General features: G+C 42.7%; 15 protein-coding genes across 24 annotated transcripts; 8 read left to right on the forward strand and 7 right to left on the reverse strand.

Moving 5' to 3' along the window:
* The first annotated feature begins 3,642 nt into the window (after positions 1-3,642).
* TEF (TEF transcription factor, PAR bZIP family member) lies at positions 3,643-31,335 on the forward strand. 4 transcript variants are annotated; one of them, XM_063133598.1, is made up of 5 exons: positions 3,644-3,901; positions 17,811-18,131; positions 22,326-22,546; positions 24,113-24,324; positions 26,034-31,335. In XM_063133598.1, exons 1-5 carry the CDS (start codon positions 3,799-3,801, stop codon positions 26,053-26,055), a joined length of 879 nt encoding a protein of 292 aa, XP_062989668.1. In that variant the 5' UTR covers positions 3,644-3,798; the 3' UTR covers positions 26,056-31,335. The 4 variants fall into 4 exon arrangements, with proteins under 4 accessions (XP_062989669.1, XP_062989668.1, XP_062989667.1 ...); XM_063133596.1 differs by lacking the exon at positions 3,644-3,901 and adding an exon at positions 16,092-16,360; XM_063133599.1 differs by lacking the exon at positions 26,034-31,335 and having other exon boundaries at positions 3,643-3,901; positions 24,113-24,328.
* Positions 31,336-60,411: 29,076 nt separating this feature from the next.
* Positions 60,412-72,992, reverse strand: TOB2 (transducer of ERBB2, 2). Its single transcript, XM_063133600.1, has 2 exons — positions 72,711-72,992; positions 60,412-64,898 (listed from the first exon to the last, which is right to left on the reverse strand). The coding sequence occupies exon 2, from the start codon at positions 64,810-64,812 to the stop codon at positions 63,787-63,789; it is 1,026 nt and encodes a 341-aa protein (XP_062989670.1). The 5' UTR covers positions 64,813-64,898; positions 72,711-72,992; the 3' UTR covers positions 60,412-63,786.
* A 10,565-nt stretch (positions 72,993-83,557) lies between these two features.
* On the reverse strand, positions 83,558-90,242 carry PHF5A (PHD finger protein 5A). The gene is made up of 4 exons (XM_063134649.1): positions 90,126-90,242; positions 87,803-87,826; positions 86,250-86,416; positions 83,558-84,070 (listed from the first exon to the last, which is right to left on the reverse strand). The coding sequence occupies exons 1-4, from the start codon at positions 90,175-90,177 to the stop codon at positions 83,981-83,983; spliced, it is 333 nt and encodes a 110-aa protein (XP_062990719.1). The 5' UTR covers positions 90,178-90,242; the 3' UTR covers positions 83,558-83,980.
* Positions 90,243-92,093: 1,851 nt separating this feature from the next.
* ACO2 (aconitase 2) lies at positions 92,094-114,066 on the forward strand. Its single transcript, XM_063133601.1, has 18 exons — positions 92,094-92,192; positions 96,823-96,965; positions 98,375-98,633; positions 99,636-99,728; positions 100,802-100,960; positions 101,333-101,483; positions 102,776-102,880; positions 103,705-103,796; positions 104,085-104,190; positions 104,811-104,968; positions 105,083-105,156; positions 106,543-106,654; positions 107,112-107,234; positions 107,685-107,840; positions 109,344-109,535; positions 111,339-111,471; positions 112,669-112,790; positions 113,823-114,066. Exons 1-18 carry the CDS (start codon positions 92,157-92,159, stop codon positions 113,958-113,960), a joined length of 2,352 nt encoding a protein of 783 aa, XP_062989671.1. The 5' UTR covers positions 92,094-92,156; the 3' UTR covers positions 113,961-114,066.
* A 27,788-nt stretch (positions 114,067-141,854) lies between these two features.
* Positions 141,855-151,000, forward strand: CSDC2 (cold shock domain containing C2). Of its 2 annotated transcripts, XR_010025803.1 has the most exons (4): positions 141,855-142,198; positions 143,941-144,063; positions 147,036-150,427; positions 150,759-151,000. XR_010025803.1 is itself a non-coding variant. In XM_063133602.1 (3 exons), exons 1-3 carry the CDS (start codon positions 142,023-142,025, stop codon positions 147,196-147,198), a joined length of 462 nt encoding a protein of 153 aa, XP_062989672.1. In that variant the 5' UTR covers positions 141,855-142,022; the 3' UTR covers positions 147,199-151,000. The 2 variants fall into 2 exon arrangements, 1 of the variants encoding a protein (XP_062989672.1); XM_063133602.1 differs by having other exon boundaries at positions 147,036-151,000.
* Positions 151,001-155,956: 4,956 nt separating this feature from the next.
* PMM1 (phosphomannomutase 1) lies at positions 155,957-328,047 on the reverse strand. Of its 2 annotated transcripts, XM_063133613.1 has the most exons (9): positions 328,038-328,047; positions 171,347-171,452; positions 167,128-167,245; positions 166,738-166,814; positions 165,967-166,058; positions 162,661-162,760; positions 162,294-162,369; positions 159,944-160,059; positions 155,957-157,118 (listed from the first exon to the last, which is right to left on the reverse strand). In XM_063133613.1, the coding sequence occupies exons 2-9, from the start codon at positions 171,428-171,430 to the stop codon at positions 156,996-156,998; spliced, it is 786 nt and encodes a 261-aa protein (XP_062989683.1). In that variant the 5' UTR covers positions 171,431-171,452; positions 328,038-328,047; the 3' UTR covers positions 155,957-156,995. The 2 variants fall into 2 exon arrangements, with proteins under 2 accessions (XP_062989683.1, XP_062989684.1); XM_063133614.1 differs by lacking the exon at positions 328,038-328,047 and having other exon boundaries at positions 171,347-171,455.
* On the reverse strand, positions 180,708-194,059 carry DESI1 (desumoylating isopeptidase 1). The gene is made up of 6 exons (XM_063133604.1): positions 193,807-194,059; positions 190,222-190,243; positions 187,930-187,999; positions 187,222-187,331; positions 185,231-185,353; positions 180,708-184,134 (listed from the first exon to the last, which is right to left on the reverse strand). The coding sequence occupies exons 1-6, from the start codon at positions 193,895-193,897 to the stop codon at positions 184,041-184,043; spliced, it is 510 nt and encodes a 169-aa protein (XP_062989674.1). The 5' UTR covers positions 193,898-194,059; the 3' UTR covers positions 180,708-184,040.
* Positions 195,384-211,498, forward strand: XRCC6 (X-ray repair cross complementing 6). Of its 3 annotated transcripts, none has more exons than XM_063133605.1 (14): positions 195,384-195,439; positions 197,146-197,183; positions 197,471-197,561; positions 199,590-199,702; positions 200,912-201,050; positions 202,698-202,952; positions 204,074-204,257; positions 204,530-204,716; positions 205,188-205,356; positions 207,256-207,417; positions 208,412-208,541; positions 209,619-209,719; positions 210,469-210,582; positions 211,048-211,498. In XM_063133605.1, exons 3-14 carry the CDS (start codon positions 197,486-197,488, stop codon positions 211,245-211,247), a joined length of 1,830 nt encoding a protein of 609 aa, XP_062989675.1. In that variant the 5' UTR covers positions 195,384-195,439; positions 197,146-197,183; positions 197,471-197,485; the 3' UTR covers positions 211,248-211,498. The 3 variants fall into 3 exon arrangements, with proteins under 3 accessions (XP_062989675.1, XP_062989676.1, XP_062989677.1); XM_063133606.1 differs by having other exon boundaries at positions 197,475-197,561; XM_063133607.1 differs by lacking the exon at positions 197,146-197,183 and having other exon boundaries at positions 195,420-195,439.
* Positions 212,649-215,552, reverse strand: SNU13 (small nuclear ribonucleoprotein 13). The gene is made up of 3 exons (XM_063134650.1): positions 215,427-215,552; positions 214,355-214,475; positions 212,649-213,386 (listed from the first exon to the last, which is right to left on the reverse strand). Exons 1-3 carry the CDS (start codon positions 215,427-215,429, stop codon positions 213,124-213,126), a joined length of 387 nt encoding a protein of 128 aa, XP_062990720.1. The 5' UTR covers positions 215,430-215,552; the 3' UTR covers positions 212,649-213,123.
* Positions 229,594-268,217, forward strand: MEI1 (meiotic double-stranded break formation protein 1). The gene is made up of 26 exons (XM_063134651.1): positions 229,594-229,797; positions 230,421-230,551; positions 231,117-231,231; positions 233,658-233,774; positions 239,634-239,733; positions 241,543-241,677; positions 242,999-243,113; positions 244,159-244,250; positions 244,742-244,883; positions 245,381-245,492; positions 247,148-247,208; positions 247,709-247,806; positions 248,264-248,438; positions 248,534-248,681; positions 249,787-250,071; positions 251,469-251,634; positions 253,111-253,215; positions 255,206-255,316; positions 258,710-258,891; positions 260,217-260,298; positions 261,173-261,363; positions 261,828-261,909; positions 263,348-263,454; positions 264,922-265,053; positions 266,746-266,855; positions 268,172-268,217. Exons 1-26 carry the CDS (start codon positions 229,599-229,601, stop codon positions 268,215-268,217), a joined length of 3,339 nt encoding a protein of 1,112 aa, XP_062990721.1. The 5' UTR covers positions 229,594-229,598.
* On the forward strand, positions 272,080-302,610 carry CCDC134 (coiled-coil domain containing 134). 2 transcript variants are annotated; one of them, XM_063133609.1, is made up of 9 exons: positions 272,080-272,209; positions 285,374-285,419; positions 286,924-287,020; positions 292,022-292,134; positions 294,169-294,290; positions 295,899-295,983; positions 297,793-297,974; positions 299,385-299,456; positions 300,595-302,610. In XM_063133609.1, exons 4-9 carry the CDS (start codon positions 292,032-292,034, stop codon positions 300,718-300,720), a joined length of 690 nt encoding a protein of 229 aa, XP_062989679.1. In that variant the 5' UTR covers positions 272,080-272,209; positions 285,374-285,419; positions 286,924-287,020; positions 292,022-292,031; the 3' UTR covers positions 300,721-302,610. The 2 variants fall into 2 exon arrangements, with proteins under 2 accessions (XP_062989679.1, XP_062989678.1); XM_063133608.1 differs by lacking the exon at positions 286,924-287,020.
* On the forward strand, positions 312,495-352,095 carry SREBF2 (sterol regulatory element binding transcription factor 2). Of its 2 annotated transcripts, XM_063133610.1 has the most exons (20): positions 312,495-312,697; positions 325,284-325,673; positions 326,863-327,044; positions 327,143-327,205; positions 328,056-328,196; positions 330,658-330,882; positions 331,135-331,249; positions 331,471-331,652; positions 332,432-332,624; positions 333,880-334,061; positions 335,754-336,030; positions 336,895-337,064; positions 337,260-337,425; positions 337,850-337,970; positions 339,204-339,313; positions 341,476-341,608; positions 342,684-342,852; positions 343,987-344,172; positions 345,740-345,851; positions 348,555-352,095. In XM_063133610.1, exons 1-20 carry the CDS (start codon positions 312,598-312,600, stop codon positions 348,773-348,775), a joined length of 3,438 nt encoding a protein of 1,145 aa, XP_062989680.1. In that variant the 5' UTR covers positions 312,495-312,597; the 3' UTR covers positions 348,776-352,095. The 2 variants fall into 2 exon arrangements, with proteins under 2 accessions (XP_062989680.1, XP_062989682.1); XM_063133612.1 differs by lacking the exon at positions 327,143-327,205 and having other exon boundaries at positions 312,498-312,697.
* A 16,422-nt stretch (positions 352,096-368,517) lies between these two features.
* Positions 368,518-407,797, reverse strand: SHISA8 (shisa family member 8). Its single transcript, XM_063133615.1, has 4 exons — positions 406,635-407,797; positions 374,746-374,873; positions 370,769-370,918; positions 368,518-369,906 (listed from the first exon to the last, which is right to left on the reverse strand). The coding sequence occupies exons 1-4, from the start codon at positions 407,195-407,197 to the stop codon at positions 369,533-369,535; spliced, it is 1,215 nt and encodes a 404-aa protein (XP_062989685.1). The 5' UTR covers positions 407,198-407,797; the 3' UTR covers positions 368,518-369,532.
* Positions 407,798-517,826: 110,029 nt separating this feature from the next.
* Positions 517,827-524,867, reverse strand: CENPM (centromere protein M). Its single transcript, XM_063134653.1, has 6 exons — positions 524,775-524,867; positions 523,884-523,963; positions 522,165-522,263; positions 520,822-520,901; positions 520,182-520,273; positions 517,827-519,137 (listed from the first exon to the last, which is right to left on the reverse strand). The coding sequence occupies exons 1-6, from the start codon at positions 524,829-524,831 to the stop codon at positions 518,997-518,999; spliced, it is 549 nt and encodes a 182-aa protein (XP_062990723.1). The 5' UTR covers positions 524,832-524,867; the 3' UTR covers positions 517,827-518,996.
* An 11,344-nt stretch (positions 524,868-536,211) lies between these two features.
* Positions 536,212-543,980, forward strand: SMIM45 (small integral membrane protein 45). Its single transcript, XM_063134654.1, has 3 exons — positions 536,212-536,357; positions 542,816-542,882; positions 543,758-543,980. The coding sequence occupies exon 3, from the start codon at positions 543,763-543,765 to the stop codon at positions 543,967-543,969; it is 207 nt and encodes a 68-aa protein (XP_062990724.1). The 5' UTR covers positions 536,212-536,357; positions 542,816-542,882; positions 543,758-543,762; the 3' UTR covers positions 543,970-543,980.
* The last annotated feature ends 5,524 nt before the right edge of the window (positions 543,981-549,504 follow it).

Raw genomic sequence — 549,504 nt, forward strand, 5'->3', positions numbered from 1 at the left:
TTCCACTCCCACCAACATCATGGTGTATCATCTTCATCCATGACACTCATGGTCCTAGCTATATTGTTGACTGGCTGTTAATGCTGGCATAACTTTGGCACAGCTTATTTGGGATTCTACGCACACTGCTGGAAACTTGACAACAAAATGATATAACTTTTAACTACACAGAACATAACAACCCCAACAACTATTCCCTTAGCATCCATGGCAACAGCATTGACTCCCATCAATTATAGATTAACATGGTGACAACACTCCCATGTTAACTATACATGGAATGAATCAATTCTCACACACAGAAATGAGGAAACTCCACAATGATGCCATCTTCTCTCCCTCAATACAGACACACACAAACCACAACTTATCAGACTAAAGGACACCACAGCGCCCTCCCTAACATCAACCATTACGGTGAAGAACCTAGGAACAGAAGTGCTCCAAGAATCACTGCGTACAGCGGTTTGAAGCTCCTTATAGAAACACACACATTCTGCAAATAACTACTCTGCTAACTGACCAATGCACAGGAAAGAAAGCACATCTAGTACAGTAGAACATAGCACATTTGGGAAGAGGCATGCACTATTATTTATTTATTTATTTATTTATTTATTTAGCACCGTTAATGTACATGGTGCTGTACAGAGTAAAACAATAAATAGCAAGACCCTGCCGCATAGGCTTACATTCTAATAAAATCATAATAAAGCAATAAGGAGGGTAAGAGAATGCACCAAACAGGCAGTATAAAAGTCAGAACAATTCAAGTTTTAAAAGCTTTAGGAAAAAGAAAAGTTTTTAGCTGAGCTTTAAAAGCTGCGATTGAACTTGTAGTTCTCAAATGTTCTGGAAGAGCGTTCCAGGCGTAAGGGGCAGCCGAAGAAAATGGACGAAGCCGAGCAAGGGAAGTGGAGACCCTTGGGCAGGTGAGAAACGTGACATCAGAGGAGCGAAGAGCACGAGCGGGGCAATAGTGTGAGATGAGAGAGGAAAGATAGGAAGGAGCTAGACAGTGAAAAGCTTTGTAGGTCAACAGGAGAAGTTTATATTGGATTCTGAAGTGAATTGGAAGCCAATGAAGAGATTTCAGAAGTGGAGTAACGTGGTCAGAGCGGCGAGCCAAGAAGTTGATCTTAGCAGCAGAGTGGTGAACGGAAACCAACGGACTGATGTGAGAAGAAGGAAGGCCAGTGAGAAGAAGGTTGCAGTAGTCCAACACTAACAGCCTTTCTACATGAGGCTTTTATTGTGTGCTTGTGATTCCTCATTTATGGTAGTTTGTGGGTCATTTACATGACATCCTCCTCCAAAGCCTCTCCCATGCTTTTCAACCATTATCATGGGTTTTTCATAATGAGGGAAGTCTGGTATTTTTCTGAATGGTGTAATAGAACCTTTGTGTATTTGCACAATTCTGCTATTCCACAGTGCCACCTAGTGGTTGTGTAACAGAACACATAGAGAGGCAGTAAATGAAAACTTCCAGGAAAAAACAAGTGTAAAGAAGCCAATCATAATCTGGAAGTGGAAGCTTCAGCTAAAATGCAGGTTAAAAGCCTTATTATGGCTATTGGGCGGTATAAAAATGTAATAAATAAATAAGTAAATAAATGTAGAAAGCCTAAAGGCTTCCCTGGAACAAAGGTTCAAGTCCATCTTGGGGGAGCAATACCTACATAAGAAGATAGAGAGTTTTACTAGGGTGGAACAAGGACAAGCAGCAATTAAAGAGGGAGGAGCAGAGATGCCCCATGAGGCATAGCAACCATCTAAGAGCCAGGTTTCCTTGCAGGATCAAATGTCTGATAGTGATTCTCAGTGGCTACTCCCCTGTATTTAAACCAGTGCAACCAGAAGTAGACTTGTTAGAAGCAACACTTTGGTAATCTGAAAAGCCTGCTTTCACTGGAACTCTGGATTTGTGTGGTTTTATTTTGTGAAAGGGTGTACTGTGACTGATCCCTCATCTCTGAGAAGCCAGGATCTGACACCAGTCTTGCAAAGCAGCACAGATTTCATATGCAAGAAATCTTAAGATCAAACCCTGATCTCCACCAGAAAAGGCTGAGAGGAATCCCTATGCTTGAGAATACCTGAGAATGCAGGGCCACTCAGGTGGAGTGCTACACGGGCCTGTTGCCTGGCTCTTAAATATGCCTTTTTGTGCTCCTTAGACTCTACCACTCCATCTAGCCAAACCTCTCCCATGCTTATTTGCTTGATTGCCACTAGCTGCTATTGCTGCCATGGAGCTTATTCTCTTTCTATGCTCCCTGCTGTCTAGTTTATTATACCAGCAGTAACTGGAGGGCCTCTGGGAAGCCTGAATTCTTTACCCATGCTAGAATTCATGTGGGCAGAAAAGAGGCAGCCCCTGAGCCTGGCTGCAGTGTGATAGCAGAGAAATCCCTGGGCCGCCTTCTATTGATAATGCCATCCACAACAGAGCCTAAGTGAGCTACACAGAGGTACTGTTGAACAGCAGGCAAAAGCTTTAATTCAGCCTCCCCCGATTTGGGGTCCTCCGAGGCTGGGCTACAACTCCCATTGGATATGCTGATTGGGAATGATGGAAGTTGTAGTCCAAGCCAACTGGAGGGTAGCAAGTTGAGGAAAGCTGCTTTAATTGAACGGCATCAATGGGTGAGTTGACAGGACATCTGGTTCAAGAAGGATTGCCATGTCTTTGAAAGCTGCATAATAAACAAGCCTTGTAGTGGAGTCTTGCTCATCCTTCACTGATGCATTTCCAACAACCATCTGTGCAAGGATCTTAATCAATATCCTAAAACCTCCAGCTTGTGTAAATGAGGTAAAGAATTGCACTGTTCGTTTGTGAGAAGCAATTGCAATTCAATTTGAAAGGTAGTTTTCCTGTAATAAATCAATAACTAATTTTAAAATGAAAGAAAGTGTATTCTGTTTCGTAGCATTCATTGTCAGGCTGCGTTAAGGAACCAAATTTGTACCATGGAGCTTTACCCAATCCACACTTGATCCGAGATAGAATTATGATGTTAGTGCTTAGGGTTGTCTAAATTAAGGTTAAGAACTTTGATCCCGTGGGTCATGACCCCACAAAAGACATCAGCATATGAAAAACAAATACAGAATGTTCTTCATGTTGTTAGACGGGCTAGAAATATCGCTTAAGAGGTAACATCTTCCAGTGTTAAAGTGCACACCCCTCGAGAGAAAGTGACCGGCAATTTGCAACGCCATTCCACAGTCTCAAAGAAAATGGGCCATGCTAATACATTTCTTCCGAAAGATCCAGAGAATATCCTCTGATCTATTTACCCGGGATGGCTGGGTGGGTGGCAGGGCTGCTAATAATGTGTTTGACGTAGGCACATGTTGTGCCCGCCGACGGTCAGAATCCTATTTTGCTTTGTTGCTTGTCTGCTCACACTTAAGATAAAGCCTTTCCTACGATCAACCCGTTTCCTTTCACGAGTTAGGTAACCGGCCCAGTTCTTTGCAGCCTGATTGGCTGGGGCGGGCCTTGTAAAGCCGTCCTGGCAGCTCGGCCCAGCCCTGTTTGTTATTGGCCAGCTGAAAGGGAGTGGAAGTGAAGACTGGTGCGCTGTCCCTGATTGGCTCGTTCTCTTTCCCTCTTCTCCTCCGCGCCCTCATTTTCACAGCCCTAGAGTTGTTTAGCCACTGAGCTGCAGGCACCTCGACTTCTGTTAAAGCCAGAGCTTTGATCTCAGACACGCACCAACCCACCCACGTGGCCCTTCCCTTGGGAAGAAAGAAAAGGGATTTCCCCCCTCCCTACCAAGAAGGGAAATGTCCAGCTGCGACAGACTTGGAGTCGCCCCTGCCATGGACTTTCCAGAAGTCCTGAAATCTCTCCTGGAATACTCTTTACCCTGGACGGGTGCTCTGAAAGGTAGGATGAGAGCCAGGGGACGGCGTGGAAGATGTATTAGCTTCACTTCGACGACTTCTCTCTAACTTGATTAAGAGGGCTAGCAACAAAAGAGTCTTTATTACCTCTAACTTTTGTCTCTAGCTTAAGTTCAGCTGCTAGGATTGTGACAACTGCATGCGATTACAAATGGCATGTGCCGACAGACGTCGTTTTCTATTGATGCTAAACTGCCTGTGTGTGTGTACAGGGTGGCAGAAGGTGTAGAAAGGGAGTGTCAAATAGGCGTGGATTCGAGTTGATCTCTCAATCCGAGTAACTTGCCACTGGAAGCGCGCTAGTCAGATAAAACTCTCTCAGGAGTTACCCCCACGTCAATTTCAGTATATTCTATTCCACAAGCTATTGGGCTGCTCTGATATACAACAACCATAACTTTACAAAGTCCCTTCCTCGCTCTTATTTCTTTGAACTTGAGAAGGGAAAAGATCCAGAGAAGAAGCCACCTTAAGGCTTCAACTTTTGCCTCTGAAACAGCCACAAAGACAAAGCATAGGTGAGCAAAAAATGTAAGTGAACAGAGAGATAAATTAAGTTGCTCTCTTGTTAGTGTAAAGTTGTGGTTATTGTAGATCAGAGAAGACCTATATCTTGTGAAATGGAATAAACTGAAATCAAGGTGGGTGTTTACGACATTACACCATCAAGGGAAGATTTCCCAGAGGAAAATCATTTAGGGTACAATCCTATGATTGTTTAGACAAAAAGAAAGCCTACAGCTCCCAATATTCCCCAGCCAGCATGTGACTTTTTGTAGGACTTTTTTTCCTGTCTAAACATTGGTAGGATTGCACCCTTAGTTACTTGATCAAAATTTGATTCACTATAGACTAGATTGGCACAAATGCTACCATGAGGTTTGTGTGTGTGTGTGCTTTCTGTAGTAACTGCATATTGGAGTACTGGCCAGGAACTTGTCTGAATACCATGGTGTGTGCCCTAGTTGTGCTCCTGCTTAGTTCATACAAGTAGGTGATCATGCTAGTGTACCAAACTTGTGCAAGAATGCAGCTGTTGTAATGAAGCAATATAAAGGGTATCAGTAGGAGAGCAGCGACAGCTAAAGCTTAGTTGGACATGTGTGCCATGGTGAAGATGCGCATAACGGAAAACAGTATACTTGTTTCTCATTGTTTTGCTGGTCCCCCAGCAACATTCTTCTAGTCTTCTTTCCTTACAGAAACTTCTCCAATAATCTGCTTGTATAAAATGGAGCCAGATGTCTGCACTACACTTGGAAGGAAAATGTGTGCAGGGCGAAGGATCAAATAATAATATGCTGACAATTGGTTCCTTAACTTGGGTATTCAGATCCAAGGGCTGAAATTACCTAGAGGATTTTATCTAAGTGCTGTGTGGAAAGGAACACTTAGGGAGCTCAGTGATTAACTCTCTGCTGGATGTAGTTTATCTTGGCTACTCTGGAACTGGATTCTTGGGTTATGATGTGTTGGCAACACCCTTTCAGGGTAACTTCCCTATCACTTAACCATAAAATCTTTCAGCTTTATGAAATTGGACCACTTTATTGGAGTACCTATACAATCCAAAGCAATGCACCTTTCTGGAATAACAGGAAAAAAGTAGAAGCAGGATCTACTTTGCACTCTCCTCTGTAAATTGGATGGAGCAAATCCTTAGTTTTTACACATTCTTTTATAAGAGAAGACTTCCCAATGGCTCCATATTCTCTTCCTACACACTTTCATCTCTTACCTGTCTGCTTTTTGCATCAGAACTGACCTTCTTCCTGCCCAATATGAAATGGTGCAAAAGTCAGTGTGGTTTAGCGGCTAGAGTGTTGGACTGGGACTCAGGAGATCTGGGATCTAGACCCCACTTAGCCATGAAGCTCACTGGGTGACTTTGAGCCAGTCACTGATTCTCAGCCTAATCTACCTCAAAGGGCTGTTGTGAAAATAAAAGGGAGAAGAGGATGATGATATATATAAGCTGCTTGGTTCCTTGCAAGAGGAACAAAAGTGAGATATAAGTGTAGTACACAAGTTTAATTGTACAACAGTTATCAGCTTCCCTGAATCCTCTGCTTGTTTATTTCACTGTCTAGGGCTAATGCTAAAACTAAAAGGGAACTGAATCTGAAGATATGAAGCAGCCAAACTGGGAAGGTGCACCTGGTGGTCTCAAACACAGGATTTAACACACTGCCCTATTAAATCTGCTTGTCACTCTGAACAACGAATTCCAGAGGAATCCTAGGTAAAGAAGCCCAGAATAAGCTGAGTCATCAATGGTCCAGCAGAGCTGTAAAATCAGTCCCTGTACATTATGTTATATGGGTGGCCCTTGCCTCATGGAAGGCTCCTGTGATGCCCAATTGGTGTATATCAAGTCCTGCTATGTGCAAAACTATATGCCTGTAATGTGATACAATCTGTGTCAACCTAATCTAGAAGTTAGCCCCAAGAGCGTTGCCCATGTGGGTAATTCTGCCATGTCAAATGGTAACCCTTTCACTTGACAAACTGAGGAACAATTTAAATAACATGCCAGGCAAGCAATAGGAGCTTCCCTGTGAGATGTCCCAAGCAGCTGGTGCCTTGTTTAAATTAGTTTACCTTGCCTTTACGTGCAGTGTTAGTGTGCCAGAAATCAAGCAGACACCTCATTGGTTTGCTAACATTGCACACATCGGCCCCATTCAGCCAACACGCTAAACCATGCTGCTTAACCACAAAATGGTTAACGGAATGCATGCATTCCATTAACCATTTTGTGGTTAAGCAGCATGGTTTAGCATGTTGTCTGATTGGGACCGCTATGACTGAGGAGATGGTTTAAACTAAGGAGGCGATGGGTGTGTGGAATGCTGCACCAATACATTCTTCTTGCTCTGAGCAAACTGGACTATTTTGTGTTTGTGTGTGTGCTTTACTGACCTCTACTGGGCAGGATCTACACTACTGCTTATAACGGTTTATAATGGTTATGGCAACTGTTCAGGCCCAGGACACATTACATATTCAATGAACAAAAAATCTATGGTTTATAAAACAACGTTAAGGACGTACACTTTTCCACCAAGCACCAAAAAGCGGGGAAATTGGGAGTTAAGGCTCGCCAGCCTTAACGCCACATCCTCCCTAAGGAGGCAGAAAGTACCAGTGAAATTCTCATTCTGCCAAAGCAGATAAACCATGAGGACAGGATGGAGAATAGGATATGCAGAGGTGACTGTGGGGTTGTGGAAAACTGATGACGAACAACTTAGAGCCACCTACTTCTTTTTTTGTTTAGAGCAGCCCTTCCCCAACCTGGTGCCCTCCAAAGGTGTTGGACTACGACGATCCATCATTGCAAGTCAGTATGTCCCATGGTCAGGAATGCTGGGACAGCAGGATGGGGAACGTAGGGCGGCGCCTCCAGGCAAGCCCCCCACCCCACCCTGCTTACCTGCTCTGTCGTCGTTGGGCCCAGGCTTGAACTGAGCACCCTGGTGCACCTGGAAGCAAGGCCACACTTGCAGCCTTGCTTCTGGGTGGACCCAGGGGCTCAATTCAAGTCTGGGCCAGGCGACGACGGAGCAGGTAAGAACACCCCCCCACACACACCTGGCCCCTTACCTGGACCTGCTGCCACCGCTGCACAAAGTGCGGCAGCTCCAGCCAACCCCCCTCCTGCCTGGCCCCTTACCTGGAGCCGCCACTGCACAAACTGTTGCGGTGGCAGCTCCAGGCAAGCCCCCCTCCCCGCACCCCACCACTTGCCTTCTCCGTCATGGCCTGACCCGTGCTTGAATCGAGCCCCTGATTCAAGCAGGTGCGGACTTGCTTCCGGGTGGACCAGGGCACTCGATTCAAGCCGGGGCCCAGCGACAACGGAGCAGGTAAGTGGGGTGGGCTGGGGTGGGGGCTTGCCTGGAGCCGTTGCTGCAGTTTGCACAGCAGTGGCAGTGGATCTAGGTAAGGGCCCAGGCAGGAGGGGGTTGCTTACCTGCTCCATCGTCCCCGGGCCCAGGCTTGAATTGAGCTTCCGGATGGACCAGGGTGCTCAGTTCAAGCCCGGGCCCAGTGACAATGGAACACGTAAGTGCGTTGGGGCTTACCTGGCAGCAGGGCCAGGCAGGAGGGGGTGGGGTTTCTTACCTGCTCCGTCGTCGCAGTCCAACACCTTTGGAGGGCACCAGGTTGGGGAAGGGCTGCTCTAAACAAAAAAAGAAGTAGGTGGCTCTAAGTTGTTCGTCATCAGTTTTCCACAACCCCACAGTCACCTCTGCATATCCTATTCTCCATCCTGTCCTCATGGTTTATCTGCTTTGGCAGAATGAGAATTTCACTGGTGCTTTCTGCCTCCTTAGGGAGGATGTGGTGTTAAGGCTGGCGAGCCTTAACTCCCAATTTCCCCACTTTTTGGTGCTTGGTGGAAAAGTGTACGTCCTTAACGTTGTTTTATAAACCGTAGGTTTTTTGTTCATTGAATTTCATGGCTTTTTGTAAAGGATGACGAAAGCCCTGCCCTCTTTTAAATGCGGTCACTGTAGTATGGCTCCTGCAGCTTTCACTGTTGTGATGAAGAGATTTCACCAGGTTCTCCATATATACAAATGACACCTGGTGAAATTCCCTTTTCATCACAACAGTGCAAGCTGCAAGAGCTATACTAGAGTAATCAGATACAAAAGAGGTCAGGGCTTCTGCAGCTTGCACTGTTGTGATGAAGAGGGGATTTCACCAGGTTCTCCATATATACAAATGACACCTGGTGAAATTCCCTTTTCATCACAACAGTGCAAGCTGCAGGAGCTATACTAGAGTAATCAGATACAATAGAGGTCAGGGCTTCTGCAGCTTGCACTCCCTCGCCCGCCGCGCGCTCACTTACCTACCGCTCCAGGCTTCGAAGCCAGGACGCTGGGGTTGGAGGCGGAGGCTTTAGAGTAACCCACCCGCGAAAAGACACTGACAATATTTGCTAGAGGAGGCAGCCATTTTCTCTCAATGTTCCAATATAGCTGATATAGTAAGAATGATGGAGACAAGCTGGAGAGGTTCAGAGGAGGGCACCCAGGATGATCAGGGGTTTGGAAACGAAATTCCATGAAGAGACTGAAACAACTGGGCATGTTTAGCCTGGAGAAGAGAAGATTGATGGAACCAGTTACTTAGGGAGGTTGTGGCCTCTCCCACACTAGAGGCCTTCAACAGGCAGCTGGAGAACCATCTGTAACGTATGCTTTAGGGTGGATTCCTGCATTGAGCAGGGGTTGGACTCGATGGCCTTATAGGCCCCTTCCAACTCTACTATTCTATGATTAAAAATGAATTGCTGTGATTCAGGGGGCTATGACAGTTTTGTTCGTTTATTTATAAGGGTGGAAACGGTACAGTAACTTTCAGAATTGTATCAAACTTATTCTCAGCAGCTATTCAGTGTCCCAATAGCTGAACACCTAGAAACTTATTCCATTGACAATGTGATCCAGACATCCCATGATAAAAAGTTGGCATGAAATATTTTTTGCAAAACTAGCAATAAATCATTATTTATTATTACATTTATATACCTCCCCATAGACAAAGCTCTCTGGGTGGTTTACAATACATTTACCTCATTACTTGAATATAAGGTTTAAATAATATCTGAACCTGGCCCAATGGTGCAATCCTATGCATTTTTAGACAGAAAAGTAAAAATCCTACAACTCCCAGCATTCCTCAGCCAGTCTTGCGGGTTGGGGCATGCTGGCAGTTGTAGGCCTCACCCCCTCTCAACATGCATAAGATTACACCCTTATGGACTTAAGAGTATTTCTTCATCTACCCCAGTGATGCTTCCAGTAACAGGATGCAAAAAGAGAAAATATTTTCAATGTATTATTTTAATTATTATTATGCCCAACATGTTTCAGAATGAAGAGCTCATTAACTTTTGTAAACTGCCCAGAGAGCTTTGGCCATGGGGCAGTATGTAAATACAATAAATAAACAAATAAATTAATCAGGGGGTAATCTTTACAATCCCAAATTCTAGGAAGCAGATAAGCCAGCTTCTAGAGATGTGATCCAGACCTCTTCAGAAGGGGGAATAGTGTTAATCCAGACCTCTTCAGAAGGGGGAATAGGGTTTTGGTCAGTCTAAATTGTCTCCAGGGTTCCCTTACTCAGTTCCTCAGATCACAAAGAGCGCTTTGCCATGGATTCCTATGGACAAGTATGGTTCCTCTATAGAGCTCAAACATGTCTAAAGTGTCCTATTTTTAAAGAAAGACTGTGTTTTAAAGAAAGCCTTCTCAAACCTTAGAGAGCCTTTTTTTTAATCTTTAAAATAAAAAAGGCTGCAAAGGGAGTCTAGAAGGATCACGGTGGTCTATGAAGTAATGTTTCCTGAAGGAAGAATATTGCCACAGTTAAAATTGAAGTTCTTAAATAAATAAATAAATTATTTTAACTTAATTGCTTTTCCTTCACCTAAGCAAAGATGAGGTTCTAATAAATCTCCAGTGGAAAAGAAAGAAACTGCCACTATATTCCTGCATTGAGCAGGGGGTTGGACTCGATGGCCTTGTAGGCCCCTTCCAACTCTGCTATTCTATGATTCTAAATACTGACATTTCTGCTGCAAACTAATGCCTGCTTTTGTTTGTTTTTAAAAGAAAGTCTGAATCATTTTACTTATAATAGAAAAGGATGGAACTGCAAATAGCCTAAAACTGTTTAAAATTAATATCTAGACACACAGAACCATAGAATAGCAGAGTTGGAAGGGGCCTACAAGGCCATTGAGTCCAACCCCCCCCCCCCCACTCAATGCAGGAATCTACACTAAAACATCCCTGACAGACATCCCTGACAATGTCTTAAGAGAAATATTTTTACAGAGTTTTATCCATACACACACCCAAACTCCCCCAGTAAGACTTCGAGATTAACACTGCAAAGGCTGGAATCTGTACAATTTTCAAGCGTGCAAGCTAAATACAGTTCACACCAGCACCCATGTACCTGCTTTTGCAGTTGTCTTGCTACTGCTGCTGCAGCACAGAGCTACCAGCTTTAGACATTGTTGTTTTGCAGCAATCCTTTGCAAACCACCATGTGAGTTTAAGGGGGAAATTGCAATTTTTTTTGCAAATTAAGCACAATTAAAGCAGGATGCATGAGAGTACTTCACAATAAAAGCTGATTTTAAGGTGGAAAACTTCTGAGTCCTTTGCATGCAATTTGCAGCGATTGCAAGGTATAGCGCTGGTACAATAAAGCTGTTAAGCAGCCAGCCCCCTACATTCACCTAGCCACCATCCCCCCCACCAACCCCCCTCAGTCTTACCACCTTCTTCTTCTTCTTCTTCTTCTTCTTCTTCTTCTTCTTCTTCTTCTTCTTCTTCTTCTTCTTCTTCTTCTTCCCCCCCCTCGGCCTAGGCAGGGAGTGGGGGGGGGGGGAAACGCTTCCAGGAAGTTCCAGAATGCGTCGCACAGCCCCCTCCCTCAGCGTCGATGGGGCCTTGTACTTGCTCTGCAGGATCTTGCAGGCAAAGTACAAGGCCTCATTGAGGCAGGGAGGGGGCGGAGACGCTGGGAGGAAGCCTGGGCCCAGCTGTGGTGAACTCCTTGCAGGGCTGCAGGCCCGGGTGCTAGAAGGAGGCCCTGCCCCCCCCAGAGGATGGCCTTGCTTGCTCCCAGACTCTCTCTCACTCACTCCCTTCTCCCCCCTCCTTCCTTGGAACCTGAGGCGCATGCGTGAGCTTATCGGAGTCCCATAGGCTAACATTGGACGCAAATAAATTAATAAAAAATCAACGGAAGCAGATATTTTAAAAAGAAAGACCATTCCATCAATGAGGAGGACAGGGGAACACAATCCCATCAATGGATTGGAAGGTAAGGGTCCCAATTTGGCGCTGTGAGCAAAAAAAGGTTGCCAACCAGGAAATAAAACAAAGCAGATCTGGACAGACATACTGCCCCCCCCCCCATTTTCTGCTTTAAACTCCCACCCAGCCCTCAATATTGCAGGAATCTCCCTGAAACACGCAGGGAATGTAAAGCCAGCATTTCTTTCTGGCAGTACCGCATTTCAGAAAGATTCCTGAAATATTTTTTATTTTAGGCTGCTAGGTTGACCCACCCCCCAGCAATTCCATTTAACATGGCGGAATGCTCGTTTTACTGACGGCCCTTAACTACAGGAATCACTACTGTGATTCCTGTAATACTGTTTTCATAACGTTTTTAAAGTGTTATATCCTGCTTGGTGTATATCGGGCCTATGTTGTCCGCTTGGTTTTCCCCACACCACTCACCTTGCTTGATGCAATTTTCTTAAAATTTACCCCCAAAATACTCTTTAAAAACACATACACTTAAACAGCTTCAAAAAGACAGGAGAAGGCGGCTACATTATTGGCATAAAGGCCAGCAAATCAGTGCTGTACACTCCCAGCTTCTGTTTTGAACCAGAACAGGTTTTCACTGAACTCAATCTGGGAAAGAAGTTGTAAATCAGTCCAAAATATATAAAACGTATTGCTGCAACAAGCTTACCTCTAAAACTAAGTACATCTGTATGCCCCCCAATAGACAATGTTATTTTTTCAGACAACAATGCAATTTCCACCTCTGATGTCTGATGCAGTTCTTTGCAATACAACTTTTACATGAGCTGTTCCGATTCTCAGAATGAGAGACACACCATTACAATGGATTGATTTTCTCCATTTTGAGGGAAAGGGAGTGAACAGGGTGCCTAAAATGACATTTATTAACTGATTACAATTATTCTGCTTTTAGTCTTCACGCTTTCAAAGCAGCTTACAATGTTAAAGTAGTTCTAAAAACTTAAAATGCAATAAAAGTTTAACAGCAGCAGCAACAGAATGAAGTAAAAACATATGCATCCCCAGAAAAAGATGCAGAATATGACACTAAGGGTGCAATACTATGAGATTCACCCTTGATACTTATAAGCTTATGAGTATATAGCTTATGAATATCCAGTACAGTACAGAAGGCACAAAGATGGTGATCCTCGCCTCTGCTCCTGCTTTGCATTTTAGCAAGATGTGCTTTTTTACCTGTGTAGCTGAGGCACTTCAGAGGAGGAAGGAGAGGCCTTGGGACAGCTCATATCCTAGCCTCTCCAATTCCACCGCCCACTGGTATGCCCCCTTTACTTACTCTCCATTTTGCAACCTCAGAGAGGCAGCTGGCACAGTTCTCTCTGTGCTGGTGGGGAGCTTGGATTCCTGGGCCTGAATTTGGAGCACTATCTCTAGCCTCTGATCCAGGAAGCTGAAATATCCTATGGCCCCAGAGACTTTGTCTCGGGGCCATAGGATTGCTCCCTCCAAGGCCAGTATTTTTAAAAATTCAGAGCTTCGGCTATGGGACAGTATATAAATTTAATAAATAAATAAAATAAATAGACAGCAGAGTCAATACCAGACAAACCTCCTTGGGGGAAGCTTTCCAAAAGCAAGGAAGTGCCACAACAAAAAAAGGCCCTTTACCTAGACACTACTTACCTCACTTCCAAAGATTGGAACTTGGAGAAGGGTCTTTGAGAAAGCTCTTAATGATCCTGTTCAGACAACATGCTAAGCCACAGTGATTAAGCACTTTGAGATAAACATTGGGCCTGTTCAGACAACATGCTACGCTATGGTTAGGCCGCTAACCCTTTTGCAGCAAATGGTTTGTGTGTTTAAACTGTGGTTATGTAGCCACCATAGTTAGGAATGGTTCACACAACATATTAAGTCTTGTTTCACACGACATGCTAAGCCATAATGTTTAGCTCAAAATGCTTAACAGCCATGGCTTAGCACGTTGTCTGAACAGGGTCATTATGGCTTAGCGTGTTGTGTGAACCATTCCTAACCATAGCGCCTACATAACCATAGTTAATCATGCTCACTAACCATTTGCTGCAAAAGAGTTAGCGGCCTAACCATGGCTTTGTGTGTTGTTGGAATATGGCCAATATTTGGTCAGGTTCATGTGGTCCTTTGGGTTTAAGACTTTAAAGGTAAGAACCAGCACCTTTAATCATTCATTTCCAAGCACAATTTATGCAGTTGTTTCAAGATGGGCATGATGTGATCCATTCAACTAGTCCCAGTTGGCAATCTTGTTGCTGTATTTTGTACTAACTAAAATATCTAGGTAGTTAAAAGGCAGCTCGATGTACAACACATTACAGTAGTCTAATTGTGACTCCTGAGAACCAATGTAAGCCAAACTTGAACTTAACAGTTCCCCATTATGTGATATATTCTGTAGTACTTATTATTCCTATAGAAGAACATTTCATGGATTCAAATGTAAAGGGATTATTATTTATGCAGCACCATCAATTTTCATTCCACCTTACAAACTTTTATAAGCAAAAATAGACTTGTCCCTCCTCCCAAGGGTGGGAGAGGTAGCAGGGGCCTACAACAACAAAAATAAAGGTAGGATATTGGCTATTCCTATGTGCATCTGGAATACCAATGTCAAGTTTCAATTGGAAGCAACAGGTGCTTTTGGAGTGTGCTCCTGCCATATTGTTTCTGAAAAGTCTCTCGGAAGTGTGTAGGGACATTAAATTCTTATCTTATATCTCTGCAAAATAGCATTTACAGTGGATTAAAATAATACAAATGCATTTAATACAAAACAGCATAAAACCAGTTCAAACAGAATACACCTCCTCTGTGGAACAAAGTACATAGGGAGGTGATGGATTGTCTTTTGCTGGAGGTGCTTAAGTAGAGGCTGTAGTTGCAACTTGCATTGAGCAGTGTCTTGGACTGGCTGACCTCCCAAGATCCCTTCAAACTCTGATTCTATATTGAAATCAACAGACTTTGTAGCTCTAGGAAGCTTGAGAGAGGCTTTTTATAACTGCTTGAAAAACTAAAGAGATTCTAACCTGTCAGATCCTGCTGGGGAGTGAGCTCCTAAACACAAATCCTTCTATTGAAAATGCTCTGCTCAATCTTGCACCAAAATCACTGGCACCTAAATGCAAAGTCTCAATTTCTACAGAGGGACATACATGGAGGGAAGTATTCCTATCACCACTACAAAGTTATGTTTGTGGCCTTTTAGAGTGGTCTGGGATGAATTTTACTTGAATGTGCGATGCTAGTAATGTGTCTTCAAGACATTTCAGAATTTGCCTTGTATCCTACAAGAATTATCAATTTAATCCAATGCATTCAATCCAGTGAATTGAATGGCAGCAATAAAACATAGGCTTTGACTGTCAGATGGAAAAATACTTTCTCTTCAATAGCAGACTGTGTGTTGTTGTTTGTGTGTGTGTGTGTGTGTGTGTGTGTGTGTGTGTGAGAGAGAGAGAGAGGGGGGGTTTGGCCCATTCAGACAACACACTAAACTATGGTAAGGCCACTAACCCTTTTGCAGCAAATGTTTAGTGAGCTTATTTAAACCATGGTTATGTAGCCACCATGTTTAGGAATGGTTTGCATGACACATTAAGCCATAGTTTAGCTCAAAATGCTTAACCATGTAGTCTAAACGGTCGCAGTTCCTGTTGTGTCTTTAAGGTCATAAAAGTTTGTGTGCACTAGTGTCCAAGGTGCAATTGCTTCTCCTCCTGCTTTATCTTGCTGAAGGCTTTCCTCCGTCCCAATAAAAGAGCTGTACAATCTCTAAAAACCTTGCCAAGTCTTTTCTGCGCCTAGTTGGGTCTTACCGCCCTCTAGCCCCATCGCACTTCTTCCATCCTAAGACAGCCTTCTCTCTCTCCCCACCCCCACTATCTTTCACGCGCAGGTAAAAGGCTCCGCCTCCTCCTTCTATAGGCTGCTCTCAGAGCTCTTGTACGCGCACCACCACACAGAGCCCTCCCTTCCACGCTTATTTGAGGCGCGGCCGCGCGCAGACTCTGAAAAGCAGCAGGATCCTCAGCGGGGCCGCCAACGCCTGGAGCGGGGAAGGGGCGTGGTCCCCCATGCTAATCAGATGCTCACCCATCCACAGCACGTGCCGGGCCTGCGTCTCTAGTGGCCGCGGTACTAAGCCGACTGGTCAGACCCGCCTTTCGGGAGGCACAGCCAATCGCAGGGCGATGTGTGTGTGGGCGGCAGAGCTGAGGCTCATGAATAATAAGTACATTGGGGCCCTCGAAGGAGCCGCCGTGTGAAGCGGCGCAGGCGCAGTCTTGATATCGGTTGGCGGTGATTTTTTTTCGTCTTCTCCCCTTCCTCGGAGCCCCCTCAGCTGGCTTCGCTTGTCGCTTCATTCTTCTCTGGGCCCGAAGCGGGGTCTCGGGCGCCGCCAGCTGAGCCCCTGAACGCGAATAGCATGTCCAGCCGTGCCGCGCCTCAGGAGACGGCGGCGGTGGCGGCGGGGGGGACCGCGGCAGCCGCGCCACAAGAGCGGGGCCTGACAGGCGCCTTCCCCTTGGTGCTGAAGAAGCTGATGGAAAATCCGCCGCGGGACGCGCGCCTCGGTGAGGGCGGCGGGAGCGCGGCTGCTGTCATGTCGGGCGCTGCGGAGCGAGCGAGGGAGCCGGAGAGTGGGAGGGGCGAAGGCGAGGCGAGGCGAAAGGAAGGGCTGCCTGCCTGTCTCTTCCTCCCGGTGCTGGTGGTGGTGCAGGTCGCATCCATTTTGCTCTGGCCGCGGCGCCCTGGTTTGTCCTTCGTTCCTTCCCGCCCATTGCGGAGAGGTTCTTTGCTTGCGACTCTGGTCGCTTAATTCCCTTAATTTCATATTTCAGTGACTCAGGACGCTTAAGTCGGCGATCCTGTGCACACTTACCTGGGAGTAAGCCCAGTTGAACAAGACAAGGCTTGCTTCTGAGTCAACAGGTCTGTTCAGAAGGCACCTTAAACCCTGCTGGTTAAGGTTTTTGGTTAAACAGCAGGATTTCAGGTGTCTTGTGCGATGCGTTTTGCTAAATCCTGCTCATTGCTAACCACAGTCGGACTGTCTGCAGCATGGCTAGTAGCTCTAACCATGGCTTAAAGTGTTGTGTGCGACAGCATGGCTTGTGATTAGTGCTAATAACCCCAGACAACCACAATTTCGCTAACCACACAGCCCGAAGTGTCATCTGAACTCGCCCAACACGTGTAGGACTGTATTGCAAGGGCAGCTGGAGACACTGAGTGTGGACTGACTTATAGCGCAGCTGCCAATCGGAAGGTGAAAAGGGCACGCAGTCTATCTCCACCTGCCTCCTTGACCCCCAATTCAGGGAACCCCCTCCCCCACAAGAAACAGATGGGGATTTTATAGGAGTTCAAAGGGCTGCTATTGTACAATATGTTCAAGGTTGAACTGCAAAAAAGAAAGAAAAAAAGAAGCTGTATTTTAAATGTGTTATTTTTGGTACTTCATAATAAACCAGAGATGGAGGTGTTTCTGATAAATTATCACATGTGATCTGAAATGGACCTTTCTAAGTGGCACAGCCAGAAACAAAATTCTTCAAGTTTCAAAGTGGATGTGAATGTAGTTCCCCTTTCATATGATATGGCATAGTTGGAATTTTATTCAGAGGCTCTCCTGTAGATGTACATTGCAATGTACCTGTTTCCATGACCTTTCCGCTGAATAAGTCTGCCTGTGTGATTGTTTTTTGTGTGTGGTATTTTTTATTGGTTTTTGTGTGGTATTTTTTATTATTATTATTCTCTTCTTTTTTCTCTTACGCTTTTACTTTAAAAATAATTTTTGGCTTACTGTGTGAAAGAACAAAACTAGCAGTAAACCATTCGTTTCCTAAGTTCAGTAGCAAACATGAATATTCAGACTTGCTTATCTTCAGCAAGTGTATCTTGGACCATGATATTGTTTAGTAATTCAATGATGTACATGTGTGAATCAGTCTTAATAAAAAAAACTCATTGTTATGTGTAGTTTTTTTATGAGATGAATAGCATCTGCTTTGCTTTTAGATAAAGAGAAGAAGGAAAAACTTGAGGAAGATGAAGCAGCTGCAGCTAGTACAATGGCAGTCTCTGCCTCTCTTATGCCTCCCATCTGGGACAAAACTATTCCTTATGATGGGGAGTCTTTCCATTTGGAATACATGGATCTGGATGAGTTCCTCTTGGAGAATGGAATCCCTTCCAGTCCTACTCACTTGGATCTGAACCAGAATCCACTCCTGCCTGTGGCTGAGCTGGAAGGAAAAGAATCTGCCAGTGCTTCTGCCACTCCGCCCCCATCATCTTCCACAGTGGTTTTTCAACCATCAGAAACTACCACAAGTGCAGGTATGTGTAATGTTGGAGGGGCAAGGGAGGATGTATTTTAAAATTGCTTGAGATATGTGTGATCAGCTACTACAGAATCTGAGACCAATATGATTTTCATTTACCTTTCAGTTCTTGTTAATGTGAATCTTTCTTCATCACAAAAATAACTTTATATATTTGTTTATGTATTGGTTTTTCAGTTATGTTAAATGAAAACAGCAAGACACAACAGGTAAATATATAAACATGGGTGGCAAAATCTGCAATTCTCTGCACTCTTTATTTATTTAAAGTATTTTAGCCACTTTTCCAGACCACACCCTCACAAAGTGGCATACAAATATGAGCATGGTCAGATAGAAAACATAACAGCCACAGTAGCAAGCATAGGGAATACTTTGCAAAGCTGCTTTGACTACACAAACCAATTACAATTCAGTTGAAGGCTCTTTAGTCATAAAAGTCTTTACTGCTTGCCTAAACGATTGCATAGAAGGGACTAGGCATGTATAAATAGGAAGGGACCCTTGCATACACTTGATTAAGCCTTTTTCAACTCAGTGGAATCTACATCTGAGTAGGCATAGATAGGATGTACATTGCATTGTATAGCAAGCCAATCCAGACTTGTCAGTGCAACTTGGCTTGCTTCTAAACTGATGCCTTTTAACATTGCCTTTCCACAATCAGGAGAAAGTGAATTAAATGGTGATTCTAACTCATACTTAAAATGGTGCTATGTTATCTGAAATGCAAGATCCTGCTATAATGGTTACTTGGACTTAAGTCTTATACACTACGTATAATGACAACTGTCCCTTTAATTATAAACTTTCTCCTTCTGCCCTTGTAACTGCTTCCTGTTCAACAGGGATGCAGCATTGCAGATTAATTACCCCTTAATAGGCCTTAGATACTTAGTTCCTGTTCTGTGTCCCTTGGGTGTGTATGTGTTAATTATCAGTTTCCAGAGCAATTGCTCAGTTAAAAATCTTATTTGTTTTATGTACAACTGCCATATTCCAAAGTAAGTGTTCAGAATTTTTTTTTTTTTAAATGAGCAATTCCTTCTGTTGCACAATGTAAACTAGCAGCTCTCCCCATTGCCCCACACAAAATGGAATACGAATTGAGAAATCAAGAGCCATGTAAGGGACAATTCAGTCCAGCCACATTACAGGGGAGAAGCTATAATCCGGAAGCCCCTAATTTCAGGAACAGTAATCCTGAAAGGCCTTAATAGTGCTTCACCAGTTATACTGGATTACTTTGCAATGCAATTGTTTGATTAGGTGGTTCTTGTACAAATCAGTTTTGCGGGAATGGGGGGGTGTAATACACCATGTTGGCAATGATGTCATTAGGAGTCTCTAAAAACAAAACACTGAGTGAATAAAGGATGGCAAATCCAGACAGAACAGCTACTATGGAAATTACCTTTTCCTCTGCTACTAGCGACCATATTTTTCCTCCATATTATTATTATTATTATTATTATTATTATTTATTTATATAGCACCATCAGTGTACATGGTGCTGTACAGAGTAAAACAGTAAATAGCAAGACCCTGCCGCATAGGCTTACAATCTAATAAAATCATAGTAAAACAATAAGGAGGGGAAGAGAATGCAAACAGGTACAGGTAGGGTAAGCAGGCACAGCGTAGGGTAAAACTAACAGTAGAAAGTAACAGTAGAAGTCTGCACAACATCAAGTTTTAAAAGCTTTAGGAGTGGTGTAGATGTGCAGAAAATTTTGAAACTTTGAAGAAGTTCAAAGCTCAAGCTTTGAGCAGCACGGGAAAGGTGAAGAGGCAAAGGAGAGGTTAATGCATATACCCACACTGTGCATGTAATGTGATACAGTGTGTATGCACATGTAATCATGCTTACTCCTGTGTTGGGCCAATGAAAGGACAGGCACAGAAAGTTAGGAAAGGGGCTGAAAAAAGTCAATGATAGTTAGAGGAGGAAGAGGAAGGGAAGCTGAGGAGAAAGAACGAAAAGGGCACCGGAGAGTGAAAAGAGAGAAAAATCTTACATCATATGTTTTCTACTTCAAACTTCAAGAAATGGTAAACGATCTTTTTAAAAAACATTCTCAAAATACCACCCACTGTGGTGACACTACTACTACCCAAAAATATGATGATGGCTTCAGTTCCTGCCAGACCTATTATTTATTTATTCCTTGTACTTTGTCTGAAGCTCCTTAGAGTGCCTGTTGCAACAACTTATAGTACTAGTCCTATTTTCACAAACGTCTTCTTTGAGAATCACTTAAGACAGTTTTCAATGGAGTACTCCCATCAGACATGGGCATGCTGAGAATTCTGAAAGTAGCTTGGCTTTTTTTGTTTAGAAACACAACAATAACAACAAAAAGAAGGCACGGAAGAAAATTAAAAGTAGGGAGAGATTCAATACTTCCATTTTAAATATATATGTTAATAATAGCAGACCATATATCTAAATACGCATCCCTATGAAAGTTACAGCTGTAGGAAATACATTCAAATGTAACAAGCAGTAAGATCTATTGTCCATTGAATGATAGTGGCGGGTGTTTATTCTTCCAAATCTGAAGTATTAATCTCTTTACAACTGTAAGGGCTCTCAGGATCCACTTTTGCTGCCCGTTAATCCCCACACCACAGGGATGTAATTTAAAATCATGGACATCTGCTATTATCACAGACTTCTCAAGAACAACATTTATACAAGCAGTGACTTCCAACCAAAAAGGAGCCACTATAAGACATGTCCACATCATATGACTCAATGAGGCATTGTCGTCACTATATCGCCAGCATCTGGCAGAACTAACCAGCTGCTTCTTAACAAGCCTCTGTGGTGTCCAATATACAGGAAACATCAGTTAGGTTGTAGGTTGGCATACCAATGTCTGCTTCAGAGTAAACATAGGTACAAGTCATTCCAGTATTATGACTTGTCATAATGGGAGTGACATTTAAGTGCCCTTCCTCAAGATAATAGCAATGGTCCTCATTACATAAATTATGTTAGTGATATTGTCCCGTTGAACACTGCCCATGGTGTTGAAAGGAATTTATTTGTCTAGAAATCATGGATGTGTTAGTAGCTCTTTACATAACTAGTGTAGTTCAACATAGGAACAAGATGAAAGGACTTTCTCAACTACACTTTTCCTGTAGGCCTGGAAGATGTATTTGTTTATAATTAGCATTTATATATCACCTTGTCTGCTAAAAAGTCATCAAGGCGATATACAACAATTTAAAACAATAAAACAGTAAACCATAGAAATAAGAATATTAACAGTGGTAAAAAATATTACACTACACATTTTAAAAGGCCAAATTGAAAAGATGTGCCTTTACACCCTTTCTAAAATCCAAGACAGTGGAGGCCAATCATAGATCTTGAGGGAATGCATTCCAGAGTTTGGGAGTGACACAGAGAAGAAAGTTCTTTCATGCATGTCCGACAAACAGGCCTCTGCAGGTAATGGCGCCCTCGGAAGTCCCTCTCGCAGATCTTAATACACGGACAGATTCATAGTGAGACATGAGTAGGGCCAGGATCTCTTCTCGATCCTCCCAGAGTGCAGGACACGGAATAACGGGCTCAAGTTAAAGGAAGCCAGATTCCAGCTGGACATCAGGAAAAACTTCCTGACTGTTAGAGCAGTGCGACGGTGGAATCAGTTACCTAGGGAGGTTGTGGGCTCTCCCACACTAGAGGCATTCAAGAGGCAGCTGGACAACCATCTGTCAGAGATGCGTTAGGGTGGATTCCTGCATTGAGCAGGGGGTTGGACTCGATGGCCTTGTAGGCCCCTTCCAACTCTGCTATTCTATGATTCTATGATATTACCACATTCAAGCTGGTACATAGAGATTATGGCAATTGAGATAAAACTGCAGATTCTGGCTTCTGGGGATGTCTCCATTCACCTCAGATTTCACATAAGTGAAATAATGGCACAACCCAAATCTGGATCCAACCCATTCTTTCCCTGCCTTAATTTAATTCCTTGTTTTAAGTTGTTTCTTTTGTATCTGTTCCTAGATATTAATTCTCTTGGGATGGAGATCTCTGCTCTCATTCTTTTGTAAAGTGCCATGTACATAGTGGGCACTAAATAAGTATTTTCAGCAATGGGCTTCCTTTGACACTTTCTTGGGATTCACACTGAATTGCTATTGCAATGTCTCCTTCCTTTGCCAGAATCCTCACCAGATAATGAGCGACTGACCCCCAGCCCTATTGATCCAGACTGTGTTGAGATTGATGTGAATTTCAATCCTGACCCTGCTGATTTAGTGCTGTCCAGCGTGCCTGGAGGTGAACTCTTCAACCCTAGAAAGCACAAGTTTGCTGATGAGGACCTGAAACCACAGCCAATGATTAAAAAAGCTAAGAAAGTCTTTGTCCCTGAAGAGCAAAAGGTAACATGCTTATTTTATCACATGTTAAATTAAAGTATTTTCCTGAGTTTCTTGAAATGTTGTTATTGCTTAGATGTGTGGTAATATCCCAAAAGTTCTTGGAGTCAGGTTTCTTCTCTACAAGGTAAATATTCAGCTCTGATGTTCTGGTTCATAGTACTGGCATTTCCCACAACTGGCCCATTTTGACCCATTGGGTTCTTTTTCTGGTACAAAGAAAATAGCAATGTGAAAACATTCTGTTGCATGTAGTACAGAGGTGGGCATGCCGTTTCTCCTGAGCGCTGCATTTGAGGTCCGGTGATTGGTTAGGGACTATGCATGTGCACGCAAATTCATGCATGTGTGCACACAATGCACATTCTCTATCACGTACACACTCTGTTCTTCTGTGTGTGTGTGTGCACCCTACGCTCTCTCCCTCACTGTGTGCAGGGTTTAACCCTTCCTTCCTGTTTTTCCTGATGCTGCACAGAAAGAGAGCATGTGTAGATGACTCCTTTTGTTTCTCTTTTTCTGCAGCATCTGGCTGTGGTGATGGCATTGGTGGTACAGGGAGGGAATTGGGGGGCAGGCAGGGCACCCATGGAGAGCCACAATTGCCCATCCCTGATCTAGTGCATCTGTTCTTGCATTTCTCAAGCAAATCAGTTTACCCCTTCTAAAACAACAGACATAGATGCCACACTTGAAATTCTGCGTAGAATTCTGGTCACCAAACCACAAAAAAAGATAAGGTTACTATGTTTGGAGTTGTTTAGTTTAGAAAAAAAGGAGAGTAAGAGGCGACAAGATAGAGGTATATAAAATAATGCCTGGTGTGGAGGAAGGGAGAAGTTTTTCTCCATTTCACATAATACTAAAACCTGAGATCATCCCATAAAACTAAATGGAAATTCAGGACAGATAAAAGGATGCACGTCTTGACACATCACATAGTTTAACTATGTAATTCACTATCACAAGATGTAGTGTGACTTACCAATTTAGCTTTAAAACATGATTAGACAAGTTAATGGAGAATAGGGCTATCAAAGGCTACTAGTCATGGAGGCTATATTTTACTTCCAGTATCAGAGGCGATATGTCTCTATTACAAGTTGTTGGGGGACAAAAATGGGAGGGTACCATTGCACTCATGATCTGCTTGTCGGCTTCCCACAAATGGATTGCTGGACTAGATAAGCTTTTAGTCTCATTGAAGAGCATGGCTCTTCTTCTATTCTTATGCTTTGGTTATTTCAAACAAAATTAGTTTCCTCTAAAGTTTGTTATATTGGTAAACCCAGCTGTTGAAGTGTATGATCAGCAGTGAAGCTGTTTATGTGTTCTTTCTGATTGTTAACCAGGACCAGCCTAGTGATTGTATTCTGAACTATGATTCTGAATATCTTGAAAAGCAGCTCCACCATACTGCATCACAGTGGTCTACTGGAGCATGGATAACAGCGGCCCTAGGGTAGAGTGGGGTTGCAGTAAGCCATAGTTGGTCAAAGGAGGAAGCCAGGTAATAGTTATTTTGATACTTAAAAGAACTAAATGATCAAACTGATTATTTCCTCCTAGGACGAAAAGTATTGGACAAGGCGGAAGAAGAATAATGTGGCAGCCAAGCGATCTCGTGATGCTCGGCGCCTGAAAGAGAACCAGATCACAATCCGAGCTGCCTTTCTGGAGAAGGAGAATACAGCCTTGAGGACTGAAGTGGCAGAGCTGCGGAAGGAAATGGGAAAATGCAAGAACATTGTCTCTAAATATGAGAGCAGATATGGACCCTTGTAAGCAACCGTTTTCCCCTTATTTTTCCCCTTGGATTGTTCTGCATTCTATAAAGACTCATAGAAGTAATGTTTGTGGTGACTTTGTGTATCAGTAAGCAAATCCACTGTTGCTGAAACAACCTGGTCAGGTACTTTCTGATCCTTGTGTTGCAGTATGTCAGTTTTAATTTTTTTTAACAGTTTAACACATTTTGAGAACTTGGCATTTCTAATCAAATAACACTAATTTGATGACTTGAGGAATAAAGACTAAATTGTCTAGGTTGCCAAACTGGCAGGGCTTTTATACTTGCTGTTTTGATATTTGAATTGGAAGGAAAATACTTAGTGCAAAAGTAAAACAGATTGTATAATGTGGAAGAAATGGTGCTGGGGAGAATTATGAAAGAATTGCTCCCTTCCCTAAATTAACAAAATGTGTGCAGGATTAATCATAGTTTTCTCTTATTCATTTGAGAAAAACATACACATATTTTTTCATTCCTGAATCATTTGATTCTATAAGAACAGAAATGTGGATTAGTGAGTGTGCATTAATGTAAACAGCACTGCTGTAGCTCTGTTCTGAACATTATTATAAACACTTTTGGTCTTTTAAATTAGACGCCTTTTCTCGTAACTGACTCACCTGCAATTTATTACTTTTGATTTGACAACCTTTCTCTGTTCCTTGTGTTAGTGTTTTAGCTAACTTAAATGACCAATGAAGCAAATTCACTTGAATAACCATTCATTTGATATAGTAAATTCTGCACTTCATTCTTCAGAATGAATTATTAATGTTTTCTGACCTTTTTTGTAAGTAGCGTGACTATCAGGATAGGTTGTCTTAGACCCATACAAATGATGCTTTGCTATAGGCTCAGCTCTGACCTCTTGATCAATATAAATAGGGACCCTATAACTTTGATACAAACTACTTAATTATCTGTTATATTGCCTTACATCTGGCTTTTGTGACTGCTGTCTGTCTTGTGACTAAAATCTTGTATGATTTAGCTTTTACCTTGAAAAGAATACACAAAGTTTTTCCTGTAACTGTGAATAACTGATAATATCCTCCCCCAGCTAAAGCAGCATACATTTCTATATAATAGTGGGGAGGTTCTCCAAGGCCATCACCTGCAAGGATAAGTAAGAACTTCAGTAAGAAAAAAGTAAATTGCTTTTTGCATAATTATATCGGATCGAATTCAGTTGTACACATCAGAATGCACATGGAGGATTGCTTGTTCAAAAGCATCCCCTCCTAACAAAATTTCCTGTAATGCATCAAAGAGAGGAAGAGGAAGCCTGAATGTTTAAGTCAGCTTTCGGGCATAATAAAGGTGGTTCTTAAAAATAATGTTTGGGACAAAATCAATTAGATATGCTATAGCCAATAGCTTCCCTCTGTTGTGCACATATACCCTGACTTGCAGTTTTTGTTCCTTTCAAAGGGAGAACAAGTAAGTTTCATAAAATCTTTCAAGACTAGGTATGAATCAACCATTAAGACAAGTTCTATTCATTAATAGTATTGGGAAGCAGTCTAATTCTTGGAAGTTTTGAGGACACCAGAAGTTGGCTTTGTTTCAATGCTCCCCAAATACTTAAAATATTATTTCTTTTATAGTGGGGTAATTGATGACATCCATGCCAGTGCAATGTAAAAAGATGCTGTCTTATAAATAAATAGTCATATTCTTGCTTTGCTTTGTTTAAAGTGACTTATCCGATTCTGAGTGATGCAACTTTAAAGACTCTTAAAATCACAAAGAAACTAAAAACTACACATGAAACCACCTACCGTCAGAGTGAAGAGTGAAAGATGTGAGGTATTCTACACAAACAACTGATGACCCCGCTTCCCTGCAAGTACCTCATCTGAACTACCCAAGGGCTGAGCATGATGAAAAGGCTAAGGTCTCTAATGCTACACTTCTCTTTGTACTGCTGTTTTCCCTTGTTACCACAGTCTGCAGTACAGTTATTAACTCTTTTTGACTACACTTGGTGCTCTTGTCCTTGAGTTCAGATTGAATAAGTAGTGGCTATATAAGGTGATACTTAGATGGAAGAAAGGGGCATGTCTTAACTGAAAATGGCTTAAACTATAAATCTTCAAGAATTATGTGCTTGTTTTTTTCTCATCTATTCTTTAGAATGGATGTCAATGCTGCAATTAAATCCTGTTACGCAATTGTTTCTTGTACTATTGGAACAGAAATAGTATAAGTGGAAAACATACTAAAACGAAACCGGGATGCTTTAGGGTGGATTCCTGCATTGAGCAGAGGGTTGGACTCGATGGCCTTGTAGGCCCCGCCCAACTCTGCTTTTCTATGATTCTATGATTCTATGTTTTGGTGCACAATATACAACCAATATATTGACTGAAATTGAAGTAATGGGAATAGCCAGCACCCCAAGATGCACTATATCTTATCAAAGTTTAGTAAATATGATGCACCTTATTTTCCCAGCTGATAAAAGCTGACACTAGGTTTCTGAAATTAGCACTTTCTCTTAAGCTCACTGACCTCTGATTATACTAAGACTGGCATGCTGATGCATTTTCGCAGTCTTTGCTTTATAATAACACTAATATATTTCTGTTTTCTTATTTTCATAAAATATTTTAACTGGGTAATGATGAGTGAGGATGATAATAAAAGGGCAGGTTATAAAAGAATAATAATGAGGCTACCATTCATTTTGCCCTTTTGCTGTCACCTACTTCTTAGGTGGTGGGAAATGTGAGCTCTTGATTTCTAACTTCCTTTTCCTCATTGAAACAAATTGCATCAAATTCTCTGGAGTCTTGCATCAAGGTGGGGGTAGCCTTCTGGTTTCCTCATCTGCATAAATATTCTGATTTTCACTTCTTCCTCCTGTTCCTGTACAGTATTAGAAGCAAAAAAAAAAAAAAATTCTTAAGAATTTTTAAATTTAACTGAGTGCCTAAAGTAGTATGAGTGTTGGATTCATAAACCTTCTGAAATGTCAGAAAGAGCACAATGGAAAATCCGTCATGTCTCTGCGGTAGAAGAAACTATTGATAGGCCATGTAGGTAGCGAGGTAGGATGTTGAAAAGAGGGATTTCAGTTGTGTTGAAATCCCACCCTAAGAATGATCTCAATTCAATTTTTAACTTATCAGAATAATATATTTGTTGATATATTTACTACTAATAAGCACAGCCTGTTAATCAGATATATTTGAAAAGCCTTTAGAGGTTAAGTGCCTCACTGTTCAGTGGTGTGTTTGAGGAATAGGAGAGCAATTTGGAGAACAGACTCCCCAACAGACCATTTTTCCAGATGTTTGGCCAAATAGTTCCCCAAATTGGGTAAAATTCACACTAGCTTGTTATAGGAGCCTTATGGCTGGATTAGCAGCTTTGCATTTGTTGATTGGGTTGGCATAGTGGCAACTGTCTTAAAAGTGTTCTACTTTCTGCTTCAGAAGCTGTAATTGACAGACAGCTCTCAATAAAACCATGCTGGTAGATTACATTTTGGAAAATACTGATGAGCCTGCTGTTTTCAAAGTGCAATCCCAACAAAATTAAGAGCAGATTTAAGAACAGTTTTTAATTGTTCCTAATTAACAAACCAGTATGCATATTGTTTAAAACTTCTTGACTGTGGACTGTTAAACTCTCTAAAGTCTTAGAGGCAATTATTATAAAGATTAAATATGATAGATGAAAAGAATCAACATACTAGAGTTCTAGTCCTAATCTAAAGACTCTGTGGCATATTCTTGCAAATTACAGCTTTCCAATACTTACATTTACTACATTACAAATGACTCTACATGTTTCCCCAGCCATACACTTTTCTGAAGGTTTTACAGTTGAAAAACATAATAAAATGCAATCTATCTTTGATTTTTACACATTGCTGTATAAGCAGAAATACTAAAATACTTCTGCTGTTTTGTGTACCTTTATGTCATTGGAAAATCTGTAGTAGTGGTGATGTGATTTATGGCCTGCACATATAAAACCTTCAGCATCATATTGCACTATGTTTTAAGAAGTGCTATAAAATAATAAAAATGGCATGTAAATAGCCATGTGTTATCTGCATAAATTAGTCACTTTGAAGACTTACACCTATGTTATACTTAGCTACAAAATGGTGCAAAGGTTATGTGTGTGAGTATCTCTCTGCCTCGGTGTAGAAAGATGGCAACACTCTCTGAACAGAATAGTTCTAATGCTTAATTCTTCTCAGCCACAAGCAAGGAACACATGAAAGTAAGTCATGTTTCTTTCTTAGGCTGCAATCCTAGACCCACTTACTTGGAAGTAAGTCCCATTGAACTCTCTGGGGCTTAGTTCTGAATAGACATGTATAGGATTGCAATGTTATTCCTTAAAATTCGTAATTTCTTTGTAAGAGGTGGTTATAAATCATGAGTCTAATTAGGCCTGCCACTTTTTTTCTTTTTGCAACTCTTCGACTTGGTACCCAGTTTATGGTGATAACAGTAGAGAAGAACAGTCTTAATTTGCATTAATGTTTAAAAGTATTTGTCCAAAGAAATAGTGCAGGATTCAGGCAGTAAGTGTGCAAGCTCTGCTACATACTACCTATTTCATTATATAATGGAATGACCTTTAATAGAAAACTGGAGTGCAATATGTATTATTACTGAGCTTGGTAGGATGAGTTGATGGGCAAGAGTTAACTCTGTATGGATTACTCAGTTATTACCCATATGCCACTGAATAGCCCTAGGATAATCACTTCTAAATTTATTCTAAATATTAGGGAGAAGCAAATAAATTTCTGCATAACAGTGAATTTGTTATGGTAGTCATCACTTATTAAATTAGAGAATAATATATCCATTTTAACTTCATTTATACATTAAACTATTCGTATTTAAAAATAATAATTTAGGAGCTAATTCTCTTGTTCATAAATATTTTTTGACGTGTATAGGCTTAGCATAGGCATTTAACCTCTGTTTAGTTATTGAATATTCATGTGAGGTTTCTCCTTGCAGCTAGAACAATGGGTTAGGTTTAAGGGACAATTTTTGTGATCTCTGTGCAAGTTTCATGTGAAATTTTTGATGGAGTTTTCCCTTTATCATTACTTTTGTAACATTCATTTAAGAAGTAATGGAGACATTTACTTAGTGCTGTAGATACTGAAGCCTTTATAAGCTTTGATATTAAAACCTGTGATAATAATCTTGGTTGCTGTTTTGCATAATTGTTAAAATTCCCAATGTCTTTGTGGGTATGGATGTGTTGTTGTTTTTTAAAAAAATATCATTGGATTTCTCCATGTCCTTATTGTGCTGTACTTCCTAGAATAACCAAGTATTCTAGATGTAAAAGTTGCTTATGGTACTACCTAGTGGACAGTTCTGTTCTGTCAAGTGTCAAGGTAACCAGATGCAGTGGAAGAGAACCAGCAGTTGAAGCTTATTGGAATACAATAGAAGTGTTAGAATAAATATACTTTGAATAGCCAGAAGTACCAGAAGCTGCACAGTACCTGTTTCGTTTGTTTGTTTACAAATATCCCAAACATCTTTGGACCACAAGCTCATCGTTAGTTAAATTACTCTTTTTTCCCCAAAGAGGTTGAGTGTATTTTTAAAAACAAAATGTTATGCTGTGGGTTATTCATCCACAAAAGGTAGCTATACAAAACTGAATTTGTTATATCATATTTCTACAGTGACAAAAATCTTAGAAATATGTACTGTACCAAGGAAGAGGAGACACATTATCTATCTTGTTCTGTAGGCAACCTCACTTCCTGCAGAAACATGTAGGCCAAGTTTACTTGTCTTCTGTAACTCTTCTGCTAAAGAGCCACTTCATGTATCTTTTAGGTGTATAACCACTTTTTAATTGCATATGTAAACATGTGTAAAGTGTGAATGTGATAAATATGTGTTTTCAAACACATGTGTCCCATAAGTACACTTAAAATATATTGCTTTTATGTGGAGCTTCCAATGGTCTCCCATTTATTAAAGGATTAGCCAGGTCTACACCTGTTCAACTTCAGCAATGCTGCAACCACAGGTACCTTCAAACCATTTATTGACTGTATTCAGATATAACACTAAACTGTGGTTTACAAGAATGAGCCTAGCCTCCCCCAAACTCTCACACTCTCCTATGTGGCAGTGAAGAGTTCAGAAGCTTCTACTTCTGTTTTATATTAACTACAATTTAGAGTGTCTCTGAACCCTAAATGTAGTAATAAATAAAACCCCTAACCTGTTATAATCTTAATTATAGTTGGTGAAAACAAGCCAACGTCATAAACGATGGCTTGAAGGTGGCCATTAATTGTAGTTAAGGCTAACCACAGTTTGTCCAGGTTCAGCTGACACAGCAAGCTGTAGTTAATAAAAATCCAACCAAAACCTTTTGAGATCTTTCTGGCAGTTACAACAAAGAAGGAGTGGGGAACACACAAGACTAGGGTGAGGGAGGCTAAGCTCATTCTCATAATGTTAAACCCTGCTTTGTCTTTATATCTGATGCATATCACTATGTCCCATCAAGTAATGTGTAAAATAGCCCTTATGTTATGCTCAAAATTCTGTTTATTGTTATTGTCTTTCATAAATATGACAAATATAGTATATCTGTAGTCCTTTATATCAAATGTATACCTAAATCCTTTTGGGCACAATCCTATCAGGATGACAGTAAGCCACCGAACTCTGAGACTTATAATCATCCAATGCAGAGCCAAAGGAGTAGCAGAGGTGATCTTAGCCTCTGTGCTCCTCCCACTCTCCATTTTGGCTAGACGGGTTTTTGCCCATCTAGCTGAAAGGCATGGAGCAGGAGAGAATGAGAATGTGTCATTAGACGGCCTCCCCAGTCCTCTCCCCACCAACCAGCATGCCCCCTTACCCTCTTCTCTGAGGTTGCCAGTGTGGGAGGGAGTGGGGAGCTGGGATTCCTGGCTCAGAGGTTGGAGTGCTGTCTCCAACCTCAGATCCAAGAATCCAAACTATCCTATAGCACACACACACCCCATCTTAGGGGCCATAGGATTGCTCCCATTACGTTTTTGTTACAAGTTGTCTGAAACAGAATGGGGGAGAGGTACGAGACTGATGGCTGGTTTGGTGATACACATGTTTGGTAGTACATGTGTCTCATTTAAATTGAGAAGCAGGAAGGCATTTAGGCTTGCCTATAGCTGCAATACATGTTTTTTCTATATTACATCTATCTTCCCTACCTTTGTTACAGAACATATTAAGTGCTTGAGTAAATGTGACTGTATTCCTGGCAATACAGATCTGTCAGGCATTCTCCCCTGCCCCCAAACACCCCTTTAACTTTGTAATACATGTGTCTTGAGCAAATGATAGATGTTTATGCTGTCATAGCTGAATGGAGCCTTGCTCAAAAGAGGTAACAAATAATATGAGATGCATGGGAAAACAGGAAGTTGGGACATTGCCCTGATCAACAAGCTGAGTCCAAAGCCATATTAATTTGGACTCTGATTCTACTAGTTTGGGCTCATTTATAATGAGGATTCCTTTTGATGTGAATGTTTGTCATCTTGAACTCATGGAATCTAAAGGCAGTGAAAAGAATGCAGCGCTAAAAGGAAAGTTAGTTATATTTTTCAGACTCTTAGGACACCATGCTATGCAGAAAGAAGTCCTACAACTCCTCCAATTCCCAGCTGAGATGGCTGGCTAGGAATGCTAGGAATTGTAGGCCTTTTTTTCTGTCAAATATCCATAGGATTGCACCCTTAATATATATTTCCCCCCAGACCTAGTTAATGAATTACATGTTTCTTTCCTCGGAGTATTCTGCTTTCTTGTTGATGAATTCAGTTAATGTTCACAAGACAGTCTCCCAATGTGAAACTAAGAATAAGGTGCTTTTTTTCTTTTCTTTTTTGCTGAATTGGGATAACGATTAACTTTTGCTTTGAAGCATCAGCTGGCAAAGTGCTTAGTAAGGTCCAGGATAGCAGAAATGTTTTGGTTTTACATTGATGTCTAAAATATGGTATTTAAGAATATTATTGGCATATTGTATTTTGTATTACAAAATATGTAAATACACTTTAATATTAATCTTGGTCCTTATGGAGTAATAAGTGCTTCCATTGTAACCTCTGCAAACTTGTTTAAAATCTTTTAATGTAGCATGGCTTGAAAAAAAATTCTTAGAAAACTGCAGAAATCAAAATTAAATGGATGTTGTAGAGTTTTGGTTTGTGAGGCTTTCTGTTTACAAAATGTTTAATAAATCACAAAAGCAGAGAGACTGAGAAGTAGCATGGAAGGTATTTCTGTGGTCACTGAGTTTATTCATTATTGTATTCAATTAGTCTTACTTGGAGGTAAGCCAGTCTGCCAGTTAGCAGTATCCCCCACACATTACATCATGTTTACAAAAAGCACAGGGTGACTTCAGAAACACAAATGTTCATATTTTGTTTTAATTTGGTGCTCTTTGTAACCTTCATCAGTCTGTAGTAAATTATAATTCATTATATAATGAATTAGGTTTATATTTTAGCCATAAAAAACCTGAGCTCATCTTCTGTCATATTTTGGGCATGTATTACCCCCCCCATCTAATCAAACACTTTAATAAATGGAAATTTTGTCTGACTTTTAAGCCTTTTACTGAATGCCTCATCAGCCAATTGGCTTTTTTGAAGAATTGGGCAGGAAATACAATAGATAGATTTGGCAATAACGTTTGCCCTTTCATCACTAATTTGCATCAGGAACTGTTGCATGCAATATGCTTTCCTTGGTATTTCTCCAGCTTACTGGCATAGATTTCTGCTGAAAATACTTCACTATCATTGTCATGGCATTAAAATAAAAATAGAAAAACTGGTTTGCTTATACAGTAGATGGATAGGGAAGTTCATAATGGGCCTGTTCAAAAGAAATACTAAGCCATGGTTAGGCCGCTAACCCTTTTGCAGCATATAGTGAGCATGTTTAAACTGTGATTATGTAGCCACCATGGTTAGGAATGTTTCACATGACATGCTAAGTCATAATGTTTAGCTCAAAATGTTTAACCACTGTGACTTAGTGTATCATCTGAACAAGGTCTTAGTTTTTAAAAAATGTTTCCAAATGATCACATACATGCAATGTAGCTACATTATACTCATTCAGTGAAGCCATTCTGTTAGACTAGCCTTACCCACCCTGGTGCCCTTCACTACAACTTCCATAATCCCCAGCTAGCATGGTCATTGGTGAAGTCTATATTAGACTTTTCAGAAGTTAGAGGGACTTTTACTCATAGGGTTCTTCAGACCATTCAAATTAAAATAGTGTACTCTGGTATTTCCTTCACAGCAGCAAATGAGTTTTTAGTTCCATTTGTCAATATGGGGGAAATTAGACTGCACTAAAACATGTATCATTTTTATATCAAAAGAAAAGATTTGTGTTGCTGAATTCTTTTAACATCTGCTACATTTCTTTGGTGTATCCAGTCTGTAATGGGCAAAGTTATTCCTGTGTATAAGTTTTGAAGATAATTCTATAAAATGCTTTTGAGTTCTCAAAGGCACTATAGCAAAATTGTTACCATTTATAAACAACCTCTGTGTAAAATTTATCTTACTGTACATCTGCTATTTCTGCAAATACTCATTGCCTATTTTCTTTTTTTGTATCTACAAATGCTTGATGGGTTACTGGTGAAAGGACTTAAATGATAGTCCTGGAAAGAAAGAACACTTCCATGTTCAATGCCCACCTCATATCCATTTCTATTTCTATGATGCTTTTTAAATTATACAGTTAATGTATATGAACTCTTGATTGTGGAAACTGGGCTGAATTTTTCTGGGTATATTGAAGCCTCTGCCAAGTGTCTTTTGTAATGCTTTTCTTTTAAAAATGTAAAATTTTGACTGTATTGAATTCTGTTAGTATTCCCTTTTGGAAAAAAATAAAGTGTATATTCTACTAAACTGATATAATCACTATCTAGACATTGTTCATACAAAGCATTATCAGACTATTATGGTCTGATGCAGAGCCTTTAGCTATCAGTGATGTCTGTCAATAGGAGTTGATTATATTACAAGCTATTTCTGGCTAAGAGAACTCACAAGGTTTATTTTATTCATTTCCTTTCTTCTCATGTTCTTATATTGTGAGGATCTCAGAAATATGACTGAACACAATCACTTCTTTTGAGAAGGGAAATCAGGGTTACTTACTCCCCTTCTTAAAACGTGCATGAAATGTACAAAAGCAAGATATCACATCCTGGGTAATTCCTTCCAAAGTGTTAACACACTCTTCACATTACTGGAAACACTGCCTTTATCTTAAGGGGTCTCTCTCAGCTCTTTGTTGAAAATAGAGAAACAAATTGCAAAGATAAAGCTGTTCCTATTCTTTAAACAGAATGTAGAAAGACAAGACTTCTTATATGAATTACACTTCACTGCTTCTGGTGGCACATGTGAAAAGTCTATTGGGGCCTCTAAAGCATCATTAACCAATAGTTAATCTTAATCATAAATTAATAGTAAATTAATCTTAAAAGGGTTGCTTAAAAGAGTGCTGAAATCTATATGTAGTTGCAAAGAAAAGACTAAATGTCCGACTGGATTTGGGGGGGTCTGATAGAACACTACGAGTCATTTCATTTATTTCATTTATTACATTTATATACCGCCCCATAGCCGAAGCTCTTTGGGCGGTTTACAAAGATCAAAACAGTGAACATTAAAAGTAAATATACAAAATTTAAAACCATAAAAATACAATATCCATTTTAAACAACTATTCTGGGGTCAGTTAAAAACTCAGCATAAGCTGTTAAAGAGGAGAGAAAACTCTTGTCCTGGCGCTAAAAGGATAATGTTGGCGCCAGGCAAGCCCCGTCGTGAAAATCATGCCATAATTTGGGGCCACCACTGAAAAGGCCCTCTCTCTTATTGCCATCCTCTGAGCTTCCCTCGGAGTAGGCACCCGGAGGAGGACCTTAGATTTCTCATTGCTTCCTTAGCAATGACGTCAATTTCAAATAAGCAAATGTGGTGCAAAAAAGTAATCGGGCAAAAAGTTTGCTCTACATAATATTAACTAAACTAGGGTGACCATATGAAAAGGAGGACAGGGCTCCTGTATCTTTAATAGTTGCATAGAAAAGGGAATTTCAGCAGGTATCATTTGTACATATGGAGAACCTGGTGAAATTCCCTCTTCATCATAGCAGTTAAAGCTGCAGGAGCTATACTTAAGTGGCCAGATTTAAAAGAGGGCAGGGCACTTGCAGCTTTAACTGTTGTGAAGAAGAGGAAATTTCACCAGGTTCCCCATATATACAAATGACACCTGCAGAAATTTCCTTTCCAATACAACTGTTAAAGATACAGGAGCCCTGTCCTCCTTTTCATATTGTCACCCTAAACTAAACCGGTCTCTTGCCCAGGATGAAAGCTCTTTTTCTGATATTTGAATATAATGAGACACCATATTGATGTGTTTATGTCCTTTCGCATAGTTGTCCCTTTATTACTGAAGGAGCTGTTTTTTGCATTGGCCTAGTCCTTTTGAACCCAGTTATGTTACTGGCCTTCCCCTCCACAAAGTAAATAGTTGTATTTAGATAAAATGTGTGATGAGAATTGGAAAAAAGTACTTGACTGGCAGTCCTTAGGATTTTTGTATTAAGGAAACAGTGGCACTCTACTCCTTATACCTGGTTCTTTGTGACCAGTGTACTGAACTGCCAGTTTTGTCCCTTGCCCAGTTACTCTGGTACTGTTATGGGTCCTTTTTGCGAGTCTGTAGGCAGGCTTTCATGCAGTATTTAAGATTTAGCACACAGCTTAAATTAGAAACCTGATGCTCTCATCTCCATGGCTTTACAGAAATGAGAGATTGATATTCCATTCGCCTCCTCCTCAGGAGACAAGAGAGAGTTCTGGATTGTGGACAGTTGAAAGGGAAAGCAAGGTGCATCTACACTTCTTCTACGGAAAGGGGAGTGACACAGAAAGAGCTAAGATTGGTGGAAGCGAGTGGGCAGTCAGGAGTAGCAAGGTTTCAAGATAAAGGTACTGGCAGTACTCCAGGCATGACGATAGGTGACTCTATGTATGATTTACTTGAATACTTGCAGTTAGAATGTTGGATGTGACACTGATTTTTCTGGTTTTGAACTTTGCTTTGAGAGAGGGGAGATGTTTTGGGGCTAAACATCTTGGCTGTTTGCCCCCAAAACAGCTTCCCAGACCCTTCGTGCAAGTGAGATTCTAAGCGAATGGGCACTTTTCATCACATCTGATTTTGAGGGAAGGGGGTTGGGTTTGATGGCTTTCTGGTCTGTTATAGCCTCTATTCATCTTTTAAGCCTTTGCATCCAAGTTAGTTCCTTAATCTAAGACTCTCATCTAGTAGCCATGTAGACTCGCTGCTCACCTCCTTTGGAATATGAGTGACATCTGGCTTGTTTTTGGCCATGTCCTGCCTTGAACCATTTTCATCCTTGATTGCTTGCCTCAGGACCAGCAACACCCCACGCCACCTCCAGCTAAAACCCGCCTTGGAGCTTTGCCAAGCCCTGACAATGAGGCAAAGGAGTTCAGGGAAGTAAAGGCAGGGGAAGGCTCAGCTCCTCTTCACTGTTTCATGTAAAGAACTGAATCCTCCTCCTGCACCCTGCCTGCTTTTATACACAAATGGGATAGACATGCGAATAAACAAATGTGGCTGCCCAATTCTGCTTTTCTAATGACTGACCACCAGGTGGCTCTGTTGCAGCATAGCAAATGCTGTGACCTTGTCTCTTTAAAAAGAAATAACGCTCCCAGTGGGATTGCGCAAGAAACTAAAGGTTATTGATATGGAATTAGAGCGAGGGAGAGAAAAGCAAATTGCTTTGTCTGCTGACATTAATCCAGCCTAAACTCTACAACCTCTGTGGATTTAAAGGTGTAGGGTGTTTTCTCCCATTAGAAAGCGAATGTGTTTTCTTTCCTTGTTGCCAATTGAATGAGCATGATGGATGATCAAGCTACAGCCCTAACAACACAATACATTCCGGTCCACTTCTCAGGTTAGTCTTTTTTGGATGAGTGAGTAGCTTCAAGGAAAATAAATGACAAGCAAAAGGCATCAAACACCTAGAGATTGCCAGTCTGGCCTCAGCTTCGTCAAACTCCATCTGTTTGGGGGGCAGGAGAAAATCTTCAGAGGAAAGCACGACAGCTACCAAAACTGCATTGTAGAAGAAGAAACAAATTATCAGCCCATATGAAGTTTCTTCTGGCCTCTCTTTCCTGTGCGCGCACACATACACACACACAGAGGCCCTGTTTGGAAGACACTTTAAACTACGGCTAACTATGGTGAATAAGGCTTTATACACCATGGTTAAAGCCATGGTTTAAGGTGCCTTCTGAACTGGGCCAGAGATAGAGACAGAAATGGGCTTTGACATATAGGCTGAGTTCAGACGACACGCTAATCATCGGTTGTTTCCCATTCTGTTCCTATTAACCCACACACACACACACACAGTTGATTAGCGCGTCGTCTGAACTAAGCTATAATATAATCCCACAGAAGTGTAAAGTGCTCTTACCTTCCTCCATATTATGAGTTTACTTAAACTGCAGTGAGAGGAACCCTTTCCTACTTTACTACATGAGTGCTCTTGTCATCTTTTAAAAAGAAGGGAAATAATTTACGGAAGCCCCTTTCCCCCACAGGAGAGTCCCCCTCCGTACCATACCAACAGCTTTCTCCCAGATCTTCCTTGTACTCAGAATAGAATGTGGACAGCATTACATCCCATCTTTTCTCAAATTATAATGTCTCACTGAGAAAGACCCATTGCAAGCGGGGGGGATATTGGGGTCTACATGTCAAAGATGTGCGTGTATGTTTTTAAATCATGAACAAGAAAGTATAATTGGTAGCATATACTGCATTGGTTTCCCAGCTCTCCCTCATTTTCAGCTGAAACTGTTGAATAATTAGAAGTTAAAGGGTTGGGCCAGCAGTCTGGGGTTGCAGCTTGATTCAGCTTTGTCCCTAGTGTCGTTCACGGCACGCGGTGCCATCCAGCAGCTTTGGCAGTATGCCGCTGTGGCCCTGTTAGATGGAGATAGCATGACTGTAGTGTGAGCCATGTTCTGATAATTTCCAGACAAGCTTTTACTGCAATATGTTATATTTGGGTTGCTTTTAAAGATATCTCAGAAACTTAAGTAGGTTCAGAATACAGCTGCTAAATTGCTACATAGCACCATCTCTAGACAACATAAGAGCACAATTCAAAGTGCTGGTGCTTCACTTTTAAAGCCTTTGGGGCCTGGAGACTGGTTTCCTGTAGGACCATATTTTCTCACACATACTTGCTGAACCCCTTTGTCAGAACCCCTTTCTCTAGTGTCAGAGGCCCTTTCCCCACACCTCAGCCATATGAGGTGCAGGAGGTGTCAACTGCGTAGAGGGCCTTTTCAGCTGTGGCATCCTAGCTGTAGCTGGGAGGCTCCTCTGTCATCTACGATTACGATTGTGGAATCACATTGAAAACCTTATTTTCTGGGTCTGTCGCTAACAAGCCTCTTCTTGTTGCTGTTTTATTGTACTGGTGCTGCTGTTTCTATTGTTGTTTTTATTGCTTTCGATTTTAAAGTTAAATTGTTTTAATATGCTGCAACAGCTGCCTTGGGAGTCTTTCGAAGTGAGGGTGCGGGATATAAATACAATAAAGAAAGTGTTCACCTGGCATGAACTACTTAGCTATTACAGCCGCTGAATAATGATTAGTAACTTCGGATGCAATCCTATGCATGTTTAGACAGAAGTAAGTCATACAACTCTCAGAATCCCCACAGCCACCCAGGATTCTGTCTAAACAGGCATAAGATTGTGCCCTTACAATCTAATGAAGCTCTATCTATTCATGGTTAAGGACTGGGAAAAGCAACATTATATATTTTAGCCAAATAAAGTTTATTTTGTCACTGAAGAATACATGACTCCAATTTTTTAAAAAACAACATCAACTTTGATTTTGTAGAATGTTAAACATATCCCATATTCTCAGGCCATTGTTGTTACTGTGTAACTTTTTTAAAAAGTCTATTGAATTAAAAGAAGGGGGAAAGAAAAAAAATGTTGTACAAGGTTCACTTTGGGATTACAAAATCTCATAAAGTGCATTCGTTTGGTATCCTTCTGCTGTCCAAAGATTCTTCGATCCAGCAGAGGCTTCCGGCAGTGGGAGAGGGAGTCAGGTGAGTGCGATTCCCCCCCCCTCCCACTTGCCCTCCCAAAATCTGCTCTGGAGAGTTGGGTCACTCTTTGTAGTGGGAATTGATCTGATTGCTAACTGTGAGGAAGGGTGGGATATAAATCAAGTAATAATCATTTACAGAAACTCTAGCTTTGGCGTGCTGATACATCAAAGAGACCCAGTGCCTGATTACTGTGTAACTGTAACATTGTGTTATTTGTCTGTGTTCTGTGTTTGGGCTGGCTGCAGGGCAAATTGCTAAGGAACTGGACTGAAAGACTTCGACTGTGAAAGTGCTTTATAGCCTTTGCTACCTTTTCACAACAGATCTTTTAAGGAGGGGCCCATTTTACAGCTGGGGAATGGAAACAAACAGTACCAGGCCAGCTGGCATCTGAATGGAGTGGGTTTAAGACCCAGGACCAGTTCTGGGAACTCATTGGACTAAGTCTGAGGATATTTCTCATTTGCATTGACGCTATAAGATGACCAGCTAGCCCTGATATAATCTGAAACAATTGAAGAAAGTGGAACAGAATCAGATGGGGAGAAGCTATGGCACCTGTCCCAGCTAGGGATAGCACAATACCCTCACAGGGCCCACTCAGAAGACACCTTAAACCATGGCTTTAACCATGGTGAGTAAGGCTTTTTGCTTTATTCACCATGGTTAAAGCCGTGGTTTAAGGTGTCTTCTGAACACAGCCCAGCTTTCTGGCTTAATCACCATAGTTAAATCTTAAAATGGTTTAAGGTGTCTTCTGAATGGGGCCAGTTTGTTTCAGCTGCTCTGCACTAACATATTTCTCCATACTGCTGTTCTTAACTCTCAGCAAAAGTGAGAGACCGAGGAGTGGTTCAAGGATGATTTCACTGCATCCTCCAATGTGACGGTGGCTTCGTGGATGGATAAATTAACCTTGATGACTCCAGAACCAATGCTCCGCTGCCTGGAGACTGTGGCTGCAGTTCAGAAGGTGCTTTGCAATCGGGTACAACAGAGCACAAATTCTGACACTGTCCCTTCTGACCTTTCTGACCCTTCTGCGTAGAAGAGGGAATTTCCTTATTCCTGTGGTGCTGTTCAGTGATGAATTACCATTTGAAAGGATGACAGTCCTGTCCTCTGTTGCATCGACATCGGCTTCAAGCATTGGCCAAAGCCTTTTCTTTCCTTGTCTGCCTTGATGCTTGGTACAAGGCCAGCCCAGGGAGTGAACTACACGAGTGAGGCTTCAAGAAAAAGCTGGGTCACGCACTGTCTCTTTGAGGAAGCATCCTCTTGGTTCTTCAGGCCATCTGCCTCTTACTCTCCGTTCAGCTGAGGAGGCAATTCTAGGGTGTCTGGTTCCCTTCATGATAGTGCAGTTTTCCCCTCTCTCAACGCTTCCTGCTCTGGTCCTTGCAGGAAAAGGTGGGAGGGAGTGACCTTTCTACTGTTACAGCCAAAGAGTGGAAACGGCCAGTACTTAGGAGGCAGGGCGGGAGAAAAAACACACAACAGGGGCAGGGATGGGGGAAAGGTGGTCGTGAAAGTGGGGAAGTGCACAGCCTGAAGCGTTGGAGCAAGAACGTTTCTTGCTAGGGTAAGTTTCTGTGCAGCTGCCTTGGTTGCTGCTAGGATGATCAGGTGCTTATAATTTCTCCCACTATGTTGCCTGCACTTAGACTAGCCATCAGGTTTCTAGTGACCCACCTGGAGACTGGAATGTTCCATTTTTGCCTCAGAACTTTTCAGAGTTGCTGGGTTTCTAGCAGTCATTGTGAAGGGTGATATAACCTAATGTGATGGAATTCTTGTTCTAATTTCAACAAAAGCCCCCAAGACCTTACTTCTCTGCTTGGTATTAAGGAGGCCACAGAGAAGAGGAGGTAAGGAAGAGGAAGATAAAACTATTAAAAACAGCTTTGTTTGATGCTACAGCTGTTCCACTCGTCTGTAAACTACCCTATGGCATCCTGATTCCCAAGTACATGGTGAGTTATATAATGGGAGACACTCAGGCATCACTTTAGGCTCAGAAAAAGGAAAGAGTGATGTGACATTTATGCCACTTGTGTTTCCCAATCTGTTCGTCCAGCTGGGCTTCTTTCCAAAGCCTGTACATGCTGAGCTGCTCCTAGGGGGGCTGGCAGACACGTGGGAGTGAGTGTGGAGTGTCCTGAATAATGGAAAGAAGGGCTTTTCTCCCTGTGCATGAAGGCACTAGCCATGGGAGTGTGCGTGAGATGGGCAGGGGTGGTAGTGTATCTTGCATGTAGTGGGAGATGGACAGCAGGAAGGGGGTGCCCCCATTATGAGTGGTTGCTTTGGGGGAAGTGATCAAAAGTCTGTGTGCACCAGTTGCTGGGGAACAGGGCTGGGAGGGTGCTGTTGCACCATGTCCTGCCTTGTTGCTCCCTGGCCGATGGCTGGTTGGCCACTGTATGAACAGAGTGCTGGGCTAGATAGACCCTTGGTCTGATCCAGCATGACACGTCTTATGTTCTTATGGTTGCTGTGAGTTTTATACTTGTTGTGGGTACTAACTGCCACATGTGCAAAGAGGTTTAAGTGTTTGGAAAAGGGATGGGTCAGTTGGAATAAGGCATAGTGATTTGTTCATGTTCTGATGCATCCACTGAGTATTGTCCCTCTTGCCCTGGAATTTATGAGAGAAGAGATGGGGAGATTTTTCTGTGTTGATTCAGTGTTAAACTGCCCACTGGACCACACTAAATACTCATGTCTGTCTGTCTGTCTGTCTGTCTGTCTGTCTGTCTGTCTGTCTCTCTCTCTCTCTCTCTCACTCACACACACACACACACCTCTATCTACCTGTACTCTCATAGACTTGTCTCCTCTCATAAGAGCCTTCAATGGCCCATGCCTAGTTTGCCATATTATTTTCAGCTGAGTTTCCACTTTTAGTTGCTGTCACCTCCCAACATCAGAAGAGCAGAAGCTTCTTGTCTCTGTTACTATTTGCTATCAACTCCCAATGTCAGATGAGTAGAAGCTGTTCTGAGGCTCCCTGCCAAGAATACTTGGCTGAAGCTAATGGGGTTCCCTCTGCTATGTTTATCTCCTAGAAAGTTAGGTTGAGCCAGGTCCTAATTTGGTGAAGGATTGGGAATTGGTTGGTGACAAAAGAAGGACAGGACCTATGAGGAGGGCCACTACAGTGCAAGAAGGGGGAAGATGTGATTGATGGGCCAGAAACTCCCCAACTATGGATTACAGAATAGTTTGTCAATTCGCAGATAGATAAAAAGCAGTAGTAGGGATTGTCATTCCAAAGAGGATCAGATATTGGAGGGATGATCTAGGCCTTATTCAGACATGTTGGCAACCCAGAGTTTTTAAAGCCACCATGGCTCTAGCACTTCTCTTGGCAACAGGAGCAGCTAAACAGCCCAGGTGAACTTCATGGGTTCCAGCTATGGCTTTTTAAGAGAGAAGCTAGATTTCCCGGTTTGGTCATCATGATAAATAATCCAGGGACAGAGCATCCCTGGGTTCTTTAGCCACTCCCTCTGGTAGGTGGAGCCAAAGTGGACATCTGAGCCATGTGATAAGCATGTTGGCTCATTCACGACAACTGAGGGGTTTAAAAAAACCTAAATGGTTGTTGCGTGCTAACCAGGCTATTGTGTTAAAGATATTTAGAGGTCAGCTTTTGGAAGGTGTTAATATGTGGGACAGGCTGGGACGCTTATGAGGCTGGGCCTCCAGGCAGATTGGGGACAATCCACCATAGGAACACTGGGGGACAGCACCTTAGGTATGGGTTTTAATTAGCAGTCGGGTTCCAAAGTAAAAAAAGTATTATTTTGGTGGTTCCTTTTATATAAATCTTGGGAATCACCACTGGGTCAAAGGGTTGCTCTCTTGGAAAGAAGAATCCTGTAATCACTGATCTCCTAATCTCATGCTAAATCCTCAAGGAAATTCAAAAGCAAATCTGCGATGCAAAGTAGCAGCACGTTTGAGAGGCCAAGAGGGAGATGAACAGGCTACAGCTGGTGCAGTGTGAAAGTTGGCATTATTTGGATGGCGAAATTAGACAGTCAGCAATGGGTGGGGTGGGGACACTTCTTGTCTAGACAGAGGGCTTCTACTTCCACCAGTGAAAAGACACTGCGGCTATTCCACCTTTCCCTTCTAAATGGATTTTCTGTGGTTAGAAAAAGACAGAAGCAGCACTGGGAAAACATGGAAGCATACAAGTGGAAGGCGGCACTTGCACTGTACAATCTCACAATGAGGCAGGGTGCCTGCACAATAAAAGCCTCATTTGGCAGCACCCTTAGAAGTCCCAGTGTCCGGCCTGGATGGATGGATGGATGGATGGATGGATGGATGGATGGATGGATGGATGAGGCCACCACAAATCTGAGAGCTCTTCATTGCCCAGAAAAATCCACTCCAATGTTCTGTTTTGATGACTTACCACATGAGGCAAAGTGTCCCTGGTTCGAGCCCTGCTTGATCCTGACAACTAGGGATGCTTCCAGATGAGGCTTTAATGGTGCCATCGCTCTGCCTCATTCACAGAATTTTAGGGTGTCTGCATGTCCATATGTTGTCTTCTACTTGTAATCTTCCCATGTTTTCCCACCACTTCTTTCAGCTTTTCTCTTACTGCAGAGAATCTGTGAAGGAAGAAAAGAGTTGTACGATGCCTCCTGATCAGTCGCACTAGGGGGCCCCTGTCTGGAAGCACCCTTGCCCACCATGAGTGCTTCCAGATGGGGCAATCCTAGTGCTGCCAATAAAAAAGCTGTCTTTTTCCTTTAATGGTTTTTTTCTGGTAAGAGAGAGGATAAAAGAAGTGGTGGTAAAACATGGGAGGGTTACAAACGCTACCAAAAAAAGTAATCTGGACTATCTGTAAAATTCAATGGATTAGTCAGTGCAATTGCATGATAAAGGCGTGTGGAAGCACCCTTTACATGAGATGTTCAGGCCAAGGCAGGCCTGATACCTTGAAGCAGACATGCTAGAAGTTGGGAGGCACAGTGGAAGGACCACCTTGCTCAACAGCAGATTGACAGAATGAGGGAAATCAGCAGGCCTGCATGGATTTATATTCCTTGATGGTCTCAGATTAGTCCTCCAGCATCATCCAACTACTTAAGCTAGAAGGCTCATGTGCTGCTGCAGCAAACTCCCAGCTAGACTGACCTGTATTTCCTTCCTCTAACCAGCAGCTCAGTCATAATAGGACCCAGATTATGTTTCCCATCACTCCTGACTGAAGCTCCATGGTGCCTGACACTAGGAATATTCACTAATCCATAAATACCTGTCCACTAGCAAAGCCATCTTCCTGTTTCCTGCCACAAATGGTTACTTTTCAAGATCACCTCTCACTTATGCCTGCAACCAAACTCTCCTGGGCTTGCGATGATGACTAATTATTGTCATTTATTTAGTATGCATGTATTTGAGCAATGTCTGTGGAATCACACCAATACAAATCGCACAAGAAGAAACAGCAAGACTCCGATGATGACAATTTCAAAGGACCAGATATTGCCTCAGTTTGCATGTCATGGTGCAATTCCAGGGTTAACAACCTGGAAATTGCAACTTGACATGCAAACCACAGCAATATCTGGCTCTTTGAGACTGCCAGGGCTGAGCAAAGCAATTTGTTCGCTGCCTACCATATGCTCATCATTTATGTTTTCAAGCAACAAACAAACGACTTATTCCAGGGTTATTTTGTGACATGTGAACTTGGAAACATCAGCCTGATTCACACATAATGACAACCCATGGATAGTTAAACCATGGGTTGTCATACGCCCCACACTGCTTCCTATGTGCTCATTGTTTCTGTTCTCAACCCAGGAACACCCTCTTCCTGGGTTCTTATCATGATGTCTGATCCCAGAAACTCTGGGTTGTTTAGGGGTAAACAACCCAGAATTAACCCATGGTTTCCTGTTGGATTAATTCTAGATTAACCCATAATCAACCCAGACTTTCCTGGTTTGCACATCATGAAACAACCCAGGAACAGGGTGTTCCTGGATTGTTTATTGGAAGTGGAATAGACAAACATGCAGGAGGCAGTGCACTTGTCACTTCACTTGTCCGAAACACTTCATTTGTTCTTGGCTAAACAACCCAGAAATTGCAGCATGACATGTGAACTGGATCACTGAATATTTGCTTTGTCTGGGCTACCTTGCCTGGAATCAACATAACTTCAAGTGTCCTCTTTGTTCTATTTGGATAATAGATCTTAATTAGTTTACACAGTTCTTGGACAACAGAGGTGAGTCTGTGTCTATATAACTCCAATTGTTTCTGCTCATCTTCTTTAATCATCCCATTGAGTTGGGGGAGGGGGCAGAATCAGATCAAGTAGGTAGGTTGAGTTGGAATTATGTGAGGCTTTCATTAGTCCCTTTATCCCAGGACAGTTCTATAGATGTTAATGTTGATTTGGAGGCACTAAGGTGCAATAGCTGTCCCTTTTCAGTCCTAGGACTCACCTTTAGCCCAAACTTTCACATGGAGGCCCATATCTTAATTGTTTGTCATGTATTTGCATGGTAATAATGCTGCTGTTCTGACCCACCTTAGATCAGACTGTGACCCAGTAGTGTGTGTCCCAACCCAGAAGTTGAAGGCCAATTATGTTCTAAAGTTGATTGGGTTAGAGTTACAATCCTTTCCTCTAGAAAGATGCAAAAATGCAGGCTGGTGACTTTATAAGGACTTCTCCACCATTTTCATATTGTATCGTAACTGGGACAATTACCCTGAGATATCATATTGCACATGCCCTTTCATCTATTCGGTTCACACTGATTGTCAAGAGGTGAGGCTCATGTGGACAGCAGGCACTTCTCTGAGCAGGTGGATTGCAAACAACTACTTGTGTACAGAGCTCGCCTTCCAGAAGCGACAGCCTCTGAGAGGGCTTTGATGAGACCCAAGAGGAGGGAAGCGGGTTGATGTGGAATTGTTCATCCCTCATGAATACCTTTGCCTCATTGGATGTATAAATAACATTCTCAATAACTTTGCTGTTAATTGTTCATTACGTCTTTCCAGGAAGAATGAAGTAATTTCCAAGAAGTTGCATTATTGACAGGAGAAGTACTTTGCTATGGAAAGCCTCACATGCCCATCCTTACCAACATTTTGTTTCCTTCTTTACAGTCATTTAAAAATATCTTTTCTTGTCCAAGAGTTTTTCTCTGATTGCATTGCAGAAGATGTTATAGGCATTGAACTGATAAGAGGCGAGGCTGATCCTTGACCATCTTAAGTGGTGGCCCAGGACATGATGTGGAGCAGAGGTGTTATCAAGATGCTTGGAAATAGCATCTTGATAACACCTCTGCTTTTGTGCACTGCAGATAAACTGCAGTTATTGGAATGTCTCCAGTGAAGATGGGCAAGTAATCTTCCACTGGTGCATGAAGCCAATTGTCAACCTGGACACTTCTCATGTCAGTTCATCTCCTCACATTGCAAGGTTGCCAACATTTTTCCCTCAGCAAGGCTCTTGTGCCTTTTATTGGGTGCTTGACAGGCAGAAATTGTATATCTGAACCTTTTCCCAGTATGGAGATAACAGTGCTTGGAAAACTTGTTCTGATTATTTTCAATGGTTATTTTAAGTCAATACATATTTTAATAACCAGTAATTTAACCCATATCACACCCATCCATTCCCTTTCCCTGCTCCAGTATTATGAATTATGCACAAACCACACTAAGCTATGATATTAAAGAGAAACCAGCAGGAGAATAAAACAAACAAAATTAGAAAACGAGTTTGGAAATGTCTGAATAAAATGCAGTGTTCCCTGAAACATCTGAGGAATGGCTACCAAACACTAGTAAAAGCCTAATTTTTTTTTAATTCCTTGGCTGCCAAACAGCAAATTTTACCTAGCCAGGCATGACTGTCACTATTTTCCAATGCCTAAGAATAATTCACTTGGTAAATATGAAAGTTCTTTGAATGACCTTAAGGTGGCCATTCTTGAAGAAAGGAATGTCAAAGACAGATACAAATGTAGAACTGATCAAGAGATTCAACTCTATTTCCTGTGGTCTGAATAAGGACAAATGGTTTGGGTGTATTCATCATCACTCTACATATGTTAATGGGTTCAACATTATTATCACCCAGCAACATTTTGCGAACAGCAACTTTTAAAATAATCATCAATGTCTGTACTTTTTTGCATTTCAGTTCCCTTTGACAAAATAGTTTACATTTCGCTCCACCCCAAGCTTGTACATATAGATCTGCCAATTTCAGGTAGACTTTATGCATCTGGTGAAGTGGACAGTGTCCATGAAAGCTAATGCCAGAATAAATTTATTAGTTTTTAAGTTGGCACAAGATTTTGTTTTGTTTTTGCTGCAACAGACTTACATGGCTATCCCTCTGGAAAGAGCTACTTCTAGAAGCACCGACGTCCATAGAACAAACTGTGTGGTCTGCTGCAGGCAGAGGTGTTCTGGGCATGCTCATTATGCAACATCTAGCTCCAACTTCTTGTAAAATATTAAGCCACAACAAAAGGGCAATAAGACCATAAAACACTGGTTTGCACAGGCCTTTGCTTCCTAGGCAGGAATCTCTGCTAGCTGTTGCCTTGATGTGGTCCTTGAATAACTCAGTAAGACGAGTCTATCCAGATTTCCAACAAGGCTGAGCTACCTCTGGACAGGAACAATAGGTAAGGCAGAAATATAAAACAGATAACAGAAGCAGGGGATGAGTTCTTGCAAGTCTGTTTTACACCCAATCCCAAGTCAATTCTTTAAGAGCGTATCCCAACCACCCTGCCAACATCTGTTACAGAGGTGTGGGCCCAATCCACACCTCATCTTGTGAACTGTTACTGTGTAGCACACCAGATTTCCCACCACCACCACCTTTTTTGTTTTGTTTCCAGAAACACGTGTGCCTCAGTGAGTATGCCCAGATGCATCTGTACCTTTAATAGTTGTGTCTGACTGAGCATTTGGGCAGGTGCAGCTTTCATGCAGGGTTGGGGTTGGAGCTGGTATGAAAGATAAGTGTGCTGCAATTGATTTTCTCTCTTTATCCAAGGAGCCCTGGCCTTTTTTTGCATTTGGTTGTCTTTGCATCATTAAAGGGTCGCGAACATTCCCGTGGTTATTTTGGCGAAAAGTTACATCTGATGATTTTTGTTTAATTTAATTCTGTTTTGCTTGCCATACAAAGATTCACTGTGGGGGTGGGGAGGCAGCCATACTTTGGATATCCAAACACTAAACTCCCAAATCAGATTTGCTCACATTACCCAGAGCACAGTGTGCCTGAAGATGCAGCACACCTGAGGTGTCTAGTGGATTTGTAATCAAAGCAAAATCCAGATGGCTCAAATGCAGGAGCTGTGCCACGCGCTGCAGAGGGACACGGAAACTGCTAGTGTCACCTGTCAGTTTAACCAGGAGGAAAATTCCTTCCCCTCTCCATATATGGACATTGGACCATGATCATGAAATCAAAACCTGATCCCAACCAGGCTCATTGCATTGGCGTGATGCACTCATTTAGGGATTTTTGTTGGTTATAAATAGTGATGATTTTTGGATGCCGTCCTCACTCCATTGGTGCATTTTAGGCTTGAAAAAATGTCCACAGGGGCAGCTTTAATGTACAATTTCTGGTCATTCAAGGAGGCTGATTTATATAGGGCAGCAGAGCCTTATAGAGTCACTATGGGTAAAAGCTGTGGCAACTTCCTCTTGATGGCTTTATTGCTTGTAATATAAAAGCAAACACGACTAACTGGGAACTAGGACCAGGCATTTTATTTCTTTTCCCCCACCTGAAGTTTTAGCACAGGCAGCCCTCAAATCTGCAATTCTTACAGACTGGGTTGATAATTTCTGGAATCTAGTACTAGTCATCATTTAGAATTAACATCTTTGGGCCTGGATAATCTCTCTCTCTGTATATGTTTGGTAGGTAAATGTGCCTGTAATTCTTCAGGCTTGTTGGCGTGTACCGAATTTGTATATAATTCTGGAGTTTACGTGCATGGGTACACATTTGGGGCAAGGCAGCCCCAGCACTTGGCAAGCAAGGCAGCTGCTTTGGCTTATTAATATTTGAAGATCCCATTGAGCCAAGCTCTAGACTCTAATCCACTCTCCTGGCATTTAGGAGAAAAGAAGGGAAAATGGATTAAGGAGCATGGAAGAGATGCAAACGTCATGGAAATGAGTGCAGATTGTGCTCTTGCTGGAGGAAAAGTGGGCTGTTTCCTTATGAATGATGTTAACTGAATGACCATCTGTGCAGTGACAGACATGGGTTCAGTGCCTGTTCTGAGCACTGTTCTGGAACCTCAATAGAGCGAATCCTACCTGCCACCAAAAAAAGTATATGGGATGGAGAAGGTAAATGGAGATATGCGTTCTTCAGATCTGTGGAAGCCAATCAGGTTTCTGTGCCCAAGGGAGGATAATGTTGCCTTCAAAAGACCATGGTGTGGAATGTTCTGGGTGTTATATGGTCATTGATGCCTCTGAGATCTAGGATTGGGTGAAGGCAACTTTCCCTTGAGGCCATGAAATAACAGTAAAAATAAAAATCACTAGGACTGTTATGATACAGGGGGCATTATTGTTGTCGTCAAGATGAGGGCATAGACATATTTTAGGACTGAGATGAATGCAAAAAAAAAAAAAAAGGATTTTCTAGCCTGCAAGAAAATGCATATTTTGACATTAATATTTCCAATAATCTTTAAAATGCAATACCTTTGGACCCTATGGTTGTGGCATTTAGTTTGTTTGCTGTTGTACGGTCCTGTTACAGTGCAATCCTAGGCATGTAAACCCCGCTGTGTTCAGTGGAGCTGAGTCACAGATAAATGTGCGTAAGACTGCAGCCTCAATGTTAAGGAAGTGTATTTATTTCCCTTGATGTGTATGTTGTTTGGCATCTTAGCCAGCTGACACTTCAAAGTGGAAAAGAGCATCTCTTATATGTGGTAAGTCTTTGGCTATGGAATCCAAGGGCCATTTCTCATGTGAATATTTTGCCCTGGCTCTATGCATATATCTAGCGCTAAATCTTCACCTATTAATGATAACAAAATTAAAGGATATTCTCTCAATTGACCAAGTGTGCAGAAAAGAGGAGACGGGGCTAACCCATTATTTGGACAAAATGGCATGCATCTAATCTGACCCATTGAGCAGACGTATGTTCCAGGGATTTTATCCTTAAAGGCAGCCTAGAAATAATTTTAGATTTATTTAGATTTAGTTTCAAAGGGTGGGCCTAAATTGTAGCAGCTCTAATGAGTAGAGGACAAAAGAAGGGTTAAACCAGCAGCCGCTGGCCCTATGCAGCATCAGCCTCCCTCTGCTTGCCAGCTCAGAGACTAGCAGAGAGTTAAGGAGCTGGGAGCCTGACGTCAAGAGGGCCAGAATAGAAGCCTCTATTTATAGGACTGTTCCAAAGGGAATGGGAGAAGCACAGGCAGAGAGATTGTTCGCTCAGCGGTGCTTACAGGGTTGTTTTCTCTGTTCTTAACCATGTAGGCAGCTTCCCCGCTAGCTGGCTTGTTTGGAGGGGAACGGCTTCTCTCCATTGCATGCTCTTGGGTTGTATCCCACCCTCCAGCCTTTAATCATTCCCCCTTTCCTATCTTGAATGCTGAATGTTCACACACCCTTCCATAAGCCACCTCTGATGCCAATATTTGTTTTCCAAACGCAAGAGAGGTTCTCCCAGTGCATAAGAGGTCACTTTCTTTAGCCTCATCTTCAGCGATTAATTTCTAAAATTATGTCCTATGATCTAAATGCCTTTACCTGCAAATGCATGGAAACTGGCTGTGCTGAAAGTTATGCTGCACATTCTCAGAGGCACTCTTTACATGTTCCAAGGCTGTGATCTGGCACTGAAAAGAGATTCTCAGGATATGCCCTGCTTGCCCCTGGCTCAAGTCAAGGTTTGTTCATACCTACAGGAAATAATAATTCTGGGGTTCTCTTGACCTGATTGAATATTTTGCCATTAGGTTTCCTGATGCCAGTGGTAAGGTTGCTAAAAAGGGGGGGAGGGATGTCAAAAACTGTCAAGAATAACATCTGTGTAAATGTAGTCTTCCTCGCAAGGTTATAGGATTTGTGCAAAAGTAAAATCCAGAGAACAGTGTTGGTGATGGGACGTTTGTCGTGTGTTTTTACACCTCCAGGCCTATCAACTGAGATGACACAACTGAAACACTAACAAAATGCCTTTGCACACTGGCAAAGTCCCCATACTAAAGATGTATGAACTTCTGTAGTTGGTGATAGGATTCTTTCAGTCTTTCCCCATAGCATTTTGAATAAGAACTATCGTTGCATTTTTTATATTTTTGGCAATGGAACAAAAATCTTCTACCCTAGTTATCCTCTAATGTATAAAGCAGAGGTATGTGTTGTGATCTCCATTTCCACCTAGAAAATGCAACATCTTTTAATAAGGCAATAGCATTTGTCTACCCTTTGTGTCTTCACTATTGGGAGATTGTCTCATAGAATGCAGATATATGTAAAAGATATATCTGCATTCTATGGGATATGGGGTCGAATTTTGGACATACAGAGTAGCATTTTCAATGCCAGTTAAATTTTCAGGGCTACTTTGCACATTAGATTTTGTTAGGTGTAGTACTACTTAATTTAAACCATAAAGGGGATGTGCTTATTTGCAAACTTGAATCCTATAGGTACCCTCATCAAAAAGCTATTACCCTGTACTTCCTACTGTACAGCCATTGCACATTATAAAAAACTCAAGAGTTGCCACCAAAACCAGTAGCTCCACATAGATTTCCTGTCCTCCATCTCTATGATATCTAGTTCAGCTTACCCCAGAATTATGTCATTTTCTAGTGCATTTGCCTTCCCCAATATGTGAACCACATCATTGGCTGGGGAGCAAGTAAATGCATACTGCAATAATGTCAGGACATGGGTCAAGTTGAGCTAGACTTTAGAGAAAGAGGGAGGACCTCAACAACAGGCTACCATTTTTGGCAGTAGCCCTGTGCTTTCTGTAACATAGCTCTGCCCTTAGTGACAGATCTGGGTTTGCTTCTATATAATGTGAGAAATGCAATATTTTCTTTATGTGAATTACTAACAGGCAATACTACTTTTATTTTGTAGGTGCAATCCTGGAGCCATGGAAGTCTTTGCTTGATGTATGGCACAGTCAAGTCTTTGCTGGGACTTCTGTAAGTGCCTAAAAGTCTGCCAAAATGGGATCACCTTTACCAAGTGTATAAAGAGTAATAACATTTTAAATAGTGTTAGGTAGAAAGCCTTTTGCATTTTATTTATTAGAAACTTTTCTCTATTGCACTCCCCAGTGTATCTCAAAGCAGTCATATAACAATTATGTATTAAAATCCCCAAACAATATAAAACATAGTAGAACCATAAAACCCTTGCAGAGGGATTAAAATTCAGTAAAAATCATCAGATTTGATCCAGCCTAGACTGCATGCTAGCAAGCCAGAGTAAATAAAAAGGTCTTTCTCTGGCGCTGAAAGGATATTAAATTTGGTGCCAGGCATTGTACCTGTGGGTGCTACAACTGAAAAGGTCCTCTCTGTGACTATCTACCTGACTGCAAAAAGTGGAAGACCCTCTGCAGAACATGGGCAGGCTCGTGTGGGGGAAGGAGAGGTATTCTTGTCCTCTTGCTCACAGTGGGTATGAAGTACAAAAGAGGTTAAGACATAGCCCAGAGGGGGGAAAGCTTGCTCTGTTTTCCCACTCTACCCTAAAAAAATCTTAACTCACGAAAACTCCTGTCTGCCCATGGGAGGGGAGAGGTGGGGAACCTCAGGCCCATGGGCCAAATCCACCCCCCTGGAGTTCCCCAGAAGGAGCAGCCCCCTTTCCCCTAGCCACCGTTCATTGGGTGGATTGCCAGCTTTTTTGCTCCCCACCCATTCTAAAAGGTTGGAACACCTGCCCTAAGGCTTGCTTACTGGCAGAAAGAGCTTTAAGCTACAACATGCTGGATTTTTTTTTTTTGCATTTTTGCCACCACCTGCTTTGCCTACAGCCCTGCCCCCTTTGCCCCACCCACCACTGGAAGGTGCCCTTGAGAACTTCTCTGAAATTGAATTCGTCCCTGAGGCGGAAACCCTTGGCACAAGGAGCCAATCGCTGGCCATTGCTTTCTTCTTTTCTCAACTGCAGTTTGTTCAACTTCTTTCCTGGTTTGTTTGGAATTTTGCAATTGTTCCTGATAACAGAAGTATCTCTGCAGTACTTGGGCTTGAGGGTGTTACTACTCTTTCACAGACCCTATTCAGACAACATGCTAAGCTATGGTGGTTAAATGTTTCGAGAAAAACATTATAGCTTACCATGACATAGCATGTCATGTGAACCATTCCTAACCATGGTAGCTACATAACCACAGTTTAAACGTGCTCACTAACCATTTGCTACAAAAGGGTTAGCGGCCTAACCATGGCTTAGCATCTTGTCTGAACAGGCCCACAGTGTGCGAAATGCTATGCACGGCAGTAACATGGCATCTGCCCCACAAGCTAGTGATCTAAGCAAAGCCAGATGTCTCCATTACTTTTAAATTTCCCCATCAAATGTTTCGAACTTAGTCATTCAAATGCATGGTGCGCTAAAGATTTTTGTTGTAAAAATGTGAACTACTGGACTCCCCTAAAGCTATCCCTGCAGTTAAATTGAACCATGCTGTGATGTTCCGGTACATCATGTATCGCTGCGGTGCTGGAAGTCTTTACTTTCCTATAATTATAAACAAAACCAAGGGCTTGTTTATAATATGTGATGCATTGTTGCTGATAATGGTGTCACAAATCTCTCACACTGTCTTGTATGTAACCTCTTTCCTTAGTGGTCTAATCATTGCTGTGGCATGTGGCAAGCAGAGATATTTTCCTTTGGCTTGTGCTTCCTTTACCTGCGCGATAGTACAAGGATGGAAATGTAACTTTATTTGAACTCTGGCACATGAAGATAGTGTGGATGGCAGAGTTCAAGGGTCATAGAACTGATAGTGTTGGGACACGCACACAATTTTGCACAATGAGAAATAAAAAGAAGGCCGAGGACACACTTGGCGGCAGCTTCCAGTACTTCCTGTGTGCCCAACAGAGAAATATGGAAGCTACAGATTATATTGGGCCACCATCAATTTCTTGTCTGCCCACTGACTGGTAGGAAGAATTCTGCAACTGCCAGGATTAGATGTGCTGGATGACTGCATGCAAACCTCCTAAATGATAGTAATCCGCATTGGTTGTTGTGGTCACCAAAACCAGGTAGAACCATTTACTAGCTTAGCTTTCCATTTCTGGCTACATGATGTAAATGGTGCTGAACGCAAGTGAAAGTTAATGGTGCTCCTTGCAGGGCTATTAACCACTTGTCCCCCTCATTAATTTATAGATATAAGCTTAACACAACATAAATGGGCCAGGAAGCTTTTATTTTCACTGACTTGAAGGCCCTGCTTAAAAGTAACAACTGGTCCTCTCCTTGAAGCTAAAGATGCCTGCCTGCATTGCTCTGGAAGCATCTTCTTTCACCTAAAAAAATAAAAATAAACTTTAAACCTAAACTTAAAACTTGCATCTTATGTTTGGAGGACAGCAAAACTGGGTTAAATTTTGGTAGGGTGTGTGGAATCAGTTACAGAAAGTTGAAGATTGGATCAAGCTATTGTTTGTTGCATTTTTTAGATTGTTTGTGTCTCTTGATGCAGACACACTGTATTCTCTCCGTTGTTGATTCTTTTCTGAAGCAAACCCTGACCTTGGTAAAAACAAAGTACTGGGCTAACACGGAGGTCATGTTAGTGAAGCATTCCCTGATGAGAACATGCTCTTCAGACATGCCTCTTCTCAATACAAGGGTACAGAAACACAAAGCAAAACTTTGTTCTAACAGTGCTATATCGATGGTATTATAATTATACAGGAGATTTTAACATGCTTCATTTAGTTTCTTCTTAGCTGCAAAGCTGAAATAGAGTAAAGCATTTCAGCAAAGGAACACACTAGCCTGCTTTTCAAATATGCCGGATCCTTTCAAAGTCAGTGAGCCCTGCAAGTGACTTGGTGCCTTTGCAAAGAAGAATCTGCAATTTTTAAACACACACGTATGCACCCCTTTTACTACGGCTGATTGTTCTGCCTTATAAAAAGCCCTGGGGTTGTTATTTTTTGTGTTCTTTTCAGTAAGAATTGTAATATTAAGTATTAGCCGTTTGTCCCAAAAGTGAATGAAGTTGGAGACGATGAGAGGACAGCACAAAAGGTTTCTTAAGGTGAATGAAACACAGTAGGGCTGAAGAGGAGAGGGAGGACTGGAACTTGTATCCCTTCAAGTGTGCTGATGGAGGGGTCAGGGTGAACATGTTCCATTCACTGTTTAAGTTGGAAGGCAGCCAGAAAGGCGGGGGTGGGAGAAGCACGTGGGCACTGGGCAAAATGCGTAAAAGCCATCTTATCTATGGCTCAAGTTTTTCTTAGTTGAATGTGTTTTATAGGCAGACTTAAGACCCCCATCCCCACCCCAAAACTTTGTAGAATTAAGTAGTGCTTTGGGGGATGAGCCAGAAAAATAGGTATAATGGGGAGAGGATTACAGAAAGAGCAGGAGCATGGGAAAGAAAATGGAAAAGACTTAGGGAATGTATGTTGTAGACTGCTTATTATGTAAGAGTGTCATTAAATGTGTGTAAAAACCTGGCAGAGTTCCTGAAGGTATGGCTTATAGCATGGCACAGCATTCAGCAGCAGACCAAACCCACCTAGATGGTTCAAGCAGGCTGGCTTTGCCACACAGGGCAGGGAAAACCAGCATTATAGCAATGTTCCAGCATGCAGTCCAAATTGGTTGGGGCTGGTGCACCTAGGAAGCCACTTTCCTGATGTCCAGCGGTGAGCTGTTCTGCCTATTCTGTGTGTCTGCCACGTCCAGCCAATAACAGGGGTGGCAGTACAATTTTAAAGCAAGTGTTGGGAGGGTCCACCCTCCCTGGAGGCCACAACCTCCGATCTTGGATATGCAAGGCCTGGTTGCTGGTGTTGTTGTTGTTGATGATGATAATAACAACAACAACAACAACAACAAATCTCCTCATAGCCAAAGCTCTCTGAGTGGTTTACAACAATTAAAAACAGTGAACATTAAAAAAATATATACAAAATTTTAAACCATAGAACAGACACTATCCACTTAAAACAACTATTCTGGGGTCAGTTAAGAAAAACAGAACAAAACTCAGCATATGTTATTAAATGATGGGAGAAAGGTCTTGACCTGGCGCTGAAAAGATAACAATGTTAGCAACCTGCATAGGCGTAAAACATCTCTGAAAAACTATAAAATCTCATAGAATCATAGAATAGTAGATTTGGAAGGAGCCTATAAGGCCATCAAGTCCAACCCCCTGCTCAATGCAGGAATCCACCTTAAAGCATACCTGAAACATGGCTGTCCAGCTGCCTCTTGAAGGCCTCTCATGTAGGAGAGCCCACGACCTACCTAGGTAATTGGTTCCATTGTCATACTGCTCCAACAGTCAGGAAGATTTTCCTGATGTCCAGCCGGAATCTGGCTTCCTGTAACTTGAGCCCATTATTTATTTATTTATTTATTACATTTCTATACCGCCCAATAGCCAGAGCTCTCTGGGCGGTTCATAAAAATTATTCTGTGTCCTGCACTCTGGAAAGATCAAGAAGAGGTCCTGGCCATCCTGTGTGTGACAACCTTTCAAGTCCTTGATGAGTGCTATCGTGTCTCCCCTCAGTCTTCTCTTCTACAGGTTAAACATGTCCAGTTCTTTCAGTCTCTCCTCATAGGGCTTTGTTTCCAAACCCGACCATCCTCGTTGCCCTCCTCTGAACCCCCTCCAGTTTGTCTGTTTACTTGAGTTACTTTTTGAACAGTAGTAGCTGGGATTTGAACCTGGAACTGAGCAGGGATTGTTAGGATTTTGGCAGATTAAAATTTGATCCCTGGTTAATCAGTAGGGCTGAAGGGTAGAGCATCCTGCATGCTTCCCAGATGTGCTGCTTTTCTCCTCTCTGTGCCACATTTGATGAAGAATATCAAGGATGACTTTTGAGTTAGGATCCAAAGCTAGTTGATAATAGCCTTCCTTCAAGCATTACATTCCTAATCTTTTAAATATAAATCTTCTGTAGCAATATTGGTAGGATTTGAATTATATTTTAGAAGCTGGGTTTGGCTCTGGCCTACTTTTAAGATAGGGAATAGTTCTGGGAAAGACAACTTTTACTTTTCTTAATTCTATCTTACAATTGAGAAAGTCTTTATCCATCTCTCAGCATCTTCCTCCAAGGAAACTCTATCTGAAGTAGGGGTAATATGCAAACAGATATTTAATCAGTCACTTAAAAGTGATGCAACTGAAAAATTAAAATTGGTGGGCAACTTTTAATACTTTTAGGTTTCCGGTTGTTGTTTTTTTAAGTTGTGGCATCAGTAAAAAAAATACCTGATTGTATAAAACCACCAAGATGAAAACTGGCTGGTGGTAATCTGTTCCAATTCCATGAGGTTCTTTAGCAAGATGTGTTTGCAGTGCTATAGAACTTAAACCCTCTGTTCCTCTTAAGCTATGATTTTCCTGCTCTGGTTGTGTGTGGGAAGTGTGCAGCCTGTGCTGTAGCTGCCATTTGAATCCCATAATCTAAATTGAGAGGCTTCAGTATATTGTAATGCACCTTTCCCTAACCTGTCTTGCTGCACTTGGGGATATTTGAAGACTGAACATCAGCCTTTGATACACAACCTTATGCAAAGTCTCGCTCCCTTTACAGTTGACTCATGCTCTCAGTTAGGCTCTTATTGTTATGGGCTCTTTACAGACTGTACAAAGGGAACTGAGAGGGGAAGCAGGGCAATTCAAGCAGCACTGCTGAACCACACACCCCTTCCCTTCCCCTTGTTCTTGCATGTTATTTCTTTTTAGACTGTAAGCCGCTGAGCAGGGGAAATTTTGTTTCACTGGTTGCATGTAAAGCGCTCCAGTTGCTTTTTTGCTCAAATAGTGAGATAAAAAACAATAAATTATTGTTGCCCTAGGAGGGAACAGCAGCAAGTAGGAATAGTAGCACTTTTCTATGAACATTGTTGCCTCCATTCAGGTAGGATCCCTCTCTCACAATGACTCAGGCTCCAAATTCTCTGAATAGGGGAGTCTGCTGTATTGGATATCTAAATACCTCCCCACACCTGGGCTTGGGAGAAACCATCCAGGAGTTTCTGGAGAGGTGTTAGAATATGATGGTGTTCCTGCTTGGCTACTAGAGCATTGCACATTCTGACCAACCTTATTAGCACATTATTTATATAGCAAGGTGCTAAACTTAAAAAGGGAATGCTTTCCCTTGCTTTAGTGCTCACGGTAATAGCTTCTGATGCCTTTTTCAAAGACAGGAATACGGAACCTTATGCTACATGAGCAACAGCCGAGTAAATTCTTTCCAAAATACTGGTTTTCTAACCATTTTAAACAGCAAGTAGTAATGAAAGGAATGGGGAATGCATTGAATTATTATTTAGTGATGCTACCCTTTTATTCATTGATATTGAGAATAAGTACCACTCCCTACTACAGCCCTCAGGACATCAAGTCCTGCCTCTCCACTGGGCCCATGGAATACTTGAGGTTGGATCCAAATTTAGTCTAAGAGTAGATCCATTACAATCAATGGGACTTAAGTTAGTAAAGATTTGTCTCATTGATTTCAATAGGTCTATTCTAAGCATGGCTAAATTTCAATCCAACCCTTGCTTTGCAGTACATTAACAGCCTGCTGTTACAGATCTGTATAGTGATTTCTACTGCTTCCCAAACTCACCCATTCTGTTTACTCCAATTTCTGCTCATGTCTCATCACACCAGCTTACAGGCCTGCCCAGGCAGCAGATAGGGGAAGTGGTGTCGCAGAACCCTCCAGGTAGGACTGCACCAGCAATTTCTGGATAAATCTGTATAGAATAATCTAATAACATGCTTTCATTTTATTTACAAAATAAAGGAAGTTTCATACGGCAAGGAAGGAGACTATGATTCTAGGATTCTATTACTAATGTTACTCCAGTTGAATTAACTTGGCCTGTTGCGGCAATCACTAGCATTGATTATGTTGCCATGTTTTAAACCCTACTAGAAAGGAGAGGGGAGCCCTCTAATTGTGTATCCCATAACACACATTAGGTAATAGTTGATAAACACATTGCAGTTACGGGCTCTTGGAAGTAAGACAGTAATCTCAAAACTTTTGGCACCCCTTAAGCTAGGTCATTCGCCTTTTATGGTCCCTCATCTTACCCCACATTTAATACATAAATGTGAAATTAATTCAATGAAATTCAAAACAGAATTGTTTCATTAGAAATAAAATCAATTCCAGGCAGGATATGTTATGTTGTAGAACAGCATTCTCTGGCTTACATATGATGTTCAAGAATCTTTACTGATAACTCTACTCTAAGAGAACAGGTCCATGATTTCAACACTTCCAGTTGTCACAGTCCAGATGCCCTTCAGTCATCTCTGGGTTTTGCACTGAACAAGAGACAACATAGTTCTGCTACTTGCATAGCTAGCTCCTCACACTCCCCACTGCAGATGTCTCAGAGAGGAAGAGCCAAGTTTCCCCCCTCCCCTCCCCACATTTCTGTCTACAGTATCACCAGGATGAATGACCTACTCCATAGTAAAAAAAAAAAAGTCTATTCCCCTCCTTACAAACTCTTAATTTCTGTGCACAAAAAACAGGGACAAGAGGCTATTATATATCATGCTTTTAATACAAACTTAAAAAAATCTGGAACAATAGAAACTGTACAGATTTGATCAACCTTTGTTGTTTTTAACTAAATCTCTAGACATGCCAATGTCCTGTTCCAAAATATTGCACAACATTCTGAATACAAAACTCTGATTGTATTCCTCCTTCGCTAGAGAAAAAAAAGAAAAGAAACCCCCTCTGGATCCCTACTCAATGGCCCCCTGCCTGTAAAAAAAAACAACCCAAAAAACAAAAAAACAAACAAGAACAGCATGGACCTCTGCATTAAAAAACATACATAATTCTGTCCTCTTTGTGTTCATCCATCCTCTAAGATCACTTGTTGCTGATTCACTCTTCAAAAAGGGTCAGGAAGGAGGGAGGCGAGGGGAGAAAGGAGCTTTCACTGCTGCTTTTTTAAAATTTTCCTGAAAAAATATTTTTTTCTCTCCTCTAAGAAAAAATCTTGAAAAGAAAATTTTCAATTTTTTTTACGTTAGAAATATACATATATTATATATACCTCTTACATTTTACAAATGTAGCAAATTATTCAATATAAACGGACAACAAAAAAATTAACACAAACCCATAAAAATAAAAGTTAAAAAAAAATCTCTTTTTCTTCCTAAGAAACCAGGTAAATTAGTGCAGGTTTTAAAAATAAAATTGAAGCTGAACGTCTAACTCTTGAGACAAGAAGACCAAAAAAGAGGCCGTGAGTTTCATTGTCGTCAGCACTGGAAATGCTTCTGAAGCACGGTATGTGTTCCGGTATGTGTTCCTTTAAAAAATAGAGGTTGGTCCCTCCCCTTTTCCTCCTGGTGTATGCAGACTTCTTTTCCAAAGCAATTAGCAGAATAAAGCGGTGTCAGACATCACACGTTGCAGGTGCTAGTGAGGTTTCCTCTCTCCCTTTAATATACTAAAGCCTTAGAAGGGTACATAAACCCACCTAGGCAGTGGCTCGAGACAGCTTCTGCTGCAGGAGTAAGTTATCAGAAGAGATTATGCTGGGTGGATAGGAATCCAGCAGTTCTCCTAGGGAGGGAGATATGGTCAAGTCCAGTGTAATAGCTTGGCAGTCTACAGTACACTTCAAGAGGGGGAAGTGGGTGGCAGTGGTAATGTTAGTGGAAGGGGGGGAATGAACAACAGATGCCTTTGCTAAGCAGTTCCTAAGTGTCTCGTTCAAGTTTTGGACTTCTCGTCCCATGAAACTTCACGCATCACGTCACTGCCCAACAATGCCTTCCCCTCCTCATCCACTGAGTGGGTCATGGAAAACAGGCAGAGTGCTGAGATAATTTGTAGTGTCCTTTTCCTCAGCCCAGCAAAAAGGTGGAGGGGCAAAACAGGCTCAATGTGGGGGCACACTGAGGAGGTTTCCTGCACATGCCCAATGAATTGCACAACGTAGCCTGTGCAGGAGTCATTCCCCATGAACGACACCCATGAAATTTAGTGTGTCAAACAATAATACCTTCACAGGAGGGCAGATGCTTATGGCAGTTAAGGCTCATATACAGTCCTGCAGGGAATTCTTAGTTTAGCTTTGCAGGTGAGGGTAGTGGGAAATTAAAGTCTCCTGTTGAGTCACTGGAGAGCTCTAGAAGAGCAGATTGTAGCTTATCTACTCAATATGACTTTGCCAGAGAAGCTGCAGAAGCAAGACTTTACACGCTCCAAACCATGCTGTGGAGAAGATCACAAAGGGGATAGCTGGAGAGAGTGTGCCTAGAAAGACTATGCAATCCACAGCCCTCCTCTCTACCTATCTTCACTGCTCACATAATAACTCTCTAGATCTCTCACCCCTTATTACCATAGCTAGGTAAACTTTGGGACTTACTAATCATCTCACAAGGCATAGACAGGGAAAGGTTTGCTGCCAAAGGCAGATTTTATCAACTCATCTGCAAAACACTCAACTCTTGAAGGCCACTACTGTCCCTGTCTTCCAGGCTGTCCTCTCCTGCTGAGAAGGGGAGATGCAGGGAATACCATTAGGATTCCTAGCTCACTAGCAACAATAAGGAGAGACTCTACATTCATATTAGAGAACACTTTCTTCTTGCCACACTGTAACTCACTTAGAAATTCTACAACAAGCCCACCTCATCCCCCATGCAGAGTCTCAAGATGGAATATGTCTGCACTGGACCTGATATGTGGGGCACTCTTCCATACAGGAATACCTACTTCCTTTCAAATGAAAAATCATAAGGTTTTTGGTCAAAAGTCTTAAAAGACATGAAATTCAAAGTGCAAACCCTCAAGCCATCCATCCAGAAAGCAGTCTGCACTGTATCATCCTGTTCCCTGCCAAAAAGTAGTGCTATACAGTATCTGAGAGCAGACCATCCTTTCTATGAGAATCAGTAACCAAATACTTAGGGGTCAACAGAAGAGCTCAGAACCCCATAAAAACCAAGGTGATTGGTCCAAAGGACTATCACTGGGGTGCTGCTCAGGCACAAAACACCAGAAAGCCAGCATTCACTCCTACGCTTGAAAGAGTGCAATGTACAAGTCAGAAGAGTTTGCATCTAGAGTCTTATTTATACATCATAGCATTAGCAAGTGACATTGGGTCTGAGCTTTCAAAGAGTTCATCTTACCCCAGGACGCTTTAAAGGCGGCTGAGGGAGAAGAGGAAGGACTTGTAATGGTAAACATGAGGCAACAAACTGTCTCAAATGCTACAATGCTATTCTTTTAGCACTCCCCTGGAGCCAAAGCAGCTTTCCGAGAAGTCACATTTTCAGTACAAGACCCTGCCATCACCAGTTAGCACAGGCAAAAAGAAGCTGAGAACTTTCATTCCCATTCTGCAACAGGAATACAAAATTGGAGAGCTACAAGAAATGAATGCATTCATCTCACCATCCACTCATCATATATAGAAAAAGCAAGCTCTCAACTTCCTCTAGGACATGCTTCACATGTCACACATCCAGAAGCCATCTAAATCCATTCCCCCTCCTCACTCCAGGCCACTCCAAAAAGGAAAAAAATCATGACACCTGCGCCTGAGGGCCATGACAGCACCCTGAACAAGGCCATCCTTACAGCAAGCATATTTGAGAACCAGTTCCAAAGAGCAGCATGGGAGATAATAAAGTGACTCTGGTTCCCACCACTGCTAGGCTGAGAAGGATAACCTCCCTCTTTAAGTGTACAACAATGGGTAGGAAAGAGCACAGGATACAAGTTTTAAAAAATAATCAGTGCTTCAGCAGCGCTCCCTGGCATGACACAACGAATCAGGGTTTGTCTCTTTCCAAGAAGCTATATTTATAAGGTTTCAAATATTTCTAATTTTTTCCCCACTTTTTTGGAAGTTATTTTCCCCAAAATACTCTCATGGCGGTCAGTTGGCCAAAACAACTGGCTGGAACGACTGGCTGGGATACTGCATGGCATTCAGATTGTAGCTGAGTCCTTCCACGAAGGGTGTCTTCTCCAGAAAGAGGCTGTTGGTGCTTCCACCAAAGACCTGAGCCATGTCAAAGCTGCTGTTGCCACCACCACTGGCACTGAACTGGGATGCCGGAGGGATGCCACCTGCCTGGTTCTCAGTGGCAACACCATCGAAGAAGAGGCTGCTGGCTCCTGGTGATCCACCGTTGTAAACAAACTCCTTGGCATTGGGGGAGAGCTGAGACTGAGGGGCCGGACTGCTCCCAATGAAGTTCAGAGAATGCATAGACAGGGAGAGGCCTTTGTGCTTCAGCAGGCCATTGGTGGGTGACCGGGCCAGACGTTGCTGCGGCTGTGGAACGCTTGTGCCACTGGTGCTTGCTCCAGCTCCTCCACCTTTCTTCATCTTAGTTGAGCCAAACTTTGTGGCAGCAAAAGTGGCAGTAGTGAAGGTAATGGGCTGGGCAGAGCGGGGGATGAACGTAGGGCTGGGTGACTGACCAAAAGATGGGGATGGAGAATTGGACAAGGAATTGTCCTGGCTTCCAATGGGGACAAACACCTGAGCATCAGGGTTGAAGCTGCTCTTAATCTCCTTGTCTAACTCAGCTGCACTGCAGCCCTCACTGTCATCTAGATACAAGACCTTGACTGACCCTTTCTCACCAATCTGGTAGGACACCTCAAATGGATCAATCCAGACACTCAGTTCTTCAGGAACATTGGCTCGCACATCCTCCACAGCCAATCCACTCCTCTTGGCTGCCATCTCCACTACGGGATCCACAGTCTCCCCAATATGAACACAGCGATAGCCAGATCCCTTCAAAGGTTTTTCTGGGTACCAATGGCCTTCATATTTCTTCTTAAGCAGCCTCTCTAGCTCTTCACCAAACAGGTCGGCCCGCCTCCGTGGAAGCTTGTTGTACAGATACGAGATGATGAAGTTCAGAGCAACTTTGATCTCCAGATGCATACTCCCTTCACAGCAAGCAAGTTAGGGCAGTATATTAAAAACAGACAAAGGACAAAAACATAGACAGATTTTGGCTCCAAACAATCCTGGAAAAGACAAGAGAGAACGAAAGACAAGAAGTAAGTATGGTACCTTTAACTCCTTTGCAACGTAACAGTTATATTTTAAAATGATGCAGACATTAGCCAGTACTATAGTTAGAGAAATTCAATTTACTTATTGGTACATAACTAAATAGGGATTGTTATGGTAGACAAAGCCAGGTTGTCAGGTGGGTACAATGAGCTGATAAGATACTGAATCATCCAAACATTTATTTTTAAACAGAAGTTTGTAGCCTTAATGCTTAAGGAGAAAAATATTTTCAATGGGTTTAAAACCAAAGCGCAAGAAGAGCTTTCCTCATTACAAGTGTCACTGGGCCTATTTGGTCTATTGCAGCAGTGGGCAACTGCGGCCATCCAGACCTACAACTCCCACGATTCCTCATCATTGGGCATGCTGACTAGGGCTGATGAGAGTTGTGGCCCTTCAAATGTTTTGGCCTACAAGTTGCTCATCCATGGTCTATTGGGTTGGCTTCAAAACTAAGCTGCTGAGAAAATTCAGGTCAGTCTAACTTCCTAATGTGCCAGAAAATTGATTCCCTCAAATTAAGTGCCATATCTGTGTTAAAGATCATGCACAGTGTAGTTGTGAAAGAACAAATCTTGCAGATTATAATCAAGAATGCATACTTATCTTTTGACAGATAGATGTATTTCTAATGTGGCACAATATGCACATTACCTCCATACTTGTATTTTGCCAACAAATATGATAGAATCAGAGTTGGAGGGAGCCTTATTTATTTATTTATTTATTTATTACATTTCTATAACGCCCAATAGCCGGAGCTCTCTGGGCGGTTCACAAAAATTAAAAACATTCAAAGTATAAAACAACAGTATAAAACCATAATATAAAATACAATATAAAAGCTCAACCAGATAAAACCTTGCAAGCTATCCAGTCCAAGCCCCTTCTCAATCCAGGAAATGCAGAGCTAAAGCATCCCCAACCTAACCTGTGCTTGAAGACCTCTAGTGAGGGAGAGCCCACAACTCCTCTAGGACTGCCTTCCCCAACCTGGTGCTCCCCAGATGATTTGGACTACAACTCCTATCAGCTCCAGACAACATGATCAATGGTCAGAAAGGCTGCAAATTGTAATCCAAAACATCTGAAGGGCAGCAGATTGAGGAAAGTTCCTCTAGGCAATTGAATCCATTATCAAACTGGACTCACCATCAAGAAATTTCTCCTAATATTCAACTTAAATGTATCTTCCTGGAACTTAAGCCCATTAGATCTAGTCCTGCCCTCTGGAGTAGCAGACAATAACTCTTGCTCTCTTCTATCTGACTGCCCTTCAGGTATTTGAGTGCGCTATCATGTCTCCTGATGGACTTCTCTTTTCCAGGCAACACATGCTTAGTGTTCCTTCAACCTTTCCTCATAGTACTTGTTTTCTGCACTGCTGACCAACTTAGTTGCCCTCCTCTGAAACCATTTCAGTTTGCCTACATCCTTCTTAGTTTGGTGCCTAGAAATGGACACAGTACTCCACATGAGGTCTGACTAGTAAACAATGAAGTGGAGCTATTACTTCCCATGACTTGGAAACGATGATTCTATTAATGCAGCCTTAAAGTTGCATTAGCCTTTTTGTAGGCACATCACACCGTTGACTCATGCACTTGTGTTTGTTTTGATCCAGTTTCCATTCTAAATTATATTTTCTCCACAACATCATAGAAATTTCCTCTTAGTTTCATGAATACTAATACAAGATGACTAGCAATGGGCCGGTGTCTTCTGTACTCACACAAACAACAAATATGCAAGCCCTGTGCCTGCTTACCCTTCCCTGTACCTGTTTGCATTCTCTTCCCCTCCTTATTGTTTTACTATGATTTTATTAGATTGTAAGCCTATGCGGCAGGGTCTTGCTATTTACTGTTTTACTCTGTACAGCACCATGTACATTGATGGTGCTATATAAATAAATAAATAATAATAATAATAATAATAATACAACTGCCCAGTTTGTCATATTTCCACAGTGACAGCACTAAATCTACCCACCACTGATGCACACCTATTAAGTGTTGCAAGTGGTGATTCACTCTACTGTTGTAACACCATACATCCTTGACATCCAAATGGTAAATGGGCAACAAAGATTTAGAGCAGTTTCCAAAGAAGAGAAACTAGCACTGGCAAGGAATTCTGTATCTACTGACTGCAAGTAAGATCAATGAATGGAGTCCATTCATAAAGGCCCAGCCACTCCATGGTACTCTTAGCAAGTACTATGTGGCCTGGAAGGCAAACTTTTGGTTTCTCAAACCTAAACTTCTCTTCCTATTGAAGATCAGATTCCAAAAATCATCTGTTAAACTTGCCAATAACACCTCCAATCTACACTGTTTCATTCGACTAAATAACCCCTTAAATGCCCCAAAAATGAATAAGAGAACTTGGAAACTATTTAAAATGAAGGCTGTATGTATGATCATCTCCATTCAGCTGAGATGTAGCACATCCAGTTTTTAATGGCAGCTTAGTCAGAAGCAGACTAACTCTCTGCTTCCTTAGGATCCTCTACAAGACAAAAACAAAATATTCAGAGGTGCCTACTGGGCAGGGTTACAGGATACATTCCAGAAATGTGGAGTTTATGTCAAACTGCTTCTTTTGGTGTGGTATTTGGAGCTAAGAAGAAAGCTAAGCTTCCTCTGAAGAACTGGGAACTAGAAAACCATTAATTAGAGCATGAGGAGCAAGAAGGGAAGCTACCAGGTTAGTTTCTGCCTTACACCCTATTCCAGAACATCTGTGCCAGTTCAGTTTATCTGACTACAATGTTGAAACTGCATTAGCATACTATTACTTGGAACCAGACTAAGCTGCATAGAAGAAACAAATAGCACATAACATATTCAGTTGGTGGTCATCACATTTTATGGTAGCAAACTGCATAGCTGAACTATGGCTTACATAGAGGATAAGGCTATCATTTATGATTAGGCATGATGGCTATATATTACTTCCAGAAGCAGTGGCAAAATACCTCTGAATAATTATTGCTGAAGAACATTAGTGGAAGAGGGCTGTTGACCTCATGATCTGCTTGTAGATTTTCCACAGACATCTGGTTGGCCACTATGGGAAATAGGTCGGTGGACAAGATGGGTCTTTGGCCTGATCTAGCAGGACTTTTATATTCAATTAAAGTATTATAAAATAAAAACAAAACTCTCATTACAACATAGATGGGGACATATCCACAGGACGTCACAGATTCTGTGCCTCATGTGTCATCAATTGATTCAAGTAACATAGGAGTTCTCCAAATAACACATTCTGAATGTAGCTTTATTATGTAGATGACCATGGAGTGGCTGCTGACAAAGCAGCCCAAGACCTTGGAGCTTGTATTTCAGAAGTTATTAAACCGTGAGAAGCTGTATGTGCCTGTTAAAATAAAAATGGAAATTACCATGGGAGAAATTTGAGCAGGGCAAGTTTCGGAAAGGTCAACCAGAAGTAGAATATTTTCAGACTAATGCATAGGCAGCCACAAACTCAAGATGTAACCTTCCAATGAATTTCTAGCTAATAAACAAACCCTAAAGAATATGTTCAACTTATTTATTTATTTATTACATTTTTATACTTAGAACTAATGTGGCAAGAACAGTCCACACACCACCTCATTATAAAGAATGGCTTGTTTCTGCATCTATTTGATATACTACAAAGTTTCAATCTGCTGTGCTGAGTGCCTAGCAAGTTTGGAGGGGTAATGAATGACTAAGGTAAGAGATTTCGTGTTTTTAAGCCACAAGACTCCTACGTGGGTGCCAAGATTTAAACTCTACCTACAGAGTACTAAAGAGAGGTAGACAAATATGTTTTCAGGAAATAAATAATGTTTCTGCTTATGTGTTCGCCAGTTCTCTTGGACAGGACATTGATCAATGTGAAGCTCACCTATGAATAATTATGCACAGGATTAAGTCCCACCAAGTTTAAAAGGACTTACATCCAAGTAAGTGTACAAAGGATGGCAAATTTTGGATATAAAATACTCCCAATTTAGAGATGATCCTCCAATTAAAACTATTCTGAGATGTTTAAGAGAGGTATCTCCTAACAATCTTTGAGTTCATCTACAGCTGGAGAACAGAAACACAGCCACTCAGGTCAGCTCAAATGTCGTTCTGATCCCCCAGGGAAACAGAAGGAATATTTACTATTCCTTGAGCAGTCTTGATGTTTTTCAGCAGACTAAAAAATAAATGCCAAAACACGTATTTTACTGTCTATTTTTTAAAAACACACACACCAATGTTTGTTATTATAAATTTGAGAGTAATCAATACAAAAATTTACTCAAATACCAGCAAATCCTACATGACTAGCACAACCATTTTTAGTCTTTTAGAAAAACTTCCACACAATGAAAGTCTATGTAAAAAACGGTACTACTGCTTTCTTTCAGCAAAATGAAGTATATATTCATTGGGATCCCTTAATCCCTAGATGGTTAACATGGCAACCTACACAGGGGATAGTTGCAGGTGGCAAAGCATAACACTCAGAATTGACTCCCTGGCTTTCTCTGCAGAACTTCCTTAATAGAAGGTCCAAGTTATCTCAAGACAGCCTATGATCCTGAATGTGTCAGAGGTAAATAGCAATTTACTTTGCATGTGACAATTACAGCCACAAGACACAAAATGAAATAATAAGCTCCATGAAAATAGCCTATGATTCAGCATAAGAACAATCCCTGGTACTAATACATAATATCTCAAAAACAGCACTGTCAAGCTATAGTTTTCATATGCCAAGATCCTAAGCAATCCCGTCATATTGAGTACATACTTTAAATATCTTTATAATATAGGTATAGATAGAATTAAATAGAGACCTTGTTAGCCAACTTTCTAGACAGAACATTTTAAAAATAAATGTGCATTAAAAAAAAGATAGCAATTATCGTGGGAGTAGGGGGAATCTGTGATGTTAGCCATCCTAAAGCTATAGTAATTACTTTGTAGGACTATATCTCAGAACACAATGCTAACATTCGCTTGCAGGCCACACCCAAGCCAAACAGCAGCTTTAGGTTTAGCCGACCCCACCGCACCAATCCTCGATTTTCAGGGGATAATCTGAATATTTGCATTAAACCTAGGTGTAATAGAAAGCGACGGTGCAGCCACTGTGCATGAGAGGTGGAGCGAGGCGAGCCCGAGAGAGACACGTTCTCGGACCACGATTGCACAATCCACACCCACTTCTGCCAAAACCACTTGCGTCGGTGGGCGTTATTTACACAAGGCACCTCCCTCCCAGGCCTCCCCACGCAGGCCAAGTTGACATTATCTTTTCCGGAGGGGCCTACTCTCCCCATCACCCTCTTGTGGCTTGTCCCCCCTTCCAGCCTAATCGGCGCCGCCGCCGCCAAGGTTCGCAGATGAAGCATCTCTAATGACCCTGTCATGGAAATCTCTACAGACATTTTCTCAGCTTCCTCCTCACCACGCCGAGCGTCCGGGGAGTTATACTACGTAGCGAACCCAATTTCTTTTTACAACAGGCAGAGACTGGGCGAGTGACCTACTTTGCCTTTTAACTACCCTTCTCAATATGCTTTGCGCCAAAGCTGGCCCAGACAACGAGCGCCTGCTCAGTGGAGCACGGTACAAAATTTTCCAAGGCGCATGCGCTCTTCGCGCTCTATTGCTCAATGCATCCCTATGCCATTTTGCATTGTTGGATTATATCGAAAATAACTCATTTCTCGCCCTCTTTTCTCCCTGCGTGGAGAGGCTTGTGGGGAGGAAAAGGGATTAAGCTGAGGAAAATTCCATCACGGCTTATTTGCAAACCACATCTGCTCCTTTCTACCTTGGAAGTAGACCGCCGACGCCCCCTCCCGCACACACCTAATCTCTCGCCGCCCCCCCTTCTTTTCTGCTAGGCCGACGAAAAAGAAGAGTGGCGAAGATAACCTGCACAGTCCAATCCCTAAACGAATTTACCCGAAAGTCTCTCCCAGGGTGGTCAATTGAACCTGCTTCCTATCTAAGATTGCGGCCTTCAAATTGACATCCAGGACACAAGGCCTCGGGATGTTCCTCACGCTCGCAGGAGGAAAAGCCGCTTCCTTTTCCCACGACAAAGCAAAACCCGTTTAACACCCACCCATCCCCGGCGCAATTGATGCTTCCATTGCGCCTATGAAAGAAACGCCTCCACGCCCCCCCCCCCGCTCGCCCGTAAGCGGAGCCTCACAGCAGGCCCTAAAAGGATGGGCGGAGGCAGAGAAGGATCATAACAGATACTATGTCCGAGTGAAGGTTATTTGGAGCTGACCTTTACCTTTAGATTCCGCCTGGAAGAAACCCAGGACAATCCTAGGTCTTCTGTGAAGGCGGCTGTCCAAGGTTTCTTTTAGGGCCAGTCAAGCTAATCGGCCGCCGCCGCCGCCCCTCCACTCCCCCTCTTGAAAAAAACGCGCTCTCTCCCCCCCAACTTCACTATCCCTTTTCAAGAAGAGGAGGAGGAGCGGTGGGGAAAGAGACACAGTCCAAAATGAAAACTTAATTTGAAGCCAGTGGAACATATGAAGCGTTGAGTTTGGGCCCAGAACTCCAGGCCCATACCCTTACGGACCACAATACCTGGGCCTAATTTACCTCACAGGGTGGTTGCCAGGACGAATGAGATGAAACCCGCAAAACGCACTTCTGACACCGAACACCGCTACTGAAGGGATTAAAGCGATTTTATTTTACTGAGCCTCCCCGCCCGCCCCATTATTAAATCACTGCGAGGAGAGAACAAGTTCACCCCACTTAAAGCGGGGAGGGGGCTGTCATTCCTCTCGGTCCGCACTATTTTATTTATTTTTTGGTCTGCGTTTGTGACATATGAAACCCTCGGGACTCCATTCCGAGGAAGGGGGAAGAAAGTTCTAGCATAAAAAGGGATGGGAACCATCTTTTCTGACAAGCCACGCTTGAATATTGATCCCGATTAAGCTAAATAGAACGAAACAAACGATCTTCCTTATTCGCCCACCCCGAAAATTTCCCACTGTACCCTCCTTCACTCCCTTCTTCTGGTTTTTACCAGTTTACATCCTTAAGAAAAGCAAAAGATTCGCCCCCAATGTTTGCTCCCTTAACCAACACAACCCTGGGGGAGAAAAAGCCGAGAAATGTGTATTGCACAATGAATAACCATTGGGTTTATGGTTGTTGGTGTGTTTTTTTAGCGGATTATCGGTTGTTGGTTTTTTAGAAAGTCCACTCACGACTCCAGCGAAATGAGCAAAAACAAAATGGTGAACTGAAGACATTTTTCAGCCGTTCAAACCAAATGACTTCCAACCTTTCTCCTCAATGAAATTAAAGACACCAACAATCACTTCTGGGGAAAAGAAGAGGGTCTTTAAGAGATGTAGCAATAATAAGAGTTTGTGTGTGGAGGGGTCCTTTTAAAGGAGCAGGTCAGATCAATCCACAACTTGAGTAGGAGCCAAATATTCTCTCATTGAGAGGAGAGGGGGCGAATGGAAGAAAGAACACAGGAATGACTTCTCAGAACCAGTTGGAAAATCGACGGCTTCTGAATATTGTATTAACATATTGCGATTAAATCGCTCTTTAAAGGAATACTGGGAAAAGCAAAACTCGAACAAAATAAACGGGGGTGGGGAAAAGATCCCCGATCAAAGTGTTTTTTAAAACCCCACGAAATCTAAATGGAGTAATTATGGAAATCATTCCTCTTTCTTTATCCCCACCCCTCAATCCTAGCAATAAGCCGTCACTTACTTCTTTTTTTCAGCACCAGGTGAGATGGTTTGGTGGCTTCTTTTTCTTTCCAGGGTGTTTCTTGGGAGTTTCTTTTTCACAAAGTGCTGATATGGTGGTGGGCGTTCGATTTTTTTTAAAAAATTAAATGAATGCTGTTTAGATAACTTCTCCCCCTTCTATAGGCCAAATCAGAAGTGGGGTGAGGGGATGTTGACTGGGGCGCCCCCTTCTTCCTTCCTTCCCTCCCTCCGCAGGGAACCTAAAGCCACCCTCTCCCTGGCCCAAAGTGAGCAAAGTAAATGAAAACTTTCACCCTTAGCAACCCTGCGCAAGGATATTCTCTTCCACACCCAGGGTGACGCGTCCTGCAAAGGACAAGGAAGGGGAGGAGGGGGAGGGGAGGCCGGAACTACTTCCCCAAACGCCTGCTTTAAATTAACTCCTGCTGTGCCGGTTGCTTCGCGTTGTTGTTACAGACGCTTGACAGAGCCATCACTCCGAAAGGAAAGTCCGTCATTTGCTGCTGTGATGGGGTGGTGTGTTTTTTGTTTTGTTTTACGTTTTAATGAATTATCCCTCTTCATGTTGTGACTCTAGTCGTCTACAATTATTATCTTTCCTGAATATTGACAGGCAAGAAAACTTGCATGTCCAACCCTGCAGTGTTCCTTAGAACTTACCAAATATCGTTCCTCCTTTCTTACTTCCGAGTAAACATGCATAGAATCGGCTGCAAGAGATTTCAAGTTTATACTGAAGACGGCCCCTCCCCATTTGTAGTCTAGGCTAGTTAATAGCTACCAACACTTGATTCTATATTATCAATCACTAATGAATATTGATACAACCCTGCTCCCCCTTCAGCGTTAAAGAATGCATTGAGAGGGTGAGAAAATTCCATCTTAATGCAAACGTGTGGTGTGCTTAAATGGTTAAGCAGTGGTATGCTACAAAGGTAAGAACAGCAATTTACCATGTTATCAAATGACCACCTCTGCCCCTAAACATATTCAGAATGGATTTAGTTGTAATGCCCTTATTCTTGAATAGGACTATTTGCAACTCCATTATTCTAGTTCATGGACTAGTTCAAAAACAAGTAATACAGGTTACTCCTTAATATAACTTACCTATAATTTTAGTCCGCTAAATCAAAAGGGTGTTTCTCCTCCCATTTCTATAATATGTGTTAGCATTGTAGTGATGTGTTTTTTTTAAAACCAGTAAAACAAGGGCTATGAACGATAGAACCAGGTGAATTATTCTTTTCCCATGCAAATTGAGGATTATAGTCGGAATTGTGTGGCACTTACCTGTTCATTTGGGTTCCACTACCTATTTATATTAATTTCCTCTCCAGGGAAAAGCTACTTGCAGTTTAAACATGTATTAATTAGATGAATATGTATAAGCACAGGTAACTAGCATCCTGCCTCTGTTGTGGCCCATTTTTTGTTTCTACAAGCCAAAATAAATTTCGTGTAGCCTTCACTCATCCCTTTTCCATGTAGTGTTTCAATACATAAGAAGGGGAGGGGGTTTAAATTCCATGCGACCATCCTGAGGTGAGCAGAGAAGAGTTTCAAGCCACTTTTTCCAGCGTCCCCCAGTGTTCCTCTTCAATTTCCTCAGGTCAAAAGCCTCCATCAGAGAACCCCATCCTAATGTTTCTGAGAATGCTTTTCAGAATAGGTTTATTAAAACCTGGCTGGACACGGTGGTAGGGAGGAGAAGTTGACTATGCGTATAACTCTGTACTGAGCTAATCCTATAAAAACCTTGTTAAACTTGCCTTGTTATGTCAGGAAACATAAGATCTTCTTTAAAAATGGCAACTGTTAAATTTATTTTTAAAAAGGAGAAGGTCCGGAACTCGGGGGTTGCCTAGAAACCACAGCCTGCCACTTGGGAGTCCGGTGGCACCTTAATGTCTATCTATTTTATGAGGGCATGACCTTTCTTAAGAAAGAGCTCACTTGAGATGCATGAACACCTCCAACCCAACCACGATGGGGAGGGCACCCAACGGCAAACGAAAGGCACCACCGCTCGGCCTCAGGGATGTATTCGTTTTACTCCTATGCCTCGCACGATCCAGGGCTCGTGTTGTGGCTTGCACTGAAAATAGGTCCAGGGACCGAGACTGACTTTAGGCGTGTCTGTGACCTATTCCCAAATATTGCATCCCCTCTCCCCACCACTTCCACTTTAACTGAGAGGAATGCCCATGGTTAAAGCAGTCTAGTGGGATCGAGAGGCGAATCTAATTTGAACTGGTGTTAAGACTCCTTTACTTTGACCCCATAACTTTCCTAGTTTGTACTTGATCTGAATATTTTCTTGCGAACAAAGTACAATATTTGTGTGTGCTCTCGTCGGGTACAAGATATGCGTGCGTATTATATATATATATATATAATTTGCGAGTGCGCCATCAGGTCTGCTCGCTTGTTCCTTTTCTTTAAGCACGCGAACCGCAAGCTTAACACAAGCGCGCATATTTCGCTTGTTTATTTTCATCCCTCAAATGCTGGAGGGTATGCAAATCAGCTCACATTCCCTAAACAAAACCCCACAAGACACGGATGTCAGATGGCATTTTAAGTATTCATGGAGAGCGGTTCCCCACCCCGGCTTGCGAAGGCGCCTCCGCACGATTTAGGGATTACTTTTTTGTCAGTGCGCCTGTGCATTGCCTTCGCCAACGTAGCTTCAGACGCAAGCACTGAGATAAGCAGAACAACCTGCAAGGTGTAGAAGAACAAGCTCTTCTAAAAATAACACCACTCTGTTAGCAACAGCTTTCCCATTGGCTGGAGACGTCAGGGGGTTCTGCAGATTGGTCTGTTGCATTAACCAGTAGGCTAAAAGTTTGTGTGTGTGTATGTGTGTGTGGTGCGCGTTTGTGTGTAGAATTGGAACTGCAAGAAGGTTGCTGGGAAGTGTAGTTTTTGTTAAAAGATTTCCTAGGCCTAAAGTTTCCAAATGAACATTAAAAAACAACATCGCTAAGGCAAAGCAATGAGCCCTATGTTGTTCAAAGTACACGATATGTTTATTTTATCTGTTCTTGTGGACAGATGTGCTGTTTTGATACTCTCCCTCCGACCTCCGTTATCTCTACAGAAAATATTTTATGGGATAGAGTGGGAAATGTATGTATTCAGACAAGCAGGGAGTCAGTATTGATTTCTTACCAGTTAGGATGGCGTAGATGGATGTAAATAGGACCATTCAGGCTGACCTGTTTGTAAAGCTTGAAGGCTTTTGTAGTAGAAAACTCTACTCTACTATATTGTACCTTCTTCCTGGATTATTCCCCTCCTACCTCACATAAAGACATGTGCAGTATGCACTTTAAACACATAAATGCTACTTACCACAGAGCCAGTCTCTTCAACATAAGCCTAAAACTAGGAGATTTTTTGCAGCATTCTTGTTATGATTAAACTGGTTTCACAGCACATTTTTAATATTTATCCATCCTGAGATGTACAAAAACATATAAAAACAATTTTCCCAGTCACATTAAGAGTTGAATCCTAACTGTGCTTACTTGGAAGTCTCACTCATTTCAAGCATGCTCAGTGGCATAGACTACTGCCCTACACTTAGGGGGAAACATTGAAAACAAGTGCTAATTTATATCTGAAGATGCAAATTTAGAAATAAATACTAAAATTTAAATTTTACAAAGGGCAAGTCAGATACCTATTCAAAGCACCCCATATTCTTCAATTAATTTGTGTCCCGTCCCCAGATCACTCCAACTCAGTAATTTCTCTTCAGTTAATTTACCAAATAGATCCTACTCCAAATCAAATTCCATTGCAATTAATTACTCCCATTCATCATACCCCACAAATCACCTCTAGGTTTAAGATGGAGAAAAGTATGGCATACTTTGGATGGCTGTCAGATAAATTAAAACCCCTACAAACGTTTTAAAGGTTGTGTGGACACACATGCACGCAAGAGAAAAATATCTACTTTTCAGTGGGTGAGATATTAACTGCAATCCTATGCATGTCTACTCAGAAGTAAATCTTATGGAATTTACTCCCAGGGGAATGCCTATATTACTGCAGCCTAAAGGTTCTTGTAAAATCTGTTTCTCACACACACTGACATAAAGCAGGGGCACAAAACTTTAGACATCTACTACATTTTTAAACAGCAGATATGAGGGCAAACCAACTTCCCTGCCCTTGACCTAGGTGCCACTTGCTAGGTCTAATTGTTTAGCACCTGTGGCTATGAAGAACCTGGATTTTGGCACCTCTGGTATAAAATGTTTAAGATTGGGTGCCACTCTTGTGAGCTTACTATCCACTTGTACAGATATGTTCAGCTTGAAATGTGCCAGTTTTCAATATGGCCTTCCAATAACCATCTAGCAGAAAATAATTACTCATCCATCCAGGGCTCAAAAATCACAGTCGCCTAATTCTGCTTTTCATTAAAAGAAAAGAAGTCAAGGCTAATTTAGGTGCACTTGCATGTCATTCATGGTTGACTTCACAGGATTGTTGTTCAAATGCAAAGGGCATTTTAAATAAAGGTAAAGGTCCTATTGTACTATGTTTTTGCACATAATATGTGTAGGAGAAAGTATTTTGGGGAATGAGCAAGGAGATGGATACAGAATAGGAGAAGACTAACTGATGGTGCATAGAGACAGGTTGTGAAGAAAGGAGGAGCAATCAGGAAGGATGACTAGATGGCAAGGAAAAGAAGACATTTTTGCTTCTAACAGTAGTGTACAAAAAGGAATTGCTGCAAATGCTGCTCAACATGAAGGGAAATGAGAAAAGCTGTGTGTTCCATTATTCCCTCTCCCACACAACTACAAGAGGTCTGTATTGTTTGTGGGGAGGTGAAGGAAGTTTGTGTATTTTACACTCACACACACAAATACACACATACACTGAAATGGGAAAGGCAGTACTTATAGGATAATAGGGTAAAGAGAATGCCTGGGGGGGAAGTGTGTTACAAGAAAGGCATGAAGGCAACAGTCTCCTACAATGTTTGTCTCCCAGTAATTGGTGCAGAGGTACATCACAAGCGATTTTCTTGGTTTCTTTGTTGCTGTTCGCTTTGCTCTGGGGAGTAGTAGCCATTGGTCCCCCTCTTACTTAGCCAGTTTCTTCCTCGCCCAGCCCACCACACATAGTCTCCGGTGCCTTGTGTAGAGAGGGGCTCGTGTGATGTTTTATAGCCAATCCTGTTATAGCCATATACTGTTGTTTTTATGTCTCTGATGGTTTTTAAATTTTGTATACTTTTGGTGTTTACTGTTTTTGGCTTTTGTGAACCGCCCAGAGAGCTTTAGCTGTGGGGCAGTATATAAATGTAATAAATAAATAAAATAAAATAAATAAAATAGAGGTTCCAATACAGTGGCTAAATTTTTTGATAGATCTCTCCCCTGCACAAATGTGTGTGACCTTTTTTTAAAAAAAGTTATCAAAGTCAGCGCTTTCACAACCTCTTTGGGGCAGAAAAACAGCAGGGAGTGGGGAGGGAGAACCAGGATGCAAGATTTGGAGCAGGACTGAGAAATTGTTCAGAGATGCAAAGTGGGGAGAGGGAGAGGAGAACTTTGCGCTATGGGAAATCATGAGACTTGGAAGGAAGAGGCCTCCCTTAGCAAACAGATACTTTTGCTTGAACAGTTTGACTGACCCCCAGGCACTCCACTAGCTTCCCCTGTCTTTACCCTCCAACCTCTCCTCCACAGAAGAAAGAGAACATCTACACACCCCTGGAGGCTGGCTGAGATTCAGGGCACTTACAAATACATTCAGGTAACAGGCCCTGTGTGCACTCCCAGCAACATTAGTACATATAATATTCCTAACATCTCTTCTTCATTCCTATCTGTGCTTTGGACCTTGACAGGGAGAATTAGAAAGACAAACCTGAACAGAAAATATTTTCACCACTATTAAGACAATTCTGACATAAGTTATTAATAATTCCAGTATTCCCTTGCTTTACTAGAAGCTAAGTAGCCTTATACTAGAACGTACAGTGAAAATTCAGTATACTTGGCACTAGAATTGATGTAGATTCATCTTAGTTCCTTTTCTAAATAGGATGAAACAATAAGACTTACTCGTGAACATACATGTTTATGTCCAGACTCTGTTAATATGGATTACTAATAACATACAGGTAGAAACTCAGCTATGCTTCTCTTAATTATTTCATCACAAAAAGCACATGTAAGATGGAAGCTACATATGAGGTCCTATAGGCACTCCTTAACATTTAGTTAATATTACATCAGATGACATCTACTAAATCAATGAGGCAAAGGAGAAAGAAAGAAAAAAACACCATCCCACCAGACTAGGTTTGCTATGAAGTTTTAATACCAGGAAAGACCAGTCAGTCAATAATTGGGTGTAATTAACCCTCAGTCATCTCCCAGCATTCTTTACCTTCACATCACCTGACAGCTAAAGCCCAAGGAAATTAGTTCTTTCCTGCCTTTCAAATGAATAAACAATTTGCCAAGAGGTGCTTACTAAATCATCATGAAGGTGCAAAACACAACAGAGCAGACTAATCCATTTGAAATGATCTTCCACTTTAAACTTCTAGTTCTTTGTGTGGAAGGTGGGCCTTCTCTAGTGGTATGGACTGCTAAGAGGGGAAGTAAGCACAAGCTGTTCCATGTACCCACCCACCCCCATCACATTTATTTTGGTTGGGTAATGAAATAATTCTTCTCCAGTTGGTGCATTAAAGGGCTTTATGTTCACCTCTTTAAATCAATTTACAATGTTGAGAATCTCAAGAACCCTATTTTTCACTGCAATTCTTTCCCCCCTAAAGTCCCCCTCCCAAACCAATTCTATTTCATTTGGAAAGATTTGATTGGTTAGACAATTGCTTCTTTGGCACAATGATAATAGGGCTAAATTTGAGAAACTTATGAGGGGGAAATCATCCAAGTTCAAGACAACCATTTGACCACAAGATGGTTATATGTAAGATTCAGATAGATGATCAGGCACGTGATTTAATGATTCAAGTGATTAGTATGGGTTATTATGAGCTCTTCCTTGTCACCTCACATGACCCAGTCCAAACTTAGTCATTTTGACTCCTTTCTTGGTCTAAGCAAAATATTGCATGAGCTTTCTTTGTGTAGACCATATCATAGCAATGCCTTTTCAGCAGGGCTAGCTAAGACGCTAGATATTGACAACACCTGAAAGAACAATCCACACAAAATATCTCTTGTATAACTCCCATTGAAATGAATGAGAACTATAGAAGACTACATTACAGCTCTAGCAAAACACCAATCCCTTCCAGTGGGGACTTGTTCAGGGGACGTCTTGATTCTCTGCCCACATTTTTAACATAACATTTTCCACCTGAATGTTCCCTTGTAATTATGATGGAAACCTCTGAGGAAACTGCGTTAGTATAATTATTAAAACAAAACACTTAGCATGTGAAGTGTTTTATAATACCTATGCAAAACAGATAAAAGATGATCTCATTACACAAAATTCTGGCTGTCTAAAATCTGCTGCAGGATCATCCTTAGCCAGTTGTTCAGAATAAAATGGCAACAAATTTCTACACAGTTATATATTTAATATTTTCTGTTTTGTCTGGTTTAAGGCCAAAGAAAGTGGGAAATTACTAAAGATTAATAAAGTTCAGTTAAGACAGGGGCGGGAACCTCTTTCAGCCTGGGGGCCGAATTCAATTTCAGAGGAGCTGTCACAGGCCACATTCCAGTGGTGGGTGGGTCAAAAAGCAAACAAGGCAGGGCCAAAAATACAAAACATACCAGCATATTGTAGCTTAAAGCTCTTACTTACTACCAGCAACTCAACCTTAGGGGAAGCATTTCAACATTTTAAGATGGGGAAAAACAGTGCAAAAGCCAGGAGACCACCTAACAAGTGGTGGTTGGAAAGTCGGTGGGGCTATCTGAGACCCCAAGAGGGTCAGATTTGGCTTCTGAGCCTGAGGTTCCCAACCCCTGAATTAAGATGATCAAATGAAGAGATGGACGAGGTTTCCCAACTCTCCCCCACACAAGAAATCATTATCTCTGTTTAGTACTTTTATCTCTCCATTTCTGTTTGGAAATCACAAAACCCTTGTAAAACTGATAATGGGGGGGGGGGAGACTTTCTAAAAGGATTGCCTATACATCTTTCAAACCCAGTACCCAATATTCTGTTACACTCCATTGTGACTCAGAAAAGATGGCTCTATGCACACGAAGCAACAGAACTTTGTGGAGATGAATGGCTGTCATTCTCTATGGCTGGCCCTAGCTCAATAGTGTCCTCACATGCATCATTTAACACCTCCCATATAGGTGACTGGTGGCCATTCGCTCATTTAGGCAAATGTAAAACACTGCACTTTGGGACACCTCCCCTCTAACTCTTATAGTTGATAGTCCTGCCCTCACTGACAGGAATCCTGCTGGGGACTGCATTTCCCAGGGGTCCCTGCAATATTGAAGTCCTCTCCCCTCCACAATCACCCAAACCATCTTAACAGGCATTTCCCCAGCATTAGATCACTGGGTATCAAAATATACCAAGCTGTTTAAAGGTTGCAGAAGACTTCTAAGAAACAGAGATGGTTAAATTAGTATTTTTAAAAAACCATGCTCTTTAATTTTGTCGGAGTAACATGAGCACAATATCCTTACCATACAATCTTTACTACATTCACAATAATCCAGTGAAGTAGGCTTTTAGTTCTTTTTTCAGAAGAAAACCCCAAACTGAAATATAGTGACTAGGTTTTGGATCGGTATCATGTAGGTTCAAGGAGACCATTCTCCTTAGGGGCTATCTTGCAATTGAAGAATAAGGAGACCATGTCATTACTGACTATACATCAGCAGTTCTCAAGCTTCTGAGTACTGGGTTTGTTAATTTTAAAGTTCTGCACACCACAGCTCAGTAACATCCGTTTCCCTGGAGATATGCTAAAGCAGGTGTGCTCAACTTGTAATCCCTCAAGTTGAAAGCAGTCCACCAGCCATGCTATTGTGGGCCTGACACAACCCCCTGGTCTTTGCAGCTTCAGGAAGGCAGCAAAGCCAGGTTTATTGAGCCCTAGATGGGTGACATGTATGTGTTCAGCTTGACAGGTCAAAGTTGTGGAGTCTCAAAATGAAAATCTGCAAGGAATCCTAGACAAAACCCTTTCCATCTGAACAGCCCACTTTTGTTGTCATTTTTATAGGAATCGTAACCGTTACACAAATAATACATTTAAGATATCTGTGCCAAGTAGAACCCAAACTCATGCTACTAAGACAACATATATGAATGGCGATATCATTTTTTTCTACCAAATAATCCACTCTCTAATGGACTAAACTGAGGCAAGATGCACGCCTTTCATTCCTCTCATCCCTTCATGTCTTTCCTCTTTTCTTTTCTTACGAATCCTTTTCTGCCAGTCCTTCTCTACAGGACCTGACATCTGAGGATGAACAAGGTGGAGGAAAAAGGTTTTGAGTATTTTAAATTTACGTTTAAACATGCTGCATAGCTGAACATGGTGGAAGATGGTCTGCACTATTTTGAGTCCAAGTATTTGTATTCCAGTCCAAACATCTGACCAACATCAGATTGGTCTCCAACACTAGCTCAGTATGAGCTTCTAGCGCTATTAGCAATTTTAAACAACACTTAACTGGAGTAAGGCCAGGAATTTGGGGCAACTAGTGCTGCAGGTCAAAATTTCAAAGGAAACTTTTGGAACGAGTACAGAGCATTCCAAGGCAGTGTTTGGGGAACAATACTAGTCGTTATTATGCTGCAGTCCTGAATTAATATGGTTTGCCTAATTGGCACTCAATGCACTTTGGAACAGAATGAGGTCAATTGAGAATTACCTCTTTAGAAACCCTGGAAGAAAGATCTGAGGCCAGATTTAGGAGTATGTGGGGAGCTTACTGCTTCCCTTGCTGAACTTGTTCTGTGAACAGGTGCTTTCTACCAGGCTGAGGCTACCTCGATACTTCAGTCCATGTTATTACCACACCTCTTTCTTTCACCCCAACCACTTTCCTACAGGGACTACAACTTGTAGACAGCATCTGGCTGTGATTTGGAAACTGGTAATCACAGGTCACAGCATTTCCATTTATGGTATGGAAAGATTAATGTAGGCTGGGCAACACCCATCTTTTTAAAGTCTGCTTCTTATGGGCCTTTGTCTGTACTAGCAATAAGGAAGTGAGGCAGGTGGCTACTAGGAGGAGGGCTTTCTCCGCTGTGGCACCCCGGTTGTGGAACGAGCTCCCCAGAGAGGTCCGCCTGGCGCCTACACTGTACTCCTTTCATCTCCAGCTGAAGACCTTTTTATTCACTCAGTATTTTAACACTTAATTTTAATTTTACTGTTTTAACTCTGTATTTTAATCTTATATCAATTTTGCTGTGTGGTTTTATCCTGGTTGCGCTTTTTATACTGTATTTCGTAATTGTGTTTTTAACCTGTTGGGTGCTTTATTGTGGTTTTAATTTTTGTGAACCGCCCAGATTGCTTCGGCTATTGGGCGGTATAAAAATCTAATAAATAAATAAATAAATAAGATGTTATTTTCCTGCTGCTGAACTAGTTCCAGGTGGAGAACAACACTGGAACAAAAGTGAGCAAATCTCACGTGGCAGCCAGACTTCCACAGCAGTAGACAATAATAGTGGCTTTATAGCATAACCATCTTGCAGTGATGCAAGAAACGTAAGTTAAGGCAGCACAAAGTGCTGTTCTTTAAAGCTTTTCAGTCTTGAGGACTTCAGATTTACCAGGGGTACTATACAACAGTATAGAGAAGCAAAGACAAGACCTTTCACTAGAAGACTACTATAAAACTTTATTGATCCATAATCCACAATGACATAGAACTTTGACTGCTTGTTCCTTCAGAGAAAACATAGGAGCAGTCATAAACGAAAATAAAAAGATATCGGTCAAAACAAAAGAAAGTTGTTTGTATATGAAAGTATGAATAGGGAGTTACAGGGGCTGAAATCATAATTTTCTTCCACTGAGGCACAAACAATGACAATACTTGCCTTATTCAGTTACATTATCTACTGGTGAGGAAAGGCAAGAAAACCAGTAACCTCCAAGTTTAGATGTGGGTACTAGTTTTTCCAACAAATTATAAGGACTGAAAACAAAACAAAATTGACTGCTTTCCAGTAAGACTGTAGTCCAAAGACATTTTAGGAAGCCTCCTCGACTCCAGCAGGTGCACCATAGTGGAGATGGGATCACCTTTTCTTGAAGCCATATTTCTTTCGCTCGTAGAAGAGATCTGTTTTTGAACTGCCCAGGTTGACAATCTTGGGACAGCCATCTCGCTGAAATGGAACAAGGGATATGGTTATAACAAGGGTAAACCCTAATGCGCTTATCACAATACCTCTACCACAGCTCAGATAGGGAATGGGGGAAGACTGATTAATCTATACCTATCCTAATACACATACTGGCTATAGATAGCTATGCCGACTTCCCATTTGAAGTCCAAGAGAGATTTAGATAGTATTCTGAATCTAAGGCTGCAATCCTATACATACATATGCTAAACCCCACTGAACTCAGTGGGACTTACTTTTGAGTGCACCAGCTTAGAGTTATGTTGCAATTCAATTTCTCAGCCAGACATGTGCAAATTCTACACTCAGAATAAGTTGCTTATACTTGCATAAAACTACATTATTTGAATAATCTGACTTTGTAGTTTGGGGCTTTGCAGAATTTCCAGCATTATCACAAACGTTGGGGAAATGAAAGGTAAAGACGCCAGGCATGGGTTGAGGTTAGTGGCAGAGGGACAAAACATTGGATTCAGAATTGGTCATACTTGGAGTAGACCTATTGAAGTCAATGAAATCCAAGTCACTAACTTAAGTCCTGTTAATTTTACTAGGTCTATTCTAAGTATGACCAAGTCTGTCTCCTACCGAAGCACAGAACTAAGGGACCCAACTCCTAACAAGCACTACCCCCAAAGTTGTGGGGATGAGAGTTGCTTGAGCTTTCTGCAGATACTATCTGCATATTTTCAGACCTCTCTTAACCACCACAAATGCTAGAAAAATGTATTAAAAATTAAAAGACCACTACCCCTCACCAAAGATCTGAGCTCTTCAAGGAGCCAAACTCCAGACAGCATGTTAATGAGAAGTGACATACAAAATAATTATGGGTGTAATGAATAGCACACTGTAAATATCAACTTCATTATCATTTTCCTTTGGGGAAAGCAATTCATATCAAAGACAACTACTTTAAAAAATTTAAAAAATGTTTGAAGGGAAGTAGCACTGGAAAACTAGTCAGTCTAGAGTAGAATATAGAACACTCCTTGTGGAAAACCAGAAATAACCTTCCCATAGATTTCTCAGTCCTGGTTCCACCACCAAATCCTTTATATCATTTGTTAGTCCATTCAGCAGAAATACCAAAAACAGTTTAGGGTATTCCAGATGCTGCACTGATTACTATATATATTTTTAAAGGAGGGCAAATATTGCATGGGTATTCTCTAGGAAAGAGAAAAAGATTTCCAGCTAGCTCATTTGGACCTCCATCACATTTGCCACTAGATGGAGATAAAGCAAAATGTGACAAGATATTGAAGAATAAATCATGGGTATAGTTATAAAGGGGGAAAGTTTAACATACTTTGCCACATAATTAGGTGCCTTATCAAAAAGAACCAGTACATTTGTGTGCATGTATAAATGCCACAGAATGTTAGCTGCAGGGATTATTAAAGTTGGAAATGGCTGCTGCTGGCAGGGCAGCTGCAGGATTACTAGAGCCTAGGCAGGTGCAAGAGCATTTGCTGCCGAATATGCCAGACTAGATGGCATGCAAAAGATCCATGGTCGGTATGATCGACTGTTCGAACACCAGCTGTGATGGGGGGAAGAATTAACAGAGGATGGGACAGGTATAGCTGGAGGAGTCAACTTGCACATAATCCTAAATTTTATTATAGCTGATAGATGTGTGGGATTTTTTGAGGTCCTCTCAGAAGATGCAATATATATCCACCACACTACATTTTACCCCCGGGAAATTAGTGCATGGATACCCAGTCTGCAACTGATCTTTAGTGTCCGATTCCTGTTTTCTGGTGGGCACTTGCATTATTTGTGTTCACTGAAAAGCTACTCTCACTGATATGTTTCCTACAGAATAGAAGCTGGCCTTAAAGTCAGTTCTGCTTACATCAGGGATGCCCAATGCGGCCATTGCGCCTGTGGGTCTTCCAAAAAAATATTTTAAATTAAAGAAAAACATTAGGGTGCCAGATTCTCCTTCCTGTTCCTGAACTTGCTGCTGACCAGATGTTCCATGAGCAGGAAGAAAAGCAAAGAGTTGCTTCTTGCTCCAACCCAATAGTCTTCCATCCTGAAGTATCCAAAGCATCAAATGTTTAATCAGAACACGAGGAAACAGTAATCTTTAAGAATGTATTTTGCCTGCTTCAGAGGAGTAAAAGGCACCCTCTTGTAACAATCTTACATCTTTCTCCTGGATGGTGCATTCTTTACAGTAATAGGCATCAGAGACTCCAGGACCTCCACATATCACGCAGCGCCCTTGGTAAGAGCCATAGTTGCACTCGTCACATATACGCACCAATGTGCAGGGCCGCACATAAGAGTCACAGATAACACACTTGCCATCACCTGCCAACAAAGAATGCAGATTTCAGCTTTTAGAAAAGATATAAACAAGACACCATTCCCCCAGAGAGAAAAGATATAGGTCATTCTGAACATGCTTCAAAAGTAGAGTCAATGGGATTTGTTTCTCAGTGAATGTGGTTAAGGATGGAGTTTCCACTGATCCAAATACTAGCTTAAGTTATTTGCAGATAGCAACCCAAGGCAACTGGCATTTAACTGAACTTCTCCATCAATCACTCTACTATGTTTTTGAACTTTTTGTTCAATTTATAACAACTATATCTGTGTATGGGTATAAGTAACACAAAAGTCTTATCTTCCCAATACAAGCATAAAATAAATGCACAAAATTGTATCTTGCCCAAACAAGCTTCTACAGCTTTCTTGAAAGAGAATAAATGTTTGTCTTTTTTAATTTTGGCTTTGGAAAATTCTAAAAAGACAAGCTTATACAAACACCATGGAAGTAACTGTAGACCGCTCTCAAGATATGGAAAAACAGTCAACAAGTTAACAAATACCTAGCAGGTGACAAGACCAATCACTGCCAATCTGGACCAGAGCCACACCAATGACCCAAAGATGAAATGTTTCATACCCCATTACCAGTGTCCTGATCCATCTATATTCCTACTAAGGGCCTGTTTAACATGCTCTTTATATAGTAAAGGGGCTAAAACTGCTTCTTTTAACAGTTAAATATGTGACCTGTTTACTCAAGATATTTTCTGGGCAAAAGCTGCAATCCCCCCTCTTGTAGTTCTTACCAATACTGCTAGATTTCTAGTTTCCAGGAGAAGAAAATAAATACACTCTTTCTTTATGTGGCAAGAAGCAATTGGCCCTGGATGAGCACCTTCTCCTAGCTTTTTCTGGGCTGAACAGCATGTTTGTCCAGCCTGCAGTAACCTGGCTATTTCTTTTGGCCAGGAAAAGCAGTACATTTTGCTTCAACAGCAGCATCCTTATAAATCACTTCATGTTCTACTTTTACTTTTGCCCATGTTCAGCTCAAAATGCAAGCAAGAACAGGCCATTGTTCTGTCTTTGTATACAGAGTTGGGCAACTTGTGGCCTACAACTCCCATCAACTCTACAAATGAATAGACATGTATAAGGGTGTACTGACCATAAAGACAGAATTTTAATTTTAAAACACAGAAAGTAATTAGCACCTTCAGTTGTAGGATTTTTTCAAAGCAGTTAATCAAACTAGGGACTTTAAAATATAAAGACCCTATTGTCTTTATATTTTAAGTTACTCTATGCAAAGTAATGAAGAACATTATACTTAGGGGTTTATTCTCATTTTAGAAAACAGGCTTTGCTGGGCCTCAATTTTAAAAGGTCAGTGGAATAATGCTAAAGTTAAGAAGCCATACTCACATTTTTCACACAATCGTCCAATAGCTGCAATAGATAAAGGAGAAAAATAATACATATGGAAACTATGAATGTTCAAAGCACTTACATATATTATTTCAATATCTTTACATTCCTTTAGTATTATCCCCGTGTGTGTGTGCACGAGTGCGTGTGTGTGTAGGGGGGGGGCACTGAGACAGAAAAAATAATGGTTTTCAAAGCCAAAGCAGAATTAAAAAATGTTGAATAAAGGTTTAACTTTGATATTCCAGAAACAGACATCAGACAATTCCATACATCCTAATCCTAACTACCTTTAATCATAAGTGAATCTATATAAGAATACCATAGTGTAAGGCTTATTAGAGTTCTATCAGAACAATTTTCCCCATTTTTGTTTTAAGATCTAGCAGTGTAAATGTACAGAAAATGTTGACACTCCCAAAAAAAGTTCAAAGCTTGAGCTTTAATAGCAATTAACTGCCTCTGCAGCAAACAGGCTAGGCAGCCCCTCTGCCAGCGGGATGACGGACAGTCCTGCTTGGTCATTCAGTGTGGCGCAAAGGCGGCCCCAGGGTATAACTGCATGCTTAGGCTGTTGCTGCAAGCAGGGAGGTGGAAAGAGAAGAAGGTGGCTAATTGAGGGGCGCTAGGGAGGGGATGGGTCCATACCACATGCAAGTATCAGAGGGGGTGAATATTCACTATGCATGAACCACTTTCACATTATTGATGAGCCCCTCTGTGGTGAGGGGACTAAGGAGCAAAAAAGCAGGAAAGGAGCAGGACTAATAACCCCCAATGTGACATGGATTTTACACTAGTCCAATTGATTTCAAACAGTGAGAAGGTAGATTATAGTGCAGCGGCAGCTAGGTCATATGGCACCAAACACCAAATGTAAGTTTTAAGAAGTTGTGTTTAATTTTCCATTTCATTTCAAACAAATGAGGCTTGTTTCCATGTACGTATGCTTAGAATGGCAACCTTAGACATACATTGTGAATTTTGGTAGGACTAAATCCAAAGTAAACGAAAATAATATTATCTTTCCCTTCCTGCCAAATGTATGTTTGCTAAGATCAGAGCTTGCCATTTCCAAAGCAACATTAATTAAGAACTTAATACTCATTTAGGAGCCAAGACAGAGAAAGCATTATTACAATCAAAATAAAATAACAAAACCTTTTGCTCCATGTACGTCACAGGTTGGCAGTGACGCAGAGTCATGCAAGCCTACAGTACAACTGCTGAACATAAAGGAGAGGGCAGGAGGCCAAAAGTCATATGGCAGGAGTTCTTGTGGCAATAAGATTGTTTTTCAAACCCTGCTACTTGAGATGCAGGGATTGAACATATTATGCATAATACTATATAGAAGTACCTGAATGCTTTCATTTACTAGCTCCAACAATGCAGCAATGTTGTTTTTGTTTTCCACATAGGGCTGCTTATGACAGCTGCAAGATTCTGAGATACAACTGTGTGCAATAAATCATCATTTTTTACAGTGAGGACAACTTGAGGAAAGGAGGACCATTAAGGGACAGCTAGCTTACACAAAGCATATGGACAGACTTATTAGAAGAATCTTGCTGGATCAGATCAATAACCTATCCAGTCCAATATCTCTTTTCCTAAAGTGGCCAAGCAGATGCCTCTAGGCGGCTTATAAGGGCATGAAAGAAACAGCCCTTTCCTTTAGCAAATAATATTCAGTCTCTGAAGTTCCATTTAGCAATCACAGGAGCTGACAGGCCAACCCTCTTTGAGTTTAAAGTATCCTGTAAAGCCATCTAAGCCAGTGGCCATAACCACATATGGCAGCAGTGAGTTACACATTGTATGAAGAAGTACCATTGTTTTCAGTAGTGTACCATCAAAATGAGAAGGGTTCCCAAATCATCATGGAAGTGAACTTTCTGAACTAAGTGAAGTAATACACATTACCACCCAGAGAAGAATTTTCTCTCCCTCCCCCCTACCATAAGACCACTAAGTCCATTGTCTAAAGTTCCCTAACTGCACCCTTTTCTTAGTTCTGAATCTACTCCCTCCCAATCAATTTCATTGGTTGACTCCGACTGCTACTGCTAGTAAAGAAAGAAAAGCGTTCATTGGGGTCTCATCAAATGTTGGACTAGCTCAAATCCCATTCATTTCGATGGGTCTACTCTAAGTAGGTCTAACATTGGATACAGCCCTCTTTCTCCACACCTCGGACACCCCTGTCGTCTTTAAGCGAAAATCTCCAAGGTTTTGGCCGCCCCCCACCCGCTTCCACGATCAACCCACCCAACACCCCAGATTGTGCAGGTTGAGGGAAACGAAGGAGAGTCCTTACCTACTCCTGCCTGCTTACGACAGAAGATCAAATCGGGATGATGCTTGGCCATCCCCCAAACTCCTCGCCTCGCGCCGTTGTCGTTACTGCCCTTTCACCCTTGACCCCTCTTCCCTTTTAGGTCCTGGAGGCAGTGAAGGTCCACCGCCCGAGGCGATCTTTCCGCACGCGTTACCATGCTGGGTTACCGCGGCCTAATGGCTCGTAAAGAAATAACATGTTACCTCTTATTCCGAGAAAAGGACTTAAAATATCTTTACAAGCCCGTAGAAGAAGAGAGGGAAAATATCCGAGCGGTTACTAAGTTCTATATCTCTCTTCCAGGACCCGGCAGAGTCCTCCCGCCCCGCTTCCTGTCGTCATTGGTGTCGTAGAGACTGAAAAAGTAAACAGGTTGCATAGACTCAATAATGAAGACTCATGCACAGGGATCAACTGCCTTCTTCTGAAGAGTGTCCCCTTCTACTGCGATTAGGAATGGGAGCTGCTCTTAAAAGTGGACGATGTTAGCGCGGCTGTGATTGGACATTACCGTGTCCAAACAGAAGCAGCTCTTATTTCTTCTAAGAAACTTAATTGTTTGGAGTTTTTAAACTTTTGAAAGCGCAACTCATCTGTACGCAAATTATTACAGAGCTTCTGCTAGCTGCGGAACCGTGGATTTTGGCTAAGGGAGGGTCCGAGGAAATAATCTAAGGAGACTGTAGTATCTTGAAACCTAAGCGATGTTTCATTTGGGGCCGATTTGCGGCTGGGAAACCAAACCAGAATCGCTCCTCCCTCTAGCCTGTATCGATGGTGGGCTACATTGCAGGATTGTTGCAATTACTACACTTGTTAGTCTTCAAGGCTATGACCATAAACCCACTTACCTGGGAGTAAGCGCCATTGAAAATAATGGGAATTACTTCTGAGTAGAGAAATAACCTATGGCTGCGAGAGCTGGACTATAAGGAAGGCTGAGCGAAGGAAGATAGATGCTTTTGAACTGTTGGAGGAAAATTCTGAGAGTGCCGTGGACTGCAAGAAGATCAAACCAGTCCATACTCCAGGAAATAAAGCCAGACTGCTCACTTGAGGGAATGGTATTAAAGACAAAACTGAAGTACTTTGGCCACATAATGAGAAGACAGGACACCCTGGAGAAGAGGCTGATGCTAGGGAAAGTGGAAGGCAAAAGGAAGAGGGGCCGACCAAGGGCAAGATGGATGGATGATATTCTGGAGGTGACAGACTTGACCTTGGGGAAGCTGGGGGTGGCGACAGCCGACAGAAAGCTCTGGCGTGGGCTGGTCCATGAAGTCACGAAGAGTCGGAAACGACTGAACGAATAAACAACAAACAGAGAAATGTTAACACTGTAAGGTGCTACAGCAGACTAACACGTTCCCTCTCCGGGAACAAAACAATTTTCTCTCAACCATTTCTCTCCCCCACCAGCAGTACGGGTATAACAGGCTGAATGTGCAAGGAGTTACAGTGCAATCCTAGGCATGTCTACTCAGAAGTAAGTCCCATTTAATTCTATGGGACTTACTTCGAGGTAATTGCGAACAGGATTGCAGCGTTCATTACGTTTAAAAGTGGAATAACTGGATCGCCTGTTATTTGCTCTTCTGCTACATTTTTGTGGACGTATTGCTACTGCCCAGTCATAGCTAAACTGATAGCTTGGATTTTTCCTTCGATGTCTATGGGTAGTTCTCGCTTTTACTCCTAAGGGATTTGAGATGCTTTCAATGTAAACTTGGAAGTTCCGTATCCATACAACGAGATGAGTTATTCTAAATTTTCTGATCACTGTGTGCTAAACCTAGCATATCATAGAGATAGGAAAAACCGATTTCCTTTTTAGAAGCCAAGCCTCCGGAAGCTCTCTATCTCCACGTGTCTGCGTCAAGGAGACAATGACTCCCGGTTCTTAAAAAGGAGACTTGATGGGCGTTGCATAGGCCCCGCCTCTGGCGCACGTCCTTTAAAAGCAGTGCGTGACGCTATCGCTTGGCGACTTCATCTTTGTCAGTGAACAAAATGGCGCCGTACTGTGTCCTAGTCAGTCGGTTACAGGTGAGCACAGTGGCTGCAAAATCTGTTGTCAGTAGAACAGGTGGTAGGGACCGAGCGCGGCTCAACGCAGTTGGCGATGGGGTTTGAGTCCCGCGTGTGCCTTCTTGTTCTTGGTTCTCAGTACTCCTGTTCCAGGTTGTAGGTCAATGTGTCCCCCATGCTGGTCCTTGTTGTGGCTCCTTGGAAACAAGGAACCGGTGGGGTAGGGAGTAGGGTAGCAAGCCCCGGCATGTGTTGCCTGCTTATGCTGGTGAAGGTTTCGTCCTCCCTCTGGGTCTGGCACGTTGCCTCACTGGCAAGGTGAGGGCAAGGTGACTGGGGATCTGCACTGCCACTGGCAGAAACGGGGGTCACTGCGGGAGAGCGTGATATGCAGGCGCTCCAGACTCGATTGTATCTGATCCAAAGTTGCCTTTTCTCTCTTGTACTATGTCATCGAAGTGATTACGGTAGGTCGGGTGTACTCAGATGTTTCTGATTCCTGGCCTATTCAGTTTGCTCTGTGCAGGGATCCCCTTTTCCCAGCTGTTAAGTTCTGGTGTTTATGGTTTGCATATGCTCTTGATTTTTTTTATTTTATTTTGGATATCATATTGCTGTATTTTCACTCTAGATTTTTGGCCTTGTACTATTAAATGTTCATTGTATACTTATGTATGCAGCAATATTGAATGATTTTGTTTATTGCATTTATATACAGCCTTTTTTTCCTCCAAGGAACCCAGGCCGGTGTACATAATCCTCCTCTCCATTTTATCCTCACAACAACAACCCTGTGAGGTAGGTTGGGCTGAGAGTCTGTGACTGGCCCAGAGTCACCTAGTGAGTTTCCATGGCCAAATGGGGACTAGTACCCAGATCTCCTGACTCCCAGTCCAACACTTTAGTCTCCACATAATAGTCTGGCAATTACACTTTTCTACATTGGACCTCATCAGTGCGGCTCAGTCATTCAAAATGGTTTCCAAACTTTATAGCACAAATTATGAGAGCCACATTCTTTTTGTGTAGATATAGTTTAACATGCTTAAGGCTGTAATCCTGTATGCATTTACCCATGAATCCCAGTAGCATTCGTGGGGTCTACCTCTGAGTCAAGATGATGAGATTGTACTGTAAAAGAAGGATTTCCTTAAGAGGTGTACTTAAAAGGTTTTTTCCCCCAGTTATCAGTCAAGTATGTTAGTTAATCCAGCTAGAAAACCTATGCTTCACAGTAAGTCCTGTAAATGTTTTTTCTTCATGTAAGGCTTGAGACAAATGTCATTAGAGCAAAAGGAAATACTTTTCATGCAGTGTAATAACCTTCAGATTTCATTAATATAGGCAGGTAGCATCTAGATGTCAGACTGGATTGTGAGAGCCAGTGTGGTGTAGTGACTAAGGTGTTGGACTGGGAGTTGGGAGATCTGGGTTCTAGTCCTCATTCGGCCATGGAAACCCACTGGTGGGTGACTCTGGGCCAGTCACAGACTCTCAGCCCAACCTACCAATATCCGGATGACACCCAGCTCTACCTCTCCTTTTTATCAAACCCAGGTGAGGCAGTGGCTGTTCTGAATCAGTGCCTAAGCACGGTAATGGACTGGATGAGGGCCAATAAACTAAGACTCAATCCAGGCAAGACGGAGGTACTGTTAGTAGGTGGTTCGCCTGTCCAGCTAGGTGATGTTCACCCTGTTCTGGAGGGGGTTGCATTCCCCCTAAAGGATTGGGTTCGTAGTTTGGGGGTGCTCTTGGATCCAGAGCTGTCACTTGAGGCACAGGTGAACTAAGTGGCAAAAAGCACCTTTTATCAGTTTAGGCTGATATACCAACTGCACCCTTATCTGGATGGAGATAACCTAGCTTCAGTTATCCATGCTCTGATAACCTCTCGTTTGGATTACTGCAATGTGTTATACGTGGGGCTGCCTACTTCAACTGGTACAAAACAGGGCAGCACGGTTACTAACAGAGACTGGCTGACGAGACCACATCATGCCAGTCCTTTTCCAGCTTCATTGGCTGCCAGTCCAGGTCCGGGCCTGATTCAAAGTGCTGGTATTAACATTTAAAGCCCTAAACGGCTTGGGGCCAGGCTATCTGAAGGAACGCCTCTTCCCGTATGTACCTGCCTGGACCCTAAGGTCATCCTCAGGGGCCCTTCTCCGCGAGCCCCTGCCAAAGGAAATGAGGCAGGTGGCTACCAGGAGGAGGGCCTTCTCTGCTGTGGCACCCCGGCTGTGGAATGAGCTCCCTAAGGAGGTTCGCTTGGCACCTATATTATATGCTTTTAGACGCCAGATGAAGACCTTTTTATTCTCTCAGTATTTTAACAGTCTATAAATTAATTTTAATTTTGCTGTTTTAAATTTGTGTTTTAAAATTGTATTTTTGCATTGCTGCTGTTTTTATCTTTTATATTGTATTTTATATTATGGTTTTATACTGTTGTTTTGTTTTGAATTGTCTTAATCTTGTAAACCGCCCAGAAAGCTTCGGCTATTGGGCAGTATAGAAATGCAATAAACAAATACCTCACAGGGTTGTTGTTGTGGGGATAAAATGGAGAGGAGGAGGATTATGTACGCTGCCTTGGGTTCCTTGGAAGAAAAATGGTGGGATATAAATGTAATAAATAAATAATAAATAGTTCAGTGTGGTGTCTTCTTTGATAACTATATAAAGATTTGTAAAAGAAGGGAAGGTTTTTTGGGGCAATTATTGACTCTGCAAAATGAAGGTGAGGTAACCTAAGTGTTTATGTAGTTTGGTCTAATACAAATGATACTGAACACCTCTTTGCACATTTTATTGGAAGCAGCCCTTTTTCTATGGAGACTTGTCAGCAGATGATGGGGAAAAGTTCTACTGAAACTCTTGTGAAGGCCCAAATGGACTTCCTGATGTGTTATTATTTATTTATTTACTACATTTATTAGACACCTTACAAAAAAAGGACTTAATGTGTCTTAAGGGGGATTAAAACTTACAAAAAATTAAAATAATTTAAAACAGAAAAATAATAAAAGACAAGCCTTTGGATAGAAGCCAGATGTAATTTAAAACACAAGGAGAACATTTGTACTAACCCAACCAGCTTAATGGTTAAATTGAATATTGTTGCCCATTCAAAATGGCAATTGGAGTAGGAAAATGAGTTGAAATTCTATTTTAAATTATGTAGTGAACTTTGGGTTGGATCCAGACTTAGTCATACTTGGAGTAGATGCATCAAAATCAATGGGACTTGTTAGTTTTAGTTTTGATGAATTCAATTCCCATTTATTTCAATGGGTCTTGTCATTCATGACTAAATCTGAATGCAACTCCTTGTCCCAATTTTAGTTTCATTTCTCTAAAGCTCTAAGTTGAAAACCCAGTGTTGCACTGAAATAAATTTAGTATCTGTATGCAGGTATGAATTTCCATGTAGAATGATGGATTGCCAATCTTGGAAAGTCTAATTCATTACTAGAACCTAAGCTGCTTCCTCTTTGGTTATTTGTGTTGAAATTTTGAAGGGAGATTCAGACAAGAAGTTGTGATGTTTGATCATTACTTGATCATATTTGAAACCATAAGCTGATTCAGGATCTTCTGACCTGTCACATGAGGACACAAAATGGCTTAGGCTTCAGTTGTAATCACCTTTGCTAGGGAGTCCCATTTAATTAATTGGATTTACTCCTCAATAAATATGCTTAGGATTACACTGTTTGTGTTCCAGGCATATATTAAATATAGTTGTGGAATTTGAAAGTGGGCAGCTTTGTCAGGGATTGTGACAGCAACAGGCAATGATGCTAAGCTCTGCTTGAAACATATACCTTATCTATTAACTACAGGCACTGTTTGCCTGTGTATTGTTAGTCCAGCAAACTCTATTTTGCATGGTGGGGGTTGCATCTCCACTGGAATACATTCACCTTTCCCTGAAGTCATCTAAAGTAATTTTAAAATTTCATTGTACTTGTATCCTGCCCTTTCTCCAAGGAGCTCAGAGTAGCATTTTTTTCTTTGCAATAGCCCTGCAAGATAGCTTAGTCTGACAGATAATGACTTGCTCAGAGCTATCCAGGAAGCCTAGCTTACGTAGTCTAACAGAAGATGTATAGTTTTGACTTGGTCTACATGAGCAGCAGAAAGAGGTAGGAGTGAGGCTGTAAAATGGGCCTTTTATGCTTCATTAGAGGCTGACGAAAAAATCCCTGCAAGTAAATAAACTGGGGCTAGACTGTTTGTTCCTGATATATAAGATTTTCTTTTCTTCGCAGGTTTTTTTTTTTGTTATCTCCTATCTTCAGTCTAATGTGGTCCAGGCTATTCTAATGCTTCTCTTTCCAGTCCATTTATGGATTAGGCCTATGCAATATGGAAAAGAGCAGAGGTGCTGTAGGATGTAGGGAGGAGTTTTGATGTGCCGCAAGTCAGAAGTGTTTCAGAAGTTATTCACAAAGTGGTACTCCCAGCTTTCTTACAGCTGCCTTATTCCCCGAAAGCTCAGTTGGAGGCAATGGCTGTTGTGTTGCCTGATGTTTGACATTCTGCAGCTATACTTATTTCTGATCTCTTAATTGTAGAATCTGCTTTTCCCTGAAAAAAATTGTGATGGTGATACCTAACCCACTTTCTTACCTATCTTCAGCAAGCCTTGAGTAAAGGTGTTCGGAGGTACCATGTTACACCTGTCCTGTGCCAGCGGGCCAAGGTGGCTATGAGCCAGTTTGAGCCCAATGAATACATAAGCTATGAAATGCTTGAGAAAAACATCAACATTGTCCGGAAAAGGTAAGAGTTCGGCTTGGAGTTGTTGCTGCACCAGAGGGTGTGTTTTTCAAATGTTTATCAAAGCAAAATTGGTCTGGAAGAAAGTTAATATTAGAGACGCTATGTTAATGAATTACATTTCTATACTAGATCTTGTAATGGGCGAGGAATGCAGAGAACTGCTAGAAGTCTTTCCTGTATAGTGTCTTGAATGGAAGTAATGAAGCTTTTGATTTGGGCTTGTATCACTTTGCCTTAAATTGTGGTTTAGATCAGAATATTTGTGTGGTCAGATAACCACACAATTACAATTAGTATTACTATACTAATAAATATCAGTTCTTAAATAAATAGGTTATTATTTTTAAGTGTTTGTTACTTAATTCTATGACTTCTATGACATTGTTTTAAAGGCTGGTGCTTTATTAGGGTACCGAAAAGAGGCCTGGAGTTACTGGAAGATAAGAACATATGACCACCAGTGTACTTCAGTTGGGGCAACTTAAGACTTAGGTTGAGGCTTTTTAAAAATACCATCTCTATGGATAGCCATTTTTTGTATCTTTTAAAGTTGGCTGTTAAAGTTGGCTGCTTATAGTCAAATTGAGCATGAAAAAAATTGTATTAATTGATTTCTTGATGACAATCCTGAGGGAGAAACTCTTAGGAGGTACAAAAGAAAAATGGTCATGGAGCTTCAGAGTTGAGGTAATTCACGCTGTAGATTTCTTATGGAATTCCTCCTGACCTGTAAGGTCCTAGAAATCCTAATAATTATACAGTCTATGATGTGCCTATTTGAGATTAAATCCAAAGAAGAAGATGAATACATGAGTGGATGATTGCTCAAAAAGGCGAATGGTTGTGTTTTTTCTTAACAAATAATAGATAAGAATTTAAAAAGCTGAAATGTACAGTTAGGAGGGTTAAATCCAAGCATAATGTTTCTGATACCTTAGCTATGGTTAAAGAAGCAGGATTGGGTCACAGGGTCGTGCCTTTGCTCTCCTGCCCCCTCTTGTCTGGAGTGCAAATTTACCCTGTTGTCTCAACCCTTGGAAAACTATTGCTTGCACACTAGCGTTAACAACAGTTAGCTAACCAGTGTTCCCACTGAATCAAAATGTGAAACCTGTCTAACCGTGACAGCCCCCACAAATGCAGACACCAGCTCAGAAGTAACATTAGGGTGTGTGCAGCATGAGTATTGGCTATTTCTGCTCATTAGTTTTTCTAGTGAGTCCGTCTTGCCCCACATGTTTGTGTACAGATCTTGGTGGTGAACCTCGTTCTGTGATGGTGGTTGTGCAGAGGCTACAGGAAGGATCTTTATGGGTCTCATTGCAACTCTTGTTACGTTTTGAAATCTGTGACATGGTTAAAACGCATGAGCTGAAGACATAAAGCACCTTCTGTTTCCTTCCCAACAGACTGGACCGTCCCCTCACCCTGTCAGAGAAGATTGTCTATGGCCACTTAGATGATCCTGTCAAGCAGGATATTGAGAGGGGCAAGACATATTTGCGTCTGCGGCCAGACCGGGTAGCCATGCAGGATGCCACTGCCCAGATGGCCATGCTGCAGTTCATCAGCAGTGGGCTGCCCAGAGTGGCCGTGCCCTCAACCATCCACTGTGATCACCTTATTGAAGCTCAGTTAGGTGGTGAGAAAGATCTCCGAAGAGCAAAGGTCATTATTTAAATTTCACTTATTGGAAGCCCACAGCCAAGTAGCCGGTTGGTTCGAACCAATGTGACATTGGGCCTCTTCCCACCACATGTTGGCCCTTGGATCACAATTCTGCAGTCACAAGTGGGTCAGTTCCCCTTTCAGAGTCTAGACCCAGTAGCTACTTCTGACCAGCCTCCCTAGTGTTCCCGTCTTGCCTTGACAATGTACAGCCCCTCTCCAATTAGTCTCTACTTGCCCCAGTCCCCTGCCTCCTCTGCCCTGTTCATCAAGCCGCCCACCCTTCTTTCAGTTCTTTCCTCACTCTTTTCCCTATTCTGCACCCTCTCTCCAACCGCCTTGGCTCTGGGCTCCCTCTGAGTCTTCTACTCCAGCACCCTCTGAGGCGTTGCATTGTAAGGGGTCCTGGAGTGCAGCTCTTGAATCTCATGCAGCTTCATTGACACTCCAAGCTGTCACTTGGCTTTGCTTGTGTGCACCAGTTAGCAGGACACCCGCCAGTCCTGCTAACTCAAACATTATCTAAGAAGACAAAACATCAAAGAGTATCTTTGTCTTCTGGGCTGTAAGTTTATGCCACAATGAATGTCTTTAAATTGTCACAGTAATATCTTATTGTTTTGCTGCAACAGACTAATTCTGCTCCCCTCTGGAAATAAAAGATAATATAATTCACAAGCAAATCGAACCTAGTGCAAGAGTCACTTGTGAACTATATTTGGAGATGGAATCTAATGACTTACTGTATTTTTAACTTCTTGAAAATCACCCTGAGAACCTGTTGAAAGATGGGATATAACTCCATCAAATAAAACAAAACAAAAACAACTTTTTAAAAAATCTAAATCATCCTAAAGCGAAAAAAGAGAAAAAAATACAGCATAAGACTGAGGAATAAGGTGTAGCAGGGATGGGGTGTGGCATCCCTTGTCTCTATTCTACAGGGTAGAAATCTTATCAAAGTTCTTAACAGGTATGCTTTGTTTTTGTGTGTATGAACAGGACATTAATCAAGAGGTATACAATTTCCTAGCCACAGCAGGTGCCAAATATGGAGTGGGTTTCTGGAAACCTGGATCGGGAATCATTCATCAAGTAAGTTCTTCCCTTTCTAATGGCAAGAAAAGAACTTCAGTATGTGTGGTTAGGAGCCCAGGGAGCTCAGTATAATGTACACTGACTGGCTGCAGCTCTCTAGGGTTTCAGACAGGAGTTTCTCAGCCCTGCCTGGAAATGCTAGGGATTGAAATGTGGACCTTCTGCTATGACCTTTCCCCCTTCTTCCTGAGAAAGTTCCTTCTCTGTACTGTGTGACTTCCCTTGTAGGGGTGACCATTCCATCTTCCTAATGTCTAAATTGCCACTTTGCTTTTTGTGCAAGGTGACCAGTGTATGCTGCCCGCTCAAGGTTATGCTGGTCAAAGTCAAAGACTAATTTAATGCTTAGCTATCTAGCAAGACATTGAGAGTTTGTGAAGGGGGGTGAGTCTTTTTAAAAGCAAGTGGTGATTCTTCTGTTTAATTTCAATTAAACCGTAAATTGACGTGCCAGGATTGCTCTTGGACTCTGTACAGGGTCACTTCCATGTTTTCTTCTTGCTGAAAGTTGTTGAAAGCAAGGAATTCAGAGGGTCAACTATCTATTTTTCCCATCCACAAACTAAACTCTGATCTTTTATGTGCCAGAACTCACTAATGTCTTTTACAGCAACGTTACTCTTGATTTGTTCTGCTAGAAAAGGCTTGGATAAATCTTCTTGGATTTGATCTTCAGGTTCATTGTTCAACTTTGAATGTGTTGAGCTATTGGGATCTTTATAATGAACTAATTTTGTTGTTCATTATAATGTAGAGAGCAGGGGATCAGGGAAAGATTGGATAGTGGAAAGTTATAAACCCATGTGATTGTTGCAGAGACCCTCCTTTGTGTTGCTTACTGATGGCTTGTTCCTTCCTTCTTTGCCTCCTCCCTGGTTAACACAGCCCATAGCTCCATGAAGGGGCAACCCAAGCTGATTGTTGTTGTCTTAAAAAAACAACAACCCTTGCTTTAGTCTTAAAAATGTTTAGACCCCGTGTGTGTGTGTGTGTGTGTGTGTGTGTAAAATATCTATCACCTTAAGAGTCCTATTTATGTTTATCTAAATAAGTATCACTCCCTTTCTCAGATCATCCTGGAGAACTACTCCTATCCTGGTGTTATGCTTATTGGTACAGATTCCCATACACCCAATGGTGGTGGCTTGGGAGGAATCTGTATTGGAGTTGGTGGAGCTGATGCAGTTGATGTCATGGCAGGAATCCCCTGGGAGCTCAAATGCCCAAAGGTGAGACAACTAGCAATATAAACATTCCCTCCTTGCAGAGAGCTGGGATATTTGAATAAAGTTTTATTTTCTAATAGTTGGGGTTTTTACAATAGTAAAATATGCTGGCATTATGTATATCCATTGCCTCTGAATTTCCAGTCTTTCCCCAGTCATACAGCTTAAGGGGATACAGTAGCATTGCTAACCTCATTAAACAAACCAGAATCCATAGCAGATGGTCCCTAAATCAGTTTACTCCAAGAATCTCTTCCTTTCCTGTATTTGTGCTAAGGATATTAGCACATAGCACTCTGAAACACTGAATTAACATATTCATTTGGAAGTGACCTGTTCGGCTTTCTTAACTTACTTTCATTGGTGGGCCTTCAGGTAATTGGTGTAAAACTAACGGGCGAACTGTCAGGCTGGACTTCTCCGAAAGATGTGATCCTGAAAGTGGCTGGCATCCTTACTGTGAAAGGTGGCACAGGAGCTATCATAGAGTATCATGGACCAGGTGTTGACTCCATCTCTTGCACAGGTATGGAGGACTACCTTATTTCTATGAATTACAAATAATGCAGTTTTGCAAATGTGCAATACGGGAATTAACTTTTGTGTTTAGATAAAGCCTACTTACAATGGAATGAGAATTTTTCCTGGGATCCAAGAGCCCCCTGAAGTGATTTGTAATGGATTTTATGTGTGTATGCAGAATATACAGAGCTTTTTCTTCTTTTTTTAACAAAATCAGAAAAAAAATATCTAGAACTGTTGTAGTGGTATAACCATGCACACACACACACACACGGAATTTACGTTATAGGCAGAAGTTGCCGGGGATAGAATGAAAGCCAATTAGTGTAGGCATGCTATTGTTTCACTTTCCCCGTTCATTTAAATAAGGATAAATGCATCCTGATAAGTTTAGGACAGCTTTCCCTAACCTAGTGCCTTCTGGATGTGTTTGACTCCAATTCCCCACCAGAAATACAACGCTGAACAGCACACACTGCACTAAAAATATTCAATGGGGTAAAAAGAATTTAAGCTTTGCCTCACCCTTCCTCCTACAGCATGAGCTTAGCATTGGTGTAACATTAGCAAGGTCTGAGGAAGCTGCGGCAAAACAGGTTTAAGAAACTGAAGGCCTGTAAAATCTTACTTTGCTCATCAAGTGTATGACACATTTATGAACCTGCTTTGTATATCTTCTTACTATGTCTGTATACGTGTCCACTTACATTAATTATATACACTGTTGTACACTGCTACCGCATCGTAAAAAAACATTTTATCCCATTGAATACTTTGGTGCAGTTGTGTGCTGTTCAGCATTGTTTTTCTAGTGCTTATTGCAACTGCTGCCTCTGTTCTGTGTTTTTGTTGACTCCAACTCCCATCAACCCCAGACTGTGGCCAATGGCCAGCGATGATGGGAGCTGTAGTCTAAAATATGTGGAGGGCACTAGATTGAGGAAGGCACACTTATAATACACTTCTTTCAAAATTTGAGAAGTGTGGTGTGGGGGATGATGCTGAGATGAAACACCACGGGGCAGCTGACCCAATAATTCATCAGGAGTACATGAACTATGAAGTAGTTTAGGTTTGTTCAAATCGTATAAATATTTCAAGCAGCTGTTGGGATCCACAGCAACCTTTCTGGCTTAGGAGGGTTATATAGTGACTCTCGTATCAACATCTAATAATATTTGATCCTTTTGGTGTTCTAGACACCTGGGCTGAAATATCTGCATAAACTGACTTGTGAACGACTTTAATGCTTCCGGTTCCTGTCTCACATGTAGTATGGATCTCTTCCAACTCCAGGAATGGCAACTATCTGCAACATGGGAGCAGAGATTGGTGCCACCACTTCAGTCTTCCCTTACAATCACCGGATGAAGAAATATTTGTCCAAGACTGGACGGGCTGGTAAGAACTTTGTGAGGGCTCAAACAATTTGGAAGGCATTTACTAGTCTTCACTCTTCTGCCGTGTGTGAAACAGAGGGAAGAAACAGTTGAATTGTTGCAGGGTTCTCCCTGTGGAATAGAGAGGTTTGATATCCTGTGAAGGGAGAAAACAATATACTTTCATGGCACTTCAGTGTTCCAGTTCTTGCTGCTCACTCTTCTCTTCAGAAGTATTCCCATTCAGCTTCATGGGATGAACCCAGGTTCTAATGTTAGGAGAGAGGGAGAAAAAGGGCCTGTTCAGATAATTAGGCCACTAAACCCTTTGCAGCAAGTGGTTAGTGAGCGTATTTAAACCATGGTTATGTGGCCACCATGGTTGGGAATGGTTCACATGACATGCTAAGCCATAATGTTTAGCACAAAATGCTTAACCTTTATGATTTAGCGTTTTGTCTGAAAGGCTGACTTTCTCCACACTTTGTATAATTTTGTCACGCTCTCCACCAATACTCGCCATTATTTTTTACACTGGAAAGCCCCAAACATTGTAAGCTTTCCTCATAGACGAATTGCTAAACCCTTGATCATTCAGGTTGCCCTTTTCTGCACCTTTTTGGCCTTAACAATATCTATTTTGAAGTGTAGTGACCAGAACAGTACACACTTCTCGGTCAAAGCTTGGGTTGCTTTTATCAATATGCGTTTCAGAATAGCCTGGATTTATTTGACCAAAATATACCTGGGGTGTGGGACAATCAAAACCTGTGGAATTACTTGTTCTTGACATTGGTTTATTTCCTTTGATGTGTGTGTTCCACTTTCTTTCCTCTCTGATTTCAGAGATTGCTAATTTGGCAGATGAATTCCAGGAGCACTTGAAGCCTGATCCTGGCTGCTCCTATGATCAGCTGGTTGAAATTGATCTCAATGAGGTAAGACACTCTGCTACCTTTTCAAATAGTGGAAAAACAAGGGCATTTAAGGGCTGTATTCAAATCTTTCACGTAAATCAAGAGGGAAATGTGACATCATACCATTCAAAAGCTTAGCCTGTGTTTCAACAGGCCAAATGGACATTGGGAGAAGACCAATGTGTGGTGCCATACACTGAAGAAAAAATCCTGTGTTGATATTCTGCAGAAAAATCATGTTCTTATAATGTATTCGTGACCTTCAGAATGTTTTCAATAACTTGTGTTTTTTTTTCCTTCTTCTGAAAGCTGAAACCCCTTATCAATGGGCCTTTCACACCAGATCTGGCACACAGCGTGGAAGAGATTGGTTCCGTGGCAGAAAAGAAGGGCTGGCCTGTGGATATCAGAGTTGGTGAGTGGCATTTTTCCCTTGCTGATTCTCCAGTAGCTTCAAATAGTAGGTGACTTTTTTTTCTCCAGCTTGAAATTGAGGCAATGCTACTTCAGATGCCTGTAAGCTTTCTCTTTCTGGCTTGTTTTGTTCTGAAGACACTAGTTCCTGTACGTCAGGTATAGAGGAAGAGAGATAAGCTTAGATGAGAACTCTGCTTTTCTGTAGTATTTATTTATTTATTGCATTTCTATACCGCCCAATAGCTGAAGCTCTCTGGGCGGTTCACAAAAATTAATATAAACAAGTATCACTTGTTTATAGCAGAATTAGAAAGCCCTGTGGCTGTGGTCAAAAATCCTTGCCTAGAATATGCTGAGCTCTGTAATAAACTCCTGTTCAACCCTGTTCTGAAAACAAGAGCATCCTGCCAAATGTCTTTTCATCCCTTCTTCCTTAGGGAATATGCTTGAACACTTTCATTCTAAGTTGGTATGGTGGAACACTGGTTTTTATTTTATTTTCTTATGGGCTCAGCACTTCAGGCTGATAGAATAAGTATTAACAAATTAAATGTTTGTGGTGGATGGGGCAGAACTTGAGAAGGATCTGATGACCTCTCCTCCCTTCCATGTACACAGGTCTGATTGGTAGCTGCACCAATTCAAGCTATGAGGACATGGGGCGCTCTGCTGCGGTGGCAAAACAGGCACTTGCACATGGGGTTAAGTGCAAGTCTCACTTCACCATCACACCTGGCTCAGAGCAGATTCGGGCCACCATTGAAAGGGATGGCTATGTGAGTACTCTCACAATTGGGCTGCTTCATGCTTGGCATGTGCCTCCTGAAAAGTGGGGATGAGAGCAACTGTCTAGTCTTTTGCTGGCTAATTCTGTTCTTTGCCTTTTTCAGTCAAAAGTCCTGCGTGATGTTGGCGGAGTGGTTCTTGCCAATGCTTGTGGGCCATGCATAGGCCAGTGGGACAGGTAAGATGGAACTTTTGTAGGTCAAATTAAATGGCAGTCCTTTAAAATGGGAAATGGTGCATTCATAATGTAGATACGAAAAGTGCTTGCAGGCAAAAACCATTCTCAAGATATCAAACTAGCTGGTGGATCATCATTGCTTGTCTGTACACCTGCTATCTTCCTCAATATCCACCTCCTTAAGGAAGATTGCTTCTATCTGGACCTATGGCCCTTTGCTTTATCATTATGGTTGTTGCTAATGTAATTGTCTCTTTAAGTTTCTGTAAGCAGCTTTGATGGATGTAACCCCTGCATACAGACTGTTTAGTCTGCCATATTAATATCTTCCTCTTGCTAAACTGTGGCCTTTTCGCAGATTTTAGAACCATAATTCTGGTTTATCTTTTCAGGAGAGTTTGGACTGCTGAGAAAATGGTGTAATCATTTTTATCTGGTTGAGCTTTTATATTGTATTTTATATTATGGTTTTATACTGTTTTATACTTTGAATGTTTTTAATGTTTGTGAACCGCCCAGAGAGCTCCGGCTATTGGGCGGTATAGAAATGTAATAAATAAATAATCAGTCATTGCTAACTTAACCTAGACAAGGTGGAATTGATGGGGTGGGATTCAGTGGACCAATTGGATGGTGAAAGGTCTGTAAAAGATGAGGTTTTTCGTTTGGACCCTGGTTATTTCCAGTATTACCGGGTGACAGCGTGGTCTGGAGTGCCTTTTGGCTGGTGCACCTGCATTTGGAAGATGGACACCTGACCATTGTCATTCATGCCCTGGTGACCTCCAGATTAGACTTCTGCAATGGGCTACCAATAAAGATGGTCTTTTAGCTGGTACAAAATGGCACGGCCTAAGTGCTATAAGCATAAATTGCCATTGTCCTATTGCACCTGTATAGAAACAGCTATGCTAGCTACTAATCTGTTTTTAAGCCCAATTCAAAGTGCTAGTCTTGACCTTTAACACCCTAAACCAATTGGGCCCTGGGAGTCTTGGGCAGTGTCTCCCCTGTATCTGAGATCAGCTAATTAGGCTCTGCTTCAGGTCTCATTGTATTTGGGTGCCAGATTGACAGTAGATCTGGAACTCTACAATGCTCTTCTGTGGGTTGTTTGGCTCCCTCATTGACATAATTCATTAGATGGTAAAAATGCTTTTGCTGTGTTGTGCTTTGGGGAGTTGATTTTTACTGGTCCTACTTATGTGGGTTTTATGATGACCTGATCCTTTTATTTTCTACCCAGCTTTGGGAGCCCCACTTGAAAAACAGTAAAAACACTGCCCCCATTTTACGATGTTAATAGCAAGCTGCTCATAGCTTAAGGCAGCGTATCTTTTGCTGACCTTGACAAGCCTTTTTCTTTCCCTCTGCCTGTCTTTGCAGAAAAGATACCAAAAAGGGAGAAAAGAATACAATTGTTACATCCTACAACAGAAATTTCACTGGCCGCAATGATGCCAACCCAGAGACGCATGCCTTTGTGACGTCTCCAGAGGTATAGTATCTGTCAGGTTTCTGCTACCAGGAGAGTGGGGTTGGTGAAGGAAAAATAGGCAAAGAGACCTGTCTTGATCCTGCCACCATTGGAAGCATGTTCCGTGGAGGCGTGAGACAGATCTTCTCAGGGGCTGTTCCCAGGCTCTGGAATTCCCTGCCGAAGGAATCTAGGTTGGTTCCCTCTCCGTTGTCCTTCCATCAGCAGGCCAATACTTTTTATTCAGGCAGGCCTTTGGCATGTAAGCTTGTCTGCTGCTGAAGCCCTGCATTTTATGCTAAAAGTACACTTTCTGAGCAGCCATTTCCTTTTCAGACTTATATCAAGACTTGAGTCCAACTTCTGAATTACAGGGTGTGTGATTTTAAGTAAGGTAGAATTTTAAGTGTGATGGGAGGCGAACTGAAATGAAGGAAAACAGTCTTCTTTTATCTATAATGGACACCTTTTTTTCCAGATAGTAACAGCCCTGGCTCTTGCTGGCAGCCTGAAATTTAACCCAGAAGCGGACTTCCTGACAGGAGCTGATGGAAAGAAGTTCAAACTTGAGCCACCGGATGCTGATGAGCTTCCTAAACTGGTAATGTTCCTCCTCTCAAACTTAACTTTCCAACCTTCATCCCAGCATGGCAGGAACATCATTAAAAGGTGGCCTATTGGAAATAAATGGATGTTCTTTGAAATATAGCTGTGTAAAGAACCACATATTCTAAGCTGCCTTAAAGAATACAGGGCAGAATTCCACTGTACAAGGATGGTGTCACATCTCAGTGAGGAAGAGGAATGGTGGGCGTAGAAACTAAATAAAGGGATGGTAAAGATGAAGTTGGCAGGATTATGTGATCCAAAGAAGACCTGGAGGTGGCAGAGGACAGAGATGACTGATTGGGGGACCCTTTAGGGAATCTTTCCTTGTGCTGTTGAAATGCACAAGGTGTGCCCTTGCAACACCACTTGGAATTTGGCTTTCCCCTTCTGTATAATGTTGCTTTCCACTCTGCAGTAATTACCTCTTAATCATTTCCTGTAGGAATTTGATCCAGGGCAGGACACCTATCAATACCCCCCCAAGGATGGCAGCAGCCAGCACGTGGATGTCAGCCCCACCAGCCAGCGCTTGCAGCTCCTTGAGCCCTTTGACAAATGGGATGGAAAAGACCTGGAAGACATGCTGCTACTCATAAAGGTAAGGGCTGGAGGGAGTCCAGGTAGGTGGGGAAAGGGGTTACGCTTCTGTCACAGTTGCAATTGGGTTTCCTGCTTCTTACAGTCAATGCCATACATTTCAGAGGCAATTTCATATTCTTGCCTTCCTGATAAAGGAGTAAAAAATAAGCTAAAGGCAAGGGCAGAACCAAGGAATCTTCTGCAATAATATTATTAGTTTAATAATAAACCTTTAATAAACCTTTTACTAATAATATTGTCGTAGAAGATTCCTTGGTTCTGCCCTTGCCTTTGGCTTATTTTTTACTCCCCTATGGGGTTTTCCTTCTTTTCGCACTTCCTGATAAAGGGACAGAAAACTTCAAGCCCACATAGTTTCCCGATCTGGCAGTGGAAGGGTTGGGCACTTTCTGCGGGCCCCTCTGCCTGCCCTCCTCAAGTCTCGTCCCCTGGCCTGGAGGCTGCCAGGTGCTTGGGAAAGAGGCAAGGAGAGGAATCTCCTTGTTATGTAATCTGTGATCAAAGACAAGGGGATTCCCTTGCAAGCTGCTTCCCCCTCCCAGTAGATGAATTGTTAATGGTTAAATGCTTGAAATGAAATGTTTGAAATCGATAAAATCAATAATACTCCCTAGTATTGAAGGTGGTTTCTTGAGCTTCATTTCACAAGCACTGTGAACCTAAGCACAGTATGTAGAGCTGGGTACTACTGAATTCCCCCCCCCCCCCACTTAATCTGTCAGGATTGTGATGTTGATTAAGTTAAGATTAGACCTCATAAGCATCTGTTCATAAAACATCTAGGTACTTATAGCCAGGGGATGCTGACAGAACTGTTCCTGGAAAAGATTGCAGGTTGCGCGGGATGGGGGAAAAGATTTAAGAGGTGGTGTAGACAAAAAATATTTTAAATTACTTTAATTTCTACCTTGGCATGAAAATCAAAGGCTAGTGTAGGATGATGCTGTGCTAAAACACTAAAATTCTGAAGCTAAAAATTTCCAACACTCGTTATGATGATCTGTATAACATATACCGAGTTGAATAAAAAGGTCTTTTTGATCATACAATTTAGATTTCTTGAAGCACTCTGGATCTCTTGTTAGAGGTTGGATTTTGTGGACTACACAAATGAGAAGGGTGATGGGAATTCAGGGGTTTTGGTGCAGACTGAGGCTATAATTATTACAAGACACAACATCTGCTTCATTTATTGTTTGAGTCTTTCTCAAAGAAACTGTATAGTTTTAAGATCTTTTACTTCTAACCCTATAGACTAGAGATATGCTGCTTCTTGATTCTCAATATATATGTTCAGGGATCAAAGCCCACCAGCAGATCCTGCCAGCTAAACTGGCTGTACAGCTGCAACTGTTTAGATTGGCTTCTCCCAACCTGGTACCCTCTAGATCTGTTTGACTATATCTCCCATCATCCCAGACAGAAAAAAAATGGAACCCCTTGAGTGTTTGGTGCTGTCAAAATGCTCCTTGTGTTGAATTTCTCTTCCCTCACATCCCAGGTGAAAGGGAAATGTACCACTGACCACATTTCTGCAGCTGGCCCATGGCTCAAGTTCCGTGGCCATCTGGACAATATTTCAAACAATCTGTTGATTGGAGCCATAAATATTGAGAATGACAAGGCCAACACAGTGAGAAATGCGTTAAACCAGGAGTTTGGACCTGTTCCTGACACAGCCCGTTACTACAAGGTGAGACCACTGACTGCAGTACCTAGATGGATAGGTCCTGTCCATATGATCGCAAATAAAATTTCTCCCTTCTCTCAAAATACCTCTCTAAATTTTTAACACAATAAAAGAGAGGGGAAATCTGTCCTGCTGCAGTTGAGCTAAAGCTGCCAAATAATTAGTGTTTTAGACATGACATGTATGAGCAGCAGCAAGAGACTGCAGTTCCAGTCACTCAATGTTGCCATAGAGCCAAGGACTCTGTTCAGTAATGACCCTGTTCAGATGACAAACTAAGCGATGGTGGTTAAACATTTTGAGCGAAACATAATGGCTTAGCGTGCCATGTGAACCATGACTTAGCGTGTTATCTGAACCATTCCTAACCATGGTGGCTGCATAACCACGGTTTAAACATGCTCACTAACCATTTGCTTCAAAAAGAGTTAGTGGCCTAACTATGGCTTAGCTTGTTGTCTGAACAGGCCCACTGTCTCTTCAGAATTCAGATCCACAGTCCAACACCAGGTGGAGAAGGTTCTGGGTAGGCCCCAGACTCTGCCAGCCACTAGAAAATCTTTATTCCTTATGCTTTAGCCCTACCATCTCATTCTTGACTACAGCTTCTTTCCACATACACACAACATCACCTTTGCCAATTCCTAAAATGTCCAAGCTCCATGAACACAGACAGATATTCTACCTTGGCATCTGCATTGGTTAGGGGTAGAGCACATGTTTGGCATACCAAAGATCCCAGGTCTAACCTCTGGTATCTCCAGGTAGGTCTGGGAAAGACTCCACTCTGAAATCCTGAAGAGCCACTGCCTGTCAGAGCAGACAATACTGAGCTAGACCATTGGTCTAACTCAGCGTAAGACAGTTGCATATTTCCCAGCAACTGTATTAAGCAAATGCATTCTTTTCTTGCCTCCCTCCCTCCCTCCACTCCATCCATCTTGGAGCTTTTTTACATCTATGGTCATACAATCTGTGTTAACACAATCTTAATTTTCACATACCTGAGTCAGAGCTAAAGTGCTTGCCTTTTCCTTGAAAACATGACTTCTAGTAAAATACTAGCAACATTCATATGAGACACAAGGGCTGGCCAAAACTATTTTGGCACCTGAATTAGAAAGTACAAATAGTGTTCCTCCCTAGCCTTGATTTAAAAACCACCACCACCTGCTAACTTCCTGGTCTTCTGGCATCTGAAATCTGCCCCTTGGGAAGCACCTGATTCACTCAGACTAATAATAGGCGGTACTCTGGAGATAACAGAGTAGCTATTATGTAAATTATGGCATTTATACAGCCAGAAGTTCTGGGTGGTTTGTCAGCCACCCTAACAAGCTACCCTTGCTGGGTTTGGATGACTCAAGAAGAGGGTAATTATGTAAATCAGTTCACAACCAGCACATGCAGGATAGTTAACAAGCCACCATAGTTTATTAACCACTCTTGTGTTGTGTGAACTGGCCCACCATGTCACTAATCCTGTACTAGTTCCTCTGTGTGGCAGAGGAATAACAGAAAGTGGCTCAAAGGAAACACCATCCTGTTCTCATTGGACAAGAGATTTTTTTTTATGAGTGGGTAACCAAAGCAACTGGAATTCTTAGGAAGTCAGTTCAACTCTTCCTTTTCTATTCTCCACACCCCAAAGAAACTTCACTCTACAACCAGTAGTTTTTCCTGTCTGGTTACCCTCAAGTGGCTTCTCAGATACTACTATTCATGATACAACAACCATCTTTTCCTTCAAAGGGAAAGAAAACCCCCTGTGATTAAAGAACTTGTTTGTATTTGTTTTGTTCACAGAAACATGGTGTTAAATGGGTGGTAGTTGGGGATGAAAACTATGGTGAAGGTTCAAGTCGGGAGCATGCAGCATTAGAACCACGGCATCTAGGAGGAAGAGCCATCATAGTCAAGAGCTTTGCCAGGATTCATGGTGAGAATCCCACTTTTTGTAGAGGCAACTGCAGTGCAAGTGTTAAGCAAGCTACATGTACATTTGAGGTTTTTGTCCGGATCCAACTGTTTGCTCCTTTAGGAGCTTGCAGGAATGCACATGCAGAGATCCACTGGCCCATCAGTAGTTGGAAGCAATGCCAGAAGTGTCAGTTAGGTTGCCATAGTTACGATAATATATTTTGCAGTCCAGAATAATAGATCCCATTGCATAAGTTCTCTTTAAATGCATGTTTCCAAACAATCGATGGTACACTTTTATGTATTTTGACTTCTTGCATGGAATCGTAACACTATAGTAGTTACAATGTTACCTGCTCACTAGCTTTCCAATCTGTGTATTGCAGATTATTGTGTATATATTGTAACATTTGAACCTAGAGTAGAGTAGTAAGGGCCCTTTCCCTGCTACCTTGCTCTAAAGAGTGGTGGGCAACGTGGCTGCGGATCATATGTGGCCTCCACTGCTGAGATTTGCAGTGCCAGCAAAAAAAAAAAAAAAAAAAAAAAAAAAAAATTAAAATTAAAAAAACAACCACAGATTTACCATTGAAAATTGGTGGCAAACTCCTCTGGAGCGCTAGAGTAACCAAATGTAGCTTGCTTATAAGCTAAATTTGGCCATTATAGCGTTCTATAGTTGTTTGCCGCTGAAAATCGGTGGCAAATTTACAACATTTTTTTGTTGCCACCAGTCCCAAAATTGACCCCTGGATCTCCTGAAGTTGCCCACCCCTGTGGTAAGGTGATAGTCCCCAGTTGAGGGAGATCCTTATTCCGATATAAACTCCTTGACCTATAATCCTAGGTCTTGAAATGTGTTGTCATAAACTACAGACTTCCTTCCCCCAAAGCTGCTACTACATGCATAAGTATGTTAAATGAACAAAACTTCACCTGTCAGCTGCACAGGACTGGATGCATGTACAAGGCTGAATTAGTGCAGGCAACCTAGTTAATAGTTAAAATCTTAAATGTCTTGCCAGCAACATGGAAAGACTTGTTTTCCTTTGTTCACATCATGTTTAAATGTGTTGCTTGCCAGGTAGTGCTGAAGACAAGATGCAGGTTATATTGCAATATCCAATAACATTGAGATTTTCAATTACTCTTTGCAATAGGGTGCTAGAAAGTGTGTGCTAAAATATTTGATTTAAATCCCCATTGATTTTAACAGAAACCAATCTGAAGAAGCAAGGCCTCCTGCCGCTAACCTTTGCTGATCCAGCTGATTATGACAAGATACACCCTGTGGACAAGCTAAGTATTGTGGGTCTGAAAGATTTTGCTCCTGGAAAGGTAATCGTCACTGTTTCTCCTTGCTCTCCTCATGTTCTGCTGCATGTTTGTAGTGGGCTACTGTATTTCACAACTCTGATATATTAGGTGAAATATAATATTTAGAAAATAAGAGCTCTACTTAAAAAACAATGCAGTTTCTAACCTTTGTAGTTCTTCAGAAGCATTCAGTTGAGCACTATGTTAGAAACCAAAAAGAGATCTTGGCAGCATGTCATGTGTAGGCCTCTGTACTTTATAGAGTGCCCAATGCATCTCTGTGCTTTTAATTCTAGTTTTTTTCATCCCATATCAAAAAAATTAATGTGCCACAAAATACTGCATAATTTGTTTTGGAAGAAAATTTGGGGATCCTTTCAGGCCTTCCATTGGGAGTTGATATAAGGCAGCTGCCAATGGCCCAAGCCCTCAGGAGGCTACAGCTGGTCCTTGGTGGCTACCTGTGCTGGAGCCTGAATCGCTATGGCTGATGCTTGTCATTTTAATTCCCCCATGATGCCTTTGGAGCCCTGATATTCCACTACAATGCCTGTGTTGGGGCCTGTGGCATTGGGGGGGGGCAGTTAAAATGGTGAGTACTAGCACTTGCTGGCTTTGCTAGCTTTGTTGATGCTGTTGATGCTCCTGCAGGCTGCCACTAAGATAAAGTGTGTGTGTGTGTGGGGTTGTTGTTGTTGTCTGTTGCTTTGCACAGAATTCTTGGTTTTTTTGTTCCAGTCTTTACCATGACTGCTTTACCATGACTATCATTGGAGCCTTGATTTACTCTTCAAATTGGGGAGTAAGTGGCTTGACTCATGTTTATGTAGGCCTCTGGGTTGAGAATTACATAAGCTCGATAGAAGTTTCTTTAAAACCCAAAATGTATACCTCACCTTGATAAGAGGTGATGTTAGTTTTTGCAAGATACATCTTTTTAAAAATCAAATGCGTTCTTAAGCTTGGAGAAGTATGATTTAATATATTGGTCTGCTTATGGAACAAGATGAGATGCTAAGACTAGACCTCTTGTTTCTCTGACTTCCTCTCTAGCCCCTGAAATGCATCATCAAGCATCCTAATGGGAGCCAAGAAACAATTGTGCTGAACCACACCTTCAATGAGACTCAGATTGAGTGGTTCCGAGCTGGTAGTGCACTCAACAGAATGAAAGAGTTGCAGAAGCACTGAATCTACTACACAAGTACGCACATCTGGCAGAGGACTTGATGACTATCTTCATAAAAGTGCAATTCCATGACAACTGTTGGGAATAAATGTCTGTGATCAAATGTAACTTTAGCTTCCTCTTTATTACAGTACTCATTTGCTGACACTAACAAGAGTACTCCTTTCTGCATTATCAGGTTTTGGCTTTCATAGCCGCCTATGTTTGGTGCATTTCAATTGTCCGATATTGCTTTGTATTTATTTTCCAGTAATTTTTCTGCCCAATCATTTCAGTGATGGAAAAAGGATGAAACATTAGAGGATTATTGTTCTTGTAGAAAATAAAGATTGTTACTGACAAATCCAGTCTCCAGTTAGTATTTCTGCTAGCACTCTGCTCAGTTTCCTAATGGATGCAGGCTGTAGGTTATGCAAAAGCAAGGATGGGATTTTCAGGAATCTGACAGTAAGTATATCATAACTCTTAAATGTGGCCTGAGATGTAGAATTGGGAAGCTTCTGCAGAATCATGAAAATCTTCCTTTTCATAATACCGTCATTTGTCCTAAGGTTTTCAGGGAACATCCTGATCTGGGCGTATTTCCTTTTGCCAATAAAAAACAGACAAGCTATTGGCATTTCTTGATATCAGGGGCATCTATTACCATTTGGCAGAGATCTCCAACCTTGTCTTTGCTCTATGTATCTTCCCACTCCCCTCTTTTCCTATCATGCCTTTTCAAATTTAATAAAAAGAACAAAGAAGTTTATATCAGAAAATAACACACAAGACAAACTTGCTATTCAGACTCTCCCCTGGCTACAGTTATTTGAAAAGCAAAATCCCTCAAAAGTTTCCACTAGAAAAGGCAGCTTTCTTCCTAGAGCTCTGCTCCTGTTTAGGATACTCACTGCATGCTGTAGTACCTATGACAGGGCCCCTATAACCCACTTGGTTGATTCAACGACAACTATACATTACACAATATAGCTCCGCCGTGGTTATTGCAATTTCCTATTGAGAAATAAAGTGGTTTACAAAAATAACCTGCTGATGCTCTAAGCCGTCAAACATCCCCTCCCAGATCCCTCCAGCACCATTTGAGTGTGCAGTCAAATGGGTTTCACCTTCATTAGAAGGAAGTCTCTGAAATCAGAGGCTCCCGTGGATCCAATACTCTGCCAGGCTACTGTTGGCAGGGCAGGAGGAGCAATAGAGATATGCTTGGCCTCTCCATGTTGCTGTGTTTTTATTCTAGACTGTCCTCTGAGCCTATGTAAAGGAGGTGGGTTGGGGTGACCATAGGATTTTTCATATCCTTGACTCTCCTCACCCCAATACCCATTGGCATGCCCCCTTTCAGACCCCTCCGAGGTTCTTTCCAAGGCAGCTGCAAAGGAGAGGGATAGGATATCAGAGTCCCCCTTCCAAAATCATAGCAGTATCTATGGCCTCAGAGTGGGGACTCCAAAGAATCCTATGTTCCCTGGGATGCTGTCCTGGGACCATAGGGTTGCTCTAAGTGACTGTTCTTAAATGTGGTGCAGTATGGAACTTCTACAGAGCAAAGGGCTCTTCGCAATATGCAACCAGCATTGTCCTGAAATCAGCCCTGAGGTCTTCCATGGCATGGCTTTGAGTTGGGGAAGACTTCAGGAACAAAGCTGTTCACATTCCTCCAATAGGCCCAAAACTCAAGGGTTTCAAAGGATACATATAGGAAGTGGAAGGAAGGCCAGGCTACAAAAGAAGAGTACAGACAGGTGGCACAGAAGTGCTGAAATGGCGTCAGGAAGGCTAAAGCTGAGAATGAGCTGAAATCAGTGAGGGATGCTAAAAGCAATGGCTTTTTTCAGATACGTGAGTAATAAAAGATTCATCTGCTTAATGAGGATGGCAAATTGATAACGGATGACAAAGAAAAGGCTGAAGTGCTCAATTCCTACTTTGCCTCAGTCTTCTCCCAAAAGCGGCTCTATGACCCCCCTGGAAAAATTGAAGCAGAAGTTGAGGGGGCAGGATTGCAGTTTGAGATTGATAAACAAATGGCCAAAGAACACCTAAATTCCTTGAATGAGTTCAAATCTCCAGGGCCCGATGAACTGCATCCTAGAGTACTGAAGGAGCTAGCGGAAGAACTCTCAGAACCTTTGTCTATTATCTTTCCAAAATCATGGTAGACGGGTGAGGTGCCAGACGACTGGAGGAGGGCTAATGTCCCTATCTTCAAAAAGGGCAAAAAGGAACCTGGGAACTACAGATCAGTCAGTCTGACATCCATCCCTGGGAAAATTCTGGAGCAGATTATAAAGAAGTCAATCTGTAAACACCTTGAAATCAATGCAGTGATTACTAGAAGCCAACATGGATTTGTCAGGAACAAATCCTGTCAGACTAATTTGATCTCATTTTTGATAGGGTAACCTCCCTTGTGGTCTGTGGGAATGCTGTGGACGTCATATATCTTGACTTCAGCAAAGCTTTTGACAAAGTACCACATGACATTCTGATTAACAAACTAGCTAAAAGTGGGCTAGATGGAACAACTATAAGGTGGATTCACAGTTGGCTACAGAATCGGACTCAAAAAGTACTTATCAATGGAACCTTCTCAAACTGAGGAGAGGCAATGAGTTGGGTACCACAGGGCTTAGTCCTGGGCCCAGTGCTCTTCAACATTTTTATTAATGATTTGAATGAGGAAGTGCAGGGAACGCTTATCAAATTTGCAGATTACACCAAATTGGGTGGGATAGCTAATACCCTGGAAGACAGAAACAAACTTCAAAGTGATCTTGATAGGCTGGAGTGCTGGGCTGAAAACAACAGAATGAAATTTAATAGGGATAAATGCCAAGTTCTACATCTACGAAATAGAAACCAAATGCACAGTTACAAGATGGGGGATACTTGGATCTTGGAATTGTTGTAGATCACAAGCTGAATATGAGCCAACAGTGCGATATGGCTGCAATAAAGGCAAATGCTATTTTGGGCTGCAATAATAGAAGTATAGCTTCCAAATCGCGTGATACAGGTTCCTCTCTATTTGGCCCTGGTTAGGCCTCATCTAGAGTGTTGCGTCCAGTTCTGGCCTCCACAATTCAAGAAGGATGCAGACAAGCTGGAATGTGTTCAGAGGAGGGCAACCAGGATGATCAGGGGTCTGGAAACAAAGCCCTATGAAGAGGGACTGAAAGAACTGGGTACGTTTAGCCTGGAGAAGAGAAGATTGAGGGGAGACATGATAGCACTCTTCAAATACTTAAAAGGTTGTCACACAGAGGAGGGCCAGGATCTCTTCTCGATCCTCCCAGAGTGCAGGACACGGAATAACGGGCTCAAGTTAAAGGAAGCCAGATTCCAGCTGGACATCAGGAAAAACTTCCTGACTGTTAGAGCAGTGCGACGGTGGAATCAGTTACCTAGGGAGGTTGTGGGCTCTCTCACACTAGAGGCATTCAAGAGGCAGCTGGACAACCATCTGTCAGGGTTGCTTTAGGGTGGATTCCTGCATTGAGCAGGGGGTTGGACTCAATGGCCTTGTAGGCCCCTTCCAACTCTGCTATCCTATGATTCCTCTCTGGAATGGCACATGTGCCTGTCACAGGATTTCTCTAAGGTAGCTATTTTATTCAGCATAGGAGGCTGTGGGTGTGGAATAGAATATCTTGTGTTTATCGAATTACCCTGAGGAAGGACCCTTAGGGTCCAAAACATGTTGGAATCTGGTTTATAATAAACTACATCCTTAGTTCCACCCCATTGCTTCTAGTTTTTTTGGCATTCCTGTTGGGGTTTTCCAGGTTTTTTGGCTTTTGCTTCCTGTGACTTCACCACCATGGATTGGAACAACACACATTTTATCCAGCCTTTTTTCTCTTGTGATTAGATTTTACAATGAAGCATAGCTCACAAAACTGCAAACACTGTACTATTTTTACAGCAAAACAGGTTTCAGGGAATATACAATGCTATAGTTTTTTTATTGATACAGTGAACACTTATTTAATCTGAGTAGCTTCCTACATTTCTCAGTACTGAGCCATGATCTGTGAATGCTAATTAGAATGCCATTATGTCTTTCTCATTTGCCTAAATTTTATGTTCTATGCTCCTGTGCAATCTGGCACTCTGGTCTTGGACAGCTCTTGCAAACCACAGAGCTTAAGTGCTCACAACAGGCTATTCAACAGGCAGCTTCTCAAGCTACTACATTACTCCTAAGTTCCCATAGAAGCCTGTGATACTCATTAATCCAGCTGATGGAGTAGAGGGAAACTATTTCTCAGCAATCATATTAAAGTTCTGGGAAAAAGTGATTTCTCCATAATGGCCAACCCCCAAGGAAAGCCCAAGTTCCTTACCACAAATGGATGTGATGTCTGTGACAGCATCAGTAATAAGTGACACAACTTCCTGCACGTCCACTACTATTTTTCATTTCCTTTAGTTTTATCCTTTTTATGGAAGATGAAGCATTCCTACTTTTGAAAGACTAAACTCCTACTACAGCACTTGAACACAAATGCGTTCACCTAGGCATCTTGAAAAAAATGGTGAATGAATGAATAAATGTGCATAAAACAGAAGCACTTTGACATCTGTGAAACTGCTCTTCTCTCTATTTTTTCTTCTAAGGATATGTGCTTTCCCCTGCTGTGCTTAAAATGCACCCATTCCCTGCTTTTAAGCAAAATTAAAAACTGCAACCACTATTCCTCAAAAGCAAGAACCCATCCATTACTTGCCGGCTAAGATATACTACTACTTTCGCAACAGGCCGTGGGCCAGTTTGTATGCTCAAATTGAGCCACTTCGCACGATTGAACAGTGAATGCTGGTGGCCATTTTGAATATTAAACACCTGGCTATGGCGTGTGTCCTAAAAATCTGAACAGCAGGGTTATGTGAGGTTAAACAGCCCTTGCATAACTCAACGACAGAGCCCTGCTACCTGGTTTGTATGACAGGAGAAGCTGTAAATGGATGTTGAATGTGCAAATCCCTCCTGGAAAGCACCACCATGGGCTGTTCTGATTCAGCAGACCAGATCACTGCATTAGTCCATTGGGGATGGGGGAATAAATGTGATTGTGGCATGGTCTGATGGATTATCAGCAAATAAAACTGAGTAGCACTGAACTGCATTGTCTCAAGTAGCTCCAGAACTTTTCATGAACTTGTATAGTCATAATTCTGCATATGCAGCATGAATAGCCAAATGCACACTCAGAAACTATAATTCCACTACATGGAGATCTGGTGGCACTTGGCATCTATTATTTGAGGTCAACACAATCACAGCCTCCTAATGCTGCAACAGTAGTCCTGCCCTTATTCTTGGTACAAGAGCATATTTACTTGAAATGAAAAGGAGTGATTTTAATGATTCTGGAGGGCAAGAAACAGTACAGCCACATTCAGATGCCTATATGTAGATGTAACGCCCAAGGAGAAACAGATACAGCCTTCCTGTACTGTGAAATGGGAACAACTGCTTCCTAGTGGAGGAAGCTGTGATTATGGAAATACTTTCATTACCCAGCTCATGGGGGTTGTCTGGATTCTGAAGCAAACTCTTCTCTCACACAGAAGTGTGACTGTCCTTCAACCTTCCAGTAGCTTTCAGTGGGACCTGGTTTGTTGTTTTGCACAACAGAATGTAGCCCACCCACCTCACCAAACTAAGAACAATAGCAGCCATTTGCTTTCCCAACAACATAGGAAAGAATTAAGGAAGAGACAGCTGAATTGATTCCTATTGCACTGTAACCATTCCAACCTTCTCGCAACCAGTAATCTGGAAACCATTCTGCCAGCACAAGGCCCATTCATTTAGTCAGGACCTGTGCCAGTCGCACTTTGATGTGACTGGGCTGTTTGTACAACACAATTCCAAACTGATTCAGAAAGGCCAGCCCAAAGAGAGACTGACAGTATTATGATGGTGGGCCAAATCTCTCTTCCTGTTACAGCTTTCTTGTTGGCATTTCAAGATTAAAGAGCCAGCTTGTTGTTATCCCAGACTGCTAATCCTCTCATAGTGCATGAGAACTGTCCCCATGTGCTTTACGTGCAAAGGTGGAAATGGTGCCAGCAATAATGCATAAAATGGATGCTGCTTTTAATAGTCCTCCCTTCTGCTCCTAAAGAAATGCTTCTCTGTTTCCACAAGAAAAACAAAACAGAATGCACCAGGCATGGCGTCAGGAAGTAATCTTCCTAAGAGTTACTACCATATGTAGAAAAGAGAGTCTAAAAGGCAAAAACACAGTCACATGCTCCTTTCCAACTTCTGTACAACCAACCCCCTGTCCCAGCATCTCAAAAATACCCTCCCTATTTCTTATTTATTTATTTCATTTTTATACCACCTAATAGCTGAAGCTCTCTGGGCAGTTCACACAAATTAAAAACCATTCAAAATATAAAACAAACAGTATAAAAACATGATATAAAATACAATATATAAACTATTTCTTTTGGGACAATGCCCCACCATTATTCCCCTCAGAAGCCCCTCTGTCCCAACAGTAAGTTCCCATTGTTCAGGTCAATGATCTCCCACTCTCTTCAGAGCCCCTCCTTTACCAATCCCCATTCTCTTCTCTGTCCCCTAGTTCCCCCCCCCCGAAGAACATCTTCCCCATCTCCCTTTTCCATGTGAAAGGTTCCCCCAAATTTTCAGAACCACTCTATTTTTCATCTCCCAATTATAGCCCCCCAACACCTTCTTTTTGATTCTCTTCAGTATACGCCCAAGATCTCCTCATCAGTTACCAAGAATTCTACCAGTTACAGTTCTGACTGAAATAGGGTGGCAATATGAAACGGAGGACAGAGCTCCTGTATCTTTAACAGTTGTATTGAAAAGGGAATTTCTGCAGGTGTCATTTGCATTTATGGAGAACCTGGTGAAATTTCCTCTTCATCACAAAAGTTAAAGCTGCAGGTGCCCTGCCTTCTTTTAAGTCTGGTCACTCTAGTATAGCTTCTGCAGCTTTAACTGTTGTGATGAAGAGGGAATTTCACCAGGTTCTCCATATATACAAATGACACCTGCTGAAATTCCCTTTTCTATGCAACTGTTAAAGATACAGGAGCCCTGTCCTCCTTTTCATATGGTCACCCTAGACTGAAACTCAGAGCAGATTCACCATCCCATTGACATTGGAGCCACCAGCCTCTGTTAGCCTAGTATTGCCTACTTTGACTGGCAGCACCTCCCCTAGCATAATCAGTCTTTCCTATCTGGCTACCTCAGATCCTTTTATCTAAAGTCCTGCAGGGGCTGAATTATAGCACCTTCTGCCATACCACAAGTATTAGGTATACATTATATACCCCCAAGATCTCCTCATCAGTTACCAAGAATTCTACCAATTACAGTTCTGACTGAAATAGGGTGGCCAGAGAGCTTCGGCTATTGGGCGGTATAGAAATGCAAATAATAATAATAATAATAATAATAATAATAATAATAATAATAATATACTCAAATTCTTTACCTCAGTTTGAATCTTCTCTCTACATATAGCATCATGAATATTTTTCCCAGGATTCCTGAGACAACTTCTGAGCAGCTCCAGAATGTGGGAGTTTGGGAATGTGGCTGCCTCTGTTCTTAAAACCAAGGTTGTGTGTGTTTGGGGTGGGTGCAGGGTTTATTGAATAGTCAGGATTTAATCTCTTTTTTATGTCCCTTGCCGACATGAGCACCAGGTTCTCTTGGGTTAAAGGCAGCTGAGTGCAGCATACTGAGGGTCTCAAGCCCCTAGGAAAGAAATAACAAAACTCTTACTACTCTTGATATGGATTGTTACTGCAACCTCAGGATGGAAACAGCGAGATTTCCTGTCGTTTTGAGTTTGAAAGCAAAATCCCAAGGCTATTAGGCAAACAGCCTCCAGTCAGTCTGACTCTGAAATCAGTAACTTGAGCCCATCACCTTCCAGAAATTGTTTCACTCCACCATAACAACCTGCCCCGCCCCCCGCGTAGCAGTCAACATGCTCTATAGGCATTAAATTAATAATAAATTATTTCCGTTGTTTGGTGATTTATTTACATTGGGAGCCTGACGGCAGAAGAGTATCTTTTTTTCTACCTATATACAGTGCCTCTCACTTTTGCAGATGATAATGATGATGACAATCTGAAATGGGCACAAGGGAATGAAGTATTTGTATAACACGGAAGATCTGAATGACTTTAGTCCATTGGCAAAAGTTCCCTTCCTGGGCAAGGTCCTTGAGCGGTGGTGGACAACGAGCTCCAGACACTTTTGGATGAGGCTGATCATCTGGATCCATTTCAGTCAGGGTTCAGTCCAGGTTTTGGCATGGAAACAGCCTTGGTCGCCCTGTATGACGACCTATGTCAGGAAAGAGACAAGGGGAGTGTGACCTTGTTGATTCTCCTTGAGCCTTTGGCAGCTTTCAATGCCATCAACCATGGAATCCTTCTGAGACAACCGTCTAAGTTAGGAGTGGGAGTACTGCATTGCAGTAATTCCACTCCTGCTTGGATGGTTGGCTTCCGAAGATGGTGCTTGGGTTCTGTCCCCTATGCTATTCAACATCTACGTGAAACTGTTGAGTGGGATCATCCAGAGTTTTGGAGTGAACTGCCATCAGTACACTGATGACATGCTGCTCTATTTTTCCTTTTCACCTTCTCAAGTGAGGCTGTGGATGTGCTAGATTGGTGTCTGGCTGTGACAACGGACTGGATGAGAGCTAATAAACTGAAGCTCAATCCTGACAAAACTGAGACGCTATTAGTGGGTGGTTCTTCTGCCCAGATGGATGGTATTCAACCTGTTCTGGATGGCGTTACAGTCCCTCTAAAGGAGCAGGTTTGTAGGTTGGGGTTTCTTCTGGAGCCATTTCTGTCACTTGGGGCTCAGGTGGTCTCAGTGGCATGGAATGCCTTCTAGTAGCTTTGGCTGGTGGCCCAGCTACGCCACTATCTGGACAGTGATAGCCTGGCTTCCATAGTCTATGCTCCGGTAACCTCCAAGTTAGATTACTGCAATGTGCTCTATGTGAGGCTGCCCTTGAAGACTGTTCAGAGGCTGCAGCTTGAGCAAAATGCAGCCGCCGCATTAGTAACAGGAACCAGAAGGTATGAGCATATAGCAACAATTCTGGCCCACTTGCATTGACTGCCTGGGTGTTTCTGAGCTTGATTCAAGTTTCTGCATTTAACCTATAAAGCCTTACATGGCTCAGGACCACAATACCCGATGTTGTGTCTCTTCCAACCTGAACCTACCTGGACGTTACAATCAACATTACAGGCCTTCTTCCAAGTGCCTCCTCCAAAGGAGGCTTGAAAGGTGGCAAAAAGGGAGAGGGCCTTCTCAGTGGTGGCCCCCAATTCTGGAATGTTCTCTCCACTGAGGTTTGCCTGGCGTCATCTTTTCAGCACCAGGTTAAGATTCTCTATTCCCTGACATTTTATTGCATTTGATGGCATATGATGGGGCGTTTATGTAAGTTGCTTTTATCAGGTTCAGTATTTTATTGTAACTTGTTTTTAGCTGTTTAAATTGGTTTAATTTTTGTATGGTAGAGGTTTTATGTTATGTTTTTATGAACTTGTACTGTGTTTTTTGTATTTTTGTGAACCACCCAGAAAGCATCAGCTATTGAGTGGTATAGAAATTAAATTAAAATAAATAAATAAAATAACTGTGATCCCCAAATTTTACTAACAATGGCTTTTCTTCAGGGCCCACCCTATTGGTTCCCTTCACACCATGCGCTGCATTGTTCTCCACACCCACTACTGGCAACAACATACAAGACTGTTAATCAGCTATGAGTGTCTGAAAGAACTAATCTCCCTTTTAGCAATTAAATGATTTATCACAAACTCCTTCCAGGCTGAAGCTTTTTATCTCCCCAAGCAAAATCTCATTACCCAGACAGGGTGAGACAAAATGTACCAGAAATGCACTGGGTTGTATCCAGCGTTCGTCTAAGTTGCATCCATTAATTTCAATGAATCTACTCTAAGTAGGACTAACACTAATACAACCACCGAAAAGAAGCGGGGAACATTAACACTATACTTGGGAATGTCATGTTTTACTCCCTCTCACAAATGCATTAAAATCTCACTAACAATAAAACAAAGAACACAGTGATCCCCTTGCAGCAATCTCTGGAAAACTGTGTTCTGCACCATCAACTCCCTGCCTGGTAATGGGTTTTTGTAAGTTAAAACCATCATGAATAAATTTGTTTGAAATCACTATGATATCCATACAGCTTGAGACCACAAGTGTGCAGGGATGGGATTAGAGAAGTTCACATGGTTTTGATCACACTGAGCAGCATGGACTACATCCCCCTCAGAATCCGGCAGCTGAGTTGAACCAGGACCCTAAGATTCTGAACTTGTCGGCAAAGCATCAGTCTGTTGCACAGTTGATGATGTGCAAAGCAGAAGAGCTTCCAGTTCTGGGTAGCTGAGTAATTTTTTATTTTCTTTTTTATGATTCTGCAAATTGGGCAGACCAGAAATGGATTTGTTTTTACTTAGAATCCAAACAAATAGGACAGTGCTGTGGGAGAACTACAGTGGAAAGAGAAATTAAGGTTGATTGCAACAGCTTTGCTTGTTTGATTTTCCTTGTTAAATGTCAGACCAGCTATGTGAAAACCAAGGTATCACCAAACACAAGCAAATGAACAAGTGAAAGACATACCAGGGAAATACAATATTTGCATCCCACCCATCTTTGGAAGAAGCCAGATCTGTTTACAGGAGGTTCCCAGGCTGCTTTCTATTCATGTTCCAGCCTGATACAGACTTGCTTAGCTTCAGAACACACTACTATCTCCTGGACAGAGATTATCTAGTCAGTTGGTCATGCTCTGGTAGCTTCCTCCCATTTAGATTACTGCAATGTATTGTGCATTGGGCTATGTTTTTGATTAGAAAATCCAGATGGGGCAAAACACTGCAGTTAGATGACTGACTGGGGCAGGATCTACACTACTGCTTATAACGGTTTATAATGGTTATGACAATTGTTCAGGCCCAGGACACATTACTTATACCATTTTCACAATGTTTTTAAAGTGTTATATCCTGCTTGGTGTAGATCATAGAATCATAGAATAGCAGAGTTGGGAGGGGCCTACAAGGCCATCTAGTCCAACCCCCTGCTCAATGCAGGAATCCACCCTAAAGCATCCCTGACAGATGGTTGTCCATAGATCAGGCCTGGGTGTTTGGAAGCTAGCTTGCCAATTTTGAAGAAGCTACACTGACTCCCAATCCATTTCCAAGCACAGTTAAACATGTTGGTCTTGACCTTTAAAGCCCTATATGATTTAGGAGGACCATTGTACCTTGAGGACTTCTTGTTCCCATATGAACCTGCCTAGCTGTTGACATCTTCTAAGACTGTTCTTCAGGTCTGCTTACCTCCAGAGATGAAACCCCCAGATAGGGTTTTTTCCATGGTGGCACCTCTCTCTGAGATGCCCCAGGAAGGCTTGCCAGGTGCTGAGTCTGATGTCCTTTCAGTGGCAGATGAAAATGTGTTTATTTGCCCCTGCCTTTTAGATGTTTCTTTTAAACAGTGTTTTATCCCTGTTTAGCTCTGGTTTTATTTTGTTTAAACATCTATTTTGTTGTTCTGATGTCTTTAATGATATTTGTTCTTTTTTATCTTGTGTGTTTTAATTGTTATTTGCACTGTTTGTCAACTTGAGAACACTTCGGGGTTTAAGAGTCAGGTAAATATATTCTAAATGAACAAACAAACAAGAAATAAGACACTTTCAGAAATGTTCTGGGCCCTGCCCACTGATAATCATGTGTCACTAGATGAGATTTCCCATAAGCAGTACACAAACACACACTCATGGATTTTGAAATCAGTGCTATGTACATTTCTTCATGAAAATCCAGTATTTATATATGCAATTATATAGATAACAATTTTTAACAAACTATATTTAGAATCATAGAATAGTAGAGTTGGAAGGGGCCTATAAGGCCATTGAGTCCAACCCCCTGCTCAATGCAGGAATCCACCCTAAAGCATACCTTTAGGTTGTCCAGCTGTCTCTTGAATGTGTGGGAGAGCCCACCACCTCCCTAGGTAACTGGTTCCATTGTCATACTGCTCTAACAGTCAGGAAGTTTTTCCTGATGTCCAGCCGGAAAAGATTTAATTCTGAAGTACATTCAAACCAGTGCAGTGAGTCAGTGTGGTGTAATAGACTGGGACTTAGGAGATCTTCATTCTAGTCATCACTCTGCCATGAAGTTCACTGGGTGCCTCAGGACTCTCAGCCTAACCTACCTCACAGGGTTGATGTGATGATTAAATAAGAGAGGAAGAGGGCTATGTAAGCCGCCTTGAGTTCCTTGGAGTAAAAAAAAGCATGGGGGTGGGGGGGAGTGTAATAATAATAATAAAATTAAAAACTTGATTTACAAAGAAACTGTGATTAGTTTTGATTGGCTGTTTTCTATTTATGTTCTGCAGAAATTCTTACTGTTTGGACAAAGTCCTGTGATATGCCAGTTCCCACTATGAAATAACCACCAGCATTTAATCTTGCAAAAATATACCACCGTATTAAGTATACCTTTGTGTGTGTGTGCACCCGCGCGCATGGGGAAAAGGGAGATTTTGGGTCCCATATGACTTACATTTAATTCTTATTAATCATGCATAATATGCGGGACTTAAGAGGGGGAGGGGGGGCAGCTGCTGAGCCATACAAAAGGATGAATTGCTTGGTTCCCTTTGGTAGAGCATCCACCCGGTGGATCTAAAATAGCCTCCCCCCAACTTTCAATGGAAGATATTGACATTCAGGTCTCAGCTCCAGTCCCTTGTGTGAGCATCTTGGCACATAGAGCACAGCTTTCTTTTGTGTATGTGGTGCCTAGCAATCTTCCCTAATTGAAGCCTCTCTGAGAAATTGTAATAACAGATGCAAAAGGAACACTGCTGAGTGTAAGCAATCATGAAGATGCACTGCCAAGCTGAAGCACTGGTAATCATTCGAGCCATACGGGATATGGTTAGAGCCAGATTACAGAGATGCAGCCTGCATAGGGTTGCAACTCAGAGAACATGTCTGCAGGTTTAAATAGGGTGACCCTATGAAAAGGAAAGCTTTTTTCCATAAGGAAAGCTGAGCGAAGGAAGATAGATGCTTTTGAACTGTGGTGTTGGAGGAAAATTCTGAGAGTGCCTTGGACTGCAAGAAGATCAAACCAGTCCATACTCCAGGAAATAAAGCCAGACTGCTCACTTGAGGGAATGGTATTAAAGGCAAAACTGAAGTACTTTGGCCACATAATGAGAAGACAGGATACCCTGGAGAAGAGGCTGATGCTAGGGAAAGAGGAAGGCAAAAGGAAGAGGGGCCGACCAAGGGCAAGATGGATGGATGATATTCCGGAGGTGACAGACTTGACCTTGGGGGAGTTAGGGGTGGCAACAGCCAACAGAAAGCTCTGGCGTGGGCTGGTCCATGAAGTCACGAAGAGTCGGAAACGACTGAACGAATAAACAACAAATGAAAAGGAGGCCAGGGCTCCTGTATCTTTAACAGTTGTGTAGAAAAGGGAATTTCAGCAGGTGTCATTTGTAGGCATACAAGCCCCTGGTGAAATTCCCTCTTCTTCACAACAGTTAAAGCTGCAGGAGCCCTGTCCTCTTTTGTATCTGGTCAAGTGCCCAACCATACCTACACTTGATGCCACCCCTGTCTAGAGGTAATCTTTAGCTCTCATAACTAGTAGCCATTGATAGGCTTATCCATGCATTTGTCTAATTTCCTTTTTAAAGTATTGTAAGTTGGCAGCCAGCACTACATTGTGTAGTAGCAAATTCCACAATTTATGTGGTATGTGAAGAAGTGCTTCCTTTCATTTGCTCTGATTCTCCAACCATTCAAGCTTCACTGAATGACCTTGGTACTAGTTTTTTGAGAGAAGAAGAAACCCTCTTGACCCACCCTCATAAGGCGCTTTCATGTTCCCATAGCATTTGTAAAGCCATTTACTTGGGTCTCATCTCACTGCGTGGGCAATGCTACAACAATGTCCATTTGAGAATTTATTGCCCCAGAACTATCACGCCCCACCACACTAGAAATGATCTCATTCAGTGGAAACCAAGCTGTGTGTTTAAAATTGTGCAGTCCGGTCCTAAGCAAATATACTTTGAATTCAATGGGACTTACACCCTAGTAAATGAGAGTAGGATTGCAACTTTTATTTCTGCAGGATGATACAGCACTGAGAAAAATGTTGTATTGGAAGGAAGAACAAAGCAGGGGAGGGGTGGAAGACCTATTGATGCATGAAACTTACCAAAATAGAACACTGAAGAGCATAAAAGCTTAAAGGGAAATGAAGTGTCTTAGAAGCCGGCAGTCAAAACTGTCTTGCCAGTTTTATACAAACACTAAATTTCTCCAGTGACGCACTGCTGGGATGTAATGAGTGCTTTCGAATTAGCAGATGTTACGCACAGTCTCTGGGGAGATAAAAGTGGGTCATTGCAAAGAACTGCATCCAAGCTCTGCTTTAAAGATACTTCCTCTAAACCAGGTGTGGGTGATCTTTTTGGCCTTGAAAGCCACATGTGTGGGGCTTGGTGGCAGGTCAGAGGCAGCACATTCAGCCTCTTTTGTATCTGGTCCAGAGGGCAGGGCTCCTGCAGCTTTAACTGTTGTGATGAAGAGGGTATGTCACCAGGTGCTGCTTGCATACCTATGACACCCTCTGAAATTCCCTTTTCTATACAACAGTTAAAACTGCAGGTGCCCTGCCCTCTTTTAAATCTGGTCACTCTAGTATAGCTCCTGCAGCTTTAACTGTTGTGATGAAGAGGGAATTTCACCAGGTTCTCCATATATACAAATGACACCTGCTGAAATTCCCTTTTCTGTTAAAGATACAGGAGCCCTGTCCTCCTTTTTATATGGTCACCCTAAATTACTGATACTAATATTCTCTTTCTAACACAACTATGGAAGGTGCAGGCCTGTCGTAGATACAACATCCGGTCTTGTGGCACCTTAAAGACGAACAAATTGGACACTGTCCACTGCGTTAGATGCATGAACTGTTAACCTCGGATTGGCAGATTTTATAGACACATGCTTGGAGTAGATATTGCAGATAAATTAACCAGAAGCCAAAGTGGCACGCATGGGCGGGCTCCCCTTGGCTCGGCTAAATCTCCAGCTGTGTCAATCCATCTACATCCAGGCATTTCGCGTGGACACGTGGAAAGGGCCGTGTTTCTCTCCGCTGGCTGCGTTGTCGCGTGCGCCAGGGCCCGGTGCAGATAACGCCGTTTCTTTCTTTCTTTCTCGCCCAGCCCCGCCCCGTCTCTGGAGCAGAAGTTCCCAGCCTAATCCTTCCCACCTGCCTCCTTTGGCTGCTCTCCCACACCCACCGTCCTGACGTCAGGGCGAAGGAGTGTGGGTCCCGTCCCCCCACCTCCTCCACATTTTAAATTCATCAGAAGGCTGCTAGTAGCCTAGTGAGAGAGAGAGAAAGAAAGGTGGGGAGGAGAGGAGAGAAGCGAGAAAAGGAAGCGCCGACGGTAAAGCCTTGCAGGAGCGCCGCTGCTCGCCACAAGGTAAAGCGCCTTCTTCCTCCGCGAACAGGGGTGCTTTGTACATTGCAGCTTGCGGGGTGGGGGCTAGATCTCAACGGGGGTGGAAAGGCCACATTGAGGAAGAGCTAGAAAGGTGATGGGTTTGCGTTGTGCCCGATAGCTGAGTGATGATGATCGTTCAACTCTCGGGTCGCGGCTACATTTGGGGGCAACAAATTCTCTGGTATCGGGAGCGGAGGTCTGTGCGCGCGTGTGTGATTTCAGCTGTGAGTGAATGGCTGCATGCGTGTGTGTGTGTGTGTGTTGCTGGCGAATGGCTGTCTGTCTTGCAGCCTTTCTTTCCACTGGAGGCTGGAAACTGGGGACGCCTTTCTTGTCTCCTCTTCCAAGTGAGAATGGAATTCCGCCCACCGCCCCATCCTCAAAATACTCCGGTTAGGCGGATGCTTTTAAAACAGGTTTGATATTCGATTCTCGCACCTAACAAGGTAGAATTGGCCTGGGAGAAAGAAGGGGAGAGAGATGGGAAAGCAACAATCCGAGGTGGCATTTCTTTAAACAACAGCAACGCCGAAATTTACATTTGGCCTGCACGGTTTTAGAAAAGGGGAGCTAAAGGTTTCACGGTGGCTCAGTCCCCCACCCCTTTCGGTCGTGCTGGGCTGTGCCTTGAGCCCCACGCCTGCTTCCACACGTCTCGTTTTCCCCGCTCGAAGGATGCTTCTGTATTCAGAGCAGAAAGATGGCACTCGGATCTCATTGGATAATCGGGCTGTTGTAAATGTGGTTGTTTAACTAGAGCTCTTTCAGATGGGCGAGACTGTGCTAGATAAGTGAATGGAGGCTTTGGAGAACATAACCCAGTTTCTGACATTTATTTATTATTCTAAAGAAAAATGTCTGTTTTTCGAACTTCCCTTTTTACGGAAGGAGTGTGTAACCTTCAGACTGTGGAAGTGAAAGTATTCAATTGCATGACCCCCCCCCCGCCACTAATCTAGAGAGAGGAATCAATGGCTTTTAACAGCACCTGATCCACAGCTTTTATATGTTTAAAAAAAACCTACCAGATCCGGGCTCTGATTCTTTAAGGAGAACAGTGTAAGAGAGAGAGAATAAATGTGGGCTGTAAACTGGAGCAAGGGAATGAAACCCTCCTCATTTACCGTGGCTTATTTGCGATGGTGAGTTTTTAAGACAGTTGGTATAAGCTTTCGTGGGCCAGTGCTCACTTCCATTTTGTGTATGGATTGTCATCCTGAGTTGGCAGGGGTGTGTGCGTTTGTATACACACACATGCACATACAGAGGTGTAGGGAGAAGGGTGAAGAAAATAAAATGCAAGAAATTCAGATAATAACTGCATTAATACTCAGAACAGGGTTGGGCTACTTGTGTCCCTCCAGATGTTGCTGGGTTGCCACTCCCATTATCTCTCGCTATTGGCTAGTCTGACTAGGAGCAATGGAAGCGGAAGTCCAACATCTGAAGGACCACACGTTGCCCACTCCTCCGTGCCTTAGGTATATGATGAATAGTTACAATGACTATTCACAAAGTAGCATTGATATACATCCCAGCATGAGTAAGTTAATTAACAGCTGTCATTGTCTCAAAAGAATTTTAAAACTACTACAATTTTTAAATAATTGCAATTATAGTAATAAATATTACAAATATGATCAAAGCGCTTCACATATATCATCTTGTTGTAAAACTTACAATAGTCTTGTAAAATATGTCAATGTTATCCCAAGCAATAAAGATTGTCTGTACAGTCCCTTTGCATGTACAAATGGTATGTGTGGATGGGGACTGTGCTTTGCTCAGGGTCTCTGATCCTATGTACAGTGTGTCCATGTAAAAGGACATGTAAGCTAGGGGTTGAGCTGTTGCCCTGATCCTTCTCCTCCTCCTCTGCACCTTCACTATGCATCCTGTAGTCATGTGAAAAGTGCTCTAGTCTGTTCAAGGCAGAAGCAAGATGACTGGGGTGGGGCTTCTTGATTTGTACCTCACTAGGCCAGCTCCATGTCTACAATTTAGATTGTGAGCCTGCCTGAGAGGGGTCTTATCAGAGTAATGTTGTTTGTCTAGATAAATTTGGGGTCAGTCTATTTTTGGAGGCCTTCAGGCCATGAAGCATCTTTCACTTTCTATTGCTTGTATGGATTCTCTAGAAAGCTTTGGGTGTGGGTGTATATGGGAAGCGCTATATTTAGGTGTGCATCTTTATCTGGAGCAGCTTGGTGAAATAGAAAAGGCTTCCACGGAAGAGCTGCATAGATCAAAACTAGCACACTTAGCAAAACTTAATAAAACATAATAATCTCTCTTTCTCTCTAAAACTATATGATGTCTTGGATAGAATATTAAGGATGTTCATAGATACAAACGCCTGGAGAGGAGCCGACACTGGAAGCGGCTAAATCAATTTCCACTTAGAAATGCAATTGAGGATAACTACTTTAGCCTCTGAAGGGGAAAGCAGGAGTGCTTGGGTGGGAACTGGCCCTCTTTTAAGCTTCGGTTTGGCATGTGTGTGTACGTGTGTGTACACACTCTACTGGCTGGAGAAGAGCTGATACATTGATGCATCTTGCTCCTATGGGGCTTGGAGGAACCAAATGCTAGCATGTTTTCTGGGCAAGTCTGTTTCCTTCAGTCTGATATGGCACTTCAGGTATGTAAAAGGAGAATTATGGGATTTAAAGATGAGCTGGGAGGGGAAAAAGGGGTTGGTTTCTGGGACAGCTTATGCAAATTAAATATGTATGTAGCAGCGTAGCTTAAAATGTTATCTGAGGGATTTGTTCTGCCGGCTTCAGTGGTGGTAGAGTTGGAGAGAGTCTGAGGCTATTCTTTGTATAGACGTTTCCTTATTTTAAGTCTTCCAAGGAGTAAAGCTTGTTTAGCTTCTAGTCCTGAACAATTAATGTGGTTATGCCTTTTGTGTGTGTGAAAAAACAGGAGAGAATAAATAACATTGCTTCTTGTCAAAAACACACCCACACACCCGAAGTTTATCATGGTGATTAATTGCTATTTTATCTTGGCTTTTATATTGCTTTTTAAAATGTGAACCACTTAAGCCATAGCTAGACCTAAGGTTTATCCAGGGATCATCCAGGGTTCGCCCCTGCCTGAACACTGGATCCCCTGTGTGTTACCTGGATGAATAGGTTTGACCCCTGGATGATCCAGGGATAACCCTTAGGTCTAGCAATGGCCTTAGTAATTTTAGTATGATAAGTGGTGTAAAAGTATTATAAATAAATTAAAACATCACTAGGCGCTTGTAGTGAGGGCATGATATAAACGCAGCCTAGCTTTGGTTCTACATAGTGTTATTCTGTGAATAATGTGTGTTGAGAGGGAAGAGTAGAATTATACTTCCAGGCCCAACCTCCATGTAATTATTGTTGGGAATATGGCAACTTCGTCTGCAAGTTATTGGAAGGGGGCAGTGCTGCAGTTAGTTCACTGGAATTTTGATCCCAGCTAGTCTCAGATCTCTATCGCCTACAATGGGGTTTCCTGTGATTTCTTCCCTTTGCCCCTCCCCTTCCATCCTCCCTTTTTCTGGGAGGGGGAGTACTCCTGCTGGTGTAATAGAATTCAAAATGAACTGAACAAATTCTCTTAAAAAATGCTATACTGTACCTGCATTGTATATGCAAGAAGATTTATGAATGAAACTTTACTTTTCTTCACTAAAGGAAGGTGTGGTCTCCTTTTATTGTTCTAAGATAGCCTGTGTGCAGGTGGGACTGGTAAACCCTCATCCTGTTTTGCCTTTTTGTTTCTTTCTGTTAGTTGCCTTTCTAACAGGAGGCATCACTACTAAATAATCCCATCATTGATTGCAACATCTGAACAGAGCCTATAGGCATACAAGTTAAGAACATAAGAGCCATGCTGGATCAGACCAAGGATCAATCAAGCTCAGTATTCTGTTCACACAGTGGCTAATGAGCTGTCAACAGGAAACCCACAAGCAGGGCATCTGCGCAACAGCATCCTCCCACTCATGTTCCCCAGCAATTGGTGTACATGTGCACACTGCTTCTGATACTGGAGGTAGCATTTATCCATCAGGATTTGTAGCCATTGATAGCCTTCTCCTCCAGGAATTTGTCTAACCTCCTTTTAAAACCGTCCAAATTGGTGGCCATCACTACATTTTGTGGTAGTGAATACCATAATTTACTTATGCACTGTGTGAAGAAGTAATTTTATCTGGCCTGAATCTCCCATCAATCAGCTTGAAGGGATAAGCTCAGGTTCTAGTATTTTGAGAGATGGAGAAAAATGTCTCACTGTCCACATTCTCCACACCATGCATAATTTTATACACCTCTGTCCTTTCTCCCCTTACTCACTGTTTTCCCAAGCAGAACAATCCCAGCTGTTGGAACCTCCCCACATAGGAGAGTTGCCCCAACCCCCTTGAACATTTTAGTTGCCACTTTCTGATCAAAACTTATACGCAGTCTTCTAAGTACGCTTTGTATAAGTTGTATACATTCTTTTTGGGACAAGATCTATCTTTCCATGATATGGATTGCATGTGTAGCCCAAAGTGTCTTCCGATCAGTCTTACTACACATATACAACACATGGAGCTTGTGGCAGGGCAGGAGGAAATGATCTTCTTCCCTCACCCCTACTCATTGTATATAGAATTGTTATTTGGACCAGGCTTTAATCTCTCAAAATTTAGCAAGGTTTTTCGATGGTTGATGGGTCACAGGTATTATCAAACAAAGTTTGATAATTTGGCATTGTTTATATCCTTTGTGAATTAGGGAAGAAACTTTAGATAACCAGTTCGACAGAGATCATTCTGGAGGGATGTAATGCCTTGAAGAACTACATTTAGAACTTGACAGTTATCTCAGCAGTCCTGTGTAATCATAGCATTAATCTGGTTGTTGTAGAAGTATTTTATGCAAAAAAGGAGACTACTTTGCATTCTGTAGACTTGGTTATGTTCTGATTTTTTTCCGTTATAATTAACTGAATAAAAATACATATTAGAAGGGTGCTTGATGGAGCCTCTTGGGATATTTCCATTTACTTTCTCTGTCCTCCCCACTCCTTTGCAGCCCAAAAATCCCAAGCTATCCATTTAAGTGAGTGTTGCAATTTCTAGGTAGATATAATCTGCAAACCTGCACATCAGGATGACCTTCAGAATTCTTTGCAGCTCGTATTTGGATGACTAGTAGCAAACTAATAAAAGAAGCTGACAGGAGCTTTAAAGGATCCATATGTGAGGCAGAAGACTTGGTTCCATATATATCAGATCAGAGTTGGAAATATGTTTACCAATGTTAGCTAAAAGCATCACATTTACAAATATTATCCTTCTCCCTGCTTGTCTGCCTTGGGCAAGTCATTCTCTTTCTACCCCACTTGCATTTCTAGGTTGCAGTGAGAATTGTGAAATTCTGCCTGGTATGGGAAGAGAGAGAGAGAACAAATAAGGAAATGTATTCTCTCAAAATGCTACAGTTTGGGCGTCCTCCAATGAAAACTCATTGGCAGTAAGTTCAAGACAAGTCTAAGGAAGTATGTTATACATGGGATTAATTGCAAGAAATGCAGTTAATTTATGGTATCACTACCATAAATTACTTAAAAACAGGATTAGACATATTTATGGGAGATGGGTCTTTTAGTGGCTATTAGGTATGATCACTAAAAATGGAACTTCCTTACTCAGAGGCAGAATGCCTGAATTGGTGGGTGGCTATCATAGGCAATTGGCACCATGCCCTACTTGTGAATTTCCAAAGGGCATCTTACTCATTACTGTTGGGGATGGAGTGTTAGATTAGGTTGGCCCTTGGGCTGATCCATAGTTCCTATGCTCTTTGCATACTGAAAAGAGCTATTGAAACTGACTTCGTTAGCAGTAACTAGCTCGATGATACTTTTAACAGAAAAAAAAAAGAATTTTGGGCATTGGATGAAAGGCAAATGGATGCTTTGGAGGGCAATGTTTGCCCTTTTTCTTTCCTCTACCTCATCTCTCATGAATTTCCTATTATAGTAGGAGCTTGATCTGCTAGAAGGTTTATTGTAAAACAGCTTGATTTTGAGGGATTAACGAAATAGTTGTGCTGCTTTATGAAGCTGTAAAGTGCTGTTGGTGCCAAGTGCTACTTTGCATCCTTTTTATGCATATATGGTGAAAGCTAACTCATGGGACATAATGGATATCTGTTCAGGCAGAGACCACTTTTGACCACCTCCCAGGCATTGTCGGTTTTAACCTTTAAAGCCCTAAACAGCTTGGGGCCAGAGTATCTAAAGGAACTTTTCCCCCCATATTTACCTCCTCAGACCTTTACATCCTCTGGGTGTCTCCGCAGAAGGAAGTTGGGTGGGTGGCTATAGGAGAAGGCTATAGGAAAGAGGGCTTTTTCAGTTGTGTAACCCTATTTATAGAATGCCCTTCCAAAGGAGGCTTGCTTAGTACCTACATTGTTTATCTTTTTGGCACCAAGTAAATGCCTTCCTTTTCTCCCAGATATTTTAGAGTTTAGATTATAAATTTTATGACCTTTTTTATAATATCTATTCCTCTGCAGGCTATTTGGTATTTTTTAAATATAATAATAATAATAATAATAATAATAATAATAATAATAATATAATTTAGCTTTTTATAATCTCCCCTGAGAATGCTTGTCATTGGATGCCTTAAAATATAATAGATATAATAAACGTTCTTAAGCAGCCACGTATCTACCCTTTCTTCCAAAATGGCTGGTAGGTCTGAAGTGGACATAGGACTATTCATTGGAGGCTGATGACTCTGATGTAAGTGGGGCAGTGAATCCACTCCAGGTTTCAGTCAGAACTCTAAAGGAGCTCCTTTAGAGTTCTCACTTGCTTCTGCCTGAAACCCAGAGTGGATTGGCTGTCCAATTGACATTGGAGCCACCAGCCCTCACTGGAACTGCTTGTCCTGAAGGGGGATGGAAGTGCAATTTCTGACACAAGATTCCTCTTCTTTACTGACAAACAACGAGGGCTCTATCAGCTCTCAGAAGTGGCACCACCCATTGATGGAGCAATTAAAACTAAAATCAAGGCAAGCAACTAGTTTCCTACTAGAACCAATACCATGTTGGCTCTCCTTATGAGGTCTTGATTGTAATGTAGGTATATTAATGAATTGACATGGACAAAAGCAGTGGCTGTTGGGGAGAGAGCAAGTGAGTTGTAGCCCACAGAACAGGGGTTATAAAACATAAAATATCATATGAGAACAGGGTAGGGGACAGTTAGCCCTGGATCTGCCATAGACTCCTTTAAACAAACAGATGTGCAGAGAATCTTGAATTATTCTATCCACCGGACCACACAAGTGGTAACAATGAGTAATAATACTTCTCCTACCCATCCATAAAACACATGTCTTTAAAAACATACGTTTCCCCCCCAAAATGAGATTTCTACTTCCACTCATTTATGAATTATTGCATATCAGACATCTTGGGAAATGGCAGCTATAGAATTTATGCTCTAGAATGGGCATGTCTGCCCAAGTTAAATATGCTTCTACATAGACCTGAAATACAAACAAACCTCAGGATTCTCTCTATATCTGGGTGGTTTGTTTTTGGCAACAGTAGATCATGGACTAAATAGTGAACACCTCGATTTCATTAATGTCTTGAAAATCACACTAACGGTGGAAATGAATGGAGCCTACTAGCTTCCATGCTTCCATGGTCACACTTGCATTGTGTCCATAACTTGCTTATAAGGCAGCCATCCTCAACCTGGTGCCCTCCAAATGTGTTGAAAGCCAATGACCCTGTTGTCTGGGAATAATGGGAGTTGCAGTCCCACACATCTGTAGGGCACCAAGTCAGGGAAGGGTCAATTCCCTACCCATAGGCTAGAACATCAGAATTATATACCACTGCTGACACTGCCTGTTTAAGTTCAGCATATTTTATTCCATCGCTGCCATTGTTTGGTCATCCTACATAGGGCCTAGTTTTTAGTTGGTCAAGCGGCCCAAGTCAAGCTTAGGCTGAATTGGTTGTCTTCTCTTTCCTTGGCTCAGTACTGAATGCTTCTAGGGAGCTTTGGATATTTACATTTATTCAGATTTGGCATGAGGTAAGCGTGTGTTCTGGTAAGTGAGAAGGAATGCAAGTAAATAGGTGGAGGGTGCTATCCGAAAAGCCCATGCTTTGCCAAAGTCTTAAATCTCCCCCCTCCATCTTTGGTTGCTAAATAGATTTGTGTCTCTGGAATCAGAGCTGTTTTCCCTCTCTCCAATATGGCTGTTTCTCTCCCTCTCTTTTTCCTCCCTCAACCCATGGGCCTAGAGTTGTTATAAAGCGTAGCAGCAGAGTGCCTGTAACATCCTTCTGTTTTTCACTGCAGGATGGATAGAAGGGACCGCAGGGGAGAAAGGGAAGTGAGGATGATTTGGGGGTGTTGGTCGCATGAGATCGCTTGCAAAAAGAATCCTGTTTGCCTAGAAGTGACAGCTCATGAACCAAAACTAGGAAAGGCAAATGATGTTATAATTCCCACCAAAGATTAACAACCTAGATATTCAGAGGATAATACTCAAGCCACAGGCGTCATGCAGCCACCTCTTAATTATCTGCACAGTACTGTGTGAATAATTAGCATGGTTAAATAAGCCTAAAGTATCCTCACATCTGGGGAGGTCTTCCTTTGAACCGGTGGGTTGGCCAAAAGAGACAAACCCACAATGTCCTAGGAGGAGAGGGAAATCACAGCAGGTAGCATTATGTGACAGGCTGTGAATTGAGCTTCAGCATTTTTTATCGTTTTGGAAATGACCTTAAAATGTTATCTGGCTTTAGGGTGTTTTCATCTCAAGACCAGAAAAATGGAAGCAGTTTGGAAACCCTTTCTTCAGTCGAGGGACACATTCCCTCAGAGATATTCTGTTGGCGCCCAATTTCCAGTGGTGGGTGTGGCCAGAACCAAAAGCGGATGGGACTACCCCCTTTCTCTGCCATCCTGGGGAAGGGACAGTTCATTCTTGACAGAGGTCTGAACTGATCGCTTGCAGTGGGTTTTTGGAATTGGGCTGTGGGGTGCAGGCTGCCCACCCCTATGGTAGAGTCTCCCCTCGGTACTGTGGGATTTCTGTTGGACTCCAAAACCTATTGTTGGGGTTAGTAACTTGAAGGGCAGCACGTAGAAATAAATGAATGTCTTGGAAATCAAAATAACAGTGGAATTGCAGCTTACTAGCCTTTATACTTTCATGGTGACACTTGCATTGTGATTGGCTTAATGGCCCATAGCATCCTTATAACATCGGAGGCCCGTGGCTCTGATGTCAGTGAGGCAATGATTCCACTCCAGGTTTCACTCTAAAGGATCTAGCCAAGGTGCTTTGCAGAGTTCTGACTGCAAAGAGCTCTGATTGGAAAGCACCTTTAGAGTTCTGACTGGTTCTGCCTAAAACCTGTAGTGGAGTCATCATCCCACTGACATTGGGGCTACCAGCCTTCACTGGCTTATAAGAAATCCTTCCTCAGTCTGGTGCTTCCAGATGTGTTGGAAGCCAATGACCATGATGTTTGTGAATGATGGGAGTTGCAGTTCAGCACATCTGGAGGGTGCTAACTTGGGGCAGGCTGGTCTAGGCAGTCTTACCCCAACTAATGTTGGCTTCTTTTGGGGGAGGGGGGTGATTTTGTGACTGGAGGAAGTACAGTTAGCAGCTCAGAAGGTGTGAGACTGCTTTTGAAGACATCAGAAAGGTGGAAGCTTCTCGCTACAAACTGCAAGTACTAGGACCATAGGTTAGCTTTGGCTTTGCATATCTACAGAGGTAATTAGGCCTCCCTTGAACATGGACCCAGTATCCCCTGTGCTTCCTCCTGGCTCAGGTATATGGTAGGAGCAGCATGTGAAGGAAGGCTGCAACTGCTGCCTGCTGTTTTGTGGCGCACCAAGGGCTGCATTATGCCGGGAGCCCTTAGTCTTGCAGAATATCCAGGCTAACGTATAAACTACAGCCGTTCTGTCCAGGGTCATGGATGCGAGGTGCTCCTGCTATTTAGAACAAGAAGGAAGGAAGTACTTTGAGGATTTAACATTTGTATCTTTTGCTATGTGATGCTTAATTCTACAAGGAAAAGCATTTACAGATGTTTGCTGTCATGGAACAGCTGGAAGATGGCTGAGTATACTCTTTCCTAAAGAGGTTGCTCTCACACAGTTCTTCAGGGACCTTGAAAGCAAGTAGTTTGATCCTCCTCTCCCTCCTTCCCTGTGTGTATGTGTGTGCGAGCGCCAAGCAGGCATCTAACTGGTGAGGGCAAGGAGGGAGAGTTAGTGGATCAAAGTTTTACACAATAAGTAAGGGATGGTTGAGCCCTGGTATCTTTTCAGTATAGCTGTAGTAGAAGAGTGCAGAACTTCAGGCCTGGGGTCAAATCCATCCCTCTGGGGGTCCCAATAGAGCCCTCCTGGATTCCCCAGAAAATGATAACCCCCTCCTCATGCACCTTTCCCTTGACTACCAATTCTTTGGTGGTTTTCTAGCTTTTGCTAAGAGGGGACATGATAGAGATCTACAAAATTATGCATGTTGTAGAGAATGTGGATAGGGACACATTTTTCTCCTTTCCCATAATACTAGAACCCAATTCTGAAATGGAATTCAGCCATCACAACAATTTAATTTCCTTAATAGGTGTAAAAAGAAAAAAGAGAATGGAAAAGTTTTTCATTTCATACCTGCAAGCTGGTAATGTGAGCCTGACTTCTGGCTTCTTTCTTCTGATAACAGTGACAGGATGACTTGGGAACAGGGGTGGTCAGGCCAAAAGAGGAACCTGGGCTGGGTAGAGGTGTGCAAACCATATGAGCAGACAAGGGGAGTGGAAGGCGGCAAGGAAGGAACTCTCGTGGTTACTTTTTATATTGCCTTCTCCCTCCTGAGCCTGCCCTTGTATTAAAATCCTCCTTGGAAGCCCTTCTTCAGTGGGGTTTCATCTAGAAAACTTTGTTTGTGGGACATCCTTTCCTTGCTATCTGAAACCCTTTTTATTTTCTCAGGCCTTTTAGAGCTTCTCTATACGAGCCATTTATTGCACGCTTGTGATTGGTCACTCACAGAAGTTTGTAGGTCCTTTACAATGTCATCAACCTCCAGGATGTCTTCCGTGTGTTTCCCCCATTTATCTCATTTTCAAAATGATCATAGATAAGCTGTAATAACAGTTATTACTGTGGCTGTATTGGGTTACTATGCTGCCTAATTGCATTTTTTTTAATTCTGTTACATTTGATTTCAATGGGTTTTTTAATCCCTGGTCCCACATCATTTGGCACTCCTGTGAGAAGAGCAGCATATACCAGACATCTTTAAAAAAACTCAATCATTACAACTTGCTGGGAAAACCCAAGGCAGAAGAACTTGGACTGGAGGAAAATAAATAAGTTTAACTCAGCCGAATATTGTCTATGGATCACTCATCCATCTAGGCTCAGGATTGTTCTGGCCCCTGAAGGGGCTATGCTGGCCCAAACAGACTACTGCTGCCAAAGTGAAATTGTTTCTTCTAGTTCACTCACACGGCCTGCTCATGCTGAGGCCTTATCCAACTTTTCTAATTAGTGGTGCAGCTATGGTTGGATCTAGGGGCCAAAATTTGGGGCATCGCAGTGCAGGGGGGCTCAAGTGACTACCCAAAGAGTGGCAAGTGATAAGGGCAGCAGAAGCAAACTCCATTTTATTCCTGTAGTAGTCATGCTGCTGCTGCTGCTATGATTTCGGAGAGTCTAAATGAAAAACTGTCCATGCTCTGTGTGTGTGTGTGTGTGTGTGTGTGTGTGTGTGTGTGTGTGTGTTTATATATAATATTCAGAATTGGTAAATAGTTTTGCTGTGGTTCTAACATGCCACGGATGTTGAAGCAATTGTAAAGCATGGAATGGTGGTTGTGGAGCAATGAGAAATGTTAGCTTTGTGATTCACAAATGAAGTAATACAGATGTCAATCTGAATTGAGCCTCTGTAAGATTATTGAGTCCAGGGCCTAAAATTATCTAGCTGCACCACTGATCATCGTGGCAAGAAAGGACAAATGGGTTAAGGAAAGAAAACGTTTAGCTATGAGGATTGGGGTGGTAGTCATGATGATAGTAGTCACTCTGTAAAAGAGGGCAGGGCTCCTGCAGCTTTAACTGTTGTGATGAAGAGGGGATTTCACCAAGTGCTGCATGCATACAAATGATACCTGCTGAAATTCCCTTTTCTGTACAATGGGTAAAGATACAGGAGCCCCATCCTCCTTTCCATATGTTCACCTTACTTAGTACTCTTGCTCCTCCCTCTCTGCTTTGTGCTACAGGTTGAACTCACCAGTGGTTTAGCGTTGTTGCTCACTGATTTCCCATTGGCACCACATCTCTCGTTGCAGAAGACGGCCATACCATGTCGTCTGACCAGACTTCTCACTCCACTGTGCCGCCTCTCCACTCGCCAAAGTCACCCGTGTGGCCTATTTTCCCCTTTAACAGGGAAGGAAGTCGGATCTGTGAGAGGGGTACCCACCTTCTTCGGGACTTACCCAGCCCCCTTCCCACCAAAAGAACCAGGACATACTCTGCGTAAGTAGCCAAACCAGGCCACTGAGGTGAAGATCACCAAGACAGGCAGACAGAACTTTTTCTCATTCTGGAGCTGGTTAAATTTCAGTATTTCCATGTAATATTTCATGATTTGGAATGTATTGGTATGGGCCAGGGAAGATGAGAAATTGCTGTTTAATTATATATGAGCTTGTTTTCAGTTGTATGTACAATTTGATTCTGCCCCAGTTCTGATTTAGCTCTTTTTTACTTTGATCTGTGTGGGAAATGGCAGGCCACGTTCTGATTTCTTTGATTAGTTCCCAAATGGTCACATTGAATTCTCTTCCATGTGTAACCAAGCAGTGTTATAGGAGGGCTTTGGCTTCTGCCATGAATCATGCAGAGCCTAAAGGAATTTTTACATGAGGCATTTCTTATGCGCTCAAGATTGTTCACTTACTGAAGTTCATGGTTCCTTTACATGACACTGTCAACCTCATGTGCTTCTTTTGTTGTTTTATAGGTTTATTCCACCATTTTAAAAATCATGAAAAATGCAGAAACAGATAAAAACCACCAAAAACCACCATCAAAGAAGTATAATCCAAGAATCACACCTTAATTTAGAAATCTTGCAGTGCAATTGACTGGCTATATAAATGAAACATATGGAACGTGCCCAGAAAGGAACTAAGAAAAACATTGTGGGGGAGCACATATATTGTGCCCATTGTAAACCTAAAAAGAAGACCAAGTCCCAATAAGGATGTGAAGGAGCAAAAAAGCTGAAGGGCAAGGGGTGGAACCTGGAGTATGTCCAAAATGATTTATTATAGCCTACGCTTTTTGGACAGTATAGAGTCCTTCATCAGGGCACTTTGTACAGCAATATGAACTCACTTCTCTCCTGAGCAATAATTGTCTTTTCCCCCATTATCATCATCATCATCATAGAAAATCTGTTAAGGATAAAAAGACTGAATAGCTGCACAATGCCTTCTAGTTATTAGCATTAGGGCCCCTCTGGCTGGAAGCCCTCACTGGGCCAGTTCACATGTAACTACAGCCTATTAGTTAAACAACCCAAGGGCTGCTGGGGATGAGCAGGAAAGAGCGGATGCACTGCCTGCAATGCACCCACCACTTCTGCTTTTTATGCAGCAACCCACGAGCAGCTCAGTCATAGATTGCTGGGTTGTTTTGGGGGTAAACAACCCTGTAGTTAACCCATGGCTTGTTGTTGTGTTAATCACTGGGTAGTTTAGCCCCTAAATAACCCAGCAGTCCAGGCTTGGACAACACCTTCAGCCTACAACGGCGCTGCTTGTAGGTTGCTGAGTGGAAGTGCGCACATTCTCTCACTCTCATGCACAACAGCCTATGGCTTGTTTAACCCATGGGCTCTCATGTGAACCAGATCACTATCTTGTTCTGTGGTGAGTGCAAGAGCCAAGCTGAACTCATGGTAAATCTGCCCTGGGAACGTGTTGGTCCCTGTGAGCTGAGCTCAAGCATTTTGGGAAACAGGGAATAAGGTTCCTTGCAAATACTTATTCTCCTAATTCAAATTTTGAGAGGAAAAAGTTCTTCAACTTGATTTTTAACGCTATGGATTTAACTGCCTAAGCATATCCTCTATCAAATTTCAAAAGTGAAATTCTGAGGCTCTGCTGGATTTGAATGAATTTTTGTTCAGGCTGTGGGGAGTATGAGAACTGTCTGAAACTGATGCTTATCCTTTCTTTTCTTCTTCTTCCTCTCTTCCTTCTTCTTCCTAGGACGGCTCGTGCCTCTGCTGGTCCTGTCTACAAGGGTGTATGTAAGCAGTTTTCGCGCTCCCAGGGCCATGGTTTCATCACCCCAGAGAATGGCACAGAGGACATATTTGTACATGTTTCCGAGTGAGTTCCATGGGGATTAGGGTGAAGAGCCATCATACTGATATACCATGTTTGAGCAGCAATCCCCTCTTTTTTACCCCTCCTTATCCCTACTTGTATCAGTGGTATAGTTGTAACACACAGTGCACTACATGTTTGAAAAGGAGCCATCATTCCACACTATTACCTGGATGCTGACAGAAATGTGTGTGTGTGTGCGCATGAACCAAACAGAAAATTAGGGACTGCTGCTTGAAATATCTGCTAGTGCCTGGTGTAGTGTGGCCTACATGCTGCAGTGACATAAATTTTTATTTATTTATTTATTACATATTTATATCGCCCAATAGCCGAAGCTCTCTGGGCAGTTCACAAAATCATCCTACATTCACCACATGAAGTAATCCCTTCTAATCCTCTGCAATCCAAAACCTCATATAAATTTCAGCAAGGCAATGCAGCCACCTGGAACTTTCAGATGGGCTAGGGTGAGTCTGGACAAAAGGATCCTAACGCTACCAACTATAAGGCTTTAGGGTAGTTTGCACGACACAGCTGGCTCATTGGGGGTTACTAAATCCACAATGAGCCCTGGTGCTTGTTGAGCACATCTGGCTGCCATTTTGAATAGACAACCCCCAATTGGGTGTAATATGGGGGTTGTGCCATGTCATGTGACTACTATTTTGGGGTTATGCGAGAGTTGTTTAACCCTCAAATAACCCTCGATGGCTGGGTTTGCACAACATGGGGGGTTGTATATTCAAAATGGCAGCAGCATGTGCCTGGTATGTACCACTGCTTATCGTGGGTTAAATAACTCATGAAGACCTGGCCATGTTGTGTGAACCAAGTCATTGTGCAGCTGTTTCATCTTTTTCTCCCCAACTGGTTTTCCATGGTAAGAAAATAGATGGAAGAAGCGGTGGGTAAACATAGGAGGGTTATGAATGGAAGACAATGTCTGGACCACCTGTAAAATTCAGTGAGTGAGGCAGGGCAATGGTGTGATAAAAGTGTTGTCTGGAAGCACCCCTAGTTTGGCAAGATAGCTCTGTGTGTGTGTTTAACTTTTATACACTCATAGAAAATTCCTGTGGAGAAGTGACATTGAATACAGTGGGACATAAGTTCTGAGTAAACATGCACAGGAATACACTGTTTCTTCTTGAATACTGCACAAACCGTAGTGCAGATATTGTGGGATAAAGGGAATGTGTTGTCGAGTCTCAATTTTTGGGATGTTCTAAGCAATGAGTGTCGTCAAAATGATAACACTTGTATTCTGCATTAAAGTCTGTTTCCTTCCTGCTGCAAAAATTCTGCCCAGTCTGCAACAGTAGTGGCTGCTTTGTGTCATTTGCTGTCTGCCATCACTGCTCTCTGGGAAGTGATACCTCGGATATTTCAAAAGATATCCAAAATTGGAGAGAGGACGATTCTTTAGAGCCAATGAAGATAACAGCTACTTCCAGATAAGGTTTTTATTGTGCAATTAAACTGTCTCGTTCATGGATTTTTACAGGGGTCCAGGCACTGTCTTCAATTCGTGGCTGCCCTGTGTTTTCCTACTGCTTCTTTTGTCTGTTTTTCTTACCAGAAAAAAAAAACTCATTAAGGAAGCAAAGAAGGAATATCTGCACAGTGCCTTTTGGCCGTTAGTGCTAGGAGCCCTCTGTCTGGAAATGCCCTAAGAACAAAAGTAATGTGTTTAAATGGCAAGAAGGTAATTGGTGGGTGGGTGGGTTAATATCAGGAAAAGCTTCCTAATTATTGGAGGATTGGAGCAAGTTGCCTTGCAGATAGTAAAATCGTCTTCATATGGTTTCAAGAAAAAGCTGTGCAGATGTCTCCTAGGAATGCTTTAGTTTAGAATATAGGGAGAAAAAAGAAGCAAGACTTGAGAACTTAGCATCAAGGAGAATAATAAATTCTTCACATCTTTCTACAGAGGATCTCAGTTGAACAGCACTGGGGGCAAGGAATATGATTTCTCTAATTATTTGTTATGCCTTGTAGATGGAACTAGAGTCTGTTAATCCAAGGAAACTTAGAAAATGTTGGTGTTTAAAGTTATTTTTAAGTACATTTCTGATCCTGAATGTTTTGATGTGCCGATACTGCCCAAATGACAGAACTCTTCCTAAATGTGTGTGCTTACAATTTTGGGAGGGCATGTGGCTTTTGTCCCTTTATGTTCATAAGGGCGCAATCCTATGCATGTTTAGGCAGAAAAGAAATCCTACAGCTCCTAGCATGCTGACTGGGGAATACTGGGATTTGCAGAATGTTTTTCAGTCTAAACAGCATTGCACCTTAAATATATCTCTGTGTTTACTCAGTCTGCTCTTGTTTGGACATGTTTTTCCAAGCAGTCTCCTATCCAGCTATAGTCCAGGCTGAAATCTGTTCCTTTAACAATGTGGTGGCATCATGCATCTTCAGATATTCCTCTAGATCCTTTGCCTTCTCATTCAGTCTGGGAAGTGCTCAAATGATCCAGCCAACCCACCCCCTTTTACTGAAGAGGACAGTGCTGGCCATACATTCAGTGGAACTGTGAAGGGAGCCTACGTGCCTATACAGGAAAGCGCAAAAGCATCATCCATGGGAATTGGGAACGCTGGCATTCCTAATTACACAGAGAAGTCCTATGCATGTAAGTGAGCATGTGTTTAGGACTCCTTCTCAGTTCTGCTGAACACTAGTGGCAGGGGAGTGCAGCCCCCAACCCCAGTCCTGAAGCTGGGAAGGCAACTAAGAGCACACTTTAGATCTTAGAAGGTATCTCATGATTTCCAACTCTATGAACGGATTAAGGGTTCTCAACACCCTCACAAAACTGAATATCAATATTAGGTTGTACAGAATTCTTGAGGGAAGTCATTTTGTTTCAAACTCATTTGTATGTAGTGAAATGGATGTTTCATGACTTCAGTTACTCTTCACCGCAGTTGAGATCAGAGTACTGCAATGTTTCTTCTTCTTTTCAGCATCGAGGGGGAATATGTCCCAGTAGAAGGAGATGAGGTCACATACAAAGTCTGCCCCATCCCACCAAAGAATCAGAAGTTCCAAGCTGTGGAGGTGGTGCTCACCCACTTAGCTCCGCACACAAAGCATGAAACGTGGTCAGGCCAGATAATTGGCTCGTAAACTGCTCTTTGAGCCTGCAGGCCAACTCCACCCAGAAGTGGAGTTGGATGGTGTGGTGGGTGGTGGAACTGCTGGAGCAATGGAAGAGGCCAGGCTGGCAATCCTTGTTTGCATTGTGACATGTTTGCGTTTATATTTTGTCTTTTCTAAGACTTACCTTTTTGTTTGTAGATGTGCTTTTCTCAAGATGGCAAATGGGAAGTAGAGGGTGCTACTGGGAGGTTTTCTTTGTATGTGTTAAGAGCTCCTAAATGTACCTGATTGGGCAAAGGCAGAGCTCCTATTGTGTGTATGTGTATGTATATCCATCAGAAAGACTGATATTTATTTTGCTGGTACCCTGCACGCATTAACAAAAAAATTATCTACTATCTTCGTCCCTTTAACAGATTCTCCTGTTGCTTTCTCAACAGGGGCTGTGTCCAGGTAGCCCTCCCATTTGCATTAAGCTCTCTTCATGGACACAACAGGTACTAAGTCACAGATGGGAGAGTCATAGCTGTCCAGATGTTTTGGCCTACAGTCACCATAATCCCTTACCATTGGCTATGCTGGCTAGGGCTGATGGGACTTATAGGCCAAAACATCTGGAGGGCCACATGTTGCCCACCCCTTTATTAAGTGACACAGTAATGGATTGCTCTGGGGATAATTCTACATAGTGTCAAAGTATTGGGACCGTAGTGTCTGCCAGAGCCTTTCTGAAATTGTGTCATTTACAAAGATACTTGAAGGTGTTCTTGTTTTCCCAGCCATCCTGCTCTGTGTAAGGGAAGGGAACACTGGACTCGCACTTGATGGCACTTTTCTTGATCGCTGCCAATCTTTGTCAATAATGATCAGTGGCCTGGCTAGGTGAGCTTTGGATAAGATTGCTAGTCTAGTGCCAATGCTTGCTTTCGCCGCTTGTATTTCAGGCACAACAGACATATCTGAAGCAGGTTGTGCAAAGAAGCCAGTAGGAGGCATCACTCAAGAAGTAGAGTTTCTGAATTAATCAACATGTGAATGCTGCAGTAGTATTCCCTCTGGGTTCTGGTATGCTACAGAGAAATTACTAGTTTACATTGTCTCCTGTTTTAAGCAGGTGACTAGACTTTGAAGGAGATTGAGGTTCGGATTTAATGGGGCCCCTGGACATAATCGTGAAAGTGATCCCACTGTTGGAAGTGGCTTTAGAGCCATTGGATCCTGTGGTGTTTCCATTCCCCAGTGCGCAACATGAATTACTTTTCACCAGATGTGCTGAGTATTCAGGTTTGGGGTATTTTTATGTGGCAGTTTGGGTACTTAATCCTTCAGGAAAATCATGAGTAGGCATTCTTGTGAAAATGCTGGCCTGTAACTTCTCTGTGCCGTTGATACAGGTTTATTCATTTTTAATTGCTGTAGAAATACTTACCCCTTTTTTACATGCTTGCTCTGCTGCAGAGCCTGTTCAGTGGCTGTTTCTAAGGTGAACGGAAGAGAAGTGGGGCTGAGATGGGGAATATAAATCTGAAGGAAACATTAGTACAGACCTTTTCAGGGCAAGCAGATTGCTCATGTAGGCACGGCCAGTTAATGCAATTATCAGTAGGTTTTTTTTTTTGGTTTTGTAAAAGATGGTCCTACCAAGTTTACATTTTGGTGTCTTTTGCTTTTGATTACACAAATAAGTCAATAAAAGTTTGCAAATAACCCCTCACTTGTGGCTATTTAAGGGGGAACATTTCTAGGTTCTTTAGACTTCTCCCCTCCTCCCGCCCATACTGCAGTGGTTTGTTACATTTTTGGCATTGTGTTGCTCACAACCTGTTGTGCTGTATGTGCTGATCCTATTTGCACTCAGTTCTTTCTGCCCTACATAGTGAAGTTCTGTTTCCCCTTTACTCCTAAAGTAAATGCAACTGCACTATTTGGAGTCACGTTAGTGTCTTAAATTGCAGCAAAATGTAATGTCAGAAGGACAATATATCTGCCAATTTCTGTTGGTTTCAAATGGAGTGTGTGTTGGTTTTTGGATTTGGGGTCTTCTGTGTTAAATAGACATGTCATCCTGCTGATATTACATTTTCCATATATATTAGAACGTAAGTATTGCCCGTTAAGGCATTTGTCTCTCCCGAAAGTAATGCAAAAAGGAATCCTTGCGATGAAGGCATCTTTGCTAGAAAAAGAATCTGTTGTAATATTTGAAATAGAATAGAGCCACTGGGATGCGTCGGCTTTATCCTCTTGGGCTGTGTATGGTGCTTCTTGGCAGTGGGAATCTGCTTGGAGAATAGCATTTTGTTTGCTTCATCTCCAGAGATGTGGGCTTCAGTACTGTCTGCATGTGTTGTATTTCTGAGTGTTGCAGATGATGTATTTCCTCAGGATGGATGGTTGGGCTAGTTCTCCCACTCTTCCTTCTGTTATACTAACTCAGACATTTTGATGCTTACCCTTTGTGTGTCTAGTTCTGTAGTCAATGAGGGTGATGTGCAAAAGAGATGGAGGAATGGGTGTATCACTGGCAAGATTTGTGGGGCAGTAATAGATTATGGGGTCCTAGTGGCATTGTATTGAGTGTTTTCTTTGGTTATGTTTTGTTTCTGCCCAGTCTTCCCGAAACATTTTATGTCTCTCCCCCAGGATATACAGGGTCATGTCTAAAAGCACAAACCTGATTTCTAATAATCTTCTAGATGTTCAAAGTAGAAAGGTTTTCCCAGGATAAGGGTGTGCATGCTAGGAGTGTGCATGGTGGTGACAAACAATCTAAATTTAAGTTGACTGAGAAGTCCAAAGCTTCTTGGGCAATACTATATCTGAGGTTGCTTGACGTTTGGGAGAATCTATATGTGCATCTTGACTTGAGTTGCTGCTGCACTAGAGCGAAGTTCTACTAGCGAAGTGGAAGTTGTAAGCATGTTTGGGTGAGGCTGAGGACTTAGTGTGATGCCTCTTGGGTGAGTTGAGGGGTTATGGGCTGGAGTACATCATTAAGAAAGGATCTAACCTTCCCTTGACATGCTAGTTTCGACATACAGGGAACTTTATGTGGATGAGCATTCAAAAATGTCATAACCGTCCCCATGACCTACTGTGATGCAGCACAGTCCAGAAAGACCCTCCCATGTGAATTTACTGCATCTGTAACTTACTCTTATGAACTCATATGAGTGGTCTCCAAGCAGTACTATACAAGAAGTCTGCTAGCTAAATTCTAGGGAAGACCCTGGGGTTTTTTTTGCTCCTAATTCTTGTTCCTTATGAGAACATTCTGTGTCCTTTTGGATGAAATGACCAACATTCACAATTATCTTGGAAACAAACTACACTTAAGGGGGCCACAGAAGAACTTCTTTGTATATGAGGTCAAGTGGGTGGGTGCAGTGAATTTTTAAAAGGCATTTCAAATAGTGGAGCTCTTGCTGTGCATAAATATAGGCTTGTCTGGGCCTTTTCCTCAAGATGCAATAGCTGCCCTCTACCCCAATAAAGGAACAAAGAACAGATAATAAGGAAGCCATTTTCCCTCCCCTCCAAGGCGTATCCCGGCCCATGTATGTGACCTGCTTCCTGTGACAGTCAAGGGACTTCCTGCTCACATTAAACACCAGCAGCTCCTAGCCTCTGTCCCTCTCCTTCAAGGTGCAATACAAGTGGGGAATGTCACAAAATTGTAACTTCCCTCTGGGAACGCTTTGATCCTTTATGAAATAACCTTGTTACCTATAGTGTGTCTGTGTTTTTACAACTTTTTGTGTGGTCCTTGCCTGTCTGACCCCATGTTGACCTTCGTAACACTGGCAATAAACCATTAAAGTGACTTTCCCATGAGTCTTTTCCTGTTTTGCCTGTTCTTCCTTTGTAGGGTGGTTCTTTGGAGCATGAGATGGAACCTGAATGACATCAGCAACACGCAAGGAAGTCAGACAGCACAGACATGGGGAATTAGGTAGCAGGTCTTCGTGTTCCTGGCCCAATGATGGAGGATGTTAGCCAGTTGGACAAACTGACTCTTCTGGCACAGGCCATGCACTCTATTCAGATGGTGTCATGTAAAAAGATGTCAGGGTTGCCTTGCATCAGAGTTGGACCACTGATCTGTCTAGCCTACTATTCTGGTAGCTGCTCTCCAAGGTCTTGGGTGAAGTCCCCCAGCCCTCACTCCAAAACTTTGCTAATTGCAAGCTTCTATGGGTTGGTGTTAAAGGATGGTACTAGTGACATCCTACAGTATATGCAAAACCAGTAAATTACCTGAACCTGGTGTTCATTAGCCCTGCTGGCTGTGGGTTATAGGAGTTTAGTCCAACACTTCTAGAAGGCATCATGTTGGGGAAAGCTGCACTTATAGCATGCAGCATATTAAGTGTATCTCCGAACCAGAAAGACCCCTGTATCTGCCTCCTCTAAGCAGAGGGTGGTAGATCAAATATGCTTAATATGCAGCATGCCATCCAGTTCTTATCAAAGGTAGACTTGTCTGTGCTTTTAAGTGCGAATTTTGGCAGATTTAAACCAAACCAAAAAACAACTAATATCTGTTTCCTGGCATGTCTTCACTTTTTTCAGTTCCATATTAAGGTACAATATTAAACTATGAAGTAGGGTTTCATCTATTTATTTGTGATAAATTAGACTATTACTTTTTAAAAATGCAATACATTTTCTAATAATACAAGAGCTGCCTGTGAACAAAACTGAATCTGTTTACCAGTACACATCTAGTTTGTACGTGTCTTGAAATCAAAATAAGGGCACATTCCTGCTTCATTAAATACATCTACGGGTGGGGAACAGTGTTGGTTTTTTTGGTCCATCCAGAAAATACAGCCACTGGACGGCCCACAGTAATAGTACATTGCAGTTAGTCATTCAAATACCTCCTGCTGAAAAACTGGTAGCTAAAATGGGAAAGGGGTGGTACAGTAGCTAGTCAGTATTCATCTCTTTAAAGCCAAAAGACAGCAGAATTACAGGCAGTTAGACCAGACAAATGTAAAAAGGAGGACATTGTTGATGCAACTTCTTAAACTATTATCTCTATCAGCCCCTTCTCATTACCGTTTTCTTTTTATATATGCATTGACTTGTGTCATGGTGCACAAATCATCATTTATAAAGTTAGCGTGATAATGGTTCCACAATTCACTTGCTCTGTTTTTTCTTGTATATACCAGTCTTTATCAACCTGGTTCCCTCCAGATCTGTTGGTCTACAAGTCCGACCACCCCACCCAGTACGGTGGATGACTGGGGATGATAGGAGCTGGAATCTAACACATCTGGAAGGCACCAAGTTAAAGAAGACTGATGTACACTAATGCCGTAGTTACATGAAAGAAGCTGAACACATTCACGTCAGGTGATGATGGTACAATAAACCACAGAATACAATTACAAACTTGGGGGGGCTTCATACCCCAATGTGAATGTGGAGCTGCATGGTACTCATGGTGCAGCTCACAGGAAGTTGCCCTTCCTGGCTGTTACAGATGTCACTCCTCCGCCCCCAGAAGCTTTAGTACAACTGTATTAGCACTTGCATAGTGCGCCATATGAAGCCCAGTGAAAGACCAATTTACATGTCAATGTGTAATGCAGTATCTCCTCATTTGGAATGTGTCTTACCTGTATGTGGGAGAACACTAGCAATGGCATATTGATAATAGGTTTACAGGAGCGCACAGCACATGCAAATTGCCCTTTGATATATTTGATGAGTGGGCAGCGCACACTCAATAGATCTGCTGTGATCTATGAAGTGTATTTTATTTATTTATTTATTACATTTCTATACTGCCCAATAGCCAGAGCTCTCTGGGCGGTTCTCTCTGGGTGTAGGACAAGCTATCACTTAGTGAGATGTATAAAGTAATGAAAGCTTAGAGAAATGAATGTAAATGAGAGCATCGCACACCCCTGCTAGGGAAACAATGGTTTTCATTTACCCATTCAGGGCAGCATCTATGACCGGATAGTTTTTCTACTTAGGGAAGTAGTGGGCTCTCCCGCACTAGAGGCATTCCACATGTAGCTTTAAGCTGGATTTCTGCATTGAGCAGGGGGTTGGACTTGATGACCTTATAGTCCCCTTCCAACTCTTACTATTCTATGGTTCTACCACCTAAAGAGGGATTTTGCTTTTTGAACATTCCATTCCCTCCAACTGCTAGGTAACGCTACACAATTTGGGTTCAGTTGACTTTTTTTTTTAAAAAAAAACAAACCTCTTCATATTTGCAAATATGGAGACTGTCCCATTTCTCTTCTGCTCTCTGACTAACCAGGAACATGTGCATTTTGCCCAAGGCAAGAGACAAATCTGACAACTAGAAGAGGGCAGCGGAAGCAAAAAGCATTCTAACAGCTAGAATTAGCATGAGGGCTGTTTCCCAAACATTAGTGCATGAATGTGCAGCTATAACATGTGAGGTTACTAAGGTGCATTGATTTTACTGCAGAAGCCATGCTGTAGGCTGTTTTGATTGGTCGTTCTTCTGTAGCTTTGAGAACTGCCACCTGAAGTCTCCCTGTGCCTCGTTTCCCAGCTTCCAGGAGAGTTGTAAAAAAGAGAGAACAAACAAGGACCACAAGGTGCCCCTTACAGCATGGAAACCAAACCAGCTCTAGAAAGACAGGAAACAGCAGAATTCTATCATACTGCTGAGTGAAAATAATTTGCATCAGAACGCATGTGTGCAGGCATACTCTGCATTAGGTTCCAAGTGGAGAGACTGATTCCATACACAAAGCATGTTATAAACCTCTTAATTTGCTATGCTGAAAGAGAGCGGATTTGTTTTCAAGAACTTAGAATATATTTTTTCAAGGAGTGATGTGTGAGGAGGATGGGAGGAAAGGAGAGCAATAGGACACAGGCAGCAGCGAAAGAGACTATGAACACAAACAGGAAGGAAAAAAGACAGACAACTTGAGCAGCCCATTCTATGATTTCCGACTTTTCAAAGGCTTTGCTACCACATTTTCAGTGCTCTCCCTGCAACCATGAGGACTAGGAACGAGATTTTTTTTAAAGGAAAAAAGCCCACGAACCATAAAGCACCCTGACACTTGTGTGGCACTGTATATGGAATGCATATAATCACAGGAATCATATCTAACAAGAACCAATAACCCTTTTCATGTTAACGGTCCTCTCGTTACTCTCTCATGCAAAGCAGCTTGCTGTGGTAGAAGCAGGCTGGTCTTTTTTGTTCGTTTCTTTAGACTGAGTAAAGAAAAACAAGCATGTGTGTGGTGCCTTTTTAGCATTAAGAACCCAGTGCTGGAGCCAGGATCTGCCTTCTGTTGATGGAAGGGCTTTGCTTACAGACGGTGCCTCTCCCCAGTTTTAGGAATCCCCCTGTAAAACAGGTCACGTCACTCAGCAGGGTCCCCTGGCCCCCTTGGTAGCATTTTCAGGAGGCTAGAGGGGCTACTGCGGGGAGTAGGAATCAGGCAAGTCCACTTCCACCAGCCCAGCTTCACATACCTAAATCTGGATCTGACTCCCAGGAGTCTTTTTTTTTTAGGTTTTTATTAATGATTTCCAGGGCCCTTGGTGATCCTGGCCCCAGTTACATAGAGGATAATTTAAACCAGATTAATTTCTTATGGGAACTTGTTTAGGTAATAAGTTTGCTGCAGTTTGGATAGTCTCAGCTGAACAGAAATAGCTTAGAAATAATTTAAAATTCAGACTTTTAGGCAGCAGTCCTGTGCTTGCTTTCATGGGGGTAAGTCCTAGTGAACTCAATGGGGCTTATTTCTGAGTAGGCATGTATAGGATTGTGCGGTTAAGCAGAACTTAAGATTCTTATGCAGGCTGGAAGGAAAACGTCACCAAAATTATGATGAATCAGATGACTGAAAAAGCCATCCTCACCCCCAGATCTACTGGATGGAGGGACTAGTTTGTGGGTCTTTTACAGACATTTCATCCTCTAGAGCTTCTCCTGTGCTTTGTGTCCATTATTGTGTTTGTGTGGCATTTTTTCTGAGTGGCCTGTATAACACCATAGAATTATGCAGTTCTGTTATACCACAGTGCCACCTAGTGGTTGTATAATGGAACACATCGAAAAGGCAGAGAAAGAAAACAACTGGGGGAGGAGGATGTGTAGAGGGGGCTATCTTAATCCTGCAAAGAATCTGGAAGCAGAAGCCTTCAAAAAGGTGTGAGTTAAAAGCTTTATGTAAAAAAAAAAATTCTTAGGATTGGGGGGAGAGCCCCTCATACAGCGGAGAGGAGCTCCGCTGGTGGAAGTAAAGTAGGTGAAAATATGAAAAGGAGGACAGGGCTCCTGTACCTTTAACAATTGTATTGAAAAGGGAATTTCAGCAGGTGTCATTGGTATGCATGCAGCACCTGGTGAAATTCTCTCTGCAGCACAACAGTTAAAGCTGCAGGAGCCCTGCCCTCTTTTGTATCTTGTCACTCTACAAAAGAGGGCAGGGCTCCTGCAGCTTTAACTGCTCTGATGCAGAGGGAATTTCACCAGGTGCTGCATGCATACCAATGACACCTGCTGAAATTCCCTTTTCTATGCAACTGTTAAAGATACAGGAGCCCTGTCCTCCTTTTCATATGGTCACCCTAATTTACAGCTGGGGTAGGCCTCAAAACACAGCATTTGTGGACAGGTTGGAAGCAGCCTTTTGTTCCCCTGGGGGGAGCCCCTGTAGATGGTGCAGGCAATTTTCTCCCATCAAAATCAATGGGGGGAACTGCTGGAGATCTCCAGGGATATCACCCCCACCCCACCCCACCCCACCCCCACAGCTCCTTTCCTGGCTACCAATTCCCTCCCTCCACACCTTAAGATTACTCTATAGGCAAGCATGATATTAATCTCCAGCTGAATTAATGCATGTGCCAGTGTATTTAGAACTGGGTCCTGACAATGGTCTTTGCCTGAGCTAATTTTAATACTAACACCTATTTACTTCTGGTACTTTACTTCCCTGTTTGTTTCTGTTATGACAGCACAATCCTAATGCTGCTCATAAGTCATTCAAATTAATTTTGAAATCTACCCTCAGCCTGATCCAGCAAAGCAGATCTGTGTGCTGGAGCAAGTATTCTGCACAAGCGTTGCCTGCTAGATCAGGAGTCACAGGCATAAATCAGGTGGACATCCAAGATCACATTTATGCGTGGATGCCAGCATACACCATCTGCATTCTGGCACAGCTAGTCACGTATCCGTATCTTTTTTAAAAATGAGACTAGTTCCAGATTGAAGCCATTATTGCTCATTATTTTGCACCTTCCTTTATCATAGACATTATTTGCTTTAAAAGAACCTGGTGCCAATTTTTCTTTTCAAAAAATAATTTGCAGACCACATTGACATACAAGAATATGAAAATACTACAAGTCTTGAACTTTGAAAGCCTAGACCCTGTTCCCTTTAAAATATAGAATCTTTATGAGGTTAATCTCAGAAACAATTCCTTTGAGTGAAATAGACTCCTTTGGAGAAGGAGGCCACGTGATGATTAGGCTTTTACGAAAAGGCCTTTGCTAGAACAATTCCCTTCAAAGCAATACAACTTTACCTCGTTTTGTGTGGGTGGTGACGGTGAGTATGAGGACATCGCATTTGGGGTTCTGCAAATCCCCGGTAGCGAGAGGTGGTTCTACTACTGCTAAAAGGGTCATTACCTCCCTCCTGTTTTAACACTTCACCTCCGTTCCAAAGTGCCCTTTGACCTTGTGCCTCAACAAGTCCTAAAAGGATCCAAAAAGTGCTTGCATGATGTGAGTGAGGGTCTCCTTTGAGGGATGATGAAGAAGCAGCGCGCCAGGAGGCCCAGGAGTCAAGATTCATTCACTGTCTCTGGAAAGAAGAGCTCCCGGCACCTGTGGACGGTGTCCTGGGGAGATTGGATGCTGTGTCCTACCGTGCGGGGGTCATCGTAGATTTCGTAATCGTTCCCACCCTAAGGATAAATAAGAAGAGTCTTGCTACGAGGCCATTACATTTCTTAGAATCAGGAGGCTGGACGTAGTGCCGGAAGTGAGTAGGCAAAGGACTGAACAAAAGTACACAAGCTACTTTCACTCATCCCGCCCCCCCCCCCCCCCGCCACCTTAAAACTGAATATCAGATTAGCCTGAGCCACTTTGCCTTCAGGTTACTCTGAACTCAGCCCCTTCCCTACCTTGGGTGCTCAGGTGATGTTGAACAACTCCCATCATCCCCAGTGAGCATGGTCTCAATGGCCAGAGGGGGTGGATGTTGTAGCCCAACAACATCTGAGGCCGCTAAAAACATATCTTTTTAGACAAGCCTTCCCTGGACTGTAACTTATTCTGGTTTTATGTGGATTGTTATATTATGGTTTTAGTTGTAAACTGCCCAGGGAGCCTAGGCTGTTGGGCAGTATAAATATGGAATAAATAAATAAATGTTGGGAAAGGCTGCAAAAGAGGTGAAGAACCAGAACTAAACAAGAGGGGGGGGATTAATTGGTCCTTGCCCTAGGAAGGACAGTTTATATTCAATCCCCATGGCGTGCGGTCTCTGTGCCTTCTTGAGAGAATGTTCTCTCCTCTTTCCACAACGTGTTTTCCACAGAAAGTCTATGGGACAGCTTTGAAGGAAAATAATCTGTGACCAACCCCCATGGCTTATAGTCCTGCCCTGCGTATGCTTGTCATGTGCTGCCTAATTATCATAATTACCCTTGCTGGACACTACTTGTCGTGTCATCTGAACCTGGCAAGGGTGGGTGGCAGGAGTGGTTTACAAACTGCCCTGCAACCCTAGAGCAAGCCATGGGTTCCGGAGTGGTTTGTAAACCCACCTGCCAGTCATCCTCGCTGGGTTCAGACGACACGACAAGCTGTGCCTGGCGAGTATAATTATGGCAACTAGGTGGTGCGCAACTGGCTTGTGTGGGGTGGGGAAATAAGCCACGGTGGCTTATTTTCCTTCCCTAATTGTGTGAACTCACCCCCTGTGAGGGTTTTAACCTGGGATGTGGGAAGGCTGCTGGTGTTCAATTACTAAGAGCTGTAACCTTCCCTGCCCTGTATTCCAGGCTGGCTGGAGCCTTATCAGGGCTGAGAATACGCTGCAACCTTTTGCCTTGTGAGAAGCCTCATCCGAAGTGCTGCTGCTGCTCTGGATATTGATTTTCCCCTCTCATGTTATCAATCCTTACCTCAGATAACAGCTCTTTTAGAAAGCAGGAGGGAGGAGAGCCAGTGAGCTGTGCTCTTTCAAGCATACTTTCAAAGAGCATTTCTGTGGAGGGAGGGTCTGGGGATGCTTGATTAGACCATCCAATCCCTGCCACCTGCCCGTATCAGGTTATTAGACTGTTAGCATCCAATCCCTGCCCCCTGTCCGTAATGTCCTTGGATGATGGGAAAAGTGTGGACCATGCAGTCTGAACCAGGGAAGGCTGGTGGCTCCAATGTCAGTGGGGTGGTGAATCTGCTCTGGGTTTCAGTCAGACCCACTAGAACTCATAGGAGCTATGAGTTCTGATGTGTTCTGACTGAAATCTGGAACAGATTCACCACCCCACTGACATTGGAGCCACGATCTTCCACTGCTCTGAACTGTCATATTCATGACATCTGAGGGAGACTGACATGGCCGGCTTTGTTTTCCATTCCCCTTGCTTCCAATTTTGTTGCACTGGGCACCCAACAGGCGTCTTCTGTGCAGACAAATACCAAAGAACATCAGAAGAGCTCTGCTGGATCCGACCAAGACTCCATCTAGTCCAGCGTTTTGTTTACACAGTGGCCAACCAGCTGTTGACCAGAGATCTACAAGCAAGACACGGTGCACCAGTTTCTTGGAATGAGAAGAAAGAACTGCCGGCCCTGTGTCTTTCCCCCAGTCATGGCATGGGGCACTGTTAGTCTATACCTGCTTTCATGGGGACAGCAGACGCCAACTTGCAAGCTTGGGCGGAAAAAAACCTGTATGGCCCCCCCTTCAGATGTTCCCTGTTAACATGGGAAGAGTGGGGATGGATGGGGACACTGGATTGCCTGTGCCCTCCATCCTTTTAGTCTTCACATAAACAGACATTATTATTATTATTTATTATTTATTTCATTTATATCCCACCTTTTTTCTTCAAAGTAACCCAAGGCGGCGTACATAATCCTCCTCTTCATTTTATCCTCACAACAACCCTGTGAGTTAGGTTGGGCTGAGAGTCTGTGACTGGCCCAAAGTCACCCAGTGGGTTTCCATGGCCGAGTGGGAACTAGAACTTGGATCTCCCAACTCCCAGTCCAACACCTTAGCCACTGCACTATACTGGCTCAATACGCCTACTTGGGGCTAGTTTCTTTTCTGTAATGTTTGTAGGGCATCTGTGTTTGAAAACAGATGGTTGTCTGAGATTCCTAGCTATGTTTTCCACATGATTTCAAATACATAAATGCCTTTTGAACATCACAGAAAACACGGCTTTGAGGGACAGTTGAAACAAGGAAACAAACTTATCTCTTTGAGGATAAGGCTTTCAACGCCTACTCATCATAATGGCGATATGCTGCCTCCAGTCTTAGAAGCATGTCCTACTTGTGGGTTTCCCACAGATGTCTGGTTGACCACTGTGTGAACAGAACGCTGGACTAGATGAACCAGTGGTCTCAGCACGGCTCTTTTTATGTTCATAAGGATCTGTCTGGGTGTCCCATGGCTCTGAGAAGAGCCTGTCAGCATTATCCTTTTCAGTCCCATGCAGGGCTTAGCCTCTTGTCAAAGACTTGGGGTTCTGTAGAATATACTTACAGGGGTCGTCTCATTCCCAAAGAAGTGTATGGTATCAAATCTCTCGTCTTCCAGGATGTCGAGACAATAACGCTTATCCCAGCCCTCTGGGAAGACATCAAAGCTAATCATGCCACCTGCCAAGGCCGGGGAGAGAAAGGGAGAATTAAGTGAAAAAGACTGGAGCTGCAGGTTTGCAGAGGAAAGCACTCTCCTCAGTACCTCTAGCCTGACAGGGAACATTGGTTTGTGCATAATAAATTGTTACATGAGAAACGGTCACGCACCACTCTGCCTGCCTGATTCTCCAACACATTAATTCAGGAACTGCCGTTTCTATGGCAATGGGACTGGGTGGCGTCAGCAAGGCCCCATCCACCAAAGGCACAAACAAGAAACAGTTGGCCAGGGTATGCATGATCAGGGTCCAAGTACTTTTCAGAAAAATATGCAAGGGGGAGGGTGCCCCTGAAGCTATTTTGCAAACGGGGGGTGGGGGTGGGAGTGGGAGTGCTCTTTTAATATCATGCTCTGGCGTTCAATGTACAGCTGGGAAGGGAAAGGCACTCCTCTTAACTGTGAGGTGAATGTGACACACAGGTGCTGCTGGAGACACCTCAAGCACCTGGTGCTTGATCCTAGCCTCGATTACTGGGCAGAGCAGAGGGGATTTGCCATAAGCCCTCAAACTGTCACCTCCGCCACATTGGAATGCCTGTATTTCAGATGAATTCACCTGGCATGTCGATGGCAGCAACACCCACAGTACTGTTGCCCCCAGAGGGAATATGGACACTTCCCAGCAGTAGTGTACAGGATGAAGCGCCCCCCCCCCCTTTTTAGCCACAGGAAGGACTAATGCAGTGGTGGGGAACTTGCAGGGCTCCAGACATTGTTGGACTCTGAGTCCCATCAGCCCAGACAAAAAGGGCCAATGGTCGGGATGATGGAGTTGTAGTCCAGCAATATCTGGAGAGCTGCAGCTCCCCCACTCCTGGATTAATGCATGAGAAAGGAAGATCAGGGCCCAAAGGGAAACATATATGAGTACAGCTGTCTTCCCCTGCAGACCTTCAACGAATGCGTGGGGTTCAGAGGGATGAGGTTGGCTGGCAGCACACACTGGGGCAGGCTAGGGAGCATGAGGACGGCTAATGCACAAGCAGCGCAAGAGACCATTGGATTGGGATGCCAGGAAACGAGCTATCTTCTCATCTAAACCGTTCTTTGCAAAAGACAACCATCCCTTCTGTAAACAGCAAGCCTAAGCACACTTACTTGGAATTAAGTCTCACTTGGAGTTAATGGGGGTTACGTGGTAAAATCTTATATGAGAATATGGTAGTGTAAGGCTTATTACTTGAGATCTCCCAGACTGATTTTGCTCATTTTTGTTTTAAACGGAAGGTTGAGCAGTGTAGACATGGAGAAAATATTTTGAAACTACAAAAAAGTTCAAAGCTCAAGCTTTAATAGCAATTAATTTACTTGACACCAAACAGGCAGGGCAGCCCCTCTGCCAGTGGGATGACAGGCAGCCTTGCTTGGCCAATCAGTGTGGCACGAAGGCGGGCCCTAGGCGCAGTCACGTAGTTAGGTCCTTGCAGCCTGGGGGAAGGAGACGGCAGCAGCCAATCGGGGTTTGCTATGCATGGATTCACTATGCAATTATTATTGTTATTATTTACATTTATATTCCACCGCATAGACGAAGCTCTCTGGACGGTTTACAAAGAGCCATATTTGCATTATTCATGAGCCCTTCTGTGGTGAGAGCCTCGTGTGGCGCAGAGTGGTAAAGCAGCAGTTTCTGCAGCTGAAACTCTCCCCACGGCCTGAGTTCGATCCCAGCGGAAGCTGGTTTCAGGCAGCCAGCTCGGGTCGACTCAGCCTTCCATCCTCCCGAGGTCGGTAAAATGAGTACCCAGTTAGCTGGGGGAAAGGTAATAATGGCCGGGGAAGGCAACGGCAAACCACCCCGCTATAAGGCCTGCCAAGAAAACATCAGCGAAAGCTGGTGTCCCTCCAAGGGTCAGTAATGACTCAGTGCTTGCACGAGAGGTTCCTTTCCTTTTTTCCTTCTGTGGTGAGGGCAAAAAAGCCAAAAAGGCGCAAACTACTAGCACCATGACGCCATGGGCTTTACATTAAAGTCTATAGAGAATATAAAAATACATGGAAAACAGAATAATCTCAGAAAGGGATCGCCACGGGGATAGACCTCTTTTAAATCCATCCCGTAAAATACTTGCCTGCCTTTAAAGCAGAAACAGCACTTCATATTTTGCTTTTCCAAGATTGCCCCCCCCCCAGCCCCAAAGGAAAATGCCTGAAACACCTGAAGGAGTTGTGAGGTGCTTCTCATGCTCACCTCGGGAAAACCGGAGGCCCTTGCCAGCAAACTCCCTCTGCAGAGCAGCTACAAACTTCTCTCGGATCCTCTCTTTCTGCAAAGCAAACAAACAGAAAACAAGTAAGAGGACAGAAGGAAGCATTAAAAAATTGGGCCAATTATTCTGATCCTTCTCAGATCCAACTTTTCCCCATGACTTAATCTTTCTGTTTGGCTCCAGCTTCCAGGCATGTTAGCCTAGCGAAAGACCCAATCCTTTCCTATTCTTAATTTTTTGACTTATAACTGACTTGTCCCCCCAAATCTTAATAGGTTCCTGCATGCCACAATAAAGTGTCACAGTGGACAGATGTTGTCCATTCTGGGCTTAATGCTCATCATTTACCTTGTCCAGCTCAGAAAATTCTATCCGTTCCTCAAAGGTGCAGCTTCGACCAATGGGAGAGATGTTCAACATTCCATTACGGAATTCTATGAAGGTCCCCCTTTGCATGTTTCAGGGGAGGAGAAGAGAAAGAGGAATATGCAGTTGTAAAATAGGACCCTCGTGTTGCACAGGCTCAAGATTTCTTTAACATAAAGTGAGGCAGAACCTTCCCACCATGATATAACACAGTCAAACTAACCAAAGAACATTTGCTACAGGAAAAGAGGGCACTGCCCAATTCTATGTGCCTTGTAACTTCTATGAAGAGAGCTCATTCTAGTTTACCCATGGCTCTCAGGTCTTACATCTTAGTTCTTCCAGGATCAAATCCCTTCCTGCTCCCACTGTAACTTCTTATGTAGGGCCAAATTATCTCCCAGAAGACCTGTCCCCTTTAGAAGCAAATGCCTATAATATACAGTTTCTGACTTTGTTAACTGTGATTGACAATGCTACTGCCTCTCCCACTCTTTTATGTTCCACTTATTTAGGATGTAAAATTCCTGTGGACAAAAGACTTTCTTGTTCTGAAGTGGTACTTTTGTAATGCTAAGCACAACAGGATTCACTACAGTGCAGCAAAATGTATTAATTGAGCTAAAATTGTTTTTAAAATAGGTATTCACTAGACCAGCCTTCTTCAACGTGATGCCCTCCAGATGTGCTGGACTGTAACTCCCACAATTCCCAGCTAGTATGTATGTTGAAGACGTCTGCACTAGACCATGGGTAGGCAACCTGGTGCCATCCAGATGTTTTGGACTACAACCCATAATGCCTGACCATGCTGGCTGGGACTTACAGGAGTTGTAGCCCAAAACATCTGGAGGGCATTAGATTATCTACCCCTGAACAAGACACCCACACCTATTGGGACTAACTTAAATCAGCTCCATACACTGATGGAGAGAAAAATCACATTTTCCTACTGTTGCTTCCCCCACTCCTGCTTCTGTCCCACAATACTTCTTTCTTTATATGGGGAAGAAAGAAGATGTAAACAATGACCATGTGGCCCTTTCAGTGAGCGTTTTTATCCCGCTGCTTCTACTGCACACAGCAGGAACTGGCAGCATGTTTCAATGCAGCTGAAAAAGCCAAATTTTCTGGGTCTTTTTTTGCATCAGGAAAATGAGCAGAAGGGGAGGGAGACGCACAAGAGGTGGACAGTGTCATCAAAAGGACCTGCAAAAACCGTGAGTGGCCATTAATGAGTGTGTGATAAAACCCTTGTCTGATGATGCTATGAGTTGTCTTCATCCAATAAGCACCAGCTATTTAGGCTGCAGTCCTATGGTCCCTGGCAGGGCACTCCGGGGGCCAAGGAACATTTCAGATCGTCTTCAAGGATGGAAATATAGGTCTGCCTTCTGAGAGAGACCCCTGACCTCACAAGGTTCCTCTGTGAGGATGCAGAAAAATCACAGCTGGTGCTTCTCTGGCATCGGAGAGCACCAAGAGGAGACATTCTTTGGACTTTTGGAGGCATGCTGAGAGAGTCCCATGCTCCTGACATCTTCTACCTACCCCGGATCAGAGGAGGTCCTACCACCAGCCCTGGAGCTGACATTGTTCATTTCCCTCCCAATGGAATTAATGGAAGGGAAAAGTGAAAAAAGAAAGAAAATGGTTGAAAATGGCCAAGTAGAAAGGAAAAAGGCACAGACACACACACTCCTTCTGCCCTGGTGACACAAGCCAACAGGGCACCAGAAAAGGCAGCTCTCTGCTAGGGTTCTCTCCTCTCCCTTCTCCATAGGATTGCTCTGTAAGCTACTAAAATGCTTTGAGATAAAGGATGTGCCAAAAGACAGAGGCTAGTGTGATTGTTTAGCCTAGGGGGATAGAATGACTGTCTTCAAATCTTTTTAGAATGAAATTGGAAAAAGAGAAGCAGCAACAGCAATGATTCACCTTGTATGGTGAATGTAGGAAAATGAGGTTAAATGTCTGGAAGGAAGGTTGAGGAATTTCTGCCTAACATGTTACATAACTATAAGAGCTGTTAAAAAATGAAGTCAAGTGTCCAAAACAATTGTGGGAAACATTGGGGAAAAGCTCTGTTAAGTTATATTTGACACTAGGATTCCTTGTCTTTGATCAGGAAGTTGGGCTAGATCAGCCTTCCTCAACCTGGCACCCTTCAGATGTCTTGGACAACAAACCCCATCATCCCGAGCCAGCACATGTAGCTCTGTGTAGGGCTACTCCTAAAGAGTGTCTGGGACCTTCAATTGGTGCAAATGTGGCTGCTAAGCAGCTAACTGGTGCATGGTATTAGGGCCACGTATTCCACTTGTCCTGAAAGACCTGCACTGGTTGGGCAATTGCTTTCCGGGCTCAGTCCAAGGTGTTGGTTTTAACCTTTAAAGTCCTAAACTGCTTAAGGACTTGGCTATCTAAGGAACTGCTCAGTCTTGCTATGAACCTGCCCAGTCATTAAGATCTGGAGGAGAGGCCCTTTTGAGACACCTAACGCCCCTGTTTCCAAAGTTCTGATAGTTGGACCATATGAAAAGGAGGACAGGGTTCCTGTACCTTTAACAGTTGTATTGAAAGGCGTCATTTGTATGCATGCAGGACCTGGTGAAATTCATCATCATCATCATCATCATCATCATCATTATTATTATTATTATTGTTATTATTATTTATATAGCACCAACAATGTACTTCATCACAATAGTTAAAGCTGCAGGAGCCCTGCCCTCTTTTGTATCTTGTCACTCTAGCTAAAGAGAGCAGGGCTCCTGCAGCTTTAACTGTTGTGATGAAGGGGGAATTTCGCCAGGTGCTGCATGCATACAAATAACACCTTCTGAAATTCCTTTTTCTATACAACTGTTAAAGATACAGGAGCCCTGTCCTCCTTTTCATCTGGTCTCATTTATCCTGGATCACTCCCATATTGTGGAATATGCTCCCTCAAGAACTATGATTGGCCCCCACTCTCTCGGCTTTTAGAAAGGCTGCAAAGACGCATCTTTTTAATTTGGCCTTTTAAATCATTTTGCTTTAATGTGTTACATTTTAGTTTTTTCAAATAATTATTTTAAGGTTTTATTGTTTAAAATGGTTGTGCACTCCCTTGATGGCTTTTTTTTTAGTAAATAAGGAAGTATATAAATGTTAATAATAAATAATAAATAGAGCTGGAAGAGATGATCCAAGTAGCTCCTTTCCAGCACTGATTCTAAATGCTCACATGTTGTAAGGACAGTAAAAACAGAAACTGCAAACACTGGGATAAGGAAGGATCATTACCGTTTCTTGGGCAGCTTTAGAAGTGCCATGTAGTTGAGACAGAAGTTGATCAGTTCCTGCAGAAGTTCCTCCCCAAGGTGGTTCTGGATAGCCTGTCGAAAGAAGTCAAAGGTCACACCGAGCCAGTGGAGTGTCATTCCTAGATGGGCTCTTTTTTTTAACCAAATCCATCTGTATTATGAACTTCAGAACATGGCTGATGGCTTTATTATAAAGTTGAACAGAAAAAAGGGGGAAGGAGCAGATGCCATATAAAACAACAACAACAACAACAAAAGGGAAGGTGAAACCTCAAAATGTTGCTCAAAGAATTCCGTTTGAGATGTAATATGCCCAATGTGTTTTTCACATGCCACCTTCCTCAGGGCCACTAAAGAAATGTCAACAAGATATCATATGAAGAGAAATGAATATTAAAATAATAACCTTGCAAATACCTTATAGCATGTATATTTTTATGTAAAGTTTTCATTTCAGTGCTCAGTGTTCTTCATGTCTCCCTTGCTGTCATTTCTTTGAGTGCCCCTGAAGCAATGAAGATGTGCAAAATATATTGGGCTTAGTACAGTACAAAACAAAAGCATTCAAAGGTCACTTTCTGGTTTGGCCTCCCCCATTTTTGGCTTCCTTTATTATATTTCGACGTATTTGATCACTCAGTGGGACCAGATAACCCTGAGAGGCTTTGGATTCCACTTTTTCTCGCTGAGAGATTTGGTGGAGAGGCAAATTTGCAATGTTGGTGGCAGAACACGAGGAGGCCAGGCCTACCTGCTTGGAGACTAGCTGCCCGTTCTTGTACTGCACGGTGCCATTTTCCGCAAAGACGTAATCAAACTTGTCGATGACTGTGGGGGATGGGTTTATAGGGGCAGAGGGTATGTTGAGGGGAGGAAGTGGGGGAAGAGAAATTAAGGTCAGAGATAAATAGTTATGCAGCCCTTTTCATCAGTCAGGAGCCAAACAGGATACGTAAGCTGGAAGACCTTTCAAACATACGATTCCCACACCTGCAGTCTGAAATGGTAAAGTCCCGATTGAATTGGCCTGCATAGTTCACCAATACGACTGGGATTTTTAAAACTTGCAGCATGTTTGTAAACATTAATTCATCAAAAAATTGAGCTACGGTAAGAGAAAAAACCCACATGCATTGCTCACCTTCATCCCCTTCTCCCAGCTGCTCAGCTATTTTGGAGTAGTCTGAGCCGCCCACCACACCGATCATCACCCTCTTTCGCAGCTCTTCAAGAAACTCTGCTATCTCAGGCTCAATTTTCTGAAGGAAATGGAGAAAGAGGGCATGCTATTAGGAAATGGCGTTTTTTAATGGAAAAGCTATCAAGCTATTTGCACACTGATATGAGACCAAAAAAAAAAAAAAAAAATTGTCAGAGTCCCAGATTGCCTTAAAAGCTACCCAATTCATTGTGGTAGAATGAGCTTTTGCAGGCTTGAGCAAGAAATGCCTGAAATTGCCAGGAAAGCCGGTGGATTTGGATGCTGTAGAAGTGGAAGCATCTCATACAGTGAGGCTGAGAGATTGACAAAACAGAAGAGATACAAAGCTCCCGCCTTTGCCATCCTGGCACCCTCCAGATGTGTTGGACTACAATTCCCATCGCCCCAACACATCTGGAAAGTTCTAGGTTGGGGAAAGCTGCAATACACAACCCTTTTTCTTCTCAGCCAGGCTCTGATAGAGAGCTGAGGGAGGAACACAGCAAGAAAGATGGTGGTGGTTGGGGAAGACTCTACCATCTCAGTCTAAATATTTTCAATGCAGGCGGCTGGCAAATTAGCCTCCTGGGAAAATGACAACCCTGTGCCTCCTAAAAAGGGTTTTCCCCCCAACTGTCTCTAAAGCAGAGATGGGGGACCATTTAAAACCACCCCAGAATCATGCGGGTAAGTGGTGCTGAACCCTCTCCCTGCTCGTCACTTTCCTCTTTGCACTCTTTTTGTACTACAGCCCATCCCACAAAGTCCCTTTCCCCCTAGCTGGCCTCTGATACTGTAAAGAAGCAGCGCTGGGAGGGAAAACTCCCGGACTCCTGGAAAAGATTCAAGAATCCCCTCCCCCCACTCTAGAGATAAATTTTCTTTGCAAAGCAGCTACAGGGCTGAATCCACCCAGTTTTCCTCCTCCCTGATATCTCTGTTGCCTCTTTGACCTGTGGATTGTTTTCTGATGTTCCAGAGGAAGATGCCTACAGAGTAAGAGAGGACAAAGTCCCATATGCAAGTTGGAAGGGATAACATCTGTTGACTCTTACAAACATTCTTTGTTTCTCCTCCTGTCTTCACACAGAGTTTGGGAAGGGCTCTAGCTCAGTGACAGACCTCATGCTTTCTGTGCAGAAGGCCTAGGTTAAATCCCTCACATCTCTAGGTAGGGCTGGGATAATAATGCCTGCCTGAAACTCTGGAGAGCCATTTGACAATACTGAGCTACATGGACCATTAGCCTGACTTGGTTAAGGCAGCTTCCTATGTTCTTATTGTCTTTGTGAATAGAAATTATTTGTGTTAACCTCTTATATGTTGCCCTGAGCTCATTAAAGGTAGAATGTAAAAAGGATATGAACCTACTGATTCCCTTGCGATTCTAAGATGCACCCCATTTTTAGAGATGTTTATATGGGAAAAAAGTGTGTCTTAGAATTGAAGAAACAGGGTAGTTTAATTGTAGAATTCAGTACTCTAAGTTTCAGGGATGGCCACCAAATTAGATGGCTTTAAAAGGGGATTAGACAAATTCACAGAGGGTAAGGTTATCAACATCAACTACTAATCATGATAGCTATATATTACATCCAGTATCAGACAGTATGCCTCTGGATACCAACTGCTGGATGACATGAGCAGGAGGGCCCTATTGCACTCCTGCTGTGGGCTTTCCACAGACCAGTGTGCGAATAGAAGGCTGAACTAGATAAGACTTTGCTCTGATCCAGCACAGGTCTTCTTATGTTCAGACCACTTGTAATATGCACGCAAGGGAAGCCTCTCAGTAAGCCTTTGTCAACACTTAAGAGTTGCTCGGAGACACGCTGGTCTGCGGAAAAGCAAATTGCCTTCACCACCATCACAGAAGCTTCCTTCAATTTGCTCATGAATAGAATGCCACAGCCTCCTGAGTCTCCCTAATTCTCAAGTAGGAGACACTGAAGAGCTGCAACAATTAACCTGAGAGCAGGGAAGGACTACTAGTCCACCCTTTGGTTTCCAACAGGTAAGGGCCCCAATCTGTACCTTCCTTCGACTTTACCTTAAAAGCTTACCTAAAGCATGGACAAAGAGCTAGGCACATGGGTTGAGATGGCAATCCATGAGTTCGGAAAATGATCAAGTCACCCCCCAGGGTTCAAAATCAAAAGAGAATATATATATATATTCAATATAAGAGAGTGGGAGAAACAGAAGTAGCAAACTCACTGCAAATAAACAGTTCTAAAGACTCTGTCCTTATAAATACTTACATAATCCCAGCATCATAATGGCCGGCAGCCAGAATCTCTTACCAGATGTCCACTGAGCTATATAAGCATAATGAGAGCCTTTCCCAACCTGGTGCCCTCCAGATATGTTGACTGCAACTTTGTTCATTCCCAGCCAATGGTCATGCTGGCTGAAAATTATGCAAATCCCAGTCCAACCCATCTGGAGGGCACCACGTTGGGGAAGGCTGAAGAAACCCCCTCATCATTACACTGTTGGGCATGATGGGAGCAGAACCTCAGGTGTGCAGGCCAAATCCAGCCAGGTCCAACATGTAATACCACTTGGCATACTGCTTGTAGATTTATTGAAAAGCTGTAGTTGTATTTCAAAGGAAGTCTTATTTCAAAGGTGTGGACCGACTTTCTTTCTTTCCTGCGAGTCTTTGTGCATTTGAGATGATGCTTAGGAAAGGCTCACCAGGGTGGAGGAACCACCCTCTGGGGCAACACAGAAGAATGTGCAAGTGACAGGCAGTGTCCGTTTGGCTTAGCTTGACTTATGGCAAATCCAGTACTCATTCAGGCAGGCCCTATGACCCTCCAATAGAGATAAGGCTACTATTTGAGTAAATAAACACTGTGATTGGAGGGCAGAGTCTTGGGCTTCTTCGTATTTTGATTAGGATGTCACTATCCAGGGATTCTGAGAGCAAAGAAAAGGTGATGGTGATTGTGGCAGGTCAGTAACCAGCCTAAAAATTCGGAGGGCGGGGAGCCAAAACAGTTCTTCTGGTTTGCAAGCTTTGCAAAGGCAAAATTGTAAACTTTTAAAAATAATTTGTTTGTAAATTATTTTAATAATTAAAATAATAATTATTAAATCCACTCCCCCCTTCCTGGTTACAGGCTTGGGTGTTGGTGGGGTGAGAGGAGCAATGGTTGTCACAGTCAGGACAGCCCTCCCAGGCAGCAGGAGAAAATGAGAGAACAGATCAAAATTCTATCCCCTCCCTCTCATAATACATTAAAAGTCAGGGTCACCCAAGGAAGATGGTTTGCAAGGGTATCAGGCCAACAAAAGAAATCAGTTTTTAAAAAATAATAATAGAACACTGATTTTACTTGTGGAACTCCCTTCCACAAGGTGTGGTGCTGACGACTCCTTTTGATGTCCGTTTAGGAGAAGGAGGAGGAGAAGGAGAGATTAGACCAATTAATGGAGCATCAGTCTCTGGGACTATGAAACATGATGGCTAAATGGAACCTGCATGGATAGGATGACTCTGGGGCAAAACCAGGTGGATGGCCAGCACCATTATACCCTCCTTGCAGACCTGCTAGGGGCCTTCCGGATGTATCGGACTACCTCCCCCCATCCCTGGCTTTGTTGGGGGAAGGCTGTCCTACATCTGGGTGACGAGTTTTTTGGGGGGAGGGGTGCCTAACATCGCAATCCTACAGATGTCTCCTCTGAAGCGGCCGCCACTTCTATGTTCGAGTGCTTGCCTAGGGAGTGCGCGCCATCGGACGCAGTGAGGCTGCTTCCCTTGCGTGGTGCAAAAACGGCTCGGCTTGCTCTGATCTAGTCTTACGCAACCGGCGCCGAAGAGAAGCGCCTCCAGCCCAACCCGGCCAGCGTCACAGCCGCTTCCTTGCTAGGCGAGACCTCGCTCGCTCCTGGCCCTGGCTTGAACTCCTGCAGCGACGCGTCTCTCGCAATCGCTGCCTCGCAGCTGCTGAGGGCGGGAGGCGGAGGCGGCAAGGGGCGAACTCGGTTCGCGCTCCGAGGCAAGCAGCAAGCTCTGCCCGCCTCGAACCCAGCGCCCGGCGGGCCGATCTCTGGACCCGGTCTCTCCATTCATTTAGCGGGTGGGTTGCTCAAGGGCGAGCGCGGGACGGGGAGATTCTGGGGGAGGAGAGGCTGGAAGATCCGGTACCTGGCGAGGCGGCGTGAGGGTCCCATCCACGTCGAAGAGGCAGAGGATGCGCTCCGGGCTGGCGCGCGCCTCGGGGGCAGCCATGGCAGCTCCCCCCGCGCCTCCCCTCTCCTTCCTCGGCGGCGGCGAGAGCAGCAGCAGCAGCAGCGACAAGGCTGCGCTTTGCCGGGAGGCGGGCAGGAGGCGTCGGCCCGCAGCCGAGCCAATTGCGGGCGCGAGGGGCCGCTCATGTGACTCGTGGAAACCGGACTGGCAACACGTACACGCCCGTTGGCGGGCGAAGGAGCGGCGGCGGCGGCGGCCAACTTGGTGCTCCTTGGGCTGGAGCTTGCAGGAGTGTCTCCGCCATTCCCAAGAAAAAGGATTCCCACAAAAGAACAACACAACAATGTTTGCTTCCCTGTAAAGGGAACCGGTTGTGAATTTCCAGACTCTTGTGGCTAGCTGGCAGCTTCTTAAAGGCTAACACGTTCGTTATGGCATAAGCCAGTCTCTCCCAACCTGGTGCCCTCCAGATGTGCTGGACTACAAATCCCAGCATCACCCAGGTTGGGGGAAAATAGCATATATGGACCTCAGTCCATTTCATCAGCACAGTCTCTCTCTCTCTCTCTCTCTCTCTGAAATTTTATCACGTTTAGACAGAAAAAAGTCCCACCATTCCCCAGACAGCATGGCTGGTTGGAATGCTGGGAGTTGTAGGTCACTTTTTCTGTGTATTGGATTGTGCCCTAAATTGCTTTATTTATTGTATGGCAAAATAACATGTTATGGAGCAGCATAGAGTCATAGAGTTGGAAGGAATCTCAGGGATCATCTAGTCCAGCCTGCTGCTCAATCACTGCCCTGCAAGATTGCAGCTACAGCATCCCTGACACATGGCCATCCAGCCTCTGGTGAAATGCCCCCAATGAAGGAGAACCCACCACCTCCAGAGACAGTCTGGTCCACTGCTAACAGCTCTTATTGTAGAATCTGCTTCCATGCAATTTCCACCCATTGATTCTAGTCCTGCCCGTTAGAGCAACAAAGAGCTGCAGAGCAAGATTGATTGCATTAGTCTTTGTTTTGAATGTTGGGATGAGCCCGAAGCCATCAATCACTTTTTATTTGGGTTGCAAATTTGGAAGATAAATGAACTATTACTGTGTCAAATCTGTGGCTCAGAAATTAGGCAAACAGGACACTTGTCACAAGTGCTAGCCTGTGCAGGCAGCTATTTATTCTCATATGTTATCCTTCTCCCAGATGTGGCACAATGTTGAGCCTCAGAAGGCAGCGGGCTGCAGAAATGCCCCAAAATTCTGATCAATTCTGATTTAAAGGAGAACTTGTTAACGATATAATAGCACCAATATCTTACTCCTCAAGAAGATCAGACCAATCCTCTCTCTCTCTCTGTGTGTGTGTGTGTGTGTGAGAGAGAGAGAGAGAGAGAGAAACACAGACTGAGATGCCACTTTCTAAGGCCTGCCAGCTTGCTGCATCCAGGGCGGGGCAAGATGGGGCAGTTTCCCTACCTTTAAGGTACAATCCTATGCAGTTTTGGGCAGAAAAAAGCTCCTACATCTCCCAGGATTCCCCATGCTGGCTGGGGAATGCTGGGAGTTGTAAGACCTTTTTTCTGACTAAACATACATAGGATTGGGCCCTTATTCTTTTTTCTTTCCCATTGCAGTCAGTAGGAGGGGATTAACTACCTCAGCTCCATGGCTGGTATAGCTGAGGACTCTTTTGGGGGGTTATGTCAGGGGAATGAGGGGGCTTAGGATTCTGTGCAACTTTGGCTGCCTTGAGATGGTGCATTTCCCTCCCCCAATGCAGCCTGAACGCAGCCAGTGGGATAGCTGCAGCTGCAGAGCTTTCCGCAGGCATATTGGGGTGGGGGCAGGCTCATGGGTTTAAGCGCAGCCACACCAGTTTCCCTCTCCACAGGTGGAGAAGCACTGCCATTGCATTCCAAAGTTTTTAAGCTTGCACCCAAAAGCAAATACATAATATCCTCCTAAATCATAATTGCCAGATGGATAATAGTAATTGTATAAATGTGATTGTATAGATATAATACTATTCATTCAAGAGAAAGCAGTATCTTTTGGATGGCCTTAAGTTACTGGGAAATTCATTTGCATCTTATTATAGATAGTCACCCTATTCCCTTTATGATCAGAACAATGTTATGCAGAAGTCAGATATGGAATTTATTATATCTTGCCAAATGTAAAAATAGGGCAGTTAATAGGGTTAGGGGAATCAATCACTGCTTATGTTTCTAATTGGTCCCCCCCCCCCCAAAAAAAACATGTTGTGGATAAAGCTTTCATGGTGAAATTATTTTTTATTTATTTATTTATTTAAGCATTTTTATGCCGCCATTCAGCCAAAAAAGGCTCTCACGGCGGCTTACAAAAGTATTTCTTGACAGTCCTTGCCCACAGGCTTACAATCTAAAAGACATGACACAAAAGGAAAGGGGACTGGGAATTATGCAAGAGAGGGGGGATTAATTAAATATATATAGGCCCATTTAAAATAATGTATTGGAATGCTAAGACTTTTATTATTTTTGCTTGTATTATTATTATTATTATTATTATTATTATTATTATTTATTTATTTATATAGCACCATCAATGTACATGGTGCTGTACTGATAACACAGTAAATAGCAAGACCCTGCCGCATAGGCTTACAATATTTATACATTTTGGCTGTCAGGCTGGATGGGGCTGGCGGTTCCCCTTCCTTGCAATCTATCCATGGTGCAGGTAAGCGGGAAGTTCTCAAAATGAGCATAGCACAAACCCATCACTGGAGTGGGAGCAGAAACAGAATTATTCAAATTTCAAAAGGAATCAGACATTTTGGTTCTAAAAGCCACTGGTGGTCCTTTACAGGGGGGAAACTGTGTTAATTATAGGAATATTCAAGGGAATCAGCAAGGGAATAAAACAACAAACATGAGCTGAAATCAATCCATAGGCAGCACTGCAAGCCAGCAGGTCTTCAAATTAAATTCACTGCTACAATCCCCCTTGCCTGAAAGCCCTGCTGTTCCTTCTCCTTACCCTTTTCATCTTATGTCAAAGCTGAAGTAGAAAGTTTGCACGGACAGGCTGGTTGTCTTGGGGATACATCCAGACAAAGCTCTTATTGTGCCTTCAGCCTGCCTCATTCATAGAATTTTAGGGTTCAATCCTATGCATGTTTAGACAGAAAAAGGCCCTACAACTCCCAGCATTCCCCAGCCAGCAGCTCTTTTTGCAGGGCTTTTTTTTCCTGTCTAAACATGCATAGAATTGTGCCTCTCGAGGGTCCAGAAGTTATCATCTTCCATTCATAACCCTCCCAATGTTTTCCCTCTGTTTCTTACAACTTCTTTCTTATTGTGGAAAGCCCATTCAAAAGAAGAAGAAATGGAAGAGCTGCACAATGCCTTCTGATTGGTAGTGCTAGTCTGGATGCACCCTTGGTTTTTTGACCCAAGGAACATGGGGAGCTCTAAGGAATCTGTCAAATGTGAAAGCCTGTGGCCTTGCCTCCAGCCCTTATTTGCAGTCCTATGAAAGAAGCAAGCGTGAGAGCTCCTAAATCTGGCAAGGGTGGATTATGACCATTATATCTCTAGCAGTGGATATTTGCTATTATTGCTGCTTAATGAAGCTGTGTTTGGCAGATAGCCACTAACAACCCCTGGGGATTCTGATGCAACCAACCCTGCACAGTGACTTAAAGAGAAAACCAGGGTCCCTTTGCTCCTCTGTAACCTAGGAGAGAGAGAAACACAGATGTCTTTTACCACCCCGACGGAGACAGCCCAAACTCGTGCAAGGCTGTATGAAGGTAGGTTTTATTCCCTGCTATCACATCTTCGATCAGAACTATCATTCTCTGGTGTTCAGAGCAGACTGAACCTGCAAGGTAAGTCTGATATTTGATATTGGGAGCACACACACTTGCTATGACCAGAGAGCAGAAGATGGGCTGAAATTAACCAGGAGGATGGCCCTTTTAGGCAAGAACAATGTCAGTGGCGGTAGAAATGGAGCTTCAGGTTTCACAGAAAACACAAACACTGCTTGAAGGAAGCAGGGGTGTGACGGGTCCTTGAAAGACTCTCCTTGGACCCTGAGGATGAGAACTATCAGCCGGTGGCAAATCTTCCCCTTCTGGGCAAAGTGCGAGCAAATTGAGTGTGTGGTGGGTGTGCAACTTCATGGAGCATTGGAATAAATTTATAGTCTAGACTCTAGACCCATTTCAATCACCTTTCAGGCACAGAAACCGCTCTAGCTGTGCTGATGCTGCTGGGAAAGATTATTTATTTATTATTTATTTATTTGGAATATATACCGCTCCCTATTGAAAAATTTCGGAGTGGTGTACAAGGTAAAATGAACAGCCTCCGAGGCAACTTAGGATAGAAGGAAATTTGCCCACTACAGACACTTTTGTTTGGAAGGGGGGGAAAAGACTACCTACCCGGTGCCTGTTTACACTTCCCTGTGCCTGTTTGCATTCTCCTTTCCCTCCTTATTGTTTACTACAACTTTATTAGATTGTAAGCCTATGCGGCAGGGTCTTGCTATTTACTGTGTTATCTGTACAGCACCATGTACATTGATGGTGCTATATAAATAAATAATAATAATAATAATTAAAACAAAATTTAAAAAGAAGCAAAAAAAAAAAAAAAGAAATCCAAGGGTGCATGTTAAAGAAAGGCTTCTTGGAATAAAGATGTTTTCAGGAGGCACCGAAAGGAGTACAAGGTTGGCTCCTGCCTGACCTCCAGAGGCAGGGAATTCCACAGGAGGGGCGCCACCACGTTGAAGGCTCTTCCCCTGGTGGATTCCAATCGGAGGATGGATCTAGGTGGAACCACGAGAAGCAGGCCCTTGGATGACCTCAGTGACCGGGCAGGTTGGTAAGGGAGAAGGCGCTCTCTCAGGTATCCTGGTGCCAAGTTGTTTACACAAGTACAAGAACCTTAAACCTGGCCCGGTAGCGAATAGGCAGCCAGTGCAGTTCCCTCAGCAGAGGAGTTACATGCTGGAAAGGGGCAGCTCCGGACAACAGCCGAGCTGCAGCATTCTGCACTAGCTCCAGCTTCTGGAGCAGCTTCAAGGGCAGCCCCACATAGAGCGCGTTGCAGTAATCCAATCTTGAGGTTACCAATGCCTGTACCACCGTGATCAAGCTTATACTGCTGGGAAAGATTATACAGGCTGATTATACCCAATGCCTGGCTTTTGATACCACTCGCTACTGTATCATCCTGGACCGACTGTATGAATTGGGAGTATGGGGGTCCAGTGATAGGATGTCTCTGCTTCTATTCATTTGACCAGTACCAGCAGGTAGATTTGGTGGAACCACACTCTTACATCTTTATAAGAGGTGGGTAAGCTTAAGCCTGGGGCCAAATCCAGTCCTTCTGGTGACCTAAGCAAGTCCCTCTGGTGACCTAAGCAAGCCCACCCGTCCCAATTCTAAAAGGTTGGCATCCCTCTCCTAAGACTTAGTTACTAGCAGGAAGAGCTTTAAGCTATATGTTGGTATTTTTTTGGTAATTTCTATGCAGCCCCAACCCTGCCACCTTTGCTCCTCCAGCTGAAAAAGACCCTCACCCCAATTTATATGAAGCTGCTGGGAAAGGTCATCAGGAGGTTTGGGTTTCAGTGATATGTAGATGACAGTGGGGGAGCTACACAGAAAGTGTGGGAAAGGGTGTGGACAGGCTTACACTTCCACACTTCTTATCCACTGAAAGCCATCCCTTCCAGAAGTGATTTTTCCTTACTAAAAGCAGCCGTGGGAGTTTAAAGCCCAAGATGCTCAAGTCTGAAGAACAAATGAAGGACTCACATGGGTTAGTGCCACCTAGGGGCAATCTATTGTAATAACTTAGTTGATGTTCTGCCTAGTTTTTAAAAAGCCACAATAATCATTGCAAACCAAATGCTATTATGATTATTTTCTTGGTCTGTCACCTTCATTCTGATTTACTAATCCATGGCCTCTGAACTCCATCAGATGAGGGGGGTGGGAAATCACGCTTGCCTACCGTCATTTCTCCACCCCACCCCCTCGAAGGAAAAAGTAAAAAAGTGCACATAGCCCATTCAGGGGGCATTTTTATCACACCACTTCTGCACAAGGCAAGAGATAGCGGCAACTTCCCTCTTTAAAAACAATACAGACTTACTGGTTTTTTGTTGTTGTTGCATGAAGAAGGCTAGAAGGGAAAAAGGCTAGAAGGGGCGGAAGGGCAGATGACCACGTGAGAGGGACCCATGAAAATCCATGAATGCCCAGTAACAAGTGTGCAATATAATGCTCGTCTGATGATATATAACACAGCTCCAGTAATCTTTAGCTGGAAGAGCCTTTCTATTCTCCGACTGTGGAATCTTTTAATTGGGTCCTTCAGGTCATCTTGATGTGGTAGGATGATGGGGATTCAGCCCCCTTAGTCTTAGGTTTTGCACACACACAAACAAAAACTCAGAGCCAAGGAAACCAAAGTTTTGTACTTTGCTAACTAAAATTTCTACACGTTTGCTTTTCTTCATCATTTATTCCACTTCTGCTAATCACGCAGAAAGGAGTCAAGAGCTGCATTTTGACTCCTGAAACTCTAGTTCTACTCCCTGAACCCTGGAATTTTACTCTACCCTCCTCATGGCTTTTGAGGCCCATGAGTGTACATCTTCAAGTTCCTCTTCAGAGTCACAAGGGCTAGAAATGTACTGAAATAGTCAAGAATCTGTAGATTCAGAGTGCAGAATCTCAGCCAGGGGTCAGATCTAGCTCTCTGGAGGTCGCCAGTGGTGTCCTCCCCTAACATTCCTTCAACCATTGATTGTAGAGTTGCTTGCCAGCTTTTGTGCAGATTTCTCATTCTAAATGGTTGTGATGTCTCTCCTAGGACGATGCCTCTGATGTCAGTGAATCCACTCTGGATTTCAGTCAGAACTCTAAAGGAGTGATCCAAGGGTCTTTGCCACCCTACTGACATCAGAGGCACCAGCCTCCAATACCTGCTACTGCCAAGCAGAGTTTTTAAACCAAAATGTGTTGGCTTTTTTGGGGTGTGTGCTGTTTTGCTTTGTCCTGCCCACTTTGCCTTTGGCCTCAGCCACCACTGCAATGCAGTCCCTCTGCTCTAGATGTAGAGTGCTTCCAGATGAGACTTTTTTGTGTGCAATTGCACTGCTTCACTCCCAGAGTTTTAAGGGGTTCCAGATGTCATGTTTTCAACTCATAACCCTCCCATGTTTCCCCACCACTTGTTCCACCTTTTCTTCCCACAAAAAAATCCATTGAGGAAGAGAAGATAGAATAGCTACATAGGACTTTTGATTAGCAGCGCTGGGAGCGACTGTACCCTTGGGCAGAAGAATCACCACATTTAGCCACTGCCACTGCCATTTAGTGCTTTGGTTCGTCTACATGAACTGTAGAGTATACAGTAGAGGTTGTACTTGCACAGGTGAAACTGCACTGCTTTGAAAAGAGGCACATGCTCTCACTAAGGGTGCTTCCAGCCGGAGGAACCCTGGTACTACCCATCATTGCTTCTTCAGCTATAAGCTACAAGCAGAACTGCCATTGCCTATTCACATCTCAGGGGGGGCATTGAGCTCTTTTTAGATGTGTCTCTCTCATTATGACCTGTCCACACAGAGAGGGAGGCATAACTGAGGGCAGTGCTGTCTGGTCCCATCAGCTTTTTCACTCATGACTGCCTCACCTCCCCCTTCTCCAAACATTTTGAAGCAGTTGTTTTTCTCAGCACCATTTTAGAAGAGACAGTATGCATTTTGAGTGTTTGAATTACCAAATGCATAATTTGCACTGAAACCAACCAAGTGCCTAAGACTGCAGCCCTATAAGATTGAAGCCAGAATATATAGATACTTTCTCAGAAATAAGCACTGCAGTCCTGGCTTGTCTGCAAAACTATTTTCCAACCAAGGAAAGCAGAAGCATACAAGCAGAAGCAACCAAGGAAAGCATCCCCTTTCTCAAAGTTCCTGGCTTGAAGCTCCATCCGACGAGTGTTTTATTGCACGCTCGTTACTGGGCACTCACAGAGTTTGCTCAGGTCGTCCCTCACATGATGTCATCTGCCTCCTGCACGCCTTCTGCCCTCCCTTGCGTGACAAAAAAACCCTCTTTAAGTCCAATGTTTTTTTACACTCAGAATTGCTGCTCTCTTCTGCTGTGTGCAGGAGAAGCAGCGCCATTATAACAGCACTCATAGCTTCATCACACGAGCGTTATACTGTGCAATCACTGCAAATTGCATGCAAAGGACTCCAAAGTTTTCCATCTTATAATCTGCTTTGATGGTGAATTACTCCTATGCATCCTGCTTTAATTGTGCTTCTTAGCCAAAAGAACCGATGTATTTTGTACTCCTTTAAGAACAAATCTTTTGTTGTTCTCCGAGCGGCCACTGGGGGTGCAGGAGGATGATTTGATATTTTTAAACTGCAAATTAAACAAATGCTTACATCTGCGTAAGTTTTAAAGATAAAGACATCAAAATTGGCACAGTAATAGATGTTATGGAGGGCTTTCAGCATATCAAATTTGAATCGGTTTGGGTCATCTGTTGATTTTTTACATTCCCCCCCTTAAACCCTTTTCCTGGTATGCAAAGGATCTTAGGAGCGCCACCGCCTGGGGTGTGATTTAGCTAACAACAACAGCTTTACGCTATGGAAATAATTCAAGGGAAATGGGTACATGGGATGAAGCTGTCAATGGGCCTCCTCCTCCTTGTGTACTTCCTCATTTGAAAAGAGGAAGTAACTGAGGAACGAAAACACGAAGTTAGGGAGTGTGTTAACCTCCAGTGTAATGGAGCTTTCAGTTTCCCATCTGCAAAGATGCTCTGTTCTTTCTCCTTAAAGCGATTTTCTGAGATGGGAAAAAGAGATGGAAGCAGTGGTAGGAAAACACAGGAAGATGAAAATTGGATATCTGGACCCTCCGTAAAAACATATGAAGGAAGCATGGTGATTGCACTTTAAAAATGCCCTTGCTCAAGAAGAAGAAAATGTGCAGGCACACATGTCGAATTGCTTTCAATTAAATTACTCCCAATTTTGACCATCATGGTTGAAATACCTTTGAGACAGGTAACATCATGTAGCTTTTTCTGCTCAGCAGTTATGTGGCGAATAAACCTGAAAGGGATCAGAAGGTCACAGCTTGATTTCCTACACTGAGCAGGACCCTGTTTCCTCTAAATGCTATTTCTAGCATTAATATAATATGCCATCCCAGATTATAATTTATCAAGGTAAACTGGAACATGGTAATGCTGAAATAAAACAAACAAGTCTTGTTTCTGGCAAAGGCTCTATTTTAATTATAAAATGGAAAACAGGAATCCCCAGAAATGGCAGACCCACCACTTGGGCCAAGCCTATGCTCTGCGCATTGTCAGCCACTTCAGGTTGGAAATGGATCAATTTACATACATATACATGGCTTATACTTTTATATACTTATAAATACATGGGATTGGGTGGAATGCGGGGTATATACATGACTATCCTTTCTAATCAAGTTGAAAACCGTCCTCTTGACTATGAATACCCTCAGTCAACTGTGTTAACTGGCAGGAGGAACGACATACAATCAATCATTTATGTCCTAGAATGAAGAGTCAGTCTTGAAATAAAGCCTCTTCTAGGAAGTCTCTGTTCAATGAAGAGGCTCTAATTGTTATTGCACACAAGTCAAAATAGAGCCTATTTTTATTACATAACAGCAAAAGACTCATCTCTTTACTGGAAACAATAGGAAGGACAAATCAAGTTCCATAATCCAAGAGGCATCATCTCCCTTCTGTCCCATTGAAGATGTCCAAGACTGAAACCCTATACACACTTGCTTGGGAGCAAGGCACACTGAAATCAGTGGGACTTACTTCTGAGGAAACATGCATAGGATCACGTTGCACTTTCCAAGGTTGTGGGAAGGAAAGTACTAAGAAGCGTGGTCAAGTAAGATCCAGGACTTCATCCATTTCTCCACCTGGTCAAATGCACTAGTCAGTTGGAGAGAGGCACATAGAAAAATAAGCAGAAGGAATGCTTTAGATGATACACACAAGTAAAAAGGAACCATTGGCAGGCATTTCTAAGTCCACAAACATACCTACTAGAAAGTATGTCCCATTACATTTGGTGGAGCTGACTAGGAAGTAGATCTGTTTTGGACGTGGCTGTAGGAATGGAAGAACTTCAAAGAAGCCAGTTACTTAGTGGTTCTACAAACATCAGCAGGATGAATTTTCAAAGATATTTACACCTGCTGCTTTTCTCCCCTACCACAAACCCACATCTAATGTGATAAAGAAGAAGGGGAGCCAGATGTCTTTTTACAAACTGAGGATAATGTACTGAAAGAACATTCAGAACCAGAACTGTTACCTTGATTCTTAGATAGTCACACCAGGCAAAATAGGTGTAGAAAAACATAGTGTAGCTGAGTTGCAATCTGGGGAACCTGTCCAAAGGTTTTGAGGCAGCAGGTGAGAATGCAGCCACTGCACCGCCTACCCCACTCTTCCACTGCCTTGCCATAGCAAGGACAACTTGTTTGATATCACACCAGGAAAGGGAGGCAGGCAGGCAAAAGGACTGGTGGTGACTTGGGTAGGAGGTGCAGCAGCTGCATTTTTTCCTGATGCCTCAACCCTGACATACCACCAGATTGCAATCTAGCTACTTCCCTAGGGTTGCATTTTATACTTACATGTTATACAATGCAGCTATGTTATAGCCCAATAGTGAAAGACCTGCACTGGTTACCAATTGTTTTCCAGGCTCAATTCAAGGTGTTGGTTTTAACCTGTAAAGGCCTAAATGGACTAGGGCCTGGCTATCTAAGGGACTGCCTGTCCCGTTATGAACCTGTCCAGTTATGATCTCCAGGAGTGGCCCTTGAGGATACTGCCACTTGCAGAGGCCCACTTTGATGGGTGTATGTGAGAGGGTTTTCTCCTGTGTTGTTCCCCAATTGTGGAATATCCCTCAACCCCCTGAGCTATGAGTGCTCCTCTTATACTTTTAGAAAATATGTCAAAATATCTCTTTACCCTTGGCCTTGTAAATTATTTCATTAGTAGCATTGCCTTTGTTTTTTAAAATGATGGCCTACTATTTTGATATTTTTACAATGTTCTTATTGTTGGTTATTGCAGTACACCATGTTGGTAGGTTTGGCAGATAGGCTGTATAAAAATACTGAAAAGAATAGACTAAAGTAAATGTGATCTCTGAGTACTAACTGATGTTCTGCGCTTCCTGCCAAGTATGAGCAGGAATTGGTAGTTTTCACTGTGTATCAAGGTAACTGAATTAATATCTGATACAGCAGACCAAGCCAAGTTAAGTGCAAGGACTTGTTAGGTTTTCTTTTCTTCCAGACAGTACTCTTAAAAGGTAGCAGCCATTGCCTCAGAATGCTTCTCTAAACATACCCACTAGAGGGGGGAAATGAAGAGAGCCCTGATTCAATTGAGACTGATGGGCAGGGAGGGGAAGTTCCCAACACTGATTTTTGTGAACAGACATGACCAGTCTAAGCAAAGATTTGAATCACCTGCTTAAAGTCATATCTAGTTTGAGGCTCAAATTCCCCATGTCTGAAATGATGGATATTAATACAGATTTTGGACTTCTTTCCAGCATGGTTATTATCCAGCTATTCCCAGCCTAGCTCAAATTAAATTGCCTGTGGTATCAGCCTTCTTGAGGAATGAATTGTTATAGAAGGTATGTGCCAAACTAGACACATGCCTCTAGCGGCCTTCTTGAATAGAGGAATTGCCGGGGGGGGGGGGGGAGTTTCTATCCAATGTTGGAGAGTCCATATGCTGCCTCTGGTCCAGCTCCGGTACTGCAAGACAGGTGCAGTCACTCATCCAGAATTAGAAATCCATCTAACAGCTTATTGTAGAGATTACTGCCATTGGGAAACTAATCTATATTATCCATTTAAGAACCATTACTCAAAATTATTTCACATATTTTAGCTTATTTCCTCTCCTACAAAGGAATTAAAAGAATATTCAAGTTTAATATTGGGTTAGTATTTAGAACTTCAGTGTTGAAAGACTCACACATTTAGGATTACGGCGGGCACAAATACAGTGTAAGAAGGGTAATGAAAATAAGCAGGTCTGGCAAGGAATGGCGAAGACTAACATATTCAGTGCTGCCCAAGTTACTCTAAATCAGCCTCCCCCAGCCTAGTGCCCCCCGAATGTGTTGAACTATAACTTTCAGCATCCACAACTACTAGGGCTATCCAGGGGAAGCTGGGAATTGTAGTCTAACACATCTGGAGGGTACCAGGCTGGGGAAGGCTGCTCTGCATTGTGCAATGGGTTTCCTAATCACCCCTTTCTCAGCAGGGGATATTTAAAAAGCTTTTGAAGTGAACCAAGACAAAAACAACTTTAGTAAGTAAATACACTATTTGACTTTATGACAAGTTTTTTTTCTGGTAGCATCATATCACATGCAATCCAGGAAATACTCTCCCTAGAAAGTCTGAAATGCCATCTCACCATGAAACCTGGCAAGAATTCTAAGTTAGGAACCTGGTATGCTGGAGTTTAAAAAGGAAACGCCATGATGAATCGAGGCATTTTCCACCTTGTCTGCTAGCTTTGTCCATTATGTCTGCTGAAATTATTTCCTCCAGGGGGCTGGATCTGGATGGAGTCAAGGAGAGGTCGGAGAGCTTGTCCAAAAGGTCTGAAGCCGTAAGGAAAATGAAAGAAACAAGAGGGAGAGGAAATTGTTTAAGTTGCCTAGGCAGTCTGTACACAAATGCTTTCTCCATTAAAAATTAAAAACAAACAAAGCTGCCTCTCAGGAAGAATGAAGCAAAACTACCAAGGATAGAACTATGCATGTGCTCATTCATCAAATTCAGTCTCTGTGGACGACACATGTAATGAGCTGGGCTGAGCCGAAGTATCTTAGCCATCTGCAAAGCAGATGGAATATAAAGGAGGCCGGCACACAGCCTCCTACCCACTGCCACTCCACAACTACTCTAACCACAGGGGCACAGAAGTCATTCTCCTCTGCCACATTTTGCCTTTTTTTCTGGGGACTTCCTCTGAGCTTCTTGGCTGCAAAGTGCCATAGCAATAGGCATCCTTGGGTTGGCTGGCACCCGTGCAATACGTTTTGGCACCCCAAACAGTTGATGAATGCAGTCCAAGAGGTGTGTCTTAGGTTTCTTTGCAATGCTGTTATGGATATCGGAACATGCACCACACATTGCAAGCTGCTTCAGTGACAACTATCTGCAGGCAAGAGTTATGTTGCACTCTCCTGCAATGGGAGTGGAGTGCTGCACCTCTGTTTGTGCTAGAGTGGACAATGTTTGAGAAGTGTTTTCCAGTATCCTCTGATGTTACAAGGGAAAATGTTTTGGATTGCATGTTGCATCTGTAATCTGATCCAGATTGAGGCTGTATGTTGGCTTCCTATTCAAAATCACATTTCCCTGGCTGCTGTTTTCCCCTAAAAATGATGTTTACTGCAAACATCACTTTTGATGGCAAATACAAGCCGTGGAGGGGAAATTGACACAGCCCCCTCCCTGCACCACGATTTGAAAGCATGTATTGGAATGGGTCTTCCAAGAGTTTTTTCTTCAAAGTAAAAGTGACCAGTTTAAGAACACACTTCAAAAATGTATTTATCATAGTCTGAATGACATGTCAGTATTCCAAGCCACCCCCAGAATTCCTAAATAGCCATGGCTCTTCAATGCCTAGTAATAGTGCAACCATCCATAGTGTATATATACATATATAAAGAAGAGAACTCGACTCACGTTGCAAGAACTTCAGATGGAAGGTCAGTGATGTAAGAAGGTATCTTTCTCCCTGTCAAGAATTGTGCCACTTCATTGCTGAATGTATTACAGTTATGGTCAAAAAGATTATAAGACTCTCCACTGTAGCCCAAAACAAGAGTTCAAACAGAAAAATGAATGAATAAACAAAGAAATATAGCAAGAAACATCTCAAATAAAAGACCATCCACCGTTCATTCTGGGGGACTTATATATAGTGTATATAAGAAGCAATTCACATTTCAACAGCTAGCTACAGCTTACTACAGCTAACTACAACATTTCTACAGCTAACTACAACAGCTAATTTCAGCAGCTAACTACACACTCTATTCCATTGTTTAATTGGTGACATGATGAGGGAAAAGTGTGACCATGCCCGCTGCCCGCCAACCATAGCAGTTGTGATCAGGGTTCTAAATCATGGGAACTTACACAAACACAGCAGAGCCTCCCTGCCTCAGACCTTACTACTTCAAGTAGTGGCATTGAAAGGTGGCAAACACAGATGGCATAATGTAATTGGAAGTATGTGAGGTAGAACATCTGAATAGGGCTGTACATGTTTTGTTCATGGGCACATGCTAATGCTGATGCTTTTTTATTTTTCAAGAAGAGAACCCTTTTCTTCCTGCAGCTTCTCCATACCACACTGGTCTCTCACCAGCTGCTTCAAAAAGCATATTTACCTGTTTTGAATCCTGTAGGGGGAATCTGAAATGGAGAAGTTACAGGCAGGAAATGGGTGAAGCATCCCCACTCAAAATCCTTTCAAACACAACTAACGTTGGAGCTTTGAACCACATGTAGTTAGTGGCTCACATATGTATATTGGAACGCAGAAATTGTTAAAAACTTTTCTATCACTCTGAGAATGTAGCACAGATTGATTTAGTCTGCAACTGCTCTACAGCAAAAGGTACTGTAGTTCTCAGAGTGATTTGCAGTAGATTGGCAAAGATTTCTGACTCCCAATTGTTTAATAGCAGCTACAAAGTATTCCACCCCCAATTAATTTGCTGAAATGAAGGGAACTTGGGTAAAAATGAGTGATTTTGTTTGTTTGTTTGTTTGCATGGGAGGACTGTAAGCTCAGGCCATTTCTAGTACTCAAAACAAATTTCTAGGCTCAGAATTCTTTAATTTTAACTGTATGTTTTTTGCACCAGCTATAGATTGTAATTCTAGTAAAATACAAAGTAGATTCCACAAGCCTGACATCTGTTGATGCAAAAGATGGCAGCTCCAATACAATACATACCTATGTTTTGATGAAACACTATAGAACTCTGAATTATTGTTATCAAAACTCACAGTAAAAAAAAAATCAATATAGCTATACAACTTATTACTGACCTGTCGTTCTATAAGAGAAATCCCTCTTTCTGTGCTACCACTTTTTTTATCCTTGAGGTATTCCATCATCATATCAGAATTCATTCCAATTTGTTGCAAAATTAAGAAAGCTCTCTGGTTTTCCAGTTAAAAATATGTTTCCAATGCACACTTGCTAGCATGGGTTCACACAGGTCAACTTTTCATTGATTATTACCCTTTATGTCAGAGAGGGTATATACATTTCAACAAAATCAAATTAAAAGCAGCTCAGCCAAATCCAGTAACAAATTATTATCTGCAGATAAACACTGTGTAGCTTACATCCCAAATGAAGTAACTCAGAACTTCACAACATTTGAGAACAAAAATCTTAAGGATGCAAGTGGTTAAGATTTGATGTCCATACTACATCAAATCCTCCTAATCCATAACATAAAATATAGGGTGATATCTAATGAAGTATGGCTCATGCAAAATAGTTCCAAGATAAACTCTGCAGTGGCGAGTGTATAACTCCAACAAAACCAAATCAAAAAGTGTGTATTGTTTTTTAAGGAACTACACCCCAAAGCTTTCCGACTATTGTATTGTTCACAGAATGTGAGAATAGAAATAAAGCAACATTCTCTCACCGGAACACAGATTCCCCCAGTGAGGACAAGTATTCCAGGAAGAGCTCTTCTGAAACTTCTGTGCATCCTAAGTCTACAATAGAGTCTGGAGGCCCGAGCAGTGTTCCACTCTGAAAAAAAATACATATGGGAAGGTATTAGGACATCAAGAATCATTTCTCATTATGCTATACATTCTCCTGTACATCATGCTTCTGCATCTCCCCTTTCAGTTTGCTCAAATCAAGTACCATATTTGCCAATATGCTAGTAACACATAATAGTAGTCAAGTTTCAGAAGGACTCTCACACAACCTCAGTTTGGGATTGGGGAACAGAAAGAATAAGGAAAAGCAACTTTTGTTTCAACTCTGATTCATTCTTTTCTATATTTCACTTTAAAGAAGGGTTTAGAGAGGGGAGTCAGGACCTCACCTTGGTCAGCTGAGAGGATAAGCCATTTAAATCTCACATTTCAAGATTCACCATTTGGTGCATAATGGTTCTTTTAGGCAGTGCAAGGCAGAAAGTACAAGAATCTTTATTTAATCAAATTGGTTTTAGAATGCAACATACTGAATATACAGGAGTAGGCAGCACTGCACTGAATATTCCATTTGCTTGCTTTTTTTCCAAGCAAGATACGGAAATAGATAAATATAAATCTATTGGGGAGAGGAAGAGACAGAAGTAGGGATTGAAAAGAATGTCCAAGAATGCTAAACTTACAGGTGGACAACTGGAGATCCCACCACTGCCATAGAAGAATTCATCCCTGTGGACAACTATGGAGGTGTGCCTAAGAGGAGTGGGGAATAAATAAGGAGCAAGTTACAATGCAGATTAAACAGGATCATGTGCAAAAATTATATCCAAAGACCAAGCACATCACTAAATCAACCAGTTTATCAAGATTAAAAAACAAACAAAAATAGACCATCTGATTTTGGAAAGCAATATCTGTTCTACTTACAAAGTGTTATAGTAGCTACAACTAGAACCTTGTAACAAAATGCTTTCCCATTCAATTTCCCTCCCCACAATTTTTCTCCCTCCTGGTCAGTCAGGCATTCCAGGTTTACAGAGCGTGTTAAGTCCTCATTCAGATGATTGGCTTTTTTTTGGCTTTGGTCCCTCCCCCCATTTTGAGGTTCCTTTGGGGGAGGTGAAGTGGACACAGTAGTGTCCAATCCAAGCTAAATTAACACTTTACTCCATTCTGCCTCTGGGGACACTTAAAAAAGTTTTTCAGTGTAAACATTGAAGTAACCAATCCAATCAGATAGATCATTCTATACTTTTTATATATCTGTGTAGGTATGAATGCTATTCCATTCCCCCTCCCATCTAATTGTCGATTTCCCACCCTCTCAATCTCATTTACTTATGGGGCTATTTTTGGGGTGTTCCTTCTCCTTAGGTTTTTTTTCTTTCTCCTAAAGCTTTTTGGGATATCTGCCAACCTTGGGGCTACCCCCAAGTTGGCTGATATGTCCCTCTTGTGTGTGTGTGGTGTTGCCCACAAGAATGGAAAGACTTGAATCAGTTGTATGGAGTGCTGTACATTGCAGTGCGGAGTGCTTTAGTTTAAGTTTCCAGCCATTCATTCATCCTCCTCTTCCATTTTCATTTCCACCCTCAGCAGCATTCCATGCCCATTCCTTCCATATTGTAGAATTGCCTCATCTTAAAGATCTGATAGGCCCTACAGTGCAGGCGTCCCACTGATTATTCAAAATATATCCATCCATGAGGACATTCCCAGATGTATTTTTAGTACTAGCCTATTGAATGACTGAATTCTGGATATATGCTGTATATTTTATTGTGTTTGTATTCCAGTGCTAATGTTTTGTAAGTCACCTTGTTGACTTTTATGATGAAAAGCGGTCTATAAATAATTATAATTATAATTTCTCCATTGATGTCTAATGGGCAGCTCTTAATCTCTGAGGAACATATTTTAAAATAGCTTCTCAGTGTGAACTAAGAAATAACCTATCCAGATAGAGATGGTTATTTCTACATTTTTTGTACATCTATGTGTCCTCTGCTTTCTCCCCAGCAATTCTGCTCCTCTTCCCATGTGGTTGTCAGGTTTTCCCTCTCAGTCTCTCAACATTCCATACCATTTGAGTTGTTATGGGGCTATTTGGGGAGGGGGGGCTTCCTCACCATAGTTGTTTTTTCCTAAAGAGTTTTTGTGCATTCGTAAACCTTGGAGCTACACCAAGTCTCTTGATGTGTGAATGGTGTTGTTTTGGCAACATAAGCATAAGGAGGTTTGGATTGGTGTTAGAAAGATGATTGAAGGCACAATTCCATGCATTTTTAGACAAAAATAAGTCCTACTCCCAGCATTCCCCAGCCAGCCATGTTGGGAGCCCTGAGTCTCTCATCCAGCTGCATAGAGAAATTACCAGTTGGGATCATGAGGCTCTTTCCTACTCAGGTGTGTATTTTACATAGGGCTGTCACTGACGTAAGTTGATGATCATATGAGATTTAACAAATTAATTGATAACTGAGGTTTATCTGATTAAAGTTGTATAATGTTTGGAGAAAGGAACGGATATGCCTCTTCTAGGATGATGCCTGTCACGTGCAGCTTTTTGTAAGTACTTTTATTTTAAAAATTAATAATTAAAATGCTTCTTAATTAATCAAAGACACCTTTTAAAATTAAACCAAAGCTAGTTAATCAAGTAACTGAACACTGCTGTCCTAAGTTTACATGTTACTAATATATCCTAAGGTAGCTCACTTACTATTATAGGTCAAACTGAGAAGCCTAAACAAGGTCTCCTTGCTTCGGTAAAATGCTCGGCATAGTTTCTGATGTTGCTACACTAAGTAACTGAGGTGCCACTTTCCAATTTTTGAAGGAACATGAAAAGTACTTGTTTAACTGCTTTGCTAGCACAGTTTTAATTCACAAGGTGTATTCTTTGTGTAGAACATAATTTTGGAGAAGTTTCACGCTATTAAATTACCCATTTATTTTAAGTCTGGTTTACTCACCAGATGCCATCCAGCTGCTTACCTGTATATTGAAAGAATAAAAAGAATCATTAACACCTTTGTGTGTTGCAGCCAGTTATCTCCTGTGTCTATTAGTTGCTCACATGAGTTCATAACATTGTCTTTCTAAAAAAAAGCATACAAGATGGCATACTCTGTGCTCCCCAGTTAGTAAAGTTAGTATAAGATGGAACTAGGAATGACTCATACTCTAATCCCTGGGGTTTATGCTAACAGATAAAGAACTGTGTCAGGCTTCCTGAAGAGGACAGAGTATTAATTTCTGATGTCAACATACATCTCTAGGTGGGTTTTGCTTTAGAAAACAGCGCAATGGATGTGCTATAGGGCCCCAAACTACACTGCTAGACTCTAGTCTTAGATAGGTTGCAAATAGTTATTTGCCTGTAGTGCATATGAATCACCTCCAGATGACCAAGCAAAGTAACTCTTGTATATTTATGAGAGGAGGTTCTCCTGCTCCCGCTTTAGAATGCCAATTATTAGTGAAGTTGTGGGTGGAGGCATGCTGGTAAAACTTTTTGTAAAACTTTTTGTATCTAAGGCTGTGTTATGGCGTGTTATGGCCCAGATTCTTCAATATATTTCAATAAAAGATTCCCACAGACATTCACCTGCATTCCACACAGTGATCAAAATAGTAACAAATATAATATCTGAAGAGGAATAATGTTTCGTCCTTGGGGAAAATACTTGAGAACTGGAGAAGTGAAATATGCCTACAGGTTGTACTGATGCATGTAAGCTACACAAAAGAAATCAGAAACAAATGCAGTTATCTACACAATCTTTTTTTAAGTGTATGCATGGTGGCTTCAATCTGTTTGGGTGTCTTGTTAAATATTTTTCATGGAATAAGGAATTTTTGAACTCATCACACACACACACGCACTTCCATTGGGAAAAGAAAGAATTGAGCATAAATTTGCATAACTGCAATCTGAAAGCAAAAGCTTAGCTTTATCAGAAACAGAGTTCAGTGTGGGAGGTACTTATATTCTGTGACAGCTAAATGAGCTGTTTGATGTTGTAATACTTTCCTTGGTCATACTGACAGTGCAAATTCAGATGTGAATTCCAGCAAAAAGGCAAAAACAGAACAATTATCTTTATGGAATGGGTTAATAATAACGATTTACATCCCATCCCTCTACTAAAAGAATCCAGAGAGCTTCCACTTGCTTGTCTAGAACTACCTTAGCAGCTAGAAATAAAAGGTTGGATCCAGACTAACTTCATTGCATGTAGTTTCCATTGAAATCAATGGATCTTAAGTTAGGTCATGGCTAACTTACCCCACTGATTACAAAGGGACCCAAGTCCAAATAGTTTTGTTTTGTATCTAACTGTAACAAAACAGCAGCACCAAAGACATGAAAAGAAAGGAAAGGACGGTTGCATCAGAGCTTATGGTTCTCTATGAATTTCAAGAACGTCTCTTTATTAAGAACAATTTTTGTTTCAACTAAACAATATCCAAACAATGCACACGTGGAATCCTAGGTGTGGTTTGGGAGTGAAATGGCAGACGCTCTGCCGCTTCTAGGCCCTGCCAATTTGTACAGGCCAGCAGGTGAAAATACTACAGGCAGTATATTTACGCCCACAGAGCTTTCCGCAAGTGCAAATGGGACCTCTGTGGCCACCCCCTCTCCATTGGCAGAGGGGGATCACCGCAATATAGTAAACCCATCCAGATGGCCATCTGAGGGGCTTAGGATTGCTCTGCAGTATGTCTTTCCAAAAGGATTATGCTTTAGTATAGATCCTCATACCAAATGCTATTATAAGGAAACTACTCAAATTTCAGCTGTGATTCTTAGGCTGCAATCGTAAAAAAACACTTACTAGGGAGTAAGCCCCAGTGAATTCAATGGAACTTCCTTCCAAATAAACATTTCATAGGATTGCACTATTAAAAATATTGTGTTAAGGGCACAATCCTTGACACATTTAGACAGAAAAGCATCCTACAACTCCCAGCATGAGAGTTTTAAAAAGGGGTTTAGAAAATATTTAGAAAGAGTTTTGCTGAGTTTTAGAAAGCTTTTCTGCCTAAACATGCATAGGATTGCGCCCTAAGATTCCAGCCTTGGGACCCAATCTTACGCCTGGCTAGCTGACAGGCAATACTGGGAATTAAGGGCTTTGTCTAAACATACATAGTATTGCACCCTAAATGTATTAATGAAATGCTTGCATTTCTTTACCATGTTTCCTTTAACGTCAATAACTCTCCTGTCTCTTATAGCTCCTGAGTGTGTACATTTTATTTCTGCAGATTAACACACCATAACATTTACAAAAAATAATCTCTCAATTAAGCTACATAAAGAAAAACAAAACACTGATTATAGCCAGCACTTAAAGAACACTAGGTTTGCTACTTCTGATATGACACAGCTAATAAGGAAGTAAATGAATAAGCACTTTATCCAATATGATCTTGAAACAGAAATGACAAACTTCAAACTCTAATAATACTATGCAATACTGACAGCACAATCATATTCAGAAGTAAGTATCACTGAATTTAATGGGACTTACTCCCAGGTGTGTACAGGACTGTAACCTAACATCAAGATATCACAAGTTGTAACTAGTTGAAGACTCCCACATTAGGATTTAAAAGTTACATTATTCAAACTCAACATTACAAACCAGAGAACTTCTCTTACAAAATGAGGAAATAGCCCTCACTTGCTCCACTACTTTTCACCTCTGGAATTAAGGCAGAAGTTTGCATATGTAGCACCTCTGCAACAAGACATTCCTGCACTTGAGGACCGAAAATTACTCTAACAGTTACTACTTTAAATGCTTTGGGACGATGACCATACATTAGTGAGCCTGTTCCTTTGCCTAGCGGCAGAACTGATTTTGCCTCCACACCTCAAGAGAAAGCCCGATTCTTCCTCCAAGGCATCCATATGCATGAAGATCATCACAGAGACATAGTCATCTTCCACTGCGCTTTCTGACATGCCAAAAGAGACAGCGCTGCTGGCGCTGTTTGTTTTTAACTCCCTCCATCCCACGGTCATCACGACCCGCTCAACGTTTATAAGCCAGCGGGGGGGGGGGAGTCCAACTGCTCCCCTAGTCGTTTTCTCCCTCTTTCCCTTTGTGACGCGGGTGGGGAGAAAAGTTGAGAGACCATCCGTTTTGTGACCAGGCAAACCACCACTTTCATGGGTCACCAGCCCCTTGCATAACATTGGCGGGGTGGGGGAGAGGTTTGCGATCTATGCATAACATGGCCTCGGGGGTGGAGGGTGTTAAGGGAAAATTAAAACAACAACAACAACCCGCATCTTCTCCCGGCTCTCCCTTTATTCATCCTGGGGAGGGGACTGAGGTCGCTTGCCTGCTTCTCCCACCTCTCGTGATTTGCGCTGACACCCCCCCCCTCCTGCTCCTCTTTAACGCAAGGGCAAATGCACCGGCTCCCTCCTCCCCCTCCTCGTATGACAGAACCTGAGGCCGCGATGACGGCTGAAGGAGGGAGGGTGGGTGGGTGGCGGTGCCTCCATCTCTCGCTCTCTCTCCCTCCCCTCCTCTTACCGAGCATGATAGGACTGAGGCGCCGAGCCATGCCCTTGGACAGGTCGTAAACGTAGAGCTTCACCGGGTGCAGCATTGGAGGCGAGTCCATGGCATTGGCAGAGGAGTGGGGGGAACCTCACAGAAAGACCCCAAGGGCAACGCGGGAGCTCCTTGCCGAGGCCGGTTGGGACGGAAAGTGGGGGGAAGCCCAGCCGGACCGGCAGCTGCCACTGCGGTGATAACCAACTGACAGAAGGGGACTGAGGAAGGGGGAGGAGGGCAGCGAGAAAGGGAACGCTCCCTTCACGCATGCGCCGCCCCCACAAGGCGAACCAACCTGCCAGTCACGGCGCCTCTATGAGGAAGCGGTGCTAAACAGCTAGTAGGCGGGGCTAGGGGGGAGGCGAGCGTGGTTATTCCATGCGGGCGGTGTAAGGGTTCCCCCCGCCCGCTCGAGCTATTGGTTAGAATTTGGTTAGGGGGTGGAGCAAGGAGCCTTTCCCGAGCTCTAAGAGGTTAGATAGTGGTTGGTAGGCGGGGTTACGTAGCCGTGTTGCCGGACGTGACTTGAATCTGTAATTTGCGCGGTAAAAGGTCTCCGAGCCAAGCTGAGAGTGTCAGATAATCCCATAGAAGTAGGAAATTGTTGAAGTAACGCGTCTCTTCGGGGCAGGAAAACTTCTTGGTTCCTTTAGACACTTTTTTCTTCCTTGGGGGAAACGTAAGAGCTGCTCATAGAAAACAACACCCAGGGAAACTATGTAGAATTTTTTTAAAAACAACAACCTTAAACTCAAGTCTTATTTCCTGTGATTTGTGGAGAAGATTTTAATTGTCCTGCCAAAATGTCAATACGGTCCATTATTTCCATAAAGCGTTGACCCCCTCAGCTGTGGTGGAGAGTGAGTGACTTATACGGTAGTCCTGCAATGTAGTTCACAGTTAATACTGCCAGATAGAGGAAGGACTAAGGATGATTTAGATTTTCAGCCAAAAAAATTTCAGCCACCGTTCAGGTTGCAGCAAAAGTCAGTATCGTTAAAGGGCAGCTCCCACTCACCCCCGACTCTCTCAAGCCCAAAGCCAGCACTCAGGTGCATGCAGAAGCAGGGCCTCCGCTAACGTACATGCAGCCGCGTTGCGTTTTTAATTTTTTTTAGGGCGGTCCTTTGCCCGTTTAAGCAGAAATAAGTCCTTCAACTCCCAGAATCCCCGAGCCGGCTGGCTAGCGGATGCTGGGAGTTGCAGGACTTATTTCTGCCTTTTAATATGCACAGCGTTGCACACTTAACAGTTAGAAAGAGCAGGAACCATTTCCCCTCTCACCTTGTGTTTTGTGGCTGGTGTGAGTAGGGGAAAAATTCCCGGATTTCTCTTTTATTTTCAATGGTAGGGGGTAAGGGAAGAGAAAGAAAAGGAAACTGTAAACGAACCGGAATGTGAGAAGCCCATGTGAGTCTTGATTATTTAGTCTAAGGATAATCCCAACCAGAGGACTTTCTGGGGCGTGTTTGAGATATAGCGCAGCCTATTTTTCTCTCGCCATTGGACCACTGTCCTTTTAGGGGCGGAGGTTAGCCAGGATTGACAGGTGCTGGTGGAACGTTTCGGGGCGGAAAGGAATTTGTATAAAGGCAGCGGAAAAGTTCAGGTAACGGGCGCTTCCGCGGGCGGTGGTCGTTGCTGTAGTCGGCCCATTTTGGAGAGGGGTGGTGGTCTGCACCGGCACAGCCCTATTTGACGGTAGTGGGAAAGTTTTAGCCTTCCAGGGCAGGCTGGGTCGGTGCTAAGGAGGTTTCTCCTCCTCCTCCGATTTCTGCCTACCGAGGGCCGTGGCCGGTTCATACGTGCATATGCATTTCACTTTCCCCCTTGCAATCGCTTTTCCATGCTTTAAAGCTGTTTTCACATTCCTGATACTTTAGGACAACAGCAAAACTGTTTGCCAGCCCTGATAAGAACGACAACAATAACTTTGAGCACGTGCAGTTTTGCATTTTAAACGCCCTTAAATGATAGCAACATCATGATGATATAAACAAAATGGAGATTGTTTTTGCTGTCCTGATGCTCTACTGGCTTACTGCTGCTCTCTGCCTGGTCACTGGGGTGGGGGGTTTAGAATTTGAAACTACTACAATGTATTTTTTTAAAAAAGTTTTCTCAGGAAGATTTAAGGTCTTTTCAGGAACTGATGGCAAAAGCTCCCTGGACTTCTCTCAAAGCACACAGGATCTAAGTAGGCCAAGGGAAGGAGCTGCCCCATCAGTCCTCTCAAGCTGCTCATGACCCCTTCAGGAGCTGATGGCATGAGCTCCCTGGCCTGAGCTTTCCTATAGTTAAATGCATTATGGTTTCCCATTTGGCTAAATTCTAGAAGTGTAAACCCTGCTCCTTGTGGGAGGCTGTGTCTCAGTGGCAAATCACCTGCTTTGCCTGTAGAAGGTCCGATGTTCAACCCCCACCTTTATAGGTAGGAGTGGGAAAATTCCAGCCTGAGTAAGTACTTATTGGAAAGCTGCTGCCAGTTAGTGTTGACAATACTGGGCTAGATAAGACCAAGGGCCTGTCTCAGTATAAGGCAGCCTCCTTTGTTCTTTTTGTAGCTAAAATAGCACTCGAAGAATATCAGTCTTGGCATTTGGTTTTGTAGGGGAAAGTGTACCTTCATCAGGAGCATTTGCATATGTCTTATCCAGAAATAATTATAACTGTGTATTATTTATTAAAGTTGGTTATCGTGAGCTTATCTTCAAGCTAACAAGGCAATTTACAAAGTAAGTGGCAGATTTTGCAAGGCCTATGCTCAATGTAGATGAGAGTGTTACTCCAACTGTGCTTCGTAACGGTCTCTTAGATCAATGAAGAATCTCCTGCTCTCTTTAAGCTTACCATCTACACACCAAGTTAGTATTGTAAGGGGATACAGAGAAACATTTTTGGCTGTGCAGCACACCTCCCTTGAGCAATCACTAAAGCTGCAATTTTGTGCACCATTACTTTGGAGTAAGTACTTACTTTTGAGTAAACTTGCATGGGGCTGTGCTGTGCAGCTTGTGATAGTATAAATAGGGAGAAAGTCCCACTGGATTTATTTCTATGTAAACTTGTATAGAATTGGGATGTACAGCTAGAGTCAGAGGGCAGCTTCAAACAGTGCAGAACTAGTGGATGTGAAAGTTGCTTAAGCATCCACTGTTTCCACATGAGTAATAGCTGCATTTTTTCACATATGTCTGATTTATTTTTCAGTGCAAGCTAGTTTGTTATCATGCCACCATAATCAGTGGTAGTTTTCTGGTTTGGGTAAATACAGCAGGATTTGCTTGAATTTTCCTCTGTCTATCTGTTTCACAGGGATCACCTTTTAAGCTAAAAGTGATTCCCATTGGCAGGTAAGTGTCTCTTTGCAAGTTTGGAATTGCCTGTCTTCAGACAGTCAGAATGGATGTTAAAGTTGCAAAGACTGCACTGTAAATTTGATATGGATGTAATTGTCTCATTTTACATATTAAGTCTCAAAATTTTCCTTTGCATACATCATCTTATTCAATGGGGCATTTTTGAAGAGATGAATAGCATTCCTCTTTCCCCTCCCACTGTTTGGCCTCTGAAAATTATGATTTGAAGGAGAGTCATATAACTTGTTATATAATATTTACTTGGTTCATGTTCTCTTTAGCAAGACGTGAAAGTCATGTCGGACTGGGTGTCATACTATAAAAATGAAGAGGAGGAAGAGGAGGAACAAGCTGAAGAAGCTGAAAACATTGGTAAGAAGCTGTCTAAGGACTTGCATATGCTATTAATTTACCATATGTAAACACTGAGTTGAAGCCAATTTTGTCTGCAGCTAGCCTGCAACATCAGTATTGAAAATATCTGGAAACCAATACAGCTGGGCCAATGGATTACTAGGCATCTGCACAGGTGAAAGGTTATACTGAACACATATAACATATTGCCGTTTTTATATGGACTTTTACCACTTGTGCAGGACCCTAAGAAATCCAAACCATAGGAAGAGCCTTGTTGGATCAGACCAGATGCCTAACTAGTCCAGCATCCTGTTTCTCACAGTGGCCAACAAGATTCCTATGGGAAGACCACAAGCAGGACATGAGGGTAGTAGACACTTTTGTTCCACAGCAACTGATACACATAAGCATGGTACTTCTGAAGCTTTAGGTAATATATAGCCATTGCTATTAGTTACCATTGATAGCATTATCTTCCATGAATTTGTCTAATCCCCCTTTAAAGTTGCCAAAGATGGTAGTGATGACCACATCTTGTGGTTATGAATTCCTTAATTTACCTTCTTAATTTTTTTTAAAGAAGTTTCTAGCTGTTAAGGATACAGCGATAGGTGAGAGCATGTGCACACTGTCTGCAAAAGTATTCAGAGGATGTAGCTTCTTCTTTGTTTGAATACAGGCCTCCAGTGAAGGAAGGCAGGGGCAACATGATTTCCCTGAATCATGCTGTGATTTGCTGCCACCAGCCTCTGTGGCCTTGCCCAGGTAGACTTGCCCCTTAGGGCAAGGAGTAAGGGAACAAACTGGTTCTTCCAGTTCCTTGAATCCAGAACAATCAAAGATTAGTAGCACCATTGCACTGGATTCAAATGGAAATAGAAGCACAAACCTTAGAGGTAGATTGCTTAATTATAAGTAAGGGAAAGGATTGTGAAGAGGATACAATAACCAGTGAAATTATAAAGAGATCAAACAGCTGGAAACCTACGACAGACAAAATAATAATAATAAAAAAGTGCTAACTGCTATACTATGTACTGGTTGTAAAGGTCCTGAGTCAAGCCTCACCAAACCTGAAACCTCCTCCTCCAGACAAGATGAGATTGAGGGACAATGGGCAACAACAAGCCCTCTCCAGTTTTATGTTGTATCCAGGCCTGACTGAATTGCTCTCCCCACTTCCCTCCGACTCAGGTGTAAGCAGTCTTCTCTCCCTTCGGGCCTGAGTACAAATCTATGGTGCGACCACACTTAGAATACTGTGTACAGTTCTGGTCACCACGCCTAGAAAAAGGATATTATGGAGGTGGGAAAAGTGCAGAAAAGGGCAACTAAAATGATCAGGGGGCTGGAGCATCTCCCCTATAAGGGAAAGTTACATCAACTGGGATTGTTTAGCTTGGAAAAAAGGAGGCTAAGGGGAGACGTGATAGAAGTGTAAAAAATTATGCATGGTATGGGGAATGTGGATAGGGAGGCATTTTTCTCCCTCTCTCAAAATACTAGAACCAGGGGACATCCCATAAAGCTAATTGGTGGGAGATCCAGGACAAATAAAAGGAAGTACTTCTTCACAGCACATAGTTAAATTATGGAACTCACTACCACAAGATGTAATGATGGCCTCCAATGTGGATGGCTTTAAAAGGGGGTTGGATAAATTCTTGGAGCGAAGGCTATCACTGGCTACTAGCCCTGATATGGTTAAATAGTGGACAGTGTAAGAACCAGAGTGACTCTATGTTCTAGTAGTGTGCTGTCTCTAGTATTTGAGGCAGTAAGCCTGCGTGCACCAGTTGCTGTGGAACATGGGTGGAAGGGTGCTGTTGCACCATGTCCTGCTTGTTGGTCCCTGGCCAATGGCTGGTTGGCCACTGTGTGAACAGAGTGCAGGACTATATGGACCCTTGGTCTGATCCAGCATGGCACTTCTTACGTCGTTTATGACCTTGAGGTTGGAGGCAACGTGCCCAGAGACAGCAGAACCATGTACTTTTGAGATAGGACAGAGGTACAGGAACTGACTTTTTTTTTCTTCTATAGGGGAATATAAATATATTGGTCGGGACACTTTGGTTTTTTTAGTGGATGCCTCAAGAGCCATGTTTGATTCCTATGATGATGGTGATTTGACTCCTTTTGATATGACTGTCCAGGTAAGTTGACCTTTCAGAAAATTAATGTTAATTCCAGTTCTTGTAGTTTGACTTTTCCTAACATGTGTTAGAGCAGTATTAATATAATTTATTCACCAAAAGTTGATACAACTGGCTATTTTTGAGAGAGGGATCATGGCGTAAGATGGACTAATACAGCAACTTCTCCACTCAGATCAGGGACAAGAAAGCCTTTATTGCTCCGAGAACAAGAGTTGTAGGAAGTAGTGGTGGGGGAAGGGAAATTTAACCCTTACTGTTCCCAATATCCTGATGAAGATGTCCCTGTGGGGAGGATGTGTGAGTGAGTGAGAGCGAGAGAGCGCCCAGCTCACGCTAGCTCTGACCGCAGCCACTTCTGGCATGTGGCCTCCGTTGTAGCATCCACTGCCACATGCAGCCCTCATGGGCAAAAAGGTTGTCCACTCCTGGTCTAAGGACACTTTCTCAACACAGGTCTCACGACTGCCCTTTAACCCTTTCCCTCCAAGGAGCATTAACCACTTGTCCTATTGGCAGGTTTTATTATCTAGGAAGGGCAAGGATCTAGCTAACAGATGGTAACCCTCAAACCTGCAAGCAGCTTCTCTACTTCCTCAGTTTACAAAAGCTGAAACATATCCAAGGTAACCTACAAGGTGGTGTCCTAGACCCATCCATCTTTGATTCTCTCAAAATTATGGTATCTAACTTGGTACTGATACTAGTGGTTTTACCTCCAAAGTATGATGGAAACTGCTCACAGCAGGCCTTCTTGGATTCTTTTACCTGGGTCCCTGAACTTATATGCAAAAGGTTTACACCACTTGAAAAGAGAAGCTTTCCCTCCTCAGCTGTGCCCTCCTAGTCCCTCCCATTGGACCCAAAGCCTCGTATTGGTTAAAATGGGAGGCTTTTTTCAAGCCTAGCTTCTGCAGGGGAGATTGGGGTTGGGGGCTGCCAGTTCCCCACTGCTGGTATAGGTGACTGAGTTAGATGGACTAAAGGTCTCACTGTACAAGGCATCTTCCTAACTAGATTTCCTCATTTATGATTTTCCTGCAAGGCTGGTGCAAAATCTCTGAAAACATTGTGGCAGTCCTTAGAAATATTTGCAGATATTTTAACCTCACTCATCAGTCTAAAAGATGAGTAGATGTAGGATGTCCTGCTTTTTTTTTAGTGGTCCTTTCCCTCCTTTTCCCCAGCTGATTTGTATTTTCTTACTAGTGTATTCAGAACGTGTACACAAACAAGATCATCAGCCACGAGAGGGACCTTGTTGGTGTGGTGTTTTATGGTACTGAGCAACACAAAAGTTCCGTGGATTTTAAGCACATTTATGTTCTTCAGGATTTGGACAGTCCAGGTAAAGAGAGAATGATGTGAGGTTCATCTGTGAAGGTAGAATGCTGGAAACCTGACACAGTAGTTTTCAGTAGCAGATGTTTTTTACTGACAGGTTAAGGGCCTGTTTTGTATTCTGTGCAGTGCCTAGTATGTGGATGATTATCAAGATAAATACCTGATAATAGAAACAATTGGAGGAAGAGATCTTTTCTTGGCTGTCAGGCTTCTTATTTCATTCCAATATTTAAGATAAACCTGTGCTGGATAACCACAGTCGACTCGATTGGATCTAATAGTATGGTGCAAGCTGGGAGTAACCTGATCTATGTTACAGTTCAGAATGTGGTGAAGCAGTTATGGTTTCTTTGCCGTGGTTTCACTTAAGTAGGATATGGCTTCACAATAGTTTCACAGTCTATATTTCATTGTGCTAATAGGATCACTTAAATTGGTCTATAACAGGGAGAGGCAGAAGGAAGATCCCGAGATGTTTTGGGCTTCCAGCTCCTAGAAGCCCCTGTCAGCATAGTCAGTGGTCAGGGATCCTGGGAGATGAAGTCCAAGGCATCTGGAGATTTATTTTCTGCCGACTCCTGGTCTATAAACCAGAGCGTTGCCTTTCCCTGGTCACATTTTCCACTATACTATACTTTGTGTCAGGGGTGGGCAACTTTTGGCCCTAGCCAGCATGGCAATGTGAGGCATGATGGGAGTTGTAGGACAAAAAAACCACACACATCTGGAGGGCCACAAGTTCTCCACCCCTGCCTTATGTTTTCCAGGCTTTAAGCCCCTTTGCCGGAGATCCTGTTTTGTGTTCTATACAGTACCTACTATGTAGCTGGTGCTTTACAAATATTTAGTAATACTAATAAGAGAGAGAGAAACGCTGAAGGAATTTTGAACAGATAGAACATTCAAGGGAACAAGGTTTTTAAAAAGCTAATCAGACAATTGAGCTATAGTCATAAAGAAACTGGCATTAGGTTAACAGAGTAAGCATAATGGCGGCATTAGTCAAACTAGAACAGGGTGTAGGGTGTTTTGTGTGTGTGCATGAAAACATCCATAGTTTATTATGGCATGATGTTTTGCAGGTTAACTCTATGAGAAAAGTTCATCTGACAAATTACAACTCAGCCTTTTGCTTACAGAATTGCAAAAATGCAAAATAAGTTATACAATTTAATGATTACAAATTTTAACTTTAGAATTAATTACAACAGCAACAAGAAAAATGTAACCAATGGGTAACAAGTAAGATTCAACTAGGTACCTGTTGTTTCTTCCAATATGTAAACGAATAAAGGTTTTGGGGATAAGTCTCTCTACCAAATTTTAAAGTAAAGTATTTGGTTCATTTCTAATGTCATCCAAACTTCACTTTAGCTAAACTTTATTTTCAGGCTTTTTTGGTTTTCCGCCAAATGTATTTAGCAGCTAAGAAAAGCCGATAGTTAGTGATGGACACAAACAACTGCTGAGCTGAACAGTTGTCTGTATGAGTGGGTTAAGAAGCAACGTGGACAAACTGTTGAATAATTTGCAAATGTCTGCCTATTGTGGCTTAGAATAGTAGTCATTGACTCTTTCGTTTGCTTTTGCTTTTGCTTTGTGCAAGGACAGTGAACCCTAGTCCGTTGTTGTTGTTGTTGTTTACCACTAGGGGCAAAACGAGTGTTAGAGCTGGCCAAGTTCAAGGGAGAGCAGGGGAAAGCCCTCTTCCACAAGTCGTTTGGCTGTAGTGCCGACTACTCATTAGGGGAGGCCCTCTGGGTTTGCTCCAATCTCTTCAGCGATATCCGCCTCAAGATGAGCCATAAGAGGATCATGCTGTTCACCAATGAAGATAACCCTCACGGTCAAGATAGCACGAAAGCCAAATTTGCTAGGACTAAAGCGGCTGACCTTCGAGAGACAGGTCAGTACTTCAGATGAAAGATGAAGTGTAACGTAGAATCCTGAGGTATAATTTATTTATTACATTTATATCCCACCCTTCCTCCAAGAAGCTCAGGGCCTCTTTGATTCTCACAACAATTTGCCCTGTGAGGTAGATGAGGTTGAGGAATAGTAACTGGCCCAAGGTCATCCCCTGACATCTTCATGGCTGGGTGGGGAATTGAACCATGTTGCTCTAGTTCTAGTCCAACCCTTGTATCTCTAGACCATACTGGCTCTCAGGTGCCTCTAATTTTGAGGATAAGGTCAATAGAGGCTGGTGGCTGCTATTTTGGTGGGGCTGTGAATACGTTCTGGGTTTCCATCAGAACCAGCCAGAACTCATAAAGAAGTTATCCAAAGTGGTGAACCCCATCCCCCAAATGGGTTCAGCACCTTGGAGTGAGCAGAGAGAATTCTCTTTACTGTCTGCATTTCTCTCTCAGATTCATTCAGCCAGGAAACAACTCAAGAAGGGAGCCAGGAGAACATATGAATAAGAGAAGGCTGGATTTCCAGTTTTTGCTTCTGCAGTCCACTTCCTTTAAATTGCAGGGGAGATTGGTGGCTGAACTTATCAGTAGACGATAATTGTGTTTGTGTATTGACCCGTTACTAAGAGCCAATATGCACTCTGTACTCCTTGCTTCAAGCTCCTTCCTCTGAGTGTTCTGGGAGTATTTAAGCTTTTTTTGCAAAATAAAGACCTATAAAATAAGTGGAATCTGTAAGAAAATGTTGCCGTGTAGCATGCTCTCTGCTTAGCATTGCAGCTGCTCCATTCCCCTTCCTCTAGTTTTATGGTCTCCCCACCCATATCAATCAGTCAGCTTTGCTTGGCCACTACTGAGTATGAACAGTCCTCAATGGACTGTTTTGGGGCTTCCCTCTCCGCTTTTCTATAGTTTTTTGCACTTCTGCAAAACTTGGGGTTCCCCCTGGGATGCTGATACCTCCCTCTTCTTTGTCAGCAACTCCATTTTGGCTATATAAGTGAAAGGCATTCAAAACCTGAACATCAGAAATAATGGAATTATGATGTCTAGATCCTAATATAGAAAATGGGTTATTTATTTTCCTCTAATTCTGCTTTGACTCTAGGTATTTACCTTGACTTAATGCACCTGAAGAAGCCTGGGGGATTTGATATTTCCTTGTTCTACAGGGACATCATTAATACAGCAGATGATGAAGACCTAGGAGTCCAGTTTGATGAGTCCGGCAAGTTAGAAGACCTCATGAAAAAAGTACGAGCAAAGGAGACAAGGAAGCGAGCTTTAGCCAGGTGAGTACTAAGAAAAAACTAAATTCTCTTCATCTTCTTGCAGGGTGGTCAGGAGACCTATCAAACAAAAATCCTCCTCTCCTTGGAGAGGGCTGTTAGTGGATGATAGGGAAGAGTTATGTTAAGGCAGCACATAATAAGTTGTGGGAAGTTTATTTTGTGATGCTTTGTAATGAGAATCTTCTTGTTTCCTTTTATCTTTTTTAAAGTGGAAATTGAAATGCAATATAAAGTTTAGACAACTCAAAACTGTATTTACTGCTTTTACACAGGCTAAACTTGTATCTGGGGAATGATCTGGCTCTTACTGTCGGCATTTTCAACTTAGTCCAGAAAGCTTTCAAGCAGCCTCCAGTGAAACTTTACAGAGAAACCAATGAGCCAGTGAAAACAAAAACACGAACCTTTAATCGAGAGACAGGTAGTTTGCTTCTCCCCAGTGACACTAAGAGGGCTCAGGTAATGTACCTTGAGTATTTGTTTACTCATTCTCCCCCACTCCTTCCTATGTCAGAAGTTCTAAGGCCATTTAAATATCTGAGGAACCCTTGTGGGAACATCCTAAAATATATCATTTTTACAAGCCCTTATAACATAACCTGAAGTATCATAGTAATTGCTTCCTTTGCTCTGTCCCATTGTGGCACCTAAGGCTTCTTTTAATAAAAATTATACATTAAAGTTGGTTGGTTTAGTAATTTTTCTTGGCTTTTTCTCAACAGACATCTGGGCTGGGTTAACTGTGGTAGGGAGGTAAATCAAGAGATTAGGACTCAGCCATAGTGTGTCAAACAGTGGATTTTGCAGGAGTTGTAATCTGCTGTAATTATTCTTGGTGGAGGAAGTATGCTGAATCCTGCAGGTATCATTGTGTTTTCTTCGCTTACAAATGTGGTTGCTATTGCTTCTTCCCCCCATTCCCCTTTTTAGATCTATGGGAACCGTCAGATTGTGCTGGAGAAAGAGGAGACGGAAGAAGCAAAGAAATTTGATTTACCAGGCTTGTATCTGATTGGCTTCAAACCCTTGATAATGCTGAAACGACATCATTACATCAGGCCTGCCCAGTTCATCTATCCTGAGGAGTCCTTGATTAGTGGTAAGCATATGTGGGAACAATAGTCTGCTTTATACCTTTGACAGAGAAATCATTTAAATATGCAGAGTAGGATCTTAAATGAAAAAAAAATGGGGGATAATAAATCTCCCAATGGATTTTCTGGACCTGTACGTATCAGGGTTTAGAGCAGGATTCAGATTAGATGTATTCCAAACTACTGAACAGTCTCGCTTAGCAATTCCACATGTTCAAAAGCATTGGAGACAAGATGAAATCTTGAAGTAGCCACAGAGACAACCTGAGAAGCTTCATTGTCTTGTTTCTTTGTTGGTACTATCAACTCATTTGGACTTATTTGGTCTGTTTGGGCCTGTTGTTGGGAGACTGAGAGACTGATCCTGGTTAAGCAATGTCATATCCTCTTGTCTGCTGATTTATATTGGGACTGTGGATGGCGATGTAGTAAGACGTGTGTCTTCGTTGCTCAGCTTCATTTGACTTTATCTTTATTTTTGTACTTTGTTTGGATTCTGCCTCTTTTTCTTTTGGTCCTCTCAACCGCTCAAATGCTTTTGTGTTGTGCTTCTGTGCAACAAATTGCTTTTCTGTCTGGTAATTTGTTTATCAAACAAACAACGAAAATAATAGAAGTAGCCACAGCTTAAATCCTATGTAGCAGAGCGTGTCACGCAGTACTACTGATGTCACATGGAACCACTGCCAAGCAGTGCCCTCAACTTCCATCCATCTCAAGCAGTTCAAAATGACTTGATAGTCTGTGGTCTCAAGACCTGCTGAGAAGTCCAGAAGAATTAGTAGAGCTTTTAGTGGGTTGGATCCAGATTTCAATGTGTGGATCAGGGCTAGTGGGAGTGAGCTTCCCCACCACCTTCTCCCCACGGCAGCTCCTCCACTCCCATAATACTACATGGAGGTTCAGGGACCCTACTGAATGGGGTTGGGCTGTGGTGCAGGTTCAGAACTCTGCTTATGGAAGGTGCCTCCCAATTTGAGAGGATCCCCCCTCCGACCTATATCACAAATCACCCCATTCAGCAGCGTCTCCCCACCCTCTCCGCAGCCTTTTCGGGGGAACATTGGTCCATCCAGCCCAGTACTGTTGACACTGACAGTGACTGTCCAGAGTTTCAGGCAGGGCCTTTTCCTGCCCTACCTGGAGATGCCAGGGATTTCACCTGAGAACTTCAGCATGTGCTCTACCACTCAGCTATTGCCCTCCCTCTGGGGGGTTGGAAGGGCAGTCATCAGGAGGAAGAAGTGGGGAAGTCCACTTCTACCAGTCCAATTGCACATACTTATACTGGATCCAGCCCGCTGTGTTGTATGTTGCTTTCGGTGTAACACAGTATATACATTTCAAAGAAATGTATATACATTTCAAAGAAATGTATATACATTTCAAAGAAATGTATATACATTTCAAAGAAATGTATATACATTTCTTTAAATAATTTTATTTTATTTAAAATATTTATATACTGCTCCCCATTCAAGAATTTCAGTGGTGGACAATAGAATAAAAACAATCAAAATGCATATTTAAAAGAAACAAAGTGCAAAATAAACTGGAGCTCTTCATCAAGGGAAGGCTTCCTGGAACGACGGCGTTTTCAGGAGGTGCCGGAAGGAATACAAAGTTGGCACCTGCCTGACCTCCAGAAGCAGGGAGATCAGGCATCTGCCTTATGGGGCTGGTGTAAGAGTTACCATGGTAAGGTCACTTGAAAAGAGTCCATAAGGACTGCTGCTGCTGATTATTACTACCATCCAGAAAAGAAGAACATTTAAAAATAGGACCTGTACCTATTTGTGAATCCACAGATATACCTGATGGTGAAAGCTCGCTGTAATGATTTCAGAGAAGTCTTCTAAGTGCCCGAATCATGTAATCTGACTAACATAAGATTTTGCTCATAGGAAGCACTACACTATTTAATGCCCTGCTAACAAAGTGTTTGGAGAAAGGTGTGATGGCTGTATGCAGATACACCCCCCGCCGAAACACTCCTCCCAGATTTATAGCCCTGGTCCCTCAGGAAGAAGAGTTGGATGAACAGAATGTACAGATCGCTCCCTCAGGTAATCGAAGGGGTCAGCGTTTCTGTACTGCATTTGGCTAAATGTATTCCACTGTTGTCAGATATTATTATTATTATTATTATTATTATTATTATTATTATTATTAATAATTTTTGGCCATCTAATTTGAAGAATGGAGATTTATATCAGCCTTCCCCAATCTGGTGCACTCTGGAAATACTGTACTAAAACTCTCCATTACCAACTAGCACATTGGACATGCTGGTTGGGGATGATGGGTGCTGTAGTCCAACACATCTGGAAAGTGCAAGGTTGGGGAAAGCTAATGCCACTGAGTATCACAGAGTGGATATCAAAAGATTTTTCTCCAAATCTAATAATAGTAGTCTCATTCTTTGATTTTGTAACATATGTATTGTCTAGGCTGTTTGGGCTGCTACTAATAAATTCATTGAGATAATCCCAGTTCTTACCATTAAGTAATTAGTAGTGCACAAAATTATTTTTGGAATGATTCAGAGGGAGCAATCCTGTGGACCCTAGATAGTGTCGGAGGGGCGTAGCATATTTCAAATTCCCCGATTTGAAGTTGGAGGCAATACTCTGCACACACACACACCCCAGCTAGCTGCTCCCTAAGTTTGGAAACTCGACCTGGGAGAAGTGGGTGTTTTGGGGGAGGAAGGAAGACTGGATTGGTCAGGAAATGGGGAATTACTTTCTCATATTAATTATCTCTCTACAACAAATTTTCTTACAAACTATTCTATAAAAAAAATCCCTTCAAAGACATTCTTACTCATTGGCACTCAAATAATGTTAGTTAATTAATGAGTGGATACTTTAAGTTCCTTCGTAATCAAGCTTTACCATGTCAATTTTAATCTATGGAGGCAAATGCCTTGATAATGGGAATTTAGGTCCGAAGGTTATTCAGAATTCTTAGCATCTGGGGGGCTTGCATTGACAGAATGGGTTTTCCATTTGTGCTTTCGAGTAAATTATCTTGTTTATTCTCTCTCTCTCTACTTAGGGTTTCATTTAATTTACCTACCTTATGCAGATGACAAACGGAAAATTGATTTTACAGAGAAGGTTCCAGCTAATCAAGAACAGGTGAACAAAATGAAGGAAATAGTCCAGAAGCTTCGGTTCAAGTACAGGTGAGCAGAGAGCAGAAGGATGTAAAATTAACGTGCATGTACTTGTCAAAAAGTTTTTGGGCAACCCCTCTGGAGATTCCAGAGCAAAACTTACACTGAACATTTTAGTTTCTCTTGTAATAGGGTACTTTTGCAGTACTCAATAATTAGTATCCCAGTTATAGCACAGATCCCATGCTTATTAAGCTTTAACATCTCAAACAGTGCCATTTTCTTTGAATTCAGTTTTAATAAGGACAAAACATCTCCATGTCCCTAGACTTAGGTACTACAACCCAAGCAGAACTGTGATTCACAGATTTAAGCTTTTAGTAAAACTTCGGCATTAGCCATAGATGATGTATATTAAAACCTCCTAGAACTCTTCAAATTTGACAAAATTCTGATAACGGACAGCATGTAACCAAAGTTACTTGCAATGAGAAGCTTTGGCTGGCTGCAGCTTCCAAAAGCATAAATGTGCAAGTGCAATAATAGTTGTGGAGTTTTGTTACGTTCAAAGTGGCCCTCAGGTCCTTATTAAATAAGGAGAGGCCTCTGGAGATGGACTATGCAGTTGACAGTGCTTGGTCGATCAAAGGTTGTGTTTTACAGAGCACAAGACTATTGTACGACAACACTAATTCACAGAACTACATCTTATGCTCAAATAGAATGATAGTGCCAATACAGTTTGTTATAAGAATTATTCCACCTTATTCTACATACAGCTGCATTTCAAAGATTTAACCAGTATTTGAGTAAAAGAGTTAGAAATTATTTATAAAGACCTTGTAAAATCTTAAGTTTTTCTCTCCATCTTGATGGAGATGAGTCATAGTGAAAAACGAAGGAACAAAACTAATACAAGAGGATGAAAAGTTGCATTCCATGTTTTTGTATCTGTATGTACACCTGTCTTATTAGAAACATGTGGCATCTCTACAAGGAGGTTAAAAGGACTGACGGAAAAAATGCTCCTTGGTGAAATGGTTCAGAGTTTTAATTTGAGGATGATCATTTTTGGAATGTGATGGCACTGTCCCAATTTCTGGATAATGCTCACCTCCTTGGCATTTTCTACCTGGGTTTCAACAGGAGCGAGAGTTTTGAGAATCCAGTTCTTCAGCAGCACTATATGAACCTAGAGGCTTTGGCACTGGACCTTTTGGAACCTGAAAAGGCTGAGGATCTGACAAGTAAGAATAATTTAATGTAGTAGAGATGGCTTTTTTCCTGTTGTCTTTGGAATGTTTCCCTACTATTCAGATATTCAGAAATCCAGTAAACAATGGCTTGTTTGTGTTTAACCTTGTGATTTTTGCGCAAGTTGCAAAGAATCTGATGGAGTTAAATGGAATGAGTCACTCGTGAGTTTCAACTAAATACTGCCCAGAAATGGAAATGGGGATTTTCACATTTAACTGAGAACTGAAATTCAATGTATTTTTACCCCCACCAAGCTGCTGGTCTGCTATTTGGGTCTTTAGTTGTAGTGGCAATTGTGAAGGTTTCCTTTGCTGTTTTCCTTCAGTATTCTGGGATCTCAATTATTTCAGATTACACCAGCTCCTTCTGATCAACCATTTCTGCCTTGTCATACCTGGTTATTAATTAGTTATGGCTGAGACAATAAATATAGAGCAATTCAGCATTGCCAGAATTGACTAACATTTTTGCTTCCCTGTATAAAATGGTTTACTTTGTCTTGGAGTCTTCCTTTTACAAATGATAATGCTTTAGTAATCAGCATTTTTCAGTAGTAGAAGCCACTTGTTCCTTTGCATTCAAAACTTAATAGGCATGATCTTGAATTGTCTTGCTGTGAAGCTGTTTTTCTTTAACAGAGGCTTTCCTTTGTAGAACCATTATTTCTGTATATTTGAATGCAAGTACTTAGTTAGCCTCATCTGAGAATGTGTTATAAAAACATGTTCTTTTTCTCTAGTGCCCAAGGTTGAGGTGATGGATTGCAGATTGGGAAATCTTGGAGAGGAGTTTAAACAACTGGTTTACCCACCAGGCTATGACCCTGATGGTAAAGTTACAAAGCGGAAACAAGGTGAGATTGTGAGAGTAAGGAGTAGCTGCATCCCCTAATTTTATTTGCCATTTTTGAAACTTCCAGAAATTATTTTGTAGTATCCAAGTATAACTTCTCCTTCAGAAGGCAGGTTGGCCAGGAGTTATGATAATCGAACCACATTCTGGTGCTCAGTCAAAAACAAAAAATGATAGGTGGGTATCTAATAGCCTACTTGTCTTTTTCTGCTGTTTACACACCAAAATGTGGTTGGATTATTTTGGCCCAACTGCATTCTGAAGAAGTCATAATGGACCAAAACACTTAGTTTGGAAATTTAATGAAATTCAAGCTATTTAAATGCTTGTCAGTTCAGTTATTGGACTGTAACTTTAATAACAAAATTGCTTTCTTGGATAATTTGTCATTTGGGGAATGCTATATTTCAGTGATAGCAAGACGTAGGCAGCAAACAATTAACCAAAAAAAAATATCTCTTTCCAGGAGATGGTACTGAGCCAGCAGAAAAGAAAGCCAAGATAGAAATCTCTGAGGAGGAGCTGAGGAATCATGTTCAGAAAGGCACTTTGGGTAAACTTACTGTGCCAGTTCTGAAGGAGGTGTGCAGGATTTATAAACTGACAGGGGGTGGAAAAAAGCAGGAACTTTTAGATGTGGTGACAGAATATTTCACAAAACACTGAGTTCTTTGCAGATATTTCCCACTGCTTAGTCTCATTTTCTGTAAGCATTAGATTTTGGCAATGGAAAACAGGTGTATCTTTGTGAATATAATTAGATCAAAGGGAGTGGGATTTTTCCCCCCACAAGAGGTTGAAGAACCTATTGAAACTTAGGGTTTATTGATAGAAAAAGGCCTTTCTCCACAACTCTAGATTTAATTATGAAAATGTATGTGACTTTGTATTCAATAAATTAACTTTTGTACATGTCAGTCTGCTTTTTCTTCCTGCTGTTTCAAATATTACACTGTATGATCATACATTACGATGTATGATCACACAAGTATGTAATGTTGATTATTAGAAACAAGTTACCTTTGTTCTGCTGTTAGTGCAATATGCATCCATAATAAAGGAAAGGCACTCTGCTCTTGAGAAAGTATTTTTAAAAAAATACTAAGAAATTTAAAGGAAAAACTAGGCCATATTGCTTTTTAAGTGCAAGATGCTATCCTTAGTTTGGAATTAACCTATTGCTTGCTTTCTGCTGTTTAACAAAAGTGTGGCTTATTTAAAGTATAGTCCTAATGTAATCCTGATATTTAAGGTAGGAGTGTACAACTCCCAAACCATTGCTGCAAGGACCATTTTATTGCATTACTGTTTCGGCAAGATTGTAGCAGGTTGCGCTTATTACAGTTTTAACATTTAAAACTGACACAATCTAGAATGCATAAAATTAAGCAGGTTGTAAACACATTGAGTGTATGTGAGCCTAGAGCAATTAATCAGTAACGTTCACAAGGGGAAAGAGTTCCCCTAAATTAAGCCTTGATGTGGATCAGAAAATAACCAACTTCGCTAGGGAGAGGCAGGCAGTACTGAAGGTGTGAACTTCTAGGTAGCGAAAGAGAGCAATAAAGGACCATGGCTTATCCTACTCCATGTGTACTGTTGCTGGTGATGTCCCTCTTCCATCTCTGCCTGTTGGGAGGAGGCAGAGGCAACCAAGGCTTGCAGGCACTCCATGATCATTTGGATCCTTGATATTAGCTCTGGCCACTCATTCTGCCTCACCTTCTTCCATTTGCTCTATCCCTCTGGTGCAACTGCAGCAGTGAGATGAGGAAAAAGCCAGCCAGCACATGCTGAGACACTGAGCTTTCTGGGAGGAAGAGGTGGCTTGGAGGCAGCTGAAGAAAGCACAGCCTACCTGAAACCATGCCACGTCCCAATCTGAGAAAAGCTGTATTATAGGTAGCACAACATTTTATCTTCATGAAGCTTAATTTATTGAGGCCACCAGGCAATAGATGAAGCATTCTACTTCCCTCTTTCTGTGTATTATATTGAAAATGTGAACACTGATAGCTACCAATTAGCAAGCATTTTGATCACATAAATTAGGGATCACACATAATATATTATTTGTAATTTATTAAAAAGTTAAAGCCACTTGGCATCATAGATTTCAGATTCTCTTTCTTACACGGTTCTGATATCAAGCTGCATCAGGATTAGGAATTTGCCCCTCACTTACAGACAAGGGATGCAATAGATTAAAGCACTTTCAGTAAGCCAACCCCATATTGGCCAGAACATTATATGCTTTGTATTTACTATAATCCAAATCCATCTCCAAATGAAGCTAGTTCACTGTCAAAAAGGAGTAGACTTAGTTAAATCTCACTGTAGAGTTTTGCATCAGAGGGAAAAGACTGAGTATTCTCTTGTTAACGGTCTAAAGAGTGACAGAGGCAGAGAGAAGAGACTGCTCTGGTAGACAACTTCTATTACTAATAGAAGTAAACACTGTACAAAGGTCAAGACTTAAAACAAAAAATTGATATAAACTAAACATTCATTTTCTCCTTGAGTTACTTTTGTTTAGTCAGATTTAGACCAATAGTCTCTCGATGGCTTGTTGGACAGACTGAATTTGAGGCTTCAGCTGTGAGCCTTCTTTGATAGTAATGGAACAGGCAATGACAGGCCGAGAAACACCACATGCCCGGCCCAGGGCCTGCTTGGAGCGTACAAACACATAGGGCACGTTCTTGTCCTCACAAAGTAGTGGGAGGTGAAGGATGATCTCAAGGGGCTCAGCATCTGCAGCCATCACAATGAATTCAGCAATTCCTCTGTTCAGGGTTTTAGTGGCTGTGGAAAAAAGTCAGTACAATTACTGCAGGTCCATTTCTTCAGACTGCTAGGGTACTTAAAGACAGTATCCAATTGCAGTCCTAATAAAATAGGCCCATTCAATGGGTCTAATCTGTGTACCACTGGATACTGCCCTAGTAAAACCAAACTAGTAGCGAGTTTCAGCATCAAATTAGCTTAACCAATGGAAAAGGTTTCATATACCTCATCTAATTGCCAGAACTCTACAGAAAACTAACAAAACTGATAAGTTTTCATTACTTGGCAAGGTAGAATGACATGCCTAATATCCCCGCAAAACTACTATAGGTGCACCTCAAGACTTGCATGTGCCAACTAGAAAGTTAGAACTACAGACTTCTCAAATAGCAGTATTTTCAATTAACACCTTGCATGCCAAATTTGGACCAGCAGCTTTAAGAGCATCTGAGCCCACTAAATTCTAAACCATCTTTTATAAACAAAATGGTTTTACTAATCCTATCAATATTTTATATAAAGGGCTGCAAAACTATGGCAAGCCAGACATTCAGCTGGTCAGCACAGACTGGAATAGAGAGCTTGAATGAGAACACATTTGGGAGGAGTGCAGAGGGATGGGAAATCGGTTCCACAGTGGTTTCTGTTTTACTGGTGGACAGCCAGCATTGGCTCCATCCCCTTGTTTCTTGCCCACTATTTCAGTTCTGCAAATTTGGAGAAGATGTCTTAAGCCTTAGCTAGACCTAAGGTTTATCCTGGGGTCCCCTGTGTGTCATTTACATGAACGGACGATCCCGGGATAAACCTTAGGTCTAGCTAAGCCCTTAGTGTATTTGGACTGACATTGGCAAGTTATTACTAAGGTCAAGACAACCACAGGATAAGTATTTGTGTTAGGTGAAGTACTAAATACTTCATCTATAGAAGACAATAACACACTACAGGAATGGTAAATCTTTGGTACAAGTTCAACCAGATCTCACCTTCATTGGCCCCCTTACGTAACTGTTTGTAGTTACAGGACTGCTGTACAAGATCCAGCAGCGTCTTGGTTAGCTGAGCATCAGCAAGTGGATAAGCTTTAGGATTTACTTCTGCCTCAGTCTATGGGAAGGAACCAAGAATTAAGATGCAGAAAACAATTTTTCTTCAAGTGTTTGCTATTCAAGTTACCTTGAAGCTGCAAGATTGCATCTCCATCACAAAAACTTGTATTTGTGAGGTCCCTTCTTGTTAATAGTTCAAAAGCCACTTTATCAAACACTTAAAACAAGAGAATTTCTGCTCCGCCAACATCCTTTGTTACAGCACCTTTTAAAATGTTGATAATATGCTAGCTCCACACCAAATAAGACTACATTTCAGTAGAACACACCTATACATATAAGCATTTTCCCACTCTCATGTGATGGGCTTGAATTGGTTTACAGGAAGCAAGATTTTGTTTTGAATAAGCATATGTTAAAAGCCAAATCAATCTTTTCCTCTCCTCTTGTAAAAGGTGTCTGGATATCCTTTGCAAGATCTGAACGTGCTTCCATGGTACAAGGAATAATTAACCTTGGAACCAATTTGGCGTAACCTATCTCACACAATTGTGACTCTAAAATAGCATAGGTATCTTATGGATTTCATCCCGAGCTTTTCGGAGGAAAAGACAGCAACACGAAGACCTGAAGTACATAACGCTCGTGGTACGAGCACGTGGAGTGGTTGCAATTAGGTCCCACATGTTAATAAAAATACAATCAGCCTAATACAGTACGAAATACACTAACTTAAGAATAGGAGTAGAAGGCGACGTATGGACCAGGCTAGGACTTTCTTGCTTAGCACGTGGCAGGGGCTACACTTCATTAGCGCCTGTGTAGAAAGGAATAGGCCACGCTAGTTAAGTCTCTGCCCACCCTCAGGGCGTTCCTCCAGTTACAAGCCCTCTCCCCTCCCCCACCCCATGTGGTATAGCCACCTAGGTATTCTCGAGAGTTCAGACTGAGCACAGATGTAACGTGCTTTCTAGTAACATCTTGACTTGCTTGATTTGACGCCACTCACCATATTTGCGAAACGGAATGATCACACGAGCGTTTTGTCCTGGAACGCTCCTCTCGGCCCGAAAGCTTCACGGAGGAAGAAACTAAAAATGCTGGGAGTTCAGAAACGCAAGAAATACGCGCGACTGGAAATGACGTTGGGCACAGAGGCAGGCAGGCAGGAAACGGTGTCCCGCAGACCTTCTTCGCTTTAGAGATCTCTCAATTGCGACCTCTAGCTTTGGCTGATTGCAAATGGAAACTCATCCCAATAGTCAGTCTGGACGTAAGACGTAGGAAGTTAGGCGGCAATCTTCTTGTGCACACTTACTTAGGAGTAAACCCCCAGTGGGGCTTGCTTCCTAAGGAACGTGCACAATAAGATCTGGCTGTTAGTTGTTCCGGGCAGAAGGCAGAGTACCCAAATACGCGCTGTGGCGCATGCAGTGGAATATGTTTTTTCTAAGAACCCCTCAATCGCTGCCCCGTTGCTGCTTGGCGTCTTCAAGGTTCATCTCCCTACTCCATGTCCAAATCAGCCTTTGCACACCCAGCCGGCTATGCTCCGCGGCACAGCCCGCTTCCATCGCATAGGGTTGAAGCTAGGTCTAAATCCCGTGCGTGTCCAGGCTTTTGCGTTGCGCTCTCAGCAGATGTTTTGCTAGACAGTCTTAGCTTTTGTTTTAAATTTGCCAGGGCTCCTCCTGTGCCGTGCCGTCAACAGCTGCGAGATGAGCAGAAATTAAACAGGTGTAGTTTTCCTCGGTACTGCATCTGTTTACTGGGAATAGTTCGACCGGTTAAATGCCTGCAGCCGTTAAGAGCACAGGATCTCTGCTCGAAAATGTGTCAACTCTACGTGTCTGAAGATGGGTACATACAGATACAGGTAGCACAATCTCTCTGGCCTTTTGACACCGCAATTCTATGCATGTTGACTCGTAAATCTCACTGAATTCATTTATCAAATTTATATCTCGCCTTTCCACTACAAATAGTGCTCAATGCGGCTAATAATAAAATGTAAGATTGAGTATAAAATAAGGAAATCAATTAGGATTCTAGCCTAAAGCTCCAGGACTTATTACAGAATAAATCGCACTGAACTCAAATGGGATTTCTGAGCAAACGTTCTTAAGATCGGGCTGCACACCATACTTTGCTTCTGGTGTTTATTTATTTAAAGAATTTAAACTTTGCTTTCCACTCTACTCTCTCTCCCCCCTCACATAGCAAAGAGGCGTACAACATACAAAAAACACACACTAAACAATAAAATCCCCTTTGCAGTGCAATTCTATGCATGTCTACTCAGAACTGAATTCCACTGAGTTCAATAAGATTTACTCCCGCGTAAGCGTGCAGTGCAGCCTTAAAAGTCGAAGAAACTGCAAGATTGAGTATAAAATGATAAGGAAATGTAAGCCACGTGGCAGGGTGTTTTGTATTTTGTTTTATTTTGTTCTGTACAGCACCATGAAAATTGATGGCGCTAATAATAATAATAATAATAATAATAATAATAATAATGTAAGAATAGAAACCAGAGCGGGAAGGGCTCGAAGTAAAAAACCATGTACGGCAGTAGCCCGCGCTAACCCTAAGTCTTCCTTTCGTCGGGTTGCTCCCTCTGCGTCGCATCAGCCTTCACGTGCCCCTCGAGCAGGCGACACTCGAAGCCACCCGGTCGGGCCTCTCAGTGCGCCTGCGCAAGCTTTCACCGCCAAATTTGTTGTTGCTCTCGCCTGCTTTCTAGTCGCCCTCTGGGCCGCTGACGGGCCAGCGGGACGATGGAAATGGCCACGGAAGCCCTTGTTTGCGAGCGGCTTCATCTGCGGCACGATTCTCGCTGGCTGCTGGAGTTCCTGCCTGCGTCACTTTGCCTGGCGTGCGCCATTGAGACGCTGAAGGAGGACGGGACCTCGGTGTGTGGGTGTGTGCGTGTGCGCACCAGGCCAGTCGGTCGTTTTCAGCCGCCCTGTCCTTCCTGAGGCATCCAGCCACCTCCGCTTGTCCTTCATTTCGTGTTCTTCATCCCTATCTCGTTTTGCTTCTTCCCACCGTTCTCCTTCCTATCCTAAGCTCTTGGGGTCATCTGCACCTCGTAGGGGGGAAAATACCTGCCCATTTGTTCACACCAAATAGATATCAATGCGGGGTGGGGTGGAGAGTGGGCTTAATAACGAGGCAGTCCTTGGGCTGGTCGTAATTTCGGTCAGTCTTGGGCCTGGAATCTGTTTTGCGTGGTGGAACGAATGAGGTAGTAATAAAAGGTGGCTAGCAGGATATCTGGGGTGCCATTTATTTGTAGATTAAGTCCCGCACCGTCTTCATCTATTGGTTCAGTGTAGGTGCCTGGTTTCCCTATGCCTATTTAGAGAAGTAACATCGGGGCCTGCTCCTGCTGGACTCTTCCCCCCCCCCCCCAGGGCAAACTGCCATCTTGGCCCTGTGGGGAAGAAGAAGGACCGAGGGGACAGGAGCAGGCAGAAGTAACATCGGGGCCTGCTCCTGCTGGACTCTTCCCCCCCCACAGGGCAAACTGCCATCTTGGCCCTGTGGGGAAGAAGAAGGACAGAGGGGACAGGAGCAGGCAGAAGTAACATCGGGGCCTGCTCCTGCTGGACTCTCTCTCTCTCTCTCTCTCTTTCTTTCTCTCTCCTCCCTCCCTCCCTCCCTCCTTGACTCCTTTTCCTTGTGTGTCATGTCTTTATTAGATTGTAAGCCTGAGGGCAGGGACTGTCTTTTTTGCTAAGTGTAAGCCGCTCCGAGAGCCTTTTTTGGCTGAGGAGCGGAGTATAAGTATGATAAATAAATAAATAATAAATAAATATTTAGAGAGAGAGAGAGAGAGGTTGTGTTCGGACGACAGGCTAATCTACGGTTGTTTCCCATTCTGTGCTTATTACCCCCTCCCCAGTTGATTAGCGTGTTGTCCGAACTCAGTCAAAAAGTTCTACAACTCTGACGTGTAACCCCCCCATCTAAACATGAATAGGATTGTGCCCTAAGAATGTTTTCATATGTTTAGCAAATGACTTTCACATGTAGCAGATAAAACAATATGAGCCTAGTTTTGACTTCACAGTCCTAAGTGTGTTTACTCTGTAGTAAGTCCTACTATGTTCAATTGGGGGGCGGAAGGTAGCTGAGTTGGCCATAAGAAAAATTTGAAAAACCATACAGCCTAATACTTAAAGATCACAAATAATGTGCAAGCTAACTTCTTGCTAAGTGTATATAGGATTGCACGCTATCTTACAGTGAAGAATGAAGGCCTGAACTATTTGAGAAGGCACCTTAAACCATGGTGAACAAGGCTTTTTGCCTTATTCACCGTGGTTAAAGCTGGGGTGTCTTCTGAACAAGGCCCATGTAGTTCAATCCTATGCATGTTTGGAGTCTTATAATTCTTAACATTTCAAGCCAGCCATGCTGGCTGGGAAATACTATGAGTTGTAGGACTTTTTTCCAGTCTAAACATACATAGGATTGTGCCCTTAATCTATTATTTTTAGTTGTGGTCCTCTGTCTCTTGTTAACCTTGTAAGGTTCCTGATTTTGGTGCCCCTGAATTGATCTAAATTTGTCAGAATTTCCAGCCATGTTTAATGGTAGCTAGAGTTTATGTTGGTTGCTATGATGAACAGTGATTGGGCCTCTGCTTAGCTGCTTTCCTCACTCAAATTCAATGAAGGAAGTTCAGGATGTAATAGCATTAGCAGTCAAAAACAATGGCCTCATGATAATATGAGAGAAGCCATAGCTAGATGAAATTTCCTTAGGAAAAGGTTAATAACCGTATCTAGATGTGGTAAGGGTATTTGATCCTTTTCATTTGTCATATGAGGGGAATAGGAGATGCTTAACCAGAAATAAACTTGCATCCCAAAGGGGGGCAGGGTAGGAATGATATTCTGCTCGTTGCTAGGCTTATCAATTGATACTCATGATTTAGTCTCACATTTCCCTGTGAAGTCAGTGCAATAGCCTGCTGAGTTTTAAAAGTTAAGTTATTTATTTATTTACAATATTTATATACTGCTCCCCATTCAAAATTGTGGAGTGGTGTACAAGATAAAATACAATAAAACAGAATAAAACACCTTAAAATAGATTTTTAAAAGCAAAATGAAAGGTGAACTGTGAACCATCGCTGGTAATTAAAGAAAAGCTTCCTGGAACAATGACGTTTTCAGGAGGTGCTGAAAGGAATACAAAGTTAGTGCCTGCCTGACCTCCAGAGGCAGAGAATTCCATATGATGGGGGCTACCACGCTGAAGGCTTTTCCCCTGGTGGACTGTATTCATGTATGCCATCCATGTATGTGGGACTTCACAAATAATGACAGGGCACATCCCTGCTCCATGGGACTTGCAATCTAGAAAATAACACAAGGGAGACAACAGGAAGGGAAGGCAAATAGAGGTAGGGGAAGGATGTGCAATTACTGCAGTTACACATACGTTATAGCAGAGTGGATGGGGGCTAAGGGGTTGTGCCAAAGGCTTTATGGAAAAGGTCTTTTGAGGAGGGATTTGAAGTAAGATCATTGGTTTCACATGTGATTTGGGAGGCAGTTTTATGCATAAGAAGCAGCAAGAGAGAAAGTGTTGGTTGGAACAGGAGACCTTTGCTGACAGCTGAGGGTGGTGGAAGTGGATGGTCAAGGGTCTCAGGCATGGATGCGTTGGGATATAAAAGTGGAGAGAAAAGGGGGGGGGCAAGTCCATGGAGGATTTTATATCTTGTGCTCCTCGTCAGAAGGAAATTAATGGTGGCTTAAGAAAATAAAAAATACAGATTTGCATGAGGATTTATTTTATTTAAATTTCTTAATAAATAACTGATATAATTTCCCGCTTCTGACCATTAGCTAATACGCAAGAAGCATATCCTCTCCTGCCTTCGAGATGTTCTGACTCGGCATACAACATTGGTCGTCCCATTGTTTGCACAAGATGAAAGAGTATGCGCTCATTTCATAGCAACTCTGTTTGGTAAGGGAAAATCATAGAAATTTGTTTAACATAACAGATTTAGAGAAAGTGAATATTCTCCTGAATGAACATGTTATTTCTTCCTTCACAGTCTATTTGGTGTTGCATAGTAACTAAGGGCAAAATCCTATGCATGTTTAGACAGAAAAAAATCCTGAAACTCCCAATCAGCCATACTGCCTGGGGAATGCTGGGAGTTGTAGGACTTTTAAATGTCTAAACATGCATAGGATTGCACCCTAGGTTTATGAGTGATAAGGGCCAAACAAGAGGAATGTTAAATATTTGGTTGCATTTAAAATATGTAGTTCTTTGAGCCTTTCAATACTGTGTGCTCATGATACCTCACTCACAATAGTTTGCGGGTACTTTATATGACGTCATTATCCTCTTAGCCCTCTCCCATTGTTTCCAACCACTTTAGCTTTTTCTTTTTCTAACAGGGAATGTCTGGTATATCTGTACATGGCAGCATGAAACCGTAGTGTATTTGTGCAATTCCGTTATACCACAGTGCCACCTAGAGGTTCTGTAATGGACCATATAGAAAGGCAGAGAAAGAACCCCCCCCCCCCACTCTGCATCAAAACGTGTAAAGGAGCCAATCTTAATCCCACAAAGAATCTGGAAGCAGAAGCCTTGGTAAAGTGGTGGGTTAAAAGCCTCATGTAGAAAAGCCCTTTTCTTCCAAATAACAGCAATAGGGGTTGGGAGGCCATCGGAATTGGGTCCATGGTCTATGGGGAGATGGGGATAACCCTTTCCCCCATGTTGCCATCCCAGTAACGCCCCCTCAACCCTCGAGCTGTAGCAGCTTTGTGGTAGGGCGATTTCCATTTAGCCTGTGGCAGGAGAGGGAAAGGTTAAACCCTGTCTCCATGTGGTTTGCAGTACTAGTTCTGATCAACTCCTTGATAGCTGCTATTTAGAAGAAAAAAACTATACATATTAAATGCCATCATGCATTTAATGTCAGGTCTAGTTTGGCCCTGAGTCGGTACCAGTTCAGATCTCCAAGGAAGTTTAAGGCAAGCTATTACCCCTTTATCCTTTACCCATCTACAAGTAATAGCAGCCTACTGCATGGGGATAGTAATATTAGACTACTCCTTTGGGGTGGTGGAAAGATTATTACTATATGTGAAATGTTTTGAACACTGAAATTAATGATATACATATTATGGTTATGTGCATTTTTTTCCTAATGAGTAATACATAGTTCAGATGTTCTCCCTTTGCTTCTATTCTGGGGGATAGTGTGTGTGTGTTTAGTTAATTTCCACCAGCTAGAGCTTATGTTTCTAGTGTAATTGCTCTGTGGAATATGGTTGTTGAGTCACATGAATTTGTTAAATATTCCCCATATCTAAGATGCTCCACATATTAAGTTAAACTAGAGTTAAAGCATACATGCTATAATATAATATTTCAGGAGGCTATCCTGAGCAGCAGGATAATTGGATGTTCCTAGTACTCAAAAGAAATGGCCCAACCGTCTGACCACAGAGATATAGGTACCTGCCACCTTGAACATTGTTACCAATAGGGAAAATGTGTTAATGCTGGAAGACCCCTAATCCTCTTAAAAGTTTCCAAGACCTAAAGCACAGTCCTGTATATGTTTACTTGGAATTAAGTTCCACTACATTCAGTGGGGTTTACTCTCTAGTAAGTTTGTTTAGGATAGCAGCCCCAGTAGTTGTTTCAAGAACATTATTCTGACTTATCTGTGGGTTTATCTTATAGAGATCTTACGAACTGTGGAAGACAGCAGTGTTCTGGATATACCCATTGAAGGTAAGCAGAAAATGGGGAGCTCTAATTACTGGTTTTTTTGAGGGGGAGAGTAATTATTTCTTTTGTTGTTAAATTTGTATTAATTTTTATTTATTAGCATAAAAACTCCAATCTCAGAGATGTAAAGAATTTCACTAAAACTGTAATCCTAAACTCACTTTCTAGGGCATATGTTCTTTTAAACGTTCTTACTCTGAGTAGGGTGACCATATGAAAAGGAGGACAGGGCTCCTGTATCTTTAACAGTTGTATTGAAAAGGGAATTTCAGCAGGTGTCATTTGTATATATGAAGAGCCTGGTGAAATTTCCTCTTCATCACCACAGTTAAAGCTGCAGGTGCCCTTCCCTCTTTCAAATCTGGTCACTCTAGTATAGCTCCTGCAGCTTTCACTGTGGTGATGAAGAGGGAATTTCACCAGGTTCTTCATATATACAAATGACACCTGCTGAAATTCCCTTTTATATGTAACTGTTAAAGATACAGGAACCCTGTCCTTTTCATATGGTCACCCTAACTCTGAGTAAACATGCTTAAGATTTACTGTATGAAAAGTGACTTCGTTTTCAGATTTTCTCTGTTTCAGTTGTCGTATATGTCTGAAGAATAAATATTTTTGTTGTAGTTTTAGTAAACTTCAGACATACTGAAAATATACTATATCTATTTCAGTAATGAAAAAACAAGATACAGAAATGCTAGGGTCATAGGATAAGAATGATTTGGAAATACTGAGATCTCATGTTCTCTGTTATACAATATAGTAAGAGATCTTACACTTACTTACATTCATCCAGTCCAGGGTGCTTCTAGACAAGGCTTTTATTGCACCATTGCATTGGCTCATTTATGGGTTTTTACAGGGGGCCTAGGTATCGTTGCCCTCCACTCGTAACCTTCCCATGTTTTCCCACTTATTTTTTCTTAACACAGAACGTCTGTTATGGAAGAAAAGATGCAATAGCTGCATAGTGGCTTCTAACTGGTAGTGCTAGGAGCCCTCTGTTTGAAAGCAGCCCAGTCCTTCCAGGCATGTTGAATGAGGATGCGTAATGTCACAGGGCCCTATTGAATAATTCCTGTTACATTACTGGCTCCTTCCAGCCCATAGCATTTTATGAACTTTTAAACAATTTTGTTTCACATTAATTTTGCTTGGGGCTGAATGGTTCCTGTTGTACCATTCTGAGGGAACACTTGATTAGCCCTTTAAAAAAAGACTTCTTCCTTCCTCCTCACATGTGGTGCTATTGTCATTGAATTAGGCCTTGCAGTAGTATTTGAAAGACTCACATTTGGCTGGGAGCAAATTTTGTCTGGAGTTCAGATGAAGTGTGTACAAAAGTTCAAATGTGATTATTTTATTTTATGGGGATTCTATAATCAAATTGTGAGCAAAATCTGAAGGAAGCTTTTTCTATTATCTTAATACATAGATTGAAGTTGTGACTCTTTGTAATTACTTTCAGTGGCTTGAGTCAGTTTATTTTATATAGGAAGGAAATTTTCTTACAATACAATCCTATATACAATAGGTGTGGCTAATTTGGGCATGAGTTGTATAAGATTGGGCAGTTGGTTTACAATTCTGTGCCTTGGGCAAGTCAGTGTTACTTGATCCCCAACCTAAAAAAATGCAAAGCAATGACATCTATTCAGAACAGATGCATTGATTAGTGATTAATGATAACTAAGATCGTCTTTGGTAGTGACATTACAGGCTTTCCCCTCTGTGTGCTCATTCTGACTGTGAGAAGAGGTCTTTGGGATTGAGAACAAAATGTTTTAAACCCCATAGTCACTTTTTGGAATTGCACATACATTATTTTTATTGGGTTCTTATAAAACCACAAAACTGAAATAAGATAGGCATTCAGTTGATGACAAATGGAAGGAAAGGCACCCTATCCTGTTGCCCATCATCTGAAACATTCAGATATTCATTTCAGTTGACTGAATTTTATATCTGAAGATCTTCATGTCTTAAGCAAATTATGAACTAAAATGGTAATATACCACAAATAGAATATCTCAAATGAATCGCTAAGTTGGAATAAGTTATGTACAATGTACTACATGACTATAGTGCCCATCCCTGTAGTGCAGCGGGGTTGAACCTTAAGCTGGGAGACCAAATCTGCTTCGCCAGGGGTTTCAGTCTGGCCTTTTGGGGTTCTCTAGGCAGCCACACACCACTTCCTCACATCAGTTCTCTCCCCCCCAATCATTTGGTGGTTTCCCAGCTTTTGTGCATTTTCCCCTATTCTAAAAGATGAAAATGTGTCTCTGAAGATTTAGTAGCAGTAAGAGATTTAAGCTAAAACATGCTGTTATTTTTGGTATTTTGTCCCCACCTATTTTGCCTTTGGCCGAACCCACCAATTGAATGTGCACTCAAGAGCTTATCCAAATTTTCATTCCACCCTTGGGCTGAAAATTTTTGCACTATAGTGTAGTGAGGCAAAATGAAGTCATTAACACACCTTTTAAAACATTTCCCTAGTTTTCAACATTAACCGGAAGCTGTGTGGATTGGTAGCGGACTCAAGGAGGTTAACCCACTCTGGAGTTCTGGGTGAATAGGAATTGGAAGAACTGAAAGAGCACATACAATTCTTGAATCAGAATGACCTGAAAATCCCATTAATATTCTTTATGTAAACTTAAATATATGGAAATAGTGTTGGTGGCTCAAACCAATCAGTTTCCAATTCAACTGGCATGTGAAAACTTGTGGATTTATTCCCAATAAGATGATTTGCCAGCTTCATATGAGCCATCTGCACTCTTAATAAAGCCAAGCAGTAAAGCCAAGCAGTACTCAGTAAGTGTGGTTTTCCATGAGTTTATTTTTCAGTGGAGCAGATGGAACAAGGTCATTAGGCAGTGATAATGAGCCAAGAAATTAAGTCTCAGTTGGTGCTGAGGAACTCAAACAGGTATCATAAGAAAACCTGAGCAGTTTATGGTTTCTGAATTATACTTTTTTATTTGTCATACTTTGAAACATGGGGTAGAGAACTTATAGTAGGTGATAAATCATCCAATTATGTCTAGGAGAAAAGCAATTTTGCTCTCATCAAAAGGATGAAAGATCATTATGTGAGAGATTGCTGACAGCAGAACTTAACTTACTGCTGTGCTTGTGATTTAACCAAGTAGAGATTTGCTCTTTTCTTGCCTGATTTTTCTTCCTTATATGTCATAAATATGACTTATCAGTATTTAAACACATTTCTATTAAATCATGTATGTTTATTATGTAGTTCTTAAGATAAACAGGAAGAATAAGGATGCCTTTTTCTTTAATAAAGTAGCCATATCTTCTCCCTGCCATGTAAATGCTCTGTAGTTTAAGCACTGGATGGACCACAGTGAGTCAGGAGGGGAGTCAAATGCTCTGTATAACAATAGTAGCAATATTCATGGCAAAACCTATTAAAGCAGATGAGAAATGTGTTATGAGTAAATTCTCTCTCCCCTCCCCACTTTGTGCTCAGTTTTGGTACTGCTGGTAGTGGAGTTGAAATTGGAGCGGTACCTGCACTATCTTTTGGATGAATGTCAGAAAGAGGTGAGTGGATTATTCCCCTGCTCCTTCAGATGTACCTCCACTTGAAACTGGAGAAAGAGGGTTGTGGTGTGGAATCAAGGCAGAAGACTGAGATTGATCCTTCTCCTGTAGACTGCCTGGTAGTCATTTTTGCACCACTTCCAAATTACTGTTTGTGCCGTATTAGAGGAACTTATGTGGTGCTATTTTCCATTTTTATAGTAATGTGGTGCTTCTCATCAACTAAAACTAACTAAAAGATCCACTTCTTCATTTTTACCTCTCCAATCTCTACCTATATTATAAAAAAATGACAGACTACTATGAAGCCAAGACAAGTGGGCGATGGAATGAAATAAGTGGTATTAATCTGTTCATTTAGGGACAGTGCACACACATGAATCATATTTACACAATTTGTTTTGACTCTCCATATATAGGCTCATGTGGAGAAGTGTATTGGGTATTTTGCTGTTTCACAAATGCAATCAAAACATAATTTCCATGATTACAACCCCCCAAAAGGGCTGCTGTGATTGTGTTATAGGTTCATGAAAGCCCCTCATAGTCACAGAAGTGTATTGTGTGATCTGCTGGACTATAGAATGTATCTACAATACAATACACTTCTCCAGATGAACCCCTGTACATGGGGCTATTCAGAATGGACTGTGTGATTGCCATTCACATATGTGCACTGACTGTAATTGGACAAGCTAATACCACTTCACACATGTGTGTTCATGTAAGGAACTTGTATTAGCCTAGTGGATTTTTTTTTTACTTTGAACAGTAAGTAGCCTTCTTGCTGCTTTTGAAACTTCTCTTAGTTTGTCATGTGGCGGTGGGCTTCTCCTGGAGAAAAAATTAGTATGAAGCCTCCTTGGAATTATAGAACTACCTGGCCATGTAAGTTTCAGCAGGAGTGTATCTGTGAAATTCCCATTTACAGAATACATTTCTCCATGCCATTCTTATATTCTGATAAAGAGTATTGTATGGATGCTGTTTGCATGCGTGAACAGGCCTTTATACAGCAGATTTAGAAGCATGGGAGCAGAGAAAATATCAAAAATCCCATTTTAGTGGTTCAGAGAAAACATAAACCAATTGTAATGTCTTTTTTGCAGGGATAGTCTGCTGAATTGCCTATATTTCTCATTTTAGATTATTTCTCATTGATTATTTGCTTTTTCACCTCCTCCACCCCCGAAATAGTTATGCAAGGTAGCTACCACAAGAGACAGCTTACCCATATTTATTCTTCTCGGAAAGCTGGCAGATGTTATCCCAATTTTTGCTGATAAATTGGTGATTGAACACAGTAAGTATTACAAGTGAATCATAACTATGCACTTGGAAGGCAAGAGATCATTTTTCTTTCTTGATGCCCCTCAAGTTCTTTGTAGCAGAAGGCAAGGAGTTTGAAACATAATGTCAACCGAGCTCATGGAGAGTATTCATAAGACCAACTGTCCTCTTTTTTCCCCCCAGCCTTGTAAATATCACTGAGTGGAAATGAGTTTTTGACTTCAAGTAAAAAGGACTTAAACACTGATTGTCTTTAGATGAGCGTTTTATTGCACACTTGTGACTGGCCACTCCCGGATCTTCGCAGGTCATTTTGACAATATAGCGATCCTCCTGTGTGTCTCCCGCTGTTTCTTTTGTTTTTTTCCACCACAAAATACGACCTGGAAAATCTGTTTCTCCTTGGTTCTGACTGTAATTAGAGCCAGAGCCAAGGAGAAACAGATTTTCCAGGTTGTATTTTGTGGTGGAAAAAACAAAAGAAACAGCGGGAGACACACAGGAGGATCGCTATATTGTCAAAATGACCTGCGAAGATCCGGGAGTGGCGAAGATACTGCGAAGATACTGGGATCTGGGAGATCTGGGTTCTAGTTCCCACTCAGCCATGGAAGCCCACTGGGTGACTTTGGGCCAGTCACAGACTCTCAGCCCAGCCTACCTCACAAGGTTGTTGTTGTGAGGATAAAATGGAGAGGAGGAGGATTACGTATGCCGCCTTGGGTTCCTTAAGAAGGAAAAACGGTGGGATATAAATGTAACAGATAAATAAATAATAATTAGCGCCATTTCCTGCTGTGTGCAGGAGAAGCTGCACTACAAAAACGCCCACTGAATGGGCCACGTGGTTGCTACTTCCTCTTTCTTCCCCATGTGAAGAAAGAGGAAGCTGTTTGTCCCTATTGTGGGACAGGAGCAGGAGGCAAAGCGGCAGTAGGGAAACGCGATTTCCCCATCGTCTGAAAACGTTCATTGTGTGGTTTAATAACAAATTTCTGTATAGCCCTTAGTGAATCATTCCACAAATTCAGAAGATATTTTAGGTTTGCCGATATGAAGAAGAAGAAAGCTCAAGCTTAGGTCAGAATTAACAAATATGTTGTGTAGAAACTAAGCATGACAAAGCAGGATAACATCCCTCATCTTTTGCCAAAGCAAAGTGGAGTGGCTTGTTGCGTATCTCTAAACACCTTGGTTTGCTGGGAACAGAAGGACAGGCAAATGGAGAAATGGAGGAAGATAAGCATTAACAACAAGCTGCTTGATCACGATTGGAATAGATGGAAAAACAATGAACTGACAGTAGATGGCTAGTTTGAGTTACATATGCAGAGGCAGGAAAGATCCAGGAGTGAAGACTAAGGGCAGCGTGTGAGGTAGTAAAAGTGAGAAGAATCCCAAGGAATTAGAGCAGGGCAACTCTAAATAACTTGCTGCGGCAGGGGATGATACTAGGAACTGGTACTGGAACATCTGGCTCGCTCAAATGGCACACAAAGCCCTCTCCAAGCTGTAGGCAACTTTTTTTTCTACGTTCACCTTCGACCTCAGATGTGGGGGAAAGAATTTGCGGGCAGGAAATTCATGGTGGATCTCCATTTCCTCTCCTTCAACAGTGGGGGTGGTTGGTTAGTCATTTTTCAAGAGGCTAATTTTCAGTATTCATCTACACATCTGTGCAGCTTTGAATAACTACACAATCTTTTCATAAATAATAATAATAATAATAATAATAATAATAATGTTAAAACCTACTTTCCTGCACAGGTGCCCATGCATTTACTGGAATTACTTTTTTCTCTTTTTTTAAACGAACCTAAACAGCGTTACTAAATTGTGGCATGTGCTGGTTTTATGAACACAAATGCTAAAGCACACCTGACCTTTCAACTCCTCATACTTCTTCCACAATTATAACACTATCCATTGGTGAATGACGCTTGATTGTGTTATAACACAGTGGATTCTGTATTGCATTCATTAATGTGGGACTAAAGAGCAGCAATTGCATATGAAAAAAATAACAGCACAGTGGTAATTCAGAAATGAAAAGAGCTTATTTCCAAGGTAAATGTTCTATTTGGAAGTCGCTGTGTATTAGCAGTTAATAGGATATGTGCTTTTGGAGGACTAGCATATAAGAGACCAGCAGGGCCCCAATTTCATTAGGGAGGGGGAAAGATTCAGCAATGTCATGGTTATGTGCAAAGGTTAAATTGCAAAAAAAGCAGCATGTTCTTAGCAACATTCATAATGTATTCTTGATATCTCACAATATGTTTTCAGTTGCTGTTTTGTTAAGAGCAAAGGGATTTGGACTTTTAGTATGCAGATCCAGTACATCATGGACTTAGTTAATTATAATAATAGTCATGACTTATGTGGAACTAACATGCTTTCTGGATGTGGATGGTCCTAAAGAATAATTGCATTCTTAAATGGTGCTGCTGGAGGCTAAACCATAATGCAATTTTCACAAAGTTATCAGTGTCTTCTCTTTATAATTGCCTTTTCTATTCTCTCTGCATGTAACATGATGGAGCATCTGGCTACAAGTTTGATGTACCCCAATGAAAGAATAAAGTCAGCTGTATGTTATCTTTATGGCAAGCTGTACTCTGTCCCTAGTGCTGCAGAGTGGCTGTCTGTACACTTCACAGAGAGGCTGTGTGGCTTTTTTCTGACTACTCTAAGGAATGCACAGACCAAGGAGCTGCAACTTAACTGTATGGGTAAGAAACACAGTCGGAGAAATACAAGGGGAAGTGCTTTCAAGTGCTATTCTGAAGACCTTTTATTCTGTAATGCTTCTCTTGTGAGTGTTGTGAAACTAGAATAGAAAGTAGAAGACATTTCGAAATCCAGTGCATATTGTAGTCAATCTAGGAATTTCATTTGGTTTTACAGACTCTGGGCCTGTACAAATAGCCAAACTACACTGGGGTGAACACCCTTACTCTTAGATGATTTGGCCATTGGTGTCAACCTGTTAACATCTCACCTTTTAGGTGTAGATGTGTAGTAAAGTGGCTAACTATTGCCTGACATAGAAAAATGCAAAGACAGATTTTGAGCGTCCTTGTGAAAATAGCCTGATTCTTTATAAAACCTAATGATAAAAACTTTTGAATTGATAATTGCAGACTATCATGCAATTAACCAATTGGCTAAGAGTTAGTGTCAGATTTATCTCTCATCTATAATATGCAAATAATAATAATGGCCTACATTACAGGATTACTATAAAGATTACTATATAAAGACGTTTCAGAAATGAATGATGTCAGGCTTAAATGTTTTTTTCATTTCTTTAGTTGTTACAGTTCTTCATTCCCGCTCCTCCATTCTGTTTCAGGTTTGTTAAAACAGCTTCTGAAGTATGATAATTTTGTTGCAGTGATTATGAGTAATTCAGGGACAGGAGCAGATTCTGCAATCCCAGAATTGTGTGATGGAGATGGTCCATTACCTTTAATTCTCAAGAAGGTAGTTGTTGGAAAGAGTTGCCGATTTCCATAGCATGTCCTGAGTAAAAGTCAATTGTCAAATCAGTCATTATTCTGAATTGAGTTGTTACAATGAAAACTGAACTTATCTTTCTGGGTTCTTTGGTTTTGCTACAGTATATCTGCCCTAAACGGAAATTAGTGAATGCCTTATGCCAGGGAAGAAATTTAAAAAACCCTCTGTTTTATGCCTAAATGTATTGTGAGAAGAGTGTGTGGCAGTGTTTTTCCTCATTGAACATGGGGGGTCATTTTCATAATATAATGGATAAGGTCAGCATACTTCCTATAATGATTACTCTTGGCCATAGCATATGTGGGTTGTTTGATGTTTAGATATTTATTTGTACTTTTGTGATCATTCTAAAAATTTCATTGTAAAGTTTTAAAATAACCTCTCAATTACAAGCTCTATGCCAAAGGAATTTCTTTTTTATTTTAAATTATTGTTCTTCCTTGCATTCAGTAAGAACGTTTTCCTAATGAACTAGCTGTAGTAATTTAGTGTAATGATCCTGTAATACCATTTCTGATATCCTCCACAGCTGTTATTATCAAGAGATGAGCTGTTACAGGTAGCAAGTGCTCAGTGTATGACTGCTGTATTGGTGCATTCTCCAGCAAAATATGCTCCTGCCTTTATCCATGCAGATATTCCAGGTAATAAAAATAATGAAGTAAACTAGACATTGTAAGTATAAAGAGAATTTTGTGGTTAATATTCCAAGCCTTGGAGCCATGTTCACACACTCAAGCACCCTATGATTCAAAGTTAACCCAAATGAACAACCTCATTCCTTGCAGTAATCGCTCATAAAGTGCTCAAAATGCATTTGTATTCACTAGAAAAAATAAACTACCACATCCCTTCTGAACCCAATTTCAGCAGCTTTGCAGTAGCAGAGTAAATGTGGGTTGAGTTGTGAGATAGGTGCAAGATGAAGCGGTTATGCTGTTGCTTCTCCAGACACTAGACTCTGCAAAAGCCATCTGATGGACATTCAGGCCAAATATGTTGCAATAATTGAGCTTGAGGTATAATGAATAGGACTTACAGAGGAGGAGCTGTTTCTGTTCAACAAATGCACTTCAAGAGAGTCCTTTCTATTACAACACATCTTGTGGGAAAAATATGCCCTCCTGTTTTCTAGTCAGTTGGGACAGTGGCCCTTCCCTTTGGTTTTGTACATAATACCATAGAGTTTTGTTTTTGTAATGGGAGTCCATATGCACACACATACACACACAGTCAGTACCTGCCACCAACTACTTGTTTGAAAAGCATTAAGACATTCTTTTAACCTCATATTTCAGCCATATTTCACTCTCAAAGTGGCTTACAATTAATCGCCATAAAGGTATACTATATTAGGAATATGTGGAGGTGTTTTAAGGCAGTCTCTTCTGTTCCCTGGTAGTTGATGGTATGGCCCAGGTTCCAGGCTCTTCCCACTAGGACAGGGGTGCATATGTGCCTAGACATACACACACTGCCACTAGCAGGATATGTAGTTTCTCTGCCACCGCTGGGGTGGTGGGGAACTTTTTCCTAGTCATGAGTAAGTAGGCCTGAATCACTTAGCAGCACTTCCAAATAGCATTCCAAATATTAAGTCTATCAGAACTAAGCATGAGCAGCATGTCTTCTTAGAAGTGAGGTGGACAGCCTTCTACATATCTTCTCAGATGTAAGCAAGGCAGAATGTATTATTGGGAATAGTGGTGGCTTCAGATGACAGATCTTGCTGAGACAGCAAGTGAAAATTTGACAGCTTTAGCATACACTTCCTCTATTTGGTGTGAGGAGGCATCCCTGCAATGGTTAACTCCCCCAATGACCTATGTGATAAAGGACTTTGCATTAGGCTCAGTGTCAATAGGCTCTTTCTGACTTTTTCCTTGTTTTTTCCCCAGGACAGAACCTTTCTTGCCTTGCTTTGAATACCCTTGCTAAACTTACTCCTATTCCACTTTTTCTTAATTCGTATTTAAAAACAAAACAAAACCCTTCCATTGCTTTCCTGCTTTCTTCATTCCCCTCTTTGCTCTGTAATGGCTCTGATGGGGAAGTGAACCATTCCTAAACCTGCAAAGTAAAAGCACATTTGGGTGGTGTGAAACAAGCAGTGCTTCTGGGATTCCTATGGAGAATACCTTAGGTGCACTTCCCTCAGCCTCTTGGCATATATCAGAGCCCTGTATATGTGAACTGCCACCATCACCAGGGTCTCTTGGACAAACATCAGAGGCATTACTCAGAGTCTTCTCCAGAGCTCACCAAATATGTGATAATGAGACATCTATGCAATGTTTCCCTTACTTAAATTAGCCCCTCCTGAAGCTGATAAAAGCTGTGGAGGGGAAAAAGTAGGTGCCCGTATTATACCTGTCTTTCTACTAATAGCTTCAGGGGAGAAAGGTCAGTGGAATGGCCTCAGTTGGAGGAATGTCAAAGGATAAGAGTAACCGTCTTCCCCAGCACTACAAATCCAATTATCATCCAAGGCTCTGTTCTGAGTGCTACATACTGAGAGCATGACTTTTTTGTGGTGGTCCACAAAATGTGGAATGCCCTCCCTGTTGCCTCCCTTATTATTTGGGGGCATCAGATGACTGTTTTATTCTTCCAGTCCTTTTGGTATTTAGCTCTTTTTAAATTATTTCAAATTATCGTTGCTGCTGCTTTTATAATAATAATAATAATAGATGATAAATTCGAAGCCTCATGATTACTTTGAACCAAAGCAAAAGACATAGGGAGATCCAATCACAGATTTCACATGTGCATGCAGTTTGTCCATTAGAAAGAGCTGTGTGTTTGTTTTGGGGTTTGGTAGCATTTGATAAGATACTCATTTCATGAGCTCTTGACTCGTATTCTGGAAGCATCTATATTTTACCATGCACTGAGATCAGAAAGTTCTTTCTCTTTGAATTTAATAGAGGTATTCTCATCAAACATCCAAAATTGTTAGGGTTTTAAATTAACTCTTACGTCTTTGTGTCTTTCTATTTTACCTCCTTTTGGGAGCAGTTGTGGGGTTCAGCTCATGTTAGGGTGAATTTATTTTTGTGCTTGCTTGTAGAGTTCCTGTTTGAGTGTCTCTCCTGCATGAGTGAAATTCTTATCTGGTCAATTTATTGCTGCCTGCTGCTCCTGACCGAGGAACCACTTTTCTTTTCCAAGTGCCACACTATCTATGGTAAATTTCCTGTTTTTATAGCCTGACAGAATTGCTATTGTATTATTCAGTCCTTCCACATTAGTCCTTTTCTCTGAAATTTCCATTCTTTGTTCATTCACTTTTTACAGGGAATCCAGGTGATGTTGCTGCCAAATTATTACATACTAGTGTTTTCTCCACTGTCCTATTTGGCAGATGTGATTTGTGGCAATGTTTTTTACAATACAATGCACCTGCAACACCAGAAAAATGCTAGCTATGGTGCCTCCTGGTCAAAATCTTCCTATTTGACTGTTCCACTCATTTATTGCATCCCATTCAGCATGTGAAGGGTGTTGGAGTTGTGGGAGTCTGTAAAAATAACAACTACAAACATACATAAATTGAAAAGGAAGCAATGTGGTGAAAAGAAACCATTCAATTTCCCTGTGCTATCACAGAGAACAGAAGTTGATTAATTATGGAACAGTTCATCACAAATCCTGCAGTTGAACTGAACAGAAGGTAATAAATTGGGCTGAACCTGCAAGGGGGAAATATTTAATTAACATTGCAGTAGAGCTTTGCTGACTGGGACTTGTGAATAAACGGCATAGAAGCATTTTGGCCGTAGGGAAAGGCTTCAGTGGAGCATATGGCACTATATTGCAATCACCACATAGCGCTAGGGATGTTGGAGAAATTTGCAATTGGATGAAATGAATTCAGATGTCTATGAATCAGACACACAGATTCCACAATGGACTGACTTTTCCTAGGTTGCACGGATTGCATGGATTTGCAGACTTTTTTTAACTTTTCAGAACTTTATGTAAATTTAGTCATAGAAAAATATATAGAATACTCAAACCCAGCCAAAAAAGTGCATTTCCAGCATAAGCTAAAGGGTGAAAATGCACATTTTGGCAAGATTTGCGTATTTTGTGGGAAATTTGCACATTTTGGCAAATGTGACTTTGTGCATCTGGGAAATTAGGAAAAAAATCCAATTCAGTCAGTGAGTGGAAGGAGGAATGAAAGGCACTTGACAGTCCATGAAATGCAGATAATTGTGGAAAACCAGTACCTCACCTTTAGTGTGGAAGCAGCCATCATTTGATTTCCATGCTTTTGTATATTGGAATAGCATTGCTCTCTATAAATGACATTCTTCTTCTTAGATTGCGTTGTAAATAAACTTGCAATCTTATACATTTATCAGAAGTGAGTCCTATTGAGTTTAATTGGTGTTACCTCCGGTTAACTTTTATGTTTTATGATGGTTTTAATTTTTGTGAACCGCCCAGAGAGCTTCGGCTATTGGGCGGTATAAAAATGTAATAAATAAATAAATAAACTGAATATAGGATTTCAGATTAAAATGCTTTCCTCAGTTGATACTTGTCTGGTAGCAGGAAGATATGTTGCCCTGATCGAGATCCTAATAACTCCAGACAATTAAAATGGAATGTTACAATGGCCAGTGACATTTTTTTCTAGCAGCAAAATACTCGTGATGGGAGGGAAAGAGCAACGTTCTCATTGACCTCTTCCCCCCCACACTAGAAATTACTTTGCTAAGACTCAGTTGGTATACCAGATATTAATATAAACGGAACTAGCGTGTCTCCAGTATATAGGAAATGTAGCTTTTCCTTCTAGTAGTTGCTGTTGAGCTAGAGTATTAAGTTAATTTTCCATTTTGCCATTTATCTGATGTCATCTGTAATCTCAGCCTTAATTTGATCTAAGAGGCTTTTAACTTCTCCTTTCACAGTCCAAGTTATTTCCTCCTTCCAAGCTATTTTAGGTTGTAGATTGACCTCTAAGTCTATTGCTGCCATACTGTTTTCTTCATAGTGTTCAAAAAATAATGGCAGAAGCTGGTCTTGATTTTAGGGGCTTTGCTATGGCGCATGGTTACTCTTTTTAGGTTTGGGGGTTTCATTTTGTTTTTACAAATGGGGTCAGTTAGGAAATGATTTCCCCCCCTATCACCATGAGCTGTCATCTCATGAGCAGGTGAACCAGGCAGTCATCTTTGTTGTTGATGTCAGCTCCAGGCTCTATGTTTTAGAATGTAAACATATTTTCTACTTTGTGGTCTCTGTGCATCATTTGGGAAACTTCTATAGCTGAGGAAAACCAACTTTAAAATGTTTGGAGTCCTTGTACAAGGTCCAAGAAAAGCATGCTAGTTTTTTATTCACTCACCTTCAGCCTAACTCCATTATTCTGGAGTTGTCTCAGGCCAAATCACAAAATATATCGCCTCTCCAGTGAGTAAAGAGGGGTGCCTTTGGACCTGTTGGGATGGAAGATTCACTCATCTGCTGCTTGAGGACTCTGCATGGTGAACTTCCAGGCCATGATGTCCTGATACCAATTATTTTTGTGGGGAAACTATCAGGTCACCATGTGACCACCTCCCAGAAGACCATAGGGAGCTAGCTAGATAGTTTCATAGCCTCCATCTGAAACAACATGCCACCAAGCAGATTGTGAGGCAAAGGCTGTGGTGGGTGCCATGGGTCTTCCCAAGCATGCAAGGCTGTGTTCAGCAAGTTTAACGGCTGAAGCCCAGTCTTGTATAGAGGACCTCGCATTTGATGGAGAAGGCCTATTTAATGCTAAAATGGATGAAGCTATGGCTGCAGTGCAGAAAGCTAAGACAATTGTGTGGAAGATGAGACTTGCAGAGCAGCAACAGCCTCCCTCATACAAGCCTAGGTGATGGTTTTGGCAACAGTGGTTCTACCACTCTCATCAGTATGCTGGCTGTAACATCCAGTTTCAGCAACCACAACACCAAAGGAGGCAACTCTCTTGCCATTGCTTCTGACAAACCCAAGCAAAGATTGACAAAGCCTCCAAGTGGGGGCTTTGACTCAGCCCTTCTTATCCTTTGTCTGGCAGATCTTCCTCCCCACTTTGGTTCTCTGCTGTCTTGCTTTCTACAAAATTGGGTGGAAATAACATGAGATTCCTGGGTTCTTCTATCATCCAACATGGCTACACAATATAATCCGAAGTCCTCCGTCCTGTCAGTACCATCCATGTAACTGTCCCATTGGTAGTTCTGAGGCAAGAAACTCTTGGATGGCACACTCTTGGAGGAGTGTGCCATCTGACACATCCGTTCATACCAAACGACAGATGGATTGTTTTCTTGTTACTTTATGATGCCAAAAAGAGATGGGGGACTTTGCTTGTTTTTGGATTTAAGAGACCTAAACAAGTTCATTTAGATGAGAAAATTCTAAAAGACCACCTAGCCTCAATTATGCCTTTCTTCGGCCAAGGGGTGTGGCTTGCAGAAGTGGACCTCAAGTATACCTACTTCCACATTGCTATAGAACCATCCCATCAGAGGTTCCACCAGGAGCGACATGTTCCAGTTCAGAGTTCTCCTATTCAGCCTAGCCACCATGCAGAGAGTATTTATAAAATGCATGGCGGTGGTATGTGTGCTTCTTTGAAGTGCATTATTGAAGTCTACCCTTACTTTGCTAATAGTGCCATCGCCCAAATAAAATCTCCTTCACACAACACTAATGGTGAAAAATCTCTTGAATACTCCAGACTTTACATAAACAATGAAAAATCCAAATTGGAACAAGGCAAAAAATCATGTTTATCAGGGCAGTTTTGGACTTGATAACAGAAATAGCACAGACATTGATCAACATTGCAAAACGAATACTTTTCATTACCAGCAGCTGTTAGGTCATATGTCTTCTACAGTCTTGGTAGTAGCTTGGGTGAGGCTTCGCATCCGACTGCTGCAGAATTGGTTTCTAAATGTGTTTTTCAGAAGTTGCCAATGCACAGTGGTTTTGCTTAATGATACTGAACAGGATTGCGTCTACCTTATTGTGGTGGACAGACCTTCACAACCTGCTTCAGGACTGATTCTATCCTGAATAATCGTAACCGATGCCTCACGTCTAGGCTGAGGGGCACACTGTGGCCTCTTAAGGATACAGGACAAATGGGATGATACTGAGAAACAACTTCACATCAACATGCTTGAATTAATAGCAGTGGAGAAGGCACTTCACTCCTTCGAAAACTATCTACGCAACAGACACATTTAGGTGCTCATAGACAACACAGCAGTACAGTGGCACCTCAACAAACAAGGGGGAAGACGCTGTTCTCGTCTGGTTATCAGAACTGTTGAGATCATTAACTGGGTTATTCACAGATTATACTCTCAGCTCTCCACATAGCAGGCATGGACAGTGTATTAGCAGACTCACTCTATCAAACATACCTACCATTGCATGAGTGGCAGCTGGCTCCTATGGTTCTCTGTCTACTGTTTCAGCAGTGAGGAGTTCCGGGCATTGACCTCTGTGTAACTGCTCAGAATGCTGTATGTTGCAAGTTCTGCTCGAGAGGTGGAATTGGCCAATTATCTCTTGGGGATGCATTTCAAATATCGTGGTTGGGGAATCTATGCTATCTAATTCTTCTCTTTATACTAATTCCAAGAGTTCTGCAAAAGATCAGAGTAGAGGGCTCGTGCATTCTAATTGTGCCTTAGTGGCTGAGACAAGTTTTGTTTGCTCCCTCTTCAAGCTGGCGAAGGGGGATTTCTTCCAACTCCCATGAATACCGACATTGTTGACCAGACAGCACGGTCGCATCTGTCATGTGGATCTCGCAACACTCAAACTTATATCATGGAGGATCCATCTTTAGTACCCAACTCTCCAGTGTAATTCAATCTGTATTGCAGGCTACATGTAAGGCAGCAACTAGGAGAGCTTATGCCAAAAAAATATAAAAATGGGGAAATTTTAGCTGATTTCACTCGACTCAGTAACTTTGACTCTTGATTGTGTTCAACGAATGGTATACTTAACTTCCTCAATTCACTTTTTTTTGGCAAGGGACGCAATGCTATGTTGACTAGAGTTTCTGCTACCTCGGCTCATATCAACCAATTCCTCTGTATTTGCTCACCTGAATGTGCATCAGTTTCTTAATGGGCTTAGGAACCTCGCCCCACCAGTAAAGATTCCAGTTCCTTAGTGGAGCTTATCTGTGGTCCTTAATGCTTTATGTGTGTTATGGCAGCCCCAAGAAGGGATCTCAAGTTTCCTTTCAGAGATTCACTTCTTGGATTCGTGCACACTATCAAACTGGCCTATGACCTCGCTGGTCCTGAGTTTCCGGGTCCTATTAGGGTTCACTAAACACAAGGAGTCTCCATGTTGACCACCTTTGGCCGTGGGGTGTCAATACCATAGGTGTGTCAGGCTGCAACATAGTTGAAACCATTGACCATTTCACATTATAGACTCTTACGTTCAAACCCGAAAAGGCTGCAACTTTGGTTGTGCGGACCTGTCGCCAATCCTTCAACAGGACATTGTTTTGCACCTACCCTTATCCAGTAAGTCAGTTTGATAATCATCCATATGTATGATGCACAGAGACCAAAAAGAAGAAAGGCAGGTTGCTTACTTGTGCCTATTACTTCGAATGGTCGCTTGTGCACAACCCACCCACCGTCCTCACTTCCGTGTTGATGTCGCCATTGAGTAATGAAGTGCACTCTTCTTGGTTGCAAAGCCAACTAGTCAGTCTAAAGGAACTGAGGAGATGGTCGGGAACCTGCTAAGATATTTGTAGTAGCATGGTGGGGTTGAGTTTTAGTCAGAAAACCATTTTCCTCAGCTATAGCAGTTCCCCAGATCAAGGCTCTGCGCAAGTGCAAAGCCCGTATGTGTGAATGCACAAATGACCACTCAAAGAACTCCAGCTACATATAATTAACCTGCCTTTGTCATAAACTTCCCAGCTAACCCTAAACATGATGTTTGCCATCTATATAGGAACTCCCTTCATGGATTTTTGCATGTTTATTTTAAAACATCTTTATTCTAGGCATTGAACCTATTTTAAGGAGCCTGAAAGAAATCTTGAATCTTAATAATGTGGAATTGCACAAGCAGGGATTTCTGCTTTTCACTGAAATTTTGAAAAGGTAAGATTTCAACCTTTCAGCTTATTACCATGCCTTTAATTTGGAAAATTAGAGGAGAGGATGCAGCTTCATTAAAAATGTGTCTGGGAAGGGATATTTCCAGATAATGCACCTAATTTACTGTGATGCGGTTTCCACCAATGTGTGATCTTAAGCTGCAAGTTCATTGCTAACTGTTGTTTGCTCTAGCTTTCAAAGTCATGGAATTTGGAGTCTGTGGAATTAGTTTATGCAACCACTTAAATGCTGCCTTGGTAACTTTTGGGATGGTGAAGAGTGTAACTCCAAATGCAGTGTTTCTCTCCACTTTTTAATCCATGAAGCAGCTAGAGTTGAAGCCCAAATATAGTTGATGGGATTGTTAGCATTTGTCTTGTATGTTGTACATTTAATCTTGTGAATGATTATTGTATCACTGTATTAAACTGGTTACTGAGAGACGATATTATAGGATTGTATTTTTGGCTTCAGATATAGCCACATGCCTACTTCCACCTGTTTTGGAAGCAATATATTTTTCTTATTTAAGAATATGCAAGCTTTGACCAAGTCTTTGGTACCAGAGTGCTGTGCATTATGTGAAATACCCCAACCATTTGTTAGGGAATTTTTGGGCTGTTTCACATATTATTTAGTGGCAAATACATTTGTCACCATGCATACAAGTGGCGGAGAATCATGGTATATCTATTGTGTGATACATGCCTCTCAGAACATATACACATAACAGTTTTATAGGTATATGTAATTTTTTTTTGCATATACCAGTGAAATATGTAATACATGGCTGTGTACAAGGATTCTAGACTAGACATCCATCTTTTGGGGTTCTAATCCAAACCAAGCCAATATTGAGGTCAGCAGGCTTCTAGATAGGCAGATGTTTTGTAGTGAAAATCTTCATGATGTCCAGGTATGGCATATTTCTATTTATTATTGACTAGCAAAAAAGCCCATCATACAACAGGTGTATTTATTTTGTTAGCACTTCTTTGAATACAATATTTTTGGTATACACTTTTCTAAGATTTTGAACCAACTTCCCCTATTCTTTCCCATCAATAATTTTTAACTTTATGTCCTCAGACTGTCGAACTCTAGACATTGCCACAACATTAAAGTAAAAGCCTCGCTAACATTTTTATAACTGGTGAGGAGGTTAGCCTTCTATCAAATTTACCCTCATGAGACAAATTACTTACTTAGAGTGGGTTTTAGCCCGTCTACTAGGCTGAAAGGTCCTGGCAGTTATTTTTCTGGAACTTTCCTAGAAGGCCGCAGTTCTGAGAAACGTCCCTAGATGGCGCCAAAGGGCAAAAACTATAACTGGCTTGGAAGAGTAGTCTGGTGAGGAGGTTAGTGGGTTTTGGCCCCTCTGCTAGGCCGGAAGCTCTTGACAGTTATCTTTCTCGGAACTTGGAACTTCCATAGAAGGCCGCAGTTCCAAGAAACGTCGCTAGATGGCGCCAGAGGGCAAAAACTATTTCTCAGAACTTGGAAATTCCATAGAAGGCTGCAGTTCCGAGGAACGTCCCTAGATGGCGCCAGAGGGCAAAAACTAACTGGCTGGGAGGAGCAATCTGGGCTTTTATAGATAGATAGATAAACTATTTGTTATCAGTAATGTAAGTTGAAGTTACAAAATAAATCCCAGAGGAGTAGTAACTTTGTGAAATAAAAGAGTACTGGTAAGATTTTAATTTCTGATACTGGTATACCAACATTTACTTTGAATACCGTATAACAGAAACCCTGATTTTTTTAATAAGAGGCTATGCATTAAATACTCCAAATATTTCTTCTTTTCAGGCAGCCAGTGGAAATTAAACTATTTGCAAATATTGCTGTCTTTAAAGATGCCATTAGTGTTCTTTTGGACGCTGTAAACTCACCTATTCTTGAAGTAGCAGCTGAAGCAGTGAATGCTGTAGCTGCAATTCTGAGGTAAGTGGAAAAAGATTTGGTGAACTTTGAAATGAGACCTTGTTTTCTACCTGGATGATACTAATAAACAATTCTACTCCCCTTAGTTCTGCTCTTAACTCTCTAACTTTCAGCTGCATTGTCCCTTAAAGGATGTACACTCTAGACCAATAGAATGTGGCCATTCCATAACTTGCCTGTAGTTTGGTGATGTGTTACGCCCAAAGAAGATATTTTAGTCGCAGTTAAAATGCACAATTGCCCTAATCATGTGGAAAGAGGAAGCTGGGGTGTATGTGTACGTGTGTGATTTTTAACAGGAAAAGGTATGTGGGTGAAGGATGAAGAAACCTCCCACTTGACAGCTTTATTCCTCAAGTGCTTTTTCCTCAGCAAAACTCTGATACCACAAGTGTGTAGCATATGCCCTTGTTCAGAGGTTCTTTCAAAGTATGTTATCAGTATGTAGGCAACCCCAGTCTATTCAATATATTCAGATCCCTCACACAACAACACAGTCATCTGAGAGTAAGATTGCATTCTTTATACTAGATCTAGGGCATACAGAATTTTCTATTTCCAGATCCCTCTCTCTCAGACAAGATCTATCTTTAGTTTCTTTACAATAAAAATATCAGCATCACAGTACTAAATACAAGGTTTACGCATGCATGAATTCAAACACATGGTACATTCAACATCATCTTAAGTCAACACTTTTAAGCAGAGCAAAAACAATATAAGCATGAATGCTAGTCATTATCAAGCTTACCAGGCTCATTCTGTAGTAATTAAAAATTGAGTAACCTCCCTGAGAGAACTCCAATCCCTTTTATATACTCTTTAGAAGCTATCAAACGTATTTAGATTGTTTTTACTCCATTTATTTATGTCCCATTAAGCTACATTCCTAAGGATACATTTCTATTCCATAGGTCATATAAGCCTCTGTCCCCAATACACCTGAACTCCCCAAAGTAACCTGAATTACTTTCCTCCGTCTAAGACTCAATTTGATTAATGTCAAAATTGGATCTGACACCAATTTGACCAAATCAGTCCAACCCATCTACATCATGACCAATATAGATTTCTCCCAAAATTTCACCCATAGGGAGGTAAGTGATAGATGCACAGAGTGTTTAGTGCCCTGCATCCACACACGTGTTTTCCTATTAAAATTGGACCAAACACCCCTCTTTCTTCATGATTGGGGTAGTTTCATGTTTAAACATTCAGAACTGTCACCATGACATCCAGACTGGACCTGTTTTGCACTCTTCCTTGCTTAAAGATTTCTTTCAAGTTAATTACCTACCTTTTCTTGTTATTTTAATCACAGAAAGGATCACGTGAGCTTTCCACCAATACAATATGGAGAACTGCAGAAGCTGGTTGAAGGTGTGCTAAAGCGCTGTAATGATCTCCCACTGCCATCCTTTAATAGGAGGCTCATGGTTAGTCACTTGGTGTTGCTTTTTCATTCTGATTGGAGGGTACTGGTGGGCCATATATGTGATGCATGCAAAATGCTCTCTTTTTTATGAGGGTGTGTGTGTTAGATTCTAGCAGTTTTTCATGAAGCTACCCCTACCCTACCCTACCCCAGTTAGCAAATTTATTGCTCTACTTCAGGCAATTGAGACCCTTTTTCTAGAGGATATTTTTGCATTGTTTCAATATTCTTGGGACTGAATTTCCCACTATATTTCTACACTGAAATCTTCTTACAGGACTAAGCTGTGCTTTCTGAGTTTATGGATTTAAAAGAAAGTTAGTGAAAATAATGGAAGCAAAAATGTGTTTTCAACCAAGATTAAAATATAAAGAGATGTCTGCATTGTGATGATAAACCTGTATGTAGTCTAAAGTCAGCAATACTGGGATATAGTCTTGAGATCCAAGATTAATTTGATCTTGGATCTCAGTGAAATCAATGGAACAGGTTTGTGTGGAAAAGCCCTTAGTCTGATTCCAATCCATAATATTTTGCTAAGTGTGCATGGGTTGATGCAACTTCAGGAAATGTGACTTTATGTGGGTGTTGCAGTGACATTACACCAGTATTTCAGTGATACGTTCTGTATATTTTTAGGAACAAGAGTCAGCACTGTCATTAAAACAACAAGACTCAGTTTTGCTTCCTCCTCTGTTTTACAGTGCAGCAGTGTTACTATGTGTATTTAAAGTGTGATATACCTAAACACTTTGGAGTTACCTATCTGTCTTGTTGGGATTTTTGTTGACAAGAAAAAGGATTTTTTTCTTCCATTTGTTTCAAGAATAGAAGCTGGCCTGAACTGTGCTTAACAGGAATTACCAGTGATTCATAATGTTAGCAAAGAAGAAGAAATAGATGGGCAACATAAGTTGATTCAGATGATCAGAAGATTTCAAAACAAATATTTTTGTGTATAGAGCTGTTAATCTGAACGCAAAATTCTCTTGGCATTAAAGAGAAGATTCTTAACAAAGTCATTTTCTCTTATCTCAACATCACAGGGCCACCCAGGGGGCCGACATAAGAACAAAGCAGTTTCACAGCAGGGACAGTTCCTGCAGAGTGCCTTAGAAAGCTTCAGAAATGCTTGTAGGTGAGGAAGACTTTTGGTCAGCTCTGTTGGTCCTAGGAACACTGAAATCCATTACCAACTCTAATATTAAGCTCAATATACGATGTATTCATATTTGTCTGAGTGGAGATGTGCTAACCTTGCATCTACATTTGAGAATGCAGCAAAGGGGCATGAACCAGGGTTCTCTGCTCTGTGCCTCTGTACAAAGCTGTTTAACAGAGGGTTTTTCTCCATATGTACTAAAAATAGTATGTGGGATTTGTGTTGTATATTTATGTTATATGTATATGTTGCATAATACTGAGAAAAATCCAAGTTCTCATTTTATTTAACCATCCCCAAAATGGCTGAGTAGAGCTCAGGTGACTTATTAAAGCCCCTATCCTCCTCTACTGAATGTTATGACTGAAAACTTGATTTCAAATCAACACTCCTGTTCAGAACGAAAGGATATTATAGAAATGTGATGTAATATAGCATCTATCTAACAGCCCTGTATGTCTTTTTAGGTTAGCTGTGGAATACCAAAATAACCCTCTGGCTCAGGAGAATGCGTTTACTGCTCCCAACTCAGAGAACAAAGATACACTGAAAAGATTTTCTGAGTTTCTACTGAGGATATCTGACTCTCTTTGCATTCCCCTAGTTATGGTAGGGTTACTTTTTATTCCATTTTTAACATCAAGCTAAGTCACATATGTTTAGAGGAAAGGAAGAAAATGAACATAATAGCATAGTTATATAGAAGAAACTGTAGCAGAGTTTAGCCAGCAGAGGTAAAGCTGCCATGTCCTTCTAACCTGCTTTGTGCCCCAAATATTTGGTATATTATTTATTTATTGATTGATTGATTGATTGATTGATTGATTGATTGATTGCATTTCTATACCGCCCAATAGCCAAAGCTCTCTTGGCAGTTCATATGGAGAACAGTGAGAAGCACATAAAGATTAAATAAAGGATATTCTCCGAATTTATTGTATATCTGGATTCTTGTTAGATGTTTTGGGATAAGAACTTTCAGTTAAGCGGGCTTCTGGCTTGGAGTTATAAGCCTGTCAGGCCCATTAGAAGATCCTTCACTTCTCCTCTGAGATGCATATTATTTCTTTCTGTAACAGGGAGGGTATGTCTGTTTCTTCCTGCAGAAATATTCTGAAAAGGTTGTCCGCCCAGCTCTCATGGAAGTTTTCATCTCAACTCTCAGCATCCTATTCAATGTTAAGCCAGACATGTGTAAGAGATTCTCCATTAAGCTGGGTAAGGAAAACTGGAGCAGAATATTATCTGTACTTCTTTTACAGTTGTTGAATTTATTTCTGTTTAACATTAATGACCCAAGACATTTAAGGTGCCTCTTGGCTGATGGCTCTTAGTGCTGCCAACCATTTCACTTTAGCTGTGAATTACAAACAAAATTGCAATTCACACTTTGGGGGATATAGGACTTTTTGTTTTTACCCTATGTTATGTCTGTGCAAGTGGGTGTGTCATAGGCATGTGGGTGGGGAAATTCACCTTAGCATTCCCTTATCTAAGTAACTTTTTTCTATCAATTTAACAATTAAATAAATGGTTAAACTTACATCAAGGTTCCTTTTTATTTAGGTGCTATTGCATGATGACTTTAATTATTATTTTTTAAAAAGGTAAACTTAAATGAGTGTTTTAGCTGAGAAATAAAGCAGGGCCACCCCCACTCCAGTGCTGAAACAATGCTGAGTGGACAAGCAGAGTATGTGTGTTTTAATTCAATATTTAAATTTGTGCTGAAACACTTTTTCATTTAAGCACTGTTGCATGAATATTTTAATTAAACCAAACAGACAAAAAAAGACAGCACAAATTAAAAGGTTGCTTAAAAATAATACTGTTGATAAAGTGGAATGGAATCAAGCTACCTAGGGAGGTTGTGGGCTCTCCCACACTAGAGGCATTCAAGAGGCAGCTGGACAACCATCTGTCAGGGATGCTTTAGGGTGGATTCCTGCATTGAGCAGGGGGTTGGACTTGATGGCCTTGTAGGCCCCTTCCAACTCTGCTATTCTATGATTCTATGGAACCAGCCAGAAAGGTAATAGTAAAGATATGCTGAAGTGTAGATGCATGGTGGTAGACTGTACTACTTGATACTTCACTGCATGTGAAAAAACAACACCTTTAAAAACACAGGAGAGGAGCTCTAAGACAACTACATCTAGCAGAGATTGTGTGAAGGTCATCTACGCTTGCAGATTGCACTATTACATTATTTTCCCCAAAGCTGAGTTTTCTGCAGTCTGATAATGAACAGAAGGAGCAAGAGAAAAATACAGAAGGACAATGATGTAATGACAACATAACTTAAAAGCAGTTGAACAAAGAGTAAACATGTGGGGCCGTATCTTGCACTGCTTCCGCGCTAGTGGAATGGTTTGTTAGCGCAAAAGGAACCCGAAATGAGCAGAAACCCTTGTTTTTGGAACGGGACAGGTCAGCTGAGTTCACAAGAGGGAGCTCCTCTGACATGCTCCAAACCCTTCTGCTCATTTTGCACTGGCCGTGGGTCCTGCTGGCACAACAGGACTGGCGAAGATGTTGCAGCAGTGTAGAATACTATCCCTAGTGTTGAAGCACCTCATAGAAACGTGAAGAAATGTGAGGCGTGAAATAAGAACATAAGAAGGGCCCTGCTGGATCAGACGAAAGGTCTTCTATCCCAGCATTCTGTTCACACAGTGGCCAACCAAGTGCCTGTGGGAAATCTTGTTCCAGTGTGGAGAGAAGCAGTTATGTCATTCAAAGTCCAGAAATGTAATTGTACAATAGACTTTGAAATTGTCATTGTGTTTCCTTCTGTGAGGCTTGCTTGGGCACTCAAACTGTATTATTTTAATTCAGACATATTGTATAAGCAGTGTTATTCTTCTCTCTAGCATCTTCTTCTTTCATTCGACTGAGCTTGGAACTAAAGGCCAAATTCTGTACTGGACAAAGGTATTAAACTTGATACTAAAACTTAATTTCATGTTCAACTTTCTTCAAATGCATCTTTTCACTTTTCATAGCTTAACCTCTAAACATTCCATTGCATTTATTTTTTTACTTTACCCCTTCACTCATAAGAACATGAGAAGAGCCATGCTGGATCAGACCAAGGGTCCATCTAGTCCAGCACTCTGTTCACACAGTGACCAACCAGCCATCGGCCAGGGATGAACAAGCAGGACATGGTGCAACAGCACCCACCCATCCATGTTCCCCAGCAATTGGTGGCTGGGGATGGCTTGAGTTGTTTATTATTTTCATAAGAGCACCAGGTTACGTTTGAATGCTCTAAAAATGCCAAATAAAACCTATGAGGTGGTACAAGTATTACTGCCTCATGGCTTGGCAACTTCACAGCTTATAAAATAACATTATTAAACCAAAGAGAGTGCCTTGACCATGAATGTACTACACATTTTCATTTTGCATTATTTCTTTTCTCCTTCAAGTAACCCTGCTTTGAATCAAGCTTGTTCTAGCTTTCTTCATAGCATGTGCCTCAGTCTTCATTCATCCTCTGAGAAGATGCTGGATTCCTCCCAAGAGGGCAAGTTTGATAAAGTGATTTTGGGGTGTGGGGTTTCCTTGAACCAGCAGTATACAGCTATGTATCTAGGAATAAAAGTTGTGGCAGGAAGTCTGGAGAAAATACACTCTCTGTGTGAATTGTCTTTATGGATATTAGTATGTTGGAGGTTCTTGTACCTTCTGGATTGGCCCATTTTTCAACCTATGAAACTGCTGCATTGTTAATTTAGAGTGATCACCATGCTGGCTAGTGATTTCATATGATAGTATGATGAACTAGGATGACATGAGCTGAGACTGAATTTTACATCCCCTCTTTTGTGGGGTAATGTGGAATTGCAGGACAATATGAAGGAAGCTTGGACTACAGTTGAAATATTTGGGGTGGGGGCAGACCAAGGGTAAACAGAAATTAGGATTCTCAGCTAGCAGTTACTTACTTATTCTTGTTTTTTCTGGTTGTTGTTTTCTCTTAGAGCAAGAAATATCTGAACTCCTGCACAGGAGTCTGCCCCAATTAAACTTCAGTGTACTGGAAAGCATCAGCCTCTTATCTGAAACCCCAGATTCTTTCTGTTTAGATGAAACTCTTCGCAATCATCAGTATAGCCTCCTGCTTATTTTCTACTTTGCTTTTAGTCAAGAAGACAGGTGAGTGCAGTGGCATGAACAGGAAAAGCATAGTATTATACCAGAAAATCAGTAGGTGAGATCAGTAAGCTTATTTTTTTATCTGTTGCTCTTAGATTTGTTCCAGAAGCAGAACTATTCTCATCAATAAGAAGTTTCCTTCTGTCAGTCCAGGATCAGGGAGACTGTCCACCCCCATATGTCTTCAAAGCTGTTTTGTACCTTTTGGCAATCTGTCATGACAAGACTAAAGCTTTAGATTCGGTAAACACTGGCTTAATAAGGAGTAGCTTTTAAAACTTGGCACATCACATTTCTGAAGGTTTCGTTATTGATGGGCCTTTCCAGACAATTAAAACTCAGTGTTCTATTATGTTAGTGCTGAGTGCTGGTAGCCAAGATACAACATCAGTAGCATAATATCCAACCCCTGTCTATGAGAAAGTAGTCTTGCTTTGGGGAAATAGGTATAATTCTTTCTGGAACTGTTTTTTGTAAATAGGGCTGGGTGAATATTCTACCTTTTGGTTTTGCACAGTGGTATAGTGACCATCTGCAAAGAATCAAACTCCCAATAAAGATTTTTGAAGAGTGATGCAGTGAAGGAAGAACACAGATATCTGCTCTTTCTTCTGGAATAGCTGTGATGATTTGCCCCTGATAATAGCACATTTGGGGAATGCAGAGCACCAAGAGCACTTGAACAAACACATATGCACACATTCTGATACTTGCAGAGAGACTGGAGGGAAGCTAGTGGCCCTTAGCATGTGATGTTACAAGTGCTATCTAGAAAATCCCTTTTATGTGTATACAATTACAGGCCGCTCACAATAGAAATAGGCAGAGGAAGATGTACCTTTCCTGTAACACAATATTAGAATCTGAACATTGTTAAAATATGATATTCTTACAATAAAAGAATTTGAAAGAAGATTTGGATCCCAGAAATCAACTAGAAACAACTGAACATTTATTGCATGAAAAAACCTGCAAATTGTCTGGAAAGAGATGATTGAAATGTGAAAAGACACAGACAGTTCTTGTTTTCCTTTGTTTCTCTGCATGAAGCATTCTGAGATGCAGTTTCTTTAGTTTGACTGAAACTTAGTGCAAGTCGTGAATATTTATTTTTATGAGAATGCTATTACCTGTTCCTGAAGCCATTACCTTTATATGCTTTCATATTATTATTCCACTTATATAGCTGAATGGAACCTCGAAATGCTTACTATTATTATGATAATGGATTACTAGTATTATCTGATCATATTATTGTGTTTAAAAGAGATTATTCACTTGTCCCAAGAGAGGTCACTTTGATTTCATGCTGACCTTTTCTGATCCCCCTTGTACCCTCTAAATCTAGGCTTCGCTTTCTGCGATAAGGAAGATCCTGGATATTATATCTGATTTCAGCCTGGTGTATGTCCATCATCCTCTACTACTTAAATTCTTTTTACATTATCCTGAACTTATGGGAAGATTTGGTCATCACATTCTCCGACTCTGGTTCTCCTGCGAAGACTACAGCCAAATTGAATCCAAAGATGTTGTCACAAAAAACTTTGCTGGTGGTTCTAATGCCTTAAACAACTTTAGAAGTTTGCTTTCCATGCTAAAAGACAATCCCAGTGCTTTACTTGTGTTGTTGGTATGTAATTATTAATTTTTATGAATATAAGATCACAATGTGAAAATCCTTAACTATTATAGATTAATTTCCAGAATATAAAATATATATGATTCTTTTATCCGTTTTCTGGAAAGGTTTTTTTTAGTGGCAAGAGTTAAAATGAGGGGAATGTTTTCCATATTATTTGTCTCATTATACTTAGCAATAACATTTATCTCACTTTTCTTCTACCCTAAAACCACTGATCCATAAGGAAATAGGTCTTCTGAAATTGTCTGCTTACTTAGCTATCTCATGTTTAGAAAGTAGTAGTAGTAGCATTTGTTTATATAGTGCCATTAATGTGCATGGCTCTTCACAAATTACAAGTGGACAGGTTCCCTACCCCAAAGAGCTTACAATCTAAAATTCAACAAAAGAAAGGGAGATTGAGGCAGGAATAAACCGGTAGAGAATACACCTTTCTTTCACTTATATGTGCTTTTACTTAAGTTTACAGTAAGGTATGCAGTAGGCAACATGGAAATTGAGTTAAATGAGGGAAGTGGGATCATCCAGGTGTTCTGAGAGGCAGTTCCAGGTGGAAGGGGCAGAATCATTTGAGGGACCAGCAGACTTTTGGATGGTTGAGGCTGATGGAGCTGTAGCAGTTATTTAAATCTGACATTTCAAAAGTATCAGATTTGATTTTAGGGAGCTCAGTACATGTTTAATAGTTTCCACAAGTGCCAGTTTCACCAAGATTTTACCATGGTGCCATCGTGGGAGGGGAATGGGGAGAGTACATTGTGTGAATCTACCCTAATAAAGAGTTTTAAATATCATATATATTTTTGACGAGAGAAAATAACAGAAATGGTACCTTTCCACCAGAATGATATACGATTAAAAAAACCCACCAACTATTTTATACATGAATTTTATAGAAATAATTTGGTATCAAGCTTTAAAGTAAACTAGGTTTTCAGACACAGAAAGTTTCAGAAAAATATGCAACAACCTCACAGATGGTTATGGGAACGTGGTCTGGAATAGCAAGGAATTTATTCTAATCATATAAATATTCATTGAGCTAAGCCAGGGTTGCACATACTTTTCACTCTTGAGGGCTACGTAGCAGCCGTGGGGAAAGAGTGATCTGTATGAAGATATTTGCGGGAGGGGATAGAGAGCCTTCAAACCACAATTGTGAATCCAAATCACAATTTAAGTACACCCTGTTTATTGAGGAACAACTTAGTTTATTTGTATTACTTATTGCCATGATGTCTCATGTGGATCCAGATTAGTATGATGATTGTTGAGGATTTTGGAATTTGGCTTCTAGTTAGGTGTCCAAATTTTACACTCTGCATAACAATACTGAACAGCAGCAACATCCACTTAAAAGAGACCTGATTTGCTTTCTCTGCCAGGATCTAGTCTGTTTTGGCACCAGTGAAATAGCTCACAAAGTCTTAATTACACTGGAGACTTTCCTGAAAATAGACGAGGATGTCCATGTATGTGATCTTCTTCGAAGCCAGTTTCTACAGATTCTGCAGAAGCTTCTGGTAGAGAATAGTTCCAGTATTTTACGAGGTAAATAGGAGATGAGCCACATCTTTTAAGTACGAAAAGTTATGATTGGGTAGCAAATACCCCAAAGTATCTTGTTGAGACACAAAGGAATAGGGAAATACTTGGGCCAAGAGCTGTAGTGGGCAGCATGCAGTTTTGTTAAAATGATATATATAAAAAACCATCGAAGTGTAAAGGCCATCTTGCATTTTTCATGACAACAACCCCAGATTAGCCATTAACAGTTCACTAAAGAGGGCAGTGCAGCCAATCCCAGATTTCTGATTTAGCCAGTGTACCTGTATCATACTAAATGTGTTTGAAAACTGGTCAGTCAGTTGGACTTTACATTTTTAACTATACACTTAAAAAATCAAGTGCACTCTTAAAATGCAATGTGTGAAGAGGCATTAGCATGATTAATAGAACTGAACTTAGATGGACCAGTTTTCCCACAGAAACCCTTTGTGTGATCCAGTTTTAGGCTTATTCTAGGATATAGTTCACAATTCAATAAGGTACCTAGAGACTGTTGCCTAACTGCTAACTAAATTTTCCCCAGTGTATAAAGCTGATATTAGTTTTGTTGCTAGCATAATAGCAGGCAATATATGAAAGAATTTAAAAACAACAACACCTTAAGAGTATATCCCAGCACCTTCTATTTTCTTAGATGTAAATCTGGTATGCCATTGGGGTGCACAACCGTTTTGGCCCTGAGAATTGCAACCGATGTTGGTTGGGGGCCATGCACACGCGTGTGTGCGCGCACACACACAAACACACAATATAGTTAGAGCTTCCCTTTGCTTCTTGCTGGACCCAATGGCTTTTTAGTTCCTCAGATCAAAAACTTAGCAGGCTTGGTCATTGAATAACTTTCATAGAATAGAAGAGTTTGAAGGGTCTTGGAGGTCATCTAGTCCAGTCTCTTGTCAGTGCAGGATGCAAGTACAGAAGGGGTGCAGAACCTTAGGACCGGGGGGAAATCTGGCCTTCCTGGGCTCCAAATCTGGCTCTCTGGGGCTCCCCAGATGGCCATGGCCCCCCCTCCCTTGGCCTCACTACACCCATTTTCCTCTAGCTACCTATTGTTTGGTGGTTTCCCGGCTTTTATTTAGCTTTTTCCCCCCATTCTAAAAGGTGAAATGCCTCTCCTAAGGCTCAGTTACTGGCAGTAAGAGCTTTAAAGCTACAATAGGCTGGTATATTTGGCCCTTTTTGCCCTCAGCCTCACTCACCACTGGAATACAGCTGCTGAGAGCTTCTTCAAAATAGAATTTGGCTCTTGGGCTGAAAAAGGTTCAACACCCCTGAACTATAGCATCCCTTACAGACGGCTGTCCAGCCTCTTAAAATACCTTAAGTGAAGGAGAGTACACCACCTTCTCAGGCAGTCTAGTCCACTGTCAAGCAGTTTCTCCTAATGTTTAGCCAAAATTTGCTTCCCTTCAATTTCTACCCATTGCTTCATGTCTTTTTTTTTTTTTTTTTTAGTAAACCAGAGCCTGCCACTTTTGTTAAACCTTCTCTTCCTGGTGCAGTTGAGGTATGCAACAGAGAGAGAGCTCGACAGCACAGATTTTAGATTGCTCCATCTGGGTGAGTTTCTGAATTCATTTGGTATGGATCTTTGGTTAAGAAGGCTTTATCTGTGGAGTCTCAAGACCAAACTAGACATGACTTTAATTGTATGATTAACAACCATGTCTGGTTTATTTTTTAACTTAAATATCAAGTGTGGAGTGGGCTGATTTTCATTGAGACAACATATTGGAAGGGGAAGTTTAACCCTTTCCTCTATAGTTGCAATCTTGTGGGAATTCATCTCCCTGTCTCTACTTCACCCTTCCTGTTGATGCCAATGGGCGCTTTTTTCCTCAGTCACACCAGGAAAGCTCAAGATTAATTTTGTTGGGATTGCTGCTGGGGAGAGAAAGATTAAACCTCTTCCTCCCTGTGTGTTGCAGTCCTAATAAATGCTAGGTGGGAAGGGGGCTACTTTTCAGTTTTAAAAAATCAAGACGTTGTTAGCCTGGTCCTCCGTGGATGCACTTTAGTGACTAGAGTGTCCGTTAAGGATCAGGAAGATCCAGGTTCAAATCCTTGGATCCCTTGGTTCAAATCTCTACTTGGGCTTGAAGCTCACTGGGTGATCTTGGCCCAACCACTGTCTCTCAACCTAGCCTGCCTTGCAGCATAGTTGCTTTGAGAATAAAACATGGGGAAGGCCTTTATATGGCACCCTGAGGTCCTTGGAATAACATTTGAAAGAAAGTCACCTTCATAGCCATAGGCTGAAGAAGTGACAAAAAGAGTCCCCAGGGGCACACTGAGCACAAAACAAAAATAAATAAAAACAAAGCAAAAATGATGGAAATTAAATTGACAAACAGAATAAAATAAAGTAAAAAATAAAGAGGTTCCCGAAGGTGCTACTGCTGTGGTGGAAAAAAGAAAAAAAAGAACTGAGTGGCAATGTGGGAACCGTGCCCCCTTGACCATACGTGTGAGGATTGAGGTGGAACACCCACCAAAATTAGGCTAGCTTTACACATTTCCCAAATGGAGAGAGAGTTTTTCCTATGCTCAAAGAGGAAATGGATAACTTTAATACTTGTGGGAATGCTTTTCCCCCCTGCTATGGGTGATGAGTGTAAGGCAGGATGGGGAAAAGGTAGAACTCCAGATGTTTTGGACTTCAGTTCCCAGAAGCTTCTGCCAGCATGGTCAATGGTCCAGAATACAAGAAATTGAAGTCCAAAACATCTGGAGATACTTTCTTCTCAGGATCTGAAGATTTACTTTCTGCCTACCCCTCGTATAAGGCACAAGTGTTGTGCAAAATAGGGTTCTGTATACACATTTTGGGTGGAGGTCCTTAACTTTAGTGGGAGTTAATGTGTTTACCAGTTGTAGCAGTGCTTGGGGTGTGGAGTTTTCCTTTGCCAGGAGTCTGGATTGCCCAGTTCAGGATATGTCCTAGATTACTGGATTAGGTTAGGCACTGAGCAGGAGGAATGTATTTGCATATATCCGGAGGTCTTACACTAGTATGCTTACCTAGCGTGAATACCGCCTTTTGAGTTAATGTAGTTAGAGGTCAGCCAGTACAAGCAGCAACTTTCTTGTCCTGGCTGTCCCTAAGCTGCTGCTTAGTTAGCCGCTCTGAACAAAGTGGAGATTGTGTGTCAAGGTGCTGGGGTGATACTTAAAAAGATGGTGAGGTTGAGCTCCCCAATAAGAATAAGTTTTCCTTGCGCCCAGATTGGCAAATAACCTAGATTTTATACCTTCTATTGTAAGTGTGTCTGACAGTAGCAACAGTTCAATCTCCTGACTGTACTGCTGAAGAGTTGTGGCATATGTGCTAATTACGATGCACAGCTGTGACAGTATTCATTATGGAATTTGTTGGGCTCTGTTTTGAAGCAGATGGTCTTTTTCAGTGTCTGCAATGACGTTGAACACTAAATTGATTGGTAGTCTGAGCTGGTGTACCTGTTTCCGTATCAACAGTCTATCCCCAAACATTTAGCATATTAGAATCTGGAAAAAAATGAAAATTATATTGAGCATTTCTGTCACACAGTCAGCAGGTTGTTTGGAAAATGCAGTCCAACAGACCTTGAAATTCTTCAGCCATCCCTAAACTTCCTGTACTGGTGTCTTAGACAGACAACACCTTCTAGTCAGCAAAGAGGTAAAAAGTTAAAAATTGATTCTGTTGTTTGTGGTAGGACTTGATGTAATTCTGACACTTCTTCTCTCACATCTCCTGCAATATTAATATCCCTGCCCTTTGGGAAGCTACACATGTTCAGAGTACATGAATACAGGTACATAGTGATTTGGTTCAGACATTAATGCTAAACCCACAGCTATGAGTATTGAGATTGGAAACTTTTGTTTTTGTTTTCAATTAATTGTGATTGCATCTGAATCTGGAATTGTGGTTAATCTTAGCTATGGTTTAGAAAACAGGCAAGGATTATAATCCATAGTTTGAAGTTGGCTTTTCCCCCTAAACCAGGGGTAGGCAATCTTTTTGGGCTGTGGTAATTTGAGAAACTTTCCTGGGCACCACTACAAAATGGCTGTCATGGGAAGCATGACAGAGGACAAGCAAAGGCTGAGTACAAGGCAGAGTGTGGTCTGTGCCTCAATACAATAAAAAACTTTTGACAGCACTGTTTTCGGCACCATCAGAAAACTATTTCACAGTGATCCCAGCTGCCGGTAAGAAAATGGACTAATTACAAAAAGTGGTTGAGATAGAGCATCTTGGTCGGCATGTCCAGAATCCTATTGGTGCCCATGGATTCCATGTTGCCCACCCTTGCTCTAAACGAAGACTAATCACAGCGTGCCCGGATTTGACATAATGTGTGGCGATGTGTTGTGGATTGATCAAGATGACTGCACAGATTCTATTCCGACAACTGTCATTCTTGGTTCTCAGTTTTCATTAAGTAGAGTTGTCAGTTGGGTGCCCTGACGCAACACCTCTCAAAGACTTGACAAAAGACAGTGGATTGCCGGTAACATTCTGATTATATATTTCAGTAAAAACTGGAATAGACCAAGAAGGCGTAGCTGGCGGGTGGAGATTACTCATTTTTCCTTCCTCCTGGTAGACAAAAGGGCTGTCTATACACACTCAGAGCCCTGCAGTGGCTGCAAATCTGCAGATTCACAGCTACTGCGGGGCTTTTCTGCAAAGCTGTGCACCGGAAATGTTGGGGACTTACCCCGACTTTTTTTGGTGGGAGTGAGATCACCCCAGCTCTTCCACCATCTGACTTCACTCCATGGCTGAACTGGGGGGTGGTCCTGGAGGATGGCGACCTGCAGTGGGTCATCGGAAGCCAGGAAGAGGGTGGGCGGGTGGCTACAGTACCAAGATGACTGCTGGAAACCCTGCGATCCCTCCTTGGCATGGGGATTACCCAACGCCATCCTGGGAAAGCGAAATCACGGGGTTTAGGGGGAAGGCTGTACCAACTCAGCACCATGAAGAGAGCCCCAAAAGTAGTGGGCAAGGGAGGTCTCCATGAGTAGCAGGAAGTCAATCTTTGCTGGAACTGGATCTGAAAATGATGCACAGAGCTGAAATCCTATGGCACAATGGGTTTCCCTAGACATCTGATAGGGAGCAGGAATATGTTTGAGTGCTAAAGGTATGAATGCCCGTTTTATATTCAGCTATGTGTGTGTATGTGCGTGTGTGTAAATAAACTTTGTATCACTGAAACAGCATAAGTCTCCATGATTGCCTTCTGAGGAAACTGAATCATGGGTAAGCTTAGGAGCCCTTGAAACATCTCACTGCTTGGATGTAGGGTACAATCATATGTGTGAAGCATCCTTAAATATCTCTATTATTTGATGGGTAAAACAAAATGCACTCAGTGAGCACCCATCATACAACATCTAGACATCAAGGACAGATAAATACAGGGGAAACGGCTACTTAGAGCTACTGTAGAGAGGTCTGATGGTAGGGAGGACCTATCTCCTATTTGTTCATGTTACTTTTTTTTTTTTTACTTTTTCTCTCTTTCAATGTCATTGAGGTACTCAGTACTTAAAATAGTTGTAGTAAAAAGAAAATCCATAAGTGGATTTAATGACAGATTTCTACCACATGATGCATATTTGCAGGGATCCTTGGAGAAGGAATTGGCATTGAATATCAGTCTTAAATTAAGACACAGGGCATTTGTCTCTGCTTGGGATTAAAAATCTTGAAGTTCTAGATTTTTCTGAATAATTACCTATAGACAAACTATGGATGTGTTAAGGTTTTTCTTCCTAGCTTGTGTAAAAGAAGAAGGGCAGTCACATTTAGCCATATAGGAAACCACTCTAGATGGAGGAAACAGATTATCTAGACCCATTTTCATTTTAGGCCTGGTTTTGGGATAGAATTAGCCCTGTTCACCCTTTTATCAGGACAGGGGAAGTTCAACCTTGTTGATTCTCCTTGATCATTCAGAGGCTTTTGATGCTGTCAACCACTGTCCTTGGAAGCAGTGGTGGACTGGATGCGGGACAATAAACTGAGGATGAATCCTGAGAAAATGGAGACACTATGCGAGGGTGGCACCTGTGCTACCTATTCTGAATGGGATTGCACTTCCCCTGAATAATCAGGTTTGTAGTTTAGGGGTAGTTCTGAAACCATCTTTGTCACTGGATTCAATAAGTAGGAGTGCCTTTTATGAACTTTAGTGGGTATGCCAGCTATGGCTGTTTCTGGATAGAGATAGTCTGGCCACAGTAACCTCAGGATGCTGCAAAGCACTCTGTGCAGTCTCTCATATGAGACTGTTCCAGAAACTACAGCTGGTGCAGAAATCAGCGGTTGTGCTGCTGAGCTGAACAGCCTACCTTAAGCATGTTATAACTTTGCTCAGAGAACTACCCAGCCTGATTTAAGGTGATGTTATTGACATATAAGGCCCTAAACAACTTGGGACCCAGCTATCTGAGGGACCAACTTCTCCTATATCAATCTGCCCATTCACTGAGATCAGGGCCTCCTGGTTGCTCTGTTGCCTGCACAGGCATATCCGACAGCAACCAGGGTCGAGGGCCTTTTTTGTTGTGATGACCTCGCAGTGCTAAAGATGCAATATTTGATGGTGTTTCAGCACCTGTTAAAACACAGCTGTTTACCCAGGCATTTGATGATTTTAATACCTAGCTTAGTAAATTGTTTGTTTTTATCTTTGTATTTAATTTTTCTTATTTTAATTGTTGTGTTAATGAATTTTGTACACCACCCTGTGATTTGATGAAGGCTGGTGTATAAATATTTCAAACAGAAAATAAATAATATCATTCAGAATCTTTTTTTATATGATAATATTACTTAGTATATTATGTTGGCCCATAAATGTGCCATAACAAGAGGTTAAAAGATATGATCATTGGATAGTCCAAGAATCTCAGAGCCGTGGTGTTCTTGGGGTAGTAAGAAATGTCACCCTTTGATTTCAGTAGATATTCATGATTCATACTTGGTGGTGTTCCTCGTAGCTACTGTTCTACCGGTTACATGTGACTTGTTTGCCTCTTTCTTTCTTTACAGTGGTGGCGATGTTACTTTCTAATACACCTTTGCTAGAGCTACTTGAGAAAGTTCTCCATTGCACATGGATGCCAGTCTCTTCCTCTGAACCTGCTTTCCCCTCGTCCGGTGAAGCAATTCTGTGTTCTGCTTGGCTGCTGACTGCTTCTCTCTTGGCTCAACAACATATTTACAATATAGAGGTTAGAATTATAGTCATAAGAAGAGCCATGCTGGTTCAGACCAAGAGGCTATCTAGTCCAGTAGTCTGTTTACACAGTGACCAACCAGCTGCCTGGGGGAAATTCACTAGTAGGACTTGGGTGCAATATTGCCCTCCTGTTCGTGCTCCCCAGCAACTGGTGTACACTGGGTAAAATCTAACAGTCCTATTTAGAATAATTTCATTGCAATAAATGGGACTTAAGTTAGTCATGGCTAACGTAAGTTCTCTTCATTCCGGTGGGTCTCCTTTAAGTAGGACTTATGTTAAATTTTACCCACTGTTTCTAATACTGGAGGTAACATATTATTATTATTATTATTATTATTTATATAGCACCATCAATGTACATGGTGCTGTACAGAGTAAAACAGTAAATAGCAAGACCCTGCCGCATAGGCTTACAATATAGCCATTATGACTAGTAGCCATTGTCAAACCTGTACACAACTTGTCAAAAGAAGGGTGAAGTACAAATAAGTTGAAAACAAACATTTTCTCATAGGCACAACTCACAATTCATTTACTAGTAGAGCTTGTTCCAAAGCAAGTAAACATAGTTTAGCAGCTTGGACAAAAAGGGGAAACTATTATTAGAGATTTCTTGGTTTAATAGTCCAGATGTAGCTAGAGTATATCATCCCTATATTTTAGCTATTCCTATATTTTAGCTATTTGTGTTCTAAATGAAAGTTTATTCCATAAACTGAGTAAATGAGATGAACCATATCATGACTAGCTTAGGATACAACAGATCCTGTTGTATATTGATATACAACATATATATCAATATATTGATATTCTCAGCAGTTCCTGTGGAATTTGAGTATTTATATTAAAGTATGAATTCCTGATGCTTTCTTTTAGTTCTTTGATAATTCATCAGTTTTGGCAAGCACAAAACTGTTGCAATGCATAGATGGATGCTTTGCTCATGATTGTGAGCTAATGTTTTGCCATTCCCTAATCCTCTGAAGGGAAACAACAGTTTAGAAGTAAGTGGTCCCATTCATTTCAGTAGAGTGTTAATAATGAGGATGAATCAAAAGCATTGTTGAATAGCTGGCTGTCTATGTTTCCTCATTCTGAATTCAGAAGGCATGGGGATTCTGCCTAATGTTGTAAACAAATAATACAGGGAATAATTTAAATGAGCAACAGGTCTAATGGTAGCGTCCTTTTTGGGAGAGGTCAGCCTCTGAACAAAGAAAATACAGTAGTTCCTGTTTGCGCTCTTTATAGGGACCTGTTTCTTTCGCTCCATCCCCTCCTTCCCAACCATTCTCTGTGACTGTTTTCTGAAAGGTTCATCATATAATCTGTCTGGATGTGGACAAATTCTTCAGTGCAGTTGCCTTCAGGAGGAAGAAACCCATATTATTCTTTGGTAGGTGATGTCTTTGCCAACATCATTTAAAGCTGAGAGACACCGGAAGAGGAAATAAAGGCTGCTTCATATGTTACAAAAATGGAATTCACTTCTGCTAAGAAAATATAGTCTAGGAAGCTGCAGCCAGTTGTGTTTTTTTCACTGTATTTGTACGTGTGCAGGATCGGGACATGACTATATGTAAGATTTGCTCAATTCCTATATGAAAGTATCTTGAAGTTGCTTTTTTAAAAAAGTGTGTATCAAACAAAAAGTGGAGTGAGAGGTGGGTACTTGAAGCTTTCCTGCCCTGTCTCATCCTTCCTCTTAAAACCTCAAACAGCTATAGAGGACTCTAGTGGTCTCCCTCCAAACACCCATAAGATCAGTGCCCCTTTCAACAATGCTACATCATCAAGTGCTTCCAGACCATTCAGTCAGCCCCAAGTGACTTCAAGATGAAAACAACACTTGAATACACTGTATATGGTTAAAAGGGAGGTGGAGGATGTTTGCAAACTTTAATACAATAACTTGATTTTCTGTGAACTCTATCCAAGGGGGGGGGATTAAAGTGGATTTGCTTATGTCTTCCATGAATGCATATTTTTCACATTATAAATCAAACTATATATAGTAAAATTGCCTGAAATAGATGCTACATAAATTACCATTTAACTGATGCAGCACTAGTCCAGAAAATAAGTCCATCAGGGCTTTCTTTTTTCCCCCCAGACATCATCCTACGCTCACATCCAAACTATTGAAAGATTAATGTAGGTGTTCTTATTCAGTATGAAGTTTTAGAATAGTAATTGATGGTTGTTCATGGTCTCTATGAAATGTGGGATGAGGAGACTTATTTTGTACTAATACACAGTTTTATGTCCAGTCAGCATCCTTCAGTTTCTGAGAGCCTTCTTTAGACAGAACCTCTATTCCTCCTTTGTGAAGTTTGTTATCCAGGCCTCAGATGAACACGGAAAGGAACTGCCCCAGTCAAAAGAGGATGCCTTCTTGTATCCATTGGCCATGTGGCATGTATTGTCCTTGGTTATCTGTCTACAAAACCTACTAATCCAGGTAGAAATCTATTGGGCATTTAAGCATTTATTGTCAACAGCAGCAATAGTGTTGCATTTCGAACACAAAGTCTGAAGAGAATGCATACAATCAAGTGCAGTTTCTTCCAGTTTCCTTCCAGACTTTATATTACTTTTCTGTTGGGGCCCCCATTCAACTATTCATGCAGTATTCACCTATTGAATGCTGAGAGGCACTATTAGATATTCTTTCATTTTCAGTGCAGACAAATGTAAACTCTGGGACTTTGTCAAGTCTTCTTTTAACTCCCATGGCTTCGTATAGCTCCCTTAATAGCAATAACTCCTACTGCTGCCTTCATAAGAGGTGATCATGTAACACAAGCAACATTTTGTATTCTTTTGGCAATCATGGCTAGGGGGGTGGGAGAGAAGCGTAGCCACCTCCACTTCTGTTAGTATTTATCTGATAATAATCAGTGTCCTCACCCATTATACTTACAGAAGGACATTTTGCTATCACAAACTGTTGTTGGATGTCTTGAAGTTCTGTTGGAATACCTGCACTCAAAGAATCAGAGCATTGGTATAGCTTTCAACATCCCTATTTGTGTTCAGTTTATTATTTTGTTTTAATTGGTTTAGACACTTAGACAATGACCTGGTTTGCATGTAACAACAACCCAGAGTTCATAACTCCACAACCAAACATGGATTCTCTTCCTGGGTTATGTCTATCAACCCATAGTTAAACCATAGTGCAGGGTTCACACATAACAATAACCCATGATTCAAAGACAACCCATACCGAGGTTGTTGTTACATGTGAACCAAAATATGTCACATGAAGAATTTTGTCAGTGGGTTGTACAGACTTCTGCACAATCTCTGTTACCCAGTGGGTGATGGAGTTGGAAGTTACAAAGGCATGGTGTATCACCACACTGTATATGCATGAAGTTTCTTGCTCTTAAGGTGGAGGCACAGGGATTTTTCATGCACCTGGTGACTGGTATGGATAATGTCTTTACTATTAAGGCGAGACATTACAATCAATTGGAAGTGGAGATGAATGCCAAACAAAAGATGTATTGCTAGGAAAGGATGTTTGGTAAATAGACTAGTGGCTGCCTTTTGTCCCCAGCATAAAGGATGTCTGTGACAAATTCACTAGAAAATAGAAAGGACCAATTGTGGAGGAAGGGCAAGATTCATGGGAGGTCCCTTTTAGGTGAATTTTAAATAGAACTAAGTTTTCCAGCCATTGCCATCATTGGTTCTGCATTTCTCTTAAGGTAGAAGATGATATCCCAAAAGTCTAACCTCAATATTAACTAACAATTCCCTAGGTTTTGCTTTCTCTTCAATTATATTTTTTTCTGTTCTCCACTCCTCCAATATATTTGGATCAGTGAATTAGATAAGAATTTAAATTATAGCCAGCAATAATGGCCCTTGGTGAAGAAAATAGTATTTTTTTACTCTCTTTTTGCTAGGGAGCATCCATTTTGTTATAACTTTTTGATGACATAAAGCATAGGTGAGGCCCTCTGGGTGGTGTTGAACTACATGAGCCTCAGCCAGCATGACAAATGATCAGGGATGATAACATAAGTGCCATGCTGGATCAGACCGAGGGTCCATCAAGTCCAGCACTCCGTTCACACAGTGGCCAACCAGCTGTCGGCCAGGTACCAGCAAAGCAGGACATGGTGCAACAGCACTATCATACCCATGTTCCCCAGCAACTGGTGCACATAGGCTTACTGCCTTGGATACTGGAGATAGCACATAACCATCAGTGCTAGTAGCCCATTAATAGCCATCTCTTCCAGGAATTTATCCAACCCCCTTTTAAAGCCATCCAAATTGGTGGCCATCATCACATCTTGTGGTGATGAGAATTGTGGTCCAACAATATCTAGAGAGCCACCCCTGATATAAAGAAAATCTTGTCTCTGTATAAATAGGTACACTTAACTAGGTTGTTTTTAAAAAGATAACTGTTGTTGGTTTTCTTCTAGCATTCCATATTGCCTCACAGCCATGGAATAAATTCCTGTTGATCACACTTCTGGATGGTAATAACCATTCTTTTCTTCACCCAGAAATTCTTAGACTAGTTGCTTTGGTGAGTACAGGGTCTATAAATAATTATCCTACACATTCCTAGCATGTTATTGCAATACGCTATGTCTGCAGGTTTTTTCGTTTCTATGAAAGAATGGGCCAGATATAGCCCTGGCATGTGCAATTGGGAGCCTTTTCTACAGGAGGCTTTTATTGTGCGCTCGTGATTCTTCTTCACTCACGGTACTTTGCAGGTCCTTTATATGATGTCATTCTCCAGGGCTGCTTGCGTGCTTTACAACCATTATCACCATTTTTTTCATAATGTGGAAAGCCTAGTATTTTTTCTGGATGAGTTATAGAAACCTAGTGTAATTGTGCAATTCCACTATGCCACAGTGCTACCTAGAAGTTGTGTAATGTAACAAAAAGAAAGGAAGAGGAGCGGGGAAATGGGGAAAACACATGTAAAGGTACTGATCTCAATCCCGCAAAGACTCTAGAAGCAGAAGCCTCAATAAAAGTGTGGGTTAAAAGCCTTATGTAGAAAAGCCCTGGATCTCCTGACTTAAGGAACAACAACAAATTAAATGCAGGAGAGGGGTGTTCTGATTTTGATCAGAGCAGAGACACTGGAGAGGAAGTATTTTGCCCTTTCCCCACATGCTGTTTCCTTGATCAAAATCTCTCCCAAGCACCTTTATATTGTTTCCCTTCTATAGCAAGACTAGCAGCTGCTTCAGGGTGTGTGTGAGAGACTTTGATCAGGGGAATGTGGTGGATGGGAGTAGGAATCAGATAAATGCCGCTTCCCCGGTGCCACTGCTCCATTCAGAATTGGAGCCCAGATAGCTGTTTTTTAAATTAAAAAGACAAACAGTTGGGAGATCTGATTTTGCATCTTCCATGTCATGTCTATTTTAGCTCCTTAGAATGCTGAAGTCGAAAACTTCTTGGACTGATAAATTTACAGTCTTTATAAGTAGCTGTAGCCTGTTGAGCAGGCTGAATTATGGTGGGGGCTAATGCAGGGAATACAACAAAGGATCTTGAATAAATCTGTTGCAATTCAGATGGATATATGGAGTTTTATCACTAAGTCAGAATAACAGTATTTACAATGTTCTTATCTTTAGAAGGGATTGTTCATTCCCCCCTTCTACCTGCCTACCAAATGTAATGTACAATGCATTGTATATAAGGTAAGGAGTAAGGGTTGCAGACTTAAGCACTTCTCTATATGATGAAATGGCCTTGCTCCTAGCTTGTACATTCAGTTAACTTTGTAAGTTTGATTCCAGCCTAAGTTTCCATGAAATCATTAAACTGGAAAACATTCAGTTGGATATCTTGCCCCAACTGAGCCAAGATCTATCCAAATTAAAAATGTAATGATTTCTAACTTAAACATACAACTTAAATGTTTCTGAATGATCTGTTTCATAAAGCTTGTGGCAGCTAATGGCTCTGTGCTATCAACAGATGATTCTGTGTTGGAATTCAAATGTAACTTTATTTATTTATTTAGTTTATGAGATATCAAGGCACCAGAATTATTTCTCAAAATGAAATTATCCACATACTTGAAGAAGCAGCAAATACCAAAATGCCAGAACTTCCTGATGTCACAATTGCTGCGCTTCGCTCCTTTCTTCTTCAGGTGAGTACTTTAGAGAAGATAATCTGGAAACAGTGAGCAGTAGATGAAAATGAAATTACAAAAGTGGGCATTTTTCCTGCTTCTGGTTTTTTTTGTCAATTTGACTTCTGTAAGATCTAGGGGACTCATTTGCCCCTTCAGGGCATTTAGCTGTAAGAGCTGTACTGTGTAACTATAAAACGTCCCTTGGTTCTCTTCCTTTTGGCTCTTTCTTTTGAATAGAATAACTCCTTTTTAAAACACTTTGGCTCAGTTCAGACAACACGTTAGCCAACACAGTGTGAAAACTCCACACAACGGTTTAGTTTTTAGGAAGTACTCCCCACACATGTTCTAACTCCACTGTTGTTTGACTGTGGGCTACTGTGGAGTTGAGTAAAATCCACTGCAATGTTTGATTGGCAGTTCCGCCTCCCTCTTAGCAGCTTCGGTCCTCCCAATGATATCTCATCAGCCATTGCTACAAAAAACCAATCCTGGTGGCTCTCCTAGAGTGGCACTCACTCCTTTTACTGCTCTTGCCAGTGGGAAAAGTGAACGCAACACAACGGAAAACTCTATGGAGCCCTCCACACAACATGCAACACAACGGTTGTGTACGACTCTCCTGTGCACAGCGTGGCTATTCAGCATGGAGTTTTCCCGCCAGATAACACATTTCTCAATGGTGGTATAAAAACTACATCGTGGAGTTCTAAAACGACTGTTGAGAAACGTGTTGTCTGAACTGAGCCTCTAAAAAACTGGTGGTTTTACTGTGTATTTTATTCGGGTTTTAGAAGTATTGCAGTGCTTTTTTATATTTGTGTTTGGTTTTCCTTGATTGTATGCATTACCTTTCACTTGCATTGTAAACCATACTGAGAGATGTGTGTGTCTATCTGTGGATGTAATTTATAAATATTGCAGAGGGCAGCAGATAAATGTCTCAAATAAATACTATAAGCCATAAATTCATTGGAATAAGAGAGCACTTGCATGAAGCTTCTGAAATGATTCCAACTCAGCTGGCCTTAGCAAGAATTACTTGCTTCAAGCAGCAGGTTCCAGAGGAGGGATTGTTTTCTTAATTCAAGCCTCCAGGGTCAGTACAGAAAATGAGATAGGGAGGATTATCATTTTGACATTTTCCTTCTGGAGCACAAATGTGTATGGCTGGCACTGGGTTCAGAAGTACATTTTATGTCAGGGATAGGGAACAAGTGGTCTTCCAGATGCTATTGGACTGCAATTCCCATCATCCTCTACCATTGACTATGCTGTCTAGGGCTGATGGGAGTTAGTCCAGCAACATCTGGAGGGGCCACACATTCCCTACCCCTGCTTTATGCCAATCTAAAACCAGAAGTACCACACACACGTACACACAAAAGCTGCCTGTACTGTGCTAGAACCCTTTCCGTTACTAGTTGTACAATTTTAGGTATTAGCACCAGTTGTGTAATCTGTACACTTTGACTTTCCTATTCAATGTAGAAAAAAATAACATGTTTACTAAGGTAAGTTTTCCATGCACCTTCTGTACATCTGGCTTAGTATTATGGCAGTAAGCCAGCAGCATGGAATGCTGCCATATGTACGTGGATTTGGGTTTTATAGATATACTAGCAAGTGGAAGAAATGAAGACATGAAGGAAGAAACTTATTAATTATTTCTGTAATTCTTTTCACAATGTATAACTCTAACATCAGTTTCAAAATGGAAAATGTCAGATGGATTCAACCCAAAAAGCATCTGTCCAAATCTTGCTAGAGAGGCTCCCATCAACAAGCAGGAGTCTGTGTACCCATCAGGAAATGGTGTATCCTTTGGCAGGATGTGTGTGAAGTTACTGGGGTGGAATATAGACTGCCATGTCATTTGCTATTTTGTGACCAAATTCACCAGGAAGAGAGACTGTTCTTTAGGGCCCACGTGGATGGCCGTAAACTTCTGAACTTGGAGGTTTATGACCATCCAATGCAGAGCAGGAGGAGTGGAGGAGGTGAGCTTCACCTCCATGCTCTCTCCATTTTGCATTTTAGCTAGACAGGTGTTTTCGTTTGTCTAGCTGAGGCATCGGAGCGGGAGGGAAAGAGACTAGGGATAGCTATTTATTCATTTATTTACAATATTTGTATACCGCTCTCCATCCAAAATATTTCAGTGCTGTAATTAGCAGATAAGATAAAAGAGTAAGAGAACAAAAATACCATGTTAAAAAATTACTGTTTTTAAAACACTTAAGTTCTGATAAAACCAAGTTCTGGCAAAACTGCAGCTGGTCACTCAAGGAAGTCTTTCTGAAATAAATGTTTTCAGGAGGTGCTGGAAGCAACATAATGTTGGTGCTTGTCTGATCTTCAGAGGCAGGGAATTCCATAGGAAGGGGGCCACCACCCTGAAGGCTCTTCTCTTGGTAGATTCTAGTCAAGCCACAGGTCCATGTAGAAGCATTAGAAGCATGCCCTCAGTGACCAGGAAGGTTGGTAAGGAACAAAACGCTTCCTCAGGGATTCTGTTCCCAAGTTTTTAGGGCTTTGTACACTAGTACTAGAATCTTAAACCTGGCCCAATAGCAAATAGGCAGCCAGTGCAGTTCCCTCAGCAAAGGAATTGAATGCTGAAAATTACCCCCTCCCCACAAGAACACTTTTTTCCTGTCCTCTCCAAGGTCACCTTTGTGAGAGGGTGGGAAGCTGGGGCTCCTGGGTCCGAGGCCGGAGTGATGTCTCTGACCTCGGATCCAATAATCCGAAGGATACCATAGCTCCACCTAGACTCTGTCTAAGCATTATTTAAGAGGACAGGTAGAAGTCGTATATGGCCGGACTCAACCTGAAACTTCTTATCCAAGGCTGCAATCCTAAAACCACTTATCTGGGAGTAAGCCCTACTGCATTTAAAGGGGCTTACATAGTTTTAAGAAGGCATGTATAGAATTGCGCTGTAAATGTGTTCCGAAAAGGAATGGAAGTCCGGCATCAAATTATGGAATAGATTTAGAAACGTCTGAGCTATTTTCTGCTCTTCCCCTGGGCAAGCCTTCCAGGGTTTAGATAAAAGAATGATTTTTTTTTACAACATATAATCCTTTCAATTCTTTTGTCGGTTTTCCATTCAAGCCTTTGAATTCAGATGTCTTGGAGGAGTAGCAGTATCTCTATCACACATCAGAGACTGAAATGAGAAAAGAAACAATACTGAATATAGTAATGAACAAATAAAGTTACTTGCTTCTATATTTTCTTGCCAGTCCGTGGGCTTGAAGAACAAATATAATGTAACTGATTAGAACCTGCTCCAAAAGCCATTTAGTCATCTATTTAGCAGTTAAAATAAAATCACTCAAATTAAAACTATTTTCTGTTTTTCTTGAAAATGGCTTAACTGAAATATGTATGCCATTTTAGAGTTATTTTCAACACTGACATAGAAAACAATTTGCAGGCAGTACTTATAAATTCCCAGTGTTCTTGACCTCAGTAAGCATTTTTTTTAGCTTTCTACATCACCTTCATAATCAGATGCTGTGTATTGTGATTTTGGTTTATGCAAAATGTTACTTTTATACAGCTAAGCAATTTCAAAGAAAGATGTTGTGGATCAAGGATTTTAACACATCTAGCCAAATTCATAGTCAGCGCTGTAGTTGGTTGACCTTTCCCCCCTCCTCACTGTTGGCAATAGCAACAGTAGTGAGGTTCTCAACCCTCTGATATAAGAACTGAGCACTTCTTTAAAGCTTCAATCTGAGTGTTGATTGTCATTTTTTTGTGACTTATGCTATGAAAATTGTATCTATAGTGATGGATCTTAGTATGATGCCACATTGTGTTGTCCAAATAGTAGTCATCTCTGCAGAATTTTTGGTATTTAAAATTGATATATTGCATTTCATGTAACAAAATGCCTAAAATTTCTAAATGCTATTCGGAAAACTGGAAGTGAAACAGTCCTTGCCCGTAGGCTTATAATTTAATAAAAGCTGAGACACACTGGAGAGGAAAGGGAAAAAATCTAAAAGAGAAGGCGGATCAGTGAGAAAAAGAGGAGTGAAAAGGTGTCTTAAGGACACATTTAGAAGTAGTAATGGAAGAGGGGAGTCATGTTGAGTGGAAGGGCACACTCATCGTAGAGCTGCAAGGAAAAAGGGCACGGGTTTAATGAGACTGGCAAAGTGAAGACAAGAAGCAAGAGGAAACTAATGCAGTATGAAGGAGTGATATGATCTAAATGGCAGGAAATATAAGATGGATGGCAGCATTTAAGATAGAAAGGGTAAGGGTAGAAGCTGGGAGGATCAGAGTAGTTTATGGTAGAGTATTATTTATTTATTTATTTGTAACATTTATATACCACTGAATATAATAGAATCTCTCAGTGGTTCACAACATTAAAATATAATATAAAACACAACATTAAAATACATCCGACTGTAATAAGGGAACAGTAAAATGGAATGGCCTAATTAACTTACAGGCCAGGGAAAGCCTGGGTGAATAAATGAGTCTTCAGGAGGCATTTTAAAGATGTCACATTTTCTGCCTTCCGAACTACACGAGGGAGGGCTTTCCAAATGGTGGGTACAGGAAAGGCCTGCCGCCTGGGTACTTCATGGTGACATTCGTCCATTTTGGAATGACCAGAAAGACCTCCTCTGCTGATCTTAAAGGTTGCCTGGGTATGTATGAAGGAAGGCGGTCTGCTAAGTATCCTGGTCCCAAGTTGTTTAGGACTATATGATAGTAACATAACCTTGTACATGGTTCGGCAGGTAATAGGCAGCCAATGCAGTTCTTTTAACACTGGTGTTATGTGAAGATAGCTGGGTATCTCAGTAAGCATCCTAGCTGCTGCATTCTGTACTAGCTGCAGCTTCCAAACCATGCATGACGGCAGCTCTACACAGAGCGCATTGCAGTAGTCTAATTGTGGGGTTACAAGTACATGGATCATTGTGTTTAGGCTATCCCTATCCAGGGAAGGGTGTAGTTGGCATACGAACCGAAGGTGGTATTGGGTGCTTCGTGCCACTGTGGGCACCTGGGCCTCCAGTGACAAGGATGGATACAGGAACACCCCCAAACTATGGACCTGCTCCTTCAGAGGGGGTACAACCCCATCCAGAACAGGCAAACACCCCAATTCCCGCACCTGGGAACTACCAACCCCCATAGGTCTTACCAGGATTCAGCTTCAGTTTGTTGTCCGTCAACCAAAGCATAACTGCATCCAGGCACAGGTTTAGAATGTGCATGGCCTTTCCCTATTCAGCTGTTACAGAGGAATAGAGCTGGGTGTCATCAGCATACTGGTAACACTGCTCCAAACCTGATGACTGCTCCCAAAGGATATAAAATCGATATTAGATATTAAATAACATTTGAGAAAGGATGGTACCTTGTGGCACCCCACGGTTCAACTGCCATGGAGGAGATATACAGTCCCCCATTGCTATTCTCTGGAACTGATCCCATAAGTACGAGTTGAACCCCAACTTTCAACTCATGGAGGCAATCCAGGAGGATACCATAGTCAATTATATCAAAAGCTGCTGAAAGATCAAGAAGTAGTAACGGTCACACTCCCCCATCCCTCTCTGGAAGAAGGTCATCCACCAGGCCAACCAAGGCCAATTCTATCCCAAAATCGGGCCTGAACCCAGACTGGAATAGATCCAGATAATCAGTTTCATCCAAGAGCATCTGCAGCTGAGACTTCAGCACTCTCGAGCACCTTACTCAGAAACGGGGTATTGGGGACCACCTGATAGTTGTCATAATTCTCTCGATCAAGGGAGGGTTTTTCCAGGAGTGGTCGTACCACTGCCTCCTTCAATGCAGTGGGGACAACACCATTGCACAATGATGCATTCACCACTCCCCTGATCCATAATAAGCCATGATGGGCAAGGGTTGAGAGAGCATGTGGTGGGTCAAACAGATGCAAACATCTTGTCTGCATCCTCAGGCTCCAAAAACTGAAATTGTTCCCACAAAACAGGCTAAGACAATGCATTGAACACAACAGATACTGAATCAATACCGAAGTTCAAGTCAGCATGAAGGTGAGCGATTTTATCCTTGAAGTGTCTTGCAAACTCACTACAACAAGCCTCCGAGTGTTCCAGTATAGAATTTGATGGGTTAGACGTGAGTAGTAGTAGTATTAGAGCAGTTTATGAAGAAAATAACAATTGACTAAAATGTTGGTAGTGACCACAGAGCCGGAAAAGTGAATCCTGGCTGTATAATCTCCTGAAAATGGCAAAACCTGGCAAGACCACGGGTACATAGAAGAAAGTAAAGAAGCATCGGAGTATTCTGATCCAATAGTTTCTGTAAAAGTATGCATGACTATTTGAAGTGTGATGTATGTGTGTTTGATGTAAAAATTGCTGAGAAAATGCAATTTCCCTGACAGACACAGCTGCTGAAAAGATATTTACATACCTGCAATAACTGCACATTTATTGCTTATAAAATGACTGAAAATATGTAAGGCTGCAGAAAACAAATCCATTTGTTTTCTAAGTAGACACGTGATTATGCTTGTTTGTTTGGGCTGTAAAGTTACACATGCATGTGCCCTGCTTTGACAGAGGTACTGGTACAAATTTACTTCAAATGTATAGAAGAGGCAGTCATGTTCAAAGTTCTCGTTTAATTTGGTTTCATTAATAATTAACAACACAAACTCATTAATCACTGCTTCCTTCAAACTCATATTACCCCTGATCCCTCGCAGATCAACTCTTTACCCTCGCTCAATCTAAGTCTCCTAACTGCCTTTGAACGCTGCTGTGACTTACAAGCTTTCCAAAAGGCTCCATGGGCTTTCTTTCTGTTTTTGTGCCTCTGAAATCCCGTCAAGCGCAATGCAAATGAGGATCTGGCTTATCCCCATCAACGACTGTTTCAAACGCTTGCAGGATTACTTAAAAGAGGGGGTGGGGGATCCGTAAAGCCACAGGCGGAACTACAACACGGAGGATCCTGGGAAGCCCGCGGAGGAAATGACGCGTCAGTGCAATGTATGCTGGTTTGCTAGCGGCAAGGCCAGTCAGCCGGAGAAAGGTCCCGGGAAAAGGAAGAGCTGCTACAGCATGACAGCCTCGCCAGAGTGAACTACCGCTCTGGCGGCTGGAGACTTGGCTTTCTTTTCAGGGAGCAGGTAAGGCTTCTAACGAAACCTAGGAAATGTTGCCTGGGAAACTGGTAGTTCTATGCTGTGTGCTACAGTAATCCTCAGTGGGCATGTTATTACCGAACCGTAGATTTAGGAGCGCTGTCTTGAACTGCAGGGCAGGCGGCGAAGTGCTTCATAGTTTTTCCCGCTGCTGGTTTCCCGCGATTAAAATGCAGCAGATGAAAGAAGAGGGGGCAATTTAAATGCCGGGGCGCTACCCAAGTGCCAGGCCCGAAGGAAGCATTTGCATGGGAGAAACCTAATTTAATCGCTGAAGGGCAGCAGGTAGAGGATGGAAGTTAGCTTACTACTGCTGCTACCGCTGCTGTCGCGGTGTCTCGTGCAAATGGTTGGGCAACTATGCATCCGCTCTCATTTTGAAGGACACGTACTCAATATCGCATGCTCTTTTATGCTCGGTTTATTCATCTGGAACGACTGCGAGCTCACGGTTCTGTAAGCATAAGTGTGGATTAGACTCGCGGCTCTATACGCAAGTTAATTTAGCTGCTGTGAACTTGCCTTCTAAACTTGGAAGATCAGGGCGCCCAATATGTTGCAAAAATGTATTTAATCTCTGTGTGATCTGTGCTGTCAAACAGGATGGGAGACCCTACAAATAAAAAAGCCAGATGATGGATAGAAATAGTATCCTACCACAGTAATAAGTTTAAACTAAAGCAAACAGGAACTGTATTAACTAATGATAAATACTAATAATGAATAAGGTGCAACTAAATGTGGAGGAATAGAGGGCAATGCTCTTATTTCGGCTGCGTCTTCCCATATCTTCTGCACTTCTCGTCTTCACTGAACACACATTTTGCCTGGCTTTCTGCAACAAGTCCTCCTTCCACAATGGGGTTCTTTGCAACCCATCCTGCCTATCAAAACTTAATAGGGAAGGGAAAGAGATGCTGTTTTGGGGAACAGAGGGACAGGCATGAATAATAAATAAGCAAACATTAAGAAGTTGGCTTTGAATATCTTCAGGATGCTGGAGAAATTGCACGTTCAATGTATTTGCTGTCTTTTAAACAGCAGTAAATAGAGTTACGAGTAAGCTAAACTACTACTGTCATCACCATCTTTACCATAAGCAACGAGGCTAGGGATTTTGGACCTTGAATCTGTCTTACATTGTGATAGTCAGATGAAAAGTTGTTTTCACCAGGCAGGGGACCTAAGTCCACTAGAGTAACTGTTACGGTGACAATCTATTGTACTTATTGAAGCACTTTATCACCTTGTTGAACTTAAGTGCTACATTAATGTCTTGGGTAATGGCATATTGCATTAAAATAGAATAAAAACTTGATTTGAATAGATTAACCCCAAACCTGGTGCCTAGCTTGGTTCCCTCAATGTAGATTGTTCAGAGAGGGGCATGCTCATTGATCATATACATGTTGACTTGCAAGTATAGTCTAATATATTCAGTGGGGCTTACTCCCAAGTTAGCAGACATAGGGGTGTGGTCTTAAAGCCTTCATTATGCTTGCCATTCTGTAAAATAATAGTAGCTGGAGAATCCATATTCAAGACAGCCTGTTGCACTTTAATATAGAGAATGAGCATTCAAACTGTCTGCACATTGTAACAGCACTGGGTTGAGAAACCAATGAAATGCCTACAACAGTGATTCCTTGATGATCTGTTAGAGAGCCTGCCATTGTCCCACTCTTTGAAGAGTGGCCTGTGTCATACTGACCCCAAACTACTGCTAACCTCATGGCTCATCTGTAATGATCTCTGCACAGTAATTGCCCCTGACACCAACCTTCTTCATTCAGAGCTAATTCAAGAACCTAATAATGTATTGTAGGAACAGAATATGATAAGATGCAATGGCTGAAGAGTGATTTGTGTGCCCCAAAGGCTCCAATATGTCCTATATCAATTTCTAGACTAAGAGTGCCATCTTTAGTATGCCATCTGCATGCCACTTTTGGACAGTATAAGCATTTACCACAAAGGTAAATGCCAAAACCCAAAATATGTGCACCTTCTGAAATGTTGCTCTCACTGGATGTAATGACTGAGGCTAAGCTACTTGAAGGGAGGCTTTTTGCTCACTTTTGTTTGTGCATCTATTATGTTAATATGCTTAGTATTAGTAATAATTGTTTTTGATCCTCAGTCTATGGACTGGGGGAATGCTGGTAATCTAGAATATTTTAGCAGAAGCAGCCTGCTAAATTCTGCAGAGAAGTAAAATCCATAAGGACTCTTGCACTCCTTCTGTTTAATGTCCTTTACTACTGCTCTAGTTAATAATGCCTCAAATATCTTCCCTGGTGTGGGAAGCAGATTGCACTTATAAAAGATGGCACTGCTGTTGTAGTAGGGCATTAAATCTTGATATACATTTGAAATACCTTGTTCACCTTGCATATGTCATTTCCCCCCCCCCCACACACACACAAAAAAACCCTCTGAAGGCACCTGTTACCATATCTACATGTGTGTCCCTAAGGGATATCATGGTATTAATTTTTTTCTTCCTCTGCTTTTTTTCTTTCGTTTTGTTTTTTTGGTGGTCCTTGCATTTGTGTTGAAAAGAAGACTGCACACATAATCCCGTTCAATTGTGCCTTCTCAAATTCTTCATCACCTACATTCTTACATGTTTATGTCCTTCCTTTGTGATGCTTTCTGCTTCCTAATTGATAGAACAGCAGTGTGTGGATAACACTCCAATGGCTTTTTAGAATGCCTCTGAAGTAGCAGAAATAAATTGAATGTTTGCCCTATGAGCACTGGGAGAGGGTGACATGTTCAAGGATTGTTTAAGTAGAAGCTCTTCTAACTCTGTCTCACACAACCTTTAAAAGGTTCCATGGAGCCCTTCAATTGCACACAGTGATTTGCAATTCTTATATTACCTTCACAACAACCACTTGTGATAATTTCGGCTGAGAGAAAATGATATGCTCAAGGCTATACAGTAAGCTTCACAGCTAAGTAGGGATTTGAACCTTCATCTCTCAAGTCCACCCCTGATACTCATTTCACCATGCCTGGAAATACTGCTTGCCTCTTGAAAAGCTCAGCAGCACCAAGAAAATGCCTTCTGTTCTGCAGCACCAAAGGTCTGTTTACTACCTTCTGTAGTAAGTGAAATTCTAGTATTGTATTACAGTATGTAGGAGAAGAGATTAGGTGACGACATTATTTGGATTATGAGGTAGGAGGTATAATGGCTGCTTAATCTCTTGATGCCTCTGAACTTCTAAAAAGAGAGGATCTACCTGGCCACCAAAACTGGTTCATCCTGGCTCAAGGCTAAAAATAAAATGATGATCTTGAAAAATTATTAATAGCTGATGTCCTTTGATATAAATAGAGGAAATACAGATCTGATCTACAGGATTGCATTTCTTCTTTGATGTGACATGGCTGCATTAGCATGTTGTTTAGCTTAGTATATCAAGTGCTGGGTTTAGACTTGGGTTCACATCTCCCAGTGGCTGTGAACAATGGATGCCCTTGCATGACAGTATGAGCACATGACAATAGCTGTATTCGGATAACACAATAGTCAATGGTGGTTTAATAATCAACTCCACGGTTGATTATCGAGGGGGTACTCCCCACACAAGATGATTATAATCAGCAGTGCAGTGGATTACGGCCAGCATCGAATTGACTATTAGTCAATGGAGTATTTGATTGACACATGCGCTGTCCTCTCACATCCCACCCCCCCAGTCCTCCTGCTGGTATCTCGTCAGCCATTGTGAGTCCTGGTGGCTGGACTAGAGTGGCAGCTGCCAGTTTGGTTGCTTTTGCCAGGGAACTCTGCAGTTGCCGAAAATAACCAACTGTGTGCAACAAAACAGTGCCTGACACATAACAGGATAACCAATGGTTGTTTAAATAATCAATTCTGCACAGTGTTTGTTATTTGCATTCGTTATTTGTGTTGGTTATTTCAGCTGAATAACCAACCGTGGTGTGAAAAAGTCCCGACAGACAACACAAGAACCCACTGTTGACTATTCAACCCACCCTTGGTTATCATGTCATCCAAACCCAGTCAAAATGGCCTTGCTGAAAATATTAGTTGAGAGCCCTGTGTAGAGTCTGGCATGTGGTGAAGTGTTTATCTGATTGTTTCACTATTTATCTGATTGTTTCACTGCATGTCTGGCTCACAACTCAACTCATATTTACTGTACCACTACAAAGCTTTTGAAACTTTGTAACTCCCTTTGTAACTTTGTAACTCCCATTATGTTTAGAGTTACAGTTCTCAGATTTACCTAGGCATCCTGGTCTCTAGCATCTTGATGTTTTTCTTTTGAATGATATATTTAAATCTCAGATTTCTGCTGAGATGTCTGAGTATTTTAATATCAATGAGGGTTCTGTGGGTTCTTGAGCCACAGAATGGGAGGCTAGTAAAGCTTTTATTAGGGGCTGAATCATTGTCTACGCTTCCGATAAGAAAAAATGTAGAAAAGCGCAACAAGTGTTTTTAAATAAAAAGTTGAAATTTCTTATAACCCAGTTTGCCATTTCTCTAACAGCACAACTGTATGAAGAGTTGCAGAATGATAAATATGAACTGAATAATAATTTTTCACAGCAGGCGGAATTTGCCTTACATTGTTTGCAACAGACAAACTGGGAAAATTGGGAACGTCCTGGTAAAATTTTGGCACATCATCTTAAACATCAAAAGCATTGAAATGTCATCTCTTCTATTAAAGATGAGAATACTTCTCCCATAGATATAAATTCACAGTTTTAAAGATTTTTACATGCAGTTGTATAGTAATGACAGTGAGATATCGTAGCAGGATATGAATGCTTTTTTTCGCTCAGGGTAAGCTCCCATGCTAGATTCTTCACAAACGCAATATCTTATGGCTCCACTGAGACTGGAAGAGATTATGAAAGCAATTACAAGTATGAACACTGGGAAATACCCTGGTCCAGATGGGTTTCCAGTTTAGTGCTGTAAAACATTTTCTAGCCTGTTAGCTCCAAAGCTTTATCAACTTTATAAATATATATTTGAATCAGGTTCTCTTTCTTCATCGACAAATGATCCTTATATTACAGTCATCCCTAAGCATGGCAAGGACCATACTTATTGTGCTAACTATCAACCTATTTTACTAATAAGTGTTGATATTAAAATATTAACTGCAATTTTAGCTGATAGATTGTAACCAGTCATTACAACATAGGTCTGACCCAGTCAGGTGGGATTCATTAAAAATAGGCAGGGGGCTGATAATTTCAGATCTGATAGCTTTGAATTCAGAAAGTATTATCAGGCAGCCATTGTCTCTTTGGATGCTGAAAAGGCCTTTGACAAAGTTCATTGGAAATTTATGCTTGTTACATTGGTTTTCTGGTGGAATTTTTGAAATGGGTTAGAATTATCAAAAACACTGTGCTTTGTTTTGTATTCTTGGGGGGTTCTTCTCCATCATAAATATCTTTGAAATGGATGCAGCTTTCAATTAAAGAAGGTGGGTTCGCCTTTCTGGACTTTGCTTTATACCATCGGGCCTACTTGTTGACTTTCACAAAATTTTGTTCTTCTCCAGTCCGATTAGATTTTCCACTCGCCTCAGTTCTACAATACTTCTGTTTGGCCCCTTTTCCAAATGCATGGCGCTGGGGTCTCAGCATGCCGGAATATATAACACACACACCACACACATTTTTGACTGTTAGAGAGTTGTGGTGTGTAATATCACATCAATTACAGTTTGATCTATTTTCTCATGCTAAATTGGTTTTATTGGGAAATTCGGATTTAAAAATGGAAAAGAAATTGTTTTTGTGGAGGATATGAATGGATGAGATGATGATTTTTTTTTTACTTTGGATCAATTAGCAGTTCCAGACAATGTGTTTTTGTAATTTTCTGATTTATATGCTAAATACAATTTTCCCACTATGGCTGAATGGCAATATTTGCAATTGCAACACTTGCTGGAATCTAGGTTTAGTCCAGCTGCTTTTTCAGCTTTAGAGTCCCCTTCGTTATTGGAAACACTTATAGTGACTGAACAGTCATATCAACCCATCATCCATGTATATAAGTACTTGTTACCAGTAAATAAATATGATACTTTGGGTCTAAGATTGGAATAGAGAATTGGAGCATTCCATTTCATCTAACCAATGGATCGTTGATTTAGCATCTGTACCTGAAGTATCTATAGATCTTAGGCTTTGCCTTAGTCAACAAAAATATTGTTTGGACTCCACAACATCTTTTTAATGAGGGCTTGTCTAATTTGCATAATTGTTGGAGATATAATGCACCTAAACCTTCTTTTATACATATATTTTGACAATACCTAATAGTCTCATCCTTTTGGGAGGAGTTCATAATATGGATAAACTTCGTATCGAAATAGCCTTTAATATTCAGTGATCCTAAACTATTCACCGGTTTCTTGGCAATTAATCTATGATCAGCGTAAATGGATTTTCCATGCTCCTATGACAGCGAAAAACTGATATTACAACGCTGGAAGGATAAATGTTTACCTTCCATAATGAGGACCTAACAACGCTATCAACATTTGAACAAGTAGTATATAGGCACCACCCACGAATGGATAAATTTATGGATATGTGGTCTGCTTTTCTTGAGACTTACACATAACCCTCCGACCCCCCGCCATTTTTAGAATGTTGTACTTGATGGAATATTGATATCTCTATGCATGTAATTTCTTGCTCTTTTTCCCCCACTATTTGTTTTTTGCTTTGTTAAATTCACAATAAAAAAGAAAAAAATATTAATAAAAAACCCCCAAAGCTTTTGAAACTGAGTTGAGCAATGGTGTGGTCAGTAATGCATTTAGTGACAAGCCAACAGTGTAGTACTGAGCATTCTGCCTCCTGTCTCTGAAAGCCTTCCTTCTTTCTAGGTCCATATGTCTCTCAGCATGTTGTTAGTCACAAAGGTCAGATCCATTGGATTAATTTAGAACTGAACAACACATGATGATGTTTCCAAGGATATTAGTAGCAAGTACAGCAATGTTAACTAATGATAAGATAATTTATTTCAGCATGAAGTTACAAGGTGTTATAATTTACAGAAATTAACCAAGTAAAAATATATAATGCCAATGATGCTTCATTTTGAGCAAACAAAATAAGGAAAAGCCTTGTATCACCATGACTTGTTTCACAACATGACAAGCCACAGCACAGGCTAGGGTTGTTATTGAATGGTGGGTTGTTGTGACTACAGATGTAAAATTTCCAGAAATGTTTGAGGCTGTGGAAAAAAACAGAATTTGGGGGGTAGAGGGATTGAAAAATAAGCAATATTTCCCCCCCCCCCACTCTTTACAGATCTAAAGTCACTTTGTTGCTTTAACACAGCCTGGTGCCCTCCAGACATTTTGGATTTCAACTCCCATCAGCTTTAAGCAGCATGACCAATGCCCAGTAATGCTGGGCACTGTAGTCAAAAACATCCGGAAGGCACAAGGTTGGGGAGTGCTGCTTTAGGAACATAAAGCAGCCTTTCTGTTCCTAAAGTTATTTTAGTTTGCTCATAAAATTATTATCTTTTAAAATATTTAAAAGCAAACTCAGCTAGTAAATTTGTAATTATTGTCTGAATAGATTATAACTATATTAAATGACTGCTACAGCATCAGAAACACAGGACTCAATAGAACAAATCCCAAACTGTCAAGAATGTGCATTTAATGGTGACTCTACTCGCGTGTTGGGAAACTGAGCATAAATGTCTAAAAATAAAATATACTTGAGATGAATCATTTTAATAAGGAATTAAAGAAATAACTATGCTTGTTATCTTATGGAGAGCATTTCCCCCCATGGCTTCATTATTTCCAGACATTTTACCTCTTCAGTCTTTCTATAAAAGTGTTCTTATTACATAGTTTTTAGAAATCATTTCGGAAGGATTAAAGGTTGAGTAGCAGTATATAAATACTTTATCTTAAATTCTAAAAGAAAATATTTCATAATCCAAAGCTGTACAATTTTTCTAGTTTTTCAGAGAGAAAAACAGTCAGGAAAAAAAACCCACAGAAAAAATGCCCCCCCCAATTGTTTCTTTCCCTCCCAGGCCTTCACATCCCTAGTTAACAAACCATGGTTTCTTAACCATGAACAACACAGAGTTTGTTAACCACAAACAACCCAGAGTTCATAACCAACAACAAATGATGGATTCCCTTCATGGGTTGTTCATAGTTAATAAAGTATGGTTTGTTAGCATGGCTGGGTTTACACAACAATAATTCACGATTCGACAACTACCCATAACTCAATGACAATCCACACTTAACCCATATTCTGGCTTGTTGTGCTGTGGAAACCCATCCATTGGCTATGACCAGTTAGTAAGGATGAATGCACAGGCTAGAGAGAGGGAATTTTTGTGACCCTGACTAAAGTTGCAGGGATAGGGTTGAAGCCCTATTGAACATCGTGGGACTCTGTTATGAATAAACATGCACAAGATTGTGCTGCATAATAAATTTTATAAGGCACTGTTTGTTTTAGAAATCCTTTAGAAATCATTAATACTAAGAAAAGCAAATACACTTAAGTATCTCATTCATAATTTCTGGCATTTTGGGGCATCTTGATGAGCATGCATGTAGAGCCTGAACAGGTTGATTTCAGGAAGGGCTTTGTGGCTAAAATGAAAAGTGGGAATGTGTGGTACCTGGATGTTACAATTTTGTACATATCTGTACACTGTTTTATACTAAACTGATTATTTATTACAATCAGTGACTTTAATGTGTAACATTGAGAGCCAGTGTGGTGTAGTGGTTAGAGTGTTGGACTGGGACTCTGAAGATCTGGGTTCTAGTCCCTACTCAGCCATGAAGCTCACTGGGTGACTTTGGCCCATCAACTGACTCTCAGCCTAACCTACTTTACAGGGTTGTTGTTAGGATAAACTGGAAAGGAGGAGGATCATGACTTTAGGGTCCTTGTGAGAAAAAAAGGAAATATTAAATAAACAAAATGGAAAAATGAATAATAAATAAATGGAATAATAAATAACATCTAAGCATATTTGTATTTTCTTTGCAATTTTTGGGTCAGTATGCAACAGTGGGCAGGAGCATACTTAATTTTCCACTGTTTATCATACAGTTATATTTCACCTTCCTTTCCTGAAAAAGAACAGAACTGTTTACACTGTATTTAAATTAATATTTAAATGTATGCTATTGTATTTGTTAAAACCACTGATGCTAAGCCAAATTTTCTTGGAGGCCGTCCCACCCATCCAACTCTCCTCGGCCCGGTCCCACAACTTTATGTGAGAGCTGGAAAAATCTAAGGGGTTTTATTGAAACAATGTATAAATGTTTAAGGATTCAAAATGAAAGTCTGGTTTGTCTCTTTCAGTACTGTTTTGTTTTGTATGGATAATGGTTAGGAAGCTATAGGAAAATTGGTGAACCAGAAAGTCTGGCAGCAAACAGCAATTCTTCTAACTCTCAAATTAAGAGCAGTGAGCTGCTCTGATTTCCATTTGTCTCTCTGATGGAGCAGGCCTAACTTCCCTGAATGTAGTTGTTTTCTGTCATGCTAGCTGAGCAAGGCCTGAAAATAGTTTTCTGTGGAAAATTTAGGTGCCACATTTAAGTTATGGGGCAAACAAGATATTGTGGTACTGTAGCTGCCATCACTTCGTCTTCCTCATGGTATAAGTCTTGGCAGATATCTTTCATTATATAGGTTAAAAAGAATTTCAGCAATTTAATGAATAATTAATAGAAAAACTTGGTGAACTGAATTTGTCACGACTCTGCAATAATATCCTGAAATGGTTATGATTTCTTAAGGAGAAGCAGCAAACAAAAATAAATATCAGAACACATGTATGTAAAAGAAGCAGTCCAAAACCACAATGCAATTGTCTCCAATTTTGTTCTTTCAAACATTTCAAAGCATTTTACACTGCAATGCTATGCATGTTTACTTAGAGGTAGGTCCCATTTTATTAAAGGGTAAAGTCCAACCTCAGAATTTGTTATCTTCCTTGGAAATTGTCCAGGGTTTGTCTGTTTTGGGTTCTGTTTTGCAGTATTTCATATCCGTTTATTGTGTTCTATAGTCTTAATGTTCTTTCAGTATTGCACAACTAATCTTTTTGCTGCTCTCAATGCAGTGGCTGTCAATGACTGTTGTAGTTTAGGAATACTGGGTATCGACAATGTACTATACATGCTAGGATAAAGAAAACTGATCTGGGTGATACTTTATTCGATTATTGGAATTTTTGTCGTTCGGTTAAGCATTTCAATTGTACAGAACTCTTTTTCAAGCAACGTATTTATTTTATTTATTAAAACATTTGTATCCTGCCCATTGGGATCTCAGGGTGGCATACAGATAAAATCAATTCAAACAGTATAAAACAATAAATAATGTACACTGCTAAAAATGTATTAAACCCGTAACAAGCTAAAACCAGTAGACAATTTAAAAGCAATAAAAACAATTAAAACTATGTGCAGCTTCTAGGCAAATTTAGGCCACAGAGGTTTTGATAAAGAGCCACGTTTTACCTTGGCGCTGAAACTTGTAAGTTTGCTGTCATAATGACACAGTTGATCTAAATAAAAAGTGTAAATCTGAACATGTTTGAATTCTATGTGATTGACATGGCAACTATACCTGCCATATCAACCTCACGTTTATGTGGATAAGGCCCAGTTGCAGTCAGCTTTGGCTTATGCTCGAATGTGGTCTCTGACAGCCCTGTTCTGACTTCTGGTTCTGTTTTGAACTGTGGTTACATAGGCCAAAACATTTCCAGTTCCCATTCCACATTCTGGATATCTGACCTGCCTGGACTCTTGGTGGATCATTTATTTTAATAAAAACAATAATTTTGTTTTTATTAAATGATCCAATAATTGGATCATTTATTTATTTTTATTTTAATAACAAAACAGTTCTGCAATTGTGCAATGCTCTAATTAATTCTGGTTTTCAGTGGAAGGGGAGTTAAATTGAGAGAGATGCAGGAGCACAGTCTTTTGTATACCTACTTGCGAACTCAATGGGTTGGATCCAGATTTAGGCACATGCAGCCTGGCAGAAGCAGATTTTCCCTCCTCCCCATAGCAGCAATTCCAGCGTCAGTCCACGAATACAGGAACAATCGTGTATTACTTTAACAAATAGGATCTCCTTGAGGTGGAAAAAAGATGAAACCTTCTTCTTATTTCTCTATTCTCGTGCAAATAATACATGAGGTAAGCCGGTCCCACTGAATGATCCTTACAGTACTTAATGCTGTCTGCCTTCCACTGCGTGAATTTTGCAGCCTGCATGTATTTTCAGCTACTACTACTTCCTTTGTGTTTGCTCATAGTATAAAAAGCTTTTGAGTGCCCATTATTTTCTCGTTGTGAATGTTCTTTTATACACAGCCATGTATACAGTGCTTAACATTCACTTCACAGTCTGGACGGCAGGTTCCCAACAGACCAGCAGATCTCTCGCTAACCACCATCTGTTTCAGAATTTGTTTTGGGATCTCAGTACTAGACAGGATGCACCTTCCATCACGGCCTGTAGGACTTTGCAAAATATTTCAAATTCGTAGGAGTCAATATCATGTCATGTAACCATAATACAAATATTAATGTATAATATCACATATAAATATTGAAAATAAATGAATCAGAGTCTGCTTTTAGGTACTGAGTCTCTACAGAACTGGAGAAAAAGCACAATTCCAAATTCTTAGGTCACAGCAGCACCAAGCATTTAGGCATTTAAGTGACCAAATGGTTTATTTCCAGCTCTGATCGTTTTAATCTACATTTGCTTATATGTGCTTTTCAAGAACAATCCCAAAATAAAGTGCACAGGTGAAAGTCTGGCTTCTCTGTACTACTCATAATTTTATAAACTTATATCCCATCTCTTCCCTTCCCCTGGTCATCTCCCCCCGCCACAAACTAAAAAGCCCTGTGGTCTTTTTTTGTAGGGTAGGTGCTCCAACCTCTTAATCATTTTGTTTGCCCTTTGCTGTATCTTTCCCATTTCAATAATATCCTTTTTAAAAAGACGATCAGAATTATATAAAGACATGTGTTCAGTTCCTTTCTTAATAAATAGTAGCATGGAATTTACTTTTTTGCACTTCCACTAGCACTGAGGTGAACTTGACATTGAGCTTTCTGCCATGACCAAGATCTCTTTCCTGGTTATTCACTGGCAGGTCAGATGCTGTTAATTTGTAGGTGAAGTTTGGTCTGATATGCATCACTTTATGCTTCCAGACATTTAATTTCCTATGCCATTTTATTGATCAACTGGTTTGGAGAGACCCATTTACAGTCTGCTTGTGTAATACTTTGGTATCATCCACTCATTTGCCCACCTTACTGCTCACTCCAAACTCAAGATAACTTTGAGTCCTTGGGGGAACCCCACTGTGTACTTTACTCCATTGCAAGAACTGGCCATTTACTCATACCCTTTGTATCTTGTTCTTTAGCCAGTGTGGTGAAATGGTAAGTGTTGGACTGGGAGCTGGTTCTAGTCTCCACTTGGCCACGGAAGCCCACAAGGTGACTTTGGGCCAGTCACAGACTCTCAGCCCAACCTACCTCACAGGGTTGTTGTTGTGAGGAGGATAAAATGGAGACAAGGGGGATCATGTAAACTGCCTTGGGTTCCTTGAAGGAGAAAAGGCAGGATATAATAATAATAATAATAATAATAATAATAATAATAATAATAATAATAATAATAATGACCTCCCTCTTATCCCATGGCTGCTAAGGTCTTTTGGTGGTGGGGGCAGACTTTGGTAATTGGCCAAGTATTTAATGTCTACCAGATGATAGTGCACAAACATCTACATACAGCTCAAATCTCAATAGGTTGATGATACAGGACTTTCTTTTGAAATTCATCGATATAGATTTGTGGAACTTTGAAGCACAAACTGTTGACTGAGGATTCAGATTTTAGGACATAAAAATTAGGGATCCTATGTCATTATAAATGTGGGTTGTCCCCAATAGTTTTTACATTCAGTAATTGAATTGTAGTGGGTTGGGTGTTAAAGCTTCTCTTTAGAAAAATATAGTAGTGATGGGTAGAAATATTATTCCTCAACTATTTTATTTTTTCTTACAGATAAAACTCAACAGAGAAGAACTGGCTTGTGATGCTGCAGAAGAAGGTACATAGACAAATCTTCTTAATGGTCACTGACTGACAGCTTTGCCTGATATGTTTTAGCGGAAATCTCATTGGCTAGAACAAGTTATTCCAAAATTCTTTATTTGATTTAGCAAGTAGAGGTCTTTGTGTTGATTTTATTTTGTTCCTAAACTAAATTATCTTCTGTGATGTGGCTGAAGTATATTTATAATGAATGCATCAAGTGCCTACCATTCTCATCCTTTTGGCTTCTTTTATAGTAAATCTTAAAGATAACTATAAACCTATCTTACTCCAGGCAAACAGTTCTTCCATTTAACAGTAGGGAGTACCTAATGCAGTTTCTCAATGGCAATTGCATGAGTGAATTGCCCTTGAGAAACTGTGCTCCAGTTATTCTGATGAATGTGTATAGGGCTATGTTTGAGCCCTGTTTCCGGTAGAAATCATACTCAGTCTACCCTTCTGTCCTTGCATATTTCACCAGACCTTGCCAGTGTCAAGCCTGTCTTTGTTATCCTAAGAGCAAAGAATTTGCCTTTCCAAGAAAAAAAGAAGAGAACGCTGGGATTTTCAAAATGTGGAATTCTGCACTCAGTATCAAATTTGGTGTTTGGGCAATAATGTGAAAACTCAACACTCTTACTTTCTGTAAGGGCATGTGCCACCAATTCTATCTTAACATCTGATTGAAATTTTATGTATCACCTTATTTCCTCTTTCCTATTTTTTTTTCCTTATTGTTGAGACACAGATGATCCTCAGATATGTTTTGCTGTGATTTTTTTAATCTCTTGGATATAGAAATATGCATAAACAAAGACTTGAAGAGGTGCTGCTCTAGTAATAAATATGATAATATCTGGATGAGCTACTACACAAATTAATCATTTACTTTGCTTGGCAGTAGATGACAAATAGTTGGTAAAGACGTTGCTATTGGAGACAGGTTTGAAAACCAAAAAAAAAGCATAGGAAAGTTATAAGAGCTCCACTCATGGGCACCTTTGTCCAATTGTCTGCTCCTGTTAGTGCAGACATGTAAATAATGTTACACCAATTATTAGTCTGAAAAAATGTTTACTATTCACAGATGCCAATGTTAGCCACTGTTATAAAGCTTTCCTGTCTGGTTGCCTGGAGGAGATATTTGTTCTCTACAGCTGACTAGGAAAGTGGCTATTTACAAGCCTGTAGAAGTTACACATACAGTAGGATTGAAAGTCTGCCATGCATTTATGTACACATACATATTTGGGCACATGCACACACTTTCTTGGCTTCTTTGCAGTCCCATATTTGGGGCATGTACATGTGCAGACCAAATCACAGAAACCTCTTGAATTTGGAAAGTGAGATGTTGTAATGTTACACCTCCTGCGCAATGGTTTTTGTCATGAAGAACAGTTCCCAATGGGCGAGATCGCTGCCTCTACTTCTCACTTTCTTTTCTGCTACCATGGAGTTCTTTCTTGTGAGCTAGAGTGTAATCTTTTCTTTTGTTTTCCTTCTCTGTATTTTAGACATTCTTTGGAGGTGACCCTTTGACAATTCCACCTATATGAAGAATGGCCTTCATGACATGAAGGGGTGTCTCCAAAAAGTGTGAAGAGTGTAGAGGTAAAGTTACTTAAATGAATGGGTATAATCTCTACCCGCATTGCTTTGGTGAAGGACATAATAGTGTTAAAATTTACCCCAAAGTCCAGGGTGGTTGGGAAAACCAGACCTAAAGAGACCTCTGGGAGAAGGCATTGACTGCTCTGAAGATTCCTCCCTCCCCAAATCCCTCCAAAATTCAGATGAAGTACTGCAGCATAATCAAGGAACAGATTCCACTCCACAACTCAGCCTTTTGGACTTTCAGTGCCCCCCAAAATGGTGCATAAGGCTTCACAAAAGGGTTCTGATGGGGGAAAGCGTGGGAGACGCCCTGGAAGTTGATGATGTCATGTAAAGGTCCTGCAAATGTCCTTGTGTGGCCAATCATGAGTGTGTGATAAATTGCTCATGTAGAAAAGCTCTAAGAGTGGAAGTTGGCATCATCAGGACCCCCCCCCCCCCATAAAAGTCTGTGAATGAAGCCATAAAAGCGTTGTCAATTGTTGCATTCTGCTTAGGAGTCTCCAGACTTACTGTGTTATACTGATGGATCTAGACATGGTGCCTTTTCAGGGAGCAGCCAATGATCAATCTGGAGAAGGTCAGATTTGGAAGATGAGGCTGAAACTGAATAGCAGTACTTTGTTTCATAAAACCCCCAGGTGAACAGGTGGAGAATAACACTCCTTATGCCTTTGAAAATGTTTGCCCATATGGTGAGCAAGACATGTGACTGACTTGATTGTTGAATACATAGGCAAATGGAAAAGGGGTATCCTACCTTGAATGTTACTGAAACATAATGCATTGGGCTGACTGAGCGGCTCTACTTGAAGTCAGTTGGCTGATGAAAAATGGAGATCACTGAGAACAGTCTCCACCCTGGGTGTATCTTGGAAACTGGAAATGATGGATCACTTGTAACAAGAATGATGGTCATTTGCATTTACACACCCAAGTCCTAATAAAAAAGTGCAAGAACTCACATACCTCCTGGATGGGCAGAGGAATGAGCAAGCAAGAGATTTGGGCTTTCAAATCTGTTCTTCAGCATTAGTCCTTAAATGTTTTCCTGACCCAGCACGTCCAGTTCTATGTACCACGCTTCAAGAAGGATGCAGACAGGATGGAGTGGGGTCAGAGGAGGGCAACAAGGGTGATCAGGGTCTGGAAACAAAGCTCTATGAGGAGAGACTGAAAGAACTGGGCACGTTTAGCCTGGAGAAGAGGAGATTGAGGGGAGACATGATAGCACTCTTCAAATACTTAAAAGGTTGTCACACAGAGGAGGGCCAGGATCTCTTCTCGATCATCCCAGAGTGCAGGACACGGAATAATGGGCTCAAGTTACAGGAAGCCAGATTCTGGCTGGACATCAGGAAAACTTCCTGACTGTTAGAGCAGTACAACTATGGAATCAATTACCTAGGGAGGTAGTGGGCCGCCACACTAGAGGCATTCAAGAGGCAGCTGGACAGCCATCTGTCAGGTATGCTTTATGGCAGATTCCTGCACTGAGCATAGGTTTAGACTTAATAGCCTTATAAGGCCTCTTCCAACTCTATTATGAAAAGATTGAGGACTTGCCATTTTAAGATGGTGTGTTCAGTCAGAAAATGGATGAGTCACTAACATACATCAGAGAGCTAGTTGCTTAACCCTTAGGCTCTGTCTTGCCAACGCGGTAGTATTATTCACCAAGCATGCAGGGCAAGGCCTCTTACAAGAAATATTACAGGGATCAAGATGGCCAAATGCAGCATCTTAAACCACATCATCATCATTTCAGAAATGCAGATGTTTCTAGCACTCAAGGTGTAAAGGTTTTCTCCTAAAAGAGATCATAAATAGCCAGAGAATTTTTACTCCACCTTAGAGCTGCTCTTCTGATAACCAATGGGCTATGTTCAAGGACAAATGGCTCAAGATTGCTATGGTTCAATGGGATCTCATGATCATGCAGTTGGGATATGCAACAGAATTCCACTTCACATAACACCCTCCCTCTGCAGAAATTATATTCCATCCCCATCCCCATCGATGGAGGTGGTGATGACTTTGGATATAGGGTCATCTACTATAGAATGAGCCTCATCCAAATATTTTAACACAGTTTTCATTCAAAGGTAGCTCCTCAGGAGAAAAAAAATACTAGGCCAGAGGCCCATATTGAATCATGAATGTCTCAACAAATTTGTCCAGAGAAATTCTTCATGATATTATTAGGGAGCATCCTCTTGTTCCTCTACAAAAATGCCTGCTTCATGCCTTCAACATCTTGAAGATCCACTTTTCATATAAGTATCTGATCAAAGCGTGGTCCCTTTCTCAGTCTCATTGTTTGAAATGATCATTTTGAATGCAAAGTTCCTTGGTTTGGATTGTACACATCTCTCAGGAGCATTACAAAATGTGTGGCATATAAGAGTTACCTATCCTAGAGAATCTGGCCACACAGTTTCTCCTTACCTAGACAGTTGGCTCCTATGAACTCTGCTTATGTTCCTACTGAAGGTTGTTCCAGCTAATCTCATCACACGAAATGATTCCTTAAACTTTAAGGAGTTGTTTCATATGATGAGAGAAGGCTGAGCAAGGATTGACTCACAAGTGTCCTCATTTTCTTGAACAAAGGCTTCTTGTTTTGTAACAGATTGTGACTGAACTGTTTGAACCTGTAGCAACATGTTTAATGGAATCTCTCTACATTAAAGTTGTGGGTTTGACGGTATTCATATCAGTGAGAAGAGCCTATGAAGTGAGTGCGCTTCACTGAGATCCACAGTTCTTGAAGGTGCATAAAGATAAAGTTGTGTCATTGTCATGGCCCCAGATGTCATGCCACCACTGGAGTCATCTTTAGAGGAGGAGCCAGAGCCATCAGAGCAGTTGGCCCCTCAGAACACCCTGGTACTAGCCAAGATGGTCCAGGACCCTCAGGTGTGAGGCATTTGAATCTGCTTCCTAGAGTAGCTGAGAGGAAGATGCTGGGCCACCACTTAGTCCCCAAGAATGCCGGTGCCTTAAAGTCCATGAGAGGATGGTTGCCAGGAGAAGGAGTGCTCGCCTACTGAAGAAGAGCACGCATGAGTTGGGCCCACCTCATGAAGAGGACATCTGACAAGCCTCTGACAGGAAGCAGCTGAGTACTGGGTGGGGTTCTACTAGCTTTAGCTATAACAGCTCTCACTGGTAACTGGAGATACTGGAAACAAGGCCTCTGCCAGTTCCAGTATGTGCCAGCTTCCTTCCTGTGCCTTGCCCTGTGATGGATATTCTGTGCTACTGGACTGCTTCTTGATATTGCTTCTTTACCAAGTAATGTACCTGACTGATTTACTTTGCTTGCCCTTCTTCTTGTTACCTTGATCACTCCTGCTGTTTTCTGATCATTGTTGACTGTCTTCTGACCGCTGCCTGGGTTTTTTTTTACCATTCCTGCCTTAACCTGAATCTCATTGGACTGAAACTTGTCTGTTTAACCAGCTGGTTGCCAAATTGACTATTGTATTGTTTAACTCTCTGTGAGCTTGTTCAGACAACACACTAAGCCATAGTTAGGCCACTAATGCTTTTGCAGCAAATAGTTAGTGAGGGTATTTAATATGTCCCATGGTTAGGAACGGTTCACATGACACACTAAGTCATGGTTCACATGACAAGCTAAACCATAATGTTTAGCTCAAAATGCTTAACCACCGTGTTTTAGCATGTCGTCTGAAGAGAGTCTGTATGTGCTTGCAAAGAGCTGGGACTCAGTCTAGAGCAGGAGAGTTAAGGTCTAGCTCAACCTTATTGCTCAAGGTAGCTTTTTCATTTCACATTAATCAAAGCAGTATTTTGCCTGGTTTTCCAAATCTTCAGTCAAGCAGGAATGTGCATTACATCCACTGGATGTTCGTACAACTATTAACTTTACTTTGCACTTCTCAATTTAGAAGAGAACGCACACTTTCACCTGCTATGCAAGGTGGACTCAGGGTCGTCAAGCTTCTTCCCAGTCACTTCTGAGGTGTATTACATCTGCTATTAGTACTTATTATGAGTGAAAATAGAAGCCCTGTCCTCTGGATTTATGCTCATTCAACAACGGCTGTAGCCACTTCAACACTGCAAAGATGTCTCGTGGCAGCTGTTTGGAAGGCAGCAATGTAGGAGTCTCCATTGATGTTTTTTCTAGCATTGTGCTATGGACACTGATGCCGTGAAAGAAGCCAGTGTAGGAAGAGGAGAGTTGCAGAGCAGTGGACTTCTCTCCTCAAGTCACTCTAGTCTCCCATTTATGGGATTGCAGACTTGCCTGTAGCTACTGTTCTTTGAGCAGCTCTTTGTGCAGCCAATCCAGCCATCTTCCCTGCTGAAGAAACCATACGGTAAATGTCACAAATATGCAGTTGCAGCATTGGGAAGGAACTGAGCAGGGGAGTACTTCATGCTCTAGCTCTCCTCAACCTGACGCCCTGCAGATATTTTGGACTGCAACTCCCAGCATTCTTGGCCATTGGCCCTACTGGTTGCAGCTGATGGGAGCTGACATCCAAAACATGTCAAGGGCACCAGGTTGAGGAAGTTGTTTTAGAGATTTCTGAAACTTGTGTGTAGTTCCACATATGGGATGTGAGCAAGCAGAGAGTTGCTCAGAGAACAGCAGTTACAGGTAATCATGGTTCCTGTTTTACTGCATTGAGCCTCTCATGAACCAGGTACTCTGGAATCAATTTCTGTGTATTGCTCAGACAATGCATGTGACACCTTTGCACACAATGGTTTGCATGGCTGTGCAGGGCTCATAGTTGCCGCACCAGAAGAAAAATAATGTTCAGGCTCTGAGGTTGCAAAGTGGATGGATTGGAGATAGGGTCCATTCATGAAGGGGCCCTAGGCAATAGGTGGAGTTACACTACACTAATGAGTATTAACTAGGTTGATGGTGTGGAACCATCTGGTTTCTGTATTTTAACCTAAATCATGAAAATGATTAGAACATTTCTCCCTGTACCCCATCTCTCTCCAATCTAGGATTTTAAGGATGGATTACTTTCGGGTCAGCATTTTTCTCTTTACCCTGATATTATCTAGAGGCATCACTGCTGACACAGAGAACAGAAACCCAGATTCAGGATTAGAAATCTGTATCCTTCCACTGTATATATTATGGCTTTCAAAGTCTGTGTGTGTGTGTGTGTGTGTGTGTGTGTGTGTGTGTGTGTGTGTGTGTGTGTGTGTGTTGAGAGAGAGAGAAAACCATTTGGATGAAGATTTACTTGTGACGGTAGTGCTTAATTGGGTCTGGTTGGCAAAGGGAAGAGAACAAATTAGACACATGGGCATAGCTGGAATAATAAATTGGCCACAACTTTATTGACTCACTTGAATGCACTTGGTGGTGGCATATGGTGCAGATCCTATCATCAGCCAGTCTGCCTGTTGACTGATTCCCCTTCCTGGCCCACATGCCAGGAGCACTGGTAATGGATGGCAGGGCCAAGGACACACCACGGCACAGGCTGCTAATGTGAACCCCTTTCCACCACCTCAATATGGCCACCTCACAGGCCCCATGCTGATCTGGTCTTGGTGTCACATCCCCGTGATCCCTTAGGGGAATCCTCAGCATGGAGGAGCAGGTAGTCCAATCCAACTCCCCTTCACCAGTGGATCCAGCCCAGTGCCTTCACGATTACATAACAAACGTTATAAAATGAAGCATCTACAAAGAATTTACTGACAGTCCAGATCAACTTTTATTGTGCAGTAGCCCAATTCCATCATTCATGGAATTTTACAAGTGGTTCAGATAATGTAGTCTTCCACTCGTAACCTTCCCATCAGTTTTTCCATCTGTTTTCTTTCCACGAAAGATCAGTTAAGGAGGAAAAGACAGAATAGCTACACAACAGCTTTTGATTGGTAGTGCTAGGCATTTGGAAGTACCTGAAGTCTGTCTTCAATATCTTAATATCTGTACCACATTCTTTCTTCTCTTAAAAAACAACCTCAAATTATATTATTTCATGTTTGTTTTCCCTCTACGTGCTTTGCACTTTCATATTCCCACTTTCTTTTCCTGTTGGAGAGAACAAAATCCAGAATATTTGCGCTTCGAGTTGGTCGAGTAGTCCTCTTGATTATCAGCACCTATCAAAATTGTCTGGCACAAGCTGTTTATTGCCATGTTATCTTCATGACATATCCACTAGGTTCACATGATCATTGTATCCCGCCGTGGCTTATTTAAGCCACGGTGGGTTGTGGTTCAAGCTGGCAGGCATGCAGGGGTTGCCATTGTTTACTGGGTTATCCAAACCTTGGCAATGGGCTGTTTGTGGATTAAACAACTCTCAAATAGCCCATCATCTGTTGTGGTTATTTAACCCTCAAACAACCCCTAAATCTGCGTAGATTTAGACAAACCACACACTGCATCTCATCATGGCTTAAATATTGGCTGTAGTGATCATGTGACTCCATGCATTGGCTGTTATCTGTTCATGGTTATTATACGTTTTTAGTTCCTTTCCATTAATTTGGTCTTTTTCACAGAGTAAATGCAAAGAGATACCATTTGTTGCATGCGTTTTACCCTCCAGACATTTCCTTGAGGTAGTGCTTCTGTTGATGTACTGCTTTCAGATACATATGTCTATTATTATTGTGATTTTCTTTTCATTATGAAAATGATGTGAAAACAGCCCTCTGTATATAAATTCCTCACATTTCTACCAGGACTGTACCATGTAGGATTCTCCTACTGTTTATATTTTTAAAATGGAACTTCTTTTTTTTTTTAACTTGTGGGCTTTCTCTTGCTTTCAATTTGTGGTATGAGTCCTCATCTTCTGAATGTATCACTATGTTTATACCATTATCCCCATAGATCCTAGTTTAAGCCCCCTTTTTGGCCAGATTACCAGGCCAATGAGTGCAGGCATCCCCTCCCCCCCATCTCTGTAAGGTGTGTTCTATTCCTAGCTGATGGCTCTTATGAAATTTGATGCACTAGTTAAAAGAAACAGTAGCCCATTTGTATGGGCTATTTTGAGGGGATGCCTCTTTTTGAAGTGGATCATGCGATAGATGAACGACTTGTGGAATGTGCTGTGGGGGGAATATGGGGCACAGTTTGGGATGTCCTGATCTGTATGGTACCCTTGACCAAGCCACAGATAAGAAGCTGTTTGAAGTGAAGCGCAAAGACCAGATGAATGCACTGAAGAACCTGATTGAACTCAATGATGTGAATCAGCAATACAAGATCATAGATATCATGCTCAAGGGTCTTTTCAAAGTGAGCCTTACCTAACTTAGCACTAGATATGTATTTTTCTATCATTGTATGTTTAATGGGAAGTCCTAAAACCAGTGCTGTGAAATTAAAAGAAACAGTATAGCCACTGGTTGACAACTAGTCTTACTGGTGGAGGTAGAGGATGAGGAGGAAGGATATGAGACAACGCCACACACAGAATGGATTGCTGGAAAATCTAGGAGCTGCCACTCACTCCTGGTTGCCAGATGGGTGCAGGGGATAGGTAAAACCACGCCCCTTGGGGGCTGCTAGTTGCTGAATGTCAGCCTTCCCCCACCTTCTGTCCTCCAGATGTGCTGGACTACAACTCCCAGGATCCCCCAGCCAGCTATGGCATTATAGTCCTACACATCTGGAGGGCACCAGGTTGGGGAAGACTGCTGAATGTATTGTGGAAGATAACTTCTTAAGGATGGCATCAGTCTTACAATAGCTTGGGCACCCCTCCCCAAGTGTCACTTTACCTGTTACATTTGCACAAGAGTAGAACAGCAAGAGTATATAAAAAGGTGTTTTCAGTGCCTGATCCATAAATATAAATTGCCTTTTTCTGGAGATTTGCCAGGGTATGGGTCTGAATGGTCCAAGTGCAGAGTAAGAGTTTTGTTTGAGCTAGTCTTCTTGGCAGTGGACAAGTGATTTCTTACTGAGCTACAATGGCAGTATAAGGCTCTTTACTTTATTCACCATTGTTAAAGCCATGGTTTAAGGTGTCTTCTGAACACAGACTGGCTTTCTGGCTTAATCACTGCGGTTAAAGCTGTGGTTTGAGGTGTCTTCTGAACAGTGCCACTGTGTCCTGTAGGGAAGATGGCAAGTGCTGCATACAGTTACTGTTTTTCTATAGCTGCTTGGACAAGCATGCTCCATTTTTATGCTCCGTAATGTAATGTTGTCCTGGCAGTCATGTGTGTGTGTGTGCAGCCATAGTTCAGGAAAGTCAGTCTTTGGGGCTGTCTTCACAGTGCCGAGTTGTCACTGTGTTCCCCCTTCGCTGTGTTCTCCCTAAACCCTGTTGTTTCACTTACCTGGGGTGGCATTGAGTAATCTCAATGCCAAGGAGGGAACGCGTACTGGAGTCGCACCCACCCTCTTCCTGGAGTCACCATCTGCCAGGACTGCCCTGGATCAGCCACAGAGCAAGGACAGACAGTAGAAGAGCCACACTCACCTCACGCTTGCTGACTTTTTAACTACTCAGCTTCACAGAAGAGCCTCACGGTAGCTGTGGATCTGCAGCTCCATCATATAGCTGACGCAGCACAGATTCACTGCTACCACGGGGCTTTGAACGGATATAGACAACCCTTTTGTCTCCCAGGCAGATTTGTGAAGTATTTTCAAGGGCTGGTGTATTTATTTACTAAATTAAACCATTTAGGTTTTGGGGCTGCATGTTGTAAGTTTATTCTCCTGCAGCAGCACTGCCCCCAAGTACTCTAGACTGTCAGGACTACATCAGGCATCTACAAAGCAGAAGAGGGGGTGGTTGTGATGGGGAACCACAAAGAGGCTATTGCTTGGCAATACAGGCGTGTGGGAAAGATGTTAAAATAAACTGAAATGGCTTTCTGTTGTGATGTGCAGGTTCTTGAAGATTCACGGGCAGTGCTTATAGCAGCAGATGTTCCTCCAGATGGGCCATTCCCTCAAGATGAGAAGCTGAAGGATGGTGGGACCTCTTTGCTTTCTAATCCTGGTTTCCCTGTCCATCGTTCTTTGCTCATTAAATTTGTAACGATGAGCTGTTATGGCATTACAGCTCTCTTGCCATTTTGACTACTCTTCCTTAGCCACCTCTGTCGCTTCTGTTCTTGTGTGTCATCATTTCTGACATTTTGTAAAGGTCCTGGGATGGGAATAGAGCCAAGGGAAATTGCGTAGCATATGGTACATGAAGCAGAACAGAATCTTGCTATTTCGCCCAAGCACATGATGGAAAGTTAACGCTTGTAGGGATGGTCGGTATCATTAAACTGGGATGTATGGGTTCATTGGGATTTGGTGCCTTGTTTTTTCCCCAGTCGGTTAAATGCATCCCACTACAGAACATTTTTTCACCCCACATGCATGAATATATAGGTCTCTGTGTTGAGATAACCAGACTAGTTTATGTCCTAAATAATAAAGACTGAGAAGCGCTTTAGCACTGGCAAATATAATCAGTAGCTTTAGAATTCTGACCTAATGAATTCCAGATTCTGGAACCAGAAACCCCAACTTTTGTGACTGGACAGATTGGCACAGATTTTTGGAGTTTCCGTGCTTTGCAGAGAATCACAATCTGGGGTTTCGAGTGCCTTTTAAAAATATTTTGATGAGCAAAATAAAAATCCAAATTCTCATGGACTAGTGCAGCTATCTTTGTGTTCTGATGAGCAAAAAATAAATAAATAAAAAGGAGGGCACTTCTTTAAAGTGTTATGGGAAAAGGGGGAATGGGGCCTTTAAGGGCAGCAGGATTATGTAACTGTGCCAAGGAGTGTGCCAAGGAGATTATGGGACTGTGAGGATGGCTGGTGGGTGTATTTAGTGTGGTGCCTTTTTGTTGGTTCCCCTGCCCCCCTTTAGAAAAGCAATTCTAGCTCTCACAGCTGAGCAGAGAAAGATTAGATTTGTATTATTTTCTCCAAGACATGGTTTCCGTTTTAAGGTATCCTGTCATGTGGTCTTTGGTGATGTTATGGCCATGATGCAGATTTCCAGAAGTAACTCACTGTAAGCTTTTGATGTTACTGACCTATAGAAACCTTTTCCAACCTGGCACCATCCAGATGTGTTAAAGTACAATTCCCAATATCCCCCAGCATGCATATAGTTCAACATATATGGAGGGCGCCAGCAGTAGCTTTTCCTAAAATAACCATTGTCATCAGTATCTCTGATAACTGGAAGGATTTAACTTCAAATACTTTTTCGGTGGCATGAATATTGACTACAGGTAGCCACAACTCTGAGTCAGAATTCTTGCTTATGTTATAATGTTAAAAGCACTGTACGGCTCCTGTTCTTTTTGAAGAAATGTGGGGGAAATGATGTCAGATTGAATTATGGTCTCCTCTGGCTTGCTGCCAGATTTCTCAATGACTAGCTTACTTCCTGGAATTCTGAGGTTCAGAGATCTGTATGTAAACATGTTAGTATGTTCCTCTAATGGGTGTTTTTCCAAATGCTGTGTGCAGAAATTTGCTCTCTTTTACTCTGGATTAATTAACCTGAAGTAAAATACAATTCCTTTGTTCCCTACTCATAATCAGTAATATAGGTTAAAATCCCTACCCTTCCACCTTCTGTCCCCTCTCCCAATAAGCAAAGATTTGGAAAAATTTCATCCCTAGTGCTGAATACTAAAGAACGGCTAAAGTGTGTTAAGTGATAAACCATCTGCATTATGATTGCAAGTTTATTCCAATGGACAAGGAACTGGTCTGATCCTTACTGGTGGCAAAATAGTGACTCCTGTTTCCTCCCACCCCCTTAGCATATTCCCATGTGGTGGAGAACACTGCTTTTTTTGGTGATGTAGTCCTGCGATTCCCGAAAATAGTGCACCATTACTTTGATCGCAACTCCAACTGGAACAATCTAATCCGCTGGGGGATCGGCTTCTGTAACCAGACAGGCGTATTTGATCAAGGTTCCCACTCACAAGTACTTGGATTGGTAAGGCAGTGGCTGTTTGGATTCTCCTCTCACTTCCTCTGTTCCTCGGGGTTGGATAGTACAGTGGTCCAATTGGTCCAGACCCTACCTGGGACTCCCACCCTGCAACAGGGGACCTGTGCCCAACATTTCTCCATGCCCATCATGGCAGCAGCATCTGGACTGATCTTGCAACCTACTTTGGGGTTGTGACCCACCTGTTCAAGACCACTGGGATAGTAGGCAGGAGAAATGGGGTAAAAGAGTACGAGTTGAGGAAAATTAAGAATCTAAGAGCCGCTTCAAAGATTTCAGAATGTAGGTGGAAAATTCCCTCGTGTGCAGGGTGTAGCATGAAATCTGCATATAGGGTGCTTCCAGATTGGGAGGGCTCCTAGCACTAGCAATCGGAAGGCATTGTGCAGGTATCCCATCTTTCTCTCCTTAATGGATTTTCTGCATTAAGGAAAAAGATGGAAGAAGCAGTATGGTGCCATTGCCTGGACTTCCTGCAAATTTTCATGAACGAGGCAGGACGGTGGCACCGTAAACGCCTCGTTTGGAAGCAGTGATAGATAGTAATGTCCAAGTGTTGCAGATATGTGAATCTGGGAAGTCATGATCAACTATTGCTTCCCAACATGGATATAGTGCAATAAAAGGCTTTCTTTGTTGTGGCACCCTGACTGTGGAATGCCCTCCCCTTGGAGGCCCGATTGGCTCCAACACTGATTTCATTTTGATGCCGAGTAAAAAGATGGCTTTTTAACAAAGCCTTTGATGGTTAAACTCACTGGCACATTATTTTAAATGCTTTTACTGCTTTTAAATTTTATATTGTTTTAACTTGGTTCATGGTTTAATTTGTTTTTAACTGCATATTTATTGTTTTATACTGTATGCTTTTATCTGTACACTGCTCTGAGATCTTAATGATATAGGGTGGGATATAAATGTTTTAAATAAATAAATAGGCAATAAAATTACATTGCTGTGTGAGTGGCATACATGGCTGATCAATGCAAGGCTCACATTCTAATTTCCACAGGGAGGAGCTTTTCCTGTAGGAGTTCTGTGATGTTGCAGCCTGAACAGCCTGTCTGCCCATTCTTGCATCCAGCACACTGGTCCCCATCAAGTTACACAACACCTTTCTGCAGCCTATGCTCAGCTGGCGAGCGAGCTGCAGGATCAGTGGCTCAGCCCACAAGGGGCACAGAAAACCCCTTGCAGTGTGGCATGCTGCTTTATTTTAAGATAAGAGGGTGGGTTTTTTCTCTCTCTCTTCACATGGGACAATTTGCACTAAAGAACCAAATGAGGAGGGTGGGAAACTCCACTGGGGACAGAACTGGGAGACAGGCAGGAGGGACTCTCACTGTGATGAGAATTAAGTTGATCTCCACTACTTTGGCGTGCTTTCCTCTGCAGATGGCTCAAGAGCTGGGAATTAGCGAAAGGTCTCCAGACTACCGGAATCCTTTTAAAACAGACAACTCTGAAGTAAGGCAATAAAGTTGTGAGCCCACCCTACCTGTTTTTCCCCTTCGTTTGGCTGACTGGTTGTTGGCAGCTTGCTTGGGAATAGCAAGGAAAGAAATAGGCAGCACTGCTTGATGACAGATATGTGGTCATGTCTAGGAGTCACTAACAGAAATAGCAGCTCCTCCCCACCCACCCACCCCAGCTTGACACCAGAGAACATCTTCCCATGTGGCTGTCCTGAGCAGCCAGCCAAATGCATACTTGGTTCCCTATTCAGTCAGTAGTACAGAATGTTACCTCCAAAGGAGAACTTGCAAAAGGAACTTGGTGCAACTGCAATCTCTGCAAGTTCCCCTTCTGATCTGACAATTGGGGCCTCAGCTGAGCAGCGGAAGGGACTGCATGTTCAGCTTGGGTGCAGAGGATTGTCTCACCTGAAGCCGCTCTCACTGGGCCAGTGTTGCATGCTGCATTTTGGCAAAGGCAGGTGCAAATACCTCTCCCTGTGAGATAATTACATGGACCCATTCGGTAGTGCTGAGCCACCGTGCAAAGCAGTCAGAATGATCAAGACTCTAACTGCTTCAAAACCTTCAGATTTTGTATGTGGAAAACCTTGACAGTGATTTTGTCACTGGCGAGAGATTTGGAAAGAACAACCTAGCTTGGGGCATTGGACACCTTTGCCATTTTTGGTTCCTGCTAATGCAAATTTTGGGGAGTAATGCAAGAATATTCTTTCCCACTCCTTCCCTCTTCCGATCCATTATGTGGGCAGAGGATAACATGATACTGGGGACTGTGTGAAAATGATTTGTATGTATGTATGCCTGCATGCATGTGAGCAGGCCTTTAGACTGCTATCTTGGCAAGTCGCTTGCTCTCCTTCTTTGTGAGCTTCCATTCCTATAGGGAATCCATAGGAGCTTCCATTCCTATAGGGAATCCATAGGTGGGGGGAGTATAATACCTTCTCCTGATGATCTAATGCTGGATGTGCCTCTCTTGAAGTTCAGTGAAATGACCAAGAGAGAGAACTAGCGTAAGGGGAGGGAAGAGGCTAACTTGGCTGGCTAATTATGAAGACTGTGCAAAGAAATGTCACTATCTGCCCTCTCTGTGTCTACTTAGCTGAGATCATACTGTTGGCTGTCAGTTTTTCCCCACTGCAGACACATTCCAGAAGGCTCTCCGGGAGGAAGAGAAGCGAAGGAAGAAAGAAGAGAAACGGAAGGAGATCCGCAAGGGGCCTCGCATCTCGCGCTCGCAGTCTGAGTTGTGATTCCGCTGCCACCTGTCCTGTCGCTGTGACTTGCGCTGGTGGGAGTTGAAGCAGCTGGAAAGGAACATCCTTTGGTGACCTCAGGAAAAATGCCAGGATGTTGGAAGTTCCATCTGTTGGGTTTCGGACGTTTAATTTTGTTTTTCAACAGGACACTGGATTGAGCCGTGGGAAATGCCGAGATGGAGATCACGGTCTTTGAGCACATCTTCCTTTGTGTGAAGACTTTTCAGAGTCCCTGGAATGTACAGAGTTTGTCAGAGACCATTCTTTGTGTCTCTGTGTATTTTTGTTTTCCTGTGGTTTTGCCACTTTGTAATGCTAAGAGTTCTTTGGGGCAGGAGGAGGAAGAGAATTTATCTGGTGCAGGCTGCTTCTACAGTTTATAACACAGAATGCTGTGTATTGCCATGCAGTCAGGCTGGTAATGTGGCACAGCTACAAGAGGTTGGGTTTTTTTTCTGGGCCCCTCTTGGTTATATGATACTTCCTTCTTGTCAGAGTTTTCCTCCATCCCAGAAGATTGTTAAACCTTAAAAATGGCTAATTTGTGTAAACCGCCCAGAGAGCTCCGGCTATTGGGCGGTATAGAAATGTAATAAATAAATAAATAATTTTGGCTTGAAGCCTGTGCACAGTGAGGGAGTGCCTTCAACTTAACAAGGGAATAAAGCACTGAGGTAAAGCAACTTCTGCCTGTGGACCTGTATGAGCTGACTTTGTAGGCATAGGGTCTTGATGCAACTGGTAACAGCCACAATTTTGTCACAAACAGCGTTACCAACACTACACAGTGGTACATTTACTGAAAAGGTCATGGAGATGGATATTTCATTCCCCTTAGGATGAAGGGAGCTTATTTGTTCTCTGTGTGAGGCACAAAGAGAGCCGGGGAGTATTGGTTATATAAATTGCATTTGGCGCGTGTTCTTCAGTAACTAAGGAATCAAACTGCTGTGCCCATGACTGCTGACTTTTTGCTTTCCACTAGATGTCCTTCCTTCAGTTTATAGTAACTTTGATATTTTGGTGGTGGCCTTTGTTTTGAAATATCATGAGATACCAGTTTGCCATGGTTGTAACACTGGGGGAAAGCAGAGAGTCTGACAGCGTGATTTTCTTCTCTATTCTTTTTCTCCTCTTACCATTATATTAAGAAACCAACCAATTGTGTATTCATCATGTGATTAGTGAAATTCTGAGGGCATCTTTTTACTAGTCTACTGCCTTATTGCTCCACAGGAACAAGTTGCCTTTCTTGATCTTTTCAAGCATTCCATATAGGCTTGTACCTGGAGCCAAATTCATTTCAGATTCCAACTCTACTATTAGTTTTATAGAAGAGATCAGCTGACGCTGGCCACAATATGATCAGTGCTTTCTTTCCAATCTACACTTCTCCATTGGTGAGCTGACTTACGGATTCGCACACTGATTCACACGCAGGCACTCTGCGGGCATTTGTTATAGGACCACTATGACGTTTGGCACAATTGGTTGCTTTTGTTTAGGACTGGGATTGATTCACACCAGCAGAACTCTCTCTGAATTCACATGAGTATTTTGCTTCTCCTAGCTCTGATGGCCCCTCACTGTCACGAGTAGTTCTACAACTTGGTAGACTTCTTGCACCTATCAAGGCTGGCTTGAGATATAGATTTCCTTTGCTGCCCTTGACTGAATTGCACAGCTCTAGAACGTAGCTTGCTCGTGCCAGTGGAAGATTATTTTGTGGGGAGGGAAGGTTTCTTTCAGGGGACACTGCAGTTTGCAGAAATGGAGATGACTTTTATTTTCTAAACAGAGAGCCAGTTATGCTTGGTTTCTTTTTGGATATGTATCTAAACTGGAAATTGACCTTGCTTTTCTTGAATAAAATTAGAATTTTTTTTTTTAAAAAAACTCCAATATCTGTTGCTTAATTGTGAGCCATTTGAGTGTGTCTCAGGAATGTGGAAGATGGTTTTTATGATTGCCAGCGCTACCAGCTAGAACATTGGTGTAGCAGAGACTTGGTAGAAATTGCCTCCTGCTGTGGCTGGACACTTAAAGGTGAGTAACCTCACACAGATATCTGACCTTCAGTAAAATTATAGGCAACCACACAAATAATCTGAGCCTATGTCTGCAGTTCAGGTTACTTACAAATGAACATAAGAACATAAGAAGTGCCCTGATGCTGGATCAGACCAAGGGTCCATCTAGTCCAGCACTCATCGGCCAGGGATGAACAAGCAACACATGGGGCATGGCCACACACAGCATTCTGTGTTATAAACTGTAGGAGCAGCCTGTACCAGATAAATTCTCATGTTCTCCAGCAACTGGTGCACACAGGCTTATTGCCTCGAATACTGGAGATAGCAGGCAACCATGAAGGCTAGTAGCCATTGATAGCCTTTGCCTCCAGGAACTTATCCAACCGCCTTTTAAAGCCATCCAGATTGGTGGCCAACACTACATCTTGTGTTAGTGAGGTCCATAAATGTGCTGTGCGAAGAAGTACTTCCTTTTATTTGTCCTGGATCTCCCACTAATCAGCTTCATGGGATGACCCCGGGTTCTAGTATTTTAAGAGAGGGAGAAAAATGTCTCCCTATTCACATTCTCCATACCATGCATAATTTTGTACACCTCTATCATGTTTCCCCTTAGTCTCCTTTTTTCCAAGCTAAACAATCCCAGTTGATGTAACCTTCCCTCGTAGGGGAGATGTTCCTTCCCCTCAATAATTTTTGTTGCCCTTTTCTGCACTTTTTCCAGCTCTATAATATCCTTTTTTAGGTGTGGTGACCAGAACTGTACACAGTATTCTAAGTGTAGCTGTGCCTACAGTGCATTTGAATTTGCTTGTCTGCTTCTTCTGCTTTTCTAGCAGAAGAGCACTTTCTGTTTGAGCATTTTGGGAACTCGGAGCAGACAGTTAATGGCTGTCTCATGTTCTGGCCCTCCTCACACCCGCAGGTTTGTTGGTTGCCCTATCAGCCAGCCCTCGGGCCTCCGGATGCTGCTTTTAAATGCCAGATCGGTGCATAACAAGACCTCCCTCATCCATGACCTAATTGTGGATGAGGCAGCTGATCTGGCATGTATAACTGAGATCTGGGTGGGTGAGCAGGGAGGAGTTAGTCTCTCCCAGCTATGCCCACCAGGGTATATGGTTTAGCATCAGGGTAGACCTGAGGGCCGGGGAGGGGGGTTTGCTGTGGCCTATAGGAACTCCATCTCCCTCTGCAGGCTCCCTGTCCATGTAACTACTGGTCTGGAGTGTTTGCACCTTGTGTTGGGCCAACGGGACAGATTAGGGATCCTTTTGGTGTACCGCCCACCCTGCTGCTCAACAGGCTCCCTGGCTGAGCTGATGGAGGTGGTCTCGGATGTGCTGTTGAGAGCCCCCAGGCTGTTGTTCTAAGGGATGTCAACATTCACACCGAGGGCACCTTATCTGGGGCAGCACAGGATTTCATGGTCTCCATGACAACCATGGGACTGTCCCAATATTCCATCAGACCAACGCATGTAGCAGGGCATACTTTAGACTTGGTTTTTGCAACTGGACAGGGAGATGGTGATCTGAAAGTGGGGGACTTCACATCAGTCCACGTGTCATTGTCAGGTCACTGCTTGCTGAGGTTTAGACTTACAGCGGCTTTTCTCCTCTGCAAGGGTGGGGGACCCATTAAGATGGTCCGCCCCCGGAGACTAATGGATCCAATTAGTTTCCAAAGGGCTCTGGGGAGTATTCCGGCTGATAGGGCTGGCTCTCCTGTCGAAACTGTGGTTGACCTGTGGAATGCAGAAATGACCTAGGCGGTTGACATGATTGCTCCCGAGCACCCTCTCCTGAGTAAAGCTCATAAAATAGGAGACGGCTTGAGGACAGATGGAGGCGAGCTCTGGTTGGATGTAATCAACTTCTGGTAAGTGCATACAAGACAGCATATTCAAAGGCAGCAAGGGCAGCAAAAACAGTATCTTGCAGCCACTATTACATCATCAATCTGCTGCCCAGCGGAACTTTTCAGAGTTGTTCAGGGGCTATTAGATGCTGGCCCCAAGGACATTGTAGAACTCTCTGAGGACCGCTGTAATGAATTTGCCAGGCACTTCCAGGACAAAACCTTTGACATCTGTCAGGACTTAGACTCCAGTGTTATAGCAGTTGAATCTAGTGAGGTATCCAGAGCGCAGGCCTGTCCTGTTTTCTTGGATGAGTTTCAGTTGGTACAGCTTGAGGACATGGACAAGGTGCTTGGACTGGTTCGTGCGACCACCTCTGTACTGGATACTTGCCCCTCTTTACAAACTCCGGTTGGTGGGATGGAACAGCCGGCTGGGCCAGGGAAGTGATTAATGCCTCTTTACGAGAGGGAGTGGTCCCGGGCTGCCTGAAAGAGGTGGTGGTGAGACCACCCCTAAAGAAACCTTCCCTGGACCTGGAAAATCTTAATAACTATAGGCCGGTGGCAAATGTTCCATTCCTGGACAAGGTTCTTGAGCGGGTGGTTGCGGGCCAGCTCTGGACACTCTTGGATGAGACTGATTATCTGGATCCATTTCAGTTGGGCTTCAGGCCTGGTTTTGGCATGGAAACAGCCTTGGTCGCCCTGTATGATGACCTATGTCGGGAGAAAGACACGAGAGGGAGTGTGACTGTTGATTCTCCTTGACCTCTCAGCGGCTTTCGATACCATTGACCATGGTATCCTTCTGGGACGACTCGCTGAGCTGGGAGTGGGAGGTACTGCTTTGCAGTGGTTCCGCTCTTATTTGGCGGGTCAGATACAGAAGATGGTGCTTGGGGAACATTACTCGGCCCCGTGGACTCTCAAGTATGGGGTCCTGCAGGGGTCGGTTTTGTCCCCCGTTTGTTTAACATTTACATGAAGCCGCTGGGTGCGGTCATCCGGAGCTTTGGAGTGTGCTGTCATCAGTATGCTGATGACACACAGCTCTATTTCTCCTTTTCATCTTCAGCAGGAGAGGCTGTGGATGTGTTGAACCGGTGCCTGGCTGCGACAATGGACTGGATGAGGGCTAATAAACTGAAACTCAATCCAGACAAGACTGAGATGCTGTTAGTAGGTGATTCCGCTGATAGGATGGGGGGTGTTCTACCAGTTCTGGATGGGATTTCACTCACCCTGAAGGAGCAGGTTTGTAGCTTGGGGGTTCTTTTAGATCCATCATTGTCACTTGAGGCTCAGGTGACCTCAGTGGCACGGAGTGCCTTTTACAAACTCCGGTTGGTGGCCCAGCTATGCCCCTATCTGGACAGGGATAACCTGGCTTCAGTTGTCCATGCTCTGGTAACCTCCAAGTTAGATTACTGCAATGCACTCTATGTAGGGCTGCCTTTGAAGATGGTTTGGAAGCTGCAGCTCGTGCAAAATGCAGCGTCCAGATTGATTTCGGGAACCAGAAGGTTCGACCATATAACACCTGCTCTGGTCTGCTTGCACTGGCTTCCTGTATGTTTCCAAGCCCAATTCAAGGTGCTGGTTTTGACCTATAAAGCCTTACACGGCTTGGGACCACAATACCTGATGGAACGCCTCTCCCGATGTGAATATACCCGGTCACTACGTTCAACATCTAAGGTCCTCCTCCGGGTGCCTACTCCGAGAGAGGCTTGGAGTGTGGCAACGAGGGATATGGCCTTTTCAGTGGTGGCCCCCAGACTGGAACGATCTCCCTGATGAGGCTCGCCTGGCACCAACGCTGCTATCTTTCCGGAGCCAGGTTAAGACTTTCCTCTTTGCCCAGGCATATGGCAACACATCTTAATCACCACATGTTTAGTTTTTTTAACGGTTTTTAATGCTTTATGTGTGTATGTTCTGCATTTTAGAATTTTAAATTTTGTATACTCGTTTTTATCTCAATTTTAGAATTTCTGTAAACCGCCCAGAGAGCTCTGGCTATGGGGGTGGCATATAAGTGTATTAAATAAATAAATAAATAAATTCTGCAGCTCCTAGAATACATGAAGGAAGCCTTAAGCCAAATTTACTTTCACATAATTTCTGAAGCATGGCTACTTGACAGAGGTTGCAAATTGCATTGTAAATCTTGCGTGTGTGTATATATGTGTGTGTGTGTGTGTGTGCATGTGCATGTGAACACACGTACACACACACACACAATCTCTCTCTCTCTAACGCACACACACAAAGATTGATTTATTTATTTAAAACTTTTGTATCCCACCCTATATCACTAGGATCTCAGGGCGGCGTACAGATAAAATTATACAATATAAAACAAAGAAGATACACAGTTAAAAACAAATTAAACCATTAATCAAGTTAAAACCAGTATATAATTTAAAAGCAGTAAAAACAATTAAACAGTTAAAACAATGTGCAAACTTGGTGAATTTAACCATTAAAGGCTTTGTTAAAAAGCCATGATTTTACTTGGTGCCAGAATAAAGTCAGCATTGGCATCAGTCAGGCCTCCAAGGGGAGGGCATTCCACAGTCGGGGTGCTGCAACAGAGAAAGCCCTCTCCCATGTCCCACCACAACATATGTGTTGCGTTGGTGGGATGCGGAGAAGGGCTCCTCCAACAGATCTCAAGTCTCAGGTAGGCATATATAAGGAGAGGCGCTCCCTCGAATATTGAGGTCCCAAGCCATTTAGGGCTTTAAATGTCATTACCAACACCTTGAATCCTAACCGGAAGCATATAGGCAGCCAGTGCAATTCCTTTAAGAATGGTATTATGTGGTCTCTGTAAGATGTGCCTGCCAGCAGTCTAGCTGCTGCATTTTGCACTAGCTGCAACTTCCGAGTCATCTTTAAGGGCAGCCCCATGTAGAGGTCATTGCAATAGTCTAATCGGGAAGTTACCAGTGCATGCACTACTGTGGTTAGGTTGTCCCTGTCTAGGAAAGGCTGCAGCTGGCCCCAAGTACTCCAAGCCACGGAGTCCACCTGGGCCTCCAGTGACAAGGATGGATCTAGGAATACTCCCAAGCTATGCACCTGCTCCTTCAGAGGGAGTGCAACGCCTTCCAGAACAGGTTGCTTACCCAATTCCAGGACTCGGGAACCACCAATCCACAGAGCTTGTTTTATCAGGATTCAGCTTCAGTTTATTGGCTCTCATCCAGCCCATTACAGCCTCCAGGCACTGGTCTAGCACCTTCATCACCCCAGCTGACTCCGATGACGACAAGGAGTAGTAGAGCTGAGTATCATCAGCATACTGATGACACCCAACCCCCTAATGACCTCACCCAGCTGCTTCATATAGATGTTGAACAGCATGAGGGATAGAATAGAGCCCTGTGGCACTCCATAGCTTAATAGCCATGGGGTAGAACAGGAATCCCCAATACCACTCTCTGGTATCGCCCCTGCAAGTATGAGCGGAACCACTGTAACGCAGTGCCTCCTACTCCCATCTTGCAGAGCTGATCCAGTAAGATACCATGAACAATAGTATCAAAAGTCGCTGAGAGATCCAGGAAGATCAACAGGATAGCACTCTCCCTTTCTTTCACCTGGAGTAGGTTGTCGGTCAGAACATCCAAGGCTGTGCCCTGGCCTGAAACCAGACTGGAATGGGTTCAGATAATCAGTTTCGTCCAAGAACGTCTGAAGCTGCCCAGCCATCACACACTCAAGCACCTTGCCTGAAAAGGGGGATTTTAGCGATGGGGCAATAGTTCTCAAATACCTCTGGGTCCATGGAGGTCCTCTTCAGGAGAAGGTGCACTACAGCCTTTTTCAAGGCAGCAGGCACCACTCCCTGACAGAGTGAGGCATTTACCACCCCCCAGACCCACCCAATCAATCCACCTCTGTGGATCGAATTAGCCAAGATGGGCAAGGGTCAAACTTACATGTGGTGGGACGGACTGATTCAAGCGTCTTGTCCACATCATCATGCTGCAACAACTGGAACTGCTGATCCCAGGAAACATGACCAGATGGGGCACTGGACACCTCCTCAGGCTCTGTGATAACTCTGGCATCAAGTTCTGATGTGAGATATATCTATATCTATCTATATCACATCACAGAAACAACATCTTTGGGCACAGATTTTTTTATTGCTTTTGCAGTAGATCATGCACAGGGATGGGTTACAACAGCCTGTTACAACAAACTTGTAGAGAAAAGAATCCACCAAAGGTATGATCTCCAACAATAATTTTGGGACACCCTAGAATAGTAGATGTGCTTTCCTTGCTATTACCACTATGATAAACCTTGGATATAGTTAAATTGTGCTGGTTTGATTGATCCTTTGAGATTACATTACTCTACGTAGAGATTTCTGGCAGACTGGGTATATTTTCCTCATTGGCATTTGTTCTTAGCAGGAAATTTAGTCTGTACTTCTAGTTTGCAACTTTGTCTGCCTGGTGTTTCCTCCAATCACAGTCCACTAGCACTTTGACACACTTAGTTCCTCATCGCAGAAATGAGTTTGGGTCATATTCTGGCTGGCTGTTGCCATCATTGGAAAACGCAAGCGTACATATAAACAATATAAACAAACCAAGCTATTATTCTGAACATATGGTATACACAGAAATAAATTAGATATATTTTGGCGATGATCAATAATCCATTGTGCCCAAGAATAATTCCCTATAGTTTGTATAAGTCTCTGAAATTATCAGTCCTCACTTAACTTTCTATATCCTGTTGACCCAGTAAAACTGATGCAGTAGTTCTAAGCTGGAATAAAAAAATTCAATGCCGTTTGGCTATATGTTGCGATCAACATCTCTTTCTGAAGCCACATCTGATTATTATTATTTTATTATTATTTATTTATATAGCACCATCAATGTACATGGTGCTGTACAGATAACACAGTAAATAGCAAGACCCTGCCGCATAGGCTTACAATCTAATAAGTTGTAGTAAACAATAAAGAGGGAAGGAGAATGCAAACAGGCACAGGGAAGTGTAAACAGGCACCGGGTAGGGTGAAGCTAACAGTATAGAGTCAGAACAAACTCAATATTTGAAGGCTATAGGGAAAAGAAAAGTTTTTAGCTGAGTTTTAAAAGCAGTGATTGAGTTTGTAGTTCTCAAGTGTTCTGGAAGAGCGTTCCAGGCGTAAGGGGCAGCAGAAGAAAAAGGACGAAGCCGAGTAAGGGAAGTGGAGGTCCTTGGGCAGGCGAGAAGCATGGCATCAGAGGAGCGGAGAGCCCGAGCGGGGCGATAGTGTGAGATGAGAGAGGAGAGATAGGCAGGAGCTAGACCGTGAAGAGCTTTGAAGGTCAGCAGGAGAAGTTTATATTGGATTCTGGAGTGAATTGGAAGCCAATGAAGAGATTTCAGAAGTGGAGTGACATGGTCAGAGCGACGGGCCAGGAAGATGATCTTAGCGGCAGAGTGGTGGACAGAGACCAGCGGACTGATGTGAGACGAAGGAAGGCCAGAGAGAAGAAGGTTGCAGTAGTCCAGCCGAGAGATAACCAGTGCGTGAACGAGAGTCTTGGCAGAAGAGACAGACAAAAATGGTCGAATCCTGGCAATATTATATAGGAAGAAACGACAGGATTTAGCTACTGCCTCGATGTGAGGAGTAAAGGAGAGCGAGGAGTCAAATATAAAGCCAAGACTACGAGCTTCCTTGACCAGAGTAAGCGTGACATCGTTGACAGTTTATCTCTTGTGAAATCTATTGAAAGTGTGGTGCTGTTTAGCTGAATAATAATAATAATAATAATAATAATAATAATAATAATAATTTATTGCATTTTCATACCGCCCAACAGCCGAAGCTCCCTGGGCGGTTCACAAAAACTAAAACCATTGATAAGAAATAGTGAAAGTGGGCAGGAAGAAAGAGTTGGAGTCATAGAATAACATTTCAGCTGTATTCTTCCTGGACACTTAAGAGGGATTTCCAGAAAAACAGGTAACCTCCCACCCTCTCTTATCAGTGCTGACAGAGTAGAAATGCCTGACTATTTTCACAGTGATATGCCTTACAGGAAGTAGTAACCTTGGAGAAACACAATCATGGATCTGTGTGGATAATGCATACGTTGTGTTTTCAGAACAGAAAAAAAATGTGTATCACTGATCATGGAGAAAAGGTGCCATGATATTCTGATATGCATATATGAAAAACAGAAAGAAATGATACTGGTGATAAATGTAACATGTTAAGCTTCTCTTAATGAAAGCTTAGATCAAACCCATAGTCTTGAGGAAAAAATGTAGGTGGGGAAAGATCGGACTTTGCAAAATATGTCTTGCTCAAGATGCTTCTTTATTAATAGGCTGGAAAGTGACTAGTGATACTTATAAAACAGATGTGGAGGTGGGTGGACGAAAGCACAGAAACCTTCCCCCACGCTTTCCACCAGATGTAGTTGTGAGTCAGTTGTCATACCTAAGAGCAGGAGGATGTCTGAATGCACTCTCCCATCAAAAGGCACAGCCATTATAGAGCTGGGCTAGCAGTGATGCAGATGTGCATCCAGAGACACATCTGTAAAGCACATGGAAGGCTCTTTGCATGTTGTCAACTCTTGCGTGGTGATGGGACATCTATCTTTATTTATTTATTGCATTTTTATACTGCCCAATAGCTGAAGCTCCCTGAGTGGTTCACAAAATCTAAAACCATTCAAAGTATAAACATTATAAAAACATGATATAAAATATGCAGTAAAGTTCTGTCTTTTGAAATTATATGCCCTTAGAAAGTGTGGAATGCTCCAAGAAGTTCTGTTGAATGCATCAGTCTAGAAAGGCTAGATTCTCTCCTCAGACCAAAATGGCAGGGCCGTTACCTTTGTTACTTCTGCATTGTACAGTTTGAAGGAGCAGCCCTGGAGCAAGTGGAGGATTGATGAATGTTCCGCTTGAAGGGCTTGAACTTTGGCTGTTGGGCAGTGGAATTATTTCCATGTGTTAAATGGGAGATACAGTGGTATACTATGCTGCATTTTTTCTTATTTAATTGTCCTTTAAAAGGTGTAAGAAGTCTTATGGCACTTTAATAATTTTCAGATTGTTATTATAACATCAGCTGTCTTGATGCATGAAGCATAATCCTAAAATGGCAGGGGTTATCTTCTGACCCCGCTGTTGTTCTGATGATGAGTTGATTTAATATCTATCTATCTGACCATATTGTAAAATTACATGGTTCTACCCCCATATACCAATTGATATGAAATATCTGTGACTATTCAAAGAATTGTCCCTACCCAGAGTTGATGATCAACTCCTGCCTGAAACTGTTGAAAGCAGACTAAGTAGTTACTCCATCAATCCCCCCCCCCCAATTAGCCAGCTTGAGAAACAACTGTTCTGAAGAACCTAAAAGCTTACTCTCTATTTTGTGTCATTTTGGTTTGTTCTATAATAATGGTTTTGCCCACCTTTGGATTCGCAATTATTCTTAATTTGACTTTCCTTTGCTTCCCGTGCGTGTTTTCATGGTGTCCATCTCGCGCGCGCACACGAGGGTGATCGGGGCGTCCTGTCACTTTAAAGTTCAAACCTGAATAATTCATGAGCTTCCCGCCTCCTTATGCATATTCAAAGTGGGGCGGCGGGGAAGGAGGGAGGGGATTGCCCCGCAGCCAAATGAAAGCTGCTGATCGCTGACGCGCCATCACACCACGAGCCGCTCTGCCTTCTCATTGGTCGGCGCGGACCTGGTCTCATTGACAACAAGCCCAGGGAGCGCGCGGCCCGCCGTGGTTCCCGACAGGTGGATGGGCGGAGTATGCGACGGGCCAGCCCAAGATGGCGTCGCGTGGGGCCCGGAGCCCGAGCTGAGGCAGCGCCGTCTGGTTGGGGAAGGGTTAATGGGCTGGGTGTCGACGTTCCCTTGGACCGGGTGAGTCGCTCGGGCTGTGGCTGAGCCGGGCGCGCCTCGCCGGCAATGGAGAGCAGCGGCGGCGGCGGCGGCGAGCTGAGCAGCATGGAGACCATGGAGACCCTGACGGAGCTCGGCGACGAGCTCACTCTGGGCGATATCGATGGTGAGTGCTCGGCAATTGCCCACCAGCGCCCCCCTCAGATAGAGCAGCCGCGTAGGGAAGGGAAGGCGCGGCTAGGGATCATAGAAGCATAGAATAGTAGAGCTGGAAGGGGCCTAAAAGGCCATCGAGTCCAACCCCCTGCTTAATGCAGGAATCTACCCTACAGCATACTTGACAGATGGTTGTCCAGCTGCCTCTTGAAGGCCTCTAGTGTGGGAGAGCCCACAACCTCCCTAGGTAACTGTTTCGATTGTCGTACTGCTCTAACAGTCAGGAAGTTTTTCCTGATGTCCAGCCGGAATCAGGCTTCCTGTCCTGCGCTCTGGGATGATCGAGAAGAGATCCTGGCCCTCCTCTGTGTGACAACCTTTTAAGAATTTGAAGAGTGCTATCATGTCTCCCCTCAATCTTCTCTTGTTCAGGCTAAACATGCCCAGTTCTTTCAGTCTCTCTTCATAGGGCTTTATTTCCAGACCCCTGATCATCCTGGTTGCCCTCCTCTGAACACGCTCCAGCTTGTCTGCGTCCTTCTTGAAGTGTGGTGCCCAGAACTGGACGCAATACTCTAGATGAGTCCTAACCAGGGCCAAATGGAGAGAAGCCAGTACCTCACATGTTTTGGAAGCTATGCTTCTGTTAATGCAGCCCAAAATAGCACTTGCCTTTCTTGCAGCCATAACGCACTGTTGGCTCATCTTCAGCTTGTGATCTACAACAATTCCAAGATCCTTCTCGTTTGTAGTATTGCTGAGCCAAGTATCCTCCATCTTGTAACTGTGCATTTGGATTCCCTCCCCTGGACAGTTCAATGAACTACCTGAGCAGCCTCAGACCTTTTCACTGGGATGGAATTGGCAGGGGTCGCACAAGACCTGTGGCAACACCATAGTTGGCATGTTCCCTTGCACCCTGCCCCAAATTCACCATACAGAATTGAGGGGAGGGTTGTTCTTCTATAGAATACACAGTGGACATAGAGCACTATCATAACGTAATTGCTTGGTTGAACGGGGCGGTGTGTAAATACTTGTGTGTGTGTGTGTAGAGGATTACAGTGTAATCGATTACACGTGTATGTAGGAGTATGTCCCGTTGAATCCAGTGGGCCTTTCTTCTGAATAGGCATGCGTAGCTCTAGATATCTCAAGTGGGCTGAGTAGGAGGCTGTCACCTGTAATTGGAACTCATCACTTAGGATATGATCTAAGTATCTACATTATCACACTTTCTGATGTATAATACTCCACTCAGTTGCATTACTTGGTAGACGATATCTACACGTATGTGATAACGCAACGTACTCATCTGATATGAGTCAGAGGGAAGTAATGTTTTGTATGTGGACACACATGTGAGTGTGTGCTTGGGTTGAAGGGTGTTAAAAAGGGAGTCATAGTGAGGTACCACATTTTCTGGAAGTTTGTCACTCTTTTGGACATTCTTTTGGGCATAGTGATATAGCAGAGTTGAGCCTTTCCTTACTTTGGTATAGCTCGTGTGTGACATGGGAGGCATTTTTTGTCTCATGTTTAACTTTGGAGAACTTGCTGCTGGCTGTTCATAATTTGGAGTGGTGGGGTGGTCAACATCTCAATATCAGATCATCCCACTTGGCATCCTGATCTTAAACAGATTTACTTAGGGGGGAAATCCTACTGAAGTGTGTGATTAGTATCGTAGCCTAACTTAATGAATCAGATTCATAGCCATAGAACAGGGATGAACTTTTAAATGCTGTAGTTAGATGTATAATAATACTTTGGAGTTTTAATATTAAATAACACATCAGATAGAAAATGGGGAAATAAAAGAAGTGGAGCTTGTTCTTGTAGCTGTTCATTTGTGTTTTTTGCATTCATAGATTTGTATGCTCTTAATATAGCTATAGTGGCATTTCAGAGCATTGTTAAGCACTCTTCCACAAAAAAAATGTCACAGGTTTCCATTTTGGGGTCTTGCTAACATCTCTTGTTCAGTAATATCAAAGTCTGCGCAAACAAACAAACAGAACCAAACTTCTGCTATATTCAGGTCAGAAACCACATTGTCCGGGACCCAACAAACTGCTAGCCATGTTTGCTTGAACTGGAAGAGTTACCATCTGCTCAGATAGCCTGCCAGAAAAGGACTGGGATAATAGTGGGATGGGAAGATCAAAATCAGTTTTTTTGAGGTGTACTTGAATGACCGTAGCTTTCCACTCATCAAGCATCCTACCTTTTCTGAGAAATACCTTAATATTGCACCCAGCAAAGTAATTCCTCTTCGATGTTTCTAAAGATGTGCCTTTTACTGCTGTTACTGTATATTTGTGATGGGGTGCATCCTGTTTCTTCAACATGCTTTCGGTAGAACATGAATAGCAATGCTAGTTGTATTTCTCTCTACTTTGTGAGAGGCTAGTGTTCCGTGGGCACTTTCAAACTGAGCAGTCCTGAGTCTTTTGTAAGAATATATTATTCACAGCCGTTGGATTATGGAGTTGTAGAATACCTCTACTTGGGAAGAAAACTTGTTGTACTACTTATACTATTTACAACTACTTGAACTTGTTTTTATCCACAAAGGATGCTACTTTCCATTGTTTTGACAGACTAAGGAATAGTGCTGCTTTACACAGATCAGTAACTATTACTTATCTCTTTAAAGTGATACTGACCAGACTTGTTCTGACACTGGCGCTGTTCAGAAAACACCTTAATCCACGGCTTTAACAACGATAAGTAAGGCTTTTTGCCTTATTCACTTTTGGTTAAAACTGTGGTTTAAGGTGTCTTCTGAACAGGGCCACTATGTTTCTATTCTTCTGCTTTGTTGCTGTAGTGCACAACTGGAAGCACAAGAAGGTGGCACAACTCAGAGTAGAATAGATCTGCAGAAAGTCCTTTTTTCAATCTCCCAAAGCTTCAGTTAAAAAGATCATGTGTAGTACAACTGGGAAAGATCTCTGCCTGAAACCTTGGAGAGCTGTTGCCATTTGGAATAGACAGTGCTGTGCTTTTCTAGATGGACAAATGGTTTAATACAATGTGGGAGCGTCATACCTGCAAATGTTCTGCGGGAAAGTAGGTAGATACCTTTCCCTGAAGTACTGCTGTGATGAGAGCATGGACTATATAGCCCACAGCAGGTCTATTGCTGGCCGTGTCAGCTCTATGAACTGGCATACTGTATATAAGGACTATGCAGATTGGAAGCAGATAGTCCTCATTCCCTAAATGAGAGCCAGACAGAGAAGCCTTTGATATGATTTAGAGCATTAATACAGGTATCCAATCTTGATTTCAGATTCTTATTGTTTGGATCCAGACCTAGTTATCTGTGGAGTAGACCCATGGGACTTAGGTTAGTTATGGCTTACAATTCCCACTGATTTCTGTCGTTCTAATCTAAGGATGACTAGGTCTGGATCCAATCTTGTGTCTATTATTCTTACTTATTATACCGTAAGTTTTCCCAGCAGCATTTTACATTAAAGAGTTCTAAAACTAGGTACCTTATAGTTGGGGAAATTACTACGAAGTCCTTCCTGCCCCACCTTTTAAAAGCCAGCAGAGTTTCTTTTCCCTGTCCATTTTTAGCATGACTCAAAACAATTTGTCTTTCAGAATAACCCTGGATACAGTTCCTGCTGTGGGGAAATATTGCCTAACATTTTAAATTTCCTTTTACTCAAACACTTCTTTCCTTGTTGCACCCCCTTGGCTTACCTTTGCTCATTTCTGATGCTCTTAGTATTTATACATTTCACTTCTTGTGTTTTTCCAGATGGAAAATAATTTGTTTGCCAAGGAGGAAAAATGCTTTGCTTGAGATGTGGTTCTCAAAAATCTGAGTACTTGCAATAACTATTGAAAAAAAGTGGAAAATAATAACAGATAATTTATAAGAAGCAGCAGATGTCAGATGGTTACACTTAAGTTGTACAACTTGCTGAGACTGGGAATTATGTTGTAGATTCCAGTATATTAAATGGCAAGGATGATGAATTAACTTGATGTGATGCGGACTAGACTATGTTACTGTTCTTTTAGTATGTTTTTGATTGAGTTTATAACATGGGTATAGCTTCGGTCATATAATAAATATTTGTCTGACTGCAAAAGCAAAAGGTTTGCCATTATTATCTGGTACCATCCTCATTATTGGTATTGCCATCCAAGAGCTTTGCAAGCACTTTGACTAAGAACACACCAATGTAATGTTTGTTTTGCTCAAATATTGCCTATTTGAGTAGCTCTACACTTTACATGGCAAACATGGTTTGGGTCTAGATAGTCATAGTTAATGTAGACCCATTGAAATCAGTGGAACATACATAAAGTGTGTTGGATCCAGATTTAGTAATAGTTAGAGTAGATCCTTTGAAATCAATGGGACATAAGTTGACTAACTTATACCCCATTGCTTTCAAAGGGTCTACTTTATCACTAAATCTGGATACAACCCTTTGTGTTGAAATTATGCAGCTGTGTATGTGCAGTTTAAACAAACATGTACACATGTGTTGAAACCCTAATCAGGCAAGGGTTTTTGAAGATACATACACATGGATGTTTTTCTTTCGTGTTTTATGTTCAACACCATGTACATGCAGCAGTTATATTTGCTGCATAAAGTTCAGAACTGCCCTTAGTCTTTTATCTTATTGACAAGTCTCTCTTCAGTGCTTTCTGTGCAACATTTTTCCAACAATATTTGTGAGCGACCTGGTGAATTTCTGCAAGGCTTCCAGCGATGACCTTTTATTCACCATTAGCAGGTCAGTCTCTGGAGTCCCTGCTCTTTGTCACTGCATATTCCATTCTAGAGCATGTCGCCATCAATTCAGCTTCTACTGTGTAGTGCCTTTTTAGTACTTGCTGCCTGAGTAGTGATTTTGTTCCTCAGCACATACCTTAGCTGCTTCCATTTGGCTTTGCAAGAAATGCAAAGTCCTCAAGAGAGTGCATTAGTACAAATGTTGCATTTATGGGAAATGGAGCTCTGTCTGTCCCTCAAGAGGCCTAACTGGAATGTTGTAGCATTTTTAGAGCTTAGGCTGATATACCAACTGCGCCCTTATCTGGACAGTGATCGCCTAGCTACAGTTATCCATGCTCTGATAACCTCTCGTTTGGATTACTGCAATGCGTTATACGTGGGGCTGCCTTTGAAAACGGTCCGGAAGCTTCAGCTGGTACAAAACAGGGCAGCCCTTTTACTAACAGACACTGGCTGGCGAGATCACATTACGCCAGTCCTTTTACAACATCATTGGCTGCCAGTCCAGGTCCGGGCCCGATTCAAAGTGCTGGTATTGACATTTAAAGCCCTAAACGGTTTGGGGCCAGATTATTTGAAGGAATGCCTCCTCCCATATGTACCTACCCGGACCTTAAGATCATCTACAGGGGCCCTTCTCCGTGAGCCCCTGTCAAAGGAAGTGAGGCAGGTGGCTACTAAGAGGAGGGCTTTCTCCGCTGTGGCACCCCGGTTGTGGAATGAGCTCCCCAGAGAGGTCCGCCTGGTGCCTACACTGTACTTCTTTCGTCGCCAGCTGAAGACCTTTTTATTCACTCAGTATTTTAACACTTAATTTTAACTTAAATTTAAATTATACTGTTTTAACTCTGTATTTTAACCTTATATCAATTTTGCTGTGTGGTTTTATCCTGGTTGTGCTTTTTATACTGTATTTTGTATTTGTGTTTTTAACCTGTTGGTTGTTTTATGATGGTTTTAATTTTTGTGAACCGCCCAGAGAGCTTCGGCTATTGGGCGGTATAAAAATGTAATAAATAAATAAATAAATAAATAAAGAGTACTGCACTTGAGAAAAGACAGAAAATCTGGGGAGAATTTGGAAGCGAGGGATATGACAAAATTTGGACTGGAAAAAATATTTCAGATTCCTAGAGTACATCAAATTTTAAGCCCTAGCCCCTGTTCTTAGCGAAGAAAATACTTAAATTCCTTGGTGTGGCTATCAGATCCTTATAGGTTCGGTGGTTTAATAATATTTTCAACCCTCGTATAGCTTTTGGGATGGACAGGTATGCTTAGTTAAGAGAAGAGAGAGTGGGGAGACATTTCCACATAACTGCTGACCACAGCTTCTCAAGGAAGAACTAGAGGGAACATAGTTAAACTGAAAACACATTTTCAGAAACTGTGATCCACAATTCCTGTTTCCCCCCAAATGCATTGCTAGTTTTGATCTGATACCTGCAACAACTACATTGACTAATTCATTCAGTCTGCAATCTCCGTTTTGGGATTGAGTCTATCTAAACTGCAGATGTCATGGCCACAATATCTTGCTGAATTTTTGGGCTTCTCTATTTCTTCCCCTCCACCCTTTGCTTTTTGTACCATCTAGCCTGATGAAGAGTTCTGGAGAATTCAAAAGTTTGCACTTGTTTTGTAGAATTTTGGGTTGTCATAATAAAGGTATTCCCCAACTGTGATATTTGGATTTTTTTCTCATGGACTTGCACAGCTTCCTTTGATTTTTAAAAATATTGTTATGTGTAGCTTTCCCTCAACCCATTTTGGTGGTGAACTTCCAACAAATTCTCTCTTCCCTGGAAATGAGCAAATCACTTGCTTGATTGTGCAGTCCTTGTCTTTAGGGTGGATTCCTGCATTGAGCAGGGGGTTGGACTCGATGGCCTTGTAGGCCCCTTCCAACTCTGCTATTCTATGATTCTATGATATAGTCTCCTTTCAACTCCTTCCTACCTCCATTATTGCTAGCAGCATCTGAGTGGGGCTTGGCTGGTGCTTTTGAACGTGCCTTTTGCAACCCGGTTCCAATTGTTTGGGACTTCAACTCCCATAAAACCCAGTCACCATGGCCAGTGCTTAGGAATCCTGGGAGTTAACAGTCCAACTATCTGGAAGGGACCAGGTTGAGGAAGGCTAAGCTTAAATAGATTGTATTTGTTGCCTTAAATTCTGTGCTTTTCAAAGTATATTTAATCATTCTAACCACACTGCAATTGTGCAAATCAGGTAACTGTAGGAGAGAAGTGGGGCCATGTGCACTTCTTCCTGAAAAGAGTGAAGAGGAGAGATCTGAGGATTTTTTTTGGAAAGAAAATGCCTGTATACCATCAGAACAATGGTCCACCTATAGCCCAGTGCTTCCTACTCTCAGTGGCAGTGGCTCCCTGAACTTTTGGGAAGAGATCTTTTCTAGCCAAGTTGTCTTAACATTATTGATGAGATTCTGGTGATTACCCTTGGAACTTTATATGGAAAACCTGTACTCTACCCTGACCTATATATTGCCATCTAATCTTGTAATTACTTTAATTTTTCAAGGATCTCAGAGCCAAACTGCACCTTATGTCTGCACCTAATGTCAGTTGCATATTTAAACAAGTATGCTTAATCTGGCTGACATTTTGTCCATAATAAAATTGGCCAACTTAATCACACTTGTTTAAAAACATTGCTAATGTTGTGTGCAATTTGGCCCTCAGATGGCTTTGTTAATGAGTACTGTATTAAAAATGAAGGGATGCAGTTTCATAACCTCTGGCATTCTCCTTAGACTGAGTTGCCTAGGATCTTACATTGTACTAATTGTCTTGTTCCTTCCCTATCTCTCAGGGGTGTACATGATATGTTTTCATCATTCATTTGCCACATATTGGCAGCCTTCCATATTTCGTATAAAACGAGTGTTATATTGTTATACGAAAAGACATGTGAAATTGACCTCCTATGAGTTTCAGAGGTTTCTTAGAAGAAAAATGATTCATCTACCCCTTTTTTGATTTTCTTGTTGAATCTGACTTTTATTTTATTTATGTCCTTGTTACTTAACTTTAAGACTCCTTACCTGTAGTTTATTGTTTACTTTTTGGGAGTGTGGAGAGGATGAAGATTTAGATGATGGGACCAGACTGGGATTCCCCCCTTTTTTGTTGCTTTTTTTAATTTGAAAAACTGCTTTTGAATGCAAAGTTAGAATTCTTATATACAATTCTAAAATAAGGTAACTTAGATTTCTCCTTATATTGGAGCTCTCATATCAGAAATAGGTTTTGGGGACATTTACATTGCTATAATCTAACTAGAGCAAGTTAAATGTATCTTTAGTCTTCTGATTTCTATTTATTTATTATTTATTATTATTTATTAATTACATTTCTATACCGCCCAATAGCCGGAGCTCTCTGGGCGGTTCACAAAAATTAAAAACATTCAAAGTATAAAACTACAGTATAAAACCATAATATAAAATACAATATAAAAGCTCAACCAGATAAAAACAGCAGCAATGCAAAATTACAAATTTAAAACACCAAGTTAAAATTTATTTATAGACTGTTAAAATGCTGGGAGAATTTATTGGAGTTTCTATTCTAACTCCAATAAATGGCAGATCTTGGATGCTTCTAAAGTGAGTTGAAGAGTCCCCACCCTATGCAGCTTGTATTGCAGGACAGTTCTGTGAAGTGAACACAGACAGATATTGGTATATATCAAATACTGTAAAGAGAAAGGAGAATTGCTTAGAGAGTGACAACAATTAGGATTTAATTGTCACCCAAAGGATGTGTGATGGAAGTCTAACATGTCATTAGGTCTTCCGTGGGCACCTGCCTTCAAAAGTGTACCGCTACCCTGGTTGAGCTATATAGATCTCTTGACAAGGGAGTTCAATGGGCTCTGATACCATCATTCTATATTTTCCCTTGCTAAAGAAGCTTCTCTTGCCCTAGGGTCATTACTTTGAAGAAAGCTTTAGGGAAAGTGTCTCCCCAAATTTCTTGTTTGGTTACTCTTCAGGCCACGCCTCACTTTTTTTTGTTTTGGGAGTCAGTAGGAGAATGAGCTGTACCACGATTTTTGTTGTATTCTTTTGATGATATTGTCAATTAAATATGGCAGACTTGCATAAATTATGGCGGTAGAAGTTTTATCCTTAATGTGAATTAGTTGTTATCTTGGATGGTGGTGGGAAGATAGGAGTATGTGTGTATGTGCGTGTGTGTCGGGGAGAGAGAGAGCTCTCCAGGTGTGAGGTAGGTCTCCTAAGAGAAGAATAGGAATTTGCCAGGGAAGACATAAGCTTTCTGGTGAATAGCTTGTTACTGAGAAAAGTTTCAACCCATAACCACTTTCTATCAGAACAGTGTCACTAAACCTAGTATAGATGGTAAACTTTCCCAAGCTTTTGGCTTCTTGTTCTCCACAAGTGTTCTTAAACTATGCGGTAGACTTATGTGGCCTTGCTCCCTTCCTTGTCTTTTATCTCTTCACCTCTCACCTGAGCTCTCACAAGTGAATAATCTTCTTTTGCTCTTTGGAAATTCTGGCCAATTTTTCTTGCCCACCATCTAGTTCTGTTTCTGTTACTGATCAGCTGGATCACTCACTCCAGCCCACTTCCTGGGAAAGGCTCATCTTCAACTCGTTCATTGGAGGCTAAAGAATAAAAAGTGAAATGGGGGTTGCATGGGGCTGGATATTTGTGCTCTAAAGATTTCCCCCTAGTTACTTCTGCATTCACAGTGTCTGCTTTCTAAGCTGCCTTGCTTCCAATTTAGAAGAGGTCTTTCAGCACATTAAGGATGGGGCTCAATTCTGTGTCTCCCCTGGTGATACATTGTTGCAGAAATTTGCAGTTACTTTTTGGCTGACATGTTTATAGCAGCCTGCTCATAAATTGGATTCTGGACTAGATGATATAACATGGATTCCAGCTTGTTCCAAATTGTGCACATTGCCTTCCTAACAACAACTTCAATGCTGTCCTGTGTAGAGCCTTTTCATGAACGCAGCAACTGTCAGCCAAGACAAATGTGTCCACTGATGAGTCTGTAATGGTAACTTCCATTTCAAATGATTTAATTGACTGTAAAACAAATTGATATATAGAACTGGTAGGAGGAAACTTAAGCACAAAGTAGATACGTCACACTTTACTTCATAATGAAAAATTGTAGGTAGCCACTTTAGTCCATTAAAAACAATCCAAAAGTAAGAGTAGGGTAATACTTTTATTAGGGTCCATTAAAATGTCACAAAGTAGCAAATATTTTGTAATGAAGGTATCTCCCTAATATTACTACTTGCAGTGAACTCTGGTTTCTGCTTTCAAACCTTAGAATGTTAATAATAGCATAGGTTTGATGTGTCTTATTTTAAACTTGCACTTCTCTGTCATATTGCTTATATAAATATTTTTTGCCCTTGGGGCACAAGTTGAAACTCTTTCATGAGCTTCTTAAGCGGATGTGGGTGGCAATACTGATTGATTACTATCTTGGTAATTACCAGCCGGGCCACACATTTTAGTGTATTAATTAGAATCTGAGGGGTAGATGGTATACTTTGGTCATGTAAGGAATATTCTCTCACATGCTGGAAGGCTTAGTCATTCAGGTCTAATTCACATTTTGGTCTAAAAAGAAGAAAGGAGATGATAGAGGAGGGACGATAGAAAGGTGTGTCGAAGAGACTTTGCTAAAATTGCCCTTCCAGACACAATCCCGTCTCCTGCAAGAATAGTGGCAGTTAAGAAAGAAGGGGCTGAGGGACCCCTTTCTTCTCAGTTATTTATATATTTTTCCTCTCATGAGCAAATAGCTTAGAAGTGTGTGGTTTTGATAGCAGAAACGGGCAGAGGGGAGAAGGCTTCAATTGCTCTGATCAAATTGGCACCTCCCCCCCTCCCCATGGCCTCATTTCATTAGAAAAGAAATTACTGTCGTAACTGATCTCTGATGTCCTGTGTAGCATGTAGTTTAGTGCTTAGTTCATGGGGCTTATTCCCAGATAAATGTGCATAAGATTGTAGCCTTAGTATATCTTTGTGGTAAGATATATTGGAGCTAAAACTTTTGCAACTAAGAAAGTAGTGCCTGAATTTGCTTTGCTTTGCTTTCCCCCCTCCTCCTCCCTCCCAATCCCTTTTCCTTTTGTGTCATTTTTTTTAGATTGTAAGCCTGTGGGCAGGGACTGTCAAGAAATATTTTTTAAGCCGCCTTGAGAGCTTTTTTGGCTGAAGGGTGGGATAAAAATGCTTAAATAAATAAATATAAATAAATAAAACTCCAATTCTATATCTTGTCCTATCTCAGTCAAATATTTATTTTGGAAATGTTTCGATTTATTGACCCTTTCAGGGTCTCCAAGGCATTTTACCTGAAAATTAAGCACTCTAACAGAAAAACAACATAGATAAAATATGAAAAACAATGGAGTAATTCAAATGATAGTAAAATAGGGGGGCGGGGGAATCCATCCATGCTTGAAGAATGAACAAAATAATGCTGCCTTGAGTGCTATTTTAGGTGAAAAGGCAGGGTACAAGTAAAATACTTGTACTTGAGTACTCCTAGATCCATCTTTGTCACTGGAGGCCCAGGTGGACTCCTTGGCAGGGAGTACATGGAGTCAGCTTGGGCTGATCCACCAGCTACGGCCTTTCCTGGACAGGGACAACCTAGACACAGTAGTGCTTGCACTGGTAACTTCCCAATTAGACTACTGCAATGCACTCTATGTGGGGCTGCCCTTGAAGACGACTTGGAAGTTGCAGTTAGTGCAAAATGCAGCAGCTAGACTGCCTGCGGGTACATCTTACAGAGACCACATAACACCGGTCTTAAAGGAATTGCAGTGGCTGCCTATATGCTTCCGGTCGGAATTCAAGGTGTTGGTAATGAAGTTTAAAGCCCTAAACGGCTTGAGACCTCGATACTTGAGGGAGCACCTCTCTTTATATATGCCTGCCTGAGACTTGAGATCTGTTGGAGGAGCCCTTCTCTGCATCCCACCAGCACAACACATTTGCTATGATGGGACAAAGGAGAGGGCTGTCTGTTGTGACACCCCGACTGGCGCCAACACTGATTTTATTCCGGCGTCAAGTGAAAACATGGCTTTTTAACAAAGCTTTTAATGGTTGAATTCACTAAGCTGGCACATTGTTTTAACTGTTTTAATAGTTTTACTGCTTTTAAATTATATATTGTTTTAACTTGGTTTATTTGTTTAATTTGTTTTTAGCTGTGTATATTTACTGTTTTATACTGTATGCTTTCATCTGTATGCCGCCCTGAGATCTTATTGATATAGGGCGGAATATAAACATTTTAAATAAATAAATAAACAAACCATGCTTCTTAAAAACAAACTAAATGACATCTCTCAAATCTTGCTAGAAAGAACATATATGTTTTTAGTTGGTTTAAAATCTTAGTCAATAATAGGTTGCAGTGGGGGAATATCGGGGTTTGTGGGTGTTGCAACAGAAGAGGACCTGTCTTAACTGGGAATCAGATGTGAACAAGACATGCATAATATGGCAAGATCTGGTTTTCTCTGTAATAGCCATAGGTGGCACACAGCAAAGCTAATGAATGGCACAAAAGTACCCAAAGTCTTTCAGCAGGGAATGCATCCCCATCAAAACAGACAGGTATGCATAGTGTATCTTTTGGTTCACTCCTAGGATTACCTAAGATCACCTTGGGGGCACAAAGGTTGCCCATTCCTGACCTTTATGTTTGTGATTTCAAGGATGATGGATATTGATGAGTAATAATTTCTATTTTTTCTCTTTTAAATTCTCTTCATGTAGAGATGCTACAGTTTGTTAGCAACCAGGTTGGAGATTTTCCAGATCTGTTTACTGAACAGTTGTGTGGCACCTTCCAGAGCAACGGTGTATGTAATGGGGGTGGAACGTCGGATCCCTCATCGCAGAGGCCCTATGGCCAGGGGCAGCTACAGTCCTTCTCATCTAATGCAGCTTCTCCACAGCTTCAAGCTGTGCAATTGAAGGTATCCCAGATGGCTGCAGCAACACCTGTTCCTCAACGGACTGCACCCCCTCTTCAACCTCGCCCTCAGGTTCAACCTCAGCTCCAGCAACAGACAGTTATGATTACGCCAACTTTTAGCTCTGCTCCCCAGACCCGGATCATTCAGCAGCCTGTAATCTATCAAAATGCAGCCACAAGTTTTCAAGGTAACTCAAGGGCTCAAAGCAATGAGCAGCACTGCATTGTAGGTAGTTGTTGGAAATGGCTTGCCCTCATCTTCAAGCAGAGTTAACGATAGGAGGGCAAGCAGCAATATTTAGAGCCGCCATTTCTTTTCACCGCTTTTATTAAAATTAAGATCTTATTCATTTTTGAAATACAAAGACAAACAAAAGAAAAGAACATTACATCAAGTTTAAGTCTAATTGTTGAGAGATAGTAGCACATTTCTCCCTACACTGGCAAAATGGGTGGAATCCATTGCCTTCTTGGAGATTTTCATTATGGTTCTTCATAATAGCAAATTATATTTAGGACAAAACCCCTTGCATGTTTAGACAGAAAAAAAGTCCTACAACTCCCTGCATTCCACAGTCAGAATGGGGAATGGCTAGCTGAGAAGTGCTGGGAGTTGCAGGACCTTTTTCTGTCTAAATATGCATGGGATTGTGTACCTAGTCACTTCCATGGATGTTACCGCATGTACTCCTAATTTGCATATGAAATAAAATCATGCCATATTGTATAAAAACCTTAGTGTAAAAAGTTCTGAAGTTTTCCAACTTTTAGCTATTACCCTACTGTAATTAATTCCGTAGGTATCATATTTGCCTTTTGTTCTTCCCATATTGTTCAAAGCATTTATCAGCACTCCAGTTGAAGGTTGCCATTAAAAATGGCTTGCCCTCATTCTCAAGGTTAGGTAACAATATCTGGATAAACAGCAATATTTAGAACCACAATTTCTGTTATCTTCAAGATGTTTCTAATCATGCTTGAAATGTTTCTAAACATGAGCTCGTGTGTTTGGATCTAATAGACAATTAGAGGACCTTGGCATTTGCAGGGAAATTGGGGCTCGGGAAACCAAAAATATGCTATGGGTTGTGAACTTAAACAAATGTTTTACAATAAAGATTTTATTTATTTTTGAAATAGTTATCCTGTCAAACCCAGCTTTAAAGAGCCCTCAGGGATGCTTACATGATACAAAATCTAATGCCAAGAGGAAGTATTAGAGAAAAAACTACAGCACTTATGTGTGAACACTTGATGGTGCAGTGATCTTGACCAGTTATCAAGGGTTCTAGCTTGGTATCTTAATGAGAGCTGTAGCCTCATTTCAGTATGAGCCTGTTTAGGCAATTTCTCAGATTTTTCTTGTTTTGTTTTTAGTGCTGCAGCCCCAGGTCCAGAGCCTGGTGACTTCCTCCCAAGTTCAGCCAGTTACCATCCAGCAGCAGGTGCAGACCATGCAAGCTCAGAGGGTATTGACACAGACCGCCAACGGCACCATCCAGACACTGACCCCGGCCACAGTCCAGGCGGTAGCTGCCCCTCAAGTCCAGCAAGTTCCAGTGAGTAGCTTTATGATTTAATATTGTAGGGGAAGGATTAGCTATGTATGTGTATATTAATTGTTGCATTTATATCCCACCTTTTTCCCTCTTTCAAGGAACGCAAGGAGGCTTATATGGTTCACCTCCTCTCCATGTTACCCTCACAACAACACTGTGAGGTAGGTTAGGCTGAGAGTCAGTGACTGGGCCAAAGTCACTCAGTGAGCTTCATGGCCGAGTGGGGACTAGAACCCGGATCTCCCGAGTCCCAGTCCAACACTCTAACCACTACACCACACTCGCTATCTGCACTTCAGAGACAAGTATATTTATATAAAGCCTTTTCCTTCTGTTCCAAATCACTGTCCCAATAATGTTGCTGCTGGTGACAGGTTTGGCCTCCAAGCACTGAAGCTCCCCAGGGGTAGGTTATTAATGGTCAATTGTGGATTAGTGCAGCAATAGGAAAATGAACAGCAGTGACTGATAGCAGGAGAAAGTTAGAGGTATTTTGGAAAAAATGCTCTGCATTTCTACATGAAAAGTTCTAAGAATTGTAGAGCAATGCCTGCATCATACTGCAGCATTTTGATACTTTGTTGTGTGCCAAATTCAGTGTTGTTAAACTGAAGGGGAAAGCATCAGAGAGAACAGGGTATTCTCATCCTTTTTGAAAGCTTTAAGCCACCAGGGTGAGAACTTGCTCCTTGTACAGAAAGAGGGAACCTATCAGAATTATGCACTTGATGCCACAATGGAAGCCAGACTCCATTATTAGCAGTGCAGCCATGGCCATGCTGTAGCTAGTATACTCAAACCAATGGGTTGGCTGATTGGCAAATTTATATTGGCCTCTGGTATCTGCATAAAGGAGTGCAGCATAGAGACATATTGAAACAGAAATTTTAAGTGTTTCTGGCATATTGGAATCCCATGCAGCCACACAGAAGTCAGTTGTAAAAAAGAACTTTCCACTTGCTGCAATGTTTCCTTTGCTAGACTAAACTTTACTGTCTCTTCTCCTTCCAGGTGCTTGTCCAGCCACAGATAATCAAGACAGATTCTCTTGTCTTAACAACACTGAAAGCTGACGGCAGTCCGGTCATGGCTGCTGTTCAGAATCCAGCCCTCACAACACTGACCACGCCTATTCAGACAGCAGCCCTGCAGGTATTGTAGGGCACCTTGCTTTGGTTTCCCTAATTTGATCCTTCTCCCTCTTGCTTCTCATGTGTGGTTTTAAAAGTATGTGAGAGTCTTACAGCATGTTTGTTTTAGAAAGAACACCATCGTGTGGCAAAGATCTCTAAGTGGCTATCACATCCATGAATCCTTTCTTGGAGAAAGATCAGAATACCTGTACCTAGATTGATACATAGTTTGAAATAATTTCCAAAGGGGCAGCTGTATTAGTCTGTTGCAGCCAAAAGCACCTAAGAGAATTTAGTAGAATCTTTAGTAGACTAATTAATTTGCCATAGGCTTTCGTGGACTACAGGCTACTTCATCATTTAGTTGTCTTCAGTGTGATTCAGCAGTAAAGTGAGAGCAGGACCTTAGAGGCTGAGTAGTTTGCCCAGTCATTTAGAAGTGTCTCAGGATAATAGGCAAGTGCTTGGGTGCTGCTCAAAGCTTGCTTAAACTAAATAATAGCTTGTCTTCATCAAGCATAATTATCTTGCTTTCACATTCTTGGTTGTCTGTACAAACTGGAGGGCAAAGACCTAAGGGGGTATTCTTGTTTATCTTGCTCAGATATTTGCAAGATAGTAATGTGACTTCATGATGTTCTTTCCTTTTCCCCCAAGGGACTACTTAAATTTAAAAGCTGACACATTTTAGAAAGTGAGGTTTGGTGGGTGTTGATGAGTGAAATGGCCTTTTCAGTAGGGGCACCCCAGTATGGAATACTCTCCCCAGAGAGGTCCACCTGGCACCTACTCTAATGTCCTTTTGGCACCAGGCAAAGACCCTTTACCCAGGCCCTTTATATCATGTTGTAGCTTTTAATCCTGTTTTAGCTGGTTTATCCTTTGCTCTCTCTTTTCTTGTATTTGTTCTGATCTTATCTGTCAACAATTTTTGCAAGTAACGTTGTATTGCATTTGGTAATATCTGGAGAGTTCCATTACGTTTTGTGGCAATGGCAGATCCTCATATCAAAGTAATGTCTTTCACCCCACAACAAATAAGATAATACACACTGTGATGTGCTTTGAAAGGACAATTCATATGGAAATATTTAGGACTTGGTTTGTCCCCATCCAGTAATTAGCCTAATGGCTTCTTCAGCCTGATCAGAGCAGTGGCGCAATTTCTTCCCTCTTCAGATTCTGAAAACATTTTATTTGCCCAATATGCAAAAGAACGTAGGTAGATGGACACTAGCAAGAACATAAGCAGAGTCAATACTGAATCAGACCAAGGGTCCATCTAGTCCGGCATCCTGTTCACACAGTGGCCAACCAGCTGTTGACTGGAAACCCACAAGCAGGACACAGGTGCAACAGCACCCTCCCACCCATGTTCCCCAGCATACTGCCTCTGATACTGGAGGTAGCGTAGAGAGCCATCAGGACTTGTAGCCATTTTTGGAGCCAGAAGGAAGCTTGCTTCCTTGTTTCTTTTTTACCTGAAAAAAATAAAGTTGATAGTTGAGGTGCATAACTCTGTCCCTTGATCTACTAATCTCCCCTGGCGTCAAACTGGATTTAGTATGTATGCCAAGTTTCAGGTGTCTGTGCTTCATGGTCTTTATGCCATGGTGCTGACAGGCACACCTTTTATTATTATAAATAATCTTGTATTATTTGTATATTTATACCTATTTATTTATTACATTTATATACTGCCCAATAGCCAAAGCTCTGTGGGTGGTTCACAAAATAAACTTTAAGAGCTATACAATATAAAAACATAATAACCCCCAAAAGTTTTGAAACAGAATAAAATCAAAGTAAAAACAGCATCGGTACAAGTTATAAAAAATACCAAGTTCTTTTAAAAAACGGAATGACTAATTAAAAGGTCTTTACATGATGCTGAAAAGACTGCAACATTGGCACCAGGCGAGCCTCTCTGGTGATCTTTTTTTGAAGTCACCTGGTGCTTTTAATTGGCAAATCAATTTCTAAGCTTTTCACGGTCTAGCTCCTGCCTATCTCTCCTCTCTCATCTCACACTATTCCCCCGCTCGTGCTCTCCGCTCCTCTGATGCCATGCTTCTCGCCTGCCCAAGGATCTCCACTTCCCTTACTCGGCTTCGTCCTTTTTCTTCTGCTGACCCTTACGCCTGGAACGCTCTTCCAGAACACTTGAGAACTACCAACTCAATCACAGCTTTTAAAACTCAGCTAAAAACTTTTCTTTTCCCTATAGCTTTTAAATATTGAGTTTGTTCTGACTCTATACTGTTAGCTTCACCCTGTTTACACTGTTTACACTTCCCTGTGCCTGTTTGCATTCTCTTTCCCTCCTTATTGTTTACTACATCTTTATTAGATTGTAAGCCTGTGCGGCAGGGTCTTGCTATTTACTGTGTATAATCTGTACAGCACCATGTACATTGATGGTGCTATATAAATAAATAATAATAATAATAATAACTTGGTCATTGCTGTTGTGTTTTTAGACTTTAGTTGGTGGCAATGGGACTATTTTGACCACAATGCCCATGATGATGGGAGGCCAGGAGAAGATGCCCATCAAACAGGTGCCAGGTGGTGCCAAGCAACAAGAACCTCCAAAGGAAGGAGAGAGGCGAACAACCCATAATATAATTGAGAAACGATATAGATCATCTATAAATGACAAGATCATAGAACTGAAGGATCTTGTTATGGGAACAGACTCCAAGGTAAGAGTTGCTTAGTGGTTGAAAAAGCAGAAAGATTGCTGTCATCATGAACCCAGTTGACAACATACTTTCAGTTGACAAGCTATAATTCTCTGCTTGTTACTGAAGTCATCAGCTATTGCTTAGCCAGTATGGTATGCACACATACTATATTAGCATGTGTTGAAAGAAAATTTGGTGGCATTATTATTAATAATAATGATGTATTTATTATATAATGCAATATCTTAAATGTATGCGCATTCTTTGCAGATGCACAAGTCTGGTGTACTGAGGAAGGCCATTGACTACATTAAATATCTGCAGCAGGTTAACCATAAGCTAAGACAGGAGAACATGGTCCTGAAGCTGGCTAGCCAGAAAAACAGTTAAGTGTTTGGAGTAGGTGATGAAAATGTGGTTAGCTAGGTGCTTTTTTACCCCCTCTTTAACTGGTTGTGGAGGTATATTATTGGTTGCCCAGTTTTTTTGGGGGAGGGGGGTAGATGAATAACTGAACATGAGAGAGCATGAAGGTAGAAGGAGACTGGATGATAGGCAGCATTGTGGATGTGAATATCTAATCTTTGCGATCTCTGGTCTTTACAGAGCTGTTGAAGGGTTTTGACCTAAGCAGTTTGGTGGACAATGATGTGGATTTGAAGATGGATGACTTCAGCCAAAATGCTCTGATGATGTCTCCTCCAGCTTCTGACTCAGGATCTCCAGGAGACTTTTCTCCTTATTCAATTGATTCAGAGCCAGGGAGCCCATTGTTGGATGACGCAAAGGTAGTTAAGTCCTTAACCACTCTGCAGTGGAAAACTCATATAAGGGTGGCATATTGCTTAAGGATAAAGGCCCCATTGGTGGTGTGCATGCTGGTTGAGATATCCTGCTCATGTGTTTGTCCTTAAGGATGCTGCAGTAAATTATGGTTCTAGAGGAAGTTTAGACCACCAGTTTCACCACCAGTTTCATGACATTATCACCACCTGTCAGGCTATGCTTTCATTGTGTGAAGCCTTCTAATATAAGTCTAGGTCTCATAGACCTTCTAATGAAAAGGTTAAAGTAACGTAGGTATAGGTATCTCTGCCTCTCTAGTTCTCTTTAACAGGAGTGAAAACAGAAAGAATAATTGTGTGCACAATTTATAGGCTTAATGTGGTCACCTGTAACAGTAACACTAGCTCACTGTCTTATTCATCACCCCTCAAAAATGTGTTTAGGCACGAACAGTCTTAAAAACACTATTTGAAATGGGGTTAATTGTGAACATTTAAATTGTTAATATTCTTATAAACTCACACCATGTGAAAAAATACAAATACAGCCACAGAATCCCTTGTGATAGAAAATTTACTGTGCCTCTTTCTGTGGCTTTATCTCTGTTTTACCATGTGGGAATGCATTTATAAAGACAACTAACTGCAGAAGAATTATTCACCCTGGGTTAAGTTCATTGTAAAAAGTCAGGGTAACCTCAGCCATGTGAGGCTGGGAATAATTAACTCTCTTCAGTGTTTCAGAGCTCTCTCCCTCCCTTCCTCTACTGTGCTATGATTAGGTTAAAGATGAACCTGACTCTCCAGCTGTTGCTCTTGGAATGGTTGACCGCTCCCGGATGCTGCTTTGCGCTCTCACATTCCTCTGTCTCTCCTTCAATCCTCTAACATCCCTTCTCGAGGGCCAAAGGACACCTGACTCTGACGGTTCTGTACGTCATAGCTCTGGGAGAAGTATGCTGACTATAGATTCAGGTACTGTCAGAAACCCAAATGTTCAGTGTACTCCAGTGGTGTTTGTCTGTAGTGTTTGTAGTTCTTTAAGAATCAAATCGGTAGTTGAAAATGAATTATTAGTAAAGACAAGGGGTATATTGGATGCTGTTCTCATCGGATATTTTATCAATTAGGTATTGAGAAACACCTGGGTGTTCTGCATAAAGCATTTATTAGATGCTTGTCATTGTATTCTGTAAAGGATTGTGCAGGGCAATCCTTATGCATGCTGACTTAGAAGTAAGTCTCACTGTGTTCAAGGAAATTCACTCCCAGGCAAATATGCAGAAGATAGCAAGCTAAGGCTGCAATCCACTGCCCATTTATCTGGGAATAACATAAATGGGTATTGAACTGAATGGGACTTATTTTGGAGTAGACATGCATAGGAGCATGCTATTTGTCTGTTCTGAGCTTTATTCGTTCATTAAAAAACGAAACAAAAACATAAGAGTTATAGCTTGGGAAAGCTATAAAATGGGATTCCTATAAGAATAATGTAGCTCAACTATTCAGTGACATAATCTTTAGTGGGGTTCAGCTGTCTGAGCAAAATTGTCTTCAGCTGAGGATCCAGTTTGGACTGTATTGCACATTTTAAACATACGTTTATATGTTTGCGCTCCCCCCACTCTCACACACACGTAAGGAACCTTGTCACAATTCTCCCTACCTTAATTGTATGCAGATTTAATGTTGCTTAGCTTTCTTCCTTTTATTTAAAACATTTCTATACTGCACTTTAATTCAAAGGTTGTACAAATGAGCACCATAACCAAAAAGGTCCTCTTCCTCCGAAGCTCCCCACCTTAATTTTGATGTGGGGGTGGGACACTTGGAAGAGAGCTTCTGAGGGCTTAGTAGTCAGGCAGCTTTATGCTTTTATTGCCTTCCAATTATCACTTGAGCATGGTTTTGCTAAAGCTCTTTCTACTTGTACAGTTTCTCAGGCAGTAGCAGCAAAAATACAAATAAGTGTCTACATATTTGTTTACTTTGGCTTCTGAGACAGATTGAACAAAGCGCAAGATCTGGAATCTTACTTTTAACTACGTAGCTCTCCTTGGGCTCAGGAACTCAAGGAGAAGGTTACTAGCGTCCACCTCTTTACCAAGGGTCCCCCACACATACAAGTTTACACAGCTTCTTCACACAGCCAAGATTAATCCCACTTTGATTATCCTAAGATGCTAAATGTCCTTTCTTGTCTGATTAACTACCCCCTTTCTGATAGGCTCTGGTGGCTGGTTTGGCTGGATGATGCCCACTCTGATCTTGTGGCTTGTGAATGGTGTTATCGTTCTGAGTGTATTCATCAAGCTACTAGTTCACGGAGAGCCAGTGACTCGACTGCACTCTCGTTCATCTGTGACCTTCTGGCGGCATCGGAAACAGGCAGACCTGGACTTGGCCAAGGTAAGGCAGTGCCTTTCTTCTGAAGGCAAATTTATTCCCTCCTCGTTCATCTTCCGGAGTAGGTTTGAGCTAAAGAGCCGCCCCCTCAGAATGTAGAGCAAATCCTTAAAGATGCTGTGCATTTGGGGTCACATCCAATTGTCCTGATGTTGGGACACTTGCATGGTCAAGAATTCTATGGCTGCTTTAGTTCTCTGTTCTCCCTCCTCTTCAGAGAGCTCTAAAAATCTTTCTGCTTCAGTATATAAAACTAACTTGGTTGTTTGCTGTGGGTCTGGAATAAGATCGAATCTTGTAAATGAAACTGACTGCTCAAGAAAGAGATATTGCGGTTGTGGTGGATAGCTCCATGAAAACGTCAACATGATGTGTGACTTCTGTAAAAACAACAAACCACCCAAATCCCACGTATACCAGTTACTGGGGAGCATGAGCAGGAAGGTGGTATTACACTCAGGTCCTACTTATAGGCTTCCCATGGGCAGCTGGTTGCCACTGTGTGAACAGTATGTTGGACTAGATAGCCCTGTCGCCTGATTCAGCATGGTTCTTCTTATGTTCTTACGTTAAATTAATTGTAAAAATGGGCAGATTTCAACAAATTTTCTTGCAGATTGGAGGCAATCTCTCCAGTAAAAGATATTTCAGGATACCTGTTGCCATTTCAACCTTTAGATATACGCAGTGACCATATTTGAAGAAACAGAGAGGAAAGGCAATATGAAAGTTAGTCAAATTGCTGAAATAACTATAAATAAAACCCAGAAGAATCTACTGAGAACCAAAATAAATAAGCGACTAATATATCCTTGGGAACAAAGATGCTAAATATTTGCAAATAATTTTGAAAAGATGAATTTGACATGCCCAGCACGTGAGAGAAGCTAATTGTATGATTCTTTTGAAATGAAGTTGAATGTAAAACACAAGCTTGTCTCCTCTTGAGTTAAGTGGTGCATTCTGCGTGTAAATGCTGATCATTTTAAATAATTAAATTAAAGAGTACATTATTTCTATTCAGTTATTCTTACTATACTTTTTTTTTACTTAACCCAGTCAAAAAGCATTTAAAACTATTTAGTGATCCCACCCAAAATTAAGCATTTTTTTTCCAATGGGGGAATTGTTGTATTTTTTAAAAATAATTATATTCCACCTATATACAAAATACTCTAGGTGACATACAGCATAAAACAATATATAATAGTCCATAATAACTGAACTGTATGGTTAATTCTTGCATTAAGATAAAAGAGATTGCAAAATGTTTAACTTGCAGTGGAGCGTGCCTTATATTTTTGTGAAAGTTGCTGAGTTCCAATATGCCAGACCTGCAGATTTTCAGAACTCCTGATTTTGACATACCTGACTGGGTTGATGTGCATGAGAATGGGACAATAGTGAGGTCTGTTATACATGGAAACATGCCGTTCAGATAACAGCAATGGTGTTTCATTTGGCTGATAACTGGACTTCCTGGAACCTTAATAAGAATAGTCTCCCCGAAAAGGACCAGCTTAAGAATGTGTGAAGCAAAGAGAACAAAGGTTGTACCTCCAAAGCTGGGCTATGAAGGTTGTGTTCGACTGGACAAGTTTTCTCCGCACAAACTCTGAAGTGGTCTTTGAAGTCACTGGATTCCCAGAAGTCTTCTTTGCAAGTTCAGCTTTTGTTTTCCTCTTTTGTGTACAGGGAGATTTTGCTGCTGCTGCATCAAACTTGCAGATTTGCCTGTCTGCCCTGGGTCGAGCATTGCCTGCCTCTCGTTTGGACTTGGCCTGCAGCCTGTCCTGGAACGTCATTCGCTACAGTCTCCAAAAGTTGGGATTGGTGCGTTGGTTGCTGAAGAGGAGGACATCACGGCAGAGACGAGCAACAGAGGCCCCAGCAGGTTTTGAGGATGAAGCCAAAACTAGTGCGCGTGATGCAGCTTTAGCATATCATAAGCTCCATCAGCTCCATATCACAGGTAAGGGAAAAAGGGAGGAAGGAAAGGGTAGGTGGCTGCTCAAGGTGTAGTGACGTAGACTTAGCTACCTACTTCGATTCAATAAGTCTTAAAATCTGGGAATCTGTAGAGGGCTCTTCATTCTAGTTTTATGTTACAAGGACTGAAATAGAACTTAATTTTCCTTGGGGCCTGGATAAGAACCTAAAAAGAGCCATGTTGAATCAGACCAAAGGCCTGTCTAGTCCAGCGTTCTGTTTGCACAGTATAAAATCATAGAATCATAGAATAGCAGAGTTGGAAGGGGGCCTACAAGGCCATCGAGTCCAACCCCCTGTTCAATGCAGGAATCCACCCTAAAGCATCCCTGACCGATGGTTGTCCAGCTGCCTCTTGAAGGCCTCTAGTGTGGGAGAGCCCACAACCTCCCTAGGTAACTGATTCCATTGTTGTACTGCTCTAACAGTCAGGAAGTAGCCAACCAGCTGCCTGTGTGAAGCCCACAAGTAAGGCATGAGTTCAATAGTACTCTCCTGCTTGTGCTCCCCAACAACTGGTATACAGAAGCATACTGCCTGTGATACTGAAGGTAATATAGCCATCATGACTAGTAGCCATTGATAGCCTCGTCCTCCATAAAAGAGAACATGATCTTGTCAACTACTTGGCTGAATCCCAAAATTCAAAAGAGAGGGCCGTAGATAAAAACCAAGATTTTGCATGGCAGGACATTGTGATGCCCTACTGCAAAGTTTGAATTTCAATAGTTGAAAGGGCCTTCCTTGATAAAAACCACATGAGGGCATTGTACAGGATGCATCTTGGCATGCCCTGGGTGATGTTATAAAGGAGCTGACTCTCTTTGTTCTATGATTCCTGATGCAGGTAAGCTTCCATCTAGTTCAGCCTATTCGGGATTGCACATGGCACTGTGTGCTGTGAATCTGGCTGAATGTGCGGAGGAGAAGATTCCACCAAGCACACTGGCAGAGATTCACCTCACTGCTGCAGTTGGCCTGAAGACACGATGTGGCGGCAAGCTGGGCTTCCTGGCGGTGAGTGAATCTTTTGGGCAGAATGAGATCAAGCACATGCCGTGGCATGTTTAAATTGCCACATGCGCTTGGTTTTGCATATGGGAGGTGATTTTTATTTTAGTGCACGATTAACTTTGCTACTATCCTTGAGCTGAATGTGTACATATCTTTTCTTCAGCACTGTTCTTATCTTAGTAATTGATTTCTTTTCAGAGTTATTTCTTAAGTCAAGCCCAGAGCTTGTGTACTGAGCGCAGTGCCATCCCTGACTCCTTACGCTGGCTGTGCCACCCATTGGGACAAAAGTTTTTTGTGGAGCGGAGCTGGACAGTGAAAGCTGCTGCTAAGGAAAGCCTTTACTGCACTCAGAGGAACCCAGGTGAGAGCCAGCAGGCTTGAGAATGCATTGCCCTGAAGCCTCTCGTCTATGTTATGGGATGGCGCCATGCTGTCTTATCTAGCCACTTTTATACAGGCTCTTGTCTGAAAGCTGTTCTCACTAAAAGAGCTTGTGTAATCAAGGAGGACAATTTCCCATATAGTGGGACTCTTCCTCCAAGGTAGTTAGCTGTCTAAAAACATAAAGTGAGAAGGGTTTGTACATGATTATTTCTGAGAGATACCTGCATATTGCCAAACTTGGGGGGGAAAAACCCTTAATCTTTGGCAACTTTTAACCTCCTGAGGTGTCTTGGGAACTCCTTGAGCAGATTTGTCTTCACATTTGCAGCCCTGTTGGGTTCTCTCTGTTGTTGAGCTCTTGAACAAAGGAAAAGCAAGCTGATTTTTTTTTTCATCTGCAGCTGATCCCATTGCACAGGTGCACCAAGCGTTCTGTGAGAACCTGCTGGAGAGAGCCGTTGAATCCTTGGTGAAACCTCAGGTCCCAAAGGGGGCTGTAGGCCACGATGACGAAGAGCCCTGGTAAGTGTCGTGACTAGGCCTGTTCCCCTTAGGTTGAGGGAAGGAGTTTCAGGCGATCAATCAGAATCAGATTCTGACGCAGAAGAGATGGCGCCAGAAACATACCAGCCAACATGGGAAGTGGGGGAGTTGATTCTCACAGGCTCTTCACCAGCTGGGAATGAACCTTTGCCAGTCACTGAAAACATTAACTACACACAGTCTGTGGGAAATCAGTATTCTTTAGAGGGGGAGGGCACTTCAGGGCTAGCTGACCCTAGAGTCTGCCGCAGACTCAAACAGGTGGAGCTAAAGGTAGGGGAGAGAAGGTCGGCCTGGCTAGCTTCTCACCAAAGTCTTCTTCAGAACCAGCCTCCTTGAAGTTAAAACATTCTGGGAAAAGGCTTTCTCTTTTTCTTGAAAGGACAGTTGTCTTGCTTAGTTTGCCTAGTTTTGCCTAGAGGAAAGTTCCTAGAGGTTAGGAACTTTCTTCAGGTGGGAAGAGATGTTTATTGCCTGAATAAAGCTTTGTGGATTATGTGGCAGATCTCTTTATTGTCTCCCAATAAGGCAGGAGGTTTTGGGAAACAACAGTAAGCCACGATCCTATGCTTTTGGCATTTCTGCACAGGCGTGAGCTTGGTGGTTCCAATTGTTTGCTAGGCTAGGCCCATTCCTGTAGCCCAGTATGGAAGGAAGGATTGCAATACCAATGTCCACTTTTCATTTAGGAGCAGTGTGATTTGGGACAACTCTATGACAAGGCCACTCTTGACATGATCACCTCCACTGGCTGTACTACTTGGATTTGTGCCAAAGCACAATTTCTCTAAACAGTTGATAAGGGAATTGCAGATGACGGATTGGTGTAGGAACAGCGTGAAATATTAAGGCCCTCGGCTCATCATTGGGATTTTCATGGGCAACAAATGCCCGACAAGGTCCATTAGAAAATTATTTCTGTTTGGAGAAATTGTCACAGAAAAGTACTTAGCATGGTGCTGGATTGGTGAGAGTTCCATGGTAAAGCACAGTTCCCCCATCAGAACTTGAATGTTGTCAGTGTCATAGCTATTCTCAATGCAAAGACGGGGCTGGTAGCAAACTATCATGCTTGGCCAGTGAAGTCTGCATGCTTACTGAGTGTGATGAGTTATGCACTTAACAGTGATTCATTGTAGGAACGCTGCCTTAACTAGTAACTAGTTGCGTTGCCTTAACTAGTAAAAGGCTGACTTCTGCTTGTGCTTGCAGTGAATTCTCAAATGCTTTGGAATACCTGAAGTTACTCAATTCTTTTGTGGACTCTTTGGGAAGTGGAACACCATCTTTCACTGGCGATTCTGTGTTGAGGTCTGCCCTGGGTAAGTGTGAAGAATGCTCAGGCCTGCTCAGTGTTTCCCCGTATTTCTCTTCCTTGCTCCCTCTCCCACCTCCTTTCCTCCTGAAGATCAGCAAACATTCATTGCTGAGTTTGTGTTGCTTCTTGTGTTGAACCTTTTAACCATTTACCTGAAAAAGGGCTCCCAGAGTGAGTTACAAAGATTAATAATAACGCAGCCCCTGTCCTTAGGCTTGAAAGCTAAAAAAAAATGAAAGAAAGGGGAAGGAGGAGGGGGAAAAGAAAACTCAGACACAAACGTCTTATACTGACTAGCAAGGAGAGGAGGAGCCAAATGTTGTTGGTCTCTCAGCAGAGTCGATGGAGTGACCCAGCTTCCCTTCACTCCCTTGCCTTGACTTGATGGAATGGCTGCTGTCAGGTGATAATCGATGGAAGGAGTAGCTTGATGGAGTTGTCATCTTTGCAGAGCTGATGGGGGCCCTGCTCTCCCTCACCTCCATTAGCAAATGATGACCCCTCTGTCTCCCCGCTGTCTCTCTCTGCACCCCTCTCCCCCCTTCTTCGTTCCATATGTATCTAAACAAAGTTCAGCTTGTGCCATTAAGAAATGCAATCCAAAACAGGCACTATTTTTTCAAACGACATTGATCAAAAGTGTACCTTAAGTCAAAGCCATTTCTCTGAAATGTAAAATTTCATCCTTTTCTAATGCTCAGTATTGATTGTAAAACACATTTTGCTCATGGTTTTGCTTCTTAACAGCAAGTAGTAAAGCTTCAGTAGGTGAATGGAATGTGTTGCTGCTGTAGTGCTCAAAGGATGTTAAGTGATGTTCAGATAATAGTATTTCCCACCTTTAAAGACACCTGATGATAGAAAGAGATTTAAAAATGGAATTTGTAGACTGTCCAGTGACAAGTCCCTCTTCAGTACATCTGAGAGAAAGAGAATATTTCTGCCTTTCAGGACACGGAGAGTCTGGTGACATTCCAGTGTGTCATCATATTAGTCCTCCTACCTTATGCATGTTTACATCTCAGCAGCAGCTGAGTGGAGACCTCTAGGGGAGTGTTTAGTGATTCAGTAGATCTTATTTTCTCCTCAGAGACAACATGCTAATGGGTATTGTCTTCTCAGCTGAGATCTCAGAGCAGATGCTCTAATCACTTGTCACCTAAAGGTTTTGTAGAACATGTTGCAGGAGCTGTTAACTCAGTCAAGAACTTGATGTGTCTTGCAAATTCTGGTTGGCAACTCCATTCCCAAGGCTGAGCATTTAAATGAGATAAACAAATGAGATCTATATCCTAGCAGTGATGAAGTACTGAGAAGCCCACCGCTGTTGGTTGCTATTGTCTGTCCCTTCTGCTGAATCAGTAGAGTGAAGAGGGGGTTTCTGGCAAGATGCTTGCTTTCACTCTTTCTCACCAGTTGGCTGAAAAGCCAGCCAGTGTGACAAAAGCGGCAGGAGGTTATAGCAGCCCACTCTGCAGGAAGGAATTTGCTAACGGACCTTGCCCTCAAGAAAGATGCGAGTAGAGTCAGATGGTGCTTCTACAGGAGGCTTTTATTGTGCCATCACCTGCCTTGATCACAGACTTGTAGAGCAGGTCCAGACCATGACATCTTCTGTTGTTACACTTCCATGTTTCCCTCTGCATCTTCTGTTTATTTCCTTAGTATGTCATATTTGTTAGGAAGAAAAAGATGGAATAGCTGTACAGTGCCTTCCAATTTGTAGTGCTAGGAGCCCTGTGTCTGGAATTATCCACAGTTCCTTTGTCCCCAACCCAGCGCACCTTGCCAGCACATCTCAAATGTACTTTCTAAGCAGTCCCTTTGAACGCTGTTGTGCACACACTCGGTCTCTTCATCCCAATCACCAGATCTACGTTTGCTTGACATCACAATCTGGACATGTTGTGAAGCTTTGGGCAGCTTTACTTCAGCAAAGGCTGCATCAAGAAGTATTCCTCTAGGGCAGGGGTGGGGAACCTCAGACCTGGCAGCCAAATCCGGCCCTTTTAGAGGGTCTCATCTTACTGTCTTGTGACTGAGAGGTTTATGACATAGAAATATGTGTAACTGAGACCCAGTATTGTGTTTCAAGAGGGGAGTTTCATGTGGTGGAGTGCCGGTGTGTGTTTATGTTTAGTTTTCCCTTTTCTACCATTTCCTTAGGTCCCGATGTGGTCTGCAGGTGGTGGTCATCAGCCATCACGATGACAATCAGCTGGCTCAAGGGTGACAATGCAGCTATGAGATCCCAGTTTACCAATGTGGAGCGAATTCCTAAATGCTTGGAGATGATGGAGTGTGTGGCCTTTTTACGTTATTCTCACAGCTCTGCCTTTCCGGATCTGAATGATAAAAGATGCAAGAAATAGCAGAAAGTTTCTTGAGCCTGGCATGCATTCACACTGTCATAAACATGTGGTAGAGCTGCATCTGGTGCCATGGAGCGAAATGGCATCTTGTTCCTTCATTTCTGTTCAAAACTGAGCTGGAACTTTTCAGCTATGCATGGTCCAAATGTACCTGTTAACAGCCTTCGAGTGGTGGATGCAAAAGCCTATTGTCTGCCCTGCTCCTTATGTTAGCTCTTTGTGGTTTTATTTATTTATTTATTTATTATATTATATTTTTATATAGTGTTATTGTGATAGTGTTAGGAACAGCAGTAGCATCCATCAGTGTAGTAACTGCTCATTAATTCATGGTATACAAGGCAGAACAGAAAGAGCCAAGTTGCTCTTCAATAGCCAGAATACCTGGAATTGCTTCCCACATCACATTTATAATGTGCGAACACAGTAAACCCGTTTTTAGCCATGTGGATTGGTTACAATTCCCCCACCATACATTTGCTGCCACATAAGTTGTGGAGTGGCTCTTGGCCTTACACATTTTGGAGTTGCAGTGCCCCCCTACCCCCGGTGAAGACCTTTCTCTTGCATTTCATAGGCTTCTACCAAATAGAACCCTCATTGCCAAGCTTAGATAACATGCTGGCATTTTTGGGATGGGGGCTGGAGAAGAAGTCACTGACTTGAGTTGTTCAAGAATATTTTAAGTATCAGTTTGTGAGAAGTTTTATACCTTAAAGCAACTAGAAGTCCTGATGGCTATGTACCCCCAGTATCTTTGAGGCAGTAAGCCTGTGTGCACCAGTTGCTGGGGAACATGGGTGGGACACGTCCTGCTTTGTTGGTCCCTAGCCAACAGCTTGTTGGCCATTGTAAGAACAGAGTGCTGGACTAGATGGACCCTTGGTCTGATCCAGCATGGCTCTTCTTACGTTCTTTAGTAGGGTTGGTCTACAGCCCCAGTGCTTTAAATGTACTAACCTTGTTCCTGGCTGTGTTCTTTCCCCCACCCCCTTCCCATAGGAATGCCCTTGTGAAATCTGTCTTCCATGTATGCAAAGCCATGCACGCCTCATTGTCGAGCAAGGCAGAGGGGCAACAGAGCTCCTTTGGCCATTGCGAAAGAGCTAGCACACATCTTTGGAACAGCCTCAACATGAGCAGTGGAGTCTCAAGCACAGTTCTCAACGAAGTAAGTCCAACTCCTCCACCCCTGCTTGAACCCTTCGCTGGTAGGCAGATGTCTATTCATCCTTCTGAATGGACCTAATATCTTCTTGGGGCTGAAGGAACAGAAGTTACACTTTTCTTTGTTCATGGTTGGAGAAAGAAGATTCCTTCTCCCCTTCCTTCCTGTGTGAGTGACGAGAGCTGCAGTGAGGAATGCATCTGTTTTCATGTGTAGGCTTTGCCAGGATACGAAAGATGAGCACTTGTCTGATCCTTTCCCCAACCCCTGTAATTATGCCTCCTAAGCAAATTGTTACCTGAGACGTCTCCAGGTCTAGTCCCCTGTGGCTGAGAACAATGCGAAATCCTGGCATCAGGGAGCCAGCTCTTTTGTCATATCTTTGTTTTTAATGCTATGTGCAGCTTGGGATTTCCAAGCTCTGGCACTGAGATAGTAAGTTCAAGGCCTTTGTTCATCACTCCTGGGTGGCAGCTGTAGTGCATTGTAGTTGCATTGCATGTTCTGGCAGTATTTGTGCAATGTTTCTGCAGTGCAGTACAGAGGCATGCCTTATGTCTGCACTACCGGTGGAATTTCCTGGGCTTGCCTGTATTGAACACTATGTTTTGGGATTCAGAGATTTAGGTGGTTTGGTAGTAATTTCTAAGAAACTTTGAATCCAGATTGAAAGTAACGAAGAGGCCATTGAATTCAACCTTCTGCTCAAAGGCCAGACTATTCTTTCACCAGCGTCTTACAGATGAATCTGAACAATCCAGATGACAGAGACCAAGTGGATAGGTTTAAAAGGCTCAGAGGCAAGCATACAACCCCAAAATGTGCCCATCATGGTTACTATGTACAATTCTGCTTATGTCCTGCATTTTGAATAAGTGAAATAACTCAATCAAAATGTGTTTCCTCGGCTTGTTCTGATAAATACATTCCTGCCACCAGAGGGCACACCAAGATCACAGAGCTGTACACCTGATATCTTTCAGAAATACGAGTTCTCTTTTTTTCTTAAAAGAATTTCTAAAAATGAATGTGTGGTTCTGCTAGTATTTTCAGGTAAGCCTGGGAAGCTTTTAGCTACCTCTGTGCTGCAGTACCCGGATATTTTTACTCTTGTCACTAAATGGGCTTCTCTTGCAGATGATCCAGCTTCTGGCTTGTGATCTATTGCTGTCACTCCGCACCACTCTGTGGCAGAAACAGACGAACTCCAGCCAGGCTCTGGGAGAAACCTACCATGCTTCTGCTTCGGAGCTGACTGGATTCCAGCGTGAACTTGGCAGCCTGCGAAAACTGGCCCATAGCTTCAGGCCTGCTTATCGAAAGGTAAGGTTGCTTGTACTGAGGGAGGTTTTGAGCAAGGAAATGGTGTCTTCCTGCATGCTGTGATAGGTCGAAGGACAAAATGTCTCAGGGTCTAGACTTTGGGGGCTCTGGGGGCTTGTTTCAACCCCTTGGGGGCCGCACCACCATTTTGGTCGTGGAAACTGATGCAAAACCATTAGAGGTTTGCCACCAAATTTTAGTGATGAACCATGACAGGGGCCTAAAAAGGCCAAATTTAGCTTTAAGGCGGTGCTTTAAAGCTAAATTTGGCCTTTTTAGGTTACTGTTGTGGCTTGCCACTGAAATTTTGTGGCAAATCACCGGTGGTTTTGGTGCCGCTACCAGAAATTCAGAAGTGACAGGGGCCGCACTTAAGGCCAGGGGGTGGGGTGGGTGGGAGGGTGGGTGAGGACTGCATGTTTTCCACTCCTGGGCTTGACCTGTACTTGTTTTGCGCAGACCTTTGAGCAGTGTGTTTGCAGCGGCAGATATGTCTGCTGTAAATGTCTTTACTGTTGTAGATTTTCAGTTGACTTATAGTAATTTGGTAGGTGAGTGCTGTTTCCATTGAGCTTGAAGGAATACTTGACATTTATATGGCACTTCTTGAATGTTCAAAGCATATCTCATATGTTATATCAGTAATATTTATAACACTCCTATAAATATATGTCAGTCGCATTTTCTGCATATTGCCAATGTGGTGGAGGGACGGGGGCTAAGAGAATAGAGGTTTGTGCCTAATGCCACATAGTGTTTTTTTTTTTTTTTTATGGTGGAAGTGAAATTTGAACTGGGAATTTTCTGGCTCACAGTCTTGATCAATGTTCTAAACTGGTTCTGGAGTAGAGCATAACAACTTCTGCTCTCCTGGTCAGAAAGAGTTACGTAGGATGCCCTCTTTTTAAAGGGCACCTTATTTGTACACTCTTGCTTAGCACAATGAGAATGCTGTGGTGCTGAAGGAGGGAATAGTAGCTAAGAGGATATGTTGTAACTGGTGCAAGCTTACATGACAGAGGTATGTGCCCAGTTCTACAGCAGCAGAAGGCAGTGTTGAAAACTTGGGGGGAAAGGAGGCTTAGGGGAGACATGATTACAAAATTATGCAGGGTGTAGAATGTGGTTAGAGAGACATTTTTCTCCCTCTCTCATAATACTAGAACCCGGGGCCATCCCATGAAGCTGATTGACTCAGATAAATAAAAGGAAATACTTCCTCACACAGCTCATAGTCAAACTATGGAATTGGCTACCACAAGATGTAGTGATGGCTACCAATTTGGATGGCTTTAAAATGGGGTTAGATGAATTCCTGGTGGAGAAGGCTGTCAGTGGCTACTAGTACTGATGGCAATGTGCTGCTACCTCCAGTACCGGAGGCAGTAAACCTATACACCAGTTGCTGGGGAATATGGGTGGGAGGGTGCTGTTGCACTTGTGTCCTGCTTCCGGGTTCCCGATGGACTGCTGGTTGGCCACTATGTGGACAGATCATTGGGCTAGATGGACCCTTGGCCTGATCCGGCCCAGCTCTTCTTACGTTCTGCTCTTTCCCGGCTTACAGGTGTTCCTGCATGAGGCCACTGTGCGCTTGATGGCAGGGGCCAGCCCCACCCGGACTCATCAACTGCTGGAGCACAGTCTCCGGCGTCGGACTCCCCAGAGTAACAAGCAAGGTAAGGAAGCCCCGTAGGTCCTTTCTGTTCCTGCCCTGCTATAGGGACTGTTTTCTCGTAGAGCTTGGGCTAAGTTACATTTTATTTCATTTTATTATTTCTGAGATTTATTTACCATGTGTAGTGCCGTGCCAAACCCCCAACTGCTCTTTCACAGCCTTTTCGTTCCCCTGTGAACGAGGCAGTCATTTTCCTGCCTCTCTTGCAGGCCGAGGTGTGTGTGTGTGTGTGTGTGTGCTCTTTATTTTGCAACTTTCGTGCTGTTCTCTGCTTTGCAGCTGGCTGTTTGTGTTTACTGAAAACCAAAGGAGGAAAGCATCCAAGTCAGGTGAAAAGAAAGGAGAAACAGGTTCTCAGGATGCAAAGGATTTATTGATGCAGAGCCCAACGCGTTTCAGCCTGTGTCTTTTCAAGGCCTTCTTCAGAGAGTTGTCAGAAGAAGTCTGCAGATTTTCCTCTAAAACTGGGCTGTGTCATCTGATACTCATTGGCAACTATGAGTATCAGATGACGCAGCCTAGCGTTAGAGGAAAATCTGCAGTCTTCTTCTGACACCCCCCTGAAGAAGGCCTTTGAAAAGACGCAGGCTGAAACGCGTTGGGCTCTGCATCAATAAATCCTTTGCATCCTGAGAACCTGTTTCTCCCTTCTTTTCACCGGTTTGTGCTTACTGGAAAGCCCCCTAGAGGAATTAACCATGACTTCCTCCCCTGGGGCTTTCCAGTGCTGTTGCTTGAAAACTCAGCGAGGCATTTTTTTTTTTTGCTGTTGTTAAAAGTCCTTTTAATAAGAAGAACAAGAATGACAACAATAAAAACTCCTCCTCACTCCACTTGCCAAATGCTGAGGCAAACAAATAGATCTTCAGCATGCGCCGAAATTGTAATAGTGTTGGCACGTGTCTTATATCTGGGGGAAGGCCATTCCTGCGCACAGGTGCTGCTGCAGTGGTACGAGCAGGGGGGGGTCTTGGAAGACGACGGCAGTGTTTGCCTACTCCCATACAGACCTGCTTAATCTCCTAGGTAGCCTGGTTCCACGCTGCTTAGGGCTTTATAAGTTAATCCCCAAACTTTAAACTTGGCCTGGTAGCTAATTGGCAGCCAGTGCAGATCTCTTAACAAAGGTGCCAAATGTTTGCGGCCAGGCATGCCAATTTATACATGCTGCTATTTTGAATAGCTGTCTCTCTTAAGTTTGATGCTGCAGCCGGAAGAGTTGCAGACAAGTAAGGGCCAAACTAGATGTGAGATTTGTTCCATCGTTTGGCCTTGCATGCAAGACTTAAAAAAATAGATCGCTGGCGCGGCAGGGGCAGCTGGATTGGGACCATGGTGTGGTGGTGGGTGGCTTTTAACCCTTTGCTTTGCTAGTCAGAATCCCTGGCCCCCTCCCCTCGGTGCCTGCTCTTTGTAATGCACTTGCTATCCCATTGCAAATAGCAGGCGTGGTGGGGTCCATTCCAATCAGGACTCCAGTGGGGTCCCATGCCACATCTCAATCCAGTTCGGTCCCCGTCTCAGCCCAGCAATTGGTTAACTTAAGATTTTTGCATGCAAGGCCAAACTATGTGGAGTTTGGCTCTAAGGCTCACAGTTCTGGAGACTTCTGAGAACTCTTCTGTTATCCGATGTGCGGTAGACATGGTTTTGCTTTAAAGAGGGCTTGCTAGCTTTCTCTGTCAACTTTGGCAAAGCTGCTGTAATCTTGGGAAGCAAAGAATTCTCATCCTGAAACCATTTTTTTTGCAGAGGTTTATGAACCTCTTGCTGCTTCTTTCTAGGGCATAGAATTTAATTAAAAATATGCAACCCTTCAAGCTGAAGACTTGTTTAAGTTATCTATCTGCAGCGTAAACCTCCAAAGTCTCTTTCAAGCTTGGGTTTTATCTAGACAATCAAAGATTGAATTGGGTTGAAAATGTGTTGGCTTGAAAAGGCCCTTTCCTTACCTATGCTGTGGTGATTTATTGTATGAATGGTACCTTGGTCAATATTTTGGATGGGTGAAATGCACGATGGTCTGGTCTGCAAAAATAAGAACTAAAATTGGGGATCAGGAACACATTTAATGGCTTGAATCTTAAGATCTGTGGATGAAAGGTAGACCATGAACGGAAATTTTCCTGCCTCTTCCTCCCCACTGTAGCTGCTTGTACCCCACCCCACAATTCTCTTCACAGGGTCAGGAGGCCCTCCAGAACAGCGCACCCTGATTCCCATTGCCATTCAGGCAGGGGGAGGAGGCCGTGATGATGGGAAAAATTCCTTTGTGATCCTCCTCCTACTTACAGATTGTATGGTTTAAAATGTTTAAAAAGAAATGACATATAAACATGTTCACTAACTGATATTTAAGGCTGCTAATTTGAGAAAAACAAAGGCTTTTAATGGAGAGTGTGGGCCTTGCCCACCTGTGGAAGTGTCATCTTTAGTACCAGGACAAGGCTGCTAAGTCTGGGATGCCGGCCAGGTCTCAGCTTGGGGCATCCCAGCCTCCAGGATAAATTACTGCTTAGAGTTTATTGAGAGTCATAAGTTGTTTCTTGCACTCAATTGTGCAGTGCTGCATTATAAAGCAATTGTTTGCTCTCTCCAGCCTAGTCTGTGTTTAATTGACTCCCACGACGCACTCATTGCCTGTGAATGTTCACTGATCCCACCTCCGTATGGCCTTTATTGCGATGTCTCTTTTCATACCTAGGTGAGCTGGACGTGCTTCCTGGGCAGAGAGAGAGAGCTACAGCGATTCTCTTAGCCTGCCGCCACCTGCCCCTCTCCTTCCTCTCGTCCCCAGGCCAGCGAGCTGTCCTGCTGGCGGAAGCAGCCCGGACGCTGGAGAAAGTTGGGGACAAGCGTTCGTGCAATGACTGTCAGCAGATGATTGTGAAGCTGAGTGGTGGCACAGCCATCGCTGCTTCCTAACCCTGGAGGGCTGCAGCCTCCTCACCCAGTTGAACTCGACTCTTGCCCCTTTTCTCCTCCCCCTCCTTTTTGGAATACTGTTCTAGGTTTGGACCGTGGAAGTGGCATTATGCTAGTCAGGGTAGGGACTTGGTGTAAACCAGCTTTTTCAGCTAGTGAGTTGCCTCCAGTTAAAAAGGATGCTCACGCAAAATCAAGAGAGTGATCCCCCCCCGACAAAATTTCTACCTTACCTTGGGAAAGAGAAAAGCTCCTTTGAGGAGGGTTTGAGTTCAAAAAGCTTCCTTCCTTCCCACTTTACAAAACAATCTATAACAAGAACATCCTTTGGGGAGGAGGAGGAGGAGGAGACCAAGGAGTGCGAAAACCTGCCCTGAACCCTTTCATTGTCATCTGCGGTGGCTCTTGATCTGTGGGTCGGGTGCCATACGCTTAGGGCAGATCCAGGAGCTGGCTGTGGTTAACCTCTTTGGCCCTCAGTAGGCTGCATTTTTTTTAAACTGATGCCTTTCTATAAGTTCTGCATTCTCTGAGACCTTTGGGAAGTTAGGCCAGCTCTCCTGGGGAAGTGCATCACTGTTTTTATGCCATTTGGGTTTTTTATAGCAATGTTTTATGGCTTTACAATTGTAGAGACAACAATGAGGTCTCTCTCTTCCCTTTTTTGTCTCCTGCCCCTCTCCTCTCACTGTCTCTCCCTCTTGTCAGTCTACAGCTATATTGCCATTAAGCTAGAAGTTGACTCCTCTTTCTATGCCCTCTCTGATCTCTAACAGAAAAGAGAGGGCAGAGGATGGCCTAGATGCTGAACTAGATGGGACTTTAAACATCTGGTTCAAAAATGTGCATGGGCAGATCAGGACGCTTTGTTTATTATTATTTTTTAAAAAGAAACAGGTATGGGCCCTCTAATCTGGATTGGGAATGTGTTTGTATAAGATTAATCCTTTCCCCCAGATGATTTTGTTGCTAAAAATCACACTCCCCCCCCCCCAAAAAAAGCTGGTATTTGCTCTGGTTTCATTTTTTTAAAAGAAATTGGGGCAAACAGTAGCTTGGGTTCAGCAGGGAAACAGCACAGTGGGGAATGGCTAACCCCCCTCCCCATGTGGTCCCAATGAGGGCCCCAAGAGCTGCTTTTTGTAAACAAAGAGAGATGGCCAGTCTCAGCACACTGTTGAATCATGTGGTTAATGCCATCATCCAGTTTGACACTAAAGAAAAAGCATACTGAAAATCCTTCTTCCTTGAATATTTGATTTCTATGGTAGTAGAAATGTAAGTATGTTTAGCATAGTGTTCAGCGTCCTAGGACATGCCTGCACCATCAACCTAAGTCGTCATGGCTATTTCCCTGTTCTTTACCAGGATTCTTTGGGGAAACTGAGACAGCTAAACAAGCCTTTTAAACAGTTTACATGTGTAGTATAGCTATAGCCTTTCGCCTTGGAGAAAGCAGAATAGTTGTAGCTGGATCTCCTTTTTGGCAGAACAGGTTCTAAGAAACTGCAGTTTTATATTTCACGGAGTTCTGAGTCTCACAGCCCACTTTTGCCTTTCCTTGTTGCCAATGGCACCTTCTCTATTCTTGCTATTCTCACTTCGCCTCTCCAAATCTTCGGAAATGAAAAGCTAACATAAACGAACACACCAAATACATGAATTTCGGGGCACTTGGGTTTTTGTTTTGTTTTTCTGGTGGTGGAGTGGGACACAACTGTACCTTGCATTGTTCCTTGAATCTGTTCTGTCCTCCATTGATCGTCCTTTATTATACAGCTGAACACTTTGTTGCAGAAATAAGACTCCCCATTAAAAGAGAAAACATGAATTTACCTCCGAAACTTCTCATTAACAGCTTTCTATTCAAATGAAGGTCTCTGTGTCTCATGAAACAAACTAGGGGGGATGGGTGGTTTCAAATCTTGCAGTAATTACATAATCACAGGGATGCTATCCAAAATCATACCAATAAAAGGTGTATGTCATATTAATGTCCAATTTATAAAATCCATCCATAGAATGAACCAGAAACTGATCCCATAATAAAGCTTTATTTAATTTCCATTTTGAATGCCTTCTCTTAGTCTTCCTCAATTTCTTGGAACTAATAAGAGGAGCAATTTCATATAAGCTCCAGTTTTCCACTGGTGTATTTGAGTGGGTGTGCTCAAAGGCTCAATTTGTGTATCCTGTCTCACTCTGACCCCATAAGTACACAGTGAAAGTTAGCCACCTGCGGGCTGCTTGTAAGTTGCTCTGTTAGCACTAGTTCATGAGTGGATCTGTCTCTTGAGTTTCTATATCTCACATCACACGATAATAAGGATCAGCTTGATTGCTTTTCCTGTAAACATACATAGCTAGCCACCATAGCAGAAACATGTGACTCAGATGCAGTTCCACACTGCTGATCCACATAGGCATGTTTAAATGGGCAGGCCGAAATTTGAGTACCATCCTGTTCTCTCAGGATGCTTCCCAATGACCGTTTCCCCAGTGACGATAGCAACTAAAAAGGAAGGGTAACAAACTACCTCGGTGAAAAGGTGTACTTATTAGCAGGAGAGGGTTTGAGGAGATGGTTTGCTGGATTGGTCCCACGATTGCTGTGCCGTCTTGCTGATCTGTTTGCAGTGGCAGCAAACAGCCCAGGATTAACACCCAGGGCCTGTGAATTGTGCATATTCCACTAGGCAAACTGATTAAGCAAGCCTGACTCCTGCAGTCCCTTCCATCTGAAAGCTTACATGACAAATAACTAACCCTGTGAGGTTAACTTACGATGTTTCCAGGTCAAAGTACCCCAGAATGCATGACCTATTGATGTTGCGGACACTGGGCATCTTACAATTCCATGGATTTGTAGCCGTGAAAACCATTTATCCTGTCAAGCCAGGAGTGAATGCTACAGCCTAGAATGGGCATTGTAGTCAAGAGTAAAAGCCTCATTGTACAGCAGTTAAGGTGGGACTTCTTGTTTCTTGAATTATACTTATGTAGATGAGAACTACATAAGGAAACCACCCTAATGTTCCACGTACTTCTGACATTTTTATACAACTCATTTATTTATGGGTCTTTTGTCTCCCAGTCTATCCCTATATTATTTTTGTGTATATAATGTAACTTTTGTTTTTTTTATATATGATGTGAAGTGTCTATTTATCCCAATAAAATTAGGCATAGGGATGCTTTGCTGTAAGAAGACGTAGCTGGTAATGATGTGAGGGGATGATAATTTCTAATATATGTCCCAGCAGTGACCATCTCCTGGGGATCATTGTGTGACTTAACTAATAAAGACAAATTGTACTCAAGGTCTCATAGTCTTATTAATGAACTTTGCTTTAAATGTGCTAAGTTTAGGGCAAAAGTGAATATCAATAGCTCTCCCACATAATAAGTGCCCTGTTGCCCTGTGGCATTTATTAACTATTTAGATTTTACTTTGGGATAATATTTCCTTTTGAATACAAGTTCCTTAATATGCCAGAATTTACCCAGTGTTTCCAGGGAATGCAGAAAAGAGATCAGAACAAATTAGACATATTGGTAGATCAGGCCTGTTGTCAGGGTGAGGCCCAGTCTCCCTAGCGTGGATTCCGAATTGGACTCGGAGTCATAGAATCATAGAATAGCAGAGTTGGAAGGGGCCTACAAGGCCATCGAGTCCAACCCCCTGCTCAATGCAGGAATCCACCCTAAAGAATACCTGACAGATGCTTGTCCAGCTGCCTTTTGAATGCCTTTAGTGTGGGAGAGCCCACAACCTCCCTAGGTAATTGATTCCATTGTCATACTGCTCTAACAGTCAGGAATTTTTTCCTGATGTCCAGCTGGAATCTGGCTTCCTTTAACTTGAGCCCGTTATTCCGTGTCCTGCACTCTGGGAGGATCGAGAAGAGATCCTGGCCCTCCTCTGTGTGACAACCTTTTAAGTATTTGAAGAGTGCTATCATGTCTCCCCTCAATCTTCTCTTCTCCAGGCTAAACATGCCCAGTTCTTTCAGTCTCTCTTCATAGGGCTTTGTTTCCAGACCCCTGATCATCCTGGTTGCCCTCCTCTGAACACGCTCCAGCCTGTCTGCATCCTTCTTGAATTGTGGAGCCCAGAACTGGACAATTCAAGAAGGATGCAGACAGGCTGGAGCGTGTTCAGAGGAGGGCAACCAGAATGAGGCCCAGGCTCAGAGACCATCCTCCCTCTACCCTGTCCCCAGAACTTAGTCTTTGTCAAGAGTATCAGAATAGACAGATCTCAGAGTCCACCACAGGGTCAAGTCGGGCAGATAGTTGATAGGCAACTGCCTTGCTTTGTTAGGCTTATTAAGCATAGAGATGAGCTCTTTGCATTCATGCTCCCTTCAGGTTTGAATAGGTGTCAATTTACTCAAAGCTTTTGTGGCTTTCACAGTGGATCTCTTTATTATCTCACAGCTTGGTGGGAGGGGCTTGGAGTCACAGACACTTGTTTTTCTAGCAGCTTTGAAGGTCTTAGAATAAAAAACCTACACTGATTTATATGCCATAGGTGTGAAAGAGTGTATACAATTAGATACCGTAGTGCCAAATAATAGGGTGATGGTACAAGCATATTTATCTTCTTGGTAATCCTGGTGTGTAAATAGTTCTGAAAGGTAAAAGGGTGGCACCTTAAAAATGCACAAACAAACCTAAATTGGAGACCAAGCATTTATGGGAAGCAACCCCCATTAAATGTATAACTTGAACTAAAAAAGCAGTAAATATATAGATATGCACACATGCCACAAATTATACACTGAAAGATCAAGGTGAAAATATATGCAGATACTGATAGAATGCTGGATATGAATAACTCGTATACCTAAGCTGGAGCATTAAATACGAGCAATTCATAGAACATGTACAATTCATAAAATGCTATTGTTTATTTGTGAAAACTCTATACTTCTTAATATAATCCCTTAGTAGGTCCCATATATCCAACACATACATTAGATATAATGAAGTTCAACGTTATTTTAAGGGTTTATTTTTAAGGGCATTGTACTGGGTTTATACTGAAAGCCTCATTGTACAGCAGTTAAGGTGGGACTTTTTGCTTCTTGAATTATGCTTATGTAGATGAGAACTACATAAGGAAACCACCCTAATGTTCCATGTACTTCAGACATTTTTATACAACTTGTTTATTTATGATTCTTTTGTCTCCCAATCTATCCCCAATCTGACTTTTTCAGTGGCTTTTTGATTCTCTTCAGCACAAGGGTACTTGAAAAGGTTTAGTATATTTCAATGGATTTCCCTCCCAAACTGGGCTGCACTCTCCCACCCTCACATCACTGGAGTAAGGGAAACTTGGCCCTACCTGTTATTCCAGTTCTTGGTGATGCTGGGGTGGGCCATTCTACTCCTCCCCTGTGCCCTGCCTCCCGCCCCATTGTATATAAATTAAAGAGCATGTTGGGAAGCCTGTATATAAGAGAGGTGGGTTTAGATAACTGGAGTCCCCATTCCTATTCCTCTTTAGCTTTCTCTTTGCTGTTCCATGTTTTTGTTGATTTCTGGTAATGTTCTACGTTTGAGATCAGTTTCCAGCTTTCTTGGCAAAGATAGTGGAATTCAGGGTTATTCCCAGGCTCTAGGTATGGTCTGGAAGATGAGGAGAAGAAACTCCTTCTCCCCTTGGTGCCATTCTGCAACATGGCCAAGGAGGTGGTACCAATGGTGGAGATTTCCCCAACCCCAGCATCACCAAGGATAGGAATTCACAGACCAGCACACAATAGAAGGGACAAACAGTTTTGTATTTTACTTTCTCTCGACCAGCAGAGGGCAGAAGTAACTAAGCGAAGTGGTTATTCTCCTACATTGAATTGAGCCCCATTTCACCATTCTTAGATTGGAGGTCTTGGCTAGGTAGTTTGGGTTTTCATACTACAATTTGAATTAGCACATAGGCTACTTCAGGTAGGCCATGCACATCTTCGTACAGGTTGGCATCTCTGCACAAATAACGCTTGCCACAATTCATTTGGTCCCGTCCTGGCTTGTCATGTTCTAGTGCTCTGCTTCTTGTCTTATCTCTCTCTATTAATATGTGTATGCATTTCCTCCTCCCTGAATTGTGGGCTTATGTTCTTTCGGTACTTTAAATAAAATGTAAAGACATCACTCAGAATATGTGTACTTAGGGTGCAACCCCATGCATTTTAGACAGAAGAAACTTCTACAACTCTCAGCATTCTCCAGCAAGCACTGCTGTTTGGAGAATGCTAGGAATTGCAGGATATTTTTTTCTGCCTAAACATACATAGGATTGCACCTTTATTTGGAAAAACAGACACACACACACCAAAAAAGTAAAAAAGAAAAGAAAAAGGAGGCACAGAAAAAGGTTAAAACAGCTGTGTTGGATAGCACAGAACCTAGGATTGGTGAAGTCAACAATCCCTGTGGTTTTAAATAGAAAATGAAAAACACAAACGTGCCTGCTAGTAGGGATCGTTGCATAGGGTAGATATATACAAAATCTGTTGTAAAACTTAAAACAAGAGCAAAAGCAACAATCATGGGGCCAGAAAGGGACAACCTGGGTGTTTTGGACTGGGTGACATAAGGGACCACAAGGCAAGATTTAGTGAGGATGAGCTCCTTTTGCATGGAAAAACCAAGGAAGTGGAACATTAAGACAGTTTCTGCTTGTAGGCTTCCCATAGGCATCTGGTTGTCCCCTGTATGAACTGATTGCTGGACTAATAAGCTTTTAGTCTGATCCAGCATGGATCTTCTTAAGTTTTGAATCAGTTTTAGGATGAGCAATGAGTTATTGGTGGGCTTGTTTAGGTGTATATCGCACACAAAAAGGAGTTGGATTGTCCCCCAATGGCCACAATCTACTTCAGAATTTTAAGCCCAATGGGTTGGATCCACTTTTGTGGGAATGGGCTGGTGAAAGTCCACTCCCCATAGCCCTCCATTTCCTCCTAAATGCTACACAGAGGATTGTGGGACCCTGCTGAATGTGGTGTGGTGCAGGGGAAAGGGGGAAATTCCTAAAATTCAGGGGAGGCAACTTCTGTGAGTGAAGCTGGACTCCCAATTTTCATGGAGCCCCATTTCCCTCCTGCACCACTCAGGGTCCCACAATCCTCTGTGTAATGTTTTCACAGGGGAGAGGCTACTGTGGGGAGGAGGGGGAAGAGAAGGCGGCTTCCGGCAGGGAAGTCTGCTTCCACCAGCTCATAAGCCTAAATCTGTACCCATACAATTGATTTTGAGCATTTCTACATGAGGACAGGGCTGCTGTATCTTTAACAGTTGCATAGAAAAGAGAATTTCATCAGGTGTCATTTGTATGTATGGAGAACCTGGTGAAACCCCCTCTTCATCACAACAGTTAAAGGTGCAGGAGTTATACTAGAGTGACCAGATTTAAAAGAGGGCAGGGCACCTACAGCTTTAACTGTTGTGATGAAGAGGAAATTTCACCAGTTTCCCCATATATACCAATTACACCTGCTGAAATTTCCTTTTCAATACAACTATTAAAGATACAGGAGCCCTGTCCTCCTTTTCATATGGTCACCCCATACATGAGGTTTTTATCTCACACCTTTTCTTGGGCTTCTGCTTCCCGATTCTTTGCAGGATTGAGATCGATTCTTTTACATGTGCCTTTTCTCTCTTTTTCTATATTTCATTATACAACCACTAGATGGTGCTGTGGTATAACAGAGTTGCACAATTACATGGTGCTTTTTAATGGGTTTTCTAAATAATAGCAGACTTCCATTGTTAGTGGGGAAAGCGATAATGGTTGTTAAGTTGCCCAAAGGACTTGCAAAGTACCATAAGTGAGGAATCATGAGTGCACAATAAAAGCCTCCAGTAGAAATCTGTAATGTAGGTCGAAAACTGGTGATATGATTGTGAGTATAGGTGGAAAAGGTCTAATCTAAAATGCTTGTCATTTGCTTAGGCCAATTCCTTCAATTAATGCAAGCTTTAAAACTAATCACTAATATTGAAATACAATGTGTTTTCCTCTCTCCCTTCTTACTGGGTGGCAAAAAATGTCAGTGAACTTTAAAACTTGCCACTTTATAACTTGTATTGCTTGTGCAGCACCTTTGACCTTCCAACCCAGAGATGGCTGGATTTCTGTGGCAAAAGAGGAACTTAACCCCCTTCCCCACCCTCCCCACGCATTCTCTACAGCAGGAATGGGCAACTTTTTCAGGGCTGAGGTGAGGAGGGACATATTCCGGTGTGGGAAACTTGTCAGGACTACAAACTGCTGACAGTGGGCAAGTCCATTTACAGATGGCGACACCCATTTCCCCCCTCCCAGTCATTCATTCATCTCTCTTCTGTTTATTCATACTTACCTACACACACACAGCTCCTCCCCACCCCCATCCCAGTGATCCCCAATGCTGCTATTGGGCCAAAGCTCAGTGGTAGAGCTCATGCTTTGCATGCAGAAGGGCCCAAGTTTGATCCCTGTTATTTCCAGGTAGGGCAGGAAAATCTCCTGTCTGAAACCCTAGAAAACACAAAAAAGGAGAATAATCTATACACAACTTTATTGTAGAAAAGCCTGACTCATTTCGGCCCCTTGCTTCTTATTAGGCCTTCAAGGGGCTGTAACAATACATATATCAAATACAAATGAGACAACACAGATTGTGCTTTTCTAATTATATCTTCTTTAGTTCTGTTATATAAAATCCAAATGAGACAACACAGAATACACACACACACACACACACACACACACACACACACACACTGTGTTGTCTCATTCATATTTGATATATGTATTGTTACAGCCCCTTGAAGAAGGCCTAATAAAAAGCAAGGGGCGAAATGTGTTGGGCTTTTCTACAATAAATTTGTTAATAGCATTCCGAGGCCGTTCACTCTTTTTGTGTTCATATTGGATGCTCGCTCGTATTGAAACCCTGGAAAACCATTGCTGCCAGTCACTATCGACAAAACTGGGCTAGGTGGACCAGTGATCTGATTCAGTCTAAGGCAGATTCCAATGTTTCTAAGAAGCAGCTTGGAAGGGGCAACCGTGGCTGCATCAGGATTGCTGGAGGGGGAAAGTTAAAGCTGCTTTGAATTGCCCTGCCGCCCCACCTCACTTCCCCTGATTCCCATGCAACCCGCTCTCTCTGGAAGCACAATCCAGTTAGGCAGAGAGACTCCTTCTTTGCAGGGCCTGTTGCTGTTCTTCTCTCAAAGATGAACTCTCCCGTGGGATTCCCAGCTTAAGATGTTAGAATGAGGCCATCTTGCTGGGGGCATCTGCAGTGTTCTGGCGTTCTCTTCTTATGGGGCCAGTGCTTTGTGTGAAGGTGGCACTTGTGAATAACGAGGTGGAACGAGGCGCTTATAATATTGCCTTTAAGGCAACCTCTGTTGCTGACAGGTCTGAACGGGGCATCGGTGGAGGGAGGGAGGGGGAGGATGGATACCTCTTCAGACCTGTGCGAGTGAAGTCATGCCAGGGCAGCTGATATATCCAAGCAATGTCTAGTAGCACTAGATGAAAAGATACGAGAGTCTGATAATTCAAGGCGTCTTTCGGGACGCTGATACAGTTTCCTAAGAAGCTATTATTGTCTAAAGCCAAATTAGTTCCACACTCTTTGCCCCTTTTGTAAGCTGTGTCCGAGAAGCTATTTTCTCTCAAAGGCAGCCTCATGGGGCCTTTTGGGGCATTTGCCCTGCCAGCAGCAGGCAGCGCCATCACCAGGCAGGAAGTGTGTGTGTGAGGCAGGAAGCTTTGTGCCCTCCAGGCATCATGGCCATGGGCAGAAGTTGTATTCTCTCTCATCAGTGGAGGCTGGTGGCTCTGATGTCAGTGGGGCAGTGAATCTTTTCTGGGTTTCAGTCAGAGCAATAGAGGAGCTATCCAAGGTGCTGAACCCCACCAAAATAGGTTCAGCACCATGGACAGCTCTTTTAGAGTTCTGACTGGAACCCAGAGCTGGTTCACTGCCTCACTGACATCAGAAGCACCAGCCTCCCTTGGGTCTCATACTACTGGAATGGGGGCGGGGATTCAGAACAGGCAAAAGGAAGCACTTCTTCACATGGCCCAGAGTTAATCCATGGGATGTGCTGCAGCTAGGTCTGGTGATAAGGGTATCAATGGCTGCACATCAAAATAGCTTTACCACGGTAGCTTTATGCTTCCTCTGTATGTCAGGCTGGGTTTCAGGTTTGAAAGGGCTGGCAGGGCAGAAGCCAGGACCTGTGCTAAAAGGAGACACATGGGGCTCGGCAGCTTGGTGGCGGCGGCGGCCATCTTCTTTCCCTCCAGTGCTTCTGGAATCGGCCCCTGATGCTTTGTTGCTATCTAGTGAGCACGTGAGGTACTGGTTTCCCCCTATTTAGCATTCATCTTGAGTATTGTGTCCAGTTCTGGGCACCACACTTCAAGGAGGATGCAGACAAGCTGGAGGGGGTTCAGAGGAGGGCAACCAGGTTGATCAGGGGTCTGGAAACAAAGCCCTATGAGGAGAGACTGAAAGAACTGGGCATTTTTAGCCTTGAGAAGAGAAGACTAGGGAGACATAAGAGCACTTGTCAAGAAATTGTAAGGTGGTCACACAGAGGAGGGCCAGGATCTCTTCCCGATCATCCCAGAGTGCAGGACACGGAATAACGGGCTCAAGTTACAGGAAGCCAGGTTCCGGCTGGACATCAGGAAAAACTTCCTGACTGTTAGAGCAGTACAACAATGGAACCAGTTACCTAGGGAGGTGGTGGGCTCTCCCACACTAGAGGCATTCAAGAGGGAGCTGGACAATCATCTGTCAGGGACGCTTTAAGGTGGATTCCTGCATTGAGCAGGGGGTTGGACTTGATGGTCTTATAGGTCCCTTCCAACTCTTCTATTCTATGATTCTATGAACAGGCCTGAAGACATTTGGGGGTTTGGGTGGGGGGAAGTTGGTGGCTACTTCCAATTTTAAACATTTAAAATGCTCGTGTCAGCTTCAGTGGGCCCTTAGTAGCCCTGCTGGGCCACAACATTTGCCTGACCAAGCTGACTGCTGATGCCAAACCTGTTGGCAAGCAACAGTGGGCCAGAGCTTTTGCCATCATGTTCTGCTTGTGGGCTTCCTGTAGGCATCTGGTTCACCATCTTGGAAAACAAGATGCTGATTCATCTGATCTTCTTATATTCTCCTAACACATGAATCTCTTTGTTTATACATATGTGTTTCTCTGTTTAGGCCAAGTTGTGTACCCTTTCTCCTTTCTATACCAACACAATGAAAACAAGAAAATTATGGAATGCTTGTTGGCCTTGCTATTTTTGGAAAGAGCTAGTGATGTGATCTACTTTGGAAATGGCTCCCAGGCATCTGGTCTCTAATCAGAGATGTGAGGCGATTCAAAGGGGACTGCTGGCCCTTGAGCTCAGAGCAGAACCCTGATGTCTCTTGACTGTACTTGGCTAGAAGAGGCAAATCACTTTTTTGTTTCCAAGGATACTGTTGAGGAGTCAGATCTACACCAAGCAGGATATAACACTTCGAAAACGGTTTGAAAACCGTATACGGAAAGTGTCCTGGGCCCCAACAGTTGTCAGTGTGCTCCAAAACTGTTATAATGCAGTAGCGCAGATCCTGCCCAAGAGAGGATGCTATAGGCCACAGAAGTGAGGCAATTTGGGGGTGGAGGCAGATGAGCAGGGGTTAGTTTGCTCAATGGGCACAAAGCAAGGTTTCCTTGCAAGTAATCTTTCTCAATGTGCTTCCTGTGTCCTTGAGTGGCCCTCAGGTTGTCACAACGTCTTGCTTCAGTCTTGAACAAAAACACAGAAAAAGGGAAAGAACAACTTGTGTGTTGCTGCTAAACTAGCGGCAGCTGTTTAATTCCCAAGGTTGGAGATCTTTTTGAACCTGCAGGCGACAAAGTCGCTCTCCACACTGCCACTCCACACACATCTATTTGTCCAGCAATCTGTTAAGAGGCTGCTGGCAAAAGTATTTAATATTAATCAGGATGTCTTCTCTCTGTGTGTGCTCCATTTATCACAAGCCAGAGCAAACCAGACTGGCCTCTTCACAGCAGCTGATAAATGTTCCCGCAGTAGCCCAGAGTGAGACCCCTCCATTGAGGAACATGCCTATTATCATCAAGTTCACATGGCAGGCCAGCTGGCAAACATTTTGCTTCTCCAGTGGCTTGGGAGTAGATGGGTTGGATGGGTAGTGCCCAGTTTTGAGATCCCCACCGCCATTCTGTCTGAAGAGTCCATTGCAGAATCGCAGTAAACTGCACAGTAAACTGGGTTTTTCTACATGACATGATTGTTGTGTGCTTGTCATCCCCTACTCATGGTTGTTTAGAGGTTCTTTACGTGATATTGTAGCCCTCTAGTTTTGCTTCTGTGTATAATCAATACTTTCTATGATTGTTTTTTAGAGCAGGGAAAACATGGCATTTAGTTATGAAAGTGAAAGAAAGCGCTATTTCCTTTTGTGAATTGGGTCTATTTTGCTATACCCCAGTGCCACCTAGAGGTTATATAGGGGAAAAGCAGGAAAGGAAATGTGCCTGATGTAGTTCTCAGATCTCAGTTCTGCAATGAAACCAAAAGTAAATACAGCAGATTAACAGCCTCACGTAGAAAAATTCTGAATTTAGATAGCAAAGTGGGTGGTAAAATATATTCTTTGCAGGGTATCTCTCTTTGGGAGCTATATAGCTTAAGGCATTTGGATATGAGGCTGGACAGGTAAGAGCAGCTTCTCCCAACCTCCAAACATGTTCAGTTGCCACTGCCATCATTCCAAGCTAGCATGATAGGAATTGCAGTCCAACACATCTGGAGGGCACCAGATTGGGGAACACTGCCATGCGTTTTTATTCTCCCAGCATTTTAACAGTTTATAAATAAATTTTAACTTGGTGTTTTATATTCGTAATTTTGCATTGCTGCTCTTTTTATCTGGTTGAGCTTTTATATTGTATTTTATATTATGGTTTTATACTGTTGTTTTATATTTTGAATGGTTTTAATTTTTGTGAACCGCCCAGAGAGCCCTGGCTATTGGGCAGTATAGAAATGTAATAAATAAATAAATAAATAAATAGTGGCAAAGACTCTTATTGGTACCTAGAATAATTTATAGTGTGTCTTCTCTGTCAAAGATCTGGAGATAGCATTGGCCTACATGGGGCTGTTCTATTGTATATGTTGATAATGTATATGAAGAGCTTTGGCCACTCTAAAGTGTCAATATTTATTCATGTGTAATTGTGTGTGTGTCTATGTGTCCTTAACCTCATACTGGGTGATGTGAATCATATTATGATGTGCCTGCAGAAAGAGCCACAAGAGCAGACCGCAAACAAGCTGAAAATGTTAAGGGCAGGAGTCCAACATGTTTTATAGACGTCAGTGAATTGCCTCTTTTATCTGCACCGTGAAACTCTTGTGTTATGCAAAGCTTGCTTTGTTAATTTTGGGGTGACCTGGTGGCTTATTATCTAGAGTTCCATTGCCCAAAAGCAAAGCTTGATGTCTCTCTGTCTAAAATAAATACAGCCCATTCTTACCACAGCTGAAGTGAGGGGAGGGGGCTGGACTTCAGTTCGTTCTCTCTCTCTCTCTCTCTCTCTCTCTCTCTCTCTCTCTCTCTCTCTCTCTCTCACACCCACACCCACACCCACACACACCCACACCCACACACACACACACCCACCCCACCATGACAGTCTAGAGCACTTTTTTCATTTGAATAAGGACAACAAATTACAACTTGAAACCTGCGGCCCTTGGCCTAATCTCACGTGTTCCTCTGCAAACGATCAGTTCAGACCTCTGGCAAAAGCAATCTGTCTCTCTCCTAGCAGCCCAGAGGGCAGGAAGAGAGAGAAGGAAGACCCGGGTGGCCCTAGTCACGGCAGGCACGCATGCAGTCCCCATCTGATTACCTCCAAGGCAATGAAACCTTCGAGGCTGAGGCCTTAGAAGGCCTCTGTGCTCTGTATGTGTCTGTGCCTTTCTCACTCTCTTCTCTTCAATCAAGAGCATGCTCTGTTTCACCTAGTCCTAGCCCACACATATTTTTCCCACAGCTAAGAACACCTCTGTCACCCTAATATATGTTTCACATTTATCCCAGTCTTCACTTGATATTTACAAATAATTATCTGCTCCTGTGGTGCTGTGTGTATTTAACTGTAATTCATATGTTCACTTTTTGTTGTATCGTAAGTTTCCTGGTCAGGGCATTGGGCCCTGAAAGGTGGGTTAAATATCTTTAAAATAAACAAATCCGTGCTGTGGGAATTATGCTGTCACCTGTTTCAACTCTGCATTTCCACCAGCCTTTATGTTAGTTTAAAGGCTGGTGGTGATGGTATGGACTGTGATGACAGGGCTTTGCCTCCACAGCTCTTAAGCTGGCTCTGTTTTCAGTACTGGAGCTTAACCCAGAAATATGTAGATTGCTAATATAGAAGAGAATGCCTTTGAGTGCAAAGACTACCAACTACAGCACGGCAAAGCGACTTGTAGCCCTCCAGATGTTTTGGCCTATGACTTCCATCACCCTTCACCTTTGATTATGCTGGCTACAGCAGATGCAAATTGTAGTCCCAAACATCTGGAAGGCCACAAGTTGCCCACCCCTGGACTAGAGGGGGCAGCAGAAAAGGGAAACCTTCCAAGGAAGGTTTTAAGGCAGTGCTCTTGAGACTTTTAACAGTTGCACAGCAGTCAAAAGTTGGACTACTGAAACTCTCGCCTGCCTTGCATTACCATGATGAGAGCGCGTTCCCTGCTGAATTTCTGCCTGCAACACAGTTTTTAACAGGAACTTCCTAAGGGAAAAAGGTGGCAGCTGTGTTAGTCTGTCACAGCCAAAACAACAAAGAGTCTTCTAGCACCTTAAAGGCTACAAATTTACTGCTAGATTCCATGAAAACAAATGGCATAATACATTTGTTAGCCTTTAAGCCGCGAGAAGACTCCTTTTTGTTTGGGGCTGCAACACACTAGTATGGGTCTACCACTTTGGAACCAAACTTCCAGGTAAGTTTCAACCTAGACATCACTTTTCTTAAAAATGAGGCACCCACTGAACACAATATCCTGAAGATGTCTGCCAGGTACACTTTTACCCTCAGGATCCAGGCATTCTCAGACTCATTTTTCCAGTGGGCTTAACATTTTTAAAAAGTATACTAGTTGAATTTCCTTCCATGTAGCAATGACAGATGTATAGTCAATGTTTGTCCAGGGCTAAGCTAGTACATTGATGACAGTCTTTTGACCTGCGCCATTTTTCCAAGTCTTCAGTGGAGGTCACATGTTAGGAAACTGATGAAGTATTGACACTGTGATGAAGCAGTTAGTAATCAGTTTTGTAAACCTACAGGGATAGTCCAAAACATTTTGCTTGCTAAGGTGATGGACAAGATGGTGTCTCCCCTGCAACACAATATTCTATGTTCAGAAGTCAACTGGACTGGCAGGTAACTCAGTAGAGCACAACCTCTACTGCTCCTAAAAGCTTCAGGTTAGCTTAGGGGGGAACACACAGCTCTGTCCTCCAACACCTCACTGCCATTCTCTGCCCTCCAGCATCCACTTCCTGAGGCAGCCACCTCAGCCTGCCTAATGATAGGGCTGGCCCTAATAATGGGGTCCCTTTTATCACCTAGCCTGCACAGAATTATAAGTCTGTTGTTAGAGGTTACTATTTTACATCAGCTAGTTGAGGTGGTTGTTTGAAAGGGCTGCCAATCCTGGCTTCACATCCAAGTAGCAGCCTGTAGGGATATCAGTAGTTTAGTTCAATTTTGTTCTGAGTTACCATGACACAATTGTGGGTGTGGGTGCTTTTGTAATGTTTAGCTTTTCTTTTACATTATTATTATTATTATTATTATTATTATTATTATTATTATTATTATTATTATATCCCACCTTTTGCCCAATACAGGGCCTCAAGGCAACCAATTAACATATACAACTACAGATAGGTGCACATTAATGTTACTATATAAGACCTAAACAAACAGAAGCACACACAATTATGTGGTACAACCAAACCATTGTGCAAAGGAATGGGCCACCGGCCAGAAAGGATAAATGCACTGAATGCCTTCAAAGTGCAGTAGGAAAGCAAGACCCATTTGGAAGTAAGAGAGACGTTATTTGAGGAAATCATTTCCATGTTGCAATATTACACCTATAATCCCTAAAACAGCAGGTTGAAAGGAGATTAGATGGATATTACTCTAGCTCTTCCTGCAGCTGAGTCCTGTTCTCATTTCTGCTCTTATCCATAACTGTACATTTTCCTGTACCATCAATAATAATTCATGTTAGGCAAAGAGCTTTTCTACACGAGGCACTCCTCACTCACTTTAGATGATAGCATTATCCTCCAGGGCTTCTCCCATGCTTTCCCAGCATTTTCACAAGGTTTTTTTTTTGATCGGGGGAAGTCCAGTATTTTTGGGAATGGTGCAATGAAATGCTAGTGTAGTTGCACAATTCCGCTCTATCACAGCATCACATTGAATTTATGTAGTAGAACAAATAGAAAGGTGAAGGAAAACCCTTGGGGAAAAAATGTGTGTTGTTTATTCGTTCAGTCGCTTCCGACTCTTCGTGACTTCATGGACCAGCCCACGCCAGAGCTTTCTGTCAGTTGTCGCCACCCCTAGCTCTCCCAAGGTCAAGTCTGTCACCTCCAGAATATCATCCATCCATCTTGCCCTTGGTCGGCCCCTCTTCCTTTTGCCTTCCACTTTCCCTAGCATCAGCCTCTTCTCCAGGTTATCCTGTCTTCTCATTATGTGGCCAAAGTACTTCAGTTTTGCCTTTAATACCATTCCCTCAAGTGAGCAGTCTGGCTTTATTTCCTGGAGTATGGACTGGTTTGATCTTCTTGCAGTCCAAGGCACTCTCAGAATTTTCCTCCAACACCACAGTTCAGAAGCATCTATCTTCCTTCGTTCAGCTTTCCTTATGGTCCAGCTCTCGCAGCCATAGGTTACTACGGGGAATACCATTGCTTTAACTATGCGGACCTTTGTTGTCAGTGTAGTGTGTCTGCTCTTAACTATTTTATCAAGATTTGTCATTGCTCTCCTCCCAAGAAGTAAACGTCTTCTGATTTCCTGGCTGCAGTCAGCGTCTGCAGTAATCTTTGCGCCCAGAAATACAAAGTCTGTCACTGCCTCCACGTTTTCTCCCTCTATTTGCCAGTTATCAATCAAACTGGTTGCCATAATCTTGGTTTTTTTGAGGTTTAACTGCAACCCAGCTTTTGCGCTTTCTTCTTTCACCTTTGTCATAAGGCTCCTCAGCTCCTCCTCGCTTTCAGCCATCAAAGTGGTGTCATCTGCATATCTGAGATTGTTAATGTTTCTTCCTGCGATTTTAACTCCAGCCTTGGATTCATCCAGCCCAGCACATTGCATGATGGGTTCTGCATACAGAGGATCAAATGTCCAAGATGGTGTCTCCCCGCTCCCAGAAGCAGAAGCCATGGTAAAGTGGCCCAAAGAGTCAGCCCTGAGCTTCAGCAGTCAGCACCACTTCCATTGACAGAAGGATCCCTGGAGACTTGTTGCGATACACCCACAAAAGAGAGATAGCTCATTCACTTGAAATCCATTCATTGTCCAACAAAAAACACATGCTCTGTGTGAACCAAGCTCTGTTAATTTCTGTGTCATTATCTGTTTTGTTTGGAAACAGAAGGGGGATCTCTGATGATGCATTTCTGTGTTTGGCAATCTCCTACTGTGTGAGGCAGTAAGACTATTAGCAAAGTGGAGCCTGTTTGCAATGGGAGCATGGAGCAGCACTAGGATGAAGAACAGAAAACAAGTAGTGGCCCAATTTAAATGCACATGCTGTTGCTTTAGTCAGTGGATGTCTGAAATAAATATCTTTCTAGGTGGAATTTTGCTAGTTGCACCACATAAAAAGTCAGCATTTGTATATGCTAATAGGTAGAGCTAGATTTTTTTTTTAAAGAGGAAGAAGAGAAGGAGAAAGAGGTGACGATGCATCAGAGCATGACTACAATCCCAGTTGCATATCAAGCAAGTGCTGGAGCCTGTTTTATTATAGTCTTTCTCAACCTGGCACCCTCCAGATGAGTAGGACTGCAACTCTCATAATTCCTGGCCAGCATAGTTGGGGAAGGCTGCACTAGACCATAGGTAGGCAACGTGGTACACTCCAGATGTTTAGTACTACAACTCCCATAATGCCTGACTATTGACCATATTGGCTGGGAGTAATGGGAGTTGCAGTTCAGCACATCTGGAGGGAGCCAGGTTGGGTGAGTCTGTTTTATCTGGTTCCTGTTGGACCCCAGAATCACAAGAAGGACTCCATGAGCCTTTCTATATGAGGAATTCTTCACTCATGGTTCCTCACTCATGGTAGTTTGCAGGTACTTTATGCAACATTATTATCCTCCAGGGCCTCTCCTGTTCATTACAACCATTAGAGCGGATTTTTTTTTTCTAATGAGAAAAATCTGGTAATTCTGTGAACGGCAGCTTGAAACCCTCATGTATTTGTGCAGTTCCATTATACCACAGTGCCACCTAGTGGTTATATATTGGAACATATAGAAAGGCAGACAAAGAAGACCCCTGGGAAAAAACACATGTAGAGGAGTCATTCTTAATTCCACAAAGAATCTGAAAGCCTAAATCTTAGTAAAATGGCAGGTTACCTCATATAGAAATGCTCCAGGATGTAGGACTAGCCTTAAGGATGGGCAAGCTGAGTACTTGCCCAGGGTACCAAGCTGAAGTGGGTACTTAGATGGATTTGGTGCATTCTTGTTTGTTGTGTATACTGATCTAGGGCAAAGGAAAGCAGTAAATGTTAACTTTCTCCCCACCGCCCCCGCCAAGTTTCATAGGTTGTTCACTATAAAAATGAACTTCTATAAAAACGAACTATCAATTAGCTTTAAAGTATGTTCTTGTTTCAATTTCCACTTTAATGTCATTTGTTCTAGATAAAAATCAGCAGAACACAGCTTCACTTTGAGACATTACCAAGCGCTATAAAGGACCATAGGAAATAATAGATAATAATAGAATAAATGGTAAGCAGACCAGGCGATGGGGGGGGGGCAAAGACACTCTTTGCCCTAAGTGTTATTTATCCTAGGGCTGACCCTGTTGCTATGGATTGAACAGGGAAACCTTTGAAGAACCTGCATACTTATTTCCCACTAAGCACTTTTCTACACAACACATTTATCGTGCACTCATGATTCCTCACTCATCATTGTTTACAGGTTCTTTAGATGATGTCATGACCCTCCAGTTCTGCTTCTGTTTTTTAAGAGCACTATCCCAGGTTTGTTCTTTTTAGAGCGGGAAAAGTGGGGTATTACTTTTGATGGTGAAAGAAAATGGTTTTCCCTACTTGTGTGTTTGTGCTATTTTGCTACAGCACAGCGCCACCTAGACGTTATGTAGCAGAAAAGCAGGAAAGGAAAAGCTCTTTGTGTAGAGCTCAGATCTCAATTCTGCAATGGAACCGAAGATTAACAGCCCTGTGTAGAAAAGCCTTGGGAAATTCAAGTCTCCTGCTCTTGTGCTGAAACACCGACCCCCTCACTTTGGTTCTTTTGGCATTAGACCAAGCCCTTATTAGGGAAGTTGACTTTTAAACATGTTTTCCCCATCCCCTGAAGAAGGCTCCATGTCACTAGTGAGGTATACAGATTGAACAAACACGCATTCACACAACCACACACCATTCATGGCAGTGTCCTCAGAACCTTCATGCCAGGCGTCCAACACCAGCCTCTCTCACAATTGGGTGGGGAAAATCCCCCCATGGAGCAATGCCTCAGATTTGCTCAACCCACTTTTGCCTTGTTTTATGTACGGCCCACAATAGTTGTTCTCTGACCAGTGGTAGGCAAGACATGTCAGTAGCAGAGAAGATTTATATGGAACAAGAAACATTAACAAGAGGCTTTAAATCAAGAAGTTTGCTGGAGGAGTAAAAAGGATCAAGCTAAGCATGAAGGGAACTGTGTATATTTTTTTTCTTCCAGCCCTTGGCAGTTCCCCTATTAAACAACAGTTTGTTTCTGTTTTATTGTTGCGTGTCCCCCCCACCCCAACCCTCTTTTCAAAAAATGGCTTAACCACAGGGAAAGTCATTGGAGGAATATAATACAGGGCAAATGTTCAAACACGATGTACTGGTTATTTATTGCAACAGTTTGTCTCCTCTTTTGTCTCACCATTGATGGCCTTTCCTTGCTGGGGGTGGGGCGGGGGGTGGTAAAGGAAGATACATATTTCCCCCCTCCCTCTGTGATGCACCTCCGTACTGAACGGTAGTGGAGTTCTCCTCTACGTTTCCTGATGATGCCGACCATTCTGGTGCGAATGCGGTGATGTGATGAAGAGGTGAAGTAGAAACAACAGTCGTGCATCAAGTCACGGGGCAACATGCCTGCCGGTTTCACCATGCATGCTGGCCAAGTTCTGTCAAGGATGCAAAAAACAAGAGGGCCACACCGAACGGGAAGTTCTGTTGGGAGCCGCGGATGGCCCAGCAGTGCTGGTGGCCCTTCTTCCTTCCTTTCCGCTGTCCTCGCTCCCTCACAGAACCTAGCGCTGGCAGGATGGAGAGGCTAGTAACTCTGTCCCAGCTTAGCAAGGCAGACCTCGCCTCACAGGCTGCTTGACTAAGGGGAGGACACAAGAAAGAGAGGAGGGACCACCCTAGACAGTGACCTCTGTCTTGCTGTTGGTGGAAAAGGGCCTCTGCTGCTGGACATAGTGGGTGGGCGTTTGGCTGAAGACTTCGGGCAGCTTCTCGATGCTGAACTGACGTTTGGTGGTGTAGGCCTGTCGCCGCAGGTCGGGGTGGCTGTGATCCCAGCTGCCTTTGAAGGCAGGGCTGCTCGCCAGGGTGTGGGCGTTGGTTTTCATCACTTTGGCCTTTTGTCCGGGTGTCGCCAAGCCAATCAGGGCACAGCCATCCTGGAAAGGTGGAATGTCTTTCTGATGTAGCGTCAAAGGAGGGAAGGACAGAGTGCCTGATGGCGGCATGTCCACCATGGGGAACCTCTTGTAGAATTCCTCAGGAGCGCTTTCTGGAGGGGAATAATAATAATAATAATAATAATAATAATAATAATAATAATAATGTTAATAATGTTCACACATGGTGCAAATATTTGTAGAAGGGAGGTCTATACCTCCATAACTATACGTATGTAGGCCTCGATGAGATCTGGAACCCTAGTTGTGTGGGATTCTGGATTGTGTGGAGACCTATGTGCATAGTTATATGTGCATAAGCCACCCTTCTATGGACATTTGGACCATCTATGCAAGTGTTACGGCAGGCTAAATGGCACAGTTCAGTTCCCCACTTGCGTAATTAGATAAGGCAATTTTTGAATGCCTGAACAGGCTGACATCCACCATAAAAATTAAACACACAACTAGCAAACATGTACATTTTGTACAGTTTAAATACAAATTATACAAAGAGTGAGGAAAAACCCACTCCTAGAAATGTGTAATGGGGTGATTAATACGTGTTAAAGGGCACCTAGTCCATGTTAGATTATTTTTGTGAACAGCTCTTAGTCATCTGCTCTGTATTCTACACCCCCGCTGCAGTTGGACTAAGAGACACACTATATTTGCCCCCTGCTCAAGCCTTTTTCATCTCTCCCAAATTGCTCCATGTTTAGCCCCGGCTGGTGTTTTTCTTTCCCTGTTATCACTGTTGTTTCCTTTCCTTCCCGTCTCATCCAGTCCCCTCTAGTATTAGTGAAACTCAGCAGCTACTATCCAGCACAGTGGCATGTTAACCACGACGTGGCGATGTCATCCTGTAGACTGCAACACGGGTGGGTGTGAATGCAGGGAGATACAGCCCTGTATTTGGCCAGTGCATTCCAACTTCGCCTCCCTCAGCAGGGAATCACACGCAGTGGCACCTACCTACTGCCTTAAGAGTTGCGTACTTGGCATAGTCTGGTGCCTGGTGCGGCATGGTGCTTGCCATCTGCAGCCGGTTGTTGTGTGAATGTGACAGCCCAACCTGTGGGACGGTGGACGAGTTGATGATGGCATTGTTCAAGTGGTTCTTGTCTGGAAGCATAAAGAGGTGGCAGGAGGAGACTTAATACAATCAAGCCCAACTTCTTAAAAGCTCCAAAGTGAGGACTCTCTTTTGACTTGACCCCCACCCCAGCAATTCTCTCTGTGTGTGTATGTTTATTTATTTATTGCATTTTTATACCACCCAATAGCCGAAGCTCCCTGGGGATATCTTTTAATACATATCATAGAATCATAGAATAGTAGAGTTGGAAGGGGCCTATAAGACCATCGAGTCCAACCCCCTGGTCAATGCAGGAATCCACCTTAAAGCATACCTGACAGATGGTTGTCCAGCTGCCTCTTGAATGCCTCTAGTGTGGGAGAGCCCACAACCTTCCTAGGTATCTCCTCATTTACAAAACCACAGTGCAGAGGTAATGTTAAAAAACCTGTAATAGTTAAATTACTTCACCTGGAACTGCAGTGATGTGCTCAGATCCATAGGTGTGTGCAAGGGGTGTGCTGGGTGTGCCCAGGCACATCCTAATGTATCAATAAGTGCTGAATTGAGGGGGCTATTGAGTAGGGATCTGGAGGGAGATCCAGACGCAGCAGGAACAGTCCTCCAGCTGCCCTCTGGTGCCCTCTGGTCGTGCCGAAGAACCGATGCCTTTAGAGAGCACCATTGCTCCCAGCAGCAGGAGTGAAAAGGAATTGCTCTGCTGGGAGCCTCTGTCAGGAGCCACGCTTCAAAGAGGCCAGGAGGAAGAGGAACCCCAAGGGCTAATATCGCCTTGTAAGCCCCTCCTCCGGCCAATGTCACCACAAAACCCCACCCATGCTGGGGCTTGAGGAGTGTCTCCTCATTCCCCTCCCCCCACCTGCAACAGCCCTCCCATGGTCAGGCAAGTCAGGATTCGAGCATCAGTGTCTACAGTGTTTAATAAATGAATGAATCAAAATAATGTCCTTTATGATTGAGAATTCAATAAATGTTCACCTTTAAAAACCAATTAAACCGATCCCTGGGTACACACCCTAATGAAATGTGCTGCGCATGCCTGTTCTCAGATCCCAAACCATTTGGTAGCTTTTGTGAAGTGAGCTGGAAGATCTCACTCCTCTTTCAAGTGGACCCACGTTTTGAAGGTATTTTCTTGGTTACGGTACAAAACATCCCACCAAGGAAGCTGACAGGGATGCTGTAGTTGCTTCCTGCAATGTAGATTCTGCATTAAGCAGCAGGCTGGAGTAGAACACCCTTTCCTTCTCTACGATTCTATGATTCTATGTAACCTGAGTCTGGGCTGTACCACTGTGTCTGGGCTGAAAAGGTACACATTGCCCCAAAGAGGAAAAACATCACACCTGGGGGGGGGGGGAAGGGGAGGGGAGGGAACTCAAATGTGCAAAATAAAAAATAATTTTAAAAATGCCTGTGCTAATTTATATGCATCGGTGCAAATTTAAAAAGAATTACTGTAATTTAAATAGAAGCACAGTACATCTCACCAGAGTGGGGACGACTGTGACCAGATATGACTTATGTGCTTTCTTCTTGGTCTGCTGTCCCTGTGCTAACTGTTGATGGGCAACGTCAAGGCGCCTGCATCGTGAATAGCAGGCAGAGGGAGGAAGGGTTCTAACTGGGACCATGTGGGACAAAGGATTAAAGCCCCACCTCTCTCTGTCACAGTCCAGGTCCAGTCCTGCCCTGTGCCAGCATTTTGCTAATGAAAAATCAACCACATGAGACCAAAATGTCATGTCTAATTTGGCTCTAAGATATCAGTTTTAGCAAGCAACCAGAGTCCCTCTTCTGGAATCCTTGTGTGCACCTGACCTGTTTTTCTCTTGCAAAATGTTCTGAGATTCCTTACAATGCAGGATAGCAGACCGCCTTTGGAACGCAGGAAGCGCCGCGCAACTTCTTGGTTGGTTTGCTCGTCTGGCAGCCCCGGTTCCCACCCCTCCACCTGCTGCTGGCTAATCTCTTGACAGCAGAACCTTTAAGGCAGGATTTATGTCTTTACAAAGCAGGCAGGGGAAGATATCCCAGTCCTAATTAGGGATTTGGAGCACCACTCCGTGAGACGTAAATAATAATGATCCTGGCGGTGGCCTGTGTGCGCATCGCTCAGACTTCGTTCTCCGAGCCCTGCAGCGAGTGACACTCATCAGCTCTTCCTTCAGTTAGACAATGTTCAAAGGTGATGGGGAGGGGCAGAGAGAGAGGAGATCTGTATTTAAACTGGGACAAGTATCATGGGCAAACGAGAGAGGAGGAGACAGCACACGCGCTCTGCCCAAAGGCAGAACTGAGTCACAGTACAAAGGAAACAGGAGGACTGGCAGGAAACCTTCCCTTCCTCCATAGAACAGAAATCAGAGCAGAGATGGCCGCTTGGCTGCCAACCCAATCCCCCCCCCCCACCGCACACACAATTGCTAGCAAGGCAGAGACTTTGGGCACGAAATGTTTGAGGGAAGTGCATGTGTGTTTCTGCGGAAGTCCTGTCCTCGCCTAGTCACATGGCAACAGTGAGATAGTTTTCCACTAGCAAGTGGTGTTCCCCTTACAAAGTACCAGAACAGACTTTGCCAGGGTTCACACATCTACGTTATGACTGGCTGCATCTCTCTGCATCTCTCTGCAGCAGCCCCTGTTTCCCAAGAGCAGCAGAGATGGAAATGATCCAGCAAAAGGGCCACTGCTGCCAGCAGTCCCCTTTACAAAGGACTCATCAACATCCCGTTGATCAGTGGAGGCTGGTGGCCCCACTGACACCGGAGCCACCAGCCTCCAAACAGATCTGTTCGTCATAGGCTTGATAACCATCTGCAGAGGGGGAGCTTGGAAGAGAGGAAGCTGCCTGTTTTCCAGCCCTACCTGGAGATGCCGGGGAATCAAACCTGGGACCTTTTGCATGCAAAGCAGGAGCTCTGCCCCTGAGCCATGGCCCCTCCCTCTGTCAGTCTGTTGCAGCCAAAAAGAAAGAAAGAAAGAAAGAAAACCCACTTTGTGGCGCCTTAAAGTCTAACAAACTGATTGGGGCAGAAGGGGACTCCAGGACTAGCAGCGCTTGTGCCGTAATTCTTTAAGTTGCCCCTCGAGGCTCTGTGGATTTGATCAGTGTTATTGTACGGTGTTATTGACAGGGATGCATTGGTCGTTTTTGTTTCTCTCTTAACCGCCTTGGGCTTCCTCTGGGAAAGAAAAGTAGGTTGTAAATCTGGAACGGAATATAAAATTAAACAAAAGGAGGGGGAGTTATCTTCTTGCTTTATTGACATCAAATCAGACCCAGACCAAAGGTTTCCCTAAGCCAGCTTGGCCCAGTGGGAGCTGAGGGTCGGAGGTTGCATGATATAGGGTTTTCCCCACCCCACACAATCCATATGTGATCAGGCTTTAGAACTGCCTTTTTGTCAGGCCTGCACACTCGTTCTCTAGATTAAGCGGCTGAATGTTCTCCTGTCTTCCCCCATCAGTCTTAAACAGCCTCCCTCATGATTGATGCCAGTGCCACCCCTTGAAGGATGGTCCTATGCCCTCACCAGCCAGAAAGTGTTCCACCGGTGCAGCCTTTTTCACCCCAGCTGCCCTGAAATACGAGATGCTTTCACTGCTGAATCTTCTTCTGGCACATGGCCATTCAGTGCGCCAGGTCAGGAGCTGGCACCATGGCTATTCATATCGCTCCAAAGCCTACAGCTTGCCTTCAGTGACCCATCCGGATGCTGTGGTTCTCCAGGGAGGTGCTGTCGCCCCACCAAGTTGGTTGTGTGAATTGTCTCTGAGGCTCTAAGACCCTTTCTTGTGTCTAGCGCAAAAGAGAGTGGGTCGGTGCAGAAGGGGAGCGGCATGGTCTTACCTGTGCTATTCCTGGGAGATCCCCGAGAAAGCCCATCGCCAATCTGGACCTGCACGCTGCCAATGTGGCCATCAGGCAAGAGGTCAGACGAGCCACATCCTGGCTGCTTCAGGAGATCTGTGAGTGTCCTAGAAAAGGCAGGGAGAAAACACCATTATGGGGGACGATCCCCAGCCTGTGTTGCTGCAGGTGTCACGTCAACATGGCCATCGGGTGCTTTTGGTCCACACATTTCTTGCCATTTGTGTCTGCTCACCTTTCCAAACCTTTCCAGTGCAACCCAGGGGCACTTGCTTGCTCATTTGTTGCAAAGGCCTCTTTGTTCAAGGGAGAACTTCTGTCTCAGAGATGCTACATTTTCTCAGCACTTAAGCAGTGGAGGCTGGTGGCTCTGAATTCAGTGTAGTGGTGAATCTGCTCTAGGTTTCAGACAGAAGTGTAAAACAGCCATCCAAGGTTTTGAACCTGGTTTTTTTTTTTTTGGGTGGTGGGAATTGGGTTCAGAACCTTGGATAGCTCCTTTGGAGTTCTGGTAGGTTCTGATTCAAACTCAGAGCGGATTTACCGCCCCCCAGCATTGGAGCTACCAGCGTCCACTGAGTGTGGCCATGATATTATTTTTCATGTTCCTACCTGGTCTTCCCTATTTTTGCAATTATTTACCATACAATTGAGGTATTGGGGTTTATTGAGCACTCAGAGCCCTCCAACCATTTTAGGGACGTATCCTCACAATGTATATTAAAAGGGTCAGGAGAACAGGCAGTGGCCTTGTACAGCCAGGCTATGAGTCCATCGTTCCTTTAGCACTATCTGCTGCGTCTGACAGTGGCTCTCCTCCAGCTTTGCTAGCTTAAACTTGCAAAGCACGTGGTCTTCCTTAAACATGAAATGAAGGGAGCTGCGGAAGAGCCTGCGAAGGAAATGATGGCAATGGGCATGAGAAATGTTAAAGTCAGAGTAAGATAAATCCCTGAAGAATATATCAAGAGGGATACTTCTGCATTAGGACATTTTAATTTTATTTATTTATTACATTTCTATCTCTCCCCCCCCCCCCCCAAATAGCTGACGCTGAAAGTAGCTTAAAGGCAAACTGCCTTGGAATTGCCTATCTCTTTTCACAATCCCTTTTATAACTTCGGCGTGGAATGTTAAGTAACGTCATGTTGGGAGCATCTATAATCTGTTCCACATTTGCATTTGAAACACGAGGAACATTTCCGTGATTCCCAGGAGCTCCTCGGCCGATGCACGTCCGCTAATGATAGCGCTTCTCCACAGCCTGTTTTCTCACAAATAGATCTGTCTTCATGCAGATTAGCACAGAAACCAGCCGGATGGCATTAGCGCCCTGGTGTGTGATTCCTGAGCAAGGAGGACAATTGCAGTGGCTTTAACACATGACTATTTCTCACTCACACTAGAGGTCAAGCTGAATTATACTGCAACCTATGATACTCAGAGAGTGATGCGCTTTCCTAAAGTGGGGTGAGTGATGGCTAATAAATATTAGGAGTGGCACCATGACCTTGCTAAACCCACTTTGTGCCTTGATGGGTTGGGGATTGAACATCAACATCGTTGGGAGGGAGACAGTGTGCTGTAGTGGTGAACCTATTGGACCACATTCTGACCACATTCTGTCTCCACTCAGCCACAGAAGCTCACTGGATGACTTTGGGCCAGTCACTGACTCTCAGCCTAACTTACCTCACAGTTGTGAGGATGAAATGGAGAGGAGGAGGATCATGTATGCTGCTTTGGGCTCCTTGAAAGAAAGGTGAGATATAAATTTAATGAACAAACCAGCTTGCCATTTATGAGCTCAATACTCATATACTGTAGGTTGACAATTGGATTGACGGGAACGAGGCAGATTGATTTCCTAATCCAAATCCCCCTTTTAATGGATAAAATAATAATAATAATAATAATAATAATAATAATAATAATAATAATAATAATTTCTTACCCACCTCTCCCTCTGGATTGAGGCAGGGAACAACATTGAATACAAAAATATAAAATACATAAAACTGATTAAAAACATAAAACCAATACATTATTAAAATCTTTAAATCTTTTCCGACATTGTACAATTTAACTGGGTAGGCCTGCCGGAAGAGATCCATCTTTATAGCTTTTTTAAATTCAGAAAGACTGTTAAGTTGGTGAATCACTCCTGGCAAGCCATTCCACAGTCTGGGAGCAGCAGAAGAGAAGGTCCTCTGGGTAACAGTTGTCAGCCTAGTTTTTGCTGGCTGAAGTAAATTCTTCCCAGAGGACCTGAGTGTGCAGGGCGGATTGTACAGGAGAAGGTGATCCCGCAGGTAAACTGGACCCAAACCATGTAGGGCGCTAAAGGTAATAACCAACACTTTATACTTCGCCCAGAAACTAATTGGCAGCCAATGAAGAGATTTGAAAGTTGGTGCAATATGGTCACTCCTAGGTGTACTGGTGACCAACCTGGCTGCCATATTTTGAACTACTGAAGTTTCCAAACTAGGCACAAAGGTAGCCCTATGTAGCGTGCATTGCAGAAGTTGAACCTCAAAATTACCAGTGTGTGCACTACCATCCTTAGGTCTTCCAACTCTAGGAAGGGGCGCAGCTGGCATATCAGCCGAAGCTGATAGTAGGCACCCCTGGCTGTCACATCTATCTGGGCTGTCATTTGGAGCGGCAGATCCAGAAGTACCCCCAAGCTGTGGATGCAGTCTTTCAGGGGGAGTGTAGCCCCATCCAGAACTGGTTGACATGCCTCCAAACCCAGATTCGGGCCTTTGATAGTAAGCGCCTTTGTCTTGTTTCCTTCTTCAGGACTGTTAATATATACTGACCCAGTTCCCAAAATCAGTGCAGCTCATCTTGGCTTATTTAAGCCAGGATAAGCTGTGGTGCCCTTATGTGCCATCCTGAAAATTCAAGCTGCAATTATAGCTTGTTGCATTGTCCAAAGCTGTTGAAGTTGGGTTGTGTGAGAGTTAAACAACCTCGCAGAACCCATGGCCTGTTTTAGCATTATGTGGCAGCACTGAAAGAACTAGAAGTGATCTTGAGCATGCAACATTCTTGGATCTGTTTCTCTCTTTGAATTCAAGACTGTCTTTTGCTAAGATAGAATCAAGATTAAAAGGAAACTGGAACACTGGGCTGAAACCAACGAGAAGAAATTTGCCAGTGATAAATGTAAAGCCTGCATTTAGGCACAAAAATAAAACATTAAAATCAAAGGCACAAGGATTGGATGAGCGAGACCTTATTTGGGAGCAGTACATGTGAAAGGGCATCTTAATTGATCCTAAGCTGAACATGAACCAACAGTGTGACACAACTACTTAAAAGCTAACACAATCATGAGATGGTGAAATAATAGGCAGCTGGACAAGCATCTTTCGGGGATGCTTTAGGGTGGATTCCTGCATTGAGCAGGGGGTTGGACTCGATGGCCTTGTAGGCCCCTTTCCAACTCTGCTATTCTATGATTCTATGAATAGTTCCATTCCATTCTGCACTGGTGAGACTGTATCTGGAATGCTGTGCCCATTTCTGGGTGCCACATTTTAAAAAGGACATTGACAACACAGAGCATGTCCGGAGAAGGGCAAATAGGATGGTGAAGGTCCGGAATCCATGTCTTATGATGAATGGTTGAAAGAGCTTGGTATGTTTAGCCTGGAGAAGAGAAGATTAATGAAAGACATGACACATGATAGCTATCTTCGAATATTGGAAAGGCTGTCATGGAGTCAATGGAGCAGACTTGTTTTCTGTTGCTCCAGAGGGCAGGACTAGAACCAATGGGTGGAAATTGCGGGGAAGCAGGTTTTGGCTAAACATTAGGAGAAACACCTTAGCAGCAAGAGTGGTTTGACAGTGGAGAAGACAGCCACGGGGGAATGGTGGATTCTCCTTCACTGCAAGATTCCTGCACTGAGTAGGGGGAGTGGTTCTAGATGACCTTGTTATGTTTCTACCTTGGGAATTCTGAAAGTTTCTCAGGAAGCAAATAGTTGGAGCTTCCCCCCTCGTTTGGCAGTGCTTACTCTTACCAGAGGCACAAGCCGTAGGGATCAAGGGCTAAAGGTCAGAGCAGGACCAGAGCGGAGGGCCTGTTTCTTCCTGGAAAGGAGCTACAAGTCAGTGTTGGAGCGCAGGCCTTCTGGAAGGTCCCAGGTCTGGTCCCTAGTTAAATAGATAATCCGATAAAAAGTATCGTCAGTTTCAAAGTTCTCAGGACCTTGGAGAGCTGCTGCTGGTCAGGTTAGGCCATATACGCCAAGTGTACTGATTTGGGAGTATCTTATTATTTTTAGGATGTATTTGTTACTTTTCTGCCCCACACTTCACTGCTCTGGGCAATGCACTTGGCTCTCCTGTTATGTTCCCAACAATGCTGTGAGGTAGCTTAGGGTAGGCTGGGACAGGTTACGTGGTGGACTTCCTGTCTCAGCAGGGATTTGAATCTGGGTCTTCCTGGCCCTCCAGCTCAATATGCTAAGGCAGCCCTTAGCAACCTCATGCCCTCCAGATGTCTCAGATGAGAACTCCCAGCATGCCCCAGCCAGCCATGCAAGGCCTTTTCATGCGTTCGCTGAAAGAATACCCAGATACTGTGTCAAGAGAAGCTGCATTCTGCAACCTCTGTACCAGGGGTGGGCAGCTTTTGTCCCTCCAGATGTTCTGGCCTACAACTCCTACCAGCCGTAGCCAGGATAGCCAAGGATGAGGGATGATGGGAGTTGTAGGCCCAAAATGTCTGGAGAGCCACAGGTTTCCCACCCCTAATCCACACGTTATTTTGGGGATGGGGGTGGGCGGGTGGAGGCGTTGCATCTCTCCTGACAGCCACTTGTGCCTTCTGAGGATGTCTGCTGTGCACTCTGGGACTCCTGCCATCACGTGTAATGTTTTCTCATTAGCAACCCTACCAGTAGGATCAAAGCCTTGGTAAAATTCAGCACATATGCTAGACACCAGTAAGCCTATACACACCAGTTGTGGGGGAACATAGGTAGGAGGGTGCTGTTGCACTGTGTCCTACTTCTTGGTTCTTGGTTAACAGCTGGTTGGCTACTGTGAGTGCTGGACTAGATGGACTCTCTGTCTGATCCAGCATGGCCCTTCTTATGTTTACGTTCTTAGAGTTGCAACCCAGCTTAGTTCCCACAAGCAGCCCCACTGAGACTGGTGCTTGAGCATCACAGCAAAGGCTCTTCCTATAACAAGCTCTTGTGCTTACATTATGCCGCTCATTATGTCCTAGGAAAATGAGCCAGTGACTGCAGGCCGAGGGCCAAACAAACAGCGTCCCTCAAAGCTGTAACAGGTGTGAGCCTCCTCCTGTTGGCAAAGGAGCCTGTGAAGGCCACCCAATGCACACACCGGGCCCTGCAGTGAAAAGGCACTGTAAAGGCCAGGGGTGCAAACTTGCACCTCTAAGCTGTCGCTATGTGATTGTGAAATCTGCCTTCTATGTATGCTCTATTGTGTTTCAAATCTGCAGTGCCAGGCTTGGGTTGGGAGGGCGAGAGCTGGTGGCTGCTGGCCAAGGTCATTCCTGCCTTGAGCAAGGAAGAAGGTGGGCCTGGCGCCTGTGAGAAGGGGTAGGCAAAAGCCCGGGAAGGGCTCTGGTTGGTTAGCAAGGGTCATGGGGCCTGACGCAGAGATAAAAAGCCCCATGAAGAAGACCCTCCATCTTCCTTGGTGGTGCATGTGTATGTCAAGTGGGAAGATCAGGTCCGAGGCAACCAGGAGGAGGTTGCTTGGAGTTAGGAAGTTTTTTATGTTTTAATGTGTGTAGGTATCCTGGAGAAGGCCAGCCATTCGTTTCGGCTGGGTGTGGGGACGTATGATTGTTTATTGGGGTAATGGCTAAGTGTTAGAGCTTTTCCTCACCTTCCTTCCTCACTCCCTTTTCCTCATCTCCCTTCCCCTTTTCCCTTTTCCTTTTTAAGAGGCTTTTTACGGACCATGGCCTTATGTGTTAGTTTTAGTGATTGCAATAAATTTGCTTTGGTCCCTAAATGTGTGTGTCTGTGTTATTTCCTGAACATCTGGCTCATCCTGGTTGTGGACAAAGCTAGGGAGGTGGGTTTCATCTTCAGCAGGAGAGGCTGTGGATGTGTTGAATCGGTGCCTGGCTGCGACAATGGACTGGATGAGGGCTAATAAACTGAGACTCAATCCAGACAAGACTGAGATGCTGTTAGTGGGTGATTCCGCTGACAGGATGGAGGGAGTTCTACCGGTTCTGGATGGGATTGCACTCACCCTGAAGGAGCAGGTTCGTAGCTTGGGGGTTCTTTTAGACCCATCATTGTCACTTGAGGCTCAGGTGACCTCAGTGGCACGGAGTGACTTCTACAAACTCCGGTTGGTGACCCAGCTACGCCCCTATCTAGACAGGGATAACCTGGCTTCAGTTGTCCATGCTCTGGTAACCTCCAAGTTAGATTACTGCAATGCGCTCTACGTAGGGCTGCCTTTGAAGATGGTTCGGAAGCTGCAGCTCGTGCAAAATGCAGCGGCCAGACTGATTTCGGGAACCAGAAGGTTTGACCATATAACACCTGTTCTGGTCCGCTTGCACTGGCTGCCTGTATGTTTCCGAGCCCAATTCAAGGTGCTGGTTTTGACCTATAAAGCCTTACATGGCTTGGGACCACAATACCTGATGGAATGCTTCTCCCGACGTGAATATACCCGGTCACTACGTTCAACATCTAAGGTCCTCCTCCGGGTGCCTACTCCGAGAGAGGCTCGGAGTGTGGCAACGAGGGATAGGGCCTTTTCGGTGGTGGCCCCCAGACTGTGGAATTATCTCCCTGATGAGGCTCGCCTGGCACCAACACTACTATCTTTCCAGTGCCAGGTTAAGACTTTCCTCTTTGCCCGGGCATATGGCGGCACATCCTAATTACCCACATGTTTAGTTTTTAATTGGTTTTTAATGCTCTATGTGTGTATGTACTGTGTTTTAGAGTTTTAAATTTTGTATTCTTGTTTTTATCTCAATTTTAGAATTTCTGTAAACCGCCCAGAGAGCCCTGGCTATGGGAGTGGTATATAAGTATAATAAATAAATAAAATAATAAATAAATAAATTGCCTGGGAGTTCAGGACATTTGGTCCAGGAGCCTACCTTGCAGGGGTGTCAGGTGGACCCTGACATCCGTTGCAGGCATGAGAAGGGAGGGGCCCATTATGCTAGGAAGGATTATAGCTGAAGCCATCCCTGGAGCCTGGAACCCTGCTCTCATTCAGGGACAGCCCTTTCAAACCCGTGTTGCCACTTAGTACATTTTAAAGCCAGGCAAAGAGGGATTCTGTGCGGGTGTCTATTTTCCAAGTCCCCATACAAGCAAAAGAGCCTACCGTTCTCCAACAGTTTTCCTTCCCTTTCCCCCAGTGAGCTGCCATCCAAGCTTCTGGGGCATCTGTTCTTACCTCCCTCTTCTGACCAACACGAGAAGAGGGGTCTTCTGCTTCCTTCTTTCCTGTGCAAGGAGGAAATGGGAAGCAGAAGGACCTGGGAGTAGGCATGTTGGAGAAATCTTCAACGGAATGAAATGCATTTGGATGTTTGTGAATCCAACCCATGCATCCCACAGCAGGTAGGCTTTTCCCATGTTGCATGGATAATGTGGACTTGTGGGCAGTTTTTTTAAAAAAAAACTTTCTGGGATTTTATGCAAATTGTAGAAAAATACATTAAAAATACTGGCTGAAAATGTGCAATTCCCCCATAGGCTAAAGCATGAAAATGTGGATTTTGGAAGGGTTTGCGCATTTCGGGGGATTTATGCATTTCCACAAGTATGAATTTGCAGGAATACGAATTTGTGCAAAATAGGGAAATTGGAAAAAATCTGACTCTGTCAATGGGAGGAGGATGGAATGTATGTAAGACACCAGTCAATCTACAAAACATAGACAGAACGGATTTGACGAAACCTGTACAACCCTATCTGGTAGGTGGCTTTGCTGCTTGGGCCCAGTGATAAGCCATTCCAGTTCCAATGAAGTTCGTTCACCTCCTAAATGTCAGCTGATCTAAATAGGGGGTTCACAAGGCCTGCCCCTAACCACTGAAAGAAGGAATGAGGGGAGTGTGGGGATCCATTGTGCCTGGGTCCAGCTCCAGCTGAGAGCCCCCTCCCTCCTGCTACCAGCTGTCACTGCTGAGGCCATCAGAGGGAAAGGAAGCAGCAGTCCTGGCATCCCTCCATCGTCCCTGGATCTGTATGAGGCTATTAGAGGGAGGAGAAAGGAAGCAGCTGCTGAATTTTGGAACTAAGAATCTGAATTTCCTCTTCTCCTTCTCCTCCTCCTCCTCTTCCCTCCCAATCCCCTTTCCTTTTGTGCATGTTTTTTAGATTGTAAGCCTGTGGTCAGGGACTGTCTTAAGAAATATTTTTGTAAGCCGCCTTGAGAGCCTTTTTTGGCTAAAGGGTGGGATAAAAGCGCTATAATAAATAAAATAAAATAAAATAAAATAAAATAAATAAATGTGAAGGCTAGCGCTACATCCCACTGCCAGTCCAATTAGCGGCTGCCTTCCTGACTTGTGCCACAACTGGCTGCTACTCTCCCAGTGGATTTGGAATAATAATAATAATAATAATAATAATAATAATAATTTATTTCCTACCCGCCTCTCCACTTGGATCAAGGCGCGGAACAACAATGAATATAAAACAAATAAAAACTGATAAAAGACATAGTATACATGATTAAAACATCCTTAAAACATTCTAAAATTCCACTGGATAGGTCTGCCGGAATAGATCAGTCTTTATTGCTTCTTTGAATGCTAAAAGACTGTCAAGTTGACAAATCTCTTCTGGCAGGCCATTTCACAGTCTGGGAATGGAGTGGAAGGGGCTGTCCTCAGGCGTCTGCATGTGGAGCTCCTCCTGACAAGGTGGTGGTGGTGGCGGCTTTGACACCCTGATTAGGCCAGTGCCTCTCTTTGCATGCAGGAGTTCCACACATTTATATTGCTATGTGCGTAGAACTCCTTCTGATCTGTTCCCAAGGGGGCAGCATCACTGGATGCATCGGGGGAGGGAGGGGTGGGGTAGCCATGCAGTCCTATGAATAACCCCCTTTATGTGGTCTTGAAATGTACGGGGTGTGCATCATGTGAATTCCTGATATTACACACAATATTTATTTATTTATTTATTTAGGGTGCAATGCTATGCATGGTTAGGCAGAAAAAGTCCTACAATTTCCAGCATTCTCCAGCCAGCCGCTTTGGGTGGGGAATGCTAGGAGTTGTAGGACTTCCTTAGGGCACCCAGGCAGTTTGCAGTTCTAAAACCCCCATTCTAGAAACTAAAATAATACATTCAATGATCAAAGTATCAAAATGTTAAAGCATTAAAAATATTGAAGAGCCAGCAGTGGGTAAAGTCAATAATCACAGCAACAGATTAAAGATTAAATGTTTGCTGGAAGAAGAAGGTCTTAACTTGGCATTTAAACATATAACAGAATAAAGTAGTATAGAGTTTTGGAGTGCAGGTGAGGAGGTTGTTTCCCATTTATAAACTAAACAAAACCCTCCATCAATATAGTAAATAAGCATATCGGATACAAGACAATGCTTCCTCCTTGAATACTTTTGTTTACAGCATGCAATGAGTCCTTGTATGTTTTTAAGTGAGGGAGCATTCAATTTTATTCATTTATTTATCACTGCATTTTAAAAAGCAGTCAAGGTGACTTACATTTTAAAAAATAAGGGCTTACAATTTAAGAGACACAATACAAAAATAAATTTAAAAAGAGAGGGCTGGTGAGGAATGCAAGCAAATTCCAGTATGAATTCGAACTTTAACCTCTTTATGTTTCATAATCAATACATATCATACACACACTGCATACCCCTGCATTCTGAAGAGGAACACTCCAAATTCTGCTGCATCACCTTGCATAGTAGATAGATCTGCTCTGGAGATGGATTTCTGCCCAGGGAGCCAGTGAACTGGAATCCCGGCCGGTTTAGGGACAGGACTACACTGATTGGAACCTACAACATCTTGTAAAGACAGACTGACCATAAAATGCCCGTCGCTTTAAGAATCTCTTTGCCCGGCCCAAATGGAACCAGTTCCTTCATGTCACGTAGTAAACATCTCACCAAATGCACATGAAGGAACTGGAGATCATAGTTGGAGATCTGCCCCCGCCCCCTGCTGATATGGAAAGAGATGCACCAGTTGCGGCTCTAAGGCTGGAAAAACAACCTCAGAAAAGGAGGAAAGGGGCATCTCAGGAGGGGAGGAGGCCAGGACACGATTTGTCTTGATCCCCCTCCAGTCTCCTTCCCTTCCCCTCCAAAGCACCCTTGCTAGATGGGCTAAAAAAACCATCTGGCGAAAATAAAGGAGATTGGAGAATGGGGAGGCAAAAATGGTGTGCTTCACTGAAGTAATACACATGGTCATCTAAAGGTAGGCTCCTGGGTGTGTAATGTCCAGGCATAAAGGTACTTAGCTGCCCAAATGTGTGGTGCCTCTGCAACATGTGGCTCCCCCAGCATGCTGTGTCGAACCTCATTTAGGAGAGTTGGAGCTTCTCTAATAGACATCTCTCAACCAGCCAATCAGGCCCATTCCCTGGGGCAACTGTACAGCTGACTTACATGCAAGCATAACAATTAGGACAAATATAAGGAGACAAGACAAAAATTAACTCTCATTAATGTGCTGGGGGAAGAGCACTTAGCCCTGCCTCGTCTTTTGAAGATTCCTCTCTCAAATACAGTATAACCTCGTTGTCGTCTTTCACGCCATGTAGTGCAATGAGGGTGAGAAGATTGTACATTTATTATGGCTGTGATTCTAAGCTTAACGTACATTTACATCCCAATGGATATTGCACCCATATCAAGGTGTTAAGGAGCAAAATGGTAGTCAATGTGACTACTGGCAGAATGTTAATGTCCCAATCTTACACAGCCATGTCACGATTCAGAGGCCCCCATATCACAGAAATAAAGAGAGAGAAAATGAATTACATTATAATTGGAAGAATAATGAAAGGGTACCATCCAAAGTTAGGAGTGCTTTTAGTTAAACATTATTAGATAGCCTTCTCTGAAGATGTGTATAAAAGCACTATTAAAGTAAGTTGATTTGAACTTGTTTTAAACTGGCTCTAATCTGCGCTTATTGTGATGTCAATTATGACATGACTGGAAATCCAGTCGTATCACTATACTAGTGAATTATTTATTTATATATTGCATATCTATACCTCCCAACAGCTGAAGCTCTCAGGGCGGTTCACAAAAGTTGAGGAATCCAGTCTTTGCCAATTCTGATACAAACTGAACGGATTTGCCTTTCTCACACTAATGTGCAGATGAGAATGTTATTACCCTGCAGATTTCACACTGAAGTTCCAAAATGAATTTAAAAACATGTACTGTATAATAAATGCATTTAAAATGTAATAATAAAATAAACGTAGAAAGATTTTGTTAAAATACATCTACCAATTATTATTATTTATTTATTTATTTATTTATATAGCACCAACAATGTACATATGCAATGAGTATGTTGTGAGTCATTACATTAAAAATACTATTTATATATGAATTTCCATGCAGTTTCCCCCCACTTCACACATTACTGCAGAAATGGGATGGAACATTTATAAAGGAATGCATGCAACAATAACATAGATGGTCAAAATTGACATCGACTGATTTGTCCATCCCTACTATCTATATCGGTTTGTTCACAGTGTTTTACTTTCCCCACCGCACACTGGGATTTGCAGCCTTCCTATACTAGGAGCCCTGGGGAATGATTTCGTAAAAGGTGCCAAGACACACTAGGCCCTTGGGGCCATCACAGAGCAAAACTACAGAATGGCGACACGTTCTGAAGACTGATGTGGAACTGAATGTGTGTCGGACATTTTCAGTGAATCATGTTCTACCAGGAGGTGGAGTGGAGGTCTCACAATTAATGCTCACAACCTGCAGTTCCTCATCCAGTCGAGTTCTCAATGTGCTGTTATCCACAGTACAAATCCATTATATCCCACCACTCAGCCCATGCCATCTGACTGGGGAACTGGTTATCATCCCTGCCACCTTTTGCTGCTGGATGGAACTTGAATTCCTTGCTATGGAAGACACAGCTTTCCCCAATCTGGTGCCCTCCGGAGGTTTTGGACTCCAACTCCCATCAGCCCCAATCAGCATAGAAATAGTCAGGAATGCTAGGAGTGGGAATGGATGGAACTACACCTCCTTGTCTTGGAGGACACTTAGAGGAGACATCAGACAGGAAGCATGACAATAACTTTATTGTCTCTCTCAAACATGAACACAACCGCACAGGAAATTCTTAATCATATCCAGATACCACCAGATCCTCTATTAGCTGTGTTTCTATACACCTTGACTTACAATACATCCCTTATTTTAAGATAATTTTAAGATTAGGAATCTTTTATTGCCTAATATGGCAACTCCATAGAAAATATCAGAAGAGCCTAGTTCCACAGTGCTTTGTAAGTCAGATGTAATCTTAGTTTTCATTTTTTAGAGGCAAGACAAATCAAATGCAACCCTAGCCAGCCTTCATAATTGTGTCAAGCTTGACAAACACTATACCCATGCGTAGTTAAACCCTCGGAAACTATACTAGTAAATGTTCTGAAGCTCTTGCTTCACAATAAATAGAACTGAAAATGATTGGGGGTGGGTGAGCGGGGTAGGACTAACCAGTGTTTACAAACTAAGTTTCATTTTTTTCAGTCAATGCCCAAGGGAAATAAGGTACTGGTGTGTTACCTTTCCTGGCACGATTGAAAACAGATATAATTGTCAAGCTAGGTGTCAAACCTGCAACACAGAATTGTATCCTGAGCATGTGCACCAACTTTGATTCTGATAATTCCATCTTTAAAGCAGGTGTCTGCATTGCAACATATTTTGCATTTTCCTCTCCTTTTGAGGTGGCTAGATCAGCTACTTGAATGTAAAATTTAGATTTGGGTCTGAAACATGCATCATACTTTTCATTCTGTTACCTGGACAGATATTGGTTGGCCAACAAAAGGCCCTCTCATTGGCTGTGTTTTTTAGTTTTCATGATTTTCATCTAATGCCATTTCAGGATTTTTGAGGGCCAAGCTAATGATTTTGAACATTTAGGAATAAGAACCCTGAGGCCTACTGGAACTTTTCTCAAACATAATGGAATGGATTTCTGCAACAGACCACTTGGGCAGGATGTACGTTTTGTCAGCCAACATTTCTGCTGCTAAACCTTAAGTGTAAATTGAGATCTCAGGCAACTGAGAATCTCCCTAATGCTGTCACTTCTAGTCTTACACCACAAACCTTATGAACAGAATCACAGAAGAAGTGTTACATATCCATCACAGCAATTCACACAACCAGTTCCTCCACCATATGGTCGTTTTTACAAACAACACATTATTTAAAATGCTTTCTGAGAGTTAGTTGTTTACCTACCTCTTTTATAAAACTAAAGTGGAATCCTGTTTCTCACACTTTCCCCTTTGCACCCCTCTCTGATATCATAGAATCATAGAACAGTTGAGTTAGAGGGGGCCTATAAGGCCATCAAATCTAACCCCCTGCTGAATGCAGGAATCCACCTTAAATCATACCTAGGGTGACCATATGGAAAAGAGGATAGGGTTCAAGTATCTTTAACAGTTGTGTAGAAAAGGGAATTTCAGCAGGTGTCATTTGTATGCATGCAGCACCTGGTGAAAGTCCCTCTTCATCGCAACAGTTAAAGATGCAGGAGCCCTGCCTTCTTTTGTCTCTGGTCACGGTAGTATTGCTCCAATAGGCATGCACAAAGGGTGTGCCGGGTGTGCCCAGGCACAACCTAATGTCTCAAGCAATAAGTGCTGAATTGAGGGAGCCATTGAGTAGGGATCCAGAGGGAGATCTAGATGCAGTGGGAATGGCTGCCCAGCTGCCCTCCAGCTGTTCTATTGCCGCACTGAAGAAATGCTGCCTCCAAGAGAGCCCCATTGCTCCCAGCAGCAAAAGCAAAAAGGAATCACTCTTCTGGGAGCCTCTCTGCCAGGAGCCATGCTTCAAAGAGGCCAGGAGGAGGGCCCCCAAAGGCTATTACTGCCTCGTAAGCCAGTTGTCACCACAAAGTCCTACCAATGCTGGGGCTTGAGGAGTGTCTCCTTATTCCCCCACCTCATCTGCAGAGGCCCTCTTGCTGTCAGGCAAGCTGAACGCAGAGTAGGACATCAGTGTCTATAGTGTTTAATAAATAAATGAATAAAAATGATGTCGTTTATGATGGAGTAGTCAATAAATGTTCACCTTAAAAAAAATCCCTGGATGCACAGCTTAATGAAATGTGCTGTGCATGCCTATGATTGCTCCCAAACATAAGGAAGATTTTCCTGATGTCCAGCCGGAATCTGGCTTCCTGTAACTTGAGCCATTATTCCTGCCCACTGGGATGATTGAAAAGAGATCCTGGCCCTCCTCTGTGTGTCAACTTTTCAAGACCTTGACAAATGCTATCATGTCTTCCCTTAGTCTTCTCTTCACAAGGCTAAACATGCCCAGTTCTTTCAGTCGCTACTCATAGGACTTTTTTTCTAGACCCCCGATTATCCTCGTTGCCCTCCTCTGAACCCCCTCCTGGCCCCATTCAGAAGAAACCTTAAACCATGGCTTTAACCATGGTGGTTAAGCCAGAAAGCTGGGCTGTGTTCAGAAGACACCTTAAACCATGGCTTTAACCATAGTGAATAAAGCAAAAAGCCTTATTGACTGTGGTTAAAGCTGTGGTTTATGGAGTCTTCTGAACACAGCCCAGCTTTCTGGCTTAACCACCATTGTTAAAGCCATGGTTTAAGGTGTCTTCTGAATGGGCCCACTGTTGGCTCGTAGTCAGCTTGTGATCTACAACAATTCCAAGATCCTTCTCGCTTGTAGTATTTCTAAGCCAAGCATCTCCCATCTTGTAACTGTGCATTTGGTTTCTTTTTCCTAGGTGTAGAACTTGGCATTCATCTCTATTAAATTTCAATACAATTTCATTAAAATCCACCTTTTCGTTTATGATCCGAGTAAGTCACAAGGTTTTTTTGCCCATAAATAACTGAACAGGAGTTCATATGTGTCCTGAAGTGGGATAATGCAGTTTTAATCCCACTACAGCTGGAAATTAGCTTACCAATGTCAAAAAGCATGTGTTATCATCAACACTGCTTTGTGAATGGCTAGTGAAGAATGTTACATACAGCTTTAATGTGATTGTCACAGTCAGTACTTTTGCATTTAATTCCCTACTAAACTCACTGCTCGCAATTCCACCAACCCTTCCATGTATATATGTACCTGCCAACTTAGGATAACATTTCAAGCATCTGATATGATTAAGTGGACTCTAGTCCTCAAAAGCTTATCTCATTATAAATTTGTTAGTCTTTCAGGTGCCAAAAATCTCTTTTTTGATAACAGCATAGTTCACTGTTGCATTTTGGGAGAGGTAAATTCTTCCTCCATTTGTCTCAGCATAGATGAAAATGAACATAACTTTTACTAGTTGCTCCACAAAGCCACCAGTCTCACAAGATCAAAATGAAATGATTTTCCAAGTAGAATAATCAGCAACAGAAGATGGGTGGAGTTGGAATCTGAGTGCAGGAAGTTTGGTGGGTTTAATATTAAATCTGTAGGAGTATTTCTATTAATGGTGCACTCAAGGTTCTTCACTTACAGTAGCTTGCAGTTCCTTTACATGATGTCAGCATCCTTCAGGGTCTCTCCCATACTTTGCAACCATTATCACTTTTTCTTTACTAACGAGGGAAGTGTGGTATTATTTGTGAATGGCAGATAAAGCCTAGTGTAGTTGCACAATTCTGCTATACCACAGCACCACCTAGTGTTTGTGTAATGGAAGATAAAGAAAGGAAGATAAACCTGGGAGAAAACACATGTAAAGGAGCCAATCTTAATCCTGCAAAGTATCTGGAAACAGATGCCTCGGTCAAGTGACAGGTTAAATCTGTAGTGTAGATATGCCCTAGGTTTCTTGTGTTCTGTCTTCAAAAGAATAATGTGGAGGTGCAGTGAAGGGCAGGCAAGGATCACTTTAGCCCTGGACAGACAGCCAAATGGGGTAGAAAGATTCGTGTGTTGGGAAGGATTTGGATGAGGACTGTGGCTCAGTCAGTCTCCACACATTTAGGAACTGCTGCTTGTAGATTCTGGGTGTGCAATCTGCAGGGTATAGATTGTGTAATCAGAATCTGCATTGCTTGGCATTGTATCCATAGGTCCTGTGCAATTTATGGTCAAATGGTGGAGTTTTTGAATGAGGCCAGAAGGTGTGATCCTGATGCTGCTCCACCTACATACAAATTTGACTGTATGCTTAGAGCTAATGTACTGCATATATTTCCTTTTGAGAATGGATTAAGAAAAGCTAGGTATACCAAATTGTCTGTATGCCTGTGGCACACATATATGAGCAGACACTTATTCCAAATTACTCTGAGCTCGTGATAGCTACAAACGTTTCAGTTCAGCACATAATCATAAATGCAAATTACAAGAGATGCAAAATTGTTCAGGGGACATTATCATTCAAGCAAATAACCATCTTAAGACATAGCAAACTTCAGAATTGCATAGGTCTTGTTGACAGGTTGTGCAGTTGTTCTGACATAACAAGCCTAGCCAAAGTTATGCTGAATATTTGAGCTGAGTTTGGCATATTCAGACATAGTGAGTGAGGGTTCTTTATTAAATTGTGATATGAATCCCCACTGCATCCATGTAAGCATACTTTGGCAGCAACGTGGACCCTGCAGGTGACTTAAATTAAATTATGTTATGGAATTATGTTATGCCATTCCTGTGCTTTTTCAGCCCTATGTTTTGCTGTAAAACTAGTAGAATGATTAAATCCATATTAACCGCTTAGCACAAGAAGCCATTTTAAACTGCACTTGTTTGATATTCCTGATGTAATGCAAGGCAGCTCCCTAGATTGTTTTCTCTGTCCTAATAAACAATTTCTTGAAGCTTTATTATTTCACTCAGTTTTCTCACCTCCCTCACCCTGCCCCACCCCAGTGGATTTATTGCCAAATTGGAGTCCCTATCTGACAATCCACAAACTAGGGCAGGTACCTTGCTGATCAGAAATTCACAGAGGCAATAGAGTTACTCCATTTTGCACTGTTTCTAAGTTTCCTTCCTGTACATTCATCCTGAGCTAGATGGACAAATAATCTAACCTGTACAAGGCATCATCCTATGACACTTGTGTTGTGGTTAGGTTTTTAACCACAGAAGGAAAAGGACTCTAAAGAGTTAAAAAGATGTCCTTGGCCAGATTGTCTCTGCCAGGAGAAGTCCAGTATGAAGCAGATTCTTCCCTGGCCTACGTGCGGTACGAGATGTACAAGATGAAGAGACTATTGGTTAATTGGGCCAAGGAGAAAAGTGTATTTAAGAAGTCCATGTTGTATGGCTACTTACTGCTGGAACTTACTGCTGGAACTTACTGCTGGAACTTACTGCTGATGTTATACTGCTACGTTGTTGCTGTACTGTGAAAGGACTGTATATATGACCATTTATTCTGTAAGTAATTTATTTAGTGTCAGTAAAGCTTCTTTACTGACCAAAGACCGTGAGTGCTTCTTTTTGTTCCTAAATTCAAGCTGAAACCATTTCCAGACTCTACGCTGCTGCTATTTCGCACTCTGCTATATTTTGGGTAAGAAATTACCCCGATAGGTTATGCGCCCAGAGAAAGTCTGGAAGGCATAATTTTTGGTTGCTGGAAAGCTTGAGAGCAAAGGAACGCTGGAGGGAAAGACGGAGTCGAGCTCAGGCAGTTCATCGAGCTCAGACGGGTCTGTATCCAGTGTGAGTCGCGCTCCAGCCCAGCCGGTGAGGATGGCCCAGGTTCAGATGGCATCCAGTATTCCGGTGGAACGGCTGAATGAGAGAAATTACTTAACGTGGTCATTCAAGATGGAAATGTTTTTGAAGCGGGACAGATGTTGGAACGTCGTGAGTGTCCCGAGGCCGGTTGGTCAGACTGCTCAAGAAGCACAAGTGTGGGAAGAGCAGAATGAAAGGGCCAAAGCAAACATTGTCTTGAGTATGGAGGACTCGCAAATTGTCCATATCAACAGAGATGAGACGGCAAGAGACAGCTGGAATGCGCTGAGACAGATTTATGTGCGTGCGTCGGCAAGCACACGGCTGAGCCTCACCAGAGAGCTGTATCGGTTAAAGTTGGAGGAGGCTGGAAGTTTGGCAAATCATCTCCAACAGGTGAGATCTCTATTTGTCCAGTTGCAGGAGGTCGGAATCGTTTTTACGGAAGAGCATAAGTGCTACCTGATTTTGGGGTCGTTGCCTCAAAGCTGGGACGTTCTGACAACCAGTCTGGAAAGTATGAAGACTGATGAACTCACTCTTCATTATTTGACGGGTCGTTTGCTCCAAGAAGAGAAACGGCGTCTTTCCAGGAAGGAGGAAAACTGCCAGGAAAGGGTTAAGCAGTCAGCCCTTGGCAGCAGAGAAAGAATGCAGAGAGATAAGTGTTTCCAAGGCAACAGTATGGAGAGAACCGCAGTTGCAATAAGAGAGTGTTATTTTTGCAAACAGCCGGGTCATATCAAACGCTTCTGTAAAAAGAGGAAGAAGGGAGTTACACAGGCTGGAGAGGAGAAGGAATGCTCGAATGCATTTGTTTCAGCCACAGTGAGGTGTAACGAGGCCCAAGAGGTTTGGCTGATTGATTCTGCGTCGTCCAGAACAATTTCTAATAATCCAGAGGCGTTTCGGAAGTTGGAACCAAGCAAGGTGAAGTCAATCACGCTTGCAGATGGACGAACGTCGAGGGTGGAAGGAATTGGCTGTTGCTACGTTCCATGTCTGCAAAAGGAGTGTGAACAGGTTCTGTATGTTCCAGATTTAGATTTTTGTCTCCTTTCTGTTAGTGCTCTAACGTCTGAAGGATACGTTGTTACGTTTCAGAAGGATGAGTGCCAAGTGATTAAGGATGGACAAAATGTGGCACTGGGACATGTTAAAAATGGACTGTTTTACATGGGTGCAGGTAAAGAAAGGGTGGCACAAACTGGTAACGTGCCAGACCATAAAAATTGTGTTCATGAGTTGCACAGGCGTTTAGGTCACGCAAGTTTTAAAGTGTTAAGTCACATGCCTCAAGTGTGTACAGGGTTAAGCTTGCGAAACTGTAAAAATTTCTTGGATTGTTCAATCTGTCATCAGACCAAATCCCGGGTGCAGAACATCTGCAGGAAAAGTGACAGGGTGTCACAAAAGCCTTTTGAACTGGTGTTTATTGACTTGGTAGGGCCATTCACGCCTACACAAGGGGGATCCAGTTACGTGCTTGTAATTCTGGATGATTACACACGCTTTAGTTGGTGTTATTTACTGAAGCGAAAATCAGAAGCTTTTGAAACTTTTAGGGATTGGAAAACTTGGGCGGAAAAGTTCTTTAACAAGCCCATTATTTCTGTGCAGTCGGACCGTGGGGGTGAGTTTGTTTCTGGAAGGTTCTGTGAGTGGTTTAGGAAAACAGGAATCACACACAGGTTAATAGATCCCCAAACTCCTTTTCAAAATGGGTCAATTGAGAGAAGAATTGGAGTACTTCAAATGAAGAAAGATTCTCTCATGGCTGATGCAAACGCTGAGCAAGATTTGTGGGGAGAAGCATTTTTAACCGCAAACTATCTGTGTAATAGAACCTGGAGCAGGGTTACAGGCAGTTCGCCTTACTGTTTACTTTTTGGTTCAAAGCCAGATTTGTCTCACTTGAGAACATGGGGGTCTTGGGCATACGTGCATATCCCAAAGTCCAAAAGATCTAAAGGTGAAACCAAGTCTGTGAAATTACGTTTTGTGGGTTATTCTGGCATGCAATCCAAATCTTGGCGTTTTTCCCTAAGTCATGGGAAGGTGGTTGTTTCTAGGTCTGCTACTTTTCAGGAGGCAGGTTGGGACAGGATTCAAGGTTCCCAAGTTCTGTTAGAAACTGTGAACAACCAGGAGAAAACAGTAACTCAGGGGTTAACTTCTCAGAGCCCTCACATCTCTGAGAAAAGTGTTTCCACTCCCAAAAGTGGAAGGGAGGAGGGAAATGAAAGGGAGGAAGAAATTTCCAGTGTACCTCGTCGTTCACAAAGAAAAAACAAAGGAATTCCACCTTTAAAGTATTCAGATGAATTCAGTGTTTGTTATGTGAAGTCTGAACCTGAATGTTACAATGATGTGTTGAAATTGTCTGAACAAGAGCAAGAAAAGTGTTTTCAGGCAGCAAAAACTGAAAGGGGTTTTTTTCAAACACACGTGTCTGTATGCAAAGGGGCAAGCAAAAGAGTACATGATTGTGGAGCTAGTGGTTCGTCTACTGGTGGCAGGGAGTTCCCAAGACCACATTCAAGAAAACTCAGCCCAAAGCTGCAGGAAGGGTTGAAACTGAAGTCTCTGGGGAAAGTTAGGTGTTACCTTGGTGTAGAGGTAGAAAAGTTTCCAAAGGAAATTACCTAAAAAGCCAGAAGCAGAAAGTTTTAAAATTGCTGAAAGTTTGCAAGTTGGAAGATTGCAAAGTAGTTCAACGCCCCAAAGCACAAAGTTTTTCAACAGTGCTTGGAAGAAGAAGAAAAGAAAAGCTTACATATAAATAAGTCTCTGGGAAATGTAACACACAGAGAAATGTACACAATGTTGGGATTGTTGTAAACATGTAAAGTTGATTTCTTACAGGTGAAATGTAATGAAATGTAAATTGTATTTTTTCTGTAGTTAAAAATGAAAGGGTGTTGTGGTTAGGTTTTTAACCACAGAAGGAAAAGGACTCTAAAGAGTTAAAAAGATGTCCTTGGCCAGATTGTCTCTGCCAGGAGAAGTCCAGTATGAAGCAGATTCTTCCTTGGCCTACGTGCGGTACGAGATGTACAAGATGAAGAGACTATTGGTTAATTGGGCCAAGGAGAAAAGTGTATTTAAGAAGTCCATGTTGTATGGCTACTTACTGCTGGAACTTACTGCTGGAACTTACTGCTGGAACTTACTGCTGATGTTATACTGCTACGTTGTTGCTGTACTGTGAAAGGACTGTATATATGACCATTTATTCTGTAAGTAATTTATTTAGTGTCAGTAAAGCTTCTTTACTGACCAAAGACCGTGAGTGCTTCTTTTTGTTCCTAAATTCAAGCTGAAACCATTTCCAGACTCTACGCTGCTGCTATTTCGCACTCTGCTATATTTTGGGTAAGAAATTACCCCGATAACTTGACCTAATGTCATAGTAAAAAAAAGAATATTCATTAATTTAAGCAAGATAATCTGTAAAGATAAGGATATGTGTGTCACTTGTATTGATAACATTTCTGTCCATTTTCCTGCCTTCTTGCCAACTCTGCCACCAACACACCAGCTTCAAGGTAGGGCTTTCATCACTAGCTCTGGCTCTCCCAATCCCAATCATGGCTTCCCTAGTTTTGGCAACTCTCTTTGTGGTGATCCATGATTCCCACAACCTCTGTAGATTCTAGCAGCAGTTTGTCAGCCTCCATGGGCCTAATCTACACGAAGCAGGCTATAGCAGTATGAAAGCGATATATGGTATGTGTCAATGGTCCCCAACAGTTGTCAGTGCACTTCAATACTACTATAAAGCAGTAGTGTGGCTCCTGCCTTGTATATACCACTGTCATCGTGCATTATCTTGCTTGGTGTAGAGTAGGCCATAGTTTCCTTTGGGCTAATCTTCCCCTATACCAGAGTATGTTGCAGGACTAGTCCCCTGCTCCCCAAGCACACATACACACCAGCATGCAGGGATGGAGAGCCTTAAAGCTCCCCTCCTTGCCCACTGAGATCAGGGATGGGATGGGGGTAGGTGGGTGGGTGTCATCTTGCTGTTTCCTCACTGCAGCGATCAGCACCAGGATCACTGGGAGGAGGAGGTTAATGCCTCACTTCCCACAGGGATCCTAATACAGATCGCTGTTAGTAGGACTGAGAAATTGCTGGTCTGTGCTGCGCATTGGGACCGCTGGTAGGATGGAAAGGCTCAGTGATACAGATTGCAGTTTCCTCACTACAAATAGCAGCAAAGAATAGCAATCTGTATGAGGATTGCTGGGGAGGCTTAAAACAGCTGGTTATTTCCATGGGGCTATTAGCAGTGAGGAAACAACTAGCTCTTTCCCAACCCCCAGCTGATGGCTGATCAGCTGCGCAGTGGGGGAAAGTGGATGGGGCTGTGCAGGCTGCACAGAGAGCAGCCAAGGGCCACATGGGGCTCACATGGGTTGTCTGTATGTGATGCATATTGCCAGGAGGGGAGCTTTTAACATTATGCCACTAGTCCTCCAAACCAAATCCTGCTTTCGGTTAGGGGCTGTGGAGGCTGGTAGCCCTGATATCTGTGTGGTGGTGAATCCACTCCAGGGACATCTTCAGATGGGCATTTTTTCATGCGATCATCATGGTTTGATCACTGGTTTTCCTGCAAGCTTTACACAATGCCATCGCCATGCAGTTGTTGACTCATCTCTCCCCTGCCTTTTCGTGTGTTATTTTGCTACGAGGAAAAATATGGTATTTGGGGCAGTCATGCAATGGAACTGCCATTGTTTCCCCATGTAATACTTCCAGTGTGTTATGTCCTGCTTTGTGTGGGTGAAGGAGCTCATGGTGAAGCTCCTTGGATAGCTTCTTTAGAGACCAGGCTGGTTCTGACAGAAACCCAGAACAGATTTACTCCCCTACTGACATCAGAATCACCAGCCTCCACTGGGTAGGGATGAATGCAAAATTAATTTCAGTTCAATTTGATCAGGATTCACCCATTTCACACCTTCTGGACCAAACATGGACTTGTACACAATCTGTGTTCAAAATCCATACATTTCTGAACTTGCAGTGTGATGAAGCTGGTGTGAGATTCAGGACAGAAAAAAGGAAGTACTTCTTCACACAGGACATAGTTGCACTATGGAAATCACTACCACAAGATGTGGTGATGTCCACCAATTTGGATGGTTTTAGAAGGGGGTTAGAAAAACTCCTGGAGAAGGCTACCATGGCTACTAGTCCTGATGGCTGTATGGTACCTCCAGTATCAGAGGCAGTATGCCAGTTGCTGGTGAACATGGTCAGGAGGGTGTTGTTGCACTCATGGTCTTCTTGTGGGTTTTGCTATCCACACAGCTCTACTTTCAGGAGTCTTACAGTCTAACTAGAAATAGTTAGAGGGCTAATTTCCTCTCTTCTCCCCATCCTCTGTTGTTGTTGTTGTTGTTGTTGTTGTTGTTGTTGTTGTTGCTTTAAATGACACACTCAATATTCTGTAGATCCTAGAAACTCAGGTCCCTGTTGGTCCTGATTTGCAAAATATTACAAGCTTGATCACTGAAGTTTGACATTAGTGGGAATGATACTACTGAATGGAATGAATGATCTGTGCAAAAAGGATGAACTTTAATGTTCTTTTGTTTGCTTGTAAAAAAGAAAATAGTAATACACTGAGTCTCAAATTTAGTATTCCAGGATAGTTCCTTTGCAGTCAATATAACTACTCTGGAACGAATTGTCAGAGGACAGCAATAATTAGTTCTTTAAAGAGTGGCAGTGACTGTGTGTTTGAGGGGGGAAATGGAGCTAAATACAACTGTGTTCAACCCCATTTCAACTGGTGAAAATAAGAAGGTGCAATCCTATGCATGTTTAGTTCGAAAAAAGGCCTACATGTCCCAGCATGCTCCAGCCAACCATTTTTCCTGTCTAAACATGCATAAGATTGCGCCCTAAACCAATAAGTGAAGTGCATCTAGGTTGGTTAGACACAAAGTTGGGCCACTCCCCTGCTACGCTTTTAAGACAGGGGTGGGGAACGTCAAGCCCAGGGTGCCAATCTGTCCCTCCCGGGTTCAGAATCCAGGCCTCCCAGATTCCCCAGAAGGCCACTTCCTTTCTCCTGGGCCCATTCCTGTATGGCAGTCTGTAGCTCACAAAGTGCCCTGTTTTACCTAACTGTTCAACAGGAGAGCCATCTCCTTTTGCATCATCTGGCTTTCCTAACCACAAAGAGATTTAAGTGAGGGAATTGCTCCTTGCACCCAGGTTGGCCATCCAGCTCCATCTAAATTTCTACTTGCCAGCTGACTGAGCAGAAATTGCATGGTAGCGGTTGCTCAGCAAGGATCTCAGTTTTTCAGCCATATTTATCTGCATTTAGAGTAGAGAAACTGCATCCAAAATCAATGCTTTTTTATTTGCTATCCAGGGCACAGTAGAACAATTGCACAAATATGCAGTAATTCTGCAAAGCGTAGCAAGATTTCTTTTATTTTCAATTTTGTACGTTCATTCAAATCTAATTTGTCCTGGGCCACAATCCAACATAAAGCTACATGCCCTAATTAAAGCCCTTGAAATCAAGGCCTGTTTCGTAGCATCTAAATTGTTCTACGAACATAAAAACCTGTGTGGATAAATGGACTGCGAATGTTCCTCTGTAATTCAGTGTGTGTATGCCTTTACTTAAGAAAATGACAAATGCAGTTGGTACATTTAGGTGGTCTCTGTAGTATAATCTTATGTCCATGAGAGTTTAATACTGCCCTGACCCCAAATAATCTCTCTACATCTGCTTCGCTTCATAAAAAACAATTTCAAACAGCCTCTAATGAACCTCTAATATTCTATGCTGGCAAACAAATATGGAGGAGTGAAAAAGTTCCCATGCTTTCCTAATGTCACAGTCTGTGACACTGTGACATTGCACATGTTTGCAGTCTACTTTACTTGTGCAGCTGATAGGTTTATGCCAGTGGAGGATGGTGGCTCCGGTGTCAGTGGGGCTGTGCATCCACTCTTGGTTTCATTCAGAACCAGTCAGAACTCTAAAGGAGCTATTTACACAGACAGAAGTTCTTTATTGTTTCTTAGCAAATTGCCATTATACACAAACAGAGAATAAAACACTATGCAATTTAAAACTCTACCAACAAACCATTAAGAGTTGAATAGGAGCTATTCAAGGTGCTGGATCCATTTTGGGGATAAGGGTAAGTACTTTGGATAGCTCCTTTAGAGTCCTGACTGGTTCTGAATGAAACCTAGAGCAGATTTACAGCCCCACTGACATTGGAGCCACGAGACTCCACTGGTTTGTGCTATTGTGCTAGTAACGTCCACTGTTACCAAATGTGGCATAAGGGTGGTGCTGCACAACATAAAAATAGAAGAGGGGAATGGAAGTCTTGGGATGGAGGAGGACTGGGGAGACCGTGCACCATCCTAAGGCATTTTGGCCACCATGAATCCAGCCTTAGTTGACAAAATCCTGTACCCTTGTTGAAACAAGTCAGTAATGTGGGATTGCAGTGGACAGACAGCATAACACAAGGACCGTGCCCTATTTGTCTTGCATAAGATGCCCCTGCAACCACATTGATGTGCTGTCATAGATATGGACATTGATAGGGTGCGTTATAGTGGGCATGCAATACGTGTTTGGGTGAACACTGCATGCACACAAGGAAAGCATGTTTAGGTACAATATTAACCTGTCTGAATGTGGTGGGATTTAATCCCTCCCTGCTACATTCTTATTATTTTTAGATCTATCAAATACACAGCTATCATACAAACATATCAACACTGGAACGGCTTTATGTCTACATGGCATCGCTTTCACAGGTCTCAGTCTGGGCAGACCTGGATGGGAGGCACACTGCTTTGACTTAGAATCATAGAATCATAGAATCATAGAATAGTAGAGTTGGAAGGGGCCTATAAGGCCATCAAGTCCAACCCCCAACTCAGTGCAGGAAGAAAGACAGGACATAACCACAGAGCTGGATCCAGAGTTAGTCATACTCTAAGGATGACTAAGTCTGGATTCAGTGCCAGAACCAGTGTGGTGTGGTGGTTAAAGAGATGGACTGGGACTCAGAAGATCCAGGTTGTAGTCTACATTTGACTAAGAAGCTCATTGGGTGATTTTGGGCCAGGCACAACGTCTCAGCCTAATTCTCAGGGTTGTTGTGAGGATAAAATGGAGAGGCAGAGGAACATGTAAACTGCCTTGGGTTCCCTGCAAGGGGAAAAAAAGGTGGGATGTAAATGTAATAATAGAAAATAATGAATGAATTATAAATAAATACTGTCAGTGCTCATTTGAGCATGACAATCTGTTAACACTGGAACTATTTTCAGATGGGTTGAAGCAGAAACAACAAAGACAAGACTCTTTGTCTTGCGGCATCTTAAAATCTGACACTTCTTTATGGCATAAGGTGAAGGCTACTCTACTCCACAAAAGTTTATGCCACAATAAATTTGCTAGTCTTTAAAGGTGCCACAAGAGTCTTTGTTGTTGTTTTTGTCAACTGTGGCTGATTCTAAATTAGCATCTTAAATTAGTTCAACACCGTGGAATCTGATTAGGTCAGGGTGCTCAAAGCTGAAACCTTTTGCTTCCCAATGGCTGTATTTGAAAAATATAAAATAAAATCATAAGTGATACCAAACTAGGCCTAGCAGAAAGGTTGTGTGTGTTTGTGTGTGTGTGTGTGTGTGTGTGTGTGTGTGTGTTTGTGTGTGTGTACTGTTTTATTTGTATTGTCTTTGGTAATCTTGTTTTCTGTTATCAATAAATATCTGTATTCAAGTGCTCTGGACACGTATGATATTACAAACCCATGCTATGGGCCTAACTGATCTGAAACATGACTGACTTTGAGAGGAGGTCCGAATACCTTGGCTGGGCTCTTCTCCAAGGGTATGATGCCATCTTCAGACATCCCCACAAGAGTGCCTTCTATCATGCTGCGTGTAGGTAGAGAATGAGAAACCCTCCATAGAAGCATGAAGCTCACTGGGTGACTATGGGCCAGTCAATATCTGTCACTCTAACCCACCTCACATGGTGTGGGTTCTCACAGGAGAGAAGACTATGTATGCCACCTCAGGCTCCTTAGAGGAAAATTGCTGATATTATTATTATTATTATTATTATTATTATTATTATTATTTCTAAACTGCTTCATAGCTGAAGCTCTTTGGATGGTATAAAAGTGTACACAGCAACAGCAGAAGAAAAAGACTGGTAGTATCTTATGAAACTCTGAAGTGCAGCCCAGGGAAGTAAGCTTTGGTGGAATGTACAAATTCTACCCTTTTACAAAATCCCCTCAGATGTCTGGTTCCATGACAGATCCCAAAATATGCTTCCTCAAATGTGTGTACATGGTTAATTCATGTAGCTATCTGATAATATGCCTGAGCCTTTATGGTAGGCTTGGATGACACATATCCAAATGAATAAATAACAATACTTCTATTTACTAGTTTCCCTGGGACAACCATGATTTAGCTGACCAAATCCTGCCTTTTCATTCCCTGCAGCGGCCACCCTACAGATGCAGATTTTGACCCTCCCCATGATCCCCATAAGCCCCCTTCCTCAGTGTCTCATAGAACCCACTTCTACCACTGGTTTGTTGCCACTCCTCCTCCTCCTCCTCCTCCTCCTCCTCCACCACCACTTCCCAAGATCCTCCAGTCACTCACAGGATGTGGTGAGGAGAAATTAGGAAGGGGAAAGATTTTATTGTCCCTCCAATCTATATGCACCCTCCGGACATTTTTTAAAATCTGATTTTATCCCCGTCTGCTTTCAACTTCCTAGGAGTAACATGTTGTTGAAAAGCTGCTGTTTAGCTACCTTTGGTGTAGAGCAGGATGGACAAAAGGTAGATTACATGATCTACTGGTAGGTGTCTGGTTGATTTACAGTAGATTGGCAAGGGTTTCTGACTCCCAAATGTCTAACTATGGCAATGACTAAAATGTCTCCCTGAAAATTAGGCTGCTGAAAATGAACACTTGGGGGGAAACCAGGAGTGGATTTTTGTGTGAAAAGAATTGTGAGCTTGTTTCCTGGTCCTCAGCTACTGCTTTTTATCAGTATTGAAGTGCACTGACAACTGTTGGGGCACATTATGCATTCTGTATACCACTTTTCTAGCATCATTTCCTGCTTTTTATTCTGTATTACCCAAAATACTGTAATAGATGTCATTGTGTGTGCTATGGGTATAAAAGCACGAGAGGGATATGGTTTCACCATGATGGGAACATATTGATGTGAAATGAAGCGTAAATCTGGCCCTGTTTGTGAATTACCTGGGCTAAGCATGTGCTTAGAGGCACCCGATGTCTTCCTTCTTAGCATATTTCTGCATGCCTGATCCTGTCTTTGGTTGGTGGGTTCTAGTAAAAAACAGAGTGGATCCCACAAGCCTGAAGTCAGTCAAATCCTGGAAAAGGGATTCCTCCCTTGAAGCCGGGGCTACCATTAAATGATCTTCAGGTGGGTCCCTGAAGGATGGTATTCTTGCCTAACTGAAATGTGCAACACACGTTGCTCCTTAAGATCTGCGGTGTTGATGGCCTACTTTTTAGCGACAGGTTTGTTAAGTGCATTTTTTAAAAACCTAGCAACAAAATGCAAATATTGTTTTTGTGATCAATGTATATTTATAGGACTCAGTGCTACAAGACTGTGGAGGCTGGTGGCTCCGATGTCAGTGGGTTAGTGAATCTGCTCTGGGTTTCAGTCAGAGTCAGTCAAAACTCTGAAGTAGCTCTCTAAGTTGCTCAACTGTATTCCCAAACTGGGTTCCATGGCCTCAAAATTTCTGGAAATTTTACATCTGTAGTTCTGAACCAGTCAGAACTCTAAAGGAGCTATCAAAGGTGCTTCACACTTTGGATAGCTCCTTTAGAGTTCCGACTGGTTTGGACTGAAACCTAGAGTGGATTCGCCACCCCACTGACATGGAAGCCACCAGCTAAAAGACGTGATCCATTGCTACAAGACGTGATCAGTGGTGGAGTGGTAAATGTGGAAGTGCAGGCACTCATCCTGACACTCCCCCAGCACCACGCTCCCCAGGAGACGCCAAACTTCCAGGCAGCTTTATTGATTTATTGTCCCAACAAACCAGTTCCAGGGGTTTCATCTGCTGGGAGCTGGTCTTGGGTTAAGCTAATGGGTTTTAATTGCCCATTCAAGACCAAGCCACCTCAAAATACTTTGCATCACAACCAGGCACAATACATTGATGCTGGAGAGATTCATTTAGCCTCAGTTTCTGGGAGAATTGCAGCTAAACTCCGAGGGAACAGGGAATTCAGAGGTGGTTGGCAAATGACATCAGTGTCCCTGCTAAGAAAAAAAGGGCCAATACTGTGTCCCTGTGAGCCTTGACTCTACAACGCCACTGGATGTGAGGACTGCCACTAGCTTAGGTGCCTTTAAAAACAGGTAAACAAATATTGAAGAAATAGCTATCAATGGTTGTTTGCCACAGCAAAATGGAACATCGATGTTCAGAGGCAGTATATCTCTGAGTATAAAAGGGGCAGGGTATTGCCTTTGTGTCTTGCTTGTAAGTGTCCTACAAACAACCGGCCTGCCACAGTTGGAACACAATCCTTGCCTAATAATGATATAATGAAAGAAAACAAAACAACCCCCCCCACTGCATTATTATGCTCTGGCAGCACTGGCAGAAGTAAAGAGAAATATGAGGAGAAGCAAGCTGGCAGGATAGAAGCAAGGACCCCCTCATCCAACGTAATACCCACAACTTTGTTTCCCTGCCTCCCTGACGCCACTGTATTAGAATCTGACCATTTGAAAAGCTACAGCAGGGTGGGGATGTTGCGCCCAAAGTCACACGCTGGCCTGGAAACTTGCCTCACAGCTCAGCTACTGGCCAAAGAGCAGGAATGGCCCATTAAACCAGTTTCCCCATCGTGCCTCATGTGAGCAGTTTTGCTGCCCTTGGAGGAGACCTTTTTCTGGGCCACCACACACTGAACGGAACTGGTCCCTGGTTCACAGGGGTAGGTGGGTGGGCTTCATGCCGCCCTCAGGCCTGGCGTGGTGATCTGGCCTCAGCTCTTCTCCTTGCTTGCTGCTCAGCAGGAGTCAGCGGAGCAGCTGGTCAGAGGAGTCAGCTAAAGGAGACGCTCCGGGGCCATCGGCTTTGGATGCTTTGGCAGCCTGAGAAAGCCTGTCAGAGGGTGACACTCAGCTGCCTCATCGCCAAAGCACCGATGGAGCCTCTCTGAAGGAGCAAACAGCCTTCTCTACTGTGCCTCATTTCCCGCTTTGCTATTGCCACAAATCAGGTGAAAATTTCACATACCGCCCCCTTCCCCAGCCCTGGCACAGAAACAGACCATGTGCCAGCCTTACAATGCAGTGGCAGTGCTTCTCTGCCCTTTCCTCCCCCCCCCCAGCTCTTCCACGAGGCATTTGATCATGGCTCAGCTCCCACGTTCTCTTCCCACAACAACTGATGAAGCTACGAGTAGTGTTGCTATGCATGTCGCCGGAGCCGTGGCTCATGACCTACAAGTGCTACATGGCCTTGGGATGGAGGAGCAACATTGCCTTTGATGGCGACTCAATCCTTCCCCTAATTATGCTGCTGGGGGAGACCAAGCCCCATGGCAGAAAGGGCTGAAGGGAGAAGGGTCAGGGAAAAGCCACTGGCTTGGTGTGGGGACAGAGGGGTGAAAAAACGACAGCTCAACCCCTGCGTTTAGAATGCAAAAGGAGGAAATGAAACAGGAATGAAAGGGATGGCAAAGAAAGCCCAAAGAGAGAGGTGGAGAAGAGCAATACAGGGAAAAGTACAAGCTGATGGAGAGAATGCACAAGAGACTCTGGCAGGAAACACCAGGCAAGCTACAATTAATTGGCAAGTTGCATCCACAGAGGTTGCTTTGCTTCAGAGGCAGCAGATGCAAAGTGAGAGAGGGCAGAGATTGGGTCCCAAAGCAGACCCTTAACCTGCAGTTCATCCTCCATCCTCACCAATTCTCCTTCCTGTGGCTTTTACGTTACGTTCCTCACATACGCACCTCAGCATCCAAGGCAGTCTTGCCTTTAGTGATGGCAAAGCTGAAGAGGTGCCCTTTCGCAGCCAAGTCAAATAAATACAGCTTTTTAACAGGGGCATTCACAGCCTGCCTTGTCATTCCTCTGCAACCTGCTGGCAAGGGGGTGTAAGGGTCTTTTGCTCAGCACAGGCATCAGCTTGCTGCGCTCCAGGGTTTATGGTCCATCTCCAAGCCCCCACACAGAGTGGCATAAAAACATCTACAAAGTTTCATAGGCTTGCTTTTTAAGAACAGGATGCTTGGAGAAACGAAATAAAATATATTCCAGGTCACAGAGATCCACTTTGCAGATCTCTCTGAACACATGGTGAAGTCATCAACTTAACTTTCAGCCTTCTTGATATCAAGCATAGAGTGCACTTGTTCTGGCTGGGCTGATCTTAATTCCCCAAATGGTTCCCTCCATCATAAATATATACATTTTGATGTAACCTGGGCATTTTCTATCTAAACATTCACACCATCAAGTAGCATCCTTTGCTAAGTTTCACCTCCTTCGAGGCATTACCATCCATTTGCATGATTCTTCTATCCTCTGCAAGGTCCACATTTGTTATGCCCCTCTTTTGTCTTATCTTTGGAGGAGTTAGATCTGAAGACAAGGCAAGTTGTGTGTGTGTGTGTGTGTGTGTGTGTGTGTGTGTGTGTGTGTGTCTGAGGAAGGTGGAAATAAGGAGAAAGAGATACTAGTTCACTTTGTAGACCTTGATGTTAGCCTGGAAGGAGAAAGTGTAACTACAGGTGGAGGGAGTTTGGACATATAATTTATCCACTGCAGAAAAAAGGAGTTAAAGGAGACATAGAAGGGATAAAGGATGCAGGAGCATTTGGGGAGTTTTACCTGGACATGGTCATCTCGGCCTGTGGGCTCTGCGATTTCTCCAGCCCCAACTTGGTAAAGATGCCCACCAGCACCATGATGGCTACCACACCACAGATAATGTATACAATCATGTTGGTCTTGTCTCTGGCAGGATTCTCAGGGGTCTCATCCACTCGAGGGGGTGGTTGGCCTGTGTTGACCCATTCTGGTGTCTCATAATTGGAGCAGCCACTCTGGTCCAATCTCCCACTTGTGAACTGGCAGCAGAAGCGATACCCACAGGTCCCGCAACAAAACTTGTAGATCCCTGAATTACAGTTAAATGGAGGATCCCACTGGCCCATAACATCATAGTAACCAAGGCACCGATCACCCCCAGGTATAGCCTCAGTAGGGGCCACAGCTGTGTCCTCTAAGGCGGGACCCGAAGTGGTGTTTCCATTGATCTCCATCTGCATCTCCAACTCAGGTTTCTGGGTACTGGGAGCTCCAGTCCAAACCTGTCCTGGATCTAAGAGAACTAAGCAACAGAATCCAAAAATATAACCGCGTTCCATCTGTAGACCACCCCAGTTCACCATTGAAACTGCCTCCTCTCTCTCGGAGACTGACTTCCAGAGTGGAGAAGAATCTTGGGAGGGAAGCAAAGAGGAGAATTTTTAAAAAATCCCTGTTAAAAAAAGCTAGAATACACAACAGCAGCAACACATCTCATCATCTGCCACTTCCAGAGGAGAAGAGATAGTTCAGGTGCTCCTCATCGAACAGTTTTCTCCAAAACAAACCACACAATCCAAGCAAACCTTCTAGCCAAGGAAAAGGTGTGGGATGGATGAAGATCGGAGTTGGAAGTTTAAAAAAAACAAGAGAGAGGGGGGAAGAGAGGGTAAAAGAGGGACAATCTCAAAATAATGTGCAGCACCGTCTAAGTCAAAAGACAATCTCACAATTTCCTGTGCGGTGGAAGATGTACAGTTCTCCTCTTCCTCTTTCCCTTTGCCCGTTAGTAGAAAATATTCTATGTTTCTAATTGCATTTGAAAAGCTGCGCTGAAAATATCAAGGACTATATTCCCAGCTTGGCTCGAAGAGAATCCTGGAGGCAGCCCGTCTCTTTCTTTCTTTCTCTTTCTCTCCCCCTTCGTCAGAGACACTGTGCTTTCTGGAGAGAGAGAGAAAAAAAATCCTTTGCACCACTGAGAAAGGGAGGGATCATCAAGAGGGAGAGAAAGAAAAAGGGAGAAGGGGGAGGGAGAAGGGGAGAGGGAGAGAGAGAGAGAGAGAGAGAGAGAGAGAGAGAGAGAGAGAGAGAGAGAGAGAGAGAATACGAGGAGTGAAAACAGTCCCTATTCCTTCTTAAAGCCAGATCCACAATTGCCTGACTGTTTCCAAATCAGACCGGAGAAGAGCCTTTGCCAACTCCTCTAGTACACTCAGTGTCCTCTGTGCAAAGTCCTGGCTAACAGCCAGAGGTTGTCATCGGGCTGGGGTGGATGCAAGAGGACACCAACAGCTCCTTATTGACTCTGCCCACAGGCGCTAGTGCACAAGTGGCAAAAGTGAGGCAGCTATAAACGCACCTTGTACACTACTTGGGAGAGGGAGGAAGCAGCAGAGACGAAATGGGATGTCCACTGCATTCCTTCCCTCCCCCACCACATGTGCAATTCTCCTCCTAAAGAAGAAAGCCACTCTTTAGGAAAATATGCTGATAACTTCAATCCATCAGCATCACTAAGTCCATGATAATCTGTTGTTGACGTTATGAGCATTGTCGTTATAATTTTCTGTCCCCCATTTATATATCGATTTGCTATGTCAAAGCCAACTGTGGATATTCTTATAGGGCATATACTGAAACTGTGCAGGAAAACAAGCAGCTTTGCTAAATTCACACACACACGACATCCCCCCTAGACAAATCTGGCAAAAGGAATGTAAAGAAATCTCTGTCATGATTGGCTATATGAATGCTAACTCCAGTTATTGAAATGAGTCCCCCTTAGTCATTGGCTCAGCTGCTAAGGTGTTGTGGAATGTTTACGAACATTCACACTACTCATTATGTTATCTATGGACAGATGGGCCTGTGTGTGAGAAGGGATTCAGGAGAGAAGGGAGTAGGCAGATCCACTGGTGTGGCAAAACAGATTGCTGTGTGTAGAATATTACTTGTTTGTGAGAATTATGCTGAATGGTGTGCGTGAGAAGTGTATATTTGGGGATGAGTATCTTGAAAATGTAATGTGAATGGAAGAGTATGTGAATATGAGTGAAAGGGGCATGGATCATGAGAAGGTATGACTTATACACTCCCCTCCATGCAGCCCTCTATGTCTTTATGCCTAGATCTCAGGGCTAACTATAAAGGGAAATTATGTGGTAAAGGGTGCTGTAATGATAGGAGAAGCTGCTTGTATTGAATTGTTCCCTGACATTTATTTATGAAATTAAAATAGGTACAGGCAGCCTTCCCAATATTAAAATCACTATAGAAGCAATGGACAATCGAACCAATTACCTATGGAGGTAGTGGGCTCTCCCACATTAGAGGCATTCAAGATGCAGCTGGTCAGGATTCCTGCACTGAGCAGGGGTTTGGACTCAGTGGGCTTATAGGCCCCTTCCAACTCTACTATGATTCTATTACAGCTACAGGCAATGCATTCAGACAAGGAGATAAAAACTAATCCCTCCCTGCATTTTGAGAATGTTTCCGAGTCCTGAGTCTAGAAAACATGCAGAGTAAATGCCGTTGCATTTCAGAGTGGACTCAGGTCAATCTTTCCTCTAATTCTCTTTCTGCAGAACTTTCCCCCCCCCCCCCCAGGACACTTGAGAGAAAAACAGACAAACCACGTCTGAGGAGAAATGTCCAGGGCATTGTACTGTCATACTTATTCTGGCAAGACTGCCTATTAATTTTAGAAAGGAAGCTTTGCCTGAATACCAAATGAAGGATGGTAGATCCAGGAACGAAGGCTTGGGGCAAAGAAGATGAAAACACTTATTCACGCAACAAATAATTAACTTACACAATTAATTGCCACAAGATGTTGTGATGGCTCTAGGAAAAGATTGTCAGGAGGGAGGTTCAATTACACTCCTGGCCTGTCATGCTGACAGGCCCTTAGCTAGCATTAAAATATGCAGCTAAAAATAATGTGCTTGGGTTGTTGTTGTTGTTGTTATTATTATTATTATTATTATTATTATTATTATTATTATTATTATGTGGGAAGCTTATCTGCAAAAATCACTCCTATCCAACCTATTTTGTTAGGGAGGAGAAAATAGCATATTTTAACAACTACTTGTAAAGTTCTTGGTTTAGTGTTATTATCACCTGCGGAATTGGAAAGGGTGTTCTGTCCTTCAAGATGGGTCAGAAAGAAGAGAAATGGGTTCTCAGGAGGCATTTATTTTATTTTCAAGAAGCCTGATGTGTTTTGGCCTGTTCTTTATTCAAAGGCCTTCCTCAGGGGGTTGTTAGAAGGTAGTGTGTGCCGAATTTCCTCTAGCAAAATAATTGTCTCCTGTGGTAATCTATGCTGACTGCCAGTCTTGGGTGCTTACCTCCATTTGCTGTTGGTCTGTCCTTCAAGACACCACACATTTTGGATGGCACCATCTAACTTCCTCCCCATGGGCTAATGAAAATCAGCAACTATCAATGAACTGTTGAACTTACATTAAACCTAAACAGAAATGATTAAGTGAACAAAGGTCGGTGCCTGGACAGCATCTTTGACAGGAAGTTTCTCTCAATGTGTTAGATGTTTTAGGAAGTTTTTAGGGTGTTTTTAACAATGTATATTATGTTTTAATTCATTTTTATGTATTTTACATTTACTGTTGTTCCTCGACTCGATCAGAATGGAGAGGCGGGTAAGAAATAAATTTATTTTATTATTATATTATGGAAGGGTAGAGAAGAATCTACTTGTAATAGGGATTCCGACAGTTTATTGCATACAACAGGCATACAAACTGTAATACATCCAGTGGTCATAAATCACAGCAGAATAGACAAGAGTATAACCATCCCGCAAATCTAAAACTGTGACAGTTTTCCCATCTAAGGAGCTGTCCAGATTGGAGCTTTCCAGCTCCTGAACTTGGGGGGAAAAAGAAATCTATCCAGTTCCTTTTTTCTTAAGATCACCACCGCCAGCTCCCAACACTTTCATGGCCGGATAGCCAGCACTGCTTGTTCACTAATGGACAAAGTACTGTATTAAGACTTCTTGCTCCTTGCTCAGGTGGCTGAATTCCCAGAAGGGGAATTGCTGGTAGGGAGAGATTCCATGTTGCTCACCTGTAGCTCCATTCCCTAAGTTGAATGTGACAAAGCTGTGTGGATAAGAACTCCCTTTGCTCTAGCAAAAAGTGGAGAGGGATCCATAATATTGTAGGAGGATTTGAAATCCGCTTCTGGATTGTCCAAACAGCCGGTGTTCAAAAACACACACACTATGAGCAGCTACGAATGGGTGAGAATTTAGTTCAGTTGTTTTTTTGATAACCTACCAACATTTGCATTTTTTCTTCTTTCATAAACAAGATGGGAAAAACTCGAGATTTGTTTTTAAAAAATGAATGAGGGCGAAAGCAAACCTAACAGATATGTCCATCCAGGCAGATGGTTTTGAAAGCTTGGCTCTTACATCTGATTCCTGCTATACTAGTGGTGCTGAATTGGGGCTGCTACCTCTTTTTTTTTTCTTGATAGGCGCCCCCTTTTTAAGAGCTACATGGCAGGCAGGTACAACACAGTCCTCTCCATGCAAGGAATAACTGTATCTATTGAATTTGACCAGTGTAGAAGACTGAGAATTTCATCTAATAATTTGTTTCATAAAAATGTAACCAAAACTAGATATTTCATCATAAACAGGATGCAAAGAACTTGAGATACACTTCTTCTTCTTTTTTTAAAAAAAGTCAAATGTGGAAGAAAGCAAAAGTGACAGATTCATCCATCCCTATGAGCAGAAGAGCGGGGGCGGGGAGTAACTACATATTCATCATTTAATTCTAGAATGTCACTTGGTGCAGCGTGTCTCTAGCGTTATGAACTTGGGCTCACCCCACCTTCTCTACCTTTCAGGGAGCCCTGGTGTCAAACATCTGTTCCATGGCAGAGCACCACTGGTGCTCTGAGAAACTGAGATCAGGCAAAGTACACAAAGTAGCATGCTCTTAAGATCTCCCTCCTCTTGGCAGATCCTATACTGAAACATAACAAAACCACACAAAATTCCTCCCTTTTTTATTCCTGAAATGAGATGGAAGAAAGGAAAGAGGGAGCAGAAATATCAGAAGTTATTGTGTGGTTACATACTCCCCAGTGAGGAGTTCCAGGCCGCTGCCATAAGGCTAATTTCTTTTGGAGGTGACATATGGTGCCTTTGTAATATTTACCATATTTACAAATACACCAGCACAGCCTATGAGGAGGGAAACAAAAACTCCCACTGCAGGCAGATGGTCTCTTAGACAACAAGGAGGGCAGGTTGCAGCCCCACCCCCAGTTTACACTAATTCCAGATAGAGTCATTCCTCTCTCTCCCACCCACCTGCATGCCCATGTTCAAATGGCAAACAGCTGTTTTTCGCACACTCACATGCACTCTACGTATGTCAGATGGAAGAAGAAATCACTCTCAACCCCGCCCCTTCCCCAAATCCTGATCCTAGAGAGAGGATGTTTCCTTAGTTGTTCTGCCTCTCCCCAAAGTCAAGGGAGACATTCCCAAGACATTGCCTGCCTGTACTTTTTCTTTTTCTTTCTCTCACCAAAACCCCACATATGGCTAGGGTGACCATATGAAAAGGAAGACACGGCTCCCATATCTTTAACAGTTGTGTCGAAAAGGGAATTTCAGCAGGTGTCATTTGTATGCAGGCAGCACCTGGTGAAATTCCCTCTTCATCACAACAGTTTAAGCTGGAGGAACCCTGCCCTCTTCTGTATCTGGTCACTCTAGTATAGCTCTTGCAGCTTTAACTGTTGTGATGAAGAGGGGAATTTCACCTGATGCTGCATGCATACAAATGACACCTGCTGAAATTCCTTTTTCAATATGACTATTGAAAATGCAGGAGCCCTGTGCGCCTTTCCATATGGTCACCCTATATGATATGCCCGAAGCCCTCTCCATTTATACAAGCAGCCAAATTAGGTGGTAAGGTTTTTCTTATATACTGCCACTTTATGCTGTTAATTGCTTGTGGCATGTGTGAATATTCCTCTATGAGGGCAGGCGGTGGTGATGGGAATTTCCATACACACATGCCAGAGAGAAGGGGTTAACCTAATTTTCTCCTTGGGGTGTGTGTGTGTGTGTATACACACACATACACATGCAGGGAATTTGTGTATGTCTGTGTAAACAGTCAAACATGTGTTCTCCTACAACCTGCAGCTTAAAGTGGTATAGTCTTAAAAAAACAACACCAGAATACTTCTCACTATACTGATTGTATAAAAGGGGCAGTAGTCCACCCTAGAACTGCAGCAAAGCAGAACATCTACCTAGTTTGAGGGCAGCTGTGAGGGTTCACTCCCTTTTATTTCCATGGCCTGGCAAGTTTTGCTCTCCCCCCACCCCCACAAACAGTGAGGATCATCAGACGAGCATTTTATAGCACGCTTGTTACTGGGCACGCATGGATTTTCATGGATCCTTGCCATGATGCTATCCACCTTCCACATGCCTCCTGCTCCTTCTGGTCATTTTCCCATTAAAAAAAAAAAAAGACCCCAGAAAATCTGATTTTTCCTCCTGCAATGAAATGTGCCGCCATTTCCTGCTGTGTGCAGGGAGAGCAGCACAATAAAAGCAGCCACTTCAATGGACCATGTGGTCTTTGTTTATTTCCTCTTTCTTCAGCCTGTGAAGAAGAGGAAGCTGCTCATCCCTACTGTGGAACAATAGAGTGAGGCAAAGCGACAGGAGGGAAACATGATTCCCCCACCCCACCTATCCATGCCAAGAAGCAGTCCCAAGAAATAAGCTCCAGTAAGGCATCAGGGTGAAGTGAATGCCAGTCCCAGCACTGCTGAAGAGGAAGGAGTGATTCTCAACCATTGCACATTTTGTTGCAGTAGCAGTGAGTGGGAACCCTATCACCTTTCCCCAGTAGGTGTCCCATGTTACATTCTAAACATTTTAAGGATGCAATCCTATGCTTGTTTAGACAGAAAATAATCCTACAATTCCCAGCGTGCTCCAACCAGACATATGGGACTATTTTCTATCTAAGCCTGCATAGTATTGTGCTCTACATCTAGTTATTCATTTATTTACAGAATATATAAGTTATCTCTTAGTCCAAAGTTACCCGAGGCAACCTCTGGCAGTGAAAACCAGAAAGAAAATTGAGTTAAACAATGTAACAATGAATATCTAATCTCCTTAATAGCACACAGTTCGAGGACTCTGTGAGCCTTACTGTTATTTTTGATGAAGAAGACAAATTCTCTGCTCCCCCAGCTCCTCAGATTTAGTTTGTGACTGAACATAATTAGGGGACAAATTTTGAAAAAATTTTGTTTGTTAGTTTCTGAAAAGATTCAGTTGTGGGTGGGTGGGGGGAGAAGGGTAAAGAAACACTTTTAGCCTTTTTAACACACACATTCACCTCTTAATACTTCACATTTTAAAAGCAACATTGTTTAGGAAATTTAAAAGTTCAGGAATTAGGCCCACATTAAATGCATTGTCATTTAATTTCATGGATAATGGTGGGGCTCACTCCTTACATTTTGCTGCAGAAGGATCCTTGAATAATGTCTCTCTTAGCTATGCATGTCTCAATTGATTGCAAAATGCCTAGGTACATGAATAGTACAATATTTGATTTGACATTGTGGTCATCTTAGAGCCTGTCTCTCTCTGTGTGTGTGCATGCATGTGGGCAGCCCCTGACCTGCCATCTGGCATTACATGCAGCCTTCAGGGCCAGAAAGGTTGTGCACCCTTGTTTTAGACTAATACATTGCCGTGTGCCCTTTTTGTCCTGTATAAGAGATGGACAAAATACTGAGCAGCCACTGTGATGGCCATGTAGGGCAAATGGTTACTAGGCTGGGGATAGTTTAAAGCAGTTGTCAGTATGTTTGGTATATAAAAAAATTCTGTGTTCAGTTATTGTAAAGAATGTGATTGGAAAGATGTTAAAGTAAGAAAATGCAAAATCAGGTTTCTACTTTGAGGCTAAATTCAGATCTATGCAACCCGAGAGCAACCCCTATAGAATCCTGGAATTTATATTAGTTTGCCAGATCAAAATTTTGCTTGAGTAGCCACCTTAACTATCACTGGAAATGTAGGATCACATCTTGCCTGCAGACACATCTCTCTGCAGCTCCACAGTTGGAGTTTATTGTGCTGATTCCAGAAAGCAGAATGTGACTTGCTGAACATTGATTTAATCTTTAATGGCACAATTGGGAATCTTAAATATTCCAAGGTGCCACAAGCATGACAGGAGAGGACGAGGGATGCTCTGGTGTTAAGTAGAAAACTCTTTAAGGTGGGAGCACCCGGTGTGTGGGGTGGGGGGTGGAACCTTGCCATATTCACCAAACTGACACATGTGTATAACCTTTGAAATCACTAGAGGGAAAACAGCATTGGGATGATCAGAAAATTCCAGGAAGAAGAATGTAAATAGTTTCACAATGGTGGGCACTGACCTTTATGCTTATGCTGCAGTGGTACACCAGAAATTTGTCTCTTTCTTTCACCCCTCCACCACTGTTTGGAACAGTATCCTAGTATTCAAGTGCCCAGCCTCCTTAATACTTATGGATTCTATCCACTGTAGTGGCCATGTTTAAAAGCAAGAAACAGACCCAATCCTCACCCTCATTTCCTTTTCTTATTAAGAACAACAACCCATTTCCATTAATGAGAGATCAATGTAACCTCAGAGGGAAGAGCTGGTGATGGCGCTTGGGATTGTCAAACAGCTGCTGAGGCCCAGTGCCGCAGGGGACCCATGGGTACCTGAACTGGTCTCCTCACCAGTTTGCATCCTTGGCTCAAATTGGTGGCAGACAGTTAGGAAGGCAGCATTTTAAAACTCCCAGGATGCTCTGCTCCCTTTAAAATCTTGTCCACCTGGAGCATTGAGGAGGCATCAAATGTACTTTTCAGAAATCTACTCACATCCTCACACTACCATCTAGTTTGGGGAAGAGGATCATTTGGCTGTAACACCAAGGCTGGATCTACACTATTGCTTTAAAGCGCTTTATAACAGTTTTATAGTGCTTTAAAGCAGTTAAAGCGCTTTATAACTGTTATAAAGCGCTTTAAAGCAGTAGTGTAGATCCGGCCCAACTCTGGGATTCATTCAAGACATCCAGCTTCAACAGAACTTTTACTTCCTGTGTAATGACCTTCATAACTTCTATGGGCAGGACCTGGAGGCAACTCTTACTCTCTCTGTTGTGGACATCTCTGCATGGTACAATAAAAGATTGATCCGGTTAGCTTATATAGAAAAAAATATATTGGTACAGGCAATCTAGCAGTTTCATCTGTCAGTTGGCCAAGTCCAAAATCTTGATTGAAATGTAGATTTCCTGGGCCTTATCAAGTCATTATGTACTGAACATAAGAAGAGCTGTGCTGGATCAGACCAAAGGTCCATCAAGTAAAGCATTGTGTTCACAAAGTGGCCAAACTGTTGCCTGTGGGAAACACTCAAGCAGCACACGAGTCCGACAGCACCCTCCAGCAACTGGTGTATACAGGCTTACTGCCTCTGATATTGGAGGTATCACATAGCTGTCAGGAGTAGTAGCCATTGACAGCCTTCTCCGCCAGAAATTTATCTAACCCCCTTTTAAAGCCATCCAAATTGGTGGCCATCACAATATTTTGTAATAACAAATCCCACGGTTTTACTATGTGCTGTGTCTTAAATCTCTCACCAGTCAGCTTTATGGGATGACCCCAGGTTCTAATATTATGGGAGAGGGAGAAATATGTCTTCCTATTCAGTTTCTCCACACCACGTACACCTCTGTCATGTCTTCCCTCACTTGGCTTTTCTCTAAGCTAAATATTCTCAGAAGTTGTAATTTTCCTCATAAGGGGAAATGACCTTTGATCATATTAGTTGCTCCTTTTTATCCTTTTTCCAAATTCACAATATCCCTTTTAGGTGAAGTGACCAGAATTGAACACAATATTCCACTACTGCCCAGACAGGAAGGGGAGAGAACTGTGCAGGCAGTGGCTGGTATGTGTTTGCTATCCTCTCCCTCTTAGTCCTTGGGTCATAATAGGGAAATAGGTGGCAACGGGAACAATAACAGGACCAGGAGGCTGCAATGGTGGGTAGTAGTGGAACCCCTGCAGGGATGTGAGCCTCAGCAGGAGCCCAGTGATGCCGACCCCTGGCCTGGGGCCCCTATTAATCCACTCTGGCCTTCTCTGCCTTTCTCTTCTTTTCATCTGAGGAAACCAGTTCTTCCAATTAAACAATAAAAAGAAATGTCACTCACAGTCTTCTCGCAGTCTACGTCTCAGAACATAGCAAAGAAGGGCAAAAGAAAACCCCGTAATTAACAACCTCTCTCTGCACCCCCATGATAAATCAGATGGCAATTTTGCAGCAGTGTGGAACTTCACGTTCGTCCAGTCCCACAAAGACTTTCGCTGTCTGCTTCGGAAGGAAATGATTGGTTGACCTATGCTCTCCATTAGGCAGTGAAAAATCAAGGCAGAGCCCTTTTTCAAATTGGTAGAATCATTTCAGATTAGCCAGAGGTGGGGAATAAGAACCTCATCTGAGCCTATGTATTTATGTTACTCTCCTTGAATAAAAAATATATCCGAGCCCCAGATGGAGTGGATTTATTTGTATGGTGACAATGGCAAAAGACATCTGTCACATCCAGCTGCCTGGGAGAATGGACTTTGCTCAGACTTGGAAGAAAATAAATCACTTAAGGAACATTTTTTTGGGGGGGGGGAATCCATTTGATGGTGGGCCAGGGGAAGATGCTTGCATAAGATTCCACAACTATGCGTTTTTCAGATGAGAGATATTGGGGGAGATGGGAAACAGTGAACTGAGAATGTTCCTAGTTTAGAGTCTTGTGTACACAGGAGTAGTACAATGGTGTTGATCAGTTAACTCATTTGAATTGAATGAGCTCACAAGAACATAAGAGCCACACTGGATCAGACCATAGGTCTATCTAGTCCAGCTCTCTGTTCACACAGTGTTGCCAACCAGCTGTTGACCAAGAACCCTCAAGCAGGACATGGTGCATCAGCACCCTCCCGCCCATGTTCCCCAGCAACTGGTGTATATAGAATTATGACCTTTGATACTGGAGGTAGCACATAGCCATCAGGACTAGTAGCCATTGATAGCTTTCTCCTTCAGGAATATATACAACTCCTTTTAAAGCCATCCAAATTGGTAGCCATCACTATATCTTGTGGTAGTGAATTCCCAGCTCTGTGCTGTTCTGAGTGGAATGGGGCCTTTTACGGTTTTCACTCCCAGGGAGTGGTGGAGGATCCCTTCTGTGGCTACTTTGCAAGACACTTCACAGACAAAAAATGCTCAAATCTGTTCCGATTTGGACTGGCTCCGTTTGTTTCTTTGGTGTCTGCTTGTTATGTTAGTTTAGATAACCTTCATTCAGTGCATCCTGAGGGTGTGGAAAATATCCTTCGAGAAGCGAGGCCTACTCCTCGCAGGATCAACCCTTGCCTCTCCTTGATAATTAATGCAAGCAGAGGGGGACTGGCCAGATGGCTGGAAGAGATGGCAAATGCCTCGCTAAGAGGAGGTTTATTTCAGGCTGTCTTAACAGAGGCCTGTAATGGAACAGGTCCAAAGTCTGGATAGAGTGACCCTTAAATGTTACTTTTAAAAATCCTATGTGAAGTACCGCAATGGATTAACTTCATGACAAGCCTCAACCTAGCACAGGTTGTGCCAAGTCCCCTCCAAGCTTCCAGTCATGTGGCGAGTCTCTTTTGCTACAGGCCCTCCATCTGGAAGTTGGTCTTTAAGCAACAATGCCAATATGCTTCACACACCACTTTGACTTTAATAGTTGATCTCCATTTGGCTTTAGGTGGAATATGGGTATGACCTTATTTTCACGTGGTGGCTGCTTGTGAACTTACTGTGGGGCACAGTCATCTGGGGCTCATGTTTTAAAGCAGATTTTATTAAAAAGTTTTATTAAAAAGCTCCTGACTGTTAGAGCAGTATGACAATGGAACCAATGACCTAGGGAGGTTGTGGGCTCTCTCACACTAGAGCCATTCAAGAGGCAGCTGGACAGCCGTCTGTGAGGGATGCTTTAAGGTAGATTCCTGCATTGAGCAGGGGGTTGGACTCGATGGCCTTATAGGCCCCTTCCAACTCTGCTATTCTATGATTCTATGATTCTACCTGAGCCTGCTCCTTACCTGCAAAAGAGGAAAGAGCTCCCTTCCGCCAAAAGCAGCAACATGCAGCCTATTTCTGCAGAAAGTGCTAAAACACGTCTGTGAATCTTGGCACTTAGCACAACTAAGAAACACTGAATAATGTAGAGCAAGAGAATCCAATATGAGAGAGTTTAAAAGACGAAAAGACAATGCTGCACCTCAAGTCTCAGGAGAGGAAAAGAAGAGGGATGGCAGATGCCGCACCAGGGTGATGACAGCCCACCCTGGCAGCGTCTCCCCACTTGATACATTCTCGACAGGTATGTGCGCGTTCGTTCATTTATTCATGGCATTTCTATACTGCCCAGTAGCCAAAGCTCTCTGGGAGTTGACAGAACATGATTTAAACCATAAAATACAATCTCATAATAAAACATAATATAAAACATGAAAAGGTTAAAAATATTTATTTATTTATTATTTATTTATTGCATTTTTATACTGCCCAATAGCCGAAGCTCCCTGGGCGGTTCACAAAAACTAAAACCATTCAAAGTATAAAACAAACAGTATAAAAACATGATATAAAATATTTATTTATTTATTTATTTATTTATTACATTTTTATACCGCCCAATAGCCGAAGCTCTCTGGGCGGTTCACAAAAATTAAAACCATCATAAAAACAACCAACAAGTTAAAAATACAAATACAAAATACAATATAAAAAGCACAACCAGGATAAAACCACGCAGCACAATTGATATAAGGTTAAAATACAGAGTTAAAACAGTATAATTTAAATTTGAGTTAAAATTAAGTGTTAAAATACTGAGTGAATAAAAAGGTCTTCAGCTGGCGACGAAAGGAGTACAGTGTAGGAGCCAGGCGGACCTCTCTGGGGAGCTCATTCCACAACCGGGGTGCCACAGCGGAGAAAATACACATTAAAAACTGATTAAAAACATACCATACATGATTAAAACATCTTTAAAACATCCTTAAAACATCCTAAACATCCTAAAAACGTTCTTCAATTCTTCCAAACAATTTTTACCTTGTGTGATTACAGATCAGAACTCATGCATCATAAAATAAAACTAGAGTAAAAACCAAAGTAAAAAAAAATCCTTTTTAAAAAACACATACCTACCAACAGCAGAAGAGATGCTCAAGAGCACTTTAAAGGGTGTGCGTGACATCAGTCTTATCTTGTTCTTTTCTATCGTTCTTCTTGCTTGCCGCTGAAGCATGTATTTTCCATTCAAGAGATGTGCAATCCGTTTGTATCTTTATTTTAACTTCTCATTGGAATCATGTAAAACTTGCCAGATGCCTGCCATTTTTCTTGGATGCACAATGTCAAGTTTTTCTTTATCTTCATCTTTCATTTGTATGCCAGTTTTCCAAATAAATGTGTCCAAAGCAGAACGAATAAGAATATAAGAACGCATATCAACACCATTTACAATAAAAACTCACAACAGCTCATATTACAACAATTCCTAAAGACAAGAATAAATGCATATCAAAACACTAAGAATCATCCAGTATCATTCATTTCATAAGAGCAGAATAATAACAGAAATCCAGGATAAGCCATTTCAATCAGCCTGGGAAGGGAGCATTTCTCATACCCTTTCCCACAGAACAGGCAGATTTATTCCCTACAGAAGGTAATTTCTTCTGTTCATCAGTAATCTATATAACAATAATGTAGTATCAGGTTTATTACTCACGATCTACCATACTGATTTTGCTCATTTTTGCTTTAAACTGAAGCTTGAGCAGTGTAGACTTTTGAACGTTCAAAGAAGTTCATCGCTTGAGCTTTAATAGCAATTAATGTCCTCAACCAGAGGGATGATGGACTGCCTGGCTCTGCCAATCAGTCTGGCGCAAAGGTGGACTCTGGGCACAGCCATGCAGTTAGGCTGTAGCTTCCAGCAGAGAGCGGGAAAGGGACTGAGGCAACCAATCAGGGCGTGTGAGGAAGGGGTTCGGGCTGTGCCTCATGCAAATTTCGAGGGGGGGATTCTCTATGCATGAACCACATTTGCAATATTCTTGAGCTCCTCTGTGATGAGGGGACCGAGGGACAAAAAAGCAGGAAAGAAGCAAGACTACTGTAAAGGAGTTGGACATCAGGTAGACTGCACTTATACTGGGTAGCATAGAAGGGGTTAAATGGTTTGAGTGGTTTTAGCATGGCATTTTTAATATGTAGAAGAAGAAGGGCGCTGGACAGAAGATTTAACATCAGGACATCTGGGGAGGGAAGTGGAAAGATAGGAGAGACCTTGGCGCCAGGGGAGAGCTCTTTTATCAGGCCTCAAGGCCATAAACCTGCAGGGGTGGCAGGAAGGAGGCGCCACAGATGGGGCTGGGCCAGAGGGAGGGAGGGAGCACGGAGGGAGACGAGAGCTTTGAGGGTATAAAGTCTGGAGAACTTCCCCTAGCCTTTGGCTTGTCTTTCCATATGGTTTGGATGGAGGTGTGTCTGTGGCTGGTTCAGACTGCAAGGCCCTACTTTGGACTAAGTGGATAGTCTAGCTATTTTTTTTTTTTTTTTTAAGGTTACTGGGTTTCCTACATTATGCATGCTTGGATGGTTGTTTTACTTTTCATTCTTCCCAAACCTGTACCCTTACTTGTAAATATATTCCTTCAACCTCAATCAGTTGTGCTGCTATCTTCTTGCTACTGGGTCAGTGCTAAATCCGGGGCTACCGTGCCAGGATTCTGGTGTTCTTCCCCAGAGGCTTCTGGTGCTAGGAGGCCTCTGGGAGTGATGGCAGTGGAGACGAGGGTTCAAGCTAGATATGGGTTACCTTTGCAGCTACTAGTGCCCATGGCAACATGGTCTTTATGCTAGAATATCAAGAATGTGGAAGGGAATAATCTTTTCAATGAGACTGACAATCCTTTAAAAATATCTACACCATCTACACCAAACAGGATATTCCACTATGAAAGTGATATGAAAGCGGTATAGAAGAGGCAGGAGCCACACTACTGCTTTATAGTGGTATTGAAGTGCACTGACAATTGTTGGGCCCATGTACCACGGTCATACTGCTTTCATGGTGTTATATCCTGCTTGGTGTAGATGTGTCATGGGCCCCAACAGTTGTCGGTGCACTTCAGTACCACTATAAAGTAGTAGTGTAGATCCTGCAGTGCACTTCAATACCGCTATAAAGCAGTAGTGTGGCTCCTGCCTTTTATATACCGCTTTCATATTGCTTTCATAATGGAATATCCTGCTTGGTGTAGACGAGCTCAAGGTCTCTCTTCCTTCAACCTAGTAGAACTATAACTGTAATTTCCTGTGTCCTTGCCAAATTCTAGTGGGACCTTTAAAAGATAGGTTCAGCAGTGGTCCTGCGGATCAAGGGCCCGACAGTTTTGTTATCTTGCCATGTTCTATGATAAGTTCCTGAAGGCTCAATGGAAGGACAAGCTTCTCATCCTGCACTTCACTGTACAATACTACACTACAGGGGCACATTTCTTCCTGATTCCAGCTGGTAATCAGTTTATACCCTGAAGCGTGGGGATTAATAGCTCTTGTTTCATTACATTCTGCTGACCTAACATTCCCCAGCTAGTTTCAAGTAAGAGATGTCATTCTTCACTTCCATTCCTTAGGAAAGCTGCTAAGTTGCATTGATGGTGCAATGCAGAATTTTGCTTGATGAATATTCCTGAGAATTTATATCTTGCGCCAAGATCAGCTCAGATTTTTCAGTTTAGTGAAATTTTCTTCATTTTTTCCTATCTAGGACTCCATAATGTGGCGATTACATATTGGGTAGAATCTATACTACTGCTTTATAATGGTATTGAAGTGCACTGACAACTGTTGGGGCCCATGACACATTCCATATACCGTTTTCAAACCACTTTCGAAGTGTTATATCCTGCTTGGTGTAGATCTGGCCCTAGGCAAACTGAATTTGAGCATCTTTAAACAAGTGTTTTATAGCATGCTTGTTACTGGCCACTCATGGATGTTCATGAGTCATTCTGATGATGGCGTCAGCCTCCTGTGCATCTCCCACTTCATTTTCTGGTTTTAACGCTAAAAATAAAACCTCAGAAAATCTGACTCGTCTGCGATATACCAATATTTGTTGGGTTTTCCTGCTGTGTGCAGGCAAAATTGCGCTATATAATGCACACTAGAGGGCACTGTTCCACTCAATTACATTGAGGCTATACAAGTCATGTGGTTACTGCTCTCTTCCTTGTGTAATTACAGCTCATTGCAGAAGTGGAAGAGAAGCAGGAAGCAGAGCCACGGTAAGGAAATGCAATTCTCCCCACCACGTCTGAAGGAGCTCTTTGTCTCTCCTGGTCCAGATGTTTCTTTTTTTGGATAGAGGACCTGTGCATTTTCCTCTACCAATCCCATCATAATGAGTTAGCGTCAGCAGGTTGTCTTTGGGCAAAAGCACAATGCATATGTGAGGGAGGAAGCAGCAGCCAGGCATCTCTCCACCGTGCCTGGGTCCAGCTCCAGCTGAGAGCCCCCTCCCTCCTGCTACCAGCTGTCTCTGCAGAGGCCACCAGTGAGGGAGGAAGCAGCAGCCAGGCATCTCTCCACCGTGCCTGGGTCCAGCTCCAGCTCAGAGCCCCCTCCCTCTTGCTACCAACTGTCACTGCAGAGGCCACCAGTGAGGGAGGAAGCAGCAGCCAGGCATCTCTCCACCGTGCCTGGGTCCAGCTCCAGCTGAGAGCCCCCTCCCTCCTGCTACCAACTGTCTCTGCAGAGGCCACCAGTGAGGGAGGAAGCAGCAGCCAGGCACCTCTCCACCATGCCTGGGTCCAGCTCCAGCTGAGAGCCCCCTCCCTCCTGCTACCAACTGTCTCTGCAGAGGCCACCAGTGAGGGAGGAAGCAGCAGCCAGGCATCTCTCCACCGTGCCTGGGTCCAGCTCCAGCTGAGAGCCCCCTCCCTCCTGCTACCAACTGTCTCTGCAGAGGCCACCAGTGAGGGAGGAAGCAGCAGCCAGGCACCTCTCCACCGTGCCTGGGTCCAGCTCCAGCTGAGAGCCCCCTCCCTCCTGCTGCCAACTGTCTCTGCAGAGGCCACCAGTGAGGGAGGAAGCAGCAGCCAGGCATCTCTCCACCGTGCCTGGGTCCAGCTCCAGCTGAGAGCCACCTCCCTCCTGCTGTCTCCTGTAACTGCTGAACTTTCCAACTAAGATTGTAGTGCCTGAATTTGCTTTCCTTTTCCCCCTCCTCCTCCTCCCTCCCAATCCCCTTTCCTTTTGTGTCATGTCTTTTAGATTGTAAGCCTGTGGGCAGGGACTGTCAAGAAATACTTTTGTAAGCCGCCATGAGAGCCTTTTTTGGCTGAATGGCGGCATAAAAATACTTAAATAAATAAATAAATAAATAAATAAATATGTGGGCCTATTATTACTTTTCTAAATAGAAAGTTATTTTGTCCAAAATATGGTTTTATTGAGATCGAACTTCCACCAATTTAAGCAAAAACTTATATTAAATGCATTTTAAAAACACACACACACAAATCTGTTTCCCTTATAGGAATTTTTCAACATTGACATTGCTGCTTTTTGTAACATTTTTCTCTTAAACAAGAAACAGCAGCATGGTTTGCCACCCTAGAAATTGTTGTCCCAGTCAGACTATTTTCCATCTCCCAATTAAGGAACATTTGGGTATCATATGATATTTTAATATTTTGCTACATTTTGAAACAAAAATTAAATACAAAAACGTTGGCGGCAGCTTATATGAAATAATCATGCAGTTGTCCAAACAATCATTAACTAAGCTGTAAGATGGATTTTCCTTCTGACAATGAAGAACACATTGTGTTCATTTCAATAAACAAGTTATCTCATGTTTACTTCATTACCACTAAAAGCTGCCTATACCGAGGTTTTAGTAATGTGCAAATACATTTAAAATCAAGCCACCCATTATCTGTTGATGATGGTTCAGCTAAAAAATATTTAATTACTAATGGATGGCATTAGTAATTAAAAATAATTATGTTCTCTTCTGCTCTGAGGCAGCCAGAGGAAGAGAGAGCCCTTCTTTTCCAAATATATACATATATTTACTTCACTTTGACCCTAAATCTGGTGGAAAATTAAGTTCTGTTCTTGTGAGCAAGGATCAGTTGCTGTTAGCAATGCGGATGTGCACTCAGTGAGTTTTGTTACTGGTACCCAGGAAATGTCTAGGCCTCACGCACATTGCAGGCTATGGGACTGGCAAAGCAGCTACCCTTGAGAAAAGCTTAATGTGTGTGCGTGTAGAAAATATCTTTGCATGCTTTTGTCTGCCTAAATAGGGCTGTAAGAGAGGGACATATGGCTGGGAACAGTATGTGGTGTGCTTTCCCTGTGGCAGGCCGGCAGCAGTGAGTGCAGCATCTCTCCAGGAGAAGAAGCGGTGCCAAATTCATTTGGCTCCAGCGTGTTTGGATAGCCACAGTTTCATTGATGCAGGTAGCAGTGAAAGGACCTGGTTAAAGCGTGAACGTGTGTCGCATTGAGCAAGGTCGTTTGCTAAGTGCATATTTGTGCTTTGTGCATGCAGAGATCTACAGCAGGCAACAACAACAAAAAAAAAAAAAAAAAGAGAGAGAGGGAGAGCTTTTCTTCCTGTTCGAATTATGGCAGGCGTTTTGAACTGCAGGCCCATGGGCCAAATCTACCCTGGCTGGGCCCCCAAAAGTAGCCACCTTCCCTTCTTCTGGCCCCACGCTCTTTCTCCTGTTTATTTGGTGGTTTCCTGGCTTTTGTGCAATTTCTCCCCATTCAAAAAGGTTGGAATGCCTCTCCTAAGGTTTGGTTACTGGCAGTAAAAGCTTTAAGCTTTTTGTTTTTTATTTTTTATTTTTGGCTCTGCCTTTTTGTCTTTGGCCCCACTGAGTAGGGTGGCCATATGGAAAGGAGGACAGGGCTCCTGTCTCTTTAACAGTGGTATAGAAAAGGGAATTTCACCAGGTGCTGCATGCATACAAACAACACCTACTAAAATACCCTTAAAACACAGGAGCCCAGTTCTCCTTTCCATATGGTCACACTAAGTAGTTGAAATGGCCAGCACAAAAGGTAAGAGAGCAGAACTTTCTGGTCCTCCTGTAATTTGACCACTAGCCCAGACCAGGTGCTTCCACACTAGGTATTTAGTGTGGAATCACCATGCTTTGTTCATTCATTTTTTTTAATGTGGCATCCACACAATGCCATAATGCAGTCATTGTCACCCTGTCTTTTCCTTATGTTGGTTCTGGTTTTTTCTCTCTTCCTCAGACTGAAGAAGGTCTGACTTTTTTCAGAATAATTGAACACTAGCACAATCTCCACCGGTGGAGACAGCTATCGTTTGAAAAGGGTGTGTCTTTGATGTGGATAATGATACATTGGGAAAGGGAGCCTATTACTCTCATCATTCAATGCTCCTGTGAGACTTGCTGCTAGTATTGGAATCGGGATAGAGGGAAACTACACTTTGGCAGAAGATGGACAGGTTTCACTTCCTTTCATGCTCTTTTTCAGGTAGATCTGCATTGTTGAAACGGTGCTCTCCAGATGTTTTGGACTTCAATTCCCATCAGCCCCATCTCACATGGACAATTGTCAGGAATGATGGGGGTTGTAGTCTAAAACATCTGGAAAACACCATGTTTGCAAAGGCTGAGGCAGATTGTAGACTCCCTGACCCTGCTTGATTTGAAAATAGGGCAGATGTGTGCACAGCTGGGAAGCTTACAAGCAGCAGGGCATGAGCTCCACAGTTTTCTTCTCTTGCTTGTCTGCAGCACATGGAGTTCAAAGATATACTGCTTCTGAATGTGGAGGTTCCTTTAGGTGTTTCCATGGGAAGAACTGGGAGGCAGCAGATGGTAGGAACTTTGGGTGGGTTTGGCCAAAAGAATATCTGGTTGGGAATTACTTGGCAATGCAGGGTTAGCTGATCCAGACTCTTGCACTACTTCCAGCTAGGGATGTGTGGATTTTGCTAGATCCATTCCGTCTATGTTTCACAGATAGTTGGCATCTTTTATTGTCATCTGCTCATTGGCAGAATTGGATATTTTTAGGGATCTATGGCAATTTCATACCGCTTGCACAATTTCACGCTTGTGCTAATGAGCATTAGTGCATTTGTGCACCCACCCAATGTTAAACTGGTCTGAAAATCTGCAAACTAGGAAAAAGCTGGTCTACTGCAGAATCATAGAACAGTAAGAGTTGGAAGGGGCCTTATAAGGCCATTGAGCCCAACCCCCTGCTCAAGGCAGGAATCCACCCTAAAGCATACCTGACAGATGGTTGTCCAGCTACTTCTTGAATCCCGCTAGTGTGGGAGAGCCCACAATCTACGGGTTGGAGTCATAGAAATCAGAATTCATTTGAATCTGTTGTGGGTTTCTCTGGGGAACACTTCCAGTTCATGCAGTTGTTGGACGTTAACTCTTCTCAAAGATAAGCAGAGTTAGAAGCGTCTCTCAGCAGGAATGCAGCAAAGACTCAAATAAGGCTCAGGATACTTTGTTTAAGTTAAAACAAAGCTTCTTTTACTGGCACAGAAGTTCAGTTGAATAAATCAGTTACAGCATCACACGTATACTCACAACGATCATATCAGATACACAGCAGTAGCGGTAAAGATGGGGGAATCATAAATCTACAGTACACAGCCATATATATAGGGAAAAAACTGTACAGTCATCCCAGCCACTAACTGACTAATTGAATAATCATCTCATGCCAATAATTCAATAATTGCATTGTCCAGCTGTGGCCTTGACATTTAGAAAGCATTTCATATTTCTTCATGTCTTCTGCCATTAGGCATTTCTAAAGCACAGGAATAAAGTAAAACCAGATCCATTCCAGGATCCAACAGCAGTATGACCTCCTCAACCTGTCACCACCCAGGATGGCAGAAAAACCTTTGAGTCTGATTGAACTACATGAGAAAAAGTTCTAAGCAAGAAGCCACTTTTTGGTTCCACTAAAGGCCCAGTGGCGCTATTTGCAAGTAGAGCGTCATTAGCAGCAATCTTACAGCCAAATTCCAATTTGGTGGAGAACTCCATTAAGGTTCTTTTAAGTCTCCCTGTAGTTCTAATTGGATGCGGTATTTGTCTTCAGTTTGAGTATCTCAAGATTTTGCAGTTTGTTGTTTGCCTGCAGAGTATTAAAGTCTGACAGATTCATAAAGCCATAATGAGTTCATCTTAATAAGATCAGATCCTGGTTACATATCATTGTTTCACAATCCATATTAGGCTAATACTTTTATTGGCCCAACCAAAATATTTATTTATAATTATTTACAATATTTCTGTACTGCTCCACATCTAAAACAGATTACGAGTGGTGAACATAAGAGTAAAACATTAATAAATTATTATTATTATTATTATTATTATTATTATTATTATTATTATTATTTATTTATTTATTTATTTATATAGCACCATCAATGTACATGGTGCTGTACAGAGTAAAACGAGTAAATAGCAAGACTCTGCCGCATAGGCTGCAAATTAAAACACCATATTAAAATTGTCCTTTTTAAAACGGAGTACCAATAAAAACTGCAGCTGGTCAATTAAAGAATGCCCCCTGGAATAGGATTGTTTTCAGGAAGCACTGGAAGGAACACAGTGTTGGTTTCTGCCTGACCTCCAGGGGCAGGGAGTCCCAACGAAAAGGGGCCACCACACTGAAGGCTCTTCTCTGTGTGGACTCCAGCCTGGCCATACGTCCATATGGAACCACCAGGAGCATGCCTTCTGATGACCTCAGTGATCAGGCGGTTTGGTAAGGGAGAAGGCACTCTCTTGGGTCTCCTGGTCCCAAATTGTCTAAGGCTTGGTACACTTGATCTAAAACCTTAAACCTGGCCTGGTAGCAAATGGGCGGCCAGTGCCTATCACAAAATATCACAGTATCACAAAAATGTGCAAGTTTTAAAAATCTCAGGATTTCTTTATCAGGCAAGACGTTACAAAAAGTAGTGGAGGAGAGAAACGGACAAACAAGACTGATTTGATGTTGACATCACAGTGTCTGCATGATCACAATCTGGAGATGGAATGTGGGAGGAAAGGTCTGCAGACATTCTGATAAGGCTCTAGCAGGTGATGTGATGGTTCTAGGTTTCACCTGGAGCTACTGGAGCTTCCCCTAGGGCTGCTGTGAAGTAGACAGGCAGATAACTTTGACACCCCATTTTTGAAAATATAAATCCAGTCATTACTCAGAAATGTCTCCATCTTAGGTGAAGCACACGGGTGCCTTTAGCAATGGAAACATTAAATTTGTGATTTGTCACCACTTTCCCAGGTTGGATGTAACAGGAAACTGCAGATTAAACAAAATACAATAAGTGCAGAAGCTGGTGTGCAAGGAGAGGAGGGGCAAGGAGGGAGTGCACAAGCATGGCACATCTTGGTTTAAGTCTAGGCTCTCGTTTGCACCAGGAACCCCTCTTTGTACATGGGAGTGGTCAAAGGGCACATCACTTATCCAGCCACTGTGGCAACACGTGGCTACATGATGCAGCCAACCAGCCAGTCAGTCAGTCAGGAAGCAGCTGGGAGGGAGGAGCCTGAGTTTGATTGGACTCGAGGGAGGACTTCCTTCTGGTCCACCTGCAAAGAATGTAGGGGCATGCCTGCCAGGGATTTAGCCACTGTGTTGCAGTCTGACCAATCCTATGCATCCTCTCTGCTATTTCAAGGTGTTACTTAAGTGTCTTAAGCTATTGCCACAATTACTACATACTCAAAGTTAGCCACCATTGGTGAGTATACATTTTCCGTTGCTGCTGCAGGGCTGTTTTACCTCATTTTTACAACTGTGGGCTTCATCCCACGTATACGTTTCTCTTGAATTATCCCCATAGCGTAAAGCTGTTGTTGTTGTTGTTGTTGTTGTTAGCTAAATCACACTTCGGGCGGCAGCGCTCCTAAGATCCTTTGCATACCAGGAAAGGGTTTAAGGGGGAGAAACGTAAAAAATCAATGGATGACCCAATCTGATTCAAATTTTGTATGCTTAAAGCCCTCCTTAATATCTATTACTGTGTCAATTTTGATGTCTTTATCTTTAAAACATACGCAGATGTAAGAATTTGTTTAATTTGTACTTTAAACATTATCAAATCATCCTCCTGCGCCCCCAGTGGCCGCTCCGAGAACAACAAAAGATTCGCTCCTAAAGAGGTAGCAAAATAGGTTGGTTCTTTTATATATGAAGCACAATTAAAGCAGGATGCATGGGAGTACTTCACAGTCAAAGCAGGTTATAAACTAGAAAACTTCAGAGTCCTTTGCATGCAATTCACAGTGATTGCACAGCATAACCCTGGTGTGATGAAGTCTATAATCTGGTACTAGGGCACAAGGCAGGATCCTTAGTAGAGAAGGCGTGAAAGTGAGCTCCTCACTCTGCACACAAGGAGCCTCAAGGACACAGGGCAGCCCACTTCAGGGGATGGCACCACTTCTAGGGTGACCATATGGAAAGGAGGACAGGGCTCCTGTGTCTTTAACAATTGTATAGGAAAGGGAATTGCAGCAGGTGTCATTTGTATGCATGCTAGAGTGACCAGACACAAAAGAGGGCGGGGCTCCTGCAGCTTTAACCGTTGTGATGAAGAGGGAATTTCACCAGGTGCTGCAGGCATACCAATGACACCTGCTGAAATTCCTTTTCTACACAGCTGTTAAAGATACAAGGCACCCTGTCCTCCTTTCCATAGGGTCACCCTAACCCTTACTACTTCCCTGGGTGATTAAGTGACTGTCATAGGGATGGTGGCAGCTGTGGCCTTCCCTCGCCCTTCTATTGTCACCCAGCCTGCAGGCAGGGCTGAACATTTTTAATGGCACATGGGTTGTCAAAAACTGGATCCTTGCCAGAATGCCAAGTCTTGTCTTTGTAAAGCTGTGTCCAATAAAAACTTGTGCCCTTTGATTATCCAAGTCCTTTGTCTTGCATGGTTCCCCTCCCACCACCCTCACATTCCAGCTACTCCCCTCTGCAGGCACAATAAGCCATGATTTTTTAAGAAGTGTTGATATGTCTGAATAAGATTTGGAACATTTGAGGCCGTAGATACTTTTAGGGAGGAAATGAACTAAAGCTCAGCAAGTGGATTCAAATTCACACCTTCAGAACTAGAATACACAAACAAACAGAAATTCAGCACCGCATGACAGCTTATTGAACTCATTGCTACAAAATGTCAAGAGCAGGAGTTGAGGAAAACAGAACTTGATGTTTCCCACAGGCTTAAGGGAAGAGTTGATAAGTGGACATACATACATCTGAAAGTGTGTGTGTGTGTGTGTGTGTGTGTGTGTGTGTGTGTGTGTGTGTGTGTGTGTGATATGTTAGCAGAAGAAAGAGGAGGATTTGAGCAGGTGATAGAAATTTTTATATCATGATAAGTTGCTGTTAGTCTATTTAGGAAATAAATAATATGTAACATTACCTTGAGACAGAACTGAACTGAGTAAGTTATCTGAGAAGACCGGTTTCTATTCAAAATATCTTGTGCTACAGCATTTCATCATACTATTTTCTAGCACCTGACATAGTTGGTCTCTCTCTCTCTCTCTCTCTCTTATGTAACTCTATCTATCTATCTTTAATATCAGTGTGTGTGTGTGTGTGTGTGAGAGAGAGAGAGAGACAGAGAGAGAGAGAGAGAGAGAGAGAGAGAGAGAGAGAGAGAATATGTGTGTTTAAACATAGCTAGAAAGGTTTGTTTGTTTTTTACTTGGGCTAAGTTTGAGCACTTGGGACTTTTTGCAGAAGAGAATGCTTCCTTTCCTCCCTTAATTAGTGAAGAGAACATAATTTATCAGGTGGAAAAACACACCGTCAAAACTTTACTGCTGTTTTTGTCTTGGCAGAAATCAGATATTTACACCTGGCATAGTAATCTTCCGCGAGCACACACGTGAATCCTTGTCTGTCTCAAAGGTCTGGAATATCTAATAAAGGGTTTTGAGTGTAGCTTTGAGAGCATTGATTCGGAAGTGATATGCGGCAGACCAACAGCAAAGGAAAGCAGGAGTGAAGGTTACCCAAACATCAGATGCTAAAGTAAAGTTATATAAATTTAGTTGACTTGTGCCCCATCAAGCATTGTTCTCTCCTAAACCTTTGAAAAATTCTTTGCATATTGTGTGTGTGTGTGTGTGTGTGTGTGTGTGTGTGTGTGTGTGTGTTTAACACACAAATTCTGACTTGTTAATTGGTGTTGCTGTCTCGTTCTGGGGAAAATATCCTTTATCCTTCTTCACCACTTAGATTGCAGAAATATTCAAAACCATAATTGTTATAAATGAGGAAGATGTTTTAAAATGTGCTTTGAAGTGAAATTCATTTCTAAAAATAGTGATTAGGTTAATAATTTCACTGGGGAGAGTTTTTCACATTTATTTAGTATAAGGTTCTTTTGCCAGTTCTGAAGCAACAAGCAGCCACGTCCAATGTTATAAGGTGCCAGCATAAACTATGCATAGATATAGGGTGACCCTATGGAAAAGAGGACAGGGCTCCTGTATCTTTAGCAGTTGTATAGAAAAGGGAATTTCACCAGGTGTTATTTGTATGCAAGCAGCACCTGGTGAAATTCCCTCTTCATCACAACAGTTAAAGCTGCAAGAGTCCTGCCCTCTTTTGTGTCTGGTCACTCTATAAAAGAGGGCAGGGCTCCTGCAGTTTTAACTGTTGTGATGAAGAGGGAATTTCACCAAGTGCTGCATGCATACAAACGACACCTGCTGAAATTCCCTTTTCAATACAACTGTTAAAGATACAGGAGCCGTGTCCTCCATTTCATGTGGTGGCCCTACATAGATATATAGATCTGAATTTGAAAGCTGAGGACTACCTAAGCCATAAAAAGTATGACTAATGTGACTCAAGCTAATGTAGAAAGATAAATTCAAGTATAAGCTGATTTTAAGAGAATACTTATATAATGAGCCTAAACCTAGTCTGAATACCTTGCAACTTGTTCACGATGGGTTGAAAAACCAAGTGAAGCTGCACCCATAGGCTTGTATTGTCTTTGTGGTTCTTTGGACATCCAGGATCATCAGGCTCTACCTTGTCCTCCATTGTGACTCCCTACTAATCCAACGCCATGCGCAGCTGACACACAAAAAATAGTCTCCCCATTTGCTCCTTCCTACTCCTTTTTTGTTTTATCTTCTTCTGTCTTCTGTCTTCTCTTCCTACTAATCTGATTGAAAACAGTGGACAGATATTCAATAATTCTGCAGAGGACTGTATCAGGGACACAATTTAATTATTTAGTGGCCTCTTTTCTTCCTGATAGCTATGCACACTACCCAAAGGAGTGATGTATCTTTTTTTAAAAAAACAAAACACAACACCAACTTTTTGAATTGTAGTTTCCTTTCAAGTCTGTTGTTGTTGTCATCAAATAATAATAATAATAATAATAATAATAATAATAATAATGCTATTGTTCTAGATATTGAGACATAATCAATTATTGATTGACAAATAAATTATTGGAGACAGGGTGTTCAGCTTATAAATAGCCCAGTCATTCCCAGTATGCTGGCTAGGGCATACTGAGAATTGTAGGACTTTTTTCTGTCTAAACATGCATAGGATTGTGTCCTAAATGTTTATTTGCTAACATTGGGAACATTAATCAAATTTGACATATATAGGGGAGGGGGGCATTTATGGTATGATTTAGCACAGGGGTGGGCAGAAGGTAGATCTCCAAGTATTTGGAGCTTCAACTCCCAGCATTCCTGACCGTTGGTGATGCTGGCAGAGGCTTATGGGAGTTGCAGTCTGGAGATCTGCCTTCTGCCCACCACTGGTTTCAGTGGAACATTGTTAAAATCCAGGTTACACTGTCCTTGGCTGTAGCCCAGTTTTCTCTAACATGGTGCCATACAGACGTTTTGGGCTTCAACTCCCATCAGCTCCAGCCACCATGAACAGTGGTCAAGGAAGGTGGGAATTGTGGTCCAAGACATCTCAAGGGCACTACTGTAGCCTAATCTTTTCTTGGAGAAGAGCGGAAACATGAAGGAGACATTCACTCCCAGCCACTCTGCCTTGAGACTGACCCAGAACAGACCCTAGTCAGTCACAGCAATTAGAAATAGTGCATTGACAACCTCTAGATGCATGGTCTCAATAGCATGATGTTCATTATTGAAGGACATCTTGACCTCTGCGACAATGCCTGAAATGGCCCAAGTAATGACCAGTGCCAGGTATGAACCATGCCAATAATATGAAATATTTTTTGCATTGTCTTGAACTAGGCTGGGCTTTTGGCCCTGCACATCTCATGTACAATTTTAGTTCGTATGGACAATATATTTTATCAGTTTTATATTCCATCAGTCACATCCAAAGGAAATTTGCTTGAGGTAATACAGGAGTAAAAATGCACTACATTTATGTAATGGCTTCTAAAACAATATGGCTGCAGAAATTTATTTATTATGTTTACATCCCACCTTACCCACCCACCCCAAGGACTTACATGGTTCTCCTCCTTCCTTTTATCCTTACAACAACAATGTGAGGTAGGTTAGGCTGAGATACACTCTCTCATAATACCAGAACTGGCGTCATCCCATGAAGCTGATAGGTGGGAGATTCTGGACTGATAAAAGGCAACTTCTTCACACAGCACATAGTTTAACTATGGAATTCACTACAACAAGATGTAGTGATGGCCACCATTTTGGATGTCTTTAAAAGGTTGTTAGATAATTTCCTGGAGGAGAAGGCTATCAATGGCTACTAGTCCTGATGGCTATGTATTACCTCCAGTATCAGAGGAAGTAAGCTTATATACACCAGTTGCTGCGGAACATGAGCGGGAGGGTGCTGGTACACCCACATCTCGCTTGTGGGTTCCTCGTCGACAGCTGGTGGACCACTGTTGAACAGAGTGCTGGACCAGATGAACCCTTGGTCTGATCCAGCATGGGCCTTCTTATGTTCTTAACTGGTCCAAGGTTGATCAACAAGCTTCATGACTATGAAGATTCAAACTGGGTCTCCTCCTCAGTCCTAATCCAAAACTCCAACCACTTCACCACACTGACTATGTAAATATAGCAACTTACTATATTTAAATCAATATGCCTAAACATGCTTGGGACTAGTATATGCAGTTATGAAAAATCAGTGCATCATCAAAGGTGGGTTATGGCCCAGGTGTGTTTGAAATGGTTTCTAGTTCTGGTCCATTGCTTCTATACTAAAAAAAAAAAAAAGCATTTGGAAAAGATTTCAAGAAACAATATGAAATTACTAGCATAGCAATTAGACATGGCTTACTCCATCCATGCACTGTGTTGAATTTTTTTTTTGGGGGGGGGGTATACACACAATATGATAGGGCTTTATGCAAGAACACATTTTTGGAACGTGTTCCATGAAGGAAACTAGATTTTCAGCCTTTTTGGTCTAAGTATGGAGCTGGTAGCATGCAGTGCTCACCTGACTTGTCCCCATGTCCCTTCAAGCTGCAACTGTCATATAGAAGATATATATATATATATCTCCCAGAATATCCCTGAACTATACAGACATAAGTGATGGCAAGTAATGGGGACATCACAGTCTACAAATATCTGCAGGATGTAAACAAAAGAAAAAAGGAGCGTGATTCTTTAATGTTTTACTTGTGGGCATAATTAAGAGGAATTGGTGAATTATCAAAAGGATATTAGATGTGGGAGAGCGATACACATTTCTTGACAATGATAAAATAGACGCAACAAAACAGTGGGGAAATGTGTTGTGAAATGTTTGTGCATCCCCTCTACAGACCCATGGCACATAGGAATGTCAATTTGTGGTTGGGGGTTCTTCTCTTGTACCTTTAACAGCAGCTTGACTTGCAGAAATTAAGCAGCCAAAGCTTTCTTGACATAGAAATAGTGATGGGGACATTTCTGTGACAGACTGCTGTTAAAGGCCCAGAAGCAGGGTGAATGAAAATGTTGGCAACCGTAATGGGACAGCTGTTATCTGAAGCAAAAGTTCAGTTCATCACCAGACAGGTATGGCTGGAATGAATTGGCGACAGTGATTGGAGAGTTTCCCTGTATTCTGTTGTGTTTGAAATGTATACATAAAACAGATTGTTTATCTTTTTCATATGCAGTACTCTGCAAGAATGTTTGACATAACACCCAGAATGCTTTGAGGTTTTTTATCCAAAATTTCCATCAGTACATGTTCTTTCATCTATGGTGGTTATGGTAAGTAGACTGTGAACTTTGGTTAAGGATGAAAACTAATGATTGCTCATCGACTGAGGATTGATGGCCAATAAACAAAATGCTCATTTGTATTTTATCTGATCTGGACATAAAGGATATTGCTGATGGGGAGTTGTTTAAGAAAGGAACGTCCTCATAAAATGGATCTTGCAACATCTTTCTCCTTGCCTTAGTCAAATATCCAAGATGGACATGGATTCTTTCAAGAAGAACTATGAGGCAATTGAACACGCTGGATTCTTCCAAAGCGGACAGTGAGTTATTCAATAGGATATGTGCATGTCCCAGATCCTCAGCAGCATGCAAAATTGTCCATATGCTTCTAAAAATGATGGGAGGAGCTGAGGACTATCAAGCACTTCCAGAACTGATTACATAGTTCTGAGCACAGCCAGATCATGCTAGGCTCACCCTTCTCTTCTCTCCTGGTCATAGCTAAAGTAAATAATCCAACCTGTGAGGATCTATAACTGGGCAATCCAGGGGAAGTGACAGGACTGAATGCAATTGGAGGAAGGGTAAACAGGGAGACAGAGGGGAAAAGGTAACAGAATGAGGTGACTAGGAGAATGGGAAGTGAGTAGAGCAAATGGAGTGAATGTGTGGTGTCTCTCTGTGTATGTGGATGGTGTGGGTGTTTGTTGGTGGGTGACTCTGTCCCCACCCACATTTGGATTTTGTCACACCCACTGCTGGCATGTTGTTACCTATGAGAGAATCTCGATTGCAGCTATTATTCATTTGTACACATTTGACCCAAACTATTTTTTTTAGCATTTAAGAATTGTTAAAAACAAACCAACTAACCCTCTTCTTTTTTAGGGCAATTTTTAAAAAGCAGAAGGATCAGGCTGCAGCAGAGGGACGGAGGTCAGCTCCATCAGGGGCCTACCTCTACTGACTGTCACACTTTAGATACCATTTCATCAGGATGCCGCAGAGGAAAAGCTGGAAGCAGGGCCATTCCATTGGGCTCTGCTGAAAGACCCTGAACTGTTTCCATTCCAGCTGGTCATTATAAGTTCTACTACATAACCTAGCAGCTAAAGAACAGGGTACAAAATGCTTCAAATAAATGCTAAATATAAGCAACATCTATCTGTGCACAACGACATTGCCTTGAATAAGACTACATTGAATCTTTAGACTCCTTTTAAAGCATCCTGTCCCTCGAGAGCTATACAGGTTAGCTGTTTTCCAAGGCTTGTGTTCAGTGTCACATTTTTCTACTGACGTTACTAAAAGGCTCTGACATGCGCAGGAAGTCAGTGCCATAACTGGGACCCAATTACATCAGCCAAGAGCTCATTCACCTGCACACCTATGATTGTCTCATATGCCATCCCCTGCCAGTGGTGCAGTTCCCTGACAGCCATGCGTTTCCTGCTGCATGGGAGAATTAACAGACACAAATTGAAGCAGACTGAAGCCAGAAGGATGGCAGCTGCGATCGCCCTGTTGCAGCAAGATAAACAAGGACTGTTTTGATCACCAAGGCTTAAATTGCCTTTGAGATTCTGTCCCCCTATTTATGTGAACAACTGATTGGAGCAAATGTAAAAGGGCGGCATTTGTCATGTGAATCAACTTTCTGGCCAGCATAGGTTGCATTTTACATTGGCACTGCAAATGGCTGTGGCTAGAACATCCTCATGTGCGAAAATCCTCCTGTCACACCTAAAAGAGTGGTTTATCAGGGCATGAACTTTCATCTGTGAGAATTCTGCCTCCCCGCCACCACGCTGCAGTGAGGTAAACAAATGGTCTGACAAATCCCAGCGTGATGGTTAGAATGCAACTCAGATTGCAGAGGGCGGATTTAAATCTCCACTCAACCATGGAGCTTGCTGGGTGATCTGGGGCATTCACTATCTGCTGCTCTAACCTGCCTCGCAGGGTTGTTGTTGTTATTGTGTGTAGTTCCATGTACCTTGTTTTGAGTTCTGTGGAGGAAAGGCAGGATAGAACTGAAATAAATAATAATTACAATCCTGGTAGGAAAAGCTACAGAACACTTTTTGTGGTTATCTTGAGTTCTCAGAAAAACTGTCTCCCACACAGGCCTCAGGTAGACTACTTGACCATGTTTAGAGATGACCTTCTGCTCCACTCCAACCCGAAACAAATATTAAGCAGCAACAGTGGGATAAGAACAGTTGTTGGAGTACAATTCCCCTCACCCCTCACCTTTGGCTATGATGTCTAGTGCTGATGGGAATTGTAGTCCAACAACCTCTGGAGGCCCACAGGTTGCCTGGCTAAAAGCCCATCCACAAGGATCTCTCAAATGCTGATGGGGCATATGCTGAACATCACTGTTTATTTCCGGACAGAGAATCTGTTTTGATTTCTGGTCCTGTGAGCCATCATGGAGCATTTATATACATGCCTGGCTCTGGGAGCTGCTACGCACCGCAGCACTGACTTGATGTATGCAGATGTGAATGCTAAGTGTACTATGTGTGCTCTTACATAATGCTGGTTAATATTAGCATTAACCAAAGGATGGGAAACTATCATGCTTCACATTGCAAAAGAAGTAGCTGTGGTCAAATCAGGGCTGGTCATTACAAAGGGGAAACCAACATTTTGTTTAGTACGCTGAAGCAATGGGTCAGTTCTTTGGGGGAAATTGTCTTCTATAGTCTAATCAACCTCTCACTTAGGTCCAACCCAAGCCTGACTTTCACCCCATTTCTCCCAATTCAGTGGGGGCTGGGGGCTCTGCTGTCAGTGGGGCAGTGAATCCACTCCAGATTTCAGTTACAACCAGTCACATCTCTGAAGGAGCTATCTAAGATGCTGAACAGTTGGAGCTCCTTGCAGTCAGAACTCTGTGAAGCACCCTGGAGAACTCCTTTAGAGTTCTACCTGAAACAGGGAGCGGATTCACTGCCTCACTGACATCGGAGCCTCCGCTGCCCCAAATGCCTCCTGCTAGACCCTCCTGAACAACTCCTCTCCCTGAAAATCAGATAATACCCTCTGCTGAAGCTCAGAGAAGATGGACATTGTTTATGAAAAAAACACCCAGCTTTGGGGATATTTGAGGGAAACGTTTCCCCCTATAAGCAGGGTTGTGTGGAACAAGTCATTTGTGGGGGCGGAGAACGCGAAAGCTTAGCAGGATGAAAAACGTGGATTCTCAACAGAACTGCTGGTCGCAACATACGTGGTGAGATTCTGCTCTTTCCTTTGAGCAGAACAAATAAATAGCCAAGTATATTATAAATTGTGAGTGGAATGATCTATCTGGAGAAAACTTCAGTGTTATATAGCATGCAGAATTCTGATTTTCTCCTGCTCACTCTTTCCCCAGAATGTCCTTGTGCTCTGAAGGCCAGTCACCACAGAAGAGATAATGCCTTAATCATTTATACTCATATTTATAAAACACTATAAATTCACTTCTTTTATGCTATATATTGCTGAAGTGCAGTTCTGTAAGGTCCCTTGCAACTTGCGTATTTTTGTTGAGCTGTAATTGGGGAGCCTGACTTTTTTGTTTTGTAGTACTATAGGGCAGCCAGAGTTAATGGGTGAGTTCACACAAGACACTAACCCACCCAGTGTGGGTTGCTGTTGAACTGGGAGTTACCATGTTGTCTGAACACAGCACTTTCCCCACAGCGTAGGTTATCATGTTCTCTCAGCACAGCATGTTTTCCACACAGTGGCTCGTTAACCATGCAGTGTGACTTGTTAACCACCCTGAACAACCCAACAAGAAGCCGTGGATTCTCAAGGTGGCTTGGTCAAGAAAAATAAATTGCACTGGATGGTTAACAAACCAGCCTGCGAAAAACATGCTGCTTTCAGACAACACAATAACCCACCCTGTGGAAAATGTGCTGTATTCAGACAACATGATGACCCATTGTGGGTTAACATGTTGTGCAAACCCAGCCAGTGTAATCCCTATGAATAGGGTGGTGTAGCCCTGCATCGTTGCAAGGGGACATGAAGGCAGCACTAGGTATGCATTCATGTGTAGTTGCCTCCTTTGGCTAACATGTTCAAAGGGTGGCAGGAAGGAACTGGTAGGTAAGGAGGAAGCATTGCAGGCAGTGGGGAAAGACAAGGATCTATGCAAAAGGATGAGGCTGGCTGGTGGTGGTGGGAAGGCAAAGGGAATACCACACTTCAGTGAGCAGAATTAATTCCTCATCTGTCTTAGTAAAAACGTAACGGGAGAGAATAATCTTTTTAAAATAAAATAAAATAGCAAAACCTGCCATTTCCCCCTCTGCCATTTTCTACATCATTGCAAGAGACATTTTCTCATCCCAGCCCTCCCCCAATTCTTTTACCTCCAGGGAATGAGGCGACACAACGGGCTGCAATGAACTCGGCCTGATACAGCTCCCTCCTGCTCTGTTCTGCCTCCCCCTCCTCTCTCCTTAGAATAGACACACGCTCCGTTGCTATTGAATGGAAGACTTCGTAAACTTGGAAGTCTATTAATGCTGTGTGTGCATCTGGCACCAAAAACCTGTGGATTCAATATACAGGGCTGTTCAAATTCCATGTATGTGTACACATTTACTTCTTTTGTACCATGGCTTAGTGTGCTGTCTGAACAGGCCCGGAGTCAATTAACTCAACAACGTTTGGCTTCTTTTAATGCACCCAGCTGTGTGTATGCTGGAGTGGCTTGTGTACACTAATCCGTGGCTCAGAGGCAAAGGAGGGTCCTGGTCTCAGTCTTTGGCATCTCTGCTTAAAAGATCTCAGGGGCCAAGGTCTGGAAAAGCATCTGCCTGAGACCTGAACTTGGGAAGCTGCTGCAGCCTAGCAGACCATCTTTATTTCACATACTACATGTGTATCCCACCTTTCTTCCTCCTACAAGGAACTCAAGGTGGCTTACATGAGCCTCCTCCTCTCTATCTTATCCTCACAACAACAACCCTGAGTGGTAGGTTAGGCCAAGAGTCAGTGACTGGCCCACAGTCACCCAGTCAGCTTCATGGCTGAATGGAGGCTAGAATTATTAATACAGGTCTTATCTTAAACCAAAGTCAACATGCAAAGCAAAATGAGCTTAAGAGAGCTTATACAGTGCAAAAGTAGGATGGAGCTAACATTAAATAAACTTTAATAAAATTTGATAAAATAACTAATCTATAATACAAAGTATAGAAAGTAATTATAAACATATAATTGTATAGCATACCATATAAAATTATGCTAAAATGGAAAGTGGATGGTCCACAAAAATGGTGACGTTTCTAATAATCAAATAGTAGGCTATACTAGTACACATCCACCTGTCCCAGATGTGTTTCAATCCCAGGGGTCTTTGTTACTGGGATAAAGAGTTTTATCATTACTTTAGCCCCCAAACACTAATTTTTGTTAAGTTAATTATCAAGATCAGACCAGAAGGTCACTCTTGCACAACGTATCTGTTTTATCTTTCTTGGTCGGTTACTAGATTCATCAAAAGAGTTGTAGGACTTTTTTCTGTCTAAACAGGCATAGGATTGAGCCCTAAGTCTGGATCCATCCCAGTGTTTCAGGCCCTGAGTCTCAGAGTTTTCATCACCAGACGCTGCAATTCCTTTTATCTCAGGACATCAGCTTTTGCTCTTTGATTGCATATTCAAGTGCTCATCCAGGGTAATCCCACTTTCTTCTCAATAGAAATGGTGCAGGAGTACAAATCACAGCAATAGCACAGATCACAGCGATCTCCCAACCCCTCTCAGCATGAAGTCCACATAACAAATAGTTTAGTTTTGTGGAAAGACCTAGAAGAAGAACCTTGTAGTTACTTAATAAACACGGAGCGAGAGGCCTGGGAGAAACCTCCCGGTTCCTTACCGTCTCGCCTGCCCCAGCAGGATGGAGCTGCTGTGAGGGTTTTAAATTCCCATAATCACTTTTTAAAGAATAATCTATTCACAGTGGTTAGAAGCCGCTTGAGCAACATAATTAACCTGCAAATTAACTCACAAAGCCCATTGCTCTAAATTATTCTGAGGATGTGTTGCTGAATAGCATACCATGTCACACATTTCATCTTTCACATTTAGCACTCAAGTTATTCCTCCCCACACACCACAAGACGAGTCACAGACAGAAGAGGGAAGGGAGAAAGCCCAGTGGAGAAAAATAATGTCTTCACTTGCTTGGGCTTCACACCAAAAGTCAGATTCCAGGGCTCAGATGAAATTTTGCAGAAACCATGTTCTGATATGTTTCTGAACATGTTCTTTATTTGAGCTCCTCCTGAACTGATGGAGGATTTCTGTCCCCCCTCGGAGAATATTCAGTAGACAATTTGGGGTGCAACTGTGGATCCAGCTTTAACTACAGCCCTATTTAGACATTCATGTCCCAAATGACTAGGAGCATCTCTACACGATGGATTTTTCATGCACTCATGATTATTCACTAATGGAAATTTGCAGGTTTGTTTCATGATGTTGTCAACCTCCAAATCCTCTCACGTTGTTTTCAAGGGATAATCCACCATTTTATAAGTATCTGAAAATGCAGTAATAAACCTAAATTGTGTAATAAAGCAGCACCATCTGTTGTCGGTATCAATGAAACATATTGGAGGGAACCATAAAATAACGGGGGGAGTGTGTGTATTTTGCCTATTGTAAAATACAAGACTGCGGAAGAGATAGCCATGGTAAGCCTGCAGGATTTTCACCAAATGTGGAGGGGGAGAAAGGGGATGGGCCCAGTACATCTACAGTATCTATCCCCATGGCCCTCCATGGGTTGGAAGGGGTTAATGTTCATAGTGGGCAGCTTTCTTTACTTGTGTGGGTTCCATGGGCAATTTAGAACCCTGATTTTCCAGGTTTCTAAATTGTTTTGGGTGTTTACAAGAGTAGAGCCAACTCCTTGCTTCAAAAACTCAGCCCCTAATGTCTGGAGGGCTGTGGGGATGGATGATTCCTGGAGGAGGAGGCTATCAATGCTACTAGTCCTGATGGCTATGTGCTACATGCAGTATCAGTAACATGGGTGGGAAGGTGCTGTTGCATGCGTGTCCTGCTTGTGGGTTCCTGGTCAACAGCTGATTGGTCACTGAGTGAACAGAATGCTAGATGGATCCTTGGTCTGATCCAGCATGGATCTTCTTATGTGCTTATGTTCTTACAATGAAGTTGCAATTGAGGGGCCAACAGAGGGATGGAGGGGCCTAAAGTCCCAACTCTCTCCCTCACATGCTTCTAATAGTGTGGGATTGGACTTTAAATAAAGCTATTGTTGATATTATTTTACTATTGCTGAAGGAAAGAATGGACTTGGGCTGTACTCCTTAAAGTCCTCCTCTCTTAGCTCATTGCTTCTGTTCTGTTGAGTTTCATGCAACATTAAGTGAGAGAGAATTTTCTGAGGATTTTCTGGAGAATTCTCTTTTTTGCCCCCATCCAAACTGTTGGAGAATTTCATCTCACCACCAAGAACATTTGGCAACCCCCAACTCCTCAATTCAATACCCAGAAATAGTTTGGAGAACTTGGGGAGGCCCCTTTGACTTAGCTATAAATGTTTAGGTCACACACAGCCTCTTACCGCTGGTGTTTTGTGTCTGATCCTGCATTATAGAACCGACAAGAATTTTGTTGTTGTTTATTCGTTCAGTCGCTTCCGACTCTTTGTGACTTCATGGACCAGCCCATGCCAGAGCTTTCTGTCGGCTGTTGCCACTCCTAGCTCCCCCAAGGTCAAGTCTGTCACCTCCAGAATATCATCCATCCATCTTGCCCTTGGTCGGCCCCTCTTCCTTTTGCCTTCCACTTTCCCTAGCATCAGCCTCTTCTCCAGGGTCTCCTGTCTTCTCATTATGTGGCCACAAAGTACTTCAGTTTTGCCTTTAATGCCATCCCCTCAAGTGAGCAGCCTGGCTTTATTTCCTGGAGTATGGACTGGTTTGATCTTCTTGCAGTCCAAGACACTCTCAGAATTTTCCTCCAACACCACAGTTCAAAAGCATCTATCTTCCTTCGCTCAGCTTTCCTTATGGTCCAGCTCTCGCAGCCATAGGTTACTACAGGGAATACCATTGCTTTAACTATGCGGACCTTTGTTGTCAGTGTGGTGTGTCTGCTCTTAACTATTTTATCAAGATTTGTCATTGCTCTCCTCCCAAGAAGTAAACGTCTTCTGATTTCCTGGCTGCAGTCAGCATCTGCAGTAATCTTTGTGCCCAGAAATACAAAGTCTGTCACTACCTCCACGTTTTCTCCCTCTATTTGCCAGTTATCAATCAAGCTGGTTGCCATAATCTTTTTTTTTTTTTGAGGTTTAACTGCAACCCAGCTTTTGCGCTTTCTTCTTTCACCTTTGTCATAAGGCTCCTCAGCTCCTCCTTGCTTTCAGCCATCAATGTGGTGTCATCTGCATATCTGAGATTGTTAATGTTTCTTCCTGCGATTTTAACTCCAGCCTTGGATTTGTCAAGCCCAGCACATTGCATGATGTGTTCTGCATACAAGTTGAATAGGTAATGTGAGAGTATACAAGTATTCAAAGTTTGACAGGTTTTTGAATTTAGTCATCTGAGTGCTGCAAGTGGGAGTAGAATTCAGATTATTTAGTCAATAGCTAAGTAGTGAGAAAGTGCTTGATGTATAGTTGCCATCAACATTCATGAGTAGAGTTGTAGAGAGTGGTATGCAGTTTTTGATACTTACAGACAGCTTCCAACTGAAAACAGTGACTCAATAGCAACAACAGGCTACATAATAAGGATGTCAACAAGGGACCAGATCCTGCAACCACCCAGATATCAAGCCTGTCCACCTATCTATTCTGGCAAAACTATGATAATAATGTCACCTGCAATAGTAGGAGTTCATTTGTCTTCTCATTTTCTAATGTGACATATGGTATCATCTGCCAGCAATGCCCCTAGGCAGGCTACATAAGACAAGCACACCAATCTCTTGGCAAAAGAATAAATGTGAGCAAATCTGACATCAGAAATGGCAGTTGTCATAAACCAGTGTAAGAACACTTCAGTTTCCATCCCAGGACACTCTGTTACAGGTCTTAAGTAGGCATTCTTGAGCAATGAAACTTCTGGATTTGAATTCATCAAGAGATTCAATTCCCTCTCCTGCGGCTTGAATCAGGATACAAGTATGTGTTTTAAAATCACACTACATGTGTAATTTCCCCAAAGCCAGGAAGTTTGTAATATCAGCATCAACTCTTTTGTGAATGGCGATGGTTAATAACAGCATTGCCACTGTCTGTACTTTTTTTGCATTTCATTTCCACCTCACTGTTTACAATCCCCACCCCCAACCATGTGTTTATATACCTGTAACTCAGCACAGCACTTCATGCATCTGAGGAATTGGAATGTAGTCCATGAAATCTTATGCTATAATAATAAATCTTTAAGATGCTACAAGACTCTTTGTGGATATCCTATAAAGCTCATCTTTGCTTTTCAGAGTTTTTCTGCATCTCTTGCTCTGTGGGGCGGAAAGCAGCTCTGGGAAGGGGATTCCGATCAGAAAAACCACATGGGGAATTTTTTTTAAACCCCACCCCTTTCTACCAGTACCAGTCTCAATCGGACCCCTCTATATCTGCATTTTTCTCTTTTAAAAAAAACACAGGCTATTCAAGCACAGATTGCCGGCCATCACTCCGAAACGTGAGTTGGGACTTGAGAGATCATCTTTTTCAGAGAAACCTTTGGAAGTGTGTATGCTTTCTCAGGGCTTGCTGTCCTCTACCTGCAACCAAGGAGATGAATAAGTTGTGACATCATCTGCCAAGATCAGCAAGAAGAGAAAAACGAGTTACCCCACAGCAGATGTCAGACTGGGCTGCCTCCCCTTTGCTGTCTTCATCCATGGGTTTTATTTTTAACAGCAGCACCATGTAAAAGAACGTCACTTCCAATGTGCACGGGCTTAAGAGCAGTGGAGGCTGGCAGCTCTGATGGACGCAGCACCTTGGACAGCTCTTTTAGAGTTCTGACTGGTTCTGACTGAAACCCAGACTGGCTCCATGACACCGGAGCCACCCACTTCCACTAGTTAAGATGGGGACATCCCAAGAAGCTTTGGTGATAATACTCCAAGAGCTACATGTCGGATTCTAAGCATGCACAGAACCCAGTGGGGCTTGCTTGCTTGTGGCTGGGCTGCAGGGTTCCAATACACACGAGCCCCAGCTCACTGCATGATTAGCTTCTGGGTGAGGAATCCTTCCCTCTCTTGCTGCTGGCATACATCGCTCTGTAGTGAGGGTGATAATGCAGAATGTGGCACCATTTCGAAGAGGTGTGGGGACACTTGGGGACCCGTATCACTTGGGGTGGGTGGGGGGCTTGTATCCCAAACCGTGGAAGGCATTCAGGCATGTGGTGGACATGCGCCCAGCAGCTGAGCATCATTTTCATGCTATTTCTGTGTCACTTCTCAATGCAAAATGCCTCTTGTGGTCCTCTCCCAACCAGCCAATCCAGTCACAACGCCGTATCTTCCCTGGGGCAACTGTACTGCTGGCTGACATGAAAACACAACATTAGGGCAGATTTGTGGAGACAAGATGAAAATGAACTCTCTTTAATGTGAAGGGGGAGGATGCCATGTTATGAACCCCCCTCCCCACCCCCACCCCAGTTTGTCCCTATGCTCTTTTGTTGCTTTTTTCTTCTCTCGGGGTAGGAAATGTCATGTTTATTACCAGCCAACTTTCCTTTTGATCTCTGCAGCCCTTCCACTCTCCCTCTAATCTCTCAAGGTCATTCTTCAGTTTGGCTTTATTTCTTCCAAAATTGGGTGTCATCCGCAAGATGGATCGCATCGAAGGAATGCTAGACAAAGACTGATCCTCATGGGGGCAGGAAAGGGGATGCTATTTTTAGCCATCGCACCCTAAATATGTCCTAGTCTGGGTAACAAAGGATGGCATTGCCCAGGCCTGAAGGACAAACTGATTCTTCAAGTCTTGAGTGGAAACACATCAAAGCAAAATGGGGAGGGAGAATTCAAGAGATGCAGCCTGGCCTATTGGCAAATGTATCTACTTGATGAGCATGTCAGAATCCATGGAATTCCATAAGGCTGGTCAGAACCTTGAAGGAATGGAGCTTTGATGGCTTAGGTCTCTTATGTGTGAAGCCATCTCCTTCTCAATGTCCTATCTCAATATTTAATTGACTTTACTGTCTACATGCTAGAAGAACATTTACATCTCAAGGCCATCCTTCAGTTGTCCTTGCTGGCTGCCATATACAGCTGTGGAGCACCCTTCCCCTTGGAGACTTACTAAGAGGAACATCTTCAGATCTTCTTAATTTGGGCCAGCTGTTGGTGTCTGGGATTGAGCTAATGGATGATGGGATTTGAACATCTTATAACTGGGAATTTGGGGGCATACTTCTGGGTTTCCAGGCTAGAAGGGTGCACCTAACTCAGCTCGGATTAGTGGTTAAAATGGGCAGGAACAAACAACTATGGAGACTAGGAGAGCAAACCAGTTCATACCTCTACTGGGCTAGAGGTACTGGCAAAAATATTCTGAGACTCCTAGAAAAGCATGTAGTTGACCTTGTTCACTGGCTAGGGATTCTGCTTTCCTGTATTGGCAGCTACTTCACTCTTTCCCAGCTGTTGCAGGAGACAGAAGGCTCCGTCGTAGAGTTTGAACACCTCTGCACACTGGGCTGCCCATAGATTGAGCTTTTAATGAGAAGTAAATTGCTGCTGACACTATCCAACCAAAAGGGATGCTTCTTAAGCATGTAAAGACTTGGAACCATAGCAGGACTGGAGCAAATGAGTTATAGCAAAACAGAAAAGGAGCTGAAAACTTCTAGTAAGCGGTGCTTAGAGAGAGGAAGTATGCCTACATGGGACTTTGCACCAGGGATTTGATGTTCACAGGAAGCATACTTTATCCCAATAAGCTCTAGGCACTTCTTCTGCCCTTAGCTAAGTCCACACTTGTCCTTGCCTATCTGCATAGCCCAAGGCATTGGTCACCATCTTGTCAAGAGCAACTGGGACCCACCTGGAACTCTGACCTGTAACATGAGCCCTACTTTCAAGAGCCCATGGAGTTGGGGGGCACAGCTCAGCAGTAAGGATGAATCTGTTAGTTTTGCTTTCTTCTGCATTTGATTTTTAAAATAAAATAAAATAAAAATAAAAATCTTAAGTTCTTTCCATCTTGGATATGAAGAAATTTGTGAATTTTGGGAAAACCTTATCATAAGAACATAAGAAAAGCTGTATTGGATCAGACTAAGGGTCCATCTAGTCCAGCACTCTTTTATCCAACCACCTTTTAAAGCAATCCAAATTGGTGGCCATCACTATATCTAGTGGTAGTGAATTCCACAATGTGCTGATCTGAAATGAAATTTTCACACATGTGTATCATGAACAGGTACACCAAGGAAGCCAATCTGTACTTGTGTGCCATATAGCTGTTACAGATAAGAAGCCTGCCAGAAAAAAGAGGTAGGAATCCTAATTCAGCACCACAAACATGGTTTATTTTTATTTACAATATTTCTATACTGCCCCCTATCCAAAGATTTTGGAGCAGTGAACAAATAGGATAAGGAATATTTATTTATTTATTTATTCATTTATTACACTTATATACCACCCCCATAGCCAGGGCTCTCTGGGCGGTTTACAGAAATTCCAAAAAATTAAGATAAAAACGAGTATACAAACATTAAAATTTACATTTTCAAAAACATGATTCAGATAAAACCATGGCCAGTCATTCAGGGAAAGCTTCTTGGAACAATTATGTTTTCAGGAGGCGCTGAAAAGAATACAATGTTGCTGACTGCCTGACCTCCAATGGCAGGGAATTCCATAGGAAGTGGGGCACCACACTGAAGGCTCTTCTCCTTGGGGACTCCAATTGGACCATAGATGTCCTCAGTCACAGGGCAGGTTGGTAAGGATTCAATTTAAGAGCTAAGCAATCAGTGCTCTATGCCTGGGGGGGGGGGGGGGACGACAAATCTGTCAGTTTTAGTTGTCCCCACAATCAGATTTTTTAAAATCTCAAGTTCTTTCTGTCCTGAATATGAAGAAATTTGTGGGGTTTGTGTAAATTCTTATTAAAAATGAACTGTAACTCAATTCTCACCCATTCCTACTACTTACTGTTAAAATGTCTATGCTGACCACCAAGATCTGCTGCATAGATTTAAAGCCTGCACTGGAGATGGAGGAATTGGGAACACCATGAGAACTTCTCCTAAATCCCATTCTCAAATAAATCACTAAGGCTGGAAGTGACAGCCATGGATTCTATAGGAATAGATTTATCTGGTCGTTTCTCCCATCCGGCGGACAGCTCCTTTCGGCAGTTCAATCAGAGAACTTCTTCATCTTGCCTCTCTCTTTCATTGCCTATGTCTCAGTGAGCTGAGTATTGCTTCCCAAATGCAATATTTCTTTCTCTCGTATAATAAAAGGATTTTCTCTTATATAAAAGCAAAAACCCACAGTGGCTTATTACTACTTACATCGTCAGCAGAAAATTTATCATGCACATTTCATGAATTGGTTGCTCCTTTGGACCAATTTAGGTTTTATTAGTTGCCATGGTGTGTTAGGTTGTTATAAATACCTAAGGCAGGCAGTGATTTCCTGAAGGGTGTAATAACATACTTACTATTTCAGGAGCAAACCCCCCTCCCCGCTCCCTAGGGCACTGAGCTTATAAAGCAGGGAAGCAAGCATAGTAATTTCTTTGATCTCTTTAACAGGCAGGGAAACTAAAGCTCAGAGCTGAACAAACTTATCCAAAGCCAGAGGGTGATTTTCTGGGGAAATGAGGCTTACAACAAAACAGGAGCCTGTGATCAATACAATAGACACTCTCTAGGGCCAGCCCGACCGTAAGACAAGTTGAACATTTGTTCTTGGGGTTCAGCCCTGAAACAGGCATGTAACAAACAGGAAGCAGGTATGTAACAAACAGGCATCCTCATGCTACTGCCATGTGATAGTACCATGATGGCTCATGGAAGGATAGTCAGAAGGTGGGAGATACCTGAGGGGAAGCCATGTAGTGCTGCCCCCAATAGTGTTTTTGGGACAAGGAGAGAAGGTGCATAGTTGGGGCACAGTACTGGACATGGGCATCTTCACAACCAAAGCAAAATGTCAAGAGAGTCACAGAGATGGATGTTAGAGGAAAGAAAATGACAGCATATGTAGGATCTGCTGCCCCAAATGACAGTCTCTTGTTGGTTTAGGGTAAGGTTGTTTGCATCAGAATCCCTTCCAAGATGGCTAATAGGTAACCTTGCCCTTTGTGTATTCCAACAGAACTTAGTTCAAAGATGTAAATTGAACCCTACTGGATCAGGCCAAAGGGCCATAAGCCAAGCCTTCCCCAACCTGGTGCCCTCCAGATGTGGTGGACTGCAACTCCCATCATTCCCACCTAGCATACTGCTGATTGGGAATGATGGGAGTTGCAATCCATCACATCTAGAGGACACCAGGTTGGGAAAAACTGATCTAACCCAACATCATGTTTCCCAAAGGGGCCGACTAGATGCCTCCACAAAACCCACCTAATTTTGGTGGGAGCCCTCCATGAAGCCCACAATTTATGAAGTCCGCAATTTTAGAGCTTGACAGCAATGCCCCTCTCTCCCAAGCATGCGTGATATTCAGTGGCATATTTCCTCTGAGCCTGAAGTTTCCACACGGTCACCATTGCTAACAGCCAGTGATAGGCTTCTCCTTCTCCTCCCTGAATTTGTGTAATTGCTTCTTCAAACCACCTAAGCCTCTGTCCCTTGCCACATCTTGTGGCAGTGAATTCTATGCTGTGAAGTGATTTCCTTTGCCTGTCCTGCGATGACTTCCAATCCCTTTCATTGGATGACTCCGATGTGCTCTAGGATTATGAGAGGGAGAGAAAAGGTGTCCTGTCTCTATCCTGCTTCCCAGCCATAGCTCCTGTAGTGTCTGGCAAGCAGAATAATAGTTGGCAAGATGCAGTTTCTCTTGCCCCCTCCAAAGCCAATACTTTCTGGATGGGACACTTACAAGGAGGGATGCAGCGGCTCCTGCTTTTTCATTGGCTGCTGTGACCCTGCTCTTGTTACTAAGCAACGGGATGTCTCTTCTCGGTGAGCTGTCATAGCCGGTTAGGTGCACACAGAGACCCAGGGTTTCTGAGAGTGGGGCTTTTTTCTGCTTGCCATTTTGGATCTTGAGTCTGCTCCTTGTTTGGACAAGAACTTGGGCAGGCAGGCCAGAGAGAATAAAAGAGGAGAGGCTCAAGGAGCACTGGCAGAGCTGCTGCATGGCTCCCTAAGAAATCTTCCCAGAGGATGTGTGACTTCTTTCCAAGTCACTGGAAATAATTTACGATGTCGCCTCCGGCAGGAAGGACACACACGCATGCTTGCATGCATAAAGCCCACAGACTCAACCCATAAGCATGGGGAGGGCCATGTGGCTGGACTCAGCCAGCCAGAAAGCGCAACCATACAGCATGCTTAGTACCTGCTTGGTCTAGTGCAGCCTTGCCAATTTGGTCCCCCCACTCAAATGTATTGGAGTATAACCCATTATCCACAGACAGGGGGGGGTGATGTTCATTCGTATATGTACGATGATCATAGTTTGAGATTGGCTCAGAAATAGAGTTTCATGGAGACTATAATCTGTTTTATACACACATGTATTTGGAAAGAAAACAAAGTTGTGTTCCCATCTCCCCCACCATGCTTGAGGTGGCTTACAACAATATTAACCTAAAACGATACAATAAAATAACACCTGTATAAAGGGCCAATGCGTAAAAGTTCTAGCAAGAATACACAGCAGAAATTCAAACAACAATTGCAACCACAAAATAGCAGAACACAGAACAGTAGCATCATTAGAGACCTTGGAAGGCTTTTGGAGATGTTTCCCCCCCTAAGCAACAACAATAAAGAAGCAAGTAGGTAAACGTTGTTTCCGAATCTTGATAGGAAGCTCATTCATCAGCCTTGGGGCAACTGCAGAAAAGACTCTGCTCCTTCCCACCATTGTTCTTCTTCTTCTCTCTCTCTCTGTCTCTCTATGATGGGATTTTGAGCAAGGAGGCTATGGTGAATTTCAACAGATAGAACTCATATGGTTTAACTCATACAGCTAAAGGGGACCTCCAATATGCAGATCCCAGGCCACAAGGCATGTCAAGGGGCACATCTTGTATTGCTTTCTGCACTTTTTCCCCTCAGTGGTGGAAAGTTCAGGGCAGTCTTTACAGAACGGGTGGGGAACCAGTGGAGGCTGATGGCTCCGTTTTCAGTGGGGCTGTGAATCCACTCTGGCTTTGAGTCAGAACTCTAAAGGAGTTATCCAAGGTGCTGAACCTATTTTAGGTTTATGGGTAATCACCTTGGATAGCTCCCTTACATTCTGGCTGGTTCTGGCTAAAACTGAATGAATTCATAGCCCCACTGAAATTGGAGCCAGCAGCCACCACTGTCAGAACCCATTTCAGCTTGAGGGCTTAATTCCATGGGGATTCAGTTGCATCATTTTAAATATAGAGATCACTCTGGTCAAATGATTATTATAGCACCTTGTTTTACTACATAGCAAATGCAGGTTTTAGGTTGATATGGCACAAAACACTAGGTGCATTGTAGAACAGCTTATCTTTAACAGTTTAAAAAAAAAATAAATCTTGCGGTTTGCTCTTTCCTGCCTCCATGAGGCCATTCTTCTCCAAAATGTGCTTTTGAAAATGGAGGTAGGGTTGATTGAAGGCCACGGCCCCTTCCTCCCTCAGCACCGATCATGTGGTGATTCCCTGGCCTTTGTGTAGTCCCACTCCCCATTTCAAATAGATTGGACTGTCTCTCCTAAAGCTTAGTTATTGGAAGTAAGAGCTTTAAGCTAAAAATATGCCGTTCTATTTCATATTTTTGGCCCTTCCTCTTTTGGCCCCCACCCACCCATCACTGGAATGTGGCCCCGAGAGCTTCTTTCAGATAGAATTTGGGGGCCCCAGGCTGTAATAGGTTCAACACCACTGCCCTAAACCAACTCACCAGCAAATTCCAAGGCACCATCATATATAGCGCTCTTTCTCTCACACCGTCTACCTTCAGTGGTCCAGCGCTGAGGTGAGATGGGCTTCCCTCAGGTCCAGAGCCCATATGCGGTCACCAAAAAGCCCTCGCCTGGTCCCAACTAAGAGTATTTCTGGGGATGTTGGGATATCAATAGGCAGGCAGGCTTATATGGGGAAGGCCGTCCTTCAAATATCCCAGTCCCAAACCATACAGGGCTTTGAAGCTCATTGCCAGCGCTTTTGAGTTGTACTCAGAAACAAATATGATGCCAATATAGCTGTTCCAACAAGGCTATATATATTACAGGCTCTCTATATGCAGTCCTTGTTACGAGCCTGCTCACCATGTTCTCTTGTAGGTTCTCCTGTGCGCTCTTCAAAGGCAGCCCAATATTGAGCACATTGCAGTAATCCAGATGGGATGCCTTATCATCAGAGGACGAAGGGGAAGGCATGACAGCCAGATCAATAGGAGTGGATGGTGCTGGGAAATCTGGAGTTGCTTTATATAGAGAAAGCGTGGTGACCTGGGGGGCTTCCACACACAGTCTTTGGGGCGCCCCGAAAGCGCTTCAGGGCGCCCCGAAACTCCTAGTGTAGCTACCTGGTCAGAAGAGATGGAGGAAGAGGCGGCAGTGGCGGCGAAAAGTTCCCAGGGCTCGGCGGCTTCCTTGCCGCTGAGCCCAACTCCCCGCCAGCCTCCTGCTTCTGGCGAAAGAGCCACCCGGATTGGAGAGCTCAGCGGAAGAAGGCGGGCTCTTCCGCCGAGCTCTCCAACCCGGGTGGCTCTTTCGCCGGCAACAGGAGGAGGCCGGCGAGGAGTTGGGCTCGGCAGCAAGGAAGCCGCCGAGCCCTGGAAACTTTTCGCTGCCGCCGCCGCCTCTTCCTCCGTCTCTTCTGACCAGGTAGCTACACTAGGAGTTTCGGGGCGCCCTGAAGCGCTTTCGGGGCGCCCCGAAGACTGTGTGTGGAAGCATGGTTTAGTATTAGAGGCAATAAATGCAGGCTAGAGCCAGTTTAAAAGAAGTTCAAATCAACTTACTTTATTCATGCTTTTACACCCATCATCAGAGAAAGCTATCTAGCACTGTTTAACTGCAAACACCTCCTAAAGCTGGTAAGTAAGAAAAGGCATGAGATATGGTGACTTGCTTCATCTCTGGAAAGTCTGCATGGAAGAAAGAAGGGGAGGGAGCAGGGAAAAGAAACGGATCAAGCTACAGGACATTCTCCATCACCCCCTGCTGCATGGCAGCATGTGGATCCAACCAATGGGAAGCCATCATGCATGTCTCCACAGCTCCTTCAAATTCTAGCAATCGTAATTAACCCTGCAGAAGAACTCATGGCTTCATCCAAAGCCTGCCTTCCCTTGTGCTCTCCTTCGCTTTGTTGCTCCAGGTCATAAAAGAGTGGTGACAACGTTCAGGTTAGCCTGTTTATGCCATCTTTGAAGGTGGTTTCTCAGCCCTGTCCCCCATTTGCTTTGTTTTCCAGACTTGTGGGTTTTGAGCAGTTTCAGATACTGTATGTGATGCGTTTGTGGCAACCTTGTTGTGGCCAGAATTATTCTACCCTAGTCATTTCCTTCTCATCTTCTTGCTCCACTTTTGCATTTATCCACTTGCACTTTTTATAAGAACAATGCAAAATCAATTTTGATGCCCTCATTCCCCTTTCCAAGTTCACACACCAATCCTGGCAGCCTCTTATTCCATGCCTTGTTAATGAAAACCAGGCCTTGCCCAAGGCATTGATTGGTGCTTAAAATAGCCTCCTGGATTCAAGAACAGCCATTGAATGGCTGCTAGTAAACACTGGAGCTGGCAGGTAGAGGCCATCAAGTCACTGCCGGCAGGAAGGGCACTGCTTGCCCCTCCTTTGCTAATGTGAACTATTTTTTAGGGCCTTCCCATACGGTAGAATTGTAATACAATAAACAGTTGATACTCTGGGGATATCTCAAGGGAAGGCTTTTATTGCATCACATTTTCCTTGCACTCAAACCACAATACATTGTCATTGGTTAAATGCATTTCTTTGCCCAACTAGTGAGAGTGATAATTGCTCTTGGAAGTGCCGTATGGAATGTTGTTGCGCAAATGTCATGGGCCCCTATTAGACAGTGCGAGCAACATCACGCTGGCAGTTTCTTCTACCAAGATTTTGTGGCCTCTATGCTCATCTAGCCATTCCCAGAAAACTGGTGATCATCATTAAGGCCGCCTTATCTTTATCTTGTGAATCTGTTGCTTTAAAAAAACAAAAGAAAACACTATTATATATTGTTGTGAGAGTACTGCCTGATCTGGGTTCTCCATCAAACAATCCTGGATGTGAGGAGCCATCAGGGGTTGTTGTACAACAACAGTAGTAAACTACAGTTAGGCCTTTTTAAAGAGAACAAAAGGGAATCTGGACAAAGGCTCTTCAGCTCAGACACCTCAAGGGCTTTGAGGGAAAGGAGGACAGAAGCACTGGATAAAAGCCTAAATGTTGGAGTGCAATTGATTTGTTCCCCACCACCCAGCTGGGCAGTAGGGGACAGCAGACTGGGCAAACCAGGGGTTCTGCAGGCTGCCTAGGGAGTGGCCAAGGGCTACAGGCTATCCACAGGTGCAGTTTAGGACAAACCAAAGCAGGTAATATTCTCTTTCATTGTTGTTGTTGTTATCTGCAGAGGATGGAAACAAAGCCCTATGAGGAGAAATTGACAGAACTGGGCATCTTTAGCCTTGAGAAGAGTAGACCGAGGGGAGACATGATAGTGCTCTTCAAGGACTTGAAAGGTTGTCACACAGAGGAGGGCCAGGATCTCTTCTCGATCCTCCCAGAGTGCAGGACTAATGGGCTCAAGTTACAGGATGCCAGATTCTGGCTGGACATCAGGAAAAACTGCCTGACTGTTAGAGCAGTATGACAATGGAATCAATTACCTAGGGAGGTAGTGAGCTCTCCCACACTAGAGGCCTTCAAGATGCATCTGGACAACCATCTGTTAGGTAGGCTTTAAGGTGGATTCCTGCATTCAGCAGGGGGTTGGACTCAATGGCCTTATATGCCCCAACTCTACTATTCTATGAGCTTCCCCTGCAATGTTGTGGGGAATTGTAAAAGGGTGGCAGCGGTGGTCAAAGTATTATTTATTTATTTATTTATTTATTTGTGCATTTATATCCTGCCTTTTTTCTTCCAAGGAACCCAATGTGGCATACATAATCCTCCTCCTCCCCATTTTATCCTCACAAAAACAACCCTGTGACGTGGGTTGGGCTGAGAATCTGTGATTGGCCCAAAGTCACCCAGTGGGTTTCCATGGCCAAGTGGGGACTAGAACTCAGATCTCCCGGCTTCCAGTCCATCACTTTAGCCACCACATCACACTGGCTGTTGGGTGTTGCTGCTGCTGTTCCACATTTTAGAACTAACCCTACTCTGCAAAGATGGGGGAAAAAAGTCTGGAGTGCCCACCCCAACTCTTCTTTTTCATCCCTAGACCCAGTTTTCTTTTTCAATGTATAAACATAGTAACTGCAATGCTGAAAGAGACCAATGGCCTGTGCTGCCTGTTAATATGCCTCCCAGTCCATCTAGTTCAGCATTCTGCCACCCACGGCAGGGACCTCCAGCTCTTAGACTCTGAATGTGTCACCCATCGCCAAACAGATCAATCCTGCCTGTTCAAAATGAGAAGGGAAAGGGGGACCATCTTATTGTCAACTGCAGCGTACAGAAAGAGCTGATTTCACTACTCCCGGGCAGCAGTCCAAGATGCCCCAGGTGGAAAAGGGTCAGTCCCTTGTCAACAGAATGCACTGACACCAGCCCAGACACACTCCTGCTGCAATCTGCCTGTCGCTTTTGCTCTGCTCAGGAGTCTGAAACCGTTTGTGCCACTCTTGAGATGCACCTCCCTTCTCCTGCATCCTGTCCGGTTTCTAATGCTTCCCACAAGGGGACAGATTCTTTGTTCTCCTAATGTGTCAAGGGGCAGGGATGGGGAGGGAGGGTTACAGGGCACCCTAGAGAACCCAGCAGTGTGCCTTCTTAGTGCCTCTGAAAAACTATACTCTAAAATACATTGGGAATATTTTTTTGTTTTTTGTTTTTGTGCACCTTTAAGATTTCATCTCCTGGGGGCCCTTTTCTCCTATTGGTGATTTCCCTCTTTTGAATTTCTGTGTGTACACACACACTGGAAAAAGTGCAGAAAAAAGGGCAACTAAGACGATTAAGGGGCTGGAGCAACTTCCCTATGAGGGAGGGTTACAACAACTGCGATTGTTTAGCTTGGATAAAGGAATCTGAGAGAAGACAGGATAGAAGTGTACAAAATTATGCATGGTGTGGAGAAAGTGGATAGGGAGACATTTTTCTCCTTCTCCCATAATACTAGAACCCGGGGCAATCCCATGAAGCTGATTGGTGGGAGATCCAGGACAAATAAAAGGAAGAATTTCTTCACGCAGCGCATAGTTAAATTATGGAACTCACTACCACAAGATGTGGTGATGGCCACCAATTTTGGTGGCTTTAAAAGGGGGTTGGATAAATTCTTGGAGGCAAAGGCAATCAATGGCTACTAGCCCTGATGGTAGTGTGCTGCTGTCTCCAGTATTCGAGGCAGTAAGCCTGTGTGCACCAGTTGCTGGGGACAGGGGTGGGAGGGTGCTGTTCACCATGTCCTGCTTTGTTGGTCCCTGGCCGATGGCTGGTTGGCCACTGTGTAAACAGAGTGTTGTACCAGATGGACCCTTGGTCTGATTCAGCATGGCCTTTCTTGTGTTCTTACCTGGAAGATAATGCAGCCTTAGCCATTGATAGGTCAATCTTGTCCCTTGCGTTCCTTCTGATTTTCACTTCAACCCACAAGGTGATAGATTCTTTCTTCTCATAGGACAAAAGGGACAAAGAACTGAATTGACCGATGAGCAGAAGATGCAGGCCGACAGATTTTTAAAAGCAACAGTTTAAAAGCCTTTTAGCACCCAAAGGGCAAGTTAAGCCCAGTCTGAGTCCAGTCTGTCTTTGTGAGAAAATGCTGGTCTCTATGAAGGGTGCCAATAATGCTTGTTTGCTGGCAGCGCACACATATTGACAGATGCACTGGTGAGCGGGGAAGAAATAACCATGCCTGCCTGGTGCATGCTGGGAGTTGTAGTCCAACACAGCAGGAGTGTGCCAGGTTGGGGAAGGTTGATAAAAATGCTCCCATGTTACCTTGGTCTTGCAGACTACCACATTTTTTGGTTTGGTGGGGCTTGCTCTTATCGAATGTTTTCAGGCATTCGGCTTAAAGTTTCCTTTTGCTCTTTTTCTGTCTGTTGCTCCATATTCTTCAAAAATACCTTTCTGGACACCCAACACTGATTATGTTTTTTGTAGTATTTATCCTTTCAGTGCTTCCCTATTCTGTGATCCTTTCCTTCTTTTCTCCTCATTTACCCAAGGCAAAGCAACACTTGACGTTGAGCTCTTTTCATCTCTCCTCGCCACTCACCCCTAGACAACCAATTAAGGGGCTCTTTCTTCCAGCTTCAATTATCCTATAATTAGGACTCACTTCTTTGTTCATTGTCTGCTTAAATTCAGCTCCCCCCCCCCACACTCCCTGCCAGCACAGCCAATACATTGTTGTGCCAGGACTTTTGCTGTCACTTAGAATAATATATGCACTTCTTCCTGCTGCTGCCAAGGGATGTGATGGGACGTACCCTGCGAATTTCGCCTTTGAGCACTTGGTTGTACAGAGGGATGCCAGGTCCAGTGCCGGATGCAGGTTTTTGAGGGCTCTTGGCCAAAGCATCCTCAATGGGGCCCCTCCCTTATTTATTTATTTATTTATTTATTTATTTATTTATTTATTTAAAACATTTATATTCTGCCCTATATCAATAAGATCTCAGGGCGGCATACAGATAAAAGCATACAGTATAAAACAGTAAATATACACAGCTAAAAACAAATTAAACCATAAACCAAGTTAAAACAATATATAGTTTAAAAAGTAAAACTATTAAAACAGTTAAAACAATGTGCCTAGTGAATTCAACCATTAAAAGCTTTGTTAAAAAGCCATGTTTTCACTTGGTGCCAGAATAAAATAAGCGTTGGCACCAGTCGGGCCTCCAAAGGGATGGCATTCCACAGTCGGGGTGCCACAACAGAGAAAGCCCTCTCCCTTGTCCCAACATAGCAAATTTGTTGTGCTGGTGGGATGCGGAGAAGGGCTCCTACAACAGATCTCAAGTCTCAGGCAAGCATATATAAGGAGAGGCGCTCCCTCAAGTATCAAGGTCGCAAGCCATTTAGGGCTTTAAATGTCATTACCAACACCTTGAATTCCGACCGGAAGCGTATAGGCAGCCAGTGCAGTTCCTTTAAGACTGGTGTTATGTGGTCTCTGTAAGATGTACCTGCCAGCAGTCTAGCTGCTGCATTTTGCACTAGCTGCAACTTCCGAGTCATCTTCAAGGGCAGCCCCACATAGAGTGCATTGCAGTAGTCTAATCGGGAAGTTACCAGTGCATGCACTACTGTGGCTAGGTTGTCCCTGTCCAAGGAATACTCTCTTATGACCATTGTCACCAGCTTTTGTTGCTCCCCCTTCTCTTTCCCCACCATTGCTCCTACTTGATCACTTGATAGAGAGCCAGTGAGCAAGTAGGTCGTGGTATCTACTGTTCCTCCTTCTCATACTACAATTGTCTGGGCCACCTTCAAATACTTAAAAGGTTGTCACACACACACACACCATTTAAAAATTTAGCTAACTTAGCTAATTACATGTTATCTCCTTGAGTAGTGTCTTGGGTTCCAGAGCATCCTGGCATGGTGCCAAGCTAGCAGACTCTCTAGGGGGCACTATTGAGCTACCTCGGAATATAGGGTTTCACATCATGCCACAAATATCCCTTGATGCCATGCTCATGCTTGAGCCTATCTGACTATAGTAAAACCTGTGTGGTTAGACGAAGAACTGGTCCTTTCTCCAGATCTGTTGGTTGCTCCTTACCCTACCTATCTTATAGCTGCCGAAATCACTGATAGGAAATCCTGGGCAATGGCTCCAATGGAGACAGTGATTTAATGCTGTCTGCCTTGGCCACTACATGACAGGCCTCGCTGTGGGTTGGGAGGCCCTTTCTCTCCCTAAAATTTATTTATTTATTTATTGCATATTTATAGCACCCAATAGCCGAAGCTCTCTGGGCGGTTCACAAAAATTAAAACCATTCAAAGTATAAAACAAACAGTATAAAAACATGACATAAAATACAATAGTAAAGCACAACCAGGATAAAATCCACAGTAGTGCAGAAACACAAATTTTAAATGCAAATTTAAAACAGCCAAGTTAAAATTAAATTTATAGGCTATTAAAATGCTGAGAGAATAAGAAGGTCTTCAGCTGGCATCTGAAAGGAGATAGTGTAGGTGCCAGGCGAACCTCCTTAGGGAGCTCATTCCACAGCCAGGGTGCCACAGCAGAGAAGGCCCTCCTCCTGGTAGCCACCTGCCTCACTTCCTTTGGCAGGGGCTCACGGAGAAGGACCCCCTGAGGATGACCTTAGGGTCTGGCAGGTACATATGGGAGGGGGCATTCCTTCAGATAGGGTGACCATATTTTGGAAACCAAAATTTGGTGTCCAGTACCAAGGGGGCGTGCCCACCCGAACATAGTCTTGGTCACATGTCTGATTTTACAGCACACATTTAAGACAAATCTGTTCTACATAACATCTTAATGTTAAAATCACTGAAATAAAGAACAAGTGAGAGATTCAATGTATCTGAAATTAACTTCACTCACTCCTACTTTTGTAGGTTTTGCTGTACTTTGAAGCTTTTGCTATACTCTGTGTGTTACATTCTCCCCTTCCCTCAAATATCTTTTCTGACTGTATCTTCACTCATTGCAAGCTGCTGTTGTTGTTGTTAACAGGGTTTGCTACTGCCCCCAGATCTGTTTCAAATTTGGTACAGCTAAAGCTCTACCTAAAAGCTATCATGGTGCCAACTTTCAGCTCTTTATCTTTAAAAATGACAGTTCAAAAATAATAATTTTCAAACCTCATTTTTTAAAAAATTCCTAAAAAATCAATGGATGAACAGATCTGTTTCAAATTTGGTGTGGCTAAAGCCCTTCCTAAGAGCTACCATTGTTCCAAGTTTCTTAAAAACTTCACTTTATCTTAAAAAATGACGGAGTTATAAGCATTTTTGTTAATTCCCATTAGAGCTGCTCTTTGCAAAATATATATATCCGGATTTCCCCTCCCCCTCCCGGATTTGCCATCAAAAATCCAGACAAATCTGGGCAAATCCAGTCATATGGTTCATATGAAGTTCAGATAGCCTGGCCCCAAGTTGTTTTGTGTTTAATGTTAATACCAGCACTTTGAATCGGGCCCGGACTGTAAAATAACTGTAGCTTGGTTCAGACTTCCTTACCAGAAAAGTAATGATGGCTAACAGAGGTTGTGCCTGTTAGATCACAATAACACTCCACCACCGTTTCCCAAACACAATGCCATGATCGCAGGGCTGGGAGAGCGCCAAGCTTAATTCTTTCTGTAAACGAGGACCTTTGGAAAGAACTTGCTCATTTGCTGTTAATATTCCTAGTTCAATTACAGAACTAATTACTTGAAAATGGGCATTAATATTAGATAGCATTTATTTGATGTCTTTCACCAAAAAGTTCCCCAACTAATTTCCCTGTCGATAAACAGTGTGTAGATAACCTCCCCCTAAGATTTATATTCTTTTCCAATGGTTGAATTTGCTAAAGGAGATTCATTTGCATTATCCAATAGATTTTGGTTCCTGTGACTGTTCAATGTGTAATTCTAAACGAGAACCAAATTAGGTTAATATCGGATCAATAGACCAATTGCCCTCAGTAATTGAACTATTTCTGAGGATTTGGAATAAATATTTGTTTAATAATAGAAAAGAAGCATTTTCACCTGCAACTTCACTTCTTAACATGCCTTTTCTCCTAGTAAGGACAATTTTCTACTTCCTGTACTGGTAGCCAAATACTATAAAAACAAGGAGTTAAATAATTAATTTGAAAATATTAAAGTACTTGAATACTGGGGGTGCTTCCAGATGGGGAGGTCCTAGCACTAGCAATCAGAAGGCACCGTGTAGCTGCTCCATCTTTTCATGCTTAGAGCTTTCCTACAGGAGGTGTGCTCGTCATTCCCTACTCATGGTTGTTTATGAGTTTTTTAGATGACATTGTGACCCTACAGTTTCACTTCTTTTTTTAAACAGCACTTTTGGTGAGGGGTTGTTGATTTTGAGCAGGGAAAATGCAGTATTATTTAAAGGAAACAAAAGAAAATGCTATTTCCACTTGTATATTTGCACTATTCCACTATACCACAGTGCTACCTAGAGATTATATAGTGGGAAAACAGGAAAGGAAACACTCTGCATGTAGCGTTCGGATATCAATTCTGTAACAAAACTGAAAGTAGATATAGTGGATTAACAGCCTTGTGTAGAAAAGTAAGAAAAGACATGGAAAAGCGGTGGGAAAACATGGGAGTGCTATGAGTTGAAGACAATGTTATCCAGACCTGCTGTCAAATTCTGTAAATGTATCAGGATAATGGCACATGACAGCTTCATCTGGAAGCACCCTGGACCCTTCCCCCAGCCTCTCTGTTGTGTGACTCCAAAGTTGCAATGGCCAGCTTTTTGGTAGTCTGCAAAACCTGGTTTGGGGTGCAGCAGCATAGAAACTTTAGTTCCTTATGATTGAGCTTTGTTTTGAAGTTTCATGCAAATAAGGAACTGGGAACTAGTAACCAGCTTCAACTGAATGGGGCATGTTTTTAAAAATAATAATTTTGGTTTCGTTTTGATGCTGTTAAAAGTACTTTTAAGAAAAACAGCAATAACAAGAACAACAACCAACTCCTGGCTCAGTTTTCATGTACTTTAGTAGGCAGCAGCATTGAAAAGCCCCAAGGGAGGAAGGTCGCATTAAGTCCTCTAGTGTCCCCCTTCCCAGAAAGTTCTAAAAACCAGAGAGCCACAAGGACAGAATGGGATCAAAAATGGTAAAAAGTACCTTAGAGTAAGTTAATCGCAGAAGCGCTCCACACTGAGAAATATCTCCAAAATGCTCACCCCTTCTCACAATTTTCAGGTGCAATTTCTTTCACCACTCCTCCCCCAATGAATAGTCAAAAGTAATAGAGCCCAAAATGTTACACAACGCTAATATGCATACTGTAATTTTAATCTGGGTTTGCAAAATTGCCTACATTAAAAAAAAAAATCCATCAGTTAACAATAAACCTTTTGGTTTAGGCAATATGGAGATGGAGTGGTAGTTCATACTGGGGCTAGTTCCAGCTTCACCATCACCTTGGAACTGGATGGCTGTTAGTGGCAGAGTAGTGGACCTAAGACTTAGGGCTCATCTTGATGATGGTTCTTTGGCGCTTCAAGCCTACAAAGCCCTACTCTCTCAGGTATCCTGGTCCAAAGTTGTTTAGGACTTTGCACACTAGTACAAGAACCTTAAACCTGGCCCTGTAGTGAATAGGCAGCCAGTGCAGTTCCCTAAGCAAAGGAGTTACATGCTGGAAAGGGGCAGCTCCAGACAACAGCTGAGATGCAGCATTCTGCACTATCTCTAGCTTCCGGAGCAGCTTTAAAGGCAGCCCACATAGAGCACATTGCAGTAATCCAATCTTGAGGTTACCAATGCCTGTACCACTGTGGCCAAGCTATCCCTGTCCAGGAGAGGCTACAACAGGGCCAGATCTACACGACTGCTTTAAAGTGCTTTATAATCATTTTGAAAACGGTATATGGAGTGTGTCCTGGGCCCCAACAGTTCTCAAGACTGTTATAAAGCGCTTTAAAGCAGTAGTGTAGATCCTGCCCTGGCGAACCAGCCAAAGCTGGTAAAAGGCACTCCACTTGAACTTGAGCGACAGAGATGGATCTAAGAACACCCCCAAACTATGAACCTGATCTTTCAGAGGGAGTGCAACCCCATCCATTACAGGCAATGAGCCTATCTCCTGGACTCAGGAACCACACCCACAAGGCTTCCGCCTTGCCAGGATTTAGTTTCAGTTTATTGATACTCTTCCAGCAAATTACTGAGACTAGGCGCTGGTCCAGGACCTGCACAGTCTCACCTGATTCAGTTGTCACAGGGAGATAGAGCTGCATATCATCAGCATAATGATGCCATTTAGCTCCAAATCCCCTAATAACCACTCCCAGTGGCTTCATATAGATGTTAAATAACATTGGGAACAAGATGGTGCCTTGCGGCACCCCATAGCTCAATTGCCAAGGAGCCAAGGAATGGTCACCCAATGTTACTTTCTGAAAATGACCCCATAGGTAGGAATGGAACCACTGTAGCACAGTGCCTCTGATGCCCATCCCATGGAGTAGATCCAGGAGTATACTATGGTTGATGGTATCAAAAGCCGATGAGAGATCGAGCAGAATTAACAGGGTTGCACTCCCCGGTCCTGCTCTTGATAAAGGTCATCCATCAAAGCAACGAAGGCTGATTCAGTCCCGTAACCAGATCAAAACCCAGACTGGAATGGGTCTAGATAATCAGTATCCTCCAAGAGAGCCCAGGTCTTTTCTGCTTTGGCATGGTTGTTATCAGCTGCATTATATGGGAGGAGAAGGGTAGCAAGGGGTTTGAATTGAATACTTCTCTCCATTCAGTTCCATTGAGTTGTATGGAGACAGCGCCATCTAGTGCTGTTTCCTGGCTCTTTTTATCCCTGGATTTCTAGAAGATTCCATGGGCGACATCCTGGTTGTTGATGACATAACGAAACTGACCCAAAAACTTCTGTGAGTGACCAATAAATTGCTTGTTTAGAAGAGCCCCTTCTGTCTTTCTCTCTCATTTGCCAGCCATCTCCCTCTCTCCTCCCTGGCTGACACATACACTGTTCATGATGAGGTATCACTGCCACAAGGACAACACACAATACAAGATTCTTTACCTGTGTTGGATATACCCTCCAAGAGTCAAATGTGATAGGGAGGAAGATCAATCCTGACACTGACCTGCTGCTACCCATACAGTAGATTTGGCAAGTCTAGTATTCTGACAACAGACCAATGTGAGACGCAATCAAAGGGAACCAAAGGGAACCAGATCAAAGCCTGTTTGTAGCTGGAGCCTTAAAATCCTCCCTACAGTCAGTTGGCAGAACAATGCTGGTGTCACCTGCCCTGCCAAATGCAGTCCTTTCCCCCCCAAAGACCATGATGACAAATGACAAAGCAGCCAACGGCAGTCTCTTTCCCTCACCTTTTGTACTGCCCAATAACCTCGCTGTGGTGGGTTCAGTTGCATGATATGCCATAGTTCCCAACAATCATTTTCTGAGTAATAACTAAGTAAGAAGCAGTCTTTTCTTACACAGGAGTCAAATGACACAGCCCGTTAATTATGGGTCTTGGATGACATTCTAGCTCCACCCACCTGAGTCAGCCAGCCAGCCAGCCAATCTCTCTCTCTCCCCACCTCCGGTTGTCTCTTCTTTTGTTCTCTAGGTCTCTTATAATATCTTACAAGTTCCAGACACAGAGGGAATAGGCAAGATATAAATATCTCAGAGTTCGAGAGAGAGAGAGAGATTGTTAATTCCATGTTGGTTCAAGTTGTATTACACAAAAGTGAAGAATCTTGTGCGTCAGGGATGATCGCTGCTCATACCACAGCCATTTTGTTTCCCGTGAGAGTCAGCCCCAGAGGGAATGGTGGGAGATGATTTTATATTCACCTGGAGGAACCACATATATTAGGCCTCCCCCACCCCCATCAGGGCTATAGCTTCCCAAGCTATATGAGAAGATTCAGGAGGCAGGTGGGAGTCCTCTTTTTCCTTTCCCACTCTCCACAAACCTCTCCCTGTTATATAGAAGTAAAGACCTCAGGTTCAGGGCTCACAGCCAACCTCAGGCCTAAGCTGTTCAGCACACTGGGGCAAGGGGACCCTCAGCCCCAGGTTTCCAATCCAGCCTTCCAGGATTCCCCAGATGCCCAACGCCCTGCCACACAGCAGTGATGTCCTTTTTCTTTGCCTCTCTGCCTGGAAACCTCCCTCCCCTGCAAGCTCCAAACAGTGCTTTAAGCTCTTGTTCCAGAAGGGTGGAATGAACCCTGATGAAAAGGAATGCTTCTATTTGGGTCTGGGGAGACAAGATTTTGTGTGTCCCCCTCCACTTGTTTATTTATATTTGTAACCCACCGCTGAGACAATTCCACATTAAAAATATATGGAGCTAGCCCATGTGAGGCAACTTAAGTAGCCATTCCTAGTCCTGCCCTCTCCTTGCCATAATAGTGCTGTGCGGACAAAGAGGGAATAGTGCCTCAGTAGTGATGGCTTGTGCCTAAGGTGGCCAAGGGTCTTATTTTTACAGCAGACAGTCCTCTATTTGAAGACACCCTATCTGAAGGGATGTCCAGTCCATGTCCAGTTTAAAGATAAAGAAACAGAAGGAGATCAGGGGGCTTGTAGTGGCCTATTATCAGTTATCAACTACGCAGGCCTCTTGGTCAGTCTTCCTCACTGTGATGAGATGTGTTGTACTTCTAAATTTGCACCTGTACATATAAATGAGCACATGCAACCTTTTTTGCAGCCATACATCCTTGCTTGTCCTCTTGTTTGGTGCTAAATGCCTTTTCTTCTTCTTTTTTGATGACATGTAAGTGCCCCCCCCCCACTTTGGCCACTCTAGGCACTCATTTTTGGTGACTTTCCAGTGCCCAGTTGAACAGACATGTTGACTTTCCAACACCTTGTAAGCTGCTGGCTTTGCACGGTGGCCCATAGGAATTGCTGCACATGTAACGCTAAATAATCTGCCACGGTGTGGGTGTATATTAGACTTCTACATCAACCAGACATGCTGTGTGTTGACCTGGAGAAACTGCCAAGACTTTTTTGTAGGCTTTCTGTGACCAAACCAATTGTGACACTAAATAAGGGAAATGAAAGCTGGTTTAACAAGATCTCTCTCTCTCTCTCTCTCTTTCCAATCTTTCCTTAAGTGCAAACACCATCTGGCTCCCCTAACTCTGTCAGCTCTTCCAGTCCTGAGGCATTTTTGCTCTTCCTAATTACTGTCATTACGCAGTGGGTAGTGATTACGGACGGATGCTGATGAGAGATACCAGGAAGGCCTTGTCCCCCTATAGACTCGGCACACGGAACCAGCCAGCCTCTTCCCTGAAGTCATTTAAGAAAAAAGGACAAAGAACTAGAGTTGGCAATTTAAAAATTACGAACTCTTGGTGATGATGTGGGCTGGGTTTTCTTTAAAATAAATATTAGGAAGGGTATGGACAGGACAAGCAAGGGAAGCTGGCCATTCACAGACAAATGTAATCAGTGAAGGCACAGCAATACCATATTTAAATGTAGAAAAAACACTGGCTTTTAAATCTATGAGTACCATGGTGGGGACACCAAGAAACAAATTGGAACTTTATAATTTCTAAGCAACTAGAAACTTAGAATTAATTGAGAGAGACATCTATCCACAAACAAGGAAGGTGAGAGAATTATTTCTAGGAATGAAGTCATTTGCCCCGCAAAAACCTGACACTGAATAAAATGCAGCATCCTTTGCTGAAAATACACCATCCCGTTTCTTTCACGATGCTTTGTACCAATTTGCTATTTAAGGAGCCCAGTTCTGGCACATGATTCTAAGACTGTGAATCTTAAACACATACACATACACACACACACACACACACACACACACACACACACACACACACACACACACACGAGCCACATGCCACCTGCAAATGCATGTAACAAAATATAAGTTGCTGTTTCTTCTAGGGAAAAGCAGTTTTGGGGGGAAGTGTTTTGGAGTTCAGAAGAGTCTGGAGAGGGTTTTTTTTTAATCCCTTTTGCCACCCATTGCTTCCCTTCCCTAAAAAGCCTTCCGCCTCACCACCTGTTGCCCTTCCCCCCTGCACAATTCTGGATACAGCACAAGTGGCAGGGAGGGGCGATTGCAGAGGAAAGGCAGCAGGTATTGTTACATTTGCTTGTGTGTAACATGTATCTGCCCTTACTTGTCCATAGGTCCCACTGAATTCAATGAACTCGATGGCCTTATAGGCCCCTTCCAACTCTACTTATAGGCCTTATAGGCCCCTTCCAACTCTACTATTCTATAAGATTTGCTTCTGAGTCTTTATGAGTAAGCATGGGCTGGATTAAGCAGCAATAGTTAGAACTTAACCCTAAGTAATACCCATGGTCAGTGTATAATCCAAGTTGGTTTTGTTAGTAACTACTCAGGAGTTATAGAGGTTAATCATGTGGGTGATCATTAAGCAAACTGGCTGTAAATGTAAATCTGCTGGGATGTAGAAGAGAGACTCCTTTCAAAACTATAGCAGTTATGACCCTTATTAATTTTTCTTGGCTGTTCAGTCTGTAAATGCAAGGATGATGCCTGGTAGTCCGCATTGCAGTGCCCTACCCGTGTGCATGTGTGTGTGTGTGTGAAATCTGGAGAGGAGCTGTTGAATTACACTCGGCTCTGTTATTTTGACATCTCTGTAGGGAATGCAAACTGCTGTTCTTAAAACAGTTGCTAAGCCTGTTGTCAGTTAGGAAAGAGCTACATGTTTTTAATATTGTTTATGTGCTCAGGCCAGGTACAATGTAAAACTACTGCCTCCTAAGGATATTGTTAGCTCTTTTTACCTTCCTCTGGCAATCCCCTTCTCAGCAGTGCCTCCCTTAATCATTACCAGCTGCTGGGCAACTGATAGATGTACAAATTGCAAAGGTGATGTTGCATGGGTTGGGCTGGCATTAGCTTCACTCACCAAGTACTGCATAGACAAGAAAAGAGATTGTGCCAGAGTGTAGTTTGGATTCTGTGTGACTGCTGACTTTTTTGAAGGTGTCATTTGTAGTAGTGTGACAAACTTTATCCACTCTCCCTCTCTAGACTGTTGTTGTTGTTCTACACAAGATCACAATCTTTCATCCAAAGCATTTCATTAAACTGGCACAACACCTCTCCCATAGTTTCACACTCAGTTTAATTATATTAATATTTCTAGGCTGCTTTTCCACCAAAAGGCTTTCAAAGCAGCTTACAGTTAAAAACACAGTAAAATACAAAAGCATGACACAAAAGCAAGCGAATAAAAGTGCAATTGCAAACAGCAGCAAGACAACCGCCGGCAACATCAATCAAGACCAAAGGGCCAGTGAAATAAATAGTCTTTGTTATTGGGGAGAGAGCTCCGAAACACAACCCTTAAAAAGGCCTTGTCCTGTGTCACCACCGACCACAACCGCTGAAGGTGGCAGCACATTAAGCAAGGCCTCAGCTGAGCACCTTAACAAGCAGGCAGTCTTGTATGGGGGAGGGCAGATCAATTGGGATAAAACCCCAACTCCACACAGAGCAGGGCTGGGGAAAAATTTCACCCCAAGGGCCACATTCCCTCATGGGTAACCTTCTGCGGGGCAAAGCCACATACACACCCCATTCATACACTCATGCACCTATTAGCTCATACTCACACATGCGCACACACATGAGGATGAAACTGAAAAAAGCCTCCTGTTGTCATAATGGGAGGCAATTCGAAAAATTACCTTGATGGTTTTACTAAATCATAGAATAGTAGAGTTGGAAGGGGCCTATAAGGCCATCAAGTGCACAAGCCCATGGGTAATCTGTGTTGTTATACTAGGTGTGCACTCCTAGTAGAGATTGGAAATGAAGGTACAGGGAAAGTTGGAAAGGCAAAGAAGCCACCTTACCTAAGGGATGGGCGACCATGTGATGTTTGAGCTCGTTGAGGGTCTCCAAATTCCCCCTCAGAACTTGGTTCACCTTGTTCACATTCCCAAATGCAGGGATTTTATTAAAAAGGTTTTTCAGTTGAGAAAAAAATGCACATTTTCCATTGGGGAAATGTGCACTTTTAGAAGTGTGTCCCTAAAATGCACCCCCATTGAGTACATTTTTCACATTTTTCAAATGGGCTCACAAGTTTGCATACGTGTGAACATTCCCCCCCCCCCAACATGCACATGTGTTGGGGTTGTGAACAGGGCTTGCTTGCTTGTTTTGCGAACTCAAATGAAATCCTTGTGCATCCCTACAGATGGCCCCTGTCCATCCATTCTGAAAACTTGCTCCAATGAAGTTTCAAGGAAGCTTCATGAGGAATCATCCTCTGACTCCCATTTTGACCCTTTTCAGCACTCCTAGGTTGATTTGCCAACATCACTCATTCGGGACTTTCTTCCTCCTTCTCTGCAACTCACCCAGCTGCCTCCATTTCCCATGCTTAATAGACAATAACAGATTTATAGTGAGAGTACTACACGCAATACAGAGAACCATTTGTGGTTTGGGCGGTGTCGGGCGGGGGGGCACTCAGGGTCAAGCTAGCATGTTATTGCTGCCGGCTGCTAACTCAGCTAACTGGCTTTTGTATTGACTGGGATGGCGACCAATCCAAGCACTGAAAAGCCAAGAAGGCTGTTCAAAAACCCAGCCAGGTAGCAATCCTGGTACTATGGGTGTCTACCTGCAGGTGGTAGTGGAGCGCCACCTGGTGGCAGGAGGGAGTTCTCCATTTCTTCTCTACTGTATAGCAACAATGTGGCTTTGTTGCCACATGTGCTTTCTGTTCTTTGTGGTGGTGTGGGGTCTGCCTAATGAGACACAGGCCTAATCTACACCTGCAACCCTTTCGCAATGGAGGAAGGGTGATTGTGAGTTTTCCCACCTCCACGATTGGCAGTCATGGGGCACACCTGAGCGAAGTTTCCCGCAATGACAGGAGCACCATTTTGGGAGTACGTTCACCCCACTATGGTGGTTCCATGTGTGTATTGGTAGAAGTGGGTGGAGCTAGGCAGTTGGGTACGGGGCACAGGATTTTTTTTTATTACTCCTGAGGGATGCACACTAGCACAGATACACATCAACACACGGGTGGATGGGAACTATGATGAATATGTGCTCCTGTGCTACATATGTTTGGGTTTTTTTAAAAATAAAACCTCAGTAGTGATACAAGCTAACACCCATGCAAATGCCCCTCACAGCCAATTGGCTGTTCGTTGAGCCCGGAACTCGTGTTGAACAGCAACTACCTGGCAAAGGGGAGGGCACCACAAACGTTCTTCACAATGGATGTGAGAGAGCCAGAAAAACCATGACAACAGCAGTCAGCGATATTCCAGGAAAACTGAGAGGTGGAGCTGAGATCACCCCGGGAGCAGGTGAATGTCATGTGTCCCATAAGTGACGACTGCGATACAATCCTGCAATAAACGGCTGGTGTAGATGCCCCCACAGTTAGAAAAGTAAGAAAGAGGCACATTCCATGGCTGGGAGTCCCGTTGGCAGGGTAGTGAGACGCCACCATGAGTGATATTTGATGGGCTATCAAACTGCCCTGTTAACTCTTCTGGGACTATCAGCATCCTGCATTCCTCTCTCTTTTCAGGGCAAAAAGGCCACTGTGGTTCCTTAGCTTTCTAAAGCAGCCACAACTTATTCCCATCAAGAAGGGCACCTGTTTGGAGCTACAGTCACAAAGCTCTAAGGACAAAGAAAACAAATTAACAGGAAGACATCTACATGCTTAGGATGGTGGTTGCTATTGATGCTGCAGTTCTCTTTACTTTTCCTTTGTTGCAGTGAAAGGTCCCCCTTCACCACCCCACATCTGCCACTGGGATTTTCTCAAAAGTTCCTTGTGCTGCAAATCAGCTGCTTGCCCAAACCAGGGTAAGACTTCCTGCATCTGCCCCCATGTATAGATTTGAATAATATATTCATACAAACAATTTGACTCTGTCTTAAAGGGAAAGGGGGAGACATCATTGCCTTGCTCATGAAATGGAACTGAAAAAAAGTTTGTGGAAACTTACACAGAAAGGTGAAAGCAGCTGTTGCCGCACTCATCTCCTGTAGCCCATCTCTCTCTCTCTCTCACACACACACACACAGACACACACACACAAAGAGAGAGAGAGAGAGAGAGAGAGAGAGAGAGAGAGAGAGAGAGAGAGAGAGAGAGAGAGATGCACACCATGAGGCTTTCTGAGCCATAGTAACAAACACATGCTGGCAGGATAGTGAGAAAATAACAACAGAGGTTTTTGATGGGCTGTTAACACTTCTGGGACAGAGCTAACAGACCTTCAAGCATAAAAATCGATGTGGAATGTGCCAGACATACAAAGACAAACATACCAAATTCCGGTGGATACTCATCCACACTAAACACCTATCAAGAAGCGTACGTATTTGCAGTTGCATTGCCTTCCCACGCCAGTCCCACAGTTCCCTGCCTCAGCAGTGGTTCCAGGGTCATTCAGAGATGAAGGAGAAAATTGCCAAGGGAAGTGAGAGGGCAACCCTGTCAAGGGAGACACGTAGGAGCTGGTTTTGGCCGCCTCTGGAAAGAGAATATTGGAGTAGATCGATTCAGTGCAGCGAGGCAATGCTTATCTTCTGTGATATTTTGCATATCCACCCATAAACTTCCCCTTTTGGCAAGCTTTGCTACAGGATATGAATTTATAAAAACTATTTCATGTACCTGGTCACACATCATCTGCATCCTGTTACGTGTTGCTGTGAATCATTCAAAAGATTTTTTGAATCTCTAATGTGGTATGCCAGTTAGAGCAATAAAGGTTTTTTTAGGTTCGGGGGAAAAAAAGAGATGGATAAGGGGGTACACATAGAGGCATAATATTGGAACATGGGGTCATCTAATGAAGCTGAGTGGAAGGAGATTGAGGACAGACAAGACATGGCCTAATCTACACCAAGCAGGATGTAGCACTATGAAAGCAGTATATAAAAGGCAGGAGCCACACTGCTGCTTTATAGCGGTATTGAAGTGCACTGACAACTGTTGGGGGCCATTGACACATACCATATACCACTTTCATACCACTATATCCTGCTTGGTGTAAACTCCATCCAATGAGCGTTTTATTGCACCCTTGTTACTGGGCACTCACAGATTCCTCAGAGGTCTCTCAAGGTGGGGGGGGGGGAGTGTTCCTGACTACATAGGCTTCTATCAGTGTAACCTAAATCTATTTTATTGCTTTTAATTACAGGCATTGGTTAATCATGAAATTGAAACTTTAAATAGAGCTATGAAAGGACTCCTATGTATTGCAAACCCAATTTACCAATGTTCCACCAAAAATGTCTTCTATGGGCACAATCCTATGCATGTTTTAGATAGAAAAAAGTCCTACAACTCCCAGCATTCCCCAGCCACACATGCTGGCTGAGGAATGCTGGGAGTTATAGGCCTTTTTCTTGTCTAAATTTGCATAGGTTTGGGCTCTAAGTTGCTCTTTTTGGGAATTCAAAGAAGGAAGGCAGGCTATAATGGCTATTTGTCATAATGGCCATATGCTACCTGTAGTATCAGAGGCATTGCATCTGAATACTCATTTCTGAGAAACATGAGTGGGAAGATATGCTATAATTGTGCTCATGTCCTGCTTGTGGGCTTCCCATAGATATCTGGGACAGAATGCTGGACTAGATTGCCTTTATTCTGATCCAGCAGAATTCTTATACTCCAATCTCTGACCACGGTTCTGCATGGCTCCAGTTCCAGATGATCACACCCAATTATTTTCCTTCCATGCTCTGCAGTTCATGTTCCATAGCCACTTTCTTGTACAGTTCATGTGCTTTTATTGCATCATCAGAGTATCAGATTTTCTTTTTTTAAAAAAACCTCCAAAAATAAACCGCCGCAAGGGTTTCTTATGATTGAAGACATGATTGCAATGAGTCAAAGGTCTGAAAATTAGGTAAAAATAAAAAATAAAACACCAATTTCATCAAGCTATCATTTCTTGAAAGTCTAACAACTTCCCAAAGAGAATATCTGGGAATAAGGGCCACCAGCCATTTAATGTATGAATGTCATGCTAAAACTATGTTATATTACAACTAATATGCAGCCTTCCACGTCATGATAAAATATCTACAATGTGACCCTTAATAATGAAAAATGTTCATCGCATGTACTGTCTAGTGCCTCTGTCCATTCACCACCCTTCTTTCGATATCAAGGATGTTTATATCATGTTTGAGAGAGTGTCTGCTAATAGCTGCCCCTTTAAACCGGTTGCTGTAGTGACTCCTTACCGATGAAGTTTTCCTGAGTAGTCTTGGTGGTCACCAGCATTGTTGCCCCAAGTTCAGTTGCCGGCACTGGAATGGTGTGTTTTTTACAACAGGAAGAGAGAGAAACTGCTTCTGTGACATCACTTCCTGCCATGACAATACACTCCACATTCCTCTTTAAGACCTCATCTTCGGCAGTGACTGAAGTACCATTTGCATGTGGGCATTTAACTGGTTCAGTATGATCGTCTCTTGTCTGGCAACCATGGCCTTTGTGAGCTTCATTTGCAATGGAATTGATGCATGTCTCATTTTCTAAAATAAAAAAAAAACACAACTTAATAATGAGCAGTGCACAAGCAGTAAAGGAGTGTGGGCTAAGAGGCTTGGGGTAGGAGATATCACTCTCTGCCCCTCTCCTTCTTCTTGCTTAGACCACATGTAAGACAAGGCTACCTGTACCTGCTCAGACCCTTAGGTCATCTTCAGAGGCCCTCCTCTGAGTGCCCCCATCAAAGCAAGTTAGACAGGTGACTACAAGAGAGAATGTCTTCTCTGTGGTGGCACCCCAGTTATGGAATGAACTCCCCAAAGAGGTTCTTCTGGCACCTATGCTGTTATTTTTTGGTGCCAGGCAAAAACCTTTCTTATACTCCCAGGCATTTTACAGACCTAGTTCTAGAGCAGGGGTGGACAACGTGTGGCTGTTGTTGGACTGCAGCTCCCATCAGCCCCTAGCCAGCTTAGCTAATGGTGAAGAATGATGGGAATTGTAATCCCAACAGCTGCTGGAGGGCCACAAGTTGCCCAACACTGAAGTGGAGCAAGGTGACAGGTGCACTCAATACAAATGTAAATTGGATTTATGTCCCTTTAAATTCTCATGCTGTTCCTCCTCTGGGAATTTTAGTGTTGTGAGATGAGATGAGAATTTTCTGTGAAAAAAAATCTTTCCTCACAACAGAACTACACTTCCCAGGATACCCCTGGAAGAGGGAATGGCTAATATCCCGAATAAAACGATAAATGTTGTTATGCCCAAGGAGTACACAGCTCTTTACACCAACAAAGGGTCTGTGCCAATGTGAATATCATTCCATTTGGACTGGAATGGTAATGTGCGCATACATAGGGTAACCATATGAAAAGGAGGACAGGGCTCCTGTATCTTTAACAGTTGCATAGAAAAGGGAAATTCAGCAGGTGTCATTTGTATATATGGAGAACCTGGTGAAATTTCCTCTTCATCACAACAGTTAAAGGTGCAGGAGCTATACTAGAGTGTTCAGATTTAGAAGAGGGCAGGGCACCTGCACCTTTAACTGTTGTGATGGAGGAAATTTCACCAGGTTCTCCATATATACAAATGACACCTGCTGAAATTTCTTTTTCAATACAACTGTTAAAGATACAGGAGCCCTGTCCTCCTTTTCATATGGTCGGCCTACGCATGCATATCAGGACATGCAACCTATCATCAGCAACAATATACAGACTTTTATTTGGACTGCTCATACAGATTTATACACCTGACTTTTTCTCCTTTCTATCAATATGTACCTCACCGATTGACATCCAATATGAGCTGGCATTAACAATTTCTTCTCCTTCAAACTCCCAAGTCCCTGTTCTCCTCTCCTTGCTACTTGCACTGTATAGATGAGGGCCAGTGTGGTGTAGTGGTTAGAGTGTTGGACTGGGACTTGGAAGATCTGGGTTCTAGTCCCCACCTACCTGTGAAAATGCCTACCTTTAGGATCCTCCTCATCAGCATTTCTCATCCCCTTCCTTCTCTTTCGTTTCAGGTTTGTGACAAGCAACAGCATTGCCATGGCCAGAACTAGCCCCACAAAAACATAGAGACCATAGGTTAATGCTGAGCAAGCCTGGTCTACAGCAAGTGGGGCAGGTAGTTGGGCTGTAGTGGAGGCCGCCCTTAGGATGGTGGCTGTGGAGGAAAACAGAGGATGACAGTCAATACAGGAGGATGAGGGGGAGGGGTGGGGATGCATTCAGGGTAACTGTACTCTCTGGAACACTATAGGTTATTTCAGCATTAGGACAAAAATAGCCACGAGATTTATTTAGGGCACAATCCTATGCATGTTTAGACAGAAAAAAGTCCCACAATTCCCAGATTCCCCAGCCAGGGGAATGCTGGGAGTTGTAGGACTTTTTTCTGTCCAACTATGCAGAGCTTTACACCTTTATTTGTCTATTTTTCTCCTTCCATGATGCTTTGGAAAGGGTATGTGGTTTCTTTCCACACTGCACCGCCATTTTGTCCTCACAGCAACTCTGTGAGGTACATTAAGTTGAGAGGATATGACTAGCCCAAGGTTAGGGTGACCTTATGGAAAGGAGGACAGGGCTTCTGTATCTTTAACAGTTGTATCAAAAAGGGAATTTCAGCAGGTGTCATTGGTATGCATGAAACACCTGGTGAAATTTCCTCTTCATCACAACAGTTAAAGCTGCAGGAGCCCTGCCCTCCTTTGTATCTGGTCACTCTAGTATAGCTGCTGCAGCCCTGTCCTCCTTTTCATATGGTCACCCTACCAAGGTTACATAGGCAGCTTCATGGCAGAGTGGGGATTTGAACCTGGGTCTTCCTGGTCCCAGTCCAACACTCTAATCCAGTCTTCTCTGACCTGGTTCGCTCCTGGGAATGATGGGAGAAGCTGCAACTCCTGTCATTCCTAGCCAGCATGGCCAAGGTTGGGTAAGGCTGTTCTAAGCACCAGCCGTGAAAATGTACCCTCCCCATTTCAAGCTCTTCCAAGGAGGTCCTTTGGTGAGTGGACCACCAGTGGAAGAACAACAAGTAGCTAGCAAATTGGGGTCCTTTTTGATTTTGGTGTCCTGCCTCCATGAGTCCTTGCCTGAGGAAGCCACCCTTCCTCCTGTCTTTGACGAAATGCATATATGGTACACTACACCTTCTGCCCAACAGAAGAAGCAGTTTACAGCCACAATCAAACATTAAAAATATAAAAGATTTTTTTTTGGGGGGGGAACCCTATATAACAAAGTTGTACAAAAAATCATCAGCACCTATTACTGAGCAATATTATAAAAACGGTACTCAGAAGAGCACCGTCTTTGCTTGCTGTCTGAATCTGCCCAGGTAGTAGCTACTGGGGTCTCCCTTGAAAGTAAATCCCAAAGTCTGGGCACCGCTACTGAAAAGGGCTAATCATGCAGCCCCACCAGCTGAACCTGGGTTCTTCTGCATGCACAGCTATGGCCCTTCCCTCCAGGTGGAGTCAATCATAATGACCTACCTTACAGGGCTGTTATAAACTAAGATTGCTGAAATAATACATGCAAAGTACTTTGAAGTACTGAAGGAAAGCATGCCATAGATCAGGCAAAGGCAATCTTTTTGGGGCCAGGGGCACGTTTAAGATACCGTCCTGGGCACCATCACAAAATGGCTGCTATTGAATGCGTGGCAATGGATGAATAATCTGCCCCAAAGACTGAGTACAAGGCAGAAGTGGTGTCCGAATCCCAACATTTTGAAGCTAGTTTTCACCACCAACAGAAACATATTTCACAGCAATCCCAGCTGCCAGTGCGAAAGGCAGGCCACCTTGACACATGCCAAGAAAGGTGTTTGTGGGTGCATTGGTGTCCATAGCCACCACATTGCCTACCCCTGCTATATATGCATTCAACACACAAGAGCACTGAAACCAGCATGGCACCCAAGGACAACATGCTGTGATATCTCCCCTTCACATACTTGCGTAACCAATACAAGAAGCCCGGGCCCTGCATGGGTACCACAGCCCACACATGGGGAGGGGTGGCGCTGGCTTGAGAAATGCCACACTGCCTAGTTAGCACCTCCTTTTCCCTGGTACAGTTTCCCACATGTTCACCATAGAATCATAGAATCATAGAATAGCAGAGTTGGAAGGGGCCTACAAGGCCATCGAGTCCAACCCCCTGCTCAATGCAGGAATCCACCCTAAAGCATCCCTGACAGATGGTTGTCCAGCTGCCTCTTGAATGCCTCTAGTGTGGGAGAGCCCACAACCTCCCTAGGTAGCTGATTCCATTGTTGCACTGCTCTAACAGTCAGGAAGTTTTTCCTGATGTCCAGCCGGAATCTGGCTTCCTTTAACTTGAGCCCGTTATTCCGTGTCCTGCACTCTGGGAGGATCGAGGATCTATCCACTCCATACAGGAGTGGATAGCACCAAATCACAAGTATGGGATCTACCCATGTGGATTCACCCTCAGTGCGCTGCACAACAGCCTTGGGAAAGAGGTCTTTCCTACTTGTCTCCTGTTTCCCAAATAAAATGAGAATAAATCACCACAGTAGTAATTTGAAATAACTAGGCCCCTTCAGAGCAGCATTGGAGCCCACTTCTTTCCTTTTCCTGCCGCCGCTCCTCCGTCTCGGCCAGAGGAAGCTCTTCCTCCTGCTATGGGATCTGATCCCAACCTCCCTCCCCAACAACCAAGGAAGCTGTTTCCCTTTCTTACTTTTCTCCTTCGTAGTGCCTCTCTGCATCTCTCCGCAGCTCACACATTGTTCAATCAGACGGTCGTAGCACAAGCCAAGATGACCGCAGGTGCTGTTATTTATTTTACTCCTTGCACTTAAGTTGGTACTGGAGTGCTTGCTCCTGTCCGTGCAACTTACACATCGGCTGATCAGGGAGTCGTAGCAGGAGCCAGGCTCAGAACAGGTGGTATTGCTACTAGACTGGCTACTTCTTTGCTTCATCACGGCTCAGAGTCTTTTTTTAAGAAGAAGAAGAAGAAGAAGAAGAAGAAGAAGAAGAAGAAGAAGAAGAAGAAGAAGAAGAAGAGAACAGATGATCCAGGCTTAACCAGAGAGCAAGTTATACAAATGGCCCCCAAGTGAGAAACAACTGAATGCTGAGACCTCAGCAGATTTGACACTGCTCCCTTGAGGTCTCACTTCCTCCAGGAAGCCCTTTATTAAGGTGGGGGTGGAGAGGGAAACTTGCCCAAGCAACTCATTCTGTAACTCTCCTCTCGGTCCCACGTGTGTTGTAAAAATGATGTGATCTTGATGCCGTCTGCTCTGTTCCATTGTCTTCCATGTTCTCTGACACTGGGCCCTGTTGCAAGAAATGTGGCCCTGGTCAGTTCATCCGGCCATGTGCGACGCTCCGCAGTTCGGAACTCACAGGAAGGAACTCGTTAATATGAGTAGCATTAGGCAAGGCGAGGTCTCAACAGGGCTTTCCTAGGTAGGTATGCAGCTCTACAAGAAATGGTGCTCATTTACTTTGTAGGATCCGGGGTGGCTTTCTTCAAGGTCAATCACATGTTCCCAGCATTCAATGTTGCTGGGGAAATGTAGTTCTTGCCAACGGCTAGCCATTGCGATTTTTGATTTTTTGGGCTTTTGCCTGGAATGTGGTGGTACGAATAGTCGGGGTGGTTTTTGGGTCGTGCCAATGACTTCAGTCGTGATTAGCAATGCAACACCATCACCTTCCACCTTTCCCCCCTCTTAAAGCTCCATCAAACAAGCATTTTACTGCATGCTCATTACTGGGCATTCACGGATTGCTCACATGACATCGTCTGCCTCTGGTGCAGTCCGGTTGCTGCTCTCTCCTGCCGGACTGAATGGACCTCGTTACTTCCAGAGAAGCCACGGGAGCTGCGTGTTTTGACCGAGATGGGATGGGGCTGGATCTTAGTTTCAGACAGGAGTAAAGGAGACTAGGGGGGATTCTACACGTCGTACTGAGGGCGCGTCCATGCGCCCCCAGTGCGACCCCAAAGCGATCGTGTAGCTTGCCTGGAGAAGAGACGAGGAAGAGGCGTCCTTGCCGCCGCCGCCGCCACCCACCTACTTCCTCGCCGGCCGGGTCGGAGAGCTCGGCGGAAGAAGGTGGGGTGGAGAGCTTCCGCTCTCCACCCCGCCTTCTTCCGCCGAGCTCTCCAAGCTGGCCGGCAAGGAAGTAGGTGGGTGGCGGCGGCAAGGACGCCTCTTCCTCGTCTCTTCTCCAGGCAAGCTACACGATCGCTTTGGGGTCGCACTGGGGGCGCATGGAAGCGCCCTCAGTACGATGTGTGGAATCCCCCCAGTTTCTCAAGGCAATATGGAGAAGCCCCTTGTCAGTTTCTCACACCTACCAGCAAGCAGTCTTTCAGCTTTTGCTTTGAGACCTTAGCTGGACTTGCTGAAAAGCTTGACTTGAGACAAGTCAGATTTGGCTGTCCTGTAAATCCTCTTTGCACTCATGGACTGGAGTATACATCACTTAGCTGTTTAGACTGAGGGAGCAGTAATTCTATTCCTCTTGCTCTGCATTGAGGCTATTCCCAACTACTTTGTCCACAATTTATGTATGGACTAGGCAGCATGCTATCTCCTTTGATATAGAACTTGTAGGACTGCCTACTAGTCCTGATGGCTATGTGGTACCACCAGTAGCAGAGGCAATATGCCTGTGTATATCAGTTGCTGGGGAACATGGGTGGGAAAGTGCTTTTGCACCTTGTCCTGCTTGTGGGTCCTTGGTCGACAGTTGGTTAGCCACTGTGTGAACAGAATGCTGGACTAGATGGACCCTCAGTCTTGTCCAGCATGGCCCTTCTTATGTTCATATGACTGTCACAATGATTGTTCATAATGCAGTAGAACTGCTTTGAACTACTTATTTGAATAAGTGTTTTATTTATTATTTATTTATGTATTTAATTTATATACTGCCCCATAGCCGAAGCTCTCTGGGCAGTTTACAAAAGTTAAAAACAGTGAACATTAAAAAGTATACAAAATTTTAAACCATCAAAAATATAAAAACAACAGTATAAAACAACAGTATCCATTTAAACAACAACAGTTCTGGGGCCCTTTAAAAAACAACAAAAAGCATATGTTGTTAAATGTTGTTAAATGCCTGGGAGAAGAGAAAAGTCTTGACCTGGCACCGAAAAGATAACAATGTTGGTGCCAGGCAAGCCTCATTGGGGAGATCATAATTGGGGGGCCACCACTGAAAAGGCCCTTTCCCTTGTTGCCATCCTCCGAGCTTCCCTTGGAGTAGGCGCTCGGAGGAGGACCTTAGACATTGAACGCAGTGTACAGGTAGGTTCATGTCAGGAGAGGGGTTCCGTCAGGTATTGTGGTCCCAAGATGAGATGAGAAAGTCATATTCAGGAGTCAGGAGACCAATTGTTCCCCACAATTGGCACTGCAGACATTATGAATTGTTTATGGCTTTTAAGACCAGGAGGGTATTCTGTTATCAAGTCATTCAGTGACAGGTGTGGATGCTATCTAAAGGCCATCTGGTAAACCTGGATCTTGAACTGATTCAGATGTCATGATAAACCATGGTTTATCATGGGTGGTGGCATGAGCCAAAGAAAGACTCAAGCTCTTGAATTCTACCTCTCTTCCTTTGGTGCAGTTGTGAGGAGATTGAAAGCTTTTTCTTCCAATTTTGATTAATTGCTGCTTGTCATTTCATCTGAACTCAACAGACTGGGGCTAATCTTAACTATGGTTTGTTTGGAACAAGCCGACTTCAAACCCTGGGTTATGAAGTTGGGTTGTTTTAACAAAGCATAGTTAAGATTAAACACAATTTAGGATTTGGACATAATGCTAAACTGCTATGCTAGAGAAAGGGAGGGCAGGAGTCTGTGAGCCCAAGGCTTTCTGGAGCCCGAGTCCATCTAAACTGGCCTCCACATTGATTAAACAGCATCATCCATATTAAAGTGTATCTTAAGTCTCACTAAATCACTGCCTGGACGTTCCAAATGTTTATCAACTAGTATGCTTGCAACCTTGGTGACAGAATATTCAGTGATAGAAAGGACAAAAAATATAGGTCAGTTTAGGTATAATTTGCTAGTAGATATAGGTTTCATTTTAAAATGTTTAGTTTGATTGCACTGGTAAGGTTCCCCCCCTCCCCCGTTAATGGTTTTGAAGTCATGCTACCATATGAAAATATAATTAACTAATCTTTTTTTAACTGGATAATTAATCAATTAAAAATCTTTAATCAGGTGACAGCCTGAATCATTACCACTTCTGTTGATGATGTATATGTGTGTTCTTGTAAGAAATGTAAATATGACGGATCTGTTGGTTGGCCATGATAAATAAACTGATTTATTTGTTAGATCAAACAGCATTAGAAAAACTAGGTATGTGCAATTTATTTTTCTCACAATGAGATTGAAGAATTTGGTTTTATGTTGGGAATTTTATTTACAGTAAGTATTTGTCTGTGACTATGTGAGAGGCTGTGGCTTCTCTTCAGTACTTGAACTGGGTCAAGTAGAATCATATATCCCCAATACACAATTCCCATGGACAAGGAATTTGGGGACCATCAGCTCAGCTCAGATCATTTGTCCTTCCAATTTTCTATTTCTCCCTTCTCCTGCCAAACCAGGCTTGACAGGATGTCTGACATGCTGTCTGCTAAAACATCTTGAATCTGAGTCATACCTTGATGCCCCTTATCTGATGCCCTGCCTTCTTTCCTCATTGCTGTCTGTCCCTCAATATTGCCTTTTCTCTTTCTGCCATAGTGCGAGTCTATTCAACTCAGTGTTCCTGAGTGGAAATAAAGCCTGGCATCCAGAACACAGGAAGTAGATCTCTTAAGGTGGCCATATGAAAAGGAGGACAGGGTTCCAGTATCTTTAACAGTTGTATTGAAAAGGGAAATTCAGCAGGGGTCATTTGTATATATGGAGAACCTGGTGAAATTCCATCTTCATCACAACAGTTAAAGGTGCAGGAGCTATACTAGAGTGACCAGATTTAAAAGAGGGAAGGGCACCTACAGCTTTAACTGTGGTGATGAAGAGGAAATTTCCCCAGGTTCCCCATATATACAAATAATACCTGCTGAAATTCCCTTTTCAATACAACTGTTAAAGATACAGGAGCCTTGTCCTCCTTTTCATATGGTCACCCTAGATCTCTGGAGTTCTATAACCATTCCCGCTTCTAAAGAATTCATTTTAGTGGGATGCCTTTGGGGAGCTCATGTATGTTCCAGACCTGCTACTCTTTCTGGTTCTGTTCTAACGGGTCAAACTTGTTCAACGGATATGATGCTGAGACCTGGAATCCAATCTTAGCTGAGAGCATCTCTGCATTAAGGGAAATTGCTTGCATTGTTTACCTGGGGCTTTTCTGCTTCCTGGTTCTTTAGCACAATTGTTATGGACTGTATTACATGGGAGGAGAGGGGTGACAAGAGGTTTGAATTGAATACTTCCCCTCTGTTCAGTTTCACTGAGTTCTATTGAGACAGCGCTGTAATGCTGTTTCTCAGCTATTACCACTTTAAAATTGGTCCTTTTTTATCCTGGGAATTCCAGGGGATTCCTCGTGAGACATCCTGGTTAGAATCACAGAAACATAGAATAGTAGAGTTGGAAGGAGCCTATAAAACCATCGAGTCCAACCCAATCAGGAATCCACATTAAAGCATACCTGACAGATGGCTGTCCAGGTGCACCTGGAATTTCTCTGGTGTAGGAAAACCCACTACCTCCCTAGGTAATTGATTCCATTGTCATACTGCTCTAACAGTCAGGCAGTTTTTCCTGATGTCCAGCCGGAATCTGGCTTCCTGTAACTTGAGCCCATTATTCCGTGTCCTGTAATCTGTAATGATTGAGAAGAGATTCTGGCCCTGTATGGTGTGACAACCTTTCAAGTAGCTAAGAGACACTTCTTTAAAAATTAAAATCAGAAGCACTCACTGCTCTAACTGGAGTGTGTCATAAATAGCTGGATGAGTTTCAGTTGATTCATTGACTAACACTACAAATGGTTGCATATGGGTCACAGCAGGTGTCATCTCTCTTGCGTAGAACGAACACTTCTTTTAAGATAGCACTTGCCATTTCTGCAGTTTTTATTAGTGCTTATATCAGTATATATATACCCGGTCACTATGTTCAACATCTAAGGTCCTCCTCCGGGTGCCTACTCTGAGAGAGGCTTGGAGCGTGGCAACGAGGGACAGGGCCTTTTTGGTGGTGGCCCCCAGACTATGGAATGCTCTCCCTGATGAGGCTTGCCAGGCGCCAACGCTGCTATCGTTCCGGTGCCAGGTTAAGACTTTCCTCTTTGCCCAGGCATATGGCAGCACATCTTAATCACCCACATGTTTAGTTTTTTAACGGTTTTTAATGCTTTATGTGTGTATGTTCTGTGTTTTAAAATTTTAAATTTTGTATACTTGTTTTTATCTCAATTTTAGAATTTCTGTAAACCGCCCAGAGAGCTCTGGCTATGGGGGCGGTATATAAGTGTAATAAATAAAATAAAATAAATAAAATAATCAAGGCACCTTTTTAATCAATTAAAATGCTTTTCATTGATAAATCCAGTCAATTGTCTAAATTTTGCAGTTCTAGGAATAAATAACAATAAATAGGTCTACTCGTGCACCTCCAACAGTGCACTAGTGCCTAGAAAGGAATTTCACCTGGCAAACTCCAAATCTCTGATGTTGCTGTTGCCAGGGTTGGGCAACTTGTGGCCCTCCAGATGTTGCTGGACTGCAACTCCCATAATCCCTCACTATTGGCTAAGTTGGCTAGGGCTGATGGTAGTTGCTGTTCATATTGTTTGTAGGGCCACATCTTGCCCATCCCTGGACTATGTGATATGTGTGGGGGGGAAATTCTCTGATCCGTATGCTTCCTTTCCTTCATATGTTTAAGGTGCAAGCCTACACACTTTTAGTCAGAAAAAAAGTCCTCCAACTCCCAGCATTCCCCAGCCAGCATGGACTTTTTTTCTGTCTAAACATGCGTAAGATTTTCAACCTTTGTTTGAAAGAGGTCAACCATACCATGTTCCATGGTTTCTTCTCCCTCTGTTTCTACGAACCTTCTGTGCCTCACCTCAATGACCTTTCTTTCCACACCCTCACGCACATTTGCCTATCTGGGCTGAATGATCATATGACTCAGTTATTCCATGCTAGTATTGGTCAGATCATGCCAATGCACCCGGGCTTTTCAAAGTATGACTTTAACACATTTTCCTCTCCTCTCTGCCCCTCCAACTACAACTCCGCCCCTCCCTCTTCAAGTCTATTGTTTTTGCTTAAGATTGGATTGGGCCAGGAAACACTGCACCAGCCTACTCTCTCATGTCATGTCCCACTCATTGGAGCCCAAACACCTATGCAGATGGTCTACTTTTCCACTTGCGTTGACTGAAAAATGGTCGGCTTGTGTAGTTTCCTGCAAGGCATATGTGCATTCAGCGTGTATCCAGCCCAGGCAGCCTGCAAATGCACCACATCCCTCTGCACTGCAAGCATGAACGGACATGCTACTGCAGTGATTTGGGCAGTCTCCTATTCAGCACTAGTGCTAACATAAGTTACGTTGCACTAGAATCAGCTACCTCTAAAGCTGTGCCAATAGCATTTGCTGCTGCGACAGGCAGCAGGGGATCTACACAGCGTACTGAAGGCGCACGCAAGCACCTTCAGTGCGACCCGAAAGCGTGTGTGTAGATCCTGCCCTGGCGGAGGAGGAGGCGTTCTTGCCACCGCCGTCGCCACCCACCTCCTCGCCAGCCTTCTGATCAGCCCGGAGGACGTGCTGGGGCTGGGGCTGGCCTGGGCAGGGAAGGAGGAGCCTGGTCCGTGGCGGGAGGGGGTCTCGCCCCCCACCCCCGTGGCTGGGATGAGGCCGGCGGGGAGGTGGGTGGCGGCGGCGGCAAGGACGCGGCCGGATTCCCCAGCCGCCTCCTCCTCCATCTCTTCCTCCGCCTCTTCCAGCAGGATCTACACACGTGCATTCGGGTCACACTGAAGGCGCTTGCGTATCATCTGCACTAAATGCACGTAATGATATCCTAGCCAGAGTCCACTGCTCTGAGCGGTGGAAGCCATGATCTAGAGGAGCCAGAACTTGCAGGGTCAAAGCACCAGCACTTTTTGATTACCAGGGTTGATGGTATCATGTGCCATCTCCCTTAGACTTCCCTCTTCCCTCTGAGCATAGCTGCAATCCTTACAGTAGGAACTGATTGATGGTATTCTTAGTGGAGAAAAGAATATAGATATAATAAGCGAATATGAACTTTTGATTAATCAACTCCTTAAAGAACTAGGGCAGGAAATGAGACCATTAAGTAGTGGGGATATAAGAAGTCCTGGTTCGACCAAGAGTGTAAGGATGCCAAGAAACAAATTAGGGAGATGTATAAGGACGTTAGATCTTCTAATGACCATAGCCTTCTACTGCAATACTCGGAATCAAAAAAAGACCTAGGCAAGCTAATGATAGCCAAGCAACAAAGGTCCTATCAAGACCGATGGGAGAAATTATTACGAGCCGTATTAACAAAAACCAGCAGGTTATTTTGGAAAATAGTTACAGGATCATTAAGATTACCGGGAGGAGATTCGGCAAAAATTGCCCCCAAAGTTTGGGTAGAGTATTTTGAGAGGATTTTTTGGGATAGTAGTCTTGCCCAAGCTACTGACTTAGATCTGCCTACCTCTGGGATCCCTAAATGGCCCCCGGTGGACCCAGGGGAGATTTGCCAGTTAATTGGTTTATTAAAACCTGGGAAGGCTCCTGGGCCGGATGCAATACCTGCTGAGCTTCTTAAGTATAATCAGGACTGGTGGGCTCAGCTTCTGGCACCTCTCTTCACAAAGGTTAATAACTCTGGATATCTCCCTAAAGATTGGATTTCTGCAATAATTGTGCCTATATTTAAAAAGGGTGATCCTGATCTTCCGGTTAACTATCGCCCGATTAGTTTACTGTCAGTTATTGGTAAAATCTATGTAAGATATCTAAATGATAAGTTGGAGATCTGGACAAATTCTCAATCCATTCTTGGTCCTGAACAGATGGGTTTCTGGAAAGGGAAATCTACAATTGAAAACTGCCTGATCCTCTCCCATCTCATTCATAAACAGGTGAAGACAGCCAAGGCTAGACTGTACGTTGCCTTCATTGATTTAAAAGGGGCTTTTGATCCAGTTAATAGAGAACTGTTGTGGGATAAACTTACCTGACAAGGAATTGACAGGAGACTTCTCCTACTGATAAAATCCCTTTACTCTAATACATCATGTAGGGTACGCTGTCCTGGATCAGGGGTACTATCTCAAAAATGCTCTATTAATCGAGGGGTTAAGCAGGGCTGTGTTTTGGCTCCTTTACTTTTTAATCTCTTTCTGAATGACCTACCATTGACTTTGGAGAATGTTAATGGCCACTGCCCAAAGCTTGGGAATAGCTGGGTGCCTCTTCTCTTATATGCGGATGATATGGTTATTTCACGTACCTGAGTTGACCTCCAGAGGCTGCTAAACAGAACTATCGAATATTTAATAACCAATAAGCTGAAGATAAACTACAACAAGACCAAAATTATGGTCTTTGCTAATAGGTGGTCCCCTCATAAGTGGACCTGTAAGGGTAATAAGATCGAGCAAGTGCGGTGGTTTAAATATCTGGGCATTACGTTTCATTATAATCAGGCATGGTCACTCAAGCCCTGTATGGTATTCCAGTATGGGCCAAGGCATTGGGCCCAGCCTTGGAACGTGTTCAATTAGTCATTCTACGGAAGATCCTAGGCATGCCGTGCTTTGTTCCGCATGCTGCTCTGTGCCTTGAAACTGGACTTGTAAGGCTAAACACGCAGGCCTGGTTGAGGATTGTGAAATATTGGATTGGCATCCTCTATAAAGCGGATAGTGGTAGCCTGATTTTTCAACTCCTCTCCGATTCAGTTATGTGTTCAGGGATGTTAGACTTCTATGCCAAATTAAACTCGCTCAGTCTAGACCTTTTAAATCTGGGTATGTTAAATCAAACTGAAGCTTTCAGGGTCATTAGAGAAAGAACTTTAGATGTCGAGTATCAGGAACTCAACAGTGTAGCAAATACCTCGTGCTCCCCACTATATTTCCATCTGCCTGTTAAGCCTGGTAAAATGGCACCATATTTACAGCTGCTGTACAATCTGCAATTGAGGAGAGCGTTTATGTTAGCTAGGTGCAATGCCCTTCCCTCTGCATTACTAATGGGGAGGTTCAGAGGTATACCATCTTCAGCCAGGTTATGTTTATGTAGTGGGGGTTGCGTTGAGACTCATGAACATATATTTTTACACTGCCCCCTCCACGTATCCCAACGGCAGAGATATCTGGAAAATATCTTGTTAAATTGTCAAGGATCCACGGGAGCAGACACTCTACGGACCCTATTATCTGCGAGGGGGGGGGGAATGCTTGAAAATGTTGCACTATTTACCCATTATGTAATGACCTATCAAAGATCGGGAGAGACAGGGAGCTACGCCCAGAGGCATGGTGGAATAGTCAGCAGGGAGATTAGTACTGTCTACTATACTAGCTGGCTGAATTGCACAATGTAAGAGTACTAGTTTGTCTGGAGGATGTCATGATGTTTTTGTATGGTTTGTGGTTGTTTTATGCCAATAAAGGTACATTGAATTGAATTGAATTGAATTGAATCCTTACAGTAACTAGGCAGAAATGGATTTCCCCAGCAACACATACACATAAACACACAGACAGACAGACCAGGATCAACACAGCTGCCTGGATTTTTGAACTGTCCTTGGGGATGTGGTTATGGGGACTATCATGCTGAGTTCCTGCACTTAGAAATTTACCACTACACCACTGAGTAGAAGAACATAAGAAGCAAAACTGTCATGCTCTCTGGAGGCACCAAGGTATCTTAGGAAACAGTAGGAACATCTGGAACTCTTTGTAGAAACATTAGTATAGCAGACGTATCCTCTTCCTATATGGCCACCTCCTTGCTAACATTCCTATTTGATGTTTGGTTTACAACAGAGTTTACTGCATTAGATGCAGGGGGAGCAAGAATGAAATGGCTTTTTCCACAGAGCCCATCTAATTGCACATGGAAGGGAAACTGTATATGGGTACATTGTCTCACTTATTCAATAGCTTCACATCAAAAGACAAAAGTTCCTGTGGAACTGTTGTTCAGAATACCACTAATAACATCCAGCCTCAGTAACTTGCTGTTCTAGTACATGGAGCCAACCAGGCCGGCTACCTTCCATTTTCTCTCCAGCCGTCTCTTTTAATCTATGAAACACTGGTCCTGCTAATGGAACTTTCCACCATTATTTTTATGTATGTATAGTGCCATCTCTGTATCGGGCACTTTACAAAGAGCAGGTATGTGTGACAGGTCCCCAACCCAAGGTCTTACAATCTAAAATGAGACACAGGGAAACAACAGAGGAAGTGGAGGCCTGGGGAAGAATCTGTGATTATGTCAGTGACACATCCTTTGACTTAGTTGCAAGCGGCAGGTGCAAGAAAGCCTTTTGGCCTAGTCCAGCACAACACCTGCCATTTTGGAGGTGATGCAGCACAGTGGCAGAGCACAGCGGTCCGTAGCCATTGTGCTCCCAGGACACCTGCTGTTTGGAATGCCATAACGAGTCAGATCAGCAGGCAGCTACAATCTTTTTCACGATCTGGAAATGTACATGCTGCAGACGGGGGTGGAGAAGCAGTTGGCCTACATGTGCGTCAATATACACGTTTTCCCTGCTTTCTTTCTTCACACAGCTCAGAGTTAAATTATGGAAGTCTACTACAAGATGTAGTGATGGCCACCAATTTGGATGGCTTTAAAAGGGGGTTGGATAAATTCCTGAAGGAGAAGGCCATCAGTGGCTACTAGCCCTGATGTTTATGTGCTACCTCCAGCAACTGAGGCAGTAAGCCTGTGTACACCAGTTGGTGGGGAACATGGGTGGGAGGGTGCTGTTACACCATGTCCTGCTTTGTGGGTCCCTGGTCGACAGCTGGTTGGCCGCTGTGTGAACAGAGTGCTGGACTAGATGGACCCTCAGTCTGATCCTGCATGGCCCTTCTTATGTTCCTTCTAACCTTCCCCAGTGTTTGCCTCTATTTCACTTCTCGTCTTATCTCTACATTTCCCTTCTAATATTCCTGGTAGTTAAATTGCTGGAAGATAATGTGTAGCTGGCTGCCTCGCCATCACCATTCATGACGACCTTAATGTTTCTATAATATAACCACTCAGCAGAAGTCTTGCAGATGTCTCCCAGGGTCCGCTGGCATGATTCCCATGTCAAAAAAGTTGCCTGAGGATGTGAAATAACTCACCAGCCTTGTAATTCTCCACGTCTCCAGTCTTAGGAAATGTAACAACTATCTGTAGGAATGGGATGCTGCTGCATAAGAACATAAAGACATAAGAAGATCCATGCTGGATCAGACCGAGGGGCCATCTAGTCCAGCATTCTGTTCACACAGTGGCCAACCAGCTGTTGACCAGGAACCCATAAGCAGGACATGGGTGCAACAGCATCCTCATGCCCACTTTCCCCAGCAATTGGTGTATATAGGTTTACTGCCTCTGCTACTGGAGGTAGCACATAGCCATCAGGACAAGTAGTCATTGATGGCCTTCTCCTCCAGGAACTTTGCTGCAAATATTCTTTCCTTTGAGCACGGATCAAATAAATATACATCTCTTAGAATAACTTGCATTCCACTCATTAAGGAACCAACTTCTCATGTCTGGCATTCACTCCTAGAAGAAGCATGTGCCTGGGTTTTTCCATATCAGTTTTTAATCCCGCAACTGTACCAGGGCTTCTGCATCTGGATTCTTTGCAAGATTAAGATGGGCTCCTTTACACACATTTCCCATTCTTTTCCAGAGGATTGACTTTATAGGCAAGTTCTATATGTTTGAATATACAGCCACTAGATGGTGTTGTTGTTATAGCACCACTTCCTCTCTACATGGACAAATTCAAACTGCTTCCTTTTATTACCTCTTTATCTCCATTTCAAATAAAGCTGTAGTAGGGCAGAACACAGTTCCCTTTTCCTAAAGGTAGGGGTGGGGGGGTGGGGCTTCTCAAGCATGTCTTTTTAGGGATCAAACTTTCTGAATCTGGGAAAAACCCATCCCGCCCCGCCACTGCTGGTAACAAGGGTAGGCATGGTTGGGCACCTGCTGAGGGTCCACACTCAGCAGGGGCCCACTGACAACATGATACTGGCATTCTTCCTCCTCTTCACCTTTGCAGCCTGCTTGTTCACCTGCCTCTCGCTCTGGCCCAGGCAATGGTGGTGGTGAGAAGGAGGAGCAGGAGATGCCACGGCCCACTTGCTCACTGGTGCTTTGGCTGTCAAGCAAGCAAACAATGAGGAAGAGGATGAGGAATAATGGCAGCTGGTGACAATGGCAGTGAGAAGGTAGACACACTGAAGGAGGGGGCCATTGAGGGTCTCATGTCCAACTGCCTTCAAAACCTGGAGCCTGCACTTCATAGAAGTACCCCCAGGACACAGACATCTCCAAAGAAGGCTTCAAAAGGTGAGCTCTCAGCACCCCTGTGCAAAATGTATGACTGATGTGTCCATGGATTGCATACGTTCTGGATGCAATTGGTCAGTATGGCAGCAAGAAGGTCATTCCTCGTGATTCTTTCATCTGAGCTAGCAGTGATATTCTTATGCTCTCGTATAGCTTGCAAATGCAGACAAATCTAACTGCCCACCGTCCTGAAGGGGCAAAGGAGGACATAGATCTGCCTCTTCAAACAGTAACAATCGTCCCATTTTAAACAAGGTACTTCTGTCTGGGGAGTATTTGAAAACAACGCAAAAGGGGGGGAACACAGTTATATAACAGGCAGCGATTAGCATGACTAAAACAAATTAATAGAATCAGAACTCTGGCGCACTCCATAAGGAAACTCACATTTCTCATTTTCTTTATGAGGACGTGGAAACCCCGGGAGCTCTGGGGTCTAGTTAACCAAGTGGGTTTTATTAAACAAATAAAACAGCGAGAATACGAAAGCAGCAATTAAAAATACGGTTTACTACCGGGGCTGGAGAAATGCCTCTAAAGAGTTCTCTCAAGTATTTGCTTGAATAAATGCAAACCAGGACTGGCCGCGGCTCCGTCTACATCCTGTTGGGCCTGCTTGCCAGAAAGGGTGCTGGATCAGAGAAAAGTAATTGGGAGAGGGACGGGAAGGCTTGAGTGTCCACACACACCTAACACAGGTGCAGTCCGCTGAAGGTTACATCGAGAGCTTCTGTGGCCCTAATAAACAGAGTGTTGGACTTGGATCCAGAACAGAGAAAGGGGATTGAAACTGTAAAGCACATGACCAGGATGAGACCCATGCCTCGCCTCCTTAAGACACACGCCTGAAAGACTTCCTAACTCCTCTGATCCAACCTTTCATAATTGGGTGCCCTCCAGGCCCTCGTCTATACGACAAAGGGATTGCTCCTCATTAAATATAAACCCGAATTTTCATTGATTTGAATCTAGGTAAAGTGTGTCACACTGCAGCAGCAACAGCGATTTATTTCCTGATTATTATTTTTTATAGTTATATACGATGATTAGATGCTACGGAGTAGAGACGATGGAAGTTATAACTTTTAAATGCAGAGCTCTGCAGATTCACATAACAGACAAACCAGGAGCAGGGGTGGGGGGAAAGGAACGAGAGAGCAGAGAAGGATGCCCGTTCCCCCCCACCTCTGTTTTAATAAGCTCTCTTGGCAGAGCTCCGCAGAATCAGAGAATTCAAACTAAAAACGGTGTGAAGGAACGAGGCAGCCGAAAGGTGGGAATCGGGAAATCAGCCAATCATGTTGTCCTACCCTCAAAGCACCACCCACATGTCAAAATGCAATTTAACTCCCCCAAAGACACATAACCATAACGAGGTGCAAACTTGGACATGATCCCAAAGTTGTGGTAAATCGCAACTACGAATATTAGCATTATCGCATTAAAAACCCAGCACTACGGTGAATGGGCGGCTGTGTCATGTGTCCTGAAACACGAATATGCACATTTAGGTCAGGGTAAACAAGACATATAGACAAGCCACAGATGTGTTGGACTGCAAATCCAATCAGCATCATTCACTGTAAGTAGGTAAGGGGAGATTAGGGCAGCCTCCCCCAACCTCGAGCCCTCCAGATGTGTTAGACTGCAACTCCCATCATTCCCAGCCTGCCGCCTTACCTATTTACTGTGAAGTATACAGTTTCCCTGGGAATGGATAGCAGAAGGGAAGCACACACTGGCTTCTGCTATCCGCCAGGAGACTTCGGGCCACTGAGATGTTTCCAAGGAATGACATCAAACCAAGGGGGAGGCCCACCTGGCCCACCTGTCGGCCAGAGAAGGCACCGTTGCAGGAAGCTCCCTTCCCTCTCCTGGGTCACACTCCACTCCAACTGACAGTTGCCCTGGGATTGCAGAAGGGAGGGGAAAGAAGGCTCCATCCCCATCCACGGGCCAAAGGAACAAGAGCCTCCAATTGTTGCTCAAGCAGGAACATCAGCAAGGGAAGATCAGCCTGGCTCAAAGTGCATTTGAGTGCTGTCATAGCTCACCACCTGGTTCCGGCCTTGAAAAACTGCTTTTTCTTCTCTTCCTTCCCTTCCCCTCCCCTTGTGCATGTAGTCCAGCATTCTGTTCACACAGTGGCCAACCAGCTGTCTACCAGGAACCCAGAAGCAGGACATGTGTGTAATAGCACCATTCTGCCCATGTTCCTCAGCAATTGGTGTACACATAGGCTAGGCCTAATGGGAGTTGTAGGCCCAAAGATCCAGAGGGCGACAAGTGCTCACCCCTGCTCTAAACTCACCTTTCAAGAGACATTAGAGCACTTCAGCTGGATTTAGCTGTTTTACTGATGGCTTCCAGCCTTGGTTATATGATTTACCCTAAGACCACTGTCTTAAATGCCTTCCTGTAACATCCACAAGTGAGAACCTAGACTAAAGGACAGGAAGGACCATCAACGTCACCCTGAGTCAGATCAAAAACCAACCAACCAACATGTTTTGCATTTCACAGATGTATTTGCAAGAGCTTCCTCACAGCTGAACAACAGCCTAAGGATTATTCATGGGATTTGTTTGAATTCTTTTGAATAATGAGTAAATTTGAGAAAGTGGCAAAGTTCACACAGAGCACAGTTCCCCAAGAGACATCTATGACAGGGAGATCTCTCTCTCCCTCTCTGCATTCACCCTCTGCCACTGCCTTCCTTCAAGACAGTGGGCTTAATCATATGCTTCACATTAGCCATATGCATAAAAGAGCACACATATTTCAGGCACAATTATGCATTAAGGAACAGTTGACACAAACTAATTTTAGTGATCACAAATTAGAACTGAAAAAAGCTACTCGTTAAATCTCTACCATTTTTATGGTATCATATGGGGGTGGGGGGCACAATTGCCTGCATGCAGATATAGAAATCTGGACATGCCCAACCCACTGTTCTGCCCCATGGATTTTAGTGGGAGAGAGTGAAACTCATGCTTAATTCTTCTGCTGAAAACCATTAACCTTAAAAATGTGCTTAACTAAGGCTTGGCTGTGCCCTGTGGTTTCCAAAAAAGAAAGATGTCAAAGGTCAGTTTATAATTCCAGCCCATTGCTTGCCATGACTGAAAGGGTTAATTCTTACCCAAGCACTGCTTGGTATGTCCTGTGCATTAACCAAGGCATTTCTTATTCTCAGTTGGGAGCCTCAGCATTCAATACACATATCAGACAGAAGGATGAAATAGCCCCAATATTAATACATCAGATTTGAAGCACATCTGTACGATTCACTGGTTCAGCTTTGTAAATAAGCCCGCCATCCCTACCCCAAGATGCTGGGCTGCATTTTCTCTCTCCTAGCTTGCTGGGATCTGGCAGAGGAGGCAGAACTGCATTTGTATGTTAGGCTTGGAATAGTTTCCCTCGTTTAACAGCCCACAAGTTTTCTATGCTGGGTGCAGAGAAGAGAAGAGATGGAGTCCACTTGCCTGTATGGAATCCCATCTACTCACCTGCATGTATTTCCTGGTCACCTTTGGCAATCAGGCTTAAATACAAGGGTGTACTAGTTAAACAATGGAATCTTTTAAGAACATAAGAAGAGCCATGCAAAGGTCCGTCTAATTCAGCATTCTTTTCACACAGCGGTCAACCAGCTGCTCACGGGAAGCCCACAAACAGGACATGAGTGCAACAGCACCCTCCCATCCATGTACCTCGGCAACTAGTCTTCATAGTGATACTGCCTCTTTTACTGGAGGTATGATATAGCCATCAGGATTCATAGTCATTGATAGGCTTCTCCTCCATGAATTTGTCTAATCCACTTTTAAAGTCATCCAAATTGGTAGCCATCATTTCATCTTGTGGTACAGAATTCCATAGTTAGCTATACACTGTATGAAGTAGTACTTCCTTTTATCTGTCCAGAAACGCTCATACTACCTCTGACGCTGGAGGTAACACATAGCTATCAGGACTAATAGCAATAGCCTTCTCCTCCTTGAATTTGTCCAATCCCCCTTTAAAGCCATCAAAATTGGTGGTCATCACTACATCTGGTGGAAGTGAATTCCATAGCTTAATTGCTTTGTGGGGGTGGATTCCTGCATTGAGCAGGGGGTTGGACTCGATGGCCTTGTAGGCCCCTTCCAACTCTGCTATTCTATGATTCTACCAGCTCTTGAATCATGCACATTAACACCTGAGAGTTGTCTTACATATCTTCACTTTAAGAAACAGAACTATTTATGACAGCGAGGTTACAAATAGTGAACACTTCATTTCTTGATCATCTGGCCTAATGATTAATTTACTTTGCTGTGAAAAACCCAAGCATGGTTTTCTATATGAGTTCTGGTTTCTCTTTTCTGATTGAGGTTCTCGATATGCACGTTCAGGGACACAAGGATCTCCGCCCAACTGAGTCATATGCCAGTCTTCCTTGCCTCAGTAACTACACCCAAGAAGTCAAAGGCAACCCTTGGATGTTGCATCTTGTTTTGAAGACTAAGTGCCTGTTCGCTTCAGTATACATAACAGATTTACCTGTTACAGCTTATCAGCTTTACACAAATAGATTCCTATCTTTCTATTTTCTTTTGGACAGATGGGAATCTGTCATCATCATCATCAATATCACCACGCACAGGTTTTTGAGGACCTGCCTTGTTCAAGATACCCTCAATGGGTTGCCTCCTCAGTGAGCCACTGTCAGGGTCTGGGGCATGGGCGGCAAGGCCTCAGCACAGGAACACCGGGGCTGGGATGGATGGCGGTAGAAGTGGCAAACAAAGTCCAGGCAGGGCCAGAGGCAAAAGACAAGGTCCAGAGGCAAGCAGGGTTCAGAGTGCACAGACAAACAGAGTCTAGGCAGGACAAAAGGCATAGTCAGGAAAAACAGAAGGCAAGGTCCAGGATTCACAGGTAGTCAGGTACAGGCTGCAGCAGGCACAGGAGACCGTGTTGCTGTGGCAAAGCTGGAGTGGAAATGCAGTTCTTATATAGCCCTTTCCTGGCTGCTCACAGCTGGTCTGCATCAGCCCACCTGTGAGGGATGGATGATATGAGCCTGGGTCCTGCAACTACTCTGCGGCCGGCAAGGTGCACTGCGGCCACCAGGTGCTGCTGCAGGACAGAACCTGACAGGCTACCTTCACACCACCATTGTTATCAGTTGCTCTTGCTCCTCAGCCTCTCTCTCCTCATTGCTTCCCCCTTGCTTGCTTGAGAGGCAGAGAGCCAGTGAGCAAGTAGGCCGTGGCATCTACTGCTCCTCCGTCTCATCACCACCGTTGATTGGCCCAAACGAGAGGCAAGGTGAAAAAGAGGAAGATCAAGTCCAGCGGGCTCTTCTAGTGGGACCCTGCTGGGGTGTTGGTCCTCGGCAGGTGCCCAACCCTTGGTACTGATCATCATCATATTTCTTACCCGCCTCTTCATCCTGATTGAGGCGGTGAACAACAGTAAGTATAAAATACTGAATAAAAACATAGTACATTGTTAAAACTTCCTAAAACTCATCCTAAAAGCACTAAAAGCATCCTAAAATTCCACTGGATAGGCCTGTTGGAAGAAATCAATCTTTATAGCTTTCTTAAATGCTAAAGGACTGTTGAGTTGATGAATCTCCTCCGGCAGGCCATTCCACAGTCTGGGAGCAGCAGAAGAGAAGGTCCTCTGGGTAATACCTGTCAGCCTAGTTTTGGCTGGTTGAAGGAAATTTTTCCCAGAGGACCTGTGTGTGTGTGGGGGTAGATTGTACAGGAGAAGGCGATCCTGCAGGTAGCCTGGACCCAAACCAGGCAGGGCTTTAAAGGTGATAACCAACACTTTATACTTCGCCTGGAAACTAATTGAGATCATGCTTGTGAGATCTTGCTTTGCAATGCGAGATCATGCCTTAGCTGCTCCTACCATTTGGAAAACCCTCCTCATGTTCGGGAGGCAGAAAATGTGACATCTTTTAAACTGAAGACACACTTGTTCACCCAGGCTTTCTCTGGGCTGTAAGTAAATTAATTAGGCCATTCCATTTTACTGCTCCTTTATTGCAGTTGGAAGTATTTTAATGCTGTGTTTTAGTATTGTTTTAATATTGTATTTTAATGTTGTGAATTGCTGAGAGATTCTATTCAGCATTATATAAATGTTACAAATAAAATAAATAAATAAATACAGCAAATTTTTTAAAGGAGTCAGTAATAAGTACAAATCAAAGCAAAAACTAAAGACATATAAATAGGCTGAGCATAGCACATTAATAAATATACAGGAAGACAAAACAATCTTGCCATGGGAAAGATTCAGGGGTTGTGGGGGCGAAGTGGCTAGAGAACGTATTTTTGTTATTCCCATCTATTTGCTTATTTAATGAATTGATTTTCAGCCACAATTACTTCACCATGAGAACTCTGTGGTGAACCATGCTGTTCTTTTATGCACAGTGGAGAAATGGCTTTTTCTCCCTCTTTCAAGCCTGACATGGGCCTAGAAGACATGAATAGGGAACAAAGGATGCCAGAGGGCAATTAGGCTGCTCTTTGATTCTCTGGCTGTGGGATGTACCTTGACCCCCATCCAACTGGGAGGAAGTTGAAACCAATTTTGTTTAGCAGAACATGCGCAAATAAGAGCTGAAAAGCAGAAGCTTTGGGGTTTCATTGGAAAGATGTTTTAGGACAGCCCAAAGGTCAAATCCAGTTCTGGGCCCTCTGGAATTCCCCAGAAGGCTCCACTCCCTTTCCTTCCTGCAACCACTAATTGTTTGGCTCTCTCTTGACTTTTGTGTCATTTCCCCCACACACACACCCATTCTAAGCACGAGAGAAGGTGTAATTACTGGCAGTAAGAGCTTTAAGCTACTGTATAATATGCTGCTATGTTTGGTATTTTGGCCCCACCCCATGGAGAACTTCTCTGAAATGGAATTTGCCCGTCAGGCTGAACCAGGTTCAACCCCATTTTAGGATTTCATGGTGCTGGTCTAATGTTTTGAAATATGGAAGCCTGTGTGCTTGTTTCTGCAGCCCATCACATTTGATCAGTCTGTACAATTGTAAATAAACAGATTATTACAAAATATTACAAGATTCCAGCACTTTCAACACCGTACTCTCCTAGCAAAATACCCTGTAAATGAAAACCTGTCATTAACCATGGGTTTTATCACACCAGCGTTATACTGTGCAATCACTGCGAATTGCATGCAAAGGACTCCGAAGTTTTCCAGCTTATAATCTGCTTTTATTGTGAAGTACTCCCAGGCATCCTGCTTTAATTGTGCTTCTTAACCAAAAGAAGTGCAATATTTTGCTACTAGTTGAGCTTCATCCCACGTACCTGTTCCTTTGAATTATCCCCTACAGTGCTAAGCTGTCGGTGTTGTTGTTGCTGCTGCTACCCGGCGGCAGCAATCCTTTGCATAGCAGGAAATGAGTTTAAGGGGGGAAATGTAAAAAAAGTCATTAAAAAACCAACGGATGACCCAATCCAATTCAAATTTGGTATGCTTAAAGCTCTCCTTAATATCTATCACTGTGCCAATTTTGATGTCTTTATCTTTAAAGCTTACGCAGATGTAACCATTTGTTTAATTTTTCTCAGATCCTACTCCTGCGCCCCAGTGGCCGCTCGGAAAGCAACAAATGATATGCTTGAAAAGTAGTACCAAAATAGTACACTTCTTTTGGCTTTATATCACAATTAAAGCAGGATGCATGGGAGTACTTCACAGACAGTCAAAGCAGATTATAAGGTGGAAAACTTCTGAGTCCTTTGCACGCAATTCACAGTGATTGCACAGTATAACCCTTGTGTGATAAAGCTCGTTTTTGAATGTATCATTTGTTGTTTTCCGAGCGGCCACTGGGGCACAGGAGCAGGATTTGAAGAAAAATTAAACAAATGCTTACATCTGTGTAAGCTTTAAAGATAAAGACAACAAAATTGGCACAGTAATAGATATTAAGGAGAGCTGTAAGCATACTAAATTTGAATTGGATTGGGTCATCTGTTGATTTTTTTAATGATTTTTTTACATTTCCCTCCTTAAACCCATTTCCTGCTATGCAAAGGATCTAGCCGCCCAGTAGCAACAACAACAAGGGCAACAGCTTAGCACTGTAGGGGATAATTCGAGGGAAACAGTTACGTGGGATGAAGCTCTTTTTCAGCTCTGAGGAGCAGCATCACAAAAGAATCTTGCTAAATTCTCCTCACCTCTGAGTGATGACAAGTTCCAGATGCAGTGTTATGGGGTTTTGTTTCCTTTGGATGAGTGCGCACTGGAGGCTTTTGATGACTAGTGCTTGCTTTTGTTTACAAATATACAAGCAAAACAAAGTGGAAGTGAACCGGCACTGCTACAGCAGGCAGCAGATCCCTAGGGAAACCCCATGACCCCCAAGTTGGTCCCTCCGCTCTCTCTCTCAAAACTCAAACTGCAAGCTGATTTCGGCTATTTCTCTGTCCCCTTGCCTCAGCTGGATTAGTGTCACCTTCTGCAAGCACCGACGGGTGTCACATTCCAAAAGCCAAACAGAGTTTTCCAATTATCAGAGGATCACCTCCTATGATTAACTCCCATGGATAAAACATCAACCGACCATCCTGGACTATTGGCCAGCCATCATGCTAACAAGCGACATGGTCAGCCAGCATCTCAGGCAGTGCATATGGACCATGATCAAGTCCTTCTCAACCTTGCTTTGGATTGAACAAATATATCTAGCTTCTTAAGCATCTCAGTGAAAGGCAGATATTAGTAGATTCCAAACAATTCCCATAGCTCTCTTCCAACATCCTCAATAGCCTTTTCATGTACCAGGACGATATATGAATCTACTGCTAAGCCAGGAACTGAGAGTAATGATAAGGAGGCTCAGTGGAGATAGCCCTCTTTTATGATGCCTGAAGCTCTGCCCAGACAGATGTAGAATGTATTGTATTTACCTTGGCCAGACCTCTCTTGGGGTCTGCCTCCTTCATTTTAAAACTTCAGCAACACTGATGTATCTTGGCAGGGTAATAAAGCATTTTGGACATGCATCCAACTGTGTAGGCTCCTAGCCAACAGCTATCCCTGCAGCTTCAACGGGGCCTATGTTGTAAAGGCTGCTAAGTGCCTGTTTGTTTCTTAAGTCCAATTAAGCAGCAGCTCTTGATTATGAAAGAAATGAATGAGATTCATCCTCAACTGGGTGAGAGTTCTTGTCTTCAATATCTATCAACATGAGTGTTCCATCTAACCAGCAACAGATTGCTCTATAAGAAAATTCCTTTGTACCTTGGAGATGAAGTCATATGGGAACCTAATGTTCAAGTACTTCTTAACTGTTTGAGTTGATGTAAGTATTCTGTTGGGTTGTGAAATGTTGTAAGACTCGTGTTTTAATGGTTTGGTGTTACCGGAATGACATGTTTTGGGGGCTGTCTATACACTCTGGAAGCCCTGGGGTGGCTCCAAATCTGCGTTGCATCAGTTATATGGTGGAGCCACCGATTTGGAGCCACCTCAGGGCAAAGAGCCAAAGAACCACAGCAGAAAAGTCAGGGACTCACACGACTTTTCCTGAGCAAGGTCAGCACGGCTCTTCCGCCATCTGTCCTCGCTCTGATACTATTCCAGGAGCATTCCTGGGTGGAAGGCAACCTCCCATTGGTCAGCGGAAGCAGCGGGAGGGCGAGAGGGCAGGCCAGCGAGCCTTATGGCTGCCAGAAAGCCTACGTGGTCTCCCCCAATGGGGATCATTTGCTGCCACCCCACACCAGTGATACTGCAGGGTTTGGTAGCCGAGCAGCACTAACTCGGAACCGTGAAGACAGACTCTTAGTTTTTATATTTTATTATGTGTGTAAGTTCCCTTCTGGGGTTGCTTTATCCTGAGAAAGGCAGCATATAAATATTTGAAATAAATGTTGGGGTGGGTAAAGGGAAAGGTATGCTCAAGAGAAGTCATTTTAGGATCAATCTGCTCAGGGAGTTCTTTTTTTTTTTTTAATGACACATCACTAAGAATGCCTTTTGTCTCTAATACTTTTAAGGCGCAGTCCTATCAGGATGCCTGTCAGCCTCCGAACTCAGAGGCTGGTGGACATCCTATGCAGAGCAGGAGGAGCGCAGAGGACATCTTCACCTTCATGTTCCTCCCGCTCGGCATCTTAGCTAGATGGGCTTCTTTGCCCACCTACTGTAGCTGAGGCTCTGCAGAACAGGAGAGAAGGAGGCTGGGGCAGCCGGAGGATTCTTTGAAAGCCAGCCTCCCCAGCCCCCTCTCCTCCCTGCCCACAGAATTGCCTCTTTCCATCCTCTCCTAGGTCACTTTTGCTGCTGCACAGGGAGAGGGAGGGATGGGGAGCTTTGATTTCTGGGTTCGAGGTTGGGGCACTGACTCAGATCCAGATGCTGCCTCAGGGCTGTAGGATTGCTCTCCCCAAGAATAAACTCCTTGTAAATATATACAGCTAATGCCACACTGAAAGTTTGACACAGCCATTTTATATTTCACTTACTGAGTATTATTAGTTTTCCCGTGCTTGTGGATAGATGGAGTTCTTTAAAATGGGTGTTAATGGCAATTGCCATTCGGGGGGTGGGATGGGGAGCAATAGAGAAATGTGGCACCCAGGCATTTTCTCTTAAGGGCATGGCTTCTTCCACATTAGAAAATTGGGCTGGGGGATTGATATTTCAGAGAGACTGTGAAAATACTAACATTTGAAGATGTGTAAAGGTGACCAGCTTGATGTCATAGCATCAGAAACATCTCCTGCGAAAAGGACGGCGGGTCTTGAAAGACTAACAAATTTACTATGGCATCTGAGGAAGTGGACAGTGTGCATGAAAGCTTATGTCATCATAAACGTGTACAACTTTAAGGTGCCCCAAGACTTTCTGTTGTTTTGGGGGCAATAGACTAACATGGCTACCCACTTTGAAAACTCTTGAGAAAGCAGACCATAGTCTACATATCCCAATCCACTCTGTAATTACAGGAAACATCTCCATGGCAGCCAAAATCACTGCTGCAAAAATGATGGCTCCTTCCAGCATCTCAGCATGGATTCCTCTTGTGTTGCCCACTGCAATGTTGATTTTGTAACCAGTTAGTTAGTTGCAGCATTTTTACACCACTCTTCAGTCCAAACAAAGTTTCCAGAACAGCTTGCTAAGATTCATCATAAGTTACTCTGTGTCCTTTGTCTTACAATCCAAAGACTCAACCCAGTCCAAAGACTGGGAGGGAACAGAGGGAGTGGGATGGGGGAAAGGAAAACTAAGGCACCAGTTCGTAGTTTCAAAGTTTTTATAGGTGTTCTTTCTGGCAGGGAAGGGTGACGCAAGGTCCCTGGAGCTGTTCCTTCTCTGGCCAATGTACGGGGAGAGGCTGGACTCCCCCTTGCTGTGGTGTTTACCCTGGATGGCAGCCTCCCAGTGGTCCTTGGGTCTCGGGACAATGGATGAGGCAGAGGCAACTCTATATTTGGGGTGAATGGGGCAGTGCCCTGCCCACCATTTCCTCACCCACTTGGCAGAGAAATCCCCCATTTGCTCCAACACACAGCTGACAAGTGTCACACATGATCTTCTACCGTCCTCCACCAGTCCCACCAGCTACCACTAGGATGAGGTCAGGGTCTGCAGGCCCAGGGAACTGTCCATTGGAGCTATAAATGCAGGATTGTGGCAGATCACTGGCTGCAGAAGGGAATGATAGTGGTGTGTGCGTGGAAGATCAGGAGCTGTTGTTAAGACTGTCAGCATTCCATTGGCAACAACCTGGCATACAGAAATTTAGCAGGTGAAAATGTTGCCAGAAAGGTAACTGCTGGGACTAAAAGAAAATCAACTCACCTAAGAATCTAAGGACAAGACAGAGGTGGAGCCTGAGCTGCAAACCACATTTAGGAACCCAAAGACAGATGGCGCTGTAGGACAGCATTTTGCTTTGCAGCATCAACCTCCCAGTTTAAAAACATTTTTTTAAAAAATTAAAAAAATCTTAAATAAAATAAAAATCAAGATTTGTAGGAATCCTGATGGGGGCTAAGAGAGGTGTCTGTGAGCAAACTGATCTGATCAAGTTGGAAATCCCAGCACTACTGCAAGGCATATATATTTATTTATTGCATTTATGTCAAACTTTTTTTCCTCCAAGGAACTGAAGGCAGCATAAATAATCCTCATCTTCATTTCATCCTCATAACAACAACCCTGTGAGGTAGGTCAGGCTGAGAGGCTGTGACTGGCCCAAAGTCAGCCAGTGAGCTTCTGTGGCCAAGTGGGTACTAGAACCTGGATCTCCCAATTCTCAGTCCAATACTTTAACCACTACACCACACTGGCTCTCCTATTATTGTGGTTGTCTAAAACCATACTTGACATGAGACAGTAAACGCAGCCTTGAAGTAGAATGTATTTAGTCTTCCGTTACACTTTGTTCAGGGCATACTTTATGTAAACTGGCAATTAAAATAAACAAGAAAATCTTTAAACACATGACACAAAGTCTCTTTAACCTATTTATTATGACAGATGCCTTAGAACACACTCTATCAGAAATCCTTTGCAATAGGGAGGCTGCGAGGCCTAGATCAAGCCCATCTATAGTTTAATTGTCATGAAGTGAAAGCAGTTAAATGAATGCATGAGAATTTTGTAAATGACATTTAAGGCACAACCCTATACATATTTAGATAGAAAAAAAAGCCTACATCTCCTAGAATGCTCTCCACCCATGGCTGAGGCATGCTGGGAGTTGTAGGCCTTTTTTCTGTCTAAACATGTATAGGTTTGCATGTTTAGAAAGAGGGCAGACCAGCAGCAAGATAAGTCTAATTGTTGGTCTTTAAACCAGGGGCGCAGAACTTCAGGCCCGTGGTCTCAATTCGCCCCTCCTGGAGTTCTCCAGATGGCCACACCCTCTTTCCTTGAGTCCACCCTTTTCCCCCAACCACAATTGGTAGTTTCCCAGATTTTGTGCAGTCCTGTGCCACCCCCACCCCCTTTTAAAGGTTGCAGTGCCTTGAGGTTTGTTACTGGCAGCAAGAGCATTAAGCTAAAGATATGCTAGCAGTTTTGTCCCTGTCCCTTTTGCCGTCAGCACCAATCACGGCTGGAATGCGACTTCCAAGTGCTTCTCCAAAATTGAATCCAGCCATTGGTTCCTCCCCTCAGCTTTAAGTCTAAAATGTTAAAATCCCATTCATGTCTTAAAAGTGGCTGTGTGGGCTAAAGCCACACGAAAAGACTAGCAAGAAGGGCAAATACATTCTGGTAAGAGATGCTTCCCAGGCCTAATCTACAGCAAGCAGGATATTGCACTATGAAAGCAGCATGAAAGCGGTATATAAAAGAAGGAGCCATACTACTGCTTTACAGCCATATTGAAGTGCACTGACAGCTGTTGGGGCCCATTGACACATATCATATACCACGTTTATACCGCTATATCCTGCTTGGTATGGCTCCTGCCTTTTATATACTACTTTCATAGAGCAATATCCTGCTTGCTGTAGATTAAGTCCCAGTGTCATAGCTGCTTTTGTGCTCTTGCCACGGGAATCAAGAGAGGGATCTGATGTTAACTTCCCGATCTCTGGGGGTGGGTGGGGGTGTCCCTTGGCACTTTTCAAAGGGCAACAGATTAATTGCTCATTTTGCCTGATGCCTCTCTGACGCAGGAACTAATGTTGATTATTTCAATCAGACAACAGGGCCATTCAAGCTCTGCTGTCACAGCTCTCTCTCTCTCTCTCTCCCCTTTTCAGAATCACTCTGAGGTTTCCACTGCTGCTCTTTTGTGACAACAAGCATGGCATTTTGAAGTTTGGCAAGCACAGTTTAATCAGCTAGCCACCTTATTTGAAGCTTAATTGGTATCAAGCCAGAATTTGCTTGTTGATTGTATCTGCATAGCAATGTCTCCCTAGGCCCATTTAAACTTTCACTTCAGGTGCAATGTAGAAATGCAGCCAGGTTGTTTCCTCCTCATCCAGTGGAGGCTGATGGCTCCGATTCCATTAGGGCTGTGAATCCCTTTTGGGTTTCAGTCAGATGCAGCCCAAACTCCAAAGGAGCTATTCAAGGTGCTGAACCCAGTATTTATTTATTTATTACAGTTATATACCGCCCCCATAGCCAAAGCTCTCTAGGTGGTTTACAAAAGTTAAAAACAGTAAACTTTAAAATAAATATACAAAGTTTAAAAATATAAAAAGCATAAAAACACAGTATCCTTATAAAAACAGCTATTCTGGGGTCCATTAAAAACAAACAAACTCAGCATATGTTGTTAAATGCCTCGAATTGGAGTTGGGTACAGCACTTTGGATAGCTCCTTTGGAGTTCTGTCTGAAACCCTGAGTGGATTCACAGCCCCATTGAAATTGGAGCCACCAGCCTCCACTGTCCTCACCTGCTCCAAATTGCATGGCAACCTCTTGGAACTGTGCAAGAATTTGAAGATGACGGCTAGTTCATGTGCTTAATACACTCTGTATTTCAAAGCTTTCAATCCTCTAGAATGGTAAAGTGCAACCCCTCTTCATGTATATACTGTACCGTGATACCTTTGCACAGGGAGAGGACCAAAGCAATATATCCCAAAACTGAGAAATTAGGCCCCTTCTTACAGATGCATCTTTCATAGCATTGCCCCCAATCCAAGGCTACATCGCTCTTGGCTAGGTACAGCCTCCAGTCTAGGCCCAGCTTGAGACATTCTGCTGCCTGAGGCAAAGGAAAAGATGGCATCCTATCCCTCCATTCTAGATACAATAAGCTTTTGTACACAAGGCTGTGAATCAGCTTTAATCTGAAACATTTAGTGTCATGCATTTCCTTTCCTGCTTTGCATAACCTAGAGGTTATGTAAGAGGTTTACATAACCTCTAGGTGGCAGTGTGGTACAGCAGAATTAACACAAATACAAAAGAGGAAATTGCACTTTCTTTCGCTTTCACAAATAAATGCCACATTTCCCCTGCTCTAAAAAAACTTGCCAAAAGTGCTGGTTTAATACAGAAATGAACTGAAGGGTCATGAAGAAACCATAAATAACTGTGAGTAGGGAATGACAAACGTAGGATAAAACCCTGATATGGAAAAGCCAATCAACTGGTCTGGCAGTTGAATTTCACTTCCACACTGGCAATGGGGCATCCTCCTCCTCTAAACTGAGGGCAGCAGGTTAGCTTAGGGGCGTAGGTCAGGCAGTGAGGTGCACACAGCTCTGTCATCCAAGAGAGCTGAATGGCGTAGGGGTAGCTCAAGCGGAATGGCCAGACAATTGCTGCTGTGGTCCCCCAGCATCTGGTGCCTGAGGCAGTTGTGCCACTTTGCCTAATGGTAGGGTGGGTTCTATCCCAGTTCCTTGAGATGCACCACAACTAGGAAATCAAGATATCTTTTTTTACAGACTCTACTCAAAGGCAGTCCTATCATGAGGCAAGGTGAGCTGGCTGCCACATTTCAGGTCTATTCAAGGTACCAGAGAGGGAGACAGACAGACCTGACCTGGCTCTGCTTCTTTCGATGAGACTTGCACAGGAGAATTTTCTGGTAGATTGTATCCCATAACCATTTGTAGAAAGAAATGGCATTTGGATTTTCTGCTTCACAGCCTTGGCCCTGGCTCACAATAGCTTTTATTAGCAGCCTGACACAATTGTTTGCTGACTGGCAACTGTCAGTGGGCCTGTATGTAGATACACCTCACACTTGGAGAACCACTGAAGAAGGGGATGCAGTGATATTATCATCTTGTCATTTCATTACAGTAAAACTTCCATGATCCAAGCCCTACAATTCACATAGCCCTACAATCAAGCCTGCTCCTATGTAAATGTGTAACCCTGGCCTGAATCCCTGCTTACCTGAATTTTTATGATATTTTATTTGTTTATTAAACATTTGTATCCTGACCTATATCATTGGGATCCCAGGGCGGCGTACAGATAAAAATCAATTCAAACAGTATAAAGCAATAAATAATGTACACAGCTCAAAATGTATTAAACCATTAACAAACTAAAACCAGTAGATATCCCACCCTTTCCCTTCCCAGGCCCATGCACATTGGACACAGATGTTAGCAGAGCTAGCTGGAGGTTCAGCCCATTCCTGTTTCAAAGCTTGCTCATGCTGCAACCCTCCAGTAGATTAGGAAGCAAGAAAGATACTCTGCTCCCTGGGGCATCCTCCCTACCATTTCATGACTCAAAGAGCAGTCAGGTATGAGGGAGGGAGAGAGTGGTATCTCTTATTTTACATAAGCTATAGTTGGCAGATGCAGTTGTGGTCTCACAGCTCTTTGAACTGCAAGAGGAAAAGGTAGTAACAGTACAAAAAGAAAGCAAAGATGGCTTCCACAGCAGGGGTGTTGAACTTCAGGTCCACCCGCCAAATCCAGCCTGCCTGGAGTCCCAATATGCCCGTCCAGGGTTCCCAGATAGCCATATGCTGTCTCCATGCCTATATGCCCTGCGTATAGACACTTTTCAGCCAGTTTAAATCAAGCTGCTCTTTTAATCCAACAAATAATTCTTTATTCAACAGTCTCTTTTAACAGAACAACAAAGAAGGATAACTTACAGTCCATAGAAAATAAGGAGGTAGTCAAAAACAAAGGTCAGGTCTAATAGGAAATAAGTAATGGATGCTGGCTAAAAAAAGGTGAGGCCTGGTAAAAATGCTGTATGCTCTCTACCAGGTCCTCTGAGGCTCCTGCCTCTTTGCTGGCCACTCTGAAAGTGAGAAAGACTCCCTCCCAAAGGAAGTCTATTTCAGACTGCTAGATTCCAGCTACAGCAGGCCTGGCTAGCAGATCCTTGATTTCTCCACCCATGGCTATAATCATATACATTTCCTATACTTTAAAGAGCTGGGGGCAACACAAGGCAGGTTCCCTTCCCTTGGCCCTACCCCCTTTCCCTTGGACCCCCATCTTTTGCACATTTCCCCCCTCATTCTACAGGATTGAAATGTCTGTCCTAAGACTTAGGCCTTAGCTAGACCCAAATTTTATCCCAGGATCGTCCTGGGTTCATCCCTGCCTGCTCCCGGGATCCCCTGTGTGTCATTTACATGAACAGGGATGACCCTGGGACGATCCCGGGATAAACCTTAGGTCTAGCTAAGGCCTTAGTTAGTTGCAGTAAGAGCTTTAAGCAAAAATATGTTGGTATTTGTGGTATTTCAGGGGTATGTGTGACCCCTCTGCCCCATTTGCCTTTGGCTCCTCCCACCACTGGAATGCAGTCCTAGAGCTATGAAATTGAATTCGGCCCATGGGCTGAAAGAGGGTCCACACACCCCTATTGCATTGATCATTTATACAACTACCTTTCAATTCACTGTTTGGTTCTACCAGTAGTATTCAACATTCTGTGACCCAGAATTCACCTTTCAATCTAACCTGTAAGATGAGACCTGCTTTCTTTAAAAGATGGTGTGTCTTTTTTTTTTTAATCTTAAAAATGGCATTGGCAATGTTACTAGTGTTGCCCACCATAGATCAGGGGCTGATCCACAACTTGAAGACTAATGGGTTACATACATTGTCTTGTGATACCTGGGGTTGGCTTGGAGGAAATCACATGAATCATTACCTCTCCCCCACCCCATCCTGCCCCTTCATCCAGGTGAGAATCCCAGGAAGAAAGATCCTGCCACATATCTCAGCTCATTATCTCAAGGTCACTTGCATAATAGTATGTTTGCCTTCTATTCTGGGTACCACTTACTTATGCATACAGATAATCATCACATGCCATTGTTTCCACACATCACTTGTTCCAATATGAAACAGGCAAGTCAAGAAATCGTAATTAATCAGAACCTTTTTAAAGCCATCATCTACTCCTCTCCCCACCCCACCCCATTAATCTCATGACTATTTCTGCACTCAAATAATTGGCAAATGTCACAATACATACTACTGACACACATTTCTGAAATAGACTGCTTTCAATCTTACATCTAAAAAGCAATTGTATTTATTTCTTACATGTGTACGTGTCCAGTATCAGAGTCAGTATGCCTACATTCACCAGTTGGGTGGGAGGGTGCTGTTGCACTCAAGTCCTGCTTGTGGGTTTCCTGTGGGAAGCTGGTGGGCAACTGTGTGAATAGAATGCTGGACTGGATGGATGTTGGTCTGATCCAGAATGGCACTTCTTATCTTCTTATGTTCTCCTTCTAAAAATAGGGTGCCATGTAATGTTCCCCCAACACTCCCCATTTTATTCTCACAACAACCTTTTGAGATAAATGAGTCTGAGAGAGAAAGAATGACTGGTCCATGGACACCCAGTGAGCTTCAGTTACTGGCTTTTTGAACCTGAGCCTCCCTGGGTCAAATCTGTCACTCTAACCACTATGCCACATGTTCAATCACTGGCATTTTCTGTGTAGATATGTATATTCCAAAAAGAAAAATGAAACAACCTGAACTATTTGCACTACTAGTGCACCTTCCCATTGACATACATCTAACACAGGAGTGGGGAACCTGTTGCCCTCCAGATGTTATTGGACTACAACTTCTATTATCCCTGGTCATACTAGCTGGTGCTAATGGGAATTGGAGTCCAACACCATCTGGAGGGCAACAGATTCTCCACCGAATCTAACCATCTTAAAATTTCATTTACACATATCTTCCAACGTGGGTTTTGTCAAACCAGTTCTCAGTAACAGCCGCTACCCATGACATGTGGATGTGCACACATTAGGTGTGGTGAGCACTGTATCTTTCAGATGAAGAAAAATGAATTGGAGTTGTTTGCTATTTGATCTCAACACGGTAGTACTCAGCTCCACCCATTAAGAAAGTCCACGGCTAGGATGTGCAAAATCTCAAGTCTCGCTTATACTATCAGTGGCTTTGTGTGAAACAACATGAATCAAACAGGGGATGCATGAGTGCATGTGTGCGCCTGCTTGTTCTCAGGTCTGCAAGAAACTCCTGATTGTACAAGCAGGGTGGGAAGAAAGGGTTGTCAATACACACAGTGGTTGTGCGAACTGGTCTGTAGTTTCTCTGGGATCTATTTTGGAAAGAAGCAAAACATGAACAGTGTTGAGATTCGGGTTTTTGGCACTGACTTGGTTTTGAATCCGTTTTTTGTTGAAGAGCAGCCTTTTTTTCACTCATCCTGTCAGGGACGCTTTCAACAGACACTTTCAACAGACCAGCATGTTTTTTGTTTTGTTTTGATAAGGCCTCAAAGATGCATGCCAACTGTCTAAATAAGAACAGTTTGTTTCTGTTTCCTACCAAAGCTCTCCTTTTCACTACCATGAAAGGGCAACTTCATGAAAAAAGCAGGGATTAGTTTTCCTTCCCCATTCATCTTTTTAAACTTAATGTACAATCCATTCCTCCGTAGGCAGAGCTCCACAGCCTCTGTCTTCTCACCTGACTGTTGAATGCTCATGCCATTCATTAGTCACAACAGAAGGCCCACACATCGCCCTCCCCCATACTCACTCAGCAATCCCTGAGCATTATTTCCCAGCCTGCAAGTTGCTAGTGTTCTGGGCATGAGTAAATCACAGGCTAGGGTCTTTGAAAGGGGATGGACAGTTTATTTATTTAAGCATTTTTATGCCGCCATTCAGCCAAAAAAGGCTCTCATGGCGGCTTACAAAAGTATTTCTTGACAGTCCCTGCCCACAGGCTTACAATCTAAAAGACATGACACAAAAGGAAAGGGGATTGGGAGGGAGGAGGAGGAGGGGGAAAAGGAAAGCAAATTCAGGCACTACAATCTTAGTTGCAAAGTTCAGCAGTTACAGGTGACAGCAGAAGGGAGGGGGCTCTCAGCTGGAGCTGGACCCAGGCACGGTGGAGAGGTGCCTGGCTGCTGCTTCCTCCCTCACTGGTGGCCTCTGCAGAGACAGTTGGTAGCAGGAGGGAGGGGGTTCTCAGCTGGAGCTGGACTCAGGCACAGTGGAGAGGTGCCTGGCTGCTGCTTCCTCCCTCACTGGTGGCCTCTGCAGAGACAGTTGTTAGCAGGAGGGAGGGGGCTCTCAGCTGGAGCAGGACCCAGGCACGGTGGAGAGGTGCCTGGCTGCTGCTTCCACCCTCACTGGTGGCCTCTGCAGAGACAGTTGGTAGCAGGAGGGAGGGGGCTCTCAGCTGGAGCAGGACCCAGGCACGGTGGAGAGGTGCCTGGCTGCTGCTTCCACCCTCACTGGTGGCCTCTGCAGAGACAGTTGGTAGCAGGAGGGAGGGGGCTCTCAGTTGGAGCAGGACCCAGGCATGGTGGAGAGGTGCCTGGCTGCTGCTTCCTCCCTCACTGGTGGCCTCTGCAGAGACAGTTGGTAGCAGGAGGGAGGGGGCTCTCAGCTGGAGCTGGACCCAGGCACGGTGGAGAGGTGCCTGGCTACTGCTTCCTCCCTCACTGGTGGCCTCTGCAGAGACAGTTGGTAGCAGGAGGGTGGGGGCTCTCAGCTGGAGCTGGACCCAGGCATGGTGGAGAGGTGCCTGGCTGCTGCTTCCTCCCTCACTGGTGGCCTCTGCAGAGACAGTTGGTAGCAGGAGGGAGGGGGTTCTCAGCTGGAGCAGGACCCAGGCATGGTGGAGAGGTGCCTGGCTGCTGCTTCCTCCCTCACTGGTGGCCTCTGCAGAGACAGTTCTTAGCAGGAGGGAGGGGGCTCTCAGCTGGAGCAGGACCCAGGCACGGTGTAGAAGTGCCTGGCTGCTGCTTCCTCCCTCACTGGTGGCCTCTGCAGAGACAGTTGGTAGCAGGAGGGAGGGGGCTCTCAGCTGGAGCTGGACCCAGGCATGGTGGAGAGGTGCCTGGCTGCTGCTTCCTCCCTCACTGGTGGCCTCTGCAGAGACAGTTGGTAGACAGTTGCATGGAGATACAGAAGACAACATACATAGGCTTTCCGTGATAAATAACCACCAACCTCTACTGAACCCTATGCTGAACCCTTACCATCCACACAGTTGTACCTGCAGCCGGAGCTTGAATTATAGAGGCCGCCCCCTTTTTGTTGTTTATTCGTTCAGTCATTTCTGACTCTTCGTGACTTTATGGACCAGCCCACGCCAGAGCTTTCTGTCGGCTGTCGCCACCCCTCGCTCCCCCAAGGTCAAGTCTGTCACCTCCAGAATATCATCCATCCATCTTGCCCTTGGTCAGCCCCTTTTCCTTTTGCCTTAGGTATTGTTTTTTGATGGGGTGTGTGTGTGTGTGTCCTCAGCTATAATTCAGTGGAGTCAGTGATGAGGCTTGTGGGTTTTATTAAGGGCCTCCTACCTTCCCCTCCATAATTCAAGAACTGCATGCAAAATGTGTGTCCTTAATTTTGACGGCACTATTGAGAGTTGAGTTCAGCATAGGGTGTCCTAATCATACATGCTTGTAGCATCCTGCAATGCCCTTGCTTCCGTTTAATAAATGAATGGAGTTCTCTGTTCAGCGTAGCGCCTTATTCTTTTGCACATGTATGCACGCACACATATACACAAGCAAGTTAATTCTCCCTTTAGTGTAATGCTTTCCTAGTCTAGTCACTGATTATTTTGTTCCTGCTCCCATTTGAAATTCAGCATGCAAAACCTAAAAGAACAGAGCTGCTTGGAACAGGCTTTCATCCTCCAGCAAGTTCAACACAGAGAGCATTGCCTGCGTCTAGCATTTTTCATCTTCAAAGCACTGCATGGACATTGGCTAATTAATCTTCCCTGCACTCTTGGGAAGGAGGTGACTAAGTACCCTCTGTTATTATGTTGAGCAGCATAAAAATCAAAGGATTAAGAGATGGGGAAAGACACGGTCTAGCAGAGTAGGTCATGTTTGTTCCTCATGTGCAATCACCTCTGGCTAATGTGCAGAATTATTCTCTACATATTGTTCTCCAGGGCTCTTGTTGAGTCAAGTTTTAAACAGTTTTAGTAACACGATTTCCACTCTGCTCCCCTAGGATGCGCTTCCCCAGCCAGCTGCATATCTCTGGCAGAAATGCTGGCTGCTGCTAAGCTCAGCATTTGGCCATGTTGTAGGGTGTGTGTGTGTGTTTTCCTGGCTGGTTTTGGTTGTCCCAACTTTTAGCTTCATCTCACGTACCTGTTTCCCTCAAATTATCCCCTACAGCACTAAGCTGTTGGCGTTGTTGTTGTTGTTGCTAAATCACACCCCGGGCGGCAGCACTCCTATGATCCTTTGCAAAGGGTTTAAGGGGGGAAATGTAAAAAAATCATTAAAAAATCAATGGATGACCCAATCTGATTCAAATTTGGTATGCTTAAAGCTCTCCTTAATATCTATTACTGTGCCAATTTTGATGTCTTTATCTTTAAAGCTTATGCAAATGTAAGCATTTGTTTAAATTTTCTTTAAACATATCAAATCCTGCTCCTGCACCCCAGTGGCTGCTTGGAAAACAACAAATGATTCGCTCGAAAACTACTAGCAAAATACCTCAATTTTTATAGCACAATTAAAGCAGGATGCATGGGAGTACTTCAGTCAAAGCAGATTATAAACTGGAAAACTTCACAATAAAAGCAGATTCTAAGATGGAAAACTTCGGAGACCTTTGCACACAATTTGCAGTGATTGCACAGTATAACGCTGGTGTGATGAAGCTATTTGTTAGCCTCAGTAATCAGATTTACCACATTCAAGCTGCATGGAGCTGCTCTGCCCCTGACCATGCAGTGATGTCCTGGGCCGCTCTTAGCAACCCCTTAGGCTGAAGAATTGGAGGATTGTCTCCCTCCTGATGGAAGGGGCATCCCATCTTTCAGAAAACTGATGGCCTTTTTTATAAATGAGGAAGATTTTGTATGGTGGGTAAATAAAGTTACAATTTATATTTACTCAATGCTCCCATCAGTTGTATGGAATTATCCCTCTTTTCTCCATATTGAAGGACTTCAGTGGAATTTGTCTTCTGGATAAACTTAGCACAGAAACAGCAAAGAACAACCTACCTACTAATATGGATGGTTGATTAATCCCAGCTGCTCTGGCATTTGCCCTATTTAAGACAGACAGGAAATAAAAGCAAAAGGGAAGATGGAGCTTTAAACAGGGGTGTTGCTAGACCCTCAAATGTGGGGCCCGAGCCCATAGAAAACAAATCTGCATACATTTGAATATGCTGTTTATAATTATGTATGCACATATTGAAAAAAAATAGTACAGCTTTCTTAAATTTCACAGAAGGCAAAGCCAGCCAATAAATTCTCTACACAAAGTGCCCCATGATATTCTGATTAACAAACTATCTAAAAGTGGGCTAGATGGAACAACTATTAGGTGGATTCATAGTTAGCTACAGAATCGGACTCAAAGAGTGCTTATCAACGGAACCTTCTCAAACTGGGGCAAGCTAACGAGTGGGGTACCGCAGGGCTCAGTCCTGGGCCCAGTGCCCTTCAACATTTTTATTAATGATTTGGACGAGGAGGTACACAGTACGCTTATCAAATTTGCAGATAACACAAAATTGGGTGGGACAGCTAACACTCGGGAAGACAGAAACAAACTTCAAAGTGATCTTGATAAGCTGGAGTTGAAAACAACAGAATGAAATTTAATAGGGATAAATGCCCAGTTCTACATCTAGGAAATAGAAACCAAATGCACAGTTACAAGATGGGGGATACTTGGCTCAGCAATACTAAAAATGAGAAGGATCTTGGAATTGTTGTAGATCACAAGCTGAAGATGAGCCAACAGTGTGATATGGCTGTAAACAAGACAAACGCTATTTTGGGCTGCATTAATAGAAGTATAGCTTCCAAATCACGTGAGGTACTGGTACCTCTCTATTTGGCCCTGGTTAGGCCTCATCTAGAGTATTGCGTCCAGTTCTGGGCTCCACAATTCAAGAAGGATGCAGATAAGCTGGAGCGTGTTCAGAGGAAGGCAACCAGGTTGATCAGGGGTCTGGAAACAAAGCCCTATGAAGAGACTGAAAGAACTGGGCATGTTTAGCCTGGAGAAGAGAAGATTGAGGGGAGACATGATAGCACTCTTCAAATACTTAAAAGGTTGTCACACAGAGGAGGGCCAGGTTCTCTTCTCGATCCTCCCAGAGTGCAGGACAAGGAATAACAGGCTCAAGTTACCGGAAGCCAGATTCCAGCTGGACATCAGGAAAAACTTTGACTGTTAGAGCAGTACGATAATGGAACCAGTTACCTAGGGAGGTTGTGGGCTCCCCCACACTAGAGGCAACCATCTGTCAGGTATGCTCTAGCGTGGATTCCTGCACTGAGCAGGGGGTTGGACTCAATGGCCTTTTAGGCCCCTTCCAACTCTACTGTTCTATGATTCTATGATTCAGCTTAGACAAAGACTCCCACTAGCACCAATTCAACTGTCCTTCCTAGGCTTCATTGCTATGCAGGGGAGGGTGGGTAGTTGATCTTCTGCAGGGAATTGCAACATATGGGGAGGAATTAACCCTTCCTTCCCCAGTTGTGATCTCCTCTAGAAAATCATCTAGTGCTCATGGAATAGATTTGGGGCCAGAGCCAGGCTTAGCAATACCCCTGGCTTTAAACACTTCTTTTTTTGTGAGAAATGGTGCAGATAGAATGGCTGCTTAATGTTGTATTAAGAATTTTTCCTTATGGAATTCTGTTTCATGGATCAGATACACTGGTACAATTAGTAGTATTAGGAAGCTTATTCGGAAGCCTGAATACACGGTAAGTATTTAATAAAGGTCTTGCCACCATCTTGTGGTTACAGGGAGAACTGCAAGGCATCACACAGGCAAGGATTGCAGTAGCTAGACTCAGGATTTCTCATGCTACCTCTTTGCATTTCATGGCCATTTAGCCTAGTATGTTAATGTTTAATGTGCCACAAGAATGTTTTTGCAAAAGAGATACTTTCCATTCTACCCACATACGCAACAGTGACTGGTTCTGACTTCCAAGTGTTTTGAAAGCATGAACGTGGTGATGGTGATGAGACATACAGCTGCCTCCATGTTATAGGCAACCGAAATTGACCATGATTGAGTTGAAGAACTGGACTAGAGAGGTGATTAATGCTATACAATCCTAGATAATCATCTCTGTGGTTTTTAATGCCGTTCTCCATGACAACCTTTTCCACCACCTAGAATAGGGGTGGGCAACCAATTGAGATTCTTATGTCCCCGTCATTATAAGCCTTCAAAATAGGTACTAAAGACCTATTTCTTCAGTCATGTCTTCTTGAAAGTATATTATGCTATTGCTTGATCTAGTGCTGAATTATTTTAATAGTATGTTCAACTGAATGTGGTTATTTATTACTACTTATTCCAACTGCTGCCTTATGTTTTTATGGGTATTGTGTTTATATAAGCCACTTTCTGAGGACTTGGCCCTAAATGGCAGTCCCTTTAATAAAGATGTGGAAAAAAGAGAAAAAGCATTACTAAGCGGTACGAGAGAAGAGACTAACTCCGGTGCTATGAAAGATAATAAATCTTTAATGGTATTGTCGGAAAAATAGATTTGTAGTTAAAAAAGCTCAACGTTTCGGATACCAGGACCCTTCGTCCTTTGACTGTAGCTCCTGATGAAGGATCCTAGTATCTGAAACGTTGAGCTTTTTTAACTACAAATCTATTTTCCCAACAATACCATTAAAGATTTATTATCCTTCATAACACCAGTTAGTCCCTTTAATAAATACATTCAACACATTATGAACCTTCTACACAGTGAGCACTGAGCTGTAGGAAATCTAACACATCTGAAGCAACACTTGCTTCCCTTCATTTCTAAAAATCAAGAAATGTAGTAGTAAACAAATAAATCAGTCTGGATCTGTTTATTTTATGACATCATATTAATTTAAAATACAAATATTATTCACAATCAGATTTGTAGGATCCAAGTCTAGAAATAAGCCCACCTCTTCATATACAGAGCAGAATGTAAGCATGTCTTGCAACTATACCTTCAGCAGTTAGACAAAAGCTGTCTCTACCTGCTGCTAAAGCAAACACAATTCTAAAGCTAACCATAATTTAAAGTTCCAATCATTAACCTGAACTGTTCAGGTGGGAAAGCTAAACCCCTTTTTAAGGGGAAAAAGAAAGTATTTCATTTTTGATGCACACTTTTTCTAGGAGTTTCTATACTATTCGCACTCCTTTTCAAACTATTCAAATGTTCATCCTAGATTAAAATGTGCATCTTGATTCTCAATCCACCCATATTCTGGTACTAGGAGTGATTGAAACTATTGTACTATCAGTTCTCTATTCTGCAGAAACATTGTCAAATACACATATTATTTATGCTGATTGAACAACTGACCGGATAGGTGCATCTATCGATCCTTTCTCTACGATTAGCAAAATTATCTGCTCTTTTTGTCCAATTTGTCATTAAGACACTGCTTTATTCAACAAAGCATCATTTTTAGTCTATTATAATCACAGCATATTTTGGTGTGCAACACTGTAGGGAGACTTCCTCCTCTTTATGCTGGTGCTCAAAACCTCTGAATGGCAACCCCTTCTATTTAGTTGGAGCTGCCAACCAGAAGCTGCACTTCTGGAACTAAATGGCTTACCCCATCAATCAGTTCTGGGACTCAACATAGCTTTACATTTACCTGCCTTACCTCTGCCTATCTTCTGGCCATTTGATTGCTTGTTCTATACAGGACTTGGTTTCTGAACACATGGTATTAAATATTCCCCTCTAAGCCAAACATACATGTGGGTAAACAATATGCACATCTAGAAAGCAAACAAATCGGTAATAATCCCTGGGACCAATTTGGCTGCTTTGAGGCTACTTAACCTTCATTTCTAATTCTCCTGCCCGACATTAAATTTAAAATTTAAACCTTATTTCTGACACAGAGAGGGGGGGGGGTGCATGTGTCATTATGAGCTCTAACTTTAACGAGTGATGTTGCTTCCTTTTAAAAATCCTGAAACATTCAGTTCACTCAGAAACCACTGAAAGTAAAACTAAAAAAAAAAAGGAATGTCTTTATGCCATGAAGCTGGAATCATCAATGGAGCTTTTCATTAAGGAACTGAAGGAGAGGGCAGTTATCCCTGACATATGACCAGCACATATTTGCAACATCCGGAGCAGTCTCTGAGCTGTGGCAATTCTGATGTTCTCACACTGGAAAAGAGACAGAAAAGATCTGATGAAGGTACACAGGAATATTAGTGACGCCAAAATAGAAGCAGCAAACAAATACACACTCCACCACCTATATTTACCTACTGCAATCCAGTCCCATAATCTGCCTGAAGCAGGGAGCATCACAATATCTCCATAATAACTCATGCAAGCAAGACAAGCTTCAGCCCCATATCTGGAGAAAGCGGAGAGAGACTGTGTATTTTGAGAGAGAGACTGTGTCTTTAAAGTGTTTTTCCTTGGGTTTTTCCCCCATTTATTTTTAAATATAAGATCAAAGCATTATAATGTTGTGTACAACAATAAGGCATTCCTTTTCTGGATTTCTAGAACAAGGTATATGCATTAGAACTGCAGTCTACTTGGAGTCGTCTTGGAGTAGGGCATGTCGTGTATTGGGCCCCTCTCTATGGAACTCCCTGCCTGTTGATGTTAGCATGGTTTCATTTTTGGCACCTCCTGAAGACTTTAATTTAAATTTTATTTATTTATTTATTTATTACATTTCTATACCGCCCAACAGCCGGAGCTCTCTCGGCGGTTCACAAAAATTAAAAACATTCAAAGTATAAAACAACAGTATAAAACCATAATATAAAATACAATATAAAAGCTCAACCAGATAAAAACAGCAGCAATGCAAAATTACAAATTTAAAACACCAAGTTAAAATTTATTTATAGACTGTTAAAATGCTGGGAGAATAAAAAGGTCTTCACCTGGCATCTAAAAGCATATAATATAGGTGCCAAGCGAACCTCCTTAGGGAGCTCATTCCACAGCCGGTGTGCCACAGCAGAGAAGGCCCTCTTCCTGGTAGCCACCTGCCTCACTTCCTTTGGAAGCCTTCCCTGATTAACCAGCCAAGGTTTTACTTGCACCATCTGATTTTAATGGCTTTAATTCTGTATTTCAATTATCATTATTGCTCCCCACACTGGCATACATCAGTACTGACTTGCAAGATGGATTTGGTGACCCTATAGAGTAAGCTATGTATAGTAAAATAATAATAATCCTTACTTCTAGCTCGCAAAATAGAACAGGGCTACAGTAACGATCTGCCAACTTCAAGATAGCATTCACATCCACACTGATTCGATTCATTCTGCCAACTATAAAAAACAAAAACAGAAAAGGAAGACATTTTCAGGTCTCCAATGTCCTTTCCCCCCAAATTACACTTTTTTATTATTTATATCTTTAGTTTTATTTAACTTTATTTGGATTTATATCTTTTGTTCTATTTATCTTAATTTTCAGAATACAGTCCAAAACCTATGATTTTGTGTGTGTGTGTGTGTGTGTGTGTTAAAAAGACAATAGAAAAGCAACATTTACTAAGAGTTTTGTCCCATCGTCTTGCGGAAATAGACCAGCACAATTTAGAGTTTCTCATCTGATTTATTTAACCCAGCAGATCCAGATAGTATCAATACAAGAACCTGTAACCATTTATTTCTCCTGTAACAAGTCAGTCCCCAACAAACTAAGCAGGAATGCAAACGGTTATACAGCTGGAGGATTGCAGAAGCAGAATTCAACAGCTGAATTCAAAGCGATGCACCTGCTGCATAGATACTTTTTTGATGTCTTAAAGGCATTAACTAGTAAAAACATTTGAAATATAAAGCTTGAAACAGGAAAGGTATCTCATACATACCACCCATTGCCAGAAAGCACACTTTTCCAAGGAAAAAGTTGGCATCTACATGCACCAATGATGCCTCAATCTCTTTAAAACTGGTGGAAGGAAAAGTAAAAGAAAACAGAACTTGGGATGAGGCTCCTGGGAGTGATTAAACATTTTTATCTTGTACTTGTTCTATAGCGACAAGGATTATCAAAAATCATAAGAATGAAACAAGGAACAGGATCTGCTCAGTGAGCACATGTGCAAATTTATTTTGAAATTAAAAGTCACAACCAGTTCAATGGAAGCTAAATACTGTGTTCAGACGATCATGGGAGCAAAAGGAGGCTTTGTGGCTTCTTCCATCACCCCCGTAATTTGCATAATTACCTGCGATACAGCACAAGTTACTGAGTTATGGGGTGGCTTCTTACCTACACAACAAGTGATAGGTTGTGGCATGGATAATAAGCCACACACACAGAGCACACCATGCTGGGTTCAGACAACACAGCAATCTGCGCTGTAACACAGGCAATTATGCAAATCATAGTCAAATATGCAAGAGGAAGAGGCCACGATGGCTACTTTAACCCGTGCAGTCTCTTTTCTATATCCTGATTAAAAATGTCTGCTTGGGTGCCATTTTCTTGGTTAGAAAGGCAAGGTACAAATCAAATCAATTAATGAAAAAGAATAACTTCTTTCATCTCAGTTAACACCTGGAATAGACCATTGTTTTCAGACATCATTTGAATTCAGAATTGTGAAAATAAATTACTTTGATAAGGCACTTCCTGATCTATGATGTTTTACTCTTATTATTCAGATACAACCAACTGGTTTAATGGGGCTGGAGTTGTGGGAATGATCTACGTACTTCCAAATGTATTGGAGTAAATCGAAACACCCCCGAATGGTACAAACTTGTGAAGTGTTTCAGTTCCAAATCTGAAAATCAAAATGTCAACATTCATTACGATTGGTAATTTAGCCCCCAGTTACAAGAACAATTTAGAAAGTGTGGTAGAAGAGTAATGCAAGATGGTCAGGCATGGTCAGGCATTTTTGTGCTTATATGGTATATTCTGACCTCTCTGAGAATATATGCACCATAGCACTGTCATATTACCAGGTCACTGTTCATTACATCAGTCCCACTTTTACTCCAAGGCAACAAAAGTGAATTAAAAAGGATGATCTCATCAAGTAAGAAAGCATAATTTGAAAGACAGTAAGTTGCCCAAGACTCTTTTATGGGCTTCATGGCTATGCAGGCATCTGAACCTGGGCTTACCACATTCACAATGGCGATAACTTTTTTAAAAAAACAAAACACCACCTTTCCTCACACCTATCCTTTTTGCTCATACCTGTATTTGCTTTGAATGTTAATCATAAAGACAATCAGATCAATCCTAGGTCGGATGTGATCTCTCTCCGCGGGTAAAGGAAGAGAGTCTGTCAAGTGGCTGAGAGAAACAAAGTTCATTTTTAGTCAATGTTAGGAAACTCATAAATTTAACCTAAAGAAGCTTTATGGGAAGAAGACAACAGAAAACCTTAGCACAAATGCATTCAACTAAAGCATTTCAAGAGATACACAGCAAACATACAAAACTGAATGTAGCAGAAATGAAGCATCTGTGCTAGTTTGAATTGACTATATCTAAAGCAGGGGTGGGGAAACTGGTAGCTGTCCAGTTACTGATGGATTGCAACCCCCATTAGCTCCAGCCAGCATGGCCAATAGTCAAGGATGATGGAAGCTATATCCCACAACATGTGGAGGGCCACATGTTTCCCACCCTTAATCTGAAGTCTGAAGATGGTATTTATAATTTTACTTATTAGCAATAAAGCACATCATTTTAATCAAAACCTGAAGGTGTTTACAAAGAATAAAAACAAATAAAACCACACACACAAAATTATATCATGAGGCTGGTACATTAGCTCATCACTGGGAGAAAAACAAACTAAACATATCTGTAGGCTGCAGTATGGACAACAGGGCCTCTCGTGAAGATCGGAGTGGCCTGGGAGGATGGTATGAGGGAGACATTCCTTGGGGAAACCTGGTCCTGAATTGTATACGACTTTGTATATGATTACCAACACCTAAAACCTAGCTCGGTAGCAGGCTGGTAGCCAGTGTAGATCCTTTAGTACAGGCATAATATGTATGTGGCAAGGCATCCCAGTCAGTAACTTAGCCGCTGCATTCTGCAATAGCTGGAGCTTCTGAACCAACGTTAAGGGCAGCTCCACATAGAGCGCATTACAGTAATTCTATCTCAAGGTTACCAATGCATGGATCACAATGGCCATGCTATCTCAGTCTAGGAATGGGTGCAGTTGTTCTGCACTTACTGGACAATGCAACAACACTATTAGATCTATGAAGGTCTATGTAGTTCTATACTTTTAGAACACCCCATCCACTTTCTTAACAGTGACCCAGTTTGGATGTCACACAATCCAGTGTTTTTAAAACTCTGGGTTGTTCTAAGAGGAGCAGGAGTGAGCGAGTTGGTTCTTGCCACCTGATTCCTGCCACTGTAGCTGGGTGGAGTGAAACAACCCAGGGACACCACATTCCTGGGTTGTTTTGCATGATGCTCAAATACAGAGCTGTAGGTTGTCGGGGGAGATTGGGTTGTAGCTCTCTCAATAACCCAGAGTTCTGCGTTCAGACTTCATGGTGAACAAGCCAAGAACAAAGCCTTGTTGGTTTTTTTAGCTCAGCAGGAGTGATCCTGCTTATTCATAATTACCCAAGGTTTACAATAACCCTGGGTAGTTGTGATGCTTGATTCAGGTTCAGTCTTAGCCAAGAAATTTTTGGTCTCAGAAAATGGACACATGCAAATAAATTGAGAACTTCAATATAGCAAGGACCATTAAGCAGTAGGATTTCCCTCATTTAGAACACTGTACTTTATCCCACAACATATATGTCTTGTAGAACAAGACATCCATTACTTCAGAGTAGCATTACTATAGAATTCCACAAAACAGACATGAGACCTAAAAATGATGACTTTCACAGTTAAGCTTTCAAAGTGAATTGCCTATTTTTCAGTGCTTACATGTTTATTTTTAAATCTTGTTTTTCTTTAAGAAGGGTCTCTGCAAGCTGCTGCAGCAAAGCATCATTTGTCCCCACCATCTATTAAAAAAGAAAAGAAAATTAGGCCAATAGCTGAAAAAACAGTTACCTATTCTGCAAACATCTCCTCTGCCCCCACTCTTCCTTTATCAGGTCCTTGTCTAAAGTTACCCAGTTCAGCAGGGGACAGGACTGCTATACTTTAATGTTTACCTGGCAGGGGGAGTATGAGCAGATGTATCTTCTCCCACTACTAGTTGTAGAACCAGTGCTTACTGTAAGACATGCATGGGCTCAAACCTTCAGAGCAGGTACAAGTGCCATTGGAGCCCTTTCCTCTAGCTGGAGATGCGTAAAAACACTCAGAGGGGGGAAACCACCTCTGTATCTGCTCAGAGGCCCTTCTTTACATAATTATTCAATAGCGAAGCCCTACAGCAGCCTTCCCCAATTTAGTGTCCTCCAAATGTTTTGGACTTCAAGTCCCATCAACCGCGGGCTAGTCAGTGGTTGCTGGAAGATGTGGTCCAAGCATTTGGAGGGCATTAGGAATGAGGAGGTTGCCATACTCCAAAAGCTGTTGCACGGTTAATTCGAAGCAGAACGCCTTTATTAGGGAAAGCAGCTGTGTACTGTAAAGAAAACCGAAAACCAATGGGACAGCACTAAGAAACAGAACTACCAATTAGAAGAGCTTGAAGGCGGGCTAAGCTGCTATTGGCGTGGTGTTGATTGGTCGAGGCGGGGACTGGTTTTCTCGCTCAAAATTTACCACAGAGCCGAGAGCGCCGGAAAATTTAATCGGAGAAGAGGCCGTGAGGCAGAGAAATTACCCGTTTGCGCGCTGCTTTTCTTCCTCGCCAATACGTACCAAAATGGTGGCGGAGTTAAGCGTCGGGAGCTTGCCAAAAGCGGCCAACGTCGACATCGCTACACGAGAGAAGGCGCGTTCTCCGTTTCAAACTGCCGCCAATCCCGCGTCATCGTGACGTCTATAAGCGTCGCCGCGATAGAAGGTCTAAGGCGGTCAGTGGGCGGGGCGTGTACAAACCCATAGAGACGGTTTGCGGAACGGGTTTATCAGTATTCCTATGGAGCTCGTAGTGATGAGAGCGTGTGGAAATTTGGGGCGGAAGCGATGTTAGTCTTACGTAAAGTAGACCCATCAAAATGAATGAATTAAATTAGTCATGACTAATTTCACCTCAGTTAGTTTCATTGGGTCTACTCTACGTAGGCGTAGCACTGGATACTACCCTTTGTGCGCAGGCGCGCTGCTGCAAAAGAGTTGCTTATTTTTGTGGCTGCGCTGTTTACGTTAAAAGTGGATGCGCATATCGCGTCGAGGGACGCGTGTGAGCAAGCGCAGCTTTTTCTTTGTCGATCACCTGCGTCCGCTGCTGCTTCTCCGCCCCCCCCCTTTGGTGTCGTATGTAGGGCACGAGCGGGGGAAGGGTGACCGTTGGCAGCTGCACGTGCGGGGTGATGTCATTACATCACACGTGATGGGGGGGGGAAGAGAGGTCCGGGCTAGGAAGTCCGCGGGAGCGCCGGCATTCGGAGAAGGCGGCGGAGGCATTTGCTATTGAGCGCGCCTGTGTGGCGAGTCAAGCGCGCTCAGCTGCTAAATGCGCATCCTAAGATCCCATCTTATCCCAGTTTACTAATAGGCTAAACACATTTTATTATTAAATAAAAATACTTCAAAACAGCATTATCATTCTGTTCTCAAGCATTGATTTCTTCTGCTGTGTTAGAGTAGGACTAGGACAAATAACTCAGTGCTGCATTGACCTAATTAGCTTGCTCTCTATTTGTCATCTTATCGGAGAAATTCAGAACAGGCTAATTTGCATTCACCTTGTTAACATGGTAAAGGGGGAGAAATATTCTACTTTTTCCTCTTTCCTGTCTCCTGGTAATTTACAAAAAGTGAAAGTAAAGCACCTTCTCCACGTTTAAGATGCATGTTAATTTATATAAGGTTTTATGTCCTTGTCCTTTCTAGGGGTTTTACACCAGTCAGAGCAGCTTATAGCAATTAAGACCAATTACAATAACATTCCATAAAAATAACGATATGATCAAATAGGCAGGGTAATTGTAACTTCTATCCCATGCTGCTGTTGTTTATCTTTTGTACCAGGTGTTCTAACTATGCCTATATATTTTAAATATGTGTTTATTTAAAATTTAAATTTATTTAAAATTTATTTAAAGTAACTCTTTTAGCCTTTTTGTATAATGATCTAATGACTGTGATTTTATGGTTTTAAATTAACGATTGTGGTTATTGTTTCTATTGGGTCTGTGACTGCATAATAAAAATGTAATGTAAACAGGCAGGGTCAGCAGATAGCGAAGACTGAGTAGCAAATTATCTACCTGTTAAAGGCCTGCTGGACTAAAACCCATCCGGTTGAGCACTGCAAGAGACAGGGACAACCAAGTCTCGTAGGCAAAGAATTCTATAATTTGGGTGTGACTGTTGAGAATGCCCTTTATGTTATCACCATCAACTGGGTCTCTTTCATAGTTGGGACATGGAGAAAGGCATTCTCACTGGATCTTCGGGCACAGGCAGGCTGACAGAGGAAGAGGTGGTCACTAATGTATCGTGAACCAAGTTGTTTAGGACTTCAAAGATAATCAGTACTTTGAATTGTGCCTGGAAACAGATTGGTAACCAAGGCAGCTACTGCAGAGCAGGTGTGATATAACTCAACAAGCGAATTTCCCCCAACATCTTCACCACCATGTTCTGTACCAAATGAATTTTCCAAAGACTCTTCAGAGGTAGCCATGTAGAGTACATAAGGCATTTGTCATGGTAGTCAGGTCTATCTTTGTCAAGAACGTGCACAGTTGTCACACCAAAAGGCACTTCTGGCTCCAGCTGGCACCTGACCATTAAGGTGCAATACAAGCACTCCAAACTGTGAACCAAATTCTTCAAGGGGAGTACTACCCATCCAAACAGGTTGAATTCCTGTTCCCAAGTTCATTTCTTACCTGGATTAAGGCTTATTCATTAGCTCACAGCTAACCTATTACTGTCTCCATGTACCAATTCAAAATCTCAACAACTGCTTTGGTATTAGAAGAAAAGAAGAAGTAAAGTTGCATGTCATCCATATATTGGAAACAGTGCCACAAATCCAAGGACAACTTTGGTTTCGTGTAGATGTTGAATAGCATAGGAAACAAGATTGATTCCTGTAGGATGCAAGCAGCCAACGCTCTGACACCAACTCACAAGGAAGGACTGAAACCATTGTAAAATGGTTCCTCGCAAACTCATCTTTGCTAGGCAGTTTAGGAGGATACTGTGGTTGACTGGTATCAAATGCAACTAAAATGTCCAGCAGAATCAACAGGGGCATACTCCCCTTGTCTTGTTCCCAATGTAATGTGATAAAAAATGTTTCAGTTCCAAAACCATGCCTGAAGCCAAGTTGAAATGTTTCTAGATAATATTTGCATAGACTGCACATTAAGCTAATTGTTTTGGCCAGATTTTCGATACTGGAATATGATGACATTATACTCAGCACTAGTAAGCCTACCTACCTTAGAAAAAATGGCTATGTCATTTCTGTTTAAGGTTTCCAGATTCAGATCCTGACAAAAATTCATGTACTCCAGTCCTAAATGTACTTACAAACCGGGCCAGGATTAGGCTGAAAGAACTGCACAGAAAGCAGAATGAGGAGTTTTGATAGAGTCGTCTGTGTCTGTGAGTGGGTCATGCAGTTTGCCTAGTTTTCTCTCTCCCTATTTACAGTTTGATATCTATCATATAGTACTGCTCTGAGGGCACAAGTATTACACCCACTTTTTCTTTGGGGCCATTCTTCTCACTATTTGCTATGTCTATTAATATTGTTTATGTAGTAGGCAGCAAAACTTGGCAAAGCAGGTGCTAATATCCAATGTGTACCAAAGCTGAGGGAAAAAATACTGGCTTCAAGACAAATCAACCTTCTATGGCTTCAAGGACAAACAAATCTAGTTTGCTGCGTCCTTTGATGCTTGTCAGCATAGCTCAAGATAGCAACAGTTTGACTCTTGGAGAGCATATGAGCAGTTCTTTCAGAGCTTGAATATTTTTGTTCATAATAGTCAGTTATACTGAGCAAAGCAGAAAAGGCTCCAGGATGATGTCATGGTCTAACATAAAATATGGCTAGTCTTGTGGACAGTAACTTTGTTTTTCACCACATCCTGTGCTGTCTTCTTTCTATGCACTGTAAGGCACAGGCAATGCGAGGGGGTGTTTGTGTTAATATAGTCTGCTATCATTAAAAAAAACTAACAAAGGCTGACAGCTTTGTTCATAGCTAGCACTGTACAAATTACAGGTGAAGCAGAAGAAATCTAGAAATATTTATGTTCCCTGTCAGATTCAGTTAGGGCTTATGAGAATGAATCCAAAATAGGCACATTGTAAAGGTCAGAGAATGAAAATGGAGTGTTAAAGATTGCTGTTTGAAAATAGAGTGAGGAATTAACAAAAATGTTACATTCTGAACATTTGAGAGTATAAGAAAAGATGGAAGGCCAAACTGAGAAAAAAAATCCCCCCCTTAACTTTAAGTATCTCCACGGTGCCTGAGAGATCAGATGATTTGCTCTTTCCCTGTGTTCCATTTATATTTTAAAGACTCATATTAATATTTGTATGTTTTGCTTTATATTTGGTGGTTCTATTGCTATCTTTGCAAGTGTATCTTGGAAAGATACATGGAAAAATTGTTCTGTATTATTCCATTATCATTTGAAATTATTTTTGAATTCTATTTGCATGCTGAGTCTATCAGTACTTCCATGTGTACTTATTCCTGATATAAATAAAAATAGAGGATTTAAAAAAAAAATTGTGTCACTTCAGTTAAACAGAATGCATATAATTTGTTCCCCAGTTAGGATGTAAGAGTCTGAGGGCCTTGCTACACCAGGCGTTAGCGCAGTGTGAGGCCCGGTTTCCCTCCTGTGCATCCAGATGACACACAGGGGAATCCGGGGTCAGGCCGCGCTGAAACCTGCCTTAAGCTGGCATAAGCGAATTCGCTTATGGCCCGGCTTTTCATGTCTAGCAGGGTCTGTGGCTTTTTGCAGCTGCTCACTTACTCACGAGTAGCTGGGAAAAGCCACGGACTGGGCACAGCGCTCATACGAATGCTGTGCCCATCGGGCTGAGGGGGGGGATCCCGGTGGGGGGAGAGGGGCAGGGGGGAAGGCCAGACCCGGCAGGAGAGAGGGGGTGAGAAGGCCGGGCATCAGGGATGGCGGACGGGGGCGAGGGAAGGAGAGCTGGGCATCGGGGATGGCGGACAGGGGCGAGGGATGGACAGCCGGGGACAGGGCATCGGGGATGGGGGGAGGACGGCCGAGGGGGCAGGGGGGGAGTCAGGAATTGTGGGGGGGGGACAGGGGGAGCGGGGGGGGGGCTTAATTTTTTTAAAAAAACCACTTACCTTGTCCGGCGGTTCTCCGGCGCACATGGTCCCTTAAAAAAAAAAAAAATGGCCGATGCAACGGGGCTTCCCATTGCCCTGTCGTGCGTCTAGAAACCAGCGACGGTGCGCGCTAGCTCTAGCGTGCCGTCGCCCCTCCTCCCTGCCGGCTTATCCGGCAGGTCTAGCAAGGCCCTGAGAAGCCATTACTTGCTCTCATTTCATTATCAAATAATGTACTTGGGAAACTTAGAATGGCTCAAATAGAGACAATGATTGTGTTAATTTTCTTAGAAATACTAAGATAATTGTTTAATCACCAAATGCTGCTGTTGTGATTGATCACTGTGTTTATTTTGCATAAAGATTTAATTGAAATATCTCAGACTACTGTTTGAATTTCTTTGCCATTTAATCACTTGGATCCAGTTCACACAATCACCGCGGCTTAAACAAGACACGGGGCTCATCTACACCTAGCGCCCTTTCAAGAGGGGGGAGGGATGATTGTGGGTTTCCAGCTTCTGAGATAGTCTCTCCCGGGGCACAAGTGAGGGAAGTTTCCTGGGAGTAAAGGAGAGCCGTTGCGGGAGGATGTGCGCCCTATGATGCGCTTCCGAGGGTGTACCCGGAGAAGAGGGCAGGACTGGACAGATGGGTTGGGGGCACGGAATTTGTTTTTTAATACCTCTTCTGAGATGTGCAACAGCACAAATACACAGAAATGTGGTGGTGGTGGTGTAGGTACTGTGTAGAAGATGTGCTCCTGCACATCAATATGTTTGTGTTAAAAAAAATATTATACACCGATGCCAGAACATGCCGATAACCAATTAAAAAAAAGTGCCAGAATTGTGGCTGCCCACTCCCACGCACATCCAAAACCTCTGGGCACACCCCTGACAGTGTGTTCACTGTTCACCAAGCCAGGAGCTTGCGCTGAACTGCAACGCCTTTGAGAAGGGGGTGGGGCACACCAGCCACAGACTTCGGGATTGTAGCAAGAGAGCTGAAAAAAGCGTGGCCAAAGCAGCCTGTGATATCCCGGGAAAATGGAGTGGTCATCCCTTGATCACTACGGGGGTAGGTGAACGTCATGTGGTGTGGTAGGGTCGACCTCGATATTATTCTGGAATAAATGGCTGGTGTAGTTTAGGCCATGGTGGCAATGGTGTGTGTTGGGTGATTTGTCATTACATGGCTGAGTAATTAGGCAAGGAGCCCCTGACACACACCAGAGGGAAGCAAACCTCAGATAACTCAACTATAGGCCATGGGTTATTTGAGGATTGTTTTCTCCATAAACAAGTCATGGTGCCTGGATTCGGACTGCACAGCAAGCCGTGCCCAGGTGGGTAATTAGGCAAATGGTACCCAGCACGTGCTGGCACGTGCATGCTAACAATTCCTAAAGAGACCAACAGTAGCCTGAGCCAACGCTGCTTTTCTGTTTTTTTAATTAGTGTCTTTTGTAACCTTTATTTGTATGTTTTAGTATTTTAAATTGTAAAATGGCTTTGAAAGCCTTGTTGGTACATAAATGCAGTAAATAAATAAATGCATTACCATTATCTAGGGTTCTAGTAAAAACAAAATATATTCTGAAAACTTAAGGTCTGCCCATCCTGCTATATCTCATGGGATTGCATCTTGATGATTAGACTTTTAAATATCTTCATCACATCTTTGCAGTCTTAGATTTTGGAAATAGCAAATAGATTTTTAAAAAAATGTTTTCCAGTGATATGAGCTGTTTGCCAATTCTCTCAGCCTTTAGGAAATCCTCTTTTGAATGCATTTCTTCTGTATTAGTTTGTGCCAGAAGGTAGAGTTGATTGACCAGCAGTCAAAAAGCATCAGCTCAGTCCAGAAAGAAGCATCTGTGCAGTCATTGTGGGAAGTTTAAAACACAGTGTTATTCAAAACACCATACCAGGCAACGTGAATAAGGGGTTTCCTCATTTTTTAAGAACGTAAGAAGTACCATGCTGGATCAGACCAAGGGTCCATCTAGTCCAGCACTCTGTCCACACAGAGGCCAACCAGCCATTGCCCAGGGACCAACAAGGCAGGATATGGTGCAACAGCACCTTCCCACCCATGTTCCCCAGCAACTGGTGTGCACACGCTTACTGCCTCGAATACTGGAGATAGCACACAACCATCAGGGCTAGTAACTATTGATAATATTAGTCTCCAAGAATTTATCCAACCCCCTTTTAAAGCCATCCAAATTGGTGGCCATCACTACATCTGGTGGTAGTGAGTTCCATAATTTAACTATGCGCTGTGTGAAGAAATTCTTCCTCTTATTTAACCTGGATAAATAAGCTTCATGGGATGACCCTGAGTTCTAGTGTTTTGAGAGAGGGGAAAAAATGTCTCCCTATACACATTCTCCATACCATGCATAATTTTGTACACCTCTATCATGTCTCCCCTTACCCTCCTTTTTTCCAAGCTAAACAATCCCAGTTGATGTAACCTTCCCTCATAGGGGAGATGCTCCAGTATCTTGAGAAAGGAAGATTTAAATCAACAAATAAGAAGAAACTATGCCTGACACTGGGAGTGGAGTGTCAAGGCAGAAAATTGCTAGAGATAATCTGCTTTGTAGCTGTTTGGATTGAAAATGCAGGGAAGTGAGTACACGCCTGCTTTTGTAAGTCCCATTGAGTTTAATGAAGCTTACTCCCAGGAAAATATGTATAGAATTGTAGCCTTAAACCTAAACATAATGTGTGACGGATCCTTCCTGGTTCCTAACAGATGACAAGGGAAGGGTGAATGTGTGTTAATTAGGATTGTCATCAATCAGTTCAAACATTGAAGTTACTCAAAATGCAAGAAGAGCCTTTTTACTCAGCCCTCTCCTATTGTCACCTGACTCACCCCCAGGGAGTTCATGTTCACACTGTTCAGTTCTGCTGGTGGGTGGGGAAGGGGAGTGGAGTGGTTAGGGTAGTCCCCCCCTTCTAATGTTTGGCTCATCTGGGACTCATATTACTCCATTAGGAGCCTTGGTCTGTGATCAGAGAGGAAGATGTACCATGCCAGCACAAGCTCTGTGCTAAGTGAAGTGACAGCAGAGGAAGGCAGAGCGGAAGGGAAAACCAACCCAATTCTATTCTCAACTGGGTCTTATCTCTTCCGGAGTTGGTTGCAGAATAAAAACAGGAAAAAAAAACCCTGCTTGATTAATATAGGTCCTTACTTGACAACAGTGACCAGTCAAATGCCGTTGGGAAGCTTACAAACCAGACATGAAGGCAACAGCATTTCTCTGGTGTTTGTCCCCAGCATCTGGTATCCAGAGCTATACTGCCTCTGCATATGGAGGTTCCATTTAGCTAATAGCTACTGACAGATCCATTCTCTATAAATTTGTCCAATTCTTTTTGCAAAAAGCCATCTAAGCTAGTTTTTAAAGTGCCTGGGGCAGGAAACCATCATTCTCCCTGCAAGCCAAATGCTCTGTCAAACCATCAACTCTGCCTAGGAATCTTCTAAGGAGTTGCTGCCTTGGTGGTATTGTTGCAGTGGAGAGGCTGTTGCACAGTGACCATCAAAGGTGAGCTTCTCTCCCTCCCCACTAACCTGGGAACCCTATAGAAGGTGGCTGCCCAGAGGGCAGTGAGGCTGTGAGAAGGGGTTACTCCTGCCCTCTTTTGCCATTAAGGGGGAGGTGGCTTTTAAGAAAGGGGAAGGATGTGTGTGGGTTTCAGGTGTTCCCTTTTCCTATGTTATTGAGTTGCAGTAGTTTTAAAGTTGTTGTAAGTTGCATTTTACTATGTTCGTTTCTTTTTGTGTTTGTATTAACTTTGGTAAACTACCTTGGGGCCCTTTTTGGTCTAAAGGCAGTATGCAAGATTAAACTACAGTTTAAAAATGCCCAAACCCTCCCCTTATCCCCAAAGAAGGAGCACCAGCTCTCCCGTTCCCATGGTGCATCTGCAATATAAGGGCGCCTGGGCTTCAGAATTTGATTCTGTAGTATGAAGCTGATCTCCCGGTAGTGATGAATGGGACCCATGTCTTGCAAGAGCTGTTCTATTTCTGTTTGCTTTTATTTTATTCATTTGTTTCATTTTTATACGGCCCGATAGCTGAGGCTCTCTGGGCAGTGCACAATTAAACCATAAAAATACAATAAGAATACAACAAATATAAAATGTTAAGAGCTTAAGAGTGCAATATAAAATCAGATCAATTACAATCCAGGGAAAGCCTGTGAGAAGAGGTATGTTTTTAGGAGGTGTATAAAAGATATTACATTGTCTGCCTCCTGAACCGCATGAGGGAGGGTACGTGGCTCGGTAGCTAACAGGCAGCCAGTGCAGTTCTTTTAACACAGGTATTATATGAGCAGAGCTAGGTGTCCCCGTGAGCACTCTAGCTGTTGCATTCTGCACTAGCTGCAGCTTCCAAACCACACACGTGAGTAGCCCCACATAGAGCGTGTTACGGCACTGTAGTCGTGAGGTTACCAGTGCATGAATGACTGTGTCTAGGCTATCCCTATCCAGGAATGGGCGTAGTTGGCATACAAACAAAAGCTGGTAATAGGCGCTCCAGGCCACCGAGGTCACCTGGGCTTCCAGTGACAAAGATGGATCCAAGAGCACCCCCAAACTATGGACCTGCACCTTCAGAGGGAGTTCAACCCCATCCAGAACAGGCAAACACCCCAATTCTTGGGCCTAGCAACCACCAACCCACAGGGTCTCTGTCTTATCAGGATTCAGCTTTTTGGGTAAAAAAAAAAAGTAAAGAAAAGAAGGTGATGTTCTGTGATAGTCATAACACTGAAACGTCATGTGAGGATAGGTGGAGAAATTTATCACTTCAGACCTGTGCCATTGGCTCTGTAACAAACCTGTACAAATTTGTGCAGTACTTAATGTAGTGCCTTTCAGCAATGGTTATATAGTGTGTGTACTCCCAAATGGGCACTATTTGTACAAATGAACAAAATTGTATTTCCGTTTATGTAATTAAACCAGAGCATCAGTGCAAATTAAAACTTGATTTTGACTGGGTTCAGACAGCATGTTAACCAACAGTGGTTTAATTAGTTGACAGCGGGATATTTAACCCACAGCGGGATATTTAACCCATGATTGGTTATCATGTTGTGTGGAGGGAGTTTTTTAATCAACATTTGGTTATTTGGCTGAAATAACCAACACAAATAACCAATGCTGCACAAAGTCGGTTATTTAACCCACCAATGGTTATTGTATTGTGTGGAGGGCGCTGTTGGTTATTTCCTCAGCCACCATTGGTTATTTCCTCAGCCACAGAGTCACAAGACAAGAACAGTCAAAGTGGCAGCTATAATCCAGCCGGCAGAATACATTTTTGGCAGCAATGGCTGGTGGGATACTAGCAGGAGGATTGTGGTGGGCAGAGAGGGCGGGGGATGAGTGAGTCAACTCAGCGTGGACTAGTAGTCAACAACGCTGATCCTAGTCCACACCACAGTTGATTATTATCATGTCATGTGGGGAATACCCCCTAGATAAACAACTGTCGAGTTGATTATTACCCCACTATTGACTATTGTATTGTCTGAACGTAGCCATGAGTACCTGAGCCAAAAGTCAGACACACTCCAGGCAGTTTTTAAAATAAAAATACATATTTAAATTCATATAACATATGTTATAACTTGGCACTTTTAATGTTTTATTTAAAACTACATTTGAAAAAAAAATCAAGCATAGTCCAGATCTTCCTTGTCTTTGAGACTAGGAGGGCACGGGGTCCATATGTGGAAGACAAGAAATCAGAAACAAAAGAAAGATTGCTCCTCCCTTCCGGCTTTCTCCTCTTTCCCACTTTTGAGCAACTGCTCACACAACTCTCTGCCACTTAACTACAATCCTTCAATAAGTAAAGACTGAAGAGGAGGAAATTCCCTTGCATTGGCCAATGCCTTTCCAGCATTCTCTATCCCGTTACACCTTCACTGCTAACTTCCTGTCCTCCTACCCTCCCTACTAATACATGTGTGTATTTGTGTTTGATATGGATCATGCCCCTCTTCCTCTTCCTCTTCTTCTTCTTCAAAAAGATTGTCCCGATCTGCTGGGGTCATAGTTTTCAAAAGATATTTATACATAACTAGCGTTGGAATGTGGATAGGGATGCACATTTGAATGCACACCAGAATGTGCAGCCTCCTGAAAGTAAGGCAATGCAGATAGATGGAATCAAGATGCAGATTCCCAGGCATGTGTGGATGTGCATCAATTGATTTATGGGCTGTGGTTCCAGTTCTAGCAAATGATGGCATGTAGAGATGCCTGCCTGGGAAAGCCTGGAGTCAAAGGTAGCAACGCTAGTGTGCTGGGGTGAGAGGAAATATTTTATATGGATGCTTATATAGCGTTACATTGGCAAACATTAATTGAATCCAAAAAAAGACTTCCAGAGCTTAGAGCATCTCTCTCTCTCCGCCCTTCTTCTCCTTTATTCTTTGTACCACGTGCACTGAAGAGCTCTCTGGGCTTGTTGCTATGACGAGGGCTGATAGTCCTCATCCGCTGTGGCATTTTGATTGGTCAGGGAAGGTCTCGCCTCTTTTGTGAGGGTGAAAAGGAGGGGGCCACTAGAATAGGAGCGGGATGGAACGAAGCCAAAGCTGGTCCATTTATGTGTGTGTGAGAGATGTGTTGTGTGTGTATGGAGGGGGGTAGTGGGGAGCCGTCCTTGGCAGAAGCAGATGATGAAGCAGTGAGCTTGGCTATGTGTCACTTACGACTGCATCCCCAAGCATGCTTACACGGCAGTTCTATTCGGGTTTGCTCCTGAGCCCTCTGGCACGTTGATGTACTCGGGCTGCTTTCCAGTGAAGAAGCACTTTGTTCCGTCATCTGACACGCATCACAAGAGTAGCGAGCCACCGGAGCCTGCAACCTGCTCAAAGCCACAACCAATTGCAAACCAGCAATAGCAGCAGTATCGGTCTATCTCAAGCATGTGCGTGGATAAAGGTAGGCGAAGCACTTTTCATGGTGCTGCTGTGCAGATGCGCAGCGCATAGGGTTTTATTTGATGCTCCTTGCAGCTCTTAGGACAGAGGTTTTCAGAAATCCCTGTGAGCTCTATGCTGGGATAGTCCTGATGATTCTCTTTTGCAAAAGCACAAATGGGAATCCATCCCTTGTAGGCTTCCTATTTCATGAAAATGAGCATTGTCATCTTCTTCCGGCACATGGCTCCTTCTTGTGTTTAAGGGCCTCCTCTGATCTCACACTCTGTAGTACAACTTCAATTATTTGAGCACTATGGTGAAATGCAACACCAGAGAAACAGAGATATGGAAAGGAGCACATGGGCCATCAGTTTAACCAAAGCCATGGAAGAAAATCCTATGTCTAAAGTAGGTAATGAGCTGGAATTCTTTAAAATCTTTGGTGATGGAGATGCTTGACATACTTGTAAGAGAAGCTGGAAGAGAGGAAAACATACATCCTATAGATGTACACCAGTGTATAAAGTATAAAGATGGATGTGGGTTGTATTCTACAATTTCATAGAAATATGATGGTTTTATGGATTAGGTTGTACTATACTTACATTTCAGTTCAAATGCAGTGGTTTTAAGCACAGGGGAATTTTACTTTCAGTTCCCAAGAGTCATTTTAATGGCGCTTAATTCCATAAAGAGACACACAGCTCTGATACTGCCATACTTAAAGACTCCATTTGAAATAAAAGGGGGAGATGCAAGAGGCTGAATGGAGAAGGTGAATGAGGTGTGTGGATTTTTAAAGAAAGTGAAATTATCCTGTTTTGGACCTTAGAAATCCTTACACAGTATAGTTGATTTTTACAATGTAATTCTATACATATCTATTCAGAAGTAAGCCCTGTTCAGTTTAATGGCATTTACTCCCAGGTAAATGTGTATAGGATTGCAGCCCAGTCTGTGGCTGCAATCTAAGCAGACTTACTAGAGAGTGGCCCAATTCTCCTATGATCATTGTAGCTTTAGCATGCCATGGTAGTTTGTTTAATTCAAAGTGTGTGCTGGGTGCCGTTTGCCCAATTACCCACTCAAGCAGTGCTTGTCGCGTCATCTGAACCCAGGCAGCATGGCTTGTTTGAGGGGAAACAACCCTCAAATAACCCAACAACAGGCCATGGGTTATTTAAGCTGCTGTGATTGTGCAAACCAGGTCAGTGAGTCACATTGATCTCTGTGATACTTCCGAGTAAATGCGTTTAAGATTGTGGTATTAAAGTAGTAGAATTTAAAAGGCGTGAATAGGACCTTTGTATAGCAAAATTTATGCTACCTTTAAGATCATCAGAGTAGGAGATAACTCAGTTTGGTATTCTGATCTGGGCTGAGGCCTCAATAGTAGCTGCACTTTGCTTTTGCTTCAACTTCCAGAGGAAATTGTTGCAACAAAAACAACAAAGAGTCTTGTGCCATATTAAGGACTGACAAAGTTTTTTTGGCATAAACCTTTGTGGACACTGGGCATCTTTACATTAAGGGAAATCACGTTGTTTACCCAGGGCGTTTGTGCTTCCTGCTTTTTGGTATGATTGTTATGGGCTGCATTAATTGAATACTTTCCCTCTGTTCACTTTAGTTGAGACAGTGCCATCTAGTGGTGGATGATCCCACTTTTTCCCGGCTATTACCACATTAAAAGTGGTTCTTTCCATGCCAGAATTTCTAAAGGATACCACGGGTGACATCCTGGTCATTCACAATGTCATGTAAATGACCCACAAACTTCCTTGTGTGGCCAATCATAACCATACAATTTTATTTTATTTATTTGTTACATATTTATACTGCCCAACAGCCTAGGCTCCTTGGGCAGTTTACAACTAAATTGCTCATGTAAAGAAGCTCACTGTCCTCTGCATCAGATGCATGAAGTGCACCTGATGAAGTGGATAGTGGGCATGAAAGCTTATGCCAAAATGATTTGTTAGTTTTTAAGTGCCACAACACTTGCTGTTGTTTATTCATCTATTGCATTTATATACCGCCCCATAGCTGAAGCTCTCTGGGAGGTTTACAAAAGTTGTTGTTGTGCTTTTTCTTGAATTACTTTCAGCTGCACCCTGAGGAAGTTTTCAAATTGGTTTGGGTTGTCAGGGCTACCCTTGTCAAGGCCTATGATATGGGATGGGTTGACTTCTAATTGGGACTGACACATTTTCATCTGGAAACTGACTGGGGAATAACTCCTTGATTTTCTTTCGGCCCTCTCGGAGGTGTTTGTTATTTATTCTAGATGTCCAGATTTTACTAGATCGTTTTGGCAAATTTGGTTTGCCTATATAGGATAGCTTTGGGATAGTTCCTTCCATTGTATTTTGACCCTAGCTGGAGAGAGAATGGAGGGGACTTCTGTTCCTCACTGTGGTTACTGCTGTGGTGTTCCACAACAGTCAATATTGTCACCTGTCCTATTTTCTCTAAATTCACTGAAGGGACAAAGTCCAAAGACTTGAACTATGGTGTCATGCTTATGCTGATGTCGCTGTGAGCTTTGTCATTCACCTCTGTGTCCTTCTCAGAGTCTCTTTCCTTGAGCTATAATATCACCCTTGGTTTTAATAATTGGGGGGGGGGGGAGATTCTAGTCATGTGACACCTTTTCCCTGCTCTTTAAGGATATGTCAACAGAAGTTGTTATAGAAGTCCCTTGCTTCTATCTGCTTTATGTAGGAAATTTGCTCCTGCACAGTTATTTCACTAACTTGCCAGAGTATGTAATACAGGGATATTTTTTGTGTCTAGTTAAATAAAAAGTTCAGTCCCAAATAAAGCGGATTTTAAAGGCTAGATGAATCTCGGGAAGAGGGTTTGTCGTGACATGAGATGGCTTCCATTGTTATTGCATATCTTGTATAAATTTTTAAAATAGAGGTCAGAGGAGGCAAGCTCTCCCATTTGTAGATTAAATGTCACTCTATTGATTTTCAGCTGATTATTAAAAGATCAGAGAGAGAGAGAGAGAGGGTTCAAAGATGAACACCATTGTATATCTTACAAAAGTTCTGACCAGAGCAGACCATTTATAAAAGGCCCAAGTTTACATCTTAACCAAATCTAAAAAAAAAAAAAAGTTAAATAATGTTTACATCATTTTACAATACACTATATCATTTATGGAAAAGTCTATCTATCTGCACCATTCTAGAACACTATACCAAGGAGGACCAAGAAATAGTACCCAGGGGCTGGAGGTTGGTCTGTGATCCTTGGTGTAAGAACTAGTCTATACAATTGAAAATAGTGACTGCAGTGCAGCCCCCTGTCCTTGCCCCCGTCTTGACGGCCTCGGGTCTGCGCCCTGAGGCTCCCGTCTCCTGAATTGGCACTCTGCATGGGAAGGAGCACCAATTCAGAGTTGCCACTGCTGCCACTGGCAGAACCAAAGAAGGAGAGGAACGGGGCAGCTGGCTTTCTTCCCTCTGAGCTCCCTCTGGCTGCCCCGTTTCCCACTCTACAGGAGCAGCTGCCCCTGCCAGGACAAGCACTGGGGAGGGGGGAGGAATGGGGCAGCTGGCTCTCTTCCCTCTGAGCTCGCTCTGCCCTGTTTTTCTCCCCCCTTTTTATTTTTAATCTGTAGATGCAAAGGTTCACATCTACAGATTAAAAATAAAAAAGAACAGGGGGGAGAGAACGGGGCAGCCAAAGTAAGCTCAGAGGGAAGAGAGATGGCTGCCCCATTCCTCCCCCCTCCCCGTGCTTGTCTCGGCAGCGGCGACTGTCTCCCGGCTGCCCTGTTCCTCTTCTCCCACCCACCCCGTTTCTTTAAAATGTATTTAATTATTTACATCTCCTCTCTTCCCTCTGGCTGCCTGTTCCTCCCACCCCCATATCTTTTTATTTTTATTATCTGTATCTGCACAGCTGTGGAGATACAGATAATAAAATTTAAAAAGGGGAGGAGGAACGGCCCCGCTCCTCTCTTGCCCCCCCGTTTTTATTTTTTTACTTTCGCAAGCATGGGCCCCCACATGACAACCAATCAGGGTGCGCCATGGGCTCCGCTGCCAAAAAAGTTGGGGTAAGTGCCTGACTTTTTTGTAGTGGAGTTTCCAGGGTTTGCCCTTGGATGGCTTTGCAATAGCGGCTGCATCATATAGATCAGTGGTTCCCAAAGTGGGCGGTACTGCCCCCTTGGGGCGGTGGGATTGCGTAGGGGGCATTAAGAGGCAAGGGGCAGCAGGGGGGCGCTCGAGGCGGTCTTTTCCGTACCAGGAGTTTTGGTTACAGAAGGAAATTTCTGATCGCTATCCTGCACTATGGAGAGTGGATCAGAAGTTCCTGGTTACATTTCCAACATCATATTTGGTGGAATGTGGTTTTAGTGTGGCATGCCTACTTCTCTCCAAGCAAAGAAATCGACTCCAGATTACTAAACGTGGTGATTTAAGACTCATGTTAAGTGACTTTAAACCAGACATTGGGAAACTGGTATCACTTCATCAAGCCCATCCATCACATTAAGAATTTACAGAACAGTGAGGTACTCTACCCCAGTTACTAAATGTGATATCTAATATTCTTGCTAAATGACTATCAGACTTTGAAAAGACGATATCACTGGATCAAGTTCATCAATTATGTTTAATTGAATAAACTAAAAAAATGTAATTGGATTTTGAATAAATATTCAATTAATTGTTACTGTTTTGAATTTTATTGTTATTATCTTCCTTAATGGGTCGTTGAAACTGCTATTCTGAATAATGATTTTTATAGTGTAGGGTAGGGGGCACTGGGCATGAGTTTGTGGAACCAAGGGGGTGGTTACCTGAAAAAGTTTGGGAACCACTGATATAGATGATGTGCGGCTACTGCAAAGCTACCCTGGGGCAAACCTTTCATGTAGACATGCCACTTGTTAGTTTCTCCTTGTGCACTTCAGGTTTAGTATTACTGCGCTAACTTATCAGTCATGGCAGAGGTTGCTGTCTGGATGCAGCTTGAGTCAAATTATTGAACTATGAAGTTGAACAAGGAAAATAAAGTTATATGTTTTCAACGGGTACCTGGTATCAAAAGTAGAAGAAAAATAGGGCATTTCTATCCCAGACCTTTACCGAGGCTTCTGCTTCTGGATTCCTTGGGGGATTAAGAACTTTTATGTGTGCTTTTTTCCAGGGTTTTTCTTTCTTTACCTTTGTATAATTTTCATTATACAACTACTAGATGGCGCTGTGGTATAGCAGAATTGTGCAAATATATGAAACTCTCATTCTGCTATTTCAAAATAATGCCAGAATTTCCTTCTTAGGAAAAATAATGCAATAATGGTTGCAAAGTCCTGGAGGAGGATGACATCATGTAAAGGACCCGCAAAGTACTGTGAGTGAGCAATCAGAAGCACACAATAAAAGCCTCGTGTACAAAGGCTCTTAGAATTTAGAGTTCAGGAAAAGGTGTTATCATTTGGGGCAGGGGTGGGAAAAAGGAGAGGACATTTAAAGGCTGGAGAAATAGCACAATGCAGAGACCAGTTCTTTCCATATGAAGCTGCCAGTTCATTCCAATCAAAGACAGAAGCCCTGTTATCTATAACTCTATTAGCTGAAATTTGACAAGTGGGAGTAAGGGTACAGTACCATAAACATTGATGGCGCTATATAAATAAATATTAATATTAATAATAAAGGGTTTCTTGGATGTGGTGCCTAAGTGTCAGGCCTCAGTTGGGATCTGCTGTAGGCTGTTGGATACAGAATGTTAAGATGCAGGGCTGCCAGCCCAGGGGCCAGAGGCAGGAGTGTGGTTCACAACAGGTTGTGTTCTGGAAGAGGCAGAACTGTATCAGAGGACCCCAGGCAGGGATGTAGTCAGAGTGAGGTCAAAGGTTGAGTTCCAGAAACAGACAAAGGTACCAGGCATCTGCACTGCTATTCATTGGGATAAGTGGCCTTCCATGTGAGAAGCAAGGTCCGAGATCAGATCTTTTTAGCCTTGAGTGAGCAGATATTGATCACAACACATCAGGTACACTGATCCTTAAACCTAGATGTGTTTTTGCACTGCAAAATCTAGTCTGCTACTTTGGTACATAGCAGGTGGTGGATCCTGATACTGTGGAATAATAAACCTTGCCAAGGAGAATCACTTAGCAATTTTACTGCATGCTTTTTGACAAGCATCAAAGATATGGCTTCTAAAGCAGGCGTTTGGATCCAGGTCATTAAATTTCTGTTTGTGATTTTGTTTGAACCCTTGTTGCTTCTATGCATTTGTTCACTTGATTCTGTAGGAGTTGTGTTTTTATTCTTATGTTATTATTGCTTTTATCTGGGATGTTCTTAGCCACCATGGATTTCCTTGTAACGAAAGGAAGGAATAAAATGTGTGTATGTTTTTTAAAAATAACATTTGAAATAATGCAAATAGATAAAGGAAAGGTGTTATTTATTCTGATGCATTACTGTTCTATTTTTTCTCTAGGGATCTAGTGAGCTTTTTAAAAAAGAACTTCTTAACAATTTGAGAGAAGAAACTTCAGTTGTTCAAGGTAAGCCATTGTTTGAACTTATAGACAGATTATTCTTTGATAATCCTAGTATAAGTAAGTACAGTGCATCACAGTAGACAAACTATCTTTAGGTAGAGACATAGATTAGAGGGGAAAGAAATAAGGTGGAAGGCAAAAGTTACGGTCATGAATAAATCAATAAAAACTATTTAACAAAACAAAACCCAGCCATGTTTCCTTCCTTTCTTCTGGCTGATATTAGGTGCAATTGCTGGGAGTTTAGTAAATGGCCATAATCCTGGAAGAAGAGAGTGGTGGGTTAGCAGGAGAAGGTGATGGAAATTTTGAAGTGGGTTCAATAAATCTGCGAAGGGAGAGAGCACCAGGAAGTGCCTTGCATCTGACCTCCAGGTAGTGAGCAGTCCTTGTGTACACAACATCCATCCATTAAAGCTGTATATGTGGAAGCTTAGACCTAGGCAAGCCTTACGAATTAGGAGAAAAAACAAAGTTTTATATGTTCCAAACTGCATGTAGCTAATTAATTTCAGTAATAAGTATTGATGGACATCAAACAAAAGGTGAATCTGTGCAGGCTTGCTTAGTTTGTGGTATGTGTGTGTATCTATGTATGTATCCTGATAGCAGCGGATGCTGGTGGCACTTATTTCAGTGGGTTGGTGAATCACCTCTGGGTTCCAGTCAGAACCCTTAAGGAGCTATCCAAGGTACTTCAGCCAGTACCTTGGATAGCTCTAAAGGATAGCTCCTTTAGAGTTCTGACTGGTTCTGACTGAAACCCAGGGTAGATTCACTGCCCCACTGAAATCGGAGTCACCAACCTTCCCTGCATGATAGCATTTTTTTTTTTTTTATCAAGACCAACTGCATGTGTTTGCCATTCCTTTGTCTAGAGACCATGCCTCATTTCTTGGATTGGTTCGTGCCAATGTATCTGATGATCTCTATTCTCATCTTGGTGGGCTTTGGAGCGTGCATATACTACTTTGAGCCAGGCCTGCAAGAAGCACACAAGTGGAGAACGCAAAGGCCAATCATGGAACGAGATCTTCGGAAAACATTGATGATTCGAGACAACCTTGCCTTTGGGGTGCCTGAAGTCTAGTATTCTGTTCTCAGAGACACCGGAAAGTACCTCAAAGATTCAAAGTCAACGTTCTCCCTGAAATTACGAATTACTGTGTGAGTGATGGTTTGCTCAGGACAAGTTCCAGCTGCAAGTGATGTGGTCAAACCATAGCTTCCTTCTGTTCGTTGTTGTTATCTCTATTTCTAAAGCAAGGCTTCAGCCCAGAGCTCTGAGTTTATAGCTCTAAATAACTGCTTGTAAGACTTTTGCATCCTTCCATCGCTCTGAATTTTTGATCCTTTCTAGATAAAGGTCTCTATCAGCCTGCCGGGAATGAGCTCTAGACTTTTCCAGGAGTAAAAGATGGCAATATTTTTTATTGCGATTGTGACCTGAGTATGTCAACTGAGTGCCTCCTCGAAATGTGTCCATTTCACCAAACTCAGTAGTGGCACCATTTCGTTACTTTGGTTCGATCACTTAGGTGAGGCACCCCCCAACCCTGAATTAATTGCACAAACTGAATTACCTTCTCACTTCCAAGACTGAGCTCAGATATGCTGATGGACACATTCTGTGAAGCGTATTATTTACCAAACTGCGTACATCGGCTTTTCAGTGCTCACAGCTGCCTGTCTGGCTCTAAACACCCAAAAGAAATTCAAAACTTGAAAACTCCATGCAGATTAGTTGCTGAGGAGATATTTCTCTTGCTTCTCCATGTCTGGGGAATTTGTTACTAGACATGAGGTCGTCTGCATTTCTCTGTACTTGTGGGAACCAGAATCCTGTTTCGAGAAAAGCTGCACTTTTTCAGTCCTCTGCTGCAGCAGTCTTTTGAAGTGGCCATATCGAGAATGTCCCATCTAGCACTGACCACCAAACTTAGAACTGTGACCTACCCTCACACAATCTACCTTTCTGACCCCTTGGTAAAAGCCACTAAGCTGCAGGCTGTGACAGTGCAGTTCCAATCACTCTACATTTTTCTGGAGCTCCATTGTATGCGCTTATGCAGTAGGGATACTCTCTATCCTCACAGTTTGCACTTTGATCTTTCTCTAGGGCTGATACATTATCAAAGTACTGTATGAATACATTGCCACATGGGAAAATGGCATTATGAGTAATCCCTAATACATTGCTAATAGTGTGCAGAATGCATACTAATAATATTGGCAGAATCGAGAACCTATGGCATGAGGAATATCACCCCAGCTGCTGTAACTGTGCCCCATTTTCTCTGAACTTCATTAGAGCAGAATTTCTGATTGCAGTGACTGCAGAGTTGACACAGTGTTTATATATATATATATATATATATATATATATATATATGTGTGTGTGTGTGTGTGTGTGTGTGTGTGTGTGTGTGTGTGTGTGTTCCGTTATTATACCATTGTGAACTACTAGTCCTGCAATTTCTGACTCTGCTTGTATACATTCCATGCTAGGGACTTGTGCCTTTGCTTCTTCTCTGTGCTCCTATGTGTACATGCCATATTAAGGTAGCACAGACATTGTTACCATCGGTATCTGAGCCGTTCCATTTTCAAAAGAGTTCCTAAACATTCCCATTGCCCAAATACCATAGACATGTCTATACATTGGAATGCATTCACTGCCACCCTATATTGTAGCACATAGTTCTTCTCTACATTCCATAGTCTCCTCATCTGTCAAGTGCTGCTTTTTCATAAATGTCAAGGCATTCCACTGCTTCTGGTGTCTCGCTCAGTGCCATAGTCCCTGACAATGACATAGTACAGCATGAACTTTGAATCCTATCAGAAAGATGCTCACTCCTTTATCATGGCTTCTTGACTGGCTTACAAGGAATTGTCTCTGGAATGAAACCACATGGCCAGTAATTTGTCTTACTTGAAAATAGGTGGCATATTTTTTTCAGCAGCTATTGAATTTGAGCATCACACATTGCCTATTGTGTAATTTGTGGTGAGTGGCTGCCTGTTATTATGGGTTTTAGTGCAAAGGTGGAGGTGGGGAGCTTGTTTTGTACAAGTATATGGAACTCTTCTCAAAGGTCTTTAGCCATACAGGTGCAAAATTATTTTAGGCCTCCTCATCTGGACCAAAATTTCCAGGACTCTTGCTTCAGCTATACAGAACAGGTGAGATATCCTCCGTTTCTGTGGTCACAGAAACAGCAGAGTGGCTTCCTCATGTAGAACCATGTATCCACCACGGATCTTGCCTAGGTATCTGCCATTTTAAGCATCCGAAGTCTCTCATGCATTTTCTAATATGGTTAAATGGGTTATTGCTCCAGCCCAGAGCTACAGACTGCATCAGAACCAGCCCTTCTATTACAGCAGCAACTTTTGGATGCCATCAAAGGGTGGCACATTGTCATTTATTTATACTGTGTATATGTGTGTGCGTAATTTCTTCTCAGGCACCAAAATGTCTTGGGGCAGCCCTGAGTGGCCTGCTCCTGTATGCAATGATCAGGTGACCTCGAAAGAGCTGACCATCTGTTCAGCAGGTGCAGATGTGACCCTGATCCAGCACTTGCATGCATCTGTGTCAGAATGGCAGGTGTTTTGTTTTGTTTAAAACAAAAAGCCTTCCACAGCCGCCAGACTGATGCAGAAAGGGATCTGCCTATACAAGCCTGCTTCTGTGTGCAGATTGCCTTTCTATTTGTTTAAGGATACGAGACTATGGAAAGGCAGCACCATAAAATTCCTAAGGCGATACTCCTAAGCATGATTGTAAATAAATGGCCACCTTTCTGTATCCATGACCCATCAGTTACTACTGCTAATATAGCCATAGTCCCTCGAGTGTCACTCGGAGACCTGTTTTCTGGGCCTTGATTTCTTTTGTGATGCTGAAGCTACCAATGTCCTGGTTCAGACAACACGCTAAACCATGCTGCTTAACCAGAAAATAGTTAATGGAATGCATTAAGGTCAATGCATTCCCTTAACCATTTTGTGGTTAAGCAGCATGGTTTAGCGCGTTGTCTGAACCAGGCCACTGTAAATGAACAGACCCCAGGCTGAGCAATGGGGCAGCAATAAGTATCCTCTTATTTGAGACCAGGAGGCTTAAGACTTTGTGGACAGGCTACGTTATTCCTTCATAGCTAATGCACTGTGGGGTTTGTTTGGTTTTTGCGGGGGAGGGGGAGGGACGTCACGCACCTCATGTCACAAAACATCTTTTGCACTAAATCTACATAATCCTTCTCCTGTTCCAAGTTCCTTTTCTCAGGGCTGCATCACATGATAGGGGAAAAATACAAACAGCCCTGTGTATGCAGCACGTCTACCACCTGTCCCTGTGGTAAGCATGCTGCCAATGTGTATTTCATACTGTGTGAAGTAACTCTCAGTGTAAAAGAATCTCTGTCAAAGGAAAAATGCATTGATTTCAGTGGAATTGCAAAGCATGACTTTGAACATGCTCTGAGTAATAGTTTTTGTAGTGATGCTGTTAGGAAACGATGCCCTTTAGCTTACCATCCAGACATGGCTGGGAATAAGACCCAAATTGAGGAATTCCATTTCTGCATATGCTACCAGCATGAGAAACCCACAATATATTTTCTATTTCACCAGCATAGGCATTTTCATAAAATGAAATAGACAAAACAATGATGAGAGACTGAGTTTTGTGCCAAACCTCCTAAGGACCTGGGAAGCAGGGTAAATATTTGGAATCACCCTACCTAACGTAGAAGAAAGGAGAGCCAACCTATATTTGTGCTTGACTTTGATCAAAAAGAAATCAGAAACCCTCTTCTTCAGAGGGCTACTAAGGATTCTAAAAAAGGGAAAGAATAAATAGAGACTTGAATGGGTGGAAGACCTGTGGCTCTCCAGATTATGCTGGACTACAACTCCTATCATCCCTGTCCACTGGCCTTATTGGTTGAAGTTGATGGGAGCTGCAGTCCAAGAGCATCAACTTCCCCATCCTGAATTAGAACAACTAGTGGCCTGTCTGCATTCTGTCTTAAGCCTTGGCCACTTTTCCTGTTTTGTGTGCCAAGTTTTAAATGTTCTTGTCTATCCTGTCATACTCTTCAGGCATAACTACCTGCAACTGAACAAGAAGAAGTACTATTTTTGTGAGTGACATCTGTTTTAATTGTGAGACAATCTCTTAACAAGACTGTGGTCATTTTAAACGTTTGTTGTGACTATTGCCATGTTTCTTGTTGTTCCTAAAGTACCAGCTCGATTGTGAAATCTACAAAATTGAATTGTCATGTGAATGTTATGCTTCTGTGGTAGCTTTGAAACCACACTTGTAGCCCACATGAAATTGACAGATCTTATCTTGGGCCATGCACTTTACATGATTACGCTTTTGCAAGACAATATGTCTTTCATGATTTTAATGAGCAGGCAAATCAGCCTTTGAATCTGACTCATTTTGAACTAAACATCACATTTAACCAATATTCAGAAAATGTTGACATTTCAAATTGTAAAGCTGCAATTCTATACCCACTTTCTAGGAAGTAAGTCCCATTGAAAACAACTGGAATTACTGCTGAGTAAGCATGCATAGGATTGCACTGGTATTTGATACAATTCCACATGGTTTTAATAGATCAAATTTAATTAGATATTTACTTTATTTTTAGGATTTGCTGTTGTATTATCAGCACTGAAAATGTTCAGAGACAGGGGAATTTAAAGCTTCGGAACCAAATGAAACATAAGTACTCAGTTTTTAAGAAGCATTGGAAGGAGGTTTTTTTATTGATTTGTATTGTATCCACATTGTGTGGTTTTCATTTTGTATGCCGCCTTGAGAGGCGTACAAGAAAGGCAGCCTAAAAATAATTTTAAACCAATAAAATTATTTCTGTGAAACTCATTTTGAGTATCATTCTGATAATAGGGGAACACGGAAACGAACACTTAAGAGATGGTCAGACTGGGGCCTTAGCTAGACCTAAGGTTTATCCCGGGATCGTCCCTGTCTGCTCCTGGGATCCCCTGTGTGTCATTTACATGAACAGGGATGACCCCAGGACGATCCCAGGATAAACCTTAGGTCTAGCTAAGGCCTGGATGAAGGATTTAAGAATACAGTGCAGGCGACACACTTACATTGGCAGTGGGGTGAATAAGCTGTGATCTTAGCTTCCACCATGAACACCTGTTTTGTTTTTTCTCCTTTTCCTCCCATTGTCAGGCAGTTGAGTATTGTGAATTGAACTCATCTTCCTCAGGAGCTAAGGGGAAACGAAAAGTAGCCCCATCCACATGTGATGTTTTGCAAAGTCTGTTATCAGCTAGAGTTTGTGCTGTTCAGTCATAGATGCTCCTGATGACATGTAATTTCATGTTAATTGTTATTTAGTGCTTTATTATGAACAAGTTTAAAATACTAATAAACAAGAGTCAATCACGTCTCCTGGTGTTTTGTTGCCTTTGACATCTGTATGCTATGTTTTAACAGGCAGTTTACATAAATGCAAAGGTGTTTGTTCATTTTTCATGAACAGAGACAGTTACATGAACTGGCCATGTGTCACAAAACACAAAATCAGCAGTTTACTGCTACTAGCACCTTACAAAGGCAAAG

This window comes from Elgaria multicarinata, chromosome 9 (genome assembly GCF_023053635.1).
Source record: "Elgaria multicarinata webbii isolate HBS135686 ecotype San Diego chromosome 9, rElgMul1.1.pri, whole genome shotgun sequence".
In the NCBI taxonomy this organism is placed as follows: domain Eukaryota; kingdom Metazoa; phylum Chordata; class Lepidosauria; order Squamata; family Anguidae; genus Elgaria; species Elgaria multicarinata.

What these genes read in the sequence shown, in the direction of transcription:
- TOB2 (XM_063133600.1), bottom strand. Translation starts at nt 64,812, where the DNA reads ATGCATCTGGAGATCAAAGTTGCTCTGAACTTCATCATCTCGTATCTG.
- TEF (XM_063133596.1), top strand. Translation starts at nt 16,213, where the DNA reads ATGTCCAGCCGTGCCGCGCCTCAGGAGACGGCGGCGGTGGCGGCGGGG. An exon ending in GCCGCGGGACGCGCGCCTCG is followed by an intron (nt 16,361 to 17,810) that starts GTGAGGGCGGCG and finishes CTTTGCTTTTAG; the next exon opens with ATAAAGAGAAGAAGGAAAAA. An exon ending in AGAAACTACCACAAGTGCAG is followed by an intron (nt 18,132 to 22,325) that starts GTATGTGTAATG and finishes TTCCTTTGCCAG; the next exon opens with AATCCTCACCAGATAATGAG.
- CCDC134 (XM_063133609.1), top strand. Translation starts at nt 292,032, where the DNA reads ATGGATTACTTTCGGGTCAGCATTTTTCTCTTTACCCTGATATTATCT. An exon ending in TGCTCAAGGGTCTTTTCAAA is followed by an intron (nt 294,291 to 295,898) that starts GTGAGCCTTACC and finishes TGTGATGTGCAG; the next exon opens with GTTCTTGAAGATTCACGGGC. An exon ending in TTAAAACAGACAACTCTGAA is followed by an intron (nt 299,457 to 300,594) that starts GTAAGGCAATAA and finishes GTTGGCTGTCAG; the next exon opens with TTTTTCCCCACTGCAGACAC.
- ACO2 (XM_063133601.1), top strand. Translation starts at nt 92,157, where the DNA reads ATGGCGCCGTACTGTGTCCTAGTCAGTCGGTTACAG. An exon ending in TGACTCCATCTCTTGCACAG is followed by an intron (nt 101,484 to 102,775) that starts GTATGGAGGACT and finishes TTCCAACTCCAG; the next exon opens with GAATGGCAACTATCTGCAAC. An exon ending in CCATTGAAAGGGATGGCTAT is followed by an intron (nt 104,969 to 105,082) that starts GTGAGTACTCTC and finishes TGCCTTTTTCAG; the next exon opens with TCAAAAGTCCTGCGTGATGT.
- SHISA8 (XM_063133615.1), bottom strand. Translation starts at nt 407,197, where the DNA reads ATGGTGAACTGGGGTGGTCTACAGATGGAACGCGGTTATATTTTTGGA. An exon ending in GCCGAGATGACCATGTCCAG is followed by an intron (nt 374,874 to 406,634) that starts GTAAAACTCCCC and finishes TGCCTTTTCTAG; the next exon opens with GACACTCACAGATCTCCTGA. An exon ending in CGCAACTCTTAAGGCAGTAG is followed by an intron (nt 369,907 to 370,768) that starts GTAGGTGCCACT and finishes ATTCCCCTCCAG; the next exon opens with AAAGCGCTCCTGAGGAATTC.
- CSDC2 (XM_063133602.1), top strand. Translation starts at nt 142,023, where the DNA reads ATGTCGTCTGACCAGACTTCTCACTCCACTGTGCCGCCTCTCCACTCG. An exon ending in AGAACCAGGACATACTCTGC is followed by an intron (nt 142,199 to 143,940) that starts GTAAGTAGCCAA and finishes TCTTCTTCCTAG; the next exon opens with GACGGCTCGTGCCTCTGCTG. An exon ending in ATATTTGTACATGTTTCCGA is followed by an intron (nt 144,064 to 147,035) that starts GTGAGTTCCATG and finishes TCTTCTTTTCAG; the next exon opens with CATCGAGGGGGAATATGTCC.
- DESI1 (XM_063133604.1), bottom strand. Translation starts at nt 193,897, where the DNA reads ATGGACTCGCCTCCAATGCTGCACCCGGTGAAGCTCTACGTTTACGAC. An exon ending in CCTCAGTCCTATCATGCTCG is followed by an intron (nt 190,244 to 193,806) that starts GTAAGAGGAGGG and finishes TTCAATATACAG; the next exon opens with GTAAGCAGCTGGATGGCATC. An exon ending in GGATCTCCAGTTGTCCACCT is followed by an intron (nt 187,332 to 187,929) that starts GTAAGTTTAGCA and finishes ATTTTTTTTCAG; the next exon opens with AGTGGAACACTGCTCGGGCC.
- SMIM45 (XM_063134654.1), top strand. Translation starts at nt 543,763, where the DNA reads ATGCCTCATTTCTTGGATTGGTTCGTGCCAATGTATCTGATGATCTCT.
- CENPM (XM_063134653.1), bottom strand. Translation starts at nt 524,831, where the DNA reads ATGTCGACGTTGGCCGCTTTTGGCAAGCTCCCGACGCTTAACTCCGCC. An exon ending in TTAACTCCGCCACCATTTTG is followed by an intron (nt 523,964 to 524,774) that starts GTACGTATTGGC and finishes CTTTTTTAATAG; the next exon opens with ATGGTGGGGACAAATGATGC. An exon ending in TTCTATTTTGCGAGCTAGAA is followed by an intron (nt 519,138 to 520,181) that starts GTAAGGATTATT and finishes TCTCTTTTCCAG; the next exon opens with TGTGAGAACATCAGAATTGC.
- SNU13 (XM_063134650.1), bottom strand. An exon ending in ACGTAAGGGGGCCAATGAAG is followed by an intron (nt 213,387 to 214,354) that starts GTGAGATCTGGT and finishes TTTTTTCCACAG; the next exon opens with CCACTAAAACCCTGAACAGA.
- PMM1 (XM_063133613.1), bottom strand. Translation starts at nt 171,430, where the DNA reads ATGGCTGCCCCCGAGGCGCGCGCCAGCCCGGAGCGCATCCTCTGCCTC. An exon ending in CCCTCACGCCGCCTCGCCAG is followed by an intron (nt 167,246 to 171,346) that starts GTACCGGATCTT and finishes CATTTCCTTCAG; the next exon opens with AAAATTGAGCCTGAGATAGC. An exon ending in GCTGGGAGAAGGGGATGAAG is followed by an intron (nt 166,815 to 167,127) that starts GTGAGCAATGCA and finishes CATCCCCCACAG; the next exon opens with TCATCGACAAGTTTGATTAC.
- MEI1 (XM_063134651.1), top strand. Translation starts at nt 229,599, where the DNA reads ATGATGGAGCATCTGGCTACAAGTTTGATGTACCCCAATGAAAGAATA. An exon ending in CTCAAAGAATCAGAGCATTG is followed by an intron (nt 261,910 to 263,347) that starts GTATAGCTTTCA and finishes GTTTTCTTCTAG; the next exon opens with CATTCCATATTGCCTCACAG. An exon ending in TGTACCCATCAGGAAATGGT is followed by an intron (nt 266,856 to 268,171) that starts GTATCCTTTGGC and finishes CTTTGAATTCAG; the next exon opens with ATGTCTTGGAGGAGTAGCAG.
- XRCC6 (XM_063133605.1), top strand. Translation starts at nt 197,486, where the DNA reads ATGTCGGACTGGGTGTCATACTATAAAAATGAAGAGGAGGAAGAGGAG. An exon ending in CTTTTGATATGACTGTCCAG is followed by an intron (nt 199,703 to 200,911) that starts GTAAGTTGACCT and finishes TTTTCTTACTAG; the next exon opens with TGTATTCAGAACGTGTACAC. An exon ending in AAGCTTCGGTTCAAGTACAG is followed by an intron (nt 208,542 to 209,618) that starts GTGAGCAGAGAG and finishes GGGTTTCAACAG; the next exon opens with GAGCGAGAGTTTTGAGAATC.
- PHF5A (XM_063134649.1), bottom strand. Translation starts at nt 90,177, where the DNA reads ATGGCCAAGCATCATCCCGATTTGATCTTCTGTCGTAAGCAGGCAGGA. An exon ending in TCGTAAGCAGGCAGGAGTAG is followed by an intron (nt 87,827 to 90,125) that starts GTAAGGACTCTC and finishes TATCTATTGCAG; the next exon opens with CTATTGGACGATTGTGTGAA. An exon ending in GCACCATCCAGGAGAAAGAT is followed by an intron (nt 84,071 to 86,249) that starts GTAAGATTGTTA and finishes GTTCCATTTCAG; the next exon opens with CGAGATGGCTGTCCCAAGAT.
- SREBF2 (XM_063133610.1), top strand. Translation starts at nt 312,598, where the DNA reads ATGGAGAGCAGCGGCGGCGGCGGCGGCGAGCTGAGCAGCATGGAGACC. An exon ending in CAGACCTGGACTTGGCCAAG is followed by an intron (nt 334,062 to 335,753) that starts GTAAGGCAGTGC and finishes TTTTGTGTACAG; the next exon opens with GGAGATTTTGCTGCTGCTGC. An exon ending in TCCCCAGAGTAACAAGCAAG is followed by an intron (nt 345,852 to 348,554) that starts GTAAGGAAGCCC and finishes TTTCATACCTAG; the next exon opens with GTGAGCTGGACGTGCTTCCT.